Source organism: Pelmatolapia mariae, linkage group LG23 (assembly GCF_036321145.2).
Source record: "Pelmatolapia mariae isolate MD_Pm_ZW linkage group LG23, Pm_UMD_F_2, whole genome shotgun sequence".
NCBI classification, from domain to species: domain Eukaryota; kingdom Metazoa; phylum Chordata; class Actinopteri; order Cichliformes; family Cichlidae; genus Pelmatolapia; species Pelmatolapia mariae.
In genome coordinates, this window is record NC_086246.1 from 21,367,598 (window position 1) to 21,944,313 (window position 576,716).

Sequence of the window (576,716 nt, forward strand, 5' to 3'; positions counted from 1 at the left end):
ATAACTGAGGCAGCACTCTTTCTCTGGAATCTGAGTGACTGTGGATGAGCTTCTTGACCTCTGATTGTTTTGGAAAACTGCCTGCACTGCCTTTTAGAAAACTCACTACCAATTTGGCACTCTTAAGCCTAAGGGAATCCACGCACAAATCCTTACATCTGTCCTTCTATTACATTATTTATCTGTAAACATACCACTTGGCTTGACGCGTGTAAACAGGTGCGATATCGCTAACAGGTTGCCCATCAACAAACCGTGCCCATTCGAGTTCTTCTACGCTCGTGAAATTGTCGTTCTGCTGTGCTGAAATTGCCTCACCCTGGCACTGAAGGAGATATGTCAAAAAATTGCTTGCCTTTTTTTCACTCCCTCTCTATCTCTATTGTGCAGTTTGCTGAAGCGTCCCAGACAGACCTCGTCCGCACCTAAGGCCATACATGAGTGGACAGCAGAAGAAAAGAGGCGGTTTTTAATCCAATATTACGAGCACGGTGGCACTGCAGTGGAAAATTACTGGGGTTTTTGCATGAGGGAGATCAAAGTCATTGGTCTTATTCTGCCTTTGGTGTTTGGGATTAAATTTACCCTCTTTCCATGGCCTCCTGATCGCCTAGCAACATCAAAGCAGAAAAAAAAAAGCACAAGCATCTGATTGATCAGAGAAAACATTTGTCAACACACTCACTTAACCAGGCAAGTCTTAGGAACAAGGAAAAATTAGAAAAAGAAAAATCAGCAACGGTCAAATAAACGGCTAGATATAAATAAAAACTTTCAGCGAGTTGGCAGTAGCTGCCATTCAGTTGGCTTCTCCAAAGGCTTAGCAAAGATCCAGTTGGCAGCAGACTGTCTCTGCAGAGCACAGATGGATTAGAAACCGACAGTCCAGACCATGCTAGCAGGCGTCAGAATGACAGATGTGTCGCTAAGGCCCAACACATGCTTTATGAAGGTCTTGGATTAGCTAGAACTCTCCGGCATGGTGGGAGCTGTGTGCACATTTCAGAGGATGCCATGTGAATCGTTATGCCATCTCACAGTTTAGTCAAGTGAGGAAAAAAGGCTGGGATGCAGGAAAGTGTGCAAACACATTTCTAAAAAAAAAAAAAAAAAAAAGGTCAGTTCTTCTATTTTCCCTACAAATTATTTCCCTACTTTTCCAGCTCAGAAGCAGCGGGCTTTCCTGTTGCCAGCATTTACGCATATATTTACAGGCAATTTAATGTCATACTTACATCAACTTTACTGTTTTTCATAAAAAAGCAATGAATAGTCAAAAAGACTGGAGGATTGCCAGAAAAAGTTCCACACTTTAAAAGGCAAAAAAAGAAAAAAAAGAAAAGTCATTTAATTCCGATGTTGTGTGTGAGAGGTGAAATGAGTTTTTCTGTCCTGTCGTATGAAGCTGCTCGACTGCGGTTCAGGGAGGGTGCGGGGAGAAAGAGTTCTGGTGAAAAAAAGTAATGATTTTAAATGGTCTGAAAAAAGCAAATAGCTGTGGTTTAAAACCATAAACTGACAGAAATGGGGCTACCTGTGAAAACAAAAACAAAAAAAAAAACAAAAAAAACCAGCCAGGGGAGGAAAATGAAACAAGCCAAACAATGAATAAATAAATAATTAAGTAAACAGCCTGGGCTCAGTATAATACCTGCATAATTCCAGAGGCAGAGAGACACTAGCCAGAGTGATCAAAAGCAACACACGTGGCATTGCCAAGTGTGACCCATTGGATTTAGCATCGCTCATTAGCGGCGTCCTCTCTCATTAACCGACATCTGTATCTTAATTAGGCAAAAGAAGACAGGAATAGATGCAGGTGGCTGTCCAGGTCGGCTACTTAAACATCCAGGCAGCGTTTCCCCTCACCGTTATTGGAATTTTTAACAACTTTTATATAGTACGCGGGCACTGAGCAGCAGTCCTGTTTGGATTTCTAATAAGGCGGTACTGCTGTTCTGGTTTGCCAGGGCTTTTGCTGGAAAGTGACTTCAAAGAAAAAACAGCAGTGTTCGGTTTTTCATTCGATGCTTTAACCCTCAGGACTGTGCAAACTTCCTACAACCCTATTAATACTAAGATTTCATGCACTGCTAATATGGCCTCAACATGGAGCTAAGTTTAACTTCCATATAAATCATCTGATTTCACATAAATCAATAGGAAAATGGCTTCTTCATTCACAAATGGTTAGTCTTTTATTTTTTTCTTTTCTTTTTTGGAATAATGCTTAATAAATAAGCAAATAATTTATATGTTATTACTTTTTGCATCACTTAGCATCTGGGGACCACAGCCAATGTTTCAGGGCTTCCTGTTCCCAGCACTGCTTACAAATGTATATCAATTAAAAGTTTGCATATAAAAATTAAAAGATGTAAGATCCTCAAATAAATTCAACCACAAACACCAAGGCCTGCTCAAACATCACTATAGAAAACACCCAAAATATTATCTCTCGCCTTAAGATTTGGGCTATTTGTATGCACATATCATGTACAAAGATTAAAGCCAGTGAATCAAGGTATGTAGACATGGTTGAAACGGATTCACTGAAGTAAAAAGTGAGGGTCAAAACAGGAATGAAAGATTTTTGTAATATTCAATGTGGCATGGTTCTTGTTTCTAGAGAGGTCAGTTTAAACATTTCAAGTTCGAGTTCGAGGTGGAAAATACTTTAAGAGTCAGAGAAGAATAGACAGGCTGGTTCAAGGTAAAAGAAAAGGCAGCAGTAACTCAAATATCTTTGAGATATTCAAGGTATGCATAAGCGCATCTCTGAACTCTAAAATAGATGGGTGACTGCAGTGGAAAATCATATGAGGTCTGAATCCTGTTAGCTGAGGACAGAAAACTGAGGCTACAGTGGGCTCAACATAATTGGTCAATTCTTGGTTGCAAAACTGATAAATGGTTTGATAACCCTTAATAGCTCATTATGATAGAATCAGAGTTCAGCATAAATATCATGATGGCATGGCCTTGCATCAACAATTCGGTGAAGGTTTTTTGCCAACCAATGCTTAAGTAGCAACCATAGACTCTATTGAGGTTTCTCTTGTGATGTCATGTACATATTAATCTAGAGTTGCACAATTAAATGGTTTCCTTGGTGAAAAATGTATATTTCTTGTCTGTTCGGCAGTGGTTCTTAGAGGCTTCTTGCTGGAAATTGGTTGCAAAAGAATGGGGTGTACCAAAAAAAACCTCCCAGTGCTTTGGTTGCTAGTAAATTGCCAAGATGCATATAGTTTGTCATATTTCTCTGCAAACACTGGATAACTACTGGCCCTGTGGTAGTAAAACTTAAAAAAGTGCACACAAACCAGAAGTTTTTGTAAAATCTTTGTCTTTTGTTGGCTGCAGTGCTTAGGCACAACTTTCTGAAGGCAAATTCACAGTTTCACCTACAAGTCCATCACTTACTTCCCAACTACGACTGCATCAAACCTCGATATACAGTGTTGAAAGTGAAGCTAATGTAAATGTTCCTTAAACATGAATTTGTTTTAATAGCCTGCAGGATTACTACTGCAACTACTTCTCAATGTATTTATGCTCCCAGTAAAAAACCTTCCTGATTCGCACGTTTTATTTGGCAGATTTTTACACTAGATGCCCTTTCTGATTCAGCCCCACCAAGAGAATCGTGTCTCCTCCTGGGATCAAACCTTTTGCCTGTTAGGCAAATGTGTAAACCACTACACTATCCCTCCCGCTACTTATGGATGATTTCAAAAAGCCAAGATAGTCAAAACACTCAGTTTGAAAATGGGATTGCACAACGGGTGACATGGCTACACGCAATGTTTATGCACAGCTCATTGTAGCAACACAGTCATCAACAGAAACAGGAGATTTATCATCAGGGGTGTGCAGGAACTGCAAGAAGTCATGGTGTTAATATGGACCACAATCTCTGAGAAATGTTTTCTGTTTGCAAACAAAAATAGATCAACCCATTACAACCAAAGGGTGACAAACAAAGCGGCAGTGAGCATGTGATGTATCTTTATCATTTATGAGCACTAAACTTTGAAAAAGTCATTCTTTGCACAGCTAAAATAAGAAACCATTAACCAGAGAATAACCTTTAAAATGCCATTTTTCCTTATTAAATATGACATGACAGGTGCTCTGGATTCTTTGTACCCACAGCCTTCTAAATCCTTTGCACTGACAGATGAATGAGAGAAACTGCTGAAGGCCTCTTCATTCCCAATTACAATTCTACTATTATTATCCATAATGTATTAGCTATTACTGATATTAATCAATTATGCAAGCGGTTGGAGATACTGTAAGGTAGGGCAGGCTGGAACGATGCAGATGACTGCAATTTGAATTTTAACATCATCTCTCTTCGGTGTTTTGTCAAACGGACAAGCAAATTGGTTTTATGACATTTACATTGGGCAGTGCGACCAGAAGAATTTACTGTATAAAGACGTAGTGTTCAGACACACGGCAGGTGTGTGAGTGTTAATTAGTGACAAATGTAAAAGCCTGCAGCACAGTTTGTATTAGAGCAGATGGGAGGACCATACCTCTGGTTTACAGGCTTTCACGGCACAGTAACAAATATGATTTATCACTGCAATGAGGATAATGGACTAATGGTCATTTGTTATTTACTTTATACGAGCTTGTATTTTTTGTCTTCCTGTATAATATAAACGAGATGAAGTTATTTACCGGTAGACATGTCACCTCATAAAATACTGCACAGAGTAACACAAAACCAAACAAACAAGTTAACTGTTTCATTTTGTGTTGTAGGTTTATCAGCAGCTATAGCCAGACCCTGCCTTAGTCTTTGTTTGGTGACAATTAGGATGTTTCTGAGTTGTTCTAGCCTTTACAGTGACAGGACAGCTGTGAATGCGTGACTGAGGCATGTTGTACAATGGGCTTTGAGGGTTCAAGCTTTATATAAGAACCAGTCCATTTCCCATTTACCAATAATCAGGGAATCATAGACAGGAGAATATGAGAGGAGGTCAACACATTCAAGGAAAAGCAAATAACAAAAATACACAAATGAAAAAGGAAGGAACACAAGAAAAGTAACACACCAAACAGAGGGAGGCAAAGGCAAGGAAACACTGTAGACATTAAGAACAGCAGAATCAAAGACACAAATCAAAACTCAACAAAAGCACTACAAGAACCTGTAATGATGGCATCGTCACTCTTTGAAATGTTGGCCTTCTGCTGGATTTGAATCTGAAAGAGTCTCCACGAATTGGTAAATGCTCTTTGGACTGTCGTGTATACCTGCTAATGCAGCCTCTGTAATTCTTCTGCAGGAAAGAAAGACACGGAGAACAAAAAAATCTTTGAAAGCAAGAAAAAACAAGACCATTATCACCGGGATTCAAACAGGAGTAACAGGACTTTTCAATAGAGACCTCTGCGTTTGCTGAAATGCGGTAGATCGATTGCAGTGGAAATCTTTCTTTACAAATTACAAACATTGCGCTGAATTAATAACTAGAAATTAGTTGGGGTTCTTAAGAAGTATTGGACTCTTGAATAGGGCTTTTTAAAATAACTATTTAGAGCAACCATGCATACAAAAATCCCTCTCACGGGGCAGCTTTAAGCTTAGAAAAGGTTCTGGGTGTAGCCTGCTGCAACTCCAACTCTATGCACTACACATTCACCTACCACTGGGACTTCCACACACTCTTTACCTCGCTGTAAAGGTCATTCGACTTCCTGCTTGGGTACTGAGCACATACAGTGCTGAATCATCCATAACAAATATGATCTGATGGGGAAAGAATAAATCTACAGTAATTTCGAGGGCATGCAGCAATAACCTTAAAGTGAAATCCAGTCTTTCACCACTATACAGATCAAGTTTACTTAAGACAGGATCTGAACATATGCAAGAAATCACCAAGTGTGGAACCAGGCAGGTGAGTTAAACAAGAGGTTAGAAGATTTTCAGCAATAACCATCAAATTGTGGACCCTAATGCTGGTGCCTCGAGCATGGGGGAGGGCAGCTGATGAACTAAAGAGCCTCAGAGCTAAAATCAAAATCCAGCAAACTGAAAATTAATTAGGTCTATGTGTCATTACTAAGAAATGTGCTGTGGGACTCAACACAGGCTGTACGTGTTTAATTAGGCTCTGTGAATCTTTGATAATCTCGTCCGTTAAAGACGCAGAAAGGCAGACTTTCCCGAGCGTCTGTTGTACAGCTGCCCTCAAATCGCACCGTGGGGGGGCTCCTCCAACACGTTCCACATCTTTCAGTAGACCATCTGCTGGTTCAAAATACCCCAAATACCATTATCAGATAGAGCATCTCCCTATCTTTCAAATGCCTATTGATGCAGCCTTAATACTTACAGCAGCCATGATACTGTCATGGATAAAAGCATCCATCAGGTGGGAAAAAGCGACTATTTATTTATGCATTACATTAAATTTCCACGTGTATCCCGCACACATAAACCTGCTGTTGAGCGATACTCATCGTATCTAGATGGCGTTCTGCCTGTCTCATAGTCATCAGTCCTGGCTCGATCTGCATTACGTCCTCCACTTCCTCCCTGCCTGCTGTACCGCTCTATCGACGTTCAGTCAAGCTGACAGATGTTTCAGTCACCTGGGATTAAAAATGAGGCAGTGGTGATGTATGGCCTCCATTGTGAAGGATACCATTTTTAAAATGGCCCTACATATTGAACAAGGCATACAAACCACAATAAAGTACAGTGTAAATTGAAAGCAGCTGAAGATATTTTATGTTGTGTCGCTTTTAGAAAGAGCTCCAGTGTTTAAGAACTTATTAAATTGACTTATGGTATTACACGAGTCCTTTACTCTGGCACAGACATAGAAATTTCTCTAAAAGGAGAACTTGTGGACAGCGCTGTCTTTCACTACCATGTAAAATCAGTTTTCTGACTTTAAAACCAGCCTGGACCTTTTATTGCTTGTTACTTTTGCTCTTTTCAACTTTTTTATACTGTGAACTGTCTAATAAAGCAAAAGTGGCATGAAAGTAGTCTTTACAAAGGCATTTACACTAAAATGCCCCAGGGCACGATATTACATTTAGGAGAACTTGCTGGAAATCTGCTTTTAAAAAGCTACTTTCTGGTGAGTTTTTGGCACAGGAGGGTGTACATGCTCTTTCAGGGGAATAAATGTAATATGCTTTTATTTTTCCTTTTTCTCCTCCTAAGTGAATTTCAATTATGGGGATAAATGAAAAAGCATTATGAAACTTAATCAACTTAAAGTATCAAAGAGTACTTTCTTTCGCTGGGTAGATCTTGTCATGTCACTTTAATATTATTTTTTATAAATACCTCTTAAGTACAGTCATTTTTATTTATTTGTACTTTTTACTGTATGGTAAATGGGGCACTTAGGAGTATAATGGCAGCTTTGCTGTTTTTCTACATGTGACGGTTGCTGTTTGCTTTTGAGGTGATTTTACGCTTCCTATTGGATACGCAATCTGTGACCTACTTTAACATGTCAGCCCAATAGTTCACTTCTTCTGAACATTTGCAATCATTATGTATGTCATATGTGTCATATGTGGAGTGTAAGGGTGGTGACCCAAATGCAGGATGCAGGAAGGGCTATTTATACAGAGAGCTAATTAGAGATAGACAAACAAGAGCATAACAAAGGGAGTGTTGCATGCCCAGATAAATTTTAGAGGTTCATATGAGGAAATAAAGGCATTCGGTATAAAATATTTGGCAAATCAAGCATAAATGACTGATTGATTTCCATAGCAGATTGGTCGAGGTTAACAATGGTCACCTATGGTGCTGTTGGCCTGCATGGAGCCATGGTCCCTGAAAGTTGACCCAGAGTTTAGAATTTTGTCTATTCAATAATCTGTTTTTATTTTTTTTTATTTTGAGAGGTGGTTTATGTTCCTACTTTGCTTTGGAAGCAGTGCTTTGTGTTTTTGTTAAGGTCAGTTTAATCATTGTCCCTGGTGTCCTCCATGTATAGCTTAGTCTCTGTCAGTGACGTCCCCTTGTTTGGTTATTCCTGAGTTATTTTGTAAGTCCTTCTTACAAAATCCTTGTGCCTTATTTATGTAATTCCAGTGTCTCATTAGTAGATTTAGTTCAGCTGTGTGTTTCCTGCGATGTCTCCTCTATGCCCTCATCACCTTGTGTATTTATTCCCTCAGTTGGTCTTAGTTCATTTATTGCATTATCCTGGTTCCCGTTCCATAGTCTTTATGGTCTCTGTTACTCTGTTTTCCTTTCAACTAGAGATCGCTTTATTGGACATCTGCCTGTCTTTGAGTCTCCATTTGGGGTCTTCAGTCTTCACTCATTATGACACAGGCTGACAGTCGATGAAGACAAAGATGGAGGATACGTTAAGATGCGTTCAGGAGCAGAGAGCAGGGACTTTAAATGGAATGATGATTTGTAAAGACAGCGAGCTGATAGAAAGAAAATATACATGTTACAAATAAGAGAAATTGAGTAGGTGTAACCTTGAAGGAAGAGTATGTGGATAGTTTTGTGGCATCAAAGAGAGTGTCAGACAGGATCATGAGTTTGAAGCTAGAAATCAAACACAAAACCGAAAAACAAGCATAAAGTAATTTGATGTGGCCTCACGTAAGAGCAGCTTTCCTACATCTTACTAAACAGTTTCAGATAATCTCCATTTAAAACACTTCACCCCGTGTGGTTACAGCGGGGGTCAAGCCACGTCATCTCATGTCATGATCATGAGATGACCATCTGACCATCTCAGAAAATCCTTAATAGGAATAATGCAAAAAATTCAGATCCCTGCTGTCACTGGTTATCTTAAAATATATTTGAGAGCATTACCATGGATTTCTTTTTAGACATTTTTCTAGAGGCCATTTCAAGATTCCTTTATCTCATCAGCTTCATGAGACAGGTCATTCATAGATTTTAAGGTAAACATCTGGTACTGTGGTTCTACTAATATGGACTGCCAGGAGTGTATTTAATATCGAATGATGGATGTTTAAAGACATCAAAATATATTTAGAGACATGATCAATGCAATTCAGTTTAATTCAGTTTTATATATATGGTGCAAAATCACAACAACAGTCACTTCAAAGCACTTTAAAAACTACAATTTTGTACAGGAGAAGCAGTTTCTTGCTTCTCATGGACACGGCACATTCATAATCATTAAAAGACTGCAAATCAGGTGAATAGATTGACAGATATTAAAGCTTGAATATTAAGAAAAACATTCAAATTCAGCATGATTTTCCCCAGGTGTGGCACCATGAAGCAATTCCAATTGAACTTTTTCTGAAAGAACACATTTCTGTTAATATTTTATCCAAAATTTCTAATGTTTCCTATCATTTCCTCAATATGAATCTTTATGTACGGCATATTTATGTACGGCAGCCAAAGCATAGCTGGCTGTCGTGCTAACATAAAATGCAATAAGAAGCGCTTGTTCTCTGAGCAGTATTTACTTTTAAGGGTAATAGTACTGCATTTTTTTTGTCTTTAGTTAAGCAAAGTTTTACAGATAAAAGATATTTTATGAGGAAAATGAAAGGCAATGGGAGAAATTTAGGCCCCGAATTTGATAAATATTAGAAATTGTTATAATCTTTCCATCCATAAATATTTCAAAAATTCATACTGGGAAAATGAGAGTGAGTGTCATAACAACATTTTGCACAAAATATTAGCAGAAAATTGCTTTTTCTTCTACCAGAAAAATGTCTACCTACCTTCATCAAAGTGTCCTTCTTTGAGAAACCTAACCCCTGACATTTTACATAAAACCTATTAATAAATGTATTTTTCCCCTGGAAGGTTTTTTTTTAGGTTACGTTAGTTTTTCTTTGTCTAACTTTTTTTGTTTTTATAATAATACAGTCGTGTTGGTGTGTGTGTGTGTTCAATGTGTCACAGAAGAAGTTCAGAATAGATATGACAAGCAAACACAACATGTTGTGAAAGCAATTAACTCACAATCGTATCAACATCCCAGTCTCAGTAAACATTTTCTCATCAGAATAATTATTGCAGTGACAAATTTGACCAAATTGTTAAATCATTTCACATCAGGTAGATTTTTCTAAAGTCACATTTTTATTTTTATTTTAATTGCTTTTAGTTAATTAAAATTGTTTTTCTCCATTCCCGATTTTAGTTTATAATTACAATTTTGGTCACTGTAATAACTTTAATTAGACAGAACACGGTTTTGAATGTTGCCCAATTACAAAGAAGCAAAGCCGTTTTTTTCACATCCTTCTCAGGGAAATTCTTCATTTATCCATCCATCTCCTACTCCTTATCCAAGTTTGAGTGCTGAACTTCAAACAGAGATACCCAGATCTCTCTGCCCAGCCACCTCCTCGAGCCCCTCCTGGGGGATGACGAGCGTTTAAACCACCCAGGAGACATAATCTCCCCACAGTGTCCTGGGTCTGCCCAGGGGCCTCCTCCCAGTAGGACATGCCTGAAACGCCTCGCTGTCCTGGGGGCATCCTAGACAGATGCCTGGACCACCTCAACTGCCACCTTTGGATGCCAAGGACCAGGAGCTCAACTCTGAGTCCTTCACAAATGACTGAGCTCCTCAAGCTATCTGTAAGGCTGAGCCCAGACAGTGCTCGAAGGAAACTAATTTTAGCCAACTGTGTCTGCAATCTTGTTCTTACAGCTGCCACCCACTAAGCTGAAGGTAAGGTACATAGATAGACCAGCTAGCTCGGCTCTCTCATTACTGTGTTAGACATTGGAGAGACGGTGATCCAAATTTCTTCCATTATGTTCCTTTATTTGTGGAAACAAGCTCGCAGTTCTTTAAGGAGACAACAGTTATAAAGGCAAACTTGTGATGGACAGATTTCTGGCACCAGCAACATGTGCCTCTGTTTACAGACATGAGTGTAATAGACCTCTATATCATTAACCAGTCCACTGAACTGGCTAATAATATGACTTACATGAGGGAGGCCAAACCACTGGGTGCCAGTTAGGTTTTTCAGTTGCCATCAATTCCACACTGTGCGTTGTTAGATGCTTGCTTTTATTCCCCGTGCAGACCCGGGTTATAGGTAATACTCGAAGCACAAATTAGTTTCTTTTTTCTCTTTTAAATTTGATTTGAATGACAGGCAGAGCAGAAAGGCAACGTGGTTTACTTTGGCAGCCAGCTCGATGTAAATTCGCAAAAATCAGCATATGCAACATGGAAGTCAATTTAAAGAATTGTTGAAATTGTACCTGCACTCTTTGATTGGATGATTAACATTTGCGAGCACCCACTGCTCTTGCCAACAACAAAACAAACCGGCAAACTTCTTTCCGTGCCACTCCTTCGGTCAGAGGAATCCGGGAGCTTTTGATTCCACATTAACACCACAGCCCGGGAAACGCTCTTGCATTCATAAAAAAAACATCATCCTACTTAGTATCAAAGTCTTCTCTCCCAGTGATTCTAATTGATTCCCTGTGGAGTTGTGCCGCTCACTGGCATGACATCAGAGATTACGAGGCATGACTAGCAACGCTTTCTGTTCTGGGAGTTTGAGCAGTAAATGTTTGCATATGTCAGTGACAGTTTTCGCGCTGCACGTGACTCCTTATTTCTTCGCTGTAGGTTTAAATCTACAGTCAGCAACTGGCTGCTGATTTTCTGTTTTGATATAGGGCCATTCGATATTGCCATGAAAACACAAATGCACCCAATAATCACAGAGTGGGGGGGGGGGGTTGACAGGCAAGGCAGACTGCTATCACAACAATCCAGCCCCTGTGTGCCTCTCAGAGAGCTTGTTGGACGAGATGTGATAATAATTACACGAGAAATCCAACTGAACGAACCGAGCCTGCCAGACTGATAGGGCGATAAGGAATTGCTAATGCAAAAGTAATAAGAAAAGGCGAGATGAAGAGCTCGCTAAAATAAACACCTCATTTATTTCTTGCAAGTTGCTTAAGGATTATAGCATTTTGCTGCGATTACAAAAATACAAATAATGAAATCACAATGTTAAAGCACCGTCTATCTATAATTTATAGGTGCCTGAGGAGTTGGAGTTGGAATAAACAAGACTCAGTTCCCCACGAGTGACATTCAAAGCCATTATCTTTGATTAAAGATTTTTATAAGCCTTTTTCTTTCCAGCATATGAGGATGGTTTCTCAAAAAGCAAGCGCACCCAAATTGGATCAAAGCAAATTGCAAAACACACTAATGCATCGGATTAGAAAATGATTTTCGCTTGTATTGGATTGAAATCACAGCTTATAAACATACGCACACACACACACGAAAATAAAGCAACAAAACATTAATTAAAACTAAAAGCAAGATCATTTTCATCGTCACTAAAATCTCACGACCTGGCTTGTGTTCTGAAGCTGCTAAAACTGATATGACTAACGCCACATTTGGTTTTCTGATGCCATCTGGTACATGTACAGTAAGTAGTAGGATTCATGGAATCACTTGGCACTGCTTTTATTTCAAATACTGAATACTATTCCCAGCTTTCAAGATAAATCACATGCTTGACACTATAAGCAGGAGGAATTAAACAGTGCTACGATGTGATCTGTTCAGTCTCTATAGGGAGTGCATTAAAAATATCCCCATACACTATTGTTAACACTGGCAATGTGCTTAAAATATGAAATAATAACTGTATTGCTGTGACTTCTGTGACTGACCTATTAGTACACTCACTGGACAATTTTTAGTGTCCAGTGATGATATCATTTGAGTACAGTGAATCATTGTCATGTTTAAGAAACCAATTTCAGATGATCTGAACTCTGTGGCATGATCCATTATCTTACTGGAAGCAGCCATCAGAATAAAGGGATGGACATGGTCAGCAACAAGTTAGCCTGTGGCATTTAAATGATCTTTGGTTAGTCCTAACAGGCCCAAAATGTGTCAAGATAACCATACCAACACACTGTCAGTCAGAACCACTCATACGAAGCAGTGTGGATCCATGCCTTCATGTTGTTTAGGACCTACCATCTGAGTGCTGGAGCAACTGAAATTGTAAAATTGACTTTCATTAGATCAGGCAATGGTTTCCCAATCTTCTATTGGCCAATTTTGGCGAGGCTATGTAATTTTCAGCCGCAGTTTCCTGTTTTTGCACATCTGCAAGTTTTGATGGGTTGTGCATTCAGAGTTGCGCTTCTGCGTACGTTTGTTGTGAGATTTTTTTGAGGTACTATTGCCTTTAGATCAGCTTTAAGCAGTCTGGCCATTCTCCTCTGACCTTTTCACCCAAACAGCTGCCACTCACTGGATGTTTTCTGTTTTTCAGACCATTCCCTGTAAGCCCTGAAGATGTTTGTGTGGGAAAATCCCAGCAGGTCAGCATTTTCTGAAGTGAAACAGCCATCCCAGGCTCAAAATCATTTAAATCAATTTTCGACTTTTCAGTTTGAACTTAAGACAAAGACGATGTAAACATGCCTAAAATGCACTGAGTTTCTACTGTCTGACTGGCTCATTAGATATTTGTGCTAATGAGCAGTTGAGTAGGTGCACCTAATATTAGCAGTTAGAGAGTTAGAGCCATTTGAAATGACCTCATTACAGTATAGCTCATTAGTTTTAAATCTATGAGAACCACTGTATCTAGGTTGATCCTCCTCAAAAGCCTTAGGTCAACATAGAAACTCTCTGTGTATCTACATTCAGATAAGGTACTGAGCTGCAGGTCACCCAGAATATGGAACAACGGAAAAGCCACCAGCAAAAACAGGAAGCCAATGTGGAAGTGTGTTCCTCATATGGCCGTTTGAGGCTGGACTACTATGTAAACTCCCATGTTAAAACAGCCAAGTTTAAAGCATTAATATGCAAAAACCTCACCTGTTTAAAAAGTTTACATTTTGCATTACTGGGACTGTTTTTGCGTACAGTGTGAGAACTATTTCACCTTATGTTAAAGAACAGTTATATGGATCACTATGAGGTTAATTTATCTAACAGACTATCACAGAAATCTATATTCCAGATTTGGGAACTGAATAATGAGGATTTTATTTTGTAAGTTAAACTTACAAAACCAAGTTTGTTTGTTAACCATATTTGCTAGCATTAGCTGAAAACTTATCATTCTGCATTTTCATCCAAACATGGTCACTTCTGGTTCTAATGTGAAAGCAAGGCTTCAAGACAAGAACCAGTCACTGTAGTTATACATACTGCATAAAAGACAGGACACCTAGGGCACTGCTTTAGCTCAATGCGTTGAGCAGGTGACCACATGCCGTACGGTTGAAAACGGCCAACTTGGGTTCGAATCCGCCCATGGGCTTTTGCTGCATGTCTACCCTGCTTTCCTGTCCTTTCTCCACTGTATCTATCCAAAGCTGAAAAAGGCCCAATAAATAAAACACAGGTCACCTTCAAACAAACACATTAACTTTTGATAATACTTATGGTGATATACTCTGAGGGCAATGTGCACCATTACACTGTCAGTACTAACAGCTGGATTGTACATGTGTATTATTAGATACAGTGAGATATAACCACTAAAATCAGTGGTTAAACATGATTTCTGAATAAACACTAGTTAAATAGCTGCATGATGGGAAATAAATTTATTTTTGGACATTTTTCTAATCCAACCGTTTCCAAAGTGACAAACACAGCACTACGAGGAGCAAACTACATACAAAAATTATTTTCAGATTGTTGCTTTTACAGTGCCCATATTTTCATATCATGCTTTTAACTGTATCAAAACTATCACATTATGAATCCTGATAAATATGCAATTATGCTTCATTATGAGGATAGCTCATAGCTGATGATTGTCCTATTGAGGTATCTCCACACAGCAGTGAGAAATAGCATTCCAGTGAAATCGAGGCAGCTTAAAAACTCCAAGCACATCCTTTAGAAAGCATACTGTTTATGTGACATTTTAGCAGCAGAACAGCCTCTTCATTCACAACACAATGCATCAACTTTGAATGTGTTTCCCGTGCAGCCCACCACAGCAACTCAGCTGTTTTCAAATGAACTCCAGAAGGTCACTGGGCAATGCTTGTCCGCAGTGGCCCGAGGAGACGAAGGGGTGGATGGGATATCCCCTGCGCCCTGTCTGGCCCTGTCGAGATTACCAGCGATGTAATAGGATCACCCATTTTCAGTAATGGAACACAGAAAGGCTAAGCCCTGGCTTGGGCCTTACTAGCTCTGCAGATCACCACCAAGGCAAAAAGAAAAAAAAACACATATATGTTTAGCTTCTAGGTCAGAGGAAAAGGAAGCTTACCTTAGCTCAGACATAGGCAAAGATACACAGTGGTTTCTCTGCACTAAAAAACAGGACGACCACTAAAGCTGTAATGAGAAGTGAATGGACTGCGATGGCTGTGATAGGGATGGCTTTGGATGGATTTGTTCGTACAGCAGCATAGTGTATTTCATGTTACTTAATTGGCTCATTTGCAAACTGATTCTAAACATCTGAGCAATAGTGGCCGGAGCATCTGTACTGTAATGCCCGACATGACTGCGCTTACTGCAGAGTCGCACAAATAATGTCTCCTTTTTTATTGAAAACTCAAACGCTGCAGATAACAATCAGCCCAATATGTCTGAAATATTGAGGATAAATAGTTTTTCTGTGGTCTCAAGTCATTCCTTATGAAAATACTGAAGGAGCAGCACATTCATCGTTTTGATAATGCCAGGCCTGTCACTGTGTTGAAAGACAAAAAACATTCATTTGTTTAATTTGGTCTCCTGTGAAATCCCAGTTTTGCCTTAAACAAGTGAGCTGTTTTCTCAGAATTGCTCCCGTGCACTCTGCGGTTGCTCCCCTGAGTATAATGCTGAGCGATCCTTCAAAAGGTTCTGAATTTGTATTGTCAATAGATGTTTTGGTTCGGCAGGGGAATGTTTTTCAGAAGCAATTTAATCTAAAAAGATTTATTGATTGAATCATCCTCCTAAAGGGTGGCTCTCACAAGCAGAAAGAATCCCCTGTTCATGAGACAGTCCTGCCACTACTCTCTTTCGTGGCTCTTTAGAGAGGTGACTCCAGGTTAAACTTACTTTGGCCAGCTGTCACCAGTCTGCTGAGTTGCTATAGCAACTGCATTTCATTGTTCAAACGAGATGCAATGAAGTTAGGCGGAGAAATCTCAGAGCTACCCTGAGGCGTCTCTGGAGGACAAAACCAGAGACATTATAAGCAGAGACAAGGCTCTCAAAGAATCCTGAATATAAATCTGTGGGAGAGTTCAGCAACACCAAAGATGGCGGCTGCCCAATAACTGTCCCCAGAGACTATGGTGACGTCTTCAACAGACAGGCCATGAAACATGTGAGCTAAACCTGTTGCACTGATTCAGGGACACAGCTTAGGATCACAGCAGTTTAAACTATGATATCAGGGTATTTACTTGAAGGCAGGTATATGGATAGCTGTGCTAATTGTAACTTTGGTTTCCCGTATCCATAAATTGATTTAGCATCGTATCTGTTCAAGAGTTTAGAAACTGTCACCAATGCCCATAGTGCTATAAAGGAAATTGCAATTCTGAAAACTTTGCAAATGCGAAGTACAGTAAGAGTAAATCTGTGTGGACAGTTACACAAGAACTGCGCTGATGGAGTGATTAAATCTTTGTCAGTATGTATGGAGGAGGTCAGGAGAGAGGTAGGAGGGAGTGGCCATTTGGAAGCTCTGTCATGGTTTGGAGCTGCATTTCAGCCAGTGGCATTGGAGATCTTGTAAAAACTGATGGAATTGTGAACACAAAAAAGTACCATCTGATTTTGATCCACCAAGTAATACCATCTGGAAAGGAATCTGATTGGACACAGCTTCATTTTTCAGCATGACAATGATTCCAAACACACTTGTCAATGCAGTAATAGCACACAGCGGAACACTATCAGTCATGGATTGGCCTCCCCAGAGCCTGGACCTCGACATTATTGAAGCAGTGTTGGATCATGCTGATCATGAGAACAGAACAAAAGACAGAAACGTCCAAAGAAGAGCTTTGAATGTCCTTCAAGAAGCCTGGAGAACTACTTACTTAAAGGAATTACAAGAAGGCCTGCTTAAGAGAGTTCAGACTGTGCCGAAGAATAAAGGTGGTCCTATGAAATATTGGCTTCCAAGCTCAATAGACATGTACAAAAGTCTGTTTCAGTAAATCACTGCACCTGTTTTTCATTTTCATAGCACATTCATCAAAGAAATGATGGGTGGCTCAAGACTTTTGCATAGTATTTTAAATTCCTTCTTGGAGTGCCCTGTGACTTCTCACCATTTTACATGTTCAGCCAGTGTCCATTCATATTACCTTCTTTCAGGGTGGAAATGGGAAATAAAGTCCCGCAGTGTCTCTCTCCTCCCACATGCATCTGTCTGTGCCACCACTCAATTAGCGTTATAGCGGGCAGATAGCACTATGTGAAGCTCATTCATTTAGATAGCTGCCACAGAATAACTGCTGGGAGGTGTTGCTAAGATGTCTGCCAAGGGGTAAGACTTATTTCCTTTTTTTGTTTCTTTTTTTTCTGGGTCTTTCACTAAACACTCAAAATGAGTGTGTCAACCAACTCAAAAAGAAAGCACCAAGCTTTCACAAGCTTCCAATATAGAAAGCTGTTTCTCAAAACAGACCACGTCTGTCTTTCCCTGTCTTTCGGTCTAGAACAATAACCATCTGTTCTGACAATTTCCCAGAAAACAGCATCTGAATTTCCCCTTAATGAATGCTCAGGCACTGCAAGTATAGTCAACAGTGACATGGTCTTGGGGTGCTAATGAAACCTGAGGAGGGCAATGTGGGGAAAAAAAAGAAGTCAAGAGCTTCATTAGCTGCATCTAATCCATTCATTTCACACCATTTCAAACAGGGAGGTATAAACAATGCTTCCCAATCCAGCTAATGTTTCCTGGAGCTAAAACTATTTAATGCCTAACTTCGGGAAGGGGAGACTGATGCCTGAGTACAGGTAATGAATACACAACACACTGTTAGTGACGAAAGAGGAGTCCTTTAAACGAGGGGGGGAACTTGGAGCCCTAATGTGTTTATCTGCAAGGAAAGCAGGAAGAAACCTTGATTAGCCAACCGCTGTCACCTGGCAACCACGACCATGCAGTTTGTTTACTACATCTTGAAGTCGTTTAGATTCCTTCCTCGTCCCTCCTAACGATTCATTATCTCATTGCAACATTTAAGTGTTTTCCACAGTGATGCGTGCGCACACATACGTGCACTTCAAAATCAGCTGCTGGAGAGTGTGAAGTGGTGTATAATCCATCGGAAATCACAACTCCTGCTCAGAGTCGCACAGCAACTTTTCAGTATCCAGTGAGCCAGCTTCCCTTCGCCCACACAGGCCAAGCACTATCTAGCCTTTGCACTGAGACAACTGACCACTGTAATTATAAAAGGATATATTGTCGCTTATTGTCATTCAGTATGTATTTATTATACAAACTACTGTTTACTAGTGTGAGTCAGTGCGATGTCTTAAAACACAGACATGACAAATGGCATATTCTGTCCACTTGCACCCACTGCACATGCTCAGTGGAAAACTTTGCTAGCTGGTCTGATCAGAATGTGTTAATTAATTCCTGGATTTTATCAGCTGCTATTTAAATAGGCAATTCTATAACAAATGACATGCACACTCACTAGCTGCTTCCCTAGTGGACATGTTTTTGCCTGTAGAGTTGTCTTAATTCTTCTTGACACAGACTCCTCACTCCTCAGAGATTTTGGTCCATATGTCACAACAGCATCAAACAGTTTTGTCAGCTGCTCATCCATGATGTGAATCTCCTGTTCCTCCACATCCCAAAGGTGCTCTACTAGATTGAGATCTGGTGACTGTGAAGGCCATCTGAGTACAGTGAACTCGTTTTCGTGTTCAAGAAACAAGTTTGAGGTTTATGGTGCATCATTCTGCTGGAAGAAGCCATCAGAAGATGTATGGACACAGTCAGCAAGCATACTCAGGCAGGCTGTTGTGTTTAAACAATGCTCAGTTCATAATAAAGGGCCAAAAATGTGCCACGAAAATACCTCTTACAGTGTTATAAGTTGTATAAAGCATCTGTATTCTATTTTTATCCTATTGTATATATTTTTTTCTATTTATTCTACTGTATATAGTATTTTATTTTATTCTATTCTGTACAGTTATGTACAGTATTTTATTCTTATTGTATTCTAATTTTTGCTATATAACTTTTGCACTGTCCACTTCCTGCTGTGACAAAACGAATTTCACACGTGTGGGACTAATAAAGCTTATCTTATCTTATCTTATCTTATCTTATCTTATCTTATCTTATACTATCAGCAGGCAGGAATGAACAATTCTTATGTTGTTTATGCCAAATTCTGAGCCAACTATTGGAAGATTACAACAGAAAGCAAGACTCATCAGACTCATCAGACCAGGCAAATGTTTTCCAGTATTCTATTGTCCAGTTTTGGTGAGCCTGTGTAAATTGTAGCGTTGGCTTCCTGTTCTTAGCTGAGAGAACTGGCACATGGTGTGGTCTTCTGCTGATGTCGTCAATCCACTTCAAGGTTCAGCATGTGGTCCATTCAGACATGCTCTTCTGCAAATGTTGGTGGAAACGAGTGGCTATTTGAGTTATTGTTTCCTATCCGCTCAAATCAATCCGGCCATTCTCCTCTGACATCAACAAAACATTTCCACCCAGAGAGCTAATGTTCACTGGTTATTTTCTCTTTCTCTGTGATCCCTAAAGATGCGTGTGTGGAAAAATCACAGTAGAGAGGCAGTTTTTGAAATACTCAGACCAACAATTATACCATATTAAAAGTCACTTAAATTACCTTTCTTCTCCATGGTGATGCTCGGTTTAAACTTCAGTGGTTCATCTTGACCACATCTGCATGTCTAATTGCACTGATATCAACATTGAAATCAGACAGAAATAAACTGTGGGCTCATGTGTTTCAGCCTGTAGCCTTCTTTCAAGAAGAAACACAACAGATGTCACTTACATGATCAGATCTCACCTTCTTTAGTTTGCTTGGTTTGTTTGCCATGACTAACTTAATTTTTCAAGGATCTCCAGCCCGTATGGATTTTTTTTGATGCAAGCTGTGACTTTTTCTCCTCCCTCACCTGACAGAAAGTCTGCTCGCTCTTTGTTCCAGTCCTCCCTGATTTACAAATTGAGCAATGGGTTCCCTCTCATCGTTTAATGAAACGCAGACTTCAGCAGTGTGGACTGATGCTCTGTCTCCCTACATGTAGCTAATAAATTTGCGACTGAGGCTCAGCGATGCAGAGGGAGAGAGTGAGATGCGGCTGCAGGCACGCATTGGTAGGATGAGGTGGGAGGTAATTTACATATTCTTATATTTGTGGACTCCAGCAGATGAGGCAGGTGAAGAGTTATGAAATCACTTTCAAAGAAACAAAACTTTGAAGGTTAAAAAGGTTAGTTTTTGTCAGGCCCGAAAAGCAGACACTAAGACATGCAGTACTGTCTCCTCTCTTTTGCACTTCTTGAGTGATTTGGGAAAAGCTGCACTGCAGTGGTGATGTGGACTCATTACCAAATTCTCTTTAAGATATTCACTGTTTGTGTTCATGTAAGATTAGCTCCTTGACAGGTCATAAAAAAGCTTATGTGACTTAACCTTTTAATTTGATAGTCTACTTTTTGACTTCACGCTAAAATCCCACTCTAAAGAAACCACTCAAATGCAGCAAAGTTTGTTTTAACCATGTGTGTCTGCGTCTCCTGCGTCATGTTCAATTGGTGCGCAGATTATCTCCTGCAAATCCCCGGCAGCACAGACAGACAACTTGAATTCCTTCTGACAACAGTTTCTTCTTGCGGCAGCAGATCTCCAGGCCTTTATCAGCAGATGGAGTTTGCTCAGTTGTCTTGGATGCGGTTTAATTGGTCATAAACAATCAAGTCATGTTCTGTACAGGTATTTTTCAGCGAGCTTAACTGCAGGGTTAAAATAAACAGTCAAGTGCCATTTGAATCTTGTGCAAGAAAACACTAATCCAGCACAGACCATAAATATTTAAAATATGCAGTAATTTCACCCAGAAATGTAATGGGAGGGGGGGGACAGATAATCTGAATGGTTTACCCCAACAGACTGAAGATAATTTAACCCAACATTGCTGAGTTCTGCGTTACAACAGGCAGACAGTTTTGATAATATACAGCGATGGTAAACTGACTGTAAGGTTTTATGTATCAGGACATAATAAATAATTAATACCATCTGGTCTTTAGCATGTCAAAAAAATGAACCGCAGTATTATGCAGAGTCCTTATTTATTTAACAAACAGTGAGCCAAAATGCAGAAGCAGTGTGTGTAAAACTAAGTACACCCTCACCGCTTCCATAAGGCTCAGTAGCAGCCACGTGCAACATTATTAAATGATCGCCAGAATGCACCTCTTTAAAAGCAGAGGTTTTGGCAATTTGGTGGTCTGGAGAATTCCGATGTCCGTAAGTGTGGGAGGGGCTGTAAATGTATTTAAAATAATGAAATTAAGTAAATTCAAATGACCAAAGTCCATCATTCTACAGAGGAAAACATTCAAGTTTATTACCCAATCAGACCTGTGCCAACATTCAAAAACAAAAAGTCCAGACCTCAAAAACGTTTTATTCACACGCGGCTACACTCAACAGCTGTGTTTGTGTGTGAATGTATTTCTTACGTTTTATTTTTGCTGTTTTCACCACCTTGTAAACCTACACCGGATGTTTTTGTCTTCTTTGTTAAGTGCATTGTGTTTATGTATAATGAAATATGCTCTCTATAAATACAATTGCCATTGCCACTTAAGACACTAACATATTAAATGTTAAAGATATTTTAATTAGAAAAAGACTGAACAGTTATGGCTTGTTTGGAAGGGTTGCCAGATGACAGCCTCTTCTGTCTAAAAAGAAAGTGACAGCATGAGCAATAGTGATGTGCGGATCGATATTGAAATATCGTTTCCTCCGATACCAGTTATTTATGTTCTAGAATCGATTCTCATATTAAAATATTGATATTTTAGTAATTTGGGGTAAATTTGCAGTTTATCACTATCAGGAACACAGTGGAAAGAAGCTATAGCATTCGGATCGTCTAACTTGGAAGGAACTACATCCTTTTCCCCCTTTCATAGTCATATGTGAAATACGGCTGTCACAGCCCCTTGGCGTGCTCGCTCATAACAATGGCTGAGCGTAAATGGAGTCATAAGTGGACGTATTTTACCTCCACAAACAGCCAAGACGTAGTTTGCGATACATGTGGCAAGACAGTGAGGTGTTGTGGCAACACCACTAACCTCGTCAAACACCTCAGAGTAAATCATATCACAGAATACGACGAGCTTATGTTGAGGCGAACTGAATAGGAGGAGAGGACAGCGACAGGTGCTGCTAGGGGGAGACAGACGTCTCTCACGGAGTCCTTTAGTGCTGCAGGCAGGCAAGGTGTTCAAATAGCGCACAACTAAAGGTTTTTTATTTCTATATGATAATTCTACATTTCATATGTTGCCGTTCATCCAAGGTTGTATTTAAACCTGGAAAATGGTTTATTATGTGCTGATAACATTTGTACATATATTTTTTCAATGCTCTTGTGCACAATTGTGTGCAATTTCTCCCGTGAAATTATGTACTTTTTGGATGAATCCTATCAGTTAATTATCTCTTAAAATGCAAACGATGCAACAAAATGTGTCGCCAACTAACTGGTAACAGTGATACGTTTTCTCTAGTGAGACTTTTGTGTTGCTTATTACAATTGGCAGTTGGTTAAAACAAAAGCATAGCAAAGAGAAAAGAAAAGAAGTGGAAGAGAGCTTTGGCAAAAATAAGCTCACCACAGGGTGCACCGTTTTCCAAAACTGGCTGTTGACCTCCATCTTACAGGGTGTGAGCAAGTAACGAGCTCCCGGGAGATCGGCACATGAAAAATACATCTTTTTAATGGTACTCTTTTATTTTCGGAGTTAGAGAGAGGTAGATTTGCACTCATTGTTATGATTATTCATAGAATTTGCAAAAAGCTTGCCGCGGAAAAAGAGAAATCAGTTGCTCTTTGACCCTTCTTTGATTTCTCCAAAACACATTCATTATTGGAAACATTTTGTGCTCCCCTGTGTTCACTGCAGCCCTACTTAAGTTCTTTCTGCAGATGTACAATGTACTTTGCCATACAGAGATTCAGCGATTCTTTTGTAGATTTACGGCTTGAATTAGTCCTGAAATTCTCAGCAGAGAGTTGAAAAGGGACTGAAATCAATACAACAGCTGCATGTATGTACATTAAAACATCTTCCAGGATGTGTTTCTGCTTCTCTGTGACTGCTGCGACATTAGAATGACAGGGCAAGAAATTGATGCAAACAATATGAAAGCATGGATCCTGGCCCATATCTATGGCGTTATTTTGGTGCCACTATTCTGAGCGCATGTAAAAAAAAATTTGAGCGCACGTAAAAAAAAATTTGCAGGTGCAAGTGTTGCATTTTGAGGAGAAATTTATTTTGAGCGAAGAAAAGCTAAATTTGAGTGTACAGGCATCTCCGAAAACGTTAGAGCACTTATGCAAATATGCGATGTCTTGTTAATCGAGCAGATATTTGAAGTTTACACAGCACCATTCTCGCATGAAAATATCTTAAAAGTTTATTTTGTGACCCAGAAAGAGTAATATTTCAAACTCCGCCACTCTGTGTTACTCCGCCACTGCCTCGTTTGAGTTTTGGATGAAATGGATTCTGGGATATTCCATTTCGTCATTTCGAGCTGATTGGAGATCAAAACAGTCAATCAGATTTTTTTGCATCCAAGTCTGTGATTGGCTGGTTTTGTGGCACAAATATAACGGTGTGCAGAAAGAGTTGAGCGTGCACGGGCAGAAATGTTGAGAGCGCAAGCAACACATTGCGAGCAAGCGCAAATGCAAAAACTGAGCGAGAGGGGCTGCTATTGTGTGTGTGTATGGATAATAGCAAACACTGAAATACATTTTTTGCACGCAGCAATGAATTTTGTTCACTCAAATTTAGCTTTTTTTCGCTCAAAATAAATTTCTCCTCAAAATGCAACACTTGCACCTGCAAAATTTTTTTACGTGCGCTCAGAATAGTGGCACAAAAATAACGCCATACATATCAATGGTTCAGTCTGGTGATGGTCATGTAACTATCTTTTGTAGTTTTGATCATCCTAACTGAGCATCATTTAAATACTATAGCCTTCCTGAGCATTGTTGCTGACGATGTCTATCCCTTTATTACGACAGTGTACCCATCTTCTTATGGCTGCTTCCAGCACCATGTCACAAAGCTCATCTCAGATTGGTTTCTTAAATATGACAATTCGTTTCCTGTACTCAAATAATCTCCACAGTCTACAGATCTCCAGCAGAAAACCTTTGGGATGTGGTAGAACTGGAAATTCAGCCGACAAATGTGCAGTAGCTGCATAATGCATTATGGACCAGCACCAATAAGAAATGTTTTCAGGACATTGTTGAATCTAAGCTGTGAAGAACTAAGGCAGTTCTAAAGACAAAAAGGGAGTGCTAGGAAGGTATACCTAATAAAGTGACCAGTGGATGTATATGGGTAGCATCCCTCACTCACTAACAGCCTCAGTACATGTGGCTTTGTAACCCAAACCAAAGAAAAGTGTAATTTTTACAAAAAAAAACCAAAACCCACCTACACTGGTCCAGTAATTCTGGACAAAATTATTATATGTAAAATTTAAAATATATACAAATGTGATAATCTTCTACACATGACTGCTTCCCTCAAAATCAAAAAATAAAAAAGGAAATGGTTAATTTTGTTAAGTTTAGATAAAAATCATATGAAATGACTTTCAATAAAGAGACAATGCTGGTTGGCAGCGGGTAACAAAGTAGTTTCTGTGCCAGTTTGCATTATTATAACTTCATTTTGACCCCCTTTGCTGGTCATAGCTACTTATATATCCATCATATATCAGACAAGAAGGCTGCTAAACAAACAAAAAAGGAAGACAGGGCTTACAGTGATCAACAAAAGCACTGTAGGGAGTGCATCTCAATCTGATTAAGGTCCAGACTTTAACTGGGTCACTTCAAAACCTTCATTTTGTTTTTTTGAGCCTTTCAGAGATAGACTTGTTGGTGTGCTTTGGATCATTGTCTTGATGCAGAACCCAAGTGCTCTTGAGCTTCAGTGCACAAACTAATGACATGATTTTCAGGATTTTCTGGCAGAGAGCAGAATTTGCGGTTCAACAATTTACTGCAAGTCGTCCAGATTCTGAAACAGCAAAGACATCACACTACCACCACCATGTTTAACTGTTGCTATCGTGTCGTTTTTATGGAAAGCTGTGGTAGTTTTATGTTGATGTAACTGGACTGAAACCTTCCAGAAAGTCCAACTTTTGTCTCATCAGTCAACAGAATATTTTCCATAAAGTCTTGGGAAAAACTCCAAAATCAAGATATATTATTTAGTCTGCAGTGGTTTTCTCCTTGGAACTATCCAATGGATGCCATTTTTCTCCAGTCTCTTTCTTATTGTTGAATCATGAACTCTGATCTTAATTGAGGCAAGTGTGGCCTGCAGTTCTTTAGATATTGTTCTGGGTTCTTTCTTGACCTCCTCATGAGTCAGTGCGCTCTGTGAGTAATTTTGGTAGGCCGCTCTTTCAAGTTTTCTCCATTTGTGGATAATTGCTCTGACCGTGGTTTACTGAGTTCGCGGAGTCTCAAAACCTTAGAAATGGCTTTTTATTTATGCTTTTATTTTACACAGGGCCAGGTAGGTTTGGTTATTTTTTTCCCTTAATAAATGAAACCATCATTTATAAACTGCATTTTGTATTTACTCTGTTAATCTTTGTCTAATATTAAAATTTATTTGATTATCTGAAACATGCAAATGTGACAATTATGCAAAAAAAAAAAAAACCCTAAGAAATCAGGAAGGGGGGTAAATAGTTATTCACAACACTGTATCCTAGTGTCCCATATGACATGACCCAGGGCAGAATAATTACTGTAGAAATCAAAGTGGTCCACCAGTACAAAGCACTCATTTAATTTATGACACTGCGAACAGTCCTATTTATTTGAGGACTCAATTATATTATCTGATAGTGTGATAATTGCAATAGTAATTAGCGTTTATTGTAATTACAGAGCACGATTCAGATGAATAACTCACCAAACGATTCAAGCGCTGCCTACGTAGCATCATAAGTCAAATTTATCCATAGGTTAATAATATATTTCAAAACCTCATACTGCGCTTCAGTATGCTTTCACCGCAGTGCACTGCCTCCAGCATGGAGTGTGATTTAAGAGAGTTTCAGCTGACAGAAAGGAAATCACTAAAAGCCACAGACCTCTTGGAGCTGTGGGGGAAACATATATATTGGAGCACTTTTATGTATCATAGTAACGCAGATAACCCTCCTTTCTCTTCACTGATACACAGTATATCTCTTTAATGGTATTTTCAATTAACAGATGTGAGGGATACAGTCGAAGATGGATACGTATAGCTGAGATCATGGGAAAAATAACAGATTTGAGCAATAATTCATTTATTTTTTTATTTTATTTTTTTTACAGTAACGCTTTCATGTGATACGAGATAAACTAAAGCAAGGGTAGATAGTATAGCCGTGCTTGTTTATATGTGGCAGCTCAAAGATAACTTGCAGCGCCTTATCTGCTGCAGCGCTATCAAAGAATTCAAGCAAATTCAACACAGGTTTAAAGAAGAATCCGGCTTACTTTTATACCCTTAGGAAAACCCTTGCTGCTACCTTTTCAGACTTTTCTTACCGAAGGAAAATAACATAAAATAAAAGAAATCCTTTCTTCTAAAACCCTCTTTTCCAAGACGGAAGGCAAAAAAATCCCAATTCAGCTAATTAGCATTAAAGGGTACACGTCTCATTTGATTGTGAGTGGGTCAAAAGTGGACGTGAGTGAACCTCAAAGGATATGAAATCTTTCATCTAAATGAGGGAGTTGCCATGTAATGTGACTTTTGTTTCCCTTACTACCTCTAAATGTGCCTTTGTATTCAATTATTTCACAGCATTCCACGTCTGTGTTTGTAGAAGCTCATTAATGCAAAACCGCAATTTCCCGCTGCACACCATTAAGATAAAATATTAGAACAAGGAGCTGATAACCACATATTATGCATATCATGGGCTTTTAAGACTTGCAACAACCCCAGGCGGCTGATATCGAACGCTGTCGCCAACTAATCCTAACCTAATTTAAAGTAACAACCTGTAGTGGCGTTTTAATTTGGAAGTACAGAACAACGGCTGAATCCGTGCTGATTCTGCCATGCTCAGTGCAACATAAGACTGCACCACGGTCCCACCAAGAGTCTACAACTCTCCGAGGCATCCTGACATTTCCATATGAAATGCATCTGGCTAGGTTCAGAAGCAACTTCATGCTCCCGCCTCACTCCCCCGTCCTCTTCCTCAGGGCTGTTTGTTGCAAAAGCATTTGTGAGTCCAAACAGAAATGCTAGATTGTACCCGGGGGATACAAACGCCATCGCAACAGGAGCAAATTGGGAACTGAATGAAAGAAAAATCAATTATGCCAAAACCCCTTATTAACAATTAGTGCCGGTGAGGGGCCTTTCTCTTGCTTTTGTTGCGGCTGATTGTTTTGAGAGTGGCATCCAAGGCAGCTGGGGTTGTTTGCCTAGTGCCTATTGTTTTCTATACTGATTGTCAGCGCCCGATGGGGAATCCTGACGAAGACAATTTCCAGGTCTGCAAGTTTTCCAGGAGACAAAGTGAAACTAGTGGGTCATAAGGTTAGCGTTAACTACCACAAAGATCTATAGGGTAATTACAGGTATTATTAAGTATTCAATGAAGCTTTCTCCAAATGAAGATGACCAAATTCAATCCCCCCTCCCCCCTATCCCTGTGCACTGTACCATATCACATTAAACTCTGAGCTGGTGTTTAATTGGACACCAATCAGACTTAATTTAGCACTGAAAGAAGGTAACCTAATAGTGTTCATTTAGAGTTTAAATGGGGTAATATATCAGGACTTTAAGTGGACCAAAAACTCTTCAGCATCCACAGCTAGCAACTCTAAACGCTAATATCAGATTTGTGCCTAGAGAAACAAATGTGTCTTGAATTATTATTTGCAATGTAATAATAATTCACCGCCTCTCCATGGATTAAGAATTTGATGCGTTTCAGCTGACCAACTATGACTGGTGAACGGCTAATCAGCCTCGGATATATCCAATTAGCCTGCCCCTTAGCTTGACCTGCACCTCTCCAGAAATGTAATTACAGGCTGCTGCAACGCTGACAACAACAACTGTGATTGTTTCTCTTGGTAGCAATATGTCATCTAAACATGTTTATCAATGCAAGAAATGAAACAAAATGCAATATGTAAAGAGCTTTGACTGAATATCTGAATAACTGTCAGAGCAGCCACATGTTGTGCTCTCATTTTCAAAGCTCTGCAGAAGGACTTCCAGATGTTAGGGACACTACAGCACCACAAGCTACAGTGTTACACCCTCTGCTGTTTTGATTTCAGGCAAGAAACAAGTAGTAGTGGAACTGACCATCTTTGACCAACACACCCAGTTCATTCTTAAACACATATAAAAAATATATATGGTCTACTGTGGTTTCACTATGCTTCTGTGTATCGTTTGGAAATGGGTGAAAATGGAAGAAAACCATGAATCAACATATGAACATTACCTGATGCTGCTGAAGTGAAGCAGAGCAAAGTTACAGAGGTTTTATTAGAGACACAGTTAAGCGTTTTGCATTTTGGCATAATTTTAATAAGTTTAAATTTCTTCAGTATTAAACAGCAGAAATGAGGCTTTCTTGTCAAAAGTAATGTTTTTAAAAAAAACAAAACAAAAAAAGCAGCGGCTGCCAGCACCGTACACAATGGTAGACTGGTGCATAATAATCAAGCGAATAATGCAGAAAACAGAGATTTGAGATGGGAAACTGTTCTTGAACTATACTGAGAGAAAGAGCTGTGCAGGAAGTGTGATTTTATCGTGGTGGAAGGAAAACAGCAAAAGTAAGAGCAAATTAATGACGATGTTAATCAAAAGGCGTAGTTTTTGATCTCCTTTTGCTGCTGGTTCAGTCAATTTCGGTTGGAGAGTGACAAAACCTGCAGCTTCAGAATCTGTGAGATGTCGTCTTTCAGCCCTGATGGTGTGTCAGTGTACGTGCCATCAGGTCCGCACTTTGTGTTACGTCTTTGTGTGGAATCCGTTATCCTCCTCTCATTTACTGTTTTAGCTGTTTGGTGGTTGGTGAAATAGTTTAGTGAAGTTTAACCTGAGATTCTGGCATTTCTGGAAAAATACATTTACAGTGGCTTGCAAAAGTATTCGGCCCCCTTGAACTTTTCCACATTTTGTCACATTACAGCCACAAATATGAATCAGTTTTATTGGAATTTCACGTGAAAGACCAATACAAAGTGGTGTACACGTGAGAAGTGGAATGAAAATCATACATGATTCCAAACATTTTTTACAAATAAATAACTGAAAAGTGGGGTGTGCGTAATTATTCAGCCCCCTGAGTCAATGCTTTGTAGAACCACCTTTTGCTGCAATTACAGCTGCCAGTCTTTTAGGGTATGTCTCTACCAGCTTTGCACATCTAGAGACTGAAATTCTTGCCCATTCTTCTTTGCAAAACAGCTCCAGCTCAGTCAGATTAGATGGACAGCATTTGTGAACAGCAGTTTTCAGATCTTGCCACAGATTCTCGATTGGATTTAGATCTGGACTTTGACTGGGCCACTCTAACACAGGGAACAGGGAAACTGGAATCAGCCATGAAAATTGGAACCAGTGCCATCTCGCTCTAGGATAGATGCAGCATGGACTACCATTACTACAGACTACATTTACTCTTTTACAATGAGACCAAATAAATATATTAGATAAAAATAAATAAGACAAGACAGAGAAAGTCCATAAAGTCACTGATTCACCAACACACTGAAAAGGGAAAACAATTAACATGAAGTTATGAGACATTAATAGCAGACACCTACTTTGAAAGAAAACTTGTTCCAACTCTCAGAAGGCTATCTCTCTCTTCACTTTGCTTTTTCCTTTTGCTCCTCTTACAAAGCTGCCCTTGCCTTTCAGTCTCCACTCCTTACCATATTTTCTCCTCTGATATGCTTTCATGTGGCAAACACAGATCACACAAATAAACTTTCCTGTATTCAACTAATAAAATCAAATTCTCATGTTCTGGTTTTGTACAGGGGCTTATTTAAAGTTAGCAGCACAGTCCAGCTCACTTATCTGTGTAGAGGACATGGCTGATCCGACCTGGGTCCCCCGCGGGCCAGCTGGGCGACCCCTGACATCCAATCACAGCTGGTGAGAGGCTGGTCGGGCAGCAATGAGCAGCTGGCTTTGTCACATTAGCCATGACCATGTGTGACCCCAGGGTGGCTTGGCAGGTTGCTGCCTTACCTAGAGGCCTAGGAAGCAGCTAGGCGTGGGGATCGGGCGAGGAAATGAGCCAGAAAGGGTAGCATCTCTGACAGGACACTACTGGACTACATGAAAAAGATGGGCATGCAAGCGTGCATTCACCTCAGCACGCACTGTTTGGCAGCCAGCTGAAGCAGATGTTTTAGGCTGATTTGATGACTTGGTTGCTCGAGGGGGTTATTTAGAAAAAGGTGTCATGGTCAAATGTGGTTTTAGCAATGTGTAAATGTTTGTTTATGGAAGTTAAAAAATATTGGCTGGCAATGCACACCTTTGCTTTTCTGCACATCTTCTACATGCCATAAATAGTACAGATTAATCAGATACATATGACGCTGGAAGTCAGAGCTACAGTCATGTGAAGAAGTAGAAGTTCACATCATGTGGAAATTGTTACAGCAAGTAAACATTTTATACTTTTTAAAGGACTACAGATGATTCCAGATGAGGAGGCAGGAAAGAGGAGCTTCATTTCATTTTTGTTGTAAAGTGATCTTGAGCAATAGTTCTTTTTTCAGTTCAGTCTTTGTACCTGGCCATTTTCAGGGTAATGTTTTCTTCACTAAACGGTGACCTATAAATCGTTCAAGCATTCAAAAGGCACCTAACTGAAGGGACGAACCAGTGTTGCTTCTACACGTAACAGACAACCTAGCAGAAAAATAACTTTAAATTGTAGCTTTAGGCACATTGTTATTAGCAGCATGTCACAAAAATGCACAATTCCCATTTATTTAGTTGAATGTATGAAAAATGTCGAATATTTGACAGGTATAATATAGTATTTTTGGAACAAGGTGATTGTCAAAGACCTATTAGCATGAAACCCTGTGCCCTTAAAACATCTGAGGACACTGGACAATTGAAGGACACAAGAAAAAGTGCCAGACCTAGAACAGATGAGCAGATGAACAGTATCTGAAAATCATGTTCTTAAGAAATAAGAAAAATGCAGCAAAGACCTGAACCAGGACCTGAGAGATAAATCTGGCCCTTCTCTAATGCATCTGTTCACTGAAAACTTCAAAGAAATTGTTTTAGTGGAAGGGTGGCTGTCAAAAGCCATTAAGGAAAGGGAAGCAGGGAGAAAAGGCTGAGGTATGAAAATTATGCAAGAGCTTGACTGAAAATCAGTGGCAACAGGCGGTGAAGTGATTAACCCAAATTTGAAATTTTTGGTTCAAATCATCGTCAGGATGTAGGGGGGAGGTACAACAGTGAGCGTGTACAGCTATTTGTTTTCACTCACACCAAATACACTGGCAGTTCAGAAAAGGCGATCATGTTGACAGAGAACAGAACAAAAGGCAGAAACATCCAAAGAAGAGCTTTGAATGTCCTTCAAGAAGCCTGGAGAACTATTCCTGAAGACTACTTAAAGAAATAACAAGAAAGCTGCCTAAAAGAGTTCAGACTGTGTTGAAGAATAGAGGTGCTCATATTAAATATTGACTTACAAGATTTTTAGGATTGTACAAACTCTATTTTTAGCTTATATACTGTACTTCCATGTGCATTTGCACATATTTTAGTAAATCCTTGAACTAAAATCACATTTTGCACATTGTAGGGAAATGGGGGGTGGGGGTAAAGATCAGGGCATTTGGAACAAGTCATCACAAGTCAAAGTTATAGTTCACATAGTAGACATATTTAGCACAGACCAAAGACAGCTTTTCAGGAGAAAAGCCTTTTACTACCTGTGGTAGAAATGTTCTGGTTTGAGGTTTGTTTACTGCCTCAGGGACTGGACACCATGCAGCACTGATTCAACTTTTTATTTTACATCATATCACCATAATGTGAAGCTATTTGTCCTAAAGTAGAATTTGAGCCTGGAGTGGATCTTTCAACAGGATTATGTTCCTAAGCACACTAACGAATCCACTAAGGAATGGCTCAGAATGAAGAAAAGGGAGGCTTATGCAATTGCCGTGTGAAGAAAAAGAAATGTTGTGGGAGGATTTGAAACAAGCAGTACAGTAAGGAAACCCTCAAACATTTTGCATCTGACAGAATTATGCAATGAAGAATGGTCAAACATTTCAGCAAGCCAGTGTCAGAGACTGCTGGACAATTATGCAAAATACCTACCAGAAATTATTTCTGCTAAAAGAGTGAATGCCAGCTTCTGAGGCCAGGGGTGTCACTACTTACAACAAAAGAGCTATCACTTTTATCTGCAGACACAGGTTCAACAGGGATCAGCTGTTTGCATGTCCAAATATGCCAGAAAACCAACCATTTGCCTTTACCTTTTCACAACTCTCCTTTTCTAACATTCAATTAAACAAAGTATTTTTACAATGGCTGTCCAAAGCTAACATGCAGGGCATTAAAAATGGATTTTAATGGGGGTTCTTATTACAGTCCATCATTAATAATAGCAAAATACCACAAGGGTAATGTCCAAATGTGAACAGACGACATAAAAAGTGGACAGAGGTTACCGCAGGCAAAAAGACAGCTAGGAGCAATATAATGAAACTTTTATAAGATGTAAAAGCTGCTTTAGAGTCCTTCGATTTAAAGGACGTAATATCCAGTTTGGCCATGACCACCTTATTCTTTCAGTTGGTCTACATACAACAAAGGAAGGTTGAATCCCGAAACTCAGTTTGCTGATAAGACAGGAGCATTTTAAGAAGCAAGCCTACACACAATGAGACAGAGCATATGATTTAGCATGTCGGGCTAAGTTAGGTCAGAATGGTAAATGAAACTCGACCTTCAGGAAAAAAAAGCAAAAGTTCTTGTGAGGAAAGAGAAGCTCGAAGTCAAAGTAAAGCCCCAGGCTCGACCCCTATCTGACAGCATATGAAAGGATAGGAAGTGGTAAAGGGAGAATAGGCACCTGTTAAGATTGGGAGAGCAACACAGATTGAGAGATAAAGACTAAGGTGAAAGAGACAGATAAACAGGGGGTGTTTCTCAATCATTTCACCTTACAGCAAGACACATAAAACAACACGAAACAACACAAAATGGCGTATTAAGGGGGAAACAAACAGGAGTAATTTTCATTTGATAAGATATACAGTACTGTGGAAAAAAGAAGTTCCAAAGGATTCTATATAGTCCTAGGAAAAATCTAAGTATGCCCCATAACTTGTAGGTGACACTTTAGGAGAAATAACCTAAAGTAATCATTTGCTTTATAACTTTATCATCCTCTCCTATAATTGTGGAGGAATTTTGGCCCACATTCCTTTACATAAATGCTTTATTTTATTGAGATTAGTAGGCATTAGTCTATACACAGCTATCTTACAGTCCCATCACAGCATTTCAGTCAGGTGGAGGTCTGGGCCATTGTAACACTTTAAGTCTTTCTGTTTTCAGACATTCTGATGTAGATTTGCTGCTGAGCGTGGGATAATAGTCCTGCTGCATGACCTAGTTTAGGCCAGGCTTTAGCTGTCAGACTGATAGCCTCACATTTGACTCTAGAATACTTTGGTATACAGAGGAGTGACTGCTGAGTGCTTAGGTCCTGTAGCTGCAAAACAGGCCTAAATCATCACCTCTCCATCACCGTTCTTGGTAGTTGGTACGAGATGTTTGTGCTGATAAGCCCTGTGGTTTTCTCCAGACGTGGTGCTGGGCATTATGACCAAGCATCCCCATTTTGGTCTCGTCTGTCCAAGGGAGCATTCTTCCAGGAGTCTTCTGGTTTATTCAGATGTACTTTTCCAAACCTGAAATGCTCTTTTTAGAGAGTAGTGGCGTTCTTCCGACTATCCTTCCACACAAACCATACTTTCTCAGTCTTTCTCTAACTGTACTTTCATGAACTTTAACATTAACATGCTATCTCAGGCCTGTAGAGTCTGAGAGGTAGCTCTTTTTGGGGTGGTTTTTTTTTTGGGGGGGGGGGGGGGGGGTGGGTTTTTGTACTTTCTCTGTGTTTTATGTGGTCGGACTTTTGTGTGAATTTGCTCGGACGTCATTCCATGAGACCATAAAACTACCAAACCTTCAGCTTTTATACTGGTGTTAACACTTGTTGATTGTCAGTTAATCAAGTGCATTTGATTTGCAGTGCCCAGCTGCTACTTACCTACTTAATTTCTCTGGAAGCAGTAAGGGTATATTCACATGACTGTATATCTATTTGTAAAATACAGCACTGAATCAAAATTGACAGGATAGACAACACAGTGAACGCTGAAACAATCAAAATCATTGTTAAAATCACAAAAGAACACCACCATCTAACACCCAAATTGCTTCATTTGGTTAACAGAGATTGTTCCAAGTGCAGATATACATGCATCCATTCAAAACAGGATTGCAGGGGACTGAATTATATACCGACAGTGACAGATGCTGACTCCTGCTTCATATTCACCAAACAGACTTGAAAGTGTCATTTATCCTCACGTCAAGCTGAGTGTTCTGAAGCAAATATTTCCTAAAATGCCAAACTATGCCTTTAACCACTTCCAAACTGATGTCTTATATCCTTGTATCATACAACTGTCCTGAACTTATGGGTGTGTTTTTTTAAGCTGGGCTGCACACAGACCTACTATATACATAAAAGCAAAGAGAGATTGCTTTGAGGATTTAAGTGTGGCACAGCTGCAGGTGCTCACTTAACATTAACATTACTTTGACATTTCAAAGGAGGAATGATCTTGCATCACAACTCTGACAAGGCACAACAATGAGGAATGAACCAGGAAACAGTGAGGATCTGTTGGCTGAATAAAAACAAACAAGAACAGTAATGAAAAACAAAACTCTGCATGGCAGTGACATTATACAGGAAAGCAAAAGCTCCTGCTTTTTATTACGCAGTCTACCTTTTATATCCAGCGGGCATTTCTTTTCATGTCTATTTAACATGCATCCTGCTCACTTTGATGAGGCAGGGTTATGATAGAGGATCACAAGACACAAAAGTTAAAAAAAAAAAAAGTCAAAAAATAAGAAATGTGTTCTAAACAATGATGACTAAAGTAACCTTTTAGTGCTGGGGTGACTCCTTTCCCACATTATTGCTAGTTTATCAAATACAATAAAGACAGGACATCTCTAAACACAACTCCTACAAACAGACCTGGAGAACCCATTTAGTGAAATGAAATGAAAATCTTAGAATCTGTCATTACTCAGCACAACAAGCCAAGGAGAAAGAATATTTTTAGCCTCTAAGATCAGCTGGTAATTTAAGGGTGAAATAAAAGTCTGAAGTTTTCAATCGATTGCATAATTTTCAATCATGATGGGATTGTTTTTGTTTAAAGAACAGCAATTAGTCAAACCCTGATTTTCAAAATGTGTTTAATAGAGTGAATCATGGATGGCACAGGCAATGCAGAGTTCTGAGGTTTTGAGGAAGTGTTTTTGACTCTGTTAATGCTCCAAGAGGTCTTAAAACTATCTTTAAAGAGTGTGAACCTCGCCAATCCACGGTCAGACAAAGTGGTACAAATGGAAGAAAATTCAACCCCATTGTTGTCTTTTTGAGGAGTGATTGACCAACAAACAACCCTCAAGAAGTGTGGCTTGAAAGGTCACAAAGGAACCTATCGTAACTCGTAAGCAACTGAAGGCCTCTTACAGTGAAGTGATGCGTATACATGGTGATAGACTGACAACATTTTCAGGGTCTTTCACCCTGTGATAGCTCAGAAATGCTCCAGCACTCCTGTGACCATGAAATGGATATACGGGAGAAATGGATGGAACAAGCATATTGTATCAGTGGCTAATGTTAATGTTCTTAAGTCCATAATCAGGTTAATACTGAACAACAATTGTGTGCATGGCAGTGCTGCAGTCAGAAGCATTATATTTTAAGAAAGAAAAAAACACTATAGAAAAAAAAATCACACCCCACCCTATCAGCAAATTCAAGGAGAAAATATCAGGATATCTCTCCATGAATTGAATCTCAACATAAAGAGGATGATGCATGGCAATAAGGCGAATCTCCTGAGCACCCAAGTTGTTCCACCAAAGGAAATTTGAAAAAATAACTATACAGTCTGCCACTTGGCTGAGTTGCTGTATCACTTTGCAATAATACAACTTCCAGTTACTTACTGCTCTTTACTGCAACTATCAATATGCCTTTAAGAAGAGTGTATGCCTATTTACTCTGCAAGTAGTTATACATATATTACAATATATAAATATATACCTCATGTATTCTATATATGTCTTTGTGAAAGGAGTCCAACATCAGTCAGTGAAGCTCACGTCTGTCCAATGACAGCGATACTGAGGTAAGTTGTTGAGGACTTTTCAATCAGTAAGTGCTGCTGTTAGCTGCTGTTAGCCAGTGTTAGTGAAACTTTCTTTGAAGTGGATCCAGCGTTGTCAGACTCAGACAGTGGATAAACTCTAATACGATATGTGAAAATAAATAAATAAATAAATAAATAAAAATTGCAAATGTGACATAGTGTTAATCTCCTAAAACCAGTTATTGTTTTTTAGCCGACTTTTGTCAGCTGTTTGGAGACATGTCTAATCGGATGACAGTAAGTAACTGTGACAATATCAGGAATAAAAAAGCATGTTTAGGCACGTTTCTGTGTGTTAGAGCTCTGACTTCAGTTCACGAGATGAGGATGAAGATGTAGACGAAGAGAATAAGGTGGAGATGAGAAAGGAGAGAGAGCACCTGATAGCAACTAACTACTAAATGCACCTTTAAGAACGACCTGTTCTTTCACAAATATTTGTAAAGGCAAACTAAGCTAGATGCCTAATGTTATACAACTATGGCAATGGGACTGGAAATGCCTTAGTTCAAAAACTAAGAGTCCTCCTTACATTAAATAAATTAAATTAAATTAAACAAATAACCAAGTTAACCCAATTTCTCTATTTTTCTCTCAAATATATGATTTAAGGACACATTAAGGACAAATTTATGCAGATATAAATCCTTCACAAACCTTTTTATGCAGCTTTATATCCTGTAGCAGATATACTGTATGCAGATCCAACAATCATCTGAATGGCAATTGGAGCTGGAGCAGAGCCTGTTCTCTTGCAGTGAGAATATAGCTTCATATTTCCAAGCAGCGGGAGCTTATATAGGGTTCACTAAGGAGTATCAAGAGCCTAAAATGTAAAGTTAACAAGGTGGATTTAATCATCTACATTATGAAAGAGTTACTGCTGCCTCAAATATCTGCACTTGGTTTTAAAGAATATTATCAGTCAGTGACTCATCAGCCATTATTTCTATTGAATTCTCCGTCGTATATGGTGTTAAAGATGTATTAGAAATACTGCTGGCACCATTATTTCTGAGGGACTCCTGAGGTAAAGTGTGAAAGAGACGACAGATGTTCCACATGCATTAGTACTTCCCCACACTGCAGCACTGGAAAGCACATTTAGCTCGAAAGCTTTAATTCTTGTCAGCATAAATGTGTAAGGTTGCTTTGTTCTTTAATGAGGACATTGCATTGTTTAAAGCAATTACAACAATTGACCTAGTAGAAGCAGAAGACGTTACTTTTCCTCATTTTTCTGTCATATGCACACTGTTAAATATACTGATGATCAGTTTCCAGTAATTAGATCAGGGTATGCGCAAGTACTCTCTGTTAACCATCGGTTGTCAATACTGAAGTCCGGCCTGCCAAACCTGCTTGCGAGGGGCAGCCAATCAGGAAAAAGGTGGCTTAAAGGGAGGGTGAAAAGAGCTAAAACATCTTGTTTCAGACAGTGGATGACTTGTGGAGCTTTAAAAAAGGCCCACTATAACATAATTAAGGATTATTTGACAAAACACCAGAATAAAAATTTGCTACCAAGCATACAGTGATAAAATATTTCTGCAGTCCTGGATTATAGCAAAAAATGATTGCAAGTACAACATTTTCTTCCTTAGTTTTACGTCACATTTGCAGTGAATCTTTAACTATGCTGGGAAATAGACGGTTAGGATTTAACAATAGAAATGGTACTCTGGTTGAAACCTATAAGGCATAGAAGGGAGAGTGACTCAGTCTCCACTGAGTTGGCTGCACCTGAATGATTCATAGGAATTTAGAGACATAAAGCTATTTCTGTTTATGTAGTGCATCTGTCACCTTTTCAGAGGGTGGACATCTCATTTTGATTCAGGATCCATATAACATATAAAGTAATGGATGTGTGCACATCTGTGTGTGTGTGTGTGTGTGTGTGTGTGTTTTGTTCTGGCTTTCTGGGCTCTATGGTCTCCAAAATTAAAGTAAGTTAATTTAGCGGTCTATTGAGTAGTCCATTCTATTTCCCATCACATCCCAAGGTGACAGCATGATACTCCATAATACACTTTGCTGTTGTTTTGAAGAGAGAGCAAAGGGAAGGAATGGGCAAAGAGATGGCCGGTGTGTTTGCTTTGTCCTCTCCTCATACACTATAGTGCTTTCTCTGACACAACCTGCTATTACAGCCCCTCTAATCAGATTTGCCGAGCGAGGCCAAATGCAGGGCTCCTATCTTGACTACCTTAACGCAGCGAAATGGGTAAGCCATCAGAACCCTCTTTGGACAGGCAGCTGAAATAACAGTGATCACTCCTGACAGCAGCGCACGAGTGGAGACTGCACTCACATTTGGCACGGTATTCAAATGTCATTTCACCTTTGCCGCACGCTAAAAGGTGATGGGCGTCATCCTTCTTGCCACACAGATAGGTTGGCTGTAGGCGAGGACTCAGGGGACAGATACTGACACTAACATGAATCGCAGAATGAAATGACTCAGCGCTCCTGAGTGACAGGGCCCAAATTGAACAGATATGTTAATGACACGCCACAAATGTCACACGGGCAAGGTTGACGCTCAGATGTGCAGTGTATAATTAGATAATATTTGAGGGCAAATTGCTGTGTTGATGGGTTAATGCGGCTGAATCAATAGCAATAACAAGTCCAAAAACAGGTCAAGTATCATCTGTAAAATGATGCAGGAAAGTCTGCCCTTGCTCAGTGAGATAATGCTTTCAAAAAGATGCAAATATAATCAGTTTTTCATAATCAGAAGGTAGGAAAGATTAGCATGTTTCTTGCTGCTTGTGAGCAGATAATTTCAGTAACAGCATATATTACACAGTGGGAATTAGCAAGACAAAGGAAGGAAGCAGAAAAAATACATATAATAAAGCCAAATAGCTGGTGTTTGGGGAAGTTATGACATGATAACAACAATGATGAAATGTGACACTCGCTACAATTTAAAATTCATTAACAGGAATTGAGCACCACAGTCTGGTTACCACAATGTTTTGCTCACAAAATCAGACAGTAAGTAGTAATGCACTGTATCGTTCGGTTATTATAAAGACCAACTCTTGCAATTGAACTGAAACTGTAACAGCGCTTACAATATAATGTGATGAAAATTTGACCTTTATACTGGTGAGTCTAAGGTATAATTTTGATATTTTCACTTTCATAATTTAATTAAAGATACAGACACAGATGCACTGCAGTAAACAGATAAAACAGAAATACAATAGAATAAATGTCAGCATAAAGCCAGGGCTCTTATAGTGTGACCTATCCATGCACTATTTACACTGCTATACATATGTTTCATCCAAAGTTTGTGTTATACTGTCATATACAGTCGTGTGAAAAAGAAAGTACACTCTACCTTAGTTCTAATGCTTAACTAGGTCATGCCTAGTTAGACCAAAAAAACAAAAAACAACATTTTGTGTTTTGGTTATTGGTGGACTTGCTGGTGTGTGCTGGTTCTGATCATTGTCCCAATGCATAACCTAAGTGCTCTTGAGCTTCAGGGCATGAAATGATGACATAGAGAACAGAATTCGTGTATGACTGTTGGTATGATGTTTTCTTTATGAAGTGCTGTGTTAGTTTTCTGACAGCTGTAACGCGACTCAAACCTTCCAAAAAGTTCAGCTTTCGGTTCGCAGTCCAAAGAATATTTTCCCCAAATTTTGGGATCATCAAGATGTTTGGGGTTTTTTTGGCAGATGTGAGACACTCTCGTAGTTTGGTTTAGTATCTGATAGTCATTTAATGTAATAATGAATAACAAAATATCGGAAGTTGTATTTGAATAATTTTATTTTATTGCATTGTGTCCTGATTTATGAAAAAATAAGGTATCAACCCTTTCTTTTTCACCATGACCGTAGAAGTTCAGACTGAGAATAAAGAAGTAACTCCTTTCAGTTTGAACTCATTTCTCCACTCCATCACAGGGTAACCTCAGAGAGACTAATAACCATGATGCTCATATAACCACGTGTGAGCAGTGATGCAGCAGTACTAACCACTACACCATTCATTTATGGCACCACAACATGTGCTGCACTCATGTGTCTTGTTTTAGGAACTTTGTGACCCAAAAGTCTCTCTGAGAGACAGCAGCAGGTAGTAGGAAGCGTCATCTAGCATTGATCATTACATTAGGTCACTGTAATCAAGTATGCAATATTTAGATTTGCATACATGTTAGTACAGCTGCTTTTGAATCTTGTGTATTCAGGCTTGAGAGAATAAAGTAAAGGTTAGTTTAATGCAACATTATGATACTGCATCTCTCTCTACATGCTAGTCCTGATCCCAACATTCCAGCCAAATTAAAAAAATTCTCCCTTATGCATGTGTACACTGACAGCTGTAGATAGCAACAGCCACTAGGCTGTTTTTTTATTGTACTTTTTAGTCTGCTTAGAGAATGCATGCACAGTTGGTGCCCTTTAAGCACAGTGTTTATAACAAATTGGTGGGTAAGGAGAAATTGGCACATAGCCATACATACACACAGCCTGAGGAAATTTACTTTGAGCAGACCAAGACCTAGACAAAGACTAAGAGACATGCTTGAAAGTAATGATGGCAGGACAAGCGACCACAATATAACCAAATAGCAAAGCCACAACAAGATACATGAGAACTTTTATTTAGTAAAACAGACAGTAGTGCAAAGATAAAACCCTAAAACAAGAAGACTAACACTAGATCTGAACACTGGATGCACCAGAAGAAAATAATTCTATAAACAAATAAAAGTGGAGAAATAAAACAGGGACCATGAAGACAACAGATCCAAATGATAGTTGAATTGTGACAGTGAACTGGCGAACCCTATTTGTCAAGAATTCTGATTCGGAGGAAGTCCTAAAGTAATCATTACCCAAGAGTAAAAAGTGAGTCAACATTTCATTCATTTCAGTGCCATGCACCTCAGGCAGAATCAGGCTCAGGGAGGGCAGCCATCTGCTGCAACCATTTGGGGTGAGGGGAAAGAGAAGAGAGGCAGAACATTAGGTATTCAGAGATTCGTAGTTAGCTACAAATTAGCATTCATCTGTGTTTCTTAGGCTCTTTTTGAAGTATTCCATAGTCACTGCAAAATTCAAAGATAAAGCTATTTGAGTAGGAATGAGACAATTTGGATTACCTACCTGTAATTTAATCTCAGTGCTTATGGAGCTACCGCTGCAAAGACTAAAATGTCAGTAATATCAGTTAACTATCTGCAGAAATATTACATCCTGTCTTTACAAAGCTGGACAGGAATGCCATCGAGTGCCATGCTGACAATCAAGCGAAGACAAAGAAGCTGCTGCATGAGTCATTTCTCAGCAGGATAAAGTGAGAAAGCTGTCCACGGCCCGCCTGATCCTCACATTAAAATATCACTGAGCCTTCAGAGGAGTACAAGGTGTAGAGCAGATTTTAAAATCCTTCATCTCTCAAAGAACCAGATGCGTTTCCTTTGATCAGATCAGCAAATCTCCCACAGCTCACAGTCATGGAGGACTGAAGTTCATCTAAAGGCAAGAGGAAAGTTCTGTCACTTAATATATACAGTAGGTGGGTGTTACATCAATCCAGCTATTTTCTTAACCGCTTATCCAAATCAGGGTTGTGGGGGTGCCAGAGTCTAAACCTGGCTGTCAAAGGGCAAGAGACAGGGCACAAACTCCACACAGTGAGGTCTGGAGTAGGTGTGGGTGTGCCACTGTCTGCAAATACCATTGCACTCAAGTTTGAAAATGCATTACTGTGAAATACTGCCTATAAGTAATGTAAGTAACAAAGGAAAAAACAACAACAATACAATTTTCTGATATAGTAATCCCTTTTTTACCTGATAATGTATGTTTTGTTCACTTTGATGCATATTCCCCCGGTTAACCTCTAGCCAACAAAAAGAACAATGGACATCTTTTCATATTATTCCTTGTAAGTGATTGATACAGCAGAGGAAGGAGACAATGAGATAAGGGCAGGAGTATCAATCATCATTTGCGGAAGGTCATCTGTGTGGACACTGAAACCATTTCGTCCCTTTACTTGAGTTTTAAATTTAGCCTCCTGTCAGCTTCAGTCTGGATATTATGGCAAAAGATCCCTCTTACAGTAATTAAGTTGACCTTCAGGATGCTGATTATTCCCCTACACGTTCTTGTATGGGTTGGCTGTATGTTAATACAGCCATATTATGCAATCCAATTGATTACACCTTCTTAATTAGTTTGACCTAGCTCAGTAACGTGTCCATGTTCAGTCAGGAAATACACTTAAGACCAATGCTATGAAAACTGTCTAACATATAATGAAAACAACAGTAGCTCCTTGTTCCTAATGACTATTTTCATGCTCTTATCTACCATCTGCTGCACTGACAAGGTGTTGCCTCTCCGTGATGCTTAATTATGTCCTGTACAGTGGCAGAAATGCATTAGTGGAAGTGCTGTTCCCCAGTTCATGGACTGAACTCCACCTTTTAATGCTGTTCAGCTGATTAAAACGTTGCTTAAAAGTTAATAAAAGTCGAGCATGCTTTTTCTACCGTTGTGCACCCCTAGCTTCATCCACCATTAAACATTTTCATTGTTGCCTAGCAGCAAGAAGGAAGACTGATTATGGCAGAGACCTCTAATCATTCCCTTTACTCGAGTGACATTCAGAAAGTGCTTGAAAGCAAATCCTTTTGAAATTAATTCAGTCTCAGCACTTACATTTACTTCACATATTGTATGCCTGTATAGCAATTTTGGCTGTCTGTTTTAAATCATGCATGTATAGGCATCCTAGATTGTGGCAAACACAAGCTGTGAAGTGATAGGGTAAACTTTTAAGCAACATGCCCACCAGGCTATCTACGTAAGGACTTATGTAGATGAATGGGAAGTAAATGAATGGGGAAAAGGTTATTCCAGCACAACAACATGATTGGCTTTCTCCTTCTAGTTTGGCCGTTTTAAAGCAGATGATTGACTTCTGGAGTTTATTGGCAGGAGTGGTCCTACAGTCACCAGCTGATGGAATTATCTCATATATATATTAAGGACTCTTTAAGTGCTTTCTCTCTGATGTAACTTGGCTGCACTCATACTAACTTCAAGGTAAGTCAAATACTTAGTCGTCTTTTATCTCTTTTATGTCTTTTACCTTTTACCTCTGTTTTGTTACATGGCGCATTATCTTGCTGGAAAAAGCCATCAGAAGATGGGCACAATGTGGTCATAAAGAGATGGATGCGCTCAAAAACAATACTGCATTGTTTAAACAAGCTCAGTTGGAGCTTATTTAAATCCCACTAACAGCCTGGAGCATTAATACAATAAAAAACAATATGGACTCATGGTTTCATGTTATTTATATTAAATTCTGCAGCAGAAATTCAGACTAATCAGACCAGGTAACAGTTTTTCAATGTTCTTATCCTGTTTGCATTGTAGCCTTATTTTCCTTTTTTCATCTCTTAGCTTTCCTGTTCTCAGTGGAACACGGTGTGGTCTTCTGCTGCTATAGCCCACATGTTTCAAGATTCAATGTGTGGTGTGTTCAGAGACGCTCTTCTGCATACTTGGCTGTAATTACCAGTTATTTGAATTACTGTTGCCTTCCTATCAGCTTGAAACAGTCTAACCATTCTCCTCTGACCTCTGGCATCAGAAGGCATTTTCACCTAGGGACCTCCATCTCCCTGGATATTTTCTTTTTTTCAGACAATCCCCTGTAAACCCTAGAGGTGGTGGGAAAACATGTCAGTCAATAGCTTGACTGACATTCTAAGTTAGTATAAAGATTCCTGCAAAGAAATAGGCTCGGAACTGGATAACTATACAGTAGGTCTGCATGTGAGCTCATGCTTATTTGCCTTGATATCAATACTGCTGAAAAAAATCTCTATGAGTCATCTGAGTTCCCTGAGTGGATTTCCTGCTGAACTAAACCTTAGTATGAGAACAGTTCTAATACACTGGTGCTTGGCAGGTGGCATACACTGTATAATGAAAACAGCTGCCAACTGCATTGGAAAATGACACAGAGGAAAACTGCAAGAGTGTCTATGCGCTGTAAAAACCAAAACAAAGAGTTTGAAAGGTGCTAAAAGGGATAATTTTCATATGCAATCAGATAGTATTAAAATGTTTAGAACAGCTCCAAGTTTAACTTCTAGCCTTCAAAACATTCACTCTATGTAGGCTTGGCTCTGTCTGTGCTACACTATAGCCTTCACACATATGAAGTGGTTCCAGGCTATGCTATTGCAAAATAGAGCCCGAATGTTTTTTAAGACTGATATCAATATGTGATTATTTAAAAGTCAGATATTCTGATAAATCAGGTGATACTTTTTTTTGTCAAACTCACAAAACAGAAATAGATTTCAGTAATATTTGCAGTTATATTTGTACAGTTATTAATTTACACATTTCCTCTCTGTCCAACTGCTCGGTTCAACTTGTTGTTGTTTTTGTGGATTTCCAAACACATGTTGCCAACAGGGAAGTTTCAAAGTGCCTGAAATGGCTGAAGGGTGTTTCTCTTCTTTACCTTTTACATTTTCATTTACCAGCCATTACAAATTCCAGTACAGACAGGTTGGTAAATAGCTGATATGGGCCAATACTGGCTCGCCAATTAATCACTTAGACTCTGATGCAACTGGCTTGGCACTGATTGAGAAGTATCCTAAATTTCAACATGTTGGTAAGCCAAGTGATATGCTGAGAGAATCTGCAGAGTACAGAGTATATGCAAATGTGTTGCACCAGCCGCTCCCTTAATTTTGTGGAGCCAAAGGCTGATTTGGTCAAGTACAGTAAACCTTGACTTCATCCTCACCCTGTTACACTCTTAAAACTGTAATCTCATTAAACTGATTACAGTAAATTTCATTTTTTATTTTTATTTTTTCAATTTTGTTGGTTTTCGACAGATAACAGACGACAGCGAATGTTTCTTCTGGGACATGCAGAGAATAAGTGGTAAACTACACACATGATTCAACCAGGAACTTCATCACATCAACAAAGAAACCCTGACTCTCCAATATTGCTCAACAAGCAGCTTCTGACTGTTAACTATGCTTGTCATGCAAATTATTTCCATATCACAGTGCATCAGTTTATCAAGATCTCTACTAAGCTGAAAATATGAGGTCAGCTTTAACTACACTACTCCCTTAATGACACAGCAATGCATAATATAACGTGCGCTTGAAAACATCCACACTGCTTCAGCTGCTGTTTGGTTTACAGTGTGCTGTTTTTGCTATGACACCATTATATTCAAGACAAACTATCTGCTTTGCAAAAACCCAACTCTACCGCTGTGCTGTGGGATCTCACCATCAATTATTCCTGAATTTCCTTAACCCCAAAGTCACCACTGTAGAAGTGACAACTCAGTCGTACTGGCTAGTTGTGAGCAATCATTCAAAACATCACATGCTCTGAAATGACGATACTACGCTGCTGATTCAGACAACGAGGCAGCAACCAGATCATGGATCTGAATATAGATATTTCATCTTTGCTGGATGCCTCCCCTTTGATAGTCTTATGCATATTCATTAGCCGTGATATCCACCAGAAGGTTATTATCCATAAATGTCACTCTGTAATTAATTAATCCTGTCTGCTGGTTGCTCTCCCCGCTTCATTAATGAGCCAAGTCTAGCTGATTGTATTCATATTCATGTGTCCAAATATACAGCTCTATTTCAGATTCAGATGCCAGAATATTTCACTTCATTAGCAGCAGGAATCGCCGGAGGGCCATTTGACAGGCAGGATCTGCATTCTGAGTTTCCTGTCAGCAGTGTGCGCAGGATCCCGTTTGTCTGTTTGGGTTGTTACAGTAATGAGGGAGCACATGGCTCTGGAGTCAAAAGTGAGGGGAATCTCTTGGTCAATGAGGCAAAGTTTACTCACATCGGAATGAGAATCACCTTCGACGGGTAATGCGGTCCAAGGAGATGCTTATGGGGGTAATTTTGTGCTGTTTAGCAAATTGATTTTTAAAGCTACCCCAGAGGCACATCTATTAATGTTGGTTTGAGTTTTAATAAAAATCCAATATGAATTTGCACAAAGCCGAGAGGAGTAACTCTGGCACATTAGGCTAATAGAGAAGAATACCGCAGCTCACGAATGGCTTGCAAATAGTTTGACATTTACCCTGCCATGCACTCAATTATTGGCTGAGAATTTTATCCTTAGGCTCTGCTCAGTTATGCATGGTGCTTTCTGCAAATGGTAATAATCTATATGGGCTTTAAGGGAAACAGTAACACGTGCCCTGCTGATATGTGGCCAAAGTGTGTGCTTAGCAGCATGGCTTAGCGCTACGAGAGATAGCATCATAATTGAAAAGTCACATGTCAAATCCTCCAACATTGTCTGGATGTAAAGTGTTCTCGAGTAAAACACTAAACCACTCATCGCAAGCTGATAGGAGCATGAGCAAAATATATAACACATCAATGTAAATTGAAATACTTGAGTGGAAGGATTCTTTTGTGTTTTCCAGGGCTTCTGATTTAAATCACCTGCAGCTGGGTCTCTTATATTAAACTACAATCCCTCAGCAGTTTTCGAAAGCCATTGAGTAAACTGGCTTGCTAACTTTAGGAAAACGCCAACTGATAATAGAAATGAGCAGCTGGTGCAATACACTTCATTAATGACACTTAGACAGATGCTTTAGTTTTACTTGAAGTTGGCTAAAGCTTCTTTTAGTCCTTTGCTTTAGTTTGATTAAAACGGTACATTGTGAATTGCTATTTGGGCTGAATGCTAACCTCAACCACCTGCTAATGTTTCTCAGACCTTAGTTTTGAGCAAATAATAAACAAATTAAATGTGAACAGTGCAATAAATGTTTTGGCAGCTTGCTGGAGAATTCAGGTGTGTGTAGCAGACATCCCGGGAAATCCATCCCAAAATGGTGCAATGCTCAGAGAAACTTGATAAAAAATTTAAGAGCTGCATCTCAGGCTCTGTTGGCCTCAGGTAGCATTTTAAATGATACAGCTCATGACCGTGCAATTAGAAAAAGACTGAACAAGTATGGCTTATTTGGAAGAGTTGGTCATACTGCGTAACGTTGTATCTGAACAAGTAATTTTAATCTTATAAGGAGGGTGGCTTTATAGGGATAGGAGCTAAAACTCATGAATTGAAGGGCTTCTCCAAAGCCTGGCATAAGATAAATAAGGATTATTTTGAACTACAAATCATGCAAAACTAGTCTAAAAGACATCAAGAATAGGAATATGACACTGGAAATGTCCATAAATGCCCCTCTTTAAAAAATGTAATTAATTTCCCAATGATGCTGGTCCTGGTTGTTGCTGTTTAGATTAAACACAAAGTTTAAAGCAGACACTGACTGCATTTTTCAGTTCATAAACCAAAATATTGGACAAATTAAATATATAACATGATGATAATGTAAGTCATTATCTACTAAAATTATTAAAAGACATATATCCTCAGTGTTTGTTCAAGAAAATGTCATGATAATCTAGCTGTGATGACGTATTCTCTAAAGCATAAATGTCACACTGATGTTGATGCAAGATGAAAAACTGGGAAATCACTGAAGTCATTAGTGGTTCATCTTCATCTATAATAAATTTCCCACTGATTGACATCATCATCTCTGAGGCCAGGGTAGTAGCTTCAAAAAACCGACTCCAAGTGATTATGAACTAATGAAATATACAGAAATACATAAAGGTTAAAAAAAAGAATAATTATCTGTGATATGTGTGATAATATGTGATCAGCACCCCTCCCTTTGCCACAGAGGAGGCCAGCTGATGTATGCCACTTTGTACTACAGCGTGTGGTGAGTCATACCTCAGGTCTTTCAGTGAAGAATGGTGTGGTTAATTGAAAGCTCCTCTGGGTCTCGGTTAGGACTGAATCTTGTTTGGCATTGGAAGCACTTTTTCCCTGGGAAAAATCTATAGTAGATTAAAAAATATCTTCACATTTATTAACTTTGAGCACATGGGATTATCTCAAAAAACTACACGTCAGCAAGCTCAAATCAAGGCACTTTTTCTAGATGATACATGTTTCACTGGAGAGCCGTGTGTGAGCTCATTAATCCCAAAAGCAATGAATTACCATGATTAGCTGACATTAGCTGTCTTTAATCAAGCTTTGTGGTTAATGCACTCTTAAACAACTCTGAAAGGACTCGAGGAATTTAGTGCAGAGCAGACTTTACTGACTTTCAAATTTTAAAAGTTTCTTGGTAAGTTTCTATTTTTATAGCCATCTGAAAAGAGGAAAACTTAATGCTTCAGCACTGCTATTAGCTAATTGCTCTTTTGTTGACGGTTAGCATCACGTTAGCTACTGAGTGACAAGGCCTGATAGAAACAAAGCAGAATTGCTCAGTCTACAATGCAATTTTTGATAAAAACAGTTGACGCTGTATCTTTTATAGTAAAATCAGATAATTATCACGTGTAAAAATACAGTAGTTGATGTGGTTGTTATTAGTCGCTGTTATTCTTAGAGCAGCTATTATGCCCTTCTGTCAATTTCATGCTTGGTGCTGTTGTTCTATTACTCACATTTATGCCATGGCCAAATGTAGATAAAAGCCATATCACTGCTTTACCAGCACAGCTGCTTCTGCAAATGAAAGCAATTACAACATTTTATTGTAAAATACTGCACAGAGCATCACTAATTGATGATGCCTAATTGTGTAAGATTATCCAAGGGTGAATATTTTCTTTAAACTCCACAAGCGGCAGCCGTTTTTCAGTATTGCGTATTGTATTTTCATTTTAGAAAGGAGGAGATTCCTAAAATTCATCCTTCCGCTTTCTACTGCGAATCTGGGTCTGGTTTTTGGGGATAGCAGTCTAAAGCAGAGATGCCCAGATGCTCCCTCCCCCCAGTTACTGCCTCGAGCGCTTCCAGGGGGATTGTGAGGTAACTGAGAAACATAATTTCTCCAGATTGTGTTCGTCTGCCCCAGGTCCTCCCCCAGTTAGACATGCCCGAAACACCTCGCCTGGGAGGCATTTTAATCGTATCCCTGAACCACCTCAAAGCAGCTCTGCTCCGCATCCCTCCCAAAAACCTTACCTCCTCATCCCATCTCTGACGGTGAGCCTAGATACAATGGGATAAAGCTCATTTCCACCACGCGAATCTGTAATCTTATTCATTTACAAATCCGTTATGTACTGGAACTGAGGTGGAACATAGTCAAGTGAGAAAAGATTGGGTGGAGAATTAGCACCTTCAAGTTTGTAGTCAAGCTTCTTAGCTGGTAAACTCTGAATTGTCCACTCTGAGCTAGGGATGAGTTGTTGCCTTAAGTGGATGAGTTCAGGTATCTTAACTGGCAGTAAAATATTCTCTAAAGATATTGCTTATAAGACCTATGCCTAAAGATAGATTTAATGGATCCTTTACAACATTAAGAAACATAAACGCTTACTAATAAGATTCTGGCATATAATCCCCCCATGACTTCCTTCATCCAAGCAAAGAAACTCAAGTGTTTCTCTGGAAGTTTTTTTATTGTGCGAGGAAAGCTTTCTGTCATCTGGCTCTAAAAGCCTTTTCTCACCACTTGGATATATATGCACAGACTCAATTATGCTTCCTGTACAGTAGCGCCAAGCTTTGTAATGAAAGAGCCCCGCATCACAGCACAGAGAGATAAAGTGACCAGGATACGTGACTTCTTCACGATTTCCATCCTAATGCATTAATCTGCGTCTGCTCCGAATATCAAAACGCCTTTCTCACCTGAGCTTAACGCACCAGTGTTTCTCTTTTTTAAGGCGCTGCATCAGTTTGAAAGAGTTACAACCTGAAGTAATTTAGGCCTATTCCCTTGGAAAATCCTCCCGGTGTGCCCTTGAACATTGAGTCCACGATGCGAACAGCCATAAAGCTCTCATTTGTCATCTGGATTGTGTCTCGGTTCCCCCCAGAGCTGGCTTGTCGGGACAAAGAAAGAGACAACATGAGGGCCACTTTATCGCCTGATGTTTAGTTGCTTTTAATAAGAAAAATAGAGGTTGGACCGCTTCATTTTCTCCCACTGCGATTTATGTTCCCAATTCCATTCCATCTTTTTTTGAGTGCACTGTTTCCACCCTGAAAGCCGATTTTAAAAGCTTCAGCAGGTGATGTGACCTCATCTTGAATTTATAAAGCATAAATCAGCGAGTTCTTGAAAGCGCTGAGAATTCACTGCCTACCTGCTCCCCTTTGCGCCATTTAATAAGGTTATATTGAGTCTGACAGGTGTGAATGCAAGCAGTCATGTTATGGCATATTCATCTCTGTTCCCCCCTCTTCAAGTCAATGACGGTATAGGCATGTAATGGCTTCCATAGAAATGCTAAGTGAAGCTTCTTTGCTGAAATGACTGGTAGAAGTGCTTGTGATAGAATTACAGAGAAACCTCGGTCCCAGATACACGAATCTGCTGAAAAGTCAAACACATCTTCTTTGCACCAAAACATGGCGTGCCTCCAAGTTTTCTCACCTTTTCAACCCTCCATGCAATTCTCAAGTTGCTTGCTTTGCTCCCAGCATTAAATATTTGTATCCATCCTTCATCGTACGCTTTTACTTTACCACATGCTCCAGCTACCAGTCAGTTTTTAAACTTACGAACTGTCAAAACAATATTCATCTTCAAGTTATATTCTGTAAAAAATCATGGCTAAATGTATTTATTGGGGTTTTTTTTTTTTTTGCACAAATACCAGTTTGTACAGAAAGCTTTTTTTCTGTAATAGAGATCATTTCTCTTCTGCTCAGGATTTTAAGTGGAAGAGGGAAGTCAATTCTTTCAAACAAGAACAATGAATTTTATTGTTAATACTGCACTATGTACGTTACATACACATGATCCTAATGTGTGTGCAACTAGAATAAATCTAAGATAAAAAAAACAGACAGTCATAAGAATATTAACTTACAGATATGTAAATAAATATGAGGGATAAATAAGAATTGGACAAGAGATAAACATATATCATTGCAGTCAATTTACATTATGGTTCGAGTGAGTAAACATTAGTCCCAGACTGATGTAATGACTTCATTATTCTAATAGAATAAGCATGTCTCTAAATTCATAGGAAATGGCTAAAGAATACAGTCCTGCTTATTGCATTAGGGTTAACAACCCACAAGACCCACAGGATCCATAGTCATGACCTTTAAATCTACTGATTTGTGTTGCCGAACATGATTTTTCAGTGTTGTTTGTTTTCCTCAACACCGTCTCATTTTGGTGATCAAAAAAAACTTTATGCATCTGACATTAAATATATATTTTTATTCAAATGCTTTAGTTGCAAATTTAGGTTCACTGACATAAATAAAATAATACAAATAAAACTCATGTGAGAGGATTATCCCATGTTTGGTTTAAATGCAGTAGCTGGCTAGTGAATAGTAAATTTGGAACCACTGGTGCACAATTATTTTAAAGTGAAATGGGTCTGTGGGCCACACCTCCTCCTTACAAAATCTATAAATATACCAGTCGAGACACAATCACTGCTCTGTGTTTGCCTTGCTATGCAAGACAACTGCAGAGATAACTGATGTTGAGCCCAGTCATGACTTTTGTTTTTGCAGCACTCCTGTGCTCTCTGTTTCGTCATCTGTCTGGTCAACAGAGCAGAGGAGCCAAACAGAAAGCACAGGAGCAAGGTGAAACAACAATCGCACGTATTCAATTAAACGAACAAACAGGTATATAACATAAATATTAGTGCTGTCAGCGTTAATCTCGTTATGCGGTTATGGCATTAATGTCATTTTAACGAGATTAACGCTGACAAAACTAATAAATATACTTAATATTCCATACTTCTGCTTACTTTTAGTTACATATTTTTAGTCTTGGCTCTCAATAGACTAAAAGTAGAATGAAGAGTTTTAAAGAGAGGGACTGTGATTCTCCTGAGGAAGCCACTATATCTTTAAATAACAGTGTTGTTTGCTACATTCATGTTCAAAAGTTAATTTCGGGCTTTTCCATTCTATCAAAGTAAACATGAAAGAAAAGGTCACCCGACTGAGGGTAAACATCTGGCTTAGAAAGATGCCAAACAGTGGACGAAATCTCATTATGATCCCTCCTTAAGGAAACCTTATATCACCGCTCCACCTAGTCGCAAGTTCTACAAAGTTTCAACTTTCGAACTCTCGTGTTTTACTTTTTCTCTTTGAGGAAAGTGCCGTTGCAGATTTATTGTATCATAACTCTTGAATGACAATTAGTACACCTCCAGTATACTCACAGACATACCGTTCTCTTCCCATCTCCTCTCCTGACAAATCAGGAGAGATGGACCTCTGCGGGGAGAGTCTGAAATAAAGCAGATTAAGGAAGCGGAGGGTTGTACCTGCCAAGAATCTCTCTGCTGGATTTGCCCATGCGGCTAAGAGTTTGGGGAAGTTTCAAAAATTAGCCTGTGAGCACGCCTCATGGTGGAATTCTCTGTGCAAGCATGCGAGAGGAGGCGTTTAAGTGCATGTGTGCTTGTGAGTGTCTGAGAGAGAAAACTTGAACAATGGCATGGAGATTTCTTCCACTTCTCTAACTTCTCTCATAGTTGGGATTAAGGTGCTGTCTGCGCACAGTGTCGTGGGACTTTCTGCAAACGGAAAGATTAGAAGGAGAAATATTACCTGAAGGCTTACTCTGCTATCTTTTCACATTTTGCCTGACTTCCCTGCTGTGTTTAATGTCCTTTAAACACAGTGTGCTTATGTGTGTGTTTGTGAGTGGTCCATCCCTTCTGTTGTTTGCCAAACTTCCTGTCTAGCAAAAATAAAAAGAACCTGCAGAAGACTGCCAGCCAGTCCACCACGTGACGAAAGGAAGGAAAGTGTCTTTTCTTCTCTTGTGATTGTTCAGCTCGTTCCCACCCTCCTCCTCTGTACCCCCCCGTGAGCGGCCAGTATCGCTCCTCTCTGCATCTCCTCATCCAAATGAGGCTCAGTGTTTGATGTGCAGACTTCCTTTGAGCCCCTGTGGGAGATGAAGTTGAAGTTTGTTCCCCTTGTTAACAGAGACCCTTGCAGCCAGGATCCAACAGGCAGCCCGCTGCTTCCCTCCCTCCCTCTTGTAGGAGGGAGACGTCTGAGAAACGTTATCTGCTGACTTCAAATGAGCGCTGAAGAGGGGGCAGCTTTGTTAAGGAACACTGTGGCTCCTCCATGCTATTCAGAATTGTTTTAATTCCTCCTTTGAGCAAAGCTCCTCAGTCGCTCTGGTTTTTATCATTAAAGCACTTCTTCTGTTTCGTGGAAGGGAGGCCAGATTTGGATGCAACACAGTTGCTGCCTTTAAAGCGGGTGTAATGAAGGTTTAGGAATGACCTTGATGAAAATAGCACTCCGTCCTCTGAAAAAAAGGAAAAACGAAAAAAAAAGAGCTCCGTCGACTAGAACGCAGGGAAAAAATTAAAAGCTATTAAAGTTGTGTCTTTGTGGAGCAGTCTGCTTTTATCACAACTGGACCAGACCAAAGTGTAACCCATTACGCTGGAGAGGATTATAAAGAAATGTTCGCCCAGTATCAGTGTCCTTTGACTGCATGGTGGTCAGTGTTACATTACCTCATTAAGAACCTCTGCAAGCTAAAAATGTGAGAAACTGCAACCAAGATTTACAACCAAATTTAGATTAATGCTTCAACTAATGATGGGTTTATGTTTTTCATTGCTCATTACATTTTTTTAAGTTTTTGCAGGCTCACTTTACTGCTTGGACTCAGGTCTAATTCGCACAAAGGGTTTGGAATATCGAGATAAATCAATTTGTAATTTAATACAGCCAAAAATTGTACCATACAAATTGCAAGTAGGTCCCCTTCTCTATCTACCAGCTCTCTTAGAAACAAGTTATGTGATGAGCAGAAAGCCAGCTGAACTATGGTGGACATGTGTAGAAACGCATGTAAAACCTTTTGCTGGTAAATGAAGTTAGATAAAGAAGTAACAAGTGTTTTACCCCAAGCCATAATCTTTAGCTCATCTATTCGTTTCGTTTACCAAGGAGTAAGAACCTTATATGAGGTCATAACAGCAACCAATATACACTCACTGTTCACTTTCTTCAATGGACCTGTTGGACCAGCTGGACCCCAATTTACCTTTAAAACTGCTTTAGTTCTTCTTGGCACAGATTCAGCAAGGTGCTGGAAACATTCCTCAGGGGTTTTGGGCCACAGTGACATGATAGCATGACATACTCACTGCTTCACATCCATGATGGGAGTCTCCTGTTCCACCACGTCTCAAAGAGTGCAGTGACTTCAGTGTCATGTTCAGAAAATCAGTCTGAAATGATCTGAGCTTGGTGACATGGCCTGGTATCCTGCTGGAAGCAGCCATCAGAAGATGGGTACACTATGGTCATAAAGGGATGGACATTGTCAGCAACAATACTCAGTCTTTGGCATTTAAACAATGACCAGTTGGTACTAACACGGTAAAGTATGCAAAAAATATACCACACACCGTTACACCACCAACAACAACCTCAACTACTGATACAAGGCAGGATGGATTCATGCTTTCATGTTGTTTATGCCAAATGCTCACCAGACCAAATGTAACAGCAGAAACTGAGACTCATCAGATGAGGCAACGTTTTCCAATCTTCTTCTGTTGAGTTATGATGAGCCAGTGTGAATATCGACAAGACATCTTTGTCAGGAGAGAACTGCTGCTTACTGGGTAATTTCATTATCAAAGCATTCTTTGTAAACGCTAGAGATGGTTGCACCAGTGGATCAGCATTTTTTGAGACACTCAGAAACACTCACAGCTGTCTGGCAAAAACAACTGTGTCAAGATTAAAGTAACTTAAATCACCTTTCTTTCCCATTCTGATGCTTTGTTTTAACTTCAGCAGATCATCTGTACCTTGTTTACATGCCTAAATGCACCGATCTGCTGCCATGTGATTGGCTGATTAGATATAAGTATTAACAAGCAGTTGAACAGGTGTACCTAATACAGTGACCAGTGAGTGTATATGCTAACGTATCATAATGTTAACATTTGAAACTGGTTTAAAATGAGTTTCACAGAGGCTGGCCCACAACTTTTCTTTTACATTCGTGTTATGTCACGAAGACATTACATCCCTTTCTGGAGTCTTGTCACAGCAAAATGTCAAGGTAGGGAACCACAGCACTTGTCTAGGAAATAGTGTAATTAAATTTTTGTACTGATTTAAGCTTTGGAGGTGCTAGTAGGGTTTTATAACCTTTGAAAAATGACCTTTTCATTATGCTAAACTTACCTGTGGCTTCGTGGGCTAAAAGGATAAACTACTGTATAAATAGAAATGTTTGCTTTTAAAGCCTTTTTGGACACCCACATGTAGATGGAAAGTCGGTAGAAAGAAAAAAGTGAGATCAGGAACGACAACGTCTCGCTGTCTTCTACCAGGACATGTTTATTTACAGCGGCCAATGATAGGAGTCACAAGTGTTCCACAGGTACGTACAGAGAGACATCAATAGTTCCCACCTCCTGCACAAAGCACACTCAGCGGGGACAGTCCAAGGGACACGGGGAGCATGGGGACAAAGAGGACACATACTGTACACTGAGCTCAAACACACCTGTTTTTTTAACCCCCCTTTTACAGAAAAAAGGGCCGAGGGATGATGGAGGAGACAGAGAGGAAAGGAGGACGAGAGAGGGGAGGAGAGGAGGGGCCGGAGGAGAAGAAGGGCAGGGGTGGGGGGGTGGGTTTAGACTCATATTCAAATACAAAAGAACATGTACAAATCGTATAGCCCCCAGGCACTGTGCTCCCATATTTACAGTGATCGTAACAGGCAGCGGAACCACTCCATGGCAGGACCATCCTTTAGAGATATGCAGGTACAAGGGCTCGCTGTGAGAAAACAAAGCCAGCACTACGTAAGTCTGAGATAAAAACCAGTGGAGTCTGAGAGGCAGGGAACAGTGGCGGAGAGGGGGGCGGGTGGGGAGGACAGGAGGGGGGCTGGCAGACACATGGAAGGAGTGCTGCAGCCTAGGGAATTAATCACTGTCGAGAGCTACATAATCAGGTTTTAACTATCAGAGCACACCCCAGAACTCAGTGTGAGAGCTCTCGCCAACTCGCACCACGGTTTAAAAAAATGTTTTAAAAAGGAAACGCCCCGTGCACTCAGAGCACTCTGACATTCACACTTGGCATGTGGTCATCATCACCTTCGCTTGCCACATGGTGCACCATGGAGATGGAAAGTGTACTTGCACTTTATTATAAATAGGTAACAACATTAAAAAATAAATATAATAAATGCCAGAATGGCACTTAACTCTTTAATGTAGTGTAAGGTTTGGAATCTGGAGACTCTTATTGTGGAAAATTGAAAAAAAAAAAGTAAAAATGGGAACACATCCTCGCAAACATACAAACGGATTAACTTACAGTATGTGCAGATACAGTCAGCGGACATACGTGCAACCTGATTCATGTAGACGAGTGTAGTCACGCACCCATGGATGTATGCACACATACATGCACACAGTCATGTGATGATTCATGTGATGCCATCAAACCACTCAACAGCCTCGACCTGACATCTAGTTGTACTAGGTAGTTGCGCACGTCCGTTCCTGTCCAGTGTCGGTGATTAGAACCCACAATCCTATGACTACGTTTCCCAGAAACCACAGCATCACAATACAATTCAATCTTATGACACATTCTGTGGCACAAAGCAGCAAAGCTGTGATCAAAAGTTCATTTGATGGTCTACACTGCTACAGCGACTTTGGGCCACAAGAGGGGGGGGGATTTAAAAAAAAGAAAGGAAAAAAAAGAAGAGAAGGCACACTAATGCCGTAATTACTGCCTCCATTGAAATGCCGTGAAATAGCCTCAGGACATGGGTTTTTCTTAAGGGAAAGCAAATGACTAGGAAAAAGCAATATTACACCATCACTGAACTTTGGACCAAAACACAACAGAAGGAAAAAAAAAAAGAAGAAGAAAAGAAAAAAAAAACAGCCAACAGCTTTTCATCCAAGGAGTGTTCACAAAAAAAAGAAAAGAAAAAGCCAAGCCTTTTGCATTTGGAAAAAAGGACACATCCTTTAGGGTATATTTACATAAAAGCTTTGTAAAATACTCTTTTTTTCACCTATGTACAACACGTGACAACATCAGAGAGAATAGTGACCAGACCAAAGAAAGAAAAACTGCATCAGAGGCCAATCTGAGGCAAGAATAATCAAAGAAACCAAAGTTTATCATTTAAAACAGACATGACGTACATGTTGATTTATTTCTCTCGAGCATACCTTTTCTCTTTTGTTCCCATGCCTTGAGTGGTACCTTGCTGCTACTTCTGCTTTTACAGATAGCAAAGATTACTGGTCAGGGCACTCACGGGGATGCCTTTCAACACATTAACATAATTTTTTCATTACTCATTGTATACCAAAGCGTAAATTGACTTGCAGTGCGGCTAACCTCTGGCAACAATATACGACACATTACGGTGTATGCAGCTGATGAATAAAACATTCTTATGCGCACATTGTTAGAGAGTGAGACGCCTGAAGAGTGCCAACAATATTCGGCGTCAATTTAAAAGGCTTTGCTAACAGTGACATCAATGCACATGTGTGGTTTTTGTACTGTATACTTCATAGACTGCAACACATTCTTCCTTCTTGTGATTTTTGGATACTGTTGAGTACTTATAAAGAGTTGCAAAAGCCCTTCTGAAATCAAACCAAACCAAATATTAGGCCTAAAGTCTTCTGGAAAAAATTAATATTGTTTCAGGTAGAAATGCAACCAAGAACTAATGCATCACATAAGAGTTTTCTTTAGACAATAAAGCCTCAGAGCTTTTAAGGACTTCTTTACCGTGTGCTAGAGAAGCCTGCTAGCCTAAAGTACAATGACTGAGAATTTGCCTTTGTAAGCTAGGCACCTAGCTTGGCTATGACAGGCATAAAAGGATGTTGTAGAGTAACACTCAGGCATGGAAACAGGCTTAAATCACTGTGACATCCTGCAGTGAAGGTCAGCCCATGCATTGCTCTTACAAAGACAAAAAAAAGCATTAGCATTGAGATATTTGGGGCACACCAGCATACCAGCTTATGCCTCCGCTTGTGACTGTCTGTTTTTGAGAGACATCAAAGAGGAGAGTGCTAGAAACACCTTTCAACTGCATGAAAATCCCATGTGGGGTGTAAAACAGACAAATAAACAAACAAACAAAAAAAACAGAATCTGAGAAATAATACTTATGAAGTGTGAGAAATAAAGGCAGAAAATAATATACAATCATTGATCAACAAGAGCTTTCCACTGATGCCATGTTTGTAAGAACATGATACATTAATCACTCAGGGTGTCTAAAAGGTTGACACTTTCTTCCTTTCTATTTTCTCTCTATTATTTTTTGTATTTACACATGCCTTTCTCTGGGGCATTGCTATAAACAGATATGGTATTTTACTCCACTATTTTCCAGTGTTGTAGTTTCTCTGGGTTTTGGTCTTGTGATCCGAATGTTCTTTTGGTGGCGGGAGGACCGACCCTTTTACGCTTTGCTGTCGTCGGGCTTTGTGTGGATGCTGTTGTCACTGTGCACTTTGATTTCAATCGTATCCGGCTTGAGAACCTCTCTTCCATTTTCTTCCTTCAGCGGTAGCTTCCTGCAGCAAAATGACAGAGAAATGCACAACGTGGAAGTGAAATACGCAGTTTGTGCACTTCAAAGCTTGGTCATTACAAGAACTTAAAGCATACATACCATTATTGTGAACAGGCGCACAATAAATTGTACATAAAGCAGATCTGAATTACTGCCGTAAGAGAGTTTAGGCTTAATGGTTTTCTTCAAAAAATGTGTGCCTAACAGCATTGAACTCCACCTTATAGACCTTTCGGTGTGTGAATGAATTGCCTCCTTTGGGATTAATAAAGCTGAATTTAATTGAAGAGAAAAGGCAGCAGGGATATTAAATATAACAGCCTCCATGGGGCTTCACAAGGGGTTAGAGAAAGCCAAATTATTCCTATTTTGCCTGTGTTTGGTCTGGATGGTTGGAGAGCTGATCAATTTGTCAGCTTGTGTTTGTTTTCAGTACTCTAGATGTCTGATGAGGATGGAGATGAGGCATGAATAATTATAAGCAACATGACTTAGCAGGCTTTTTACTGGACTTTCTCCATCTGTTCACCAAGGACGAATGGCATCCACTTACGTTTTTAAAGAAATCAGTGCACACATATGGTACATAGACGCTAAAGTATTTGTTGGTTTCAGCAGTCTGTGATAGTTCCGTGATTCCCAACTAAGCCATACTATGTATGTTCAGGAACAGCAATGTAGATCGATCGATTTGCTTTGGTCCTGAAAGAATACTTTAAAAGAATGCCACTGATTGAAATTAATTTTATTCAGCATAATCATCCTGTTATCCTTATTTAGAACCCAAATTTTCTTTTACGTTATTATTAAAAATCCTTATTATCTTACGCTGTTTGTAACAAGTCAATTTCTTTAGGTTTCCCCTCCCTAAAGGTATACTTTTTCTGACTGACATTACCCCCCAAAAAACACCACATGTAAGCCTCAACCCCATATTGCACATACAGCAGGAAATGTGGCTTTGGCTAGGCCTAAGATGAACCCTATAACACCAGAGTCACACAGGTCTACAGCCCGATCAGTGACCATCTGACAAACAGTCCCAAGTAAATAATATGTATTACCCAAACGCCTGCGAGTAACCGCAGGAGGTTGCTGGCTGATGCACCTTGGACAAAACTGGTTGCAAAGAATTTGCTGCACCAAAAACTTCAGTGCAATTTCTTTGGCCCCAAGTAGATTGCGACTGTCATTCGCACTTTGCATTTTAATCTCAAAGCTGTTATCAAACTTGAAAAGGTGTGACACAAACTGGAAGTGGAGAACGTTCTCCAGTAAAGCAGAAAACGTGCCGTATTGCCACATCCAACATATTTCAGAAGGTGCAACTTTTACTTTGAAAGCAAAAGCTCTCTGGTTTCACTTTCACATTCTTGCTACCACTTGGCAAATAGTTTGCTAGTGTTTGCAACCAAGTTGTCATCTTCCTTGCAACCTGATGGTGAACAAAATCATTGCTCATGACTCAGTAAACTCCAGAAACCATTTGCCAACCGCTCATGGAATACATACTCTTCTATAGCGACCTGGTGGTTGCCAGCTTCTCAGTGACTAGTCTTTAGGCCGGCGTAAATGGAGATGTGGCAATCATATTCACATATGTCAGCAACCACTTGCAACTAATGATGGAATACAACTTGTCATCTCCCTGCGTCTGAAACATTTGCTTTAAAGATAGGGACAAAGTCTGAGACCACTTAGTCTGCCATCTTTACATCGACACTGGTGCATTAAGACAGGGATAAAACAACAATAAGACTGAGTCAGTCTGCTGCTATCAGTTTTCCACTGCACAAAGGTGTTATACTCGCTTATGCAAGACTGAAGGAGACAAACTTCATAAAAAAATTTATAAATTTATAGACAAAGATACAGCTAGTTCATTTCATTAATAACCACCATTCTACCAAGACCAGTGCAAATCTGCAGCTTAAAAATGAGTCGCCAGAGCTTGAAGGTGCTGCACACTCAACCTTAAAGTTGGTTGTCATAACTACTTGCAACCGGTCCCACACTCCGTGCTATGCAAGTTGGGGAAACTTGCATTCAGCTGAGACTGAAGAAGTCACTTGGATGAGCGAGGAAACATTTCTCCCGCTGAAAACCCTACGTCCAGATGAACAGAATCAACTTTTTTGGACTTCAGAGCTCGCACATCTTCAATATGGTGCAAGTCTGACTCATTTTGAGACGGACAGAAAAGGAAATAGGCACGGGCTATTTGACTTACTCACAGCCCTGTTTCAGGCACGCTTGTTCATCTAATCTTCCACGAGTTTTGTTTTGAGTAATGCAGCAGAAGGACATCACAGCTTTATCTTTATGCTAATATGCATCAGTATGATGAAAATTCAACCAGCTTGTGCTTCGAGCAATATGATATATGAGAGCTTTCATCTGCATTTGGCTGATCTGGCTTTATCCAAGTGCGGTTAATACAGGCAGTGGGTCAGAATAAAGTAATGCTGCAACATAATGAGACCTAAATAGTAGCAATTTCTAATATCTTTTTTTGTAATGACCCACATTTCTATTCTAATTTGACTTGCACAAATTCAAACATGCAAAATGACCCATAACTAGGGAGTAGCTATTAGAAAAAAGCTATATTATTCCCCCTTCTGTGCCATTACAGGTGGCTTCTTGCCATTATGTGCACTTTGTCAATCGAATTAGTATCCTTTGATGTGTTCATGCCAGGAGGACAGAAATTTCAAAGAAATATCTATCAGCAGTGTCAAATCTCCTCATCCTAGCCTCTAAAACACTAAAGCCTAACCAAAAACCACTTATTGACAAATCAACAGGGACACATTCACCGAAAAAATATGAACCACGGGGGGGCTACCCATGTAAAATCAAACAGGCGTCTGTCTTTTGTCATTTCATTTTGGGGAATAAAAACCTTGCTCTGAAATTTCAGCAAGGGATGTCTAAATGCAATTTTACTCTCAGCGGTAGCTTGCGCCCACACCAAACAACCAAAATAAAAAAAGAGAGAGAACAAAATAAAGCAAATAAACAAAAATAAAAGAAAGAACGAGAAAACAGATGACAATTACAGAAAATGCAAAGTGAACGTGGCACTGAGTTGCATCTCTTCCTGCTACACAGCCCTTTCTTTTACCCTGCGTCTCTTGGAAGTAAGACAAGTTTAATAAGGAGATCAATAAGGAACTTTGGCTTTTACATTGATTCACATTGTCAGAGGCCTCTTGCTCCTAATATGCACTTCATTCAAAGCGTATTTCTCCAGTTCTAAAAAAAAGAAGGGGGGGGGGGGTTAAGTCACAAACAAAGAAAGGAATTATAGACCTGTACCAGGCCAGTATTAATAACACTTGACCTTAAAGATTCTCATTTTCCTGAGTTCATGAAGCGGTTCCACTTTTTATTTTACCGCTGCTAGTCTGTCATGACTCAGAGACATAAACAATCTGTCAAATGAAGGTTCTAAATGAAAAACTCTATATCGTCTTTTGACTATAAAAAAAAATCATTTGAATTTTTTAGAGCTTTTTAAAAATCTGTTTTATTAATGCTAATGGTAGATATATCCACATGATAAACATTTCCCGGATGACTCATACATTATTCTTGGAGCAGAACTTCTCCTTTGAAAGAATACTTAATTGTCTCTGCTGAGAGTACAATGACGAGGCTGACACGACTCTCCAAATAAATACGAACCTGCAGCTAGCAGGGGTTGACAGAAACAGCTTGTTGTTTTACTAATGCAGTTCTTATACAGCTATTGACATTTAATAAAACATTGCATATGAATCAGCCATCCCTGCTGTCATGGAAATGTATTCATTTAACTAAATAATTATATTTTTTGCATTGTTTCTTTCTTCAAAGGTCTGAGATATCTCATCTGGTGCATCAGTGGACACTTTTATTATTCCCATTACTGGATGTTTTCACTGTGTAAACGCTGAATTTCCTCGACTAAATTGTCAATTTTAAAAGGCACTCTACATCAACACAAAATCACCCTCAAATTGCCATGCTGGACGTTTTACCAAGCTCCGGGAGAGTTCTTCAGTGAGCGAGATCATGAACGTAAAACAGTAACCCTGCATGATACTGTACCTAATAAGCCCAAATATTGCAACTGGCCAGAGGGGGGTTCCCCCTTTGGTTGATTGGTGGATGTTAAAGTTCCTGCACAGTGAAGCCAATTTCATGTCTCATTAGCTCCATGCAAACCTAGATTGGACTTATACTCAGATGGGGAGGTTTCCTCAAGTTCTGCGAACGCTCTTGCTGTGTGACGTTTCCTGTTTCTTCAGTGAGGAGGCAAAATCAAAACAATCCCGAATCCATTTACTGAAGCAAAGTATCAGTACAGTTTGGAAGAAAAAGAAAAAAAAAAGAAGAAATTCTATCAAAAAATATTGGAGAAAATATTGGCTGAGGCAACTGTAACTGTTAAAGCATCTGCAGTTGGCATACGGCATGCTCTTTGCCTTCTCTGCAATTTGATAAACTCCTTAACATAGTTTTACCATTTTAGTTATTCAAATGGTCAAAAAAAAGTGCAATGAAAAACATAAAACTACTAAAATTGCTAGAACTAGGTTGGCGTTAATAATTATTGATGGGGCTATGTGTGATGAGAAGGCAATATTTCGCATGTTATATGTTGATTCAAATTATAAAAATTGCAGTTATACATCTGCCGTGGCCCCAACTGGTCGCAGCAGATGGCTGACTCTCCCCGACCCTGGTTCTTCTGGAGTTTTTCCTTCCCACTGTTGCCAAGTGCTTGCTCATAAGGGCTCCCTTAATTTTTATTTATTTATTTCTTCTTTTTTTTGGGGGGGGGGGGGGCTGTCTTTTGGCTTCTGCCTTCAAGAGTCACCACAGCAGATCATCTGTCTCCATCTCACTCTATCCTCAGCATCCTCCTCTTTCACACCAATCCTCTGCAGGTCCTCCTTCCCTATATCCACGAATCTTCTCTGAGATCTTCCTCTTTTCCTCCTGGCTGGGAGCTTCATCTTCCCTCCTCTGCACATGTCCAAACCATCTCAGCCTTTGTATCCAAACTGCTTAATCTGAGCTGTCCCTCTGACTCCGTTCTAATCTTGTCCATGCTGGTCACTCCCAATGAAAATTTTCAGCTCTGCTACCTACAGCTCAGCCTCCTGCCTACATTTCCAAACCATACAGCTTCAAAGTCTCTCTACAGTCTTGTAAACCTACCCTTTTCCTTGGTTAGGTTACATTTTCCTCTGTCACAACAGCACTGTGACACAGATCTGTGTTGGCACAAGGATCTCGAGGATATCTTTGCTTGTGCAGTATTTAACATTGTGGCCACAGTTAAAAGCAAAAATCGTGTGGATAGTTTTTCCCCAAATGCTAAAAGAAATAGAGCCATTTGGAGTCATTTTTCATCACTGTGAACATACTATCTCGTGTGCATATACTGCTTGTTTGTCCAAAAATATGCACACACCGTCAGAAGTTCAATTCAAAACATTGTTTGGCACACAAGGCAAACAGCAATGCTACTGGGTCTTGACAAACCTCTGATTATGCTGCGAGAGCCAGCAGCTGTGTGAACCTCACGGTGCGCTGGCGTGATATCAGAGTGCGTATGCAGATGCGTATTTGTAATCTGTAAGCTTCTAAGTGACACCAAAGCGCAGCAGGGGCGACTTGTTCTTTCCTCTGCAGACATTAATTAAGCACATGGCCATCTATGGCAGGCCATGAAGGCAGGCTACAATCTTTGCTTTTTCACTGTGATAAATTAGGTGGCTTGCAGTCTTAGCTGCGGTATGTGCCTGGAGAGTTTGTTTACACCCTTATCAAAATCTATACACGTATATATATATTTTTTTCTAGCAAACATTTTGTTTTTGTTTTAGAGTTGGCATCCGGGATCTTACTGGGAATGTAGAAGTGGAAGTCTTTGTCAAAGGCACTTTGACGGAGCTGCTGATGGACAATTTGGCTGTTTACATGTGGATCAGATGCCTTGTTCCCTGACCTGATGTAGAAATGAGCTTGTTTACACGACTGCGAAATAAGAATGTGGGGAAACAAAGACCAGACAGATATATGTCCTTTTTCTCATTTTTACACGGTCAGGTATGCTCCAGCCAAAGCCTTTTAGCTTCTCGAGACAAGCAGATTTCTGTTTGCTCTGGAGTTAAGAGTACTGTGAGCTCACACTTAATTAAATGTCATCCACCTCAGTCTGCTGCTCCAGAATTTGAAATTTATGTGCTCTCTACATGTCAATAGCACAGACTGTCTTGTCTTTCAAAAAAATTTGGAGAATCAAGAGGCTCCGGATCCCTGTAATGATGTTTAATTTTATTGAAACAGGAAAACAAAGGGAGAAAAATGAATGTGCTTGCATTGAACAATACATTATAGAAAAACATGGTGAAGCACTAATTAGACTAGGACTCCCGGTGTATTCTTGAATGACAGAAAATGTAGTAACAATAATTCTTCTTTGATTAATTCACTTTACCTTTAACTTCATTTTCTCTAATGCAGTATCCTTCAGCTAAACCTTAAATTTACATATGCAAAATATAGTTATAATTTCATTTGTTCCCCTTGTTTTGCTATATTATATATTATTAATGACTTAAGGTGTCACCAAAGTCATAGCTTTAGAACTCAGAAGCTATTTTTGGTGATTTTTCAGAGAATTTGCCTTTTTTATTTTGATAATTTTGTCGTGTCCTTAAGATTTTAGGCTTTGTATGGTTGATGCTAAGCACTGTGGAACCATTACCATGTCTGACAAATTTCTAGGCTAACATGCTACCTCTGAGCCGACGCTAGGTAAGCTAGTCCCCTGATGCTTGACTTTTTTTTGCATCTCTTTGCATTTACAGATTTCAAAGTGTCTTTCAACTGGCTATTTCGTTTAGGTCCTTTAGCCCCCCACTTTTTGTTTAATTCAAACAAAAATAATCAACTTTTTTTTTTCTTAAGAGTACGTGTGCACATGCAAAGTATGTGGGGTTCGAGGTTGCTACTTAACATGTTGTCTTTTCTTGGACTGCCAGTGTCCAGCTGGAAAAATTTAAGATATCGTCAAACCACAAGTTTTTCACTGCATTGCTTATCACATTATACGTATGGGAGGGGGCGAACTAACATAGCATTAAAACAGTCCCAGTAATTCCTCACTCATTAACCCTCTCAGGCTCAAATTAAGTTTTTGTTGCTAATGCACAACCAAGTCCTGCAGTGGTACTTCTGAGTAAAAAAAACTCATAAAATATGTATGTGGGGTAATCAGGTTGTTAGTTTTTAACTGTTGCAAATCGGCAACGCCTGCCTCGAGAGGGTTAACTTTAGGTTTTTATCTACCCGCTTCAATTATAGGACACTAGCAGGAACGAAGTGTGTTCAGACTTCATTTGGGATTCGTGTGACGTCAACCTTCTTTTTACGCCATTGGTTTAGTACTCCATGTTGTTAGTGGACAGGAAGTCGTCATGAACAACACGGCTGACTGGCATCTCAAACAGATTTTTCTTTAGTGACTGACACTTCTGTAGAAATTCTTTCTTGCTCCATCCCCAGGCTGCCATGGCCTTAACTGTAATCTTCCATTCTGTTTTATATTTCCTGCCGTGAGTCATCAGGTATATATAAACACTTTCAAAAGTCTATCGACTCCAAGCCAGATCTATCACTGAGCCTCTACTCAAACTTCTTAAGCCTGAATAAACAGCAGACTTCACCAGACGCCCCTCCTGCGCCACCTCAACGGTTAAAATGTCACTGTGACATAACATCAGCTTTACTCAACACTGACTTTTTGTCTCTGGGTAAAAGATTATCAGCAGCTGTTGTTTTGTATTAAAAGTCAATACCAAACTGTTTTTCTGGGTTTCTTGCCAGGAGGTTACTGGAGAGCCCGACAGGGGCACAAATCTATTTCTGGTTCACTGACTGACAGGATGGGACTGGAGCTGGCTGCACAACTATGACAAGCAATGAATATTAGGAGAAAAAAAAAAAACTTCCAGAAAGAAAAAAATGAACACAGAATCCACATTAAATGCAGGTAGAAAGAATATGAATCAATTTAAGTTTCCCTGCATAAACATATATTTACTTTTTCTGTCTTTTGCCTGAATAGTGACTTTTTAAGGTCGTAAGGGGTTAAACAGTATAGCTGGAGTCACATTTGACTTGATGCTACAGAATAGAGGTCCATTAGGTGTACCAGTTCTCCTCTATCTCTATATGGGTCCCATTGATATCTCAGCACACTGTAAAGAACTTAAGACTGAAATTGGAAGCAAGGACTTTTGAAGTCAACAGTACTACTTGAGTCTTTCAACTTTCCCTGAAGCAGCTATGCAGCCCAGTGTGTTCCGCAGATTCATAACAGAAAGACACCCACACACTCTCTGTCGTGCGTTTGTCCACTAGCCTAGCTCCAACTTCAAAATAACCCTGCACTGCTGGGTGCGTGGTCGTTCTGCTAACCTTCAGCACCACATTGAGGTTGGAAAACTGTCTCTATAACCCCGAATATTTAAAAAAAAAATTCTGCTGTGTCAGAAGTGCACTGACGATACCCTCCAGATTTTCTTCTTGGTTCCAAACCAGCCCACACACTCCTCAGCTCACATCCTCAGAACAGACACCCAGCACACACTCTGATCTGCGCCACTCATCACCTTCCTAATTTGAAGTTCACCCCATGCTATTTATCACTGTAGATGCTCTCCATTGATGTTATTATTGACACTGTTGCTCACGCTTCGCTAGTCTTTACAACTTATTACCCCTCAGCACCTTCAGACTTGCACTATTGACATCTTGGAAACTCAGTTGGAGTGTCTGAGCTTTGTATTATTTCAAGTGTTATCTTATTAGTCTCCAGCTCAGTGGCATGACTCATTGTAAAGCAGACCACGGCATTTACTCCATTCTCGCTACACTAGTTCAAAGGAGTTATGGCCATCTTTACTGCCAGTTATGAAACCAATCTCTCTGCAGAGACACCGACTGCAACAGGACAACAATCAAAAGTGCTCATACAACCAGAAAGTTTCTAACAAGTACGGTAGAATCTCTGAGGTACTGTCAGATGGACTCAAGTACCTCCTTCATCAACACTATGAATTAGTCATTCGAAATGTGTTCTTTTGGCATAATTTTAAGCTTGCTGTTGATTAGCACCGTCAGTTTTGAATAGTTAGTTAATAACAATGTGCTGATCATAGATTGGTCCATGTTTAGAATTAGTAGCTTGGTTTATATGACAATTTCAACCACTTGCCTTTTAGCGATTCTGACTTCTCTGCTTGCTTCTACTAGATTTTTATGAACTGCAGCATTTCATATACATGTTAGTGTTGATCCATGTGTGTGGGTGTCATTTCCTGTGAAATCCGAAAATGTTGCCGGTAATTTGGAGCTATTTGTGATAACAAGAAGTCCTCCAACTAAGTTTGTTTGTGCCAACTTTTTGAAAAGACCCATGATAATGTCCCTGGCACCACACGGGGAGTGATTTCATTTCAAAATACCTCCAGTGTTTTGGAGTTCGAGCCTCATGTGTGACTATTTTTAAGCCTCGCTTTCAATTGCTGTTTGATGTCACCATAAAAAACTACAAGTACTTTTTGTTTTTTTCACATTCACACGATGACTGCAGGTCTCATACTGAAAAACTGAAATAGATGTAAAAATAAAAGGTTGCAGAAACAATCTGTGGGGTAGTTTTCCACAGCAGGACTAATTCAGATGATAAAACTCAACAATTAAAAGGGAACGCCCTGAATCCGAGTCACATTTAGCTGAATGTGTCTGAAGAGAAAACCACGAGATTCTGTGGTGACTGGGCATAATAATTCTATTTAATAAAATACTTTACACTATTACTATAAACACTATGGTTTAAGCCCTGAGCTTGATTAACACTCATACAAGCTTGTAATTACATTTACAGCAATATAAACTTTAGATTTATATGACCACTGATGCCTAAAAAATAGGAAATTTAGGATTCATCTTTTACTCAAAATTGAAATCTCAATTTTGTTGGTTTTAAAGACTCCTCTGTAGGTGGATTTACTTAAAAGATGAGTGTTTTTAAGTTTAATCGAGTCATTTGTGTTATTTTAATGAAAAAGCCATCGAGTTAACCTGAAAAGCAAGATAGTATTTTATTCATTGCAATAATGCAAATGATGTGATTGAAGTGACCTGAAATATTTCTTAGCAGTTAATTAACACAGTTGCATGAAGCCACTGACATTGACTTTTCTGAAGTAAATTAAAAAACAGACATAAAGAATTTTTGACTGCTCTTTCTATCGTGTTGGATTTTTCTCTTGATTTGTCTCATGAAAGTGAGATACTACACTGCTGAAGTATGCCTTTGACAACATAAATCCAGTGTTGCTATTGCTGCTCTATTTTAACAATCAGTCACTATGTACCTGTATATCACCTGGACCTATACTACCTTTACCTCTTAGGACTATTTTGTATCATCCTGCTGTACTGAATGTGACTGTGACACTAGTCACATGCACACATCAGACAGAGTGTAAAGTCTTGTGTGAGTTGCTGCTCGAGATTCCGTGTGCTGTCTGGGCAGGCAGGCAGGCAGCCCTCCAGTGTCGCGAGATTAGTGACTCAGCACAACTCAAACCCCTCCTCCTCCTTCTCCACCTCCACCACCTCCTCCTCACATGTGCCCTCTCTCTCCATCTCAGACACTGCTGGCACACTGACAGGCACGGCTGTGGCCAGTGACTAAGACTCTGTTTTTGCTATCTCACAGACACCGTGATGTAGCTAGCACCCTGCATAAAACAGTGGGACTACTTTTTTTTTTTTAAAAATCAGTTGTACCATGAATTTCACGGGGGTGGGCTTCTAAATTGCATGCTGTCTGATGAGGGGAAACAAAACAAAGAAAGTGGTTTTCAGAGACGCTTGTGGCGACACTCATGGACTATTAGCATGCATATAGCATGAAATAAAGGCGGGTACACGCACACACACACACACACACACACACACACACACACACAAGGCTGAAAACAAAGCGTGACAGCACAAAATGTACACGGTTGTACATGCATGTAACGAATGCACGCTCACATAACGCATGCAAATGGGATACTTAAAAGGTGAACTTGCTGCACATCATGTAAAAGGCACTGATGTAAGTGAATAAGACATAATCAAAGACATACTGTGGTTGAAAAGGTGGCTGGGCGGCTGTTGTAGGTGTACCTACAGTAAATGGTAAAAAGAAATCTCCTTTTCTCATTCAGACTAAATATATATATACGTATACATAAGAGGAATGAACATGGCATGAACAGCTAATGTTATTGTTCAGTGAGTCACTCGGGGACGAGATCCTTGAAAAAAACTGTTTTTTTCTCCTTTTTTGCCGTCCTTATTATTCATTTCTGAGAAATGCGAAGGCTTTTTTTGTTCTCTGTTTGACGTTTTCATACCAATTTCTCAAAATCTTTGTATTGACTTGTATTCACCCATTCAGGGCATTCAATTCATTACTGCGCAAAAATTATATAGCGAGAAGAAGAAGAAGAAGCATAACCCTCAGCCATAAAGATACACCCACAGCAGATGTTCCCTCTTCAGGCATGAGCTGGCAAAATTGATACTGTCACTACACAAAATCAAACGCTTGGATTGAAGTAGTCCAAGGTCTCAAAAAAGAACAATGCAAAGAAAACCAAAGGGGATACTCACAGATAGGCGGCCTTCCCCTCCTCGATTTCTTTGCCCTTGCCACTGGTGGCTGTTTTCTTGCTGCACAGGGTGCGCGTGATGCACATGAGCAGGCCGCAGTGACGCAGGAAGAAGCAGCTGACGTCCACTAGCACGAGGAGCAGCAGCAGCGCTCCCAGGCCGAGGCCCACCACCGCCCCCAGCCCCAGACCGCTGAACAGGGATTCTGCTAAGGCAGTGAAACACACAGGCAGACACACAGCACACACGCACACACACACACACACAGCAAGGACAAAACCACTGTTAGCAAATTTGGTTCGCTGACTTGTTCTCTAAGACATGTTCAGAGGTTAGGGTCAGATTGGGTGCAGGATCAGTGGAGCTGGAAGGGATTCATTGTCTCGCTCGTGTGTCTTCAGGCCGGACGCCCGCAGAGTCGAGGCTGGAGGTCAGCTTCCTCCCCGGGAAACTATAAAGCTGTACCAAACTTTTACTCCAAGGTCAATGAATTCCTCCAGAGCCAGTTGGATGGTTTCCAATACACAGATAAGTCCTAATCCACAATTCCTCAATGCGCACAATCCTCGGAGGAGGGTGGAATTATCTCGATTATTAGCGTGAATCCACCAAATCTCCTCCAAAACAAATCAATTCTTGCCTTATAAAGTTTCTTCTGTATATATATAGTTCATGGAATTAAAGTTTGAAAGATTTTAAATAATTGAGCAAAATTAGATTTATAGTGCTCCAAAATAGGTGGAAATGTAACAGTAGATTTGTGGCTTCATCTCCTCTTAGAATACACTAAATGCTTTGTAAAACTGAGCATTTAATTGGCAGAGAGGGCAAAAACAAAACAGTTCTTCTCGGCCATATTTGCCCTCAGGTCTTGCATCTACCTCCTGTATCATGTGCCAAATGTGAACATCACACAGGTGCAGAGGTTGGCGCACACGTTCAGCTCTGCACTGAAGCCCGAGTATGCGTTAAGCATCGACGCACTGATACTCTGGCCACTTCGTCCACTGGGTGCCTCTTATTTTATACCTCGCAGCACTAAACAGAATCACGTCGGGAATTAAATTAAGGGTTTTCAGTCCGGAGGTAAAATGCTGTCTCTCAGAGCGGTCAACACACTGCTCTTAAAAACACGCAGAGATCTCGGTTCAGTTGGGTACAAGCAGCGAGGCCTGCTTCCATTTGAAAGTAATACAAAAATGAAGGTAGTGCAGTAGAGACGCTCCCAGTGGGTCTCTCTGAATGGAGCTGTGGCCTTAAGTGATCCTGGGGTTGAGCAAACGGAGCATCCACTGCAGGATCAGCGCTGACAGCTGGAGGTCGGACCTTGCCAGAAGTAATCAGTGATGGAAGAGTGAGAATGAATGAACTTTTCTACTTAGGTACGCTCTCATCTGCGTGTTCAGTAGCCTGTAAGTAAAAAAGGGAGATCAGACAATAATGGGAAGGTGTAAGCACTCAGAGGCAGCTGAGTGGTGTAGTCTGGCACCTCCAATTTAAAAATAAAAAAATAAGTGAGCAAGGGGAAAATGCTGCAGGAGGCTTCGTTCGACTTCCTGCATTCTGACAAACCACAAAGTAAATGCGAACTGAACGCAGGAGGTGTAAGCCGCCTTCTACCTATATGTTATGTGTTTGATAGAAAGATGAATTTACACGCATGAACCATTTGGTTTTTCAAGGAAAACAAAAGGAGATGGTTTGATATCTCATTCTGGATGTTATCCAATTGAATCTGCGCTAAACTGTGTGGGGAACTATACACTGTTTGAAACCACAAAGCCTCAGGGTAATCAGTGTAAACAATTTCAAGGTCCAGATATCGCTCCTACAACAGTTTATCTTTGATAACAAGGATTTTTTTAAAAAAAAGGTCAAAACCTGCGAGGCAGAAAGCAAGATATCCTGAGTTTTAATCTCTTAAAAATACCAGATCATTTTCTTTCAACAATACAACTTAATAGCACGTTACACTTCATTCTCCAGAGTATTTACCTGCTTGCTAATTGATGAAGTAACAACCCTCCAATCTGCTGCTCTACTACGACATTTATTCGCTGCAACATGCTAAAGCTTGTTGAACCACCTTTAGCAGCAATAACTAGAAGTAATTGTTTTCTGTATGATTTGATGAGTCTCTCGTGTGGTTGTGGAGGAATTTTCGTCCACTCTTCTTTACAACGTTGCTTCACTTCATTGAGGTTTGCAAGGGTTTGATTATGTACAGCATTTCAATCGAGGTTGAGGTTTAAACTTTGGGCCATTGCAGCACAGTCATTCTATACTATTTTTCAGCCATTCTGTTGTAGATTTGCTTCTGTGGTTGAGTTTATTGTGCTGTTACATGACACAATTATGGCCAAGCTTTAGCTGTCGAACTGATGACCTCACATTGACTCTCCGTAAATCCATAAATCAACTGAAGGAATGGAAGGTGCCGAAGTCCTGCTGCTGCAAAAGCCCAAATGATCACCACCCCCCCCGACAGTAGGTATCAAACCTTCACCATGCTACGTTCTTTTTACAGAGAAGAACCTTTGTCACAGCAAATCTTCCAAATGAGCCAAACTTGCTCAGATTTTTCTAATTGTGCTGTCACAAACATTAACATTCAACATGCTAACTGAGACCTGTAGACTTTGAGATGCACCCTTGGGCTAGTCGCAGTTTTTCTGAGCATCGTATGGTCTGACCTTGGGGTGAACTCCTTGGAAGATCATGGTGGTGTTTTAACACAAACCTAAATGCTCCAGACCAGCAAATCTCAGCAAGGTGATCACACTAGCTGACAATCAGTTAATCAAGTGGATTTAATTAGCAGCAATTGTCTGCTGCTACACTCTTACTTATTATGGAAGCAGTGAAGGTAGAAAGAGTCCTGTGAAAACATTCTTTGTCACATGAGTTTAACACCTGTGAGGAAGTGTTGAAAGAATATGGACGGTTTTTAACTCTCAGCGGAGCTTCAGAGCTTGTTTGCTTTTAGCAATAAAGACGCATTTGGAACAGGAAATGAATAAGTGCTAATGGGCTGACAAGAAGGTGGAGAAGTCTGAAGCTGAACTTCATGTGTAATATCCGTGAAGTGGTCCTTCACAAGTATGATCTCCAAATATATAAAGGAAATAATTTGGAAAGAGGCATGTATTTAGGCATGCTCTGTTTTCGACACACTGTGGTTTACATGTTTGAGGATGCAGGAATCCTTATACTAGTGTCTTTTTGCACCATCCTAAAAAAAAACAGTGATACAGTCCCTTTCTCGCTGAAAATGCCTTTCGTTTAAAGCCGAGAGCGAGCACTTCAACCTCAGCTACTGTTTCAAATCCAGTGCAGTGGAGTATAGAGCCAAAACAACAACAAAAAATGTGTGAATTCCCAAATACTCCTGCACCGCACAGTGTCACGACCCAAATGACTCTTATGTCAGTGACTTTGTTCTTGACTTAGAGTGGAGACTGCAGACAGCGGATCCTGGCAGCGAGTCAAAGCACAGCGAGGCAGAGACAGAGAACCTTGTGGCAAAAGGAACTGTAATTAAAACTTTGCATTTTCGTGGAATCAGAGGGATTTGGGATTTGAAACTTGTCGACTGAATCAATATTTTCGCTGCACTGAGGGCTATGGTTTTATATCTCACCTTTTGAAAGTCTGTCTAGGTTCCACTGGCTTCTAAAGCCACAGATTGAGAAATGGTAAACAACACCTCTACAGCTCCCCGGAAGCATCCACATTTTCCAGAAAAGGCAGAAAATATCAGTCTGTTCTTTAAGCCATACTTAACTGTTTGTCATCATCACACAGCTGTAGCTTCAGGCTTTCAAAGCAGTCACTCTGTCACTGCCACAGTCTGCTCTGTGTCTTTAAGTTTTAGGTGCTCTCCCTTGATGATGGGCCATAGACATTATACAGTGTCTATGTCATTAATTATAAAACTCAAGGCACCTCTGAGCTACATGACCTTCACACCCGATCCATTTATTAACACTTTTATTCTGTCTTTTGTTAACAAATGGCTAAAAATGTCATTCTGAGAGTTTTTCATGTGTTGTACATTTACAGTAATCCCTAAGGTGTCATATTTAATACATAGAGTTTTGTGATTTTTTTTAAGTGGATAGAAAAAATGCCAGATGTAGCAAATATGATAGAAATAAAAAAAAAAAAAATACAAATATGAAACATAATATTTAAATATTAAAAGGCAATTATTACACAGTTTAGACTTTAAAGGGTTATCTAATGATACTAATATTCTCGCTGTCTTTACATAAATTAAAATGCGCACATTTGCTCCTAAATTAAAAACAACCAGACAGTTTTTTTTCTCCCCCCCAAGATTTGCCCAAGGGACTTCGAAGTGTCCGGATAAAGATTTTATTAAATTGTCTTTTTTTTTTCCTTTGGAAGGGATGCCAGCAAAAACTCTTGAGCCTAAAAGACTGAAATCCATAAATATCAGGCTTCCATCCGATAAGGAGTATTACACTAAAGTGCTTAGCAGCAGCTTGACAGTTTGAGGTTGGATTGATATGTTACATGCTTGTTTACTTGTAGCTGTTTCTCCAGCCATTTTATTCGATTTATTCCCAGGTTCTGAAGTGATTTAGGAAAAGAACACACACACACACACACACACGCAATAGGGCTGTTTCTGGATGAAGGTGCACCTCAGAATACTTTTATCAAAACTGAGATATCAGCTGTTCTTGTCAGCGTTAAGAGGCCTCAGTGTCTGCTGTATTTGACACCTCTATGGTGGTCCTAACATGCAAAACAAATCCAGATGAAATACAACAACAAAAAATGATAAAATACAATAAAATTAGAAAAACAAAACTACCCAACATGCATTAGAACTGTTCTGAATTTGCACACAAAATAAATGCACGTTTCAGGAATTAACGGTAACTTTGCATGGGCTATGTTGAGTCAGTGACTCTTACTATTTTAGCTCAACTAAATCATAATATATTTATTATATTATTAATAGACTGATATTTTTAAATAACATATTTTAAAACGTGACCAACTTATTTTGGACGACAGCCACAGAGCAATGTCTTCATATAAAGAACCCAAACGTGTACGTTAGACAATCGAATGATGGTGAAAGCATGCCTAAAAAAATAGAAGCTTCCATTAAAGTCAATGTAAAAGAAGGAGTAACAGAGCAGAAGAAAAAGACGTCACCACGCTGATATCAACAAGCACCTGATCTGTTAGCTCAGGAAGGTGATCAGCGCAATTACTGGAAGAACCTCCATTAGCGGGATTTTTGCCAAGAAATGGCAATGAAAGCGGTAAGATCAGGAACGCATTAAAGGGTATCAGTTTCATATCATATCATTCATATCTGTTATTCAATAAATGTTGCCAGTGCATTAGTCAATTTACAGATTCAAATGTTGTTTTCTAAGAAAGGCATTGTATTTAATGTGATTTTAATAGGCTCATCTTTGAGTTTAAATATGTGCGTTTGTATTTTCTAATACAGCGAGTACCGCCAGTGCATCATCACTGCTTTGTACATATGGTCTGAGGTAATTTAAATTAGTTTGCAAACAATGACCAAATTCGGTAAGACAACACTGACGAATTCTAGACTTGATTATGTGACACTATCAGTCATGGATTGGCCTCCCCAGAGCCCAGACCTCAACATTATTGAAGCAGTGTGGGATCATGTTGACAGAGAACAGAACAAAAGGCAGAAACAAAGAAGAGCTTTGAATGTCCTTCAAGAAGCCTGGAGAACGATTCCTGAAGACTACTTAAAGACATGACAAGAAAGCTGCCTAAGAGAGTTCAGACTGGGCTGAAGAATAAAGATGGTCACACCAAATAATGACTTTCAAGCTCATTAAAATTGTACAAACTCATTTTTCCCTTTATACATTTCTATGTATGTGTGCATACATTTGAATACATCACTGCACGTAAATCCCAAAACAGATCAGGAAAAAAAGGTGGCTCAAGACTTGCACAGTACTCTACTTTTAGAGCTACTTTCAAAGGTTCAAACTGTTGTTAAAGGAATCTGACTGGCATTTATATAATCTCATTCCTGCTCTTCAAAGTGCTTAAGATTACAGTTTACCCAAAGCCATATGGTTATATAGCCGTTTATTCAATATACTTAAAGTGCTTTATCTATTTCAGATCCACAGTCATTGCCAATTTAGTGTCACCAGTTAACCTAAAGCTACTTTCGGCTGCTCCTTTTTTCACAAGGTGTCACCACAGCGGGTACCCCACTTATTTGATTTGGCAGGTTTTTTTTTTACATCACACAACCGGAAAAGGATTTGGACATGCTTATTTATTTATTTTTTTGTGTGTGTATCTAAAGTACTCATCTTTCAATACAAGCGTTTACAATTATAACTACACTTTCAGGTTAGGGTAGTCAAGGACTCCGCTGTGGCTCTGTAAAAGTCTATCCATTTTTATGACAGAAAATTTTCAGCCTTCACCTTTACTGTATGAAACAGGTCAGATCTCTGCTTAAGAAATTTTTGAATTGCTTGATTTAAATATAACAAATGTGTGTCCACAAGGTACATCATGACAGCTGCCAGGATGCCTTCCAATAATATGACTAGAAGAGAAAAACATGCACATTACTGCTTACATGTGATCAACTACTATTTCCTGTTGTTTGATTTGTTGGTGATGCCCAGTTTTTACTAATGTGCAACAAATGCTCATCTGGTCACCTATAGTTGCCTTAGTTGATTTATAATCTCAGAGTAAAGAGAAGTAATGAGGTCATTTCTGTTGGCGGGTCTTTTAGGAAATAGAGGGCAGTGCTGCCTTCCTCTTGCACTGAGTGATCACCTGCACTCAAACTGATGCAACGGCAGCAGTGAAAACCATCCTCTGTAATAACCCACAGGTCAGAGTGATAAACTGCCTGCGGGGCTTTGAGGGCAGAAGTTGCACTATGCATGCAAATACCTCTTTGCTGGCTAAGAAAGGGAATTTTCATTGGATTTAAAGCTATTATTTATTCAAAGGCATGCTTCATTATCAAACGAACCAAAAATCTTCCATGCTTTATGTCTGAGTCACGTACCAAGTTATCTACTTGGATAACAAAAAAGGTTTTTTCAACACAGAACTGCCTCTGATCTTCTTTGAACTTTTTACAGTGCCAATAAACAGGCAGTGACGGGACTTTTCACTAGTAGAAATGCTTATCATCTGTGATGCTGGCATCTCTTCTGGCACATGTTTCCCACAATTTAGACATCAAGAAAAGGTGTCTGAAAGCTATCGTTTGCGCTTGCCTTTTTGTATTTGGATATAATACTCCAACTGAAAGCTCCCATAATCAACTTTTGTGCCTTCTCTTCACTATGGTGTTCAAAAATCAGGTGCACTATGATGCACAGGACATATATCCAACATCATTCACTATGCAGAGAGAGGGAGAGAGTCTATCTTTACTGCTGTGTCTATGGTTATATTTTCACTTTCTGTATCTGCAAATGAGGCCATGCTGCAGCATCACGGTGCTTTCTCTCTCCAACTTGAGGTCTGCCTAATAGAAACACAGACAGGCAGTCCAACACTCATGTGCTTGGCGCAGTCATCACTTCTGTATTTTGGACTGAGGATGGCAACAAATTTGACTTTGTCTTGAAAATTACAATCTGGCTGTGGGCAGACCAGCACAGAGACATGGAGATACTTTTGGCTAACAGTTCCTTAAGGGTGTTTGTTGATGTCAAAAAACAAATGGTGGCTAATTTTGTGTTGTCACATTTTTATTTTGCTGTTAATTTCCAGTATTGGCTGACGTATTATCATTTTTCCAACCTTGTATCTTCAATCCATCCATGACTCAGACATAAATTCAAAGCATTGCAATAATTACTATGTTCCATTTTGTCCAACATTTTTCTTTCTCAACTACAGTTTGAATGAAGTCTTTTTTTGGTCTACAGACGAGGACAGAGTTATTAGTCCCTCGTACAAAAATTTTGTATTTTAAAAGCGTGTTTCTTAAGTGCTGTTAAACAGAGCAAGGGATTTTTAACACAGCTTTTTCAAGTAAACTAAAACCACCTTTTCTTTCAAAATCTTCTCATATTCTCCTTTCTTCATTATTCCTTCCAACATGATGACGTTCCCATTTCCAGATGCACCAAAGCAGCGTAACTAAATAATAATATTTCCAAGACTGTGTTTCATTGTGGGGCCTGCAGTGTTCTTTGGGTTATATTTCTCTCCCTTCTTTCTCCAAACATAAGCAGGATCTCTGTGGCCAAATAGCTCTAGTTTCATCTCATCTGACCAAAGGATGCAGGTCTGGTATGCATACTCTTTCTCCAGGTTGTCTTTAATATACTCAAGTCTGGACTGAAGGTGTCTCTTCTACAGACTATTTCTTAGTCTTCAACCTCTCAGTCCATTCCTGAAGATGAGCAGGGCTCTAGTGATAGTCTTCTTTGAGACTACAATTCCCAACTTGGCTAAATCCTTCACTACTGTCTTGACATTTGTTCTGGGGTTTTTGGTAGGAATGTTCCAGACGATTAATTTCTTACTCGACTAAATGGGGGAAAAAAATATTGGCTGACCCCAAAATAAAATGTGACAGCACAAAATTAGCCACCATTTGTTTTTCGACATTAACAAACACCCTTAAGGCACTGTTAACCAAAAGTTTCTCCACATTAAGTTAAATCTCAAAACTTTTTATTGGAAAATGTCAAAAACTAATAACAAAGACATTTTAAACCATTTATCACTTTAAAAAAAAATAAGGAATCATACTGTTTAAATGTGCCTCACCTCGCAACGTGCATTATAAACAGTGCAAGTTATACTCCAGAAAGGCAATATAAAAGAAAAACAATTGAAACAAACCGATGTTTAATGTAAAATGAGAACATGTTACTACAAAAGACACTCATGTATTACTAACGTGACAAGTTAACATCTGAAAAACTAATAAACACTGAAAAGTGTGGTGCGTTGTGCCGTGCATTATGAATGATGCACATTGTTTGAAATTTCATGACAGCCACTAAAATAAAAGTTCAAATGTAAAATAACAAAACAATAGATCATCCTGCCGTTTTCTTAAGGTTATCTGAAGTCAGGTTGCGGGGGCATTAGTATTAAAGACCAGACCTCCCGCTTGCCACGTCCTCCAGCTTATCCGGGGAAACATTGAGTCTTTCCAAGGCCACCCTATAGAGGTAATCTCCCCAGCATGTCCCAGGTCTACGTCAGGCCTCCTCGTGGTATAGTAGGACATGCCCAGCTAGAACACCTTAGCCATGATGCAACAGCCTTAGCTGTCTCCTTTTGATGTGGAGGTGTAGCGGCTCTACTCTGAACCCCTCCTGAATGACTGAAATCCTCACCCTATTGCTAAGGGAGACCACTGTATCTGCAATCTCATTCTAATAGTGTTAACAAAAAGACCAGGCCTCCATTAACAGATTAGTGGCGTTTCTCAAAAACAATGCGCCATCTGGTGGGAGATAGCTGCATAACATTTAAGACACAATTTATCGTCATTGGGCATCAATTAAAACTTTTACAATTACATTAAAAGACTAGTAAGTCTGGTCCCGACCAGTGACAACAGTGACCATTAGGCTGCTAGTCGTGCATATCCCTAGTTTTTAGACACATCTCTTACTAGTCTTCTGTCCAGTGTCTTTGGAATCATCCTACCAGGCTTGTTATTATACTGTGTGTAAATTGGAAGATAACTCACACTGTTAGCTTGATCTTACAAGCTTTGAGCATTACAAAGTTAAAGCACATCATTTCACAGTAGTGGTTTGTGCTATGGCTCTGTTCAAAGGGTCAACATTTCAGAGGGTTGATAATGCTGACCCTGAACATTTTTGCCTGTTATTGTATGCAAATAGAAATAATTTATGCTTTCTAAAGAGACCAGCATGTGAATTACTCCCATATGTAAGATCTGAGTTCCAAATTGATGCTTAAATGGCTCAAGATATGTTCATATCTGCATAGATGCCACTTTATATGTTAAAGTAAGGAATTCTTTTTATCTTGCAGCTACCTGGCAAAATTTAGCAACACATTTTCCCCAAAGCATTTGTGTAAAAAAACAAATTTGTGTTTTTTAAGACTGAAGTTTTCAAAAACTTTCGACTTCTGGACACCCAGTGCTCATTAATTCTTATTTCTCTGCTCTATTAACTAGTTTACTGACTTCTTCCGATTACTTGTTGATATATAGGCCCATTAGTACCATTCGGTGGCTAGACATCCAGCTGTTTGCGTGGCACCTGAAGCCATTCATACACATCTTTGACAATACAAACTCATTAGGTCTGACCAGTGATTGACTGTCTCTAGATGGGATCTATGAGAAAGTGACTCAATTAATGATGACCAAACAGGCAATCATTGATTAAGAAGGTAGCAGGCGTTAATCTGCGCCGTGATAAACATCATCATTTGCAGAGGGGAGCAAGTCTTCCACCTAAGTGCTCACTTTGCGACGTGACGAGGAGTGGATAAGGGGAGTTTTTCTGAGGACATCCTCAAAAAACTCAACATTATAATTAAATCCTCTCTAGTTCGCGACAGATGGATGGGTTCTTGTTTTCCGTCCATTTCCAAGGAGGAAGCAGATCAGCCCTGATGCGATTCAAGTGCACTCAAGTGCCAGCGTAAAGGAAATGAAAAACCATGGGAAATTACTCTTAAGTTAGAAGAATATGGCATCCTTAACAATCAACCTCAAAAGACTTCAAAGAAATTCAGCTTCCTTTTCTGTAATTGCTGCTGTCTGGGGTTACGGCTTTTTAAGGAGTAATTCAAGTGTCTGTACCTTGATCTTTGCAGTTACAATTCAAAGTTTAAACTCTGCTTAAGCACAGTTTCTTATGCATGAACAAAAGTTTAAAAGCCAAAAGGTTACAATGCCATTTAACCCCCGAGTGTTGAACGTCCTACAAGACCCTACCTTGCGTGCTGAATCTTGCTGTACTTCACCACCAACAGTCACTTCCTGCTTTTGTTGTTGGTTAACAATGTATTGGCTTCTTTTTCATTGTTTTTCCTCTCTTCACTTTGTCCTTCTGTCTCAGCTTCGGTATCTAAGTAGTATTTCAACACTGCAGTGTTGATTCATGACTGTTCCCTCACAGTTCATCCCGACTCCCCAAGTCCACAAGATCATTCTTGACTCGAATCTAGAGTTGGGATATTGCCCCTACAAGCTGGTTGCAATCAGGCATCATTTCTGAAAATACTTCTATATTTTTTCTGCCAAAAGGGCCTTCAGAAACTTAACTTTGTCAATATCAAGTGTTTTTTTTTTCTCCCAACAGAATCTGTCCTAAGAAGGTGTTTGGAGCTGAGACTCAATATCCTTGAAATGTTCAAAAGGATCTTTAAAAAAATTAATTAATTAATAACTGACATCAAGGACAATACATGCAGATTTAAGTGTTTGGAGATGGAGATGGTTTCTTTAACCAAGTACTTTTTACCATATTGAAAGCCAAATGTTTTAGTGACACACTGGAAATGGTGCCACAACAGACATTAATCTCACAACTCAAGTGGATTCAGAGAAACCCAACATTCATACATGCATATATAGTCTTATTATCTGTGCCTGCCCATTGATCAAATGCAGATTAAAAGCAAACGTGGCTAACGTGTCCAAACTTGGTTCAGCCTGTCTGTGATTAACAATGTCAAAACTGTGACTGTAGGGTAAAAATATATAATATGTTGAAATTTGGGAATCTTGGATGATTTAAAAAGGGTTTTCCCAAAAGCCTCTTTGCAGATCAACTCCATGTTGCTGCACCTTTTATCCATTTCCCAAGAAAATATAAAGAAATAACTTGTGGTTAAAGACTTTTGCACAGTATTTCAGAATGCAATTGAATGCCACTGCACTTTAGTGATTAAAAGGGCTAGTCTGTGCATATTTATTTATTTGCATGCCTATTCTCTCCTTCAGTGATCTATAGTAATGCGCCATTATAACTGACACTGATACACTAGAGAGTGCACTCACAGAAAGGTTTTATGTCAATAGCTGGTCGTTTTGCACACTGCCACATCCAGAGCAGAGGGATGTCCACCCAGATCTGACTTTGTTATAGTTAATGTGAAGCGACATCAGTCCTTCTGGACAGTTCTGAATTTAAATGTAAAGTCTTTGTATGTATAAGAATTTCGTCATTGTTGCTACGCGCACACAAATGTACACCTATGGGAACTACAAATCCCAGTTTAATCCCTGGTCACGGGCAAAACAAAGATCAGACAGTCTTCAAACACCATAAGCCATCTGTGTGAGCCATTGTTCCTGCTCGCTTTCCTTTGCAGTAGCTGACATCAATTTTGTCTGATGTTAAAAGTGCTCCCTCGGAAACGCAATCTTTTGATCTCGACAGGATTATCTTTGTTCCATGAATAAATGAGCAAGTAAACACGTAAACGCCACCATTGATCTCCTATTATATTGGCCTTCTATACCCCAGTAAGTATTACAATCCGTATATTGACTGTGGTGTATTTTACACAAGGCAAACAAATGTAGGTCTTGGATTAAAGCTTTTACAATTAAAATCCCTGCGGGTCAGCTTTGCTTGTACGTCTCTAGATGTCTGACAGTTTTGTCAACTTCAGTCTGAATTTTCAGCTTTAATCTGACAATTTTTCCAGCCACACATTCAGCAGCAGATGCAGTTTTTATTTTGGAGTGGCAGTTTCAGAGCAACAGTACTTCAACTGATTATACCGAATGAAGCAATCCATTTTCATATGGAGAAAAACTGAGCAAGGACTTCAGAGACTGCAGTCAGTAAACATAATGTAAATGATGCTTTATTATAAGGCTCCTTTTAATCTCACAAATAGATATTGGGAAGTGTATCAGCTGGTTCAGTATCAGCAGTAACAGCAACTGTTTGCGTTGAGAAAGTTGCATTTTTACACACTAAATGATTGAACAATAGTTTTCTTCATTACACTGCTTGGCTTTCATTTTGAAAATTGATGAAAGACTTGATTTATGTAATGGGCAGCTATAAAAGTAGTCATTTCCCATTTTGATTTGCTGGCAACACTTCCAGGAAGAAGTTTCATTTGAGCTCCACGGGGGAGGAGAGAGTGCTGCCTAGATTATTTCTTCAAGTGCTTTGATGAGATTATTACGCACAAAATCTATGATGCCTGTTACTATCAAAGCTTTTTATGGCACATGACTGGAAAGAGAATAAAGCGAAAGCCAGGAAAGAAATGCGGCAGCCACAACAAAGCTTAACACAGGCAGTGTCAGACTATATCAGGCCGCAGGGGCAAACTCGGGCATCATCGTGTCATATTTTTTTCTCTTTTATGTAAGCGAGAGTACAGCGATCGGTGCCAGGTGGAATTACTGTAAAAGCCTATGTGACTTTAGTCGCTTTCCACACAAAACAAATAAAAACAACGCCTTCTGTTAGAAAAGGTTTTCTTTTTTTATAGTCCTATGTGTCAATCTGGTGTACTCCGAGGTTACAATGAACATGCATAAAATAAAACAACAAACTGCTGCTTTTACTCTTATATTGGCCCTTGGTTGTTTGATATGGACCACTGCATGAGGCACTGATGACATGATGCATTATGGGACTTTTTTAGTGTCATCAAAGTTTATTGCTTATCATGTCTACACGAATGAATGAAATTATTATTATAAATATTACTCACAGTAAGTAATAACAGTCATGTTCATTTATTTCCACAAGCATGAACCTAATTAAAATGATTTTGTGTTAGTCCGTGTGTAACCTTGGCGACTGCTAACGCTTGTGTCATTTAAAATCATTGCAGTACAGACTCAGATCACAGAATAAACAAATAACCAAAAGATTTTTCTAATGTTTACTGTTTATTTAGTTTCCATTCTTTATTTTGTAGGCCTGTGACTAACGTTGGAGGCTTTGTGTTATCTGGGAACACATACTGGTGGAGTCCCATCTGTTGTCACTTGCCTTGCAGTCATCAGTGTAATTCTGATTGATTCAGTAGCTTGCAGAACCACCTTTAGCGGCAATAACTTGAAGTAATCATTTTCTTAGTGACTTTATTAGTCTCTCATATTGTTGTGCAGGACTTTAGTCTCACTCTGTGATACAGTGTTGGTGCAGTTCATTAAGGTTTGTGCACACTTATTTATGCACAGCTCTCTTAAGGGCATAACATAGCATCAATCAGATTAAAATCTGGACTTTGCGTCATTGCAACATCTCAAATCTTTTCTTTTTTTAGTCATGATTTTGTCTGATTTGCTGCTGTGTTTGGGATCATTGTCCTGTTTCTTGACCAGTCTTTAGCCAAGTTTAGTTGCTGGACAGATGGTCCCACATTTCACTCTAGAATACTTTGGTATACAGAGGAGTTTGTGGTTGACTCAATGACCAAAAGCTGCCCAGGTCATGTGGCTGTAAAACAAGCCCAAATCATCACGTCTCCACTACCGTGCTTGTAGGTATGAAGTATTTGTGCTGAGATGCTCTGTTTAGTTTGGAAATCCTTCCAAACAAGCCACACTTCATTCTTTTACTAATTGTACTCTTGAACTTTAACATCTAACATGCTAATTGAGGCCTGTAGAGTCTGTGATGTTGCATCTTAATTTCTATAGAAGCAAAACGGGTGTACTTACTTATTTACAGGACCGTATAGAGTCCCTTGAAAACTTTGTTTTTCTCATGACTGAACTGAACAGCTGAAGTGTGTTCAAGTAGTCCATGATCTAAAAGCTCAGACTTTAGACTTCTCTAAACACAATTTTGGATATGTTGTTTCTACTCTTGGCTCTGTGCTCTGACAAATGCGGAAATAGTTTACATGGTGATCCCAGGTACACAGGTCTGGCTGTGAGCACAAGTGGAGCTGTGTTCAATTCTTTTGATTGTGAAGGGCAGCCAATCAAAAGAAAGCTAGCTTTAAGGGAACAAGAACTGGAAGGAGTTGCTTCTGACAGCATAACTAGGGTACCAGTTATAAAATAGTATTTTATTTCATGTTATTTTTATAGACATTCATTCTTTAATATATTATTCATATCTTTTTGCATTTCTTATTCACTTTAAAGTTTACTGTGTTGTATTTTGTTGTGTTTTGTTGTGCTTAGTGCCAACGTGGGACAGTTTTCCAATTTCACTGTACTACTGTACTAATTGTGACTGTGCAATGAAATAAAAAGAGTTATCATAGCTTATCTTATAGTCGCGTTTAATGGTGAGCAGTGAGTTTTAAAGCTGGAGCTTGAGCTTAGATTCAACATAAATGATGAAATTATGCATTAATGTAAAAAAAATCCAAAATCCAGCCTTTTCTCATTCCCAAGTTGACCAACAGAGACATGACTGGGATACAGATTGGAAGCTTTCAATCAGTGATTTCAAGCCATTGTGTAAACGTCTAAATTCATTTGAAAAAGGAGACTGCAAAAAATCTCTCCACCAAGAAAGCAGTGTGGTTGACAAGCCAATAAAAGAATTCAAAAAAAAAAATGGTGTTAGAGAGACAATGTTGTAATTGGGTAGGGAAGAAGGACAGCTTAGTGGTTGAGAAGGTGAAAAAAAATATTTTGGTTTGAAAAAAGAAATAGAATAAAATAAAAAGATTCAAAGGAAAGGGAGTAAATTGAAAAGTGTTGCAATCAATGGCGTTTTTCTTAAAGAATTCTCTGTAAGCAGGACGTGAAGAAGGTTATTCAGCCTTTTACAAACTAAAATAGGATGGAGAAAGCGGATGGATGAGGAGGAAAAAAAGAAAATGCCTACTTAATACAGGAGCTGCATAACACACCGAGAGAGAACTGAGGAGAGAAACTGGCTACTGGGAGATAGAAGGTACCTATATAGCCTGACCATATTTTCTGTTTTGGGGGAAAAAAGAAATAAACACAACTGGATGTTTCTTTCATTAAGTGCCACGGTGTTTATACGAGAAGAGGAAAAAGCTAATGCAGTGAATTACAAAAATGGCCCACAACTGAGACTAGGAGCGATTTCACTTCTAACACTGTTCATTGGGATAGAAGGACTTCTTTAATGTCTAATTTAAGTCACTGAAGCAGAGAATGTAAAGTTGGAGTCTTTCTCTTTTTCTTTGCTAAAGCTGTATGATCAAATCAATATGATTTTGGCGCGAAGTATCAAGATACCTTTGGTTAATGAAAGTTAAACCTTAAAACAGATATAACTAAGCTATCAGCTGGACTGGGTGTAATGGGAAATGAGAAATGGGAGTAATTAGAGTTTCCTGTGAAATATAACCAAAAGACAATGTTTGATAAATGACTGAGTTCTCTGTGAAAATCCTGCTCTGTCCTTGCTGCACGACGTGACAGCTTCCTACCCTCTGTGTCTACTGTAAGCCCCTTTATTGCCTTCGTAGCTGGAAAGCTCGGCCGACTTATTCTTTCAAACAAACACATTAGGAGGAAAAGTGTTTTCTCCCAATTTCACCCTCTTCTCTCTCACAGGCTCTTTCCCACGATGCACCTAACAAGATAGGACAGCCAATCGAAGTGACCCGCCTTAAGCTTGCCGTTTCCCTTGTCTTGTTTGCTGTTTGAAAAGCAGCCCACACTCTTACAGGCTATTTAGCCAGTGCAATAATGACAGAGGCAAACATCCAAAACAGCACAAATAAATGCGGTAAAAGGCTCAGAGAAGAAAGCAAAACAACACTGAAGCAGGCTTCCTTTGATTTTTTTTTTCCTTTTAAATCACATGTGAAATTGGGGTCTGTAGGGGGAAGTGCATGGGATCAATGAAAGAAAACACATTTTTATGTGTCTGTATCGCTTCACATATATTCCAGCTTCAAAGTGTATCCGTGTTGCATGTTATACACTTCAAAGCTTCTTTTTGCTTTACTGTGCACGTGTGCATTTGCATAAGTGCATGTTTAACAAACTGTCTGGAGGATTTAGTAAAAAAAACACTGTAGTTAGCTAAAAGCTAGAGTTTTAGCTAGCTAAAAGTAGCAATTTTTTAAACAATAACGTTAGGCTAACACAGTTGTGGCATTGTTTTGTGATTATGTGTGTTCAATGTTCTTATTCCCTTTCAGGAAAATTTCATTTATGTATTGTCAAAGGTTTGTTAAGTTGCATATGTTAAAAAAATATGACAGCTAGCAAAATAGTTGGTCAAAATTGCAGCTGTTACTTCCAGTGAGCATTTTGCTGTGTTCAGTTTAAGACAGCACTACTCTCACTAAATTCACATGTTATACAAGTACTCTACATAATGTACTTGCATAGTGTGTATCACATAATAATAGTATCACAATTAAGAAATAGTCACAGAGTCATAGAAGCTAGCTCAACTTGCTAGTCAACACTAGCAGTAAATCATAGCAGTTTTCCAAACAACAGATAATCATTTATTTTTAAAGATAAATCTAGAACAAACAAAAAAAGAAAACAAAAAAGCCAAATCTATACGAATACTACACAGAAGATGCCGCAGTAGCTGTAACCATCTTTGTCTTTAGAATTTTCTAGCTTTTTTGCCCTCCCCAAACAAAAAAAACAAGAAGGCTCAAGTCAACTATCAGGAGAGAAACAAGCACATACACTGTTATGCAGCAGAACTGCGCAGTCTCAACATAAGAATACCCAAGACCAAGAGCTGAAGAAGTTATCTGTGTTTGTATATTGGCTTATGTAACCGTGTGCGTGTCACTCTTTCAAATGAGAAGCAAGCTTGACTAGAGACGTTCCATCTGCGCTCCATTCTCAATGAATTTCAGCAGAATTGCAAAGCAGCACCACAGGAGGACCATAAGATAAACAGCGAGAAAAAACAAGAAGAAAAGAATGATATTTTAGAGAAGAAAAGTACAGCCTGGGGGTATTTTCACTCGTGCTCTGCTGGGTTTCTTTGAAGCGAACCGTGGTGTGATTGTAATACTTGTGCTGTTTATTACAGCAGACGAGAATGAAGCCCTAGCAAGGACGCCAACAGTCAGAGTACCTGAACAGGAGAATGGTGATACATTTACAAGAACCTTGAGGTGAAAGCATAAATAAGACCAGTCAAAAAATATAATGTTACTAGCAATATTTCTGATTGAAAAAAAAAAGCAGCAATATTAGCATCTTGACGTGTTTGGCCAAATGCCAAAAGGGCAAATACAATAATATTAGGCACATTCTATACGGTGACAAATCTTAAAGCAGAAAATACTTGGCATTTTTGCATGATGAGGGGCTAAAATCTACAGTCAGATTGCTGACTATTCTCCAAATGCTATTTTTTGACATGCCATCATTGCAAGAAATTTTGTTTTGGCCATTTACTTTATAACCATAGCTCAGCTTATAATGTTGGGAAATATTTACATCCTTACATTTTAGGTCCTTTTTTGGCCAGTAATTGGCACAACATAAAATATGTTACATTTTCCCTTAGTTCTTGCTTGCATTTTATCCAGGGACATTTGAATAGAATGTCCAAACACATGAGACTGACATGTTCTGGATTTCTTTCCAATGATTTCTAAGCAGAATTATTCTTGTTCATTTTCTGAGATTATATCCTTAAAAAAAGTGAAGTTAGATTTGACTACTGTAATTCATTATTATCAGGTGGCTCTGAAAGCTCCCAGAACAGCTTTCAGTTGATCCAAATGTTGAAGTGAGACTACTGACAGAGACTAGAAAGACAGATCATATGTTTTCCATCTTGGCTTCTAGAGTTTCAAAAAGTATAACGGGAGGCTTCAACTTTCAGGTCTCTCCTGTGGAACCAGCTCCCATTATGGATTTGGGAGACAGACATCCTCTCTACTTTTAAGATTAGGCTTAAAACTTTCCTTTTTTAATAAAGCTTATAGTTAGCGTTGGATCATATGAATCTGAACCTCTCCTTAGTTATGCTGCATTAAGCCTAGGCTGCTTTGAGCTTCCCATGCTGCACTGAACACTTCTTCACTCACTTCTTCTCACTCTCCATTTGTTTATACACCATTACTGCTTTTAATCATTAGTAATTATGAAATTCTGGCTTTTTCCTATATTGTCTATGTGTCTTTTGTGCTGCCTTTCTAATATTCTAGGGTCTTTACCCTAGAATATAAAGCCCCTTGAGGCAACTCTGCTCTTAATTGGTGCTTTCTAAACAAACCTAAGTTGAATTGAATTTAACCACAGGTGCTTTCCACATCCAAGTTTCATCCACTTTTACTGCTCCATCATATTACCATGTTTTTAGCAGCATGGCTCAAGTTTCACAGGCAGAAAACAACTCTCTTTTCCCCATCAGGACTTCAGCGTATGTAGCACCAGCCTCAGGTAGGCAGACAGAAGCAGATGGGTTACTCCAAGGCAAAGCATTGTGAAAACAAAGTGAAAAAAATCTTTTTCTTCTTTTCATCTATAAAGACTCAAAAGGAATACTATAAGCAAACTACTTCATTATTATTTCAACAGCATTTGTATAGAAAAGATACTGTCCAATGCTGTCCCAGCGATCACTGTGAATCCATGCAGTGACTCCAGTCTGGAACTGCTGACTGTGTCGCTAAATGGGCCACATTTATAGTCTTTCTGTTTTTGGGACACCACATCCACCTGTCCCTTTCACCTCATGCAACTGTGTGCTTCTTGTCTCTCGGTTTGAAAACCTGTGGTCTCGACTAAGCATGGGTGTGCACAAGCCCTGAAGCAGTTTTAAAGGGGACTGCACTAATGCACTGAAGTCAAGGCTGCTGCTCAAGCTTCCTGTAAAAAAACCCAAAACAAAACACTTCCCTTAATCGTTTGAAAACGTGATCCTGATAGTGAAAATCGCTATCCGGGTACAATATATTTTGGGAGCATGATCCTGTTAGAGATTACTAGTTTCAATAGTTCACCCTTTACAGCTTCTTTCACTTTGTGGAGTATTGCTCTACCACTTAATATCTGTTCTCCAAACTCTCCAGTTAGTTGTTTTGTTTGCTCACTTTTTCTTATGCCTTCAAAAAACTGGCCAAATGTAGACAATAGGCTGTCAAACTAAGGACGTTTTGGCTTTTCACAGAGGAAAATTTCTCAGCTTTTCAACGCACCTCTAAAAAACTTTGGAGTAAAGTGCTTCTCTGTGGGATTTAAACCCAATTCGACAATCATACAGAGAGAAATCTGTTGCCGGAGAGGCCGGGGCACTATTTCTGCGATGACAGCAGCATCATTTGTCCAGAAAGCGAAGCGGCAACAAGGCCTGCTGCGTTTTCAGGCTTGCTTTATCTTGACTGGAACATCTTGCTCTCTTGCTTTTGTTATCGCCAGCGCTCTTTCTAGTGGCACGAATAACCCGCCACTTAACACAACAAGTTCAAAAGTGTTCTTTGGGGACTTTCAAAAGGCATTTAAGAGCAACTCAAGAAGGCATCTATGAGAAAGTGGAAATGTTAAAAAAGGGCAAATTACAAGCCGAAGTTTTCCTCTATCACGCTTTTACCTGTAATGTCAGGTTTCTGTGGCATGAAGAACTGATAGAAGGTAGGCTCCGACAGGCCTTTCACGTTGCGCGCTGTGATTTCCACTTCATATCTCGTGTTCCACTGGAGCGGGTGCAGCAAGGCATGGTCCTTCACACCTGGAACGAGCTTGGTCATCCACTGTTCCTCTTTATCCTGGTGGAGGGAGGGGGTAAGAGAGGGATAGAAAGATAAAGAGTATCAAAAGACACCCCATATTACCTGGTTTTAATCAAAGCTCTATGTTTCACTTTGAATCAAAGGCGATCAGAGAAAGTGTTGTTGTATTTGATAAACAGCAATTTACCCTTTGTGTTTTTAATCTGGGAGTTTTGAGAGTTATACAATCAGCCTTGGTTGTGAAACGCCCCCACAGATGTGTTTGAATAGGTATAAAGAAACAGTAATCCCGAGCCTGTCATCGGTATCACACAAGTTCTCTTTGTGGCCTCAGCCTTTTGTCTCTACTCCTTCCCGAGCCTTCATAAAGAAACCAACTGCAAACAAAGCACTGGAAACTAAAGAGTCAGTCTGAGAGCGTGGCTGAGAGCGTGGCTGAAAGCATGCTATCTGTACTGTGTGCTTATTAGTCTCGCCTCCTTGGCACTTTTTTCCTCCCTGAGTTTGAGAACCATTAAAAATGGGATTTTACAAAAGTCAAGGTGCAGGACTTAAACATATGTAACATTTCATCTGAACTGTAAGATCCTGACTAACAAGTCTGTGCAAAAACTGAGTGTAGCAATCCCAGCAGATCAGCTGATCTCCATGCCAACTCATATCAACCAAGGGATGAGCTGCCTTCTACTGTAGGGCTTGCTATTTAAGCTACTTTGCAACTAAATCTGCAAGCTGCTTTGCAACCCACTTCTACCCCTGTACTTTTCTGCATTCGCAACTCCATCTATTTCGATAAGATTCCCAAACCACTGGCAGAAATGGTAAATGGACTAGCTCTTATATAGTGCTTTTCTACTCTACTTAAACACTCAAAGGCTTTTATACAACATGTTTCATTGACAAATTAACACTCACTCACACAGTTACTTTTTGTAAAACCTCACTCGACCATGAACGCATTGGAGAGCAACTTAGGGTTCAGTATTTTCTGCAAGGCATGCAGACTGGAGGCTGGAGCAAGCAAGGAGCAAACCACTAACTTTCAAACTAGGAGATGACCTGTTCTACTGCCTGAGCTACGGCCACCTCATAAACTGACAGAGCAGATCCTGAACATGACAGAGCTTCCACCGTGTTCTACAGATCGGTATAGATACGCACTCTAGTACCTCTCCCCTGACCTACTCTGTACATTTTGACAACAACATTCCTAAAATTTCAAGTTTGGATTTATCACTGTAAAACACAACAACAAACAAAGTCTGGCACCAATCAAGAAATGATGATACTTAAAATATCAGCAAAGATCTGTTTTATGTTGACTCAAAAACACACATTTTCAGGGTGAATCTTCATGAGGGTCAGCAATGTCATGTCTGATGTCAGTGAGGTAGCAGAATAGAGTCAATACCTCCAATTATAAATGCCCGCAGATAAAAATAAGAATCTTCTTCTGCCTAAAGCGATCCTTACTGAAATGCTGTCTGCTTTCAGGCTCTCTGTTCCATCCACAGTGAAGCAGTTTGTGTGTTCCTGACGCCAGACAGGGGCATTAGATTAGTGGGGTGTGAAGCATCTGCACTGGCATCCTTCTCGGCCTCCAAAAGCCTCATTGAGACTTCCTGACCCTCTTTTCAGCAGCATGGTTTTATTATTTTGAATCTCTGTCACTTTCTCAATGAGACAGAGAAATGCCTGCTTGGACACATTAGCACTGGGGAGATAGGAGATTTGGACCAGCCTAAATCCACTTAGTCCTGTGGAGAGTTTTTGTGCGAGTGCCATCTATTCTGCTTCCTGGCCTCAACTCAGTCGCTCCTCTTATCTTGTGAGTTTAAGCTGCTTTTTGCATTTTTAACACACACACACACACACACACACACACACACACACACACACACACACACACACACACACACACACACACAATATCAACTACTTAAATGGATGAGTGAATCCCGAGTGCTCACGTGTGTACCCCCATTTAGAACAAGTAAATGAAACAAGGGCTGAAAAAAAGATACTCAAGAAGCATCATCTAGTAAACTCAGTCACAACATGTCAAACTAGAGAGTCACACACACTCCAGTGGAAGGAAAAGGCATTCCCAGTATCGTGTGCTGTCTAATGACTGTCAAAAAAAAGACATACTTGGAACTATTAGAAAACATTGACTCCTGCTGAATTTGTTGTTCTCATTTTTCTTGATTTTGAAAATAGTTTCTAAAATCTGCCAACTGTGATGGGTATATTGTTAAAAAAGACTAGTAATCGGAAAAAAAAAGCCTCAATGACAACAAAAATACATTGATTGAACAAGTGAAACCTGCTTAAAAAGTGCAGCAGCAGAAAACAGTGTTACCAATCACTACAGGTTCTTTATGCCAAATCAGATTAAAGTTACTGGACTTTGAAGCATAAAAAGGCCCCCAACTCAAAGGATGAACCAGTGTCTACACATAACAGACAACGTAGTAAAAAGAAAATAACTAAGTTGTCAGTTTGTTACTAGCAGCCTGCCACAAAAACACATTATTTGTTCCCATTTCTTTAAATGAATCTATGAAAATGCCAAAGACTACACAGTGTGAGACAGACATGAAATAGTATTTTACAACAACAAAGTGATCCCAAAGAGCTATTAGCTGAAAACTTGCCATATCTCAACATGATGTTGTTAAAAAAAATCAGAAAACTGTGTAAGTGGGGAAGAAAAGAAAAAGTGCCAGGCCTAAAAAGCTGTCTACACCAGATGAACAGAAAATCATGTCAAAAATCAACATTCCCTTTAAGACAGAAGGGAAAGAAAAGGAACACACATAAAGAAAGCTCTTAAAACATGTGGTTATCCCATCTGGGCTTTCATCAAATCAGCAAAGATGCACGGGAAAGAAGGTCAGACATCAACTAGGGAAAAACAGAAGGACAAACAGGACAACACTGTCATCCCTTATGTAACAGGTTTATCAGAGAAACTCAGGAGAGTCCTCTCCAAGCACAACATCCAAGTGTACTTCAGACCCAGCAACACACTCAGTCAAAAACTGGTTCATCCCAAAGACAAACTACACAACGTAGTATATGCTGTGCAGTGCAGCCAGGAATGATCAGACATTTACATCGGAGAAACCAAACAGCCACTTCATAAATGCATGGCACAACATAGAAGGGCCACCTCAACAGGACAAGACTCAGCTGTACGTAGGCATCTAAAGGACAAAGGTCATTCTTTCAAGGATACCAATGTTTACATTTTGGACAGAGAAGACAGATGGTTTCAAAGAGGAGTAAAAGAAGCCATCTATGTTCACTGTGAACGACCATATTTGAACAGAGGGGTGGTTTACAGCACCAACTGTCTGCCATCTATAATCCAGTTTTGAAGAAACTTAAAGAAGTCCAGTCGCTTTTCTCTTCAACCTTAGAACATTCATAACATTCAAAGAAAAACAAACAGTGGAATCCTATCAGTCATGGATTGACCTCCCCAGAGCCCAGACCTCAAGATTATTGAAGCAGTGTGGGATCATGTTGACAGAGAACAGAACAAAAGGGAGAAACATCCAAAGAAGAGCTTTGAATGTCCTTCAAGAAGCCTGGAGAACTATTCCTGAAGACTACTTAAAGACATGACAAGAAAGCTGCCTAAGAGAGTTCAGACTGTACTGAAGAGTAAAGGTGGTCACACCAAATATTCACTCCCAAGCTCATTAGAATTGTACAAACTCTGTTTTTGCCTTATATACTGTATTTCCATGTATATTTGCACATTTCAGTACATCAGTTCACCCTTTTCCCCCATTTTCCTAGCAAAATGAGGTTGCTCAAGACTTTTTGCACGACTGTAATTCACTAAGTGGACATAAAATGGTACTTTCTTTGTATTTCAGTTTTTACTCTGTCCTTTCAGGTTTCTCTCCAAAAAGCAACAAGCATGTGTAATTTGCTACCTGGAAAGGTAGCAATTGTGAGTTAAACTGCTGACCTAAGGATGGAAAAATGAACGAGTGACAAATGAGTAGTGCCGTTGATTTAATGTGACCATTTCACAACGAGGACAAAAAGGCAGTGAAATGACTCACTAAAACTTTCAAATGCATTGACATGACATGAAAAACACCCTTAAAAGCAGCCTACTACAATTTAAACTTTGTGCTTCCAGCTGATTAATAATACAGAAATACAAATGGAGGCCAGTAATTTGAAGGTTTAAAATTGCAGCAGCATATCAGTCATCCTTTCTCAAAAAAAAAGGTTAAGTTTTTTTTTTTTAACAAAACAAGGAAGTACAAAATGTGAACCTTCTACCTGTGTTAAATGTGCCTGCTTTTATTTACCTTGCGCATTAAATGTGGATGGGAGTGACTGGAGCAGGGATACGTTAATGAAGGTATTAATGTATCAAACTGGACTTGCCACTTATATAGGCTCGATATAGTGGGGCTGTCATGAGAAACTTGAAGGCAGCAGCTGTGTTTAATTGTAATAAATCACTCACAGTCTTGTACTTGACTATATACTCCACAATGGGCATGCCTCCGTCGTCCTGCTTGACCAGCCCCAGCCTGTAGGCCCTGCCCATGTCCCTCTGCCCATGGACTGCTGGCGGACTCGGTTCTCCTGAGGAAGACATGAGGCAGAGGCTGAGATGTAAAACAATGTCTTTGTGTGTGTGTGTGTGTGTGTGTGTGTGTGTGTGTGTGTGTGTGTGTGTGTGTACGGGTTCGTACTATCCTGGTGGGGACCAAAATCTGACTTTTACTATCCTGGTGGGGACTTTCTGCACCGTGGGGACCAAAATCCAGGTCCCCTCGGGGTTGAAAGCAATTTTCACACTCAAAATGCGGTTTTACTGTCAGGGTTACAATTAGGTTATGGTTAGGTTTAGGGTAAGGGTTAGGGTTAGGCATTCATTTTTAATGGTTAGGGTTAGGGTAAGGGGCTAGGGAAAGCATTATGTCAATGGGATGTCCCCACGAGGATAGCAAACCAGACATGTGTGTGTGTGTGTGTGTGTGTGTGTGTGCGTGCGTGCGTGCGTGTGTGTTGGAATGTGCATTCCCAAGGAGGGGGGCAGGTGGCAACGTGAGATATGAGATAAGGATGCAGTACAAGGAGAAAGAAGGTTTAAAGCTGAATTAAATTCATATTACAAGGTAACTCCCATTGCCTGGCTATAATTAATGTTGACTCCAGGTTTTTATTATTCACTGTATTTTGCTAATTGGGTCTTCTTTCTAACATTCATTCTCGGAAGCTGCACTGCTGTATATTATTAAGGATGGAAACACTTTTCCTGTGGCCTTGCCTGGATTTACTGCAATCCCGCCGTGCCAGATTGCTAGAATAAATAAAATGCTTACCGTAAACCCCTGCAGTGCATAATTTTTAATGCAGCAGTTTTACATCAAGACACAAATTTGACAGGATCTATTTCCAAGCCCAAATAATCTGAATTCATATCAGAGAAACAGGAGCAGGAAGCCGTCTCTGATAGAAACATGGCAAGGCTGCAGAGGATTGCAAATAGGCTTCATTTCACTAAGGTGCTGGTGCCTTGAATAGATTCCTGAAGAATGTTTGCATTCCAGTCACGTGGCTTTATTATGATCTATAGTTTCCACAGATGTTTTATTTCATCTGTATTTTCTAATCCTAACAGCTGATATATGCCAGTAGCTAACAATTAACCCAGTATAACTGCTATCAAACTATTATATATTAATAATATATTATTTCATTCCATACGTTGTGGTCAGAAATGTACATATACTCCTCATGGGCATGAATGTCATGGTATATTTGGACTTTTAATGACGTCTTTGAAGTGTTCTTTTTCCAGGGTAGAGTGATTGTACAGCATACATCTTTAATAACTTACTAATTGGGTGTGTTGTACACGTTTGTTTTTGGGGGGAATTTTCTAGCAAGTTGTACTTCAACAAGATACTTTTTGTAGCCATCAACAAGTCTCTGGTGTAATTCTTGCTGGAAATTTGACCACTCATGTCCATGACCAGTGGCTGTAAACTTTTGACCACATATGTATACGTCACTGATTCAGATTTGAATAAGTAAGCGGACTTACGGATGGGTAAGGTCTGGAAGGTTTCCGTGTGGCTGAAGTCGCCCTGGCCCTTTCCGTTGACAGCTGCCACTCGAACCTCGTATGTTGTGTTGGGCTCCAGTCCTGTCAGCACAACTGTGGCTGCAGAGACACAGGAACAGACATCGTGTCACCTGGAAGCAAGTGGTGACCATCCATCATGCAGATAGCAAAGCAAGTCATTAAGAAAGGGAGCTGGTTATTTTTCAGAGGGTTTCCAATGTCATTGGAAGACAAGGAAAGAAGGGGAAATGGCAACCTACTGCCTGCTGTTTAGACCTCTCCACCTAGTATCCACCTGTAGGCTCCTGTGCCTATATGACTTCCCCAATTTATTTGCAGGAAGTGTAGATCCCAAACTTTAATAGCTATATTCTGCTGCTAATAAATTATTCAAAATCTCAGTTGTCTGACTGAAATATGTTCAATGCTTTATTGACCTGTTAAAACTAACTAGTTTAGACAGTTACGCCTACAATTACAGGTTGGCAAAGCAGGCTTTTATAATAGAGAGAGTTGGTGTGATGGGAATAATGGTGCACACTTTTAAAAATTGTGGACTTTTTTTTTTTTTAAAGGAAGGTATTACACACTCTTGAGCACATGAATCCCAAACACTTCTAGAGACTTCCTGTAGAGAAGGTAACTGATGATAACTCCCTCCCCACTACCAAGAACTACCTGGCATTCATCTTTTGTTGTTGTTGTTGTTTTCACTGACAATATTAATAGGAACTCTGAACTAATGTAATTGCCAGCCAGTGGTTGGTAATGAAACATAGGCTCTTGCTGTTGTCCCGTATTTTCTCATAATCCTACTTCAACCTCTTCATTTTCGCTCCAGATTGCTTCGCTGTAGCGGATACCGAGTAGCAAGCTGAAGGGAATTTCGTGCAAGGATTTTTATATTTCCCCCTGATGAGCCACAATCACACTGTATTTCCAACATATCATGTAGGCGCAATAAAGTTTGGACTTCACTGCTGTTTCATTTCTCTCTGTTTTGTTCTAGAAGGGTCAACATAATAGCTGTTTGCACTTTTTTAATGGTGGTGGCCATTGATGAATTCATACTTCTGACAATTTACTGTACATTTACAGCTGGACCAATCACTGTAACACTCAGGTCTCTCAAGGTTAGCTGAAACAAGAGACCTTAAGATTGAGTTGTATGAAGTACAGTAGATAATAGATCCTGAAGCACAGACATAGGAAAAAAGGAGGGCGCAATCAACCATTCAAAGAGTTAATAGAAGTATGAAAAAGTTCCTGCAGTCCAAAAGCATCTACATTAAGAATGGCATTAATTTGACTAGTACTGATACAGCAGTTTTCTGGCCTTACTGAGCAGTCACAGAACTTTTTACACTATAAACTACATTACGTTTGAAAGCCTTTTAAAGTGTCTGGTTCAGCATCTTGCCCAAGGACTCTTTGACATGAAGACTAGAAAAGCCAGGAATTAAACCCCGACATTATGAAACTCCTACCACCATACTTACAACCGTTTAAATTGATCTGTTGCACTTGTTTTTTTCTTTATATTGACTTAAATGCATTATTAGTGTTTAGTCTGTGAAATATAGAGAGCTAGATGCATGCAATGAAAGTTAGATTTTCTATCTATCTTAGGTCATTTGTTCCAAGACTAAAAGCTTTAACTGTGGTTCTAAAATATAAGGGAGCAACCGCTTGACTCTGCTAAATGATCAATAATGAAAAACATAAGAAGATTTAGAAACTCACCTTCAACAAAGTCATAGCAAACAGTGTAGTGGAAGAGTACATGTGCCTCTGACTCGAATGAAACCGCAGTAAAATATCAGATAGAATATTAATACGATAGTAACTCAGAGGATTGTGCAATGCGTCACATTCGTACTGTAAATTACATCTAATATTGAAGAAAACAGGCAATCTCATTATCAGACCACATTACAGATTCCTATTTAAATTCTACAGTCACTGGAGCCCATTTGCATAACCGTCACAACTCAGAAAATCTGGGAGAGAGTGTGTAGTGTAATGAGCTTGAGTGAAAGTTGTTGTTTTTGTTAGTCTGCACAAATTAAATACTTGAATGGTAATAGGTGCTTTTGCAGTTCTTTAGTCCTGGAACTGAAAACAAATTCTGCAATTTGCAGCCGTGCTAGGTTCATTCCAGGCTGTAAGCGGACATTTCAATTTGGGCAGAAGCATTCAAATGAAACGAGGCCAGGCGTCTCATTATATGGAAGGGTTTATTGTGTAAGGATTTTCTGCTGAGGTTATCTGAAATGGCTTCTATGATTATATGACGCCACTTGGTGTGGCTTGTAATTAGTCTGGCTCATTTTTTTATATTTCTACTTTTGCATACAGAGCCAAATTTATCTATATTAAATTGACAATCTTGTGCATTGTTCCTTTGTTCTTCTACACTATCTGCTTATATATGCCTATATGTGATGTATGTATTTTTTTAAGTTCACTGCTAAAGTGCTACTTTCTATTTAGTATTCACCTCACTGCATCTCCATACTGTAATTGACTCTGAAATGAGGGGATATTAGTGATAAGCCCTTCAGGTTTGTCAGACCCGCTTATCACCCGACCATTCGTCCTCTGGCTTTCATTTTCCATCCATCCATCTATCCATCCATCCTTCACCTCATGGTGTACTTTTCACCAACAGGCTCAGAAATCAATTTGCAGTCATAAAGCATAGGAAGAGGAGGAACGCGATCTTTCAGCTCAGACAGGTTCTGGCACTCTCCCCATGACGTGTTTGAGTTTCGTCATGACCCAACAACATCTCAGAGCCAAGGCTTTGAAGGAGCACATGGCAGCTCATGCAATACGGTGGAAACTTGGAGACCGTATTGCATGAGGTGTTAGTTGGTATATGTGAGGTAGACAGAGAGAAATATTGATTTAAGCTAGATAGGATAATCTGGTGTGTTGAGGCATAATCTTCGCAGTCTGATAACTAAGTTTGAAACTGTGAACAGAAGGAGTCATTTCTATCTTGAAGACCATGTGCTTTATCAAAGTGGAACTGGTAAATAGCAGTAATTACTTAAGGGTCAATAGTATATAATCTATGTGAATGTTTTTCATGTATTTAATGTGGGAAAAGAAAAGAAACAGCTTTCTTTATATTCAACCGAGTTTGAGGAGGTCATTTAATTATTTGAGTTTATTGATTAGTTTATCGACTAGATTAAGTTGACAATGCTTTCACAGTAAATTATTTACATTTCTGTTTTTTAATGTATTATTTAGATAATTTAATATTTATGTACTCATCTTTAAAACAGTGAGAATAACTTAACTGTTGTGTGGATCCCTCATATTTACTCACTGACTCTATATAAAAGACCCTGAGTCCTTTTATTGTTTGTGAAGTCTGGATTTGAAGCTTCAACCTGAGCTTGATTGGTTACATTGTAACCCAGGTTCTCTGAGGGGAGAGAATATCGTGCCACTCTATTTATTCTACATCTACGGCACTTGAGAGACGTTGACACAGTAATTCCAAAACATATATGTAGGTGTTGGATTTAGACATAAAGCACTTGCATTGAAATAAACTCTGGCCTCTAGTGTAAAGTGTGTGAAGACTAGAAAGGTGGATTATAAATCCCATTCTACTTCATCACCTTCCTGGTTCCTGTTACTTTGTTTAGAAGTACCCTATTTTCCGCACTATAAGGCGCACTTAAAATCCTTTAATTTTCTCAAAAATTGGCAGTGCGCCTTATAATCTGGTACGCCTTATCTATGAATTCTGGCTATGTTTACTGACTTCAAACCGATTTTATGTGGTACACGGCACTCAAAAATCTGTCAAAAAATGTTTTAGTAGGACTTTGCTAAGCTATGAAGCCTGATGGATTGTCTGAGCGTTATAGCTATCACAGTCAGAAGCCTTGCGGCTCATAGTAATCTGGGTCCATTTAATAAAATGATCAGTGTTGCTGCTTTACCAGGTGTAACAATTAGGTTATACATCCAGGCATCCATGAAAACAGAATTTATTAAATTTAACGGAGTTAGAAGTTAGCAGGAAGTTAGCAGAAAGTTAGCTCGCTAGTTAGCTAAACATGATATAGCAGGTTCTGATTGAGAGATTTCTGGGCAAAAATAAAACGTACAGCTCTGCTATCACTTCCAACATGAATGAAGAAAACTACACAACAGTGAAGTTTGTAGGGTTACTGAAGTTGGACTAGCTGGTATATAATGCTGTGCTAGTGATCGCTAGCGACACAGCTATGTTAGCATACCAAAGCATAACACAGTGAACCTGGAGAATGAACGCTAACTTTTTTCCACTTGATAAAAGTTCCCGATGGTTTTTTTTTGACAAATGCAATCGCATGGAAAATTGCTGTAAATGGACCAAACTTCAGTAGGGGAGAACAACTGAGATAATCCAGCCACAATATGAGGTTAGTCATTAATGTAAAATAAGATAACCTTTATTAGTCTCACATGTGGGAAATTTGTTTTGTTACAGCAGAAAATGGACAGTGCAAAGTTACATAGCAAAAATGAGAAAAACACTGGAACAACATATACTGTTGTTCCAGTGTTTATAGAGCAGCTACCAGAGAATTCAACATTAATGAATCAATGGTACGGAAGTGGAGGAAGCAAGGGGAATGAGTTGAGTAAAGTTTGACTTATCTGACTGTGCGCCTTATAATCCCGTGCGCCTTATGGTCCGAAAAATACGGTAAAACAGCATGCTAACATGTTAGTAATCTGCTGTATAGCAGATGCTCCTTCATAATCAGTTCTATACTAGACACAACTGTGATTGCCAAAATGATCATCAAGTTCTGTCAAATAAGACATGAAACAACCAACGATGACTACAAATTTCTTAGGAAAGTCTTTACTTAGGTTGTAAATTAAGTAAGAATTGGGTTTACTTAATGATGGACTTCAGTGCAGTCAGATAACCTTTTCAAATCAGGATTTTTTTTATTCCATAAAAAATTTATAGAAAACTGAAAAACGCAAAAAACACATGAAACCTGAAAAATAAGAAAGCATTTTACACATCATTAGGCTGTAGAAAACTCAGAAGGCTTATAGTGAATATATGAGTAAGAATCAGTTTTTGATAGTGTTTTCAACTTGCTGGTATATTCTGGTAAAAAATCCTGAGATTTCCATAAAATAAGCTGAGAATGTAAATAGATTCATGCTTTTTCGTTGATCTGATAAAATTCAACCTGCCTCAGCCATAAAATGGAAATGGGTATGGAAAAGAGTTGAAGAGGGCTTTTAGCAGACTTCACAATAACAATATGTAATGGGGTCAAACTTAACAGCGGATAAATGTTTCTCCCATTTCACTCAGTCAGTGTATATTACAGTGATTTTTAGGGAAGGTAACTGGCATGAAAAAAAGAAAAAAAAAGTGAAAGCTGTGGATAAAAATAAAGTTTACACTTACTCTGGACACTGTGTGACTTGACATCCCTCCAGTCCTGTGAGCCCACCTCCTTGTACTGGACCAGGTAGTAGTTGATGGGAACGCCTCCATGAGAGTCTGGCTTCATAAATGTTACAGTCGCTAGGCGCTGGGAGACAGCTGACAGACGAACTGAGTATGGATTCGATGGCGCGACTGGAAACACAAAAAATAAAGACATGACACAAACAAGCAGACAATTTCCATGTAGTTATTTTCCTTTGCAAGCGTGTTGTTTTGCTATGAAATAAGTCTTGTCTAATCCACTTGCATGGTGTCAGGAACTGAGAATCCTGTTTCACAAACTTAGGAATGAATTCAAAACAACCTTTTCCTTTGCCTTATGCACTGACCGTGTAGAGAAAGGAAAAGACTGAGTAAGGCTGAAAGCACCAGATATAACCTTTAAATTATTTTTCAGTTGTCATGCATCAACATCATTCATCATGCAACTATTATTTAGGAGTAAATCAGCAAATACTTGATGAGGAATCAAAACTACAAACATAGATCTAAACACGGTTCTCGTATCTGTGTTCTTAGTGTTCGAAGGTGCATCTCACATTCATTCCAGCTCTTTTGTTTTACCCATTATATCCCACTAACCTTCAACCTACCTAGCACTGCAAACATCGCTAGTGTTGACGAATGTGCCAGCCACATTATTAATGAAGAAAAGAAAACAAACTATAAAGCATTTAAAATGTTTATACATTATGCAGGCAATACATCCCATTGTTGGTGGGATATTTCAGTCTAGAACAAAGAGCCAGAAAGACTGACTGATTGACTGACTAAGATTTCCAGTCCCATCAGCTGATGAGAAGCAAGCACCAGCTGTTGGCCCCGCTGATACCCTTCTACACATCCTACTACCCAAGCTACTGAATTTGCTCCTAGCTTTGCAAGCAGCTTTGCAACCCACCTCCACAAAAGCTCATTGTTTTCATGCTGTGTGTGAATGATCAGCCATTCATGTCATTCATACCAGCTCTGACCTGTGCTGCAATGTAGTGGGGGAGGGAATTCTTGTGTTGGAGGGTGCACACTGCCAAACAGCAGATACTGCAGAAGGATAAAAAAAAGTCTTCTAGCGTGATTAATTTGACTAATGTGAAAACAAATGGGAGGACCTCAGAGTACAGAGGCAATTGTCTAAATATTTATGGACCTAACTCTGACATTTACACAGCAATAACCAACTACACTGAATGTATTTTTGATCAAAGATAAATGGCACAGTGCCCCCGTAATAAAACTAAAGACAGACATTGTAAAAGATTGTTTTTCTATATTTGGTAAGCTTTCAAGGGTTATTTAGGAGAGATGTAATAATTCAGCTTATACAACGCCTGAGAGGAGCCTGTGTACTTTAATTTTAGGTGAAAAGATAGGACATTAAAAACATAACATTTCTATTCATGTAGATTAAAAGTGCAGGAGCTGTGTTAGTCTTTTCTTTTAGCTGGAACAGACAGGAACAGAATCTATTCTGCGCAGGATGAGGATAGATATATTAAGAAATGGCCACGATGTCAGGTTTCTGTTGTACTTCATTTCTTTGCTAGTTTTCCCTCCTTTGTGTCACCCATGTTCAGTGTGCAACACCTTAGCCTTAGTTGATTCCTAGTTTGTTTAATTGCTTGAGTTCTGCTTTTTTTTTTTAAATCCAGTTCCATATTTTTTTTGTCTGTTTATATAGACACTGTGTTTTGCCTGCGTGCCGCTCCACCTGTCTCCCTGTGCATGACCACTACCTCACTGTGGGTTAAATATTTGGATTATTGGACTATAAATCCGTTCTCCTGCTGTTGCCTCCAAGATTGTTATAGAACTGGGTGGCAATAAGCAGTTTTAGCACATGTGGCCATCTTTGTTCTCCTTGATATCAAGCTCACTGCAATAAATGCTTCTGCGTAAGACCTCTGAATATATTTCCTGCACAAATAAACCTCGACTCCAAAAACTTCCTGACATCACTGCCATATTAAACCTAGCCCACTCTAGACTCTAGCAATTTAATATACAGCAACTTATTTTATTTTCAGGTAAGTTGCCACATCACTTGACTGCATCACTTGTCCTTGGATATGTTTTTGATGTGACTCAAGTTGTTTTGGTTGTATTAGTGATTCTCACTTAAAACATCAATGCAAAATTCAGAACAGTTTGACTCACTACAAACACACTTCCACCCTCAGATTCTTCTATCATTTTGTGATCGAGCTTTGAAGACAGTGTATTCTACATAAGGTACGTCTCAAATATCCGTTAAGAACACAAACATGTTCACAGTGTGTTTTCTTGCGTGTGCCTGAGTGTGTGTTGTGCTGAATTGTAAGGGTCACAAACTCTTCTAAAACCTACTGTTTCCTGCAAGACGACATTTTTGGTCAGCTTTTTGCTCACTACTTTTTTCTCCCTTAGCCAGAGCAATTCAATCTGCACTAAAGATAATTAGACTGCACTATTGTGTATTAGCCCTCGCTACCGTAAATTAGGGAGTACTTCAGTTAAATAGCGAGGGGTATGGTAAATCAGCCAGCACTATTTGAGATTAGGCGAGGCTGAATAGGGGTTGGGAGTTGTAGTGGAATTTATCTTCCTGAGAATTGCAAATAAGGCTATTACCATTAGTAGAGAGGTAGAGGGTTACAAAGTAGTTGAATGGCTGGAGTTACTGGGAGAGCGGTTATTGAAAAGGTGCAGGGTCCCTGAGACGTCCACACGTTCTGGTCTTGAAATTGAGTTGCTAGCCTCATTAGCGCATTAGTGGCAGTTCTGCAGACTCACCTGCCTGGGCCAAAATGAACTCCTGGTATCGAACTCCAATGTTGTTTCTGGCCGTGCAGTTGTAGCGGCCAAAGTCTCTGTCGGACATAGGAGTCACCTGGATGCAGATAAACAATACAGTCGATCACAATTCATATTAAAACTAAAGATTTCACTTGGACTTTTCTGCTTTCGCTCCAACTGTGCTCGATATATAACTGTGCTTTATATACTAAACATGCACTGAATAATATGTGTTTTTGGTGTTTATAGGACTGATTTGAAACAGAATTATACTGATATGCTTTGGCATGACCTTAAAAAACCTTCCAGTGGGGCTGATTTAAGACAATTCTGCAAAAACGAGAGGATCAAAATCTTCCACAGCCTTGTGAAAGACTTGAATTCTTGATTGCCGTTCTTACTGACAAGATAACCAGTTATTAGGTTTGGGGGGGTGATTACTTTTTCACACAGGTCCATGTAGATTTGGATAACAACTTTTTCTGTAATAAATGAAATCATCATTTAAAAACTGAGTATGGGTGTCTAGTTTTCATGACTTCTTCAGTTAAAAGCATCCTTTATGACAAACTATTCACAATGACCACCACTGGGGTTTCGCTTACTTCCATTAAACTGGGCTGCCAATAGAAACATCAAAATCTGAATTTTGTCAAATTTTTGAAAACTATATCAGTGTGAGTAACTCTTCATAAAGATCCATCAGAATTTCTTTTCTTTTTAAACTGATTAAACTACAGGTCTGTCTTTCACTGTTGTTTTTATTGTTTATTTAATTGTTTTTTTCCCTCAAAGAAGAAAATTCAATTCATTACAAAAAACTCAATTTCTTTTGCACCTCTGTTTGATAAACCACACTGACAGACTCATTATTAAACTTTCAAACACATTTTTTGTCTCGTGACCCTAACCTGGTTGCCACCGGAGGACTTGAACTCACCTCCAGCACAGACTTTCCCTCGGCACTGTGCACCCTCATGTTGGCGGTTCCCTCTGTGGAGATAGTGAAGCGCTCTCGCCTCCACAGCATGGTGGCAGGTGGGTTGGACATCACGTCGCAGCTGATGTTCACCGGATTCCCCTCCCATGAATAATAAACGGTGTGGTTGGTCAGGAACTTTGGTATATCTAAACAAAACAGAGTAACGTCACGTCTTGCACCCACCTCGTTTACATGGAAAAGGAGCTTTTTTTTAAACTAAAAGGAGACCTGAATTGCTAAAAGAGTAATTGCTGGTGTGTCTGGAATTTGTGGCAGCCAATTAAACACTCAAATCAAAGGTGGAGCTGTGCTGGATGATCAAAGATCTAAAAAAATAAATAAATAAATAAATAACTTGCTGAGGCTTCACCTTAAAGAGGAGACGGGGGAAAAGCATTTAATTGCTGCTTCCTCAACTCCTTCGGCAGTGTAAAAAAAGAAAAACTTAATTGAAGCTACCTCACGCTATGGGTGGGGGTCTCCATTGCGATCATGTCCACAAAGAATAGGAATAAAGAATGCAAACAGAAGCTCATTGGCGCCGGCAAATAGAAAGGGCAGTAATGGACGACTGCGGCGGCGAGCTGTTGTGCGGATTTCTTTCGGCCCGGTCGGCCCCGCTCAGTCGGAGAGGCATTATGGTTGTTTTATGCTCGCTTGCAGGATTCCATTAAAGAGATTGATGCCTGGCTCTCTGTCACAGCCGAGGACGTGTTATCCCCCTGCAGCCTGCAGTGACTTAGTAAATGAGTTCATTAGTTCGGTGGCAACGGCTGGCTCAGCCCCTCCACACTCAGACTCACAGCCTGTGTCTCTGTGCAGAGCGCGGGAGCGAGTTGTCAGCTGTGGCTCCAGCAAAACAAGTTTGCAGTGTAATGACAGCAACTTTGCTTCACGGTTAGAGAGTGGGTGCATGAATTTGAGATTGTTTTTTTGCTACAAGTTTTTCCTAAAATGTCAACTTTTCAGGAACTGTGCAAAACAAAATTTTGAGGGGAATCTGTGAACTCAAAAAGTCACCTCAGCCTGAAGAGGAGAAAATTGGTTTGCATGTGACAACGCAGATATGGTCTTCATTTTTCCCTCACTGTCTCTTTGGATATATTTGTTTGCCTGGCCTAGCTCTTTGTTGTTCCTCTGAGCTTCAAGGTGGAATCAATTGCTACCCAAAGAAAAAGGAAAAAAAAAAAAAAACTCCACTGAGCCTCGCTACTAATGAACCTAATCATTCTGAGGCCAAAATGGAGATCTTTGCTTCAGAGCTCATTAAGCAGGGGGAGAGCCCGCCCCAAATAACCCCAAACAACCAGCACTGAGGAATGGACGCACTCGTTGGGAAGTAGCAGAGCTGTCAGCAGGAGAAAAAAAGAAAGGCGATGCATGATATCCTCTCACTAATTAACCCTTCTGGAGGCAGTGTGCGTGGTGGGTGACTTGTTTATAATGAAATAATGCATTTCAGAGAGGAAAAAAAAAAATGGAATAGCCAGACTACAAAAAGAATTATTAGAACTGAGCATGAGTGAACTTTTGAACTCTGCTTAAATGTGTTTATGTGTCCCATTTCCACAGCAAGGACCGCAAAGAGCCGATAGAAAGGCAGAAAGGAGAAGCTTGTAAGAGGCTGTAACAGGTGACCAGGGCTCTGCAAAAACAACACTCCTCTGCATTTTACCCACAGGCAATGTTAGACAACTTGTTGTTTGAATATCTCCAGTTCTTGGAAGCCTGCTGTGGACTGCATGTGCACTCTAACAAAAAGTGCGTGCATGGCGTTTAATGGGCGCGCTTACATTCAATGTCCAGGAACATGCTCTTCTGATGACCTCCGATCCTGCTGAGCGCCTCACAGTCAAATCGACCCAAGTCGGAGAGCCTCACGCCGCTGATGGTCAGCACCGACTTGCCGTGACGCCCACGAACTTCAAACCTCCCATCCTGGCTCTGAGGACACAAACACAACAATAATTTTTAACTCAAATCCAAATGTAACAGACAGCTTAAATGGCAGAAGTTTCAAGTAGTAAAGTCAGCATATGTACTAGTAATCCCAATAAGCCTATAGCTTAAGCTTCAGACTGCTCTAAATGCTTCATTTCAGACAGTTTTTTTTCTACTCTTGGATCTGTATAATGTCATAAAGCAGGATATCTTTTTATGTGGTCATTTCAGACACACAAGTCTGGCTGAGATCACAGAAATCATAACCACATGCTGCTCAAACCTTCTGTTTGGGAGTGACAGGCGTGTCAAAAGAGAGTTCAATTCAAGCAAAACAGAGAATGGAAATAAAACCAAACGCCCCAAAGGAAAAATACAGCGGGTCGTCTTTGTGCATGTTGTGAAGCTTAAAACTTATTTTCACTCTCTGACTTTTTCCCAAACAAGACACGGATTGCCTACTTGGTCTCTTCTTACTGACAACACTAAAACCTGTACTGGAGACACACACTGGGTCTCAAGTTATTGGACGTTAACTGGAAAACTGCCACCACTTCAATATACTACCCACTAAACTACAAGTTAATCCTTGACTTAAATATGTACAAGGTCCTTAATATGCTATACTCATAGTCAAGAAATATTTAATTTTATTCAACACAGTAAAACTTGGAAAAAAAAATGTAAAAAAGTAAAAGAAACAGTAGAAACACCTTTCAACTGTTATGAGTATCGAGACTGCATAGTTTGTCCACCAGAGGGCACTCTGGACAACTTTTCTGATGGAAACGTGTTTGAAAGGCTGTAAACCAGGGGTGTCCAACTCCAGTCCTCGAGAGCTACTGTCCTGCAGCTTTTGGATGCCTTCCTACTGCAACACAGCTGAATCAAATGGTTGGATTACCTCTTCAGCATGCCATCAAGTTTGGCAAAGGCCTGATAACAAGCCATTTATTTGATTCAGGTGTGTCGGAACAAGAATGTGTCTAGACTTGGGTGAACAAATAATGGCAAACAAGTACACAAATTAAATACACATAGCAAATGTTAGGGAAATGTTATTTATGTTTCATGTATCTGGAAGAAGAAAATATCCTTGAGTATCACAATATTGGAATTTTAAATCAGCAAATATAAGTATCGGTATTGAAAAACTTATATCAGTCAGAATTTACTCAACTGTATACCACAATAGCTTAATTTAAAGTTAAATGTACTTCATTTCATGATAAAGTTTATAATAAATAAACTCAGAAAAAATATAAATATAAAATATAATTACAAATGGTCAATTAAGACTATTTGCACACATCTCTTACATGATCGAGAGAACACATTTTTTTGTTTTGACCCATACATCACACGGTTACATGAAAGCTGTTTATATCAACATCTGAACAACATCAAGTCCACCTCCAAAGCTACATGGCGACCTGTTGCTCGCTACACCAAATCACACACCAATAGGAACCAAACATGGATATGAAACCAATATGAAATATTAACCACCTCACTACTATACACTGTTGGGATGATTAAAGATGAATAATGATATGAGTCTATGAGAGTCTATAAGACTGGCTCTTTTCTGTATTTAGAAAAATACAGCATAGATTCACAATTTAAACAAGAATGCATAAACTATATGTCACAATATGTGGTAAACAAGTATACCTTAATATTAATTAGTTAAAATAAAAATTAAAACTTACATCAATTATAGTCATCGGCACTAATTTAGTGGTTTGAATTAGTTTGAGGCAGCACATAAAAAATAAACAGAAATGAGCATACGAAAAAAATATAAATGCAAACAAGAATTCAAGCCTAATAAAGTCAACTTTTTAAAAATCCCATAAATATTTATTTACTGACCAGACTTAAAAGAAAACAGCATTACGCCGTTAAAATACAGAAGATGCTTCAGAATATCAGTTAGTTTTAACAAACAGCCTTGATAAAGAAAATATTCGCAAAGAGGCAAAATATGTGCCGCTTTCTGAGGGATTTGTTGGTTGCAAAAAGAATCCAGATCTCTTTGTTTCACTCTGATGATCTTAGAGCAGATTTTAACAATGCTGTTCAGACTGTTGCGAGGCTGTGAACCCAGCTGATAAAAGAAAAACTCAAAAGAGTCAACGCTGCAGTGTCATCAGAAAATGTAATCAAGACTCTGTTCTCCTGAGTGCTTCTGCATCCATCAGTGTACGTAATAAAAAAGTAAGCGGTACTAGATGTATCCTTGCATGCACAGAGAGCCTGTGGACAATCCTACAGGGTCAGAGAGACGGTCATTTGCTTCCTGCTGTAATGGTTTTAGATGTTGTTCTTTAATGTTTTATTGTTTTTATTGGCTCGGTCTAATCTGGCCAGGGGGAAAAAGTTGAAAATTAGCCATTCTGCCAGCACTTGTAGCTTTACAATAACGCTGAATAATGTGCATTTTTAAAATACAATTTGAAACATATAGAGTCTCTCTTAGCGAGTTGAAACTCAGGTGATGGAATGAAGCCAGAAATGAAGGTCAGCTTCTAGCTGTGAGCTTTGTTTGAAACTTCCAGACAGAACGGGGATGCTGAATCTGGAGAAGATAATAGGTCCAACCATGAATATGATACTATTTTTCATTCATGGTTATGTAAAACTGGAGAAATGACAAAGCAGAATCCAGGAAGGCTTCGGGTCTGTCGCCAACTAATTTAGAGAAAGTTGTTGGTCCAACTTTGTTCTTGCCACCGAGTGGCAGCCCCTTGATCCATTTTGACCCCTCCCTTTGCAGGCAATCGTCACTTGTCACAAAGAGTCAGGGTTAATGCAATAAACTGTCGATTTATTACAAGGTCATTACATCTGTATGAAGACAGATGGTATCAATTTGAAGCAACGGGTCAATTACGGCAGACGAGGCTATCATTCCAGTAATCGACATTCCCCCGTAATGAGGAAAAACACCTCAGGAGCATCCCCGCTGCAGACATGATACGGCCATAAGCCTTCAGACTGTTGCCATCAGATAACCTCCATGACCCCAGAGAAACTACTTTTCAGTGATGCTGCCTATGGACACAGAGTTGACACAATAGAGACCCGCAGCAGAGGATTTGAAGGTCACAGACAATAGGCAGAAGAACCGTTTCAAACATTGTTACCTTCCATCTCCGTTTCGGCTGATTTCGAAGATAATTTATCTCCTGTTGACGCGGAGAAAGACTCTATATCTTTGTGTTATGTGAAATGATATATCATTGCAACGTTAACACTTGCACAGGAAACACAAGTTTGATTCATTATTGCTACTTCATGTCATGAAGTTTGCTGACATTTATTTGCACATAAGGTATCGCCATGAATAGGAAACACAGCTTTAGTTGAGCTCTTATTATTCATAGAGGCTTGGTGTGCTGGAGGGTATTTTTAATGCAAGTACCCGCCACACCACATATGACACATTATGATAGCGATCTCTCCCAGCCTCTTGAAGCCTCCGTGCACAAAAAAGACACAGCTATTAAAGGCAGCAGCAGATCATGATTGAGCTATCACTGCTAAGTAACACTGAAATGGCACACTGAAATAGACCCACATAATCAGCAATGCTATGGGTTGTGTAGCTGCTTGTAGCAAGACAACAAAGGGATCATGATCAGGGACATGTCTGAGGGGTGAAAGACTGGTCAACAAATGCACTGACACATTTAAAGAAGCTTGGGATTGAGATGAATGTTAACCAACCCAAAGTCCCGATCAGTCATGATACCACTCCAAACTTTCACGCATCATTGCCAACTAATTAGTCAATTAAGAGTAAAAACTAGAAGAGATGGTTTTTGGCTCCAGGCTTGATTTAAAACAGGGTTCCAGTTAGTGTTGAAGATGTGTTACTAATAAAGGAATTATTAGAATTTGTGAAAAAAAGGAACGGGAAATCTGAGGCTGAAAGTCAAATCGTGTTTCTATTAAATCTGTTTAGTAGATGTTTATGCCACAGTGCTTTGCAGGGTTTTGTAGCGATAACTGGAGATAAAAAAAAATAATCCTGTGGCCATACAGAACTATGACGTTCTGTGTTTTGACAGTCTGTGTTTTCAGTTAGTTATCTTCAGGTACTCAGCCACAGCTCAGTCCACACAAATTAAGGCTATATATGCAACACATTCTGATATTGACCGACGTAATCTTACTTACTTGCAGCAGCACAACAGAGCGATCATATAGATGATTGTGATCAGGGACACATTTAAGGGGAAGTTTTAAAATGTCTGGCTAAAAAAATAGAACATTATTAGCTTAACTACAGCAGTTTAATTTCTGATTAGTCCGTTTATACATTTAAGTCCACAAGATTTTGTACAATTACACTTTTACAAACAAGAGTTTTACAAACAAGCTTACGATGTTCCCCCTCTGGATGCACAGCGAGGATGTCAGGAGTCACTGCAGCCACTGCTGTTTTTATTCCACCTACTGGCAACCATGTGAAACTCACCAGTCTTATTTTTCTAACAGTACATGTCTTCAGCGTTACCAGTGAACAACTGTGGAACAACCTTTGACGATTACTAATACTTTAATACTTTGAACTCCTTTGTAGATAATGACTGCCTAAAGTCTATAACCCATGGACATCACCGAATACTACATTTCATCAACTGAGATACTCTTCCAGGAAGTCTCCTTTAGTTGCTGCTTGTTTGTGGGTCCCTCTCCCTTCAGTGTGGTTCTCAGTAAAAGCATGCTCTGTTGGGGCGAGATCAGGGGACTGACTTGGCTTGAGTTACTCTTTGCCTTGAGAATCTCTTGGGTTGCTTTTGCAGTTTGCTTTGACTCATTATCCATTTGCACAGTGAATCTCTGTCCAATTCGTTTTGCAGCATTTGGCTGAATCTGAGCAGAGAGAATAAGCTCTGAATTCTAATTGTAGACTTTGACAATGATGCACCTACATCCTCAGGCGTATGGATCATTGATCGTCCCTGGTCTTCTGTGGTCTTCCAAGCCTTTTGGTCCTGCTGAGCTGGTACAAGTTAGTCAACTGTTCAGTTACCGCTGAGCCTCTTAAAATGGATTTGGATTGTGTATAAAAATGTCTGTAACACATAAACAGTTTTACTCCTTGTGAATTAAAGCTGAAAGTCTGACCTTCTTCTCGATTTGATGTAAGACCCAACGTGATGGTGTACAAAACTGACAAATAGACAAAACTTTTTAAAAAGTGTTATTCTCAAAAAACACAGGGATCTGAATGCATATCACACATATATGTAAAAAGCACACTTCAAGTTCATACGTAATGCTAAAGTAATTTCTAGGAGAAGGTGAGCCATAGCCCCAGGCTATATCTACAGTAAATGACAGCTGAGCGTAGACAGAATTTTTCTAATAGGACACAATAATATTTGACAACTTCTGTGATGAGATGGCCCGCCATTTCTACTTACAGCACTTTTTCAAATGAGAAAAAAATATACTTTTTTGCCCTGCACACATAGCCACACGTAAATTGCATTACTGTTTCATCATGTGATTTTTTGGCAAAATTATTTGTACAGCCCCCCGGACGGTCACATAAGAAATAATAAGCCTAAACATAATACTTCCACATATAGCTTTAGTTTAACATAGCACACAAACCCCTCATGGGCGAGCTTGAGTTTGAGCCTTTCATCCACCAAAACCTCTTCTTCATGTGGACTTTGTTGATCTATATGTCTTACAGGTCTAGCTGCGCTTTAGTACTCTGCCTCACCACCCGTATATTACATTTGTAGCCATAGAAACTAGGAAAAGGGAGGTTTATTTTAAATATGTTCCTTTTTCTGAGGCCATCACCCTTCTTCTGTTTTATGTCTGCATTGCTAAAATCTTGCAGGACTCCTGCATATGCCCATTTACATTTTTCTATATTCCAATCTACTTGCATGTTTGCATACTGAGTGTGTATTTGTGTGTACCTTCTGCACACCTTTATAGATTTCCCCAGTAAATCAATGCACATCCTGCCCCTTCTACTGCCCTCCTGTCACCCCCCCCACCCCATCTCCCCACCTCAGGTAATACTCATTATGTGTCTAAGCCCCATAAGCCTCGGCCCTGAAGCCCCCTCTTCTGAATCACACACTCTTTATGTTGTCGCTCGCAGACTGCTTGGGCATTATCCTGTTTAGAATGGCTTATCTTTGCTCTTATCATCGCAATACTATCAACCAATGAGGTGAAGCGGCATTTAAAGGCTCGGATCTGGTCTCTTTGTGCTGCCACTGCAGACTTTGCTTGTTTGCCTCGCCAGCTGAGGTCAATGGGATTGAGAGTGTGTGTGTTGAATAGGAATGCTGAGGGGGAAGGAGAGGAAATCTTCGAGGAGAGAGCTTCTGAGTCAGGAAATTACTCGCTAACCCCGCCGCCTCCCCGCAATCCATCCACCCCCCCCATCTCTGCCAACTGACAGGGTCTGTGTCTAGAGACGAACTCAGCCCCCAAAGCACAGCCTGTTTGATATGCAGCTCAGTCGGACGGCGAGGCGAGCGGCCAGAAGCAAACACAGCAGCGACATGCACGCCCATGAACTGCACATACGTGTTACTGCAACGGCACACTCACTGCAGGTACTCTGCGCACACGAGCAGCAAACAACATAAAGACATATATTATAAGGAAAAAGAAAGAAGGGAGTTTAAAAGGACGGGGGAGATGACTAGCAGACAAACGGGTAGGCATGAGCAGGCATAAAAGGGGCAGACACATATGAAATCCTGTCCATATCTGATCCATAATTTCACAATAAAAACCAGGCATGTGATGTGCCACATCAAACACATGAAGTTATATCTGAAATGCAATCTCTCAAATGGAATTCTGGAGCCTGTTCCAGTGTTATTTCAGTCCAATTGTTGGAGAGTTTTCAGATATTAAAAATGTCAGCTGTAAATGTCAGCGAGGCTGGAAACACAGCTAGTCTAATTCTGGCAAGTGCAGCTAATTCTAACAGTTGCGTGCTGGGGCTGAACATGGGGGTCTTCATATTTGCACAACTATAATGATTACTGCATCACCTCAACCTCAAGACAACAACAAAATGACATTTAATAATGGATTCTTGGTTGAAGGAAATGGAGGCCAACGAGGGGTTTCACATGGGATGCGACAGGAAATGTTTTGCTAGACACTGCTATTATCTATTTTTGACTGTTGCAGTGACTGAGGGCCTGACTGTCAGGCAAGAGACTTCAGGCTTAACCCTGATGTCTTACTGGCCAACAGTGGTTCATTTCTTTCTGAGCACAGTGCCTCTGTAACTTGAGAGACTGGAGAAGTTATCTTTGAGATAACAAGTTAACTGACTGATCAATTGTCTTGGAAAATAGCTTCGAAATTCCTTGAAGAGAGTAAGGGGCTTTTTAGTTTTTAGAGACCAAAACCTTTTGGCTTTCTCCGACATGCGTCAGTGAGGGAAAATGTCTCTGAAAGGGTGGAGCGTTTGTGCTTGATGCCACCAATTTCAGAGCAACTTCATTGTTCTTTAGGGCCTATTACAGCAATACAGGTTTGAGACACAGACTCATTGGCACTAAGGGCTTCTGCCTGTTGACCCTGCAAGATTTGAAAGAAGGCATGCTGGAGGAATTCTACCGTATTGCTAAAAAGTCTTGAGCCACCCTTTATTTCTTCATATTTTGCTTGTAAAAATTGGAAAGAGGTGCATGGATTTATTGAAACATTGGGGAAAATATATGGAATTACAGTATATGAGACAAAAACAGAGTTTGTACAAGTCTAACAATCTTAAAAGTCAACATTTGGTGTGACTGTCTTTATTCTTCAACACAGCCTAGACTCTTTAAAGTTGAAATTCATTCATCACACATCGCTTTGAAACTGACACACGGATGCTTACAGATGTTCCAGAAATCAGTTGCTAAGCTAACCTACCAATATAATTACTACAAGGTCATATGTTAATCAACAGTATTCATTATTCTCACTGGTAGACGCTTCAGTCGCTCACTCGGGAGTTAAGAAAATTTTATGTCAAGTGCGACCTACTTTCTACAGTCTCGGGTCACCACGTCATCTCCACTGTGTACGCAGCTTTAGGAAAGCTTTCTTGTCATGTCTTTAAGTAGTCTTCAGGAATCATTCTCCAGGCTTCTTGAAGGACATTCAAAGCTCTTCTTTGGATGTTTCTGCCTTTTGTTCTGTTCTCTGTCAAGATGATCCCACACTGCTTCAGTAATGTTGAGGTTGAGGATCTGAGGAGGCCAATCCATGACTGATTGTGTTCCACTGTGTGTTCTTCTATCCAGGTATGTTTTTACAGCATTTGTGGTGTGTTTGGGACCATTGTCATGCTGAAAAGTAAAGCTGTTTTCCAGACACTTTCTAGATGGCATTATATGGTGGATTATGGTGGATTCTCTGCTTATAATTCCATTAATTTTGACAAGATTTCCAACACCACTGGTGAAATGGAGGCCCAAACCATGACTGCCTGGGACTTTGTTTTTCTTCCACATATCCAGTATTTTAAGGACACACTGCAAACTATGCTATGTTTTTGGCTAATAGCTCTTTGGAAATCACATTTTTAGTATTTTCCATTATATGACAGGCTGATTATAACGAAGATACAATTTCATTTTTTTTATCTTGTCTATTATGTGCAGGCATGAGACTGGTTTGATCCATGAGCTAAGTGCCTGTGTGTGTTTGAATGATTCGTAGGCTGGTGTTAAGTGGCTTAGGCCTAAAAAATTTTTCCAGGTATAAGGAGTGGACTAAAAAGGCCTGAAAAAGCAGCAAATGTCTAAACCTTTGAAAGGCCATCGAAAAGCCTAAGAGAACTAGTGTTCAAGACCCCTTCAAAAAAAAGAAAGAAAAACACTCAAAAACCCCACCAAAAACAAGAATGTCTGGCTCCTTCGAAACAAAATATAATGAAATGGGCGGTCGTTCAAGACTTTAGCGCAGTACTATACTTTTATACTTTTTTTATTTTCTTCAAAGATTGCTGAAAGAATAAGGCTATATTGTGTCTTTCACATCCATAAAGTTAATAAAATGTGCCCGGAGATGACTACTGTCGGGACAATCACTATAAAAATAACATTGAATTGAAGTGAGTATAAACAATGAGCATCGTTTGAAGAGTGAAGCCACTGAGGAAGTGCTTTAAACTTGCATTCTTTCTGCAAGAGTCCATCCATCCATTTTCTTCCACTTATCCAATTTGGGGTTAGAGTAGGGCTGGAACTACTCCCAGGTGTCACAGGGCAAGAGCAGTGGACACCCTAGATAGGTCACCAATTTGTTGCAGGGCTAACATAGAGAAACAGACAAGTATTTACAAACCTACGCCCAATTTAGAATATCTTTGGACTCAGACACGGGCCCCACACAGAAAGGCCCCGGCCAGCTGATGGATTTAAACTCAGGACTGGCTTGTTCTGGGGCAGTGGTGCTAACCACCACACCACTAGGTGAGGTCAAAATGGCTACATGCATTTATTACACGCTAACACACATGGATTTCATACAGCTCTAATTGCAGTGTGGTGTACTCACTGCCCCCTTAATGACTGGGGCAGTTACTTTGGTAAGCCTGTCAAACTAGACAGCTTTTGTTTTTCTTCAGCAACTGTGTTACTTTCAGTCTTTGTTACACGTGCCTCATTATGTGGTTTGCACTTCTTGTGAGAAAACTGCAGCTTCATACCTGTCTGCTTTCTTTTTTACATTTCAAAAACCTGGGTTTACTCACCAGGTTATTAATCACAATGGTGTGACCGCTTAGAATATCTGCAATCTTTCGGCACAGAGAAGTCAGGAAACAATTGGTTGGAGTCTTCTTATTTCAAGGTTTAGCTGTGAAATCGACAGTTGAATTACAGCAAATCTTTTCAGAAGTCATCTACGCAAAAGCACAGAGTTAATGACACTTGCTCTCTAGCCTTGGATATTCTGAATGACTACAACAGCAGACAGTAACTTTGATCAGAAGCAAAACAATACCCGAGGTGTCACAGAATGCTCTGCCTCGATTCATAATTAAATTCCAGGAACTGCATCCCATTATGTGCTCATACCCTGGGTCAGGGTGTTAGTCTGACAAAGAATGAAAAGGACGGAAGCAACACTATGTAGTACGTAAAATTACATGTAGGACTTAACAACTCTAAACCGGAGACACGTGTGTGCCGGCTGGATATGCAGATTGGAGAGCAAATTGAGAGAGGAACATCCTGCTTTAAACCCAAATGACTGCTGCCATCCATCACGCCTCGCGCCGCACGACTCATGTTTGTCTTTGCGTATGTTTAGGTGTGTTGGTTTGCACTGCGCATTTCCATAATTGCATTTGCTGTGGGAAGAGAAGCACTTACTCTCATTTTCGGCTGTGATTTATCAACCCGAGCGATTCGAGCCAATGCACACACTCATTTATCTCCGCGATGACCTTTTTCCCCAGCAAAAGGAACGGCTGCCATCTTTGTTTTTTGGGGTTTTTTCTTCCTCTTTTTGAGCTGCTTCTTACCCCCTGTCATGGAAGCGAGTATGGTTTTGACATTGATAGCTTGCCATTCAGAAATAATTACTATTTCAAGAAAAGGCTTCTTTCAGTTTTTCACTTGTGTGGCTGTTATTATGGAGAAAGTGAATAATGGATGCTGGGAGAAACAAGTAAAAATAGAAGCTTTGCGTCGCTTCAGTTAAACTGGATTGAATATAATGTCAGCGAGTCTGAGGGAGGTACTGAAGACAGAGAGAAAGTACAAACTGACAGATTTGCCCTGAAAACTTCAAGGTCCTGGCTTCTTCTTTGCGCTCGGGGCAACCAAAATAAAAGTATTTACTGATTTCCCTTGAGATAATAATGTGAGTACAAGGTGAATGTGCATTTGTTGTTTGAGGGTCGCTCTCTTTGAGGCTTCACAGAGCGTGAAAATAAAATCTTGTCAAAAGGAAAAGATCCGGATCAATCACCCTGTAATGTACAGCAGTGGCAGCAATGAATGGCTGTAATTGCAACGTTTCATGTAAGGCAGATGGGAATGCTTTAATTTTAACGGTGCGACATATACGAGTAATTAGCCGTTACTGTCTGCTGTTGCTTTTTTGTAGTCCGCGGCAATAAGAACCAAGACTCGGTTTTTCTTCATATATATAAAAAATAAAGTGACATTTTAATGGTCACCATGACAACGAACGCTGGTATTTTCTCTGTCGCGCGAAAACCTTCTCAAACAGCTTTTTAAGTTGTAGCGCCAGTTAAGCGACTCCGTGACCTTGTGGGATTTGACGGAGAATTTTAGGACACCTTTCCTTCATAAAAAAAAAAAAAAAACCTCATTAGTGAAACTCCTTAGAGTTGACATTTGGCAAATCCAAGGCTCTCACTAGAGAGAAATTGTAGTCATGTCATAGCCAAAGATGCATTTCAAACCACAAGAACACACAGCCATGAATAAAGGTTTGCGGATTCAAATGGCACGTTCATTTCTGCTCCTCATTTTCTTCTTCGGTCGTGGGTGAACTCAGTGAAGTGTGGTGCTGCGTTTTGCTGCACAGCGACTGCAGTGTTTTGATTCACACCACTGACTGGCTTTCTCCCATAGCAACAGCGCCCGAGGCTCACTGGTAGAGCCATCTGCCGTGCCACAATGAGAGACAAAATGTGACTTCTTCGAAACAAAGCTATAATGGAATTGAATGAAGCGATGCTTCTATAAAACCAGCAGCGCCTCTGTCTTCACACCTCTGTGCATTACCGGTACGTGCACTGTTTTATTTGGCCCAGGACACACAATCTGTGGTGGACTCTCTAATGATTGGAGTCTTTTAAGTCCGGTTTTGTACCTGTGATTATAATCAAAATACAATTTAAGTAGCTCCCATCCATATACATATGAAAATTGGCAAATCTGTGTCTCATCTGTAATGTAGAGTGATCAGTCATGACAATAAACTCAGGCATGTGACATAAGAATCGAATAAGATCAGTTTTTATTAAAATAATGATCTGATGGGAAACCTTTGGACCTGGCATTCATGTGGAAGTTACCAACAATAGCAGTGACACTCCCCGATGACTGTGGTCTCTCAGCAGACCATCGAGGTAGACCCTGAGCTGAAAACCTAAGGGTGTTTTTCCCTCCTCATTCCAATAACACAACAAACACAGAAAACTAGACAAAAGACTCACATGGATGAACCTTCCACAGGATTCACCTTAACAGACTTGAAACACATAGGCCAGGGATGTCAAACTCATCCACTTTAACCGGTAAAACTGCCCAGATATTTCTGTCATTTAGTGGTTTATCTATTACTGAACTACTTTCGTGTAGTATGAATGACAGTGTCTGTATCAATAGGCAAAGCTTATGAAAATACAGTTAGAAGTTAAAAATCTGTGCACTTCTTCACATTTTCCAAAGCCTTCCAGTCGGCCAGATTGGAGTCTTTGCCGGGCTTATTCTGGGCCCTGGGCCTTATGTTTGACACCCCTGCATAGGCCTTACCTAAACACCCACAAAACCAAGAGGTGCCAGACACCCCTGACATCACATGAGCCTTTTAAGCAGCACTAAGGGGACTTGCACAGTATTAGGCAGGTGTTTTAATGTTTTGGCATATGGCTGTAAATGCATTTGGTATGCAACCCCAGTAAATTTCCCATAAATCCTTCCTACCTAAGTCATATCCTTTGGGCACGACACTCATGCTGTAATTCCAGCCTATGCTGTACGATGATGAACACAAACACACACACACAGCCAGATGGGCTTTCTGGCAGCTTCTACCTTGTCTCCGTCCACGAAGGTCTGACCGTCGCTGGCTCTTCTCCAGGAAATGTCAGGCAGAGGCTCGCCCTCAGCCACACAGGAGATCATGGCAGCGCTGCCCTCTACGGCTGTCACGTTTTTCAGCTGGGTGATATGGGGTTGGACTGGAGATCACAGAGGACAAGCGGAGGAGAGAAGGTAAATAAGAGAAAAAAAAGTGAGTAGAGGAGAATAAATTTGAAGGCCAGAAGAAAAGGTGTGAGTGAGGAAGGAGAAGTAAATAAAAGGATGAGCAGGAGACAAACTGTCAAAGATCTAACTCATAAAGTGAGTTAGAAGATGAAGGCTATACCATGGGGTTTAAACACCGAGCTGATGCATGACTTTGGTACTGACAGTGTAGGCCAAGATCATTTATACAGTGCAGTCATACTCTACAGGTTTGATATAGTGAGAAAGCATGGCCTCTGGCCTATTTTGCACACACTCGTTGGCCTAGATGAGAAAACTGACTTTGCTAAAGTTTGAAAGAACAAATCAACTGTTCCACCTTTTTTATTTTAAATAAATATAGATTTCTGTCTGGAAGGATGCCTCTCCAGCACCGTGTGATTTGCTTTTGGCACAGAGTGAGCACCGCGATAAGTGCTGAAAAGCGTGCCGTTGGGGGCTGGTCCCTGCTCGCCTCCTCCTGATAAGATGCTCTAAGCAAGCCCTGAAACCTGATGCATGTCAAGGGCACAGAGCATGTCACATGAATCATGGATTACTTCTTTTTTCCCCCCCACACACACTGCACTTACATTGTTAACAGGGTGCTTGCAAAGTAGCATGGCATAAAATCCGAAAGGCAAAGGGAAGTGAACAGGAAATAGTGACTACTGTACTAAAGGCTTTTAACACCACCCGGGGGGAATCTTTGGGGAGTGTTTGGCAATTTCACATGGCTTCAACCTCGAGGTGAAGGAGCCATCTTGAGGGATTTTGGGAGCTTGTCAAAACATGCAGGTCACACAAACATACACACAGGCAGCCAGGCAAATATTCCTCTGCCTACAAGGACTTTTAGTAAGTGATCAAACTGCGTAGGCACAAATAACCAACAAAGACGGTTAAACAAAATTAACCTGAATCTCAACTTTAATGAAAAATGATCACAGTAACAAGAAACTCACTAAAGACATTCACGAAAATTTAGGGACTGGCTCGATTTAACCTACTGTATTCATGAGAAATTCACAAGTTTTGTTATTGGCTGGTAGATGAGACATGGTTTAAAGGTTTAGCATGATATCACTGCAACAGCCCTTTAAAAAGGTTCTTGGTTTGAAACAACCCTTCTGGAAGTAATAAAAAAATCATTAAAACTACAATCAGAGGTGGGAAATGTACACACATGCTTCACACAGAGAAAAAATACTCCGGTAAAAGTTGAAGGACGGATTCAACTTCTTCACTCAAGTCAAAGTGAAAAAGTTCTGGCTCTGAATGAATGTACTTACAGCGTCAAAGTAAAAAGCAGCTCTTTGAAGGACTTTTCTAGCAGCTATTTTTGTGTAACTGACCTTCATTTCCTGTCATGATGTCACTAACTGTACTTTTCTCTGTCATAGACGGGTTTGCTTTGCGCTCGTTTTCCCCGAATATGTTATTTTGCCTCTTTCATCTCTCTCTCGGATCCCTTCCCTTCATTTAGGTTCAAATCAGTTTGATATCGAGAAGGCGCGCAGTGACAGGAAATAATCAATAGCACCCCTCACATATCTTGAAGCTAAAGTAATAAGGCTCCTTTGAAAATGTACAAATGTTGGGAGCGTTGTAAGAAAAAGCTTACTTTCTCACTGTGTCAGAAAAACAAAGGGTTCTAGTAAATTGTAGATACTTAGGGATACCTAGGAATTAGCGAATGGTCAGCTGCACCAACAAAGAAAACAGCCAATAAACAAGAAAAAGGGGTTCGTCAGATTACTGTATTTGGAGATAAAATAGGAAGATATACTTTGAGCAATTTAATCAGGTATGTGCAGAGGTTAATGTGGGCTGGATAATCTAGCTAGAACTGTACTGAGGGAATTAATAAGCATCGCAATCTGACATGCATTGAAGCAGGTTAATGCATGTCATTCTTGAATGAGTTAATCTTTCATGTGCTGCAGCCTGGCATTGCTTCTAGTGACAGCGTGGAGTTAGTGCACAGCGGTAAGAAAATAATGACATCGCACAGCCTTATTACACCCCCCAGACATTAGTTTTTTTCTTTTTATTGCTTTGATGCGTTCATGATGCAAATGTCAGTGAAGTTGTGCGTGTGTCAAGCTAGCACTACAGAAGAGGAGCTACCATGAATGGAGTAAAATCTTTTTAGGTGGCAAGTGATTGCAGCTCATCCAACATCATCAAAAGTTGGTAAGCTAAAGGTACAGTTGGGAAACAAAGGGGGATTGCGCTTTCCACAACCTAGCACCAATACTGTGGAACAGTTTACTTCCTCCTCTACGCACCATCGACTCTGTGGCTTCTTTTAAAAAACAGCTGAAAACACATCTATTTAGACAGGCATTTGGGTAATGTTCTTGTTTTTGTGTAAAGCACTGTGTAAAGCACTTTGTAACAGATTCCTGTCTTAAAAAGTGCTATAGAAATAAATTTTACTTACTTACTACTAATCTAAGGAGTTTGGAAAAAGAAAAGCATCTGGACTTCCTTAAGTTGCTTGAAGACGTTTCACCTCTCATCCGAGAAGCTTCTTCAGTTCTAAGGTAAAATGTTGGAGAGTCCCAGATTTAAGCCCTATGGGAGTGTCCCCCCAAGAGGGATGATCGACCCCCTAATGACCCTCTACCTATTTACATAAGCCAAGGTGTGAAAACAGGTGTAGGTCACAATCAGCCATGGTTTCCTAGCCCCACCCTATCATGTGATTTCCTGAGGTCAGAAGGCCCAGGATGTGAGTGGGCGTTAAGGCATCTGGGAAGGCATCTCAAAACTGGATTATAGATGGAAGAAAGTTGGCGTCATAAGCCACCGGCTCTGTCCAAAGATGGTCGCTCACAGTGGACATAAATGGCTTCTTTCACTCCTCTTTCACACCATCTGTCCTCTCTGTCCAAAATATGAACAATGGTGACCTCAGGAAATCACATGATAAGGTGGGGCTACGTTTCACAATGACTTCACCCGAAACCTTGGCTGATGGACCCCCTGTCCATCGTCCCTTTTGGGGGGAACACTCCCATAGGGTTTAAATCTGGGACTCTCCACCATTTGACCTTAAAACTGAAGAACCTTCTTGGATGAGAGGTGAAACGTCTTCAAGCTGCTTTTTTCCAAGCTCCTTAGACTACGATGACCTGGATGACTGAGAACCTTCACAGACATACTTACTACTAGTTGCTGTATTTCTCAGGGAGAGTAACAAATGTTAACGTTTGACACAGACATTATTTTCAAAGATAAGAATTGCTCAGCAAAGTGAAATTTTTTGAACTGGAAATGCAATCAGATATTGGATCCATACATGATGTGTTGAATTATGTTTTTGTGAAACATCTCACAAAACAAACTGAACTATACAAGTTTTGCATTATTCAAGGTCGCATGAAAGTACTGCACTTTGACAAAAATGTCCAACTAGTCCCAATAAATAGAGTCAATGGTTTTTTTTTAATGAAGAATGTTTACATATGGCATGTGTTATTGTAATGTTAGTCAGCCAAGGAGCTAATGAGTCACCTCATTTTTAAATTTTTTTATTGACTTTTGACCTCCCTGTGAGTCCTGAATCTAACATCTTCCATATGCCAGCATGTGCAGAAAGTATCTTATCATTGATAAGACAGTTAAGCTTTTATATTTCTATAAGCATTTTGGATATGATTGATGCCTTGTGCCTGGTCTCAGTGCAGTTATAAGAATATCGGCAAGGCAGTAGGCATGAAGCAAACAATAAAAAGAAAATCACTTAACAATAAACATCGTCTCAAATTCCAGCACAAACAACCACATTAATGGCTTATTTATGCTACAACCAAGTCCTCAACTCTTGTTTTCCTCAATCAAGTCAAATAGATTTGCTGGGAATAGCAAGGATAATTTTACTTGTTTCAACAACAAATCAGCACACTTCAGAACTCATTCAGAATCGAGTGTCCTTTTCTTGAAAATAGTGCAACAATCTGCTTGATTCTGTTTTGTGTCAATACAAAAGGACACATAGAGAAGAGGTGAAATTATCTCAACCGTCGGGTATTTTTTCCCCTTTTTTTGCTATAAGGCCCCATAATGAGGCACAATTTCTTTGTTAGGATGACGTCTGCAGAGTGAAAGATGTTAAAAGCACCATGTTCTGACAGCTCTCCGTGTGCAAACATACAAATACAGATTCAAAACGATCCGACTGCCAAACACAGAAAACTGTTAATGGCACTGAAAACTGGTCTGAACCAGTTCTACAGTTCCTATCCACAGCTGTTTGCCTCAAATGCCCTTCATCATAAAAATATTACATGAAAAACCTCTCATTTGTCAAGCGTGATGCAAAAACCACTCTGCAGGGACTGCTATTAATAACATTTTATTGAAAACATTTCCTCTTTAAATGAGAAGCGTTCTTTATACTTAGACAAAAATCCTAAATTTCTTTGACCTTGGATTTTTACTAAGTGAACTTTATTCTTATTCAGTTTGTAAATTCAAATGAACTTCTTTAAGTTTCTCTTAAACTCAGCATGACAAAAAACTATTAGTATTTTACTCTAACACATAGTAATAACTCTAATTACACTTAATTATTCTAATTACAGGTATTATAATAATTATACTTGCAAATGTTGTATTTTGCTACTGCACATTGTCACCCTGGCAGGCTCAATCCTAACCATAACCCGTGAAAAAGCCATTAATATGTCAGAAAGAGAAGAAAGTGGCATAAATGTACAGTTTGTCACATTGTTAGTTCATGAAAGACCAAAAAAGATGGTTTGCTTTGACGCCTCTTGGCTGCTTGCAGACAGTTAATGCAGGAACAAGCCTGCTTATGAAGCTAAACAGTATTTTCATCCTCTCTATAGTAATATTTGACATAAGGCTCTTATCCCACCCACTGACAGGTATCAGAAGGCAAAATGTGGTACTGACTGTATCTGATAATTATAATGTCTGCATTTGTTGTTTCAGCTGTGCCGATCCACAAAGCAAATGTCAGCACAGATTCTCTCCTGTCATCCCTGATGCCTCTTGTAATGCTCCAGAGTTTAGAGGGTTTAACTGAAAAAAAATCCACTGTGAGACAGTATTATTATTATAATCATCATTTTTGTTATTTTTATGGTGATGTAATTTACTGTCTTTGCTGTCAGGACTTGTTCTTGGCTACATTTTGCATGAAGAAACAGAAATGGTAGATTCAAGTGAACATTCATAGGGAATAAAAACCCCCAGAAAAGAATGTATTTGTGATTTGTTAAGCGAACGTGTGCAAATTACAGAATGAAAAACACATTAAAGTGGGTGCTGTGTTTCATAGTCTACTGACAATAGGAAAAAAATGCAAACTGTGGCAAACTCTTAAGAGTCTGTCTGCAGATAGATGAAAATCTCTGCTTCTGTGATAAATGTCTCCCGGTACAGCTGCTGAGTGTTGCAGGGAAAATGGAGGATCTGCTTACTCTTTTTCTGAAACCTGACATTTACTGTTGATGCTTCAGATAGCTGAAGAATTATCTTCTATCAAACTGTATCGCTGACAACATTTAGCCATGGAAGCAGTCAAAAACGAATACTCTGCAGGTCAAAAACTGTTGCTGTAGCTAACAACAGTTACTGTGCAGCAATGCTTAGCTAACTGCTAATATTGCTATGCTAATATACTGAGAGCGCCAATCATAACACTGTGTTTGTTGGCACTCTTCTTTCAAAGGGATCTCTTTCATTCCAAGACTCTGTATTTGCATTCAGAGACTTTGAAAACAGCTTTGCATGCTGCCATTTAAATGGGCTCTTTTAAAGAGCCTGTTAGTTCAGTTAGTGTCTGAAACAATCCATTTTAGCACATTTCTTACAGGTCACCTTGCTTACAGCCCATTTTCTTCTTCTTTTCACTGGCTTTGTAGAAGCCTTTACTTGTTGGCATTTTCATAATTTAATTAAAAAAGATAAACTTATAAAAGATAAACGTGCATGAAGATTGCAATCCTTTTTCGTTCTAATCTCGATCAAAGTGGCTTATAGCTCATAAAAATCCCAAATCCAGTATCTCAAAGTGTTCCTAAGATCAATCATGAGATATATATATTCTATACAATATAAAAAGAAGCCTGTGGCACTTCTGAGGTGTTATTGAAGCCCAGGTTGCTTTAATAGTTGCCTTCAACAGGTCAGTATTTTTAGGTCAAGTGTTTCTTAACTTCCTCTGTGGTGTTCAGGTCAGGCGAGGTGGCTGGCCAATCAAGTAACAATATGGTCAGCAGACAATTTGGTAGTAGTTTCGGCACTGTGCCAGGTGATAAGAAATTGGCATCTCCACAAAGCTCGCATGCTCTAAAATCACTTGGTAGACAGCAGTGTTGACTTTGGACCTGATAAAACACAGCAGTCCATCTACCAGCACCTGCACCAGCAGATCACATGTCACTCTAACTCATCACTGACTTCACCGTAGACTTCAAACACCTTGGATTCTGCTCTTTTCTCTTCCTCCAGACTTTAGGAACTTGATTTCCTAAAATACTGAACTTACTTTCATCTGAAAATAAGAATGTGTCACAGAGCAAAAATCCAGTTTTTTTCCTCCTTAGCTCAGGTAAGGTGTCTTTGGTTTAGGAGTGTCTTGATATAAGGGGTGAAACAGTTGTTTGTTGGGTCTGACAACATGCAAATATTAGTAGGTGTACAACAATCACCATCACACAAAAGTTGATGCTATTAGCAACAACATTTGTTAAAAGCCATGAAAGAAAAAAGCAGATCTGAAAGGAACAAAATTAGTTTTGCAGGTTTGATGGATTTAAATTTTGACATAATGGTGGTAGATAATTAGTAAAGAGGAAACTCCCACCAGATCCCAACTGTTTTTTTTTTTGGGGGGGGGGGGTTTGGGCTTAATCAGGTCAGTTAGTTATAACCTTTAAAAAGAAGCACCCTTTACCTCTAAATTCGGTTGAAAAGTGTGATGGAAATTTTTTGTTTCACCTCATCTAACCTCTGTGTACTATTGATATGCAGTTGTAAATTTCTTGTATAATGACACAGTGTATGAAGACAGGAAAACAAATGACTTTAAGATTTGCTCAAGGCCAAGATACACTTCATTATCAAGCTGGTGCCTAGATGATGGTGAGGATTTCACTCCCAGCCACTGAATAGACAAAGATTGTATCCGCACAATGGCTTTAAAGGAGCTGTTATTACTTTACCTGTTGGTCAGCGCTGGTACAAACCCCGTTTGCATTGTATTGATCCCTTTGCAAGGGTTTAACTTTCTTTCAATAAATCTCAGAAAATCTGTTTGGTTTTTTTTTTGGAAAAATCTGTTTATTTTTCCGCAACAAAAGAGAAGAGGTGATTCATGATTTTTTTTTTTCTCAAAAAAGAGCTTGTCATTTTTACTAAATTCAATAAATAAAATCTTATCCATACATACATCCATTCGCTTCCGCTTATCCTCTTCAGGGTTGTGGGGGGCGCTGGAGCCTATCCCAGCTGTCTTAGGGCGAGAGGCAGGGTACACCCTGGACAGGTCGCCAGTCTGTCGCAGGACTAACACATAGACACATTCACACCTATTTTTAATTTAGAGTTTCCAATTAACCTATCCCCACTAAATAAAATCTTATTTGATTGTGAAATGTTAGAATGTGGACATATAATGCCGACTAGTCCTGAAAGTCATTTTTTAAACAATAACAAATTTAGTTTTATAAATCTCATGTCATTATGTGCTTCTGTCGCTGGAAACAACATTAGCAGGGCAGCGAGCCTCCTAGCAAGAATGGCCTAAGCTCTAATCTCCTGTTTGTCTTAATATTTATATTTTATTCCTGCATAGTTGCCGTAGAGCACCCACAATTTCATTTTAAATGTACAATGAAAATAAAGGGCTATTCTCTTCTCTTCTATTGTTGGCATAGTTGAACTGTTGATAAAATACACTGTTTTATTATTTAATAAGATATGTTTTCTAGACCACTTTTGAATGAAACTGATGAAGACAGCATTCAGGTTTTACTTTTTTACCAAATCTCAGTGTTGTTTAGAATTCTACAAAGTGATCTTTAATATCTTTTCAACAATATTTGCTGGGTAGTAAAGTTAGTGGACCAACAAAGTCATAAAAGTCAGTAAAGTTAATGGAAATCCACAGAGAAATTGTTGAGATATTTCAGTCCAGACTAAAGTAATAGAGTGACCAACCAAGCATCCCTTGAGCCACTCTTCTAGCATGTCTAACAAGTACATGCAGCTATTCCTTAATAGTATGGATTTTCTTCTACAGCAACAAATGACTCATTGCCTGAAAAGCAGGACAAGTTGACATAATCCCCGAAGACTGCAGGCTTCAGCCTTTTACAGCTCATGGACTGCTCTTGCAACTTTATAGAGCAGCCAAAAAGCACACTATGTTTCCTGGAGGCCCCAAGATGTGAACATTTTAGAGTGTATAAAAGCAAACACCTAACAACAAACATGTACAAACAGATCTGTGAAAGTGCCACAGAAGAAGATGGGGCTCACAATGGGTTACAGCGCCTAAACATGAGTGGAGTGCACATACACACCTGCACACACCTTGTCTAACTTAAAATTCCTGTTTTCCTCCCGCCTGTGCTGTCAAGGGTAATAAAACTAACTTACAACTGCGTTCCCCCACCACACGGCCTGGAAGCAGAACTCCTCCCACCCCCTTAACTTCTTCATTTAAATGTGCATTTTGAAGAACAAGCGCTTCTCACATCTCCAAAGGATGTTGATGACTTGAGCACAAATCTCCATACATTTTCATGAGCTAGAAGGAGCGCTATCACGGCGATCTGTGAGGAAATAGCCGGCAGGTTTATGAAAATATAAATTGAAATTTTTTATGAGGAGCGCAGTAATTGAAATATGAAGCAATAAATGAAATATTTATTTTTCAACAGAAATATATCACTTTGATAAAGCTGTTATTGGTGTGGGCCGACTGCCATATTTGGACATTTTTTTTCTGCTTTTCTTTATGAAATGGAATTTGTGGATGTCCTTACAATAAAGCTTTATGGATCAACATAAAACACTGTTTACTGTCATGGGTAATGCTATTACATTTAAAATCTTTGGTGGGGCACCAAATAACAGATAATGGAAAAAGAAAACAAACCCTTTAAAGTGATAGGAAGGGATTTTTTTATGTTAGTCCTGGTTTGTGGAGATAGAAGAAACAAAGTGGTTTTGCTTACACTTATCTGTTCATGCAGATAGTTTCCCTTTCATTAGTCCAGGCTTTGAGATATTTCTATTTTTCTGCTGCCCCAGCACAATGCGGTAGATGTAATTTGGGACTACTTTATACTAAAGAAATAGTCCCCAATAATGCTCTACAATGGCATTTCAAGAATCACTTCAGTTCAGCTATCTTATAAATGATTTACACTCACCACTTTATTAGGTACACTTTATTATAGTAATGGTTTGGACCCCCTTTTTTTAAATTCAGATTTGCCTTAATTCTTTGTGACACAGATTCAACAAGGTAGTGGAAACTCTCCTCAGAGATTGTGCTCCACATTGACATGATAGCATTTCCTGTTCCACCACAAATGTTCTCTACTGGATTAAGATCTGGTGACTGTGGAGGCTATTTGAAAGTACAGTTGGTACTCAAATAATACTAAAATGTTCCAAGAAAAAGTCCCCCAAACCATTACACACCAACAGACTGAACTATTGATACGAGGCAGGACAGAACCACACTTTCACATGAGCTAACAAAAGAGTGACTCTACCAGCAGCAAAAATTGAGACAATTTTTATAGTCTTCTGTTGTCCAGTTTTGGTGAGGTTTCTGTAGCCTTAGTTTCCGGTTTTTAACTGACAGGAGTGGTACCCATGGTGTGGTCTTCTGCTGCTGTAGCCCAAGAGATGCTCTTCTGCACAGCTTGATTGTAACGAGTGGTCATTTAAATTGCTTTTCCCTTCCTACTACTTCGAAGCAGTCTGACTATTCTCCGTCTGGTACCAATAACGGTGCCACATTCAAAGTCATGCAAATCAGTTGATACAAACTTCAGCAGGTTCTCTGGACCATTTCTTATGACAACAGTCATTAATAATAATAATTATGAGCACCGTTGAAGAGGTGTATATAAATAAAGTGGCCAGTGTCTGTAGAAAATTAGACAATTATCTAATTTTAACATTCAAATAAAAACTTTATTAATATTTTATATATTGTTCTAAAACCTTCATATTTCTTGAACATGTCTTATTATATTTTGATTTTGATCCACAGTGCCTCTTACCTTATGGATCTATTTTATCTCATTATATTATTGTATATTTTCTTTTACTAATCTTTTTGACATTGTTTGTGCTACTTTTAAATAGGTTGTGATTAATATCTGAAAATTTGAAATAAATAAACTGTATCTTATACAACTATAGTATTTTACTCAGATTGCATGCTTACCAAACACTTTGAGGAAGAGCTCTCTTTCCTGGGATCCTGCCTTATTGGTGGCTCTGCAGGAGTAGGTGCCTCCATCACCCTGCCGGATGTTGCGGATGGTTAACATGCTCCGCCCACCATCAAGCCTATTCAAAATGTACTGGTCCGATGGCTCCAGCTGCTGCCCTTTCCTGCACAAGTGAAAAGCAGAGGCACATAAGTAAGGAGTGGAAATATTTGGCAACTACCTCAAAACTGACACTGAACTCCTAAAATATGAATGCGTCAGTACACGTTTGATGCTACAGATGTATAATCTCTGTATTTTGGGTGTCAACCGATCCCATAAAAATCAGGCAAAGTGCAGACACCTCGGCTTTGAAACTATTTCTATCTATAGCACGTAAACAGGTGAAAACATGACAACACTTTTTATAGACACTATTTGAAGTGTGATGAAAGGATTGTTTTGGATAAACAGATCAGGCAATAATTGAAATAACAATTGCTCAATGAATAGTGTGTTGTATGTCATCAGTGTTGTGAAACTCTGGCATGCAGAAAAGTAACATCTTTATAGTGTCAGTTACAGGCCTGCCAGCACTCACTAGTGTTGCTGTGTATGTTTTCTTATGGACTGCAATGCTCACTAAATGACTCTGGTGTGGTGTGGAGATGAATTGCTGACTTAATGTCTTTTCTTACTGGGCTCTGTGGGGAAATTATTCAGAAAAACCAAACTGCTAAATTGATGCTTGTCTATATTTAAGCTTCATAACAAAATCATGATAGTCTGAAGCATGTTAGCTGCCTCCTCCGCTTGTTTATTTGCAGCTAGTTAACCAGGCATGTAGTCTAAAAGGTTCAAGGGATAGCTTTGTTTTTTCCCATACTTCCACAGATTTAGACAAGCTCACAGGTCCTTTTACAGCATTTGTAAGCTGGTTAAAATAAGATTAGTTTAGTTACTGAATTCATGTAGTATCAAGCAGAAATGGCCAAAAACACGGGAAATACCTGTTTACATACATTTAATTTTGTAGCACACAAATTTAATCATCTGATTTAAATGTAACCAGAATTTTCCTTTAAGATCTACTTTCCTATACTGAATTTCAGCAAACTACAGACAACTGAAGTTTGTTTTTAGCATGTGAATACCCAATACAGGCCAATACTTTACTTATGAGCTTATGGATATTACAACAAAACAAATTTAGTATTGACCTGATGGACACAAAATGGGAAGAATGCTGATGTTGCTCTCCATGTCCTGGATTGGTAAATATGTAGCTTTTGCTAACACGGTAGCATTCTAAGAAAACTGATAATACTGTTGTGCTATTTATGAATAATAATAAATAAATACGCCAAAAAAGGACAAATTTGGAAGGAACTCTTTAAGAATAACATTTACAATGTATTTATTCTTGTAGCATGGTCATGTTACACTGCTATAAAAAAAAAAAAAAGAAATCAGTATACACACATGCATTCCAACAGTACGACTCTTCAGTTCCACCAATAGGAATCTTCAAACGCGGACAATATGCAGGACTCCAAAAGGAACAACATATAAGGTCAGCAAATAAACACATCCTTTTAGCCCATTTTATTTGACAAATGTAACACAAAATCCCATAAGCAATAATACTTACTGCAAAGAATATATCTGTGTTATGCTAACCTATCCTGCAAATGTGTTGTTTATTTTTTTTTCTTCCAGTGTAAGAAAACATGACAGCTGGGCTGTGCAAATAAAGTCATTATATATGTCATTTAAAAGAGAGTGCCTTGGAGTTATTTTGAGCTTCAACAAAAAATTGTGCTCTTACCTAAAATCCAAATAAATATGCTATTTATGACCAGGTGAATAGAACAAGCAAACCTTATTGATTAAAGCTGCATTAAATTATGCATAGAGACCAAAATAAAATAAAATAACTGCACTCATATATATCATTTGCACAAACCAGTGTGTACAATGCAGATTTAACTAGACTTTGTTTTGCATACTGCATTTCCTCAAACAAAATAACTGCAGCCAGTTAAAAGCTGTGTCTCTAACACCTGGGGAGTGGTTGATGCAAAAAAATTAAGGCCAGACAAAATGAATGTTTATTCATGCCTGTGTCAGTTTAAGTAAACTGTGACACCATGGGTGCAGCAGTTTCTGGGTTGCTCTGGCAAAAGTAAGATCTGTACAGAGATACCAAACTGATCTTTATTATGTGTGTCTTACTGCGCTCTGCAGTTTTATCAGTACATGCATTAACTTTACCAAAGCAAACGGAAAGTTTTGTAGTGAAATATACTACTTATTAAAAAAGAAATACAGGCCTGCCTTTGATCCAAGCCCTGGTTCCTACTTCCTTCTGATAACTTGTGAAGAACCTTCTTCTGTCCTAAAACTAAAAGTTATTGCTTTAACTACTGCTTCAACACAGCTTTTCTCTACTTTGTTGTTATAACTAGGCTTTATTGGAGCTTTTCTAGTGCTTATATTTAATTTAAGCTCTATGAACGAATCCTAAAAAGTAAGAAGTTTATGTTCTGGGAGTAGGAGAGCATGTTCAAACTTGAACAAGAGTGCGACAGTCACCATTTTTTGCCCAATTTATGTATTAATTAAATAAAAATTAGATTTCAGACAGTTCATTATCAATTGAAAATGGCTCATTTACTGCAGGGTTTGCACTTAGTTTTTCTCCCCAATTCTCACTCAGTGAAATATTTAATCTGCCCAGGGGATCCAAAACGCTTACATATAGTTTTATGTATCAGTGTGAATGTGAAGCAGAGCATAAATGGATGAGATTCTCGAAATTAAAATCATTAAGGTTTTGCATAAACGAACACAAAACAGATAAAGCTGATCTGATGTTTGCAAATGTGCTTCAGTATATTCAGTTGTGATTCATTATTAATCTGCCCAGCTCACAAATATAAAGAAAAGGTATGAAAAGCGATTAAATTTTTTTAACGTTTCATTTAATATGGATAATAGCATCTTGGTGTTTTTTTAATTTTACAAGTTATTTTATGTAATAAATTCAGAACAGATATATCTCAAGTCTTCAGTTCAGGCTGTTGTATTATTCACAGTGTATATTTTACTGTTCCACTAAAAAACTCTTATTTTTTTTAGGGATTTCACATGAGGGGATTTGAAGACTCAGACACAAATAGACACGAGCGCAGTTATACTGCGTGGCGAGCCCAGCCTCATTGTACTGTAGGAAAAGCGAGAGGGAGGATAATTGAAAGTCGTCAGAGGAAACACCAAAGCCAAGTAATAATAACTCTGGCGAGCCAAAGAGGAAATGAAGAGAGGCCTCATCTTTGGAATGGACAGTGGAGGACGTGCTGCAGTGCTGAATGTCATTATACTGACTGACTGCTGACAGGTAGTCCATTACCCAAGATGCACAGAGGATGAGGTGAAACCTCGCTCTGACAGGAAATGCAACGGGAGAGCCTGGAATAAGTTAGGAGGGGTGGCATCAAAAGAAAAACTAAATTGGAATGTGATGTGTTGTTTATACCGAAGCCTTTGTTGTGATTTACGCATTTTAATTCTGGGACTGACACACAGGACTTATTGACCTGGGAAATGAAACAGACTACACAGAAATGTTTGGCAGTCCATGGTCACTACAAAGTTCAAAATCTGCAGTCAGCTGAAATGAGACCTTGACAGGTGATTTATATTTTATTCCGTCAGCATTAAAAAAATGGTACGTGAGCATTAGAGGGAAGTGGGAGCATGCAAGAGTACCCTTTCAAGTAAACCTTGCAGGATGGTATGCTAAAATAAAACATGCAGCACATTATGTACATTATGCTACTGACATCCACTGGGGTTTGGGTGTATTTTAGCCCCATGCTAAAGCACGTATGATATGTGTTATGGCTTTATGGGTTTTCTGTTATGCACTTTTTTCATTTCATGGTGCTAATTTCATAGAAAGAGGTGGATGTTGCTCCAACGTCACCATAAGCCTGTATCTAACCGCAAATGTTATAGAATCAGTCTATAACTGACTGTGACTGGTCACTGATGACCTTGTACTGTGACCTGTCTCTTTGCAGTGTGGAACTTGACTGAACTGGTTGTATTCTGGTTATATTTCTATATAAAGCAAGGTTGCCAGGACAAATTGTTGTCCTGCAGCAACTATGTTAATATTTGCACTCATTTTTTTTTGTTTTATGTCTAAGAGTTTTGATTTTTGCCAGTTTATCACAGCTAATTGCCATATTACATATTGCTGATTGCAAGTAATTGCCAACTGGACTCCGTTCAGCTGCAGACTGATTCCTACTGATTCTCAGTGCTCTCTTGATGCACCAAAGTTCTCTTTCAAGACAGCAACTGACTCCGAGTGGTCTTCAAAGCAATAATTCCAAAGGCAATGAGATCACAAGTTTTTTCCTAGTATGACTGTGTCATAATAGGTTAAAAAGCACTCGCACAAAGTTAACATGCTAATTCAAATGGTGATGTTGAACTTGCAATTTTCATGCCTCTGATAAAGACTAAGGTGTCTAGGTCTGGCACAAGGTTGTGCCATTATCTACTTGTAGCAGGGTAGTGGCCAAGCCACATTACTACAGCTACACTCCATGAGACTAAAAGTGTCACAAAACCCCCAAAAATAGAATCTAAAAATAGAATCTTAGTATGACCCACACTTTGAGAGCGAATGACATACTATTAATGTGCAAGCCTAAAAAACACAGAGCAGTGAAAATACATGTGCACAGCAGGTTTTAGTGCCTCAACCTGCTATGTTAGGACACAAAGTTACTCCAGTCACATTACAGTAATCCAAAGCATTACTGTAAAAAACAAATCGAGTAATCATATTAATCAGTAATCCGTCACTTATGCCTTTATTTGCATTGCATATGGTACCAGTGAAAATCCGACACACTAACCCATTCAGACCTTCAACTGGTACCACAAGTTCTTCAATTATCTGAACCATGAGCATTCAGATAAAACAAAATCAAGGGTAATGTTTTTTTCTGTGCACTTGGGCTACAATCAGCTGACTTCAGCTGATGTAGGAGGGCAAGAAAAATAGCAGAGCGGTGTCCAGCTTTCATTTTTCGCACAGTAGTTTCGACAGCATGCTGTCAAAGCGAGCAGTGAAGAACTCAGACTGATGTCAGAGTATATGCTGACCCCAGCCAAGCATCTAAAGCTTCATTTTCAACAGGCAACAAAAGCAGTTACGGCACCTGTTCCTATCGCAGAATCGCTGTGGCCGTAACATTTTTCTTTGAAGTGTTAACTTTGCCCTCGGCTTTGTGTGAATTCTTAAACACTTACAAAAAGATCTTGTGTGTGTGTGTGTGTGTGTGTGTGTGTGTGTGTGTGTGTGTGTGTGTGTGTGTGTGTGTGTGTCCTCATTAGGATAGGCCATGATGCCAGTGTGTGGAACAAGGTTCATATTGTTAAACGGCAATTGTGTGCCAATGCATCTCAGGTGGTTATGCGAAATAACACAAAATTAATGTGATGAGTGGTGTTTCTAATTCATTTCTACAGGTATAATTAAGTAACATAGCATTTTAACCTTTAAAAAGTAATGAGTTATGCGTAATGCATTACTTTTTGGTGTAATGACCCCAATCTGTTAATGCTCCTAACAAGAATCACCTTGCAAGATGAAAAATTAGGCTCAAGGATACCCAAGGTTGCGTAAGTGTAATGTCAAGGGGTTCTGAACAAGCATCCAAGTGTGACGAGCTGGGTGTCACCATTATGGTGACCCCTGGTATTCCAGCAGAAGCCAAAAGACACCTTGAGCATATCTCTGAGAGACCAGCAGCTTTAAAAAAAAAAAAGAAAAAAAAAAAGGGAAGAATCTGAGGACTGGGAATGAGAACAGGCTGCCTTCTGACCTGAAACCGCAACACTTCAGAACGGGGGTATCAAATATAAGGCCAGGGGGCCAGAATTGGCCTACCAAAGACTCCGATCTGACCCACTGGAAGGCTTTGGAAAATGTGGAGGGCATACATTTTAGACTTTTAGATGTGTTTTCATAAGTTTTACAGCTTCCTCCAGTCATACTGCACCAACGTAAATAATTAGATAAACCATTATGAATTTATTTGAAATTAACAGTCTGCGCAATGAGTAACAGAACTTTTTTACATGTGTATTTCTTACAATTTAAGCCCAAAGCAGCGTTTCTTTATCATGTAGAAAAACTGAGATATATTGTTGAAATTAAACTTCTTTTTTAAAATTTAAATATCTCAGGGATTAAATGTGTGATTAAACTTCTTTACGCTGACAGAAATAGAAGTTTCACTGGTCCGTCCCACTTAAGATCAAAGTGGGCTGTGCGTGGCCCACAGTGTGAAACGAGTTTGACTTCCCTGCTGTAAAAGAACAAAGAACAAAGTCTCATTAGCTCTCGGTGCTCCGCTGAGTTTCTCTGAGACTTGGTTTAAACTTTTCTTGATCTTGCAAACATCAAATTTTGTGAATGGCAGTTACACATCTGACCATGCAAGAGAATTTTATTAAGAAAAAGGTTTAGTCGCTTACTTCTGTGGTCATTTTTAATTGCCTCAGCACATCAGTGAGCACAAAGTCAGAGTGAATGCTTCTGTATCTAAGCCTTTTTCATTCTGTGATACTATGAGAAAGCTATCAAGATATCTTATTTCCCAGGCTCCTCATTTTAACGGGCTTTTTGTGAAATCACAACGTCAAACAAAACTCAGTTTTACACTTAAAGCAAAACTGAGACTGAGGTAGTTAAGCTGTCACAGGGATTGTCTCAATATAAAAGTAAGGATGGAGATGTGCACTTTGCCATCTTCACACTGAAATATTCTGCAAAATATAACGCCTGCTGTTAAATCATTAAAATTACATTTCACTGTTGTGCTCCAGAGCTGAAAAGCCAAGGTAAGACACCCCGGAGTAAAAGTAATTCCTGCTTTTTTGGAGCCCCGAAACAAGGGAGCAAGATGAATGAGGTTTACAAAGTTGAGGCTCCTTCCAGCTGTGCGTCACCTTTCAAATTTTGTTTGTACTTCACAAAGTGATGCATGTGCCTCATTTTTTTCTGCTGTATTCAACCTCTCTTTCAAACAGACAGTTCAGTTCTCATTACATCTGTATTACTCACAGAGACAATGTCACATGAAATGCAGGAGTAAAGAATTCACCTCACTGTGCTTCATCTTCCTGCAGAATTGCGCAGCGCTCCTGTGATGAAGGTAAGCGCTCTGAGAGGTATGTGACCTCTTTGTTAGGGTGATGAATAAAGGCATCTGTGTTTACCATTGATGCACATGCTCAGCATCAGTTTATGTGCTTTTATCTGCTGCGCAGCACTGACCAAGTTACTTAAAAGTACAATAATAATAATAACAGATCATAGGCCCACATCATAATTATGGACTATGAAAGCATTAATTAATGCACTTTGCTACAGTTCAAATAATGCTCAGCTGATATATTAACAGAGAGCTAATATCTGCTGATATTGGCATAGATTCTTTGAATGCCACAAACACAGCAACCAGCTGTAAATGAGTAATCCATGACTGGCTGCCCCTTCCTCAGCCTGGTTCTGCTGGACGTTACTACCTTCAAAAAGGCTAAAAAAAAACTACATACAGCAGATGAACAGTTTCCTTAAGAAACAGAAAAAATTCCAGCAAACACCTGACGCAGGATCTGAGAGATGTATCTGGCCCTTCAGTTGATCCATCTACTGTTCACTGAGGCCACATCAGAATGACAATGATCCCAAACACACTGCCAATGCAGTAAAGCATACCTGGATAGAAAAACACACAATGGAGCACTATCAGTCATGGATTGGCCTCCCCAGAGCCAGAAACATCCAAAGGAGAGCTTTGAATGTAATTCAAGAAGCCTGTAGAATTATTCCTGAAGACTACTTAAGGAAATGACAAGAAACCTGCCTAAAAGAGTTCAGACTGTGCTGAAGAATAGAGGTGGTCACACCAAATGTGGAGTTCAAGGATGCTAGAATTGCACAAACTCTGTTTTATACTGTATTTCCATGTATGTTTGCACAAATTTTAATAAATTGTTGCAGCTATTTCATTTCAATTTTTATAGCAAAAGTTAGAAGAAAGAAGTGCTGACCCAACACTTTTACACAGTATTGTACATGGTAAATGCTGGAGCTCAAACTGTGGTGGGGAAGCAAAATATCTTAATTTAAGACTAAACTAATATGTTGTTGAATTGTTGCCCTCTTTTTGCCCTTTAGAAATGTTGCCAAGCCCACAGTATTTATTTTACTAAATTAACTACAAAATATAGCAATTATGACGAGCCATTAGGTCACTTGTAAGTCATGTTTGTTTGGATTGTTTATAACATTTATATAGACATCGTGTCAAGAGAAGATACTGCAGGCTTATTTTCAGTTTATTATGTTTATTCTAGGATTCTATTAAAGTAGCTTTGCGTGATTTCAGAGTTCAAAATAACCCTCATTTATCTCACACTGGGCCTTTAAGCCCCCTTAAATATAGAGATGGTTTAAACAGCAGGTGGGTAGGGTATACAGTCAGATCTATAAGCCCGAGCTGACCACAGACCAGGCAGGGATATTCATTCTCAGTGACATCACACAGAGACAAAAACAGGCAAAAAAGAGCTTTGGTGATTACTTTTACATACACGGACCTCATTATTTGAAACGTGTTTAATATGAAAACATAACAGGGCCCCTTTTTGAAAGCTGGACACAGTTCATTAAACTAAATTGTGTCAAATATATTCAAACTACTCTTTCCAGTAAGTTCCAATAAGGAAAACTGGGGGGAAAACAGCATTTTAAGCAAACACTAAAAACTTCAATGGAACAACAATAAAGTGTTATCAATAGATGCTCAGGTGCAAAGAGCTTGTTATGATTGCCTGCCGAGTGGGTGCAAGCTAATTGCTCGATGTCGAGCTGTAGAGAGGATAGCGGAGTGTCAAATGCTCTTCAGGTGCAAATTTTCGCTCTGTTGCTATGTGCCATGGATATTACTGTGTGGCTGCTGAGGGCAATGTGCGAGGGTGGACTATAAATTCCTCAGAACTATGAAAGAAAGTCTAGTTGCTCTGAAAACAATATATGCATATTTGTACATAGGCACGAATGGGTAGTAGGGAACATAATATCCTGTATTATTTGAAAATTAAGGTTAAATTTGCCTTAATTAAGTGACTTCAATCCAGTAATCAATCAAGCAGTGCTGTTTTTTTCCCTTATGTTTTCTAACTGAATGTATGGCTATTTAAGGAGTTGAACTTTTTGTGTATGATGGCCTTAATCATTTGGTTCAACATCATTTCCTCTCTTAGATGGATACAGCCATTTTTTTCCCAGTCTGGAGTGGAAGAGTGGGCTCGTGTAGAGCTCAGCTCATACTTTATGGGATAAATTGGGGCGCCAATGCAAGCCAGGCTTTATCGCCCAAAATCAACATTGAGCCTCACAAATGCTATTGGAGCTGAATGGGAGCAAATCCTCGAAAGCAGGCTCCAAGAATCTTGTGGGAAGCATTCCCATAAGTTTAGGCGCTGCTATATCAGCAGATTAATTCTCATGGTTTTGGAATGAAATCATATTAGGGTAGCACTTTCGGGTGTCTACTTGGGTATAAACCTATCCTACATCCTTGAGGGAGCACCGATATTCTTTGGATGTCTCCCAATCTCAATATCTCTTTGAGCTTTACCTGTGCCATGTGACTATGGGGTCGGGAGATCCAGAAGTGATGCAAGTAAAGGTGACAGATTCCTGGTAGTCAGCTGTGGCGTTGAAGGACTGCTGGAACACTGACAACACCGGAGGGACTGCATACACACACACAAAAAAAGAACAGGAAATAACACATGGCGCTATTAGATCCTGAGAGTTAATCAAATCAATCCGGACTGAAAGCTAAAATTGGACTATAATCTAGCAAAACGTTCAGTATTCATAATGCTACATGGTGCAGGATTTTCACAAGAAGCAAATAAAAGACTTTCATGAGGATTGAATTGGCCTTGCGAGTGGCCTGCATGCAAGCGCTGGAAAAACGCTACTTCTGCTGGTAATCCCGTGGGGATTTCAAATAACATTTTGACCCAGCTTTGGTAAAAAAAAAAAAACAAAACACAAAAGAACCGAACACACTGACGTGAGGCCATTATTCTATTGTGTGCCTCAGAAATGCTCCGTTAAATCTATATAAACAATGGCAAGACAGAAAATGTGTTTCAACATGAAAAAAACAGCTGTGAAAACTAGCGCTTTCCTTTTGTGAATAAACTATTCCTGTCAAGCGCTCGAGCTCTGACAATTGTTCCTCTTGTCAGGCCAATTTCTGCGGAATCAAAAGCAGAAGTGCTTTGCTGCCCTGATTTTATAGGTCTGTGGTTTGATGGACATGCAAATGCAAACTCTTTTTTTAGGGCTACAAATGACTCGTATTTATTTACGCAGTGCTTCTTTCACTTTTCTTGCAATCAAAGTGAAATACGACAAGGACGCCCTTTGACAAATCTTTAAAATGTCTTCACAAATCATATTTACATATTTTTTGTTCATCTCCTATGGTTTATGTAGTTTTTTTTAAGTACCTGGATTTTGTTTTCTAAAAAGAGACAGTGCTGCTGAGTTTTCAGATGTATTTTTTGGGCCACCTGACACCACTGCATTCAAGAGAAAGGAGAAACTGTGACTCATATATACAAAACAGATGGATAAATAGAACCAGAGGCCTGAAGATTGATGCATTTGACTTTGGAGTAACCATTTATTTGCTTCAGTGCCCATACAACAGAAAAGCTTGGACATCAGAGTCAAGAATGACGAACAGATGTGTCCAACATGATTTCATGTTACCGATAACAATATTTCAAACAGTCACGATGGTACCATACCTCATTTTACTCACTGTATAGAACCCTCATCTCCATGACTTTATCAGTCTCTTACATCATTGTGGAGGAATTTGGGGCTAATCCTCTTTAGAGCATTAATTCAGGTCATTTAAATTTGTAGGTGTCCTTTTATTTACAGCTGTCTTTAGGTCCCACCACAGCATTTCACTTAGGTTAAAGTCTGGACTTTCAGTTTCAACCATTTTATTGTAGATTTGCTGCTCTGCTTAGCATCATTGCACTGCTGTGTGACCTAATTTGAGCCAAGATTTAGCTTCACATTTGACTCTAGAATATGTTGGTATACAGAGGAGTTCATGCCCAGGGTGCCCAGGTGCTGTGGCTACTAAATAAGCCCAAATCATCCACCACTGTGCTTGACAGCAGCTATGACGTGTTTGGTTTTCACCTACGTGGCACTTATGGCCAAACATCTCCACTTTGGTTCCGTCTGTCCAAAGGACATTGCTCCAGAAGTCTTGTGGTTTGTTCAGATAAAGCAAACCAGACCCATGCTTCATATTCTTTGTAGCGTTCCAGGCAAACCACACTTATTCAGTCTTTTTCTAATGCTACTGTCATGAACTTTAACATCACAACAACGTGATAACTGGGAGCTGTAGTCTGAGTTGTAGCTCTTGTGTGGGGAGGAATTGTAATTGTCTTTGTCACTGCAGAATGATGGACTTTAAATGCACTCACAATTCTTCCCTGACTGATAGAGAAGGAATTATTGCTGCCTAAGATCAATACTGATGTCTTTCCTCCTCAGCACTGTGTTAGCACACACCTGTAAGCTACACGTGTGCACCCTGTGCAAACGTTCTGCTTTTATAGAGGTGCTCACACGTGCTGATGATCAATTAATTAACTGCTACCTATCCTCATAATTTCAATGGAAGCAGTAAAAGTGTACTTAGTTTTTCACAGGACTTCAAAGATTCTATTACTCTCAGTCATATATTTTTGCACAAACCATACCAAACTACTAGGAGTTCCCTTTAATTCCTCTTTGTTTTTGCATGTTTTGCCACTGCATGTACTCTCCTTTGCTAAAATATGCGGTTATATCTGTCTAACTAACTGACATGCATCAGTCAGTGTCCACGAGTGTCCACGTAAATGCGGCACGCTTTGCTAATCTTCCACAAGCAGCTGCATTGGCATGCTGGTAAACAGCAGAGGCCTTGATGACTTTATCAAGAGTATATGGTGAGCGCTGTCGGGAACATGTAGCGTGCCCCTGTCATGCAATCACCTGAGAGCTGTCATCTTGTCATTCAGTGAAAGGAGAGCGGAGGAAGAGCAGGCTTTTCTTCGTTCTCACTTGCAATGACAAGGGAATGACAGCTTCATGGTGCAAGCATGTTTATCAGGCATCTCAATCCGTTTCACAAGCCTGTATTTACGCTGTACTTTGACTACCACTGTAACTGCTCTGCTGTGGTCCTGACCAGTCACAGGAAGTGATTAATAATGTCTGGAGCAGCTTATTGGAGCTCTGGAACATTTACTCCTCTATTTTGCTTCTGCTGGGCAGTTGACGACTATAGGTGAAAATCAATTAAGTGCACTACCTGAAATCCACTGAGTTAGAATAAGTGAACCAGTGAGTTGCAGTACTGTTGTTGATGTCTGTGGTTTAAGCTTTGAATTCAGGTCCATGAACCAGCTAAAGTATCTTTGTGGCCTTTTGTTGTATAACCAGAGTATTTATGGGTTTGTGTTTTCTACTTCTTTTTATTTTTATTTCATTTTGACTTTATGTTTTGAATTTAGTTTCGTTTCCAAAGTAAATTTTCTTATTTCAATTCAGTGTTTTTCAGAGTTATTATATGGAGGGCATATGTCAGAGGCAGGACTGAGAAAAAACAGTAGGTAAAATCAGAGGTAATACAAAAAATAAACACAGAAACATCCACAGCCTTCTGAAAGCTGTTGACTCACAGGTTTGTTTCCATTCAGAGTCTCAATAAACATGTTTATCAATGTGTCATCAGTCAAGGCGTCATAAACTATATTTCCTCTATGTTTTTATTTTAGTTTAATTCGTTTTCCAACTCACAAAATTATTTCAGTTAATTTGCTTCTTCTTTTTTTTTAAGTCTAGCTTTTTTTTAAATTTTGGTTTAGTTTTAGGCAACTATAATGTAACTTCTTTCCTATCTATTATCAAATTATAAAGATACTTCATGCACCATGCATGAAGAAATGCATTGTGGGTAAGCAAAATCACAGGCTGGAATGATACTGGATCAGTCCCATCACATCTGAAGGAGAAGATCAATGCTATCTCCACTTCTCTGTCTTCTCTTGATGAAAAGTCTGCTTTGCATGTTGAAAGGTCACCAAACTCCTCCTCCTTCTCTTTTTTCTCCCTTCTTTTCTAAACGAGGACCATCTAAAAGGTACGGGAGGAAAATAGTAAAAACGACTGAAGTCCAGACAACACGATGAGGACGTGCTATATTTGTCAATTAGCCCACCAACTGCACCTACTGCATTTGCATAATTTCATCCGATTACAGCGTGAGCACAATCGAGGTAAAGGAAATACTCTGTGATATCATGTCCGTCATGTGTTAACATCCAGATAACATCCAGCACACCTGGATACAGGCTGATGTGTAGGTTTAAATCAAGGTTTTAGCTTTATAGAAGCTAAATTTCGCTTCTTCCACAACGAGCTACCAAAATGAGGCATGTGCTGTCACCGTTGTGTTTACAAGATCTGGTCTGCTTGTAATTAGAAGGCATTAAATTAAAACAAACAAAATGCCCCAAATGCAGCAAATTAAAAACTGAAAATTTGTTCTGTGTGATCAAACATGCACTCATTCCAATTCTCTAATTCTACCACCATCTCGATATTTGAGTTAATTTATTCTCTAAGAAGAGGCTCAACAAAACATTAGACCAACGCTACCCACACAGAGGTGTTGGAGCACATGAATGATGAAATTGCTGAAAAATGGGACGCTTGCTATTGGGATCCAAACAAAAACCTGCTTCATAGGTACTGTAACTGGCAGCTGCGAAAGACATTTTTTTCCCTCTGATCACGTTAAAAGGGTTGAAAAAGCTTGAAAGGTCTCACAAAAAAACAAGCTAAACGTGTTTTTAATATTCAAAAAATGTAAACAGCTCCTCATTTGGGGGTTTTGGAAGTTATTGAGAGATAATGAAAGGAATTTGTCCTCCAAGTGATGACATCCAGAGGACACTTATTCCACCTAGATCTAAACCTCCCCCCCAAACAACTCAAAGATGAAATTAAATATTAAAAATAGCTTCAGGACTCATTAAACTGCTGCTTTTTGATGAAGAACAGCGGCAAAGCAGGTAGACTCGCCTTTTTAAAAAAAACATACTGTGGATAGGGAATTCTAATCAAAACAAGGCATCAGCGCAGAAATGAAGCAATGCTTCTGTTCTGTAGTCTTTTTTTTAAAGATCAGTTACACTAACAGCACCAGTGTGTATTACTACGAAGAAAAATACATCGGTACATCTACAGTTCCATAGTGTCTGATCTATGTGCTATCTCATGTTGTCTATGTACTGTTTCTCCTAAAAACAAAGAAAAAAATCAATGAAAATCTCCTTTTTTTGTCTGTAAAATCAACACAATATGGAGTGCACGCACACACACACACATTTTAGGTGCAGAGAGCTTTTCAGGGATAAAAATGGCCTAAGCAATAATCAAACACTATGAGTCCTTTCCAATAGTTCTGACTCTGCGAGTGAGATGAGCAAGCATCTGGCTGACATGATAACCATTGATTTTCAAGCCAATAGATCTCTATTCTCCAGTGTGTGCCCTCCTCCCCTCTCTTTTCCTATGCAATACGCTCCCACATCAGCGGGCCTTGTTGAAACAGGCCTGTTAATGAGACAAACTGCCAAGCAAGGAGACTTCAAAAGAGCAAATCAGCAACAGGGTTTAAGCATCCAAAAAGAATCTGGCAAGCTTTATGAATTCTTCATGTATTAGTCATATGCTTGAAACTTCAGAGGCTTGGGCGAGATAATGCGAGGTTCACAGACATGCCCACCGATGTGAGAATACATGAAAACATATTTAAAGATGACTCATTTTAAATGCAGGAGCTGGAGGACTTGTTTTCTGTTAGCCCTCTAATTAGCTTCAATAAAGTCAGGATAGCCCGTGTTTAGAAGTCGTGAAATCTTCTTGGTTAATGTCATGACTGTATTACACCTACTACAAATTAAGCGAGTCAGTGTTTTGAGACGAGACCCCTGCTGGGTTCTCTATTCAGGATTTGCTTCGCTTTCTAGATTAGCACACAAGTTGGAGTCAAACCAGCCCTGATTTACAACTGGGAATGTAATGTAACAGAGATGGATATTTATATTCCCTTATTGCACGCGAAGCAGTTTTGATTGATGTTGCTGCAAAATCATTTAAGAGATCCTGAAGGACACAGCCAGTAGTTTCACTGACAGCTCAAAGGGAGAAAATTGTGGGGCCTGGTGTTTGAGTGAGCGAACCCACAATTAATTGGATTTGTTGAGGAAGAATGCAGGCAAAAAAATCAGGAAGTTATTTCCATTTTACATCATCATCGGTTGCTATAGAAACTGGCTGCTGTGGCTATTGGGTCAGAGATGAATGAAAATCTGTGTTAAAGTGTTAAAAACGAATACAAGTGGCAGATGATAGTGCCGAACACTACAATCTGAACCAAGTAATCCAAAAATTATTGGAAAGTGGAATTATTGGAAAGAAGTTTTTTGAAAATGTACTTATTTTCTTGCTGTGCATTTTGTAATTTATGGTTTATAAAAGTAGACACTAAATTCAGTGACTGAATGTGTTCACAGGTCACAAATCAAGCCAGAAGGGGGGTCATTGTCCCATAAACTTGAATATATTTAAAATCATTTTTGAAGCTAGATGAGCTAGAGGAGGAACCATGTAGATTTCATCTTCAAACTTCACATCTGTCCCTCATATACATTCTACAGTCTGGCTCCATTCAAGGACAACAAACTCTGTCTACCACAACCTACGAAGCTAACTAGCTTAGTAGCCCCTTAAAGCTACTTCCTTATTCATCAGAGCTCACCACAGTACATAGTTCCACATACACCTCCTCCTGTAGATTTATTCCCAGATTTGTGTTAGGTGAATGTGTTAACCACTACAATACAGGCCCGCTTTGTAGTGCTTATACTTACTGAACCTATACCGAGCAGTACTGGACTTTCTCTGGGTTTTAACATATTGTCTTAAATTTGTCTTAAGTTTACTTAAGACACATATTGTAAAATTTAGTGTAAATAGATGGTGCAAACTTTTGCTCACCACCAGGGGTCAGCATTTTTCCAGGGGTATGGTATTTTTTTTTTGATTTTTCCTGCTGTTCTTTTATATTTGACATTTCTTATTGCTGCCACTGTAAATAGTGTTAAAAACACAACACAATAGTGATTAATAACGCACAGCAGTTATGATGTGTTAGTAATGACTTAACAGGCTGACGTTCCCCATCTTGGCTCCATATTTAGTTTAGTTGATATCTATTCAACAAAGTGTATGCATGTTATAGAAGTTCCTTTAAATTTTGGTAACAGCTTTAGTTCATTTTGGAAGGCTGCAAACTACTTTTAACCGCAATAAATTATAGTAAGTGAATTTCACAAACCATGACAAAAGTAACAAATGGTGAAAATGTGCCAAGGAAATTACAAAAATGGAACTCAAACTGTTATGCAACTGTGCTTTATATTTTCATTTGAAAAACAGCATGAATGGTTTTACAACTTTGTGAGTTTGTAAGTAACTTTCTGTTCTATTGAATCTTTTCAGCCTTTTTCTTTAAATTATGTTAAATATAGTCAATGAAAAGCTTCCATGACTCATATGTGGATACTTTTGAGATCACTTCCTGAAATGTTCTACATTCTTCTAGTCACCAAGCTGTTTTTGCCCTCAGGTTGATTAGCCATTCAGCGGGTGGCCTCCTTCTCTCGATACACCATCATCTTCATCTATGGTCTGCTTTGATGATACGCTGGAGACTGGGAGCTGCAGCAGGTCAGCAGAGCTTCATTCGCTGCATGCTTGCGGGGAAGAAACCACTCTTTTATCAACTGACACATGAATATTTATGACTTCACATTGGTAGGGGAGTATACAGTAAGTTATTTCAGCTCTGCTTCTCGAAAAGAAAATGTTGTTCTGCATCACTGGCTAAAGTAATGTCTGTTAACATGTTGCTGAAATAGAGCTGACACTTCTTCTGACGTGCTAAATCAAAAGAACAGCATGACGTATTGTTGCTGCATGCTGAATATAACGCAACGCCCAATTTGAAGATGGTGATCAAGTTCAATTCTACTTCACAATAAAAATTAACTAAAAAGACACTGCACCATTCAATCAGCCAATCATCTCAGCTGGTAACTGGATGTGCAGAAACCAATTCAGGAATACAATTTACAATTTTGTGCAGAAACTCTAAAAAATATTGTTGGACTGCTTTTTAACAAAATGCACTAATTCAAGAGGCAATCTCACATATACATAAAATGACTCAATGAAATAATCAACATTATTTTGTTACAAAACACGCTAAATACTCTTTTTCCTGAGCATGCTTGCACTGTGCTGGAAACCTTTGTTTTTGTTTCCTTGACAATGTCACTAAATAAGATGCTTCTGCTGGCAAAGTCTATATAATAAAGTTGGCAAGCAATGTTCCCTCTAATTTTTCATGTGTCTGAGCGAACACACAAACTCCCTGAGCGGACACTTGGACCACTGTGAGCAACAGCAGACGTGTGCACTGTGGTCACGCCAGCATCCAATCCATCCAAGTGACATGGTTTATTAAAATAATCAAATTACAGCATTTACATTTATGTTAGGCTACTTTTAATTAACTGCTTTAGCCCACTTACAATGAAAATTTAAAAGAAATCTTGTTCATGACCCGTGTAGTATGTTAACACTATTGGAAGTAAAAATAACTTGAACTCCAATTTTGAAAACACAACTTTCTTTCTTTTTTTCCTTTTTTTATAAAGCTCTGACTTGTGAGTATGAGTCTGTGGTCTGGGAGAGAGTCCTGTAACTCTCTACTGCAAAATACAGTATATAATGACCAATGTTGGGCAATTAAATATATAGTTACTTCTTCAAAAAAGTAACTGAGTTATGCAACCAACAAAGTTTTTTGCAGCTATTTACCTAAAAATGCAGCCAAGGCGTTTTTTTAAATAAACATTTCAAACTATTTACAGAACAATCAGCTGTTCTGCATCAAATTTGATGCCACACAAATTATTTGTGCCACTCCAAAAAATAATTTCTGTCCACTATGAGATAAAGGAGAACAACAGCCTGATACCTGCAGGCCTGACAACAGGAGATGTATCACTCCTGTAACACCTGTAACATTCAGCAGTCGCCTCATTGTTCTGACACACACAACAAAACTATTGACTACACTACACACTAACTACACAAGATTTGCACTAAACGTCGCAAATCTCTCACATCTCAAAACTCCGCCGTCACTCCTAAAACTTCCCTCCTTCCTAAACAATTGGTCATGGCCATGTTGCCATATCATTTTTTGATTGGTCGACATGGTACATTTTCCCACCAATAGGAAAGGCGGGGGAGGGAGGGTTTGGTTTTGTTTTTGCTCACAGGCGGAGAGCGCTTTTGAGCGTTTTCCTTATAAAACGCCGTTTTTACCGTTTCTTCACGCAGTAAATATAAACAATAATAGTATTCAGGAAGAAAACCAAACATTGCAGATATTTTTATCATAACTCTGGTTTTATGTGGCCTATCAACACAATTTAAAAACTGGTATATAGTCCACACTTTTTCCATCAATTGTTCCATCTGTCCTGCTCACCTCTCCAATGGTTGTACACGTTGTCATTAACGTGGCTTCACTCCACATCAGCCACGCCGCTTTGCTAGCTAAAACACCGGTGTCGGCACATAAGGACGCTGTCATAGCCTGTCGACGACATTGATTAGCTGCGTAAATACGAATGTGAATGCATTATTGGCTGGACTATGGGATAAGGTGGTATCGTTCTAATCCCATACGGGAGCAGCCAGTCACTTACTGACTAACACTGCAGAACAGAATTGTTAAAGTATTAATTTTAATTTCAATTCAGGTTAGATTTTTTTTTGTGCGCAACACAGATTTTCTGTGCGCAGAGACCGTGCCAGCAGTGCGCAATTACGCACGCGCGCAGCTTAGAGGGAACATTGTTGGCAAGGTACTTGAAGGTTGGCCTAAGGGTTTTTAAAACTTATTTCAAACATGAAGTGTTGTGCTGAATTCATCCCTCTTTAAACTGAGCAGTTATTCATTTAGAAAAATATTCTGATTAAGGAAATGTAAAGCTTAAATGACTGGATTATAAGATTTACTCTGATGGATACGCATTGATACAATTTTGAAATTATACATGTTGAAAACGTAAACATTGCCATCCTTTTTTCCAATTTGCCTGTCTGAATAGAGCAAAGTAATGTGTGAAACCTCATTCTGAGGTCTCAGGTTGAGCATTTCAGCCATATTGTTGTAATTTAGTAACATTCCACCAGGGCAAGCAAAGCAAGCAGAGCTTTCCCAGTAAAATGTTCTCAAGTTTCTCACCAATTTGCATCCATCTTTTTAAATTACTGCCATCTTGTTGCTGTAGTTGGTTATTATCTCACTGGAAACATGGTTAACTCTGATTTACTATATTTGATGGGAGTTGTACAGCATGTTTGGATTTCATCTCACAGTTTCTGTTTATTTCATCTTATAGTGTCTGTTGATTGTGTCCTATTAACAAAGACTGGTGCTTGTGAAAATTGTGAGGTCAGTTACTAAAGTTGTTTGCACATGAGCATTGTGGATTGACCTTTGGTCTTTGATGGCAGACTAATTGTAAGTGTACCACACAGGCTGCCACTTTTTTCACTTTTTCCTGCTTCTTTTTTCAGAGAGACTGCTCATAACTTGCTGCAAAAATACATTGCTTTATTCAAGTAGTTTATGACCTAGAATGGTTGTGAAGCAGAATTCAGAAATAAGGTGAAACATGCACATGCAACAGAGTGAAAGTTGTTAAAAAATGAACCATACCAAGAAATGAGATGAAACTAGGTAGTATGACATTTCAAAAAGCAGTTCAAGTGAAGTTTTATATAGATGTGTCCAGATTTAGCTTCTTTTCATTGTTGGCTGTAACTATATCTTGGATAAGAATCAATGTCCAGTCTTATTTGGGCACAAATGAGTGTTTCAAGTTTTCCATGTTACACTGATAGAAATTAGGATGAATCCAAACATGCCCTGTAGCTGTATCAGTTTAGTTCTTCATCCTTTCTTCTTCTTCTTTTTTCAGAATTCTATAAACACAGAAGAACTGTGTTTCTACCTTTTTTCGCCACAGTTTGTGTCTTACTATGCTGCCAAATCCCCAGGCATCACAACAGGGAACCGTTTACAGTCTGTAGCTGACAGATAAAACATGTACCCTGTTGTACTCATTGACACACCTGAGGTCCCTAGCAATCTACTTAATCTCCATCTGGTTGTGTTGTCTGACCAATGCAAGGTGTCAATACAGTAGATCTTCTAGCTGCCCCTGTGGCTTACTTTGGAAAATCTTTGTACGAATAGTACTTCTTGCTCCAATTTGGTTTCACAGCTGCAAAGGAAGGGAATAATCCTAGTCAACACTACTGAAGTGTAATGCTCTACAAATGAAAGGCAGTGTTTTTGGGATCAAACAAGATTCAAGTTCTAGCCTCTTCCCCAGCCTACAAAAATAGCTCTTCAGATGAGATATGTAGCTTAAGGGGTTGAAATGGAAATAACTGGAATGCACAGGTTTGCTTGTTCAAATAACTGAGAGTAAAAGCTAGGGTATGGGTGCAATACGGCTTTCCATAGTTGAACTGCACAGTGCCTCGTACACTTTAGACAACTCCTTAGGGACTATTTACACCACCAGGAAAAAAGAAAACGTGGATGTAAGTCAGATAGAGATGTCAGAGGAACCACAAGGCAGCGCATCCACTGCTTTGTTCTTGGATACTTTGCATACTGACATAGATTTGTTGAAAAGAAGCAGAGCAGCAGTTTTTCAGATCTCTAAGTATTACTGTGAAGAGCTGAGTGGATGACATGTTCACTTTCTACAGAAAAAAGATGGGGAGCTTATGCTATTTGTCTGCCCCATGACACTAGGTGACATTTAAGCAAATGCCCTCTCTATCTTTTCTACCTTCAGACCAACTCTTTTATGCTAGAGGCTTAACTAAAAGTCTCTCTGAACCACTGCTATCTCAGAACTAAATACCATGATGGCAGTTTGAGAAGTTGTGCAAGAAAAACATCAGTTTGCAATAGTAGACCTTCTACACTACTTGGAGGCCATGCAGCTGTAAACACACAATGGTTTGATTACACAACCTGCTGAGACAGAGAGCAGAATTAACATTTACTGAGGCAGGAGGGGTTTAAGTGACCCAGCGAATGCACTGTTTTTCCCAGCTTTGTTTTGGTTTCCACAAATTTATGAATTAAGTACCTAACTATGTAGGCCTTTTGTTTGTCATTTGCCAGTAGGTAATTTTATAGTTTGAAGCTGGTCAATTTATGGACAAAGGTCATAACAGACTTTAAACAGAGACAAACAACTGTGGAATAAAAGCAGCACTACCACACACACTGTTCCTGGTGTGAGGAGTGACTGGCAGTGAGATAGAAAGAGAGCAGCGAATGTTTTAGTTTGCTATAATTAGGGGACATAAGTGGACAGGTATCAGCTGAGCAACCGAAGCTTAACTAGATTAATGACTGCATCTTTCGAGCAAATGTGCACCTTTGGGGTGTATGTGAGACCAGTCTATGTAGACCCACGAGCCCCACAGTGGGCCCCTTACTTTTAAGAAATGTGGGACATATGTTGGCCTAACATGGTGGGGCTGTGTGGACAGGACAAATCCACAGTTACTTCATGCAGGCTTCACAGCAGTTTTTTTTTTATTTGGATCCCCACAAGGGTTTTCTGAGTTCAAGCCCCATGTGGGTATGCACACCTGCTTGAGGCCCACATGGGAAAAAAAAGAATTTGCCCTTAACCACATATCCCCAGAGTTCACCCACAGTTGCCCAGTGTGTACCAGCATAGGCATGTTTGGTGGTTTTCTTTCCCAATGCTTATGGCCAACAGTGGTCAGTTTAGTCCAAACTGCTAATAATGGCAGAGGGTTTACAACCCAGCTCTGCACCAGAGAGAGTAAAGTAACATTTGAGCCCCATCTGACAGTACTTTGGATTTTGGTCAGTTCATGGCACCAAGAGGAAAAGAAGGACTGCTTGTATAGTGAAATCAATTCCTAAGTGCCATAAACCTGCATTCCTTCTAATGACCAGCAAGTAGCGACTCCTCGGGTTAGCTTAATCACTAGTTTCAAATTCTTTCTATTGATGAAAGAGCATTCCTCGCTCCTCACATACCCGTTCAATAAAATGAATGTGACTTGACGATTTAAAATGGTAGACAACATCTTAATGGAGGACATATCATTGTTCGTGCCCACTTTTACATACAGTTTATATCGTGAATGAGCAGTTGCATCAAAATCATCCAGTTTTATTTCCTAACTTCCAGGTGGACAGCTTTAAGGGAACATTTCGAGTGCTCAGAAAAAAAGGAGACAAAGGCGCTGGTGTAACAGATGTCCCCTAGTCTAGTGGTACCGTACCAAAACTCATTAGTTTCAAGAAGACTTATTTAGCTCTAAGTGCTTTATATATTTCATGAGGACCAAATGGTGCAGCTTTTGTCTCACTCATGCAAAATGTTAAAAGTCTTCACAGACTTGCAGAATAAGTCTCTTGGAGGCAAAGTGAAGTTCACTTTAATGCATGTCCCTCTGGGTGTGGCTCCCTTACGGAGTTAGGATGCTTAGCGAGGTCTGGTTGTCTCAGCACCACATGGCGAGTGTCGTGTCGCTGCAATAATAGGTCGTGCCTCATTGAGCAAGCTTATTGGATCTTCCTCAGAAGTGAGGTAAGTGGTGTGCTAAATTGAATGCAATTCATAGTTTTTGGTGGAGGCTTGATCTGCTATTACATTAGGAGTGAGAGAATTACATAGGCAGAGACAATACTGCAGCTGTTCAACCGTTACAAGATGCTTGTGGCCGTAGTAAAATCACATTTCAATCACCTCAACAGTCTCAGGTGACTCACGGTAAATGAGGACAAATGAGAAAATTAATATGACATCCTTCGATTTTTGGGGCCACAGAGCCCGAAGGCATCGCTAATTAAAATTTTCAATCATACTAAAGAACAGAGAGAATTACAAACTAAAACCACACCCCATAGTAGCCAGTAGACCAGCTAGTAAGTATTTATAATTCACTGAAACTGAATCTGTCAGAGCTGACAGCTCTTTTCTGATACTACAACTACAGGTCCATGCATTCAACCTGAATTTCCATCTGAGTTGCTGCACGGAGCTGTTTCAGAGTCACTGCCTTCACTCTGCAGATGATCAAAACTCTGCAGACACACTGTGAAATATGTCAGCTTCATGCTATAATACTCTACTAATCTTAAGTAACCGTTAACAAACTGACAGCTTACAGGATGCAGCTATTTTACCCCCGGTCTCCAGACTTAACAACAACAAACTAGAAAATTAAAAAAAATTAAAGGAACCAAATTAGTGCTAATTAATTATACGAATGATACCTTGTTATATTTTATCTTTTTCTGCAGTCACAGAGGAAAGGTACTGCTAAACTAACCTTGATCAGGTATTATGTTTTTAACCTTGGGCACCTGCAACCCTTAAGGCTTTGTAAGTGCAATAATGAAAAGAATGAAAGGCATTCAATTTTGAGAACAACAGCAACAATACTGCAGAGAGGAAATTCATACCTTAATGTATGCTAATCTATTGATACTATGTGTGCAGGAGCATGGTCTGCAAATCTGCAAAGCTTCCTTTAAAGTTCCACCATCACAATTACTCTTCAGCTGAGTTTGTAGTCAGTACAATGTTGGCTAATAGCTATGAAACAAAACGTGGTTGGTGGTTCAGTTCCTGGCTCCTTTAGTCTCCAAGTCAAAGTATCAGTATTGGCTACACATTAAAGTATTGGTTAACATTAAAGCACTTGTGTGAATGGTTGAATGAGGCTTGCAGTAAGCAAGCACTTAGAAAAGCACTATATAAGTACCAGTCCAAATATGATGTCAAGTCACCCGCAGCACAAATGCCCAGCAGTCTAATAATACTGGTGATTTAGTTTTTTTGATTTTTGCACTAAGAGAATCCTCTGAGATTCAAATGAGACATCTCCGTCTCATTTGAATTTGTCTTCCTCACCTCAACCGGTAGGATGAGAGAGGGTATGTCATCTGAATGTGATACAGGTCTCGTTGTTGATGGCAGTTTTGAGTAACTAAGTAACTGTCGTCACTCCCAACCGGTCGCAGCAAATGGCTGTCCCTCTCCGAGCCTGGTTCTGCCTGAGGTTTCTTCCTGTTTAAAGTGAGTTTTTCCTTCTACTTTCTCTGTATTATTGTACGGCCTTTATGACACAACATAAAGTGGCTTGAGCTGACTCCTCTTGTGATTTGATGCTATATAAACAAAACTGATTTGAACTGAATTGAATTAAACTAAATGTCTGCCCAATCATCTCTTGATGGTACTTTATGTGTGTGCCATCGTGGCCATGAGTAACAAGGAATCCGGATTTAATCCTGTAGAGGAACCCTTGGACACAGCTACTATATCCAAGGAAGCCAACGGTCACACAAATTACCCACTCTCAGTTCAGAGGGGTTATGATGAAAAATAACAATACAGAACTCGTTTGGGGACCTGTAACTGGAATGAGTACAGCTGAATTCCTTTAATAACCATCTATTGGGGGGTAAGTCAAGCAAGGGCGGTATTTCCAGAGTGTTCCAGAGTGCTTTACCGTATTTATCATATATATCTTATACCTGTGTTACTACACTTGGATATTTGGACACTTTAGACATACACAACACAGTGTTGCCCTTGTTATTCTTTGCTGTTGTAATCTTTTGTTTTAAAGGCCTCTTAATTTTTGTGATTTGTTTTTTCCTGGTTACTGGTATCGAGTTTAAAAATTATACCACTGTTATAACTCCAGCACACCCTTGGAACCGCTGAGGCAGAAATTACAGCAGGGGAATCCCTCCATCGCCCTAATCCATTAAAAAGCTAATTTTTCTTGCTATCCACATTGCTAAACTTTTCCCAATCTGTCACTGACAAATTCCCCAACTGTCAAGCTATACTGAGCACAGATCCACACAAAAACTTCACTGTGAAATTGCACTGAAGTTCTGGCACCCCGATATGTCAGCATGTATCAGCTGTTTTTGCAATGTGTCTATTTTAATCTACAACAACTTTCCAACTGCTAAACAAGCAGCACTGTGCCGCATATGTATGTATGTTCAGACTTTACAGCACTAAACTGTCAGCTGTTTTGTAGCCATTACACTGACTATTAGGAAAAAAAAAAAGTTCTTAGCACGATTTTGCCACTATGAATATTTTTTATTTGGGTGAACTGAATCTCAGTCTGCACGTCCTTGCCCATTTACCCTGATTTTAGTTTTGTGTCCTCCCTGAAGATGCCAGTAGACCACACTTGATTTTTTACTGCAGAAATCTTGGTTATTGTGGTCCGTTGGCAGCTAGGCCTCAACATTGCTCTTGCCCATAAAATCCTGGAAATAACCTTAAACAATCTGTTATTGTTGTACATCAGAATGTCATCACGAATTCAAGTAAATGTTAAAAAATCCTCACTCACCATTGACCACCACTGCAATGTCCACAAAATCGATCTCCCCGCGTGCCTCTACGCTGGCTTCACAGCGGTACACGCCCTCGTCAGCCTTGGTCACCTGATGGATCTGCAGGTTGTTGTTTGGCAACACCTGGAACCTGCCTTCACAGCACGCGTGAAAAGGAGGACAGAAGGACAGCCGGAGAAAGGCAGAAAGGGAGAGTGGAAATAACAAAAGAAAAACAGCGTATGATAGGGAGAGAAGCGAGATAAGAAAGTTAGAAAAACAGCAGGAGAAAATTGCCATCTCCACTCTTCAGTAGTTAGACTGTCAATCTTCTCTTCAGCACATTTACCTGATAAAGTCCACACAGATAAACACTTGCGCAATTACAGTTCCACACAGTCTCCTATTGTGGCCACTGGGAGATTGGCCTGGATTGCTCGGGCCTCTATCTCATTTCTCCCAAGCAAATATATTTATAACCACCAAGCGTAATTAGAGTGAAATGATTAAAGGAAAAAAAACATTCTTCTCCATGTTTCATCATTACCTTGCTGCTGAAGATTTGAATTTCAATTAAAAACCGTGACAGATTCAAGGGGTCACTCTTTCTAATCTGTTCAGGCGTGTGTTTTGTCTGGAAGGAGGACGGGGAAGTGGTGTAGAGAGCTGTAAATCAGGGAGGAGGCGAAGACGAAATAATGAGTCCTAGTCTGCTGGTTCTAACTGCAGCACCTGCTTTCTATCAGGGAAGAATGTTACTGAAAGTGAATCTTTCTTTTCTTTTAATATTAAGTAGACTACTCTTCTGACATTTAACACTATTAGTGCTGAAAAGGGTGGTATTACCAGAAAGAGCTTCATAAATGACATACATCAGCCTTCCCTCGAATAGGATGGAAGATGATAGACAATAGAGCCACATAAATACACCCATTAGCTGGCTTTTTCCCAAAAGAAGCAGGGTGTGGGTTTGCATTTTATCTCATGGGAAGCGGCATCTTCGAATGTCGCCATCCAACTGCTCAATAATCCATCCTCTCAGCTGCTTGTTAACATCGTTTCTGTCTGAGTTAGACGCCTCCCTCCGGGGCTGATGGGGTTTCTATTCATAGAATTTTAGACCTTTGTCTTATTGTGAATCCACACAAAAGAAGGGAATCGCATTTCCCAGAGACCTGAATTTTTGCCACATTAGTGAGCCTTTTCAATGACCGAGAGAGAGAAACAGTTGGGCAGGCTGAGACTCACCAGCTTTTTTTCCTCTCAATAATTAAGTGTTTTTGGCATGTTTACATTCGTCGTGCAATCCTTTTGAGATTATCACTCACATGCAACTTTTATTATTACCATAAATTACTAAAATATTCAATATCACTATACACACTGACTATTCACACTTAAGCAGTGGTACTTTATCCAAGTACTTTCTTTGACTAGAGACTTTGGGATGATTTGATCCAAAGCATTTCACACTTAAAAACAATATATTTTTTTTAAAAATTTTTTAACAGGAATTTACCTTTGACACACGATTAAACAGATACATTATATGCTTATAAACAAAAGACAGATAACTTAAGCAGATTTAGCCAGAGGATGAGAAAATGAATAATGACATATAACCAATGCAAGGAAACTGTATTTCTGTGTGTCTGAAAGAAAAAAATATAGAATACTGCTATCGGTCTCCTGTATCGGTCATGCACTAGCCTAATACAGTTAAATATTTGTGTGTTATTTCAAATTTATCCCAGTACAGGTCTTACAAAGGGGGAACTTAGCCATAGATGCTGCAACTAAATAAACTAAGTGACATTTTAACATGGTAGTCTACAGGGATTAGGTATTAGGCAGGTAGTTTTCAGCACTGGAGGCTCCTACTTGTGTTTTGTTAGCCATCTTCTTCTCCTTGGGACTTTGCACATTTGTGGGTGTGCAACTCAATCAGCGTGATACCATTGACAGGAACGATGTATCTTGTTATTCATGCACAAAGTAGAAAACTGCTCTTTACTACTCTCAGTGGACAAAAACTTTTACCGGGATTATATTATATATGTTACTGGCCTGTTACCAGTTAACCTAATCACTTGCAAAATGTTCCTGCAGCTGTTTCTTTTTAGCATCACTTAATCGCCCTTTGCCACCCCTGTTGCAGCTTTTTTTGAGACTAGTTGCTGCCACCAAATTGAACATGAGCAAATATTTTCCTTAGAATGGTGCATTTTTCTCACGTTAAACACTTGATATGTTTTCTGTTTTGTGCTCACAAGATTTGAAAAACTTTGGATTCTACTTTTATTTATATTTTTACAGTATATAGCCTCTCAAATTTTGGGCAATTACAACTCAATTACTTTTAAAGAACAGTCATTGATACTGATTTTTGATTACCTACTGTAATTCAGACTTCACATCCCAAAACATAACTTTATATTGTGTCCCTGATCTTGAGGCCTTCTGAATACCTTTGAGCTAACTTAACAAGCCATTTTTTGTTTGGTCACTGCAAATGATGGAGCAGTAGGATGTAATTTCCCACGGCAATTAAAAAAAAAAAAAAAAAAAAAAAAGCACCAAGAAATGTAATGAAAAAAGCCTATACGTGAAATCAGGGGGGGCAAAACTTACTGTGGTGCTCCTCAGTGATCTCTTTGTCCTGGTAGTACCACACCACCACGGGCACCGGGGAGCTAATGACATCACACACCACTTCTGCTGTCTCACCATAGCGGAACTCCTGCGGTGACTGAACATCCCGGAATGTCAGCCTCTCTGCAAGATCAAACAAGATGGAGATTGAACGGCTTTTTTTCCCCCCTCTGAGCATTCAGAACAGACAATTTATTGCAGGTCTGAACATCAAAAGGAAAATAAGCAGAAATTGTTGCACTTTTACTGCCCTGTTAACTATGACTGTTTGGAGACAGAACATAAAGTTAGGGCTTTAAAAAATAGTTTCCTTCCACTTGTCTTCATCTTCGCTGTATCCTGTGAGGAAGGAGTTTGACATTTTAAAGTACTTTGCTGTATTTCTTGATAATATGGGTTTACGTGTTAGGGTGACCTACTAGCTGCTCATCTTGTGGCTAGGCAAGAACAGTCCCTGCAAAGGTACAACAGCTTTTTTTGTTTCGAGAATAAAACTCTTGAATTTGTAAGTATACAAGAAAAAATGCAGCCATTATCTGAAATCATGAAGTCAAGTAGCACATCTGAATCAATTTATAGCCTAATTTGCAAACAGATCTGATGGTAAGGAAAAAAAGCCATCTGTGATTTTAGCACAGAAGCACCACATTATCACATTTCTGCAAAAATGGGGAAAAAAAACAACACGCTGATATGGATGACTTAATAGCTGCTATCCACTAGTTCCTGTTTCTCTTAAATAACTTCATAATTTAAGTGAACATTTGATCTTTTTTGCAAATGTAACCACCCATCCTATTTCTTATCCAGTAATTGGCTGCGGGTGGTATGGCGGTACAGTGGTTAGCATTGACATTGCACAGCAGATGGCTTCCAATTCAGGCTGACGACTAGCTTAAGCGGTCATTCTAAATTAGCCGCAGCTCTATGGTATTGCATCACCTGGCTCCACAGTGGCATTGTAAAAAAAAAAAAAAAAAACAGCAATGAAAGAGAGTAAGAACATAATTTTTCCACTATGACAAACTGTTTTTTTGATATAAACCATGTTACCACAACGTTTTATTGGGTACAACAATAAATTTAAAGTTAAACAGATTTAACATAAGATTAGTTAAGAACGACTGCCAATGCTGGAATTCATTCTGAGTATGACATCAATGTTTTGGGGTTTTTGTGTTTATTTATTTTTTTCTTTGGGAATCGTCCAAGTCCAGTTTTTTGGATCAACAAACCAACAAAGGGATGGACAGACTACAGACAGGATAGAAGGTGAGCATTCCTTCCATGTCTGAAGAACCAGCGAATGTGAAGTTTGCCAATCAGATCCACCTCATCCAAGACACTACAAACATAAAAAACCCAGAGTTTGAGGTGTCTTAACAGGACTTCACATACAACAGGTGACATCATTGTGTCAGTGTGACAGACCAACACTGCTATCCATAGGAGTATTTCAAAACTATAATATTATACAAACCCAACGTGCACACATTCACTGTTGACATTCAGTGCTTGAATTCTCAATAACACCCCTTGTGTGCACAACAACCACATTATTAAGCATAGCTGTCATGTTAAATAATGCCCATCGGTTCCCACTGAAAGCATTTGGAAAGACACGCAGGAGAAAAATTATGCACAGTGCAAACTGACGATGCGCTTTTACTCTGAAAATCAAACAAAGCAAAAGCTTAATCCCTCTTTGACTGTTTTTCTGGGACACAGATAAGGCAAGTGTGATGAAACAGCACCAGGTGACAGCAAAAAGTAACTCGCTTTAACTTGCTGCCAGTCATAAAAGAATCAATGAGCAGAGTTATTCTGCAGCCTTACTGTTTGCAAAATTAGACAAAAGCACAGGCAGGCTTTGATTCACTCTATCTTGGTTTCAGCATTCTTTAATAGGTTCCCCTTGGTGCTTGTTTAAAGCTGTGTCCTCTTCCTGGCAAACATTGGGTGTTTTACGAGGACGCTGTTCTTGGACCAGCATTTCCTCACAAAGATCTCACGCGAGCTCTCGTCGAACCCCACTTTCTTTGGCTTTTGATGTGTGTTCGGGCTGGCTCTGCTAGCGCCGCAACCACCTGCTATCACCTGCGTGCTATATTGTGAGGGTGTGAATAAATCAGCTACAGCTCCTCTATCAGTCCCTTCCCTTAGTGAGGCTTCAGCATTAGCATTTTGCTCTGTGATTTATGCCAGGCTGCTCCCCAAAATGAGCTTTCACTCCCCGGCTGCATCCTCCGCCTGTGAACGTGTCTGGCATCTCAGTGTCTTCATTAACTTCAAGGATGCCTTTGCGTGATTTTGTCATTCACTCCGTTGGCTTCTTATCATCCACCCTCTCCTCCATTTGTGTTCTTTTTATTTGCAAAATCTGCTTTCTCCCCCTCTGCCTCCCTCTCAGGTTTGAACACTTCTGGTGTCACTTGTTCCTTCTGTTTGTATCCATTTCCTGTCTCTTTTGTAGTCGTGCTGCTCTACAAGAGAATCAGTAAGGGAAACATCCTCTCTAGAGTAACACTCTACTGCACACTTGACACTGGCGAATTGAGAATGTACTCAGTACTCTGAAGTTTCTTTGCTGTCGTTCGTAGACACATCACTGCAAAGATAACTGTCTGATAAGCGGACGAGCCAATTTCCCTGGACCTGTCTCAAATGTGAGACAGATTTGTTTCTGTGTGTTCCGGCCAAATTAGCTGGTTTTGGAAATTGAGCTTGTGCAGCACTATTGCGTTGTCCATTAATAAACTAATAGGAAATGAAAGAAGCTGGCTTAGACATTGTACTGGCTCACTCTATAATGACTATGACTTTTCTGTCACTGAATACGGTTGAAAACAGCACCATATTACACCAGCTAATTGATGTTGTGGCTTTTGCCACCAAAATAGGTTTTCATCTTTTTGTGACAGTAAAGGGTTTATCTTGAAATAAGAATCACTTTGATGCTTATTACTTATACTATTTTGACTGCATAAGTCTGGTTATGCTAACAAGTACAGGTAAACTGCTTGCAGTACAATATAAATACCCTGATGGTGTGGAGGGTGGAACACTATTATAGGCCTTAATGGATCCCATTTTAGTTGGGAACAGAGGAGGGATTACTAACTATTTTCGGTGAGTAAAAGGAGATGAGAATGACAATTACTATGCTACCTAGCTAACAGCTAGATAACATGTGTTACATGTGACCTTGCACTTCGTCATTCTTCATTAGCAGAAGAATTTACTGCTAAAGAAGTTGCATAGGTTCACGAAATGTGACAGCTGACAGACAATCATGGTTAAGCTGATATTTCAGATAAGAGCAAAACATGCCATGCTCAACAGGTAGAAAAATAGCTGTAGTGCTTTATTGAAACTGTATTTATTAAAACATTATGGATGTACATCATATACGGTAAAAACAGAGTTTTTCTAACAATCAAAGTCAATATTTGGCATGACCACCTTTATTCTTTAACAAAGCCTGAACTGTCATAGCCAGGTTTTCTTGTGATTTCTTCAAATAGTCTTCAGGAATAGTTCTCCAGGCTTCTTGAATGACATTCAAAGTTTAAGATGATCCCATGCTGCTTTAATAATGTTGAGGTCCGGGCTCTGGGGAGGCCAGTCAATGACTGATAGTGTTCCTTTGTGTGTTGTTCTATCCAGCTCTGATTTTACTGAATTGACAGTGTGTTTGGGATTATTTTTGCCAATCAGAAACTTTCCAGATGGTATTGCATGTTGGATCATAATGTGATCGTAATTCCATCAGTTTCACAAGATCTCCAACACCATGATTGGATTCATTAGTCCATAAGACCTGTTGCAACTCATTTTCAGCCTGTTTCTTTGTAATTTACCCTGTTTCTCTCCCTTAAGAAAAGCTTATTGGCAGTCACTAAAGACAACTTTGAAAAACCTCCACAAATATGACTGGCTACTTGTTCAGAAAATGAAAAAAAAAAAATAGGAGTGGCTCAAACTGTAGTGCTAGTATAATAGTAACCATACTGCATTACACTGAAGTACTACCAGAAATCGAGCTAGCAGGCACAGCACACAGAACAGCAATGTTTTTGCTTAAATGGCAATCCTAGCATGCTACATTCTCACATTGACAAATGTACATGCTAACCAGATAATGTTCTTACGGAGAGCATCAGTGTTAAATATGTTATCTTGATAAAACCTAAGTACCACTTTCTGTAGCTAATTGGTCATAAACCATAGTGCACAAGAAACACAAATTTTGAAATGACTATAGTTATAAAGCAAATTGGTTACTTAACATTTCTTGTTGTTTAGGACTCAAATGTCAAAATTTCATGGCAAGATTTGCTTTTAGATTTTACAGTTCTAATTAAAATCAGAAACACTAACCTCACTATGGCTTTGGTGGAAAAAACAGAATCAGAGGATCCCTGAATTAATTATGTGCTATCTCAGGGAACATGTGTGTACTAAATTTAATGTGAGTTAGCACAAGATTGGACACTAACTCATTGCTAGCTACTGCTTTGTGTGTCTATGAACTTCATCAGACTGTGGACCAGCTTTTAATTCCAAACTGATCTCACAATCCGTGCTGCATGATTACATCTGGCCATCATAGAGAAGTCAGCAACTGCTGAGAAGATGTCAACACTCGGTCTCCCACAGGTCATGAATTTCATGTAGAACATGTTGCAGCACGCAGGTCTGTGCACCGTGCAGAGGAGTCCTCGCCTGTTCCTACTGTGTGCTGGCAGAACACCTGGCTGGATTTTAGGGTGGTTTTCATCTGCCTGCTGCTCATGGAATCTACACTGAGGACCCCAGTGAGTGATGCCTGGTTACCATGGAAACAATGGTTTTAGGGAATTGGTTATGTGTTGAATGAGGCAAAGGCTGAGTGGTGGCAGGTGTGATTGAAGCTGTGATGTCTCCCCTAATGGTTCGCTGGGAGAGGATGAAAAGGCAGCCACGCAGCAGGTGATGATTTCCAGAGTGTGTACATATAATTGTGTGTGTTTGTGTGTGTGAGTGAGCTCTGGAATCAAATCCATGTACCTTGGCGTTTTCTCCAATTAAACTTTGTGTAGACTCCTGATCAAAGACTCACACCTCAGAGGTCACTTGGCTCTTATGTAATCTTTTGTGTTTGTAGCTTTTGAATTATAATCTTTGTTCTCTCACCTGTGAACAGAGTTCTACCTATGGTCTTTTTTTTAATATAAACCATGCTCTCGCAAGGATTTTGTAAATAGACTAATAAAAAAGCTTAAAGCTTGCATTTCAATAACCCACTTTAAACTGTTGCACTTAATGACTTCACACCTTGATTGGACACCAAATTCTCTTGAATAGCAGAAATTACCAGGCTAATGCTAATTCTACTCACAGATACAGCCATGGATACAGTACATGACTAGGGCTGGGCCATATCATACTGTTCACGGTAATACCGGTATAATGTTGGGTAACGATAAGAAAATGAAATATCGTGATAGAATATGGGTAAAACGCGCATGCGCAGTGCCTTTGTTTTCATACGCACATGGCGGAAAAAGCATGGTGGCGACAGAGAATGAGAAGGGCGAAAGCGGATCGTTGAATGAAACGGATGAACCAGAATTGGTTTGGAAAAATTCTGCTACTTCAGTGGTGTGGAACTGGTTTGGCTTTCGTCCGTCAGATACACAACAAAGCACTATTTTTGGTAGAGCATGCTAGCGGGCCGTCATTATTACCGTGTTTTTTGGAAAATACGGCACACTTAAAATCAATCCTTTGATTTTTCTGAAAATCGACAGTGCCCCTTATAATCCCGTGTGCCTTATGTATGAATTCTGGTTGTGTTTACTGACCTCGAAACGATTTTATGTGGTACACGGCGCTCGAAAATCTGTCAAACGTTTTAGTACGACTTTGCTAAGCTACGAACCCGCACCGCTTGATGGATTGTTGGAACATTATGGCTATCGTAGGCAGGAGCCTCGCGGAGTGATACGTACTGTGCTTCAACATAATATTACCGTATTGTGTGTGTATAACCTCTTTTTAAGTTTTGTGGATATTATACATGGTTATGCTGAGGATATGTCGGCCAATTTCCACTGGAAATGCCTTTTGGTTAAACTGTCAGCAAGGAATTTGCATTTGCACTGTTACATTTTTATATAACTTTAATGCACATAAAAAACAGCTGCTTGTTTAAGTGAAAATACATTGATGAGTTTTTTTGCACTAATAAAGTTCTGGAGTTGTAAAGTATTTTGTCTAGTGTCAATTATATCATCAGTTGTATTGTTATCGCAAATTTTCAAATGTATATCATGATAAATATTTTGGTCATATCGCCCTGCTCTATATATGACCTACCTTTTGGATCTGTTGTTAGTACAATTAACCACACAAATTTTGAGACAACTGAATTTAAAATGTTCCAAAAGGCATAAAGCCCACAAAGCAGAGTAGTGAAGTACGGAGTACTGAACCTATCTTTTAGGGTTTTTTTCAGATTAAATAGAACATAATATAAAAAATTAAAACATGTTAAAAAGACAACAGCCCGTTTGGACCCAGAAGCAGGGCTTAAACGTCATCACCTAACAACTGGATTGTGCTTAGAAAATGGCTAACAGGTGCAGCGATTTATTGACATCTGTACAAACATACATGGAAACGCAGTATATAAGGAAAAACAGAGGTTGGAAGTGAATTAGGTGTGATCACCTTTATTATTCAACACAGTTTTTCTTGCAATTTCTTTAAGTAGTCTTCAAGTACAGTTCTCTAGACTTCTTGAAAGACATTCAAAGCTCTTCCTTGGATGTTTCTGCCTTTTGTTCTGTTCTCTGTCAACATGATCCCGCACTGCTTCAATAATGTTGAGGTCTGGGCTCTGGGGAGGCCAATCCATGACTGATAGTGTTCCACTGTGCTTTTTCTATCCAGGTGTGCTTTTATTACACTGGTAGTGCATTTGGGATCATTTTCCTGCTACCCCCCGAAACTAATGCTAATGAAACACTTTCCAGGTGGTACTGCATGGTTGATCAAAATTTGCTGATACTTTTCTGTCTTTATAATTCATCAATTTTGGCAAGATCTCCAACACCGGTGGTTGAAACGCAGTCTCAAACCATGACAGAGCCTCCACCGTGTTTTAGAGATGGCTGTAGACACTCACTGTTGTACCTGTCGCTTGAATTCTTCCCTATAAACTGATGATTTCTAAACCAAAATTATCCAGTTTGGATTCATTGCTCCATCAGACATGTTGCCACTGATAATCAGCCTTTTCTCCCAGTTTGCCTTCCTTGAGAATTGCTTCTTGACAGCCACCCTTCCACTGAAATACTTTCTCATGAGGTTTCAGTGAACAGTGGATGGATCAGCTGAAGGGCGAGATGCATCTCTCAGGTCCTGTGTTGGGGTTTTGCTGGTCTTTTCTTATTTATGTCCTTTTCTTAAGGAAATAACTTTTAGATACTGTTCATCTGCTGTAGATAGTTTTTTTTAGGCTTGACACTTCTTTTGTCCTCCACTCGTCCAGTGTCCCCAAACTGTTTAAGTGCACACTGCACATATGCCAAGTTTTCAGCTAATAGTTCTGGGAATGACTTTATTGGTGTAAAAATGCTATTTTATGCCTGTCAGGCTTTGTTATCTTGAATTCTTTTCCACTTAAATCCGCATAAAACATGTGTTTGTGTTTTTTAGATCTACATTGTAATTTTCTCTAAGTTGCACAAAGCTCCCTGCTCCAGGAGATGATCTTAGTGAAACCCACATGTTTTTCTCGTTTTATTTCTAAATTAAATCACAGCAATAAGCTAGTGGGGTTTCAGTCGGATGTCTTGCTGAACAACACTTTAAAGATGCAAATTCACTGATTACTGCTAGAATGGAATCAGTAAAAAAAAAAAAAAAAGCCTATAACCACCAACACTATTTCCTGGGCAAAACATTAAGTTTTTGCCCAGGAAATAGTGATTGGTCAGCAAGGCAGGTAAGCCTCAGTGCCCGATCTCTCATTATTCCTGACAGGATCTAAGTCCTGTGGCATTGCTAGCCGTCATTATAATTTAATCACAAGAATCAGTCTAACTCACACACTCACACACAAAGTCAAAGGTACACATAAACCTAAGATGCATGTGCACACACAGAGAGCTAACGCAGCTTGTGGCTGTGGAGAGGGTGAGAATATGAATCAGCTGGTTGTCCTGGTGATCAAAAGCTAATGTGAGATGTTTATTCTCTCCGTGTCCTCATGTTCCAGTTAGGAAGCAAACACAGAGCATCTGTGGGTAAATGTGTCAGCTTGTGTGTGTGTTATCAAGCTTACGGTAGATCTCCAGCACAACGGAGGCCTCCTCGGTGTGACCACTGACATCGGTGGCCTGGCAACGGTAGATACCCGCGTCTTCGATGATGGCATTATAAATAACGAGCTTGGATCTGGATGCTTCTGTGTGGAGCGCCATTCGCTTAGAGGCCACGATGCGCTCGCCCTGGGGGTTATACCACTCCAACTTGACCGGCTCGCCAATAGCTAGGAGCAGAGAGAGAAGGAGATATATCAAATAAACTGATTACAAGGAGTGTATTTTATTCTGTTAGACCAGCAAAGTAAAGATTATGTCACAACCCAGCATAATGTTTACATTCATTCGTTGAGAAAGAGCAGTTTTCATGATTACTCACATTCAGACATGAGATCTATAAAGAGGGCAGTTTTAAGTGCACTTAAATACTTTGCACCTTCTTGACCTTCAGCAGCTTTATGTATTTCAAAATGAATCCAATGAGAAGAAGCTGCAACAGTTTCAGCAGTTTAAAGTCTCAAGATTGCTTATGAATATACCAGATTGCCCTTGAGTACCATTTACTTGGCATGGCTATGCCGGAAGACTCAGCCTGTAGCAGATAACTAAGTTTGCTCACAACTGTGTCCCCACCCACTCTGTAAAAACAAGCTTTTACAGAGTGAAACTTTTACAACTAGGTGAACATGCACACCTAATGCAGGGAGGAAAAATCTGAAGCATCCACAAACCGAAAATGGAGTAGTCCAGGTAGCTCCACAGCAACTAACATTAAAGTCAACTTGAATTTTACAGTCATGCTGAAATAAAAATCAACAAATTATTTTAATTGGAAACATGAAGGCTGCAAGCTGCTTCAGACCTGCTTAAAAATGTTTTCTGGAAAATAGTCATTATTATCCGAGTTCAAAAATATCAAAGCATTAAAACAACAAAGTAATCCAATTATTGTACTTAGTTTCAGCTGATTCATAAAATGTGATTCAGCCTCTCAAGTACAATTTTCATATTTTTGTAGGTTTCTTTTAACTGGACAAAATGACCAATTAGTATGGGTGCAAAGTAATTGCTATTATGCTGTAGGGCACATCTTAGGCTTGCTTTTGACCTGTCAATGAACAGCCCATTGTACCCAAAAGACTTTCAGCATCAAAACAATAGTCAAAACCATCAACCATTTCAAAGACTTTTCACATGATGCCTACAAAAAGAAAATCTGGTTGCTAGGAAGAAGTTTTCCTCACTGAGCCTAGGCTGAAGCAACTCAACTGCTTCGTTTGGCAGATCCAAAACTCATACTTGGTTATTTAACCCTAGTTAAATGAATAACTAGGGGAGAGATGAGCTACTAGAAGATGGATCTTCAAAGTCCTCATCATTAGAACAGTGTGCATCTGGAGACAAAATATAATAAGACGCTTCTCTCTCATCAAATAAGCGAACAGAAATGTTTCTATTGGTATTTCTATTGGTTTTCGTCATCTAAATGTGATACAGGTCTCATTGTGATGGCAGGTTAGCGTAACTAAGTAACTGTCGTCACCCCCAACTGGTCACAGGAGATGTATGGCCCCTCCCTGAGCCTGGTTCTGCCATAGGTTTCTTCCTGTTAAAAGGCATTTTTTCCTTCCCACTGTCACCAAGTGCTAACTAATAGAGGGTAGTTTGATTGTTGGGGTTTTCTTTGTATTGTTGTAGCATCTTTACCTTACAATATAAAGTGTCTTGAGGCAACTACTAATGTGATTTCATGCTACATAAGTAAAATTGAATTTAGTTGACAGATGATTTGGTTTTTGAACTGCATCCAGAAATACTGATTTAACAAAAGTATCACACATCAAAGTGATTCTGTGGCTCCATCCATGCCACCAAAACCCAAAGCTCTTTGTCTTCCCCATAGTCCACACTTGGTTTTCGACACAACCTGGCAAACTGAAAGTGCCCATGACTTGTCTTGGTCGCCATTTTTATGCTAAAATAAGCAAAGTACACCTTTTTTTCCACAGAATCTGTGACAGTTTCATCCTGTTTGGATGTAGTGAAACATCCACAAATACAGCACAAGAAAACTTTTGAAAAAACATGATGCAATGAGCAAACATGAGGAAAAAATGAACATTACTTTTTGAAATCATTAAAGAACAAGTGTTAGGTTTCATATAGCAAAAATGACACAGGGGGGCCAAATCCCAATTGAATACCCTTTATTTCATTAGATATTACATGTGAGTACTTTCTTGCTACCGTTTGGTTTGCTCTGCAGAGCTGAGGACCATCCACTGTCGTTGCTGGAACTAGTTTAGCGAACAGACGGGCTGAAATTACACGATTATGTCATAATCTTGGATTTACATGGCTAATAACTCTGTACAGGAACAGGGACATATGCAGTCCATAAATTCCACTCTTGTTCCTATGTTTATGCACAGCACTCCTGCGATTGCAAACACGGATAGAGGCTTAAACATGGGTGCAAGCAGTAGGCCCGCTGAAAAGCTAACCTGAATTCTGATTAAAATGGCGCCCATATGCACCTTGTGAAACATGAACTCATCTGGCTACTGTAGGAGATGATAGAACCATCTGCCCGCAGCAGGTGCTGCTTGCCTGTAAATTCTGCAAATAAAAGTGTCAGTGTGGAGGGCCATTACTTGGCCCATCAATCAGCCAGAGACTGGAACAAGAGAGGATACAGATAGAGGCTTGTCCAGTTAGGAAACAAAAGATAGAGGAAGAAAAGAAGTGGCAGACACTGTTATATCATATCATAATAGAAAAACGGCAGTATGACCCCAAAGAGGGAGTAGAAAGCAGACAGTCAGAATTCCCTTTCCCCCCCTCTCTGCTACTGTCTGTAAGATGCCCTTGAGCAAAGCTTTTATCATTCAGGTGCACAGCAGCCTGCATCAGAGGCCTGCAATGGCTCAGCTCACAACAGGCAGGAGCAACTGTGAGGGGATGGCTTCAGGTATGACTGGATTTTTGCTAGGGAAATATGCGGATTATAAAAAGAGCAAAGAGCTTAGATAAAAATCTATATTAATGGCTCACGAACACATGAAGGTACATGATGACAAAGTTCCCTCTTGATATCCATGCTTCCAAAATGCCGGCTCCAGCTTACATACCCCAACTCCGATCATCATCACAGTGTTTCCAACAACCATCAGAATTGCATGCTTGGCGTGTGCTGCTCATTAGTTTCAAGGCCAACAAATCTGATGAGGCAATCAAACACGAGTGTTGCTCAAATCACATTACAGCACCGAGCGTCCCGGGCTTTCCGACCGGAGGCTTGTGGGGAGCAGATAAGCGTCTAGCATCCCCGCGGCCGTCTCTTTATACCTGTTAGAATCCCAACGTTATCAGTGCTTTCCATTTTACAGTCTGTTGACAGCAGAGACAGTTAAATATGCTCACAGTGATGCAGCTAGTGTGGTGACAGGCCATTTGCTTCACAGATGATCTGAGAAGACAGGAGTGCAGAGCGTGATGCCCTGTTTTCCACGCTCAGCCCTGCCTCCCCTCTGTGCGTCTTTACAACTGCATGAATAGCTTGTGGAAATTTTCTGTCGAACAGCTCTGAAAATCTGCATAATCTCTGGTGTTATTACTGATTTCTGCTGGAAGACAATGACCGTCTCTTCTAAATGTTGTGCAGTAAGACAATGATCACTTTTTCTACCCGAAACGTCTACTGCGGCGCCGTGATTGAATGACAGCTTAATCCTGAAAATCACGAAGTAGTGACACTTCAGATGGAACCGGGACAAGCGGAAAAGCTTTGTGTCCTCCTTGGCAGTGAGAGAGCAGCTGAAAGAAATACCGAAGCAATCTCCTCAGCTCCTGCACAGGGTAGATTATTGACTAAGGAGGCCTCTTGGTGCCAAAATTAGCTGAGCACAAGCCTCAACACTCTCAGATTCCCACAGCACCTGGCATTGGGGTCTTGGTAGAAATTGATTTAGGTCTCCAGGGAAGTAGATAGCAGCAGAGTAAAAGGCTGACCAGGGAAAGAATCTCACCGGTCAGCGTGTTTATGTGTGCCGCTTGGTATAAAAATTATTGGTTATATATCTATCTCTGTCTACTCTGTAATGTCTAGCCACTGGGAAAATGCAGGTCTACTGGGACGAGGGATGTGGCCCTCCCTGCTTTGGTTATCTGAAGAAAACACGGAGAAACACAATAGCTGCTGGATCTCGGCTGGCTACCGAGGTTGCTTTTGTAGCTGTCTCCTGTCTTCTGCAGCAGCCAACACTTGTTCTGGCTCTCTGCCACTTCAGTCACATGGGAGGTTAACCACACACCTAAACACCCATTTATCCACTTCCTTATTTGTCACGCCATGAGTCCAGGTTCATTTCAAATATGCTGTTTGTTTTCTCCAACTGTAAAAAAAACCCCAAAACTGGTTACAATGTTGAATACTAATAAAGTCATAATTATTTTGATGACGCTTTGATAATGACGCTTAAATTTGTTTGGAAAGTCTTGCTGACATGATTGTGCTAGTGTCTTCAAATAACAGGCAATAATTTCCCAAGTTTTAAGAAAAATACAGCTTCCTGAATGGACATTAATGAGACAAAATGTTTAATTGACATTTTCAGGCACCTCTCATATCTTTTGCTTGAAAAATGAGAAATCTGTGAAGCAATCTATTGAAACCTGACAAAACTACATGGAAATAAAGTGTATAACTACTCTTTATGTAGTCTTCAGGAATAGTTCTCCAGGCTTCTTGAAGGGCAATCAAAGCTGCCTTTTGTTCTGTTCTCTGTCAACATGATCCCACACTGCTTCAATAATGTTGAGGTCCGGGCTCTGGGGAGGCCAATCCATGACTGATGGTGTTCCACTTTGTGTTTTTTCTATACAGGGTATGCTTTTACTGTATTGGCAGTGCGTTTGGGATCATTGTCGTGCGAAAAAATAGATACTTTTCATCTGCTGTAGATAGTTTATTTTGTTTAGGCCTGGCACTTCTCTTTTCTCCTGGACTTTTAAAAGGACACATTACACAACACTCTGAGACACGGCAAGTTTTCATCTAATAGCTCTTTGCTGGTGCAGGAAATATTTGCACCAGCAAATGCAAATAAAAGATATATTTAGGGGCCTGTCAAACTGTGTTAGCGTTGGCATTTTTAATACATTCAAATAAAGTCAACTCAAGAAACTGGAATAAATTATCTGTTTTAGTGACAGGCTGCTAGATACAAAACTAGTTCTTTCCAAGTTGTCTGTTATGTGTAGACACAACACTGTTTCATTCCTTGAGTTAGTTTTTGTATGCTTAAATGACTCATAGGCCAGTTTGTTAAGCGAACAAACTGGCCTCAAAATAAGTAAGGAGTAAAGAGCCAACGTCCAAAGGAAAGTTGTCAATGACTTTCGGAAAACCTGAAGAACTATTGCTCAATATCACTTTAAAAAAAATGGCTCCTTCGAATCAAAATATAAACAAATCAGGGGTGACTCAAGACTTCTGCACAGTACTGTAAGAAGGCAATAAATCATGAAGGTATGTTATGAAGGCTGTTAATGTTTACTGATTGATTGGAGGTACACTACTTACTGCAACTACTGGTCATAATGTGAATAAACACTATGCAGTGTTTAAAGATGGCTGTTGTAGTGTAAAGTCTAGCAAAAATATATGATTTGAGCTACCAATGCCATATGCCGCCTGGTGTGTATCTGTGAGCACTGGCAAAAATGGTGGTATTTGACTTCATGGCAATGCAAACAGTTTCAGAGACCAGTGAGATGATGAAAGATCATCTATGAAGTTTTAAGTTTGCACAGCAGGTCCATGGGAGGTTAGCATTTTATCTTCTGCTGCCATAGCTACTAAATAAATAGCAGAAATACATAATCAACCAGGTTAATGCACTTGACTAGTCAGTGGCATTTCTTCAAAGACTGAGGTTCACCTACCTTGATAAAAGGTCCAACGTTTTGCAGTGGGCTCCTTTGCAACTCTCCCTCAGAGCCTCATTGAAATGAATAAAGGGGCTGATTTTTTTTATTTAATGGCATGAATGCAGCTTTATGCTGTGAACCCAATACTGACACTGGGAGTCATTTCAGTTTGCAGTTTCTGCATCATGTCCCTGGTAAAGTAAACAGTGGCCACACAAGTACTGGACACAAAATATTTTACTTTTAAAGAGATAAAATAAACTAATCTGAATATTTTAAAAGGAAAGTTTAATTATGGTTTGTAGATACTGTGTTAGTAATGTTTTTTAATGTAGCGTGCATTTTTTCCAAACCATTTCCTCAAAATGTATAATTACCATCCAAACCAATCTTCCCATTTGGTAATAATCCTTGGCTTTCTCACCTTATTGTTTTGCCAGTTTCCTCCAGTTCAGCAAAAAAACTCACACTTCCTGTTTTCACGGGTCCGGGACTGCATTAGCAAAAAAACAGCCCATTAAAGTAGCAAACTGTGCATGAGGAATGATTAAATGAGGGAGTTTTTGGCGGGTGTTGTTTTTGTTTTTAAAGGTACATGCTATTAGCACTGTCAGTCGCCAACAATACTATTTGTACCTGGGATGAATATTCAGTGTGGCTATTTGCATCCATGTATAGCACAGTGTGCAAAGCACGACAGACACAAGTATCTACCGTAGCCACCAATGCTATTTTCATCCACACACACATTGCCAGAATGGCTTTCCAAAATATGGTTAATGTTGTGAAAGGGTTTATTTTAGCCCAAAGCCTGATCTTTTCCTGAATGTGACAGGTTTCTTTCATAAGCTTAAGCAAACCATGACTGGAATCATGAAAATTAAAGTTAGAAAAAGAAAATAAGTCAACAATGACCTTTTGTTTTCATATTGGACACAAACCAAAGTCTCCTGGGTCAAAGCGTCTTTGTTGGACCCATCCGTCCACCCAGACCTTCTCCCTATCACAATTTTGTAGCTCTATATCCTTTTTACCTCGACTTTGTGAAACTATGCATGCAGTCACTGATTTGTGTAAAAGTGTGCAAAAAAAGTGTGCAGTGAGGTATAAAGTCTAATAGCTTTCATATGACTTTTCTGGTCTAGGTATAAATAGATGCTCCTTTTATAAAAAAATATTGGTCTTCATCTGTGTCCACCATTTACATCAGCTGGCACTGTTTTGGATACATGACATGTTTTTAAGTGTGGAATTACTTTAATTCTAGATATTTGATATTGTGTGCATTGTACACTGATATTGTGGAGAGCTATTTCTACAAAAAACATTCATATCTCTCAGTTTATCCATTTAGTCATTCATGTTTTTTTGCTTTTCCTGACCTCTGAGATCTTCAGGTCTTCGCTGTCTCCCGTCAGTTCATGGCCTCAACTAAAAACTCCACTGAATGTCATTTTTATGGAGTAAGTTTAATGAAAGAAAATGTGCTTAATTTATTCTTTTGTGTATTAATAAGAGCTAATTCTGCCTCTCACATTCTCTTTTTAAAGCAAAGGTCAGTGAATAGACAGGACTTCATTTACTCTCAAGTCAATGGTCTATGTTTTAGAAGAGTTTGGTGAAAATGCCAGTGCATTAACGATCTATGTGATAATTAGCTGCAATAGAAATACTACGAAGGTCAAAGTTCACAGGTCTAGTCATTCTTGACCTTTGTAGCAGCAGCTGAAGACAGGATAGAGGAGCTAAAGAAGATGTGAAGGGTGAAGGCAACAGGAGTCTCCAAACTGGCGGAGTGTTTCCAGCAGATCACAGAAACGACATCAGGAACAGAAATGTTCCTGATGTCAAGCTCCCGGGCCTCTGGTAGAGGACCCGAGTTTGAAAGATAAACAGACCACCTGCAGGACAAATGATTATTTAACACAGGACCAGCAGCCTCCTTAAAGGTGTCTTGTTTAAGTAAGGCATTGCTCTTTCCTAATAACTTTAATCCTTGCATATTATTCGTACTTCATCCCTTCACAGTATAATCCTAGTCAACTTTAACCTGGGCCATAAATTTCCTCATAATAAGTGTCTAAACTGGACTTTGGGCATTGATAAATGGATGGTTAACCCTTTGTGAATATTTCATAGAGCAGGGAGAGTACATTCCAACACTCATTTTGGTTTATTGGAGAAAACCCTCAACTATCGCAAAAAATCATAACCTGTTGTACGTAAAACATGAAAACATATTAGTCATACTGCTTTAAATATAATTAAAGAACTGTTGGGATTTATTATTGAGTGATGTATAAACCTTACAGCTGTTGAACACTGTCCTCATTGCTATATCATAAAAATCCTCACATCTACAATAGCGTCTGTCAGCCGCTCCCTTATTAACAAAGGATCAGCACAGCAGGGTCTTCATATTTGATCTTGCAAATATGTCGGATCCATAATGTTCAAATGCCCAACCTGATGGAATAAACAAACTGTTCTTTAGGTGTACCATAAATGGCCCCTTCACATATAAAGTGATATGCACAAGATTTACTACAAGGTTGAGTGCATGGACAAACATTTTTGTCACACTAGCCACTTCTGATATATGTGTACAATCTGCACCTGCATCCTGTAATTCTTCATTTTTTAGTTGTGCAAATGTACAGCAGTTGTGAGTGCTCCCCGGACGGCACACTTGGACTGCACTTCGTTTTGCTCTATGCAGTAAAAAAGCATTCATGCGTGCCACAGACCATAGGGAATAATGGGTTTCAGAGAACAGCGGTGCCAGAGTAGCAATGCATCTCAAAGAGGCTTTATGGTGTTTTACTGTTTCACTGTTTCAAGATCGCCCCCGTGACCCTTCAAAGACCAGCAGGTCTCTGCCTCAGTGGGAACTTGGGCAAATGTAGTGGGGACAAAGAAAGTTCTCAAGGCAGTGCCGAGGTCTTCCTTGAACTCTGTCACCGCTATGCCATAACAAACACACACAGACACTGCATGTACAGTTTCCCTGAAGGAGTGCCTAAAACCACAATTATCTAAAATATATATAAATAGGTATGGAGCAAACTTGAGTCAGGTTTGCTCCAGATCTTTTGACTCTGTCAACAAGTTATTCAAAACTTAGCTGATGAGCTTTATCGGGTATGTGGGAATGTGGTGGGATCAGACATTACTGTAGCCAGCAGCAACACCATAGCTGTGCCCCTATTCCTAGACCGCATCCTTCAGAGGGCGCATTTGAAGGCCGATTACGTTACAGCCAGGCGACGAAGGCTGCTCCAAATGCGTCTGACAAGGAAGGATGGGTCGGGTATATCCTTCGTGGAGCAACCTATCCCAGAATTCATAGCACGGGCAGCCAATTCCAGTTTCCAACAATGGCAGCAGCTGCTTAGTTTTAATATTACTCTTTCTGGGTCACAAAATAAACTTTTAACATATTTTCGGGGGAGAATGTAGCTGTGTAAACTTCAAATATCTGCTCGATTCATCAAGACATCACATATTTGCAAAAGTGCTCTGACGTTTTCGGAGACGTCTGTTATCCACCAGCTCGATAGCTGACTGGGAGGTCGAGGCTCACTAGAGCCGGCGAGAACACCGGACTCCCAGCACATCGTTTTCAGATCCCAGGTCTTTCGCTACTCAGGTTTAACATGATATATAAGTCAGCTAGATAACTTAAAAATGTTATTGTTTGACTTCAGTGTTTTATTTGTTCCTGAGTAAATCGGTTTGGCTGAGCTGGTGATGCAAATCTGAAGGCTAGACCGTCCCATTTCAAAGCCTTCTGGCCTTCTCGGTCTTCGAAGGACCCGGCCCACGTAGACCACAAAGGCCGGGTCCTTCGAAGGATGTGGCCTAGGAATTGGGACACAGCTCATGACTATAGACAGTAGACTGGGTTTCATGTTTCTAAGCACTAGCTGGTGCATCAAAGTGCATGACATCTTATTCCAAAGTAATTAAAGTGACTTTCCTAATAAAAAAGTAAGAACAGAACTCTCAAAAATTACGCGCTCGTGTTGGATCCCACCGAGCTGACTGCATCTCCTTCGACTGGGAAAGTTGTGCAGTTTGTGTATTGCATTAACAGCTGTTTCATGGACCAGCATGGAGTTGGTCCATGTCAATCAAATGTAATTGATGCACACCTACACAGCCACGCGAAGCAGAGCAGCTGAGTTTTCTTTTTCATTTTTACTTGAAATTTGTTTGGAGAGTTGGAAATCTTCTTCTATAGGCTGCTCCCTTCCCCACTGTCAGCACAGTAGATCATCATCTGCCTCCTTCTCACCCTGTCCCTACTATTCTCCGCTGCCACACCAACCACAAATCACGATCTAAAGAAACCGCTAAGAAACAAAGCCATGCCATGTATCAGTGTGGAAAGGCTTAAAAAGCCATTTCTGAGGCGTTTTGAAATGACTGAAATTGATAAAGTTTCAGCTGAAATTATTTAAAAGAAAGATTTGAGATCAGACATGAATAATGCAAAAGCACTGACATTCAGCCAATATGATAAAAAGATTCTTCCTTCAGGCTACCACGTTGACTCATAGTTGACCTTATTTTGACCTTTGCTTTAATGTCTTTAAGAAAAAAGAGAGGTTGTGCTCTTTTGATATAAAGAATGTGTCTATCGGTAACCCTCTGGCTTGTTCTTCATGGCAAACTTTTCAGAACAAGAAAGACAGGCATCAAATACACAAATCACTTCAACTCACATTCTTTTTGTCTTTTTAAAGAGAAACGTACTCATTGCTGCTCTCCAATCCGTGAATCAGCATACGACACAATTGCCTCTCTGCCCTTTCTGATCCTTCCTTTTATCGATATTGACGTAGGCCTGATTCATTCGGTGCTACGTGGTGACTGAAAGGTAAAAAAAAAGTCACTTTACTTGTTTGCGGGTGGGTCTCAGTTTTACTGAGCTTTCTCTTTTTCTTGCCTCTCACTGTTTCTCAGTTGGCAGAAATGCATGTGAATATGGTAAAACTCAGGCTCGGCGTGGCCGCCTGTGGTGAAAAAGGCCAAAAGAAAGCAGCGTGTGACACAAACACCTCCTCCCATGCACTTTGACAGCGGATGGTGGCAACTTATCTCCCACCTACATCTACAACTCTTTTTCAAAGCCTTTTCCATTCTTCTCACTTCTGAGCTCTCCACAGCGAAAGCTCCAACTTTTCAATCTCTGCCAGTTTGATTCCATTCGCCTCGGTTATTTTTCTGTTTTTTTTCTGTCCCACCGAAGCTCCTATTAGACTTCGATGCCCCCTGGATGCTCCTCCCAGTATGTGTCTCTAGTCCCTTTGCTGTTAGCTCCACACTGAGTGTGTTGGCAGGACAGAAGAGGCAGTCAGCAGGGGACGGCCTGGGCTGCCAGAGTGTGCCGCCACCCCACTGAGCCACTGGCTCCCACCATCGGGTTTTTCTGCTATGTTGATATAACGTTCAGAGAGGACAATGAGAAGGAGGAACGGTAAGCCAGGAGCATCCCCCCCGCCCCCGTGTGGATCGAGTCACAGTGGGGTCAAAGAGTCCCTCTCCATATGGAGGTTATGGATTGTTTTATGTTATCTGTCACACAAACAGACATTCATGAGCAATGATATAAGACTCCCCCCGTTGCCTCCAAACAGTCACGGATACAATACATATGCATAATATTAAAAAGAGACCCTTTATGGTCATTTTCAGCGTCCTCCTTTTACTTCTTTGACTTTTGCACCATCATCAGATCAAAATAATGCTTGTTTATCTGATACTGGGCTGTAGTAAAGTGAAAGCCATTTTATCTCTTCTCCTTTTAAGGTGTATATGATATCCTCATTTTGGTATTGTCCCTGAATGATCATAATAACATCGGTCTAGGATCAGCATTGCTACTGACCAATCACATTGTTGCTTTGGAGTGTTGAGGAAAAAAAAAAGAGGAATTTGGTAAGCATTTAAATTCTTTGTTAATTCATACAGTATAATAAATATGTTATCAAGTTAGGTTTGCTGTTAGCCAAATTTAGATCACCCAGGATGGTTTGCTAGTGAAGCTTTAGCTAACTTCTTGGCTAATGCTAACTGAAAGCTCAGACAATGTGATTGGTCCAGTGCAATGTTGATCCTAAACCAGCTTTGTTATGACGTAGGAAAGGAGTGTCAAACATAAGGCCCGGGGCCTAGAATCAGCTTGGCAAAGACTCCAGTCCGGCCTCACAGGATGGCTTTAGAAAATGTGAAGACGGGCTTAACTTTGTGGACTCTTAAATGTATTTTAATAACCTTTACAGCACTTTCTGCTGATAAAGAACTCCCCAACAGCTGTTCATACTACAATAGTAGTTCCTGATTTTTCACTATTGACTATAAAAAAGTCTTTTTTTTTTCTTTTTTTCTTTTTTTTTTACAGTGGGTCTACAAAAAAATGAAATTTTTGGGAGTTCAGTTTTGTAATTACAGGACATAATCGGGTCAGCTTGTTTGTCTGTATGTTAACAGTCTAGTGTTCACAGTTTTTAAGATATCATTTTCGATGTTTCTTTGATGGTCGACATCGATAACAGCTCAAGCTCATTTAATTTTGGTGAAAAACAAGTCAAGGTCAAAATCAATTTTTGCTACCAGTTTGTTTTGGATCAATAGACCTTCGGGCACATGAGTTTGGCTAAGCATTTGAGCTTGACCTTCACAAGGGTTCACCACACAAGGTAAAAGTTGACCCTAAAAAAATATTCTCAACAAATCATATCACGTAATACATCATATGAATAGAGAGAGCTGTACAATACATGTTTTGTTTTTTCAATATGACACCCTACATCATCACAATAATGCCATAACAGACTGAGGTCCTCATGTTGTAATAAAAGCATCAGCAAAAGCAGGTTTCAGTACAGCCCCTTGTCCCTTGAGGCGAGTTGGCCTCAAGTGGTCTGGTTTATTACAGTTTAAGCCCAAAAAGTTGTGCTGACACATTTCTTTTGTTTACTGTAGCAGCATTTATATATGACTGAGGTTTACTGTTGGAACTGCACTTTATTTTCTTATGTTAAACTGGCTTAAATGTGTAGTTAAACATTGCACAAACAAAAAGGGGTGTTTGACCGGTCTGGCCCACTTATGATCAAAGTGACAGGAACAAAGGATCAACACAAACACACGGATATCAGATCGTGTTTTCTTTTAAAACCAACCTTTCTTCTGATTGGCTCTCATTCTGCACTCATGATGTCACAAAGAGCCAAAGGAGGGAAAAAAAGTCTCAAAGGAAGAGTATAGAGAAGTTTAAAAAGAATAGCTTGTGCAGGTGGGGTGGGTGTCATGCCATTTGTGTACCTGTGCAGATGAAGAACTTGGACTCTCCGACACTTAACTCCACTTTGTTCAAGGATATAGACACCTGCAAGGCGGCTGTAAGAGAACAAAAGAGAGACAGAGGAAGAGAGGATAATGGATTAGTTATTGCAAGTGAGACTATAAAACACAAAGAAGTTTCACATTTGTTGACTGGATAGACATAATAATAGAAAATTGCTCCCAAAACGCATCACCTTCCACAGCAAAGTGGGCGTTTTCCGTCCCTTTTTAAGAGATTCTGTTGCATTATCTGTTTGCATCACTTGTGTGTCGGGCTTACGTGCATGAACCCTTGCCGTATAAAAAAAGCGTTCCTCAGACGTGTTTTTGGCTCGTTCTTGTATAAGAGGCATTGTCAGAGCTGAAAAGAACAGTTTATATATTCTTATTCAACTTTAACTGCTTTTCAAAGTTTCCGTTCAACAGAACAACAGACGGCTATTCCGCCGCACAAAGCTCAGAGACAGATTGGCTTGATACCTTCTATTAGGCACATGGCTGTTTGTGACAAGCTTGTCAGTCAGCCTCACAATGAACGGGATTCCTTTCAGCCTGAGGTAATGCTATTTGCTGTTATCTCTCTCGACAATGGTATATGAATCGAACAACAGTGCAATGCGGGATTTTAAAAGCTCAAAACGAGCAGAAATCGGCAAATAACTCAATAATGCCGGTGTTTTCTTTGCTCGCAAAACTTGTCATGCAAGGCTTTTTACACCCTCGCTAAGATACACCAGACTATTGTGTGTGTGGGGGGGGGAGTGCAGGCAATATGCTGCCTGGAAGACACAGTAAAAACTTGCAGCCGGTGGCAGTGACAGAGGCAAACTACAATCAGAGGCCATTTGTCTGTGCTGGTCCATTGTAAGTGGCACTATAATGCCGCACAATAGGTGATCCAGTGAAAGTTTTTAAAGGCTGCAGTGAAAGGCAGGTATCTGAATAAGTGTCTGCCTGAAGTATGTGAGACTGTGTCAAAGGAGGAAAACGGGAGGAGGAAAAAAAATAAAATAAAGCAGGAGCATAGATGCAGCTCAACAGCACCGTTGGAGCTGAGTGTGTCTACATGTCTAATGTGATGAGCGGTGATTGGCAACTCAGTGGGGAGAGGGTCAATTTTAGGCCAGGGCCTCTCGACGCAGCAGTAGTCACACGGCATCGTGAGACATTTTGATGAGCCTGTCATGTCTCAGCTCCTCGTTCTCAGCCCTTGGAGCTGCGAGTCTAGTTAGAATCAAAATCAAACCCCACACAGATACAAACACACACAGGCGCACACAGGCACGCAGATGAAGGCTGAATAATACTCTAATGGATGTTAATTCTCTCTATAACACTGGGAACTTAACAGGGCGGCTGTCAATAATTGAGGAAATGATGCAATGATTAGCTGCAGCTTCTCTGGGGAGAATGGCTCTAACCAACAGCAGCGCCACACTCAAGCTGCTATCACCGGGAGAACTCTGTCATAACCGGGTGCCACCTATAGATGGCAGTAAAGAGGCACTGCCACATTTCCATGGTGGGGGTAGAGGAGCAGCTTTCAATACATTTGATCGTTTCTGCAGTGCAGCTCGATTGTTACGATGTCAAACAGTCAATGGTGGAAGTTCAGAGACTTAGTGGGCTCATTTGTATCGGAAGGATTATTTTCTTATGGTGTCGCACAATGAAAATTCAATAGAATTCAATAGAAAGTCCATTCCACTTGCAGAGTTTGAAGTAGAAACAATTACTGTACCGCTTTCACACAGAGCTATAATTTGTATAAAGTACAGTTTTTGTGCTTAGTGTCAACTAACTTTGGACTCCACTGCTAAATAACAGAAGCTAAAGTTTGAGCATGTTTGGTTGCTTCACCAGCATCTAGAATTCAATTTTTTAAAAATGTTTTTCAGCTCTGAGCAGTTCATTTGCCCACTTTGTGCCATCATTGTGGCAGAGGGAACATCCATCAACAAGACACTCAAAATAAAAACCACGTGACACCTGTGAGTACATTTAAATTGGCCACTAATTGCCTGATGTGAAAGCACAGTACACTTCAAACATACGTGTAATTAGTCTGGAGTATAGCTACACACACCGCTACTGTCTACACACACATATACACACACACGCATTGTTTCAAATGGATGCAAATGCTATTCTTAGGTTGATTAATCATGTCTATTTAACCCTGTGCCCTTCCGCACCACCTGCCTTTGACTTAAAGCAGATTCCAATCAGTGCTTCTAGCACTTTAACGGTTTTCAATTATTAATTGATTCTGGTCTGTTCTTGCTGTATGTGATTGATCACATAATAAGTCGCTCATAAAACTCAGTGGGCAAAAGAAAAATGGCCTGATTTTTTTTCTCCCCATGCTGCTGGAATCGTTGGTGTGAATCATATAATTAAGTCGAACCTGGGGAACATTAGTGTTCAGTTGGCATTTTTGAGCTAGAATGCACAACATAGAGTCCACACGGTGGCTATACGTTGACATTTTAATGAGAATGCTGACGGGATTTGGAATATGACATGGGATGGGAGAATTTGTTTACTCAACACTGTCTCGCCTGGAGGGGACACAAAGAGACATGCTAATTATATCAATTTTCAGGCATGGAATGTTTTTCGGCTGCATTCAACCGGCTTATTACAGAGCTTGGGTCAATACGTTATGTGCCTGGTAGCAATTATCAGCTCCAATTATTAGCTCCTTTGAGAAGCTTTGGAGACAAGCAAAATAAGACAACAAACAAAACCATTGATTGCCATTTGTAATGTGTCAGAGGTGGTCAATACTATACATGACTCGCCAGCTTTCCTAACAACAATGAGACATGATTAATTCCAGCATCAGTTATGGTATCTGAACCCGGCAACAAAGGTGAGAAAAAGCACAATGTTTGCCTCAGAGTTGCTGGATTAATACACACAACTGGCTGGTCATAGTACTCAGGAGCGCTACTGAAAAAATACAACCTAATTTTAAAAAAAATGAATCATAACTTTCTTGTGAAAAATTAAGAACATATTATCCTCTCCCACTTAAAGTGTTTGCCAATACCCTCCTAAAGATATTTAGAGGGTATTGGCAAGCAGAGGGTATTGGTCCCAGGTACCCATGTATGTGACACTAATGCAACATTTTCTTCTTGGACACAGCTGCACCCATGCTTGGCACTGAAATGTAGCATGAAGCTCAGGAAAGTTGAGTACAGTAGAAAATGCTCCACTAACTTTTGGCACGTGGCTGTCACAGCCTGGATTCATATGTGACTGTAGCCCACATGTTTGCATTCAGTTTGTGGGAGTACAAAGACTTGATTTTGCCAGATGCATTCAGCATTTAGGACAGCTTCTAATGACCGTGTCACTTGGTAATCTCATTTTTGCAATAGCAAAAACTGACAACCGATAGTTGCAGACTGAAAACCTTTCTCATTAGGTAAATCAGATACCATCCATCTATCTATTTACTTACACTTATTTAGTTCAGAGTCACAGGGTAGTTGGAGGCTATCCCAGCTGTCCAGGTACTGTCCACCCTGGATAGTTCAAAAGTCTATCAGAAGGCTATCACAGAGAGACAACTATTCATGCTCACTTTCACACCTTTGGCAAATTTAAAATTGCCAGTCAACCTAACTCAAGTAAGTCTTTGGACTACAGGAGCATGCTAAAATAACCAGAGAGAACCCAGGATTTTAACCTAGACCATGCTGCTGTGAGGTGGCATTGCTAACCACCGCACACAGCGTGGTTAAGGCATTTACTGTAAATTAATTTGACACTACATGTGGTCAAAAGTGCAACAAATGTTCTTAAAATGTAACAGGAAGCAGCTCTGTCACTGTCAATCTTCCTCCCGCATTCTGACATAGCACAAATGCTCCTTTAAGTCCAAAATGCAAAGATAGATGCACCATTAAGGGTGAATGGATCTAAAGTCCCAAAAATTAGTGAAGTGAAAGACTAGTGTTGCATTTTCTCCCAGGTGGTAAAATCACAGGTCCACGAGTCCTGGAAAGAAAAGAAGCTTTCAGGGATTTTCCAAAGAGTGAGTTACAAGTAGCTAGCTAGCTAGTACAAATGTGGGAATTTCAGAAAAGACAACTTTTAAGCCTTTGAGCATAACCCCCCCCCCAAAAAAAAATAAATCAATATATGCTTTGCAGTTGTTTCTTTTTTTTAATTGTTTTTTTTTAAACCCACAGCTCTAGCTCTTTAGGAGTACAGGGTGAAGGTTAAATGGTTTTCAGTACAGGTGCTTGCCGAGGGTCAGTCAGCAAGGTAGGTCTGCAAGTGCCATGTGAATCATAGACAACTGTCATCATATGGCAGAGCAAAGACACTGAAAATGGATGAAAATTCAGCCAAGAGAGCGTCTGAGAGAGCGAGGGGTCATACAGAACACGAGTGGGTGTTCTTCAGCCGTTAAGTGGTTGACTCGAATCACTTCGAGTGCCCCCGTCCATATTAACCACATCTACAGCAAATAGAAAAACAGAGGGATTGCTTTACGACTGCAGCTAAACACAGGGATGCTGCTGGCATGTTAGCAAAGCTTTGTGGTGAAGTCCACAGTTTAATTGAGCGTGTAAACAGCATGTGTAAATACAGTGCAAGAAACAGTGACGGAGAAATAAATGCTAAATTAGCCATGTGCTTGCGTTGCTCATGCTAGGCTAATTAGCCACAGGGAGATGCCATGGGAAGGCCTGGTTAACACGTAAGTGTAGTGAAGACCATAATATTAAAAACGTGTTGAGGTAAGGAGCTCTAGGCAAGAAAAGTAGGATTCATTACAAGGGAGGGCAAGTTATTTCACAAGTTAAGTTTTACAGAAGCTGCCTCGTGCCTCAATCACCGGATTTCTCAATGGAAGTGATTAAGGTCAGCCGAGGAGGAGCTGACTGAGCTGGCCTTGTGACATGATTCAGCGACATCTGGAAGCGGTACAACAGGGTGCAGGAACTTGCCAGCAGCTAAGTTGGTGTGACTAAATCTAGAGCAGACTGAAGCGGGCTAAACGCACCGTTGCATTTAGCAGCAGGATAAATCCAGTCTTTGATTGACAGAGTGGAGAGTGTCCAATCAGCTGGAAGCGAGAGAGAGGGATGTGATTCTGTAATCCTGTACTCCATAAAAAAAAAAAGAAAAGAAGAAGAAGCCCCATTAAAGCCATGGCCAAATAAATGCACCGCAGAGAACGTGCTTTTGTGTGTTTGTTTGTGCGGCTGTACATATAAGAACGCGCGGGGGTGTATATGTGGTTTTGGCCTTTACTTCATTGTGTGTTTGTGTGCGTGTGTGTGTGTGTGCGCAGGTTTTTTTAAGCACACAGAGCAGCGAGGGCCCGAGGCAAAAATGCTCTGCTTTAATTGTGTGTGATTTTGTGAAGACATTGAAGGGAATTCTTCCCTTGAACCACGGAGACGGCGAGAGAGAGACACACACAACGAGTGGGATAGAGCGAGAGCGAAAGAAGGAAGGAGATAAAATACTAATTACAATGTTTTGTATTCACCTGAACCTGCATGTCTTACACACTTCTTCAAAGGCGTTAACAAAGGGCGACAAAAAAGGTGTTTGCAGCAGGAAATCATCGTCAAAAACACTAAACAGGCAGATTTTTTTTTTTAAAGCTTCAGCGATGGTGTGAGTATATGAAAGTAAAGACTATGATCTGGCTCTTACTTTGGTACTTTCAGCTCCTGTTTCTGTATTTTTATTGGTTATTGTGACACAGCACCCACAAATTAAGTGACATTCGGTCATTGTGCATACAATCTGCACAGCATTATCACTTTTTATTATTTGAACCTCAACCTGGGTAGGAAAAAAAAACAACAAAACAAATATCCATGTTCTTAATATATACATCTCCGTCAAAATATATAATATATATAATATATATCTTGACAGAGACGTTGACACGACAGGTCAAAGGTGACCAAAGTTGCTCTACTGGATAGAACAAAGCAGGGGTGTCAAACTCCAGGCCTCAACAGCCGGTGTCCTGCAGGTTTTAGATGTGTCCTTGATCCAACACAGCTAAATTACCTCCTCAACATTTTTTGAAGTTCTCCAGAAGCCTGGTAATGAACTAATCATTTGATTCAGGTGTGTTGGCCCAGGGTGATATCTAAAACCTGCAGGACACCAGCCCTTGAGGCCTGGAGTTCGACACCCCTGGAATAAAGTCTGGTGACTATGGAGACCATTTAGTCTACAGTAATTTCACTGTCATGTTTAATACACGGACTGCTAATTATATAGCACTTTTGTGCCCTGAGCACCCAAAGAGTGTTTTACTATAAGCCTCATTCACCCAATCATGCTAGCAGTCTGGCTAACATTTGTGCACACCCTCACAAGGATACACATGGTTCAGTATCTTTCTCAAGGATAATTTGGCATACTCTTCCAGTAGATAGGCGTGCTTTACTTCCTGAGCCACAGTCGCCCAAACTACTTTGTTCTCCGGTAGACTGTGGCATTTAAATGATGTCATTTGGTATTAAGGACCCAAAGTATGCAAAGAAAATATCCTCCACACCAACACATCACCACTAGCAGCCTGAACTGTTGATTGAAGGGGGGATGGATCCATGCTTTCACATTGTTTATGTAAATTTGTGATCCTACCAAATCTCGCAACAGAAATCAAGACTTATCAGCCCAGTTGGTGTTTCTTCAACTTTTAATTGTCCAAGTTGATAATCCTGTGTGAACTGTAGTTTCCAGTTCTAAGATGAGAGCAAATTGTGAGACCTGGTGCAGTCTTCTGCTACTGTAGCCCATTGACTTCAAGGTTCAAGGTGCTGTGCAGTCAGAGGTGCTCATTTGCATACCTTGATTGTAACAAGTGGTTATTTAAGTTACCATTGAAGCAGTTGGCCTTTATAATTTTTACCCTGAGGAATGTTTCTCACTGGATATTTTTGCTTTTTTCGAACATTCTCTGTAAACCCTGCAAAATGTTTATATGTGAAAACTTCTAGAATACTCAGACCAGACTGTCTGGCACCAGCAAATATGCCACATTCAAAATCACTTAAATCACCTTTCTTCTTCACTGATGCTCAGGTTGAGCTTGAGCAGGTCATCTTAAACATATCCATATGATTGAATGCACTGAGTTGCTGACATGTGATTGGCTGATTAGATATTAACAAATGAAGCTAGCTCAGTATGGGGATCTGGTGGCTCTGTTATGCTGTGGGCTATGCTTTACTGGCATGGCATGCTTTGAGTCCACTTGTGCATATGAATAGATAGCAGACCACCTGGCACCCTCACTGGCATTGAATGACCTGCTGAATTACCTTGACAGTCACCAGATCTGAACCCACAACAATGTGCACAACATCACAGTCAGCCACAGTCATCAAAACACACATGCATTAATATTTCTTGGAAAGCTTGTGTTCCAGTAGAGTAGCAGTAGTGGAGATTTAATGCCATACTGTGCAGCAACCTTATGGCAGCACAGGTGACCATGTCAGTTTCTCCTGTCTTAGTGTCAGTTGGTAGCCTTTCTTATGTAAGAAAGTGAAAGCATTTTTGCTGTAGGACCTTGACAATGAATAAGCACTTGATTGAAAGCAAAGCAGTAACCTTTTACTGGGAGCACTGAATGTTGGAAAAGAGCTACAATGCAACGCTATTACAAAGATTAATTTCCTCCAGTGCAGCGAGGACGCTTTCATAGTATCTGGATCTTTAATTCACATAATATAGCAATGCTCCTGTGAAATAGTTGTTGCCAACTTTGCCTATGGATTCATCTGAAGTTGTTTTGAAGTCTGTCAAAACATACCTGTATGTCTGCCAATGCTGCCTCCCTCAGTCCCCTGCTCTATGTATCTGTCCCTCTACATAACAAGCCTGCTTTCATGCTGCAGAGGAGAGGAGAGAAAAGGAGAGCGTCGGTTCTACTCAGCCAACCATATCCAATCGTACCGACATACAGGCTCAGGCCACGTGTACAGTCTCAGGCACAACCCACAGCTACCTATTATCTTACCACTCTCCTGCACACCTTCTCTGTATCTCTGCTTTTTGCTCACTGGCTGCTTTGCGATTTAGGTTCCCATCCTTAAGCTGCTGCGCCTTGGGCTGAGGCGGCCGTGACGGACCACTCACTCTCTCTCTGCAGTCACGGATGCGTACGTGTTATGCGGCGACATGCAAATGCACAGATGCGTTGTTTCAGACAGATGTGAAATCTTCTGCTAATTAGCACGAAAAGGCAAGATGATCTTATCTAGCAGGTGGCCATAATAGCATGTTTTGCTCATTTCACCACCACTGGCTCTCTATCTCCCTGTGGCCACTAGGCAGAATGAAACACTGTTTGTGTTCATATATATGGGTTGCTACAGTTCGCCTCTGGATCTTATTAACAAGGCCATTAGCATTACAGTAAACACCATACACATACTGCCTGTCATTAAAAACTTTGCTGTTTTACGGTCTTATTGCATGTTGGTTTTTGTGGCTCACATTGTATCAGAGTGGAGAAAATATGCAAGCTGCCCTTGGGCCACTTGCTGAATGAACGCCATTTCTTTTAAAGAAAGCCCTAAGAGGACTGGCATGAAATTTCATCAAAGTGATATTTCTTAAAAGTACAGAATTACTTTGCTTCCTTCTATCATAATTTTATATTAGCCCCCCTAACTTTCTTGAGCTACTTGCATTTATTAGACCCATAAATATTTTAGATCAGAGCTCTAAATACTAATGAAGGTAGTCTTTGTGATTATGAAAGACACAAACTCTTTTTGTCAAACGCTTTTAATGATGATAGAGCCTAAGGCAAGGTCGATAACAGGTCAAACAGCTCCCATTGTTCAGGTTGTGTAGCTCCCAAAAGGAAAGAGGTGTCTGCATTCATTAGGTCTACACTTCTGTGATAGAAAATGCAACTTGTCACGTCTTTGTCACTGGAAACAATGAATTTGAACAAGAGAGGAAGCTTGCTCATAACTCAGAGATACTTCAGCAGTGGCTGGATCATAACAGATTCTGATTTGCTATAAATCTTGTAATTAGTAAATCAAAATGGGCAGCACAGTTGTGTGGTTAGCACCATTGCCTCCCAGCTAGAAAGTCCTGGGTTCATCTCCACTGACTGGCCACGGTCTTTCCATGTGGAGTCTGCATGCTGGATCTCTGCGGCTTCCTACCACAGTCTAGAGACACGTCTGGTAGGTTAACTGGTCATTCATATGGAGACGAATTTCAGAAATTGGACCCGTGACATCTGAGATAGCCTCCAGTCCAAACCACAACCATGAATTTGCTAAGAGTAAGAAAACGAATGATTCAGTCAAAGATTATGCATGTTTTCAGCTGGGTGTTCTTTGCCTATCTTAACAACTCCTCATACAATCTACATCAAATTTGGCATTTGACGTAGATCAAGTGCAGTATCATGTTTGAGATCACGGAGATGATGTGAAACATCTCTGTAACCTCATTATAATGGCCAGTACCATTAAAATGGCAAGTGCAAATTATACTGCGAAAGTCAAAGGATCTTAAACGACCCCTCATAAAGAACTAGTAACCTTGGTAAAACATTATATTCTTCTGTATTTCTTAACCAAAATTCTCAAAACAACTGGTCCAGAAAACCCAGATGCCCTCTTGGATGCAGCACTCCAAAGAAAAATGTGAAGGGAAAAGTGACAGAAAGTCAAAACAAGAAGGTATGAAGTTGCCTTATGTCAGTCTGAGAAACTGTAAGACAACAATAGTAATATTCCTAAAGGACCATTTGTTCCACAAATCAATCACCAAACTCGTGAAGCCAGACAGACAATCGAGGCTGTGTCAGAGGGCAGATGAGTTACCAGAAGGAAAAGCACAGAGCCCCAAGTGGCAAGGCAATCACCAGCTATGATAGAAATAAGGGGAGTAGAACAACAGGGCTCCAATTCGAGTTTTCAATTGTTACCTTGCAATCAGAGTGTCTAGATGTCAAAGGTGATGGCAAATGTGGGGAAAGAGACTCTCCAAATGACATCGGAGCGCATCGAGAAGCACACAAAAGCAGGTCGGCATGCAGATCCCAATGTTTAGAGCATAAAATCTCCAGCACATAAAAATACACCACCGCCATCCCAAAGTACCTCTCAGACAAACACGCTCTGGTACAACCTTGGTATTGTCTCATGACCTTTGTCTCCCTTATCCTCCATCACAAAAATGATTTCTATTTCAGATTGTGCAGTAAAGTGCGGCCTCACACTGTGACAGAATAAATCCCATTTTCTTGGATATTGTGTTTGTATTTATGGAAACATAAGGGGGAAAAAATCCAGCCTTTAAGCATAGGTGCAAGATAATGCCCTTATCCTCATTCCCTTTCTCAAAACAGAATCATGCTCCACTGGAAATTATACAGAAGCTCTGACCATTTCATTGCTATTTCGTTTCTTTTTTATCCCCCACTCACTCAGCACGCCTGAGTCCTGTGACTAATCTATTAGTCTTATATTTTCTTATCTCTGTCACCCTACCATTTCTGTTCCTCTATTTCCTTCCTTTATCCTTTCTCTTCTCATCGGGCTGCAACCTGTTTCTCAACATGGTGGCATCAGTGCGCTTTAGGGATTGGGGATAATATTCATACCTTACCCAGACATGATAAAAAAAATAAGTTTTTCCATTTTATTACACAAAAAAAAGCCAAAAAGTTCTCAAACAGTGTCAATCAAAAATCTTCTAATTAAAAATGATGCTCGGATAAGTACAATCAAGGTGTCAATCCATCACCTCGTCAGTCTGTATGCCAGCCTAGATTGCTAATGATGTGTTGATCAGGTGTAAAATTGCACTACAAACGTAGGAGAAGAAGAAGAAGAGCATCGCTGACACTGTAAATGGGTCGCTTGAGTGAGTTTTTTTTTTTTTTCTTTCTGAGGAATGTGGCAGCTTTCTTTTAGGTATTAATAAGGTCATCCATCAAGACAGAAAGGTTCCAGTCAAATGATCAGGTTAATAAGGCCAATTATAATGACCGACCATTTTTTCTGCATACAGACAAGCTAATTAAATATATATTCATGAGATGCCAGTGCTGTCACTTTAGTGTCGCTTTGCAATGCTTCACTGAGAACTTTCCAAACTGCGTCCTCGGAGTCGACAGAAAAGGACCGTTTTTAAGTGACGTCACTAGTTAATCACTTCAGATTTGCCTGAAATGCAATACAGGGCTGATGGCCTGCTCCTCTATTACACGTTTTACGCCTTAGATTCTAAAGAGGACTTTACAAATGTGTCATATGTTCACACACATACACACAGGGGCAAACGACGGCGAGCGTATGTGGCTCAGGAGGTCAGCTTCTAATTGGAAGGTCACTGGTTTTGTTCCTGGTTCCTCCGGTCTATGTGTCTAAGCGTCCTTGGGCAAGACACTGAACTCCAAATTAGCCCCGATGTATCTATCGAAGTGTGACAGTTTGCCTGATAGGTAAAGAGAGCTTAAGGCACAGCATAAAGCTTTGTATGAATGAATGAATGCCCCCTCTGAAAATAGTCTGAGTGCTGAGTGAAAATAGAAAGTACCAGTCCATTTACCGCTCACTCACATATGATCACACGCAAGGTCATTGCAGCTGACCTTAGCTAAAGGATGGCTTAACATGTAAAGGACCAGGACCAGGAATCACACTGACAAACCTGTGAGTATGTCACCCAGCCAATCACTTGCATTACTGTTCTTAAATTCTCTAATCCCATTAGAGTTCTGCTTCTTCTTTTTCTTTTGACTTTTACCTTTACAGGTTGCCACAGAGGATCATCTGCCTCCATCTCACAGTATTCCTAGTATCCAATCCTCTGCGTGTCCTCCCTAACTACATCCATGAATCCACCACTTATTGTAAATAACAACCGCAAACCTCCACCAAGGCAGTCTCTGGGCAGTGTTCAGTTTTAAAGGAATCATACTGTATATTACATATATTCTTTTTTTAAATATTTTTAATGTTTAAGAATTTTGTAGCGCAATACTTGACATAATTTTAAGTATAATTATTATAGTTTTTAAGGGGCTATAGTACATGTGTAGCACTCATGTCATTGTTTAGTAACATTTGTTTAAGTGTAGTAATGATTATCATGTGAAAGACATTTTTGATATTGAGTTTATTTTGTTTCCCATTAAAATAAGACGAGTGTTATGTATTTAAAGGGTTCTAACTTGTAATTGCAATCTCCATAACAAAGTCAGCATAAAATAATTGTTGCCATTAAAAACACAGGCACCTGTTTCATAAAAGACATTTTATAAAAGTTTGACCTCATTTGACCTTGAAGAAAAGGTCAGAGGTCCAATGTGATATTTAGAATCCCCACATATCATATGCCTATATGTTGTCAATACAAACAATGGCATTAAGAAATATCGTTTTAATAAATAGGTCTATATAGCATTATTATAACTTTGATCTTCACATCATTCTATTGACCTAGAAGTAGAGGTCAAAGGTCATATCTGATCTGATATTTTAAATCTTTACATGGGACTTTTAATATGATGAAAATACCACACTAGTAAGAATCATACTTTCTAAGTTATGAGGCTTTTTTGTCAATTTCAAACATTAAATCATTAGGCTGACCTTGAAGACTTTGGACCTACTTGTACACCAAATTAAAGTTTTATCAGAATCCATGTTTACACTAGTACACTATTATCGTATAGTGTATAGTTATATTATCATATAGTGTATAGTTATATTATTGTGTAGTTTTTTATAATGTGCTATAAGCACGTGTGCACTTTTATAGAGCTGTTTCCAATTTCGTTATACTATGTATAATGACAATAAAGGCTTTCAATTCAATTCAATGTTTACAGACATAATGACATATCTGCATGCACACAAACATTCCCCAAAACAAACAGAACCTCATTGGCGCATGCAATTATATTGTAGGTGGTACACTGGTGCAATGGTTAGCACTGTCCTGTCACAGCAAGTAGGCTCTGGCTTCTGACTGACTGGAGTGTCTCTGTGTGACGTTTGGGCACACGTGAGGTTTCACTTTATGCTTGTAAATGGAAATGACTTGACAACGGATCTCAGGGGATTTGGCTATGGCATACAAAAGTATGTAGTGCATTGAATTTAAAGGTAAAAAAGTATTATTTTTGATGGCAAAGGCTAACTTCAGACTTCACTAATATTGCTGGATGCGGAAAGGTTCAGGTTTAGATAATTACAAAGTTCTGAGCACACGTCTCCATGCCATTACTGAAGACTGAGAAACACTGGTGATTGAGTGAGGCAAGTCAAAAGAGATCAGAGAGCACAATGTTTCGGGGAGGAGGGCGCCCTCCTCCCCGAAAATGGAACTTTTTCTCATGTTCTGCAAATAATATAGGAAATGCATGAGTGACGTCATGGTGTTCAAGATAATGGACCCCAGCATATGTTGGTGAAGGGTTTGATCATGAAGATCTCTTTGAAATTCAAAAAGTCCCTGCCATCAAACACACACTACATATTGATCTTCTGAAGAGGGTCGACTGAGTTCACCTCATTGCTACGCCAGCCCCTGTATAAGTACACTGAGATGAGGGAACCCACGTGCAGTGGGAGGCTTTTCCCGCCTCTGTGGGAGGAGGTGACTCAATTGAGTTTGGCAAAGAGTGATTCAGTTATAAGACCTGGAGGACTTGGAGGCACTATCTGATTTCGGAGGGCCACTGGGAGGAAGTCTCAACAGTCCAGCAGAAAAATGAGCAATGAAGGAAAAACAAAACAAAACAAAACATGATAAATAGAGCTCATTGTGTCAAATCCTGCACATTAAGGTGTGTTATTTCACAAGCTAGAAAGCCAGTTTCAGAAGAGACAATCAAGCAGGAAAATGCAAATAGAGGATGAGTGTCACGACAAGGAACAGCAGTCTGAACACACCAAGAATTACATTGGGCTGCTGTCAGCAGGAAGAGCCCTCTAGTAAAGGTATGTAGGCGTTTTGCCCGTCAGATTCACTAAAGCATGAAGCGAGAGAGCGGCTCGCTGCTGATGCCACTCTCCCACCATTCTCCACTCATTCTCCTCGCTCTCTAAGAAAGAAGCAGAGGCAAATAAAAATAGAAGTAATCCGCTCCTTTGTTCAGCCATTCCCCTTTGCCAGCTGTTCATGTGGGAATAAGGCCATTCCGAAACACTTCTTTCTCTTTTTTTTTAAAGCTAACCAGTCGCGGCAGTTTAAAATACCGGTTAGCTTGGGTTCACTTTTCATCGCAAAAGAACATACAAAAGGGATATGCACATACGAGGTGACGGCGTAGAGGAATAATACAGTGGTTACTGTGGGTGGTTGCTAGCAGACTTGTCACACCGGGAGCTGAATCTTTAACAGCAGCTCATTAGTGCACCTACACTATGTATTTGTGGAACATCAGAATATTCACACGGGACGTGATTAAAAGCTTGGTGGGTGAACACAAGCAGAGCGAGTGTTGACCTTAATGGCAAGTGTGGATTTTTTTATGCGTACTTTCAAGCAGGCGCATCATCACAGTGCTTCCCGATTGCAACAAAACACATCTGTTGGCTTAATTAAGGGGCTCGCTTGCTTGAAATTTAGCCCGCGTCTGTCACAAAGTGACCCTGGCTTTTCATATCCGGAACAAGCTTCCTCCACCGCACAAGGGATGCAGGTTTCATCGAACCCCAAAAAAGTTTCCACTTTGGAACGTTCGGCAGATTGGGAACAAGAGTTGAACAAAGTGTGATTTTGAACATAAAAAACGTTCACTTCTGTAGATCGAAATCAAACATCCACAGTGCTCGAGCAACAGCTCCAGAACAGCTCCACACGACACAAAACAAAGATTTGGATTTCTGCTTTTCTTCTGGCAAAAAGATGCCCGGATTTTCTTGCTTTCAACCCCAATTGGGAGCTATTCTGCGTTCTTTGAAAAGAAACTGTCATTTGGTCTCAGCTGGCCAGTGATGCTCGGCTTTGACAATATGCAATTCAGCCGTGCAGACCGGCCCAAAGTACAATTGTACATTCTCAAAGAGCGACTGCAAGAAAAGACTTTGGACAAACATGTCAAAGCTATATCTGCCTAAACATTTTAAGAGGATAGGATGTGGGATTTCTGAATATGTGTAAACCAAACACAAATAGCCGCCATCCAAATCCCCACCTTGTTAAATATGATGATGATTTTCATGTTAATGTAGACTCTGGATTGAAAGGAATAAAAAAAGAAAAAAAAACCCTCCTCTGGCACAAACAAGAAGGAAACATCTAAAGTGATCACTGAGGTGTGCCTGTCTGCTACACCTCTAAGGGATGTTATCTTTAATTCTCATTCATGCGTGCCGGTGAATGAGCCGAGCAACATGTGTTTTTTTACATTTTTTTTCTTCTTCTTTGCAGAAGCGATCGTTGCTGCGGGGATTGAAATGGCACGGTGGTGGGCTGATTATTCTCCTGCCACATCCTGCCGGTGGCTGTGACATGGCCATTATCTCAGGCCTGTGGATTAATTCAGTCACAAAGGAGAGGTCAGCAGCTCCTGCCAGGCCTGAGAGAGAGGAGGCTCTGGGGGATTACACAAGGTGGAGTCAGACACAGCAGAACCATCTTCTGCCTTCCTGGGCTGCAATGAAATTCAAAGGTTTAAGGTCAAGAGTCTCTCTAATTGGGAGGGTATGTCCCGTGACAATCACTGTGCAGACCATTAAGGCTGGAATTTTCTGCTAAATGATCCACATTGTAAACCGAATTACATTCATTTTCTGAAATTTACAGCTGAATGGGATAATGATGTGCTCTCAATCTAAGTATGAATTCGATTGGATTGTAAATCCCAATTACACTGCCACTGGAGACGAATACACAGTGCTGCTAAGGTAGGATTTGATGCGCCATTACAATAAGTTGTGATGCCGTATGGTTTTGAATTTAAATGCCTTTACCTTTTGTACAGCTTCCACAGCTGCTGTAGTAAGCAAAGGAATGCAGTAAAAAAACAACTATATCCTGTCTAGCTACAGTGAGTTTAATGTCAGGTTTTCATTAAAATACGGGGCTGAAAATGAGGTTATTTTTTTTTTCAATTAGGCTCGCCACACAAAAGAAAAATCAGAGCCCAAGCTAATGTCATTCTCTTCTCTGATCTCAAGATCAGTGATTCAAAGGCTCAACCTGTATAACTCGCTTTTCAGCTTGTCCAATTCCTCCCACTTCAGCACACTTTTGTATTTCTATTTCCCTTTCTACCCATCACCCTTAATTTTACTCAAGTCAAAGCCTTTCATCTTTCCCTTTTCTTGCTTCGTTGTGCAATGAGTTGTCTGCTCACCTTTTTTCTGTGTGATTCCTTTCGGATATCATGTCTCTCTATTATTCACTCCGTCACTCTCTCTCGCTCTCTCGGTTTCTTGCTCATTGACAGTTTCGTGGCTGCCCATGCAGCGCTTGTGACAGAAGCTGACACCAACTGTCACTGTGGCCCTGGCCAACGAGGAATTTAGAATGCCAGGACCAGCCACCACTGAGTCAAGTCATGCCAGTATAAATGTTACTCAAAACTTTCTCCCTCGCTGTTTTCCCTGAACCCTGTACCGTAGATGCACATTCATTTCACCGAGGAGTCAAGGGGTAAAAACAGTGGATCAGTGGCACTGACGGTCATTTACGAATGACACATGCAAAACTTGTACAGCAGCTATAACAAAAGAGGGCAAATTGTCATAACCTGAATGGACAAAGGTTCAGAGCAACATCATAAAACAGCTTGTAACGTCTGAAACTAAAAATACGAGATTATGCAATGCTGGGAAACTATTTTAAAACTCTATTTATATCTAGCTCTTAGGAAGCTCAGATTAGACATGTTTTAGAAACATAGCATAGTTAAGGCAATGGCAAAACTAACAGATTCATTCATAGTTTTCGGAATAACCTAAATCCTCCTACTATACAAGTGACATATGTGTTAAAAAACCAAACAAAAAGAACCCCCTTTAGCCTAACTGAGAGGCGCTGTCATGGTTTGGGGCAACATTTCAGATGGTGGTGTTGGGGATCTTGTCAAACCAGTGCAGTAAAAGTATACATGTACAGAAAAACACACCGTGGAGCTCTATCAGTCATGGATTGGCCTCCCCAGAGCCCAGACCTCAACATTATTGAAGCAATGTGGGATCATGTTGACAGAGAACAGAACGAAAGGCAGAAACATCCAAAGAAGAGCTTTGAATGTCCTTCAAGAAGCCTGGAGAACTATTCCTGAAGACTACTTAAAGAAATGACAAGAAAGCTGCCTAAGAGAGTTCAGACTGTGCTGAAGAATAAAGGTGGTCACACCAAATATTGACTTTTAAGCTTGCCTGTGTGCAATAAATATGTGGGAAAGGTGGTTGGGTGGCTCAAGATTTCTGCACAGCAATGTAAGGGTAAAATGTAAAGATGTTGTCTGTGTTTGGGTTTTGCAGGTATTGGCCATGAAGCAAAGTTCTGTGGCTGCGATGCCATTGCCTGAGAATCTATCGGTTATTTTCTCACAGACTCTTATCAAACAGACATTTAGATAATTTGATTGAAAAAAAAAATCTTAGAGGATGAAGTCTGCTTTGTATACAGCATTTAACAGAAGAGCAAAGCTTCAGAGCCGAGGACGTTTTTTTGAGGGACTGATAAAGGAATCAATTATGTTAATGGATAATTTACAACCACTCTGACAAATGATCATGCAAGTGCAGTGACTTTGAAGAGCGTAAACCAGGTCTGTTATATTAGCCAGAACACTCCTGAATATTGCACTTCACTTTTAAAAAGCTAGTCATGGATATTTATTGATTAGCTTCTTTTTTTTTTTCAAAAGGATGCTTTACTAGGCATGCACTTTTTTGTTTAGTGCTCCATATTGATTGCATTCAGGCACGAGGCATAAGAAAGAAGTAATATGTACAGTATCAGTGCTTGATGTTGCAAATGAAGCAAGCATCTTGAATATCTTATAGTGGAAAAAAAAGGGATGTGCAATGTGTTTGTGTAAACCAAATTCCTATTATACCACCGTCATCTAGAGGGGGTGTTTGTGAAATTGCATCTGAGACTAACACCTCCTGCAGCGCAGAGAAAGGTCAACTCATTATTTAATTTGAAGCTGCATCTTTGAAAACAAAATAATGTAAAAGGAAAAAAAAACAAATGACCTGACTTTGTGGGAAACGTACTGATTTGCATTAAGTTGTGGATGACTGGATAGATGCCTCGCGTACTGACAGAAGCTTTAAGGCACTTTAGCTGGTGCATACAGTAAGTAGGTGACAGTTTAATAGGCTAATTAATAGTCTGCGAAATCTGCATGTGGCACTAGCGTACAGTGTTGAATGACTGCTTGTATGGCAGTTTTGCAGTAAACACATTAAAGAAAAATCCGTCACTGAGCTCAAATACCAACTCTCCACCCCACCCCACCCCGCCGTGACGGATGATAATAGCGAGTATCTATATCCATACACAGGCTCAGCTATGCATGGCTTTCAATTAGAACCGTCAGCAGCGTGCACTCTGTGCTCCATAAAGGTAAGCAAACAAATCAATATGCATGGAGGGGAGCGTTCCTTTAAAACATTACCCCTGAACGCATCTTATACCACTGTATATACTGAAGTGACAACTAGAGCCCCCCAAGGCAAAATCGATATTTGAGCAAGCGCATCCACAAGACATTTGACACACTGTCCTTTATAAAAACGCACAACACGAGATATGGTTTTCACAAACACGGTGCAATCAGAGTCATACACAAGCCTACATAGAGTACAGTGCACCACTGCGAGTATCCCTGACTTGGATAATTGTTGCCTCTGTAACTCAAAAGACAACATATCCCCAAGCTTTAGAATTAGCATATTCATTATTTAACTGGGGAGCAGCTGGCTAATTGGCAAATGAAATGCTTTCAATAATGTTCACATGAGAAGCAGAATTTGATTAAACTGAATCTGGGGAAATTTTAGGAAAAAGAGAGAGAGAGAAAGAGAGAGAGAGAGGGAGAAATGAATATAAATGAGTGAATTGAGGAGGGTAAGAAAAGAAGATCTCTTTTGGGACGTGAGGAAAGTGACAGTCTATGTCATAAGCGCTGCCATTGTGCAGATGTACCGACTCTGCGGTGTTTGTGTGCAAATAAAGTAATTCGCAAGTCAACAGAAATGCTTCAAAACACGCTTGCAATTATCGCAATTTCCCATCCGGCGCTATCCGTAAACCCTCCAAAAAAAAGGGAGACGGAGGATATCACAGCTCAGTTCTGGCGCAGGTACTTCTGTTTTAATGGACTGCCGGAGCCAACTGAGTCATGTCAGCTTTCTAAATCAGAAAAGGAGGCTTGGGGGGGGGGGACGGAGGGGCGTTGGATACGCTCGTAAAAATGCCCCCGCGATTCTCGTATCCGCTCATTCGAGTTAATGACACGCGCTCTCAGGTCATATATCAGCGTCTGTTTGATCCTGGTCTAGGATATTAAACTTTGATGGGCTCCCGCGTTCACGGTGTACCCGGTGTACCCGGTGTACCTTTGCAGAGGACAGTGCCGAGTTCAGTCAATATGTGCACCCATCTCATAGCCAACTGGAAATGACTTATAAATGCAGGCCAAAGTGTTGGCACCAAGCTGACACACAGCTTCATCCCAATAATGCTTCACATGCCATTTTGCCAATTTTCTGCCACTCGTGATCCGCAACAAAAGGTGACACGTGTCAGCAGGGTACCGGGAGAGTGGGAGCGGAGCAGCGGGGCACTCCTACAGCAGAGATGGGTGGGGAGGGCGTGAGAGGGACTGGGCTGATGCACAGCTGGGTCATAGCAGCAGAAGCTGGAGGTGGCCGTCAGCTGGCAGCCTGCTAAGAGTTTCCCACCAGGATTCCTGTGCTGTGGCTGTGCTGTGGATAGCACACCACCGGTGTGCCACAATCACTACTGGCCTGCTGCTGGGAAATACTGTAAGTCGGCATGCTGCGGTGGTGGGTGACAGCCTGCCATCTGAGAAGCTACCAGTTAGTACCCACACTCTGCCAAGATTCATGACAAACAGGAAGCAAGCAAATCAGCGCTGCAGCTTTTCTCTTCTTGATGTGGGCATGTTGATGCTCGAAAGTCCATTACAGGTGTTGCCATTCGTGCTACCGAGAACTTGGCTTCTATATTTGCAGATTCAAGGGTCGTCTAAAAGTGGAAAGTTCTCCATCACACAGTTTCTCAACCTGTTAAAAACAATTCCCGCAGTAAAACATTTCTCATACACTTATATAGAAGTTGAACTTTCTGCTGCCACCGTCAGACACCAAGGTGAAGTTGCTAGCACTGTTGCTTCAGAGGAATAAGGCTTCATGTGTTCTGCCTGTGCCTGTGTGGGTTCTCTCTGGGTACTCTGGTTTCTTCCCACAGTCCAAAGATATGCATGTTTGGTTAATTGGTGATTCTAAATCTGGTGTAGGTGTGAATGCGAGTGTGGATGGGCCGTGTTAGCTCTGCAATGGATTAGCACCCTGCCAAGGTTGCACTTCCCTCTCTTGCCCCATGACAGCTGGGATAAGCCTACTTAGGCCCTGAGTCTATGTCCCTTTTTATATATACAGGTTAAGTTAAACATAACTTTGCATAAAGTCTTGCTCACTTTTAAATTCCACAGCAGCTACTGTTCCACAATGTGATTACCTTGCACTCTCTGAATAGTGGAAAATTACACTGAAAACTCCCTATAAAGCATTCTGTTCTTTATGTCAAGGCGATGAATATGCTTACCCAAAGAAACAGCTGAATATGTCCTTGAAGGTACTGATTGCAATTCGTTAGAGGTACTGATTGTGCATTTAAATCAATTTTGGAATAACTTATTATTTCTTTGAAGTCAAATACAGAAAAAAATGTCTGTTATAATATTAAATGTGTACTTTTTTATAGTTATGCATTCTCTAAGTCTCCCCTTTTACAGCCAGAACAGGTCTCAATGGCACAGATTCAGGAACTCTCTAGAGGTCCTGTGTTTTTTGTTTTTTTTTCAGGACAGCAGCATCTGCTCCTTTGTGTTGAGAGATGGACTCTCGTTGGATTTGTTCTGCAGAGTCCTGCAAATGCTGGATTGGAATTTAATCAGGTGGCCCAATCAATGTATTGGACTGTATCTCTCAGAGGAGTTTTTTGCAGCATACACTGTCCTGCTGCTGGCATTCGGGTAGCACACGGTGTGCAAAAATTGCTTGGTGGGTAGGTGGGCAGTACACGTGACCCAAGGTTTGTTAAACGGACGTTAAATTCTAAACAAGACGACGCTATGGCTGATCTGCTTACATCAAAATACTCAACAGCAAACGTTTGAAACCACTTCGCTCGGGTGCAAAGGTGGATTATCTTTTTCCGTGCTCGCTTTAATAAAAGCACTTCTTCGAACACACTCATCACAGTGTGTTCTGACGTTACCTCTGTTGTTTGTTTTCCCATTTCCCACTTTGCATTTAATTGAATGCAGTCACTAGTGGATGAGTGCTGAGTTAGCTGACTGTGACGACCCTTTGTTTTTGGTGGCTGAGCGCAGGTTGTTTCCACACAATCATTAGTAAAAGCCAGCGCTAACATTTAAAGATGAAGTCCTTGCTATGTAACAAGATGCAAACGAGCAAATCCACTGGAGAGACCAGTGCATGCTTTTATTTTTTACCATCACCGGTGGTGTTGATAATAGTGTTTGTTCTTGGCCCACGCGTGGGGATACAACACGGGCTCCCACAGCTGCGCCACAGTGGCTTGGCGACAATGGGCATCCTGGGCGGCTCCGATGCAATGCAACAATTGTTTTGAGGGAAGTGCAGAAAGGAGTCAGGAGAGCACAATCTCTTTATTTCTGATTAGCATTGGAAATGAGCTGTGCCATCAGGGCCTGTAGAGAGCTTTGAAGAAAGCAGCAATCTAGCAGCTTTGTTGATAACATATATATCAATGGAGCAAGTGTGTGTATCTGTGCAAAAGCAAGATGGGTGTCTGCTGCATTCTTTGAAGACAGTAACCATATGTAACTTCAGCACTTCCTGGCTGTCTACAGTGCACTTTGTAGCTGCTATTGTTTACACTGTAGGGGCTAAAATAACTTCGACTATCAATAAAAAAGAGAGTACGATTTCAGTTTTCCAGTCACCCCTCGTCTCACTTTTCAGTGTTAATGAGCTGCGGTTTTGCCATTGCTATCAGCAGCACAGCCTGTTTAATTATTCATACGAGCCTGCTCACTCTCATTGTTGTATGAAGTCCTTCTTCCCTCAGTTTTCTTTTCTTCTTTTTAATGCTTTTAAGAAAATCTGTTTCCTTGCAGCCTGGAGGTGCGGTGAATGGCAGCTTGAACAGTTTTGGCTGGTCTTGGTCGTATGTTTGCGCACGTTTGTTGTGCATACGCTCACTGATCAGAGGGAATGAAGGAGCACTCCGAGACCCCGGCTTTTAACACAGCAAAGCTTCGCTCGGAATAATGATGAACTATAGCTCGGAAATATGTTTCAAAGCAAACGCAGATGCGGGCTAGGTCTATATCAGTTCTGCACATACTTTGATTTGTTGTTTGGGTATGAAAGGAGTCACGAACTGCAGTTGTAAGGGTTGTTGTGGCATGCATACAGTTGATGAATAAATAACACTGGCTACCACAGGGGAGGCTCCGATCTGTAGTATTTCTTATACCTCCTTTCATGATCATCTGTCTCCAGAAACATTCCAATACATCCTCCTCATCTTAATTCTCCTCCTCTTTCCTCTGTCATCCCCCACCCCCCTTCCCACTCCCAACTCTTCTTTTAGATTTCTTTTGTTTCCATAGAAACTGGGTCTTGTCCCATGCATTCTTCTCTCATGGCAGCTTCCTTCCCTGCTGGATCGGCCTCTGGAAGAGTATCACTCCTTTCAAGTAGGCAGCAGCAACCTCGCCTGCAGCTTGTAACGTCTAAAGGGGATTTCCATCACTCAAATGTAGGCAAGAACATGCTATAGTTATGCATAACTACACCAAATGTATGCAGTGGCTTAACACTGACAAAGTGGCACTATATTATGGAGCACTGTAAATGCCTAAAATAAATTAATTGTGATAAATGAATGAAATAATTGAATTAACATTCCAATTTTATAGTATTGAATGACTGCAAAAATGTTAAGCTATATTTCTATCATTTTCACACCTACACAGCCTTCTGTCACGAGTCTGGCTTTAATAAACCAACGCTGTATTCACCCTATGACACGATTTAAAAAACAGTCCCTCCATTTGCATACAGAAACAAAAATACTTTCATAAATTTCACAAGAAACTGAAGAAATTAAGTACGAAATAGAAGCAATGCCAAACGGAAATAAAAAATAAACAGTGTGCTTAACAAATTTATTAGACCTGTCATAAAGCACAAATATTTAATTCACTAGCTGGGCCCACGTCCTCATTTTATGTTTGACAGCATTGCAGTAGGTAAAGGTGAATGGCTTGGACATGAATTGAGCTGCGGTTTGGCGAACTCTTGGGGACTGGCGGCGGCTCCTGGGCCTGGCAGATCCCCATGTACTAAATAGAAGTGAAGAAGATAAATAATTGAAAAGGGGAGGGAGGGTGGGGCATGTAAACAAGAATGAACAGCTTGTAGGACTGGGGGAACCTATATAGATGAGAACCGGAGGCGTGGTCCCACTCCTGAAATTGCGATACTTAATCTCCAAGAAAAGTGTCAAAAACTTGTTTGTCCCTTTTAAAGCCTGAAATTATGGATAGTTTATTTAACCTTCTGACAAAAAAAATAAATCAATATTAATTTTCATGTTTTATTTTGAATTTGTTTCACATTTGCTACATCTGGCATTTTTTAACATCTATTGCTTAAAAATTTATTGCGCCATTTATTCTGGTTTTCGAGTGGGGAAAAAAAAAAAACCACACTGATGGTATCGTAGTCTCAAAAACTCACAAAGTCTGTATACCCAAATTTATTCCTATTTCTTTTTGGTTTATTTTTTTTTTTTTTATTATGGCAGTTTTAGTCCTCCATACTACAAGTGCTATGGCTATAAATATATAGAAGTTCTTAACAAAGTCCTTGTTGGCCTATTGGCTTCACTGTTATGGATCAGTTACAACCAAAATATTCTTCAGCTTTACACTGGATGCTGTTCATAGACCTACAGAAACTGACATGCCCACTACAAATCAAAACCACCACTTAGCATCAAACCATGCAGGAAATTAAATACTCAGGAAATCAATAAAATGGAACACATGGGATAAGTGGCTGTTAATAAAACGCAAATGAAAATGAGTTTTTATACACAAGTCATTCTACATTTTAATGAAAAGTCATTTTTATATTAAAGTTTCTAAAAGCCCAGTTTAGTTTATTTTAGTTTTTATTTTCAGAGAATTTTATACAATCAACATAGATTTATTCCAGACGCAAAATCCTTTGATTAATATTTGGTAACTTCTCTCTTTTCCAGAAAAAAAAAATCAAAAACCTCTCAGATGATTGTTGACACACTCTAAGCCCATGTGTGTAGAAGCTGTGATTAATTAACAATTTCTTATTTCCAGTGATGGTCCTGTGGCCTTTATCCAAAAAGGGCAGCGCTGCCAGCGAAAGCTAATGGATGGGATGGTAGATGTGTTTTTTGCGCTGGAATCTTGTTTGCGTGCTTGACAATAACAAGATACAGATTGGTGCTTCGATGAAAATTTTGCACAAGCTCAGAATAATCGATGACTTTAATGAAGCCAAAGCAACAAACGTGCTGACATTCTGAGCTCACATGGTGAACAAATCCACAGTCGACGCACAGTTCACCACAAAGGCCAGATCAAACTTTTCCAGTTTTAGCTCGCTTGACCCTGCTAATACTCGTTGGCCTTCAATGACCCACATAGATTACTGGGTCAGCCAGACTGGCCCCGGGGTTTAAAGATTTGTGAGCTGTCATGGCAATCGTAAATATTTCTGGCCTATCCTTTTATGACCTGACCCTGTGAGCAGGTCAGTTAAGGTGCAATAGGGGTGCGATAGCAAAGAAGAAGCCTGACCAGCTGCTGAGCCATGGCCACAACCCCTAGTGACACTGACATCTTTCCAGACAGACGGACAAAATGAAGTTTACTCATGCCCTGCAAAAGGGGCCATTATTGCTGGATCTGGCTGCACATTTCACTGAGCTGAGGATGCACTTACTGTATTTTTGACACTTCAGCAGCATGAAAAGCAAGCGCCTTTCTTCATGTTCGAGTGGGTCCTGTTCACCTCTTCTTCTTTTTAACATGTTCAGAAGTGTATTCAGCTATTTTTTTGGTCAGATTTGCAGCGAGACCAAAGTGCTCCCTTTTGTGAGCGAAAAAGCAAAGGGAGGGCCAGATCAGCGAGCGCGTGAGGCAAGCTCGCCTCGCAGCTGAGGGACCGTTTGATAAACCTCCCGTAATTAAGTTTACAGGCTGATTGTTGTATTTTATTTGCTAAGCTGACACTTGTCAAAATAGAACATGCATGGCTGTTGGCAGCACACAGTGGGGGATTTAACCAGGTTATTAAAGCTTTAACCCATTTTCAATTCAGCGTGTGCTAAATGGATAACAACCACGGAGATGGATTTCCATTTTATCCTAAGTCACTGGATCATTCCTACATACTCCATTTCCCCGATGGTTCCCGTTTCAGAACATCCATCTGCATCAAGCATTTCTCTTTCATCATCTGTTAGTATAATTTCACCTCATGCTCTGAGTACTGAAAGAAATAGAAAGGCGCTTTTCATTCAGGGCCGAGAGAAATATTTGCCGCACAAAAAAAGGAGAGCAATGGCAGAGACGGGCGCATCAGGATAATTAATAGTGATTGTGAAATTAATTACCGCTTGCTTGCTTGTAACCTGTTAGCTTTAATGACATGACACTAACAAACAGATGTACGTTTTAATGCTAAAACTCCAAACGGTGCTGCAAATCTGTGCTGCAGCTTCTTGTGTGATTGCACTGGATACGGTATCTGATGGTCTGAAATCGGTAAGGCTATAAACAAAAGTTCTTTCAAATTAGCACGGTGGCTTCCAAGACCTTTAAGTCCAGCAGCAGCAACAGCGATAAGAACTTCTATGTGGAGATACATAAAAAACCATGGCCGAACAAGCTGCAGGCTGATGACATTTTAATAGAAGCTTTAATCTGCTTAGGGACAGGGAAATAGTCAAGATGCTCCAGATATGATACCGCAATAGTTCACTGTAAACCCAAATGCTCAGCGTAATTAAATTTTAAAGCAGTGCAAACTTAATTTGAACTTAATTTTTCCACCTACTTTAATATTTTGAGTTTCTGTGACCTTTTTCTCCCTTTTGGAGTTGATGGGAATATTATTTTTTTTATTATTAACTCCTACTATCTTTTAGATCAGGTAAAACCCAATTATTGCATTTCAGAGTACTTACTTTGCTTGTGTCTAATTATACTGTAGCATCCAGGCTGAACTTGTGTAAGTTCTGGGTTTGCACTTGCAGAAGTGTATGTGTGCTCTATTATGTTTATAGGTCAACTGCTTACTTAACAATAGCTACAATACTGTGTAAAAGTCTTGAGCTAACCAAAATGGTAAATGGGTGGGATTTATTGAAACTTGTATAAACACAAATGGAAATGCAGTATTTAAGGCAAAAACAGAGTTTGTACAATTCTAATCAGCTTAAATGTCAGTATGTAGTATGACCACCTTTATTCTTCAACACATTCAAGTCTTTTAGGCTTTCTTGTCATTTCTTTAAGTAGTCTTCAGGAATAGTTCTCCAGGCTTCTTGAAGGACATTCAAAGCTCTTCTTTGGATGTTTGTGCCTTTTGTTCTGTTCTCTGTCAACATAATCCCACACTGCTTCAATAAAGTTGAGGTCCGGGCTCTGGGGAGGCCGATCCATGACTGATAGTGTTCCACTGAATGCTCTTCTATCCAGCTACGCTTTTCCTGCATTGGCAGTGTGTCTGGGATCATTGTCATGCGGAAAAATGAAGCTGTTCCCAAGCTGTTACTTTCCAGATGGTACTAAAGATATGGGAACAAATTGTGTTTTTGCAGCAGGCTGCTAGAAGCAAAGTGACTAAAGATACGAATTAAAATTGGTTCTTGGTAAATTTTCTATTATGTGTTGATATAAAACTGATTCATCCCTGGAGTAAGGTGCCTTTTGAGTGGCTGAACAAACCAAAAATTCATTCCTCTGACGGCTTTTTACTCATTTTCAGTGCAATCCCTCTAACTGACCAATTTCAGCACCCAATTAAAGTACTTTAAAAAATTACTGATGTCTGATTCCAGTCATGTACATATAGCACAGCAGTTCACCTAGTGCATGCAGGGACGTGGATGACAAATGATGATGATGATTTCTTTATGGAAAATTTTAAAAAAGAGGATTCTAATGCTAGTGTGTTGAGCATTATTGTGCTGACAGATTAGACACCATTGGGGTCTGGACATAGCGCAAAGCAGATCTCCATTAACCTGCCAAAACACCCAAGAAAAACAGTAGCAATGCCATTTAAGCCAACTCATACTCCATTAATTCAGCTAATGATTAACTATATCCTAGCCTACAGTAGGGTTCAATCAACACGACATAGCTCACAATTCTCTAAACAGCTCATTCAATCAGTCAGTTTACGACCCACTAGGGTAAATCCAAATCCTCTAAGAAAGATGGAACAAATCGTTCAAGAGTTGCACATCACTGATCAGGCCATTAAGCCTAAACAACACTGTGCCTGTGACTTGAAAAGACAGCAGTGACATAATGCTGGGCTGCTGGTGGGATGACTCAACAGAGAATGAGCCAAAACCTGAATCTGTTCCAGTGCTGCCCTGTGTGAGAAAACAGCTAATGTTTGGTCACGTCTGGAATGTTTAAACAGATGGAAAAGAACCTTTTCCGCCAATCCTCATCACCTGAAGGTAGCCCTGCCCTATTTAGCCGGGCCCCGCGCAGGAAGCAGCACCTACATACATGCAAACAAATACCCACACATCTCTCACGTCGAGCCCCTCCTTAGTAATTCCCCAAGCCTGCAATAAATCAAACCGCACCTGCAAGAACACTGACCCCTGCCACCCCGGCAACCTCTGCTTCTGCTCCCCTCCTCTCATTACGCCAGCTGTTTTCTCTGCAGAGCCCTGGACTCCTTCATTACAGGCCTCGCCGTGCTCGCTGGTGAGCCCCCCAGGGCTCGTTATCGATAGCACTGCACTGAGCAGCCCAGCCGATTGGAAAGGCTCGCCACCGAGGCTCAGTGGACGCGCGGGGGCAGGTGCGGAGGATTCATTAGAGCCCAGTGGCACCACTAAATCTGATGGAGCAACTGCGACTTATTCCTCGGTCTGATAGGAGCAATTTATTGAAGGGGAGTCTTTTTTTTCCCCTCCCCGCTCTCTCCTGTGACGTGGGCACGAGAGGAGTTGTAAACACTGGGCTCTCCACATGAAGATAACGGTGGCAGAAGGTTATCTGCGCCACAGCGGGAATGATGTATGCACGGCAAATACGGCAGAGTGGCGTGCTATTGCGTGCGCCTCCCACTCTTCCTTCTCTTCTCACTCACGGCCTGATGTCTGCGTGTCTCCCGGGCCCTCATCTTTACTGATCTGATCTGCTGTTGAAATAAAGATCTGCGGTAAACACCGAGAGGTGTGTGGTTCTGCCGTCTCGGGTGAATTCGGCGCTCAGAAATCGCCTGCCTCTTCTCTTCTCTTTAAACTTAAAATGAAATCAACCCTCACAACCTCAAAGGGGCCTCCCTTAACTCCTAAAGCATACTCACCTACCACACACACTCGCACACAGAAAATCACACACCTGTTTGGCATAAACACTTGTACACAACCCCAGTGGATACTTCAAGTGGCCCTTAACAACAGACCACTGAATGCTGATTACAAGCTCTCCACTAGCTAGCTCCCTCATTATCATGTCTTTAATTGGGACCGTGTTTGTATCCTTCCCTGCCGCGCCGCTCCTTAAAGCTTCTGCGGGGCTCTCGGTTGTGTTTACTGCTTCACTTGGTTGACTGAAGCAACGCTCTGGCCCCCCCCCCCGCCAAGTACAGACAGTTTGTCTAGCTGCTGCCTTGACAGCGTGTCCTCTGGCTGAAAAGATGATGGTGGGGGAAAGAGAAAGAGCTATCACTGGGAAACAAAGTAACAATGTCGACAGCGCTGGATGTGTAAGTGGATAGTAGCTTGCTGGCCCTTATGAGGTTATAGGAAGCCTAAGTACATAGATAGAAACTCTATGCAGAGGCACACAAACAAGCTACTTGCTCTCTTCACCCCAATTTCTGTCACCGGACTGCTGTGCCCTGCAGAATCTGCACCATCGATCTATCCGGGCGGACTAGAGTAAATGTACAATTCACAATCTGTCTCCTTGCTTCTAATTTCCATTTGAGCGATTGGCCGGTATGGCTGGAGCATCGCCCAAAGGCTGAAGTCCATGGAGAGCGACTCTATTGTCTGGTGCTTTATTTATTCCTCTCTGGGCTAGAAAACTCCGGCTCCCTCGCCAGCCACCACCCCTCAGCTCGGCAGCCAGCAGCAGCAGAAGAATGGATGCCACAGAGGAGCAGAGGGAGCTGTCTGCTGTGGCTACATCAATTGGTGTCTGTCTCACAGAGGCCGGAGGAGTTGTGGGTGTTTTGGCGGTGCTTCGACAGTCCTTGGGCTGTTTTCAGGTTCACTGGCGAGAGTTTAAACTGCCGGGATCTTGGAGGGAGCTCAGAAAAAAGGAGACTCTGCTACTTCTACTCCATTTTCAGACTAGCTTGTAGGGCTTGGATTTATTGCGGATACCAAAAAGGCATGTTATTGCAATGTTCACAGACAAATTAGCATTTTACACTTGCGTGAAACCACAAACACCACAGAGAGCCAGGATGTCCTTCCACTGACAGTAGCTTCTATTTCAACAGAGACCAAAATCACTATCAGCAATTACTTGCAACATAAACCTCATACATCAAATCTCCTTCAAATCGTACTTCAGGCTTAGTTCAGACTGCTAAGCCAACAGGATCGTCACAGTTTTATTTCTGGGAGTAGGATCCAGCTAATGGCAACCTTTGCATGTTCCCTCTATGATTAATGTAGAGTCTGAGTCATCATTAAAAGAGGCCGGCCCAATCTCACTTTGTCATTTAAGCCTTTTATCTCTTTCCCACTTCATTGTCTCATTGTCCTAAGTGCAAATCTCCAAGGACATTAAAGCCACTGGATTCTTCAGTGCATTTTCAATTGGGAAGACAAATCTTCTCCTTGCACAACACTGCCCAGGACAAATTTTACCTTAATATTCATGACATAACAAGCTAACAGAGGCATTTTGGTAATCTTACTATAATGACTGTAGCCAATGCATGTATGTCTGACTCCTCCTAGACAGCATCGTCCGTCTGGATGAAACTCACTACATAAACTGCCCAAATTACCAAGCTTATCCACATCTATGCAGCTTAAATCCTTAAAAATTATTTATATTTTATGTGCAGTACCAGATTTCAAAGTAAACAGCAACATAAAAACTAAATATATAAATTTGTAAAAGGACAAATTATCAAAATCATCAACAATGTACACGTAGAGTTCAGTTACTTAACACACCAACATATATATTTGTATTAATATATATAAAATTATTTACAATTACATAATTACATAATATCTATTGGTTTCTTCCTGTTAAAAGAGAGTTTTTCCTTCCCACTGTCACCAAAGCGCTTGCACATAGGGGGTTGTATGATTGTGGGGGTCTTTATCTTACAATACAAAGCGCCTTGAGACAACTGTATAAAAATAAAAACACAAAAAAGGAGACATAAATTTGTGACATGTGTCCCTGCAAACAAACAAGATTAACACTAAGTATAGTAAATACAGGGCAAATGATCCATCCCTTTAATTGATGTGAAATGATTCCTTTTCTTTGTGGAAGGACGTGTGTATGAAAAGGTAAAGAGAACTTCTTAGCAATAATGGCTTCCCTCCTGAAAGACTTAATTTGACCATTTCTGCTGTTAAAGATGAAAAGTTACTCTGACACTAACCTGTCGTTTTGAAGTGTTGAGTCCGCTGCAAGCACAGGATGTGATTGATGTTGATGGCTGCGTCTACCACATACATCAATGGCGCACAAGGGAGCAGCTTTGAATAGTCAGCGCTCACTCTTGAAAAGGTTAACTTACAAAACAGTGGTGCTATTAGTGGTAATGGTGGAATGGAAGGAGTCAACAGAAGGGAGAAATAAGGTAAAAAGCAGGCCTGTATGGACAGGAAAAAAGGCGAAGAAAGTGTTGAGATCAGACTTTGTTCTGTCACTTTTCTAATAATTCCCGTGGCCGTGTATTACCATCTGCCTGCAGCACACTGCAGGGCCGGCGCTGGCTGCAGACGTGTCTGTCTGCCTGTGGCTCTGCCAGAACTCCATCTACCTGCAGTGACCTAACAGAGCACCCGTCTGCTTAGAACTCCCCCACCTAGCCCAAACCTGGCTCAATTAGACCCTCTGTGTGTGTGTGTGTGTATATATGTGAGGCTTGTGCTACAGCGTATCCGTGCAAATATTTTTTTAAGTATGGCCGGTGTGCTTTTGTAAATAGAAGTGAGTGCGATGGCCAGGTGTCACTATGTGTGTCGTAGCAAGACAGCATTAGCTGTCGAGGAAATGTAAGGAGGGACAACCTCATGCTCACTGTCCTTCCCCGTCGGCCAATGCTAAGCAGGCAACAGATGGCCTGCTGGCATACTAAGCTGTATAATAGTTGCACACACACACACACACACACACACACACACACACACACACACACACACACACACACACATACACAAATGCACACACTTTGGTAACTAGCATGTCTATGTCTTCTGAGAGCTGCAAATTTGCAAATCTGTTTTTCATCCCTCTCCACCTTTAGCATTGCCAAGCACACAGCGCGGTGATGTCACACAGTACACTAGCGGGTTAATTTGCTGGCGTTATCTCTGTGCTCCTAACACTCATATGGATGCTGATGCTATGTGATGATGCAGTGATGCAGGTATGTATTAAAGTCAGAGGAAGGAGTCCTGCAATCAGCTGAATGCAAAAACAACAAAAACCTCTTTAGCCTTTTTAAACTAGTCTGTCTTATTAATTTGACCTGTTAAGCAATCTGGTGTCATCACAAAAATATACTATAGTCATTTCAATTTGCAGTACACAAAGATTTGTAAAGCAAACTACATGAATCAACATACATGAAAGGTGTTTGAGGATTTTGGAGAAGTCCGCTCATGTGGCCCACCAGGATCATCTTTCTTTTTAGCCTCTCTGTCTATGGTCTGCAGAGGCTTCATTTATGTCACTAGGGTAATTTCTTTCTTTCTTTCTTTTTTTTTAATTTAATTTGTATTTGATGGACCCTAATTGGCATTTGCTTCCTGACGTTTTAATACAGGGCTAATTTACTCGTTTAAACTGATGTATTTTGTTGTCACCGTGGAAAGGAGGAGATGAGGCAGTTAGTGCTCTGTGCCACCAAATTAACACCTTCAAGATCCTATTCATTACAGCCCAGGCAGGGGGAGAAAGCACATCCACCAGGCACCCCCAACCCTTTCTTTAAAAAGCAGCGCTGAGTCACAGATCGCATGCTCCTCCATCAGGGATCGCCTCACATGCGGACTGTGACCTTGTTTTGAAATGCTAAAGCATTCCACTAGCCATTAACTCAGTCATGACTTTGGTTTTGGTGACTCATTAACTTCAATTCTCCGGCTCCACAGTTTGAGAAGCTCGGGGAACACATGAAACTAATGCGGGCGTCTGTGAGGCAGAAAACAAAAGCAATTGTGAGCTCCTGAATTCAAAATGCCGAAGTGCATGCAGCTAATTCGCCGTCCACTTAATGAGGCGGAGTTTTAATGAGTCGGGGATACGGATATATACACACATACGTTATCCCAAATTACGAGGGGTGAGGCAGAAGCATTTCAGCCCAGCGCTGATCTTTTGGGACAAAGAAAAACAGCATCTGTCTTCAGATCAATAGAAATTCTTCACAATACAAATGATGGTAAGCTTTTGGAAGATATTGGATATTAAAAGTGAAGGGAAACCTGTGAGGCCCCCTCTAACTACATAACTCATAGAATGAATGCACATTTTGAGGTATACTGTAGATCAAAGATGCATCTTTCATTCGAGCCCTCTTTATTTATTAACAAATGTACAGTCAAAGCAGACAACCTGTAGGACATCTGAAGTCAAAAGCTGTGAAGCAGCTTCTATTCTCTATTCTTCTCTTTGAATTTTGGCTATAGAGATTTTCTTTAAAGATTATGGAGGTCAGGTATTGATGTTGGAAGATATATATGTAGCGCTTATCTTATTGGCAGAAAAGAGCAGTTATGCTGTGAAGTTCAATTGATTAAAAAAAAAACAGACTGACTGCATCTATCTTTGTTTATTTTCTATGATTTCCTTTTCGGACTTGAAGATGTCAAACCGTGTTCGCCTTTTCAGTTTTTGTGGCGTAATAGAGATGCAGATAGATAAATACTCACTTGTTGCTCATTTGTAAAAGACTGAAGTCCTGATTTAAAAGATTCTCTGGGTTTAGAAGAAGTTATCGATTGCTAACTGGCCAGATCGCATTTTTAGCTGCACTGAGCAGGGTTTTGTTGGATGAGGAAAAATAATGGGCTATTTGCAATTCATTCATCAGAATATTTTTAATAAACTACTTTTTTTGAGAGATATCTGCAGGTGGTGAAGATAACCAGCACTACAAATATTATAATGTCCAGCTGTTCTTGACTTCATAATTACTTGGCTGTTGGCATGACCGGGATTCTCAGTCTCAGTCGTCGGCTGGCTTTTCATGCTGTGTCACATTTAACCTTGAAATTTGAATCTTTCAAAAGATGATCCATCCATTATAATTAGCATTGATGAAAAGGAGTAGCAACAGTGTTTACAATGCAAAAACAGACACATAATGACTGATTTAAAGAAGATACAAATAGCATTGGTAGAGTGCAACAAATAGAACTGGGGATGAATGAGCAGTAAGCTGCCTTACACAGGATATCCAACCACATCCTCCTTCCTTAAGACATTTGGATCCATGGGGTACATAGTCCACTCTGTTACTGGGTCACCTGACAATATTTAATTTTCTTCAATTTTAATCAAGTTAGTTTGCAAAGAAATAGAAATCACTAGTGACACTACAAAGAACTTGTACTGAATGTAGGCCAGTCATATTATATCAGTACCAGAACTGACCTAAAGTATAGTATATGCAAATCAGTATTTTCATACCTATAGTTTGTTTTCTCTGGTGCAAATCAGTTGTTTAGTTTGTAAACTTGTAACTTTTCACATGGTTTGGTTTCTTTTCACACAGAGAAAAATCCAAGGGAACTCTAAGCGAACCAAAACGCGGCACTACAAACCATGTGAGAATGTTCAGTCCAATTACTGGCCAGATGTGTTTGGGGCAGGAGCCACAGATGTAAATACAGAAAGAAGGTGCTATGCTTCAGACTAATTTATGTTTGTTTGATGGCTAGCTCCTAGCTCCAGAATAGAAAGCATACCTTTCTACAGAAAGGTGCTTAACTCAAACTTGCAACATACACCTGGTAGTTGGGTCGGATCAAGGTCGGATCACATTAACACCATAAACGATCTGCTTTGGACTTCGTTAGGAACCGAAACGAGGCCAACTGCTCCAAAGGGTCTTGTGCAGTTGTTTTGGTCTGCACCAGAGTGCGATAATCGTGTTCACGACTGTACAAACGACCGCAGACAAGGGGGAAAACGAACCACAGTTCAATTTAAACAGACCACAAACACAGCAGGCTGTATAAATGTCCTAAGACTCTTTGTTCAACGTAGAAGTCAAGAGTGTAGAGTCCTTCTTCCTGCATCACCATCAAATGTTGGGTGTAAAATGTGTTGCCAAAATGTTACTCAATTCAGTTAAATTTGTATTTCTATAGCACCAAATCACAACATCAGTCTTTGTCAAGCACTTTATATCTTGTACATGGGAATCTAGTACCAGTGGATGACTGAACAACTTTGCTGACCTATACCAATCAAGCGAAAAAGATGAAATGGAATGGACAAAGGTCAGTTAAGTTCTTCCAACCAAACATTACTTTGGCTTGGCTTTGTGTAGTGCTGTGATCAAACTGGAGCTGATGCACAAAGTTGGAATCACAATATTTAAAACTCAATCTGCTGTATCATTAATACGACACTTAAACTCAAGGGTGTTCCTATTCTTATAGCCCCGATAAGCTGAGACAGCAAGAGGGAGATGGAAAGATACAATATGGATGGTGGACAGGCAGATGGACTGATAGATGGTAAAATGATTCATTAAGTCAACAGATTCTCCATTAATTTTCTGCGTGCGATTGTCATCCAGGGCCCGCAGATGGTACTAACACGAACATGCTAATGAGTCATTCATATGTGACAGGGTCTCGTTAATTTCTCATTACCATAGATCATGGCGCATGTCAGCTAACACGGTTGAATATGACAGCTCCCTTCAGTGCATATGTGTGTTTGTTTGCACACACTTCCTCATCATGGCGAGCGAACAGCTGTATGCCTGGTAAAAAGAGCTGGGATCACAATGAATATTATTTTTAGCTTCAAATAAGCTTTGCGAGCTCAGGTCTCTCCTCTTGTGTTAGGGTAAATATATTTTGGTGCCAAAAATGGCCCATGTGCCGAAACCTGAACACACTCCAGCTTCGTGGGTGGGCCGAAACTCGCCATAGTGCGATGTACAAGCTGATTGGCTCAATGGCGCGTGACGGCTGAGGTGATTGGATCAACAGTGCGTGAGATCCACTTCGATTGGGTGAAGTGACCACCGGCTGAATGCAGGAGGCACAGCTGCTCTCGAAGCTCGCGACTCTCCGTCCTGCCGCGCATTCCAGCGCACACACACCGAAGCACACATCCACTGGTGAGCATGCTGTAGCTCCATATGTAGTACCATGCTGTGTTGCTCTAGGGAGACATTACCATTTAGAGTAGGGGGAGCGATCCAGCAGTGCTAGACAGAGCCATGGCTCATGCAGTGGCCAAGCTCTCTACTCAGGAAGCAACACTCCTCGAACACTGCCTGCCTGTTGCCGTCTGTCCTGATGCCAGCAAACTATTAGCTGGAGTGTTATCCATCATGAAACTGCTCCTGGTTTGGAAGCAAAACTCATCCTCTCCATTCCTGTTTTGAGGATGGGTTGTCTTTGCAGCAAGCACAGGGACTCACACATCTGAGAAATTCCAAAGAAAATTCAGAGACATGCAACCTCTTACTGTGATTATGTGTTATATAAGTACCAGCCAAGTCACCTGGCCAGGCGGCAGAAACTCAACTGGTATATTTGGATGATGTCCAACAGAGGCTGGAATATAATCATCTTTTACTGAATTTAAAACTGAAAAAAAGAAAGTTTTGAATGTGTGTCTCTATCAGGAAATGTAGTAAAGCATAGCTCACATAAAGATTTTAAAATCAAGGCAAGGAATGAAGAAATAGAGGAAGTCAAAGATTTTATGTCTTTAGGACTAGTTGTAGATCCGCACGTCAAATCTGATAAGCTTGTAAAGACGATTTCAAAGATGGTAAAGACCAATTGGAAATGCTTTAAAATCATTCAACATTACATATCCACTTTGGCAGCTTGCTTATCTATGCGCTGCATGATATTTTCTCATTTTTCATATTATATGACAGTTTGAGTTCAAGCATCATGTTTATAAATAAGCATCTGTCATCTTTATACAACCAAACTTTCGTTTGTGTCATGAAAATACAGATTTTTGTGTGAAACTTGTGTTGCTGGTTCAAAATAAAGCAGTCAGTCGGTTACCAATTAATCTAACATACATGTCTTTGCACTGTGGGAGGGAGCTGGGGTAGCCAGAAGGACCCTAACCAGCCAGGACCTTCAAGGAACCAATCGACAGTGCTAACCACTACACCACTGTCTTACCTTCAAAATGGACTTTACAGAAAGAAAAATATTTCATCTACAAGTACTGCAAAATAGACTTAACACACAAAGTTCTAAGGTTATTTCAAAGTAAGAAGCAGTTCTTTTAATACCTACTTGAGTCCAGCTTCAAAAGTTCCCACTGACTCCCATATTAAAATATAGAAAGTGTACAGCAGAAAGAAGCATGTTTACAGACTGGTTTACACAGTAGTACAAATAAGGTATGCGTCTCCTCCTCCATAATGACTTTAATAATTGTATAAATGAATAAAGTCTGCATGAGGAGTGCGGTGGCTTTGAGTGACATGGGGAGGCAATCACAGAGGCAGCTAACTGGGAGCACTTTGAATGCAAATATCTGACAAATAATAAGACCTGCTGTGCGCTTAATAGCAGATCATCTAAGGTGAATCTATGGTGCACAATTAATTAGCCATACATTCCATTAATGCATCTTTTCAACCAAGCTACTATTAGCTAAAAACTTACAACTCAAGCCTGTCATCCAAACATGGTCATATCTGACTCAAAAACTATAAAAACTATATGGTGCCATCTCAAGTAACGAACTTGAGGCTTTTAATGGGTGCTCCATTAATAAGTTGATAACGTCACAGTGACGGAATTCAGTTTTACATACACTGTATTGAAGAAAAATATATATAAACAATAAAATTCATAACTGGAAAATTTGGAGGTATATAAAAGAAAAGAAAACTTTGCACACATGCAATAATAAGTTGAATGCATGGCTGTAACCAACCATTTTTTGGATTGATCTGATTGGGTGGCTGTAGCTCAGGAGGTAGAGCTGGTCATCTGCTAATCAGAAGGTTGGTGGTTTGATCCCTGGCTCCCCCAGTCTGTATGCCAAATATCCTTGGGCAAGATACTAACCCCAAGTTGCTCCTTGATGCATCCATCGGAGTATGAATGTGGGTGAATGTTAGCTAGAAAGCATTTAAAAGCATAGAAGAAAGTGCTTGTGTGAATGTGGCATGTTGTATAAAGTGCTTTGAGTGCTCCAGGAGAGTAGAAAAGCTCTGTATAAGAATCAGTCCATTTACCATTGGGTTGTGTTTTAGGGGGTTAGGTTGATGAGGCGACTCATAACTGGCTGGTTGTGAATCAGCCAGAGTAGGACCAGAGCCTATCCTCATGCTATTTTAATTTCAAGTGAAGGAATAATTCTGTATTTTACACACAGATTCAATATTCCTATGTGCAGTTGAGAATGCATCAAGACGTTCTGCAAAAGAATGAAAATGTACAAACTAGTGTTATTGCAACTCTAGAATCTAGTTGTAGAAGTGTGGTCTTCTACAACTAGAGGAAAAAATCAGAACCTCACTAATTTCTGTTGAAGGTAAGCACTGATTTATTTTAACGTGTCGCATTTTAAACGTGAGGAAAAAAAAATATTGAAGAAAAAACAATCAAAGTCAGTTGGCGAGCGTACAAGAGAGTATGCAAGTTACCATCTTCACAGAAGCAATCTGAGTAAGAGATTCGACTGCGATCAGAATAAATGAGCTGCCTCTGAAAAGGACCTTTCCTCTGTGAGGTTTCTGTTAGCTCAGTCTGGCTTTCCCTGATAATCATACCAAATAGTCCCCCTGCCTGTTTTTCACTGCTGAATCTGTGTGTGTGTCTGTGTGACATTTTTTAGCTCTGTTACAGAGCAGGAAGCTGACACAGGCAGCAGGCAAAAGTGGACTGAAACTGTCATCACACTGCCACTATAATTCACAACAATAATGGGTAATTTATCCAGGCTCATTTTCCAGGCTGATTTACTAATTGAACCTGGTAGGAAAATTGCTCGGGAGCAAAAAAAAGAAAAGAAAAAAAAAAGAAAATAATAATCAGACAGAATGATAGGGTACAGCGTCAGAGCGGGCTACCGCTAAATGACTGATTAATTACAGATTAAATACAGTTTAATTGATTTTAACTGATGCCGAACTTTGGGCGCAGTATTTAGCGCGTCAAGTTTAAAATTTAAAATCCTGTTTGGACAGAAGCTCTTGGATAATTTTAGCAACACATAAACAAGCAAATGTACCCATCACACCTTGCCACAGTGGTGCACACATATGCGACACAAACACACACACACTTCTTTTCTTCTCTGTCTCCTCCATTTAGTATTTTCAAGTAGAAATCTCGGCACTCAGCAGGTGCACACATTCATCTGAATCAACAGCGTACACCGAGTGAGCTTGCAGCGTGCACAGTGAAGCCGGCTATCTGGCAAGCATAAGCAGAGAAAGAATATGCTGTGGGAGAAAGAGATCGCCCTGCGCACTGTCTCTCTGCCTGCCCTGTGCTTATCGGCGGCGGGGAGCTGGTGGCAGGCAATGGTGGCCCGTCACGGCTCTTTGGGCTGCCAGGAGATGGCCATTATCGCTGGCACTCCATGACTGTCTGCGCCACTATCGCCACTCCACAAGGTTCCTCTTTATGCGGTGAGGGATATTTCTCCAAAGTGTGTGCCCATGTAGCGTGTGTGAGGAGAGGAAGGCATCAAGGATCGAAGCTTCCTTCCATCTCAACACAGAGATCAATACGGGCTGAGAAAGGAGGGGGATGGGGTGAAAGCTTTTTACTGGTCAGAGGGCTGCCAACACTTTCCACTGTGGCCTGAACTTTGACTTGAGCTGGTACAAATTAATGAAGTTTACATTCAGGTTGGTGTTGAGCGGTTCATAACAATTTAGGACGCGATCGAAAGGCTGTTTTAGAAGACGACGAGTCCATCATTAAGCAGGTTAGGTTTATCATAATGGCCATCTTAGTTCATTCCCACAGCTCATGTTTCATGATTATAGCAGTATCACAGCAGCAGAACAAATTACACTAGTTAGCAGTGTTGTGAGGTACTGCAAATGCAAAGCAGGTATTAGACGGGACATCACTTCATATTCTCTACTGTTCACTGGTTTCACCTTACTTAAGCTATTGTGCAGAGGTCTGGGGCAATAACTATAAAAGTACATTACATTCACTTTTTACTCTTAAAAAAAGCAGTTCGAATCATCCACAATGCAGGTTATAGGGATCATACAAACTCACTATTCTTGCAATCTGAAATATTGATCTAGTGAAATTCCAAACAGCACAAATTCTGTTCAAAGCAACAAATAATGAACTACCAGGTAATATTCAGAGTATGTTGTTTTTGAGAGAAGGAAGTTATAATTTAACAGGGTTTTGTAACTTCAAAGCCGTGAAGGTACGTACTAACAGAAAAAGCTTTTGTGTTTCTGTGCGTGGAGTGAAGCTGTGGAACAGTTTGAAGATGGAGTTGAAGCAAAATCCAAACATAAAGCAGTTCAAAAAGAGTTATAAAGATATGATCTTCATGAGTTATAAAGAAAAGGGAAAATGTTGAAATTCAGTGAATGTCTGTTTAGGAAATTTTATGATGTGATATATATTTTATACCAGAAATATGTTCGTTATTATTACTACAGACTATATTAGCAAGGAAGCTGACCAAATATTGACCGATAACTTGGCAAAGGGGTGGGATTACATAGGTGTGCACTTCTTCCCCCTCCTTTTCGATATATAGCTGAATCTGAACAGTTGAAGCAATATTGAAATGTATTAGCTTTATTTTGTATAGCATTTTGTTCTCTTCTTTTCTTTGCTAATGAACTTTGTATATTGTTTACATGGCTGAAATAAATTAACAAACAAGCAAACAAACAAACATTGTGGGTATTTTTGCAATACCAGGTAAATAAAGGGCCATTTTAGTAGTGTCAATGGTCAATTTACTACTTTTAACTTAATTTAAAGGCAGCTTATGTAGTGGAAAGCAGTGTGTTATTACTTATGCAAATTCCAATGTCTCCTTTCAGCTTCAATGTATTTTTATAGTGTTTTTTTTAACCTGGACTGTAAGTGTGTCTCTAAGGCACTTTGGGTTTGAATGTGCTACAGACTATAAATAAAATAGATGTGACAGTCGACACAAAAACATTCTGACATTTTTTTAAATGTATGTTTGAGCTATATTTTTGTCATCCCCTCCACCAAAAAAACAAAACAAAAAACAAAACATATTTTAACACAATTCAGCGGGCTACATGCTGAATTTAGAGGATAGAAAAAAATCCTATTATGCTTGTAATGATCTGATACCAATACTAGCTGCGGTATTGATACTGCCAATATTTGGATCAATCTGCCACCTTCTACTAATTAGAAGTTTAACTAGACTGTGGGCAGTGGAGGGGTCAAAACAACAGAGAGCACTTTGGGTATTATGTATCTGAATCACTCTGTAAAATTGTGAGGGTGTGCTGGGTATGACAACAGAATAATGAGACGTGAGGTTTCTGCGAAAACAGCGACTCCCTCAACTTTTTATCAAATGCTTGGTGGAGGTTGCTTCTGGTGAAATTGGTCGCAAAGACAGTGCTCCAATCAATTTCTAACAAACCACTGAGTCGTAGTGAAACTTGGAAACGCCAGAAATGAATGACTTATCCCTTACGGGTGAAACTATCAAGATCCAAAAGGTGTGACTGCTCCTTTTTTTAACAGTTTCCATTTTGCAGTTTTACAGCTGGTGAGGATTTGCAGACAAGAGGTTTTTAATACAGCACTGTTCTTCTGACTAAATTAAGCTAGCAACAGGAAGAAGTCTACTTTCAACCACTTGCCTTCTGGTCAAGATGTACACATGTTCCCCTTACTAATCTTTAGGCCTCCATTACTGAAACTTAGCATTAAATTTCATACCAACTGACAACGACCTCCCACAGCCACTTGCAACTAGTCAAGGATTACTTACCTTTCCCTAGGGACAGTTACTTACCAGGTGGTCCCAGCCATCTTGAGGCCTTCGTTCTCTAACTTGCTAACTTCGTTCTCAAACTAACTTGCTTTTGAAACACAAAATGCAGATAAGGCTGAAAATGTTTTAGCTTTGCTTAAAATTGGTCATAAAATATTAAGCAACGTCAAATCTTGACCTGCTGGCGGCACAAGAAGAAAATCTAAGAAATCATAATGTGGAGTGAATATCTGCACAGAAGTTTCATAGAAATCCATCCAGTAGTTAATGAGTATTTTACTGAAACTACAGCAGTATAATGTTACAGGAGATGGCACGAAAAAAAAAGTCAAAGGAACAAAGTGAAAGAGTCAGCCACTGCAAAATGTGGATATTCAAGTTTGTGTGAGACACAGAGAGAGTTCACCGGGTGATTGACCTGGTGCTTGTGACACTAGATGAAAAGATGCCCTGATAGAAAGTACCCTTTTATCAGGGCATCTTGGTTATTCACTTCAATAATATTCTATCCTGTAGCTGCAGAAAACGTTCACATACAGATAAGATATTAATAATGCTTAAAAGCTCATCTGATCCTCTAGAATCTAATATTAAAACGGCACGCTGAAACACTAAAACACAACAAATTACTAATGGCAGCAGCCTCTCCATATCTTATGCTGAACTAAACAGAAATCAGAAAATGCTGCTTTTTTTGCCGTGAGTTTTCCCCGGCTGCTTGTTTTACAGATACATCCCTCAGAAAAACGATGCAGTAAACATGCAAAGTATTAAGGTTTTCAGTTCAGTAAAAAAAGATAGCCACGAGCACAGAAAACTCTACCGCAACCAACGCAAACATCCTCATTTTTATTTCACTTTGTGACTCTTCTCCGACTTCTCCTGATACAAAATTAAGGTGCATTAATGCAGTCATCAGCCGCTGCGCCATCCCCACAGTCCAATCATGTTTGCGTCCTCAGGCTGGGAGATAATTACAGTAGGAGAGTTGACACTAAACTCCCAAGAACTGCTTTGCACACAAGCACGCACGTGTAAGGGCAGAGAAAATTTAGGGATGTGGGTGCAACAACCACTTTGTTCATCAAACGGCCGCTTTAAAGTGGGCACGAGCTGCCCTCCTCCTTGTTGTGGTTAATTTTGGATTTGAGTTGAGTGCATTCTCTAATTTCTGTTTGGCTGCAACACAAAGTGAGTTTTGCTGTACACCTTAGAAAAATTATGTACACTGATCGCGTCATCCTTTCTTCTAATTCAGCCCCTAAATAACAATTCTGGTTTCACCTCTGGTGGTCCAAACCAAAGAGTGGGGGAGTCTTACTGGGCAAATCCAGATCTGGTGGAAGCAAACAATAGATAAACAATAAAAACCTATTCAAATCTTTCTACTGTACAAGTATTTGTATGTATGTAATGCAATCATCTGAATCCTGGATAATCTCTTCTGCATGGTGCAGAATATATAATCGGTCATGTGAATCGGCGTATAGAAAAACAAAGCTTCTCTGTAGCATAAACACTAAGCATCGCAAAGACTCAAAGTACTGTATAATAAAGGCCTTTAATGCCTGAGTTACCCTGAGCTGTTTTTTGAATAGGAAAAAGCCACCAAATAAAATTTTAGCTCAAATGAGATAAAAGTGAAGTTGTATTTCTCATTATGCGCTCATTCATTTGTGGCCACTCGTGTTGAAAGCTAAGGAGCTGCTCGCCTGATCACCCGAGAACCTCGTTCGTAGAGACTGCAAAACCAGAGCCGTCACTCTGCTTAGACTGCGCCCTTTCCTCTGGAAATGCTCGCTGTCTTACTCATTCGTAGCACCTGGATATGGCATCAAGTCCCTGCAGTTTGCTAATTAGCAAAACTCAGCTGTCAAGTGAGCTTCTGAATAGCTGGAGAGGAAGCCTGCAAACAAAGTGTCACTTTGCCATGATATTTCCCTCATGCCTCACTTGCATTGTTTGTTTCCCTAATCAGCTGCTTCCAAAAGTGTGGGGTTATTAATGTTACGCTAATCTCTGTGCCCGGGTGTGAAATGGGACAGGAAGTGCTGAAACAGGGACAGATTTTTGCTCTTTTCCCATTGTGCCGTAAGTTTTCACCCAGCACGCTGTTGTTTAGGTGTTTGCATTAATTTTGCATACCTCCCCCCATGCTTTCCCCCCCCTTCGACAGCAGCCTAACGCAGGTGCCGATACTTAGGCCAAGGATCAGTTATGTGCCACGTACACCTTTAAAAGTCAAGGTAATGTATGTATGCTTGCAGAGATTAGGAAGTAGGTGTTAATGGGATGAGAGGGTACAGACTGAGTGCACCGGTTCCAGCCTCGATCTAAAACTGTGGAGCAGCTTTACATGATGTTGCTCAGGAAATAAATATCTGCCAGGAAGAGGGACTGACAAATAAATAAATAAAAGTCACGACAGGCACAGCTTGTTCCTGTCAGTGAATGTGTCATATACTGCCCTACAAATCATTAAAAAAAGAGCTGGGTGCAGTGTATATGTGTGAATGGATGAGCACGACTCTGATTTGTCAACATTACTTAAGCACAACATCACTTTTGTGGAGGTTTTAACCAGTAGTCCATCAATATGTGTGGTTCTGCTCTATATTCATCAATGCAGAGAGATTTAGCTGCATTGGCACAAAACCACAGATCAGACCCAATTTCAGCTTGATATGTTGGGGTGGGGTGAAATTGATACAGCCGTCAGCAAACAATCTTTTGAAATCTCTCTGCCTCTGTGTGTGATCCCTCATCCAATATTAAGTGGCTTCCAACCATCCACAACATAAACGCCAAAAAAGTGCACATTCAATCTTGACACTCCATTAGAAGTCCTCAAAATATTAATCACGAAATGCGATGACATCTAAGAGGGCATCTCGAACGTGGCGCTGGCAATAGTAGCTGATGCCAACGCCATCTGGACAAATCCCATCTGAATATCGAGTTCAGACAGATGGCACTGATGTAGGTAAACAGTAGCTGGACTTTGGAGCTTCCTAAAAAGTTTAAAAACAGCTTGTTGCTGTCTGTGATTAATCTTGATTTTAAAACAAATATAGAACTGAGAACTGACACGGAGGCTGGTGGGTCAAAATGATACATAGGCAGGCAGACTGAGGTGAACACAAAGCGAGCTGTTTATTGAAGAATGTGGGCAGGTTTGAATAAATGTTGAAACTGAAAACTACAACTACTTTAAACCTAAACTTTGAACACTACGGCTAGGAAAAACTGAGCTTGGGAACACTGGGAAGGAAGAACAGCAGGTCGTGGAGAACAACGTAGAGGCAATGTATACACATAAGGGTAATAAGAGAAAGTGGAGACAGCTGGGGAGACTGAAACACAGATGAACTGAATCACAGAAGACAAGACACAGGGATCAAAACTAAAAGCAAAGCTAAAGGAACACAGTGGAGGGAACACTAAGGGAGGAATTAAATTCAAAAGCAACTTAGAACTAAGAACTAAACATACATATACACATTACATGAACCAAGGACCAAATGGAACATTTAAATTATATTTAAATAAGTCAAAAGTTCAAAAGCTTAGAAATGCTGGGTAACAAACACAGGACCATAACAAGGATATGGTTGATTTTTCATCTGATTTGTATTCACCCACTGAAGAACTCCACAGTGGTTCCAGCCCCACTATGACCTTAAAATTGATAAACAGATGAAAATGGATAGATGGATGGAGCAGTTATAATTGGTGATAAACAGAGAGAAGCCCAGATTATGCTGAAAACCCTTAGTGGTCATTTTAAGAGGTTCATTTTAAGCTGGAAAAAAGTCAGTGGAAAAAAAATTAACACCATATGTGGAGAAGTACTAGGAAAACCACTGATTTCAAAGATTAAGAGCTGTAGCCCAATGTGTTTCCATATAGTGTATGTCCATACTGTAGATGGAACTCATGTAAGAGGGCGGGGAGCCACATGGATTAGAGCCCACACCACTTTTCCAGCCTCTTGCCCCCTGATGCAGACTTTTGTTGCTGTTGTAAAGTGGCCACACACCACCCACTGCTTCCATTCAACAGGGTGGAACAACCATTGAATCAGATGATCGCTACCTAGTAGCAGGAAGAGAAGGCCCCCTATTGGATATATGCACAGGACTTAAAATCATAACAAGCATTCAGTGCTTGCCTATAAATGTATCTGTACTGCATTTGTTTCAAATTGAGCAGAGCAGCTGGATACAACCAAATCATCTCAGAGTGACTACCTGTGCCAAATCTGAGAAAATGTCACAGAGCTCACAAACTTGGATGAACACAAACACTCTCAGGATTTATTATCTTTTCCTGTATTTCCAGAAAAACTGGAGATTTCCCTTTATTACCTTGCTATTTTCATTTAAACATTGTGACGAGTCAGCAGAGCACACACAATCAGGGTACAAACTCAAATTCCTTTTTTCTCCACCAAAACCAAATCAGAGCAGCAGTTGCCTCAAGATGCTTTATATTGTATGGTAGGTAGCCCTTTGAGCAAGCGCCTGGCAACAGTGGGAAAGAAAAACTCCCTTTTAACAAGAAGAAACCTCCAGCAGAACTAGGCTCAAGCAAATGACCCACCTCTTCCACTCTAAGACAAAAAACTATATTTTTTCTTTCAGACTTGGACCTTGTCATCCATCTTTTCCTGTTTGATACTCGAACTCATCATTGCAAACATGATCATGTGACCTCAAAAAGGCCACTGAAAGCAGAGGATTAAGGCGAGGTGTGAAGGAAAAAGCAGCACATTCAGTCGTTGTGGGGTGACACTCGCTAATAGAGCTGTAATCTGGCGTGCGTTGAAGCCAAAACTCACGTAACTGTGTCAGTGCCCACTCTTGCGGTGTGTTTGATGTTGTCAGAGAGCGAGGCAGAGCATGCACGCCTGACTGTGCTTAGAGCAAATGTGCGTGTGTGTGTGTGTGCATGTGTGTGAAAGAGGGGAGGAACTGGGTGTCAGGGGACAGGGGAGGGAGGAGGATACGAAGGCAAAGGGGAAGGCAGCAATCAAGGCTCAATCTGCACATCCTCTGCCCCCAATTAGTGTATGAGGAATATAATAAGCAGCGGCTGACACCTCCCAGTGGAAAATGACATAAACAAAGGGGCATGTGCGAAACAAGAGGAGGAGAAGGAGAGAAGTGTCGAGTAGGAAAAAGGGAAAGAAAGGAGGTGGAGGGGGTGGAATCAATTCTCAGCTGTGCGCCTCAGGCCACGGCATGTCATCACATCTGTATCAAACCTGTCAGAAGCTCTCGGTCTACCTGTTGGCTGAGCGAGCAACCGCTGAGAAGAAGAGAGGAAAGTGGCAGTGGGTGAGAAAGAGAAAACAAGAGGAGGGGGAAACAAGACGGGAAGAGATCCGGAGGTGGCGAGGGGAACAGGGAGCAAGAGGAGCCAATTGTAGGCAGCTGAGTTGTGACTAAAAAGCTTTTTGTCTGTGGTTTTTCCTTCTACAGAGGTTGCTTTACCAACTTGAATCAACAGCATACATAAATTTGAAGAAGGGGGATGCATTTTAGAACTGAGCAAATGAGTTAAGGCTTCTAGGTAGCAAAAAAGAGCAAATTAATACAATAAAATAGCTAAATAATGTTGTTGTGCAAAACAGCCTAAGGCAAATGACATATCGGACAAAGACATTTTTAAAAGCCAACGTGCAGGGCCTAGATCTAATAATCTGTTACAAACATTTTCTCTCTGAATTCGATCAAGGCACAAGTGTGCGTTAGCAAGTGCATGGTTTATTTTAGACCTCTTCACATCGATCCAATAAATAGTTGTGTTTCTCTCACAAGTGATGGTTTCCGAGTGCTTCTGTTGCTGTCTTGGCACTTTGCTAGAATTGGCCAACTTCTCTCTCGAGATGACGCACTTGGGCTGCCATGAGAGCGGGTAAGGGTTCCTCTCTTCTTTAGCTGGTGTACCATCTGCACTGGTGGTTCGGTGTTGCTTGCACCACACGGGAAAATTATCAGTTTTCTCCCTTCACTGATTTTTTTTTTTCTTTTTTAATCCCCCTAGTTGTCAATCAGGGCCTTATGTGTCACACTCTCACAACTCCCACCATCCTGCAGCCATGCACACAGACCTGATTTTTTTGGAGTGGGCACATTGCCTGTATGGGTGCATGCAAAGTTGCCTTCTTCTTTTTCTTCTTTCACCTGCCTCCATCTCACCCTATCCCGAGCATCTACCTCTGTTACACCAACCCTCTGCATGTCCTCCTTCACTACATCCTTTCTCTAACATGCACATGTCCAAACCAGTACAGGAACTCTCCAAACCATTCATCATTGCAGGTCTCGCTGCCATCTTGTAAACCTTTCACCCTGACCCTCGTCTCCACCCGCTCCACCCCACGTACACTTTCTCCTTCACCTTCACCTTTCTTTGGATGGTTGACCTCAGGTATTTAAACTCATGTACCCTCACTCCTGTGCAGTCTTATTCTACAATATTAATGTATAGTTATCACCATATCTGAGCCATTTTTTTTAAAATTTTTTTTTTAAAGGTGAGGCTCAAATGCAAAGTGGACATATCATGGATTTCCACTCCAATTACAGTTTTGCAAAGTTATGACAGCACTGTCACATCTAGTAAAATCCTGTATAATAATATAATAATACCCCTGATGAAGCAGCTTTGAAGTTGGCATTGAATATTTAACAATTTTAGGAGTTGTAAAGGTTCAGTGTTTGTGCTTCCTTACCTGTGTAAACACAATATTTCATCAGGGGCTTTTTTTGTGCTGCATCCTTATCTACAAAAACTCTCCAAAAGAATCAGCAGCCTAATGGTAGCGATTCTTACAGCGGAGTTAGAAAGTCAGTGCAAGCATACGCGAGGAAGTGCATGTTTTTGAGGTTGTTGACAGGTGTGTACGATACAGTTTCAACAAAACCTGATTTATCAATCAGCTCTTTGCTTCCGGCCTCCAACTGAGTGAGTGTAACTACAGCACAGCTGAACATTTTGACAAAATCTTTGTCTCTATCACACCGCATCTCTTCCTTCTGCTCACACATGAGCCAACGCACCAGTGAGATGTTATTTTTCATCTCACTCGCTCTGTTGGAAATCTCCCTCGGGCAATTCGTTGACTTCTCTCTTCACATTGAATTTGACAACTTCACAGCCAGATGTTGAAGACAAGATCATCTTTTAATTAACCTGGGACGAACTGCTATTTCCTCCTTGTTTTTCCTTCCTAACAGTGCTCGGCTAAGCTCATATACTGTCAAAAAAAATCATCCCAAACAACACAGACAGAACCACAACAGAGTTTAGCAACTTTTGTGAGTTAACCTTTAATTAACCTACATTCATCTGCGCTAGCATAAAAGAAAATCTCGCAAATTGCTCGCTGTCTTTCATGTGATCCACGCAGCTGCATAACAAGGTACATCAAAAAGCAACTGAATATGGAAGTTGCTGCATGTTTTTTCTTCTCTTTTGAAAATAGTACCCTAAAGCCCTGTCCAAATATAAGGTGATATGCTCATATAGCATCGCTTTAGAGTTAATCAATGGGCTGCAAAATGACATGTGGACATGTGTATTTTGCTGTCAGCCAACACTATTCTTAACTCCTATTGTTACAGTAGTACCTTCAGTTTTTTGCATCAAAGTATAGAGTGACTACTAAACTGACATTCCTCAACAGATGATCCTTGAGAACCAGGAAGACAGCTGGGGTCCTCCAAACCAATGGGAATTCTGATAATCTAAAGTCCACAGTATTAACAGCACATTTCCTGAAGCAAATAGAAGCTTTCTCTCAGGGGATGCTGGAGACCATTAGTCACATTATTAGATGCTCACAAATACAACCCTGGATTGACCTGATATTAAACAGGCCACTGACTGATAACAAGTTTGCCATAATAAGTATATGTGTGTGTGTGTATATATATATGTGTGTGTGTGTGTGTGTGTGTGTGTGTGTGTGTGTGTGTGTGTGTATGTATGTATGTATGTATGTATATATATATATATATATATATATATATGTATGTATATGTATATGTATAGTTCCAAAGCAACGTAACAATCATTTCAGTGAACTTAATGTACACTTACAAAAGTATAGACAAAAACCCTAATGACTTTCTTATGAGCAGGCATTTGGTGAAACTGCCTTTTAATAGGAAGTAAGCTCTAAAAGAAGCAGGTTGAGGGAGAGTGGGCATCTGCTGCAGTGAGTTGGGGGGCTGAGGGGAAAGAAAAGAGATCAATACGCGTGTTTAACCTTATTTTGTCTGTATTTCATGTGGTGGTTCTCCCTCATGAAAAAAGATTTGCTGGATTTCATGTACAGTTTATCTGCTCTATAGATGACCTAGTTTAGTTTAAAAACAATTGCAAGCTTGGCACAGACAGACACAAGAAAAATGCATTACACGATGCATCATTTACATTCCCAAATGAAACGCTTTACTACCCACCCAGAGTTCACCAAGAGTTAAAATCTCCTCTCTTTTTTTTTAAAAATAATACAGATTTTTACATAAACAAACAAAATGAGAGAAGAATTTCCATAGCAAGAGCGGGGAGAAACAGAGGTTGGGTCATTTAGTAGGGATTTGTGTGGCAGCTACATGTGTTTATTGTCCAGCGAAAAGAGAGCAGATGTAACAGTGAGGGAGATGATATCTCAGCGATTACCCCACCCACAGGGATAACTATCTGCAGCAGCCAGGAACACAGAGAGAGAAAGATTTGAGAAAGAGACAAAAACAGGCAGAAATAAGGGGTAGTGAGGTAAAGGAGCTATGGGAATAACAATACCTGATTGCTGAGCTGATGCATTGCATTTGGTGCTGTTTTTTCCCTTTGCCCAAACAATGCCTGTTTGTCCCAGAAACACATAGGAAACAATCCTGGAAATATAGCTCAGGACTGATATAGTGATATAGTCTCCAAAGATAACAAGAGATGAGATATTAAACTCTGAATGGCTTTTCCCGCCTTAAAAAACAGTTATTCCTTTATTTCTAGCGGAATTTCTACAAAAAACATGAGGAGGAATCCCAAAATAAAGTTGTTGTTATGCCATCACTTTATGCTTTTTGTCAAACAGAACAACTTTTCTGACTAAATAGTGAGCAACTCATTGTGCGTGTCCTGTTGCTCAGCCTCACAATCATCTGTGGCATCTTCCATTTGAAACTTGGCTCCCACGCCCTTCTTCTTTGGAGGAATAGGTGGCACGGAGCTAGCCATTAGCAGTAGCTAGTGCTGAGCAAACGTAATTAAAGCAGTGGCAGGCTGGCTAATGCTGAGCTTAACACAATCCCTAGCCCCAGTCCCCCATGCTAATGTGATGGAATGTTTGTCAAGTTGTCCCTTATTGGCTCGTTAAAGACACGAGAGCCTGCGAGAGCCAAAGGAAAGCGAGACAGAAGGGCAGCTAGAAGCGAGAGGAGAAACAAAGCCAAGAAGGGTAAAGGGAGGGCTAACTGCTGAGATGAAAGGAAAGTAAAAACTCTTGTCAAACATCAATAAAAGAGACAAGAAAGTCGAAGCAAAAGTGAAAAAGCAAAGGAATGAATGAGTGGGATGTTGTGTACTCTGGATAGTAGAAAAGCTCAGAGGCCTCAGAGGGCAGATAAGCAGATTTCTTTATTCACCAGAGTTAACCGACTTGTAGCATCTGATATATTTTTTTTTATTCATTTCAAGATTTTTTTTCACGAGAAATATTAATACCTTGCACTGGTGACACTGATCAATCTATATATATATATATATATATATATATATATATATATATATACACAGTGGCTTGCAAAAGTATTCGGCCCCCTTGAACTTTTCCACATTTTGTCACATTACAGCCACAAACATGAATCAATTTTATTGCAGTTCCACGTGATAGACCAATACAAAGTGGTGTACACGTGAGAAGTGGAACGAAAATCATACATGATTCCAAACATTTTTTACAAATAAATAACTGAAAAGTGGGGTGTGCGTAATTATTCAGCCCCCTGAGTCAATACTTTGTAGAACCACCTTTTGCTGCAATTACAGCTGCCAGTCTTTTAGGGTATGTCTCTACCAGCTTTGCACATCTAGAGACTGAAATCCTTGCCCATTCTTCTTTACAAAACAGCTCCAGCTCAGTCAGATTAGATGGACAGCGTTTGTGAACAGCAGTTTTCAGATCTTGCCACAGATTCTCGATTGGATTTAGATCTGGACTTTGGCTGGGCCATTCTAACACATGGATATGTTTTGTTTTAAACCATTCCATTGTTGCCCTGGCTTTATGTTTAGGGTCGTTGTCCTGCTGGAAGGTGAACCTCCGCCCCAGTCTCAAGTCTTGCAGACTCCAAGAGGTTTTCTTCCAAGATTGCCCTGTATTTGGCTCCATCTGTCTTCCCATCAACTCTGACCAGCTTCCCTGTCCCTGCTGAAGAGAAGCACCCCCAGAGCATGATGCTGCCACCACCATATTTGACAGTGGGGATGGTGTGTTCAGAGTGATGTGCAGTGTCAGTTTTCCACCACACATAGCATTTTGCATTTTGGCCAAAAAGTTCCATTTTGGTCTCATCTGACCAGAGCACCTTCTTCCACATGTTTGCTGTGTCCCCCACATGGCTTGTGGCAAACTGCAAACGGGACTTCTTATGGTTTTCTGTTAACAATGGCTTTCTTCTTGCCACTCTTCCATAAAGGCCAACTTTGTGCAGTGCACGACTAATAGTTGTCCTATGGACAGATTCCCCCACCTGAGCTGTAGATCTCTGCAGCTCGTCCAGAGTCACCATGGGCCTCTTGGCTGCATTTCTGATCAGCACTCTCCTTGTTCGGCCTGTGAGTTTAGGTGGACGGCCTTGTCTTGGTAGGTTTACAGTTGTGCCATATTCCTTCCATTTCTGAATGATCGCTTGAACAGTGCTCCGTGGGATGTTCAAGGCTTGGGAAATCTTTTTGTAGCCTAAGTCTGCTTTAAATTTCTCAATAACTTCATCCCTGACCTGTCTGGTGTCTAAATCCAATCGAGAATCTTTGGCAAGATCTGAAAACTGCTGTTCACAAACTCTGTCCATCTAATCTGACTGAGCTGGAGCTGTTTTGCAAAGAAGAATGGGCAAGGATTTCAGTCTCTAGATGTGCAAAGCTGGTAGAGACATACCCTAAAAGACTGGCAGCTGTAATTGCAGCAAAAGGTGGTTCTACAAAGTATTGACTCAGGGGGCTGAATAATTACGCACACCCCACTTTTCAGTTATTTATTTGTAAAAAATGTTTGGAATCATGTATGATTTTCGTTCCACTTCTCACGTGTACACCACTTTGTATTGGTCTTTCACGTGGAATTCCAATAAAATTGATTCATGTTTGTGGCTGTAATGTGACAAAATGTGGAAAAGTTCAAGGGGGCCAAATACTTTTGCAAGCCACTGTATGTGTGTGTCAAAACCATGACCCAGGTGCCTAATATCTACCTGAAAAGTTATAGAACATGTAAGTAACTGCATGTAAGTGGAGGGTTGCCAACAGCTTGCCAAAAATCTTTAGGTAAATCTTTGGGGGTTTTTTTATATACATTTCTTATTGTCACACATACACAGAACAGCTGAAAGTCTGTGGATAAAAGTGTCATTTTCTGAACTATTGGTCAGGGGCAATTCTATTTTATACAATACTGGGCGCACCAATTTTGTGGCTGAAACGCCCTTTCCCATTTCAACACGGCAATGCCCCCGTGCTCAAAGCCAGGCCCCAAAAGAATCGGTTTTCCAGGTTTGATGTGAAAGACAGCTTGACTGGCCTTTACAGAGCTCTGACCTTGCATTGATAACTGCAGAATACCAAGCGTGAGCCCGGCCTTATTGCTCAACATCAGTGTCTGACCTCGCTAATGCTTTTGTAGCTGAATGGCTGCAAATCCCTGCAGTCAGGTTTTAAAATCCAGTGCAAAGACTTCCAAGAAGAGTGAAAGGTTAGAGCAGCCTGCTTGAAGATGAGCTGTTCAACAGTCATAAGGTATTACCCGGTTTTCTTCAACTTTCTCTATGCCTACATTGTTTATTTGCTTTACCTCTCTGGGCCACAATTTCCACCTTTTGGGGGGTGGGGTGGGGGGTTACATTTTAAGAGAATTACAAGCATAAATTTTCCCACGCTTTCAGAAAATTTGACATAAGAATAAGCAGTCATTAATCTTCAGATATGAAAAATGCATCCATGCAACCCTACAGATATTTCTAACAAGAGTCATTTTGGCTTGTAATAGTAGTTAAAGCACTGATCTAATAAATAACACTAATAAGTTCCATTATGTGTACCAATAAGCCACGCAAGTCAGAGAGCATTTAAAATGAGTGCAGAAGGGCTCACCTAAATGCAGCGATCATTAATGCTACCTATCACATGTTCCTGTCTCGCATCTCTGCTATAATGTGGCTAAGCTGAGTTCTGCAGGCTTTGGTCCTGCTCGTAGAGACCAAAGCCTGTACTTCTTTCTTATTCTGAGGAATGAGAAAGAAGTGCAGCACTAGTTTTGTGTATTGCCACTTGACCTGCTCTGAAGCATCACACTATGCCACAGCAACCCAGCTGCAGAGAACTGTGATTTCTTCTGCGTGACTATGAAAATGGCAAAAGACATGAAGGCAAGGACTGGATCAGGTCAAGCATGTTCTGCTGGTTGCTAATGGATGGCATGGGGACTGCAGTACAGCACAGACCCCCCCCCCCCCGAGAGCTACCATAAAACTTTGATGTAAGGCTAAATGCTCTCTACCAAATCCCCATGGAAAAAAGGAAATGTAAAAAAAATGATGGTTACTCAACAAAAACGAATGGCAGGTTTCAGTGTGGCTTCTTTTTTGGCTCTCGTCAAGGTGTGGAGTCTTAATAAGCTCAGCTCGGAGACAAATGGATTTAGAGATGGCGCTTATTGCACCGATAATGAAAGGGTGCTTTTGCTGGTGTAAACAAACAGAAAATAATATAAATCAATAAAACCAAAGCGTGGTTGTTTTTCCATTCACAACATCGAGCTCCTCAGTAAAATAAAGGGAGAGAATATTGCAGAGACTGCCTCTGCAAAAATACATGACTGTACTATTGCTGAGGGAAATCAGGTTGATGAATGACTCAACATGTTCTGGCCATCTCCTCTTGTTAAAGAGAAAATGATAGAACAGAGAGCAGGGATTAAAAGTCTCACTTTGCTGGACTGCCTTTAGAGAAGATGATCTAACTCTAGATGTACTTTTATATTTACACTTAAAAGTTTAACCATTTAGTTTTTGTGGATGAGGCAAAATTAGCTTTAGCCACAGACCATGTAGGTTATCCTTTACTAATCTGTCAACTTTATGCACAAAGTTCATTTGCTATTTCACAGTTCTTAATAATTTCAGTATCACTGAAACCTTGTTTTAAGATAAAGTCAGAAAAATAACATTCTCAATTTGTAGCCAGTTTATTAGCTTTAGCTAGTTAACCAATTGATGCTAACTCTGCTAATAACTTGTCAAAATACACAATTTCTGCTACCGCTATTAGCCCATGAACTTTGATAGTTTCCAAGACTGGCTTTTTTGAGTAAAATACTACATCCTACACCAGGGCTGGACTGGGACAAAAAAAAAACGGCCCGGGCATTTTGACTAGAGACCAGCCCACTGGGTATTATAGGAAAAGCCATAAAGCCTTTGAATGAAAACGAACGCTGTTGTGACAGTGATGTATACTGTCTTGTTGGTATATGTATGATGTCTATAGATTTTATATCAGATAAAAACTTTGGTTGTAAGATTCAGATAATTATTTATTAAAAGCGAGACATTTTAAATCAGAATAAGAAAGAAAAGTATTTCTTTGTGCCCCCCTTTCCCTGTTAATGCCCTACCTGGCCCCCTGGCAAATCTTTGCTAGACCCGCCCCTGCACAGTTACCAGCTGTCAGCTACTTAGAAAAGGATATTTCTCAGAAACAGTTCATAACTTCCCTTCAACTCATTCATGTCATCTCCTGGTTTCATCTTCATGTTTCCCTCTCACCAGGATATCCAAACCACTATCATGACCAGCAGCTTTTACAGCTGTGGCTCCAGCAAACATCAGCTGATATTAGAAATTAATATTAAATAAATTCTAACAACAGCTCATCAAGCTTAAACGTGCTGCTGTTGTTTAGCGCGACATCGGCTGGTTTCCTCTTTCTGGCCCAAAGTGGGAGATAAACAAACAAGAGAGACGGGACATGCGTCAGAAAAGCTGATCAGCTGATCATTGATCAGTTTCATGATTGAAGTAGAAGCGGGAGAGGGAGGGGGAGAGAATGAGAGAAGAAGAGGCAGCTGACAGCGTAAAGACGCAGAATAACTCCAGCTTTGTCTTTTTCCATTCTAGCTGAAGTACGGGACAAACTGTGTTCCTTTTCAGCTCAATATGAAACGCGTAATATTTTCTCTGAATACGGGACGATTCCGTTTTTTACAGGACGGTTTGCAACTCTAATAACTAACCTTATGAATAAAATAAAGTTCACAATCAGTAACATCATAGCACCCACCCAGCTGTATAGAAACTCCGTCATGCTAGCTAGTATGCAGTACGAGTTATTGTAACTAACTGTAAAAAGTTAGCACAACGAAAATAAACTACACCTAAACTTGGTTTATATCTGACCCAGATAGACTGCAGGTCATAACTTCTTACGTGAAGTTCAGTTCACCTGACACTCGGACCGGCGGCCGCCTCGGGTCTCTCCTCCTCCTGCCTCTCCTTTCCCTCATCCACCTGCTGGCCTCTGTGGAAGCTCCGCCATAGAAACCACCACCAAACAACTTAGTTATTTTTACACATCGGCCAGCATCTGGCCAATCCACCAGCTTTCATTGTTTATACTGTTACAAAAAAAAAACCCCACCCATCGGCCCAAAAAAACGAAATGCCCGGTATGCCCGATGGCCATTCCAGTTCTGTCCTACACACATGCTACTGAACAAAAAGTGCCCCCTGGCCCAAAACACCACTCTATACTCTAAGATTGTACTAATCTAGAAACCTTGCACATGCTAACAAATCCCCTTGTGTTTTAGGTTTGTGGAAAAAAATGACCACAAACCTCCAACGATGTTGATCCGGCAATGATCAAATCTCTGACTAAGAGATAATTATGCTACTGATCACCACAATATTCGGGTATACCAATACCACCTTGTTTACACGTACATAGATTGCTTCTATGATCTTTTCTTCATCTTCTTCTTCCGATGTTTTGACTCAAAAGAAGTTCATGTACATCTAAATCACCTATCACTTTGGATAAGTAAAGGCTTGTTTTACCTTTTGCAGAAGAGGCAAACAGATATGGGGAAGTACAAAGCTGCAAGATTTCCAGTATAAGAAAACAAGAGCAAACTGTTTCTCTGAAGTAATCCCTATAAAGTCTGCAAACTCCTTGGTTCTTCTTTTGTTCAAATATTGATTGCTTTGTGAACCCTGATCCTTTGATGTCTTCATTTCTATAAGATCCAACTGTGCGAACATCAAGGTTTCAGCATCAATCTTTATTAGTAACAAACCTACCAGTAATCTGTGTATAGCAATTATCCTGTTCTTTAAAACATGATACCATCTTCTAGTCCTGCTGACACGATCCTTTAAACACAAAGTACTTTCATCTTGTTTCTGAGTTTCAGCAGCTGTCTGGATGTCTGAAATAAAATTACTCTTCATTTCTAATAAAACAGTGAAGCAGGTAGAAAAAAGTGTTTATACAGTAAATGGCAGTAAAAGCACATAAATTTGTTTCAGAACAAAATCAATAGCAGAAGACTATGCATCATTTGAGTGTTTTTCCATTTGCCTTGTGCTTCTCATTTGCTTGTAAAGTTGAACAATTTATTAAGATGCTGTACTGATTGATTTAACAGCTCTACAAGACCTAACTCTAATTATATCTCTGACCTGTTCATTATTTTGAATTACTCTTACTACTTTAGTTCTCTTGCTAAGAGTTCCAGACCTCTCTTATATATACTCTGATGTGGACTGCCTGCTTAGCTTGCTGCATACCTGAATGTACATATCTGAACCCATACCTTCCAGAGAATTTATGTTTTCCCTTCTGATTTCTTTCATACCTGAGTATATATCATTTAAAATTAGTATTGAATGGAGTGGAGATTTTTAGCTTTATCTGAAGGGGGTCCATCCATTCTCTTCCACTTATCCTTGTTAGGGTCCCAGGGTGGCTGGAGCCAATCCCAGCTATCATAGGGCGAGAGGCAGGGTGCACCCTGGACAGGTCACCAGTCTGTTGCAGGGCTAACAACTAGAGACAGACAACCATTCACACTCACATTCACACCTATAACCAATTAACCTAACCCCGCTAACTGCATGTCTTTGGACTATGGGAGAAAACTAGAGTACCCAGAGAGAACCCATACAAACACAGGGAGAACATGCAAACTCCACACAGAAAGGCTCCGGCCTGATGGTGGAATCTCACTCAGGATGGAGCCTTTCTGTGAGGCAGCAGTGCTTAATTTGACTGACAAGCAGTTTCATGGCCAGGTAAGGCCTATTGTCTTTTTATTTCATGACAAATGAAGCAGACAAAGTATCTGAAGTCCCATAGCTTTAAATTGTTATTTCAAATATGAGGCCCAAAGAGATGTGAGTGCAACAACCAAAGCAAACCAATCAGAGAAAAAAAAACATGGCTCAATCAAAATCTGGCATATTCTTAAAAAAGAAGAAATGGATTGGCTAGCTCAGCAATACCAAAAGAGCCCAGAAGACGACTAAAGTGGATAAATAAAGAATTATTTCTATGGTTAAAAAAAAACTTCACAGGCTTTAACCAAGTCAAGAACACTCAAGGAGGTAGGTATGTCACTGTCAAAGTCTACAATCAGTCACCTTCACCAATGGAAATGGAGATGGTTTACAACGAGGTGAAAACAACAGGAAGACTAGCTTTGACTTTTTGCCAAAACACCTAAAAGAGCTGCCACTGTCCTGAAAATGAGTGGCATATTCTACAACTGCCAAGTCACTTACCTGACCCAACCCAACAGTGAATGCTTTTTAGTTATTTAAGACAAAACTGTATGCACAGGCCCACAAACAAGCAGAAACTGAAAGTGCTTGCTGAGCATCTCAAGGGAAGAAACGCAGCACTTGGTGGTGTCATGGGATCTAGATGTCAGGTCACTGACTGCAAAGGATTTTCATCCAAGTTTTAAAAATGATCCTTATATTTAATTTTGAGCCTCAGAAAATGAGGGACTAGCTGTAAAAATGCCTGTAACTTCTAAACTGTTAAAGCAAACCAGAAAAAGAAAAAAGAAAAGAAACCTTTTGAATTAAAACTGAAAGTTTGTGCTTCAGTCTTGTCTTAACTATATGATCCACTATGGTGGTGTAGAGAAGCAAACCTACAGAAATGATCTCTTTGTCCAACAAACTATGGACCTAACTATATATGCAGCACTGACTCCTGAGAGCCTGAGAGGCCATTTTGCACTGAATCCAAACACAAATCATGAATTCTAATTTATTCAATTTCGGTATTACAGTACTTGAAGCACACTGTTCCACACTATGCTGTTACACTAGAGCACTTCACAAGTCTAATCTTGCACATCCTGTACAGTACTACGTGGCTGCGTAAACACTAGTTTCTGACAAGAGCATATAACTTTTATTTCTGCACTAGCATGACTGCTATCAGTGTCCTCTTCAAGCTCCTCTCACTGTATTTCTGACAACCTGATAAAACCAAATACTGAGCATAATGGAATATTTAGCAGTTCTCTACAGCATGAACTCTCCACCTTATCAGAGTGGTAAAGCGGCTTACCAAAGTGAGCTTTCTCACTCAAATATAGGTTCTAGTGACTTAATTTCAATCTTTCAGAATAATTTTCAAAGTCTCAATTTCTATTTAGCAGGATACGGCGAAATTATTTGAAGTGAGATCATTTGAGAGTAAATAAAAAAGAAAGACATGAATGAAAAGGCAGAAGCTAGATGCTTTAGACCATGAAGCTAAACACTCAAACTAATATTTTAGCTCTATTTTGCTTAATAGTCCTACTTGTTGTGTAATTACTCTGTTGAATAATTATTTTGTGTTTATTGTCTGTCCTGCACGGCCAAGTGGAGACAGGACAGATGGCGCACTTTGATGATGTGCCTTTGATGTGCATGTATGCTGGCAACAGCTCAGATCCTCACAGCTCCTGACAGCCTTCAGCCATCACAGCTGGGATGTAGAAGGAGAGCGAAAAAGAAAGAGAGGGGGAGATGAAGAAAAAAATCAAAATCAAGCTTTACAGGCAATCGATGGCATTTCTGATGGCTGAGGATTAAGGAATGATCCCTTTCTGACTGAAAGCGGAAGTTTTGTGATGATGCCAGAGCTGCTGTTGGTCACTTGGAGTTAGAAAGGAATTTTTTCTCTAACCTGTGAGATTTGGATTACCTCTGGAAGCTCAGCATGTTTTTTTTTTGTTACAGCAACACTGCTTTATAAAACTTTTGGCAACACATACACATTTACTTTTAGCTTCAAAGAATGTGATGCTCAGGGTGTAATGTGTTTGTGGTATCCTTGAAACCTACTGCTGCTACTGTTGTTTAGCTCTCATCATGTTACAGAAGAGGCATCATGGGAAGCTGAAGATATTGTAAATGTAACCAGACACACATCAGGAAGATTGTAAGACAGTGGAGAAACAAAATGACCACTTCTTCTCTGTAGCTAAACTACTAGCTAGTGGTATATTAGCCAACCTTTGTGTTAGCTAATCTTAGTGGGTCTTTATCCACTTTTTAATAACATGTTTGGTGTTGCATGTACATAAATACAGATTGGGAAATGGTGGCTGGCAAATAGCTTTTATGTGTTTTTAATGATATGCAAACTACCTATCTATGATAATTTCCTGTGTGAAGCTGTTATAGCATGCTAGTCTAATTAAAGCTGTAACATTTAACGACCCCTCAGGTAAACGCTGAATTGGAAATGCATTCCAATAATGCAGTTTAATGTTCTAGTCATGATTAAGTGGTCATTCCTGTGCCAACAGGAGAAATTCCCTTCTCATTTTCCCTCTCATCAGTTGGATGACAGAGAGTCTTGGTCCAAGTAAGGCCAAAGGTGAAAACATCTCTTGACCCTCTGCAGTTTGCTTCAAGACCAAATCTGGGACCAGTCATCTCCATACCAAAAAGAAACATATTCCCATTTTAATAGTAAGGACCTCACTGGTTTGATTTTGTCGTTTCTAACATGATTCAGTAGCTGCTTCTGCGAAGATGCTACAGGTATTGTCAGTAAACACGTCCACCACCTCATTTGATAACTGACAAACATGCCACAGTATGTGAGACTGGGCAGTGGTCGTTTTGATTTAGTGACGTGCAATACAGGCTCTCCCAGGCGACTGTGCTGTCTCCATTCCTGTTCACCTTGTGCATCTTATATTCAATTTGTAGTCAGCAGTGGTTGGCTGTATTAGTGATGAGAGGTAGCAGTGGAGTGGTACAGGAGAAATCCTATGCCCTTGAGTGTGAGTGAGACCGAAGAGATGGTGATCAACAGCCACAGCAACAGCAGGCTCAACTGGAAGACCAACAAAGAGGCTGTATATAAGAAGGGGATGAGGAGTCTCTGCTTACTAAGGAGGCTGAGATCCTTCAATGTGTACAGCAAAATGATATAGGTTTTCTATCGCTCAGTTGTAGTGAGTGCAATGTAATTTGCTGTGGTCTGCTGGGAGGGCAAGACCAGTAGCTGGTGAAACACCAACAGACTGAAGAAACTTAATCAGGAAGTCTGTCTCTGTAATTAGGTGTAAACTGGACACTTGTGAAGCGATCATAATTATCCATTATGGATAATCCTGACCATCCTTTGCAGCACTTACTGGACGTCAACGGAGCACTTCCCCTTCACAAAAGTATTCAGCTCCACTGCCACAAGGATAGATACAGGAAATCGTTGGTACCACATGCTGCTATCCTCGCAATACAATATATCTGTCTGGCAGAGAATCATCTCCCAGATATTATTATCATTAAAATCATCATTATTATTTAACAACTCTTGTACCAAAAGATTTTTCCACATATGGGATAAATCATCCCCTGCTGAAAATAAATAAATAAATAAATAAATAATAAATAGATGAAAATAAATAAATTGCTAAAAATGATGTTAGGAAATCTTTATTAAAAATAAAGTAAGGTAAACCTCTGATGACATGGCCATTAGCAAACTTAATTTAATAAGGTAGATGAGAAAATTTGCAACCAGGCTTAAATTGTGTGCAACTGGAATACTAGTTGAAAAAAGAAAACGACTACAACTGCAGGTGAACACCATCATTGAGTAAAATATGTGCAGCATGGCAAAGACTAACATCCCTTTTCGGCATAGCAATAACATCTTAGGTAATGCATTAATAGAGGCAGTCAGCTATCGAGGTTCCTACCTCTCTCCTGTTAATTACCTCAGCTGTCCAGTGGAAGTGCCAAGCCAATATAAGTGATAATCATCTCAGCGCTCTTGAATGCTCACTGGTCCTCGTGAGTATGCTTTCAAAACCCTCTGACCAGGTGATCAATACGGTTGAGAATAGAGACGTTGGTGGACAAAGGACAGTCACACTGGACAGTTCTTAAGATTCTGTGCCATATCAATTGCAGCTTCAAGCCTAAACACCAACTGATGCTCCCTCACTTACTTCTGTTTCATTAATCTGTCAACATATCAGCCAATCTTTAGGGTAAACTAAACGAGTTTCACCCTCTGAAAGTGAGCCAAATGAGCATTTTTAGCTGCTCTGTGACGACTCAGACTGATGAAACGCTGTGAAAGAATGCTCTTGCCACCTATAGCATTCGCACAAGTGCGAACACAAGCACAGCCACATCCCTTTATCATCCCGTGATAAATTAATTTAGCATATTTTTATATATCTGACAGTCCTATTCGTCACATCACATCATTGCACAGAAAAATAGAAGCCTCATACTTAATGCTTTTACACAGAGAAAAACTCAAAGTGAAAATAAAAGCACCTTAGCTAGATGGCCACACATGCTGGAGAAAGAGCCTGTAATGAACACCTCTTTTACATTGTAGCTAAAAATAACAGTTGCAACATAACATGCAGTTGCATGCATGGACCTTTGTTGTCACTGGCAAGCCTCTAAAGAAGGCATTGTTGATTTGCTGGTCATGGTTTCCACATAATAGTTTTTTTTCTTTTCCTTTAGCACCAGCTTGAGTTTAGCATCAGTGTTTCTGAGTGAAAATTTCCAGAGAATTACTGGATAGATGCCATGAGAATTGGCAGTAATCCCTTTTAGGATGAATTATAATAAATGTAGAGATTCCCAGGCTTTTTATTTAATGCCACCTTAATGTAAAGTAATGCAATTTCTTCAACATCCATCCATTCATCAATCTATCAATTTTTTTCTCACACTTATCTGAGTCTGGGTCATGGGGGCAGCACTCTATACAGGGAAATCCAGACCTCCTTTTCCCCACCCACTTCTTCTGGTGGCATAATGTGGCATTCAAACAAGACATAGCACAGCCGAGAGACATCTCTCCTGCATTTCCTGGTTGTGCTTGGAGATCAGCTGGTTGTTATTTTGTGGCATTTTAAAACACGTTTTGCCAGCATGTAAGTTGCAGAGTGCCCTCTGATGGACAAACTATGCAACATCAGCACTTGTGACATGCCTGAAGGGTATTTCTACTCTTTCTTCTTTACTTTTATCGTTTTCCTTTATTGGCTGTAAAAATGCAAATACCGATATATCAACAAATAGCTAATATTATCTGATATATCAGCCTCATTAATATATCAGTCAGTTGTTAAATGTTTGCTGATTAGCAATATTAGCATGCCAAATGACCAACATTACACTTGACAGATATTAGCATGTTAGCATTGTCAGTAGGAGCATGAAACCTTGCTCATTTCAGCATTTGCTTCACAGAGAGTGAAAATTATTCTTTCTCTCTCAGCCCAGTGCTTATCTCAATATTTAAACATTTATTCATACTCTTACAGCAGAAGTAATTTTGATAAAAGTGTGCATGTTATAGAAACCTTTCAGAGGAATTTTATTCCCTGAGTCAAATCAAAAGACGGAGATTTAGTTTTTTTAGATCAATTTTAAAGTGGTGGTTATGGAATAGGGCTCAACTGGCGTCATGACAAAATGTGACCTAATAGATATGAATAACCTTTGAGAGATGTATATTGCATTACTTTTCAGAGACCAAATAACATTCTCGTTTTGCATGCTGCACCAATTCAGCCTCTGCTGAAGCCTTTGCAGTGCTCACCCTAAGCTCATGCAGAGGTTATTCATTCAGTCAAAAATAAGCTATACACAATACACTTGTCTGAATATCTATGAAATAAATAAGAATAAGACGAAAAAACCCCCAAAACAAAACCAGTCCTAAACTCAATCCAGAATTTGGATGGGTATGTGCAGAAATGATGCAATAAGAATTGGAATGAAACAGAAAAAGCATAATGCTAAAACCCCACGCTGAAAGGATAAAACCACTTAAGCATTCCATATTAAGTGGTTTCTGCCTAGGTTTTGACTTTTTTATATGGTAAAACTCTTTATTGCTAACTCTTACTCTCATCTAAACTGAACATTTACTGTAGCAATCATTGCACCTACAACACAGTCCTGTATCTACAGTACTGTGGAAACGTCTTGAGCAACCCTTCATTTTTTTCTCTAGGAAAATAGGAACTAGATATAGTGATTTTTTTTTAACACACATAGCAATTCAGGAAAAAACTAAGTTTTTACAATTCTAACCTCCTAGGACCTGGCGTCCACATATGTGGACATCACATTTTGGGTTGGCTAGACCAAAATACTAAATTTTGCTCTACAAGGGCCTGATAGCCACTTACGAGGACGTTTTACTGCCACTGTTCTATTGAAATTTAAAGTGAATGTCCTCATATATGGATCTCATTTTTCTCAGAAACAAAAATCAAGTAAAAAAAAAAAATCACGTAATTCTTTGTTTATACATTCATCAGGTCCCAATCAGCCCAAATAGCAAAGAGAAATTAAAAACGCATGCCAAGAAAGAGCTCGGTTCTTAGGAGGCTAATGAGCTTGAAAGTCAATATTAGCTATGACCACTTTTATTCTTCAACAAAACCTCAACTCTCTTAGGCAGCTTTCTAGTAATTTCTTAAGTAGTCTTCAGAAATAGTTCTCCAGGCTTCTTGAAGGGCATTCAAAGCTCTTTTTGGATGTTTCTGTCTTTTGTTCTGTTCTCTGTCAACATGATCTACAATAATGTCAAAGTCTGGACACTGGGGAGTCCAATCCATGACTCATAGTGTTTCACTGCGTGTTTTCTCTCCAGGTATGCTTTTATTGCATTGGCAGTGCGTTTCGGATCATTGTCTTGATCAAAAATGCTTCCAGATGGTTTTGCATGGTGGATTATAATTTGATGATACTTTTCCACATTCATAATTCAATTAATTCTGAGAGGTTCCCCAACACCTCTCCCTGAAATGTAGCCTCAAACCATAACAAAACCTCTACAGTCTTCGACAGATGGCTGTAGACATTCACTGTTGTACCGCTGATTTTGAGTCCACTTCTTACGTAATTTCTTTTACCTCAGCCTCTTCTCCTGTTTCCCTTCCTACAGCCATCTTTTCAGTGAGATCATCTAGGAAAAGGCATTGGTGATAGTAGATGGAACAATCCAAGGGCTTGATACATCTTATACTGTAAACAGCTTTTCAGCTCAGTCACTTCTTATTTTATCCTCCACGTTAAAAAATGACAAGAAAGTTTGGCTCCTTGAAAACAAAAACAAAAGAGAAACGAGAGCTGGCTCTAGACATCTGCACAGCACTGTAATTCCAAATCTATATCGGAATCTCCTTCAACCTGTCATCCATAAAAAATTCAAATAATGCCACTTTTTCTTTCAGCTGAGGAGAGTTAAGTAGTGTGTAATCACAACATCTAAGAATACTCTGTACTCACAGATTTCAACGCTTGTCTCTCTGATAAAGCTCTCCGATAGCGATCTGGTGAGCCAGTCTAATTAAATCGAGCCAACTTCTGACTCAGACCACTTTCATGTTTCATGATGTTGAAAATGGATTAAGACTGACCATAATGAATTCCTCTGGCTGCAGAAGTTTACATTACAGAAGCAAGGTGTGGGTGGGAGATGGTCGAGTCTGAGCTTAATCTCATCCACGGAAGTGTTAATTGAATCATTCCAACTGCAGCCAATAATCCAACAACCAGGAAATATCTCTGCCATCCTGTCTTAAACACCCATTTTACATTTATTACCAGGATGAGACTCTTTGCTCAGCACACTCACTTGCACTTATCTTTCAGTAGCTGAAATGGGTTTCTCACACAGGCTGGTTTTGCGAACCTTGGGAAAATGTTGTAATTTGTCTTACTGTTTTGCTAGTTACCTTAAGCTCTTAAGATGAAAAGTGCAACGTTCATCTTTGAGCAAACCATTAGCCTTGAAACCAACCATGAGTTCCTTTAAATTAAATAGTTCTTGCTAAGGCTAACACAAAATCTCCTGAAACTCTCACAAGTTTCTTTTCTGACTTTGTTTAAGCGATAAATCTGCTTGTCTCTTGGGTAAATGCACTTTTGATGCATGCTGAATCTCAATGGCAGGGATTTGCATGAATGAAAGGCAATTTTGAGAAACCTTAAATTCAACATACACATACACACAACAACAGGCGCCTTTAAAAACAGCTGGCAAAAGTTGATAAGAGCCATTTTGTACTTCAAAGTCCTTGTATATGAACCATTTTTTTTTAAGATCAGCAATTTGTTCCAAAAGCAAGCTGAAAATTGCCCATGGACATCGGCTTTGAAAAACCAACTATTTTTGGAGTCATGCTGCGGTTTGTTGTCATTGTTAGAAAACAAACTCGAGGGGAAAATGCCCCAATGTGTCGCATCGCTGTAAATGATTCTTCTGTCTTGGGATCTAGGCTGACCTTAGGGAATAGCAGGCCCAAACTACTTTCCCATTTAATTAAAGCGTTCCAATGCCAATGTTTATTTAAAAGACTGATTTCTTAAATGAAGATCTAAGAATAAGCAGGAATATGCAGAAGTTTGTTGTATTTTTAAGTGAAAGGATCTCAGTGATGGATATATATAAAAAGGGCATACAGTAGCAATCCAAGAAAATAACATCTTTAACGTAGCTTAAATTAGTGGTGCACACACTATGCTAAACCTTTAACAACATTACAAAAACAGCTCATTACTGATTCACAGTGCAGGATACAATGTTCATAGAAATCCCAACAAACAGCTCGACATCTGTGTAAAGTCAAATCAAATGGATTTGCCATATAAATATTTACTCTTCTTCTGCTGCAGTCAGGCTGTGGCTGGCAAATGTGGATCAGTGCCCAGGAGAAAGATTATGCATGCATGTGCTGCATTTATACTTTACATTGTATATTTTTAGTGCGTTGCAGCCGCTATCAACAGAAGGGCAAAGATTTCAGAAACAGCCCTGTTCAGTGTCAAAAAGGTTCTGTTACATTAAATTTCATATAAGTGGCTACATTAAAAAAAAAACAAAAAAAACTATACTATAATATAGTATAATACAGTACCGTGCAAAAGCCTTGAGCGACCCCTAACTGAAGAAGCTGTTGCCAATCAGATGCTTTCCAGATGATATTGCATGGTGGATCAAAATCTGATGGTACTTTTCTGCCTTCGTTATTCCATAAATTTTGGCAATATTTGAAACAACTCTGGAAATGGGCTGAAATGCAGTCCTAAACCATGACAGAGCCTCCACTGTCTAAAACATGGCTGTAGGCACTCACTGTTGTGACATGACGTTCAAATAGTGTCTATATGCTGTAGATGGCTTATTAGGCTCACCAAATCTAACTTTGTTGTCCACTTATTCGGTTTCCTATTTTTTTTGTTTAAGGACACATTGCACACTATTTGGCGATATGCCAAGCTCATTGTGAATCATCTTGTTGGTGCAAAATAACAATTTTATGCCTGTCTTTTCACATTTTCACAGATTCAGCTAAAGAAACAGGAGCAAATAGTCTTGTTGTTCAGAACATGCTTTTGCAGAATTGTCTGTTATGTGTAGGTGTGAAACAGATGTCAACTTAGAGTTGAGTGCCTTTTATATACTTGAATGACGAACAGGTCAGTGTTAATTAGGTTAATAAGCAGAAAGAAAATGTACTTGGAAATGCTCGGGGACAAGGACGTACTCAAAATGAGTAAAAAAGTAGCCAATGTCCAAACTTTAAAAGGCCTTCAGAAATCCTGTAGAACTATTGCTTAAGACCACTATGAAAAATAGCAAAAACCCCTGGCTTCTTGGACTTTTGCACTGCATACTGTGAAAAAAAATAGTATTCGTGCTAAAGGCATTTTATGACAGTTGAGGCAAATTTGCCTATGGGTGAAGACATTAATTTATTCTCTGTGTGCCCTTGAATATTTACCCCATACATTTGTGCTCTCAATTACACATAAAATATGCACCAATGTCTAGCGGCAGATACAGAGCACGGTGTCAATAGCATTCAGTCGTAGCCACATTATCAAACTTTAATGTAATGACTGCAGTGTTTAGAAATAATTTGTCATGTCAGTACTGTTTAGCTAATGTCTATCTACAAAATGTAATACCTCAAAAATTATATCAAACAGTAAACGATGCTCGTGTCTTAAGGCTGCATTTTCCTACCTTTCCCACTCTCATTAAAAGACTCAAGCCAACGCTTTTAATTCATCTATTATGCCTTCCAACTTCTCCTCTGTAGTAATTGGCCTCGAGTCCATTTGCTTTTATTAAAGATATCAATCTTTAACAATAAGTCATACATACAGTGTAATTTTTTTTTTTGAAAAAAAAAGGGGGGTTTCGTTTGTTTTTCTCTAGCAACCAGCAATGCAGATTTTTACTCTAACGCCAGTAAATGATGTGTTTGTTGAAGACCGCTACCGGCTGTGAATAAATACAATTTGCTTTTATGGCAGCAAAATGGTGTATAAAAATTGACTTTGGTGCTACAAATAATTCCAGGCATAAGCACAACAGCGTATTCAGAATAGTTCGATTAATAGAGCTCAACATATGATGCACCGCCGGAGCAGTCGCTCATACTTTACAAGGTATTCCTTTAGTAGCTACACAGGTCACAAGGGATTATCCCTCACATTACAGGCTCATCAAACAACTGAGCCGCAATCTCAGCTAAATGAGTCATGTGTAAGTGGATCGCCCACAACAGCGGTGTAATAAATATCTTGACATATTAAATGCACAAGTTAGCTTGAATTTACTTAACAACCTAGCCTTTTGGTTACAGGCATTGTTTTATTAAAATCAATTGACTGCTGCACGTTAACATCAGCAGGGGTTGGGATTAATTAGTCTACACCAGCAGGCAGCGGCTCGTATAAATATGCAGCACAGCAGTAACAGTTGTTAACAATTAATATGACAAACACTTTATCTCTGAAATATTGTCAACTTGCTTTGTTTTTTCTACTTTCCTTCTGAGAATTCCTGCAACCACACTATTCCCCAACTTTCACCAATCTCAGAGAAAACAGGTGGCTCGGTTGTAACACGCCACAAGCGCAATCTGAAAATGACAAATGCACTATTAGGATGATTGATGGTGCACAGTAACTTCTAGTGTTGGTAGGTTTTGGATTTGGCAGTAGCAAGTGTGGTTGGCAAGAGCTGATTGGAGTGTTGTTTGTCCACTCATGGAGCTAATGCGGCTCTTGGCGCCTCTTCAAAATTAACACAAAAGTGTTAGCAGTGATAATGTGGGCTTTAGTAAACAACTAAAGTTGATTTTTTTATTTTTTTTTTTAATTGTACGTAGGCCTAATAAAAAAACCGTAAGTGCTTTTTAAAGGTAAAATGCAATTCTCTTGATTCTTGTTTTAGTCGTGATGTATCAGAACTACTCACGGACGCAACACGAGGTCGTAGAACATGATCAAAATGAATCTAAATTACCAAACGGATCATGATGTGTGGATTCAGAGCTGTTGTCTGCACGTCCGTAATCCACTTCCTTTCACACGCGTCCGCGTCCTTCATAAATACCATCACTCCCGTCTGGAGTAAATGAAACTTGTGTATTCATTCATATGCTACACACAATTATTTGTTAAGCGACTCGGAGTAGAATTTTCAACAGAGACGCATTCCTCTCATTTGAATTTAGAAGCTCAGTTTATTGTGTGCCATGTGCCATTTTCTCCCAGAGTCTCTTCAGAGTCGTGTCTACAATCCATGAAATGAACAAAATGGCTCAGAAAATGAAAGGATTACCATAAAATTACATTCAAATAGTGCTGATTGCTTGATGAGCATCTGTGGTGCCAATTTCAAGCCCTCGAAATCCATGTCATCTCTCCACTGTAATGTGCTTCATTAACTACTCCCTGCTATATTTCCCAAACCACTTCATGTGCTATAGAATATCGTCTCTTTGATGTGGCAGTAAATATGATAGATTCTCCCCAAAAATAAAAATTGGACCTCAATTTTGCCATCATACACTGATGGCTGTGATTGGCTTTCTCAGAGTGGCCTGGTAATGTGACCGTGAGGCGATCGCTACGGTCATGATGGACTCCGAAAAGACAACTGCTCAGGGGAGTTTTGTGAATTAGCTGAAGGAGATCAGCGAGTACAGCGCAGTCTCTCTCTTTGCCACTATTTCATACAGAGCCTGCGCACATGGATTACCAACAATCAATATTCAATTTAGCTTGTATTGCTTTGAGTGTGGGTTTGCTTACTCGTCAGTGTGTGAGGAGTCTGGATCTTCAGCTTGAGGTGACTGTTTAAATTTAAAGTGTGTGTAGTGTATGGGGTAAAAGAGCAGAAGGTAGGGCACAAAAATAAAGCTTAACAGTCAAACAGTTGGAACTACCCTTCTTTTTCTTGACAGGCCTGATGGTAAGACTCATCCTGCATAATGATACTTTCCCTGTTGCTACAGTTATGTGACAAAGAAAGTTTTTGTAGGATTCTGTGCAATACTGTTAAAAACTAAGCGCACTCTGTGACTCAGATTCTTGCACAGCACTTTTAATATCAATAAATTCATTCATAATATTTTTTGGGATGACTTTGTCATATATTGTTATGAAGGAATGCCCACTTGTTTGCAACAGAAACATCTCTTCTCTCCATCACTGCTTTAGTTAATTGAGGGTTGCGGGTACTCATTTATGCACAGCTCTGTTAAGGTCCCAAAGCATTTTAGTTTAAGATCTGGACTTTGATTGGGCCGCTGCAACAACTTAATTCATTTCTTTTTCAGCTTTTCTGTTTTGCTGCTGTGCTTAGGATCATTGTCCTGCTGTAAGACCCAGTTGGGGCTAAGTTTTTGCTGCTGGACAGATGGTCTTAACTCTATCAAATATCTAGAATACTTTGTTATACTGAGGAGTTCGTGGTTGAATCTGTGAGTGCAAGGTGCCCAGGTCTTGTGCCTGCAAAACCGAAATCATTACCTCTACACCACCGTGCTTATGGTTTGTGCTGAAATGCTGTGGTGGTTTTCACATACATGAAGCATTATGGTCAGACATCTCTACTCTCATGTATCCAAATGATATTGTTGCAGCAGTCCCGGGAATTGTTCCGATCTCACAGGTAAGCCATGCTGCCATGTACTCTGTAGAGAGCTGAGACTTTCTCATGGCAACCCTTCCAAACCAGCTGCACTTCTTTAATTTTTTTCCAGCTGTACTGTCATGAACTTTAACATCTAACATGCTAACTGAGGCCTTTAGAGTTTCCAGTTTGGTCCAGCTGTCTTGGAGTTTGTTCAGATTTATAGCACTGTTTTAACACCTAGCTGAATGCTCGAGACCAACATATGCCTTTTAATTCATATGGTAGCAGTATGAGTGTACTTATGACCAGCGTTGGTCAAGTTACTTGAAAAAAGTAATCAGTAACTAATTACTGATTACTTCACCCAAAAAGTAATCCCGTTACTTTACTGATTACTTATTTTCAAAAGTAATTAGTTACTTAGTTACTTTTTAAAAACATGATTTACAACCTGAATAGGTAATAAAGCGATAGATCTTTCAGCTCAATTCTACTTTTTCTGCATAATCCATCATTTAAAATGTAATCAAATGAAAAAGTCTCTTTTTAAAACTTGTTTTATTAGTTTTAATCTTTTAACTTTATGCATAAAGCAAACGTTAAATTATATGCAACATTCTCTGACTGGAAGAAATTTGTTGAATATTTAAACCTATTTTCTGCACAGTCCAGCATGTAAAATAAAATAGTTTTTTGTGTTTACACTCACTCTTTCAAATAGATGCAAGTCAAACACAGCAGAAAATAAATAAAATCAAAGACTCAGCGGTCCTGTTGCTCTATTTTCACCTGTATACCAGGAGTGGGGCAGGCGGAGGTTTGCCCTGGTGCAGGTGTGCCGCAGCGGTCAGTGGAAGGATCCGGCAGTTTCTCTGTGAATTTCCCATTCTGTGGCAGCGTACTCTCGGTGCTTGCTCGGAAGTTTAGGGGTTTTTTTCGCTGTAAAAAGAAGTTTTCTTCCCATGCAGTGAGCAGCGGACGCTAATGTTTTTGTCACTTTTTACAGAATCAAACTCAAAGTAAGGTCAGTACTTCCACGCTTTAAACGCTGCTCTCTGCATACTCTCTCCCGCACTCGTTATATTATCCATTTTTGATCTGCACACAGCTGTTGCCACGAACGTCGCACTCGCTTACGTCATTGTCATGAGACACTCTCGCAAAAAAAAAATCACGGTTTCAGTAACGCAGTAACACAGCGTGCTTACAGGAAAGTAACAGTAATCTAATTACCTTTTTTGCAATAGTAATCCCTTACTTTACTCGTTACTTGAAAAAAGTAATCAGATTACTGCCCATTTCTGCTTATGACAGAACTCTATTGAATTGAGTGAAAACTTTCCTTTTAACATAACTGTATATGTAACACACTAGGAAGGCTTTATCACTTGGAGACCTGCTGACATGTCTTATATAAGGTACATAAGTGTGTCCAGATATATAATTAATTTACATTATAATGTATCATCATTATTCCAGTCTAACAGACCATCAACACTGTTGTAGTTATTAAAAATTCTGAGTTTATGTGTGAGTGGAAAGCATGCCCTTTTAGGGTTTTCTTCAGTTTCTCTGAAAAATGCATTCTCATCTCACTGTGTCAAATATCGCCATTCTGTCAGATACTGGATTCACAAAGAGACAAACAAGGCGTCCTTTGGCTTATATGCTTTGATGCAATGGCCTGGGCAATAGACCAAGAAAAAAATGGTCACTTTTCAAAGGATGTAAACTCCCCTTTAAGAAGCCAAGAGTTTCCCAGCCAGACCTAGAGACTCTAGCTCCTGTCAAATTTTGGGAGCTTTGTGTTTTGTTTTCTTTTATACGTCCTGTTATACTCTTATTACATTTGCTTTGACCTGCTTCTTGGTTAGGCTTAAGCACTGACACGTTACAGTTGTACATATGTGACAAGTTGGGACTGACACATTAGTCTCACTACTTATAAAAAAAACAAAACAATGTGTCACAGCAGGGATGCCAACGGACACCCTGTGAGCTCTGGTGAGATGCAGCAGCTTTGACAAAGTGTCAGTACTTACAGTTCCTGGGAATGCCAAGAATTTTTTCAGAATATGAATCAACTTTATGGATTTGTGAGTCTTTATTAATCAGTTTTATCAAATATCAAATTGAGTTCCTGTCAGTAGTTATTGCTTTCATCCAATGAGAACATTACCAAGGTGGCTGGTTTGTTAGTCAGTCACTGATGGATATATTGCTGGGAAATTTGCAGAAACCTTCATGACGCGCAGACATAATGATGTTTACAATCATGACCAATAAGGGACTACTAAAAACTGAATTGCAAATAAATGTGCTTCTCCCATAATCATTGGTAATTACTTTTGTGATTTAGGTCTAAACTGTAGCATCAACATTAGATTAAAATTTAATTTGTTTTATATCACAGTTTGTCCACATCCTTCCTAACCTGACATTTAGTACTAATTATGGTAGCAACTGCTATTGCTAACAAATGCTAATATTAACTGCCAAACATTGTTGTCATTATTTAGCTAAAATTTGCAATGATGACAATACATTTAGCTAGGGATAGCCTAATACATCTTTTACTTAAAATTTTACTATTTCATGAAAAATATTAGTTCACTTTAAATTTGATGCCAGCAATTACGTTAAACATGTAAGTGATACTAAAAAGAAACAGCTAGTTAGGTTAACTGGCAACAGGTCTGTAACATGACTGGGTATAAAAAGTGCATCTTACAGAGTTTCTCATAAGTAAAGATGGACAGAGGTTCACCAATCTGCAAAACAACTGTGTCTACAAATTGTGGAACGATTTCAGAATAATTTTCCTCAACATATGCTCCATGAATACATTTATACAGTTACATTTACAACAGTGTTGCTTTTAACAGAAGAGTCCAGGTGTTGAATTGACCTGTCTGCAGTCTAGACCTTTCACCAATTGAAAACATTCAATGATGATCATGAAAACAAAAACCTCTATCAGACAAAAGTGGGATAACGGTCATGGTAAATGGCCTGTATTTGTATAGCGCTTTACTTAGTCCCTAAGGACCCCAAAGCACTTTACACTACATTCAGTCATCCACCCACACAACATCACACTCATCTCCCAAATGTCCAGAAGTCCTAGTCTCCTACCTTATGGACAGGAGTCCATAGAGTAGAGGATGCTATATAGTGAGAAATTTGATGCTATAACAGCTTTTTTCTTTTTCAAAATGTTGCTGCCATAAAGTTCCAAATGGTTCATTCACTGTTTAAATATTTGATATGCTTTCTATGTTGTATATAATCTAATTTGGATTCCTGTCTTCTCTGTCCAAAATGTGAACATTGGCATCCTCAAAAGAGTGACCTTTGTCCTTTAGATGCAGATGGACAGCCGAGTCCTGTCCCGCCGAGGTGGCTCTTCTATGTTGTGCCATGCGTTTATGATCTATAATCCAGTTTTGAGATCCTTTCCCAGACGCCTTAACACCCACTCACATCCTGGGCCTTTTGACCTCAAGAAATCACATGATAGGGTGGGGCTAGGTTTCACAGCGGGTTCACCCGGAACCTTGGCTGATTGTGACCTACACCCGTTCTCACACCTTGGCTCGTGTGATTAGGTAGAGGATCGACAGGGCATTCAGGACCCCCTTGGGGGACACTCCCGTAGGACTTAAATCTGGGACTTTCTAACCATTTGACCTTAGAACTGAAGAAGCTTCTCGGATGAGAGGTGAAACGTCTTCAAGCAACTTAAAGAAGTCCAGACGCTTTTCTTTCCAAGCTCTTTAGACTACCATGACCTGGATGAGTGAGAACCTTCACAGACATATAGTAGCAAATGCTACTCCTAACCTACACTAATGTAATTAATAGGTAAACACTGTAAACATTAGACATGTTAACATAACCACTGTAATGCTGGCAGTTCACTTAGCTAGCTTTATCTTTTTGTGATGGTATTTAGTAATATCTTTTGGGAAGCAGTGACTAATCTTCTGGTTTGTGAAGCAACTAAGAAATGAAGTACTGTAATAATGAGGCCTGTGTGGTACTCATCCTCATATTCCCCTTAAGTAATGCTAAGGGACCGCAAAAGTAATTACCTCCTTGTACTAAAGTCTAGCAGCACCAGGTAAAATTTTTATATGTTTCATATCATGATAATATCTCTCGTAAAATTATATTAAGGGCTAACTAACAAATGTCAGCATGCTAAAACATTGACTAAAAAAAGCAAAAATTGCGGAATATGGACGTTTTAATAAGTATAATGCTGATGTTAGCTTTAGCATTAGCTTTATTTTGTTGTAGTTTGGAAGGCAGCGACTAATGACTTCTAATAAAGACCTACATCTGTTCATTTCCGATATTTCACACCCAAGCCTTAAAAAAACAAGACAAAAAAAACGCAACAACACAATGCAGTAAACAAAGCTGTATGACAAACCACTGCGCAGATACTATACATACGTGACAGAGATGGAGGGCGTTTTATTCGCAGAGAGGGAAGCAGAGAGATTTGGGGCTGAGCAGAGACACCTAATGTCACAGTGACAGGTGATAAAGATAAGCTTGTCAGGCTACTGGAGGCTTCCTCATTGCACCGATGCACACACCTCACTTCTTGCTGACAGATACACAATGGAGCGGCAAGCGTTAGGAGAAAAAAAAGGACTCACTTTAATTTTCACCTCCTTTTTGCACCGTCCACCCCCCTATTCCCACCATTACAATTAGCACATGAGTGCAGTCACTTGTTTGATCTAATTTCAGGCAAAACTAGCACGGTGACATGGTCCACTAGTGCAGGATTTTACCCCAAACTAATGAAGTCTCATGCCTATTGAAATCAGTTATCTAGGTTGCCATGGTGATGGTGAGACCACCACAAAGACAGGCCTTTGTTTCAAAGCGAAACTCAGTCTGCAGTTACCTCCTCAGGCCCGGAAAAACAGCTTCTTTCTCTCCTTGCAATATAGCGGAAGGGATCGAGGCGTGTGTTTTAATCTTCTCACACATCACATAATCATGAACAGCTTTTTAACAGTGGTTTATTATAGCTGTTGTCAATCAAGTGCAGCTGAGGATGACAATGGAAATCTGCATTCATGTGAAAAAACATGGTGGCTGGTGGTGGTGTTGCTGCTTGATAGACTCGCATATACGTAACAGCTGTGTGCGTCTCTACCTTCCCAGGCTTACGCGAGCACCTCGAGCGCCTCTTTATGGATATATCGATTGTGGCCAGCTCATATACAGTGGTCAGCGCTGGGCATCAACAGAGAAAGGTCACTATCGTCCATCAGCTCCAGTCTGAGACACCCGGCTGATTCGTCAATGTATTATAAAGCGCGCTCTCCTTGCCAGCGGTGAGAACGAGAAGATCTATTGACCTAAATTAGTTGACGGGCCGGTTTCAGGAGTTATGTATGGGTTTTATGGTATCATGGTGGGCAAAAAAACATAAAAAACCCCCCAAATCAATACAAGCCAGTATCAAAGGCCCTAGGTTCTAATATAATATGTTGAAAGTAAATAGAGCCAACAGCTCTTCGAAGAATTTTTAAGATGTTTTTTTTCTTTGTTTTTGTTTCTTTTTTAAAGCAAAAGTTGCTGTGAACAAGCTGTGTGGTATAGATGCACTCAGATTTTTCATACTGTGCACTAAAGCTGATGTATAATTAACAGAATAACAAGAAAATGCAGCAAGTACAAGTCTGATATTATTTCTTCTGTTGTTTTGTCTTTATTTGGTCGAGGCTGGAAATAAAGCATCGCTCTGGGCCCAATACGGACCAAAGAAAGCCTTTGCAGTGCTGTAGAAAAATGGCAGAAGGTGCCACTGTTGTAGAAGCTTAGACACAGTGTGCAAAACGCCTTTCATCAAGCAGATGCTTGGTCAAATTTGAAACCAAATCCTTTCTCTCCTTGCTTGAATGTACTTAAAGCCAAGGTGCAGTGCATCCTCGAGCACGAGGCAAAGGCGACGCGCAAAGAAAGAAAAATGAACGCACAAATTAATCGGCGACAGCTGTGGAGTTGCTGTTAGTGGATATGGGCATGTGGGAGGAAGGGAATGGCGTGTAAATGAATTGCTGTATGCTTAATTAACACAAAATCCCTTTGTCTTCGGGCTCTGACCAGGGCAATTTGTGGGTGTTCAGCTGAAAATGTGGGGAAATGATTAATTAAGTAGCCCAAATGAAAATGAGTGGAGAAAATGGGCCTCTTTGTCTTCAGAAAGGGGAAGGGTGAGATTCTGGGGGCTCAAACGGGGAAAGGGGCAACATAGAGAGGCAAAAACGTACTCGCTTGTAGGCGAGAAAACGGGGGTGAAAGGACTGATGGTGTACTCACCTCTAAATGACTGAGACCAAAGGCCAGGCTATAACAGCTCTAATTACACTCTGGAAATTGCAGTCATTGTGCAGTAAATAAAAAAGGCAACAAGGTCAGTGTGCATGTTAGAGAGTCTGTGTGAGGAGGACAGAGATAGAGAGGGATTGCAGGCTTTCACTACTGCGTGTGGGGGTTCCCATAAATCAAATTTTCTTTTAATTATACACACACAAATTAAAGCAGTGGTGATAAAAACCCTGTGAGTTGAATTTGAAATGACGAGAGGACCATTAGGAGTTCCCTGTTATATGGCCTGCAGGGGATATGAAAATCGTGTGGTTATGAGCCAGCAAATAGACACATCCCATTCAGAGCTCATTCGCTCCATGGTTTAACCGCACTAGTCTATTTACAGCATGTCAAACGCCTGAAGGCGCTTTGATTTTCCCTTGATGGGCTAGTTGGTTGGAAAGTGGATGTTAGAGAAGTTTGACAGATGCAAAAGGAAGATTGATGCTACTTCAAAGCCGCTCTGGAAGCTGTTTATTGGAGTGGGAGATAGCACTAGTTAAATCAGCCATCTTTGAAGTCGTGCAACGAGTGCAGGTGAACGGGCAGTGGTGTATGTGTGCCTCTGTGTTCTGTGTGTGAGAAGAAAGTGGGGGAGAAGAATTAGCACCTTGTTAGTGGACACTGCAGAAAATAAGATTGGATAAAGGACGTTTCTCCCTTATTACAACCGAAGCCTGTTGCACACACTCACTCTACTCTCCTGTGAGTGCTATTGCACTGTGGTTGCTAACCTTTATCCTGAGCTGCACCATCCATGATTTAGCTAAACTGATGGCAGTGTTGGGTCATTGAACACAAATACTAGCAAATAACTTGAGAAATACTTAACTTATAAAGTGCAGTTGCTAAGTGGCACCAGAAGGTGGTGCCTCCTTTCTTTTTGTTGTCTTGACACACACACTCTTCACAAATTCTTATCATAGTTAGCTCATGTAGTGCTATGAATACCAGGAATTGAAGTGTATGATCACTGTTAAGCATTCTAGACTAAAGTAGCAGCTGTGGAAGTGTTTCAGTGTTGGATACATTTATGAGCTAATAAGCTTCCCCAGAGCCCACGCCTACTAAACTAGCTGCTTGTTGCTAGTGACATGAAGATACCAGAGCTCGACTAGTTTGGGAATTTCAAGACCGATATTCAGTGTTTTAAAACTCAGTTTTCCAATATATCGGCTGACATATCTGGTTGCTGTGTTTGTGGTAATCCAAATAAGTTTGTTGCCAACAGGGAACTTGGAGTGTGCCCCCTGGTGATGAACAAGCTGTGTAGTGTCACCATTTATGGCTGAAGGGTGTTTCTTCCATCTCATCTCTGCTTTTAAACATTTTTTTTAAATCAATTTATAAATGCTGATCAGCAAATAGTTAATACTGGCCGATAATATCAACCTGCTGATATGGGATGATCTCTGGTTGAAGGTTATTTCTCCATCCTACTGTAAAAACAACAGAAATGCAACCTGATCCTGTGTGAGGAAATACAAACAACTTCTAACAATGGATTTAATTATATGTACAAAGGTGAAAGCACAACCAATCTTCAGCAAATGCCCGAGTGTCACACACAAAAGAGAACACGCACACACTTTTTTATACTCGCCTGCAGGTTCCCCAGCCAGATTGATCTGTGCGATCGGCCAAGATAGCCGGGAGTGCCGGCCACATCTATTCACTGAATAAGTGCTAGGACAAGCTGTTCTTTCAGGGGCCAGCCGGGCAACAATAGGCCTTCTAATAGCTCCAGTTTGTCTCAGTTAAGAACAACAACCTCCCCCCTCTTTTTCCGCTACATGCGCGCGCGCACACACACACACACACGACTTACACCTCTAACCTGTTGCTGTGTTGACCTAATAACTCCTCAATCTTATTTGGTTGTTTTCCCTCTTGGTTGCTCATCATGGTGTCATCTTTCATTTGTTTTCACTGTATGGTTAAAATAATGTGGAGCTAAAATAAAAAATAAAAACACTGAATCTGTGCTCCCGCTTTTAGCAAGATCCTTACATATGACCTTCCCCGTGTAGGTGGGCAATATATGGAGATAATAGATTCTCATTAAAGTATAATAAAATACATAAAGGATGATGAAGATAAAATATGAAAAATACCTCCTGGCCATGCATTTTTACCTGATATTAACAGTACCTAAAAATAAGGAATAGAATAATCATCTGGAATTAGAAAATTTTTTTAATCTTTGTATTAAAAACACTTTTAATCTTCCACTGTGTATGAAGCTTTTGTTTAAGATGATACATTTTTATTTCCCGATACACAAACTATATAAAATTGAAAAGAGCTGATTTGTGCCAATAGGTTAAAACATAACACACATACAGACACACACATACATACATATATATCTGAGGGATAAATATATGTGTGTGTGTGTGTGTGTGTCATCCAAACCAAATGTGAATTGGTGGCCACAAAACCCATCAGTAATTATGATTAAGTGCATACATGCCTCAGTACGCACATCACCATATTGAAGGCGTGTTTCCAATGAGCACGTTGGTTTCTTGTAATGTAATGCATTATTGATTACTTTTCGCGAAGACTCGAGCCCCCTCCCACAAGGCCACCGCTATGCCTAACTGCATTAGTTTAAACAGGATATGACATTTCCATGCTGCAACTCACAAACAGAATAACTGAGTATCACATATGGTGGATACACACTAATTGACAGATGATCCAGTCTACCTTTCTTTCTTTCTTTTTTTTTTTGCATAGCAGAGATTTTGAGATTGTTCACTGCAGTGTGAAGTAGGCTAAAAGTAGGGCGCAGCAGGCATGATGAGCGGAGGAAGAAAAAGTAGACAAACAAACCAATTACACAATTCCCATGAACAGAGAGGCAAGAATAAGCACCATCCACAACCTGCCATCACTTTGTTGTGGGTCCTCATTTTCATTTTGTGGTATAGCAGAGAGGATGATGGCTCTTTTACTCTGAAAATTAGCCCAGTGTAAACTGTTGTGCATACTTTCTAGTTGGCCTCTAAGGCTAGATCAAAAATAGGACAGCAACTGCCTTGTGAGAAGGAAAAATTAGTGGCTGAGTTTGGCGTTCGACTGCAAGTTGAATGCACAGGTTGCCTGATGGGAGGGACTTTGTTTACAAACAGCAGTTGAACTTGGACTGACTGCAATCATTTGAATTGCAAGAGAGAACTTAAATCACGTGGTTTCCATTCCTGTATGAAAGCAAAGTTGCTAAGTCACTATTTGTGGAGGATTTTCTTTATCAGGTCTATGAGGTTCTGGCTTGACTCTGAATGTTAGTAGACAGTAACAGATTTTTTAATCTTCTCCAGTTTATCACAGTTATCTCCATAGTATCCAAAGCAGGTTGCATGTAACTGCCAGTTTGACCTCATTCAATAGCAGACTGACTCTAATTGGTGCACCGAAATCGCTTTCAACTGGCAATTTACTCCAAGTAGTTACAGACAGAGTAGTAACCATTTCAAAGGCAACAAGATCTCAAGTTCATTGCAAAAGATCACAATAACTATGGCAGTGTTGCAGCCTTCAACCACTGATTTCCCCAGAGTCACTGCAGCAGAACAAGATCCTCTTTGCAATTTAAACACGGATGTAAATCATATACTGAAAAATAAGCGTGTACTTAAATGCAACACTGTTGAATTATTGATACTGACAATATAAAAATCAAGTGTCAGTGAATATGCCATCTTCACAGGTTCTTTATTTGTTGAAAACACAAGACACTGCACATTTTCTCCTTAATTAGGTGTCTTCATGTACCATGCACAACCACCGAGCAGTATCTTGCTCAGTTTACTTTGTTTTAGGATAAATGGAAAGAGTCACAGGTTTAAGAATAGTTTTCCTTTTGAGATTTTGTTTCTAACAACTGCAAAACTAAAAAAAATAAACTTAAGTCTACAAAAGTCTATAAATAAAGAATAGGAACATACATTTTAATTTTAGATTTGCAAGACAGTTTCAGACAAATATAAACTGCAGCAATCAACCCTGAACTGATCTGTAGCTTATTTTTAAGACAGCTTAATTTTACAGTGGTGCAATTTTTCTGGAGGATTTTTTTTCTTTTTGTGACATCTAGGTAAATGTAGAAAAAAAACCTCAGAGGTAATGTGCATCTTTGGGAAATAAATTCACTGAATTACTGATGTAACACCAACACAGAAGAGAAATACCCAAGGCTACGACCACTCATACACAGGTATGTTTTTAAAAATAAGTTTTTTTTCCCCCATGTTCATTTTCTAAAAAAATTGATAAAATGTCTACATGACAATTCAAAAAATGCCCTCAGTGTAAACCTAACCATAGAGAAATCTTGACCAAAAGATCAACCAAAAGCCCAAATACTTGTGCAGATGAGGACAGGGCCTAAATTTACACTTAGTGTTACTAGTGTTGACACACGGACCGCAGCTTATGCCTTTATTGGTGTTGACCTTGCCTCTTTGATATTTTTGATCTAGTGAGAAAAATCTATCTCTATAAGCCGCTGTGCATTAGTGGATGAGATCAGACTGCCTTTATCCACTTTTAGCTTTTTCAGTCGATATGCTAACAAAAACACAACCCTCGAGCTCAGGTGTCAGTCACATATGCACAAGCATACTGATGGATCCATACACAGCTGTACCCCCGGGGATAATTCAGGCTTTTCCATCACTATTTCAGTTGTTGACTGTTGGATGCGACACCAGGTTGTCATTACCTCACTGGTGCAGCTCTCGCCTGCCTCTTTCCTTCCATCTAACTGCATCTAGAGCCGAGCTAAGTGGCCACTTGACACATATTCCTCTGGCAACATTGCTTTTCATGAGCATATTCTCAGTGCTTGTAAAATGATCTGTTTTCTGGGCAAAGAAATGCACGCAAAGCTTAAAAGATCCATAATTATGTTCTTAGAGGTTTTTTTTACAGTAATATAATGTGTACAAATGCATATAATACAAAAAATACCTCTTTTAAACACCTTACATCTTTTGAGATTGCTAATAATTCCAACACACTTGACACCTGTTCCAGTAATCCATCTCTCTTTTGTTTTTTTTGTCTCAAGTCGTTTGTGGTAGTAATGATTGCAAACTGAAGCCAAAGAGCAAAGTTTCCTTTTAGTGGTCTGACTTTAAAAGATGTTCTGTTTGCAGAAAAAGCACCATCTTAATGAGCTACGTTGTACACATCAATTGCAAAAGATGACCATTAAGCGATCATGCATCCAGCTGAAGTATGGTAGCATTCTTCAGTGCTGCTTTCAGAGGAGAAAATCCATCTAAAAACTTGCTTAGTCTCCGTTTTGGGAAATGAGAGACCCTAAAGCAAGCTATATGCAATTTGAGGTTAATGGACTAAAACATGTAAAACTGCTGGCATGTTCCTTTAATTAACATGCCCACATGTACAGACTGGAGTGCATTTATTTGTGTTTATGTTGTGTTTGGTGCATCTGCAACCATTACCAAACAGGCAGGGAACAGGTGTGCCTTCACTAAGTAGCAAAGCCGATTGCCAAAAACTGCAGTTATTCAAACTACCACTTGAGGCAGGCCATAGAGAGGAGGTCAGCTATTATAAAACCCCCATTAGGACAGAAGTAAGCCTGAAAACCCAACAACCACCACTCGTTATAGAAAAATGTGTATTTCCAGACCAGTTGGTTGGTTGGTTAGTCTTTATTATGGGTGTGGCCACTTTAAAAGACCGCATCGTGTTCATCGTTCATCGTTGTTCTAAAAAGCACTGCAAAAAGTGGACTGCTCAAGTTCCTCTCGGGCTGGATTTTACAACCTAAAATGTTTTATCCTAATTAAGATCAAAGTGCATCTTGCTAACCTCGTTAACTAGGATTAGCATTAGCTCACAACCACAAAGTTGACCATCTTCTCCAAAATATGCTGGGTTTAAAAAAAACACGACTGTGACAGCATGAAAAAGAAAGCTAAGCTTGAGGAATGTAAATATGAATCAACAAACCAATGTCTTTATAATGATAGTTACAAGCATCTCCTATATTCCGTCAGCACCCCTCACATTATATTTGAAAATGCAAGCCTCGCCCACTGATTTTCTCTTGTTTTAAACAGCTGTAAAGCCACTGCATGGTTGTGTGGCTTCGAAAAGGCCAGTGAAGAAAGACACTGACTTTATAATGGATCTTATACATCTCCACATAGAGCTCTAACCCCTCCCATCTGGAAAATGTCTGTTCTTCTGTGGAGTAAAGCACTGCTGGAGGTCATTTTTCTTTAAAACTATAAATACAGCTGCTAATCATGTGGGCACAGCTGGCAGCCTTGACTCTAACACCTTTCCTTCTTCTCTCCTGCACAAAGCGGTGTCAGTAATTTAGGCTCAACTTCACACTGATTAACGTGCACTGAAGAATCAGAATCTCAGAAGCCAATTTAGCTTCAAAGCTGATTTTTATTAAGAATATATTTATTGAAAATTGCAGTAGCCAGCTAATGTAATTCATATCTCCTTTGCGTCAAAACAAAAACAGTTCAAATCCAAACCTCAGGTCACGTCGCAAAGTTACGACTGCTTTAGGAAAGATGGGAAAAATGACAATCTAACCGGCAGGCTTCCCTCTCACCCGGTCTATTGAGAGCCCATTACACTGTAATCCCGAATGTGGGCTCTGACATCTCCGCTACCAGCATACGTGGGCGGAAAGGAACAAGTGAACAAAGGACAATGCAGCTTGTAATCCTGTTAAAGGATTAAGGGCTGGAGTACATGCGCACACACAGACACACATAAAAGACATACACTTTTTGTTTGGGAGCATCCCTCTGACTTACACTTGTTCATTAACCCCCACACTCGGACTTAATACCATTAGAGCAAACAATCCGAAACTCCTATAATCTTAAAACGACCTTAACTCTCGACCTGAGCGTAAAAGCAACCGACATCAAAGAGTTGACGGAGTAGAAAACACTTTTTTTTTTTTTTAAAAAAGGCCTCATTTCATTTTGGACATGACTCATCTCTAAAAGAATGAAATTACAAAAAAGCTCGTACTGTCTCACAAACACTCACACATGTGCGCAGTGACAGCACAAACACAGTGACTCATATGCAGTTTGAGCCTTTAGGCTATCCACTTGTCTTGTGGATGATCTCAGACAAATTTGTGGCAAGATATTACATTAAAGCCAGTAAAGAGATAAAACAGAGATGCTGTAAATGCACACACACACACACAGAGGAAAAAAAACAAGAAAAATCATTGGATGCCCACAAAAACAACACAACTTCCAGCAAAGAGGCACTAAGCCACACCAGTTGTGAAGCGGCCAGAGCTATTGTCATGAAGCCCTAAAAGCTATGAACCAAAAAAAATCCAACTTTAATCTTTAGACTGCTGTACCATGCTGCTAATGATCTGATCTGAAGCAAAAACACTGCAACAGAGCAGAATCGAACTAAAGTATACTGCTATATACCCGGCGAGTATATAGCAGTATAGGCAGGACCAGTGCTTCTGCGACTTTCAGATGAACTCCAGCTCCTGTCTGCCCACCCATTCAGATTCAGTTTAGCCGTTTCAAAGAGTTCTCATTTGCAAAGATGTTATACCTCCAAGCCATTTGCTGCAACACTTTGTAGGCTGTAAACACAGAATGAGATTTTGCCTTATTCGTGATCTCAGCGCGTTAAGCAGGCAGCTTATCAATGGAGCCAGGAGCAGAACAGTCTATAATTTACTAAATGTCTATTTAGCCGGCCGAATTCAGCCTTGTTAGTTTTTGCACTGAGGTATCAACTGGAATCCAGGTCAGCAATCATCCTCAGTGTTTGGGCTTGTCATCTTGATTTCCTTTGAGGTCACTTTCTTTTTTCTTTTTTACAAACTCTTGTAACCTTCTTTTTATCTCAGTTGCATCATATCTTATTTTCTGTTTTTCCTGCTTTTGTTTGATATTTTTTTATCAGTGGGAAAACATAAGGCCTGACAGTGTAAAGAGGAGACAACAACACACCCTGTATGACTAACACGCCAAAAGGTGTCAAGTCCAAAAAAGGTGCAAAGCACAGAGTACAAAGTTCTTTGCCTTACCTTATGATGTCAGCAGCAATGAAGCATCACCATTGGCCATATGAAGATATATGAGAAGATGAGCAGGTATCCCACAGAGATCCACAGAGAGAAGGTGGGAAAAAAAACAGAATGAGATTTCATTAGTAAGCAAACTACGTTTTTTTATATGTTACTGACTTCTTTGTGAGTGTTACAGAATCTATCGAGTGCAGCAGTCGTGCTAAACAGCGACCCAGTTTCCACACACTGCAACACTGAAAGTGACATCATTGTATACATGCTTGGTGCCTGCAGTAACAGTACATGCTGCAGTGATGACTGACAAAAGTAATAGTAGGAGAGTACTCATTATGATTAGTGATTAAGTCACTGTCCAACCAGGTAGTACTGTTAAACTGTGGAGTGGTGTATTTTTCTTAATAGCCGGCTGTGCTTGTTAACTTTGCTTGTGTGTCATATCATAGACCTGTAAGTTAATTTATCATGTTATATATCATTGTACACAGTCAGATGGCAAAAACATCTACTATATATAATATTTCTAATTTGTAAGGATTTGAATATTATAAAAATATTTCCTAAAGCTACATAATGTTAATAATCCTGGTGACCTATGCAGTGTATATGGTAAATTCAATGCAGATTGATTAGTGTGTCCAGAAGACATAGATAAATATGCTATATATAACAATGACCTATATATCATGATCAGAAGAAGTGAGCCGATATTGAATATTATACGTATACGCAGTGGTTCTTCGTGTTTTTTAAATTTTTAATATTTGTCTTATTTTTCTTCTGAGCTCTATCTCAGCCAGCGCACTAGTGTTGTAGGCTGAGTAGGCGATCAGCAAGTCAACAGTTTGAGCTCCAGCTTTGACACTTTGCATGCTTAAGAGTCCCCGCACAAGATAATGAACCCCAAATTACCCCTGAAGAATCCATGCGGGGGTGTGTTGGTTTGAAAATGCAGTGTAAACGGATAAATGTGGTAGTAAAAACCTCTTTGTGTGCTCATTTAGAGTACCGATTCACCGATCAGTTTGTTAGGTCCACCACCTCTTGTTAATCCAACTATCTAACCAGCCATGGTTTAGTTGACCTGCTGAAGTTCAAACTGAGCATTAGAATGGGGAACAAAGGTGACTTTGAACGTGGCATATTTGTTGGTGCCAGACAGGATGGTTTGAGTATTTCAAAAACTGCTGATCTACTGGGATTATCCCCACACAGAATGGTCCAAAAAAGAAAAAAATATCTTCATCAGGTCATTAGTCATGTGAATATGGACCAAAATCTCTGAAGCACCTTGTTAAATTTGTGCTACGAAGAATTAAGGTAGCTCTAAATGCAAAAAGGGGGCCCAACCCAGTACAAGCAAGGCTGAGTTTAAGAACCAATCCATCTTCCACTCAATAAATCAAATAGATTTGACAATTCACAAAGTGTATAACTAAGATATTATGTATATATATATATATATATTCTGCAAAAACTGTAATTAACTAGGGCAAAAGAACATGGATTCGCCAAATTGCGGTTAATGTTTTATATGTTTTTTTTAAACATTGGGGACGCATCATATTTTTTACAGAAATGTAAGAAAATTCAATAAATGAAAGAAAACCCATTTGTTAGTTGGAAAACTGTACAAACCACATTGCAAACTATTTTTTTATGTTTTGATTTTGGATCTGCAGAGCTGCTGTGAACTGAAGGGACTGACTTGATGTAAATGCAGCAGTAAAGCTGCTTAAATGTCACCGAATGAAAGCTGACTGTAGGAACAATGAGTCAGGTAATTTCATGGATATCTGGCTTCGCTCTCTGCACTAAAACTCATAGCACTACAGTAAAACAAAGTTCACTGGAATGTTCTGACAGCTCAGACAAACATTACATTAGCAGTCTGCAGAGTCCACTTTGAATTCACTGTCGCTGGAATGTGTCCAAGTGTCCATGCGATCTTCCCTTCAAATGAAGTGTCCTGTTAAAATTCAGAGCTTCTTTTTTTTATGTTCCACACACACTGATTTACCTTAAAACATCACTCTGCCACCAATCTCATAAACCTATAGCATGTTTCGCTTTAACTCCTTTCACACGATGAGAATTGTCCTGAAAGGTCGTCTTTTATAACTTTCTGAAGACTTTTGGTTCCAAAATAACACAGAACTCAAAATTATCCCACTGTGGTCTCATGCCATGGCTCTTTTTCATTTTCATCACCATTATTTCACCGAGGTGTTCACAAAACGACAGCAATCATGGGACAAATTCATCTCACATTACTTTCCAATAAGCTCAGAGTACAGGCTGACACCGAACACGGATTCTTGAGGGACGGATGTTATTACACCGTGTCATCTGGATCGGGATGGGAAGAATCGGGCCTTGGGGTCGGACGACAGTCAGGAGGAATTTATATCTTTTCTATCACAGTTATTTTACATGCCACAGCTGTCTCAAGGAAGGGCAGCGATGTCTGATTGTCTCGTCAACATAAATCTAGTAAATCAGTTAAACGTGGGCTTGTTTTCACAGGCTGGGGCTATATTAAAGTTAACATTTCAATATGTTAATATCATGCTTTAGCAAAAGCTGCTTCATTGTTATCAAGGGAGCAAATTACCCTGGATCACAACAGAACTGGAAGTAAAACTGATGGAATTAGCATGGAAAAGAGAGAAATTATTATGCACACAGGAACAAAAGATTACTACTGTGTGAGCCACAATAGTTTGGGTAATTTTACTACTTTCACTTTCAGAATTTAAACACGTTTATTTGCAAGCATGATAACAGTTAAAATTTTAGTCTCAATTCTAAAAGTTTGGAAATCACATTAGGCCAGATGGAGCACAGATATCGCTGCCACATTCATGTTTAATACTTTGCAATTATCCGCTTGTGAGATGACTATTTGTAAAATTATGCACATAATAAATCAGCCTATTAAGAGTACAACCTCCTGTTCTTTTGTTGCTTCCTCTGGTCTCACTAATTTGTACTCTGCTGCCATGCAATTTCAATGCCATTGTCAAAAATAGTAGACAATAATTTCTTAAACCTATAGTAGAAGCAATGCTTACATAAGCCTGGCCTACACTGTTAAAGCTAACCTACCCTAATATCAACAAAATCATTGTAGCACACTGTTTAAATAACAAAAAGTTAATTACACATTTTTATATTTATGTCAGGAATAAATTGAAAAAATAATTTCATTGATTTTTTTTGTACAGTCAAATATCTCAAACTATATTATGTCTTTCACATTTTTAAAAAATCATAATGTTGGAAATTATAAGTAGCTTAGTGTGGTAACCAGCCTTGTTAGTAGTCTCTATTGTTCCTTTTTTAAAAGTGATGAAGTTGTTGTCTTCAAAGTGAATCCCCACACTTCCACACAGTAATGGAACGATGACCGGAGTTCTGTACATTAAAAGTATACAGCTGTATACAAGTATACAGGATTAAAAAAATTCACCCTGTAGTCATTCTAATATTTTGTTGTTGTTGTTGTTGTTTTTAAAACAAGGATTTCAAAGTTACAAAAGACTAAATTGTTGTGGAGGAAACCCTAAAGATAACAGTATTATGTATGTGTGCCTTCTTGTGAGTCTAGTACCCGACCAGATTGATTGTTTTAGAAACTTGGGTGGATGTACAAATTTTAACTGGTCTTGTTTACTGTGTGAAACTTGAGTCTATGGATGCACATACACCTTTTACATTTTCAGTATGTGTGCGCTCTTTGCCTTTGTATCCCAGTGTTTAATATCCAGAAGCACAGCTCCTGCCACCATTGTTGGGCCACAGCATTTCCTGGTACTTCAATTTTCATTTAAAGGGGAAGTATAACAGAAAACATGAAAACAATCTTTTTACCACAGGCCTGATCACTTGATCGTGGTTACATCATCAATAAAAATAAAATCCATTATTCTGATATATTTCTATTTAACTTAATGGAAAATGGAACATCATAGGAGTTCAGTTTCAGCATGAATCAATCACGTTAACTTCTTCCTGTGTGAAAGACTTACTCTAAAACCAGGATGGTACAGGTTTTATTGTAACCTCAACCAGAACTTTTGTGGGGTCTTTGTTAACCTCACACGAAAATCATAATTAAAGATAATATAAATAGATTAAAAATAATACAAAATAAGTCAAAAGTTGAGAAAAATTACAAAATGTATTTAAACCAAGTTCACTTGATATTTTCAGTTTTCTTTTCTTTTTTTTTAGTGTAACGACTTTTGTTTACTTTTTAATATGTGCTGTTTCATTTATATTTACACCATAATACCATAACTGTTTCTACAGAGCAGGTTTGACTTTATTTCTGATTCATAATTTAAACCAATCACTACGTAACATAAATGACTATATATTGACTTTCACCACACTGTACTTTTTCCTTGTTGTGAAAATGTTGTTGTGGCTGAAATACAGAACAAACCCATGATCAAACTTACCATAAATTAGTTTCTTTCACATACTATCCATCAATCTGATGAACAGCATCTCATGATACATGATACAAATGAACCAGAGCAGCTGTTGCTGTTTAACAATGACCTTTCAATCTCTATTATTGCACATGCTGACAACAGGAGACACAATGCAAAAACTATTCCCCAAAAAGCTGTTCCACTCAATAAACCAGTTTGAAAATTAGTATTAAATTTGGAAACTACCTGTATTTACCAAGCCATTAGAGGAAGCATACTATAAGAGCCCGGAGGGAACACAAGGAGAGAAACAAAATGAAATACCCAAGCTCGGTTTTAAAGGCAACGTTAGAAGGGCAAGCCTCTTATAGTAACATAATTTCATGCCTGAAGGTTCAGAAGTGCCCGCAAAGGTACACTATGCTTATTCATAGTGTTTAAAAAGGTGTACTGCAATTATCATAATATGATACTAAGTACCACAGGTAGAAGAATGGATAACAATCACCCAAACTCACTGGAGTCCAGAATACAATGCGAGCCCAGCTTCGTGAGCCTGCTTTGCTCGTCAGCCCGTGAAAACCCACATGCCAAATATAAAAACATGTGAGTTGATGCTTTTTGGTTTTAGCACCGACTCCACTTCTTGACAGGATAGAGCAGAGGATGTAAGCCCCACTTCAAAGTGCGACGTAAGGGGTACAAGCTTTACATTCAGTTAATCTGACCTGTGGGCAATGCTTTAGCCACTAGCTCTAATGTTAATCCTTTGACTGTGCTGCTCTTCTATCCGGCCCACGCGCTGCACTACACAGTCCACTGATCCTGGTGTCAAAGGATGCTGAACCCCTGAGACGTTTTAAGTCGGCTTCTTGTTGTTTCCAAAACAAAATCAAATACAGACTCTCTTGTCTCCTTCCAGATACAATCAGGTTAGGAATTCACAAAAACGGGCTCTATCTTGAAAATTGACTGGACTGGAGATGGTTTACCACGAACTACAGGCACTTCACATGCGCTACAGGATGTCAGCACACTGCCTCTTTCTGCTAATTGCTGAGTGTGAAAAGCAGCCATGGAAAGCCAGCTGGAGAACGTCTGGATGGGTTGACCTCATCAGCCTCCGCTTTTTTTAAATCTATTTTTTTCCAAAATAAAAAATTGATTTTTAACAGCCTTTGCTGTCATCACATCCTAACTGGTGATTTTACTTAGTTTTTAGTTTTCAGGTTGTTGTTGTTGTTGTTGTTTTTTCAATATAGCGTTACCAGCACATGTGAAGACTAACTTATGCAAGATGCCATATTTGTGTGAAAAACATTTAGCAAAACAGTCTTTTCACTAAATATGAGAGAATCTCAGGCTATGAATTAAAGATGGACTTAGTCACAGTGACTAGGGATGTCACCAGAACTGATAGTAGCAGTATCTTGTGATACAATACTTCTAAATACTATACTAATAATATACTAACTATACTAATACACTAATCCAGACAAAAAAATTACTAGTGCATTAAATCATCTGCAACAGTATTGATACCTCCTCCAACTAGCACACAACATCACATAGCCCCACTGCAGACAGACAGTCCCACAACCTGTTCACTTGGGAGCACCTGAATACAATGAACAATGCTGCAGAAACCTTGTGAATCATATTAAAGACTAAAACCCCAGTGTTATGAAGGATTTTGTGAGGTCAGTAAAGTTCATATTTCAACAGTTATCAAAACTGTTAACCTGGCTGGCGCAAACTTTAAAAAGGTAGCTAATTAGCGAATAGCCACTTTAAGGGAGCGGCTAACAAGTGTGGCTAACTGTTTAAAAAAATATGTCATGTTTCTCTTAAACATACTGATTAAAGGTGAATAAAGCCTATGAACACCTAAGCAGAAACTTAGCACATCTGCAGGGACCAGTATCAAAAATAGGATTGAGTATGAAGTATTTTCCTGGGCACTGCCATCAAGTTTGCATTGTCATGACACTAAAATTTCAAAGAGCATTGTCATCCTTTGGTTTAAGGCATCTTTAAGTTGAGCTTTTCGACCATTACGGTTCTGCTTTTTCATGATGAAATGTCATGAGTGAAGGGTAGGAATTAAAAAACTCAAAAGGCAGCCATGCCCTAAAGTATAGCAACCTTTGTCCTATGTTTAGTAGAAAATTTTAGCAGTGTACACACTGGAAGCTCTGAAGCTGATGACTGGTTGCTTAAAGACCAGGCTCCCGTCGCCCAAGTGACCTTTCTAATGTATTTACTACTCGATCATATGTCAGTCAATTGTATTTTTCACTGTCATTTGTAGTTGCTTCAGTCACTCACTTGGAAGTAAGAAAGGGTTATGTTCTGCTCCGCTCACTTCCTATTGCCCATGGCTATTTTGCCCAAAGTCACTTGAATTCATGGAATGTGATTCATTATCTATGTTCACTGTGGATTGCTTCCAGCGTGTATGTAGCTTTACTTACAAATGAACACCATGGTTTTTGGCCATAATTGAATATATGTAGCACCCACTAATATCTATTTCTTTCTTACATTTCTTTATTTACCCTCTGTATAGCACTTGGGTCAATGTGAGTTGTTTTTTTAAATGTGCTTTGTAAATAAATTTGAGTTGAGTTGTATTAAAAAAAAGCAACCGACTTCTTTTTGCAAACTTGGGACTCACCCCTTCCTTGCCATTGTTTATAGATAATCTGTGCTAGGAGACTGGGAAGACATTACTAGCCTGACTTTGACTAAGTTAAAAAGAAAAAAAAGAACAACACACTGTTCTTTCCTTTAAACATAAAAAATTATTTCATTACATTACAATCCAGCTCATCCACCTAAGAACGTAGAAAACTCTATGCAGTGGTGTTGACATGGTTCAACAGTATTTATGTGTAATCCCTGAAGCTTTGCAGATGATAGAGCTACCCACCAGCTCAGTTGTAGCTACTGGCTCAATGCTTACACATGAATGTTTTATAATTTCACAGGAGCTTTAAGGCCTGATATTCCACTGTATCATTTTCAGTGCTCTAAGTGCCCTCAATTCCTGAAGGGTTTGGGATTTCTTTTAATGTACTGTACAAGCCTAGAGTTGTAGTATCTATGATCCTTATGTCTCCCCCTCTTACACACACAAAGACGCATGAACACAGCACTAATATGGCCTGGCATTTGCTGTAAACATTTATCTGCATTCATAGCGATCGCTGTGGCTGCCGTGACAACCTGCAATAGACATCAAAGACAGTGGTGGAGCAGGGTATGAGAGTCTCAGCGAAGGATTCATTCCTAGTAATAGCCACACACACTCTAAAGCCTCAATTGCACACGCCTACACACACTCCCACCCTTTGAATATTAATGTGGCTACCTGCTGGATGTCAGTTTACATCATGCGAAAGAGGCTACTGACGCAAGTGCAGGGAGGTGCACACACTTATTTAGTGCAATGACTTTTAATACAGGAATTAGAGCTTGCCATAGGTATTAAAGGTACTGCGCTGCAGTGGTTTGAATCATATCTATCTAATAGACTCCAATTTGTTTTAATGTAAATGGAAAATTCTCTTTACATACTAAGGTTAATTATGTTCCACAGGGTTCTGTGCTAGGGCCAATTCTGTTTACATTACATGTTACATGCTTTCCTGTAGGCAGTGTCATTAGAAGGCATAGTATACATTTTCACTGTTATGCAAATGACAACCATCTTTATCTATCCATGAAGCCAGGTGAGACAGACCAATCAGTAAAACTGCAGGAATGTCTAAAAGACATGGATGGACGCTAATTTTCTTTTTCTAAATTCAGATAAAACTGAGGTTATTGTACTCAGCCTTAAAAATCTTAGAAATGCCATAACTAACCAGATGCTTACTCTGGATGGCATTACACTGTTCTCCAGTAACACTGTGAGGAACCTTGGAGTAGTTGTTGACAAGGATGTCCTTCAATGTGCATATTAAACAAATATGTAGATATTGTGTATTTCTTCCATCTGAGCAACTTCTCTAAAATTAGAAATATCCTGTCTCAGAATGATGCTGAAAAACTAGTTCATGCATTTATTACTACCAGGCTGGACTACTGTAATTCATTATTATCAGGATGTCCTAAAACTCCCTGAAAAGCCTTCAGTTGATCCAAAATGCTGCAGCAAGAGTACTGACAGGAACTGGAAAGAGAGAGCATCTTCTCCTATCTTGGCTTCTCTTCTCTGGCTCCCTGTTAAATCCAGAATCAAATTTAAAATCCTTCTCCTCACATACAAGGTCTTGAATAATCAGGCCCCATCATATCTTAATGACCCAAAAGTACCATATCACCCCATTAGAGATCCTCGCCCTCAGACTGCGGGCTTACTTGTGGTTCCTAGAAAAGTAGAATATGAGGCAGAGCCTTCAGCTTTCAGGCCCTCTTCGGTTTGGATTCGGGAGACAGACACCCTCTCTACTTTTAAGATTAGGCTTAAAACTTTTCTTTTTGATAAAGCATGAAACTGCTCACCGCAGACTGAAGCAATAGCAGAGGGGAGGGGAGAGGCGCGTTTCCGTGGGAAGTGTTATCCATTTTTTGTTTAGAGACAGCAGAGCTAATAGCAGCTAATGAGGTAACAGTTAGCTCTTGTGTTGCACTGGGACCTGGGCAGTGTGACACCCTATAAAATTGCAGGGGACAGGAAGGTGTTAGTTGCAAACGAGGGGGTGTGAAGTGTGAAATGGACAACTCTATACATGAACCACATCCAACTGTGCAGTCTGTGGAGAAAGACGGCAGAAGTGTTGCTGAAGGGTGACAAATTAAGGGACAAAAACAACATTTTCCCAGTAACAATGAACAGTTAGTGCCAACCTTTACACAGTAGATTAGAGTAAGTTGCCACAATGAAAGTTTTTAGTGATTTTGCAACAGCCCGATATTTGTTGCCTTAAAAATCTGATATATCAGACAATATTGTTTTTCTTTCAAGTACAGAAAACATAAACAGACTTCCCTAATATTTGTCATCTAGTTATTTATGACTCCTTGCTGATATAATATGGCAATGTAGTTAAAAGTAATCTTATGTCACTGGCACAAAAAGCCGCGAATTATTCATTTGTGCTCTGCTCGACTGTCCTTGGATCAACTGGTTGTTGTGTTTGTGGGAGACTATGCAACATCAACATAAGTGACATGACTATAGGGTGTCTCTACCAGCTCTTCATTTTAAAAAGTTTTAAGTTATCCACTGTTATAAATGATGATACATAGGTAAGTAGCTAATATCGGTCGATATTTTGGTTGGGCTGTATTATTTACACTGATTTAAAATGAACTGCAACAATCAAAAAATGCCCCTTCAATTCATAAAGAACAGAAACAAATTGAAATAAATGAAAAGTAAAAACTAAACTAACATCAAATAATGTGTTAGCATTCCTGGCTAATTGCCGTAGATTAATGCGATCGTGCTTGAAATGTCTTCAAGAAGCTTGAAGTACTCCAGCTGCTTTCTTTCCAAGCTCCTTAGACCTCCATGACCTGGATGACTGACCATGACCTACACAGATACTGCTGCACAAATACTGCATTTCTCCTTCATTCAGATCTTTTCACTCTCTTCTTTTGCCCTTTTTCCTACCCCTCAACCCCAACAGGTTGTGGCAGATCTGCCCCTGCCTGAGCCTGGTTCTGCTGGAAGTTTCTTCCTGTTAAAACTGAGTTTTTCCTTCCCACTGTCAACAAGCACTTGCTCATAGGGGGTCAGTGGGCAGGTCGTCTGATTGTCAGCATTTTATCTGTATTATTGTGGTGTCTTTATGTTACAATATGAAGCACTTTACTGTTGTTGTGCTTTATAAACAACTGAACTGAATTGAAAAAGTAGGCCTAAATTCAGGTGCACTATTAATACTTTTCTTTATTGTATCTGACTTATTAGTCATTTTCATTTCACATGGCCAGTTCAACTCACATTATTATAACCTGTGTATGTGCCATGTGAGAATTAAGTATGAAGTGTAGCTACAGTAACTAAAGAGGCGTGAAGGCTGAATTGGCTGGTTGGGCCATTTCATATATAACAAAGCACCTGTTATGTGTTATTTTTTTCTCCTTCACGTCATCTCCACATATCACTGCCAGCTTTTAGCCTGTCACCACCTCACCCATGTGCTCTTTGGTTTCCTAAGGAGGCGGCACGTGCTGCAGCCTGACTCCCCTGAAAAGCAGTCCTATTATAAACAACCAGTGACATTTCCTTAGCATAGACCTGGCATTTAGTGTGATAGATTTATTGACATTTGCTGTTTTATTTTTTTCCCCTCTTATAGTACTGGCTCACTGCAGCTCTTTAAAAAACCATGCACACACCGCAATTCAAATCCTCCACTGCAACCTACTCCATGTCCCTTCACTCTGATTCTGTGTGTTGTTTTGACAAACGGCAATGTTGTGCGACTGTGAGGCGAGGGCGAGTGGGGGGGCTTACAGTCCTGCACATCAGCATGCAAAGGAGACTTGCCCGCTACGTGCATACTGAGATGCTGCGGCTCCTGCGACTGCCACTGTGCAAGTTTATAGATATTTCAAAACCATAGACTCATAATTACAGCATATTTTGATTATCACGGAAGCATAAAGCCATAATGGAAGTTGTATTTCATAGAACGGGCCAGCTTGAATAGTAATAAGCAGTGAATCTAATGGCCTCTGAAGAGGACACACAGAGTCCATTAATTAGTTTCCTCGCTCTGTAACTTGAAATAAAGAGGCGCAAAGGGGAGATGCAAGGCATTGATAGCTAATGTGGCAGAATAAGCCAAACAGCATCCATCTAGGTTTGGGCAGTACCTCTCTGCATGCGTGTTCGAGCGTTGCACAGGGTTGGTGTTTAGAAGGGGAGATGCCCTTAATGAGAGAGCTGCAGGCACAGACATACACACACATGCGAAACATCTTCTATCAGTGCTGCTGTCTCACCTCATTTTGCTCCTTGCTCCTTCTGTCTCTGTTTATTTGGCACCAGCCACCCCAAATCGGTCCCTGTGTAAAACGTCCAATCCTGCCTGCTTTCTCTTCCAGCTTCCTGGCTCGAATTAAAGCAACACCTGGTAGTTTTACAGCGTTTACTACTGTATTTTACTATGCTGTATTTCTTCCATCAGGTCAGTGCCAAGTTATGTGGATGGAAGTTTCTACATTGGACCTTTGGTGACTTTAAAAGAAAAATAGCTTGCATTGCTTCAGACTAAAAAAAACCAAAAAAAAAACCCCAAAAAAACCCAAAAGGTTCTCTCTGCCTTGCTGTGATCTAGCCGAGCTCAGTGAGTAAAAATTGAATACTAAAAAAAATTGCCAACATTCAGATCAGATACACACTTTTGTCTCAACATCATGATGAGTGCCAAGCGAGGAAGAAAATACAGTCTCAGAAAACACCACCAATTCTTCGCTAATAAGCCTCTTTCACGGCTTCTCCTCTTTATTTTTTGCTGAATCAAAAATAGCCCCTGACTGTTTAAACTACAAAAAAAAAAAAAAAAAAAAAAATCACATTAGATCTGTGAAATATGGAGTGAGGCAGAGCCAAGGGGAAGGTATCCAACGCAGAGGCAGAGGGCAACACGACTGGACCTTCTCCTTGTTTTCAGTCCAAGCCAGTCTCATCTGGCAATTTGGGATTTTCAATAGCTTTACATGATCGCCACTCGAAGACAATTTTAAATATAAGGTCATTTTTCTTGTCCCAGTGGGAAGACCTAATAACTCTGCAATGCTAACAGGTATTTGAAGGTTAAAGGACACTGGAAGCAATGTACCTCCACAGACCGTGTAAAGGACAACTGGCCCCCCGAGTGCAGAAGAAGTTTTGTTCTGCAGTAATAATATAGGCCCGGACCAGAAGACGGAGCAAATAGCAGGTGGAGGACGTAACGAGAGAGGCAGTAAAAAGTAAATTGGGACATGTTGGAGGATGGCGAGCCAACAAACCCAGGAATGGTGCGCAAATAAAATGGAGGAAAATTAAAGACAGAAAGTAAACAGGAGCAAATTGCTGACAATTAAACAAAAGACCTGCGGGACAGACACAAAGAAAGGAAGCAGGAGAAGGGAGGTGGGCAGGAGGCAAGGCAAAGATAATATAAGAAACAGGTCAGTGAACACTGCCCCTCTTAGCCCGCCCTGTCTGCCACAGGCAGTAATGCTGAGCTCTGTATTCCTCTTCCTCCTGTCTTCACTTGTTTAACTGTCCCCCCCATTTCCCTTCCAATTTCTTTATTTTCCCTTCCCACCTGTCCTCTCACCTCCCCCTTCATGAACTGTGAATAGCAAAGAAGTTACATCCTGGCAGCTTGCCTATCCCTGCCTACCAAACTGCTTCTTCTGTGCCAAATTTCATACAGCCTAAGCAATATGTCCACATACCAAGGTCAAATAGCGCCCGGGCAGGCCGTATATGCCAACAGTAAACACTTGCAGAGCTCAAATCAAACCTCTTCTTCTTTATAGAGAATACATTCTGATCATCTCACTCAAGTGATAATCTGATAATACTTAGGGGAGAAACTGTGACAATATACTCACACACAACAAGATATTAAAGTACAATCTTTGGATATATAACAAAAAAGGCTGAAAATCCTCACTTAGCTTAAAGTGTAACTAACAAACGTTCTGCATAACTGTTGGCAAATGGCTCCTGTCCCCAGAGAAATTAAGTAGGTTGAGAACAGCATGGCTAACTGTAAATACTAAATATGTATAATGATATCTGTGGCTCTCAGAGCGCTTACATTCCATGAAGATTTCAATTTGCAAGAAAGGAAAAATATGGAATATTTTTCAAAGGTTTAAACAACAGATTTTATATAAAAAGAACATCAACTACTGGTATAAGAATCCTACTGTGAAGCCTCTGTTTAAGTATTCTGGTCATAACAATCTTTTTCTTTTTAAATCCCTGAACCATACCCCGCTTTATTGCCTCTTTTACACTAAATGTTACCATAATTAACAAAATGAGCATTATCTCAGAGTAAATAAGACTTGTCACTTGCGACCAAGATCATAAACACATTAGGAAAATGTTCACTGTATACTTAGAAGTAGACTTATGTTCTTACTGACTTATATAGAGTCTGACAACTTTTTGATACAGAAGCAGTCGCCCCCTGCTGGCCATTAGAAAGAATACAGGCTTAATGAGCTTCACCAAACCAATGATGGTCAGGACAGGAACTTAATGACCCAGATGACATGTTGTGGTTGCTGAGAATAAATATACACCCTACCCTACTATGAAAAGGATTTCCACATTGTCATTTCTTGGGTGATAACTTCACACTGAGATTCTGACAAAAGAAAAGTGTAAAGCATCTAAAAAGCACAGACAGATAAAATATGTTGTAAATGTAATTTGGTTGCAGACCGCCCTCAGGAGATTGTGTTAAATGACACATGCGTCCTCACAGATAGAGATCAATATTCTAGCATAACTAATGGCACCATTGTTTGTGCAAAGGGAAACATACAGCACCGTAACGATGGCTTCACATCTAGCTCCAAATTGTGCCCCAACCATCGGCTTCCTTTGCCTTCTACGGCGACCGCTGCCAGTGACCGTCACATCTACTTTAGCAGCTAATGGAAACCAAATCATGAGCACGAAATGGTTACAACTGACCAGCCTTTCACCCAATCCTCTCTGACGCTAACACAGAGCTCCCCCACGTGAGTCATTCTAACATCGTTTTCACATCTGCTGTCAGTGTGTTGCAGTACTCCTCCCATATTCGACACACTAAATTGCCCTTCATTACAGTTCGGGGAGATTTTGAACAGGTGTTGTGCGAATGTTTGATCCCAATTTGAAAACGACATTTTTCTCTCACTGAGGGGGTGTGAGTTGGATTTTTATCTGTCTAACATGCAGCCCAATAGTCATTAAAAAAAAACAAAACAAAACATAACAAAACAAAAAAAACAATACTGATCCCACATTCAATATCTCAAATCATTGTCTGCCTTGTAGAGATGAGTCCTGAAAAGGCACTGCTTTTTCAATCATTCTTGACTTTTTTTTTTTTTTTTTTTTTAAACCACAAATATGAATCCTGAACAAAACATATTGATTGGGTGCTTTTAGAGGCAGTGTGGGGACAGGGGATGGGTTTTATTTAAAACAAGCATGGGATTAGGGTTGTTAAAGTTGATTAGTATCGATTCTCAGATACTGATCAATGTTAAAAATGACTATTAGACAGATTAGATACTCATTTTCAACAGGATTCATATCAGCAGTCATGTCTTGGCCTACTACACTTGACACATAACTTTATACAGCACATCTGCAGACAGGCAGGAACACAGCAGCTTGCAATAGCAGCTAAAGTAGTTAACATTCGTTCAGCAACACTTTAAGAGGAATTACAAAAGGTCAGTTACCCTCCCATTTCAACAACACTGAAATATTAAACAGTTATTATAAATGTTAACCTGGCTGGCGCGCATGTTAATGTTAACTGCTTAACTATTAGTAATTACCCACAAACCCAGCTTCAGGGGGTCACAAGCTAGCGTACTCCTAGTGCTGGTCCCAGTCCTGGATAATCACATCTAGGAGGAGCCAAAGGGGTTTAGACCGTTACGGACTGGCTGATAATCGAAGGCTGAGGTGTATTGGTCTGATCCCTGGATACCTAAACTGTTATTAGGGACTGTGAGATAAAATGTTGGACCAAACACACATGCAGAATTGCAATCCTGGGTTTTGGTTGATTACAGCTACAGTAATAGAGAAAAGGGCTCCTCTCTTTAAAGAAAAAAAAAAGTGTTTCCCCATTGTCTACAATTATATTGCTCTATTTCAGTCAGCTAACACCTTGCTTATTGTTGGCAATACATTTTTGCTATCAAACTTCAATGTATTAAACTTTAAAGGTATCTCAGTTTCAAAGAGAAATTTCTTTATTCCCTACTGCTTTGGCCCAGTATCAGTGGAGGAAGGATGTGTTTGTCCTGATGAATTAAAAAAATAATTGCGTTGAGATAAATGTTAAATAATCCTCCAGCAAACTCCGCTAAGCACAGGTTTATCGGCGGCTATCATAAACACTTGTAATAACTGCCCCTCATCTGGGGACAAAAATTGCCTCATGAACTGCTAGGCGTATTCTCAAAAGCTTCCCTCTATCTTTAAGCGTTTCTGTTCACAAACCATCACTTATCCTTATCTTCTCTTTTAGGGAAGCGAGTGCTCGCTCCCCTGGGGTGGACAGGTTTCTCTGTCAGGTGGGATGGTAGATGGTATTTATCTTGTCATCTGGGATGGACAGGGGATTTATTTAACGCGTTAAGAATGGTAGGGTGGATGGAGGTTGTCGGTTGTTAAGGATGTTTGTCTCATGACCAGTTCATAAACACCAAGGTAGGATATCTGCATCAAGGATGGGCTATTTAGCAATTTTATGTCTTAATGGTTAAGGATAAAAAATTTCAGCCATCTATGGGCTGCATTTCAATATTGAACTGAATACATTGATATTTTCAAAGATACTTGTTTATAAAGCTTTTGGTTTGCTGTTAACTATCTCCCATCTTCACACTGTACAAAGAGTTTTCGTGAAAAGGCTTCAGCTTTCCTACCTTTCTTTGTCTAATTTTAATCAATTATCTGGAAAATTAAATCAAATTCATAGTGTCAGAAACCAGCCACTGCAAAGAGAAATGTAAGGTTGCTAGATTTAGAAACTAACAAATTATCAGCAAATACTAAAGTAAAAAGACAATCTTGGATATTTCTCTAAATTTTCTCAGCTCAGAATTCAGTTTTATATCTCAAAATGTTTCAAATAATATAAAAAATACTCAGCAAATAGCCAGTGGTCTTCTTTACTATTTCACAAACCAGTAATTCTGTTTTCTGTTGTGCAACCACAACATACTAGGATTTGAAAGTGAAAGAAAGCTATAGCATAGTTATACAAACTCCAATACCATTGCGTCCAATACAAACTCATGTTTGCTCTGTTTGGGGTTTGATGTACTCCTGTGAGAAATAGCTAGTTTGTAGGAAAATAATTTTCAGAGTCAGCTCATTTAAGTTCCTGTGAGAAAAAAAAATGGCGAGGAAAATGGACCTTTATAGATACTGCACAAAATACCAAAACTGTAAACTGCATCCAGGACAGAATCAGCTGAATAATACTGCGAACACAACATTGGTTCATTTTAAGTATCTTCTCAGATAGCATGCTGACAGCAAGCTAATAGAGAAAGCAGAGTGTTGTTAAAGATGGGTGTACACCATAAATGCAATGATGAGCAGACTTTAAAGCAATGTCGCCTTTTTTCCTCCTTCTGCGTTGTCACCTTTATGTTTTGATAGATTTCTGTCAGTGTGTATGACTGTAGTATAAGGCTTATATTGTTACTTGGTAATTATGTGTTCAGGTTGTGTTAGAGAATAGTACACAAGTAATGTAACAACTAGTGTATCAAATTACATTCACCACGTAATAAGTAAGGTGGTGAACGTAATTTTACTTTTTTATTTATTTATTTTTTTTAAGTAACAAATAATGTGTACCTAGGCATTGCTAAATAATTACTCATTTGTTTACAGCACCAGGAACAGTCATGTTAAGTAAGAGATCCCCCAAACATCGCCAGTTATTCCTAATGATCGTCAAGAATCCAATCCCCTAACAATCCAGTGATCATACAATTCCACAAACCGCTGTTTACATGAAAATATTGATTGGAGCAGCTTTAAATACCACATTTACATAATTATCCATTAAATTCCTCACTAGTTTTCCAGAGAAGCATGTCTTGATTACAGGTTCTCCCCCTCCCTTCCACTTTTCCCTCTGTCTGCATGGCACTGATGTTTGACTTTCCCTTAAGAATGGCAAGATGCATCTGGAGACTGTACACAAAAAGGTGACTGCAGTTTAAAATCAGGTCAATGCTATGGACAGCAGTTTGCTGTTGTAATGGTATAAGTTCATATGAGCATCTGTCTACCCAGAGAAGTGCTGCAATATAAATGCTGTACATCACAGTGGCTTTACAAAAGGATATAACAGAGGTATGTATTTTCCTCTCTGCAGGAGACACAAAAACAGACAACAATTTCACAGCAATTTAAACAGGCACAATATACCAACAGAGCAGAGGATGTCAACGTAAAACCACAAAGTAAAATGAATAGAACTCAAAAGACAGAGGAGCTGAAAATCCAATAATGGCGTCTGCATTTGTTGATGTTCCTCCAATCTCGCCAAGTGCCGTGTCAATGACGGGGTCACGGATGCCACGACTGGCTGCAAGTTATTTTGGGCTTTGCACCAATCAAGCGCCCAGCACTCTGACCCCTTGTATTTCCAAAGCCTGCTGGATATCGATCAGACCGCCCGCCACTCCAGGTGTCCTTCTTCTCATCCACTGAGTCATTTGTGTGCAGCTGAGGGAAGAGCAATGACCCCCCCCCCAGTAAAGTGAAAGTGAAAATTGTCCCCTGCATTCTCTGGTTCCAGGTGGGTGCCCTTTTGTTGTGGCATTTTGAGGTTACATATCTTACTTTCCCATTTTTTGGCCTTTGATTGTTTTGTGGAGGTGCTGCTGATTGTGAAAGAACAATCTGTCTGTCTGCCTTTTTCCCCCTTCTTTTATTTTGTGATGTATGTGCTGCAGCTGCTACAGAGCAAAAAAGATTTTCTATAAACAAACATCTGGATGGAGAGTTTTTGGGGAATTTAACACATACATCATTAAATATATAAGCCTCAATCTTATCTATTATTTTCTTGTATCATTCAATTCTTAATTTCTGAACAACATCATGTACAAAGCTTTGGTCAAATCACGTGTACGTACAAATGTTAAGCTTTTTAAAAAAAAAAAAAAAAAAAAGCTTGGTAACACGAATGCAAAGTTCTGTTCTTCAAAAACTCTGAATGTATTGACACAACTTGATTTCACTCTTGAAGTAGTGCTTTACATCCAAAAAGTCAACAGTTAATTGACATAATGTTGTTACATTGTCTGTGCATGCGTGCTTAAAGTAGTAATGTCTTGTAGACAGTTGGCTGTGCTTTAAAGTGCCATTGTATTCTTTATTTCAAAGCCATTGTAATATTAAAAAAATGACATTACCCTAACGCCATCATTTTTGTGTTGTCATTGCACATAAATGGATATCTAAAATAATCCTATTCCATATGTATTTTCATTTGGGATACAAGAAATTACATTCATAATAATCTTTTTCTTTTTGCACACTTAGTGTTGAGACTCTGTCACAGAGAGACCAGTTGAGCCCAGTGGTGCACAGAAGGAAAGAGACAAACAAACTGAAATTAGGAACGGTTCATCAGTTCTTACAACATAATCCGGTGATATTTCCATATTTTTCTTTTTGTCACTAAATCCCACAAACAGAAAACAATGAAGTGACTTAAGTATTATGTGGAAGCTAAAGACTGACATGCTGCAGCTTATCCCTCTTTAGCATTTCCCACTATTGTTGTGCATATGTAATAAAGCAAATACGATACATTTTTATAAATTTAAGTATGCAAAAACAAACACGTTGAGTGGCAAAGACACAAATACAAAATGCCTCTAAGTATATATATGGAATTTTGCATCTTAGTCAAAATTTAATATACTATTTCTTTTTACAACTTTACAATTGTAAAATTTTCAATTATACATTTTTTTTAACGGATTTTTGCAGTAAAAATATCATTTTGTGTAAAGAGCTTGCACATACTGGTAAAATTACAGAAACATTAAAAAGGACCAATATTGTTAATTTACAGAAGCTGTGGAAAAACCTTACATTAGGTGATGGCCTAATAAATTTGTTACACACCCAGACTTAACAAAGATTTTCAAACTATCAAACCCGGCTCAGTGATGGGACGTGGATACTCTGGAGGTGGGCTTTTTAGGTGATGCCTGGTTGCTAGTAATCATTCTAGGCAGGTAACCCGTTAATACATTCACCACCCTGTTATTTGCAATCAGCGGTATCCTTAACTCATGTCTCATGTCTTAGCTTACCACCCACTTCATATCAGCAGCTTATATTTTGAGTGTCCTCACGTGAAGTTCCTACATGTAACTGAGCTTTGATAGTCTCAGGTCACTGCTAGTCACTTCCTGGGTGGACATCGCTTTACTTGGACCACTGCAAGTAAATTACTCAGTCCTCAGACACAGATTTTACTGTGAAACATGTGCAATCATATGCAACACTGTATCCACCAAATATGGGGACTCATCACAAACTCAAAGCCAACTTTGTTTTAAGAAATTTCTCTAAAGTCTGAAGTTGCAGTACATTAAGTTGCCAGTGTCTGCGGAAAGAAACAACCCATTAGCAACGATTTCATCAAAAACACAAAAGAGCGAATGATCTGTTTAAAACAGCGCTCTTTTGATTCCAAGTCAATCATTAATAAGTGCAGTAATTGCTCCGTTACTCTCTTGAATTCTGAGCAGCCTTTTCTTGACAATCCATGGCGGGCATATCCATTACCACTGGCTGCTTCACAGTACAAGTCACCCAGCTGAGCGCTTCTAAAGCGAGGTAATGACAGCAGGACATTCTGTTTTCATTAAGAGTACTTAATGCTCTGACAAGCTACTAAGAGAGTGAACAGTGAGGCTGATATCAAAGTGTATTACACGCATGCACGCACTGTTTTTCCTGTGAATCCCTCTTTGTTGAATGGCTACAACAGGACAAATGAAACTATAAATAGTATCAGAATGGGATTTTTCTTTTTTGGTTTCCATGAAAATATCTCTGACTGAAAAGATCTGACAAAAACAAAATAATTAACTCTGTTCATTTTATATACGCCGAATAATCAGAACACAAACTAAACAGGCTCTTGTCTTGTTAGATTACTACATCGCCTGCCCTCTGCTTTCTCTTGCACGACTGACAGGAGAAAGAAGACGCTGTGTAACCTCTGAGAGCTAATCGTTTATTTGTAGACAGACCACTGATTTAGGTAGCTTTGTTATATCATTAAGAAAACCTTTAATACATTTTTAGCGGATCCATTCCTTTAGCTGATTTGAGTGCTGCTAAACAATTTTCCAGCCGCACCTTTCCACTCACTGACACTTCAGTTATAAAAGCCCATTTTCTCAATTCTGAACTAATATGTTTCCTGCACTCCACGAAAAGGACTGTATTTTTTTTCTTAACCTGTTGCTACTTATGATGTACAACAGATTTCTGAGGACTCCTCAGGAACCTTGCGCAAATTAAATAAGAAAAAACAGAAGGTTGCTAGTTTAAAAGACACTATAGTGCATTTGTGTGTGCGTGAGCAGTGGCAGCAGTTTCACAGGAGCCTCGCTCGGAGTAGTACGTTTCCACCTACACACTGCTTGCGAAATGAATAGCAGCTGCAGGCTATTATGGCAAAGAAAGGAGAAGGATGTGAAGTTGTGAGAGTAACAGACAATGAGAAGACATACAAGGGTGAGGAAAGAGTGTGGGTGAAGAGTCTGTGGCGAAAAGGACATAACAAAAGTGTGTGCACCAAGAGAGTGATTTTTTGTTTCGTTTCAGTTCTCCAGATGTCTCCTGGCTTCTAGGCACGAGTTTCCAAACATACCTAGAGGCCAGTTATATTCTGGTCTCTAGGTATTTTCAGGGACATGGTGCATACGAGGTAATATGAATCTGGATCCCTCCTTTAGGTACTCTAAATCCTCAGCAATGGAAGACTTTGTTTTCTCTTCCCTTTGATTGCCACCTAGTAAGTCCCCATCTAGTCATTAAGCTCTCATGTGCTCTGTCTTATTCTGTCCTACACGACGGCAGACACAAACACACATACACACTCATGTGCACGCATTGCTCTTTAGCAGGGTTTCATCCTTAATCCCCCCCTCTCTTAATGCTTGTTTTCCAACTGTAAGCCCATGTAGTGTGCCTGGGATTCCGCTGGCCCAGTCTCCCCTGTAGATATCATAGCTAAGCTTAGCTGAAAGAAGAAGTGACAGAGCGAGCGACAGTACCACAGAAGAGTGAGAGCAAAGATGAGAGAGGAGAGGCCAAGCATTGCCACAGGCTGGCAAGCAGTTTAAATAATGACAGGAGGGGAGAAGGTATCACAAGAGTGTGTTTGGCTACTGATACCTCAGTAATGCCCCACAATCCTGCCTGACTTGTAGTACGCAGTCCCGGTGGACTGCAGCGTGCTGTTGCTGTAGAAATCTCCTAAATCCACAGTATTTTGTATCCAAGTCACATTACAAACATTTGACTTTGCAAGTCATCAATATCTGTGGTATGGCTTAATCAGTGCTATATGTGACCCCAGGGATACGGAGCGTTTTAGATGCACTGATAATCTCAGCTGCTCTGGGATGACGAATGAACAATGAGTGGCACTTCAAAAAACACGATAGGTGCAATTAACCAAAGAAACTGCATATCACTGTGTGGCTAATTTAACATAATTTTTCCAATGTGATTTTCAGATTTCTCATTGTGTTCATATTTAGTCTATTATATTTTTCTTTATGGTGAAAGCAGAGCTGCTTTCTTAACCATAAAGCAAAACCATTCTTGGTGGAATAGCGGTAGCGCTGATCTCAGAGTGGTAATATCCTCAAAATGAAAACTATAATTTTTAGAAATTGTTGTTGTTTCTTGCCTAAAATTATGTTAGTGTTTTCATTTTACCTTTGTTTTGAGGTCAACTGTGAAATGTTTCAAAGAATTGATAAGTAAAGTAAAATAAATTTGTAAAAAAAAAAAAAAATCTATACTGTTCATATAAAAAATAAACACAGGATTGGGGTCTACTGTTTTTGTAAGCTTGTCATTTTTCATGTTTCCATCTGGTTTTGTACAGGGCAGTGCTACTGTCATCGTCCTAAGGATTTGTATATTTGAGTTTTAACAAATCTTGAGTCACTTCTTATTTCTTCAAGTCTTGCTAAGAAAATGGAAAAAAGATCCAGCTGTTTACTGAAAGATGTGCAAACATACATGATACATACATAAATATACAAGGAAAAACAGAGTTTGTACAGTTCTACCAAGCTTGAAAGTCAATATTTGGTATGACCACCTTTTTTGTTCAATACAGTCTGAACTCTCTTAGGCAGCTTTCTTGTAATTTCTTCAAGTAGTCTTCAAGAATAGTTCTTCAGGCTTCATGAAGGACATTCAAAGCTCTTCTTTGGATGTTTCTGTCTTTTGTCATGTCCCCTCTCTCAAGATGATCCCAAGCTCCTTCAATAATGTTGAGGTTTGGGCTCTGATATCTCTTATTTTTGGCCCTTTTGTAGACAACTAAAAAAATTGGAATAAATTATGTGTTTTTATGGAAATCTAGCAAGAAAGTGCTTATTTTGATCGCTTTGGACGTTAGCAGATTGCTCCAAACACTTGCTGTTTAATCTCTGAGCAATAGTGAAACATAACTTTCACCTTCAGAGTAAAAATTGTGACTTACTACTGTACCCGAAAAGTTCTAAACAGTGCAACAATTTCTCTGAAGGTTAACAGCCTCCAGTTTTGGTTTACAGTTTCTCTACCATTCAGCAGGTAGATGGCGAGTGTCTTCCATGTGAACTACTGGTGATGGCATCAACCTGCTAGTTACCAACGCAATCACAAGAAGACTGTGCAGCACTACATATCTCTTTGCAACCAATTTCATGCTAACAACTGCCAGCAACCACTCCCAACAGGTCTATCAATGTAAATTTTTCCTTTGCAAACTGTGGTTGCAAGATAGCTGCCATCTGGTCCCTAGGCCTGTGTGGCTGGGGCCTTAAGTGGCTATTTGTGGAACTGCGGTTTCTGGCACTCAAATTTTTACCCCCTAATTTAGTAAAACACACCACTGCTAAATGCACTCAGAGATTTTGATCCCTCAGCTGTACATTGTTTAACTCCACTGGACATCTTTCTATTCTCAGTCAATGCTTAACCCATTTTAAGTTGAAGAACAGTACCTACTATACACTGCTATATCCTGTTTTCCTAGGAGACATGCCATGTAGCTTTAAAAGGGAAAAACAGCTAAACTAGTAGCCCAACTATATCTATAACTATTTTGCTTCATATATAATCAATTTTAATTAATTGGCTCTTTGAAAGGGTTCATCCACATCTCATTGTCTTCACTGACTAACAGCAGACCTTGAGTTAACGTGTCCAAGGTCAAAAGTGACCTTTCCTGTTCAAGTACACCTAAGTATAAAAAACAGCTGACTGGAAAAAAAGTTGATTTTTTAAAAGTGTTTTCAGCATTGAGGTCACTGAGCTGTCACAGAAAATGGTAACAAACAGAGCTTTTCTTTCACTGTATCTGATACTGTGATTGGCATTAGCTTCAAGGTGAAAAATCTGTCAGACACCTAGAAAAAGCGGCACCACCCAGCAGACACGCAAACAGGTGTTATCTCTGCATTTCACCTATGGTGGATTTATACCAGCTTTGTGGCTTTCTGCTTCCATGTGTGTCCTTGTGTGTGTTCAGTATGGATTAAAGAACTCATCCCAACTCCTGGGACACCAAGCAAACATTCACCTCATTCCAATACCTAACTGTGGCATAGATATAATGAAACCTTTCCTGGTGGATTAGAATTTGCAGTGTACTTGTCAGTATTAATTTTACCTATTACACTAATTGTGTAGTTTTTGTGCAAGAACTCCCTGAGTATAAAGGCTCAAACAGGCAGAGAAAATGTTGCTGGGTAATGTCGCACATCATGTATTTGGCAGTCCGCAAGTTTAATATTAGCATCCTGGCAACATTTACTGGATTGCGCACAAAAACAAATACACAAGCTGAAGCATGTATGCATGCATACTTGAAAGCAGTGGAACAAGAGCACCCTGATGAAAGGCTGATCTTTTGCTTGACTGATCAAGAAAAAAAAAAGCAAGTGCGCAGCAGAGGACAAACACTGCAGCCTCTCATCAGTGGAAGTCAAAGAGACCAGTGCTGTCTTTGCTCTGTGGTTTGAAATGGTCTCAGTTGGCAACAGTCCTTTCTCCCAGATCGGCCTAGATGTGGTATCGATTTATGTTTTTGCTTCATGCCAGGATTCCCTGAGAAAGTGGAAATGTTCGAAAATGCTGGCGGAGTGTGTGGGGACAGGAGTATGTTTGTCCGTCTGTATCCATGTGTGAGAGCCTGTGGGTGTGTGTATGTGTAAATGGGTGAGCTGGGATCAGGAGCTTTTCCCCCCACAAAACATGAGACAGACCCATAAAAAAGTTGCTGGTGATGTGAAATCCTGCAAAGTCCAATTATAACATTTTTCCCCTGGTCCGCTGGGTAGATTTTCTGGTAAATTTGACACAATTAGTAATGCACGTTTCTTTTTTTTCTTTGTTTTGTTGTTGACCAAGTGCAAGTGCTCAGAATGAATCTCTCTGTCTGGCTGTGTTTCCTGGGAACAAAACAAGTGGGGTCCTGTGATGGATGGAGAAAAATGGTCTCCGTGCAACAGTTAGGGGTTGAATGTAGCTTTAACAGCTTATTCTTCACCAGCACACTACAGCTTATTCAAGCAATTATAGTTTGTGCAAGTACAAGGCAAATGAGGCAAAGAAACCGCTCAGTCCAGGGAAACGGCTTTGCCAAAGAATTGCAACAAATACTTTAAATGTCAATTGATTCAAGGTTAGTCCTGAACAAGTCAAAACATTATATCTAACGTAGTTTAGGCATTCGAGAACATTTCTGACTGATTTCATCTGTGGATTGAAGGAAACAATCTGTCAGGCTTATATAATTGAAGTAATATTTAGTTTTAGGCCTACTGCTAAAGCAAATGCAAAAGAAAAGAGCCAGCAATGCAACAAATACTCACTCAGCTTTTACAAAGCTTGATCACTCCTTCACAATTTCACAACAAATTCTTTACAGCTCTCAGTTAGTCCAGCAGAGAATCAAATCACATCAGCCAATATGAGCTCATCTGCAAAACAACACCATAAACCATTTGGAAAAATATCCAATCAGCCAAAATCCATGTCAGTAACTCAATGTATTTAGGTTTGTATACATGGTTGAGATGACCTGCTCAAGTTTAACTTGAGCATCAGAATTGGTGAGAAATGTTATTCAAGTGACTTTGAACATGGCATGGTTGTTGGTGGCATGAGTGTTTCTGAAATTGCTGACCTACTGATGTTTTTCCGCACAACTATCTATAAGGTTTATAGAGAATGGTCCAAAAAGAAAAAATGTTAACAGTGAATTCAGTGAACAGCAGTTCTCTGAGTAAAAATGTCTTGCTGAGAGGAGAATGCCTGGACTGTATCAACCTGATAGTTTGATAGCTGGCAAGAGTAACTCAAGTAATCACTCAATACAACCAAAGTATTCAGAAGATCATCTCTGAAGCAGATGGGCTACAGGAGCAGAAGGCCTCATAGCTAAGCTCAGAACCAAGGAAACGATTTTCATTGGCTCACTAAAATTTCACAAGACGTTGCCTGGTCTGAAGAGTCTTGATTTCTGCTGTGTCATTTAGATAGTAGGGCCGGAATTTAGTGTAAACATGAAAGCATGGATCCATCCTGCCTTGCATAGACAGTTCAGGGTGCTGGTGGTGTAATGGTGTGGAGGATGCTTTATTGGCACACTTTGGATCCCTAAGTTAAAAGCGGTGTAATTTTTTAAATACCACAGCCAATTGAGTATTGTTGCTTACCATGTTCATCTCTTTAGTCCAGGGGTGTCAAACTCCTGGCCTCAAGGGCCGGTGTCCTGCAGGTTTTAGATATCACCCTGGGTCAACACACCTGAATCAAATGATTAGTTCATTAGCAGGCCTCTGGAGAACTTCAAGACATGTTGAGGAGTTAATTTAGCCATTTAAATCAGCTGTGTTGGATCAAGGACACATCTAAAACCTGCAGGACACCGACCCTTGAGACCTGGAGTTGGACACCCCTGCTTTAGTCCATTCACTCAGTCCTTTGGGATGTGGTGGAATGAGGAATTCACATCATAGGTGTGCAATCAAAAAATCTGCTGCAGCTGTGTGATGCTATCATGTCAATATGGACTGAAACTTTCTAGGTTTGTTTCCAGCACCTTGTTGAACCTGTGCCATGAAGAATTAATTGCAATTCTTTATAAAAGCCAAACAAGAGTACATGTTGGGTGAAGAAATAATTAAAACTTGGCTTAAACTAAGACGGTCTGGTGCCAGAACCTAACCATTTCAGCAAAAATCAAAGTGAAACTTTCAGAATCTCCTAGTCAAAACTTGGCTGTGTTTTTATCACCTACCTCCTGTCACATAGTCTATCTCTCTTTTACAGTGCTTTAGTATAAAGTAAGGCAAGCATGGATTGTTTAAGATGGGAGGAACCAATGACCCATGTGGTCATTTCTTTAAATTACATCCATCCACACAAACAGGACAGCAGGGAACTGGTGGGGTTTCTGAAGGATATAGGTGTGTATGAAAGAGTGTAGGGTTTTTTTTTTTTTGTTTGTTTGGTTTTTTTTTTGGATACAGACTGTAAGCTCACTGTCTGGCCCATACTCCAGAACAGTAGGAGGCGGTAATGCTCCTTTACGTTGGTTGCCAACCGCCGTTAAACTCAAAGAAGAAGAAGAAGAAGAAACAGGACAGCAAAGGTTCTCGAATGGTTTTGAACACATACATTAAATTAAGAGTCTGCAACACAAGATGTATTCTAAAAATCTTTCACATGTTTTGTTCACTATGTCCTCAAAGACGATTAAAATTAAGCTGTCTGAGAAGGTAATAGTTGTTTTGATTGCTTGTACTGAATCCATAAATTTACTAAATAAATTCACAAAGCAGAGGAAATCAGCGCTGACAAGGTCAGAACACCAAAGAAAATGGTAACCAAGCCCGGTGAGAAAGAAAATGTTCCACTACCTCTGTCTTCCCACACTGCTTGTTCCAATCAGTACAGCCACAGTCATGCTATTTGCAGAGGGCAAAGTAAAGTAACACTTAAGACTGACACCGGTACTTTAGACTATTTTCTGATTAATTCACACCATTTCGATTTGAATATCTGCCTTCCAAGTCAGCAAAAAACAGTCTAACATGGAAGTGCTCTCGATTACTACAACATGCATGCAAAGACAAAATCTAGGGTGTGTGTAAAAATGCCCATCTCTATCAGAGGTGACAGAAAAATGCTTTATGGACCTAAATATGACTAACAATTGTTCTGCAAGATATCGCCCATGAATGCTACACGTGTGTTCTCAGACCATAATGATCTAACTTCTGTCAAATCTGGTTATTAGCGATGAGTAGTTTGCACAGAATTAGCCTCGCCTGATGCCTTTAAAAACCAAAAACCCTCCGAATGGCTGTTTTAGCATCAGAAGGAATCATTAGATTTTATGTTGCCATAAAGCTATGGTTGCTCATCTCTTTTTATGGCATTTCCAGCATTGTGAATTATAGTACCTAAAGCTGTGATAAGGCAGTCCGTGGCTCCATCCTACCCTGCATGCTTTACGAAGAGGCCCAGCAGGGTTGGATGAATTTTATGGTACTTAAGGTATTCTCATGCCATACAAACAAGAGGTCTTCCTCAGAAAAAACATTACATTACAACAGGCTTTTAATAGCTATGTATAAGAAATAGTGTGCTTGAGGAAACTGGTAAATGATGAAAGAATATGCTTTAAGAGGAACTGAGCGCCTCATTCTAGGCCCTTCACAAATTGAAAATACATATCCCTCTCAGCCATTACCCCATGACCACTGAAATACCAACCACTTCACAGCTCTTTCAAAACATTGCACAGGGAATTTAATGCCCTGATATTACACCTGCTAATATCAAAGTTTCACAGAGTCATGGTTACACATGTACTTCTTATTTTTACATCTGTACCAGAAAATTCCACTGCCACTACCCAAAACTATTACTACTCCAACAGTCCTAAAAATTTTATTCTAACATAATCACTTTTACTATCTGTTCAGACAGAAGAGCTCAGTCCAGAGTACTTTAGTTTAAAGTAGAATATTTCCATCTGCTGTAATTTATACTCTGTACAGAACACAGCAGACCTCGTTGATGGTAACAGACATTAGATTTATTCAGTCATACACAGCATGAAAGGAAGCAGGTGATGTAAAACTGGGTTGCAAACTAGTCTGCACAGACACCATCAACCGTAGGCAAGTTAAAGCACTTATACTTGTCTGTGGGGTGCCTGAACTAATGCCGTGGTCAACGTAATGTAATGGCTTGGGACACGACGGCCAGGCAAGAGCATAATTATCTTTTTCTTTTGATTGTTTTAGAAAGGCTAACTGGATTGCAGTTGAGATTTCTAAAGGTCACTTGATTGCTACGATTACTGTTGGCAAATGAATGTAACTCATGTTGCAGATACAGAATGGAACCACATTCAACTGACCTGAGCAAAGTAGAGCAACTCTTGAGAGTTTTTCTATTGTGTTAACCTTTTGGCAGTGTTCCCCACTGAACTACACTCTGTTTGTGGCAGATAATGTGTGAGTAAAACCATATTATATTGCCATTATTACTACCATAATATATAAGATGCTCATTTGCAAATTAATACTTGTGATAAATAAATAGCAATGCAATCTAATAAGTCTAAACAGACTTAGGCCATCTTAGGCCTCAGTAACACAGACGGAGAAACTCTGTCAGTCATTGCAGACTAGAGGTTAGAGGTTTCTGGCTATCACTGAGTGAAATCAGTTGCAAAGAGGGTACTGCACCAAAAACTTCCGTGTGGTTGCTTTGGTGTCCCTGTACTTCAGGAGGTAGAGCATGTCATTAACTAATTGGGAAGTTGGTGGTTTGATCCCTGGCTGTTCCAGTCTGCATACCAAATGTCCTTTGACAAGATACTAACCCCCCGTTGCTCTCCAATGCTCTTACATAGAAAAGAGAGCTCAGGTCGGGTAGAAAAGTGCTAAAACCAGTCCATTTACCATTTAATTTGGAAAACATCAAATTTGTATGCAAACCTCACCAACTACTCACTGAGTGGTAGTGAATCTTGGAAACTATGTGAGGCAAACTGGAAACAGAGAGCTCTTGGCTTGAAGGTAGGTTGAATTTGTCTGTTATCAATTAAAACCAACATGTTTCAAAGGGTCCAACTTTTACTCTGAAGGCAAACATTCTCTGTTTCTGGTTTGTGTCGCTCTCTTCACAGTTTTAGTACCAGTTAGCAAGAAGTAAGTGTTGTTGTCTTCCATACAAACTAAAGGGAACTGCTGCAATCTATCACCTACCAAAGTAATTAAAATGAGGCTTCCTTTTTTTCCCACAGCATCCTCTGCGTGACCATTTTTACCCAGTGACAGTCAGCCACCACTTGCCAATTGACCGGGGGAATATATATTTATCCCTTGTGATCTGAGGTTACCAGGTGGTCAATCACTGGTCTCCAGGCTTGCATGACTGGGGCTTTAGTAATCGATTGAACAGTGACTGCCTGCAACTATTCACAACCACTTGGGGAATATGCATTTTTTTATTAGTGAGCAGTGACACTGCCACAAAAGGAACTACTTGGGGTAAGGAAACACAAGATGGGATAAGAAGATAGGTGATCAGCTAAACGTTCAATGCACCAACAAGGGGATTTTAAAAAATTGATTACACCTGGTGATTTTAATTTGTATTTTGTTTCAGTTTAAAGCTGTTACAGTATAGTACTTCATATAACCAGCTCACTGTTAAACAAATAAAATCCCTGTGAATGTGAATCTCGGAAATGAGTCATTGATGGTTCAAGTGCAAGAAGGTTTTCCTGTTCAAAACATTTCAGAGTGAGTTGTTGTCCCAAGTGTTTAAGTGATACAAGGCTGATTCTCAGTGATTGAATTTGTATTTGTTTTTCTTGTCATCTCTGATGCCCCTTGAACGTAAGAGCCGTCTCTATAGTAACGGAGTACTAAGTCTGCCAACTGCCAACATGGACGGGCCTGCACGGTCCACGCCACCCACAAATCAATCGCCAGTGAATCCATTCAACAAATGAATTCTCACCACTAGACACTGAAACTCAGATGCTGTAAAATTGCTGGTGATCGCTCAGGAAGATGAACACTGACAGAATATTCATGTAGTGGTCAGGGTCAATACTGCTACAGAGGGATAAGACATCCTTCACTGATGTAAATAATCCTTTTTAAACAGCGAATAAAAAAGTAAAACAGTGTTGTGGCCATGACAAATGTGAGGGGTACAAGATATGAAATCTCATGGGGGCGGCTGTGTAGCAGTAGCAAACAATATTAGGAACGATAGCCGTATCCTATTGTAGATTAGGATTAGCAACGCTTCTCCTGTGTTTATGTTTGTGCGATTAAAGTGTGGCTGAAATGCGCTGCATTTATATTGCAGTCACCATTCCACACAATACACACTCGCCTGATTGTTATGAATAACATGACACAGAGACTGTTTCACTAGCGGGCTAATAACAGTGACAATGAGTGTATTTTGTGAGGGAAAATGAATTTGATGTGATTGGTATTCACAAAAGGAGCAGGGAAAAGGTGCTGAATCCTAAACAGCTTCCCATACACCGCATTTACTGTAGAGGATGGTTAGAGACTCTTTAAACTAATTCAAGCATGCATTTCAGGAGACAAAGGAGACCAGTCATAAATCTGGTCCATAGGCAGTAGTAAAGGAGGCCTCTGCAGATTATTTATGGATTTTAAGGCTTTTCACAGAAAAATGGCTTCCTGTCCCAGCTTTCTTCAAGCTCATGAGGCAAGAGTCGATGACAGAGACTGTCCTTTGTTTCAACCTGTCTAGTCACTTGGGCCAGATTGAGCTGTCACCAGAATGCCCTACAGCTAAGAAGAGCAACTTTTAGCCCAATTAAGTGACACGTGTTAGCCTGCAGGGAGCTGGTAATCAATGGTGCTCAATTGAACTGAACTGTATGTTCTTGAGTGACCATCCTTCATCTTGGCCTACTTAAGTGCCCTTGAGCAAGATAGTAGTGTCTACAACCAGAACTGCAGAGAAGGATGATAAAATTAGAACGCATTTCCCATCTAGGTCAAATTAATTTACCCATTGCTTAAAGGGAGTCACTCTACAACCAAAGCTATTCTACATATTCCACCAAAAATAAAAATAAAATAAAATAAAATAAAATAGAGGATAACCTAACTTGGGATATTAGTCCAGCGGCAGCAGAGCAGGGTTAGTCATCCTGACCTCGGCTCAGGACCAGCTCTTATTCCACCCACACCAGTCAGGACCCTCTGGCACATCTAATGCATTATGTAGAACCTCCATAAGTTCAAGGAAGACAGATGCCCAGGGCATGTCATCCACTGATTAAGTTGCTCATCCCATGTGTACATTTTTTAATGTGCAAATTCTTAGTGAAAATTAGTATAAGAGTGCCCACTGATGTGCCACGATAAACTGTAGTTCCAGCATATGCTAGATGATGTTAGAGGAAATATGGGGAAAATAAAAATGTGGCTAGATTTGAAAGCAGGACAACAAAATGAGCATGTGTTTACAACTGTGGTTTCCAAAATGGGTGCTTCGGCAACCTGTTACCCTGAAAATTGGAAAAGGCCAACCTTTATTTCCTACCATCAAATTAAACCAACCATTAAATGTTACACTTGGCAAATATAGTACTATCCAAACAGCTCCTTATCTGCAGACATACTTCTGCTGGTGAGAAGAGAGACAGCAGAAGTATGTGCTGTCCATGACTAGGGATCTCATGGTTTTTCCAGTGTCCCTTCTCACATGCACAGCTCTTGTCCACCCACTCCAGCAGAACTGAGCGTTAACTAAGGAAGGACGACAAGGTCGCTGCTTTATTGACAGCACTTGCCACCATTGATCCTCATGAGGCGAAGAGCACAAAAAAGTGATGAACAGAAGAGGAAGAAAATAGACTTGCCAGCAAAGTAAATCACAATTGAATAAAGCATTCACTCTCATTCTCATTCTCTCCCATTGAGATTAAGTGACTATTGTTCCAGTAACCCTTAATCTGATCAGTGGTGAGTACTGTATGAGCAGAGGGAAATGCATAAAGGTGAAAGAGAGGCTTCTGCCCTTACAAAGCAAACAAAGCATGACCATTCATGCTGCGAATGCTCCAATTACTTGCACAGGGGTGCAACAGTTTCTAATGTTCCACAGATTTCTATCCATCGTTAATCATCCTTGAAACTTTTTTTGTTCCCACTGAGCAACCACGGAGTAATTAGTTAAGTTATTTGGATAATTGCCTTGACTCGAACTGCAAGATTAAAGCGTGCACAAGGAAGATGACCACTGATGAGATAAAAGACAATGGTGCTAATAAACAACAACAATGGGTTTTTCCCAGTTTCCCCTAAGACAAAACAAAAGAATGGCTGACAAACTTTGTTGCTTTTTGTCTCTAATAAACTTAAACAGATTGCGTTGGCCTGAGTTGGCTTCCTTCGGGAGTTCTGATAGGGAGTGCAGTTTCTTTGTGTTTGAAATTGACTTGTTGTGAGGGATGTTTATTTGGCAAAGTTTGCAGGGACTCACAGGGACTTGTAACCTCAAGGTATCACTCATTTAACTTATCTCTACAGCACACTTCTTTTTCAAATCTTTTTCCATTTATGAACCAGTAACCATGGCACCACAGCCTTCAGTTTTAGCACTATTTCCTATCAGAAGAACTTTCCTACTCAAATCTACTGAAAACTTTAAACCAGTATCTTTTGAAAATAATCAATGCTGCTTCAATTATAGCAAAAAAATCTGTTATCATCTAGGAACCCAAAATATTAAGCAGGTAATGGAGAAATAGGTTTGGAAAATCATTAAGGCAAAAGAAATTATATGCTTTTACAGCTTACCAACATTGATACACTGTTAAAATATTCATAGATCATTGATCTTCAGTTTGTGTATTGTATATTTTTAATGTTGTTTTTCTCTCACAATAAAACTGCTTTCACAAACATCATAAATATGTAAATATAACCTCCTGTCAACAAAACCTGAAAATCAAAAATGTCTTTGGCAGTAAAAAATTAATAAAACTTAAAGCTTTCTCTTTTTTTTTTTTTTTAACACATCAGTGTTTCTTTAAATGTATGTGACATGTGTAGAAATGCAAATACATTGCTGGAGAATATGTGAGAGATTGAACAGTGCTGATACACAGTGAAAACTCAACATATAGCATATACTAATATGACTCTTGGTTATAAAGATAATCAATATAGCAATATAACAATATAGCATCAATATAGAAGGCATGGATTTTATGATCCCAGAGAGCAATAAGATAAGACAACATGCTACCGGTGGGGAAATGGGAGTGCAACCTAATGCCAGGATAAACCTGTCAAAAGTACCCTCTCACCTGTAGGGCATCACAACTAGCAGGAAACGGCTATGCTGTGACAGGGTGATCAATTTAGGAGCCACAGCATGGAGCAATATGCATAACTGACCCTTTAGATCAGCAAACAATATCATAGAAATAAAATGGAATCAATCTGCTATCACTTCATGACTGAACGGAGTCAAGTTGGCAATTACATGCAATCTGTTTGTCATAATACAGCGATTAACTGTGATTCATTTGTAATAAACATTGCAAATCTTTTGCTGTCTGGTTCAAATCCAGCCACAACCCAGATTAGAAACAAAAAATTCAGAAATTCCTCCACAAACACTGAATAGTTGCTGCAGAATGACAGTTTAGTTGCAAACTGAGAGTAACTGCATTGTTTGGAGACAGGCTGCTTCCCACCAGGCATTCTTTGCAATCATCTTGAGATGAGGTGGTCTTAAATGCAATCAGCTGCCAAAATTTAATGCAATCACAGAATCTCACCCCAACAGGTCACAGCAGATGGCCGCCCCTCCCTGAGCCTGGTTCTGCCAGAGGTTTGTTCCTGTTAAAAGGGACTTTTTCCTTCCCACTGTCACCAAAGTGCTTGTTCATAGGGGGTGATATGATTGTTAGGTTTTTCTCTGTATGTATTATTGTAGGGTCTACCTTACAATATAAAGCGCCTTAAGGTGACTGTTGTTGTGATTTGGCGCTATATAAATACAATTGAATTGAATTGAATAGAAGGGAACTGACACTGACACTCCCCTTTGGTGATAAACACATCTGATTTTCTAGATGTGCCTTTGTCACTGGTATGTAGTAATTCAACCCATCTACCACTATATAGATCTTCTCTATTGCCTTCTGCCTGAACACCCTGTTTCAGCACAAAGCAGAATTACAGCACACGATGACATCAACTTGCTATTTTCTTATGATTTAAACTGGCCATAAAATCCCACATGCAAGTCATCAACATTTTCTTCACCTGCATCTATTACCTTAAAGCTTGTGTTGGTATTCTTCTGGGGACTTTTGGTTTCTTCTACCAGTTTATTAGGATGTGAACCTCTTGACTTTCCAAAATTACCTAAATTTGCAAAAAACTCAAGAAAACATAGTATTCTCTAAGACTAATAACAACAATAGCGGATTGAAATTAAGAATAAGGTGTAAACATAGTACATGGTTGACCTTTAAAGAGACAGTAGGTGTTGAGACTGTATGTGTTGAAAGCAGTGGGGACTCAGAATACTATTACCCTTCAACCATCTTAATTGTATATCATGTTATTCAGTATTTAGCCTTGGTTAAATGTGATGTTGAAAATTATTGCGCATTTATTGATTTGAACTTTTATATAATTGAATTACAAAGAATTGAATAAATAAAGCACATACAGGGTTATTAGCAAACATATGCAAGTATTTGCACTTATTATTTAGCTCTTAAATTCCTTCTTTATGAAACATACTGTCTCGCACATAAACACAGATAATAAAAGTTGAGACTGAAAAAAACCCCATGATGCTTAATAAAAAATTCTCAATAAAACAAGAAATTAGTATCCCAGGTTTTCACCTCAAGTTATACAACTGAAAATGATGAAAGGTAAAAGACTAAAGATATGAGGTGTCCCCATGGGAAAATAGTTTGTATTTAAATAGCTGAGACTATTATACCGACCTATAAAAAGCACTGAAAAAAAATCAAACATAATAAAAAAAACTTCAAAGCAAACAAGTCTTCCCATTACCAACAGAAAGTTCAACGTTTCCCCACGGACAATATCTGCATTGTTCTGATTTGCTGTTTCATTGAAAAGACATGCTGCCTGCTTTACCCCTGACATAGCTGGCCTGCCTATTATATAATTAGATCAAAAAACAAATGTTAAACCCTCACATCAAAGGCTCGATTTGAAAAATCCATCTCTCCAATTGTGGCTGATTAGGGATCCTCCAGAGGCAGTTGGGAGGCAAACGTGTGCTGGGGTGTAAATGAGATTGGCCTCTCCTCTTTTGCAGTAGATGGGAAAATAGACTAGGTAGAAGGATTAGAAACCAGGGTTCACCTCTCTCTTTTTGCATTCCTCTCTCATGCTCTCCCTTGCTCTGCAGCCCTCTGCTCTCTTTTTTCTCTTCCTAAATACGCCTCCTCCACCTCCTCCATTCCTCTACAGTCCCACTCAGTCTTTCTCCCTCTGTTTCTTTCCTCTACTGACTTGTTTTGAATTTGCCTGAGCAAACAAATGCTACAGCACTAGAAAGGCTTAATTACCAGATAAACCTGTGGGCGGCTGCTCGGCTGCGATATGTTGGCTGACCGGTAACCAAAAGGTTCCCGGTTCCATCTGCAGTGTTAAAAGAACAGAGTGGCTCTGCGGTAAGACTAGTGGGTGGCCAGTACTGCATCATCCACATCACTCAAGAGCTTTTGAACAGGCACTGTATCCAAACTGATCCAAAAGTGCTTTAACAAAAATGACCCTGAATAACTATTTAATAAGATACATGTGGGTGGGTTACAAGGACTTTCTGATGAAAACAGTGGCAATTTCACAAAAAAATGTTAGCATTTTTTTTAAACGGGTTAAGCGGTCTCATTTAAAAAACACAGTGTCATTAAAGTGCTACATAACAAAGTGTGCAAGTGCACTAAATGGGACTGGAGTAGAGTGTAAACACATTCAGTCCAAGTGTCGCAGGAAGATCAGGCGCTGCTTAGCTGACATGCTTTACATTTTCAGATTTAGTAGTTTGCATGCTTTATGTTTCATATTGTCAGTATATATCTGTCACTGTCAAGTCGAGGAAATGAGGTCCTATACGTTCGTGGCTATTTCAGTCCCCTGGGCGGGCAACGGAAAGTGTTGCTTTTCAAAGCAGCATCACAGTGGAATGGTTATATTTTGAGGGAGAGGTAGAGCCCCAGGGCGCAATAATTTCTGTATCATCCGGATTCAGATTTTAGGAAAAATATTTGTGCAGAAGAGTGGATTGGTTAATACGAGCAGATTATTGTTTGCCCTAAGCTAAACTAACAATGATAGTTCTCTGTATCCCAGCTAATTCAATAATCAGTTCTACAAACACTTACACAAAGTCACATATACACTGCTTAACAAATGTATTCGACCAATTCACTTGTTCGTTCCCTGATGGTTAACCCAGCAGTATACACAAGCTCTTTAATCATATGATATTTTTATGCTAAAATATAATTATTATTATCCATGAATGTTTTAATTTGCTGCTTTACAATGCAATTTCTGTTTTGATTAAGATGCCAAACAGTTATTTACTTGCATTCCTGAAAAGAAAAATGTAGTTTTAGTGGTTGAATATTTGTTGAATGTTTAATTAATTTCTGACTTCTCAGAGAAGTCCAATGTGCCAACTCAAATTTAGATATAAAAACTCATAATCAGCTTTCAGTTATTTTATATCTGTCTGTCTGTCTGTCTGTCTGTCTATCTATACATACATATATATATATATATATATATATATATATATATATGTATATGTATGTATATCCCTCACACCCAATTGGTGGCTGCAGCACACGGCAGGTTTTTTCCTGTTAAAAGGGAGTTTTTCCTTCCTGCTGTTGCCAGGTGTTTAATCATCATTATAGGGGTTATATGTATTATTTCTATATTGCAGTCTTTTCCTTACAACATAAAGCACCTTGAACTGACTGTTTTGAGTTGGCACTATATAAATAAAACTGAACTGAACCGAATTAAAGTTAAATTACATTTTACTGAGAGATAATCAGAAAGGTCCCAACCGCTATGATGACAACCCAGAGAACCTAGCTGCTGTATAAGAAATGGTTGAACTGGAAAACATTTTGCGAGAGTTTACCCGTCTGAAGTGGGAAAAAGAACAGCTTGTGAGTTACTGCTTGGTCCTGACAATGTCTGTGATAGGTAATATTAATAGATATGAATTAAGAGCCTGACTGTTGTTGTAACAGGTACGCAAATGCATGCACCTCTCATTTTGCGTGTGCTCACAGGAAATTCTAAAATGCTTAAAAATCTCATCCAGGAGTCTAAAGCTACAAACCCAGCAAACCCAGAAACTCAGATAATAAACTTGTGAGTCAAATGAATAACCTCCTACAGACAGGCCTGTGTGTGTACCTCTGATGGTGCACACTGCAGAGAGGACATCTGCATTTATAACTGATAGGTTATCATCACTGAATCAATGACTCCCACAAAACCTGAGTTGAGAAGACACACATGCACACGCAGCGCGATGTGCTATATATTATTGCAGGGAGGATCATATCCAATAACAGACTACTTGCTCTGACTCAGAAGTGAGCGGGGTAGGAAACGCTTAATGAAAAGGCAGGTTATGTGAGTCAGCCCCCTGCAGAGTGTCCTCCTACAGTCTGCTACATTACGTCTGCAGCCTTCTCTCAGCAGCAGCTGTCCTTACAGTGTGTTTTAACCAAGGAGCCAAGTAGATCTCAGTCACAGGCCTTTATGACTAATTCAGGAACAACAAGCAAAATAAACTTTGCACAAAAAGTAAGGAAATTTGTGTTTGATCGATTACTTCTTTGTTGTAACAGCGATTCATGGCGATAAATCTTATACTGTTCGAAAGCCTGTTTAGTCTCTTTAAACAGTGCCACATTTTTGAGCAGCATAGCTGAGTACATGGGTTGAGCAGCAACTGGGTTGCACCCATGAAAAACCCACTGGCAAATCTTCTCTGCCAGTGTCAAACAGCTTATTTTGGTTCGAGAAGTATTGCTATAACAAAGAAATAATCAACCAAACACAAATTTTCTTACATTTTGTGCTAATTTTATTCCTTTGGCTGTGGTGCCACTATACATGGCTTGCACCCATGGATCATTTGGACTACACCAAAAACTAGCTGTGCTCGTCAATGATGGAAATGATGTCACTTAATTGTTACTAAAAGATACTTAGCCAGCTAACAAGTCAAATAAAACACTAATATGTTATAGCATGCTTTTGCTGGTTTTAGTGTTAGAAGGGTTAAAACAAACTATCAGTGAGGAGTAGTGTCCTTCACATCATTTCAGAATATGGACAAATGGCCTGCTGTGACAAATTTTAATTGCCAAGCTTTTATTGGTTGATCCCTTTTTAAGGAGGGGCACAAGGGTCATAAATGCCCTGAATGCAGAGCCGATTCTTTAATAATATCTAAAGTTATTAATTAGAATCACAGCCACAAAGGGGAATCTGTTACAGGTTGATAATTCGGATAGCAACTTTTCATTCATTACACGATGTGCAAATTTCAGCTACTGAAAGTCATGAGTCTGATGTTTTAATAATGCCTCCATGCTTTCCCACTGCTCCACACGTGGTGTTAGAGGCCCTCCTGTCGCTGTTTTTACTTTTAAATTAAATTATCCTCACTCCATTATAAATGGGATTTCATTTTTTTTTCCACTCAGTGATACGGCTCTCTGGTTCAGGAGAATAAAAAAATACCTACATTTTACTGTTTTATTTGAGACTTTGGTATCTCGTGCTCAAAATCAAAACCACCTCAGAGAGACACATCCTCTTTTAAAAGCCGTAATCCATCATTGCAAAGACAGACACAGAAGGAGCACATGAAATATGACTTGTTCACTGGTGTTTGTGGCATTAACTTTATTTTTCCCACTTTCAAGCACCGCGAATAAATAACAGTGTTGCACCTGAAAATAGTCCCTCAACCGTCATGTGAATATTAGCGTAATAATGCCATATATGTTCCTCACATTCATCTTCAGCTTGCTATTTACAACTGTGGATTACAGCTTTCCGGCTCGCCGTGTGACAGTGCGAGTTGTCTTTGATGTCGGTGGGAGCACAGTGGGAGAGAGTGATGCAAGGAGAAACATACATGGGAGAAAAAAGTGTTTATGTGAAATTGCCCAGCACTTTACTACTAATGTGCTGGAAGAAAGCCATAAACAATGGTGATGTTATGTCTTTAAAGCTCCTCTCAGTAAGTTTATTACATAAAAAAATATTAATATCAGCTTCTCAGCTGCATAAATCACGCTGTTGGGCTGCGGCCGTGAGACACAACCTGCTCTTAATAATAAGAGATGCCACACTTTGCTCTCTTTTCCCAAAAGAAGCTCAAGTGGCACGTTACGCATGCAGGAAAACAAATCAAATAAATCAAATCTAAAGAGCAAAATACAAAGTGGCTTACCGAGCCTCACTCAAAGGTGTAAAGTGATTATAGATCAGGTAAAGAAACAAGACAAAAAGCCTTAAGAAATCACTAAAATGCAACCATGCTGAGTGCATTTAATCATCATCAAGATCAGGCTCTGATACCACTCTGACACTCTGAGTGGAAAATATATTAATGGCTCTAACCTAATTCATAAAGCATTTGAAGTAACTCTACCATTATATATAGAAAGAATCAAAGGATCATGCATATTAGGATGTCGCCCCATCAAATGGGACGACATCCTAGTATGGGTTCCCAGCGCTACACTCACCAGTATATACACGTATTGTTGAGCTTCATAGGAAAAATTACAGACTCATTAATGACCTGCTTTTACCTTCCATGAAACTGTTGACTTTTATATGATTGGAAGCAAAACAGCAAGCCTTTTACCCCAAGAGCTGAAGAGTTGAACTGCCTTGGAGTTTGGAAATGTCTGGGGTTCAGCCTAAGTAACCACCAGCACAGTCAAAAACTGATTGGCTGGTTCTTCAGCCTCTCCAACCACTCCAATATTTTGTTAGAGAGCAACAATGATGTCTCTGACCAGCCATCACCTTCTACAACTTAATTTTATGATTTTATCAAAAGCTGAAAAGATGAATATTGCATAGCAGCAAGGAGCTATTATATATGACTTCCATTTATCACACGCAGGAAGATTCAATTCGGCCACAAAAGGAACCGTCCATTATGACAATCATAAATTACTTCTTGATAGGCACCTTTGTTCTTATCAGACATTTCCAGCGGGTCTAACATTTGCTTTATGCATCATGTATGGACGTATGCACTAAAGTGGCACCGTGAGTGAAGGCTTGCATGAGAAACTGGGCTTGTTCCGAGACAATCAATTTAACTGTGATTGTTGACGCGCTGCTATGCTCGCCCGATTAGCTTCTGAAAGGATGTGCGAAAATGTGTGCTGCTGTCAGTTTCAAACTGTTAGCATGTGGTGGAGTCTTAGAGAGTCTAGCATTCAGCACCATCTTCAGAGGACAGAGATGTAAGCTGAGCGCTCACGTTTCAAGAAGAAAATTCACACCTTTCTCTTTCTTCTCCCCCTGTGTTAAAAAAATAAACCACTCATCTATTTTATAATTTATATCCCAAAAAACTTCTGTTACTTCACCTCATATGTCTTTCATACTGTGACTTTCCTTTTATCATGGTGTTGGGCTGTCACTCTCACACTCATTACTTGTGTCTTTTTGCTTCTATCTCTTTTAGACCTCCCTCTGAAAAGCATACTTTTATCTGACTGGCTAACTTCCAGAAGCCTGCTGAGGGACAATAAGCAGTATAAGCTGTAGTGCTTGTATGCTGTTTTTCCTTGATATTAATTATATAAAAGGGGAAACACTGGAATCCATCAGCAGTCTGAACCATGAGCTTTGGGTTCACATAAATTACCCCTTGTGTGGAAGAAAATATAGCCACTGATATCGCACAAAAGTACTGGGCCACAACTCTTAAACTTTGAATTCAGGTGTTTTGAGTCTCATTGCCACAGGTGTATGAAATCAAACACCTAGCCATGTAGCCTGCCTTTACAAACACCTGTGAAAGACTCAGTCATTGTATATAGAGTCAATATTAGCTATTTACCCATATATTAGTACCAGCACTTATAATGACAGACAAATTTAAATCTAAAAAAGTAAATACACAAGAGAAAGATTCTTTAACTATGTTATGAGTGATGATGTTGCCTAATCTGTCCACCAGAGGTCACTCTGCAAATTCTATTGGCAACACGTGTTTGGGCACATGTTTGACACAAATACAACGGAAAGCTGATCCAAACAGAGCTGTGCGCAACTTGTGACAACAAAACCAGATTAATTCTCAGACAGGACTCATAAATATCTACACGTACAAATTTTAAAGAAACCTTTTTATGTTTCATGTGTCTGAAAGATAACAAATATTGGCCAATACATCAAATTTTTAGTTCAGCAAATATTGGTATCAGTATCGGTCTTAAAAATCCTACATTGCTTGGGCTGAGTGACCACACATAAGTTCATGTGCGTGGTTGAACGCCACTTTTGCAAATTAGTTTGTGAAATTTCTTATCACCTAGATGTTCCACAATCAACTGTAGGTGGTATCACTACAAGGAGGGACGTTTTCTGTGATTTCAGGAATCACAGAAGCTCAGCTGTGAAGTGGCAGACCACATAAAGTTAGAGCGAGGTCACTGAGCACTGAGGCCCATAGTGCGTTGGTGTAATACTGGTGGTCCAGTACTTTTGTCCACATAGTATACCAACCTATCAGACATGCCTCCTTGAGCCCTGTGTGAGATCACTGTAGGAGGATCAACATTTCCCATTGAAAACCCATACAAGGGCCCCAAAGGGAAAAATTACTGTGGGCTCTCTGCAGGTATACCCATTTAGGGTCCTTGTGGGATAATTGTCTGCCCCACCCACACAGCTGCACAATTCATCCACAGCTACCCACTGTGGCGCCCCAAAGGCATGTTTGCTTGAGAAAGATCACTGAACAAATGCCAAACAAATGTACAAACACTAATTCACCAGCAGGATAGGAAAAGTGCTAAAAACACTTGCCTTCCTTTAGATAAGAAGCAAAAATGCCGACAATACAGCTGAAGCTGTCATGATCCTGTATTGTATTCATCCATCCATTTACTGTTTCAGCTGCTGATTAGCTCATCGACGCAGAAGTGAGGCAACTGCTCTATTTCTCCTTACCAAACTCTCAGAGATTTCTACTCAGGAATTTCTGAGCATCATGACTCAATTACTAATAATCTTCCTCGCCGCTTATTAAATTTAAGCCATGTTTAATATGGACATCCAACCATCCAACAGAACAGAGACAAAAAAAAGAAAACCCCATAAAAGCGCCACTTCAAGAAGGCTGTGGATGTGTGCACCTGTTTGCCTGCCTTTGAACACCCCTTTGTACATTTTGTTCCTCTGATTCTTATTAAATGCACACAATTAGAGAGCCATTAAATGTAATGAAATAAAGTGCAAGGAGATGCCATTAGTCTGAGAGCTGGCCTGATTGAGTCAAGCGTAAATCAAGGTGCAGATTAAGTAGTACTGTGAACGTTTCTGCCATTAAACTTAGAGATGTGCTGTCTTTGTTTTGTGGATGGCCGTAAAACAATAGGGCACCTTGGCTGTATTGGGAGGCCCACACCAAGTGTGCAAGAACCCCACATTATTACATTATTGGCAACAAAGAGTTCTGGGGCCAAATCCATATAAAAGATATGACTCACAATTACTCATGACTAGAGGCAATGGTGGAATTACAGCTGTCACTGAAAACTGTCTACATAGTTACACACATTTATGGAGAGAAATGTGATGAAAGACGGCAATTATATTAAATATGCATTTATTAGAAGTAAAGTACATGTTTGATTGACATTTGCCCACCCACCTATGAAAACCCATATTTCACTTCACCTCTAATGCACACAGCACTTCCTGTAATGGCCCTTGCAGGTGTAATAGCTAATCCCTGGTATAATTTTATCAGTTTGAGCACCATTTCTGAATGAAAAGGGTAGGCTTCAATTAAGTTACGGAGCTTGCTCTTAAAGCCCTACATATGCACAGGTCAGCCTAATGCATCTTTAAATGGCAAAAGCTCCTACCAGCCCGAGATACTAAACTGCCAAGAGAGGTTTATGGTCCACCTCAGATAAAAGATTGTGGCACTTTTCTGTGATGCAGGGTTGTTGTCAGTGGAGCAGCTTTCCTCATATTTCCACGGGGGATGAAGGAACATGCTGTTCCAGGACAGGAGGAGAATCAACAAGATGATGGGGGAATATGGAGGGAAGAGAAGGAAGCAGAGAGGGGAAGAGCGAGGACACGACCACAGGAGACGGATTACCTAAAGTTGGTTATACAGCAAGACCATTATCACCCTTGTTAAGGGGGGATTTTCATGGAATAAAGCTCCTCATCTCAGCTTATTAGCCGTGGCAGCCAAAGATGACATAACAACAGCAATTCAGAAAATGGGATGTTTGGGGTTGTTTTAAATTTAATTGATATTAGATTAAGTCTTATTTTTGTACATTGTATCCAACAACACTTAGAACTGGGAAAAGCCTGGATATATTGATGATTTTTTTTAAACCAAAATAATTGCAATATTGGCTTTTCCCATGTACTGGAAACTGGAAATCTCATTGCAATTACTGGGATTAACATCCAAAAAGCTGCCACCAAATTAGCCAAGGCTGGAATACTCTGAAATTGTTACGAGAAAACATTTGCTCCATCTGATAAAAATGACTCATCGCGATAGGAAAAGCAAAGAAGCCCAGTTATTTTCTTTGGCTGCAGCAGAGCTTCGTTTTAGAGCAGATAGTACATCATAGTTAATGTGTTGCCGATTTGCCCTCTTGAACTTCACCCAGAGTATATCATAGTCTTATCGTCACAAATGCCTCATTCACTGGGACCAGCTGTAAGTTTCTCTCTGATAAATGTATATTTCATCACCTGAAAATATAAAATATAAATCACCAGGCCGGCCGTTAACTCCTCTCTGCACAGAATGCAGCGCAACAGCTTTTGCAGTGAGGGCGGTGCAAGGGTTGATGGATTCCTGACATTTTGCATGAGTGTACAGTGTTCACAGGGGAAGGATCACAGGGGCACATTAACATCAACATAAGAGGGAAAGTGTTTGCAATGCTTTTGGAGATGAAACCCATCTTTCTCCCCAGCATGAGGCAGCACGAGGTGGATCTGTCACTGCTAATCTTCTGCTTGTCCGCGCATGGCAAAGCTTTACAAACAGCTCATCAGCACCGGGGAGTCAAATGTGCCCGGATGCATGTATGCATGTTTGCACTGTGAGCGCTAGGGAACTCAAGCGTGTGCAAATAAAGGTGCCTATTAAACTGCAGGGAGAGCATCATGAAGACTTTAAAAAAAAAAAAAAAAAACTATTCTTCCTGTATTAAAAAGAATGTTTTAACATAAAAGGTCAACTACATAAACCTTTAGCCTGGTTTAAGCCCAGGTTTGAGTTTTTTTCCTCATTTTTCCTTACTTCATGAACCAGATTCTCACCATTGTGTGCTCAGTGAGTGTGCTGACCTCCATTTCTGAGCTTGGACCAACACAGGGACAGCCAGATGTCCTTGTTGCCACCCCAGAACATCAATGCCCCTCTAAGGGGTGGAGGGGACTTGGTGAGGCCAAATAAGCACATAAACAGCACAGGATTACATGCATTCTTTGAGGTTTAGCCCAAATAGGGGCAATGGCAGGACATGGCTGCTCCAGGGGGGTGCCTCCTGTTGATAGCCAGTATCGCTCCCTCTCCACAGGGTACCAGGCGCTATGATACCCAGAGAGGGGAAACAGGCCACTTTGAAGGTTATCAACCAGCTAGGAACTGCAGGAAGTGAGGACTGTTTGAAATAAAACTGGCATGGCTAGTAATGGCTCTAACAAAAAATACATTCAAGTTTCCTTATGGACTCATCTGTTTTCCACATTTAATTCAAAAGTTAATCAAAAGTGTAGCATGAGACACAGAAGTAATAGAAGTGCCTGGAGATCTTTTAAATTCTGTGACTCCAACCTCTTGCCAACTATAAACTGTAGAAACTGCACTTTTCCACAAATAACTGTTGTCTCATATCCAATTTAGGCTTTGTCGCATTATTTTTCCTTGTCATCAGTTGGAATTACTGTACTAAGCATGTGCCACTCAATACATATGATGTGACCCATGCCTTTTTATTGATGGAATCCACTAAATTTATCAATACTGGTTTATTCAGTATCTTATTTTAGTAAGGACACTGAGGCTGACTTCCTTCTTAAAATATCTTAAATTGTCACACAGCTGGTAGTGCGGTCAGACCACTGGAAAAAGAAAAGCTAACTGATGCTTTCGAGACATCAGCTGAGGCCAATCAGGCAGGCAGCGATCACCATTATGGCAACTTCAATAATCTCAGTGTCGAGGTGTGCTGAAATTTGGAAGGATTCATTATTTGGATGCACCAGTTCTGCAAACACAAAAGTAAAATGTGATTAAGCCTGCAGCCTCTCCTTTACAGTGTCACTTATAGGATGAAATAAGAACAACAGAAATCCAGCAGAGCAAGCAAAACATGAATGAACATGAGAAGCGTCCCCATGAATATTTCAGTTCTGGTGTCATTTCTGCTCTCAGTCCCCCTCTCTCAAGAGGATCTCCTTCTATTTTGGTCATTATGACCCTTCCTCCAGCTCCAGTTTCAGCTTGAAATATCTTTGCAGCACGAGAGACTTAGAAGGTTGTGAAAATCTATATTATTTAACGTCCTCATACAATAAACCCCTGTGACTTCTTATCACATAGCCTCAAAATCCACAATAAATTGTGTACGTCCATGGGATTGGCTGAGCTTCATCATGCTACCAAGAAAAACATTCAACTTAAAGTTTGTGTGATATTTTGTTGCACTTACACATTAAGCCTAATTTGTGTCATGACAACTTGAGTCAAAAAGGACTGGAGAAAGGGGGAAAGCAGCAGCAATTTCCTCTCATAGAACAGAGAAGGCAGTAATGCCGACATGACTTTAAGGCAGAAAAAACATGAAGATATTGTGGTGGAGGTGGGTTGCTAAGTGGCTTGCAGAAGCAGCACCATGTGTATGCAGGCTAAAGCAACTTAATAACTATATGCAGAAAGGACATGTGACGTGGGCTTGCATGGAAATCAGCTAATATGCCAGGACTGCTGGGTAAGCTCGACTCCGTGGCCTACCAAAAGAACAAAAAAATCAAAAACATTTTACAGTACATAACATGAAAGCAGAGCATGAATGTCCGTGAATCTTAGATAGAAAACACTTAGACTTAGAAAGATGTTTTTTATGAATGGGTGATTGGAAATGTTGTTTAGAACATTTTGCCCAAGTAGAGTACAGAAGCGCTAAATAAGAACCAGTCCATTAATCATTTAGCATATTATGAGTGTTGATATTGCATAGTTTGTCCACCAGAGGGCACTTTGCAACTTCCCTGTTGTCAACATGAGTTTTGAAAGCCAGAGAACAAGAAATGCATAAATTATTCTGATAATAAACCAGATCATTTTTAACAGCAGTCATATTATCTTAGTAAGGACTGATAAAGAACTATACATATACTGCATTTTTAAATTGGTATTGATATCACTATAGTTCTTAAAAATCCTACCTCGATATGACTCTATTTAATACATAAGCCAAAATATTCATCCCATGTGCATCCATGTGTTCCATTGCTGTATCATCAGTTTCCTAGTAGATCACTGAGATAAGAATGAAATGATACACACAAAGGGCACATAACTATCACAATATGGTAAGTAACATCCATCAATTCCCTCTTGTTTGCTTATCCCATTCTGGATTGTAATTGGCCGGAGCATATCTCAAACGAGGCGGGTTATACCCTCGATAGTATCACAACAATAACACATAGAGACAAAAAACCATTCACACCTTTAACCAATTTGAAAATCACCTTTTAACAAAACATGCATGTCTTTGGATTTTGAGGGAAGAAACGTAAACTTCAATAAGGCCCCAACCAGCCAGTGGATTTGAACCCAGGAACTTCTTGCTGTGAAGCTACAGTGTGACCTATTTATGCATCACACCAGTCTGTGATTATCTACAACTACTCCTTCTCCTAATGAGGGAATCGAATATTTTAGTAACTCTTAATTAGAAGTGAAATGCAACATGTTTACAGCATAGGGGTCAAGAGAATATGTAGCACACACACGCAAGAACATATTCAGGTGGGTGTGCTCAGAATAAATTAAGCTTATGAAATAATCAAATTCACATCCAATTAAAATGCACTTGGTTGTTTGGAGGACTTAAGATGAGCTTTAATGAAGTATCAGATATTTTGCAAATGTCTCTTTTCAGATCCTGTAACTACAAAAAAAAGTCTTCGATTCCTATTTATTAAGTTAAAATGTTAAAAAAAAAGCAAGTGGAACATAAGCTGCTTGGGATATTTTTAGATTACTCCCAGCTTCATCCCTCATGAGTCCAAGTCAAGCCTCACTGTGCAGCCTGAAAACAGACTACCTTCTAGGGTGATTCTAGCTGTGGTTAGCTCTCCCCATCAAGATCAGCTTGATCGCATGCAGATGCCCACTGGTATCAGCATTAGCAAGTGGTATTTCTATTAGATTTAGTCACAGTCCTGTAGTCTGCCCCCCCTGCTTTGTAGCGGTGTTTGCACTTTGTCCTAATAGAGCAAAAAGAGCACCCCTTGTCTGAGCAATTTAAAAAAGCAATTTGTTCTCTTTCTCCCTCTGTTTGCTTTTACTGTGTTCTGGCCCAGTGCACTGGGAGCAAGCTAACCTTACATAAATTACTCCTAGTGCCTATGAAAATGTCAACAAGATGTGGCTAACTTCTCTACTCCCCTGATGGTGTCTATAGACAAAATGTTTGTGTGTGGCTCTGTGTGGGTGCAGCACCCATGCAAAATGCATGCACATGTGACTGAGTGAGCGCCCCCTCGCCATGTGAGTGCATCTCTCACTTGTAAAAATATGATTGTGTGTGTGTGTGCGGGTGAACGTGTCAGGCACCAGGTTGGAGGCGGGGGGACAGCTGGGGTGGCTGGCTGACGAGGATGGATGGATGAATGTGAACATCTCTTTCACGCTCCTTTCACAGCGGCCGGGCTGATTCATCTGTCTGAGATGCCTTTGTCATTTCGCTTGTCTGACGCGCACCCCGACCACTCCCACTGATGGATCATTCGGAGCCCCCCCACCCTCCCGCCTACGAATGAATCTGTGTGCGGCGCACGGTCATCGCTGGAATCGCTCCTCCCGCTGGGCGCGTGGGAGCGCGCGAGCCTGCGCGGAGCATAAATGTGCATTTGTCAACACGAGTGGACATCCGATTCCCTTCTACAATTGTGTTCTTCATTGAAACAAGTGGTGTTTTTCAAAAACAAGTGCATGAAAACAAGTGCAGAAATATGGTCTCACGCTGCTCTTGCCCACTACAAATGGTTCCTCTCGGCAGGCGGGTACCTTCTAGCCCCTGTCACCTGCTGCTTTCTCCCACAAACTGCCTCTTAAGCTCTTTTTTATCTGTCGCCATCATTTAAGCAGACACTCACACGCGCGCATAAAGCTTCCTTCACACTGAGTTTCACTTTGTTTTAATCTCATTCTGTTCAAAGAGAAAGGCCACTGTGAAATGGAAATTAAAAGGCATCAGTTTGCTCTTTCTTCACTTTATTGGTTTCAAAATCCAGAAGGCTTTTTCTCTTGTGTGCACGTGTATTATCGTGCATTGGAATTTACACCTTTATGGGATACAGCGGTGGACCAGATAAGACGTGACAGTGGTGGGAAAGGAAAACAATCAGGGGTGACTGTTTGCCAGGTTTGGAACAAAAGCAGGTATCTTTTCTCCCCTGTGAAACATCCACAAGCCAGACCAAAACATGGATTGCACTCAGCTGAAATCTACTCCCACAGCGGGCTGAAATTGCTCTCTCTAGAAAGACTGCCTGTTCTGGGATTTGGCATCTTGTCAAGTGTCCCAGTGTGTACCGAGTGTATAATGGATTGAGTAATACTGTGAGGTAAGTCAGGAGCGGCAGAAATTGGGGTTATATAAAGTAGGTCTATGTGTGTATCTATGAGCTTGTATAATAAAGGGACAACAAGACAGAGCACGATGTGTGTGTGTGTGTGTGTGTGTGTGTGTTTTAAAGCAAGCCCTGTTAAGAGTAGTGACTTCAGCACCATGAACAGCTCCTACAGTCCTTTAGACCGCACATACTGCTTGGCCACAATATTAAAAGTGCTGTGAATAGCACTGACCATCTCCTTACAAAGCATTCACACGGATGTTTATCTTACACATACCGCACAACTATACACTGGTGCACACTCCCATCACACCACAATGAGGCTGTCTATCTATCAGGACCCACGGGATCTGTTGCTGACATCTTACTGTGGCTAACTTGTATTTAGGAGGCATTTATGAGAAGAGAGTTATAAACATTTCGAGATGTAACTTTGTCAGCTGGAAAAATTATTAATAGAAAAAATTTAGTCATAATCCATAATCTGCATTGCCACTTTAGTTGACTTGAAATACATTTTTATTTCAATCCACTCTTTTCGTTGTCTTGTTGTTTATTTGCACACTAGTTTTCTTGCTAATACTGGACTTTTTTATGCTGTGCACGGAAGCATCTTATCCCAGGTTTGATAGTTGAAACACCTCATGGTTCAGTCACACCCATGTAAAAACAATTAGAAAAAATTAAAAATCAGTGGTTGGATTGATTTTCTTCTTCTTTTTTTTTTTTTTTCGTTTAAATTGAGTGACCAATTTAAAATACTTGCAGCTCAAAAATTGAGACGATTGCACACTGTGCAAACATTCTCTGACAGGTTTGTAAATAACTGCTGTCTAATTCATAAATGCAGAGAGATTTCCAGCATGTTGCAATCAATCTGAGTCAGTCTGCTCCGATGAAAAACACGCCTTTGTAATACGGGACTCAAATCACATAGTTGCCAGCTGGTTTTTCTTATGGTTATATTCTTATATAAAAGCAAGGTTGCCAACCACCTATGTTATTTTGCAGTTAAATTGCCATCCTGCAGCAACCTCCCTATTTGTGGAGGAATTATAGAATTTGTGTTACAAATCTACAAGGCTCTGGCTGAATTAAGAGTCAAAGTAGTTCATATGATTTTCTGTGTATGTAAGCAACACCACATTTGTGATTTTTGCTGATTCACTGAAAAACATTGGATCCCAAATTGATCCCATTAAAATGATAGCTGACTTGTTCTGTCTTCGTGCCATTTTATCGCACCTTCAAGACAGCAGCTGACGGCGAGTGATCTCAGACCTGCTCCCCATCTTTAAAGCAAATGTTTCAAAGGCAACGAGATTGTAAGTTCATTGCAAAAAAATCACAATCATCTTTAGTCGTGCCACAGTCTCCTGCCACCACTTACTGGTGTAACAGTAGCATTAAAAGTTAGCCAGACATCCGGGAGCATCCTACACTTAAAATTAACGAAAAAAATGGTATCATCACACTGAAGTAAATGCAGAAGTGTGACTTTCATCCAGCATTTTTTTTTTCCACTGGTGTGTTGAGCGCACAAAAATCAGACAGTCAAAGCCAAACTGTGCTCTCTATCAGCTCTTGAGGTAACTCCAGGGCGAGATATTCAGCAATCAAGACACCTTTTTACGCAGATGATCACAAAAAAGAATAACCCTGTTAATGTCATATTTCCAATCATTCAGACAGAATGATTTTGCTCACTTACCAGAACAAATGACTAAAACAAGCCACGAAAAAAAATCAAGGCGTGTCATGTCGATCGATACTTGCCACATAATTCTAGTTATAATTAACTCTAATAAGATACCTCAACAGGAAAACAGAAGGATTTCTATTATATAGCTCATTAACTTCCTAACATAAGTTTTGTAGTGTTACTTCACAGACATGAAAAGAGCCCAGTCGGACAGAAAATCAAGAAATATAAATATATAATTTAACGATTTGATTATTGGCTTGTATGTTCAATTTAAAGTTGAAAAGAAAACTTTAAAGCTACAACAGACAGAAAGGCTGAAACTAAACTTAATTAGGCTATTGATATGGGTTCTTCCATCTGCATGTGACGTGTGATTGAAAGTTTCAGAACAGTAAGCAATTTATTGTCTCGCTTATTTGCATTGCGACACTCGTGGATGCGATTATCAGCTGAATGAAAGGAGGAGGAGGAGGAGGAAGAGGACAAAACCTCATTACCTTAAACGGTCTATACATTTTTGTTTTTTCCACGATGGCGTCGGATTTTTAAAAAAAAAAAGGCCACGAGCGGCAATTTATAGCAGCCGTGAAGAAGACTGATGCCACCAGCTCTTTCTTCAACAAGAGCTGTAATTACAGTCTTATCTACTTTTCTGAGCAATTAGTGAAATGGAGGGGAACCCGTGCCCGCGCGCACACAAACACACAAATGCGTGCATACACATTAACACATAATCTACATAATCACCAGCGGGTCAGAGAGGCTGTGTGTGAGGCTGTCTTGGAACTGATTGCGTGAGTTTCTCACATCGTGCGTGTGTGAATGGTTTAACCTGTGTGTCCACAGTTTGGGGGAGCAGTAAGTGACAGTGTGGCGGCTGACTTAAACGCTCTCGAATTACTCTCTTAATTGGAGCGGTGGGGAGAGAGGCCACAGATGACCGTCCCCGTATGGTCCCGGAGGGAGGGAAGGATACATAACCCCCACGCACCCTTTTTGCACTCCTGGGGAAACACACCCTTTCGATAAAACTGACTTTACAATAGATCCATTCAACTCTTCCACCTTGTGTGTTTATGATAAAGAGATCGAAGAATAATAGTAACCCAGGAGTATTTTGCTTCCAAGTGTGCGTCTTCATAATTACAGCAAGGTGCACAAATCTACACACATATGAGGCATTTACTGAGAATAATTAAGTCTTGACAGCTGGTTGGCTATTCTCCAATAATCTTACTAATGCATGTTCCCACCAAGTGGCTGAGCTTTCATTTACCTAACTGCGGAGACTTTTATTGCTGTTTTTGTGTTTAATATGTGTTAGAGTTAATAAATCTAAACATTTCTCAGACTGTGTTATTTATAACTTTGAATTTCCATATTGATCATTTCTAACCAGGCATGTACCAGCACAATCTATCGAGGGCATGCAGGGTCATCTTGGTCATCCCCCAGTCTACAGTACTGCTGTAGATAAGAGTCCCTATTTCAACCTATTTTAATTCTCATACAGTGGAAGATATTAGTGGAAAAAAGCAGACACATATGCAGCTGGGTCCATATTTTTTGGTCAGTAACACAGTTTTTGTAACTTTCCCTCTGTACAGCACCACATGAGATTCTAAATCAAATGATCACAATGTGATTGAAGTGCAGACTTCCAGCTTTAACTCAAGGGGCTTAACCAAAATGTGTAGGATTAACTGTTTAGGAATTAGAGTCATTTTATGCATAATCCTCAATTTTCACAGGATCAGAAACATAACATTAATATTAAATATAATGCTTGTTTTTAACACTTGAATGAAAATCCTTTGAAGTCAATGACTGCTTTAAGTCTAGAACCCACCAAATGCTGTCCTTGTGTTGCTGCTTGATGCTGAAAAGCATGCTCTGTTTGGCTGAGATCAGGTGACTGACTTGGCCATTGAAGTCCCATTTCTTTGCATTGGGTTGCTTTTGAAGTTCGATTTGGATCATTGGTCCACTGGCTGTGAAGCAATGTTCGATCAATTTTGCAGCACGTGTTTGAATCCGAGCAGAGTATGGCTCTGTGCACTCACCGGGCCACAACATTTCCTCCAACGTGTTTGACACATGATGTGGTATGCTTCACATCATGAGCTGTCTCTCTACTTCTTCATACTTTTTGTTTTCCCATCATTATGGAAAAGCCACTTCTAAAAGTTCCCTGGAAAAGTCTAAATCTAGTCTTTGTCTTGATGCATGTTCAATCAACCAGATAATTACTCGATTAAGTGATGAAACGTCTCTCGTACTGAAAACACAACATCCAGACCTTGACAATGATATGCCTTTTTTTTTAAACACAGACTTAATTTGGTCATCTTGCATTTTATTTGCCTTCTGTTGTCTTTTAGGACCTATGGTGTTGCTGAACTGGTCATTGCATTCATTCATTTTAAGTATCAGATTGCTGATTTGGCCTCTCCTAAAGTTTTTGTTGTCTTCCCGATAAGCTTATTTTGATTTTCAGCTCAATGATGGCCTCCCTCACTTGCATTCACAGCTAATTTCTCATTGAATACAAAGAGAACTGGCCTCACCTGGCCATGAAACCATTTCCCAGTAAACTGTGCAATTACTTTAGAAATGACATACTGTGTATAAAAATGTCTGTAATTCTTTTTTGTATAGAGGCAAAATACACTAAAAATGCTATTAAAGTTCATTTCACTTAAAATCAACAAACTGATAATTACATCAAGCTGATGATGAAGAAGAATAGCTGATTTAATATAACTAATTATGATATCACTGAAGGTAACTTAAAACTCAGTCAACTCAACCTGCCTCACTGTACAGTGGCACAATTACTGCTGTGAAAATGATGGATATGTTCCATTTATAATGGGCTGCATTTATTTGAAAAATGACTTTCAGCTCTGTGGGTTTCTGTGGTACTTGTACTATATATTAGAACAATATCCTATAATAAAACGTGGTTCGAACTTCCTTCCTCCTCATAACTTCCCTTTAATCTCCTAAACCATTTAAACCTGCCTGGTACCTTCAACATTTCTTCATGCGCATTCCTTTGCGCAATGAACAACACTATGAACAACACAATGAACAGATGGTACAGTGGCCACTGTGACAATTTTCACCTTCAGTGTTCCCTTCATTGCTCAAGCGCATCATTTCTACTGACAAACAGCAAACGAGCAGCCAAGTGGAGGAACGTCCGCCGTCATGCGACTGACTAACTAGAAAGAGGGAGGCTAACAAGTCTCATCGCGAGGATCGCGAGCTGTCAGATCAGATGCGAGGGAACATGCTAATTGGCTGACACCACGCTCATCCTAAGGAATTATTTGTGAACGTGCCTCAGGAATTTTTGTGGGCTTGATAAAAAGAAAGAAAAAAAACTGGAAAATGTGTTGTTTTTATGCACAGTCACAGTCAGTGTTATGTCTTCTTTTCCTTTTTTTTTGTTTTTTTCAATTTTATCAATTCAGAGCTTCACATGTGTGGCTTTCTGACATTCTAGCAAGCTTTAGCCACACATAAACGCACACACACGCATCTGACGACCAACTGGGACTTCACGGTTCAGTGAGCAAGTGCATAAATAAGCTTGAGCTCTGCATGTAGTAGTGTATATGAGCGTGGGGACGGGGAGAAGCAGGCGTCTGTCTGTCTCCTGGGTACTGATGTGTGCACTAACCACCACTGGCATTTCCCCTCGCTTCCAATCGTGGCTCAGGTAATTGGATCCCCCACAACTGAAAGAGCGGCGTCCTTCCGCGACACAGCGGAGTGTGTATTTACATCGCCACATGTCGGTCAGTCTGTGGCCTTAATGCTAGTTGGGAAAGGTGTTTGGCTTGTCTCTTGGAACGCAACAGAGCGTGAAGATGATTACCTGCGATGATAGCGGCTCCAGTGTTGACTCCACACAACGGGGAGGATGAAGCTGCGGCTGAATGACGGCGCGAGTCGCAGCCAGCGCTTGACAGGCCACAAGCTCAGCCTGCTCTCGCTGAAAATCACAGCAAACCTGTACTTTTACCTAATAAATACACAGCTAAATTGTCATTTTGGGCAAATAAGTGGTAAAAAAAAATGTTCAGCTTGATATCAATACAAAGTACTTCAATAGAAGCTGTCATTTGCTAAAGGCTACATAAGAGTTTTCATTCCAGACTTTTTTTTCAAGACATGATTTAAAGGACGAGTCTTATATGCCATATTGACGTCGCAGTTTGCCACATCATCCTCGGCTTCATTCCAGGTGATGCAGTTTCCAATTACTTTTCTTTGATTTCTATCACAAGTTAAATTGGCCATCTCTTTCTACAAGCCCAGGGCAAGTCAACTTGTTGTTTATCTAACAAGCTCCGCTGTATCAATTACCACACTTTCTCACAATAATAGCTTCTAATCTCTCCTATAATAGAGAACAACTTATCAAAACTACACCTTGGGGTATCTCTTGTTCCAAATGGCATGTAGCTACACAGATCTATGGATTTATGCCTTTAGCTACCGTGGAACTAACGAAACCTCAGAAGAACAAACAGATGCAAAAATAATAATAATAACAATAATAATAATAATAAAACAGTCATTTCTCTGGCGGTGTTAATCTTGTTAACGCTCACTGTGTGTGAGTCACGTACACGGTTTTTTCAGTCACACGGGTGAGAAATCCATCAGAGGAGAATTACACCAGCAGCAGCAGCACGATATGCTGTATTTTGAAAGAAATGGGGTACTGAACTTGTTCTTCTGAATCAAAAAGATTTCTAATGGTCATGAAATAGAAACACAGCAGCTCTTAACATACAGCTAATTACTGGCTTGTATTTGGCATTTTCTCATATTTTGGCATTTATCATGTTTTGGATTAATGTCCCTCTATGATGTGAACTCAAACACTTGGCCATACTTGCCAAGAATGCCTTATTTGTTTCACCCTGAGAGAAGTGAGTACTTGAAGACATATTGCCATGATGTGTATCTGTCATGTTTTTGTTGCTCCTGGCCAGATGAGGGAAGTATTAATGGATGCTATTAGCTTGGTTTACTGGTGTAACTGCTTTTTATCCAATGTGAGCCCCATCACTTGTTTCCTAAATGCGTCCACTCTCCAATAATAACACTTGCAGGTGATCGTGGAATATCTTCGAGGCAAGAACTGACTTATTGGAATTGAGTTTTCCTATACCTTAAACAAATGTATCTAAAGAACGAGGTGATTGGATTTTATGAGTGAAACACTTGAATTCAAAGACTGAGGCATAGTTTTGTCCGTATAGTGTATGTAACTGGGTGGGTTAATTGTACAAGGCACAAAAACTTAGTTCAACTGAAGAGAGTAACCTATGTCAGCTTGCTAAAGCAGATCATGTCTCCCATGTTGACTTGGTTAAATATGCTAACACACTATTATTAAACACTAGAGCTAATTAAAAATATTTTTCATGTCTTCTATTTTGCAGATATTTGGTCATAAACACTTGTGCGGCTCTTTTGTGAGATCTATAAAAACACATAAAAACTTGGATACGTTCTTCACAGTCCTGCTGAGACATTAAGCCTGTTTATTCTTGACATATTCTCAAGGTGATAACAGGCTGAATGTGTAACACTTTAAATGCTAAATGTTAAAATTTAGACTCACTAATGGAGCCGTGTAAGTCAGATGCTCATCAATGGGCATAAACGGTCAATAAATTTAGCATTGCTGGTGAGAAATACGAGCACTAAACACATTAGCTCATTTTGTCACAACCTCTGTATAAAAAGCCAAAGCAATTACCGCTCTTAGTCTGAATTTCTCTACTTTGTCCTTCGATAACAAGCTAATTTCTATGCATAGCAATATCTACTATGGCCATTTCATTTCATTTATTGTTAATTGTGAGAGTTAATAGGGCACTGACAGGGCTTGTATATGTGAACAACCCATCAAACTGACAGTGATTCATGACAGGGTTCAGATGCATGTAGCATGTAGATGAACATACATTAAAAAAAGGACACATATTTCTGTTTTTGAGTGTTTTAACTGATGTCCTGTGTGTATTGCTGATGAAAAACATCTGCTTAGATAACAAAAAAGAAGAAACAAGGAAAAATATTGGCCAGAGGTGCATTTTATATAAGCATATGGCGAGTAGCAATTTTCTCCCTTGTGTGATTTAGTTACTCAATTGCTTTTAATTAAAAAAATAATAACGCCCACAGTGCCATGAATAGATACAACTATCATTATCTCCATTCTGACAAACACGCTGAACAATGACCATATCGCAGGCCTGCTTTATATTTAACAAACAGTAAGCTCTGACTAACACTGTTTGCCAACATGTCCACCCATCAGAGTCGAGACTCGCCATCAAAACCTGTGTTGTGACAGCAGTCTGGCCCCGCAGCGCATTTTCGTCGCTTGATCGTGTTTAGATACAGTTCTAAAGAGCCACTTTTTCCCAATGACTTGGATTTGAAAGGGACAGGGAAAACAAAGCGGGCAGACGGGACAAAAGCTGCGGCTAATCCAAAGCTAATCATTGGTAATGGCAGACATTAAACACGATCCATTGACAGCCGCTGAATGCAAACCAAGCATACCTCGTTTATCTGTTTAAAGTCAATAGGAGGGAAATGCGGGGATGCACAAAAGGCATATCTCGGTGCCTGTGAAAACCCACAGTGCATTTCCTGTGCATAATTAATGGAGACCCTCATTCAGTGCTGAGAATAGGGGTAAAACAACAACATAATTAAAAGTAAACACCCCGAAATGCCTTGGTCACGACGTTTCTGATCCTCTGCTCAAACAAATGCGCACGCAAAACAGGCGACAAATGAAGGCGTGGATACACAACGTTCAAACGTGCACACAGATTCCAGGCTTGTGCGCGTTCACCCACTCAGGCACCCCACAGAGGGGTATCAGCGTGGCAGCTGGCATAGCCCTGGGCTCTGGGAGTCTGTGGTTCCCAATGCTCAGTGCCCAGGGGGTGGGGGGTCTGCCACCAGGAGCTGTCACTCAGAGCCACAGGGGAGGGGCTTAGCAAGGAAGAAGATGATATCACTTGTTTACACTCCCCACAGGGGATCCGCGTCGAAAAGCGGCGGGTTGACAAATGTATCTGGAAGTGTCTAATTTGACTCTTCCTAGCGAGCCCGAGGAAGTTTAATATTTACTGACTGCATTAAACTTTGCTTGAACGTTAAGAGCTACAGAAAAGAAAAAAAATGTAAAAAAGAGCAAAACATTGCCTACATTTTCAATGTCACTTCTTCTCTCCCTTAAGGCTCCGAAAGAGACACTTCTGCTGCAAAAAAGGTGTCACTAAAAGACGGAATGAGGAAACTGTAAGGTCCCGTTTAATCATTCATCACTGCTTTATGCATTAAGAAAAATCTTTTTTGCAGTAAAATATTGATGTACAAAAAAAGAAAAAGTTGAGGTTTGACTCACCCAAGGAGAGGACATAATGTCTCTGGTGTTCTGTGCGAATGCTTCCTGTCATCTCATTTCATCACACTGTTTCTATTTACCTCCTTTTTTTCTTTTTTCTTTTTGTTTCTGCTGTGTTGCACTGTGTCTTTAGCCTGGTGAAGGATACATGAAGGGCGCAGCGCCCCAATTCTAGCTCGTGACCTTGAGGGGTTTTGTCTGACGGAAACAAGATTGTCTGTGGGAAAGAAAAAGGACCTACTTTGACCAGTGGCAAGGAAGACACGGTCTGCCTGCAGTGTCATTTGACGTCGACTTCTATTGCAGTCAAGCATTTACATACCCTGCCGCTCAGATAACAGATTCGCAACTTTAGAATACATTTTCTGTCTTTGCCCAGGCACCTCTTTTCCTTCAAAGTATGAATAATTCAAACTTTCACTTATTTATTTATATAACTTGTGTACACACAGTATATGCATTGTCAGAAAAAAAAAAGTTACAGTGAGGAAAGAACATGAGCAGATACACACTCAGCGTTGCTTCAGAGCAATTCATCGTTTGCTGATGTTCTAAGGCTTCACTCAGTCAGATGCTTAGGATTGTAGCCAGAGGTTAAATGGGTCGCTATGAGCAAGCGTTGAGTGTATCAGGCTGGTTTATGTGTGTTTGTTTTTGTGTGTGAGTCAGTAAAGTGGGAGTAGCGTTTGCAGCAATTATAGAACAATCCCTATCCAGCGAAAGCCTAAAATTTATGTGACAAATAAAACGTAAACCCAAGCATGACCTCCAGGGGTGTTTCTGTAGAAGGAAAATGTAGCACATTAGCCACACGTGTTATATTAGCCCTGTCCCACTAACATAGATTCCCACCATTGTTTCCATTAGAAGTCTCAGTCTGTATTTCTCAAATTGCTTTATAACTTATAATGTTGTTGCATCAGGGCAATAAAGTCATTTTTGTGCCATTTTTTTATTTTCCTTAATCGCTTTTTAATGGAGGATCGGGCGATTGGGCAAATATCATGACTCTTTCACCAGCTGTGTTTTTGGGTGTTTTTTTTTTCGCCTGATTTATCTTGTCTTATTTTGCTAATTTAGTGGCCTGCATCCTTAAACGTTTTGCTAAATAATTAACTCACAAAGCACGAAAAAAGCCCAAAAGACATTAATGCTAATAGCATCCTTAAGCTAGAGCTAGAATAACACACAAGCATCCTTTCAATAAGGAAGTCTAGTGCCATCGTGATGTCTCATTGTGTGGTCGATGTTACGCACTGTACAATAAAGCGCCAGTGGGGAAGTCGCCATTCCCATGCCCAACAAATTTCTGAGGGAACATGCTAGCACAGAACATAAGCTAATTAAATCTTCCATGTGTTGCCAGTCTTGAGTTCCTGGTGACTGGTTTATCCACATCCTTAAACAGCACTTAGCTCACTCCCCAACTATTTGTTCATATAACAGCCGCAAAGTGTCCATTTAATTGTTTCATATAGTACGCTTTCCCCTTGCTATGTTGATGTGATTAACCAACATAGCAAGCAAATAATCATTAATGACACATTTCTAGTGGATTTCGTACTCTCAGGCGAACAGGCAGCGTTGAGAGAAGAAAGAGAGGCTTATAGCGGACTGAGACCTCAGTCACACAGGTCTAGAGAGACCAGCTGGTGAGGGTTAAGCAGTGAGAATCACTGTTCAAGCCTTTTTGTGATTGCTTTGGTCTGTGACCTATAGTTTACATGTAAGACTTGATGGCAAACACTTGCTAGCTAATCACTGAGTATGCATATGACACAAACCAAAAATGGAAAATGTTTGTCTTCAAAATAAATGTTGTGCCTTACCACTGAAATCAACACATTCTAAATAGCACAGCTTTTACTTTGAAGGTGAATGGTTTCTGGTTTTCACCGCAAACGCTCGCTAACTAAACTCCAAGCGTTGCAAGATGGAGTCTTCCATTCAAACTAAGGGTCACCTCGGCAATCTGTTCACAACCAAAGCAATCACACGGAGCCTTTTGCTGAACAACCGCATATGTCTTTGTGATCATTTTCACCTAGCAACAGCAAACAGCCGCTCGCTAAGGCTTGTTAACTGGTCAGGGAGTGTACAGTTTTCTGTAGTGACAGGTCGTTACCAGGGGGTCACTGGGCAGTCTGTCGGTCTGTATGGTTGAGACTCAGGAATCAGTTTCATAGCGACTGCCAGCTAACTACTCGCAATTGGTCAGGAAATACTCATATTTCCCTGTCGAACCAGGCGGTGGCCAACCACTCATTTAGCCTAAGTGAGTGGAGAATAACATGAACATTGATGGTGTCATTATTATTTAGCATGCAAAGACTGTAAGTAACATGTAAATTAACCTTCAGGTCAGTGAAGTGAAGCCGCTGCAGCAGTGTCTAAAATCAGCACGTTACTAATGGCCAGCAGAGGGCGACTTAGTTAGAATGAATAGAAAGGCAAAGAGCAAAGACCCTTATTTGCTTTTGAATTGATTTGAAAATCCTGACATATTTAGGGTATAAATGATTATTTTCAAGTCTTTTTTTTATTACAACATCATGTTGTAATAAATGGATGCCCCATTTATCATGAATAATTCCTTGATTACTGCCTTTAAAATAAAACTGAAAAACTTGTGACTTTTAGTGTCAAGAATGACTCAAGCTCCAAACACACTGGACCTTAAAATTCCAATAATGCAGCCCATTATAACTTTATTAAAATCATCATCATCCATGATTAAATGCATACTTCTTTTAAACGCCACACTCCAAGCGTGTAATATACAGTTACAGTGAAAGATTTCAAAAAAGTACAAGCAGCCATGTCTGCCAGGGTAGTCTCGTTGTACAGCTATGCTAATAAGCACAGCTTGTCGCCAGTAAAATGACCAACGTTTGCATAAATGGTGACGTGTTATTCAGTTACAACTACAGAAGATGAGCACGACCCAAGTGTTGATGCCACCAGACAAAGAAATAATCTAAACAAATCAAATCTGCACGGCTATAAATTATTATTAATCTACTGGGGAACTGTAGATGTAGCAAATCCAAATAAAAGGCAGAATTAGCACTGGGGATAACAGTGTCAGGATATGAGAAATTCTGTATGTCACGATTACTTAATCTTCGGATTTCATTATCTACATGACAGATAATTCCGCTTCCCCATCTCAAAAACCCACCAGGAGCATTTCAGCTGAGAAAAGAGGAGGGACGCAGCGAGGAGACTGAAAGAGAGAGAGTCTAAGTGAGAAAGACAAGGCATTCCACAGAGCGCCGTCCTCTAAGGTCTGTCAGCTTCATCTCTCTCCACCAATAAGACTAGCAGCTGGACATTTCCCAGAGGGCTCTGGGCTGAGATATTGGCCTATCAGGGTTGTTAGATTCTTACTTTGCCTTCTCTCCTTCTCTTTCCTCAGAGCGCGAGGGCCGTCACACCTGTCAGCCCGCCACCCGACATCTACACTAACAGCCTCCCAGTGATATAGCTCCCATACAACTTCCAAAGGCACACTGCAGACGGGGGCTTTTTTTTTTTCCTGGTTGTGGCCCCCCACCCCACCATGTTTGTTGTCGGGAGGTGAGGCTTAAGTCAATAAGTGACTAGGATGTGGGGAATAGTGCTGTGCTGGCTGCATTAGTTTGTCATGTAACAGCTGCACTCTTAACAGTACCGATGTGCTTTTTTTTGGTTTGTTTTTTTATTAGTACCACCAACTTTGTTTACGATTACCCTGCATGCATTCACTAACGATCCAATTATCCACTAGATTTGAAAAGAAGGAAAAAACTGTTGAAAGGTTGGATGCGCTACTGGTTACTGTGAGCCCAATTGAAACTAATCTGAAACACTGAAACACTCCCTTTGAAAGGCAAAAAAAATTAGACATATTTTTAACTTTACCACTCAAAGCATGAAGACTTTTCAGAGAGCCAAGCAATACAGGGGATGCATAACAACATGTCGTCTCTTTTGAAACGCCAAAAATAGCGAAGCATGCACGGAGGGCAGAAGCTCCCACTGGATCCGCAGACTGTCTGCAGAGGAAAGCTTAAAAAGCTCGCTCATTCAGTGCACTGGCTTCTGCAGCAGCCAAGCGAAAGTTCACAGCATCTGTAGGCCTCTACGGTGCCACCACATACACTTTGAATCTTTTAAACCCACTGCAAATCAACAACATGGATAACAAAAACAACCCAAAAGTACAAGATCCATAGCGATAGGGCCTAATTTCATAACAAGCAAAAAGTCAAATAACAATTTACGCCTATGCCCCCAAAAAGCTGATGTGGTTTCGCAGGCAGTCCCTGATACTTGTGGCTAACCTTGATTCGGGGAAGTGATGTGAAGGTTGCCCCGGCCTCCCCAGAGGGTCACTGACATATCTCACATCAACAGAATGTGAGAGCCTGTGGGGTCCTTTGATTTATTACCACCCTAATTGGGTCACCAGAGGCCAAGATTCATTTGACAGGAAACAGAATCAAAACTGCATCTTTCACCACTTCCACCGCTGGCATCCACCCCCTGCCCACCCCTGCTCCTTCCCCATGCTAATAATACACATTTGCTCTGAGTGGCCTGGCCTCTTCTGGTGACAGTCATAATATATGGAGATCTCCCCCCATACATATGGAAGCCTATGCTAATTGGAGGCTAAAGCTGCACAATTACAGCGGTAAACCTGGCGGAGGAGACTGTGCTACAAATCACCGTAGCACAGCATCAGTAATGACCATCGCCATAAGGGGTGTTGGTGCAATGTCAAACACTGAAGAAATCATAAAGACGGTGAATAACAAGACCTGAGCTCTGATAAAACCCTCGCTGAGATGGATCTTTGTTGCGTCAGTCTAAGAGCTGATGCCGAGGCTAAACACCGCATGGGCTGTATCATCTCACTTGTGCAGCTAATCTCAGATCTTGTGCATGATGCTATTTGTTATTCAAGTGGTATGAGAAGTGTGCATGAATAAGAAACAAAAAACAAACCAAAAAAAGAAAAAGCATTGGTTGCACAAATCTGCACAAAGCAAGTCTGTGGCTCTGAGCTTCATATCTGTGTGTGGATGATGCAATAACGGGAGTCAGGCCCTCACAGTGGCAGCGGGCCTCTCCAGTTCAGCAACGAAGCTCCAGCCAATCCCATCACCACTGACACCAGCAGTCATCAATAACCCTGCCAGAGGCTGCCGAGAGTGCCACTGCGTTTCCACCACATGGACACCTGCCCTTCATTCCCCTGCAAGCAGCAGGAAGGGGTGTGCTTTTCTGCAAATGTGTATGAAGAGAGCAGATCCAGGTATAAAATTTGTACATTTGTATCCCCCGTAGGAGTCTTTGATTTTGCTGTGAGCCATATTGAGCAACTGCTGTGCTGTATCTCTGTGATATGGAGGATTCTGTCTGTAATTATTATCTATCAGACAAGGATTTAAAGCCACACTAGGCAGCTTTCCATGTTGGCAGCCTGTAGCGAGAGGCAACCGTGTGTGTGCGCCGTTGCCACTTCAATACCCTGAAGATGTATAATATGATGTCAATGAACTGCACACTTGTGTTATCGCCCCGGACAGTCTGTGATTACTATAAAAGATTCAAAGTAGAGAAGGATCTCAAAGAGTTCTATTTTCTCGCCACAGTGTGATGACTACAATTTCAAATTTCAAGTTACCCAAACAACAGCTGAAAACCCAACAGGTATTCGTTTTTCTATCAGAGAAAAACACAAACTTCACACCGGTAAAGAGCTGTAAATAACCTTTTTTCATTAAAAAGAAGAAAAATCATTGATACAAATCGCTATCAAAGTCTACAGAAGGTCATACACACCAGCAGCCTTGCTCAAGCCACATAGAGTTCCTCATAAAAATACTCACCTTCAGAGATTAAACTAGCATGCTTAGAGTCTAATAGGAAAAAAATGGGTCTTTAGAGACAATTTCTCATTGTGTAACATTTGTACGAAAGCCAACATCCTTGTGACTAGGAGAAATCAGTTGTTGCTAGGAGGTAGTACAACCACTGGGCCATCAATCTTAATCTCAAGGTGATTGCACAGGTCTCCTGGTGGGAGGCAACCCGTCTCCAAACACTCAGTGTCCACAGAGAATCTCATAGATATGAAACAAAAATGCAGAATTTCCACCACAATAGTGACATAGTCGCTGCAGGATGGTGATTTAACTGCAAAATTGCACAAGTATTTGACAACCTTGCTTCTAAATATAAACAGAATACAGCTATGTGGCAAGCAGCTGACTCGTGTTCCCTATTGCAAAGAGACGTGTCACAGTAGAGTTGTGCTCATCAGCACAAACTGAGTCGAGTCAGACCTGCTGCAATCACTCTCCGACAGATTAGTAAAGTTCTGCAAATAATTGCCATCTAATTTATAGACGCAGACAGATTGCCAGCATCTTCCGATCAATCTGAGTCAGTCTGTGCTGATGAGCACAACTCTCCTGTGACATGTCTCTATGCAATAGGGTACTCAAGTCAACTGCTTGCCAAGTACAGTAGCTGTATTCTGATTATGTTCCCATTTAGAAGCAAGGTCACTGAATGCCATTGTGAAATGTTATTTTCCTGTTAAATCGCCATCCTGGAGCAACTGTGTCACTTTTTCTTTGGTAAAGTCTGAAATTCTGTTTCATATCTATTAAACATTGTTTGGACTTTGATTATAATCAAAATGAAATTCTTGTTAATGTGAATTAAAAATAAAGTCCCAGATTTTCAGTTTTCACTGACTTATCACAGTTTATCACAAACAGATTGCATGTAATTGGCAATTTGACCCCACGGACTGACTCTTGTCTTTTTGTGGTCATGACTGACCAGTCAGAATCAGACCCACAAGTCAAAGCTTTGAGGATAGCAAAATGATTGTATGTGGTTACAGATCTGAACTCAATCTTTGAAAAGGCAACAAGGCTGCATGTTCATTGCACGTGGTCACAATAATTCTGCTCATGTCATGGTTTTCTCTGGTCTAACGGTGTGTTCACACCGAACGCGATAGGCGCGGGCGAAAACGCCCCAAACGCCCCTAATTTGACGCGTGCACATTCGCACCTCGACGCGTGTCCAACAGAAATCCATCGCGCCTCAAAATTGCATCGTCTCACGCGCGTGAACCGGAAATGTGGGAGGAATGTGGGAGGAAGTTGTGCCAGACGGTATCTTTGCTAGATGGCAGCTGCCGAGCTAGCGCTTCTCTATTTACTGTGGAGAGCAGAGCAGCGGCGTTAAGGACGTCCTCGCCGTACCTGGTTCCAGTCCTCCAGAGGCGTGAGCAGTTTGATGAGTTTCACCACTTGCCCCAGGAGCTGCGCCTGGATGACGGCGATGACAGCGATATCACTGTCTTTCACTTGCCCAGTTTGAGGACCTGCTGTCCCGCGTCGGTCCCAGAATCGCCCGCCTAGACATCAACTACAGGCGCTCAATCCCACCTGCAGAGCGCCTGTCCATCTGCCTGAGGTTAGTAAAAGTGTTTAATAGGTAGTCCTTTATTGATACCTGTGCTAATATATGCTAAACTATCGTTTATACACTGCTAACATGGATGTGGTATGCTAACAGTGAATGCTGTAGGTGTTTACTGATAGCAAACTGTGGTATGGAGACGACTGTTTATAATATTTCTAGTGATATTCGAAAGGTCTCATCAAGTCCCGATTTAATTTGATTTATGCTGTTATCAGTGTTAGCAATGATAGCATGGCTGTGGTGTCTATCAGTGTATGCTCTCGGTGTTTGCTGATATCAAACTGTGGTATGAGGACCACTGTGGGTTAATCTTTGTAGTGATACTCGCTCCTTTTTTTTATTTACACCTGGTTTAATTCTGGTATAGTTGAATATTTGTATATAATCCCTGCAGCTGTCAGACTCTATAACAGGGGTCACCAGCCTTTCTTAAATCTGAGAGCTAGATGAAATTGTGAACAGTTTGGTTCATCTTTAGTTATATGATTCTATCTAGCATATTCTATCTTGATAAGCTATGTCTTATCACAGGTTAATTTTTCAAAAAATATTAACAGTGATTTAAGCAAGGAAAGGGCTACATGTCAACATACAACTCTTTATTTCTATTAATGTCTTACTTCATTCCTACCTGACTAATGTTGAGGGATTATGAGTGATTGGCTCACTGTAGTGGTAAAAGTTGATACCAATCAAATTATGATATGTTAAAGTTAAAACAAAACACAACTGACTGTTTTATATTATATCTAATATATATTATGTAATTATCCTTATAATTACATAATGTTTTATGTAAGATTTATGTTTTGTAATTTAAATCTGACATCACAAAAGTATTTTGGAATTTGAATAATGTATTTTGTAACTGCAGTACACATAATACTAATTTTGAACAATTTTGTCCAGGTCCCTTGCCACCGGGGACTCCTTCAGGACCATCGCGTTCAGTTTCAGAGTCGGTGTGTCCACGGTGTGCCAGATCAGCCCCCAGGTAGCGACGGCCATCTGGGACTGTCTAGTGGACGACTACATGGCTGTGCCTTCACCTGGAGACTGGCGGTCCATCACAGAGGGATTCCAGGAGTGCTGGAACTTCCCTCTCTGCTGTGGAGCTCTGGATGGGAAGCACGTCCAGACGAATGCACCCCATATATCATATAGGAGACACACACATTGATATACACTAAATATTTATTTCATTTCTTTTTTTGTGGTGCCCAAATTTATGCACCTGCTTGATTTTGTTTAAACAATTATTGCACACTTTTTGTAATTCCAGTAAACTTCTTTTCACTTCTCAAATATCTGTGTGTGTCTCCTGTATGATATATTTAATTGACATTTTTTATTGTAACAACCAACGATTTATACAGGAAAATACTGGCTATTAACAAGGTTGCCCAAACTTTTGCATCCCACTGTATTAGTATATTTTGTCATTAGTATAATATGAAATAAATTCTACATGTGTCAAGTCATGTGCCAACATTTGCTGTGTAGTAGAACTGAGACATTAGTCATTATAAAAATTTATTTGAAATAATATTAAAATTCTCAAACAGAAAAACATTAACCATAAATATATAAAATATAAGTATTTACAGAGAGACAGGAATAAAAAGGACCCAGCTGCTCTCCAGAGCAGGAACAAGGCTGAGGAGGAAATGCTCCATTGGAGACTGGTGTGGCCTCTTCAGGAACTCCAGGATGGCCAGCTCCACCGCCAATGGACCGTCCTGGGACCCGTCCCTCATCTGCCTCTGAGCTGTCCTCCTCTCTGGGCCTGTAAAACAGCACAAAACACAAAGAAATGAGAAGGCTGCTACTAGATTTTAATTTCAACATTGAAAAAAAACAACAGGATATAATCAGATTGGTTGTAGATATTTAGTAAAGGTGATCACAAGGGAATCCCACCGAGTAAAAAGCTATCAGTGCATGCTGTACATCTGATGCTACAATTGCATACCTGTGGGTGCAGCAGCAGGAGCTCAGGGACTGGGGAGCAAAGAGATGCAACAGGGGATGCTCTGCCGCAGAATCAGCTGGTTCTATCAAGACAATATTAAATGTTAACAGGTTTTAAACAATAGTCATAGAGAAAGTATATACAGTGGTCCCTCATTTATTGCAGCAGGGGTTGTCAGAATAACTAGCCCCTCGCCACGCACTTTATACACTTTTTTCCCCACACACATGAACATTAGTCACAGTTCTCACAAGTTGATTCTCAAAGTGCAAATCTTTGTAGATTACAAAACGTAAAAGTATTATTATGCCGTGTTTTGTCTTCATCTGCCTGCCACTTTCGTGCGGCTTTTTCCCTCGCGGTGCAGGTGTGTATTTCCGAATGAGGGTCATAGTTATGGGTGTTTTTGTGCTGTTTTATCTATTGAATGTGATGGTTATCAAAACAAAACATGATAAATTTGACAAGCGCAGGAGACACGACACGGAGGAGATTTGTCAATCAGGCTGCAGAATGCAGTGCTGTACGGTGCAAAAAAAAAAAAAGAAATCAGCGAAAAAGCGAGGCAGTGACGGATGAGCGGGACCACTGTGTGCTGTTTATTAATAAACAAAATATAATTCTATATGACAACATGCATAAAAGCAGAACGGTATTTGTACATCAGTGGGAAAATAGCGGTGGCTTGCTAGCTTTTGTGCGGCTTCCCCGGGTCAGTGAAAAATGTAAAAAGAGAAATGAATGAACTTACCAGGTTGCCCGATCTCTTCACATTTCTTCCTCCAAGCTCGGTCCTTTATATTCCTGTCTCGGTACACAAAGCAGCTGGTGTCGTACAGCTCCGGGTGGTTTGCTACGGCGTTGATTAGCCTTCCCTCCATTGAAGAACGAAGGGCTTTGGCTGGATCTGCCCCTTTGACATAGGTCACAGCCACGTCACCAGGCTCCTGATTGGTTGTCGCGGCGCGATTTGACGCTGGAGTTCAGATTTTCCAACTCGAGCGGTAGAGGCGAAACACGCGTATGCACAAAATGCAACACAAAAATTCAAGCGCGTGGTTTTTTTCGCGAGTCAAACGCGCCCCACGCGCCCCACGCGCTACACTGACGCGCGTTTCAGGCGTTTTGGCATTTTTGCGACGCAAATCTGCCTCCGAATTTTCGCCGGACGCGCAATCGCGTGTCATCGCGCTCTTTCCATTGACTTTACATGTAAACCTGACGCTCTGGCCGCCTCTATCGCGTTCGGTGTGAACACACCGTAACAGTTAGATGTAAAGAGCTTGCTGCTCAGCAATACCTTAGCTAACTCAAGTCTGTGATTGGACCAACTGCCGAAGTTTTACTGTGTTATCTGGATGCTACTTAAGTCAAATTTTCATAAACCTATGTCTGAGTGATTCAAACATACTAATAAAGGTTCTAAAATGCATATCTACAAACCTATGGTTACAACATGGTGGTTATGTCCATCTATTTTATACAGTTCATTACTATAATGCTATAATGCTGGTTTTTTAAACTCAAGTATTTTTTACATTTTACAAGTGCAGCACAAAATTACTTAATGTTATTCAGTTATTTCTGCTATACCAAAGGACATGATTATTTATTGCACAGTGAGCACAGTAAAATGGTAAAAAAAAAAAAATTTAGACACTATAAAGAACTTGGAGCATTTGACATTGTGCCACTGTCGTGCTGCTTTTCCTGTGAACATACAGACGAGGTGTGGATGATATGTGATGTTACTTTCTTTAAACTGTCTCAGTTTGGTAAAAGAACTCATTTATTTGCAACACTTAGATCAGCTTTATTTGGTGGCAGTCACTACAGTCCAAAAATAATTTTCATAATTTTCAACCTACAGTCCCTCACTAAGGTTTTTTAGTGGAATTAGCCTCCCCAGTATATATTTATATATTTGTTTAAAACACACACACACACACACACACACACACATATACAGTATTATACAGTATTTACATCTATCTATCGATCTATAGAGGTAGATAGATCGATAGATAGACACAGAAATGCATTGTCTTTTAAACATGGTATAAATTTAGTAACAAAGTCTCACTTTCCTATGCGTTACATTCCCTTGAGGTTCCAGCCAACAGCAAGCGCTGCTGGAACAAAGCCACAGAAAGGAGGCAAATCACTTCTTTCAAAGACCCCCCTAAGGGACTGTGTCTTGGATGATACAGTAAAAAAAAAAAAAAAAAGGCCACTGAGGAGCTACCAAAGCTTCTTTGCTGCCACAACACACTTCCCACTGCAACTCCCTCTAGTCACCTCATTTCTCTTCTTCCTTTTCAACAACCCTCTCCCCATTTTTTTCTTTCCCATCCTGTCATTCCTTTAATCAACACCCTCTGACTCCCACTTCCTTTGCTCCTGCGGAGGCCCGGATGGATGAACATTGCTCACTTCTCCCTGGGGGGGAAATGAGACACGTGGACACCCACTGTGGTACACAAGCCACAGGAGAGTGTGTCAGAAGACTTTAGACGGGAGCCTATCAAATTGCTTCCCTTTTCCATTAAAGCCCGGGAGCAAATGAGCGACGGCAAGCGGACAGGAAAAGAAGAGGCGCAGAACGACGCTGTTAGAAGAAAAAGAGACGTCTGAGGATCTTTTAGACTGGCAAAGCGAGCTGGAAAGCGAAGAGACTAAGTGCCTCAGACTGCACTACCATATGATTCTGCTTCGCCATTAGCTAGCCCTGGAGAAAGCAGGAACAGAGGAAAAAAGGAACTGGCTAGCGTCCCTATGCATTATTCACAGTCCTTTTTAATGGCCATTTACAGGGTTGTGAAATTTGGCACTGGAGCGCCACAGGAACAATGTCTTTGTTCCAGAAGTCTGCGGCGATATTTCTGCTATTATTCAGACTGCCAAAACCCACTTCAGAATAAAGTTTTTGTTCATGTTGCGCTCCATTGTTTTGACAGGGCATTGTTAAATTTGTGAGAATGGCTTTATCTGCAGTTTTAGATTCACATCAGAAAGTTTGAGCCTCTCAATCTCTCAGTGCGAGTGGACAATATATTTATATATCTTTTAAAATTAGTTTAGCTGAGGATGAAACAGGCAGGACGATGTAATCTTTAAATAATACATTAAGCAAAAGGAAAAAAAGGAAACGAAAAACCCTCTTGCTGTCATTTAAGGCTAAGCAGATTTCGGTGGAGTCTGACAGTCGAGATATTAGCGACAATTATTTTTAGTCCTGCTTATGAGTACAAGAAGCAAAAAAAGCTGGATGCAAATATAATTAGAATACTTTGAAAAGCCATTTGGAGGTGCTAATACACAGATATGTCATAATCTATACCCATCACTGTGCAGATAATATTTACCATATGTCTTCCTAGAATTAGGCACACATTTGTACCACTATGAGTCTGCAGGTGTTCATGTTTTTAATGTGTTTTCTTCTCAGGAGAGATTTTTGTTCTCGGACTTCAAGTCAAGCAACACAAGTACCTGCGGCACCGGGCCTGGGGGAGAGCGCTCTCTTAAGAGAGCAAATGTCCCTTCGCCCGCTGTTGTTCCATAATCCACAAGGTTAATGAAGCATGAACATTGTTAAAACACTAGTAGCTTGTAACTGAGTATATATAGAGTTTTACAAAAAGCACTAACACTAATGACAGCTGTCATTTCTGTTTATTTTCTCTTTGTATTATCATAGGGTCTTTACATTACAATATAAAGCACTTTGAGGCAACAGTTTTTGTGATTTGGCATTATATAAATAAAACTGAATTAAATTTAATATGTTAGAGGGAAAAAGACCTCCGGAAGGAAGCAATAACGGACACATTTTAGTGTCAGCTGAAGAAAAATAGTGACAACATACTAGCAAGTTCTCTTCCTCTCACTCTTGGTGGCAGCCATCATCAGCAGTTAAAGCAAAGAGACAATAATGAAATGACTTGGAAAAACAGCTCATATAAATAAATCCTTTCTAGGGTTTATAGATAATGGTCTTACAAGAGAAAATATATGAATAAAATGCCTTGTTGGTGCCAGAGTTGTGAGGAGAATGGTCAGGCTGCTTCGAGCCTATAGCACTTGTTAAAACCAGGGTATGAAAAGAGCATCTCCGAAGCAGCAGCAGAAGACCACGCCAGGTGCCACTCCACTCAGCTAACAACAGGAAACTGAGGCTGTACTTAACACAGGCTCAAAAAAATCGAACAACATTAGATTGGAAAAAAATTGACCTGAAGAATCTTATTTCTGCTGTGAAATTTTGATGGTAGGGTCAGAATTTGGTGTAAACAACACAAAAGCATGGATCAGTTCTGCCTTGTATAAACAGGTCATACTGGTGGTGGCGGTTTAATGGTGTGGTGGATATGTGTTGGCACATTTTGGCTTCTATTATTGCTGCTGACCATGTCCAACCATTTATGACTACAGTGAACCTCAAATCATCTCTTTCGTCTTTCTCAGTAAGCAGATCTTAATCCAACAGAGCACCTCTGGGATTTGGTGGAACAGGGATTCTCATGTTGTGTAAGTTCCATCGTAACTGTTTTTAAAAAATGTGCAATCTATATTTATTTAAACACATGTAATCTATATTAACAGATAGATAGATACTTTATTGATCCCACAAGGGAAAAATATTGAAATGTACCACAAATTACAAACACTTTACATCTGAATGCATAAAATACACTTTAACAGTAACATGAGCAAAATGTCTATGCTTCTAGAATGAATTTTAAAAAACTCAACATCCAAATTCCCATGCATGAAGACAGATTACAGTGTCATTTATTCAATATTAATGTCCTTAGTTCAAACTCCAAACATTACCATTAGTAATGTTTGACGTTCTTCTTCTGACTCTTGGCCCTTTGTTGAAATAGATTTTCCATCCTCTCGCTCCAACGTCCCATTTTTCACATTAACGACGTGACACCCCCATAGTTTAATCTAATAAGCATGAATCAGTTGATTGATACGGTCCTGTCAGGAAGAGGACTTCTAACGTGACAGAGACGATAGCTAATTCAATATAGCAGCCTCGCAGTGCTCGATGGCAAGAGGTTGGACTAAGTATGAAAATGCTTCAGAGCGTGTGTGTGTTTCGGGTGTAGTGGGTGACTTTGCGAGACATCTGACTTTGTGCCGTCCTTTGTGGCCTCCATAGCTGTCAGGGAAAACGACAGGCGCTTATCTCCTTCCGTCTGCTGGCTTATCTACTGCTCACCTACACATCGATGGGAAATCAATGTGAAGCCTTCAGTGCGCAGTCAATATAACAAATGACCAATTCAAACTAGCACTTACAGCTCTCCTGAAGAAAGCCCTCACTCATTGCCACGGGCCCGATGCTGAGCAGCGAGAAACGTGCAGGTTCAACCTCATCGGAAGCACACGTACATACACTCCAAACTGCAAACCCCATGTGATAATGTGGGAAAGGCTGCAGGGCACGGTGTTTTTAGATGGGTGGAGACAACCCTGAAGACAGCCCATGGGCTAGAGACAAGAATTGTTGCTTTCCCTTGAGAACTACACAAAGAAACAAGGAGACACATAAATAGCTTTGGTACTCTAAATCTAAATGCACATTTGGAGTTCAGTGAAATGAGAGTATTAGAAGAAAATATTAAGAAAATGGAAAATATTTCAGCTGAAGTTGTTTTGCCTATTACCTACCATGGAGATTTCACAAGACAGTTCACAAGCCAATTATCATACCAAAAAAAACATGTTTTAAAGTGTTAATAGTCTCAAAAAGCAGGGTGTTAGTTGTTCATTTCCAGCTGCTTGGCAAAATCATTCCCATTTCTGCATGTATGCACAGCACAGCTGGAAACAGACTGTGATAAATATGTTTGGAAAAAAAAAATCCACAAAGCTTCATTTCTTTGATTTATCTTTTTTAAATCGCTTATTTCCAGATGAGTCATTCAACCTACGGAGTGTGGATCAGCATGCCCATTTTAGTCTAATAAAGCCAGAGGAAAGGTGGCTTCATTCAGGCATTTAGTTATTCTTCTAAGACACGCCGGATCGTCTCCACTGCATGCCAACAACGTGAGTCACAGTTTGAATCTGCTGCCCAAAGCACTTTCAAAGAAATGTCACGGACCCCAAAGGGCCAGCCAATTTCCAGAGAGATCTCCAGTGAAATCCGCCCTTCATTACATCCTCCCACTCCCCCACGCCTCGTTGTCTTTACTTTCATGTCATGGGTTGATTTTCTTTCTTTTAACATTTCAGGAGAGGACGTGTCAGAGGTCCTCGCATTCGATCCATCTCCCTTCCACGTCGCAGAAACATTCCTCAAATCCTCGCCCCCTTAAATGTGTCAGACTCACAAAGTCAGGCCCCCGTTGCAATTGACCTTCTGCGTCTCTGGGAAGAGAGGCAGAGAGCGCAACGACAGGACGACACTCCTGCTGAGAGCTCAATCAATACAATACCTGGGAATCAGAGAGCAGTTAGCGCCTTCCTCCCCTGGTAGCAGAGGTGATCTTGAAACCTTGGGCCTGTATTTCACAAGCAAGGCATCAACAAACAGCTTTGAAAAACAAACACCGGAGCACAGGCAAAATAACTTTATATATCATTTCATTTCGTCCAATAAACTTGAATCCCCTTCAAATCAACTATCTGGTGACTATTGTACCCCTTGTTTGGGCTGAGTGTAGTGAGTCGCTCAGTTGCTAAGCTTCCCTATTTTAAAAAGAAAACGTTCCTTTTTTTTTCAGTTTTTTACTTCTTTAAAAATATCCAGTATCTGCTATTTAACAACCACACAGATCTTGACTTATTTTCACCAAGTGCAAAATAATGGATAATATGAAGCTACAGCGGGAGGTTCACATCTGACATATTCTTGAACGTACCCTTTTGCTCTTTTCCTCTGTCTGAGAATGGCTTTCAAACAGCGCTAAGAGCTATTTCAGTATTCGAAGGTCAGCATGTTGACACTTTAATTTGATGGCAACACATGTACAGTATGAGTACCATGGTTTTCAAGTTAAGTCCTACAAATGCTCATAAAACAACATTTATGTCATATATTTTTAGATACTCTTAAAAAATGCTTTACCCTCGTTGATGGAGAACACCAGTCTTATTTTCAGCTGAAGCTGTATGTACGGAGGTACAACAGTGAGTGTTTACAGCCATCTATGAAACACTGGGGAGGCTCTGCCATGGTTTGGTTTGCATTTCAGCCAGTGGTTGTGGAGATCATGTCAAAATTGATGGAATTATGAACACAGAATCCAGATTTTGATCCACCATGCAATACCATGTTGAAAGAATTAGATTTTCAGAAGAGATCCCAAACACACTGCCAGTGTTGTAAAGCACACCTGTATGGAAAAACTGTATCGGTCATGGATTGGCCTCCCCAGAGCCCAGACCTCAACATTACTGAAGACGTGTGGGATCATCTTAACAGAGAACCGAACAAAATGCAGAAACATCCAAAGAAGAACTTTGAATGTCCTTCAAGAAGCCTGCAGAACTATTCCTGAAGACTACTTAAAGAAATGTGAATACAGGTTTCGTAGGTATTAGTAAGCACTTAATTCATCATTTATATATCATTACTCCTCCTTAGGATGTCATTTATAAATATAGATATGTTTATCCATCTGTTACTGTTATTGTTGCATCATGTACACCTTTGACTGCTAAAATATAATCATAATCACATAATGATATATCTGTACATATAAATGACATGCTAAGGAGCAGTAATGCTATATAAATGATGAATTAAGCACTTACTATAAATTACTAGTACCTTGGTAATAATGTCACACTATTAAGCTTTATTAAGGTACTAATAATTTGTTGGTTCAAGACTATTGCATAGGACCTCAATCCTTACTGCGTGAATAAAATCCAAACATTTCTTTAAAAGCATTCAACTGGTGACACAACGAATAGCTTGTTCAGTTTACTTTTGGCTCCCTTTGACAAAGCACTGTAGCTGGAAATGGAGAGTTTGCTATTATTAATGTTAGTATCATAACTGCTATGCTGCCAATCCCGAGGGGCTCTTTTTGCATGAATTTTCAGGGACTTTGTGTTCACTTCTTCATTGTTAATTGACCTTGGAGGAATTCAGCTGATACCCCTACTGAGCCGCAGCTGAATTCAACACTTACAATGGTTGCCTTGTTCAAAAGAAATGCAAACAAGACACCCAGCACTTGTTAAAGTCATACTGGCACACACAGAGGTCTGTGATTTAGGCTCTGTCGTTAATTGCAGGGATTTTACTTTAACCACGAGTCTCTTAAGTCTTCATGTGATTTAGAAATGATGCCAGGGTTAGTAACCTGACCTAGAAATATTTTAAACAAGAGACTGTGACTTCAAAAAAGAAAGTCTTTCTCCCCCTTAGACAAGAGGACGAACCTGAGGAAGAGAAGTGATTGCCAAGCTAGCGCTCATCCATCCTTCTCTGCTTCAACATCTGTATCAAATGTGCAATCAGAACCGTTTATGACTGAACACTTGAGTTTTATGCATCTACTAACACACGATAAAGACATGACAAAAAGTCTTGGTTCATGTGAAATACGCCCTGAAGACAACAAGGGTAAAAAAGCGCTGACAGAAGTGCGAGGGAGGAGAATGCTGTAGTTATGCCGCTTCCTCAAATGACCCCCCACTTAAAAAAGGCTTTTAATATATCTGCAGCCAGTTTAAGCTTGGATGATAGTGTGTGGCAGTAAAAAAGGCACTTAGAGCAGTAATGTGCGATCTTTGAGGATAAAAGGTAACCTCTCTAACTCCTGGGGAAGGAAATTACAGGGCAGACAATAAATTCTGGTCTGCTACGATTTGCTATTAGTCTGGCTGTGTTTGAGTGAGATATGGCACAATAGAAATGGAGGGGAGAAAGTGGGTTGAATGAGGATTGGCCATAAATTTAAAAATGCCATTTGAAAACAAGTTTTATACTCAGGAGAAGTGATGCAGCTATTATGTTTTAATACCAAATGAGCCGGAATGTGTTATTAGAAGGGTTCAAGGTTTCTCTGGCCAAGGTCGTCTTGTTTTTTTAGATTTTATGAGGATTTTTTTCTGCAGCTTTTCTTCTCCTCTCCAGGCACCTCCTGTCACATCCCTAAAAACTGTGACGGTAGGCCAACCAAGTTCCTAAATGAATGCTGGTGGCAGGCTAAGTTATTACTGTTGCATGAGCGCACCAAAACGAGTCTGACCAGTCTTGGATCTGCACATTTAGTCGATAGTAAGGCAGTGATAAAGATTTTAGGGGGGGAATGTGGTGATTGGAAGAAAACTAAAGAAAATATGAAACTAAATCAGAGATATAATTTTGACAGTAAAGATTCAGATTAGATATGCAGTAATGTATGCATCTTTCCCATATGGAAAAGAAATAGAAAAAACTTATAAAAGACTTGCATAAGATGTGGCCTACTTCATATAGTGAATCATATAGGGCTTATATGGTTTACTCATGAAAGTGGCCACTTTCTCATTACTTTCATATATTGTTTTAGTAAGTAACCAAAACATACAAGTTTCATTTATATAAATTTTCAAGGGATCTTATATCTGTTTTCACTCTTGTATGCTTTCATACAAGTTTCACACAAGACAGATACAAACTTTATAAGATTTATATATATCTTTTCCATATGGGTTAAGTCTGCTGGATTTGATCCCTTTTGGGTTAAATTCTGTATTCTCATTTTTTTGAAGTCAACATGTTTTCTAATTCTGCTGTGAGTTTAAATTGGTAAAGATGAAAAGCAGAGCTGCTGTATAGAATATAAATAAATTTTAAAGTAGTAGAGGAGGCAGTATGTTCTGATAAGCAGGAAGACTCTCGTTATTCTGAATTTATGTTAAATTGTGAGCAGGGCTGTAGAAATGAGTCCAAACGCTACTGGAAAAATCAACCACCTCTAACAGGTTTCTGACAAGCAGAGCCCAGCAGAAATTTCCCATTAATCATTCATTGAACTTACCAATTACTACACATTTTATATACAAACATGATGGCACAAATATGGACTGTAAATAAATGATGGATGAAGGCACAGGATATACATGACAAATGGAAATCACAAAGTAGTCATAACCTAAAGAATATCTTGCTGTATTGTTCATTTTACTCTAAAATCAACACCATACTGTATGAAATAAACTTGAAATTAGTAAAAGAGAGATATTCTAATGTGTCTTATTAAGTTTTTATTGTTTTAAGTATGAAGCAGGAGAATTTTCTCATAGACAGAAATGTAGCATTTGTAATTTTCTTGGCTGACACGTTTGAAGAATTTTTACAAAATGAAAAAAATGCAAAGAATTTCTCCCTGAAACAACTGAAAATGGTGCTCTGCTACTGGAAAGAAGTGAGTTCCTCTACATCCACCTTTATCTGACGAATTGCACCAAACAACGTGCAGCAGATTTCTAAAACTAAACAAATATGAGATGCCTACATAATTTTCCAGCATATCTATAAGTTTACCAGATAACAGGACATCAACCCTTTTCTCTTCTTTAAATGTTTCCTTATAGCGCTTTGATCCTTTCACTGCTCATACCGAGAGTCAAAGCAAGGCTGCAAACTTTTGGATAGCTCTGACGTCTGGCTAGCTTTAGCTTTAGCCACTCTCCCGTTGTTAGCTTCTTCAAACTTGCCATATTATGATCTGAGAGTTAAGTGTTTCATTAGGTTTTGTTACAGAAGTTGTAGTGATGTTTACAATTGTTTACTTTGTATCTTTCTCACTAACAGTCACAGGCACAAGCTAATAACATGTTAGCCAGAGATGACTATCTGCCTGTATGCCTGCATACGTCAAACAGACCAGATCATAATCACATATAGGTGATACTCACTGGCCTCTCAGTGGTCCAGGCACACTGAAAAATTCCCAGGTCTAATCTCTATGCAGTGGATCAGTGATCTCTATTCACAGACTTCGTTTTAACCATGAGAAAGAATGCAGTCTTTACTTTTCAGAGCCAAAAGTTTTTCAGAGGATCCTGCAACTGTCATTTATACAGAATCAGTTGGCATGAGTAATGCTTCCAAACGCTTCCAAAACTTTAATTACTTTAATTACTTTGCCTTATTTTACAAACCCTAACCCTGTCATATAAAGAAGCTGTGAGCAAGACACACCTGTTAATATCTCTAAAAATAGTATTGAATGAGATAACTCCTTCAGTCTACACAGACCAAATACATTTTACAGGGTATTAAACAAGTTGTAATTTTAAAAAAGTGAAATTGTTTGCAAGAAATAATGCTGCTGACAAATAACCAACTTTAGTCACCTTTAGTGGCCCAACAATATACATTATCTCTGCAGTTACAGTTTGGTTTCTAGACACATTATATAAAATGATCTCCAGTTTGACAAACATTGCAGACGGCCATGGGTATCATGTTGGTCACTGGGGTTAAGAAAAAGAAAAACAATGGGTTCTGTGCCTAATACTTTGGCCCTGGAAGTGCCTAAGACCTTCAGATCACCTCTTGTTGCCAGGTCAAGACTTCTTCGTTAAAGTTTTCTGCTTTGCTGGTATTGACAAGTGTTCCAGCCCTTCTTGATTTTAATTTGCATGAGAAAAAAGTGTGACATTAAACATGACAGCGTTCCAGCAGTTGACCTGTTTCAATCCAGAGAGATGTGAGCCGTGTTATAAACCAAAGGCTATAAGCTAAGGGCATTTTTGCACCAAGAACTTTAGGCGCTGCCAATGCTGAGCTTCCTTAGGTTTGGAAAGAAAATGCACATAGTGGAAGGAAAACATTTTCTGAGTGAAAGTAGGTCCAAAGAGTTGATTTAAGTTCAGCAGCAGACTGGTCCTTAGGTCCTTTTACAAGGTTAGCTAGAACTTCCTCTGACATGTTCAGAATCTCAAGCGTTTCCCTACACAGTCGTCATACTGGACCTCCAGAGTCCTGCTCCTTCTTAAGTGACACCTTAAAGTAAGTGTAGCCAGACATGATTAAATCTACATTTTCCTGGTATTGCACACATTTACATCTCCTCAAAGAAGAGTACAAGCTTCGACTCAGACAGGAGCCTCACATCTTACAAGTAGAAAATAGAGGAGCAGTTTTTCAGGCTATGTTCCAGAGTGTCTGCATCTGCACTGAGACATCAGAATGTAGTCATTAAAGTCGACCTTTTTCACTCTAACAAACTTAAAAGTATCAGTCGACAGCTGCTGTATCATTCACTGAGGCGCTGTCAAGGAAAATGCCTAAAATATACACAAAAACTAGTTGAAACCGTGCATTCACCAAAACCTCGCAATAACTTGTAGAGGAAAAAGAAGAAACAGAATTAATAAAACAGTCACGTGCCAAGCAGCGCCTCATATACAGCCACAAGGTGGTCCTCGATAGAAAATGCATGAGCTCATTTCTGCCATAAAACCCAAAAATATCATTCCACTTTCTTCTCTCCTCCATCTGCGGAAATTTTTTAAAGCAGCCTCTGAGCAGCCTGTTGATTTCCTCTTTTCAAAGGTGATAAAAATTCATTACATGTGAGAACACTGCCACGACACATGCACACACAGGAAATGTCATGAGTTTCAATCAAACGCCCTCCCAGTCACAGCCACTGAAGCACCACGGCTGTCAGTGATGAATTGCTTTCTGCATGCATTCGTAATGTCCCTGCATCATCACAACAGGATACACACATCTGTCATACTTGAATGTGAACAACAACAACGCCTATTCTCTGCAGTGGAGACCATATGTGGTGTACACTGCACAGGTATCAATTACTGTACAGTACATTAGAGAGATGCAGATGGTGTAGATGCTGTAGAGGGTGGACAGCCGTTTGGAGATGTTAGCACAAAGACAAACAATTGCTATGACGTCTATGTGTGTGTGTGTGTGTGTGTGTGTGTGTGTGCGCGCTGCTGATCAGTGACTTACCTATGTAGATAATCCACATGGGACGAAAGCATGAAACAAAGAGAGAAAAAGAAAGTAATTAGTTCTGTGATATGGTTTTTCAACACAATTTCAAGTAATACTTCCTACAAAGCCTTATTAGGAAATTGTGTGATACGCTTTGCAAATATTAGTTTATCTTTGATCTAAAACTATTGTTGGAAGTCTCACAGCTTCAGCTTTTACACAGTGGAACCAGCTTTATGTGCAAGGAGTCACACAAACCTGCACTCTCCTGAGGTACTCCTTGATGATTTTTACTCTACTAGTCAAGAACAAATTAGCATCTTTGCTAGCGCTCCCGCAATCAGGTTGCTCAACTGGGAATCATTCAGGAAAAAGGAATAAAAAGCACTCGGAAAGTTTACTTTTCCCGAGCTGTGATCAATGGAGGGCAGGGGAGAGAGGAAGACACACGCAGAGAGGTGGGGGTGGAGCCTCCGGGGGAAACGAGCTATGGCACAAGCAGTAATTAGTAAGCTTGTAAAATAAAGCAAGGCAGGCAGCGTAATGATTACCGATATACTTCTGATGTCCTTGCTCTGTTGTTTGGCAGATGCAGAAGGAAACTGCAGATGATGACAAAGAACTGAGGGTGTTTAAGGCAGGAGGAGATAAGACAGGGTAAAAGCTTATGTATAAATCAACAGTTGTTATAATTAATATTATAAGGAGTGGTGACAAAACAAAAGATTTTGTTTTATTCTATTTGACGTAAATAATGATGAATTTGGAATTTATGTGCTCTTCAAGCTAAATGGGCCTCGTAGCTTATCACTGTAAAAGAATATTAGAATGCTGTGAATGTCAGCTGTTGGTTGCCATTATACTGTTTCTAGGGGTAGGATCAAAATAGCGGCATCCTGCAAAATTTATGTATCAAATCAATACAGTCATGCTTTATTTTATTACGTAAAATGAACTTGCTTTTGGAGTACATCAGTTGGCACTGTTGATTTTTGTTGTTGTTTTTATGAGAGATTACAAAGATGGTAGCCAGCAAGAAGGTGAAAGTTGGTAAAACAAAGATGAAGAAACAAATCAGAACAGCGCAGTCTGGGTTTAAGTCAAATATACAGACCTATTTTTTATTTTATAAAAAAGGATGGGACAAAGGAGATGCATGTGATGCAAGGGATTTGTATGAAAGTAAAATACTCTATATCCTGGTAACATTAGCTGGAGACAGCAAAGCTAGCTCAACTGAAAAACCATCAAACACAGCTTGATAAAGCTAGTTCCCAGTTCAGAGTGAGCTAAGACAATAACACAATCCACCACCTACTTTATGTGCAAAGAGGACGGCCGGCCATGGTTGTGGAAAAGGAGCACTTTTATCAAATAGTCAAGATACTGAAACACGGACATGTGACACTGTCTTCATGTTTTTCTTCATAGACACCGTGAAGTGTAAGTTTGAGGACAGTTGAGTATGGCAGAAACATTTGCATTAACTTGCATTAACACAGGCAGTTTATTGACAATGTTGGTCTGCTTGAGCATTTTGTCCCATTTTGCTGCAGTAAAAATAACTGAAGTGAGAAGAGCAGACTGAATTTTTTATCTTATTAGATAAAACAGATATCGATAAAGCAAACATGTCTGTAAAAGTTTGAAATTGCAGTAGTATTGTATCATGAAAATATAATTCCATGGGACACATATGGCATGGTAATATTTATGCTAACACTATAAACACATCACTGAACAATCTCAATGTGAGTGTTGTTAAACATCTACCTCGATTTCTTTTTGGTTTCTTTTTTAAACTGACAAAATATCATCTTTTGTCACACGTTACCCACTTCTTCCACTCCCTGGTTACAGGAATGCTGCTGAATGCTGCCCTGAGACTTTGTCAGGACGCTCCGCTACTAGCAAAACACAAACAGTGAAAACCAACCACAAATTCATAACAATAAGCTGAGTGAACCAGTACTGCTCTGATTCAACATGAAAGCACGCTACAGCTACAATCAGTGGCCTGTTAGTTTTTTTCCCCTAAATTCATAACCATTTACAGTATTCATCTTTATTCATGATGAACAGTGCATTAATATATGATATTACAGAGAGGTACCATGGCAACTTTCTTCAGTATCAAACAAAAGACCTCAATAGCTGTTCAGTTCACTTTAATGTTGTTCTTCATTTTAAACATAAGCCAACAGGAGTGACATGTGTAATCATTGCTTTCTTTGTTGCTTATTAAAAACAAAACAATTACTTTGGTTCGTTTGGCTTTCCCAGAGATGAGCGTCTATGATATACAGCAATGATTTCAGTTTACATGCACACACGTGAGCCTCTAAGCTGCAGTACAAACAGAATAAAAAGTGTTTGTGTCTAAGAAAACATAAAAGATGGGAATGTGATAAAGAGAGGAAGGGAGTATAATGGATGTGGAGGAATGAGTCATCAGGTCAAGGGTTTTCTAGACAGTTTCTAATAGATCAACCTGACACCTTTAGTTGCCACCTGTGTCCATGTGTCTTTTTTTTCTTGGCCATGACACAGTCACATACTTCCTCCAATCATCCCTGCTACTTCCAATATGATGGCTGTCATTTATCTTACAGCTGCCAGTCATGTTTGGTGATTTGATGGCCCTGGGCCTGAGGTAATACACGGGCTACAAAATATGTGAAATGGCAGGGCTGAGGCTTAAATGGTCCTTCAGAGGTAGAATAATCCTCCAGCCACACTTTAGTGCTAAGCCAGAGATCCTGTTAAGAGTGATTCCAAAATGGCTTTCGAATATTACCTCCACTATGGCTGGATTTGGATATTTACAGCACTATTCAGGCAACTTGCCCTTGGGTGTGATTTTTTTCCCCATTTGTTTTCCATCATGGCAATCATTTCTGACCAGTATGTTGTCAGTGGGTTTATCAGAGCAATTTAGTGTGTGTGCTTACAGCCCTAGCACCTGGGAAAGCAAGTTTTCACACAAAGAGAAGCAAAGTCCAAAAACACAACTGCACAACATCAGTACATTACGCCTTTTAGACAGCCTGTCTGACACTCAGTGCAAAATGGAAAAGGTGTCATACATCTGCATTTCCAACAAGCTGGTGGAACCAAGTGCTGTTTCTACTGTTTCAACGTTGATTTAAATAAATGGGTTTTATTAACAAATGCGAACAAAATCTTGAGAAAAATCACACCAAGCTGTCATTGTGAAAACACCCTAAAATGTCAGTTGCACGCCCTCACAACTTTCACATTTCTTCACACAACCATGTAAGTTGACAGATTGCCAGAGACAGGAGCCTAGCAAAGAGAAAACAAGACTGTGAACTGTAAAAGAAGTGCCCTTGGTGCCATCAAAACTGCAAGAGACAGGAATGATTTTAGACATTAAATCCATGTGCTTTGCTGCAGCATCAAAAGATATATCGGTACAGCAAGCAAATACAGTAGCTTAGACAGTCAACAGACCAAGCAAACACGCAACCAGCACTGCCACGCTGCTAGTGCGTCTTCAAACACAAAGACCCATCCAAACGTCAAAGAAGCCAACATTTTTTGGACAGATTCACGCTGGTGTCAAGTCAACAACAGTTAACTGAGAATAAAATAAAACATATGTCACCGAAAGGGACCCAAGGCAGACACACGACAATCTGGAGGGATTATAGCTCTTAGTTGGCTTGGGGACACCCTGGTGTCCCTTGGTGGTCTGTGCTAAAAATATTGCCCCCATGACCTGAAGATGGATGGAGGGATGGATAGCTTGCCAACGCTCTAGCCCTTCTAACTAAACTATCAATGCTAATACATAGTTGAATATATAAATGTTATGATAACAACAGGACCTTAACTGTACCCATCCAGATTGAGTTTCTAGGAACTTGGAGCAAGGTGAAACCTCCACTGATTGTCCTTTACTTTCAGTCTTGGAACCTATTAGGATTCTCACTAATGCAAAGCCTGTTTTGCACCCAACAGTGCTTACCTGTATGGAAGCTAAGCTTATTAGTCACCAGAATTCCAACCATAAACCTTCCTGTAACAATCTGCTGGATCTGCATATTTATATACACACAACTACTTCACTGTAAAGTTTCAGCAACTACAGATGAACTTACCAGCTAGAAAAAAGGACCATTTTAATATGTTATATTGGGAATTCAAACGTGTTCTTGTGTGCAGCTTCCACATTTTTGAAGTGTTTCAAGTAAGAATAAACTTGGCTGCCTGCGATAACTGCAGATTATAGGGTGCCAGCCATCACTAATCGCTTTAGAAACACCGCAGGGTATCTCGATTCATTTGAGCTGTGAATCTGGAGGTCAGATGAAGAGCAATATTCAGAAGAGGTTCATGGTATTCATACCTCTTTCCTCCACTAATGGGCCACAGAACACATTATCCTTCACCCATCTGGCGTATTTGCTTACCTTCCCAAGTGCACTGAAGAGGTATTAAGAAAGAGCAACCGCTAAACAAACTTTTGAGGACACTGACGTCGTCCTAAGGGGGGCATTAAAGTGAACCTGAGACAACAGCTCATTTCATCACAAACCAGCAATCTGAGTATTTAGGAGCTGTGAGCTGCTATTGATCGAGGCAGATAATTGGGTCCGTAATGGAAACAATGCTGCAGGTAAAGCTCCACGGGGACCTTGCAGGGGATTTGAATATGATGAAGTGCGGTGCTGATTGTGCCTCGTTGAGAAGCTGTCAATGTGTCATTTCACATTTTCTCCCCCGCCATTTTCACTCCTCCCTCTCCCTCCACTCATCCACCTCTCTGTATCAGAATATAGCATGTGTGATGACATCTAATTATGTCAAAATCTAATGGAACCTACTTACCATTACTACAATATTATCAAAATAATGAACAAGGGTTATAATCAGCAGAAGGATCTAACAATAATCAGACATACAATGGATAGAAGGCTGCATGATTATGTCAGAAATACTCATCTTGATTAGTTTGTTAAATATCATGATCTCAGCCATTAATCAAAATCATTTATCGCTGGTTCGAGAAGAGGATTATTTCATTATTTTACCATTTTACTTGCACCATATTTCGAAGCTCGAATCTGCTCACACTGACAATTTAATGTCTGATTTTGTGGACACTAGAGTCCCGCTGATTGTAGGCTAGTGTTTGCATCATTGATTTGTTTGTTTGCCTCTCAAAAGTTAGCATTACTATCTTGATTAAATGCAGCCTCTAATGGAGGATTGTAGTGCAACAAGCCTGACTCAACTTTTGCTGCAGTGCAATCCATTTTCCCCAGCAGCGCAGAGCTGTAGTCAATCAAATACATGTAAGAGAGCATTCCTGATAGATTGCTTTGTAACGCGAACAACTTAAATCTGCTTTTTACCTCGTGATAATCGATAAAAAGATGACTGTAAGAACTTGACTCATGAAGCGTGACTGAGGAAGGAAAATCAAATCCTGTCTGACAGTTTTTATAAAGCTGTGCATTGTTTTGCACAGATTTAGAAGAAAAATTAAAAAAATTAAATACAAATAAAGCAAAAATAAAAACTTGTGTAACCATTAGTCAAATCAGCACTTGAGGATTGTATTTCATCATCACTACACCCGAAGGAGCACTTTCACATCAGTGCTTACTTTTTATTATTATTTTTTAAATAAAGAGTAAAATAATGTCATTCTTTCATCCTTTCATGAGGTCCATCAGGCTTACCAACCAGAGATATCACAAAAAACTTGACGTCTGATAAATGTCTTCTTCTTTTTCTTTCAGCTGCTCTTAGGGGTCACTACAGCAGATCATCCGTCTCCACCTCACCCTATCCCTAGCATTGTCCTCTACCACACCAGCTCTCTGCACAACTTCCTTCACTGCACTGATGAACCTCCTCTATGGCCGTCCTCCTACCTGGCAGGACCATGTACAACATCACGACTTTTTAACACTCAAATAGTTACAGCATCATTTGTTTACAGAACTACTTCTTGCCTTAAAATATATATTGGAAATGGATGGATCAATGGATGGATGTGACACACTGCTACCGCCAGAACGTGGCTAGTAAAACAACTAAAACAGTAGAAGAACATGCTATTGTTTCCCCAGGGGTGATCTCTGGGTATGAAAACATGAAAGTGCCAAAAACTGCAGGGTTTTTTTAAGTGCCACTTGACATTGGCCCCAAAAGCGAGTTATCTCCCATGGATTTCCATGTTAAAAATGGCTGACTTGAGAGCATTAAGAAGAATATTTACAGTTCAGTACAAAAAATAGTTTCAGTTTCCCTGAATAGTTTGCCCCTTTCAAAATATTTCTAAAGAAAGTGAATTAAAAAAAAAACAAAACTCATCCATCTGGACACTGGAGTTAGGAGAACGGCTGCTTTGATTGGCAGATGTCCCGACACAGACCGCTGGAGCCGAGCCATCTGCTAGGCATCGCCTAGCCTAATTGGAGTCACTGACCTGCACATCTCAACCAGTCTGTGCTGTTGGTGCCTTTTGGACCATTATCTGTCTCGTTGTGCAGTGCAGACCATTCAAAAAGTTTGTGCTTTAGACTTAGTGACTCGACTTATGACACAACAGTTAATGGATATAGCCTGCTAACCAATCTAGCACGCTAGCTGATAACTTAGCACCCCACCTTATTGTCCATTTATGGTAATTTCTGGCTTAAAAAAACAAAGAACTAATTAAAAATCGCTAATGTTGAAGCTTCAAGATGTGTGGTCCAAAACTAAACCTTCTATGCTAAATAACAGGCATTAGCCCAGTAGAGCCTGTATGGTAGAGTGAAATTAGATGCTACCGTACAGACAAAAGAAACCTGTAAAACCAAATTACTTCAGTTCAAAATATCTTGTATGGAACTCCTTTAAAAAATGAAAATGAAGAAGTCGAAAATTCGCCAGGTAAGGCTAGCATGTTAAAAGTCTTTGTAACTATGTAACTAAGCACAGTCATTCGAGAGGCCTTTTGCATGCATAGCGTATAGTAATGATGAAAGCAATTCAGTGTGATCAACTTAAGGGTATGGTAATAAAAGGAGTGAAATCCATTACAGTAACCAGCTTATTGCAGAAGACGATTAAATGAGTGTCAGTCAAAAGCAGAGCGTATGATGTTTCAATTGCTTTTATAGATTTGAGTATGTCATTAGTTCAAACACTTCATGAAGGCCAACATCAGCTGTAGATCAGCTGATCTCAATAACTTCAACAATCAGAATCAACAACAATTAGTTCTTCATTTCTTTAAGGGTGAGGTGCAAACTTACCATGATCTCCTTAGAATAAAACAAAGCCTTAGCAATCCCAAAATTGTCAAGGATATATCAAAACATAATATTTTCATTACCAGGTTGTCTTTTGAACTCTTGCCATCTCGTTTCACTATTTCTTCAGAACTTTTCTGAAAATGCATCACTTCTGTTCCTTTGCAGCTTCATATAGCATCTCTTCATTATCATTCTGGAGTGAAAAAGGTCCATATTTTATATTTAGAGCCATGTTTAAATGAAGTACTTGATATATGGAACACTTCACTCCTGCCAAAGTACATTACACACTTTTAATAATGGAAACATAAAATTAGAATATATGTTATCTGTAAATGATGGTTTGGGGTTGGGGCAAAGACTTACAAATCAGTAGAGTGGTTACAAGCGCATCCACAGGATCTCTGGCAACTTCCTCCACATAAAACACTCAGAGGTGTCACCTATTAAGACTCCCCTGACACCCAAGGAGATCAGGTTTACGTTTCAGGATAATGTTAACATCAGCCAAGGGCAAGCCATGGCCTTTCGGAGTCAAATTTGTGTTCTACAGGGAAGCAATTCAGCTCTTTTTATAATGGGGGCTGTGTGTCCTTGATAACTACAGTAGAACTCAGCTAAGTATGACTCAGTTTCCCTGAAGGCGAAGTAGCAGCTGATACAGAAAATGACACCAGAATAAGAAGAAGAAATTTCAGGACAAAGCTCAGGTTTGAATTTGAAAGAAAAATTGGATTTAACAGAGACGGATAGAGATGTGGTGGGGAATGAAAAAAAATCTCTGGGTGAGCAGAAAGCAAATATTTTTTTTAGATAAAGAAGGATCTGAGAGAGAGTGAAGATTCTCCATCTTGATTTGTCAATGAAAGAGAGAGAATAAGACGGAGGTTGAGGGAGTAGGGAGGCAGAGGTGATTACGCAGTCCTTCCACGCTCAGAGTGACGTGCTACAGACACCCATCAAGGAGTTCGTTGGCAGAATGCATTAAGTATTAACATGTTGCTGCAGTGCAATAAGACCTCTCCAAGGGCCTCTGCACTACATGCTAATTTCATTACAGCAGCTATGCAAGAGAGACATCTTTGTATGGAAATGAGGGCGCTCAGTCTAAGTAAATTACAGCTCGTGCCTGCCGAGTGTGTGATTATGGATCTATGGTGTTTTTGCTGTAACACTCATTCAAATGTGTAAAGCATTTTGAGTTGAGTTGGGCATTGAAACCATACAGGAATACTCAGGATTTGAAGATAACTACAGAATAAACTGTATCTATTAGGTTTCAAAGCTTAAACCTTTTTGGGGTTAAATCCTGACAGGGTTTGGTATAAAAAGTAAAATGGCATATGGCACATGACTGAAATGTTACACAATATTTAATATATTATCAATATTTTAGGGAATATGCTGACATATGAATCATTCAAGCATAAAAAAGTAACTAACTCAAGGGAAGTCAATGTCATTCCCAAAGAGCTATTAGCCAAAAACTTAGCCAATGTCAGCATGGTGTGCAGTATGTCCTATATGTTTTTGAACGAAATTTATAGAAATATTAATGCAATTATTAATGTTATCATCTGGAAAGTGTGAGATTGGCAACATCTTTATTTCTCAGCATGACAATTATCTCAAACACACTGCCAATGCAGTAAAACAGTTTCAAATGTCCTTAAAGGACCCTGGAGAACTGCTCCTGAAGATTACATAAAGAAATTACAAGAAAGTTTGCCTAAAAGAGTTCAGACAGAGTTGAAGGATAAGTGTGGTTGCATCAGATACTGGCTTTCATGCTTGTCAAAATTGTCCTAATTCTGTTTTTGGCCTCATATATTGTATATATGTGTATCCATGCATGTTGAATGTTCGATATCAAGAAATGAGGGGTGGGCAAAGACTTGTGCACAGTAATCTTTAAATCATACCAGACATTTCTTTACACAAAATGAACAAATTGTTGTATTTGGAGTGAAAACTTAACAAACTTTGAAAACTGACATGAATTAAGCTGACAGTCAATCAATTGGCAGCCAGATTAGGTTCTATTGATCTCCACAAGGGAAACTAGTTGACTAATCAATGTCCAGTGATTTTTTTTAAATCACAAGTCACTGTTTTGTTTTTACTGGCTGCTTGGTTAGATTTAGGAAAGGATTGTTAGAAACATTTCTTGGGTACTGGGATGATGAGTCCAGTTACAATATTTAACTGGCAACCTTCAATGGGATTACAACTGTAATCCCTTGCTAAGGTTTTGCCTGTACACTGTTCATTTTAACCACCTTAAAAAAATCAAGAAGTCACGTGTATGGAAACAGGTGTCACCAAAGACCTTTTTTTTAATTACTGTGGGTCATCTTGGTAGCCTTAACCAGTCGCTTATAAAAAAACATCTAAATGAAGTGTGGTTTGAACTCTGCTCCTTGCAATTTCCTTTAAAAGTATTGCTAATTAATCAGGGTTCAACAATAATAAAACCAGCCTTTTTAATAACCTTGGTAGTTACATTCGTTGTTATTGGCAGAAGCAATCCAGCTACAACATACAGCCTACAAAACCTGATAATATTCAAAAGCCACTGGCGACACTGGAGGACTTTAATTTCCTGAGTAAAGACAGTGTACACTGTATCTTTTAAGATATAGCATTAGCATTTTCTAACTAATTCAATTTTATATCAGTATGAGCCACCATTTACATGTAAGTTAATCATGTAAACCTGCTGGTTTTAGATGGTAATGTCACCTTGACATGAGATGAAGTAAAACTGCAACACTTTAAAAATATTTGTGTATTAAGTGTGTGGATTTCCATTTAATGGCAGACGTAGAATTTACTTTTGGAAACTTGAAATTACCGGTTTAAACCCAAAAACTGCAAATGCAAGACAGACTGATGACAAATAAGTGCAAACTGTAGAAGATTTTACAAACCTACACAGTTGATGATATAGTGTTGTTATTTTTCCATACTTTCTAATTCATTCGCTCACTAGACCTGTCTCTCACAGGCAAACGGTCTCATTCACACAAGTCAATGAACCAATCCCTCCTTCCAATTCCTCCAGCTGAGCCGTTGCTGCCAATTTTCCATTATAAGTCAAGTGGGAGTTTGACTGACTTATCTTGCAGCTGTCATGGTTATATTTAATAAATGAGAGTCTGCTCTTCTGTTTGTAGTTTGCGTAAGAAGCCATGGATCTTACAGTACTGTAAAAATGTGTTAAGAAGTCATTTAGTTAAGCATGGGACCTTAAAATTCTCTGTGTAAGTTGTGAGGGAAAATCCCAAAAGAGTGAAGTCGACTTGCCTCCATTAGACATTCTTTCATAAATACTCAAAGAACGAGCAACTTTAGCTTGAAATAAGTTAGGCTTTGGATTTTGGGATGTGTTTACAGTAATTCCATGAGAAAGGAGATTTCTTATAGGCAGACAGAGAAAAGTTTGAAATCTTTGAATGGGTCACAGAATCACTATCTTCATCTTAGCTTAGTGATTCTTTTAGTTTACTGTAAGTTGATGGGTCTTGGTTGAGCATTATACTTTCATGAAGAGACTGTAAATGGTCAGTGGCCCTCTAATGAACTAATGGCCTGGGTTTATTAACATGTTAAATATAATATAGCCATCATATCTGTGGTTAGCCTAGTGATTAAACAGATACTGACTGCAACCAGTCATATTCCCAATTCCCTGGGAAGTCACACCAAAAATGATCTTAAAGAGGTATACAGTATTGCAACAAAAATGTCTTGCAATTGCTTTGGTTGATAGTAGATTGCTGCAGTTCCCTATAGTTTGCATTTAAAAGGTGACTTGCAAACACTCATTAAGTGGTAGACAAACTGGAAAAATATGACAGTGTATCCATACAAATAGCATAAGTTCTACCTTTTGAAGCATGTTGGTTGCAGTGTTAAGGTACAACTTTTACCTTGAAGGCAAATATTCCCCATTTTCAGTCTGCATTGCACTTTTTTAAGTTTTGCTACTGCTTGACAAATGTTTGACAAGTTGCCATTTTCTACACGTACTACAGTAGACCATGGAAATTTACCAGCAACCAAAACAGTTCCAAGGTTTTAGGTGAAGGACCCTCTTTGCAACAACTTTCACCAACCATTCTCAAGGACTGTGTCATGGAAGCCTTATCGAGCACGAGATTATCCACATCAAAAAGTATTTCGATTTCATTTTTTAGGGGAAAAAGATACCGAAATATACTCAAAATGATTTGAGCATTATACGTCAAAGTGTTAGATTGTTTTGAAAAATACACTTGAACTGTTTCCACTGTGAGCTGAGAGATTTATAGACAAAGTATTTTCTTTAGAGACTGTGCAAGCATTTTTCATATATTCTGACTGCCTGACAGTAAACTAGTGTAGCCGCGGTTGTAGCTCATGATTTATTTTTGATTTGAAAAGATACATTGGGGGGGGGGGTCCCAACTACAATAAAGAGATTTAAATCAAACAACTTTTTCTGTTTGTGTCAAAAAGGAAATAAAAATTAGGATCAATAAAAAAGAAGCACACAGCAGACTAAACACAAAACGATTATGCCAGCCACCATTTCACTGCTTACTAAATTGTCATTTGTCGATTGTTCACAACAGTCATCACCAGTGCTCCCACACAAAACCTCATCGGCATGTATGCCACTCATCACTAGAGTGCCATTCAAATGCAAATAAGCATCGGGGTATTTGTAGCTATGTCAACTCCCAGTTTTTCTAGCTGACCAGGTGTATAAACACTACACAGGGTCGGAGTCTATTTTTTTTCTCTGTTAGTTTGTTTTTTACTTTTTAATTATTGTCATTTTTAACTGTTGTTGAACTGCACAGAAACACTTTATGCTCTTGTGGCTGATATTTGATTCAACCACCATGCACTAAATTAAGTGTAACTATTTCATTTCTTACCTGTGAAAGGACCACAACATTTTCCGTTTGTCACTGTTACAGTATTTTTGGACCATAACTATGAAAGTGACAAATGAGTGGGGACCTGGCATGTTTTGACCTTGTTAATTGGTAAAGACACGGGTGGGATGCCAATATGCTAATTGGGATTATCAGTATTTAAGGCTGCAGTAGAAGCTGTGAAAACACCTGACAGCAAAATTTTTCTTCCTCTGTTGGCTTAAGGCCACTGCATGGTCCAGCAGAGCAACATAAGAGGCCCCAGTGGGACAAATCTGTTTTCAAGGCAGCTCAGGTCTGAAAACCCAATGTTGTTGGCAAGTGACCACCAAGGTCTTTCCAAAATGGAGGCCAACGTGTCCTCCAGAGATGGCAACACAAGCTTATATAATATCTGCTCTCCCTGAGTTGAGGGTAGTGGCAGAATTGTCCTGCCTGTAAGCATCATCACGTATACTGTATTTGTAATGTCTTTATTGTTCAGTCTCATTTTTTTGAATTCATTCCTCTTCTACCACCATCAGTGATCACTTTAACAAGGCTCTAGAGAAACACCTGAAGTCTAACCAGGAATAAACTCCTTTGAATATTCAACTCCAAAACAAAATGATGCTAACATTGATCTATTTTTGACAGATGGGTCTGTTTCCCAAGACATTAGCCACAAGAACATGTTAAGCTAACAATACATCAAGAGTGTTCAGAAGTTTCTTTTGGAGTCTTTCTGCCCCCAAATGGTGGAAAATCGTTTGCTGTATTGACGATATTTTTTTTGTTAGTGCTACTCTGTTGTGTTTGATGTTGGAGTCAGGCAGCTTGTGCCTGTGGGTGTATGGGTTTATGATCAAAGGTAAGATTTCGAGATTTTCAGGCCCAGCCTTTGCAGGAGGGGTAAGCTCTACAGTGACATTTTTCTCTCCAGGCTTAGAATCTCCACCCAGCATGCCATGTCCCCGTTTATCAGGCTCAGACATTTTTGAAATGATTGGCAATTCTTTGTTTAAAATAGATCTCTTGAATTTGCACAGCACGAATTTTTGGGTGTTTTTTTTTTTAGACTTAATACCATACAATATTTCCATATCACACACTTTTTTAATAAATATGCTTGTTTCCTGACACTGGTTCTTTAATTGGGCCACCTCCACTGACTTCTTTGAGAATTTACTCAGAGAGAAAATCTCACTCCCTGCTGTTTCAGGGCCTTTCTCTGACACATTTAAAAATGGTTGCATGGGGGTAACAGTATCAGAAACATCCTTCATGGTAAATGGCACAGGAAATACAGGAGTTCACTTTTCAGTCCAGTTTTCTCACATGACTGTAGGATTTCACTATTATAGCAAAAGAAAAATGTTTTGATTATTATTGATTACCATTATGTATCACGATCATTCAATGATTTCTGTGAGAAAAATGTTTTTAATACACTGTCACATAGACATAACATTGCATTCACACCCATGTGGCGCACCATTCCTGTTAATGTATAAATCTTGGCATCCAAATTAATTTGATCCTGTTTATTAACATAAATTCACTACATCTCTTAGAAGGAAAAAAGTAAAAAGATTTAAAAAAAGATAACTTATTTTAAATCACCAGGGCACTGCCTTCACCTTTACACTGTGCCATGTTCCTGTTTATTAAAACATCTCTGCAGGCAATAAAGGTGTTTATTCATCTGACCTAAGTGCATCTCCTAGAAGCAAAGCATTTCTTTATATAAAATATAGTCTTTCACTCCTGTCATTGTAGCTGCATGCTATACGTGAATAAACTTATAGTAAACTATTAGTCCCCCTTGCATACAGTGAAGCCATGGCCTCGTCACTGTATGAGGGGATAACGTATCATTTGTCCATTAAGTTGACCGTTTTCCCAAAGCTTTAGTTACTCAGCATGTTTGCTGGACAGATTCTGGAAAGCAGTTGTGTTGGTGGTTTCAGGCATCTGTGTGAAAACAACAGCCTCACTTTTTGTTCTTTTTCTTGGGTACTATGCACAAATTATTCTGCCGCTTGTTTGTGTTTTCAGATGGGTAAATATTAGGGGTGCAACAATACTCGTATCGATATTGAACCGTTCGATACAGTGCTTTCGGTTCGGTACGCATATGTATCGAACAATACAAACTTTTTTATTTATTTTATCAACTTTTCTTCTGACGATGCTGTCTGTGTTGAGAGCTCAGTGGATCTGCGTTCGACTACTCCCCCTAGGCTGCACTGTCGAGTGCAGATCCACTGAGCGCAGCGCAAGCTAGCAAGACAGAAGCTAAGCTTGTTGCAACATGGCAACTGCCTCAACGCTACCCGAAACTGAACCTCCCCCATCCTCATTCAGATCTGGCATTTGGAACTATCTTGGTTTTCATGCGAAGCATGACCCTGATGGTAAGCGCGTCATGGACAAAAGTAAAACAGTATGTCGGATGTGCCACGCAATGCTCAATTGGTGAGAACTAGTGCGTTAGCGCAGTTTGCTCGTTAACGTGTTGATGCCATCCAGCCCCACGCACGGGGCGATCCGCAGTAACTCGTGAACGGAGATTTGCCGCGTTATGGCGTTAATGTTATTTTAACGAGATTAACGCTGACAGCACTAGTGGGAACACAACGAATATGACTGCACATTTACGCCGACATCATCCTAGTGCAAAGACAAGTGGAAGCAGACAAAAACAACAAGCACGCATGCTACAGACTTTACCCGAGTCATTTAGACAGCCGTTAGCACATGATTCTCCTTATGGGGACCTGATATGTTTAATATGCTGCTGAGAATATAGCCCAGAAGAAGCGTATAGTATAGCTTTTATTTTGGAAAGAGCCATTTCTCTGTAACAAACTCTCTTTTCCAAAGATGAGTGATTTCTCGATCAGATAGATTTATTTTTTTTTATTATTATTTTGTTGTTTCAGCAACATTAAATTTAAAAACTGTACTTTTGAGTTAAAATATATATTTATAATTTTAATAAATGACAAATTAAAAAGGCATGAACATTTTTTTGTATCGAACCGTGAATTTTGTGTACCGTTGCACCCCTAGTAAATAAGTTGTGGTTCAGACAAAACACTACAACACTTTCTTCTTGACAGATAGATAGATAGACGCATTCATCAAGGCCAAAAAATTACCTTTGTAAAAGTAAGGAAGAGATCAGAGAAACACCCTTCAACCTTGTTAGGAGTGTTGATGTTGCATATTCTGTCCACCAGAGGGAACTCTGTGCTATGTGTTTCGAACACAATAAACACAAGGAGCTGATCACAGCAGGGTTGTGCATGACACAAAGGAGTAATCCACAACTTGTGTATTTCTTTTGGCAATTTTTTACCTTTATTGGATAATGAAGATCAACAGGACAGAGAGAGACATGCAGCAAAGGCCCACAAGGTTGGATTTGAACTCACGCTGTTAGCTTTCTGGCTGTGTAATATGTGGTTAACTCCTCAATCACTGACCTAAAGGAGCACCTCTAATCCATGCACTGTTGTGACAGCAATACGCTTATTTTTAAACTGCGCACTGTCATATTATGTTAGTTGAGACTGATAAGAGCAAGTAGGGAAATTTGATTGTTTGTTTGAGTGAAAGAAAACACATAAAATAAGCTTTTGTGTTGGATTTTCAGCTCACCAAATAATGTTCTGAGTCATGCTGTACATCAGTCTTTTAACATAGTATTATGACGTTCAGGAAACTTGAACCTGCATGGTGCAGAGAATAGCCGTAGTTGGCGGCACACGAGCACTTGATTTGCTTTTACTTTGCATTCACACATTTTCTGTGTTGTTAGGATAGAAATTCTAGTAATCGTGCAGCCCTGACTGACTGTCAGTCACAGACACATTTATGATGTGCCCAAATAAAGCAAACAATAAAGTCAGGTTGGAGAGAATCTACTTTATCATTTTGATTGCGTATTTCAGTCACTCTCAACTCCAGAGAACTGCTTTGTCCTCGCAGAAAATGACATAAGCACCGGCACATTGGTGAAAACCATTTTAAACCAATCAATTTGAATCCATTTAAAAAAAGAAAGAAAGAAAGACACATTTTTTTCCTGTGAAAAGCTGAATACAAGCCTTAATTGTGTCATAAATATTCTCCTTCTCACTCACTATTTTTCCAGGAAAATGAATCTTAACAGTCGACTACACAGTAGAGCGAAGAATTACACATTAGAGTGAAATGGATTAACCTACAATAGCTGAAAGTTTCGTTTCCCTTGAGGTTTTCGCCTTTTATACTCGGAGGTGCTGCGGGGGCTTTATTTTGGAGAAAAACGTAGTACTTTAAGGTAGCAGCTAGAAAACTGCCAGAGAAGAAGCTACACTGAAGGCTTAAGCAAAAGTCACATTTTCAGGTGCATTTGAAGGTTGTGCCTCAGCGCTTTTCCCCGGCACATTGTCATCTTAGCATTTTGTTCACTACCCAAAGACGTTTCTAAAGTCTGAGTGCATACGTCTAAGGAAGGAAATGAAAGTCATGCTCAGAGTTGAGTTTTTCCCCTTTTCTAAACCCTTCGCGTGCAAATTCAATAAAAGCGGCAATGCGGAATGATCTAGAAGCCACAATAAAGATGGCGTGTTTGCAAAGTGATGACAGAAAATGTGCAGTGGCTCACTTAAAACATTTGTTTTTAAAAACATTGTCCTTTATTTGAAGGAGAGCCCAGTTTCAGATCAGGATAATTGCCTTTAATAACCTAATTTCTTCACCAGTGAAAGAGGCAGGTGTAAATGAGAGACACTGCCAATCTGTCACACACATTTAATTACTCTAGTAGGCCATTATGATTTAATAACAGCGATGCTTTGGCCCTTATGCTCTCAGAGGTCCTAATTTTACTTGTCACAGCTCTGACTTTATTGCACGGGGGGTGCTTTGTAAACAGCATCTTAAGTGAAAAGCAGGGAAAGCTGATTCATTTTGAGATCTGGATGGCATAAAACAATCCAGATCTTCTGGATAATACCTCATGGAGGGGAGGAAAACACAGGAAACAGTGAGTCAGCACTCCAGCTCATGAAGCATGTATGCAAGGTGTGAAAATCCTTCCCCACTAAACACCAGCTGGGTGTAGGAACCGGCTGTCAGCAGAGGCCTCGGCGGAAACATGCTCATAACCCGGAGGTCAATGATGTAGAGGCAAACTTTAACCGATTCCCCCCATGGGAACCATTAACATCTAATTTCATCTCATTTGTGTACAAGCGGTCTGTGAATTAAACACCTGCCAAGCACCTAATGCCCCGGACATTTGTCTTGGTGGATTAATCGATAAGGGTAACAGTAACTTAATGTACAAAAACATTTCTGCATCATGTTAATCAATCCTTAGTGTTGCCTCTTTAAAGTACAACTTCACAGCAGTAATCATCTCAGGGCACTTGAGTGAACGAGAGGAGAGCGGAGGAGAGGTGATCAGTGCATCATAAGAAGTCCGCCTTCAGCCTAACTGTATGGTGCATATCTGACGAATGGTTCAAATCCACCTGATCTTGCTAGTGGTTTTATCAAGAGGGAAAGTTTGAAGCCTGATGATGAACTAGAGGGGGTGTCTGCCTCTTGAACCTAAACTGGGAGCTGGTTCACAGGAGCGGAGCCCCCACAGGGTTCAGTGCTAGGACCCATTCTGTTTACATTATACATGCTTCCCCTAGGCAGTATCATTAGAAGATATAGTATACATTTTCACTGCTATGCTAATGACACCCAGCTCTATTTGTCCATGAAGCCAGGTAACACACACCAATTAGTTAAACTGCAGGAATGTCTTAAAGACATAAAGACCTGGATGGCCGCTAACCTTCTGCTCCTTAATTCAGATAAAACTGAGGTTATTGTACTCAGCCCTGAAAATCTTAGAAATATGGTATCTAACCAGATTCTTACTCTGGATGGCATTACCCTGGCCTCAAGTAACACTGTGAGGAACCTTGGAGTCATTTTTGACCAAGACATGTCCTTCAATGCACATATTAAACAAATATGTAAGACTGCTTTCTTCATTTGTGCAACATCTCTAAAATTAGAAATATCCTGTCTCAGAGTGATGCTGAAAAACTAGTGCATGCATTTATTACTTCTAGGCTGGAATACTGTAATTCAAAAGCCTTCAGTTAATCCAAAATGCTGCAGCAAGAGTACTGACAGGGACTAGAAAGAGAGAGCATATTTCTCCTGTTTTGGCTTCCCTTCATTGGCTTCCTGTTAAATCCAGAATTGAATTCAAAATCCTGCTCCTCACATACAAGGTCGTAAATAATCAGGCCTCATCTTATCTTAATGACCTTGTAGTACCATATCACCCCATTAGAGCACTTCGCTCTCGCACTGCAGGCCTACTTGTTGTTCCTAGAGTATTTAAAAGTAGAATGGGAGGGAGAGCCTTCAGTTTTCAGGCCCCTCTTCTGTGGAACCAGCTTCCAGTTTGGATTTGGGAGACAGACACTATCTCTATGTTTAAGATTAGGCTTAAAATTTCCTTTTTGCTAAAGCATATAGTTAGAGCTGGATCAGGTGACCCTGAATCCTCCCTTAGTTATGCTGCAATAGCCATAGGCTGCTGGGGGACTCCCATGATGCATTGGGTTTTTCCTTTTCAGTCACCTTTCTCACTCACTATGTGTTAATAGACCTCTCTGTGTGAATCATACTTGTTATTAATCTCTGTCTCTCTTCCACAGCATGTCTTTATCCTGTCTTCCTTCTCTCACCCCAACCGGTCACAGCAGATGGCCCCGCCCCTCCCTGAGCCTGGTTCTGCTGGAGGTTTCTTCCTGTTAAAAGGGAGTTTTTCCTTCCCACTGTCGCCAAAGTGCTTGCTCATAGGGAGTCATATGATTGTTGGGTTTTCTCTGTATGTATTATTGTAGGGTCTACCTTACAATATGAAGCGTCTTGAGGCGACTGTTGTTGTGATTTGGCGCTATATAAATAAAATTGAAATGAATTGAATCGAATTGACAGCCTCAGGCTCCACCTCCCATTCTACTTTTAGATGAACTAGATCTCTACACTGAGAAAAAATGCTCCTAATTTCACAGAACAGAAAAAGTCAGTTAACTTGTCATGTCATGTCCAAGTAATAACTGCATTATCAGGTCTGTAAGAGTCAACCTGTGTCCACAGACATCCAGTCTAAGACTGCTAACCTGATGATCATTAGGACTGTCAGAAAAGTGTCCAATTGTTGGATCTTTATTTAGATAGCTAATTATAATCTTCATACAACAGTGGTGTTCAAACCTAACATGTCATTAAAATCTTTACTCTAATTAGCTAAATGCTAGTTGCTTAATTTCAGTTTAGCACAACAGTCACACTTATTGACAGTTTTAATTCGGTTTTGTTAGTGTTGAGTCTGGCACCTGTTTAGCTCATTGAGTGCACAGGAGCCTCTTGAATGACCGCAGATTACGTCTTCTGTGTGCACTATTACCTCTTTTAAGTAGGATTAAAAAGCAAAAAGTATCAGGTAATTAATAAAAAAAAGTTAAATCAAACATTAGATGACTTTAAAAAATGACTTCAAAAACATCTTTTGTGTTTTTGTTTCTTTTTCTTTCTTTATCTTGGAACCCATTTGGAAAAGCTCAAGCTTTAGCTTGGTAGTTACAGCTTAGAGTCATTTTTGAAGCACATGTGCCAAAAAATTTGAAGCATGTTAGTCTCTGATCCCATTCTCCCCTTCCTCCCACATTTCCTGTGATCTCTTCAATGACAGCTATCAAAACAAAGACCTGAAAACACTTTCAAAAGGAAAACTGCCAAAAGTCAGAATTTTGAGCTTTGCAAATGAATACGAATGCAAATATTGGCCTGTCACACAAAACTATTTTTTTCTAAACAGTCTCTTTTATTTATTTTCTGTTTCTTTTGATGAATTTTCATATTTTTCACATTGTAACAAGCGAGTTAACCAATAAACATCAATCAACGATAAATTACATGTTGCATTTTTCTGCAAGAAGGTGCAAAGTGAGATCAAGTATAGAGAAATAATGGATAAGGGTGAAAAAGAGTAGTTTGGTAATCTTCTGGGCTTTTTTTCGTCCACTTGAAAAGTGCTCCAGGCACCGCTTTCCTCAAATTATATGCTGTGTTTTCATATCAGAGCATTTCAGTAGAAGAGGAGCCCAATGAGACAAGCGTTCCCAAAACATTTCCAAGGATATTTGTTGTTAAAGCCAAACTGAGTATCTGCCGGCATTTTGCTGGTGCCAAGTTGATAAAGCATAGAAACAAACATAATCTCCTCTATAGGTTTCTGTCATTGTAGCTTTAGTTCCAAGTAAATAAGGCAAAACTGAACCGATTTCACTAGGGGATGTGAGGCACCCACTTTTAGAGCCCTTGTGTTTGTCTGCCTGTGTCTGTGCCAGAGAATAAGATATTTCAAAAACACATATAACAAAATATCTGATTTGCTTGGTGTTCAGGGGAATACGCATCCCCTATCTGGACTGAAAAGACAGGAAATGACAAAGAAAAGCTTGAGAAAGAAATCAATCGTCTACTTTCCTTTGTGGGATCGAATTGGGTTTTGACAAAAATAACCTCGCTTTCTACGCTGCAGTCTTTTTTCATCCCCCGTCACATTTGCTGTATAACTAAATGAGTGGGTTTCGGTAAAGTGTGCACATTGTTTCAAGGGATTACATGTTTCGTAACAGAAAGTAAGGTAAATCTCAGAGTTTTTCTTTCCACGGCTTCAGTAGGAGCTCACTTTGTTGCCTGCCGTTCACAAGTTTGTCCTGAACGCAAAGTTGCTAAAATCAGTGAAACCAGAGAAGTTTGTGAAACTGCACAGTGCACTTCACCTCTGTCAGTGAGTCTGTGGGCCTTCCAGCTGTGCTCTGTGTGTGTCTGTGTGCACCCAAGCATGTTATTCTCTAACTTATCTTCATGCGTGTGTCTTCTCTCGCACCCTTGGGGGGTTGAGAAGGAGGAGGAGGGGATGGACTGAGTACAGTGACTCCATCATCGATCGATTTCACTGGATGATTCGTCTTCATTAACGCTGAGCAGTATTAAAGCAATCCCTGCGGATGTGTGAGAGACGAGAGCGAACGAGGGACTCTGGGATTCGATGCGCTGCGTGCCACCAAATTTGCCGACTCATCTCAAATGCAAAGAGGGGGTCAAAATGCTGCCAGGCGCCATATGGCTGCACGCTGACAATAAAGACAGCCGTGTCTGGGCTTGTTTTGGAATTTATCTGATTAAAAACCACTTTAAATAAAGTTTAAAGACCTGAGAGATGGATGGAATTGAATTTTGCTACTTTACTTTCAATATTTAACATCACCTGAATGATAAAAATGACAAATTATGATACTAACAAGCTTCTTCTGTTATAGCCTAATAGCACTTTTAGCTGTAGCCCTGGGCTCCACACTTATTCATGAATGCATCGTGCATATTTGTTTAATGCTTACAATGAGCAAATGGATACTGCATTAAAGCTAATTACTCAATCCAATCATGGCTAATACAGCAAGCTGAAAATGGCATGACATCAGGAAATAGAAACATCCACAGATAAACACCATAAATCCATGAAAGTAGCCTGAGGTCATAGGGTTGTCAATAAAATCCATACCCAGATACTACCTGATCGTAACGTTTACTGTGTTGGTAAATGGCACGTGTACTGATTCGCATATAGCGCTTTTCTACTCTACTTGGGCACCCAAAGCACTTTATACATCCACATTATACATTTGTAATAGTATCATTATCAACACTGCTGTCTTTGCCACATCCTGTTGACACATAGCTTCACAAAGCACCTCAAGAAGAGAGGTGTTCACAACACCTGGGCTTGCTCAGCATGGCAAGTGCTACTGCTAGTGTCTCGCATACAAAGCAAATGACCAAGGAAAGGTCTTAAACTTATATGCGAACAATACTGTAAACTGGAAGGAATGAAGTCGAGCAGCATAGAGAACTTAACATCTTCAAATCCAAAGCTGTGATCTTTGGGATAGCTCAGGTGGTAGAGCCGGTCCTCTACTAATCAGAAGGTTGGTGGCTTGATCCCCATCTGCTCTAGTCTGCATGCCTAAAATCCTTGGGCAAGATGTTAACCCCAAGTTGCTCTCTAATAGATCCATTGGTGTAGAAAGACCATAGAAAAAAGTGAATGGTTGAATAAGGCAAGTTGTGTAAAGCGCTTTGAGTGCTCAGAGTAGAAAAGCGCTATATCCTCCTGAGAACTGAGGGGGAAAAAAATCTTCCCATTGAACTTTTTTGTGACTTCCTGTCTTTTTGGAGCTAAAAGAGGCCACCCAAACACATGAGACATCAATTGAAAGCCCAGGATGTCCTCTATTTAGCACATCAGGACTTAGTAGAGTAGCTCAAGAAAGTCAAAAATATAAAACAAAAACAAATGTCCATTACAAATGACATAAAAGAATAGGCTGCTTCCCAGTCCATTTACCATTTATTGGGAGTTTAGAGACCTCTGTAAAAGCTCCCGTTTAAACCTAACCATGCCAAAAGTGAATCACACATATGAGCATGCAACTTATTTTGTGGTTTGGCTTTCGTTCCATGGTGGTTTCCGATTACTTCCAGAATATACTATCATTGTGTACACTTTCTAAAACGTCACTAACGTTTCATGAAATGCTCTCAAATCTATTTTGGCATCAGCTGCTGTACCGTTACTGCTCATGTGCCCTAAATTACAGTCAGAGCCGATAATTGAATCACTGGCAGCGATTGTCGACAATCAAGGGCATCGCCGAGCCGTCATCCAACTCATTTGAGATGAGTGGTTATGACACCGAGTGGGAGCTTGGGAGTAAAAACAGATTCAACACTGACCTTTGCATACAAAGAGAAATTGGCATATACATGCTGATATGTGTATGAAAGTGGAGGTCATGGATTTATCATTTCTCCCCCCATAGCGCCTCCAGCATCATATTTCGCCCTGCCTGTTTGTAATTGACCGTAGCTGACAGACACCTGTCCCATGCTGACCTACTCCATCAGCAGGGCAAGGGTGCCACTAGGGCCGACTGTCACTCCCGATCGTGTTAAGTGACGGTCAAATGCAGCACACATAGTCAACCACTGGAACCTATTAGCCGTCTTACAGCTCTCACATCAGGTCTCGCAGAAAAACAGGCGAAAAAGGTGCGCGTTAGCGAGTGCGTGACGGAACAATGTGCAATGATGTGATTCATTTGGAGAGGTGAGGAAGCAGTTGAGTGCACAATTGTGTGTGTGCGTGTGTGTCTAAGCACGAGGGTTTGTGTAAAATGTCAGCAGGGGAGTTCAAGGTTCACAGGGAGTTCAGGGCATATGTCTCTCTTTCTCGCTTCCCCCTCCCCGTCCTATCCATCCTGCACACACTTGACAGCCGGTTCTACCTGGTTGCAGAGGGACCCCAACTCAATGTACGTGACTCACGCTTTTCCTGTCGCATCTGCGGGGCACGGGGTGAAGAAACAAGATGACAGTGGAGCGAAAAGACGAGGAGAAAGCAGGAGTGGCAGTGCGTGCTGAGGGACAGCTGGTTGATGCGGTTTATTTCGCTGGCTTTTTATTTCACTGATAGTCGAGTTTATCGACCAGCTGTCAATTTTACTATACTGTAGGCACAGTACAAGGTGACAATAAACTCCATCTGGGACTGCATGAAAAACATCTCAGTGAAGCTCTGTCATATATTTTCTGTCTTCTTCAGATACTGACAACTTCAAGTGATACTAGTGTAGGAATATTTGAAGGAAAAAAGTAGGATTAACAGGCAGGTGAGATAGAGCAGGGTGTCAAACTCATTTTACATTGCAGGCCACACACAGCTCATGTTGCTATCAGTGTAAAGAAGTTTGACAGACTTAATACCCGAGATGTCTTAGTGTATGAAAAACAAGTGCAGCACTACATCTCAGTTTTTTTCTGTATAGCAGAGAAATGTTACTCTGGTAAATGAAAAGAAATCTGTCAGCATGAAATAAATGTGCAAAATAACAGAAAATGTTCTGTTAGTTCATTACCTGCACTATCCTGTAATTATAAACACAAAGATGCTGTTTGATTTATTATTATTACTGTGGACCCATTATTTAAAAAAAAAAGAAGAACAAAGATAAACAAAAAAAAAAGAAACTAAAAAAGAAAAAAGAAACTAAGAATAATGGCCACCTTTTTTCTCATGATTCCTGACTACATTGCATTACTGATTCACCTCCAGCAAAACACCCGATCTCATCTTCATCGAGGCTGGTAAGCTATTTTTCTGCTTAAAATTCCTAAATAATTTATGCAACATTAGGTACGGATATTAAATGATTAGTAAATAAGTTATGAATCCTAAATTGTACTCACAATTTCTAAGCCATAAATGATTCACCGGACACGTGTTGAACATCCCATAAACGGCACGTATTTTGCAGCTTGCTCAGCTCAAACTGCTCTATTAACACTAAACCGTATGTGAGATTCATCTGTGTCCCGTATATCTACTTTCCAACAGTATTATGAGTGAGAATAAAACTGCTACTAACTGGCTTTTGAACACATTTCAAAGAGATTAATCATGCTTATGAAGATAATTCAGTTTCACTCTGTGCTTAAAACCCAGTGATTTTGCAGCATTCAGTAATGATAATGTTCCTCAATCTCCGTTAGACAATCGCACAGAAACTTGATGTAATGTTCCTCTCACCTAGCACTGGAGCAACACACTCTGCCTAAAAATACTTCTTCACGGTTTACACTTATTATCGGCTCCTCTGCTGTTAGGAATGCTGTTAGGCTTAAGATACGGGAAGTGTTTGGTTAAAAGAAAAAATGCTTTAACAGATTTTTTTATAGCAGTAATTTATCAAATGTTATCGTGAAATTGTGAAATGAATTGATAATTCTGATGAACGAGTAGAGAATTATCACCTCAACCTCTTCTTCCTGGAACCTTATAACAAGTCTGAGCTCACTGTTTTGTTCACAGCTTCATTTCTAGTGCCGTGGGCATCTGTTTTCAGCAAGAAAAAAAAACCCTCTACATATTTACTCCACTTTACACAAGCCCAGTACGAATAGCAGAGAGACAGCTAGCAGCTAGCTTATGAACACGGTGGAAAGAAAGCCAAAACAGCAAAAGCAGAGATTAACGCGGACGGAGAAAGTTTCACAAATGGCTGCTCTATGCTGGCTCCATAAATGAGTCACCCATCACAGACTCCAATGTTAAAACACCCAACTTAACAACAGATGTAAACAAAGGCTAGCGCAAAAACTGGTTGTAGTCCATGCCGCTTTTTTCCAAATTTGAGACTGTGCATGACGTCCATATTTAAATATCACATACAATTTCAATGTTTTAAAGCTTAAAGTTCATGTTTTAATGTTTTAAAGTAGAAGCAATTTACCCTTTTCTTTAAGTACGCTCACTTTTGGTACCAATAAATCAACGGGTCAATGGCTGTCACGCCAACTGGAGGCTACAAAATAGTTCTCCGTAAACCAATGAATAATGTCTCAATACACGATAATGTTTCTATTTACCAAATATATGTTAAGCAATAGTTTCACATCTTGAATGCCCCTTCAAGCGGGATTTACAAAGTCAGAGCAGCCGCACCAACCCCGAATTCACCTGACCAGTAATAAAAGTGTAAAACTTGTAATCTATCTATGAATGTCGGCTGTGTTTTTAAAATACCAAAGCTGTGCTGCACTGCTAGTCGTGCATGAATGGCTCTACTTTGCATTATAGCTAAATAAATCCTGTTTTTTCTTGCCTTTCCAATTTTTTACTTCCATAATGCGTTCAACTCAGGATCAGATATTTGACTTCTGAGGTAAGCGGAATTAAGCAGCAATGCAAACTTGACTCTGTAATTCTGAAATAATTGCCAGGAAATTCACATTTTTGAAAAATGACGTGTTTATTGAGTTTCATATTAATTAGTATGTTTGAGCTTTAATTTGTATCGTATTTGCTACTTATGTATTGCACAACATATTTAGGTTTTCAGGGGAAAAAAATTCACACTAAAGACAAGAAGTCTTAAAAACTCAGACTTATATAGAGTATAAACTCTTTGTGCTGTTTCATAATGCCGCAAAACTCAATTACGCCATGTTTTTGGAAAACTAAGATTCACAGCTGACAAAATAATGTAACTTTGAGAATATGTGATCATCATGATCATCACGAGATGGTGTTGAAAGATATCATAAAATCATACATGTTACATTACAACAGGCTACTTTCCACCTGTGTTTGTTCAAAGGTTCAGGCTCAAGAGCTCCAACAGCTTCAGAGCATCAAACTGAGGTTAGAGCAGTTTTGTCAAGGTATAAAAAAAACAAACAAACTCTGAAAACCAAGTTTTACATCAATCCAGAGAGTCCTTCACAGTGGTTAGAGAGATGGGCATTTCAGTTTCTACAATATCACCCTAATTAAGGTGTGCACTCCAAATAAAATTACAACCAAAAGAACATTCATGACGGCGATTTACTGTTCACAATTTTAATAACTGCACTGTCAAACACAAAAATCTAAGACATAGGTCAAATTATTTAGCTCTTAAAAGCAGGAAAGAAGTAGAAAAACCTTAATCTGGGGCCCTTAATATCCAATTTCTTAAAAAAAAATGCCCACTCAGTCCTTTCCCACCCCTCACGCTCTCTTTATCTCTCCTGAGGCAGTCCAGCCTAACGATGCTTAATGAGCAGGAGACTGCTGGGTGGGTCATCAGTGGAGTAGAAAATCAGCTGTGTTCTCTGCCTTGCCTTGTGGTCTTAAAGTCACCTTGGCCGTGCAGACGTGTGAGGCCCGGCTCCTCGTTGCCGTCACCTTGGCCTCGGAGCTTGCACGCTTCACCTGCTCACCATTCATGCAGCCAAAGAGTCTTTCAGACAAACGCTGGAGCTTAGGGGGTAATAATATCCTACATATCATATCATGAGGGCACTCGGGCCATATGGCTATGAGAACCTTGTTCCTGTGATTTATTACAGTCCCGGTGATTCCTCTCTGATGGATGGCTAATGGAAGCTGCTGGACACAGACTTTGTTGAGTAAAGATGCTCCTATCTGCACTGCAGTGCGTCATTCCAGCACACTGGTCTACTGTGTAGAAGGCACGCGCCCTTGCACTTTTAAGATTCGCGTGTTTGACATTAACATTTGTGCACCGTGTGCGTTTACACAGTAGAATTTCTGTCTGAGCTCCACCAAGGCACAGATGCGTCTGTCCTCTCACCAAACTCTTTCCCCAAGCCTTCAATCAACCCGGCGCAGCAGCCCACATGCAGCGACAGTGCACCACGAAAACTGAGCAGAGCCCCGCAGCTCCCAGCTGGAGCACTTTTCTTGAACAGCGTGCGTACAGGAAACTGTCACTGTCAGAGTCAGTGTACAATATTGTTACTAATAAAAAAACAGTATTGGTTTAAAATATGGTTTTGGAGATACGATTCTCCTTTAAATTTAAATTCTGTAACTCTAATTAAGCTCGACGTAGATTATAAGCTTGTTTGGGTTTTTTTTTGTCTTCTTGGTTTTACATGCCTTTAATTAGTTTCAGTATTATTATGAAATCCAACAAGCAGAGCCTTGAAATAACCTTGGGTAAGCTTCTTTGACGGCCTTTCTCCAACTCTGACGCCTTTTTTTATTTATGTGCAACTGTCAGCGGCTGATTTGTGTGAAGCTGAAAATGCTCCAATTTTCATTTGAAACACAGCAATTGTTTTCAATGAATCTGTCTCGCTGTGTTGTTTCTGTTTTCCTTGTCAGCTTTTTGTTGACAACAGCATCAACAAGTAAGGCTAATGCACGCCTAATCAAATTGACTAATAATACATGCCCTTTAATTATTCCTCCCATAACTCCAATAGTTATCAGATATCAAAAGTGCAATCAGGAACCGCTTGAGCTGCATTCTAACCAGATGTTAAAAAGGCATACAGCATCTGTGTCCTTATATCACACTCCTTACTCCTTTAAGCCTAATTAATAAGGGACCAACATGTCTGGTTATATTCCTTACATTCCTCCATATAAAGCTTTACATAAAACAAAATGAAATACTTGCTTCAGACATTATATTTATGCCTCATGTTTTGAGGGTAACCTTGTGTGGTTCAGCCCAACAGCTAAAAACACAAAACTAACTGCTGTATCTGTAACAAGTTCAACAGTTTGTGAAGAACAAATCCGAATGGAGCTGGTTTCAGAGCCGCACTCCACAGTTTGCATGTGGGATTATTTGGACTTGAGCCAAACGAGAGACAAAAGCCCATTAATGTGAACAAGCTGGAATGGTTCAAAAATAACGAGTGGCAATACAGCTAAGTATGACAAGCATGGTTATTGTGGCACTAAAACCTTTTTACTTTTTGTATTTCCTGAAAGTTAGGGTTAGTAAGCGATATAAAATTCTATACTACTAATAATAATGTGAGTATTACAGGAAAGCACTGATTGAACCAATGCAGTTAGTATATGCAGAGGTTGCAAAGACATGTGCAACAAGATTGGTGTGGGTCTGGGATTGAAAAGAACGGTGTTTGTATTGAGATTTTGCAGACATGTGGCTAATAATCACATGATGTTAACTTGTTTGCCATTTTGGATATGTGACAATCATGGTGACCATGTATGATCAATCAGGAGACAGTAGCGTGGGCGTAGTGTCTGGTTTGCACCCGTCTGGCAACCACTGGTCATGAGGGAGAAGTGAGCATTCCCCAACCGGTTGGCAAAGACTTGTTTTGGTTGCTAGCATATTGGTGCAGTCATAGTTTGAATGGAAGTGCACTTGTCTACAAACACTGCTTCTACTCCCTGAGCTGCAGTAATGCAGACAAACATGAAAAACTATAGTCAACTTTGGTGAACTGCTAGCATCCAAAGCAATCATTAGGAGGTTTTTCTGTACAGCACCTTCTTTGCAGTTGATTTCATCCAGTGACTGCCAGAAAGCTTCAGGAAACACTGCTGACAAGTTGGGGAAACATGTGTTTCCCTAGCAACCACTGGTGGCATCACATCCAATATGGCAGACAAGTCTTGAACAGTGTCCTGATGATGAGGGAATCTCTTTTAACTGTTAAACTGCTAAACTGCTAGTAAACAACTTTTTCTTATCCTTACGATGAAATGATTGTTATTTATAAATATCTGAAATGATGAATGTGAGTCCTGAAGCAGCTTCCTGTCAAAGACTGGATTTAAATCAGATTGAGATGCTGTGGCATGACCTTATACAGGCCATTCATGCTGGGAAAAACTTCCAGTGTGGCTGAAATAAAACAATTCTGCAAAGAAAAGTGGGCCAAAATTGCTCCACAGTGATGTGAAGGACTCACAAACTCTTGATTGCAGATCTTGCTACCAATGGCGACACATCCACTTATTAGGTTTAGAGGGTAATTACTTCTTTATACAGGTCCAGGTAGATATGGATAACTTTCTTCCCCTTAATAAATGAAATCACCACTTAAAAACTGCATTTTGTATTTCGTCTGGTTATCTTTGTCTAGTATTAAAGTTTGTTTGATGATCTGAAACATGTGAGTGTTTGCTGTTCTGTATGAGACAAAAAAAAGCAGCCAAACAAGCAGCTGTGTCACTGTTTACAGTATATATTACCATCAATATTACAGATGCATTGTGAACATCTGCGACAAGAGGCATTCACAGTGTCTCTGCGTTGAGTCTGCTTCTATCCTTTCTTAGTCACAACTTACTTAGTGAAATATCATAAAATCTTTATTATTTTGCTCGCTCGCAGCAGTGTGCTGCTGTTTCTCAGTCTGTTGCTTTTATCTGTCACTACAGCGCTTCGCGGAGATGTAACAAACTTCTACACCTTCGTTATCTTAAAACTTATGTGAAGGTGTATTAGATAAGCGAGTCCCCTCATTAAGTAAGAATGAAAAAAAACCCACAACGCTACAATCCCATTTAACTCTGACCCTTTACTTCTTTATTACGAATCACAGCAAACCGCGGGAGAGAGTGCTGCGCCGGCCTGAAAACCTTTCAACTAATTCCGCCTATTCAAGTCGCTTCTTCTTACCTCCTTTGAGTGTGCCGATGTGGTGGGTGTCGCCACGTACTTTGTCACCCAAGGCTAGTAGCAGACAATAACTGGCTGTTTGAAAATCCACTGGAGAAAAGCAGAACTAGCTCACTCACTTGACAGGAGCTGAATAAAGCACTACACGGAGGAGCAGATGAATGCTATAACCGGCCCAAGCATCGAGGCAGGCACAGTCTGCAACATCAGCCAGTTGTGGGGGTTTTGAACACGAACCCCTTACATCATGTACCACATGACGAGTTCCTCGCCATCGTGAACTTTTACTTCATTCCAAAGAGGTGAGCCAAAAAATGGATGAAAGGGACAAGCAAACATACTTCACTACTATGACAACAGGTGCTGGAAATGCAGAAAACACAGAGGTTAGCAAAATGCATGCAGTCGTCAGCCTCTCAGGCCTGACAACTGCCAACTGGGAGCAGGTCACATGATTAATGCTAATTAATGCTAATGCCGTAAATTACTCGATGACAGCCCAAAATTAGCTGTTATCTGTTAACCTGCTGTGGTGTTTTCTGCAAACCTGTGTGCACTCAAACAGATAAATCTGAAGAGATCTGAACAAATCCGACAAAGCATTGCATCTTCCTTCTAGATGCCCTAGATGTTTGGCTTTCATTCATGGAGTGTAGTAATATTTATTTAAGCATCAGGGCTTACAGATGTTACGCACATGCATGGTTCAGACACAGCTTGTTTCTAAGGTTATGTAACGACTGCTCCGATGGAAGGCGCCTTTACGCAGAGTCATTAGTCAACTACAGGAGCTCTTGGACCAAGCAGTTCTAGGGCACACTTACCCTAGAGGTAACTGCCCACTGGGGAGCTTCCTTTAGAAAGCAAATGCACTCACCTTCAAGATCTTTTTCCATGGAAAACTAAGATGATGTATTAATAGTGTCGTAGGTTTCATGATGATGTTGGACTTGAAAAGGCATTTTAACAATGAGTAACACTGGCCAGAGTATTTTACTTTCTTCTGCTCTTTTTTCATCTGATTATTTTTCTCTCAACATTTCTTGACTGTGTGTGGATGCACAGTGAAGCAAACAGTTTTAAAGGAAATGCCAGTGAAAATAGTGTCATTTCAACTTCCTCTTTGAGAGTACCAAAGCATAAAGCCTGAAAACTGCCTTCTATCAGCTGTGATAGCAACAAATAAGGGTCACAGAAAAGAGGAAAAAAGGTCTGTCTTCTTCCTACTGCATGATCAAATGTTAGATTGGCTTTAACATGGGTTTATGAAGACTAGGGTTAGGGGTTATGACCCCTATCTACCCCTCATATTCCGCTGTGACATGACGGAGTCTGGAAAGTTTGGCAACAACATTCTGGAATGTTGGGACTTTAAACCAATACTCAAATGTTGTCGCCGAACTTTCTGGACTCTGTCACGTCACATCATGCTGGGCCCTGTGTCGTGGACATAGGCCATCTCAGATATGCTGGTTCTTCTCTAAAACACGTCTGTACAAATGTTTCACAATAAAAGCCACAATAAAAGGAATGCAGAGCTCCTGTGGGCTAAAATGACAAAAGGCTTTTAATACCTATATCCAAGAAATCCTGAATGTTCTAAAAACAGTGTGATTCAGTACATTTGAACTGCCAGGAGTAGTAAAAGAACTGAAATATGGCCAGCTATTCATCACAGGGATGAGAAAAGGCCAGTTGTCTTCAGCAAGTGAGATTTAAAAAAAAAAAAAAAAGAAAGAAAGAAAGAAAGAAAGAAAGAAAGAGAGAGAAAGAGACGTTTAGTAATTATTTTATTTTCTTCCAGAGTTAAAAAAAGAAAATTTTCCTTCCTTCTCCTTTTTTACTGGTTAACATACAGCCTGCTGACATAAGCTCAGAGTGTGTAATATTTCCTTTCTTGTCAGCCTATTAAACGCATGAGATGAAATTTTAAGTCAGTCAACATGGCGTAAATAACATGACAGCTTTGAGCTTTCCCTGCGTAACATACGCTTTCTTAATGACTTTCTAGCACAACAGTACAGAAGAGACTACGCAGAAGTATGCAAACTGCAAAAACAGTGATGAGGCTTTGCTCCAAAGCACTCTGGCAGCCCTACACCTCTGTTCATATAAGCTTAGTGGAGCTTAACAACCTCCACTGTTTGTGTTTTGTTAATGACAATAAAGATATTAACAAACTGAGAAGGCAAGTTATCTAATTTAGAAATATTTTACATTTTTCTATTATTACTAAGGAAGACACTGGCTACACAACTAAACAGAGAAAATAAGCCAATAAAGCACAAGTTCTCTACCTGGCTGTGCATGTTTTATCAAATCTAGCAGTGTTTTCTTCATAAGCTTCTATTTTGTCTTTTCTTTTTTAGCCACGAGCCACCATGGAAAGGAATATGAGGACAGTGGGAAGAAAAACAATAATAATTAAAAGGGATAAAGATTACTTTAGTACTTCATTTTGAGCTGCTCTATGTAGAAAAACTCCTGTTTCTTTTTTTGTTTGTTTGTTGTTGTTGTTGTTTTTTTGTTTTGGGGTTTTGTTTTTTTGTTTTTTTTTTGGGGGGGGGGGGGGGGGGAGTGCAAACAGACTTGGTGTCAAAACAGAGTGACACGCAATTTCGCCCACCACATCTCCCGACAACGCCACCAAACACGAGTAACCTCTGTGGAGCCCCCACCCCCCGACGCTGGGGCGTGTTTACGTGCGGGTGTCTCTGGGTTAATGTGAAAATTGAACACCACTCCCAGGGTCAACACTCAAACTCCTCACCCCCTGCTTCAGCAAGCCAAATAAATATGCATGCCTGCGCTCGGCTGCTTTTGCATCCTTGAACTACGCCTGTCTTCGCATATGCTAATGACAAGCTGGAGAGGGAGAAGGCGGGGGGGACGAGTGAGGGCCGGTAAGCGGAGGGGGCTGCGTTGAGGAGAGGCCAGCTATCCCTGGCGACCGCACGCAGGTGTTTAAGCTCGACTGAGCGCGAGCTCGTCCCCTTGAGCAGGCCAAGGTTAGCGCTGTGTTTGACTTCGACACTTCACCTTCCTGTAGCAGCTCTCCAAGCCCCTCCAGCAGGTGGAGAGAAGGAGGGGTGTGTGGGGAGGCGGGAGGGTGAGAAAAGAGGAGCACTGCGTGCCACGGGTTTCTGTGTGTGTTTGCACGAGGGATAGACAAAAAGCGATGGATGGAGGTCAAGCCGGCATAACAGAGGATCCTTACATTAGCTCTACAAAAGCGGGCGACTCAAGCGGCGAAAAAGAGGCCAGAAATCACTGACGCTGTTCCAGCCAAATGAAAAAAAACAAAACAAAACTCTTTACTCGGACTACGCAGAAACCGGGCCGCAATATAAAGACTAAATCCAGAAAAATGCTCATTTATCAAGGCACAGGTGAACCAGTTTGTCAAGTCAAATCTGCTGCTTGTTTGTCCTCAACTTTACACAAGTTCACAAAGCGAAGTCTTCAGAACCATGACGACCTTCCGAAAAGCTTTTGTTTTGTCCCTTTCAGTGCAGATTCAGCGAGGGCGGGTGTTGATTATTTGCTCAACTCTTTTTTTGTTCCTCTGCTGCAATAAAACTGAAGAGATGCAGACGCAGTGAAAGGGAGCGACGCATGGCCTAATGGTTTCATATCTGCCAAGTCAGAACAGAAAGCTTTCTGTGGGCAGGAACTCAAATGGCATTGAGTTTTACTTGTAAAGACACTTTGAAAGCAGACTTCGAAGTTTGATGCCAAAGCTGAGGAGTAATTATGTCGAATTATCACGTATGATGGCTTAAAGTTTTGGAAGTCACAGGATGTCACACCGCAACTGGAGCATATAAAGCAAAACTGCCTGTTTTTTTGTTGTTATTCCCTTTTTTGTGATCACACTGATTGATGATTTGAAATATGAACTGCTTTTTTTTTTTTTTGCCACCGCTTTTGTTGCATGTTTGTCCGACTTTTATAAGCGGCTTTCATGTTTATCAACACCGGCAGGGGGCTGTCATTGCAAAAATAAATGCCGCATATCTCCCTGCCGCTTTTACTATAAGACCCAATGAAATAAATAATCCTCCATAAAATAAAAAATGATTAAAAGGGTTGCGTTTCATTGCGAAAGCGAGCGTCGTGACATTTACGGCGCTCGTGTAAAGTTGTATCGAGCGGCATAAAAAGTGCCGGACTCGTCTGCCAGAGTCCATTTGAAAGTTACGAGCTTAGAAAACACTGGGCCTCCTAATTAAACACCCAATCAGGAGCTCTGATATTAATGGAGTCCAGCTTAGCTCTCCGTGCTTTATCTTTCTGCTAATCTACACGATCACAGTTTTTCCCCCCGCTTGCCTCTTCTTCTGCTTGTGTCTTTCTCTTTTTTTACTGCAAGCGTGTGTTAGCATGTACAGTACAATATGTGTGGGTGCATCAGCTGCACGTGTGTGAAAGTGGGTGCACGTGTGCGTGGCTTCTGGAGGACTTCTCTGCAGTGTCTAACAGCTCGGTGGCAGCGATTTTTCATGGATTACCTCTGCTGCAAAAAACCCCAAAACATCCACACATGAAGAGCAAAAGACTAAGAGCTGAATGAAAACACTAATCTCTTCTCTGTTTGATCTTGATTAAACATCTTGTCAGATTTGTACGATTATGGTAATCACAGCGACTTTTGATTTTGGCAGAGGGAGGGAGGGAGGGAGGGGGAAAAAACAACCAAAAAAAAAAACCCGAGTCGTATCAAACGGGCTGAGCCGATTACACAGCTTTGACGTTTTCCTTGAAGACGGAAATACATCTGAAAATGATGTTTTGCTGACGCTGAGGCAACAAGATGACACAACACAAGTGGCTCTGGTTGCGATTTTGTACACATCTAAGGACGGGCGGTTAAAAATAACTGGTTTCTGGTGAGAGCTGACGACGGTACAAAGTAAATCAAAGTCAAAGCTAATGGCATCCTGTGTGTTAGAAGGGTTTGATTACCAGTGGGGGGTTGATCTGTCATTCTCCCTCCATGATGGCACCCCTTTATTCTCTCCAACAGTGCAAATGGCATGACGGATTACACATGAAATGCGTGTTTTGTGGGAAAATGATAGTTTGGGCTAAAGGGAGCCGGTTTAAATTATCAGAAACCAGAACTGGGAGTCCAAAGCCACTTTTGTCTGCAGTGCTAAAGAACTGCAGTGTGGCTACAACCCCAAATTAGGACAAATTTGCGCCAGTGTGTTGTGATTTAAATAGTAAAAGAGAGAGAAGCTTACTTCCACTTTGGTCTTAAGTTGGACGGACAACTAAAACTCCATTTTCTATTGGTGTAAGGAAGTTTAAGTACACATTTAATCCCTGAGATATTGTCGAATTTAAAAAAAAGAAGTATATACACCAGTGCTACCCCACAGGTACAAACGTAAAAATCGTATGCTTCTTCCTTCTGAAGGTGGTCGCATTCACAAGACCTCTGAACTTGAGTTAAAGGTCATTGAGATTTAAACTCATCCAAGATTTTAAGTCAATGCACCAGTGGTCTCAATTTCAAAATCAGAAAACCTGACCTTGGATTTTCACACATACTAATGTGACCTCGGACCTTGACCTTGAGTTTAAGGTCACCAGGATTCAAACTGAGACTTTTAGTAGCTGCACCAATGCTATTATCTTCAAAATCCTATGTTGCCTAGCTCTCGAGTAATTGCATTCACAAACTTAGGTGTGCATGCCACCCACCCACCCGTGGTGAAGACAATACCACATCGCAAAAATCTTTCAGCACGACTCTTTCGGCTTAAATTTTAAGAAATAAATCTTTAAAATTACTGAAACTATTGTGGTAGCTTGTTGCCCAGACTGTCCTGTAATTATAAAACAGAAAGTTTATGGACAAACAATTACCTTTTTTTGTGGACCGAGTCCACAAGAAATTTTGTGTCAAAGAGAAAAGAACATAAATTTTTATAGCAAAAAGCACAAAAAAAGAACTTTTCTGTTATTTAATTGCTGTTGTGTAGCATGACTGGCAATGGGGGAGGTCAGCAGAAAAGCTGTAAAATGTATTAAAATACATTTAAAAGTTCAAATATCTAGTCTATATTTATCTATGCCCCCTTCACATTTATCAAAGCCATCCGGTGGGCTGGATTGGAGTCTGTGCTGGGCGGATCCTGGTCCCCAGGCCTTATGTTTGACATCCGTGCTTTAAAACATTTCCAAGCTTGCTCATTTCCGCTAGTGGTTACAGTTTTTTCTTAAACCCTCAATAATCCTTTGTGGAGTCGTACTTTCAAGGGGACAGTTTCGGGAAGTGGACTTGGGAAGAGCACCGACACTACTTTTTTTTTTTTTCTGGAATCATGTCACAGGGTTGAAACCTCTCACTCCAGAGATTGGATATGATGGCAGAAGGGTGTCGTGTCAATCTGAGGACACAGCACCACGCCACGACTCTCCTCTTTAAGCCTTTTCAGAAGAAGCTACATGCACAGAAACCCACTGTAGACAAACACATTTTCTTTTTCTTTCTCTGCACACACACAGACACATACACACATACTTGGCTCAGGACACAATGGGTCCTGTAAAAAGAGGGGCTCTGGTGCCGAATATGTCACTGTGCCCTGAGATGCTATGTTCAGGCACAGCCAACCAGCAGAAAACATTTTCCTTGCCCGTTTCACCTGCCTGCCTTGAAACGCTGTATTCCTGTCAGAGTCACACATTCCTGTCAAATGTTTAAGCCTTCCCTCCTACGTCCCCTGCCGTGCTTCTAGCTTCACATTCGATTGACAAAGATGTGGAGGGAGGAAAAAAATAAATAAACAAATGAATACGAGATTGCGCCCGTGTTTGCTCATGTCATCCACACAGTTACATGAAAATAGCATCACAGAACATCCGCCCCCATCCCCATCTGCCGGCACACTAACAGGGCGAGGCAGAGCTGCGCCTCTAAGGGTGAGGGAGCCACATTTCAGGACCGCAGACAGCGCCAATGCTAGCTGCAGTGTGTTGGGGAGATTCAGAACTGGCAGCTGGACAGCTCCCCCCCTCCAGCCTGCCTCCTGGCTGGCCCAGGGCGGAGAAGAGGCCAGCTGGGCTGAAGATGTGTGATCTTCAACCTGCCTGAGGACCAGTGGGAGCTGGGGATGAAACGACATGGAGATGGATCAAAGATAAAGACAAAAACAAACAGAGAAACAAACTGACACATGGAAGGGTAGGTGAGAAGAAAAGAAAAAAAATCTTTGAGCAGTATCACATCCTTCCCTCAGAAGGAATGAATGTCCTCTCCTGTGTTTACCCCGCATCTGCACGAGCTGCACTGAAAGAAAGCGATTCACTAAGTTTGCTAAGAGTTTTTTTGTGGCGTCATTTCTCCTGCCAAAGATGAGCACTTCTGTTTTAAGTTGCTCTTATGTAAATCTTTCTGTTTAACTGAGCTACAGCAAGGTTACTAACATAAGTTTAGTTCAGTCCAGCAGCTTTAAACTACTATATTTTATTCTATCAGCTTCAAAAATGTCAAAATAAGAGCAAGAAAAATGTCTTCTCCTGGGATGACAGTGGCTCAGGAGGTAAAACGGGTAGTCTACTAAGCAGAAGGATGGTGGACAAGTATCCTTGGACAAGATACTTAAACTAGAGTTGGATTCATCAGCACTTAAGTATAGAAAAAAGGGCCTGTATGAATGTGTGTGCGACTGGGTGAATGAGTCTTGCAGTAAAAGGCACTTTGAATGCTCAATTAGACTAGAGCAGTTTCTTCCAGGAAGCTGATTATGAATGTTGTTATTCTTTTGGATGGATTAAAAAATAAAAAAGGGTAAAAAAAAAAGAAGATGCTAAATACACTTGGATGGGCCGTCCAAGCAAAGTACTTGTTTGGGAAAGTGCTTTGCTTATAAGTACTTTCCACTCTTTAGAGCAGGCCTCTCAGGTCATAATGACCCAGTGGCCCAAGGCCTCAGAGAAGGTCTTCTTTTAACATCCACCCAAAAGGTCTATGTTCTATCTAATTTTAGGGTGACATAGAAGAATGAGGATAAATATGCCCAGTTAGGAATAGCTTTCAGAACTGGGTGGCTATAGATCATTTCAACATGTGAGGATCATCTCTAATTACATCAATATTACAAGAAAAAATGTTTCTGCATATCATTCCACACCCTGTATCAATGAGGATACACAAGACTTGCCCTTTATATGAAATACCAGCACTGACACTAGTCTAAGAAGAGTTCACATGCACACATCTATACACACACACCAAGTGTCCTTCCTGTGAACCTTGTAGTGACAGTCTAGGGACCGTGGTACAGTGGGACAGTGGCCCAGAGGTTCAACAGTGAGCTTGTTATGCCAAGGTCGCCTTTTTCAGTCTCACACCAGCTGGGAAAATCTATGTGGGGAAATTGAGTGAGAAAGGCTTTCCGCTCCCTTAACATTTTCCGTAGAGGTGTCCTTGAGCAAGATACTGAAGCCCACTTGGCTCCAGGGGAATAGTGGAGTGTCCGACAGTAGTAGAAGGCAGTTACAGAGCAGCAACAGTGTCACTATGCGTTATAGGCTGAGTGTGAAAGAGGGCATACTGGTAACAGAGGACGAGAGCTCAGCCCAACTTCATTTGACAAGTTTTTTTTTTCTCTCTCTTTCCAATAACTCGGTGAGATGAGGACTAGTGAGCGCGAGTGATTTTCTTTGGGAGTAACGAATTGTGAAAGGAGTTCAAATTATTTCAAGGGAACACCAAGTTCAAGGACATCCCGCTGCACCACTGCTGCCTGCCTGCGCATCTGCCAAGAAGAAAGGTACGGTGGAAAGTGAGTGTGAAATCAAAGAGCCAAAGTACATCGGCAAAAGAAGAGCTCAAGTTAAAATAATAAGGAAACACTGACAGGGAATCCTTTAGAAATAATGCCAGAACAAAGCAGTGGGATTCAAGGTTGGATAATTTATGTCATATTCTGACACTTTAAAAGAAAAAAACTAATATAGGTGGGAAAATATGCTAGAGGTATTCTTTGATGTGAATTTAATTTCAAAGTGATTCACGATAGCCTCTGTTTCACTGCAGTTTTTAATCCTTTAATAAATATTTATTATACACAGGACAGCTCGCAAGTTTAGGGTTACTTGAAAAGGAACTTATTTTGGGGAAAAAGCATCATATTTTTTCCCACAACCGAAAAAGGTTGTGGGAATCAGAAAATGCCATATGAGCCTACACAGGTATATTATTTAGAATTCACCACTCCTGTGTTCCAGTAGCACACTGTGTTACCTAATGTAAGTTTGCAATGGCAAAAGAACTGATCAAAGCCATTACTTAGACACAGCTGAAAACTGTCGTGCTGATTAAAGAAGCAATGAATTTGGTTATTCAAGTGTCTTCGCAGAATCACTAACAAGACACTTGAGGAGTGCTTGGCACCATATTATTGAGGATGATGAAGAAAATGTGATCATTTGGGGGGTGTTTTGGTGGTGCTGAAGTGGAACATTAGTACAGGATGAAAGGGATCTTGGACAAGAAAGGCTCCATTTTGCAATCTTTGGACTCAAGCCTATTTCCTCCACAAGAGGACAACAAAACAAAGCCAAACTCCAAGCTATGCTAGAGCTATTTAGAGGCGAGGAAGTCAGCTTTTCCCACTGGCTAATGCTCAAAATGTCAAGTCTTTTGAACTGTAGTGGGAACCTAAAACACAATGGACAATTATCCCATTGACCTATTTTCTTCCACTTATCAAATTCAAGGTCACAGGGGGCTGGAGCCTATCCCAGCTTGGACATTTATTCTATGAAAGTAAAATCCTAAGATGCCTTGATTCTTGATGCACCAATCCAACTTTTTCCAGGTCTTTAAGTATCTGTCAATAGTGAGTGCAGAATCAGTACCAGTATTTAATTAACAAGCTGTATGCATAGATGTGAGAAAAAGGCTGGGAATCACTCCTTCAAGTGTAAAGTAACATCAGGTTTGGCTCGAACAGTGCTTTATACTTTATAACTTTATAAGACAGTGTTACGAAATATAATATAAATTTACTAAAACTGCATTCAATGGTAAAATGTTCTGATCTCTCTGACATGAGTTTTTTCAGATTCTGCCATTAATTTTCTGTCCTCTCTTCTGCAACTTCACCTTGTGGTGTGCCTCAAAGACCAGTCCTAGGACCTGTCTTGTTTACATCCTGAGTGATTTTGATTATAATATTGCTATGCAGATGGAATCAAATCCCACATGTCAATTTATCTCTCTATCCACCTTCCTACCAAGCTGTGTCTCTCTGGCAACTTTATCTCCAGGGTGACTTAGAAGCTTGCAGACATTCTATCATCTTCAGTTCGACCAGGTCTTACTTTTGATCAGGCGTTCAGTTTTGATGCGTCTTGTACAAACCTGCTTAAATCATCTGTGTGTGTGTTTCAGTCTGAAAAATGTGGAATGGTTTTCATTAAACACTGATCAATAATTATGATTCATTATTCCTTTACCTGAGAAAATCGTCTTTGATTGCATAAAGTCAGTCCACAATCCTGCTGGAAAGCTTCTACAACCTCAACCTGGGGCTAAATGAAGAAATGGATAGGCTCAATACAGCAGGAACTCAGCACAATTGGCAGTCCACAAATATAATCAAACAGTGTATGAGCGACTCTGGTCTTTGTGATGCATGGCGCTCCCTTCACCCCAACAGTAAGGAATATACTTTCTTTTCACATGTCCATCACTCCTACTCTCGTCTGGATTATCTCCTAGTCAGCAGCTCACTGCTGAGTGACATTTCAGACACTGAGATTCAACCTATAACTGTCAGTGATCATGCTCCTGTATCTTTAACACTAATACAGAAGAATAATACTACACCAAGTAAAAACTGGAGATTTAATACATCACTACTCAAAGATGAAGAGTTTATCAAATACTTTAAAAAAGAATGGACTCTATATTTAAGCTATAATGACATTCCTGGAACATCAGCATCTGTCCTCTGGGAAGCAGGGAAAGCTGTGATGAGAGGTAAAATAATTTCTTTCTCATCACATAAGAAGAAAGAAGAAAACAAAAATGTTCAGGAACTAGAAAAAAACATCAAATCCTTAGAAAAAGCCTATGTATCACACCAAGATCAAGAAATATTGAACAAAATACGCAAAACAAAACTAGAATTAAATGAAATTATTAATAAAAAGACTCAATTCTTAGTACAAAGACTTCGCCTGCAAAATTTTGAACACGGTAACAAATCCGGACAATTTCTAGCTAACCAGTTAAAAATCAATAAAGAAAAAACAACCATATGTGCTGTTAAAGATTATCTGGGAACACAATATATGACCTTAAAAAATGAACAACATTTTTAGGGATCTCTATGAAACTTTATATACACCACAAATAAACCCATCTAAAAACGAAATTAATCAATTTCTCGACAACGTAATTCTTCCAAAATTATTAGACACCCAAGCAATGGCACTGGATTTGCCACTGACGCCAGGTGAACTCCAGGAAGCCCTGATAAGCATGTCCAATAATAAGGCTCCAGGTCCAGACGGCTTTCCAGCAGAACTTTACAAAGAATTCTGGACGATTCTAGCACCAATTTTTCACAGAATGTTGCAGGAAATCAAAGAAAATGGTAGACTACCACCAAATGTGAACTCTGCAAATATTAGTCTCTTACTAAAACCAGGCAAAGACCCTGTATTTCCTTCAAGCTATTGTCCAATATCCCTTATAAATGTAGACCTTAAAATAATCTGCAAAGCTCTCTCAAAGAGATTAGAGAAAATAACCCCCCTTTTAATTCATCCTCACCAAACTGGTTTCATAAAAGGTAGGCACTCATCAACAAATACACGTAGATTACTTAATTTAATAGACTACTCATGCAGTAAAAACACTGAAACCATAATATTGTCTCTTGATGCAGAAAAGGTGTTTGACAGAGTTAACTGGAAATTTCTATTTGCAACTTTACACAAATTTGGTTTTGGAAACTCTTTCGTAAGCTGGTTAAAAATATTATATAATTCCCCAACAGCTTGTGTCAGAACAAATGACCAAACATCCTCCAGCTTCTGTCTCCTGAGGGGCACCAGGCAGGGATGCCCACTCTCCCCTTCACTGTTTGCAATTTTTATTGAGCCACTAGCAGCAGCAATTAGACAGAATACAGTAATTAAGGGCATAAAATGTAAGAATGTAGAACATAAAATCAGCCTTTATGCGGATGATGTGTTACTTTTTCTCCAAAACTCACAAACCAATCTCTCTGGGGTAATTGCATTGATAAACTCTTTCTCAAGAGTCTCAGATTATTCAATTAACTGGTCAAAATCTACAGTTCTTCCAAGTAATTGCTCCTTCCATAATTCTTCATCTACCCGACTGCAATCTGGAAATATTAAATATTTAGGTATCAATATCTCTCCTAAGCTTGCAGAATTAACTAAATTAAACCACATCCACTTTTAAAGACAGTAGAAGGCGATCTGGCTAGATGGAAATCTCTACCCATATCACTCATGGGAGGGGTTGCCGCTATAAAAATGATGGTCTTGCCATGTCATGTCTGCCCCGTCTGTAACAACCGAAAATCAAATCAAATAAATACATAATTTAAAAAAAACAAAAGCTTCTAACCAGGTACTAAAACAGGTCTATATCCATACGTAACTACTAAGACTCTGAGGTCAACTCATCTATGCTCCCGGTCCACTGGCCCACTGTGGTAAAGATAGAGACGAGGATGAAGCTGAGTTATGTTACTGCCAAAAGCTGTGGGTAGTGACCGAAATAACAAAAGAATAAAATTGTGGACACAGTCAGCAGAAATGAATTCCCTATTATGGGTTTCAGGCTCTTCCTTAGAAACAGGGTGTAGAGCTCAGCCAGAGGAGCTAGAAGAGGTGATTCAGGCATTTCTCTGAGATGCCTTCCCAGACCAAGGTGAGGTCTTTGGAGCCTGTCTAACCAGGAGGAGACTGCTGGGTCGACCCAGGACATGTCCAAGTTATTACATGCCTCGGCTGGTTTGGGGCCCTTTTCATGTCCCCCAGAAGAGCTGGAGGAGTTGGCTGCAAAGAGGGAGGTCTTACCCTCCATAATCTGCACTAACCAGACAGTCTGGTAAACCATACTGTATGGAGCGCAAGATTCAACCAGTTGTTAAAAGTCAGTGAAATTGAGTAAGCTTCACTAATCAGGGGAGGCAGTTAGACAACAAGAGGCTGAGTGTGCTTTGATGCAAGCAGACAGGGCCTTTTCTGAGGCATTCACATGAATTAGGCTCAAAGTGAGGCTCGTCGTAAACTGGCACACCTGTTCCTTCCGCGCCCCGAGGACTGGCCCTCCCACCGAGCTGAGTACAGTAGCACTTCAGAGGCTTGCCTGGAATCTCTTAGAAATTTATGGACTAAAATGTTCACTGCTGTGCTTCTTAACTAGCACATGTTTCATTGTGCATTTGCTCTGGTTTACAGTCTGTATTGAATTATACTAAAATGCTAAATTAGGCCTGATAAACAGCTTTCCTGCTGAAGTTTGTGTCTGATTTCAGTGGAAAACATCACAGAGCTATTTCCAGCATTGCTAAAACAGCCATTTCAAAACATCCAAAGTTGGTATTAGTCTGTCACAATTATTGGTATTCAAAGGAGTTATATACTAATCAGAACTGTATATGACCACATGATGTGATTATTCGAATACGGTCTTTTGGTGAAGATTTACATTAGATAAGATCAACCAAAAAAATAGCATTTGTGTGTTTGGAAGGTGCATATCTCACCTTATTGCATATTTAATAAAGGAAGTGTTGTCTTTTGTCTTCTGCTGTACTGTGATTTGTAAGTAAGTTCTCCACATCTCAAAGGAATCAAGCTTTAAGGCGACACAGATGAAATTTATAAGAGCTGCAGGGATATTTTTGGTACTTTACAGAAATCTCAAATGATGGATGTATAAAGTGGTTTTACAACAGAAACAGCAAGAATCCTACAACATATCAGATTCCTAAAGACTGTCGATATAAAAATGTAAACCAACTACGCAATTTTTACTACAGTTGCACCCAAATATTCATTCATGATTCATTCATGGGTAGGCTTTTGTGCTTTTCTTATGTATTAATATGACCTGTAACCCCCATCCCTCTCACTCACAGCAACCATCACGAACTTCTGTTCACCCTGTTGTTGCCTATTATCAGTAGATTTCGCTGTTTTCCCCTCATCCCTTACCTACTGCTTCACAATGAGGAGCACAGAGGGCAGTGGTGCACACTGGGAGAGAAAAAAATGTAAAAGACCTTTTTAACTTTCTTTCTGAGTGATCATTTTATATGTAAATGTAGGCAAAATCACAGCACAACCTTTGCCGGGGGAAGGTTGGTTATTTAATCTAAAGGCCAAAAAAAGAGATTATTTCGTAAATCCTTTAAAAAGATAACTGTGCACCCAGCATCCATAGTAGTAGGTACATGTGTACAGTCGAATGCAGCCCTGTCATAAAGTTTACTCTTATTCTTACAGGTAGCTATTCATATTCATGCTCTACTCAATGAAAAAGTAAAACATCCTCTTTTTATTCTTCTTTGTATCATTCTGCGCTCTCAGCTGTTGGAATATTAAAAGCCTGCATTGTTGAAATCTATCAAATTCCCAGAAATCCGGCTCTTCTTAAACTGCACACTGTTTCTGCTTAACAAATAACAAAAAGAAAAAGAAAATGCCTTGGTCACCCTAAAGCAAAAGAGTCCTTGTGATACCACTGAAGATCCAACAGAATGCCACATAGATCAACAGGAGCAAACACTTGAAAAACAAGAAGAGCTCTCAGAGAGTACGGTCTTGCAGCCTAGGCCATGAGCCTTTTTCACGGTCTCAGAAAGTTATCTACATACAGATCTAAATTTAAAGTTTTCTTCCACTGAGTATGATCCACCTCCCTGTCAGATTTTATGAAATACAACCTTGTGGTTTTAGTTTAATCTTGCTAAAAGATTATAAGGGCAAACAAATGTCACCTTAGCGGAGTAAAAAACAATAAATTCTTGCACATTTTCTTTTTTTGAGGCAGAATTTTGTAGATACCTGGAGCACTGTGCAAAAGCACTTAGTTATTCCTCCTAACTTTATATTTTTCTTTCAAACAGCCAGACTTTGTCATTTTTTAAAGTGGTCTTCAGCAATAGTTTTCCAGGCTTTTCAAAGCGTTTCTTTGGACATTGGCTGCTTTTTCATTCATTTTCCATCCAGTCCTAGTACCCAAGCATTTTCAGAGGAATGTTTTTGTGCTTGTTAGTTTGTTAAGACACTTAAAAAGGCCACCTAACTCAAGGGATGAACCAGACAACAGACAACTTGGCAAAGACCAATTTTAAATTGCATCTTTAGGTACTTTGTTACTATCAGTCCTGTTCCAAAAAACACATACTTTCTTGCTGTTTCTTGGTGGAATCTGTGAAAAATATCAATTAAAAAGTGACAATAAATCGCACTTTTCTGCCAGCAGGATGAATCCCGGACAGCTATTTGTCACAAACCTGGTATATCTCAGCGCGGTGTGCATTGTGCCCTTAAAAAATTTGAGAAAACTGAACAAGTGGAGGATAAAATAAGAAGTAGCACACCTAAAAACCTATCTACAACAGATGAGCACAATTTTAAACTCTCATTAAGTTAATAACAACAGAAAAAAATTCCACAAACACCTGGCATATGACCTGAGAGATGCAGCCGCCCGCTGTGAACATCTACTGTTCACTGAAGCCTCTTCACAAATAGTCTCAGTAGAGGGGCGGCTGTCAAGAAGCCGTTCTTATGGAAGGAAAGTAAGTAACACAGTTTAACACTATCAGCCATGGATTGGCCTATCCATATATATATTATATATATATCTCATGTATCATGTATGTTTGCACATTTCCCTTTAATGGGCCTATTTCTTACTTTCACCTAGCAAAATATAAAGAAGTGAGATGTAGTTCAAGACTTTTGCAAAGTAATCTATGCAGTCACTTCTGTTATGCATGTACGCTAACTCACAGTGAATTTCCCAAGTGCATGCCTGGGAGTCATCGAAACATAATGTATGCAAATATAAAGTATAAATGGATGAAGCAGAACATGATTAAGTAAATAAAGCCTACAATTTCATAACTTGAGGGAGGATTTGTGTTTTCATATGGAAAAACATGACTTTTCCCCCCTTTTTAAGACCTGTGTTTATCTATGCAGCTCTATGACTTACTGTTCTAATTGTGGCTCTAGTGGTCAGTTCCCAGATGCTGTGCTGTCAGGAATGAATCAGGTGATACAGAAAAAGAACACACTTTCATAGCTGGGAGCGGCACAAGATACTGTTAACCTTGTACTGTTGGGCGCTGAGCAAAACTGGGGATTAAAACTGGGGATTAAATATTTTGCTCGAGGGTACATGCAGAAAAAGTTGCTGATGGAGAGGAAAACACTTCTCCGCAACTAGATTTTCCCAGCTAGTCTGGGATTTATTTCATGCATGCAAAATGTGCAGAAAATAGGAATTAAAGTTTTCACATCAAGGATGAGAGACAATGGCCTCCCGTCATCTCCCCGAGGAGAATTATTTGAATATCAATACGGGATCCCGTCTGTTCGAAATATCCCTTTTCAGCCACAATGAGACATGGAATATTTTGGAGGTAACAGAAAGGAAGCGAGAGAAAGACGGTAATAAAGAGAGAAAAGCAGGATCGGGGATAGATACACAGACTCAGATGGGTAAATAAGACAAAGGTGGAGAAAAGACTGCGGAGCAGAGGGGAAAAGAGAAAGAGAGATTTAGTTTTGACAGGAGGCAAAGAAAGACTGAGGGAGCATGAAAGCGGCAGCTCATCATTAGCGGCGTCACTCCCTTCCACCTCCCTCTTTGTCATTCACAGACACATCTGCATGCGAGCATCTAAACATTATTGAATAGCCCACGGAGCTGTGAAGCGGAGAAGACAGGTGGAATTGCATTCTAACGCCTCCAATTAAGCCGATCAATAACGGCCTGTTGGAGTCTTGTGGGCAGCATGAGTGGAAGGGAGATAGGAGCCAGGGGGAAATAGAGGCGCGAGGGTCGGGGGCATAATGAGGAATACAGCAAGGGCTGATCCAGGAAGAGACAAAAGAGGGAGGGGGGTGGGAAACAAAAGAAAGGGAGAGGATGTGGGAGAGCAAAGAAATTGGATAGAGAGGACGGTTCAAAGTCAGATGAAGGATAGAAGAAAAAAGTGGTGAAGAGTGATGAACAAGAGGGGACGAAGAGGGAAAGTTTGATTACGGCAGATGGTCAGATTATTATTGTGCTGCGAGAAGAGCTGAGGAGGGCACAGGTGGACAGAAGAGGGGGAGAAAGCAGGGGTAACACGCCACTTGAGGAGAAAGAAAACAACATCTCGCCACTCTCCTCCCCACCCCTGTTGGTGATTTCCCCAGAGAGGAGGCGGAGGAAAGGAGCAGTGGCAGGGCGAGAATTTTGCTTGTGGCTGAAAATGTCTCTTTGTGTCTTACTGCTGTTGTAATTTAACAGCATCCAAATGAGCAGGGGCGACATAAATCAAATCAAATAAAAAGACTTTTAGGTGTCGCGTGTCTATCAGCTGTTACGAAATCATGCTCTTCTTCACCCCATTAGGTTCCCTCTTTGTTGTTTGGCTTGTGCATCAGCAAATAACACGAGAACAAATGCCAGCAGAGCGAGATGCATCGGGGATAAATGGCATCAAGCGGAGTCACCACTTGTGTGTTTAATCGCTCTTTGTGAGGGTGTGTGTGCACGCGGGCCTCTGTTTGCGAAGTGATAAGCTTGACTCCAAAAACATGCAAAGCACATTTTTATTATAAACACCAGAACTGAATCTGTGCAAGCAAATAAGCCATTTCATGCTCAGCAGGAGCTACAGGTGTTGACCTGAATATGCATGCATTCACATACACTCAGACACACACACACACACACACATCTGTGCGCATGAGCACATAAATCAGAACGCCCACAGACATTTCTAAATCCAACTTTTTTTAATGCCATCTAAGAGCAAATTACCATCATATTTTCCCATTTCTTGAGCCATTACTAGACCACCGGTGCTGCTACGCTGTCCAGGTCCTGTAATTTTACTTCATGAAAATATTATATTGTGTGTTAAAGCCTTATTCACTAGATGGTTCAGCATGCACCCTCTGGTGTGTCACTGTTTCATCCTGGCCACAGTTACACCTAACTCTGCAAGCCACTTTGAGACCCATTTCCACCCCGGCTCCTCCTTCTTATGCTGCAACCTCTATTCCACAGCTCAGTACAATGTGTAAAATGAAGCTTATGCAGATGTTCAATAATGAAGATCAGTAATTACTCATCTGCCTGCTTTCCTTGGTGTTTGGCTGCTAATCTATTCTTTGCATTACTACTGCTTTCCCACACTGTCAAACTCCATGCAACATTGTTCTAGTCCAATCATCTTCTTCCCTGTCATCTTTGAGCCAGTCAGCCTTGAATCTGAGAGGTTTAAATCTTTGTCATTTTCCACTTCAAACTCGTGTTCATGGAACTCACCTCCTCCCTGTCTCCACCTCATATCAGTCAGAGCTCCATCTTCATCTTCACCAACACAAGCATCAGTTTCTGTTATGGTCAATTCTTCCAAATAATCTTTCCTTATTGAATTATAAGTCAAATAAGATTGCAAGAATTTTAATCCTATAAACCCATATTTCACCCACAAAAGAAAAAACATATAAAATTGCTGTATGTTTTAAAATTTATGGAAGCAAGACGCCTTGAAAAAAGTTGGGAGGAGGGCAACAAAAGGCTGGAAAAGTAAGTGGTGCTAAAAGAAACAGCTGAAGGAGCATAGTTGGCAGCAGGTCTGTAACATGACATCAAAAGAGCATCTTAGAGAGGCAGAGGTTCACCAATCTGCAAAAAAAGACTGTCTACAGATTTTGGAACAATTTCAGAAAAATGTTCCTCAATATCAGCAAACGAGCCTGAGAATGTGGAGAAATCTTTCTATGCAAGGGGCAAATGTCAGTGTTGGATGACTGTGGTCTTTAGGCCATCAGGTGGCACTGCATTAAAAACGTAGATCATTCCTGTCATGTAAAAGACTCAATAGGCTCAGGCAGGGAAAAAGTCATTTGTGAACATGATCCAGAACTGACCCAGGACTGCTGAGCACCTAAAATCCTCTATCAGACAAGTGTAGTCCAACTGTGTTCTCCCAGAAGTCCTCAGTTTCCAGCCATCTATGGCACTGCTGATAAAAGAAGACGTTACACAGTGGTAAACATGGCCCTGTGTCAATGTTTTTGAGACATAATGCTGCCATCCAATTCAAAAGGAGTTCCACGTGAAATCTATTTAGGTCTCTCTCTGGAATACATGTCTGCAAACATGTTGCTTAGCTTTGGCAACTGCTTTGCCGGATCTTGAGTTAAGATCAAAAAAGTAACAGCCAGGTTACAGGCATTAGAAAATAACAGCTTCACATTTTTATTGGTGGTTGTTCTCAGGTTCATTCTAAACTTCAAGTTATGCATATCACATAGGTAGCCTGTCAAATCAATTCCTCTTAGTGGCAACACTTGAAAAATTACACTTGTGATGTAGTTATGTCACCCGCAGCCTTGACAAATAAATTCTCCCTCAAGGTCCTCTTCAGCTGAGACAGAAGCTTCGCTCTATTTTCACCGGCATTCTTGCAACAGAACATGACTTTGAATTTTGTCACCCAAGAAATAAATTCTTTTTGAAGGTATATAACGAGCGTGAGTGAATCATTTCTTCAAAAATGTCTGCTGATTGAAAACGAGCACAATTACTTCATATGCAATTCAGTGACAAATAATGTAAGTCCAAAAGAGAGTTTGACCCCAATCCCATGTTTGTTGCACTATGGAGTAAAACCTTATTAGTGTCTGAAAAATCACATTAGCTTTTGTTTGTGTTTAAAATTCAGCGTCTGCATTCGAGTGTGACACTCTTTCTTCTAAATCAGCTTTTCCATTAGCTGGAGTGAGGCACTCTAGAGTCTCCGTTTATAACAAAACGAAAGTTTTAATAAAGGTTGTCTGCCGTGTTGCTTCCAGCCTGGCCCAGCCATGACGTGGTACTCTGGGATCTGCTATCTGATTGGCCGTTTGCCAGCGGCACACAGGACGGGGAGGTGTGGGGTGCACGGAGCGTGCTGCTTTGCAGCAGCGAGAGCGTTCCAGATGGCTGTGATTTATGAACCTCTCCGAATGGTGGGACTAATGAACACTACTCGACATGTGTTTGGGATGGAGGGACCGTGTTCGGCCATCACTCTGTCTTCGAGGAGAGGGTCTCGAACATTGCTTCATAACTACTAATGGGTGCTGAATGCACTGCAGATACAGGCATGCAACCCATCTGTTACATATGAAACCAAAACAAACAGTGATGAAACAGTGCTTCATGTGCAAACATAAGGATAACAAATTACTTCAATTTGCATAATTAATTAGATGAATGTAATGAAATATTAGGTCAGAATGGAAGGTCTACCACTCCCCATTGTTTGCACCTGGGCTACATTTCTGTTCATGTTAATTGAACACTATAAGCCATTCTGTATAATCCACAAACGGTCTACACTGTCACTTCATGTAATGCCAGAATCCCCCCCTCTATGATCTGACAATCTCTAATCCAGCAGTAATTATTTTTGTCAACCACTTGCATGATTACTGAGCTATTTTTACAGTCGCAGGGATGATTCCAGGTGCTTTTCTAATAGCAGATAAGTGTAATCCCATTCCACGGATGTGTTGCTCCTCCACCCTGGCACCGTGCTATCCAGTGCTATGCTCCAGGTGAGCATTAGCGAAAAGGTAAAAGTGATAATGCACGGTGTATTCAAAAATGGCAACTTTTAAGGAATTAAGAAAATCGGTCCCGTTTATAACAAGGTGTTGTTTTTCTTCTTAACATTTTTTTTATATAAATATGAACTGGGTTTTGAAATGGAGTCAAATGTTTTCTTGGTTTATGGAGGCCCACGTAATCCTCGAACCAAAGCAAACCATGCAAGTTATAAGAGATTAGAGAACCCCTGTTTCTTTCATAGTCCAAGTTAAGAGCTAAACGCCTGGCAGTGAAATTCGGAAGAAAATAACGAAAAAGTTCAAGCTTATACACGCGCATACATACAGTGCTCTGTTCCTGATTTCTAATTTTACTTTAATGTGTCAGATCATTAAGAAATAGTAAAACAAAATCGATATTTTAAATCGTTTATTAAGAAAAAAGGGGATTGCATGTGACTATTAGCTAGTTTGGAAAGCTCAGTTTTATTTCACTAGCCACACCCACATTACTTTGGGGAAACTTTACTTTTTTACATACATGGTAACTTCACTGGTGATAACAGCTTACCCCATGCCAATAACCAAAGATCAGGCTACGTGACAGACAGTGATATAATTGCATCTGACTGATCAGCCCATAGCTTTTAAAACGTCTGTATTCCTGCATAATTTGGCAAATTTGGTCCCCCTTACCCAGGATTTCTAGAAATGAGTGAAATAGTGGAATGGAAGTTGGTGGGACCATATCTGATGATATGCCCTGTTCACCTAAAACTAGCACAAGTGACAGCAAGCCATTTTTAAACATATACCAGAGGCATGTAGTAAGCCATATTCAGGGTACATTTAGAGATAGCACAATATATCATAAAAACACGTTCTCACTCCCAAAGCGTAACATTTTACGCTAGGTGACAAATTGTCAACATATTACGTTTTCGGGCACCCAACACGTTCCTAAATGACGACATCGGAAAAAATGAGGAAATATGAGAACCGTTTGGACTCAATCTACACATGTTTGCTCTTTTTCTTAAAATTGCTTGGGAAAACAGTATTTCATATCATTAAAGTGCTGGTTAACCTTAGGAATATGGTTATGGTTAGGGCTAGGGATAAGTTTAGATTTAGGGCTGGAATACAGGGCTGGAACGTCTATTACCGCGGGACCGTCATTCCACTGGATTTCATCCATAACCCGGCGCGTACCATAAGAACGCGGACGGTCACCTTTCGGGTTCCTCAGGAACACCGCGGGACGTGACAAAACGTCGGGATGTTACGCCTCGGGAGTGAGAACGGGCTGAATCATAAATATATTTTATATATTTATATTTACCCTAAACCAGATTTGATAACTTCATTGACCTTGATTTGCAACATAAAAATTCAACATTTTCAAAAAGTCACATAAGTAAAAAAAAAGCACCTGTAATATCCTTGAAGACCACTCGAGCATATCGTGGTGGATCCTCATATAAATCATGACCAAAGTTTCAAATAATGTAGTCAGGGTATGGACACATATTCCTTATGAGAGTAACGCTTGGAGTTCAAACTGCTTTGCTTCAGGTTTTCTATTCTCGGCTCCATATGACGTCAGAAGGAGTGAATATCGTTAATGTGGTTGTCTCAGGCACACAGTTCTGGCCAGTCCACCTTCTCCATTATTCCGTCTATTCTCTTCAACTTCTCCAGTTCAGGACAATGGTGGCGCTGGAGCCCATCCCAGCTGATACGGGGCGCACCCTGGACATGTTACTAGTCTGTAGTAGTGCTAACACAGGTCCAAATAACCATCTATACTCACATTCATACCTACAACCAAAACAGAGCCACCGTAGAATACCGTAGTAACTATAACTATTAACTAAATATAACTCTGGATGAATACCTTTAGTCCTTTAATCTTTTACTCACACTTTCATAGCTGTAAATATATTAGCTTTGCAGCTGTTTATACCTTTTACTTGCCTGCTATTTATAATCTGCCTCAAAAAAGTAATTTCAAAAATCCAACAGTTTACTTTTTGAGTGCTTGGACATCAACATTGCTTCAAAACATACTTGAAAAGCCTTTTACAAAGTCCATCAGTGAGGAATAACAAGCATCGCCAGACCTCCAACACAAACACTATGCATTATTTCAGGTATTGCATATTTACTCTACAGCAAAGTACACTCATCAATAGAAGTTGCTCTCTGTTATTTACTTACTGCTAAGGACTGTGGAAAGCATATACTTTGATTTTTTTTTTCTTGCAGTGCTGTGCCGGATGATATGTCTTGGTGAATGGGAACAGACTTTCAAAGCACAGCAGGAGATGGGAGGCTGCCACATATGGGTTTTTTTTAAAACAGTATATGCTTTCTCAATCAGCTCCTAGGGGAGGTTGATCCTTTCAAAGGCGCACAGGCAACACAAGCTATGGCTATATGTTGGCGTGGTCTATGTTTAGATTCTACACATATCTTTTACACATGTGCAATTCCATAATTATTGCCTCTAAGCGAGATTTGAAATATATTTAATAAAGATGTTTTCATACGCAATGAAGAAAAATGCCAGGAGTTGAGTTTGACAGAGTGAAAAATCTCTTCTGCTCCCATAGGTGTCAATCTTCTGGGTTTTTTTTTCCAAGCCATGCTGTTCTAGGGGTGGGATTGTAAACAGACTGCCTCAAATGTCTGAGGAAAAGATTTAATTCTGTTTTTTGAGTCGTCAGATTCAAATTTATTGCATCACTAGTCCTTATTTTTTCTTGTCTTCTAAGACAGTTGCAGATTAAATGCAAATGGCTCATGCAAATGGATCAGCAGCCAAGCAGCTGAGAGGTTACAAGGTAGAAGAAAAATCAATTTTGCTGCTGGTCTGATGAGGTTTATATGCACTTTTCAGACTTTTGTATAGATTCCACAGAAATGTGATTTTAATGCAAACTATTTTCTGGTGGGGACCAAGTGAATGGAGACTTGATGATGAAAGCAAAGAAACAACCAGAATTGGGATGTCTGTTAGACTGTGTCTGCACACACGCAAACACCATGAGACCAGTTAATCAGGAGGCGATTAAACTGCTAATTTTCCTTTGGACAGCAATGCTAGCTAGCAAGTGCTTTTCCCATCCGTCACTGTCAAAGTTTACTCTATACTCTAAGCAATCTATCAGACTTTCAGTAAGTAACGTTTTTCTATTAAATATGAAAGCATTTTGCTAATTGCCAAATAAACTCCACCAATAGCCTTCATGCTACTCTTTTATGCATCCAATTGTGAAATTGAGGAATGATTGTGAGTGCTCTATTTAGGCTACTCTAGCCTGCCTACTGTTGTTGATGTCTCTGCAACCCACCTCGACCCCCTTTCTTGCTGTGTCTGACTTAATCAGTGCCATGTTTATTGTCACTGTTGTGAATCTGCAGATAGAAATATCACCTTTTGTTGGAAGTGTCTCTCACTATAGTAATATTACACGGCCCTTTGACTGCAAAGAAACACATCAAAAAGTTTAATATGTGCCAAGTGTGAAACTTGTTTAGACTTGCATTATCAAAGGCCCTCTTTCTTTTCTTTCTTTTCAAGGCATAAATCATTTAAGGTGCATTACTGACTTCAATTGTTTAGTTACAATATGCTGATGTATTCCTTTCCTATAAATAAATTGTCCATTTTGCTCTAATAAGGATTATTATGGCAGCCACTTAACAAGTGCCCTCTGTATTCGCTCTTCTCAACACCAGTGAAGTAGCTCCCTTATTTGCATAGAGATGCTACAATGGTGATATGGTCTGTTAATCACCAGACGCCGTCTCCAGTGGCAGTCGTCTGAGTCAGATAGAGAAAGGAAGTTTTAAAGTCAAGTGGGAGGAAACAGAACTGCAAGGGAGTAATCATGTGGATATTACTGTGCAAAAGACCTTCTACAAAGGCAGTCGAGAGTTAGAGAGGTGTAATTTTTCCAACAGCAATGAGGACGACCAGATAACACCTTAAATCTGCCAAAAGTTAAAACTGCAATAAAAAGGACAATCTTCTGGTCTAAATCGCAGGAAGACTTTTGAATCTTTATTCTCCAGTACAGTATTTTTTCTGCTATATGTGAAGAGCTCTTCATCAAGACATTCCCAGGCCATCGATGACTTCTGCTGGTGGCTGATCTCATCTGCTTTCATATAGGTACACTCTTGTATTGATTGGATGGGCAGAAATTAAACTGGAAAACATGGAGATGAGATGCACATGCACTAATGAGTGAAGAGAGAGTGTTTAGAAGATGGAATGAGTACTTTAAGAAGCTGATGAATGAAGAAAATTAGAAAGATGAGGAAGGATGGAGGACAGTTAGTGAATCAAAAAGTGCAGAAGATTAGTAAGGAAGAAATGGGTAAGAAGAGAGGTGACAGTCAGTGAGCAGCAGTATAGCTTTGAGAGTCTTGATGGAGAAGAATAGAGAAGGTCAGAATGAGTTGTCTTTGTTAATCTAGAGAAAACACATGATAGGGTGCCAAGAAAAGAACTTTGGTACTGCATGAGGAAGTCCTCTCTCTGGTGCAAGGTATGTGAGCGTGGTGCAGACATATATGAGGACAGTGAGACAGTGGCGAGGTGTGCAGTAGGAGTGACAGAGGGTCAGGAATCTACTCCGAGTCCCTCCTTGTTCTGGGTGATGTACAGGCTAACAAATGAGGCCAGGCAGGAGTCAGACAATATTGCGACTTGTAGTGTAAGTAGGAATCAGGTGGAAGAGAGCCTGGAGAGGTGGAGGTATGCATGAATGAACATGAATGAATGTCAGTAGAAACAAAACAGAATACATGTTTGTGAATGAGAGGGAGACAGGTGGGAAGGTGTGAGGAGCGGAGGTAGTGAAGGTAGATGGGATTAACAACAATTCAAAGCAATGGACAGCGGACAAAAAAGGTAGTGAGACCTGCTTTGACGGGTTTGGGGGCTGTGGCAGTGACAAAAGTACAGGCCAAGGTGGAGGAGGCACCATTTTCAATGGGAGTCACCAGGATGGACAAGATTAGAAATGAGTCCATCAGAGGGACAGCTCAGGTTGAGCGGTTTGGAGACAAAGTTAGAGAGACAAGGCAGAGGCGGTTTGGACGTGTGCAGAGGAGGGATAGTGGATATATTGGACAAAGGATGCTGAAGATAAAGCTGACAGGAAGGAGGAAAACAGGAGTCTCGGAGGAGGTTCATGGATGTAGAGAAGGAGAACATGCTGAGGGTTGGTGTGACAGAGGAGGATGCTAGGGGTAGGGTGAGATGGAGCAGCTAAAAGAAGAGAAAAAAGAAGACTTTAAAATACAAAGTCTTCTTTGCGTTGCAGCCGTTTATGTCAGATAATGAAATTATTTTTCCTATTCTTGAAGAAAATGTTTGAAATACCAAATCATTCACAAGCTGTAAAGAAACATATTTGCTCATGAATGGATCTGGCTGCTGTTTGATGCAACAGGATGCCATTTTAAGAACAGGCCACAGAGAAATAATGAAAAATAACCTATTCAGTTAATTCAGTTTTTTAATGTTGATTAATGAGCAGTGTACCTTTTAAATAAACAAATAAACCAAATTTGATGAAAAACTGAGGAAAAGCTTGCAGTTAAACTAATTCTTTATTATTTGGCTAGAAACATCCATTAACAGCCTTTTGATTTCAAAGGTGAAGAAAAAATATGCGCAGTATGTGCTTCAGGGGCTGGAAACAGAGAGGCTGAAAAGTCTGGCTCCAAGTTTGTCTGCTTGGGTATGTTATTTACAAGAACAACATAGTTGATGTAAGCACAAGGCAACACTCAGACAAAAGGTTTGGCTGGCTCAGACCCAATTACGCACAACCGTGACAGCAAGAATTGAGAGATACACCAAACATATACGAGCACAGACGCACTTTGCCGTGCAGCACGTGCATTACATACACACGTGTATGCTGAATTTATCTGTGAAGAGAAAAAGTCTGAACGAGGCTGATGCCAACATGCAAACAGACATCATCTCTTCCTCTCGCATGCAAACAAACTCACACAAAGCAACAAGAAGAGCTGAGACAGGTAGAACCCAAACCACAGTGAGACTTACTGAATATTTCATTATGTTTTTACTGGCCTGTCAGGAGCGTTGGTGATGTGCAATGTGTGTGTGTGCTCGCGCACGTGTGTGTTCATACAGTATCTGTGTCTCCATATGTGCAGATCTGAACTGTATACATCTGTGCTGCCTATTCTTGTTTTTATATTTTTGTCTAAGTGTTTATATGGGTGTTTGGCTGGGCCTGACAGCCTGTGGTTCTGATGGGCTGTCAAGGCAATGCTCAGAGGAGAGCCTGTGACCAGCTACAATCAATTCATCAGGGCTCGATGATGCGCCATAGAACAGGCGGGTCACATGATGATTTTAGGTGGTGAGTTTACGTCTAGTAAAGAGAAAAATATATTTCAAAGCAGCTGAATAGCAAGTGAAACTCCTACAGTATCTAAAAACACCCATATCTACTTTGTAAGACAACATTGTGCGCTACTTGGCACTCTAGCATACAACAGATCAGCAAGCTTGGTTTTGGACTTGTTAGTATAGCACTGTCCTTAACCCTTTATTGACCCACCGGCGGGCCCATTTTACAGGTAAATTTGAAGGGCCGGTCAATAAAGGGTTAATAATTTGCAACTTATGGTGCAATACAGATAGGACCATTATCAGGCAGTCATGCCCAAAAAGCCTACAAATTTGAGGTTTATTTTACCAGCTGGAACTCAACAAACATTACTTTATAAAGTTGTACTATCTTTGTAAAGTTGTACTGTTAGTTGTACTAACAGTTAGCCAGGGAAGCTAACTTCATTAAGTATAGCTGTTCGACTGCTCGTTAACAGACATAAATATTCAGCCAATCACACATTGCATTTATACATGTAGACATGGTCAAGACAGCAACAGCAACAGGCAACAGGAATTCAAACAACTACATGTTAAAACCAAGGTATGCAGAAGAGCATCTCATCATCTTCAGCAGCATAAGACCACATCATCTGGGTAAGCATCTCGGTAAGGTGGTGTGGTCTTCTGCTTCTGCTACTACATCTTCAGATGGTGTGGTCTTCTGTACCATGTCGCAAAGCTTAAATCATCTCAACCTGGTTTCTTAAACAGGGTGTTACATCCACTGTACTCAAATTGTCTTGAGAGTCAGCAGATTGTGGTGGAAAAGCAGATTTTGACTATGGATACTCAACCTAAAACTCTGCAGGCCAAAATGTCTGAGGAATGTCTCCAGCACCTTGAGTCTGTGCCATGAAGAAGAAGGCATTACCAAGGTTAAAGGGGTCCAACCTATTACTAGCAAGGCATACCTAATGAAGTGACGAGTAAGTATAGCTATTTAACTTGAATAGTAATGATTGTTTGAAGTGGTGTTTCTCACCACCTCTCAAATATTTACTCTTCTTTTGGTATTCACTGACTCCTGAGGGAAACACCTGCCTGATGGGAAACGACACTATTTACCAGCTAGTTGAGCATTTTGTTTGATCAGCTGCCACTGAGTTTATCACAGCTGTATACAGGTGCCTACACCTGTCCAAAAGAGGGCAGATAACAGAACTGTCAAAAATTAAACAGTTGTGTTTTTGAAACAGAAACAAGAGCTGAAAGACGCAAAAACATTCAACAAAACCAAATATTTGTTAAATTTTGACACTCTCCTTACCTAGATATTTGATCAATTTTTAATATAAAATTATTGATCAGTGTCTGCTTTAAATTAGCAACTTTTGTTTGAAAGCATCGCTTTTCAAACATTCTGTAGTAAAACACATTTACATCTGCAAAAAACTACAATCAATATTTCATATTCTATTGAAAGGGTGGAAAATGAACGTGTCAGGTTTTTCCCCAGCAAGTAGCTATTGATTAGTATTCAGCACTAATATGGGCAAAAAGTGTTACCCCTTGAAATCAAAACAAACAATAGAACAATACACACACAAAAAAAAGAAATTTATCTGCCTCACAAACCACTTATGGACTTTAGAATTTTGGCCAATTTAACTTCTAATTTAATCATTGTTGCGGGTTTTTCAGAGCAGAACAATTAGCCTCAAAGTGCTTCGAAAACAATTGCTGGTCATTTTTTTTTCTTGCAATATCTGATTACTGAAAGAAAACAACGTTCTCCTGTTATGAGTGAATTACTAATAATGGGTCTTTATCCCACAGTCTTCAATTCAAAAAGATAGAAAGACTGTAGAGAGAAAGAGATGTGTGTTTTTCTCCCAGCCTCATTTGGCTCTAATATATGCTGGAAAAGTCAGGTAGACACTGGCAAGCTTGTTAGAAGCCTAGCAAACCAAGAGCTGCAGGGGTGCCGAGGTCAGTTTCTTTTCCCTGTGTCTCTCCTCATCCTTGCACCCATTCTCTCCCTCTCTCTGGTGCTTTTTCTTCACTCCCCCCCCGAACTCCACCCCAAACCTGAACTCCCTCACCTCCTCCCCCAGTCTCAATCCTCTCTGTTTGTTTATCTGTCTGCTTGTTACCCTCTCACTCCATCCTCTCTTCATGTCCCTCGCTTATTTCCCCCACCCCCCACCTTCTCTTCCACCATCTCCCTCAGTAACAGGTGAGTTCCCAGAACTAATTACAGGAGACTATCCCAGGGTGCAGTGGGGGCCGGCTCATTTGCAGGCGGAGGGAGCGCGAGAAGGCTGTCTAATAACATTTTCTACCGCCTGATTAAAAACAGCCCATAAATCACTTGTTCACATAGGTCTATGTGCACGCACGAGCATTTGTACACACACGTGCAAACCCAACACACACACACACTCGCACACAGTCTCAGATAGAGCCATCAGACTTGCGCCTTTAACACACACCAAAATACTGTACGACCAAATTTGAGTGCCTGAAGGACGCACACATACCCACACACAGTCACTGTCTTGCTGCCACATAAAGCCAGCATTAATTAGGATGTTTATACTTACATATAATGTTATATTGCGGTTATAGATTTTATATAGTTTACAGAATGCCTGCAGTTTTCTTCCCATTATGATTTGCATGATGAGAACGATAACGACCCCCAGCAGGAATTTAAACAACGGAAACGATCGACGTCAAGACGACGCAACTGCAAAGTGATCGCAGCGGACGAGCGGGGAACTCATTAACACGTCTCATCTCGTCGACACTCACACCCTCCCCATTGATCTTCCACACCGGCCGCGTTTGCTGTTTACATCTTCCTTACATGACTGAACAAGGAAATGAACATGGGATGGACCGTATTGTGTCACCACGTGGATGACAGGTGGACACATTAATAAATCTGCAAACACACCTCCTCTCCTTCGCTATAATGAAGTAGCGGTAAGACGCCACAGAGGATGCTGAGGTCGTCTTCTGGGTCATTCTGTAGGTTTCTTTTTTTCAATGAATCAATAAATCTTCAGGCCTGTTAAACTGTAATTTCCGTAAGCCTGATTGGACTGCTTTAAAACTGCTTGTTTGACCAATAGCCTTGACACTAAAGATAATCAATAGATCATGTAACAGCAAATACAGATCTAAGGTATTGCCAGCTCGGAGACCCTTCAGACTATGCAAACCTTCACCGGAGTACAACTGCAGGGTTTAGCTTTTTTTTTCTGGCAGATGTATTGTAGATATTATGAATATTTAGAACCTGGAACTACTTAATGTTCTGCATTAATTTCCCTAAAAACTTGTTTAGTCAGATACAAAACTTTTGGCACATTGCCTAGCCCAATAACTTACTAATTGTTCATGCTTCAAGGTCTTTCTGTATCACTTCACAGAGGAAGTAGACCAACATGGAGAACCAGGAGGCAAACAAAAAATTCCTAAATCAACCTTTAACACGGACACGCGCTCAAGCACGAAAAAGCAGTCAGTGAAAGCGAGCAAAGCCCTTTAGGGGCAATAAAAAGAAAAAGCAATATCCGAGATCATACAAAAAACATGCCTAGGGAGGTCAATGGGAATCATGTGGAGTACTAGGAACACTTGAAATGATTGGAATGCTTGATGGCAAGTGTTGCAGGAGTGATTAGCTGGTTAGGAACCCCTGTAGCAGGTGAAACGCAGGTGATATTTCTGAGGGCTGGGCAAAGGGGACTTCACAGGAGCAAAAACTGAATCTAAATTTAACAATCCAAAACCACGACACCTTCTTAGCAGTGAGAACTTTTCGCAACAAACTTCAAAGAGAACATAAAAGGCATCGGTGGCTGAATAGATTAGAAAAGAAATACAAATAATTTTTGAAAAAGACCTCTTTTTCCAAAATGTGTTATGCTACATCCTGACATAAATGAAACCTGTGGAGTTTTAAATCACTAGTAATGTTATGAGTGCTTGTGTTTTAACCGAGACAATGATACCTAAATGATATGCGCACAGCATCATGGCGAATAATAGTAAGACTGTCATACAAAAGGAGGTTACTGAGCTTTCTCTGTCACATAGGTGGCTGTCTTTTAACCTGACGAAATCACCATGGTAACTTGGTGATTACATTGGTGATTACATAACGCGGTCAGGAGCAGATTATATGTGTTAAGAGTATTGGTTTAAAATCATCCAGAAGTGCCATGTTTTCACTGATTCTTCTATGTACAGTACGCTTCCAGTGCAATATGTCACCACCATCAACACCACCAGATGGAGACCAGCTGTAAAATTCTGCATTTATTCAATTAGAGATGCAGAAACTGCATATATAAAAAATATATAAAAGAATGCAAATTAGAAAAAATGATCAGTTACATATACAGCTGTGCATGAAAGCAAAGCTGTCGATTTACCGGTAGATCTACATTCATACCCTTACCTACGGCTAGACTTATAGTCAAGGCCGCCTAAACCAAGGCCAAGACAATACCAAGACCAGGGGGTATCGAGACCAAGACCAAGACCAAAACCGAGACAAAGTCGAGACGAGACCAAGACCGAGACCAAGACCGAGACAAAAAAGTATTTAAACTGCAGCCAGATGCTGCTTCGTTTACGGGTGTCAGGCATATTTATGTGTTTTTGCGATGCACTCGCACAGCCCTCCTCACCGCTGTCTACTGTCTCACTCACTTACTGAGAGGACAGATGCACGCTCCACTTGACTGTCGCGTCTCTCACCCTCTCTGTTTTTCACATAATGATATTATCCTATATCCTCGCATGTGATTGGCCACAATATGGAGGGATTGGAGCATAGCTGAGCCACTGTGTGAGAGCTGAGCAGTGAAAGGAAATTAAGTGAGGAGCCGGCTCTCGCTCAATGGGAGTCAACTCTTCTGATTCACTACAAAGCACTCTCTAAGCACGGCTCTTAGAGCTGATGCTTTTGCGCATGACACATTATCGAACGTTACGTTGTGTGTCATGGATACTGTTGACTCCAGAGGTGAAGCCAGATATTTTATACACCCGGGGCTTAGCCCTAAAGGGTAGTATGCATGTGGGATGGGGGGATTTTGAATTTTGTTCAAAAAAGAATGACTTCATATAGGAAAAATATATATATATCACATATGCAGGACACCTTAAACTAGTTTTTTAATTAAGCAGCAAGGCAGAACAAAATCAGGGCTGTATCAAGACACGAGGATTAAACCCCAATTCAACCAGACCCAGAACTGATCCGGAATTAAAACAGGACTACAACAGTTCAAAATCAGGACTACTTAGGACTTAACCAAGAGAGAACCAAAATCAAAACTAGATGATAGTAGCACTAAAAATCATCACAGACCTGTTTTTTAATTCTACCAAAGTACACTATTTAGATTCAGAAAAGTTTATATAATTATTTAGCCTTGTTGTGCAAACAAGCCTGCATAACTTAATAAACATAGAACTTGAAAAGTAACAAATGGTATCTTAAAAGATACACTAGGTACTAGATACATGTTCTGATGAGTTTTGACAAACAACTGTTTGACTAACGTGTGTGTCTCACCTGCTCTTGTTCCATCTCTGTTCTGTCCTCATTCTCCTCTCCATCTCCCTCTCTGTTCCTCTCTCTCCCTCTTTGTGCTGACAATCAAGCCAAACACCAACATCATCAAATATACAGTTGAAACCAGATATTTACATACTCTTCAGCAATGTTCCCTCTAATTTTTCACGTGTCTAAGCGAACACACAAACTCCCTGAGCGATCCCTTGAACCACTGTGAGCGACATCAAACGTGTGCACTGTGGTCACACCGGCATCTAATCCATCCAAGTTATATGGTTTATTAAAATAATCAAATTACAGCATTTACATTTATGTTAGACTACTTTTAATTAACTGCTTTAGCCCACTTACAATGAAAATTTAAAAAATCTAGTCATTGACCTGTGTAGTATGTTAACACTATTGGAAGTAAAAATAACTTGAACTCCAATTTCGAAAACACAACTTTCTTTTTTTTTAAATTTTTTTTTTATAAAGCTCTGACTTGTATTATGAGTCTGTGGTCTGGAAGAGAGTCTGTAACTCTCTGTCTGCCAAATACAGTATATAATGACCAATTTGGGCAATTAATTATATAGTTACTTCTTCAAAAAAGTAACTGAGTTTGGCAAACAACAAAGTTTTTTGCAGCTATTTTTTTTTAAATGCAGCCAAGGCATTTTTAAATAAACATTTCAAATTATTTACAGAACAATCAGCTGTTCTGCATCAAATCTGATGCCACACAAATTATTTGTGCCACTCCAAAAAAAATAATTTCTGTCCACTATGAGATAAATGAGAACAACAGTCTGATACCTGCAGGCCTGACAGGAGATGTATCACTCCTGTAACATTCAGCAGTCGCCTCATTGTTCTGACACACACAATAAAACTATTGACTACACTACACACTAACTACACAAGATTTGCGCTAAACGTCTCAAATCTCTCACATCTCAAAACACGGCCGTCACTCCTAAAACTTCCCCCCGTTTCTTAACAACTAGATGCCACGTTGCCATATCATTTTTTGATTGGTCGACATGGTACTTTTTTAGACGAATAGGAAAGGAAGAGGGGGGTGGGGTTTGTTTTTGCTCACAGGTGGAGAGTGCGTTCGAGCCGTTTTTCTTATAAAACGCCGTTTTTACCGTTTATTACCGCAGTAAATATAAACAACGATAGTATTCAGGAAGAAAACCAAACATTGCATATATTTTTATCATAACTCTGGTTTTACGTGGCCTATAAAGTCCACACTTTTTCCGTCAATTGTTCCGTCTGTCCTGCTCACATCTCCAATGGTTGTACACGTTGTCATTAACGTGGCTTCACTCCACATCAGCCACGCCGCTTTGCTAGCTAAAACACCGGTGTCGGCACATAAGGACGCTGTCATAGCCTGTCAACGACGTTGATTAGCTGCATATATATGAATGTGAATGGCATTATTGGCTGGACTATGGGATAAGGTGGCATCGTTCTAATCGCATATGGGAGCAGCCAGTCACTCACTGGCTAACACTGCAAAACAGAATTGTTAAAGTATTCATTTTAATTTCAATTCAGGTTGGATTTTTTTTTTGTGCGCAACACAGATTTTCTGTGCGCAGAGACCGTGCCAGCAGTGCGCAATTGCGCACGTGCGCAGCTTAGAGGGAACATTGCTCTTCAGATAAAAACACAAACACTTTTTTAATTGTAACATCAAATCAGACTAAATGTTTATATTCTTTTTAGATTGATAAATATAAAAAACATATTTGTTAAATTTAAGCGTAAAGAGAGAAACTGTCTGTATTTCTTAACTGGAAATGGCACCCAAATAGCAATTAAAATTGAGCCACACTTACGGAGGTCCACAATTCTTTTCCAGGTGTTTTGGTTGATATCTCTTGATTTTCCCATGTCAAAGAAACAGGCTCTTTGTTTTGCCTTATATGCATCCACAGGTGTGCCACTAATTTACTCGAATGGACTCTACTAACCTATCAGAAGCTTCTTCAGCTCAGAATGGAATCGTCTGGAGTTTTCTTATTAATTAACAATAAGCTTAGTGTATATATACTCCTAAATTTGATGAAAGTGATTAAAAAATAGACAGCTCTGTCTCTCTTTATTCTGACATTTAACTAATTCAAAAGATATTTCAATATTTATTTGTCTAAAACAAAACAAGTTTACTCTAAATTCATGTTTAACAGTAAAAAGTTTTTTCCCTAAAGTGTATGTAAATATCTGGTTTCAACTCTGAATATACTGCTGTGTATTGAAATTCCTCTTGTTTTGCATAGAAATATACTGAACAACATACAAAGCATAATATATAAAATAACATCTACCTGAGTTTTTTCTTTGAAAGAAGCCCCTTATGCCCATTGTTGTGTTCATCAGTACATTACTGAAAGCGATTTAAAGTGCTTTGTTTAGCCGTGGAGGGTAACAACTGAAAATATGAAATAAACACACATGTAAGCTAAGACTCTAAAAAAACAGCATTGTTGTTCGACTTTTCATTTTGCCATTTGTTGATTCACTCGAAGAGCAAGTAACGTAATGTTGGTCAAGTGATCAGTTTGATATCAATCTTTTGTGATACACCATCATATTTACATTATTTGTACAGTACGAATGATTTGCTTTGGTACCTGGTCAAACTTAAGCTCTCCTCTGTCTGCCTGGCTGCACAAACTCGCAGGCAGCAGCTTCTCCGCCCTCGCTCATGTGCGTAAGTGCTGTGCTCAGTCGCCTAGTGCCTGAGCTCGGATCATACCAAAATTAGGGGGAATTTATGTGCTATGTGCTTCGAATATTGTGTGTAGTTTTTGTTTTATACAGTTGTCAGTCAGGCATCTAACTATGAAACAAATTACACTCCAAAAGACCCCGGGCTTCTGAAAAAATGACCTGGCCTTAAGTCCAGTAAGCCACCCCCCCGCTCCGCCAATGGTTGACTCCAAATCTCCCGACCACTAAGTCGATCTGAGACAGCAAGACCAAGACAGCGAGACCAAGACAAGACCGAGGGATCAGAGACCAAGACAAGACCAAGACCAAAGTCCGTCGAGACCAAGACAAGACCAAGACCATGTAAAAGTGGTCTCGAGACATCCAACTCTACCTACGGCCACGAGGTCTGGGGAGCGACCAAAGGAATGGGATTGCATATACAAATGACAGAAATGATCTTCTTTTGGTGAAAAGAACGAGAAGCTTGATCATTTGGGAGAGGCTCAGAGTAGAGCTGCTACTCCTTCAAATTGAGAGGAACCAGTTGAGGTGGTTTTGTCATCTAACCAGGTCATCTCCAATGTGCCTCCAGGGTGAGGTGTTTCGGACACGTCCCACCGGGAGGAGCCCCCAAGGCAGACCCAGGACACGCCAGAGAGATTACAGCTTTCATCTTTCCTTGTGTCTGCCTGGAAGAGCTGGAAGAGGTGGTTTAGACTGCTGCCGTTGTGACCTGGGCTCAGATGAATGGAAGCAAATTGTTTTGATCACATATTCATGACGCTTAACATCTTATATGATGAAGCGGTGTTGCATTCAATTTTCTATGCTCTTTATAGATCTTTATCTGATAATGTCTCTAGTTATTGATGCTGTGCAGAAGAGTCCAAGTCAAAGAATGCTTCAAATGCCACTTTTTATGTGAGCGCACATAGAGCCTGAAGCAGAAAGATTTAACAAAGAAAGCTGTCAGTCTCTGTTGTGATACTTGTTATCTCTGACTTGGGTTCTAGGTTGTGTCCATCCAGCTAATGCAAAGAAACCCCGACTACATCAGCGCTGTAACAACTTCTACTGTTATAACTTGCACATTACTTTTCTCAGCTTATATATACACTAACTTATTGGAAGTTACATGTCTACTTTTTAATGCACAGGTACAATAAACAATCTGCACTTTTCTAATTATTCTAAATATTCTTAACTATTTAAACATCTTTCAGTATCCTGCTCCGTTTGCACACTATGTGTACGCTAATTTAAACAACTGTACAGTACTCTGCTCTGGTAACTATTGTCCATGATGTAAATATGTAAAAATTGTGCTTCTGTTCTGTGTCCTGCTCTGTTTGTATATGTGTGTTTTTGCTGCTGATACAACCAAATTTCCCCTTGTGGGACAATTAAAGGATTATTCTATTCTATTCTATTCTATTCTATTTTGAACTGGCTTTGCAGTACACCCCTCTAGGTATGTTGAGATTTGCATTTTCAATTTAACTTCTTGTCATCCAGGCACATGTGAGTTGTGGATGGCTGATCAGAAAAAAAAACCAAGCAATTAAAGCCTTGTTTCCCTCAGTTTTATGTCAGTTTACACTAAATAATCAACCCTGTCCTCCAAGATTGATATCAATGGTGGTTAAAACCCTGCTGCCGCTTATCAGAGCCAGGATCATGCTACCAGGAGGGTCATTATGCTAAACGCCATCTTAGTACACACTACTGCAGATCCATTACGCACATATGCACATGGTGTCACAACCCTGATCCCTCTAACCGGCCCCCACTGAGGTTCATATGCCGTGGTGCTGTCGCTTCTGGCAGCTCCCGGCACAATAACCCAGTCAGCAGCTTACCAGCGATAGCATCACTGGCACTACCCTGCAAACAATGGCCACTTTTTCTGCCTCGCACACTGACGCAGGGCTATTTTTCATGACTCCCACTAGTTTAAAATGGGCGAACATGTGGAGTTTGTGGTCAAAGCGCATGAGCTCTTGTCAGATAAAGGCAGAAAAGACTCTTTTTTTTTTCCAAGAAACTCTTCTAACACTTTCGCAGGCCTGTCATACACTTTCAGTTTGATGGACTTCCTCGGTGAGCCCAGCGGAGTAAAGCCGAGTTTGATTCGAGCATCGGGAGGTGAAGGTTCGATATCACGGCGTGCAGGCTTGCTTCTTCGACAAACAGCAGCGGGGAAAATAGCGTTACAAGATAGGTGTCAAGAGTGAGGCGAGAGTGAAATCTGAAGCGACTTTACAGTACAGCTCCCGCAGAGGTGGGAGCAGCTGATTTCTCCCGCTGCTCACATGTCAAGCTGTTTTCGTGAAAGTTCACGCTGAGCCACGGCTCGCACCACCCGTTTCACGCAGACGTACACCCAACGCATGCTGTCAGATAATCAGCATACCGAATCGCACGACAAGTCGCCGGATTGTCAAATGTAATGAATTCTTAGTTTGTGCCGCAGAGATCAGTGTATTCAGAAATTTACATTTCACATTGAACTCAGCGGTGAGCGTTACACCCTTGAACTCGCTTGGTGCTCATTTTCAGCTTTTCTTCCTTGCAGCTTTATACAATTTCTCCCAGAAAACCGCAGGAGCTCTGCAGCTCTGTGTGGCCAGGAAGACGCCACAGATGGCTGAACATGTTGAGTACGGGTACAGTGAGTGTATCTGCCTCCCTGTGAGCCACTGATGGACTATCGGGCTGTCTCATGATCACTTACTGAAGTAGGAATCCCGCCAAGTGATTATGATTGGACTATAATCGCGGGCTAGCTGGGAGGTCCTGATTTTGATTCAATGTCTGAACTTTTCTCCTCCACTCATCTGATTTTCTCGTCATTGCAGGGATGGCTGAAGGTTAAATTAAAACTTTATTTTTTTTTGCAATTATCTCAAGATTTCAAGCCGAGGGCTGGCCATAACACCGCACTAAGGGATTCCAAGAAATTTCAAATACGTGTGTGTGTGTGTGTGTGTGAGAAAGAGAGGGAGAGACTCTGACTGCATGCCTGCGTGCATGTTGTTTTGCATATAGTTTTGCTGATGCGGGCAGATATGGGCACTGCATCTTCACTCAACGTTCCGAGCCTTGAGCTAGAAAGGGGCACAACCCAAAAACAGCAGAAATCAAAGCGTAAGCAAAATCCTGAAATAAATATGCTCACAAACAAAAACACACAGCCGCAATCCCCCTACCTCCTCCCCCGTCTGCCTTATAACTCATTTTCCACTTTAGCAGCTCCTTGCAAGAATCATATTTGATTTACACACATACACACAGTGTCAGGTTTTACAGTGGGATAACCGAAACGAGCCGCGTATCCTCTGCACACACATACACACACACGGAGAGAGAAAGCCCTGTCGAGAAGATGCAGTACTCAGGTGATGAAGCCTCAGAGTCACGTTGTCCAAATCTATAAAAGGTAAAAGACTCCCATTTAACAACCTTGGAGTGACACAGCATCCACCAGAGCCTGGGCCATGCGTCACACCGAGCACCATGCGCTTCCATCACAGCTAACACTTTCAACTAGCCACAAAATCAGAGCGTGATACCTCTCCACATAACAAATCAAGGCACAGCGCAGTCTGGGATACTGTAGCAACTTTGTCTTTCTGTTTCCTGTTTTCTCAGGTTACACAACTGAGGAGTTATGTAAGCCCTGTGCTAAAATCGGGGCAAAACAGATGTGCCACACACCTACCTACCTACCCAAAAATGATAAGGAGAGCAGGCATACTCAGGGGACCAGTGGGGCTTTGGGGAAAAAAAATCCCAGGCTTGTGTTTGGGTAACAGTTTGTAACGAGTCAGAGCTGAGTGGGACGTCATTGTGCTATTAATAAAAAGAATCGCAAGCTATTTCTAGACCTTTTATCAGTCCGTGAGTGACGTGAGAGACACTCAACTGGCGGTGACAGTAGTTGTTTCCGAGGATCCTCAGTCAACACAAATGTATGCAAAAAATCCCCAAAACGAATAAGATTTTTCAATTACTGCAGTTAAAAAAATAATAATTCTATGTAAATTTCACCAATTTTGGTACAGAGCTCCATGTTTTCATTACTTCAGTTGTGATGTTGCTTTTAAAGAAAACAGCTTGGGAAGAAAAACAGAAAAAAATGCTGGTGTGGTGGATATGCATATGAATTTATGTATAAATTAAGTTTTTTAATTCCTGACAGATGGAGCCTCAGACTGCAAAAATTTAAATGTTGCAAAGTGTCAGTGTGTTGTGTCAGTGTTCAGTGCTGTGAACATCAACTTGCTTTTTTTGCGTTCAGCTGCTAGTGAGGGGAGGGGCTGTGTGAAGCTGTATGTCCACTGGAGGAGGTGAACTGTTGGCACCAACGCTGCTAAATGAATGTCTAATCCAATAGTCATTTTTAGTATTGATTTGCTTCGCAGTATTGATTTTCTGGAACCCCACTTGCTAGATACTGTAAGCCAGTCACTTATAATACTGTAAGACGAAACATGCTGTGCCCATAACTCATCATTAAAACAATTTTTAATTAACTACAATAGCTTACAATGATTGTCTATATGGCAAATGAATACTACATCTTGCTGCGTTCAGAAGATTCCACTGTATTTTAGTTAAAGAGTATTTGGACTGTTACTTACATGGCACCTTTCTACTCCTACCACTACAAGTCCCATTCATCTAAACACACATATTCAGTTTTCTTTTTGCCTAAGCACACATTCAAACACCAGTGGATACATCGTGTTCAGCATTTTGCCACAGGTACTTTGGCATAGATATCAGAAGAGTCCGGGATTGATCCACCGACCTTCCAACTGATAGCTGACCCGCTCTAAGACCTGAGCTACAGCCGCCTTAGTCAACAATAAACGTAGCTGGAAACTCTTCAGTTTTCTTATCAAATTATTTTCTGAGAAGTGTTCTTGTATTTGATCAAATCTGCCTTTCTCAAGTTGGCAACAACCTTAAAGGAGGACTGGTAGGACCTGTGAATTATGTTGCTGTGCCTCCAGACAGTGGAAGGAATAACAGATTAAAAGTGCAATATAGTCTAAAGAGTTTTAAATCAAATTATCTGCTATATACACACACACACATTACCAATCCCTGGTTGCTCCTGATTACCATTTATTTGTATGAGTTCCCCTGCTTCTGCTTTGAATTCACCAGACTCAAAGCATATGGGTTTGTTCACTTATATTTTCCATGATAAAAACTGATAAGCTATTGCTTTTTTTAAAAGGATTGGGTGATACGGTGAAATCATATTCCACCTAACCCTATGTCAAATGTGATAATCCCTTTCTACCAACCTCTGAAGTGATCATTCAAGACATTTTCTATTTCTTTTGCTTTTTTGGCAAAGGTATCTCCACTTTCAATAAATGAAGAGCTTTGTTTGTTGAGTGCAAAGAAGCTTTTTCCTATCAATTTTTGGTTACATAATTCCACACTTTATTGCATTTCTGTCTACCATGCAACCCCTTTTTAGAAAAATGTAAAGCCCCGTGTAGCTTTATATGTACTAACTCCACATACAGCTTGAGCAATAATTGTTTTGAAAACATTCTTTTTGTATTTTTGGTATTTATTTTTTTTGACAGGTTCGGATTGGAAGGAGCAGAAGCGGTGATCGGTATTCATAAAGCTAACAGACAGTCATTCTTGGAAGGAGGAGGACCAAAGTGAAGGAGAAAAGCAAAACTGTTTGCTGCACTGAGACAATAGATCAATAGGACCGGTCTGCAGCGTGGTGTAAATTTGTTACACTGTACTGTATCTCTGGCAAACAACACAGGGCAAACTTCAAAGTACAAACAGTGGAATTCTTTATGTCACATAGGCAGAAATAAATTGCTTATAGGGTACTGTGCAGAAGTTTTAGGCACTAAGTGAAGAAGCTTCAAAAATAATGCAGTGAATGTTCTTTCGTTATCTCTAACTTTACAAAGTAAATGGAAGCACATCAAATCTGTGTCTGATGTGAGCGTACTTTGCCTTTAAAATGGGACCAATTCTCTTAGGTAGAGTTGTGCACAGTTTTTCAAGGCAGCCTGGTCGTTCCAAACATCTTGGAGAGTTCTTCTTTGATTAAAGCTCTCTCAAAGTCTTCTGTGTCATGTAATCCCAGACCGACTCCATCATGTTGAGATCAAGGCACAGTGGGGGCCCACGCCATCTGTTGCAGGACTCCTCGTTCATCTTTTCACTGAAGATCGCTCTTTATCACTTTGGCTGCATGTCTTGGCTAAAACACTTGCACAGTAGAGTTGGCGTGTCTGTCTGGTTGCATTTCTGCACAAATAATGATTTCACATGAAAAATTCAGAACTGACTAAATCCGTGACCTCAGCCCCAAAGACTTGCACACCAGCTGGTGCATTTTTTAGATTCCCTGCAGTCGTGTCATCGTGTTTATAAAAAACAGTAAAAGCAACGAAAGAATTTAACATTTAAGGCGTTTCAACAGTGTTAAAATTCTTTTGGCCATGAAATGATCATTTCAACTCATGGGCTGTTTTTTTTTTGGTGTTGTATTTTAATTTCCCCACACATAATTAAACAGAGGTGAGAGTAAAAATATAAACTAACGCTTCACTGAATAGCCTAGTGTTCACCTAAACTGAATTTAGATCCTTTTTTAAATTTGTGATCAAAACTAGAGGATGGAGGTCATGTTCTTCTTTCCCAGCCTCTCAAAAAATTGTTTGAAAACCACTGCACTAAAGGAACTTCAATTCAAAGTCCCTCTTTATTATTTGTCATCATTTAAGTGCAACAGTGAGAAGAATTCATTATGGAAGAGGAAGTTTTTCCACTAATTTAAACTCAATAGATGGAAATGAAAAAAGAAATGTTTTTTTGGTCTTTTTGTATTCATTCATCAAGTCCTCTTCGACTTGATGAATGGATTCTAGTAGAGGAACAAATGATGGATGGAAACAACAGCCGTGTTTTATGGCTGATTTCACTAAAAAACAAGTATTTCAACTTAATGGTGAAACTGAGGGAAGAATCTAAAGTCAATAGACTTCATCCCAAGAGGACCATCAGTGTGTGTAATTTTATTCAGTGGTTGTTGAGGTCTCTCAGAAGCAAAGTAGCATACCAACCAAACATCAGATCCACACTGCCATCAATACACTGCTATTAGTAGTACATTAGTATGCAGAGTACAGTGTTGGTCAAGTGTTTGAATATACTCATCATAGGCACTCTAAAAAAACAAGAATCCGGCGCACAACTTATTTATTTTGGATTTTCTCTAATGCACACTACAATACAAGGCATTTGTATTGTCCATGTGGGTAGCTGCAGATTTTAGTCAAGCTTGAAGGTGTTGGAGCAGGGGTATTTTTGTTGGTCAGCACTCTCATGGTTCTGTTAAACTAGCTTCGCTGAGGATGGTGAGGCTGGTGTTCCAGCATTTTACAGTCCATGGCAGACGGGAGCCTTGGTGGTTCCCAGATTGTTCCTGAACATCCTAACCAAGTTCCTCTCAGCTGAAGGTGACAGTTGGTGTCTTCTTCCAGACCTTGGCAAAACGATGACACAACCGGATAACTTGCACTTCCATACAATTGTTTAAACTGATGATCAGTTATTTAGAAACACTCCTAGAGACGTTCCCAACTTGTGTAAATCTACAGTTTTCCTTCTTAGATCTTCACTGAGTTCCGATGATTTTCCCATTGCTCATATCAGTCCAATGAGTGCTGCCAAAAAATTCCTTTTTATGCTGGAAAGAGAAACTACCAGCTATAGTCAATAGTGATCATTAATAAGAAGTCATTAGGCATTGGCCTTGTCAAGTTAAGAGACATTGCAAAACCTTAAGCACCAATTACTATGAAGATATTTGAGCCTGCATGTATAAATTCAAACGTGTGCACTCAAAGTCATGAAAGATGATTGCCGTACCATCATTCATCTTCCAGCTGTGGATTAGATCAAAACGAGTGATCTTGTAAATGGCTTTTAAATACCCTGCAACATGGCAAGCATTAAAAAAATGCTTTGACTTAAATATTTTCTAAAACCGCTATTGTGCAAAATGTTAAAGTGAGACAAAGAACGATTCGTTATTCACTCGCTGTATGTATTTGTACACTGTGTTACGCCACAAGCAAATATTCCACGCCAGGTTTTAATTAACTAGACTTTGTGACAAAATATGAATCAGTACTGTATGTTTTGTGTCCAGTGAGTTGAGTGATTAGTCGTTGTGTTAATCCTCACTCGGAGGCATGCTGTTGTGAGGGAGTTGGTTGCTGTGTCTAATCTTGGGCATTGCAAAGATAATGATAAGAGTAAAGCGGGCCTCAGGGGCGCACCACTTTCCACGTTTGTCACCAACCATTTCACGCTGTTGTCAAACGAGTAAGTGAGAAGAAATATGCGAGCCAATAAATCAAGAATCTGAGATGAAAGGAAACAATGTCACCACATTCTGAATTTTTAATTGTTATCATTTATAGATTCATATGGATTGAAAATGTCACATAGCAAACTGTATGAGCACTTTAGGAACCATCCAGTGATTATTGTGTAATTCACAATCAAGCATGCACAAAGGCACAAAACGATATGTATGGTGCACTTTGAAATGGGCAAAAAAGGAGACAATGCATGGTGCTAATTGAAGCAGGATGAGCTTGGGCAGGGCTTCGAGCATTAAGAAGGGAGGTGCAAAGGTGGGGAAGCAGTGGGCAGAGTGTTACAATCACACAGGTTATTTGGGGACTCTTGGGAAAGTAGAGGGGGACCTCTGTGAACTCCTCATTTCTGTAGGGCTTTATGTAGCGTGACGGTTCCAAATGAAACTCCCCGATCATGTGGGAGTGCTCTATTAATTTGTGGCTCAGGCCGCCTCCTTGGGGAGATAGCTGCGACAGCCAGTGCTGCATTCCCCTTTGCAGCTTCCAGCAAAGCTTCTTGTTGCTTATTGACTGAGGAGGCGCACTGCAGTGTTTCTTCACGTCCACGGCTGCGGCTTTTTGCCTCAAGAGCCGAGACGATCTATCATTTCTCTGGTCACCTACTCCAGACTTTAGAGGATGGATGAAAAGCAGCGTGAAATAAAAGCAATCTTGGTTCTCGGAGCAATACACAGGCTTTAGCTAGCTGGAATTCACTCTGTTCCTACAACATGGCATGCTCTGAGAAATCTAATCTGGGTCTGTTACAAAGTCCTGTTGAAGTATGACCACAATAACAGGAATTTCAAGCCAACAAGATAGTAGGGTTAGAAGCAACCCTCTGTGAATGGGTGCCAAAATTGGATGAACACGCACCTTAAAAACAAATTTTCCAACTGTGAATTAGTTTAACACAAGGGTAAATATGCTGAAGTTTAGAAGTGTTAGAAAATGCTCGCTGTTAGTTTTGGATTCCGTACATCATGTCACAAAATTTCAATCCCATGTTTCCCTGAATGCTGGGATCATGTTTCGATTGCTGGGAGGCTCAGTACATTCAGGACTGATCCAAAACAATGAGTGAACAAGATCACAAGACTCTCTTAAGACTCAGACCCTGAAGCCTACACGGTCACATGAAAGGACACAGGCAAACTTTCCTGCAAAAAACTCCCTCAACTGCTTCTCCATATTTCACTGTTCATCCAGTTTTACCATTAAGTATGGAGAAGCAACTTGAATGTGGTCTGAAGGAAAGCAGTGGTAAAGATCCCTACATTCAGCCTTTCTGTGCATGAATGAGCAGGACTATGAAATGTGAGGAATCTTATTTCACATGGAAAGACAGCATGTCACTAAATGTATCTTCTGATCCAAGCAAAGATAACACAGGTTCTTTAATTACTAAGAAATTCTTTGTGTATTCCCATGGAGGCTCATGTCCTTGGGAACTCTATGGATGGTGGGTGGGAAGACAACATTCCCATCGTACTCACAATGAGAGTAGGCCAGCAAGGATGCTGCGCAGATATACAGAGTAATTAAAAACACGCCTACACTTTGTCTGGTGCACCTTATGAGCGCCTGCAGGATGATTATTATAACTTTGAGAGATAACAACACACTCAAAACAACAAATTCATAAGCACCGTGGTTCAGAAGAGACTCAAGCAACATAAAATCCATAGGTGTTAATAACTATATTGAGAAGCGGAAAAAAACCAAACATCATTAGCTTTCCGGGTAAATAACATTAAGCATGGATGCTGCTTGAAAAGCTTCCCACGTAGGGGGAGAACAGGATATCTTCCCCCTACAGACCCTGGTGATGAGACTCGTGTGGGAGGACCACGAAACAGAGCGAGCACATGAAAAGAGGAAAAAATGAAAGAGGGGGGAGAAAGTGAAAGAAAGAGGACTCAAACGAGTAAAGGATAAAAACAAAAATAAGCTGGCCCACATTGCATTAGGAGATTCTGTTTGAAGATTGTCTGGCATGGAGAGGCAATCAGGAGAGCAGAGGCTGCTTGGCCTCACTGTGAGCTATTCTGCTGCGCTGTGACCACATCTCAAGTGTCCCTCCTCCTCCTCTTTCCCCAATCTCCCTCTCATCTATCGCTCACTCTCCTCTCATCTATTCCTCATCAAGAGCGGCCTCCCATAAACAAGGATATTGGCCACCGGGCAAGAAATCTGAGAGGAGTGATCCCTTTTTCTGGATGGTCCCTGCATCATTTCCTAGCAGAACGAATTCCACAAGGACGCCGGCAAACCTAAAGTCTTCTTAATGCAGGCAGGTACCAGTGGGGAGGGGGAGAGAAAAGTAGGGAGGAGGGGGGCTACACCAGTTCACTGCTTAAAAGACCATTAGGTATTGTAAGATGTGATTGGCAGCTGGGATGATCTCCTTGGGCGGGTCAGCACCGGGACCACACGCTATTCACTAGAGAGTCCATCAATCACAATTTGGCTTAATTAACCAGCAAGAATGGCAAGCCAAGGGCCCACTGTCTGGATGGATGGATGGATGAATGGATACAAGGAAATATGATAGATTCAATACAACACAGTACAGCAGAAGATAATTTAATACTGTAAGCCCACAGGAAAACTCAGATAGCAAGGCAAGCAGAGAAAAAGAGGACACAGCCAACCGAGCATCTGGTTCACATGACTCAGTATAGCTTTTTGGTTTGATTTTTTTCCATCTTCGCCTCATATGAGAGCTGATTTAATGTATTTATTCCTGCTATTTTATTAAGGCTTCAATCCTGCGAGGGCTAAGTCACCAGTGATAATAAGATGCGACCCTACCGCTATGGAGAAACAATAACAAGAACAATAAAATGTAAGTACTTTTTTGATGTGTGAGTTACAATGCTCTTTTTCCGTTCATTGGAAATACTTGGGAGAATCATTTTCATAAGCAAAAACAATAACCAATGATAGCTGGGATAGGCTTCAGCCATCCCAAGTGCCTGAATTGCATAAGCGGAAGAGAATAGTTGGATGTACCCGCTACACATTTCTGTACAATAAGGGTGTTCTGGGTTAATTTTGATGGATATTAAATCTACCAGTGTGGGTCAAATGACGGAAAGGGTGTTCAAGGGGGAGTGTCTCAAGAACTGTCTATGTCTCTGTCACCTTTTCCCACAGAGACAGGCACCTGCTGGTCTTTGAAGGATCATGGGAGACTCTCCAAAAAGTGTAATACTAAAATAGCACAGGACTGATCGTATGTGATGCACTTAACGAACAAAGATCATACAGAGGTCAGAGAGAGACAGTGTCCTGATACAGACACTGAAAGAGTGGCATGGTGGTGGAGTGGTTAGCACTGTCACCTCAAGGTCAAGGTCCAGCGGTATGTTCGCTTAACTCATGACTCTAAATCTGTCATGGATGTGAGGTAGATGAAGCATGTAGAACAAAGCGCTGTATGAACACATGTATAATCAAGCTTTGAGTGATCAGTAAGACTATATAAATACAAGTACATTGCAATCATTCCACCCACTATAACAAAATAAGCTAAAAATAACCAAATTAGAAGCCATTCATTTTAAGCTAATAGAGATTTATTCTGAGTCAACTGACGTTACACTAAGAGCTAACTGAGATTAAAACAGATCAAACGAGGGGTTGGAGGGAGTCATAAGATTATAAAAAGCAGCTGAGGTGAAATTTCTGAGAGTGTGAGAAAGACATTTTGCAAGTCCTACACACAGACTTCCTACCACTGCTTTGAGAGTTTGAAATAGGAACGTTTTGTGTTCTTAGTGTTAATTAGTGTTTAATTAATAATGATAATTACCTAAAGTTGTTAAAGGAGGACTGTTTTTTAATGATATAGCAATGAGGACAGTATTTAATGGCTGTAATGTTTATACATGGTTATATAATAAATCCCAGCAGCTTCAGAATGTTCTTGTCATTTTCACTTGAACTATATTTAATGATTTTGGATGTTTTGTTTTCATGTCTTAGGCAAAACAAAATACGATATTGTGTGAGAACACATTTTTCAAGGCTTAATCGTCTTATTACTGGTGTCAGACAGGGTATGTACACATTCTAATTTGATCTGTAGTTCAAATTTTGGAATGAACACCATATTTGAAGGAATTCCTGGTCTGGTCTTGGCCATGGTCAATAAAGTTGGTCTTTATACTACAAAGTTGCTGCAGCTTTAACCTCTTTGAAATTGACACAAACCATTACTATGATTGGATCAAATATGAACAGTACCTCTGTAAAGTCCTAACGTCCTTATAAACTCCACACTATCCTGCACCAGGAAGATCTGAACGTTGTTGCAGAGACTTGACACTCCTAACCACTTCACCACTCCATCATCCTTACAAAGCTCAACAAACATTTATTGCCAGTATTTAATCTCAGAGATGAAGACATATTTCAATCTGTACTAGAGCCTAACTGATATAGGATTTTTAAGACTGATACCTACACTGATATTCGGTGATTTAAAGATCTAATATGCCGACACATCGGCCAATACTTATTTTCTTTCAGAGAGATGAAACAAAATGATTTCCATAACATTTGTAATGTGTATAGATTTATTTACTTATTCACACTCTGCCCAGCTGTGCTTGGATCAGCAGAGTGTTGTAAACTGGGATATTGTAGAGTGCCCTCTGGTGGTCAAACTATGCAACATCAAAACTAATAATAATAATATATAGCAACTCGTGTTCACTCTTTTCTTTTTCACTTATCAGCAGCAAATAGCTAATATCGGCCGACAGTATCGACCCCTGGATCATTCGGACGGGCTGGAATTTGTACTGCATAAGCATTCAGGTACAAACCTGCCAAAACTAAGTTTTAGAATTCAAATATTTTTCACATATTTCACACAAATTCACAACACACACACCTTTAAGCGTGCTTAAAGTGATTGGAGCCACTCCCTAGCTTGTCTCGTCCCATTGACAAGTGAATCCAAAAAAACCCACACCACTCTCTCATTAGTGTCTGCTAGCCAGCACAGCTACAATTAACATTAGTCCTTTCCTCAGTCACCATGATGGACTATATCGACATCGACCAGTCTCCATAGGCCCACACAGTCGTAATGCTCAGTCAACACGGGGCCCACATTCATCAGTAGCAGGTTGAGTAATACTGTTCTTTGGCTGTCAATAGATGGCTCTTCTTCATTATGGTTCTACCTATCTCTCAGCATTCGCACATTCAGCTGTCTTCTAAGCTGTCATCCATCTGTGTCCGTCCCACTGCCTTCTGAATCCAAATTTCTTCTGTCATTGTGTTTGTACACCTCCACTCCTTCACCTGCTACAGTCTCTTACGAAATTTTTTTTTTTTTTTACCAATAACTCATAAAGAGGGTTAGCATAACTGTGTGCGCATCTGCTGAGAAGCCTCCAACCAGCGTCTGTACCAATTTACCATCCATTTCAATACATCTGTCCAATTTCTGTGAAGTTCTGTCTCTTCTTCACTTTGGGGCCATATCCTAGTTTTTGCAGAGCTCAGGCTATTTACTGTAAATTCACAGAAAAAAATGCACTCAACATATTAGCAAAAGGCACACTCTTAGGCGTGTTTTAGATGTTTTAACGTGGTGCAAATTTCATTAATGGCATAAAGAGAGGAAAAATTAAAACTTCCTGACGCTGAATGCTTTGGAAAAATAATTGGCAGCGCTACAGAAAAAAACAGAAGAAAAAAAACATATGCGTCATCATTATCACTTCAAATATGTGTTAGTCAGGGCTTGACAGGTGTACGTGACTGACAGTTTCAAAAAAACTGAACAATTTGTTTAAAAGAAAATCATCAGTTTTAAGTGACTTGCTATACCAGGTGCAGTGTAATACAAAGGCAAGCAGAGGAGCAGAAAGAGAAGCATTTGTAAAGGTTTTTGTGGGGTTATGTTTCTGTTTCATGTGGCAAGGTAATGGTGGTTATTGAAGTGTGAATAATACATATACATTTCTGAACTACTCTTATACTTAACAATTTAAAAAACACTTATTTCGTCTGTTACATAGATTATGTAACAGCCAGAGAAGAAAAGGAAAACATTTGGACATAGGGCTAAGCCTTCTTTGTTGCATATAAACACTAAAGTGCAATTCATGTGTTGCAACGTGTCTGTGTCTGTGTAATAAAATTTGCAATTAGCAATTCTATCAGCAGATCCAGTATTTCTGCCAATGTTAGCTGTTTGTTGAGGTCTCAGTATCAGCATTTATAAAACCTGATGAATGTAAATTAAACAAGTAGACAAGAGACAGGAAACAAGGTCTAATTTTACATTTCAAATATCAGTGTTAGTATCAGTTTTATATAACATATAATAGTTGGGCGGTAGTTTTATTGGCTAAAGTCTTGCCCATTTTATTGGCAGGTCATCTGTTGTTTTAACATTGGAATCGATACATTTTTTTTCAAATTAAACAGCTTGTAAAAGCTTGAGGCAATTTCCAAGAGCTCTACTAACTTTTAAATCCATCTGATTAAAACCTTTTCACGTCAAAACATGACGTGCCAAGTAGGCCAGAGTTTTGTATATTGTATTCCTCCACTGTAGTATTTTGACTTTTGTATTCTCTTACTTACTAGCTTTTACTCCTGGTTGGTTTAATTGTAATCTAGAGTTATCTTGCTTCTGTTCCCGGCAATAGTTTGTTATATTGAGTCATCTTGCTTAAATGTTTGCTTACCTTTTGTCTGTGTCAAGTTCGGATGCTTGGTGTTATTTCCTGTTTTATTTTGATAGTCCCACTAGCCTCATAACCTCGTAACCTTGTAGATAAATATTGTCTGACTCTCCCCTTGCCATTTATTGTGTTGTCCCTCGTGCTGTGTGTCCTGTGCATTGTTTATTTTTTCCCATAATTTCCTGGTTTGTAAGTTCCTGGCTCCTGTCTTGCCTGGGTTTTGCATTTTGTTCCACAATGTCCGAGTTAAGCCCCTTTTCCATTAGTACCTGCTCAGATTGACTCGGCACGGCTCGCCACAACTGGTTTTCCATTACAATTTAGTACCTCTAAATGTGCGTGGTCCTTGCCACAGCAATGCGTCCGAGCATCTTGCAACGTAATCAACATGCATTCCGAACCCTACAACAAAAGTAGACATTGAGACAAGAATATACCTGCTGCTTGGTCTACAGCTTTTCGTCACACTTGGGGGAACATGGCATTATTTTTGCAGCCATTTTCCCCGTTGCTGCGTATCAAAAATGGTGGTTTTGATTTTTGTGAATGAGACGCTCACATGAAGTGATGCTACTGACCAGCCAATCGGTGGCATGCAGTCTGACAATGTCACATTTTAGTACCTGCCAAGCAGGCACTAAAAAAGTACCTGGTACCAGGTACTATGACCTAATGGAAAAACCTGAAAATGGTCGCGAACCATGTCGAGTTGATCCGAGTAGGCACTAATGGAAAAGGGGCATTAAAGTCCTGTTCTCCATGTCCTGTGCTTGGATCAAAAACCTTCCACACAGCATTACATGATAACAGGATACTGTTTTTAATGGCTCCGGTTTGGCATCTTTCGTGGTTTTCTGTTTGTTTTTTGACAGATTTAACAGATGCACATTAATGTTATCAGTGCTAATCAACATTAAATCAGTGTACATGCACACCTACAGTTCAAATAACAGTAAATTTATGACATCAGATAACACCTTTGCGTTCCTTCACCAGCTTTCCATGAACAGATGTATCAATGTTAATTTTAAAAATAAAACATAAATGTGAAAACATGGCTTTTACAGCTCACTACAAATGGATAGATAGCACAAAATGGTGGCATCATCTGAGTAATATGGGTGACATCACCAAAAATAGTCAGTTTTTCAATAGTCTGTCCTAAAAACAGAGCAGCCGAGTCAAAGAATGGGATGAGCAGGATCTCTTCTCCAATTTAATGCTGCATTATGTCATTTAAATTTAAAAAAAAGTCTCATGTGATTCACGTCAGCCCACTGTGAAGCAAAACCCAAGGCGTTAGTGCAGATATTAATGCGGTTTAAGTGGGTCACTCAAAACATACAGCACAAACCAGAGCGGTTCTGAAACACTGCTGCCATTTGCCTGATTCCTCTCTTCTTCATTTAATCGTGCCTGCCGGCACCCATCCCCAAAAGTTAGGCCCAGACCGAGTGGGTTGCATCCCGTGAGGGGATCTGCTTTGGAGAAGTGGCCTGTGAAGTAAGAGTGTGTGAACGCCTGATCTACAGAAATAGAGTGAGCATCAGTAGAGGCAGAGGAAGACCACTGTTACCACTTTCCTCCATCCATCTGTCAGTCAGCCTCAGTCAGCCAGTGTGCCCACTGATTCTGTTGTCACCCTGGCATCCTGGCTCTGCCTATTAGCCTGCTAGTTAGACTGACATTTAGACTGGCAGGACACACATAAGCAGGAGCCAAAGGGTCTCCTGCTTGGCTACCACCAAACTGATGTAAAACAGTAGACAAACCCACAGGAGTGCACGGAAACATGCAGCAGCTGCCTCCACCAATCACATCAGTCTGGCCTAATTTGATTCCATCTCGACAGGATTCAATTACATTTTATTAATTTTGGCACAGTGAGACTCCATAGAGTTTGATTCAATCTCTGGCAATGCAATTTAACTAGATGCAATCAGATTCACTTGAATTGAATGAATTTTTAAACATAATCTCTTCCTGCCTTCCTACACCCACCCACCCCACCCACCCCCCCTCATATAAATCTTCCTGTTGCTCACTCTATCCTGCCTAATTTTCCCTTTCTGGGATTCAGAATATAGGATTTAACGAGCAATGCCAAGCTCCTCCTGCAAGAGGACCCCGACTGCTTAGTGCATTTTCTTGGCTTCTGCTTGGGAGAGACTCCCCGAGGAGAACATTAGTCACTTCCATGATAATAATGGGTAATTTGACTGAAAACAGACTGAGGTTGGCAGAGGGCATTATTGAACATGCTGCTGTTTTTGCTTCATGGATTTCAAATGACTTGAGGTTTTTCAAAATATGCCAAATGTTCACATAGTGGAGTGCATTGCTGGAGTGCCATTTATCCCCTCAGCACCTCTGATATTACTTAAGTTACTTAAAAGCCCAAAATGTGTCACTACAAGACAATCGGCTTCCTTATAAGCATGAGCATACAGTTATCTTAACCCCAAATGCTAATCGTGTTTACGGAGTTGCAGGCTGAATATGGCTTGTAAACAAACAACACTCCAAACTACCTAAAAGCAAGAGAGTTCATTCCATTCACGAGTCTGCAGATGATCGTTAACCTTTCCAATAAGGATTTTACACTCATAGAAGGATTCTGAAACTTTAAGCTCCTGGCCACAGATGAGGTTTCAGCTGATTGTTATTGTTAATGTTTTTCTCTTTTTGGGGGGAAGGGGGGGGGGGTTGTTTGATCTCTTTTTTAGGTACTTTTGCCTCTTGTAGTAGAAATTAGAGTTTGGTGGATCGATCCAAATATCGATAGTATCGATATTAACGCTGGTATCGGTATTAGATCAACACAATACTGAAACTTCACTTACACTAGTAGCACCTAATCAAGAACCAATCCTGCACATTTACACTGAAAGATAGGAGCTCGTCCCCAAAAAAGTAGCTGCAATCATCTATATTGTAGCTATGGGAGGAGCGCACCCACACAGAAGTCTCGACTGTGATGCCCCCACCCCACCAATTTCACTGCATATTCTCTAACCTCCTTCTCAAAAGGCACAGACAGAACTGGTTCCAAACTGAAAGCAAAAAAGGTATTTAAAGGCAATTTGATTCTCTTTGTGCTCACTTTCTGTCTGATTGTGGTGCTCGGTGGTTTTTCTAAATTCTCTTTGTGATCTTTGTGGTCATTTGCCATTGCTTTGTCGTTTTGAGGATCTTTGTCCATCAGTTATAGCCTCTTTGTAATAGTTTTCTTTTCATTTTAGCTTGTTTTGCAGCCATTTCACTGACATTCTTGCAAGAAAAAAGAAAAAAACTTCCACTTTGAGCAGGCAGCCTGGTCCATGGACACCCTGATCCATAAAGCATTTTGTTCTGTGGCTCTGTGGTTTTTGTATAGATAGTGGGGTTATTTACAAGGCACATACATTTGTATCCTGGAGCTGCTCATCGCAGGCAAGGTAACACAGCCTACGCTTTAATAATTTAATAGTTCTTCAGTCTTTCAGTTTGGAAAAAGAAAAAAAGTAAGTTGCACATGTAGGAGGTAAATATATATATATATATGTGGCAGCGTCATATCTAAAAGTGTCTGATCATTTCCTTTCCTTTATTTCTGTCATTTCGTTCCCAGCAAGCTGACAAAACCCCTGCAGCACAGATGCTTGGCAGTTGTTTTTTTTCACGTATCCAGGTGTTATAACACTCTCCTCCTGTCTTACACGCCACGTACAAATTCGATGCCGGGGCTCGCACAGATCGAGTGCTAAAGGGCACGAGGAATAAAAAAAAAACAAAAAAACTTGCAGGCAAATAAATAGCATATCCATAACACCGAGATTGCCCTTTGTACAATCCAGAGCCCTGCTGACTCTAGCCGTTCCTTAAATTGATTTCTCGTATGCAGCTGCCTCGAGGGGGCGATTCCATTTTCATATATACACTGGCTCTCTTTATACGTACCCCACCACCCCTCCCCCCAGTTTATTAGTCAAATAATGCAATCAATTTCACCTTGCGGGGGGGAAAAAAGACACGGGCGATTTCATTTGTGAACAGCTTTGCATGCCTTTAAGAGGAGTTTATGACTGGTCTTGCATTTTGTTAAGAGCGATGTGCTGCATGGTGAGAAACTTTTAGGGGGGGAAAGAAAAAAAAAATAAACCGCTCCTGGAGTGAAATTCTGACATTAACAGCTGCTGTAAAGACAATTCATTCATGGCTTGAGGATGAGCGCAACACAAACGTGAGACCAAGTGTGTGACCCTCGCATGCTTGTGAGCAAGTGCACAAACCGGAGCAGGATGTAAGCAAGCCTCCAACATGCTTAAGCCCAGGCTCAGTGTGTGTGCAGTGAGAGACACTTAAGCGCAGGGGCATAAATCTTCCAAACCCTGAGCCACTGACATTTCCTTCCCCAAGAGACACTGCGAAATATCTTAATTACGCCACTTAACATCACATCGGTGAGTCCCGGGCGAGCCCGAACGAGCATATAATTCATTGTACTAAGCGTCTGTAAAAAGCCAAATACATACACCTTCGAGGATGCGAGTGCAGGGCAGGAGGCGAGCTGGGACTTCAAAAGCAAATGTTTTCCTTTAGGAGCCCAGAGAAGGCATCTGCAGAGTTAGTGTAGTAGGAGTACAGGGCACCGAGCTGACTCCTGGAAGAAACCAAAGCTGTCGACGGGAAGTGGCGGTGGTGTGTGTGTGTGTGTGTGTGGGGGGGGGGCAAGTAAAACCTCTTTCTGGCTTTAGTCCCTTCACTGATGGATTAGTGTCTGTTCAAAGGCCCCACACTGATAAAAGACACAGAGAATCGAGCATCCTACTCATACTCCTACCCCTTGACTCAGAAGCAGTCTTATAATTTGCCTAAGAGCAGATTGTGAGCATTGTCTAACAGGTCAATTTGTGTGGACTTTGCTATCACACTCACGTACACATACACACACACAAAAAAAGCTTGATAAGAATGGAAATTGGTTTGGGGGTGGGGTGGGGAGGGTGGTGATGTAATACTCCTGCAACAAAAGGGAAAAGTAAAGAGTGCGATGAATATCCCAGTTAGGGCTCTATGAACAGTAGCTGCCTATATGTGTCTTTGTTTAACCTCAGCTGGGATTAAATGTAATAATATACGAACGCTCTGAAGCAACGCCGCTCTCTGAACGCACCCTCTTCATTTTCCTCTCTATCATAACCCAGCACTTTCTAACAGACTATTGATTAAGCCGGTAGAAATATGAGCTGCCGATAAACTGCACAACCCTTTTGGAAGTGTCAGGGATAATAAACTGTGGGTGTCTGTGGCCCAGTGCGTCTCGGTCAGGTTATGCTTCCCAGTCCTTTGCTGTTGTCAACCAAAACAAGTGCACAGTAACTGGGTTTGAACCCAGAGAAAGCATCTACTCCTTTATACTTTAAAACCATACAGCACTTCCTTTAAATCCACTTTTACCTCTTTAAAACTCTGGCACACACAAACAACTTGATCTACCATTTCCCATTTTGCTTTGGAAACCTGTAAAGCCTCCTCCAGGACCCCCACCGCTCCCCTTCCTTCAAAGGCTCACTTTGAGATCCACTCCCCCTCCTGAAAGACTTCAAAGCAAAAACTTGCAAAAGCAGTATCTGAATGTAACATACTTTAACGACTCGTGGCTTATGGCTTCACTCTTGGCACCACTTTGCAGCGCTCTACCCCCACCTGCCGTTGTGCGTCAGGAAGCCAGTGTGGCCACACTCTCAAAAAAAAAAGAAGAATGTCCTCCTAAAACTCACTCGACTCTTATTTTCCCCTAGATATTTTAGTTCTTTGGTTTAATCTGAACAAGTGCACAATTCACACCAAGGAAAATGATCACCTTGTCCTGCCCTGTCTTTTTTATTTTTACGTGTACTTATCCAGACGGTGGATTTTCGGTATTTTCCAGTGATTGTAAAGCTTCGGAGACTCTCAGCGAGCGACACGATTAAGAAACACACAAGAACGATAATATTTTTTTTAAAGGCAAAGAAATGCATCCGCGTGCACGCAGCAGCCACTCAGGTTACATCTTTATTTTGCCCACAGGCTCGCTGGAGCGCGCTCACTCGGATCACACCGTCACCCCCTTACCCCCTCCCCTCTCCTTCGAATCAGGTGCGCGACGCACGCGGAACCCAATTAACGGAGTAAGTGTCACTCTGCTGTCTCGAATAAGACTAATAAGAATTTTTTTTCCACACACACACAAAAGAAGAAACTTTGGGAAGCATCACCGCGTCATGAATCTCACATTATCTCGCACTGCCTGCGCGCGAGGTGCAGACGCTGATGAAGGTGTTGACAAAAACCTCAATCCATGACAGTGTTTTCTCTACAGTGCTCCTCACAAGACAGAGTGGACAGGGAAGAGTGAAAACACACACACACACTAATACACACACGCGCGCGCGAAAAAAGGCGGTGGTCTTTGACAGATATGAGTCCAGAATGTGGATATTGACGTCTTCACGTGCGCTGCCGGTTTAAGTTGGGAGGCATCAGTGATAAAAGCGGAAAGAAAGGAGAGCTGTTTGCAAATAAGAAAATACAGCAGCGATGTGAAACATGTTTGTTTTTTTAAAAAAACCAAAAAACCAAAAAAACAAATTAGAGTAAGAGATGATATCCTGGGGAAGTATGGAGTGCACTGCAACACCCTAAAAACCCCACAGGACCCCGTCATGATCCCTCTTTTCAGCAGGAAAGCATCCTGGCCCCCCTGCAAGACGTGCTTCAACTACAAAACAACGTCCACTTAAACAATCCACCCCTCTCTCACACACACACACTCCCTCTCTCCCCTTCAGCTCGCAGCCCTCTCTCTGGTTGCTGCAGACCGAGATGGCAAAATAACACTCAACTTGTCCACAAAGTCACTAAAGCTCGAGGGTTGCCACACACTCCCGCGCGCATCCCTTTACCTTGGCCGCCGCAGACGAGCACCCCGAGGAGATGGACGAGTTTGAAGATCATTTTCAGGCGGGTTTCGGGGCTGCGGGACGCCGCTTTGAGCTGCTGTAAAAAAACGACAAGGGCGACAAGCACACACGCTCGGCTCCGTTCATCCGCTGTCTTGGGCTCCGCTTGGCGACTGATTTGCCTCAGCTCCTTTCCTTCCCTTCCTTCCTATGCGCGCGCTCCCGCCTCCCTGCTCGTTCACCGTGTTGCTCTGCGCTGAGCCCCCCCCACCACCACCACCACCACTACCTTCACACTCCAGCATTATTCTATCCAACCTCACTGCTGGTGGAGAAGCACAGCTACGATGGCTTCAGACATGTGTTATGTTTTTGCCTGACTTTATTGGCTTCTTTAAAAAAACAGTTAATAATAAGACAAGCGCCTACAAGTGCCTACAAGCACAAGTTTAATCTAGTAATTCCGAGGACCCCCTTGTCTAATAGCTGACCTCACCTCACCTACAATCCACCCTTTATAATCTTTTGTCAGAGAGCGGGCAAATGAAGAGGATTTATGCGCAAAACTCAGAGCTTTCTCTGCAAGGCCATTTCATATTAATGTCCTAAATCTTATCATTTATTCTTAATTAGCCCCGCAATAGACAGGTGTACTTTATCCACTTTTAACGTAGTTTTTCTGTGTTTTTACATATATATATATATTTTTTATTTATTATTATTATTAGCAGTAGTACTACTACTTAATAATAATTATTATTATATTTATATATTGTTAGTATTTTTCCTCTTCTTCTTATAATTATTTGTTTATTTTTGTATTTTATGTTTATACTTATTTATTTTTTGTATTCTTATTCTGTCCTTAATGTTGAGCAGTTTGGTCAGCACTTGCTGTTTTAGTACTTTATAAATAAAGCTGGCTTGGCTTGGAGACCTAATCAGGGTGTAGCCTGCCCCTTGCCTATGCCACCCCCCCCCCCCCCCCCCCACACACACACACACACACACACACACACAGGCATTAGTTGTCACCCCGGATAAGTGGAATGGAATAGATGGATTGACTAATCACTTATTCTTAATTAGCCCTGCAATAGACTGGTGAATGTCCGGGGTGTGCCCGTCTCTCACCCCATGAAAGCTGAAATAGGCTTCAGTATCTCCTCCAATCCTTAACTGAATGGATGGATGGCTCAAACAATACCACTGTGCATTTGCATAATTTACACTTCAAGCAACAATAAATATAACAGGTATTGCTGCTAAGGACAAATGCATTCTCAGCCAGTCAAAATCTCGATGCCACGCTGCACAGCAGTTGGCAGACAGTGGTGCTCTGGTTCGAACTGTCACCTCGCAGTGGGTTAGAATCTGCTGAGGACTTTCAGCATGGCGCGTTCCCATGCTCCTTTTTTCCCCCCACAGACCAAGTATATGCATGTCAGGTTAATTGGGGAATCTCAATTGGATGTGCCTGTGAATGTGAGCATGAATGGTTTTCTGTCTCTCTGTGTTATGTGGCTATGTGACACCCTGTCCAGCATGTACTCCACCTTTCTCACACTGACAGCTGGGGACCTATCCAGAACTGGATAAGCAGTTAAGAAAATGGACTTGAAAAAGCATTTTTGTGTCTTCTTAAGTTTTTCCCCTCTGATAGAATAACTCAGATAAAGCTTCTTGTACATTACCTGCCCAGCTCAAACAGAAGCCAAACAATATGAGCACTACTATGTACTCAGACATTAAAAAGTAGACAAACTGTCAGCTTTAAAGATAAATCTTCTCAGTAAGAGTTTGGTTGAATCACAAAATGTACCTTAAAATACTGAACATCTTATTTTTTGCTAAGACGGCTGCAATTTTGCCATGTTGTATGTACAACAGTACACTTACAGCACAAAATCAAGGGGGAAAAATTTTTTTTAAGTAGGTTAGGAAACTACTTCAGCAGTTTGTCTAGCAGTTGAGGACCAATGTTACATAGTTTGTCTACCAGAGGGCCCTGTGCAACTTCTACGTTGGCATCATGCATGTTTGCACTGCCACAAACACAAAAACCAGTTGATCTGAGCAGAGCTGGGCAGAGTGTGAACAAGCAATAAAACATGTTTTTTCTTAAACTGCACAGTCATAATATCCTAGTAAGGAGTCATAAAGAACTACACATAACAAATGTTTCATATCATGTCTCAGATTTTGTAATGACCAAATATCGGTATTGGTATCAGTCTTAAAAGTCCCATATTGGTCTGGTTAATTCTGTTTATTATATTAATAAACAATGAAGTAATGATGTTTACTAAATGGTTAATAACCGATTTGTCGATGCTGTAACGTTTCACCAGATGTTTACAAATCACTGTAAATGATTAATAACTACTGTGTAGTTGATCTATTTGTAGAATTTTGCGCTATCTGGCTCTTATAAACTTGTATCTTATGTTTATAGTATATAATCAGGCAGGTTGGATTATATTGGTCTAAATGGAAAGATTATGAGTCTTTAGTTATGTTCAGGAAAAGATCATGATCGATAAACATCATATAGTAGTGGACACTTCTGCAACAGCCTCATTGATTAGTAGTGAAACCTTCATCTGAAACCAACAATAATATTTGGTAATCACTAACAAATACATTATCTTAAGTTTAACATGGGGTAAAAAATGGACTTTCTACCTCTTGCAAGGCATACCACTAATACTTAACCCTATAGAAACTAGTTGATTGATTGATTGATTGATTGATTGAATCTTTATTTTGAACATGTTGAAAAAGTACAACAAAATAGAATTAAAAGAGACAAATGAACAAAACAAAACATAAGGAAAACAAGCAACCACAACTCCAAATAACTTTCATGTTCAAAAAGGAGCAGGAAGAAGCATAAGCTTATTTAATCCCACCCCTTTTCCACTATCTAGTATCAATAGACTACAGAAATACCTCCTTGCAATTACATTATGTCATGTGTATTTTTTCTTTTTTCTTTTTTATTTTTTTTTTATATATACATATATGTTTCTATCTATCCATACATACGTATATACACATACGCACATATACACATTTTCACTAATCCCATTAACACCTGAAGGATACACAACCTACAAATATATATATATACCCATACCAATATACCCGTGCACCCGCACATACATGAAAATATTAGACAAGAACACCCTGTCAAATCTCTACCTCTTCCCTGTACCCTGTAAAAACCATATCCTTAAACCGCTTTTTAAACTGCGCCATGCTCGGACATTGCTTCATATCTTTACTTAGTCTGTTCCACAGCTTCACTCCACACACAGAGATGCAAAAACTTTTTGATGTTGTACGGATACGAGGATGTTTTAAATTTAATTCCCCCCTCAAATTGTATCCCAGTTTCCTTTTAGAAAAATCAAATCAATTTTAGTTAAATCAACTATAAATTGAAAACTTACTTGCAAATAAATAAAATTAATAATTTAAGACTAAAATGACTAGATACTAAATCCTAACTGATTCTCAACTTACCATGTATTAACAAGTGTTAATGCAGTTTTATAAGTATACTTAAGCATAAGCATACAACCTCTTATACAGTCAGACTTGAAGCTCTCCTGCTGAGAGCAAATGGGGTGTTGAATTAAAACTCTGAGTAACTGAGTAGCCAAAAAAGAGTAAGTTAATGAAATGTATGTTGTCTTAGTTTGGAGAGATATTGTGTATTTTATTAACGCAACTTCAATAAACTGGGCAATAAAGAAACGCCTGAAGCTTCCCTTAAACATTTTGTCAAAATCACTTGATGGTCTGAGGTAACATGGCATTCAATTGCAGGATGGACTTCAACCCACAGTGGCCTCTTCGGGTTCCATTTCAGGATAACAACAACTCATTTTCTGCTCCATAATTTGACCCATATTGCTGTGCTCCTAACGGACATGTGTCAAAAGGGCTCCATGGCTGTAATTCCCCAAAGTCGCCTGACAGACTGATGCAATGAAGGCAACTGCGGCAGATAAAGAAAAGTCCCGACCTACCTAACAGCCATCCAGAGGTGAGTTGTCGGCTCTGGGATTTTGTTACAGTGCAATTTGTGTCAAACTTTCTAAGTGGAAACTGGGAAGGTGTGAAAATGAAGAGTAACAATCGTTTCCCAGTGAGGCCTGGCTGGACAGCAGATTTGGATTTTAAGTATTTAACAGACCATTGGCCTCCTAAATTCAGACTTTCTTTTGCAACTACAACAAGATTCATACTTTCTTTAATTTCTATTTTTTCTTAAAATTGTTATAAAAAAGAAAATGAATCTGATATGTTATTATGCCGTGTCCATTCCTTGGTAGACACTATAGCATGAGAAAATATATGATTTTAATTGCTTTAGCCCCATGGCTGATTTAGTAAAGTAAAATGTCTACCTACTCTTTAACAGGTTGATAAAAGTGCAAATGTAATGCAGAATATTCCAAGCCCTGCATGAACTACCCTTGACATTAACTATTCTACATTTATAAAATGTTTTAAAGGAATAGAAGCTTTGCCTGTAGAAAGAAGGTCTTGGATGCAAATGTAAGGTTTGGTCTGTTACTGTTATGGTCCTGGGTCGCTGACCCAGTGTTTTGAGTTTATTGTTATTATTTTCTAGTTTCTTCTGATTTTGTATTAGTTCTTTGGGTTTAGTTCTTGTGTTAAGTGTTTTATTATCCCTACCTGTGTTCTCCCCTCTGTGCTCTGTTGGTGTCTCTGAGTTTGTGTTTGTAAAACAGTCTGTGAATTTCCTGTTTTACTTTGAAGGTCTGTGTCCCGTTTTGCTCTTTAGTTTCAGCTGTGTTTTCCTCCTGAGTGTCACTTCCTGATTACCTTGTGTGTGTGTATTTATAGTGTGCATCTACCTCTGCTCCTCATTGGGTCGTCTGCATTCCATGGTTTTGTCTGCGTCTCTCTGCTCCTCACCTCGTGTCTCCCCTTTGTGTTTGGTTTCAGCTCTGCTCTCTAGCTTTCCCAGTTTAGTTTATTTTGTGATTCTCACCATCGTTTTGTGTACTGTCATCCATCGTCAATAAAGATCACTCTCATCACAGCCTTGTCTGCAACTTGGGTCCTCCTTTTCCAAACACCACACGACTGCTGCCCCAGCCATGACAGTTACATATATTGTGTTTGGGTTTTCTTTAGAGGCATTGGGTTTACATCTCACTATGAAAATAAGAAATAGGTGTAGCAATTCACCAAAATGCACAAACATAAAAAAAAATACAGTACGTAAGGAAAATAAGGAGTTCTCAAGAGCATGAAAGTTCATATGTGGTATGACCACCTTTTTCTTCAAGCATGAACTATCTGAAGTAGTGTCCCCACTGGAAGTGGCCTCGCAACCAGAAACTATAACTGGTTTCATAACTCCATCAGACCTGTTGCCACTGATTTTCAGTCCAGTTCTTGTGTAATGTGGCATATCTCAACCTTTTCTCCCCATTTCCCTTCTTTAAAAAATGGCTTCTTGACAGTCACCTTTCCACTGACAATATTTCTGGTGAGCCTTCAGCGAACAGTAGATGGATCAGCTGAAGGGCCAGATGCATCTCTTAGGTTCTCTGTCAGGTTTTTAGTGGATTTTTTCCTATTGCTTAAGGACATGACTTTCAGATAATGGGAACAAATGATGTGTTTTTGTGACAGGCTGCTAGTAACAAAGTGCCTAAAGATCCCATTTAAAATTGGCACTTTCTGTTATGTGTACACACAACACAGTTCATCCCTTGAGTTAGGTGCCTTTTTTATGCTTGAATGACTCACAGGTCAGTGTTAAGTAGCAAACAAACAAACAACAACAAATATCCTCTGAAAATGGTCAGACACAAGGACAGTGTCCAAAGAAAAACCTGGGGAATCACTTAACAAAATCCTTTCCAATTGCCTTGAAACCAAAATATGTAGAAACGACCACTTGGTTTAAGACTTTTGCAGAGTTCTGTGCAGAGAGCAAGATGAACTAAAAACCAATAACTTTGAATTTATATGTATTTATGTTTAAATACACTGTATAAGCTACTCTTCACATTTTCAGAATGGTAAGCATACCAGTGTCACAAAAGCGCTGTAACTGCATTTAGCTTTAATAAGGCACATTTTCCTTTTCCTTTAAATGTATAACAACATAATAACTCCTGTCAGGGCATGTCCATTCGTACTTTAAAGGCTCAGTCCATCTCAGAGCGAGCATGTCACTGGTGTAGACGTGTCACTCCGCTGTTGCACAGTATTGCATAATGCAGCTCCTTTTGTGGTGGGGGAATAAAAGACTAAGTGTTTTGCACCAAGTGGAAGAACTTGTGGCCTATCTTGAAGTCAGACCGTCAGTGATCGCTCCATCATCACGGCTGTCACTTATGCAGGCCTAGTTGCCGTAGCAACCAAGTTAAATGGCTGCATTGAAGAGTGGCCCTCACATTGGAGTCTTAAGCACAGATAATTAATTGTTGAGGTCTTTGTAAAGCTTAACTTGTCATCGCCACTCGATGAGTGCTGTAGATGGATTTATCACTTGAAGATGAATCAAAAGCATACAACAGTGTAAGTTTGACCTGCAATTATAACGCCTCCATCAGAAAAAGACCTGCGATTTTCCAACATATAAGAAACACTCACGCAATGTCATGTTTTATGTCAACATATCATGATCCATAGGGTTCTCTTAATTTCATTTCACTTGCTCAAAATAAATGTGCACTGAGCTGATTTGTTCTCCAATTAAAGAACTGAACCTTCATGTATTTCTACTGTGTTGAGAGTTGATAAAGTCAAATGTGAATAATCATTCCTTGAAATGTATGATGTACCTCCTCTTTTTACACTTTTGGAAAAGGTTTAACACTCCACTAATTTCTGTTACTGTTGCAGCATAACAAAGTCTTCTGCACCGTAATATCTGTAAGCTAACTGTGACCTTTGAAATATCACAACCTATATCACATTTCCTCAAGCACTGTACATTTGGATTAGTATTTCTACACCACTACATGATGGTTTTTAACTTTGTGTATTTCTTTGTATAGTTATACAGTGTTATGGTCTATGTTAGCAAAGGGCACAATATAATACTGTATACAATACATAATAATAGAACCATCTCAAAAGGCAACTTCTGAGAGGACCTGCTGAAGAATAGTTTTATGCACTTTGAATTGCTGTTGAATATTTATTAAATATTTATTAAATTGTCAAATATCAGATTCCCAGGGACAGTATTTCAGCATAGTATCCTATTAAAATACATGAAATCTCTGTCTGTGTGTTTGTTTCTTTGTCCCTCAGTTTCTCCTACACAATCAGGAGTTGGACAACCAAACTTGGCACACAGGTGCATCTTAAGCTCCTTAAGGCTCTTATCAATATCAGCTATTATGGCATCATCACATTGCCTAGCAACCACCTAGTAGCAGAGTAAAATGATCAGTTTTTATTATTTAGGCACCTAAAACATATTATAAAAGTATCATATCATTTTTATTTAACAACAATAATATCTTATTTAGATTCAAAACCTGAATTATACATGACACATTATAATGTCATCATGCTGCCTAACAACCGCCATCGCAATAGGCTGAAATGGCCTATAATGGCCTATTATGCACCTATAACATCTTATAAAAGCACTGTATCGCTTTCATTTCACTAACAGTATGAACAATACTAAAGCATGTGCATGTACTGGTAAAGATTAATGTACATACAATTGGTTGAGGAAATTATTTTATACGTTACAGTTTGATGGAAATAACTCCAAAGATATAGCTGAACTTTAAAATTGCAATGAAACTGAACACAAAGATGATGTGCAATGAATCTGTTTTAAAAAGTGATGCAGGTGAAGAGACTTCAACATTTTGACAGAATTAATTCTGTTGGGGATGGGGGGATGTGACAGGGGCGCCGCTATTGCTCACCTGGTTGAGCTGGAGATCTATTCATCAGGTCAGTCATTTCATGTACCCAAGGTGCTTCGGGGGCTTGGGGTTGAGTCCGCCTTAGACCATTTGCTGTGTGTCACTCCCCCCCACTCTCTGCCTGCTTTCCTGTCAACTCTGTGAACTGTCCTATAAAATAAAGGTTAAAATGTGCCCAAATAAGTCTTTAAAAAAAGAGAAATGTGACAGGTGGTCTTCCATGAGATTACAGTGTTTACTATCTGGCCAAATACACATGAGAATACAAAGCTCATATCATGCTCTTTCTTCTAAGATTTGACACACGTATAGAATATTGACCTGTAGGTACAGGGATGAAGCAAACCCCCCGCCCTTTCTTTTCTGTCCTTCAAAATAGATTAAAAATTCTCTCACCATTATATATCTGTAAAAAAACACCCTTCTGTGTTCCTTTTGTGTATACATATATATATATATATATATATATATATATATATATATACATATATATATATATATATATATATATATATACATATATATATTCTTCTTTAAGTCAGGAGACAGCCGGTGTACAATGCATGTCAACCATGGACTCACTTCTCAATATGTCACCCTCTGCTTTGCAACGTTGAATATAAGTGAGACAGACACTTCAAGAGAGTTATGCACGTCATTAACTAAAGTGTCTTTTCTCTCAGCTGAAAAGAAAACATTGTGCATTTGGTGAAATTGAGGCGGTGAAAAACAAGTTAAAAAACGCTTGCCTCAGCAACTTCTCGAACACAAAGCATGCTTTATATTCAACACAAGAAGAGAAGGATTATTATGATTAATGTGGTGCATGGATGTTTTTAAATAAATGACACCGAGCCCAGCCACAGGGACATTGTTGATTCTGAAAAATTACATGTGGTTACAGTTGTGTGTATACAGTAAATAGTCCAAAGTGATGTAGACTTAGATAAATTGAATGTCTGTCATCCTAGAAAGAAATTCCAGATGGCCGCTCCCTTCAGAGCACGCTCAGCCTGTCTCAGCCTGGCATGCTGAGCCGATACATTAAGAGAGTACAGAATCTGAATTTCTAAAATGTGAATGCAGTGACATCTCTTAAGTTTTGTTACCACCACGACAGCAGACAATCATACGTGTCTCTAAGGCTATATAACCACAATGGCAAGGTCACATTCATTTGTAAACTCTAGGTGGCCACATCAGCAAATGAATGACCTGATGAATAGATTATAAAGTCCTCCGTCTCCACAGCCCCCCACCAACGCCTACATGTGTCCCACATCTGTCTGCTCCCTTCCTGTTTCCTCTTCTTCCTTCTCTCTGGAAGATGTTTGCCCTCTCTCTCCCTCACTCCTGCTCTGGTGTGGCAGAAAATTTATAGTACTGTGCTAAATTCCTGGCACGGTGGTATACTTGCGGTGCTGGTGTGTTTGCATTGCTCTGCCATCATGAAGAAACTGAGCTGTTTGTGTTGGACGTGGAGCTAATAAATCTGTTAGGTTAATGAAAGCCAGGAAGAGCAGAAGAACCAACTGAGCCTATATATGTATTGTCAGTGTTATAAAAAAGAGAATGCGGCATATGTTTACACTATTTTCCTTGTGCTATTGAATATACTGCGTTTACACCACATATTGCTTCCCAGCAGACTTATCGTAGCTGTTGAGGCCGTAGGCAACAGCTACGAGAGTATAGAGTATAGAGCTGCTTTTCGTGATGCATTTAACTCAGTGCTATGAATCAAACACACTTGAATTAGCAACCAGCTGTCAAAGATAATCTCATGTGCTATAATCATGTAGTTAAATAGGACTTTATGTAACATGTTCTTGCAAAAATTTCACAATAAAAGCCTTGATAAGAAGTGAAACCTTTTCATCTGCCCGTCTGACACCACCAACCACATTCAGAGTTCCTTAACCTCTTAAGCCCCAAGCCTAACTGATCTCCTGCCTTTTGCCCCCGTATCAGGGGGCGTTGGGGCTTAAGAGGTTAAATCACCTTTCTTCCCCATTCTGACCCTTGAGTTGAACTTCAGCAGATCATCTCGCAATATCTACATTTACATCACTTTATTCGATATTTGCATTAGTGAGGCATATATAAAATAAATGTCTGGATCCAAAAAAAGAGAAAAAAATCCCAAAAAAAAGAGGCAACAAGGAAAACACAGTGAAAGAAGCAGAAACAAGGTAGGTCGGTGCTAAAATTATCCCACAAAGATGGAGGGAAGACATAGAAACTAAAGACACACCAGGGAGAAGTGTAATAAAACAAAAAATGAACTCTGACACTAATGAGGGGGGAACGAACACAAAGGAAGTAAAAATACATAGATCCACAAGGAATAACAATCTTCAAAATAAAACAGGAACTATCCAATAAAACTGAGGTCACAAGAGACCATAATAAGAGGTTTCTGTTACAACTTCGCCACAAAGGTTGGAGAACTGCTCAGAAATAGTTAATCAGAATTTAAAATGACAATGATGCTAATGCTAACCAACATGAAGAATATATCAGTTCTCCACATGAAGTGGGGATAAAAGAAAAGGACGTGCTTATGGGATCTCGTGGGATCAAAAAGGAAAGCAAAGCAAACATGGCCCCTTGAACTAATCATGTTAAGTACGCATCAGCAGTTAGCACTGTCACACCATCTTACTACAAACTTGAAAATGAAACGAAAGGAGGTGGAAAGTAAAACAGAGAGGGTGTTCATGTTAAGGGGCTAATAGCCAAAAAACAAAACACATTTTGTTGGCTTGGTTTTAATGAGACCTCAGAAAACAGAGACAGTGAGAGTAAGTCAGAGAAACTAGTTACTCCTTCCAGGCTGTTCCCCCTGACTCAGCACACAGCGTGGACAGCACTGAAGGATCACTGAAGCCCTCGTGATAAAAATCGCATGCAGCATATACACACACACACACACACACACACACTGCTTCTCTGAAAGACTTTCACACCTTCTGCATCGTTCTGCTGGGTGATACTACAAATCTGCAAAGTGCCTGTTGATATCTTAGAGTTGAGTCTGTTTTTCAACATTTGGATCCTCACTGGTATCCTGCACACATAAATTAATTACAAATACCTCGGGTAGTTGTATTTGGACATTCTCTGAGTGCTGTATTGTGCAAAAAGATGCTTGTGGGAAGTGCAGGTGGTGGCTTTCTGTGTTGCTATGTGACTAGGGCAAATTCTGTATTTAAAAAAGTGTTTTTTTTTTAGTTAAAGCTGAAAAGCTGAGGAGTCATTTAAAAAAATGGATGCAGATTTCCATGTTACCTGTTCGCACTCGTGCTTTCGTGCCTCTGGGAAGGCTTTTCTTTAACTCTTAAATGACTCTGGCAAATGGAAGGTCAGTCTCAAATAAGGCCTTAGTTTAAAGCAATTTCTTTTGCTTCTCAAAAGCTGGACTGCGTATTTTTAGTAGAAACCTGGCTGTGACCTGAGTTTCTTTTCTGATCTATGCCTCACAGACTGTGGCTTTTTAAACTTACTGCAGGCTGTTGGATGAGGTGTAGGAGTTTGGAGTCATTTTAAAAAATTAATTTAAATCCTCTCCCGTCTCCACGAAACTCTGTAGTTTTTAAAAAAATAATTATTTATTTTTAACATTCGGGCTACGACCCTGCTGCTACGAATTCTCATCTACAGTCCACCAGAAATCCCACCAGAAAGCAAAAATGTTATCGTGGAATTTTCAAATCCTGTGTCCTCAGTAATGTACGACTGGATATTGATTTTGAGGGACGTTATTATACATATAGGCTGAAGCTATAGTCAATAAGAATGGGAATTTGAGATCTTTAAAAAAATCTGTAAATAGCCCCTCTGATGACCATGATCAAGCTCTCCGTCATGTTTGGCGACAGGGTTTTTATATAGAACAATATTAAAATTAAGGAAACTGTTTTCTTAGACCTCAAATATGAAACATTTAAGACCTTCAAACATTCTCATGTGGTTTGTAGTCACTCATTTTGGTTCGTCTGGAGTTCACGTTTGATTGGGACCAGAGTAAACAAAAGTATAGTTGAAAAAAAAATACCTGGCTGAGTGATTCTGTTCTGGCTTTCAGGAAAGAATGCATCCAAGCTCCAAGTATGGTTTCTCGCTTAGATTTCAGGATATGGTTGGACCTGCAAAGATGGCATATTCTTCATTTTTTACTTTTTTAAATTAATCAAAAGCCAAAGTTTTTGTTTGATGCAATAAATTCCAAAATTCTAAGTCCTAATCCTGGAAAAAGTCCTGAGGCATGTTAAACAAAAAACTCTAAGATTTCTTCTTTAAAAAGGCTGAAAATATTACAACAAGTATCTTAACTTCCTGGCAAATCTCTTTGTTAATTAGCCTGTTACTGTCACCTTTGAGGATTTTAAACCAGTTTGATTTGGCTGTGTATAAATAAAATTGAATTGAATTGAATTATTAAAAACAATCAAAGTATGTAGAATGTTTGTTACTTTTGAGCCTCTGAAAACTGTGTACTATATGTAAAGATGGTCATAATTCCTAAAAAAAAAAAAGTAATTATTTTTCTTAAATACTTAAATAGTCCACTGTGGTGGTGCACAGAGGCAAAATGAGAAAAATGTGTTATAAATAAACTGTATCTAATGTATATCAAAGCAACAGCTTTGCCTAATTTTAGTTGTTATCTGCTCTCCCAACCTTCATGTCAAAATAAGTTGGTTCTTTAGTCTTGACCCAAAAAACCAAACAGCAGTCTTCAGTGGAAGAGCTTCATGTTCCAAAACTGAAAGCTCCACATTAGGTCAGGAGCACAACCAGGATGGTGCTCTCTATTCTTAATATTCATGTGGGCATGCATGAGTTCCTCCTTCAGGGTCAGAGAGTCAGTGTCGAGATTTACTCCAGGTCTTCGGGTGTTTGAGGCAGAACATTTGGAGTATATGACCATGCTATCTTGTGGTGGCTCACAGCACATGGAAAAGGCAGAAATTATTTGGAACACCAGCACAATCAGCCGCTCTGCTTTCTACATTTGGCTCTGTTCAACTTTGTCCTTTTCCCCAAAATGAAGTTCAAATTGAAGGGTTGGCAAATTGGCAAGTGGGTGCGGTCTCTGAATCTTTTGATTGGACCTCATGTACCCTAATGTGGCTGAAATGAACAAGGCATAGAGCTTGTATTTTGCTTTTCTAGCCATTCATGTACTAGACACATTTTGAAAACATTGAAGAATCCCACTATGTCAAATTGCTTCACATCATGTGGCTAAAAATCAGTTCTTCGAAAAGAACATGCAGTACAGCACATACCCTCATAAACCTGTTCATCACTGAGAACAGAAGCACATCCTATCACTGATGCAGCTCCATCTGAGGTAAACATACATATTATAAAAATGTCCTGTAAGCTTGTGATTGCTATGTCGGTCGTGTAATCACTGCTGCTTACTGCAGAGAGCTGGCAATTTGGTCTCGCGGGCTGACTGGCCTCAGGATTTTCTTCCACTTGATTTTGGGAAGGTGAAACAGTTTCCTGTTCCTCCGTGCTGTTTGGTCTGTGCTGTTATTGTAGATTTAGCTCTTGTCTGTGTGCTCTGGCTTGAATAAACATGGTGAACTATACATGGAAAAGTCTTCATTATCTGCCACTGTATGACCAGCTATGTCGATTTCTTGAATTTTCCTCGAGTTCCATAATAAAAACTGTATGAACCGCTGTGGCAGAATGGCTACATCTATGATTACAAGATCCACATTTAAGAGCTTCAAAGTATTATTTGGGATCATGCCTACAAGCCTTTATGTAACAAATCCTGTTTGGGATACTGTTGGAGCTTTTTATACATTACTGGCACAGTCTTTGGCATAGTATCAAACATTAAATGTTACATTCCAAGTTTCTATATTAATCATTATCTTTGAGACAAAATTGTGTCATTATGTTTGGTTTAAAACTTTACAGGATGTTATTATAATGATTCAGCTGGAGGGACGCTGTTCTTCTGTGGCTGGTTGTTTTGATGTAAAGGAACTTTATAAACTCTGGGAAAAGAGTTCAAAGGTCATGTGGGAGGTAAGCCGTTACACAGCTGTAGACTTGATTAAGTTACCTGTTCAGTGCTTTCTTGATTGGTCTGTAGGGATGGGAATTGATACGAATTTAGCAAATCAGATTCCATTATCGATTCAATTCATTATCGATTCTCATTGGCTCGGCTTTGAGAGTCACCTCCATCTCTGAGCAGCATAATGTATCAAAGACATTGCATTCAATCAAGTTAGCTGTATGCTGTGTGGTCAAATGTTTGTGCATGTATTTATGGAAGTATTTCCTCTCTTTGTTGTGATCAGTGGTGGGTCATTACTCAAAAAAAAATTATTACATATATTACACTGAACATCTTGATGCATTCTCAATCATCCAGGTAAGTAAATCTCCAAAAGTTGATTCTGTTCATCTGGATGTAGCGTTTTCAGTGGGAGAAACATTTCGTCAGTCATCCAATTGACTTCTTTAGTCTCAGCTGACTGCAGGTTTCCCCAATCTTATAAACAGTACATTTGCATAATGACTGAAACCAGCCCACTGAAAAATCTATGTCCAGATAAACAGAATCAACTTTTGGAGAATTACACAGAACACTTTTCTTAAATGTAGTGTGGTACGTTACTTAATTACTCCCAGGAGAAAGTAATTCATTACACTTCTTGTTACATTAAAATGACCTGAAACAAACTGCCTCATAATCACCATTTAACAATATAAAGCTATAGACTGCAGCCCAACACACCTGTCCTACTGAGGACACACATATGATCTTTCTCTTATTTAGACATGAACATAAAGGCTACAACACAAATCAAAGAAAAAAAATCAGCTCAAAGAGACATTAAAGCGATCGCCACAGTGATTCTGCTTTGGAAACATGAACAGGTGGAAACGGAGGCTACAGCCTGACTGCCACTTGGCTGTCGCGCTCTCGTCCTTTTGTGCAATAAAAATAAAAGTAATGTCTATATCCACGCTGTAGACTTTGCCACTATCTTTCTCCTCTGGCAGGCGCAAGTGGAACTCTCTGCAAGAACCAGTTCTCGATTTCCATCCCTATTGCTCTGCTGCTAACAAGCACTCTAAATATATTTTTAAGTCCTCTAAAGTCTGATGTCATGATCCAGATATGTTTATCCAGTCTAATAAAGCTACAGTAAAATTACTGTAGTGCAATATTGCTTAATAAAGTAGAATAAATGAGAAATCTGTAGCGCTTTATTACAATGAATTACTCAATTCCATTGTACGATATACTGTCTCACTTTTTCTCTGTGACTCATTTTGCCCAACAAGCACTTCATTGTTCACAAATGTAGATAAAGCCACTGTTTCTCTTCACTTGTTTAACACAGTGTGTTTGTCCTTAACTTCTAAGAAGTTCTGAATGTATCTGTTTCTGGTTAATGTTTTTACATTTTTTAATAAAACTTAAAAAAAAAACCCCATCAGTCACAATAACGAATGGCTGGCACTTATGGTGCACTTAGTCTGAACGTGTCTATGTATTTGTATTTCTCATTAAAGAGTGTCACACACAACTTTTGGCACTTTCATAGCCAGGAGCAACATTGAAAGGTAGGATTCATCATTTAGTGTGTCTGAAAGTGCAATATTTATTATTAATCTTGTCAAGCAGAAACTGTAAGTACTTATTATTCTTTGAAAAGAACAAGACAGATGTCAAAGGAGGAAAATCTCATCCTGAAGGAAAGCCTTTCATTATTATGTTCGTAGATGCTTATACTAGACAGCAAAGAGAAGATGATTTGCGGCTTAAGTCAAAAGCATTACTTAAATCCATCAAACATCCATTAAACTTCATTTTTAATCTCAGTCCATTGATCGAGAGTTCTGCAGATCAACAACTGTATCAGAGCTATTAAAATGGCTCGACCTGTTTGATACAGGTTGTATTGTGAAAGCCAATTTGACTTGCTGGGCAAACGGTAACAGTAATACTTCTTATTCTCGGTTGAAAACTCGATGGAGGATGTCAAAGTAAATTTTTCCTGGTTATTAAAATATACTTTTTAGTCAGCTGGAATACTGGAATACCTCTCTCAGAGCATTAAACAGAAGAATGCAGAATTCTTCATACTTGCAGGAAAACCTCAGGGACACGACACTCAGCCAGGATCTGCTCTAAGCACTTTTCTATTGAAAGGCACGAGGAACTGCAAACTTGCAAACTCTTCTGACTCCATCCATAAGTAACTTTTTACAGCCTGTCATTTACCTTGGTCACACAGGAGCTGTAAAAATTCATTTGTTTACACAGTTAATGAGCTAAGGGTGTCATTAATTTTACACTGCATTTAAGACTTTAAGCTGTCTGGACCTACAATTATGCAGCACTATTGATGGGACATCACATTTTTCCCTTTAGCTTTTTTACTGATAAAACTGCTATCGAAAACACAGAGTTAAGAAACATTATTAATATTAAAAGCACTTTTAATAGTGTGCATATTCTGCCTAATATGCAATATAAAAATAGCTGCACTCTTTTTCTAAGTTACATCTAAGCCAAATTATCATGTTTAAAGTGAAAAAGTTAAGTCCCTTTTTTCAACTAGTGAGGTGTTAGCATCTTTAAATCCTATATATAGATCCAAAAATCTCTGTGTTTTTGTTCAGCATTGGTATTCTCCTTGAACTCTCTTATGCAGGCCATTTTTGTCCAGTCTCTTTCTTATTGTTGAATCATGACCTTTAACTTTAACTGAGACATGTGAAGCCTGTAGTTCTGGGTTCTTTGTGACCTCCTGGATGAGTCGTTCTTGGAGTACTTTTGGTCGGCTGGTCACTCCTGGGAAGGTTCACCGCTGTTCCAGGTTTTCTCCATTTGTGGATAATGGCTCTCACAACGATTCACTGGAATCCCAAAGCCTTAGAAATGCCTTTGTAACCGTTTCCAGACTGATAGACGTTATAGACTTTGTTTCCAAAGTGTTTCTTTAGACTGTGGCATGATGTGTTGCTTGATTTCAAGATTAATCAAAGTTAATTCATGATTTAACAAGGGGGTCAATTTTCACACAGTGCCATGTAGGTTTGCATATTTTTTTCCCTTTATAAATGACATCATTATTTAAAATCTACATTTTGTATTTACTATTTTTTTCCAGCATTAAAATTTGTTTGCTCATCTGAAAAAATTGAGCATGACAAATATGCAAAAAAACAAACAAACAAACTAGGAAATCATGGCACAGTAGCTGACTGATTGATTTGAATAAAAGTGAATAAAGTTTCAGTATTCACAAAGCTTCCTACCACTAAGAGTTCCTCACAGTTTTGAAATCCTTAGAGATTTCAAGAAAATTCTTAGAGCTGTGGCATTTTCTACAAATTTCTACTGAAAGTTAAAACTAAATCCTGGTCATGATAAAACTTTTTCATAAAGCATCTTAGTCCTTAAAAGATTTCCTGAGGCGAAAAACTGATAGGGGTGAAAAAGGAGGCTTAAGAGCTTCTTAAGCAGAGGTTGATATGGATGAAGGAGAAAGTGAGTAGAGCCATGGGAGAGCAGAGAAGTGAGAAAACAGGATATTTGCAGTTTATGTAATCTGGTTAATTAGCTTTTGTTTTGTGTTCATATTTTATTAGTCAGCATAATGCTTAAGAGATATTTACTTTATCATAACTACAAACAACACAGACTCTCTCTGTCTCTCTCCATGACTGTGTGTTAATATATATGTTAATATTTGGAATTAATGCCTGCAAGAACACACTTATGAAAAAAGTGCTATTTGTTTTTGTGACAAAAAGGTAATAAAAAGAAAGAGAAAATTCAAGATATGGGGGAAATATGATGTTTATCTTGAACAAATATAAATAAGTAAAGGTTTCTGATGATTACTGATGTTTAAGTGTGTGCACTGAATTAGGAATGGACCAGATTCATGTCAGTGTATACTCCTCCCCACCTGCCCCACTGAACAAACAGCCTGTCTGTGCTATTCTGTACAACGAATGAGGGGCAGATGTAATTCTTGCCTTTGATGCATGTATGCTGTGTCTTCCTGTCCATCCTGGGCCCAGACACACTGCAGCTCTTTGTTTTGTTGTTGCTGGATCTAGAAGGGAATTTAGATGAGGGAACATTTCCTGATACAAATGAGTTTTTAGATGGCATGTAGGAGGAAAAGTTCAAAATAAGTAACTACCATTTCGGTTGGCTCCTCACGCTGGCAGCCATGTGGGGTGCCTCAATCATTGGGCACGAAGATCATTCACTCTCACCGTTTTTTTGCCATCCATATTTCTCCCCTTGCTGGCTGCTGGAGGGCTTGTTTTGGAGCAGACTTATAGTAAATCTCTTCTTCATCTAAAAACTCAATGTCAGACCCTGATTAGACGGTGCTGCTACATGTCACCTGGTTGAGCAGGTGACCCATGTACTAAAGGCTAGAGGCCTCAGTTTAAGCCTGCCCGTAACCATTTCCCACGTATATATTCAATTTTATTTATAAAGTGCCAAATCACAGCAACAGTTGCCTCAAAGCAATCAGCACTTGAACTGAAAGTAATCCAGTTACTTTACTGATTACTTATTTTCAAAAGTAATTAGTTACTTTATTACTTAGTTACCTTTTAACAACATGATACACAACCTGAATAATAAATAATGATAATAATAATAATGATAAAGCAACAGACCTTTCAACCCAATTTTTTTTTGCATATTTCATGATATAAAACTGAATCAAATGAAAAATATTTTTTATATTGTTTATTAGTTTTAATCTTTTAACTTTATGCATCAAGCAAAAATTTAATTATATGCAACAGCCTTTGACTGGAAGCAATTTGTTTAACATTTAAACCTATTTTCTGCATATTCCAGCATATAAAATGAAATAATGTTTTGTGTTTCCACTCACTCTTTCAAATAGATGCAACTAAAACACAGCAAAAAATAAATAAAATCAAAGATTCAGCAGCACTAAGTCCTGTCATTCTTAAGTCTATTTTCACCCTTTTAGCAGGAGTGGGGCCAGTGGAGGTTTGCCCAGTGCTGCAGCGGTCATGTTAGTGGGGGGATCCTCTATGAATTTCACATTCCAGTGGCAGCGTACTAGGTGCTTGCTCAAGTTTAATTTTTCGCTGTAGACAGAAGTTTTCTTCCCACGCAGTGTACAGCGGATGCTAATGTTTTTGTCACTTTTTACAGAACCAAACTTAAAGTGATGTCAGTACTTCCACGCTTTAAACCCTGCATGGTTGTACTCTTTCTGCACTCCATATTTTCCGTAGTCGATCTACACACGTCTGTTTCTGCCACGGATGTCGCACGCTCGTACATCATTGTCATGAGACATTCTCACAAACAAAATCATGGTTTAGTAACAGTAATCTAATTACTTTTTAGTGCAATAGTAATCCCTTACCATACTCGTTACTTAAAAAAAAAAATCAGATTATGCATTACTGCCCATCTCTGTTCACTTCAGACACTACTATTGTTCGAATATATGTGTGTGACTTGGTGACTGAGACTTGCTTTAAGAAAGCTTTTGAGTGCTTAAATTGAGTAGAAAGGCATCATATAGTACCAGTCCATTTACCGTTTTAAAATGGCTCAGGATCTCTGAGTAGAGAATCTTTTCATCATCTTGGTCAGTAAGGAGCCACACATTCAAAGCTACGTATTTGTTGTGTCCCACGTGCGATGGAGCATGAGAAAAAAAATAATCAAATAAAACTGAAAGTAAAATGTGTGGGAATGTGGGAACAGGCAGGTGTAGGTGCTTGAATCGTAACAGTGTTGGAACATTGAGTGGGAAAAGCATGAGAAGAAAGAAAAAAACACCACACATCGGGCACATATATACAAACAAACAGAGTGAAGGGACACAGCATCTCCATAATTTTATGACCCACGGGTCACTGCACGCATAAATAAAAGTGTAGGGGGTGTGAAGTAACTGGAAACATGTTATTTTATATGTTCTTCAGAGAAAATGAGCCACACAAAGAAATCTGAGGTTGAAAATATGTGTAATATTGCACAGGCTGTCCTGTAATTACAGGATACAGATATTTTTGTTAATTGCTAGAATGCTTCTTTATCTTTCTTTATTTAATTTAAGTTTCTATACATTTCTAATAGATAAATAGACAGTTGAACACAAAGTTCCTGTTTTTTCACCATTGCTTTTCTTTTTTCTTTGATGTAGTACAAATTGCAGTGTAGGAGGTTTTTATCAGTAGGAAGACCTGTAAAACTTACAACACTGTTAAAAGTCTAAAATTCACCTCACTTGCATTTTCTAAAGATGCTCAGTGGTTTCCGACTGAAACCTTTGGCCCCCGTGCCTCATGTTTGGCATCCCTGCATTAAAGGATCCAGGTCTGACTAACTGAACTGTCAAATCTGGAACGTGCATATTTGAGTCGTGTTAGTTTCATGATGTCCACACTCCAGAACTAACCCTCTGAACTGTTTCTGCAGTCTTACATTTGATCACATGATCAGTTACATTTGATGAATTAATTAAAGTTGCCACCATAATGCCAATGGTTAGATGGAAAAACAAAAAAGAAAGTACATTTCCTTGAAACACTTCATAACCAGAGGTAATTAAACTATATTGACAGCAGGTGTGCTAGTAATAATAAATAATACGAGCTAAACACTTTATTATGTTAATATCATATGAGCCATATAAGATTAACTGCTAAAAAGACAAGCATAGGAAATAAAAGTCAGCAAGCATATAACTATCAGCAGAATTTACCTACTACACAGGTAGGTGTGTGCTTTGACACATTTTGCAGGTTAAATATGGCTCCTAATTTATTCAGTAGAGATGCTCATTACAGAGTTCTCAAAGTACAACCTGCAGGCCAACAAACAGAGAAAGGAAATAACACTATTGTACTTTTCATTCATCCCCAGTTCGTCTCACATGGCATGATAAAGAGCACAGAGGATGAGCGTTTCTTTTGAATTTGAGCTTGCCTGTTTCAGACATCAAAGCAGACCGAGCCTTCCCAACTTTCCTGTTGTCTCTGTGTGAAATGCCGTCGCTCTAATGGTTAAAAGGAAACTGTGATTCAGTGCAGCGCTGGCAATTAACAAGCAAAAAGCACCATTTTGTGACAGAAACATTAAAAACACTAATTAAATGTGACTGATGTGTGTCATTTTCTTGTGGGTAGTTCGCTCATATGCCGGCTCACTAAATTGGTACTCTGTCATCAAAACTTTGAGAACCCCTGGGTTAGAGTATTCATAATTATACTATTTCAACACAGTGAATTCTGTGATTAACTCTGTTAGTTTTCCATTCTCTCCATTACCAGTTAGACTGCATTTTTTCCCCTTTTTCTGACCAACCAGTCACGTTTCAGACTATTTGTCATACCTAGCAACATAACCAGCCATACCTCCTCACTTCACCACAGGTAAAGGCTTAATTCCCCTCCTTGCTCAGTGTTGCCCAGAAACGTTTCCTTTATAACTCTTAAGCTTAGAGTCTTGTTAAAAATTTTCAAGTGGTTAAGTTGCATCCACACAGAAGGCAATTTGCTCATCGCTTTGTTGCTGATGACTTGTCACCAGCTGTCATTCCAGGCTCTGGTTACCAAGGAAACCCTCATTTGCTAATCAAGGATATCCTGTGTTCTCAGTGGATGATGATATGAAGTTGGTGGTAGTGATGACGCTCACACAGGTTTTGGTTGTTGTCATTGAATATAAATTGCTATTTATTTGATAAATGCAATAGATAGATAATAATAGTTTTTTTAATACTGCATGTTTAATGCTTATTTAGTTTTTATGTAAAAAAATAAATAAAACAAAGATATTTATAATTCTGTTGCACAATTGACAAGAAAGGGATTTGTATGTGCTCTGCAGTAATTTTTTCACAATGTATATTTATTTGATTTTCTAAACATTCAGATTTTTGTTACATTTTTAAAAAATAAAATATGAGGATTGTAATTACTAAAAATGTCTTTTAATTGTATGAATATATTATTTAGAGTATCTTGATAACTTAAGTGATGCAACAGCAATTATAAACACTACTTTACCATATTTAATTATTTATAACTTCTATATATGCTGTGCTCTCAATATTGCTGCATGCATAAGGATAGATTATGCTACAGGCTGATGGAGGCTTTACTGTCCGTACACAGTGCTTGACAAATTTATGAGACCACCACACAATGTTAGGTTTATACCCACTAAAAGTACTGGTAATTATGAAAATAATTCCTTATGTTTCTGCAATATTTAATCCCCCAGAATGAAAATGATATTTTGAAACTGGTAGATTAAATATTAAAATGATATTTGTAATGCTAAAATTTAATTATTTTTGTTATCTGTGAATTTTCAAACTTTCGGTTTTACACAAAAAGGCAGAAAAAACTGTGAAGCACATTATGATTAGTTTTGGATTAAGATGCCAAATTAGCATTACTTATTTGCAATCCTAAAAAAGAAAAAAGAAGAAAGAAAAAGTTTTATCGCTCCACAACTCATCTCAAATTTGGGCATAGAAATCTGAAGAACATTTATTTCATTTTAAACTTTTAAAGGCTTAAAGTTGCTGATATATTTGTAAAAAAAAAATATATATATATATATATATATATTTTATAAAAGATGGTCTGTTAAACTAGTTAAGCACTGTACATCACAGGGTTTATATACAGCACATTGATATGCATAAATGAGATAATTTGCATATATTTTATTTTAAGTATATGTAAATATGTATGTATATATATATATATATATATATATATATATATATATATATATGTATTTAGAAGTACAAATAAAATAAAACTGATCAAATATATACATTTATATTCAGAAAACTTTGACTTATTAATGTGTACTATTTTTTTTAATGAAACACATTTGATGTTGATCATGACCATATTTTCCATTAACCTTAAGGTAATATCCAAATGAATGCTATATTACATAACAGTTATCTGTATACATCTGTTGGAGGTTTCTTCCTGTCAAATGGGAGTTTTTCAATGTCACCAAAGTACTTGCTCATAGGGTGTCATGTGATTGATGGGATGTCTCTGTTTCTGTATTACTGTGGGGTCTTTATCTAACAATTTAAAGCACCCTGAGGTGACTGTTGTGAGATTTTGTGCTATATAAAGAAAACTGAATTGAAATTAAATTGAAAATTGTCTAGGTAGATATAGAAATTTCCTGAGTTTGCTAACAGAAAATCAACAGTTGGTAACTATATAAAACCATTCTGTAGTATGTATCTCTAACAGAAAAAAAACATCAGTGGTTCCCTTCATATTTGTTTTTATTCATCATGAATACTTAACATAATTTTACACACTACTTGACAAGATGATAATGATGCAGAAAAAAATCATAAAAATGAGCATATAACAGGTCAAATTTCTTTCCTATAATGTGCAGTGTTTGGCTGTTTGGCTGTGACTGACCCGAGGAAGGAAATGAAAAGGAGACACACAAAGAGGAAAGTGCTAGATATGTGAGAAATGAGGAATCAGAACAGTAAGAAACATGAGAAAAGAACAAAAGGCATTATCAGGCCCAGAAACTAATGATACGGAAGTGATAATGGCAGCATTTTCACTCTCAGGTAATGGCCAGGAACAAAAGACATCTCAAGAATGTAGCATATCAGACTGAAGAAGCTCTTAAAGGTTTGATTGTATCTGCACTTCATTTTGTTTGGTTTAAACCAGTTGAGGAAATGTCATCTGTTTTTTCTCTTCCCATTCTGAATTTCCCGAATACAACTTCTGATTGCAATGACAGGTGATTCTAAAGAAATGGTAAAAGCTTGCTTTGTTTGACTTGGTTTTTGGTTCTGTGGTGTTGTTTTACTGCTTTTCCGGTTGACAGTTTTCAGCAAACAGACATAAATCCACTGCACACTACCTGCACAGTTACAAAATCCACACAGATAAAGTCAGTGACTAGGTGGCTGAATGTGCAGTGTAGAATTTTAGTGAGCTAAAAAGCCAAAAATGTTCCTCATAAGCTGATGGAAATGAAATGAAAGCCGAGTAAATATTGGTCTTACGTTTCTTCAGGTGGATGCAAGTAGTATGAATGCTAAAAATACACAAAAGGATATAAAGAAAACTGTGCAGGTTGAGACCTCGTAAAAGTTAATATCTTGGTTATCTGTGTTTTTCTCGTTTTTTCCAGATTGTATTCTACTTCTGAACCACAATTACCAAATGTAATGACAAACTAATGATGCAGCATGAGTGTTGCCTTTATTTGCAGACTCATGGAGCCGTTCCTGAACATCCTTCGAGAAGCGGTGGGTGTGTGGGCAGTGAAGGAGGGGTTAGGTGCGATTACGTAGGGGAGTCTTGCAGAAAGTAATCCCCCAGCGGCACGCCAAGCGAGCCTCTCGGTGGTCAGAGGCTTTCGTCAGCTCGCTCATTAAAGCCCCCTATCTCTTCTTCTTTCGGCTTCAAATTGCCTTCCCAGCCTCATACTGCGCTGGGGCCAGAGGGTCAACAGATTATCTTCTTAATCCCGTTAATCCGTCCTCACATCAGTCCGGGATGATTCTCACCATAATTGTATTCGCCGCTGCCTCAATTAGAAAGAAGCAGGGGTCTGAGGAAATGAGGTGGAATGAGACGTCAGGGAGGATCAGCAGCAAGAACGCACATATGGTTTTTTTTTTTTCTGTAGTGTGTGTGCGCGTGTGTGTGGCATTGCACAAGTAAGGAGCAACCCAAAGTTCATGTCTGAGGAAACCGGCTGGGTTAGTTCCTCGCTGTCAGTGAAAGTGTGACAGTAGTTCAGCGAAGTGCAGTGACGACAACTCGACTGATTTGTGGTCCAGTTGCGTAAGGTGGCTCAAGCTTGAGGACTGAAGCACACAATCAGCCATTGGAAATGTGTGTGTCGAGACATGTGAAAGACACAAAAGAGCTGCGTTAACATGTGTCCGGCACTGAGAAGTGATGAAATATGTAAATAACATGAGTTCATAGTGCATGTATCTGTGAGCTTCTCTCTGCTCCTCCTATTATCCCTGTCAGTATGATAAGTCAAAGGTTAACCACTCCTAATGGGTGGACATTATGTTAATTAGACGATCTATTAGCTTCCTGTCAGATTAGGCTCAGCTAACACGAGGCTGGGTCATAGGGCGAGAGGCTGAGAAAATCAAACAGGGGTTTTAGCCTCTGGAGAACTTTTCTTTCCTAATGGTTCCACACTGTGTGGCAAACTGTCTTCAAGCTGGGGGTGATGTTATAGGTAATGGCCAGGAACTAAAGACATCTAAAGAATGTGGCATAAAAGACTGAAGAGGCTGTTAAAGGTTTGTCTGTGCCTGCAGTTTATTCAGTTTGAATGCTAAAAGATTGCTTTGTTTCGCATGGTTTTGGTTTCTGAAACAAAAGCTGTTTTCGTGCACAAACTCCAGAAAAAAACCCGGGAGAATCAAGTTGGGACACTGTCCAAAGTTGTCACATCTGAATACGACACAAAGTGATCTGCTTCAGAGCGATTTGCACTTCTTCAAAAAGCTCTCTTATTGTGAATTCATCTATTACCCGCACCAAATGGACAAATGGACATTACACAAACTGTCAATGACAGAGTTTGAATGTTAAAGACACTTTAATGTCCAGCTAGGTCAGACTCTTGTCTTCTCATGTGTGAAAATGGTTTAAAATCCATGGATAATAAATTCATAATCCCTGATGTCTTTCTCCCTAGCTACTTCTCCAGTTCCAAATCCCAAGTCATTTCCATCCCACATGGAATATTTTATTCCTTCAACGCTCTGGGGTGTCTCAGAGAGTCTTGCAGCTGATCTTACAGCTAATCTAGTTTTTTCCAATGTAAATGAGCACATTCCAGGTATAGAGCCATCTTGTCCTGTATTTAAAGTAAATTCCAAGTTTAAAGTATTCCTTATTGATCATAATCTCGGCCTTGGTTTAGCTCCTCAGTTCATCCACTAAACCTGAGCTGTTCTAGCGCCTTTATCTTTAAGCTAACGTTCTTAGTTCCTCAAGGTCATTCACATGAGTTAAGGTAAAACTATTGCAATGCTAGTTAATGGTACTGTACAAGTTCAAATCCTAAGTGCTCTAAGGCTTCAGAAATTTAAGGATCTGGCTCACATCCCAGCTTTACATTTGGCTGCAAAATGTGTGAGGTTACAGGTCTGTGAAGGCACCAAGCTGCACACTTACCACTCCTTGATGTTCATAAAAATCACAAACAGATTTGGTGACCGAAGATAAGATGAATGGATGGATGCCATCACTGGGAAGTGGCAAGAATTATAGACTTGCCCGTATTTCTCATGCTCTGCTGTTGAGAGCAGTAGAGAGCACAGGGAAGAAAAGCTGAATATGATAACCAGTCTGGACTTCAATATTCCATTATTTCATTTTTTAGCAGCATGATTCTCAGTCCTGAAGAACTGCAGGTTATCAGATATCAGAAAACCTGTTTTGTTGTTTTAGGTTGCTGTACAGTTTTTCCAGCAGGAGCTTGTCTTGCACTTTCACTCTTGACAAACTGCACAGTGCACTTGGAAGAGGACGGAAACCTACATAGTTGGACCTTTCGGTGCGGTTATTTATTTGTCTTGAACGACCTATGCTGCACAAACAAACTGCACCAAGGGAATAAATGGTCCACAGTAGGGTCCAAAAACAGTGCACAAGCATTTGATGTTTGATGTCTCCAGAGGAAGGGAAAAAAGCTCAATTTCAATGTCCATTCATTCCTCCATCATTTTAAAAGTGTGCATAAGTGCTATGAATGCAGAAATTGGATATCAAATAAAGAGAAAACTGAAGTGCTGCAAGGCTCTTAAGGCTAATCTGACAGGTGCTCTTCAGTGGGATAGATGCAAGCTCAATGTTAAAAGAAAGGGTTGCTGAGGCATGTTTGTTGATTCTCTTCCTGGAGAATCGCTACTATAATACTACTATAATAACATTATTATATTATTTTACAACAAGCATAATGCTTCAGGAACTGTTTTTTTTTTTTTTGTTCTTTTCGGTTATCGAGCAGAAATTGGATGGATAGCATTTCTTTTTTTTGTGCAAGATTTTATCACATTTCAATTTTCACTGAAACAGATACCTCACGAATTGATAATCCGCATCATCTACAAGCCGACTGAAGGCCTTACCTTACAAAACCTTTGCAATTTCCTTCCTCATGATTGTCTTTGCTGCTGGGTTGTTTACATACATTTCACAGCTCAGTGTTATATTGTATATTTTATTACATTATCGAAGGCAGTGTCTTCGTGATTATATTCGGAGTGTGCAGCGCCCAGGAGCCCCACTTATCCACGCTGCTCCGGTAGAATTAATATGCTTCTTGATACGACCAGGGTTCAATGCTCAGCCTCAGGTGTCTTTTTACTTACTGTTGCTGCTTCGCGTTGTCTTGGTCACCTGTCTTGGTGGGTACTAGTTGTAGTTTTTCCTCTCTACCTATACAAAACAATCCCTACGCATTTTCTGGCATGAAGAAAAGCACAAAAGGATAAACAATCTGAGAGAAATATACCTCCTGAGGGAAAAAGCACAGTGTGTCTGCGAGGAAATGGATCAGAGTGAAACTGTAGGTGTTGGTTGTCATCCTTGTGAATGGATTACTCCTTCATTCTCTTTGACCTTCAGTGTCTCCATGTCTGCCGGTGTGAAGTCAAGCTCGGGTGACCTTTGGATTTTTACACAAGACTCCTAGCCTACTGACGTAACTCTTATCTTTCTCTGGTGCTGATAATGCCTTTCCTCCCCCCACTCGATCTTGATGTGGAAAAGTCAGTTTTCCTCATATCGCTAGATGCAGTAAGAAAGATTATGGCTAGGTGTGGGTGAGTGCACGTGCCTGTGTGTATCTGTGTGGGTCTAAGCACAGTAACCTGTGCATCTGTGAAAGACAGGGAGAAACAACATGAAATTGGTTAAATTGCCACAGTATCATAATGGCTCCTATTTTTGTTCAGAGCTTTTACATCTGAATCAGAGTGTGGTAATGACCTGTCTTTGTCTTGAGAGAGACTTTGTCTTTAAAAACCTCTGCGCACAAAAAGGAGGCGACAATAATGTGTGTACTTGTAGCTCCTATTAACCAAACCTCAGTCATTTGCTAATGCAAAATGAAGGTAAACAAAACATGAGCAACTGTACTGTGAACTCAATAGACCAAACATAGACGATGGCAGAACAAACATAACATTTTAGCTAAAGTCCTTAATCTGTGCTTCTACAAACCCTGACCTTTGTTTGACATGTCCACTCTTTATGCTAACACCTGCAGACTACAACAGACAAACAGGAAAAAAAAATCAAAGTCTTTTATTGCTTTTATTACCTCAAAGTGTTTCTTAACATAAGGCATGTATATGTTGTATTAAATACAACTTCATGGTGCATCTTAAAAAAAATTAAGAGTGCCATGAACTAAAACTTTACATACATTACTTAAGGATGTAAAAATGTGGTATACTATAGACACATTACATGGAAACTCCAATGTTTCGAGCAAAAATGTGAAAAATGTTACTGTATTTCATTGTGAATTTAAGTAAATTACCACTGGATATAACTAGCTTATTCAGTATAAGCAACCACAATTATGGAGTAGAGATGTTAACACGAAAGGTATCCAGATGAGTATTATCAGGGCCGTCCACAGGGAACCTCAGACGGTAGTAGAAGAAAAGAAAAGTTCTGTATCAAAGTTGGATTAGAAAAGTAGGAAAAGATGCACAAACCAGAGGGATGACCACAGCATTTAATAATGAAGGAATGTTCATTCAAGAACTTGGGAGAGCTTTACAAGGAGCGGACTTCAGCTGATGTCAGTCCATCATGAGCCATCACGAAGAGAAGTCTTCAGGAAATGGGCTGCAACTGTTGCATTCCAAATATCAATCAACTCCTGAACCCGAGACAGCATCAGAAGAGTCTTACCTGAGCTGAAGAGAAAAAATAAGTGGACTGCTGCTCAGTGGTCCATAGCGCTCGTTCAGATGAAAGGACTTTTTGCATTTCATTTGGAAATCAAGGTCCCAGAGTCTGTAGAAAGAGCAGAGAGGCACAGAATTCAACCTGTTTGAAGTCCAGTGTGAATTTTCCACTACCTGTGATGATTTGGGGTGACATGTGAGCTCACGGTGGTGGTGGTGCTGGTTGGTCCACAGTGTTTTATCAAGTCCAAAGTCTAAGGAGCCATCTGCCAGAACATTTTGGAGTTTTATGGGGATGCCGATTTCCTTTTCTACCTGCCACAGTGCCCAAACTACTACCAAATGGTTTGCTGACTATCATGATCCTGTGCTTGATTGGGTAGCTAACTCCCCTGAGGTGAACGCATTGTCAAGAGGAAGATAAGAAACACTTGACCTAATAATACAAACAAGATAAATGCCACTATCAAAGCAACCACAGCTACAGTGACCCCTCACCAGCGCCCATGTTAAAGGAGCCCCAATCAGTTATTTAGAGTAATATAAATGAAGATACTTTCCAGACGTTTGACATTTCCATATCGTAAATCCTTTCTTGATTGATGAGATGTTGATTTTGAGTCATATCTTTACATGTAATCAACATGGAACATCTGAAAGGTTACATTTGTGAATTGAGTTACAAAATGCACTTTTTGAATGACATTCTAGTTTTTTAAGATGAAATAATAACTAAAAATTACAGAAAGTCAAGCGACAACCATTTTGCTTTACTTGAGACTTGGATGTCCTAGTTTATATAGTCTATTTGAAAAAAACATAGCAAGAAAGCACAGATACTTATAAGTATATAAGAGATTTACGAACTAAGAGGACCCCCACATACTCTCAGAAAGTGTAACACTGCAGTTTCTTGTCCATGATGTTTTCCACTGAAGTAAAAGACCACAGGACATAATTTATTTATTTATTAAGTTTTACAGAAACAGTTAACAGTTCGGTCATCAGCTTGCCCCCTTTAGCTATATACAACACAAAAAGTCTCAGCTATATCTTCCTTCATAAGAGAACTGAAGTATAGATTTAAATGAGTTTTAAATGTAATGCTAAATTCCCTAATTACTTTCACCATTATAAAGTCATTTAGTTACTTTCCAAAGAAGTAACTGTATCTAATTACGAAATCTTACTAAAGTGCACAACACTGATCTAATAATGTCAGGAAGCAATTTGAGAAATTTTGAGAAAGCGCACATTAGAAAGTTAACGTGAAGCCGCCATGAAGCAGAAAATCATAATTAAAATAAAAATTTCAATAGACGTGCACCAAAAAGTATAATATGTGCTGAACGTACTAATTACATTAATGTGAAACTGCAGTTTATATCTAGTTATATCAAGTTAGACATCTCTAAGAACAGATAATCCACAGAGCTGAGACTCCGTGCGGGCTCATTTACAGGCCAATCAAGTTTTCTTCTGGATCTTACTGTTGTGTCAAGAGGACGTTTTGTGGTCCTAATATGAGACTGGGCTAACGAAGACAAAAGTAGTCAAATTTAAGAAGAGAATCTGGTCTTGTTGTTATGTTAAATCAAGTTTTGTCATTAAAATTTGGGCAGGGGAAGGAAAAAAGCAGATCTTTCCTTAGGGTATGAACCAAAAACTGCACTGAATAACAGTTTGAATCATTTGTACTCCTAAAATCAAGAAGTCTTGTAAGAATTAGATAGCTCATAACCCAATCTAAATCTGCATTTACAGCGTCTATTGTAATGACTGATTCAATAAAGAAAATAACTATAAAGTTTGCAGGCTAGAAAGAAAAAGCCTGGTTCAGTGTTTACAGTCGCCTGGAATGAAGCTACAACTGATGCTCATTGCTATCATAGAGCATTATACCTGCTGCACTGTGTCAGTAAATAGTGTATTCTAGGTATCCATTTTCTGCAGGCTTTTTTACAGTACATTGGTTGGTAAAAACCTTGAAGATGCAACTACAGAGCCATCACACTTACATTTACCCCTACATTTGCTGACAACAGCTAGCTTAATAGCTTTCCTACAGTACGTAACACTCCTACACATTTGGCGGATGCACTTCCCTTCAGGTTTATCATGCAGAACAATACCACATTAAAGAAGAAGTTAAACAATTACCAGCTATTTTTTAAACCACTTGGACACAAAAAAAACAACAAGAAAAAGGATCTCGTCAATGAGGCTGTGGCAAACATTTTGTTTCAGATGAAAAGAGCTGATGGAGACGAAGAAATAGAGCACAGTATCTGAAAAATAGGAAAATTGCCACATGCAGATGAATGACCTGAAGACGGGAGGGCAGAATTTACACCATTGTTTGCTTTTCACACACAACACTACCAGACAGGCGATCTTATAACAACTGGCCCTGTCAGAGCTCATCTGGAGCTGAATTAAAGGTTCAGGGAGGGAAAAAAGCAGTACTGCAACAAAACAAGCTAGCTGAAAAAGGAAATGAGATCAATAAAGCTTCGAGAGGGTCAAGATCTGATGGGGCTGAAAACCATGTTGAGCTTGTTTTCACCCGCTAAGTCTCTACCATTAATCTGCAGCACAGCATTATGGATTATATTGCAGATTGATTTGCCAGTGTCTCACATTTGGTAGCACAGCACTGCTCTTTAAAGCCAAAACTGCACACAACATAAATTCTGGGAATGTGTGAACCTGCTTTTCAGCAGTCTTTCACGTGTGTTTTTGCTGTGTAAACACATTCGTAACAGAAATAATGTGTGTGAAAACAAAACGAACAAATGAGAAAGGCAACAGCGACCGCTATCTACACTGGGGTTCCTGCACCATTTTAAAAATCACAGTCATTGCTTTTCAAGGACCGTTTTAAGAACAATGTCAAAAAATGCATTATATATTTGGCCTTCATAAAAACTTAACCACTCATTGGATAAACTGGCATCAATACAGTGATGGTGAAGATGTGCAAACCAATAACTGACTGTCATACAGTCTATGCTTACAGCACAGGCTTAAATGTTCTCAACTGTTTTCAATTGTACTTGAGTGTGATTAAATTGTTGGCAGACAGATAAAACCAAGATTGAAACATATATTTGGTAAATATTTGTTATTTTTGGTTAATTTCTTATCTATCTGCATCAGGTATGGTGTAGATCAAGTTTTTTTTTTTTTTCATGACCGGCAGCATGGGACTGCAGCAGTATTTTGACCAAATGAATCAGGGACACGTCACCATGGCAACCAAGAAGCTAAAAGAAGTAGCCATTGTATTTTAACACAAAACCTTGATTTTTTTCTAAGCAGAACCAAGACGTTTTTAACGCCTAAACCTAAGCAAGTGTCAGTAGATAATATTATAGTGATGGTAGCGTATGTATGAATGGATGCATGTATGTATTTATGTTTGTTTCTCCTCCTAGCAGAGCAGACCAATCTTGTTGAAACTTTGCATCTAAAATTGCCTGAAATGGACATGGTGGACCGATGTGTCTATGACATTTTTTGAAGCAGCAAAATGCTTCCCAACCCTAACTGGTTTGCTTTTTTAGAAATGGATCAATCTCATTTGTGTACATGAACGCAAATCATTACTTTTTAGACCGGAGAGATGAAAAATCCTGTTCGGAGATGTGAAAATTCAAATGAATAGATTAAGGACCCCTGAATTGGTAGATCATAAGGAAATTAATTTTGAGGGGTGAAAAAGTCAAAAAAGCTATATGTCATTATGGTTCTCTATACGCTATTGTGGATGAATGGATGGATGTTTTTAACGTTCCCTATCTTTTGCTTCTCGCATTTTAAAGATAGAAATGTCCCTGAAATCACACCTTGACTTCACAGCTTTCTCACAGAAATTACACCTGTCTCTGTTTGGTGCTTAGTGTGTGCCGTTTCCAAATGACATATTACATGTTTTATAATAACAGTAATAACAACACACACATCTTCTAATTCGATCAGTAGCTCTAGGCCTGGTAACAGCTTTTACCCTTATACTGCCTCAGTTTTTTCTTTCTCTTTGAAGACACACAGACATCTATCTGGCATGACTTTGGCCTAGACTGTCTCTCAGAAAACACACGTACAGACACACTGTCAATTTTCCCAATATTCCTAATACTATGCATTTTGTTATTTTCTCTCATTTTGTTGTATCTTGTCAGTCATGTTTTTCTCTGTCTGCTTCTTTGAGCCTGATAGATTATTTATAACGCTCCTTTTTTAGTCTAGACTTCACAGATGGTTCTATAAACACGCTAATCAAAGCCTTTGATTCCCCCCACCCTTTTGCTTTTCTCTTGGGGTTTGTGATCACATCAAGAGCATGCTCTGCATTGTTACAAAGCTTTGGTATGGATCACTCAATCAAGTTCTCCTTTTGGACTTCACAATGATGCTTTAATTTCTTATAGCTCACTTGCAGTTAACATTCGTCAGCAATGCTAGTTAAACCCAGAGAAGAAACATCACATATCTAATCTCATAGCCTGATGGGTACCATAGTTAGCTATACAGCCCTATGAAAAAATGTTTTCCCCCTTCCTGATTTATTTATTTTTTTGCATATTGTCACACTTACATGTTTCAGATGATCAAATAAGTTGTTAATATTAAACAAAGATGAGTAAAAATGCAGTTTTAAAATTATGATTTCATTTATTAAGGGGGAAAAACAACTTGGTATTATTGATGGTACCATCATCTCTTCTGTCTATCAAATGGCTATCTGAATGGCTATCAAAAAAAATATTTTGGAGTGGGCCAAACCACATTTTCCACCTTGGAAAACCTTCATGTGGCTAAATGTAAAAAATTCTGTAAAGAAATGATTAAATGAAACTGTTGTTTAAAAACTGCATTTTGCATGTATTTGGTTACCATTCTCTCATAGTATAGAAAGGCGACCCATATTCTACCATATTTTCTCTGATGATCTGAAACATCATCATCATCAACATCTGAAAAAGAGAGAATAGTGCAAACATTTCTAAATGTGCAGCACTGTAGATACAGACAGGGGTTAAGTGAGGATGTGCATTTAAAGAAATAGTCTGCTGTGGTTACTACATTTGCTCCTGCTGCTCAAAAACATCAGGTCATTTGCAAACTAGTAGGGAGGTATCTATTCAACATAGAACTATGCACTATGAAAACTGTGATATGGTAAATGAAGGGCAAGATTGTGCTGAAGTTAAATACAGTTAAGGTTTGGGCTAAGTAACCTTAATAACTGATGGCAGCTGATGTGCATTTCTGGTTAAGACTTCTTGAATGGTAAAAATGTATGTAAAAACACAGATGTTGGGTGAAGACACTGGTGAGTTACAACCCACAACATTTTCCCTGGCTATAAAAACCCCATGCAGCACTCTCAACATTGATTTACAGCAGCCATCAATCAGCCCTCCCCAAGTTGGAGAAACTTTCACTCATGGCTGACATAAAATGATATTATTGTGGTAGGCCTGGGCTGGATTGTCCCTCTGGGACCTGGATGCAGCGGTGATTTTTGCCACCCTTACTGTCCCCTCCACCCTGAGTCACACCCCCTAAACAGAAGTGGCAACAGGACGGGGATGAAACAGTGCACCCAGGGAGCTGCCCCCTTCGCGACCCGCTTCTCAAACCATCGATCTCACTCACGGGCCCCTGCACTGGCACATGGATCTCCCTGATTGAATTCCTCCTGCTCCTAACAGATCTGCTGGTGTAGGCTTGCTTGCTAGCAAGAGGCAAGACATTATTTAAGAGGATGAAACCTGATATGAATCATTCTGCCATGGTTTTCGTTGAATGACTACTTAGCTCACTTTTTATGAGCTAAAAATAACTCTTGTTTACTCTCACGCTGACATGCCTTAAAAAAGCCAATTAGGTACGAGTATCAGAAACTTCTCTGTCTCTTCATCCACCTAATGCTATGTGCTCCCTTTGTGTCTGCATATGTGTGTGCGCCTGTGCATTTGACAGGCGCCAGCAGGCCACGCGATTTATCCCGCAGTAAAACACTTGTTATGCAAAGCACTTATTAAAGCGTCAGCAGGGAGGATCGATAAACCATTCTTTACGACAACAACTTAAGAAAACCTGGTCACGGAGAGACAGCGTGCAGTGGTTTGCTGTGATATATGGCATCAGCGGGTCAAAATTAATTTACTGATGCGAATGTGAGAAACGCCACGCCAATAAAGTGGCAGGGAGAAACTATTATGAATCAGCTTGCCTGGCTGTCTGTAACCATAAATACTAAAAACATCATTAGAGGCTTAGAAGGGAAACATCAATTATAACGATTATTAGCACTGGAAATCTATGAGACTGAGGAAGTACAAGTGAAAAGAGCCCACGGGACTTTAATGACTACCAGCAAAGAGTGTTGGTGAATAATGTTTGTGCACCAAGTACATAATTGTGTGTTTGTTTACAGAGGAAGTGAAGAGGGAAGTGATGGAGATGAAGTTCACTCCTGTAAGTGACACAGTCATCATGTACATTTGTAAGTGTGACTAAGCACTCCATGATATTGCAGCACTGCTGCATGACACCTGTTGTTGCTGCTCTGGAGTAGGCGATGCCTGAGATCATCATTCACAAATCCCCCGTCATTCCCATCAATCAGTTTCACCACTCTTGGAAGAGCTCATTGATCTGGGTCTGCAGGTAAGAGGGGCTGCCGTTTTCAGGAGTGCCTAAGATCATTGTCGTTGTCTCCCAAAACAACTGACTAATTTCCCTGAATCAAATCCACACTTTTTAGCCAGCACCTTGAACTTCTCTGAGAAGTCGGAAATTAATCAAGTATTAATCAAGTATAGTATTCAATCACTAAAACTAGTAAAAAAAGAAAGGCAAATAAATAACTACTAATTACTACTACTAATCCAAAAGTAATTATGGACTATACGGTTGTCGTTGTTTTTTTCAGCTTTTTGTAAAACAAAAGAATTTAAAAAAATTAAAATTTAAGGATGACAACAACAATTACAGAAACATTCAGGAAATGGTACTTATCAATACTGTGACCACCTAATACACCTTATTAGGTGGTCTAATAAATGTGTTAATGACTGTATATTGATATAGTTTTTAAACATGAAAGGCATTTGTTGATCTCATAGCTTGCCATTTTAAGTTGAACATTTGTTTTTAACCTGATGTCAAAACACCACCAGGGTTGCAGATGAAAAAATTAACCAACATTTCTAAATACCAGTACAAACAATACAAAATTGTAATTACAGTCAAAGTTCCTGTGTCCTAATGGTTGACTTAGTCAATTATCCTGCACAGCTTGCATTCATTTATTTATTGTAAATCTTTTACTACTTTCTTTAATAGCTTTAAACTTAATTTTTCTATACAGCGCTTTTCCAGCATAGGAGTTCATACAGTACATCTGTACATATATCAAGCACATTTACACTCTGCTCAATCCTTTGTGTAATCTTTGTCGTGCTGTGCATTTAACCTTATCTAATACTAGCTTGCATTTTTGTCTTCATTTGTAAGCCGCCAGTATACCTGCCTGTATTTGTCATTGCTTATATACTGCTCAACCTCTTTAACATGAACAAGCACATAAAAAAAGTAAAAGCCCTGGGTTGATTACAGAGATGATAACCACCTAAGTGTGACCACTTAGGGGCATTGCTGATAAGGAAAGGTAAGGGGAAAGCTGAACCTGCTTAGCAATACAGGCCCTTGATCTTCCTTATGAAAAAGTTGTTTACAACAGAATTATGGTACCCAGAAAAATCCAGAGCACTGTTAGATGATGCTGTCAGCTCAAAGGAGTCAGCCAGACCTGAACTTTTCATGGTCAGAAGCTGCCAGAAATGTTTGTTCCTTGCTGTTTTCCTGGCTTTGAAGAAAGGCTTGTGACAGGTGCAAAATGGATTCAAGCTGGAGTTCAACAAATTTTAAAAAGAATTCAGATTTTTAGCACAAGAAAAACAGAGAACAATTCCCCAGTGAAATTCTAAACTGCAGACTTCAAATATATTGTTTAAACAGTCAATATAACAAGCAAGTAAGGATAATGCCCACACTGTGTGGGATTATTCTTTTCTTAATACAGCATTATTAAATTCATTATATTACAAAATATAAACTGATGTGTTAACACAGCAATTGTTTGCTTATGGACTCTTTCAATAAGATGTTACATATGTTGATGTTTGAGTCAAATCATTCTTTCAGGCCTAGACTGATGTGTTCAATGTCAAGGGTAAAAAATATCTACTTTAATTTTTTAAATAAGAAATAAAGAAATTATAATTAGTGAAGACTGATAAAAGTTTTTGTTTCCATACCATAATCAATTCTACTTATACGCTATAAGGACAAAAGTAGACATTACAATTACAGGAGATGAGCAGCTATGGACAACCATGCCATGAGGTTTTTGTGCTGCTGTTAACACTTACATAGAGATGAGGACAAATTATTAGGTTGTTTTTTTATTTATTTATTTTTTTATCAAAGAAGCTCTTTTTTAATAGAGCAAGTGATTTTCACCATTGCATTTAAAAAAAAAAAGACTAAATGATTTCTGTTTGCACACAAATTGTCTCTCTGTGTTAGCCCAGAGATGGGCTAACACATCCTGGGAATCCTCTTTCACTCGCCCAGTGGTATCTGGGCTAGTTTTTTTCAGAAAGCACAAAAATGACCAGTGTCAATATTATTACACTACTTAAAAACTGACCTTTTCATTAAGTCATACCACAAGCTACTGTGCAATGATGTGCTTTAACTTTATAAATGCTTGAAGCTTATAAAATCAAGCTAAAACTGAGAGATATCTTCCAATTTACACACTAAAATTCTAGCAATGGTTTGGGTTTTCACTTGATAAAACATCATGCCGAAAACAAAAGAAATCAGTTTAGACTTAAGAAAAAGAATTGTTGATGCTCGCAAAGCTGAAGATAGATATATGAAGCTATCACAGCGTTTCCAAGAGTGACAAGTATCATCAAAAAATTCAAAGAGAGACACACAGTGCAGAACAAGCCTGGCAGAGGTAGGAAACTATTTCAAAGACTCTGGAAAGAAAACTAGTGGGAGATGTGTCTAAAGACCTCAGAACAACTGCCAGGACACTAGGGAGTGAAATAGTTATCATGAACTGACTTGTTGCAGCAGTGGCATCTTTAGTCCGACCCGCTGTTTCACAGATGGTTGTTAAGGCAGGCGTATGGGTGGAGGCTCGATTCCATACAAATGTGGCAGTAGAAGTGAAAAACCTTAGTTCAAAGATTAAAAGGTGTAACAATATAATACATGCCTGTTTCTTTTCTTTACTCCTTTTTAATTATCTATCTAAACACAGTTTGGAGAAAGAGATGAAAAAAAGACTCAGGTGGGTGAGAGTTCTACTACTGAGTTGGTGGTGGAAACACTGATGAAATCAGATAAAAAGCTTGGCAGCATAAGAGCTGAATGGATTGGACATTTTGTTCTCAAATGAAATGTCTTTTCGATTTTTCATTGCTAACAAAGATGAGACGAAATTCCAAAATCTATCCACTGTTTTGTCTGCAGCATAAGTTAGCATTCCCTAATCTGTAAATCAATGTGACCTTTGAAGTTGGAAAGCACTGCATTAACATGTAACAAGAATATTAATTTTCCAGTTGGTTGTGGTGACTAAACCTTCATGCAGATGTAGTAATATGTATGCTTTAAAATGATCCTACACGTTGCATACAGAGTAGAAAAACTATCAAAGTGTTCGCTAACACAAAGAAGACACAAGTACATTTTCCCTCCATCTCTGCCTCTCTCATTTCTATTTAGAAAAAAAAACACCAATACATTATAACTAATTATGTTTAAAGAGCTACTCGGCCCACTGTAGAAATCAATAATCATCTCTGAAGGCATGATATTGATTCTTTTCTGCATATTTTTGGCTTAATACTGACTAATTAGTGCCTGCTAGCTCTTTATATTATATGATGAAAAATTACGTAACAGCATGAAAGGTAAGGCGCAATCATAAGAAAGTCCACAATTTCCCTAGTTAAAACTTTAGAGCCGATGCAGACCGTGGCAAAGTCGATACTATTGAGCCAATCAAATAATAGCATAGATGAGTGATTAGTGGTTAACTGTCGAACTGAGATCAATCTGACTGAGTGATGCATAAAAAAGTCTCTGCAGATTCATCACAAGGATGTTTACATCTGCACATACACGTATGTTAATCTTTCAGCTGTCGTGCAGTACAAATTTTTAGACTTACAGGTCTTGCATCATCAATCATCTTGGGTTTGAATGCTTTACAGGCAATAACGTGAAATCTAAGAGACAAATCCTTCAGCAAAATAAAAAGCTGCTGTTCTGACTTTATCCTTTCCTCTGTACAAATGAGTTTGTACTGTGACATTTACTTAAGTGCTGCATGAATGCATAACTATTAATAATTTAAATGAGCTGGTTCAAGTGTGTCTGATTCATGTTTGAATGATTCACTTGTCACTGTTCTACAAGTTCCATAACCTCACTTCTCTTTCGTCATGTGGAGCTGGTGAATTCTGTCAGAGTGGGCCGCTCCCAAGCGCCTTTCTTCTCTTTTTTCATATCACTGAAACCAAATCATCATCATTTTTGTGAAGTGTTTAAGACCAACATATCCTCCCGGTAACATATGTTTAATTAAAGGTGCTGAGTTTTAGGACAGTGTTGTTACCAGTGTTGGCTAAGAATGACAGCTGTAAAGGCAGCTTTATACTCAAATTACATGTTAAGAAATTCAAAAGGGCATTTAGGCCGATAAAAGCTTCAGTCACACCAGTGTGGCTGTGAAATGCAAATGCTTTTAACTTCACAGCAGGGGAGAGTCTGAAGGAAAAGTCACTGGTGTTGATGAGTGTGTAGAGTTTCAAAAGTGAACTTTGTCTTTTATGCTCAGAAACCGTTTGATCATGCTGTTCAAACTCATCTTAGAATAGCAAAATGTACATCGTCAGTACTTCTGGTAAATGCGGCCCCATGCAGTCGTGGAGGGAAACAGTCTGCACTAACTCGACGCCCGAAGTGATCGACACTATGTATTTATTTTGTATATGTCATATGTCTCTGCAAAAGAGAAAATGTTTCACCGGTGACAAATGTTAATACAAGACAGGGTCACCCACCCAACAATGAATATGTGTGCAGCTGCAAAACACTTCCTGCTGTCCATTTGCAGGATGCACAATTCCATTAGCATGTCCTCACCCCCAACAATATTTACTTGAGGAGATTCTTATTTATTTATCTATTTGTCAGCATGTGGTCGAAAAGGTTGATGAAACAGCAAGTGGTCTACCATTTATGTGGGAATAATTATATGGAAATGGTATTCACAGGCCACTGTGTTGCTCTGGAGCAGATGCTATTGAATTGATGGCAGCGAAGTGACTGGCAGCAGCGGGAATAGATTGTCCTGAATGATTTGCGTTTCCCTCCAAGCCAGGCGTGTCACCAGTCAGCCTCGGCCTTATCTACGTGTGGTTAGCCTTCTGTACGAGCCGCTTGGAGCGCATGCTTCTCACAAGCATGCCTTGACAGGAATCGGTCAATCTAAATAGGGAGATGTCATTTTCTGATCTGCTTTGCTTTAGCATTGGATTTTCATCAGTCCCTGGTTGTTAGAAATTTCCCTTCCTTTCTTCCTTTCTTTCTGGTTTTAAATTCGCTGAGTGAAATAAAAACAGTAGGTAATTTTGGCTTTAATTGCCACTTGGGAAGAAGTGAAAATTACTAAAACATGCTCTCGACAAGACTACTCACAGATCTTGATGAAAGCAAAAATAGCTGTAGTGGTGCGGTTAGAGGAGATCTAGATCCACTGCTTCAATTTCCAAACTGTTAATATTGATAAACGCTGTGTAGAATATCTAAGCAGGCACTCCTGGTTCTGAGTGTTCTGAGGATCAAATTTAGTTTTAGTACAAACAGCATTAGTTCCTTGGATTACATAATATGTGGCTACTACTGAGGAAACACGTTCAAAAAATAGCTGTCTTTGTAAATGTAAAAAGTACACGCCTGTAGACCTGAAACGTACAATTTCAAGGATTATCTGCATTTGTGATGTTGCTCAATATCTAAAAAATGTTGACTGGTTTAACACTTTGGTCCCATCTACAAATATCAGTAAAAGGAAAAAAGAAAATGACAGAGGATGAAGCCTATAAGCTTTAGTGAGCCTCTGATTTCTCCTTATCACTGAATATTTCTGTTTGTCTTAAATTTAATTGAACAGCTGTTTTCTAAGCGCAACCTCTAGAAAAAAATATGTAATCATCATACTTTGTTTAACTCTTCTAATTTGGAGCCAGTAGGCATTTATTGATGCTTTAATACTGTTTGGGGCTGGGCTCTGGGGAGCCCAATCCATGACTGGATTTGAGGCAAACGATGGAAGTGACTAACAGTGAGAGGAAAGGGTACCAGTGGCTAAGATGTAACACAGTAGTAAATATATTAGAGGTTTATCTAGGCATCTGGAACACCCAGCTATAACTGTGAGGACATAGCTTGATGTTTATGTGATAGGCTAAATTTTACTGCATTTCAATTTTGATTGAGTCAGTCTATTTGTTTCCACACTGAAATAAATGAATCTGAGTGAATGTAAATACAACAAAGTAACATTAATTATGCAATGTTTGCATCTATACATCAATTTATACATTGTTTAGAAGTCTTTAGTTGTTCAAAATCCAAGATATTATGCATTTTATTTACTTTACTAGGTTTTATATAATGAGGTGTTTTTAAAGCAAATCCATAAAAAAATATGTTGTCCAGTTTAGTGTTTGTAATTAAACTTTTCTGGATTTTACTGAGTAAAGCCAAGAAATGTCTGCAATGTCCTTTTTAAATACAAAAGGCAAACACTTCTTTGTCTACCTTTGCAGTTGTCAGTAATTACTGTAGCATCCTGAGGGGGTGTATCAGGAAAGCTTAGTCAGAAGTGAAGCCTATGGGCGTTAGCTAAAATGTTGAGCATGTTGTACTGTATAATAATGAGTTGCAATTGTTCCATTGTGTTTACTACTCAGTTGTCCAGGTCATGCTAGATTAATGACGCTGTACCACAGACTAATGATCCCTTTGTCATCAAAGTGTTACTTTACACATTAATAAAATAGAAAGCTGTGAAGCAAAGCACTGCTGTCCAGCTAACCTTTGTTAACAGTAACTCTGCTCTTCACAGTGTTTTTTTTTTTTATAAAGTAATGACAAAGTCTAAAATAATGAAAAATTATCCTATTTGTGTAGCACGGTTATGCTATATGGTGCCTGTAGAATTTTTTCAAAGGTGTGGCCTTACGGCCTCATTAGGATGGCACATCAAAAACAGAATTTCGAGTTTTATTATGCTGTTGTCAAATATAGGTTGCTTAAAAAATATGGCAAAAAAAGAGAAAGAGAAAAGAATTACATGCCTGGTAAATTTGCTGCTATTGAAATTGATATCACTGAAAATAGGTACATATGAAAACCAAATAAGATTTTGAAATGTATGATAATCTGTTTTAAAGATCAGTAACTAACAAGTTAATTTTTCATGTCATTGTAGGGTCTTTCTCTCTCTTGTGCTCACGTTTATTGGAATTATTACCAACATTGGACAGTCTTGCCATGGGGGCCACTGGTGGGGGCCAGCAAATTTTGGGGGGGTGGCCATTGCCCCCGTCCCCAGTGTGCAAACATGTTGAACAGTTCAACATCACAACTTGAAATACTTTTTATTACTACTTAATATTTTATTACACCTACAATCCTCAGGTGGCAAAGCAGGCTGTCTCTTTCCCTTAAATATGAAACTCTTTGTTATGAAGCCTTAAAGCAGTGGAAGAAATTACCCACACAAACACTAAGAAAGTTGGAACTAGCTTGTTGGTGATTCCACATTTTTGTTCACTACTTGATCATGAATAAAATGCCATTAATTAAAATACTGATTATGATTTGTCTGACTTACAGAACTGTGCAAAGGTCTTGCGCCACCTCTTATTTCTTTCTATTGTGCTTCCAAGTAGCCAGACTTTCTTGCAATTTTTTAAGTTGTCTTGAGCAACACTTCTCTAGGTTTTCTGAAAGGTTTTGGACTGCTTTCTCATTTTCAGTTAGAGGAAAAATTCACATGAAACTATAGAAAAATACCTACATTTTGATAGACATAAATTTGTATTTTCGCACCCCTATCGTGATTCCCATAGAGCTATTAGCTAAACATGGCATATCTCAGCATGATGTGTAGTGTGTCCTTAGAAAAATGTGGAAATTGAGCAAGCAGAGGGCAAAAAAAACAAAAAAAACAGTGAAAAGTCATGTCTTTAAGAAACAGGAAAAAATCGAGTAAAGGCCTTGGATCTGATAATGCACTTGATCCATCTACTGTTTGCCAAAACCCCATAAGAAATGGTCTCGTTGGACAGGCACCACCACACAAAAACTGGTCTTGTGTAGTAATAATTCCAAATTTGAAAGTCCCCAGGGGTTCAGGAGAGAGGCACAACAGTGAGAATCTACAGCCGTCTGTAAAATATGGTGGAGGCTATGTCGTGGTTTGAGCTGCATTTCAGCCAGTGGTGTTGGAGAGCTTTTCAAAACTAATGAAATTATGAACACAGAAAAGTATGGTCCGATTTTGGCCATGCAATACCATCTGGAAAAGCATCTGATGTATTTGAAAACAATCAAGAAATTCCATTCAAGTTAATTGTAGATGGAGAGCTATTTGGGAGGGAAAGAACAAGCAGTTGTTGTTGAAAGATTATGAAAATTTAGGTACTTCAGAGGTGAGACCCAGATAAGAGGAACTAGAAAGAATCGCAGATGAATAACAAACTGTTTGTGGTGGCATTCTCCTAAACAATAGATGTTGGGACTGAGACAAAACTTCCCCCACCCCCACAAATGATAGCACAGCCACTGGCCCAGGGCTTTAACTTTATTGTTAGACAATGTAAGTGTAGGGAAAAAAATGACATGATGCAGCATTTACATGAAGTGGAGAATTAGATCATAATGTACAGAAAACACATTTTAAAAATCTAAATTGATATGAATATAACAACATTGTTCAGCAGCTTTAGAATTGTAAAGGCTAATCTACCCCAGCAGATTTTATTAATGGAACAAAAGCATACATTCCCATTTGCAGCATTTTACACTGGGGCAGTAGCAAGTGTTTACTTAACTGACTCCATCCATTTAATTCTAAAGAGTCTGTCTAAGTAGTGCTTATATTCAGAACTTTAATAGCAGACTTAGGACTTTCAGTCAATTAGAGAAACACTACATGATAAAAAGGCTGAAGCAGGCAGAGGTACTTGCAGTTAATTGATTGGTAACCGAACAATGCACACAATGATGTACAAGCCCCCATTTAATTACGAGTATTGTGGGGGTGGGGTAGCTTAGAGAGGCTCAGTGAGAAAGAGTTTATTTTTTTAAGCAGAACCTCAGAGGTTGTCTGAACTAAAAAAAAATTTTTCCCCCCTCAAATGTTTAAAAAATTATGGCAAGAGTAGTCGAAAACTGCAATTTGTTTGTTTGTGGGCTATCAGCCTTAATCAGACAATTTCACATTTTCATACCAAAGCAATATGAAATCATTACGACTACCACTACCATTATATCTTCCAAAAAGTGCTTCTGGTGCAGTGTACTGAAAAAGCCATATAGTCATGTAGGTTGCGAACTCTTTGAATGGCGCTAAGTGCAAATTCAAAAGCAAAGCACAAACACATCAAGACATCATATTTCAGCACCCTGTGGCAAGCCACTTTTATTATATACTATAAACATAGGTATCCAACATGGCTTGGCTTACTTCAGTTACGCCTGGCTCATAGGAGGCCCTGATGAATAACAAAGATAAAAAGAAGGGTAGCGTTTCAATTCAGAGAGACTTAAAAAATGCAATCTACTTAGTTTCAGCACAGATGCAGGCTCTAAAAGGCTACTGGCACCCTTCCTTCAACAAGAGTATCTGCCAGTTCAAGCCTTTTGTGTCTTCTTGAACAGTAAATACATACACTTACTGGCAATGGCCTCATCCCAGCCTGATACATACTGTATATACAAGTCTACAAATGCATGCAAACACACAAACATAGGTTAAGAAAATACTTTGTATGGGCATCTTTCTGCAGCAATGGCTAAAATGAGCCTGAAGCCATGCTTCGTGTGTTTGTGTTGTCGAAAAAGCTGGAACACGTACCTTAATGTGTCACGAACAATTTGGAATTAACCTCCACATGACCTCTGAGAAATGAAGAATGATTTCATCAGAAAAAAATGTGTTCAAGAACAAATGAACAAGTGTAGTTGCTGCAGAGACGGCTGCAGTGACATCTTTAACTTTCGAATCCAATCATTGTTGTGTTATCTGTAATTGCACTGGCCGAGCTCAATTCTGTTTGTTGAAACTAGAGGTCAGGCCAGGAGGTTTACTGAAACAGCGCTCTATTGGCAAGTTGCACCTCCAATCTTTGGCTTCTAAATCCACTCAGTAGCTCCAGGGGCAGGTCGACTACAGACTGTGGCTGACGTTTATTGAATAGACACTGACACAAGTCTTCATATTCGGTGACTCCATTGCAAAATGGTCAGCAGCAAATTGATGCCCTAAGTCGATCATAAATTAATCACCTTTATAGACCTGCTAATGGTTTTCTAATGGAAGTGTCTGTGTAACTAGTAAACATTAGCATTTACATGATCCTCTCAAATAAATTACATTTTTCCATGCCCCGGTGCTATTATTTCCACTAAAATAGTCATACTGAATGCAATGCATCTGGCAATCTCTGTTATTATCCCTAATACATTTTCAATGTTCCTTGCTGTTTTTTAATCTAATAGGATTTTTTCACCCCTGTTGTAAGGGCTGGGAGTCAATCTCTAAGATTTTATGGCAAATATGAAGCCCCACAAAAAGCATAAAATATTACTGATTGCCTTCAAAAACCACTGCTGCTGTGATGAAATTCTTTGTCTCCTCATGTGTGACATTGGAGTCTATCTGAAGGGCACCAATATAATCTTTTTAACTTACATCATTCTGCTTTTCTGTAACCTTCAACAGGAAAATTGCTTTTGTTCCTGACACGTGAAAAGCCTTGATTTGTTTCCTGTGTGATAAAAAATTGTATAATTGAATAAAGAAGAGCGGTGATGACATGAAACTTTAGGCTGTTGAATGAGGAGTCGAATGGTCTTATGAAGCACTGTGATTCATTCTGATGGCATGTTTTGTTGAAAACAGGGGGTGAGCGGTGTCTTTGTGATGTCAAATTTAATTCATATTCAAGACTATTTCATTCACCAATTCATAATTCACCCTTTTTAGCTTTTTTCATGGGTTAAATTTGTACGTTAACAATGCAACTAGAAAAATAAACCTTCTTCAACTCTCTCAGTTGACTCTGACAAAATATGAACTGATTTTTGTGTAAAGAAGAAAGCATCCAAAGGGCATTTGCTTCCTGAGAACATCTCTTCCAGTCCCCTGCATCAACAATTTACAACTGTGAGCAAACTTGGCTAACTTAGAAATGGACTCTAATAACCACTAATGTGAACAAATGACTGAGCCCTCACATGAGGGCAAAACAAAACTTTATGTGACTTCAGACAGCATTTTGTTGGTAACAGTGTTAGCGAGGAGGCAAGCTATGGATAGCATGCTAATCTCTACAGAAGACGGAACAAAAGATGGATATAGATAGAGACTTAGATAGTCTTAGTAAATAAACAAGCTAAAGTAAGCATGCTAAACTCTACGTTTGGTTTCGCTGTGTACAAGGAATCCCAATTTGTTCTAAAAGATCTTGAATTATATTCATTCACTTGCTGTTTGGTATATAATAAAAATTGTATTTTATTATCACTTACTATTTTATTATTTAAGGAATAATTATACAAATGTATTTAATTTTCAGTTACTTTATGCCACTAATACAAGAAAAAAAAACTTTTTTAGGCAATTTTGCATATAGCGGTCATACACTGAAGGTCAAGATCTTTTATTCTGAAAGAAAGCATAGAACAAACTGAGTTTTCAAAACTGGATTTCACACATATGTAAGGACTCAACATCTGGGGATCCCAAAGCACTTGCACAGGTCATCTGGTAGATGGCAAGCTGTGTCCAGACTAACTCAGTGTCAGATTGAGTGGTAAAGGTTTGCAAATAACAGCCATCTAATTTATGTATGAAGACAGACTGCCAACACTCATGGTGAATCTGAGCCGGTCTCAGCCAGGGAGTGGAACTTGTCTGTGTTGTGTCTTTTTTTTAATAGGAAACTGAACTCAATCGCAAACCAATAGCAGACCGACTCCTTCTTATTCTTTATCACTGACTAAACACAAAAGCAAAAGCATGAGGAAGTGATTGGTCACTGCATTTAAAAGATCCAGCATAAGCTGCAGTTATCTGCATATGCAGATAGGTCACTAGCAAATTTCATATGAAATCTTAACGAAATAACACATTACACAAGAAAAGGTATTATGTTTTCTTGTTAAGTTGGAAGATATTTTAAGTTATTTAAATATGATTTAAAAGTTTTAAGTATGATTTTGTAAATAAAACAGCGTACAGAAGTACTCATGTACAAGGACCCTACTATCGTCTTCTCAGATGTGAGGTCTGCAGTTGGGCCCTTCTAATCTATAAAACTGAAATAATCTTGCCAGATGTCATTTCAGTTGGAAAATGAAAAGTCGCTGTCTAGAAACGAGAAGCTGGCTTTTGTCCACCTTTGAAATCAGAGCTCCATTGTCTCAAAAATCAAACATTTAGAGAGGTAAATCTGTTCCAGTTCTCACTGTAGCCTGCATACGTGCTGTGTGGGAATGGAAGCTTTGCAAGCAGAGCAACAGTGGGTTTTAGTGAATAGTCGATTTTATCTTCTAGCAGTTGCAGAAAAAATGAAAAGGTCACAAGAATGTAGTAAGGATACCATTAAACATGCGTGATTCTTTTAGAAACAATCTGGATTATTCATGCTGAACATACGGAGGGTTACCTTGGATACTTGTACAGGTGGGTTGAGGATATATGGCATCATTCAGTGGTGGTTTGTGGGTAGAAATTAGTCCCCCCCCCCCCCCCCCCCCCCCCCCTTTTACTCCTGCCGGGAGCGAGCTAAGGTCGCAAATGACTGCGGTTGCCAGACGCTCATATTTTACCTTCTCATTAGCAGTAAAGGAGGACAAGGTAATTACTGTGTTGGAGTGGCAGCTAGGCTCTGAGGTAAAGCAAGGAAGCTCCACATGATGAGATGTGTATTTTACCGAGGCTGGAACCCCAGTTGGGGCGACAAGCCGACAGAGAGTAATCTAACTGCTAAACTGTGAAAGGAAATCTGTGCGTTTGCTTGCACGCACGTCTGATTCCTCCTAAGATTATAAATAATACACAGAGTTCTTTATGTAAACAGCCCAGAAGTTAGACCTGCCCAATTATTTAAACAGAGCCAAGAAGAAAAATGTACCACATGCATTAACGAGAAAAAGAGGCAAGAGGAGACCAGGTCAAAAGTCTGAATGCATGCTGGTGTACTAGCAGTGCTACTACTCTGTCTTCCTTGTGGCATTCACTGTGATCACGCAGGACAATATGACACCAATTACAGCAACAAAAGCCAAAAATCTCTTTCGCAGCATGAAGATCAGACATTGCAGACACACCATGATATAGCTGGTATTCACTGCAAATGCTGGCTAGACACCAGGTTCGAGCCAAACCCCCTTCAGGTCTTTAAAAATGTAAAAGATGAACGGCTCAGGTTATCTTGGTCACCTTTTGAATATATTTCTGTTCCAAAGCTTTGACATTTTCTTTATTCAAAAATCTTTTCATTCTTTGGTCAGTTATTGACATTTTTGCCCACAGGAAGAGACGAATTGGAAGTCAAGACTGAAAGAAAGGAGAATCTTCACAATCACTCCTTTCTTGTGCAGCAACTTCCTGATTCTGACTGGTAGTTTTCATTTAAAAAGAAAAAAATTAGTGGGGTGCTGTTTTAATCTGCGTTGGTGAAAGGAGACAAAGATTTATGCTCGCCCAGGTTTCTTGATAAAATTTGTTTCTTGCTATTGTGCTATCCAAAATGTTTCATCTCCTGTGACTGTGCACACTTGATTGCTTCTTTTCAAACAGATATTTTTACTTTAGAAAGTAATTTATTCATAATAAAAAAGCTCTGTCAAAAGCACAATAAAAACCCTTCCCTTTTTTCCCCTCTTTGTGAGTGAGTTTCTACTATTTCTTCCTGCGTCTTCAATCTTGTCTTCTTCTGTTTTCCTGCACTCACAAACTCAAATGCCACCTGATCAAGGATTTTTCTGTCAATACTCCTTGAACCAGTCCGTGAACTTAGTTATTTAAAATCTACTAATTCTCAACCCATCCTCACCCTGATCTCTACAACATTTAAGAAGAGTCTCAATCAACCACCTGTTGGTTTTACTCCTCCACCATTGGTTGCTAGACTCCAGACTTCCTGCCCTGTTTGATTTTTTTCAGAGGCTTATGAGATTTTGCTTTTATACACTTTGGTACATTTTATTTTCAATAAATACATACAAATGTGTGTATTTGTATGTGTGTGTGTGTTTTTCATTTTTCCTTTCCAACATATCTTGTACTCTACATTGCACAATTATATTTTTTTAATAATAAGGTATTTCCAACTTTGTGCCAACAGTTTGGAGAAGATGATTTTCAGTTTCACTGTGACAAATGCTCAGTTTGTTGTTAGTGTACTTGATTCAGCTCTATGAAATGGAAAACTCACTGTGACCTTACAACCCAGTATCAAACAACGCAATTTTGGCTTCATTGTCAGATTCAGAGACAGCAGCGCTGGGTAAAAATATGCTATCATTCATTTAAATGGAGCAGGTCCACTGGCAAAAAGAATTTTCTAAGCTTTTTTCAGGCTAGTCACATAAAATGTAATCATACCTATCAATCACATTATTGAAACCACATCTTAACAGAGTATTAAGATGTATCCTTATTTTGCAAGGAAAATGGGCAGAAATTTATTGAAAGGTGCCAACATGCAGCAGTGGGTCATGAATTAGAACCTTTATTTATCCTTCAATGGTTCATAGCTGAGTGTTAATAAACTAAAACACAGACTGGAAAACTATTGCACAGGACCACATTTAAAGAATTACAAGAAAGTCTGATTCCTGGGAGGCAAAATATAAAGAAATGGGGGGTAACTCAAGACTTTTTGCACAGTCCTGTATGTCATCTTCATGTCAACAAAACAGCTCTTTTCTTTCAGCACATGGGCATTTGACCACTTGGGGTGTCCTGTGATGATGTTTGGGTTAATCCACTGATGCTTGATCGGAGGGACCTGCAGGACTTGGAGTTGAGGTGAACTTCTTGAAGTTTTTGTCCTGTTCCTAGACCATTTCTGAATAATATATTTAGAATAATAGGCAGACTGTCCTACTGGAGGAGACTGCTGCTGTCATGAAGAGTGCTTGATCAACATGGTACATGGAAAGTTAACTCCCACATACTTTTCAGGTCTCAAGGTTTCTAAGAAGACCTCTGATCACACACATTTAACATCATAGCCTATCACTGTATATAAATGTGTTATTTCTACTGATACAGCTTAATTCAATCTTATTCATTTAGCGCTGATTTACAAAAAGTCATCCCAAAGTACTTTATATTACGATCTAAAGACTCAACATGATTAAAAAGAAACCTCTACAAACACATGTCCCCAGATGAGCAAGGACTTGGCATCTAATTATGTTGTGAGCCTTGTTAATATATTAAAATAAGTAATAATTCAACTGTAAATTTGTTCCCCCTGACTACTTTTTTGATTATAATTCACCATCTTGAGTAACTTGAACAACTCACAGGTTTTTTTTGTTTTGTTTTTGTGTATGGCTCACTGGTACAAATCTCTAAAGCCAGCTCTGAAATAAAAAAAAAGCCTTATTATCATATGCAGCAGTCATGTAAGACTTCAACATTTGGCTGTTTTAGCTGCGTAGTCAGCTGTTAACATTTCTTGTTCAGTTTATCTGACTTTTCTGCAACCCTAAAATCTATTTTAAAAACCACTCAGCCAGGGCTGTTATGATAAAGTTCTGACAAAGCCCATGGCCACAGACTCATCTGCTGTTGCTGATCCTTGCAACGGGTGCTTGAACAAATGTCAAGGTTTAATTAAATGAAGTGTTATTAAATTAAAATTGATTCGTATTTTCTACAGACTACTGAACATGGTACGTGGGACTGAGCCAAAAGACCAAAGTTTGCATTTGGGTCAGAGGACCGGAGGATGGCACATTAAGATGCTGATACGACCTTTAGCATTTCGCAAAATAGATAGCAACCATAGAGTCATTAAGATGTACCCTGTAATGGGGCTACTATGCAGTGATCTTCAGGGGTAACAAGTAAAATCCCCAATCTTCATCACTCACCCACCTACAGACCCACACGCAGCTCACTACTACATAATGACTGCCTAGGGCATATTGTTCACATCCGGAAATTCTTTTAAATTTGTAACACTTAAGCCACCAGTATAATAAAAAATTGAGGCCAGGAATATCACATGGCATTTAGTCAAAACCTCGAGCCAACACAATACATGCATACATTTATAAATGGAAACAATAACGAGCTCATACCATTAAAAAAAAAGAAATAAAAAAAATACTTGAATCTGGATGCCAAGGCAGGTAAATGTCCTTGTTATTACAGGAACAATGTCCCCAGAAGTTTAATGATTAGATGGTTTGAAATGTTCTCCCTAACAAATCCAGCTCTAATGACATCCACCCATTGTGCTGACACACCCTGGAAGCCTTCTGCGGCTGTTAAAGAGGCACTATGATGTGTTTTTTTTATTCAACACACAAGCTTATTTTAGATTTTAGTATTAGCCACTAACACAACACTAATAGGCATAACATTATTAATTTATTCTGTGCTGAGCTGAAATCATTACATAGCTACAAAGATAATATAAAGCTGTGCATTGCTTATGTTCCTGTTTTGTTCACTAGCTTTTTTTAATGAATCCAAATCACAAAAACTTGACCTTTTTATTGAAAAACTCTAAACAGTATATTTGTGCTTTAATAAGAATAAATGGTCTTAGGGTTTTTGTCCAAAAGTGCACATATTCATAAACAGCTGCTTTTTAAGACTGGATTCTATGAGTTTTATAACTTATATGACGTTACAAGGCTTTGTTCTGTATGTTACCAACTCAAGATTATGTTTGTCATTGCCAAGTAAAGTATTTCACATAACTAATTTACTAGTAGTTTGAGACTAATTAAGCAGTAATGAGAAGGCTGTTAAAGAAAAAGCAGTACTAAATGGCCTAATTGTTGTAAAATAAAGCCATGCAAAATAAAGCACGATCAAGAGCTCTAGAATAATTGGGAAAAGAGGCAGTATGCAGGTATTATGCATGTAAGGTAATTAATGGAAGTTACTAATTTTGCATTTGGGTGTAGTCAGTGTCACTACTGGTAGCATGAGGTGATATCTGGACCCTACAAAGGTTGCACAGGTAGTCCAACTCCTCCAGGATGACACATCAGTACGTGCCATTGGCAAAAGGTTTGCTGTGTCTCCCAGCACAGTCTCAAAAGCATGAAGGAGATTTCAGGAGACAGTTACTCTAGGAGAGTTGGACAGGGCTGTAGAAGGTCAGTAACCCATCATCAGGACCAGGATCTGCTCCATTGTGCACAGAGGATGAGCGTTGCCAGAGTTACGAAATGATCTCCAGCAGGCCACTGGCCTGAATGTCTTTGACCAGACAATCAGAAACAGACCTCATGAGGGTAGCCTAAGGGCCCGAAGCCCTCTAGTGGGCCCTGTGCTCACTACCGCATACCATGGAGCCAGTCATGTGCATGTGTTGTCACACATGCACAGAAGCACGTGGGGGCCATACAAACTGCTGAGTTCTGAGTTATTGCAATGAAATTTCATCGAAGCAGACTCGCTTCTTATATTATTTTTTTTCACTCTTCATTTGATCCCTGCGTACGTTGATAATATTAATTTCCATCAAATGATGTGGCATCTTTTCATATTTCACTCATCCCAACACATCCCCAACCTTTTCACCTGCAATGCAAAATAAACACAGGATATAAGAATCCAAAATGTATACTGGGACCATTTTTGAATGGGGAGGGGCTCAGCACCTTGATAAAATAGAAAATCTAGCTCACTAATGTCATTGATGCTGTAAAAGGGTGTATTTTAACTCGAGCATGACCTTTTTCATATGAGACTCAAAGCACTCTTTGTTCCTAGACCTAACCAGATAGGGTGTCAAAACAACACCTACAAATGTTCCAAGACAAGACTTGAAATCCAGCCCCCTCACAAAAATGAGGTATGTCTGTGACTCTTCCATCCTAGCATGAGTCTTCTGATGTTTGAAAGTTGATGTCATTATATGTCATTTCAGGAACACTTACAGCCATTTCAGCTTGGAGGAAGAAACATTTAATATTGTTGTTTAGTTGTAGGACTTTTGATGAATGCCTTTCTTAAAACTGCCATAATGTCACGCATTGTAAGCACATCCAATCTTCTTTCTATGTCAAATTATTTAGGAAAATTTGTTTTCACTTTCAAGTGAGCGAGCAACACACAAAGCCTCCTGTTCAATATAGCTGAGGTTGTTTTTATTACAAATTCTACTTCATATATTAACAGCAATTTAATATTGGATGTGCTGCATAATTTACATGTAATGAGATTTGATTTACAGTCAGACAAAAACACACCCCACAGAGATATTGACCAGGGTGCTGCAGGCTGTACACCCACAGATGATTTTCAGGGACACGGACTGCAGCACCTTTTCAATCATTGTCCGGATAATATTGGTAAAGCTGATGTGTTTGAAACAAATTACAGATGGGAGCATTTAATTTACAGCTGCACACCCACAGATGAAATTGGATTTGATTGCCTGTGTGTACCGCACTTGCATTGTTAAGTCTGCAGCCGAAGTAGCGCTCACAATATTTGACATCCTGACACACTAACTAAGAAACCGCCAGCATTACATCAGAGGGAAGCCATTATTCCCCGGTTGTGGGAGTATTATGTGTGGCAATGACTTGTGTCATGTCCCATTAATAATGGTAATGATAGCATTAGGGGGGCACGATGGGATGTAATTCAAAGATCTGCAGAGTGTGAGTGACAAGGTCATTCAAAATGACAGTAAGCAGGCCTGACAGTTCGTCACAAGGAGGAATGTGCACTTTGCTTTTTTAGGTCGCTCACAGAAGCGTGGTGCCCACACTGTAACAAAGTCTACTCTGTTATTAACCAATAACAAGTGGCAGTTGTGTTGTTAACATATGGTTTGTCTAAGTGCATTAGCTTTTCCATCCATATTTTCCCCAGGTGCAGCAGGTGTGTAATACCTGGTGTGAGAGTGTCTAATACTTTAACGAAACTCTACCAGCTAATATGATTACACATATTTCATCAACATGAAAATGAACATGGTTTTACGTGTTCCTTTGGTGTTAAAATTCCCATACTGAGCTCTCACTTAGGAAAAAAAATCTAAGGTTTTAGCTGAATTGAAAGTTCTTCATAAATTCTATATTTAGCTGGTTGTCTCCTATCAACAATTACATGTTGCATTCATAAGCACTATGTAAACATTAATAAGGTTTTTAATGCAAATATTTGTGTTGATATGAAAAACTGCTCCTTGGCATCTCAAAGGCATGTAAATAACCATCAAGAAAATCATAAATGTCTTAGAAACCTGTTACTAAGCAAGAAAATGTCATTATCCTCACACTGTTTGCTAACCTCTATTTGGGTTAATTGTGTTCTGGTTTTTTCAAACCACAGCTCCCCTAATCTTTCTGGGAGTATATTAACTATGTTGTTGCCACATTTTTGGCATTGAGGTGTAGAAAATCACCTGAGCTTTTACAGCCTGTGTGTGTGTTTACATCTTAGCTAATTTGCACCTTGATGTGAAATTAGCTATTAGCATTTTCCATTTGTACAGAAACCACAGATCATTAGGCACATATGGAGTTATACACTCATTAGTTACACATTGATATTGCTGATTTGGACCCCCTGTTGCCTTCAGAATTGCTCAACTTCAAAAGAAGTGTTGGAAACATTCTTCTAGAGATTGGGACATGGGACTCTTACATTCCTCCACATCCCAAAGGTGCTCTGTTGGATCAAGATCCGTTGATATGGAGGCTATTTAAGTGCAATGAACTCATGGTCATGTTCAAGAAACCAGTATGAGATGATTTGAGCTTTGTGAAATGGAGCATTATCCTGCTAAAGGATCCATCAGAAGGCAGGTAAACTGTGTTCATAAAGGATGGACAAATGGGCCAAGAGTTAGCCAAAAAAAAAAACAAAAGTACTAGCCTGAACGGTTGACAAAAGGCAGGATGAATCCATGCTTTTATGCTGTTTACACCAAATCCTGATCCTACCTTCTGAATGCCACAACAGAAATAAAGACTCATCAGACCAGGCAACACTTTTCTGTCAGTCTTCTATTGTCCAGTTTTGATTAGTCTGTCCATGTTGTAGCCTTAGTTTTCTGTTCTTAGATAACAGGAGTGGAACCTGCTGTGTAATGGCACTTTTATGCAAAACTGAATGAATTTTGCATTCAAACATAAAAGGAAACGCAATTCATAATATTGCAATCAATATGAACCATGTGAAATTATATAGAGAATATTCAATGACAGATATCAGATTGAACAGGACGACAACAGCTGTGGTTAACAATATATTTCATTCTCTTTGGATCATGCTGGCAGCCAGATCTTTGGTTCTGTATATAATTTAGCTGCGAACATCACCCATTATTCATCTAACAGAGGCGCTCCCTAAATTGACGGAAAGAAATTTACACACAGTAAATCACAACTATAGCCATTATCGGACGATCTTTCGATTTCGCCAGTCCTTAATGTGTATGTTCTTGGCAGAAATCACTGTTTTAATTTCTTATAAAGCAAAACACAGCACCACTAAGAGTAAATCCTCGATTAGTCATCAGATTGTGATTGAGTGTGACCATTAAAATAGTGTAGCTGCTGCTCTTTATCACTTGAAGATGAATTTCAGAAATATGATTATTCATTTCGGTGGTGTCCCTGAAAGACCCTTCATCATTGTAATTAAAATATGTTTAAAATAAGAAAAAATGTTTTGTTGTTTCTCAAAATGACAAGCTTTATTTAGTAAGTATATTTAGATTTCTCATATTTTCTGTGCAGAAGCCACTGTATATAAGTTTAAACAACTTCCTATGCAAGTTTTCCCTTTGGCAAAGAAATGGTTTTGCCCAGTATTCCCAATATTGAGGATCTACTTTGTTTACTTGCCATTTGTAAGATAGAGAGAGAATACATTGTTTGCTGCAGATTTACCTACAAGGTTGTGGTCCCAATTGCTAACTTTATGTAGCATATATAGCATATATCCTGGAACATACTAATAATGTATCTATGATGTCTTACCTCCAACAGTGTCCAAGATTGTGTTGTTCCACTGCTTCAAATCACAGCGTAGTCGGCATTGGGGTCTTTTATTTTGGAAACTTGCTGGCTTGTCTATTTCTCTGGCTTACCTCCTTCCCTTGTAACCTGTTCTGTATAGCTTTACATAACATTTGTAAAAGTCAGTTTACAGTCAGATGTTAGTTTCTCAGTCAGATCCAGCACTCATTCATCAACCAATGACCAATCATGACCAATGGGTGATGTGATAATGGCTCCGTCCATCTTCTGTATGATTTCTTCACAGACTTCAAGAAAAAAGGTTTTTCTCTGTGGAAAAGAGTTTTTGCTTTTCCGTCTCCTGAAAAAGTTTGATTTGCCAGCTGGCTCAGCTGGTAATGATTTATTGATATGATTGGTTGGTATGGCGATAGACAGATGGGTAACCTGAAAAGATTTTTTTTCAATGTTCCGTAACTTTTCCAAATTATTTTCAAGGACGATCTCCCAGATGGTTTTATGTAACAAACCATCTGGCCTGTCACGTAACTACTCTCTCCTGTGCCCACTTAGAACAGACAAAAATTAGCAAAAGTCATGTGAGAAAAAAACACTACAGCAAGAACCCCCGCCTTACTGATCCTACTTCTTCAGCCAGATGTATAAACTCCAGACTTTCTCAGTCAGTCAGATATGACAAGGAATACTATTTATAGCCGCCAATGGTTGTACATTTAGATTTACTTCTATTTTTCAAGGTAGCTCTCAAAGAATCCGAGCAGCAAGAAGGATTCTGCTGAGAGAGCTCCTCTGTCTAATACATGAAGGTAAGGGGTGTAAGAACAGACTGTGATCACAGCAGCAAACACTCTTGAACACAGAGCTTATCAATAACAAATCCACAAACTCAGCCAGATAAACAGGACCCTCAGCTAACAGGTAAAGGCTAACAGTGCACCAAGTACAAATCTATGAACATGACTGGATGTTTCGATTCTGTTATACAAGCAAAATGATGATACAAAAAACAAATCAGTGAGAGCACATTTAAGCTGATGTGCTCATGACTTCTGTGTGTTGCCTCTATCTGCTGTATTTTACTTTTCGAACAAGGCAATTTCTTGTTCCCCTGAAAAGATTTGGCAATCTTAGCCAATGTTTTTTTTAATATTACAACCTGAATTCCAAAAAAGATGCATCACCGTGTAAATAAAGTTCTTGTGAACTTGTGAATATCTCTTGAATGTCTTGAGAGGTACATCTTTGCCCAAACATCCACTTGTACTCAAGAATGACCCAACCCAAATATGATAGTCAAAGGTCTCTGTGTCCTCATAGAAACACATTTTTGGTGATAACACAAGAATCCATATAAATATTTTACTTTGACACAAAATTTTATGCCTTTAATGCGATTTTATACATAAAAGGTCAAAGGTCAACTTGCCACTGGTTTGTGAAAACTATTGTGAAAAGGTTATTCTAGTTTGAAGTTGTTTAAAGGTACATAGTGTAAAAACTCCTAGTAAATTGCGATTAACTTAATGCATTAATGCACTCAAGCCTGACATTAGCTGGCATAATGTTAGCTTATAACCAGCTGTTGTTGTTGTTTAGCTGGCTCGTTGACAGCTGCACAGATACAGAAGGGTTGCATGTGTAATCTGCTGACAATAACATCAAGAATATTGGGAGTAAATAAGCATATGTATGTATGGTTTTGTGCATTAGAGCCCTGACTTCACCATAGAAGATGAGGCTTGAGGTGAGCAGAAAGAACATCCTGGAAATGAGGGAGCAGAGAGTAGTGGCGGAGGAGGAAGACCTTGAGAAAAGAGATGATGAAAATTAGGGGTGGGCGATATAAACGATATACGATATAAACGATATAGATTTGGCCAACGATAGAGATTTTGACTATATCGCGATATCGCGATATCGCATGTTGATGATGTCATCAAGCTGCGCCTGTTTTGGTAGAAAGTATCACAGCGGCTACAACCATTATCATCAGTAAATTATGTTCTCCTAAATGAAGTTTGGCCCGTGTATAGCATCCTGCTATGCAATTGCATTTGTCCCTAACCACCAGAATCCCTCACGTTAACTTTTATCGAGTGGAAAAAAAGTTGCCGTTCATCCACCAGCTTCACTGTGCTAGTGTTATGCTAACATAGCTGTGTCGCTAGCAATCACGTAGCACAACATTATATACCAGGTAGTCCAACTTCGGTAACCCTGCAAACGCCACTGCTGTTTAGTGTTTCTGTCTTCACTTATGTTGGAAGTGGTAGCAGAGCTGTACGTTTTAATTAGTTTCAAAAATCTCTGTCAGAACATGGTATGAAATGTTTAGGTGTAAACTAGCGAGCTAACTTCCTGTTAACTTCTAACTCCGTTAAATTTAATAAATTCTGTTTTCATGGATGCATGGATGTTAAACTTAATTGTTACACCCGATAAAGCAGCAACGCTGATGATTTAATTGAAGATGAAAGAATTTAGACTGTTTTTAACTCTCAGTGTTCGTTTGACTTTGGGACCTGAAGGGGACGGAGTTTTGGACCCAGATTACTCCTCACTACGGCAGCCGTAATGCTCTGACAATCCATCAAGCAGTCCATCAGCAGGCTTACCAAAGTTGTACTAAAACATTTTTTAACAGATTTCTACACGCCAAAATCCGTTCGAGGTCAGTGAGCATAACCAGAATTCATACATAAGGCACACTCTCGATTTTTGAGAAAATTAAAGGATTTTAAGTGTGCCTTATAGTTTGGAAAATACGTTATACAGAAGAAAAGAATATATCGTGATATATATCGTTATCGCACATGCTTCAAATTATATCGCGATATGAATTTTAGGCCATATCGCCCAGCCCTAATGAAAATATACATGTATAAATGTTAAATGGTCATATATAGATCTGCAAACTGGCACCTGGTCCTATCTGTTATTAGATTAAATGGCAGTTTATGTGAATGCATCAAAAGTTGATACAAAAATATGCTTTATTTATGATCTAGTTCACTTCTAGATGAATGACAGTTCCTGATGGATAGTTCCAGGTATTTGTCCCAATACTCTGCCTCATTTTCAAGCGTTCAGTTTATCATGCTTGTCTGCACTGTCTGATTGTTGGTCAGGTAAAGCTTGACAATTGTTGAGCCAACATCTGGCAGTATTTTTGCAATGGTCAGATAAATCAGATAAGAAGGTCACCTATTTGGACTTTAGTTTGATACAGCGTGCAACATCAAATCTTCAACCATTCAGAAAGGCTCAGCCGAGACTGATGCCCCTGTGTTATGTGTAAGGATTGCTGAGGCTTACTGTGTATTACAGAGTACATGATCTGCAGCCTGGTGATGATGTGTTTTCATAAGCTGATCTCTTTTTGCAGACATGACACATACAAGATGTACATTTTAGAATGGGTAAGAAGAAAAAACCTCCCTTAAAATTCAGCTGCTGTGCTTCTACCGGAAAACAGAGATCTTATTCAGTGTTTTTACTGCATAGCATTTTACTCCGAGTCATTTCTGTGACTCTGACTGTTTCTCCAGCAGAGCAGACAACTTTTACTATGTTCCTACTATAGAACTGATACCTTTTACCTCAGAGTAATGACATCTCCATGGGGGGCACATCTTTCTCTAATAGCTGAGTTTCTGTTGTGGAACATCCTACGGTCATCGTCTCACAGGTGAACAAACATCTTTTATTCAGAGCAGTGTTACCGCAGTGTATCTGTCCAACTTTAATGCAACAACAGTTGCTCCAGCTGCAGGAGCTGTTTCTATCTGATTGAGTGAGAGTGCCGTTGACCTTCAGCCATTTTACAGAGACTGTATTAAAAAGGCCCAGCCACAGCCCTGATTTTATGGCCGAGCCTTCCCAAGGTCCCACTGACCTGATGGATATTACGAGGATAAATCAAACTTTCATGCCAACACACTCATCCACAGTAGGGGATGAAGCATGACTGTGTGCTGAAGAATGGCACGACTTGGAGTTAAGGAGGGGTTTGTGCATCTGTGTGTCACTGTGTGTGTAAGTGTGCCTTTTACGATGTTTCCAGTCCTGGATTCAAAGGAAAGTAGCTGGTTGGCCATTTTATTTTGATTGGCTGGGCCTGACGATTGAAGTCTTTATTTTCTGGACTTTTTTGAATGGAACAACGAAAGTACTACTTACTTATTTACTTATAAGTAGCACTTAGTATTTATTTAATCAGCGATTTCTTTAAAATCAAAAACAAAAACAAACGTATTTACTGTACATTTCAACAACTGGTGTGTGAACAAAGGTGATGCCGCAACTTAAAATTGCCACGTGTCATCATACACAGGCCTCTGATGATTATGACGATGCCCAGCACTGAGATGGCAGATTTTGTTTATTGATAGCTAAAAAACAAAGTGACATTTGACAACTTCACCAGCACCATGAGAAGAAAGAGCCACATACTACTGCATATTGTTTTTTTTCTCTAGTTTTCATGCATCAGTTTTTAATAAAAATGGGAACATTTGACAAATGTAAAAATACATCTAGCTGTAAAAAGTAAGACCTTGACATCACTCTGCTACGGTCTATTACAGCATGCTGGTAAACATATAAATATCTAAAAAGACTACCTGTCAACAGTGTAACCTTTTGGCTAGGGTTAGTAAGGTGAATGAGGTAATGAATGAGGTAAATACTCAGAAAAGTTACTTGGCACTCAAGGGTAAAAATCATTAAATCCATCATTGCTGCAATAGAGTACTCAAAAAGGGGTCCATTTTGGTACTTTAATTATAAGCTTTTACTTGCCAGGATGTATTAAAAATAAGTGGTCCTTTTCAGTTCTTGAAACCTCAGGTGAACTACAAAACATGAAAGATTACATTGGATATTTATTTATTTCAGTCAAAATGCACAAGCAATATTAAGAAAACGAAGTATACCCTTACTGCTTCCGTAGAAATTAACAGGGTAAGTAGCAATCAGGTGCTGCTAATGAAATGCACTTGATTACTTGATCATCAGCGAGGATTAGCACCCAGTGTGCAAACAATCTAAAGTCAATCTTTGTCACTGTAGAATGATGATTTGCCAGTGGAAAACATTCAAGAGCAGTGCCAGTCTTCCCAGTAGTGGACGTCCCAGCAAATTTATCTTAAGGTCAGACTGTCCAATGCTCAGAGGAACTGCAAAAAACCCAAGAGCTACAGCTCAGACTCTACAGCACTCGATTAGCATGTCAAATATTAAAGTTCATGACAGTACAATGAGATCACTGAAATGGCCTCCACAGTCGTCAGATCTCAATCCCATACCGCACCTTTGGGATGTATTAGGACGAGAGATTTGCACTGTACAAATATGCAGCAACTGTGTCCAGGATTTCTGCAGAATGTTTCCTGCACCTTGTTAAATTCATGTTATGAATTAAGGCATTTCTGTAGGGGACTCCAACCCAGTACTAGCAGCATGCACTTAAGAAGATGTGTGTTTTTCTTTATTTTTCATTGTGTTTGCGGGTGCCAGTGAAACACATTAAAAAATTAACAAGTTAGCACATAAACACTCAGATTTGACAGGTGCTGCATATATAATTTGCCAGCAAGTAGCCTGATCTGTCCTAACTGTGTTAACTGGAGCCATGGACCACCTAAAGGAGCGGTGTCATTGCTGTAAAAGCATTGAAGCAAAATGTTCTTTAATGTGGATACATCAAGTTAACATTAACAATGCTGACACACAGGGTGAGTGAGAGGACAGTGGTGGATGGCAGCTCTATTTTCAGACTGTCCAGAGTCTCACATTCAGGGGCATTCAGGGTTTGTTATTCTGGGATTTAAGCTTCAGTGTGTGTTGACAGCTTGATAATGCTGCCCTGATTCAGACAGCAAGCTGTGCTCCTCTGGATTTACCAAGAGCAGATAGTCTTAATGAGATGTAACTGTAACTTCCAGTTTCTAAGTGTTTCCTGATTATCACTCCTAAAAATCTTCTTGTGGCTACAATATCAAACATGAGCAAGCGTTAGATGAGAGGAGAATACTTGTTAGACATCTGACAAAACCAACAGTTTTGGTCACAACTAATGTTATGAAAGTTGGGTAAAACATTAAATGATGATGTTGAAGCTAGAGGATTAAGCAATCCAAATGATACCATCTGCTTCATGCTATTCAAGGTATTTAAAAGCTGTCCACATATACTGTTAGGGACTCTCTCTTCCAAGTAATTATAATGTATTTGTTTTTTTCCATAGGGTAAAAGTGCTCTTATATTGCATAAACACGAAAGCAGAAGAAAAGACAAGCCTAGAAAAAAGATCATTAGTGAAAAATAAATTGAATCTGTTGCAAGACTTAAAAAAAAAAAAAAGATTTACTGATTTAAAGCTGAACTTCAGATTTTCACCACAGTGTCAGACGGGTTCACTCAGAACTCGGTGGTCAAGTGCTTTGAACATATGATTACCGATAATATACTCCCAGCCTGCTTTGCTAATCGTGGCCTCTCTCAGCATCATGTGTGCTTCCTCTGCTTCCCTCTGTGTGTTATGAGCAGAGCTGAGCAGAGGAGAGAGAGAGAGAGAGAGACACAGACGAAGCGATGATAATGTTTTCCGAGCTGATGGCAGCTTGTTCCGAGGTTATGTAGAAGCTTAACAACTTTTAATCCATTGAAATGGTTTGTTTGTCAAGACACTTATTTAGCCCCAAATTCCACCCATTTAATGCACATAAGAAACTTTTGGTATGTGTATATGGGCTCAAAATGTGGTCATAAATATTTTGTACTTGTAAATCAGTTTTGTATGTGTAAAAAGAATTTGTGTGTGCGTAAAAAAGATTTGTATGTGTAAAAAAGATTTGTGTGTGCGTAAAAAAGATTTGTATGTGTAAAAAAGATTTGTGTGTGCGTAAAAAAGATTTGTATGTGTAAAAAAGATTTGTGTGTGCGTAAAAAAGATTTGTGTGTGTGTAAAAAAGATTTGTATGTGTAAAAAAGATTTGTGTGTGCGTAAAAAAGATTTGTATGTGTGTAAAAAAGATTTGTGTGTGGACTTAGCCAAAAAACCCCTGCAAGTTACAAGTACGGATTTTGACCCTGTTTTTCTTCCTTTCATCTGATTGGTCAATGTCATGTCAATCACAAATGTAACAATCCAATCAGAGGACAGATGGGTTTGCCTGTCGGAGGGGCACTTTTTTGAACTGCAGGTCCTTGAAGGGTAATACAGTTTGAAGCTAGAGGATCTCTATATAAATATCCGATAGCAGCTAGGTCCGCTAACTTTCAGTAGCTGTTGAAAGGATAAAGTTGTGGTATGTCAGTGGTTAGAAATACCATTATTACTTTAGGATTAGATTAACACAAAGTCAGGGCTGACCCGGGACCATTGCTGTGAGTCACAGTGCGCAGCATAAAAGTCCTTTCACATCGGACGCAGGATGTGCTGCTAATGCTAACTGCTAACTAAAAGCAAAGGATCCAGAATTTGTTGCGCTGGCTGCTGGGCTCTGTGGGTTTTTGCAGCAGCTCTACCTGTACTAGATGCACCTGCTCCTTGTCGTTTCTATCTCTGACTTTATGTCCTCTACAAGAGTTTCGGGTTTTTTTGCTAGTTCTTCAAATGTTCAATAAAAACATGTATGCTAATTCATAAGGAAGAAAGCTTTGTAATGGAGACTGTCATTTCCAAAACACTGCCTCCCCCCCCCCCCCCCGCGGTCCGCAGCGCTGTTGAAAAGGCTGTGGAAGTCCCTGTATTAAGCACATAGACCTGTGACACAAAAATCACCAAACTCAGACGACCACAGACTGTTTTCCTTCGTGGTGATGAAGGAAAACGCTGGGTTGGCATGTAAAAGGGCATTTATTCCCTTCAAAGACCTGCAGTTCAAAAAAAGTGCCCCTCCGACAGCCAAACCCATCTGTTCTCTGATTGGATTGTTACATTTGTGATTGACATGACATTGACCAATCAAATGAAAGGAAGAAAAATAGGGTCAAAATCCGTACTTGTAACTTGCAGGGTTTTTTTTGGCTAAGTCCACACACAAATCTTTTTTTACACACACACAAATCTTTTTTACACATACAAATCTTTTTTACGCACATACAAATCTTTTTTACGCACACACAAATCTTTTTTACACATACAAATCTTTTTTACACACACACAAATCTTTTTTACACATACAAATCTTTTTTACACACACACAAATCTTTTTTACACATACAAATCTTTTTTACGCACACACAAATCTTTTTTACACATACAAATCTTTTTTACGCACACACAAATCTTTTTTTACACATACAAATCTTTTTTACACATACAAATCTTTTTTACGCACACACAAATTCTTTTTACACATACAAAACTGATTTACAAGTACAAAATATTTATGACCACATTTTGAGCCCATATGTGTACTAGTTTTTCATGCCTTTTTTCCTTTTGGAACCTCCTGATGTACCACATAGCATTGAGCTGGTGCTATGTCTCCCTGCACGTAGCAAAAGAACTTTTGAGTGGGGCTCACAGATGTGGAGATAGTGATCCTATGTTGTTGTGTTGTGGATGCAAGAATATTCATAAATGAGGTTGAGGTTTTCAGCACTGTGCAAAAATTTTGAGCCACCCGTCATTTCTTTATTTTTTGCTTTCCAGAAACCAGACTTTCTAGACTTTTTAAGTGGTTTTTGCGATTAATTATCCAGACCTGCATCAGATTTTGACCTACCATTCAAGACCATCTTGAAAGCTTCTACTTGGAAACAGCTTCATTTTTCAGCATGACAATGATCCCAAACACATTGCAAGTACAGTAAAACCATACCTAGATAGAAAAAACCCCGTAGTGGAACACTATCAGTGATGGATTGGCCTCCCCAGAGTCCGGACCTCAACTTTATTGAAGCACTGTGGGATCATGTTGACAGAGAACAGAACAAAAGGCAGAAACATCCAAAGAAGAGCTTCGAATGTCAAAGTTTCAAGCTTCAAGAAGTCTTGAGAATTATTCCTGAAGACTACTTAAAGAAATGACTATGTTGAAGAATAAAGGTGGTCATACCAAATATTGACTTTCTGACTTGTTAGACTTGCAGTTTTTGCCTTATATACTGTTTTTCGATGTATGTTTGCATGTTTCAATAAATCACTGCACCTATTTCCGAGCAGAATCTCAAAAAATGAGGAGTGGATCAAGATTTGTACAGCACTGTGGATTGACAGCTAAGCCAGTTAAATGTTTAAACTTTTTATTTCATAGAAAATATTTAAAAATATGGGACTTTGATGAAAAGCTGTTTAATGTCCGAGTGGTCGCCTCTACAAACAAATCCTCATCAAGCAACTTCGCATTGCGCCCCTCGGCTCAATAGATTGTTATAGCGTATTTTCCCTCAAAACATCACCATCACTTTTGCGTCCTTGGCACTGTGGCAAATAAATGAGAGCTATCATTTCTTGTTTTTTTTGTTTGTTTTTTTGGTGTTGGAGCAGGGAGGCTGGGGGAATAATTTGAATAATAATAATGACTAGTAATCTTTTACTAAAACAGTCTGTTTTTCAGCAAAAAAATATATAATTAGCTTCAAAAATTCCTGTCCATAGTTCACTTCCTTTCCCCAAAGATACTCTCTCTTAGTCGCTCAGTTTCCCATAGCAGCATTTCCTGTACCTTTTTATCATAAATCCATTTCTGTTGTTATTGGGTCAGACTTACTCTCCAATGGGACTTCATGTTGCTGTAAAAACCAATAAAAGAGAGCCCCTGGCAAGTTTCCAGACAATTTATCATTGCTGCTAAATGTAAGCAGGGCACTGTGGTGTTGTTTACAAATTTAAAGGCAGGTTATGGAAGACTGTGAGTCTGTGTGTGGAAGCCCACACAATTTCTAACACTGTTTAAATGTGTCAGTCAGGCAATGTTTAAGGACTGATCAACACAGACTCACAGTGTATCAGAGAGATGTGGAGATATCAAGGGGTATCAGCTGGGGAAGGGTGACATACTTTTCTGTGCAGCTTCTAAAGAAGTACATGTTACTTGGGTAAAAAAAGATTTCTTGAAATAATGTTAACATTGAGCCAAAGACAGTAAATATTCCACAAAGACCAAAAACTACTGCACCGCTTGTTGCTTGCATTGAGTTTACTATTTAATGAAAAATTCTTTTGAATTAGATCTAACTTGGGATTTCTTTTTAATTCCAAACATGGGTCAAGCTGTAAAAAATGTTGGATCCTACAATTTTCCTAATCCTACTCAGCAGCCCCTTTTATTATGCTGTGCTCCTATCATATCAGTATTTTCATTATTATGAGTTCCTTGCTCATAGATAGTATTCATATCTTTGCCCAAGTCATAATTACTCCAGGTAATCTTGGAAGGAATGGTGGATATGCTGAATATGGATGCATGATGTCAGTTAAGTCCACTGCTGAATACAATTAAGGAAGACGTTTCACATATAGATACATTGGCTAGCAAATTACAATAAGTTACACATATTCACCATTTAATAAATTCTTATTAAGTGACACATTAGTGTTCTGTAAGTCATTTGTAGTTTGTGATATCTGATACTGTTAATATACTGTCTCTTTGTGTCTCCCTGCATCAGGTTAACCACCTGTCCAGAATGTACCCTGCCTTTCACCCTATGGTAGCTGGGATAGGCTCCAGCCCCCAACAACCCTGATAAGGATAAGCAGAAGAGGATGGATGGATAATAAGCACCCAGGTTTCATATTTTAAAGTTGCCTTCTTTTCAAACGAAACTACTACACTTACCAGAGTGTATTCTTGAGTGATAGGTAACACCTTTAAAAGAGAGTGAGAGAGTGCTCTTCAGATGTACACATTCTGTTGCCATTCAGTGGCAGAAAACAGCAGGGGAAAACTACTACTACTTTATTAATGAAACACTTTGGTTTCTTGACATTATCTGTTGGGGGAAAAAAATCAAGTTTTTTTTTTCTGTAAGAATAAATGAGCAGCCTAGATGTGGCGCTGTATAAGATTTTAAAATGTAAAGTTGTGGGCAGAGGTTTTCATACACTCATCATGAGCATGACCTGTTCTTTTTCCAGGGTAATTGTACAGCATACACCTTTAATGACTTAAAAAGCTAAAATTGGGTGAACAAGTATTTGTTCTAATCCGCACAGTGTCAAAACTATACATACAGACTCTAATATATGCATACACTCAATTTTTTAATAAATGGTGCTGAGCTGAAAGGTCAAGGCCTATTAATTTCTCATGCTCAACTGGTAGTTTGTCTTTGCCAGCATAAAAAGGATTTATTTGACAGCATTTACTGGACTGACCAATACTTAAAACAATGGGAAAGTCTAAGGAACTCATTGAAGATCTAAGGTCTAATGTGAAGATCTTCCAAAGGTCTCTTTGAGCCATTTTCAAACAACTGCAGGTTCAAAGGTCATCAGTTTAAACAGAAAGAAGCTTTTGCTCCAAAACCTTTAAGCTTGACTAAAACTTGCAGCTGCTGACATGAAAAAGCCAAATGCCTTCTGGTGAAAGTTTTTATGGTCAGGCAAGACAAAGATTTTAGGTATGTTTGAGAAGGCGAGGCTTTCAAACCTAAGAACACTGCATCAGCTGTCAACCATGGTGATGGGAGCATCATGCTCTGGGGTTGTTTTGTTGCAAGTGGTACTGGTACGTTCCATAAAACAGATGGAATAATGCAAAAGAAGGACTATTTACAATTTCTTCAATTTGACCTCAAATCAAAAGCTAGACAATTAAAAGTATGACACAGTTCGGTGATCCAACAGGACAATGATCCCAAACAAAAATCAAACCTAATTATGAAATGGAAAAAGCAGACTATCATTAAGCTTCTGGAGTGATCTTCCCAAAGCCCCAACTTCAATTTATTGAAAATGTTTGAGACTGCATGTGTACTTTTGATTAGAGAAAATTCAAAATACATTCAAACTTGTGCACCTAATTCTTGTTTTTCAAAGTCATAAATGATGTATACTGAGCAAACAGTTCAAAGAAATCTTTAAAAAACCAAAATAAGCATGACACTCATGCCCATTAAACTTCTGACCACAGCTGTATCTCTAAATATTGTGATATTGGACTTATGGGTTAAATGGTTTCAAGGTGGACTGGTTAAAAAGATGTTATGTTTCTGAAACCTAATCACAAATTGCTTCATTTTAAACTGAATATTAAGATTTATGATAAATACAAAGATGTCATATTTAAAAAATATATAAAAAGAGTAATGGCTGCTCTTGTGGTACTTCCGCCTTATGAGAGTCACACTGAACAAGCCATGGTATTAATTCACGTATAAAAGTATGCTATGAGTGCTCTGCTTGGGTTTAGAGATATTTAATAAATACATGGTACGGGTGACTCGGTTTGTTGACCCGTCTGTACGCTACAGTTCAACAGCTATGATTTCAAAGAACTATAACAGGGATGGCCACTCGTCAGTGGTGCCTGCAGCAGCAGTTAAAAGGTTTTTCAGGGAACACATTTAGTTAATGGGCTAGCAGACGCAGAGCATGGTAGCGCAGAATAAAATGTATACAATTTTAGCTGTCTGATGTGAACACACAGCCATTATGTTTGTCTCTCTTCATCAATATCACCCATCCCATGTGAAACCATGTGCTTCATCATGACACCAGTATCACAAACTGGGGTTCAAGTGAAGTCGTGCACTACAATAAAAAAGGTGATGAAAAGTCCTTAAATAACAAAAAGTCCACAACGATGAATAAAATTTAATTTAAATAAGGCATGATATCAAACCAGGAACCTTAGGAGATAACCTGAGATTAAATTAGGTGGAGGATCACAAATATTTCCAAAAATTTCACATTTATAATGAATACTGGCCTGACAAATAGCATTGTAGTCAATTTTTTTTAATCAAAAATTTAAATTATTCCATGTTTTCAGCCTTTCAAAATTGAGGATTTTCTGCTTCCATTGTTTTGAATAATAGTAGCTTTATTACCTCAATTAGCTTTGGATGGTTGGTTGGACAACAAATAATCTGAATATGTTATCTTCAGCTGGGGGAAACCATGATCGGCATTTTTACAATTTTCTGACATTTTGCCGATGATCCATGGTCAATTAAACGTTTAATTGCACCCCTAAATGATATACTTGACTTAATCATTTAATCAAGTATTTTCTTCTTTCATGATTTAAAATTAGGCCCTTGTAAGAACATGTTTCTGATAACGTGTAGTAGAATATACAGTACAGAACATTCAGCATGGACTCCTTTAACGGAAACAGACATTATATATCAGTAATCCATATTCACATGAAAACCCAGCTCTGAGATGAGGATCCAAAGAGAAACTTACAGATAATATTTGAAACTGTTTTCAACCTCTAATGCAGTAAAGTCTGAGTTAAGTCAAGTCAATGTCATTCATACACAATCGCAAGCTCGCTTAAATGTGAGAGTATCAGCAAAGTCCACAGGAAGGAATGTATAAGGAAACTATTCCTTATACATTCAAGGAACTAGCCAGAAGTTCCTTCTTGGAAATAGTTTTACAGCAAAACAAACCAAGCACAACCTTGGAGTTCTGCTGTGGCACAGTGAAATGCTTCCTCACTGCGTGGGCGGAGGAATGAACATGACATGAACACCAAAGAAGGAAAATTATGATAAAGAGTGCGGACAGGTCCATCATGGTTAATTAAAGTAACACAGGCTCAAATTGAATTTGTTTTGACTCCTCCTGCCAAGAAAATCACTAATTCAGGCAGAATGGCCAAACTCTGGCTAATGAAACAAGTGTGAGTTCATGTGCCTTTGGTTTATAAGCACAGTTCTGTTTTTAATGCGGCAGTGGGAAAGTGAATGAATCAAATCTGAAAAAAAAAGTTGTTTCCAAAACAGAAAACAAAAGTGTGATCACACACAAACAGGATCAAAGTCCCATGGTGAACTGCACCAACGAATAACCTGCATTCAGCTGCCAAGACGGAGATGTAGCCCTGCTTTGACATTTGAGAAGAAACAAAGCCAAAATACTGTATGCATGACTGACAGGATGTTGGGGATTTGCCCTTTGTGAGAGCTTCTCTGATTGGCTCGATGATTTTCAAAGAGGTTAGAGAATGTCAAGCAAGGAAGCTATAGTAGACTCTGGCACTGCTCGAGAATAACACCAACTTGTGCTGCAGACTTATCAAAGCGCTGTTTTTATTAGTTGAAAAGAAAGTTGAGCGCTGTAGCTAAAATGAATAAAAGATCAAATACGTGATTATATCTGGTCGGGTGATTATATCCAGCCTTAACTGCACTGTTATATTGCACAATGATCCAAAATATTGAATGTGAAATGTCACCAAGACTAACGACTCCATTTCCAGTTAACTGTGAACATTTTCTGGTCATGATGGATGTGTTTATAGTGTGGCAAATGACCTTGACAACAGATGGTGATTATACTTTCACTCTTTTTTCCCCCTTTTCTCTGTAGCCTTCTCGCAGGCCAGCAACACAAAGCAATTAACGGAAATACACAGTGAGCTTCAGAGAGATAACGCCATGTTAAATCCATGACAAAAGAATTAAAGTCTTCAGTGTTTCATAGAGTTAGCCAGAAATAAATTCACCTGTCTTCACATGTTTATATGCACTGCTGGGTTTAAACAAAAGAGTTTAGGTTCTCATTGCAAAATCACCAGCAAGCCTAGCAACCAAAGCTTTTTGCTAATGTCTTCTTCTTTTTTTTTTTTTTTACAGATGGGACCGACATGACTGGGGGTTAGGACAGGGAGAAAGAATGAAAGAAAGAGAGGGAGAGAAAGAAAAATAGAGGGGAGAAGAGATGGTGAGAAAGGGGGGAAGAAAAAAAGAAAAACAAACAAAACACCTGGATCACCTGTATGGAGATAACAAAACAGAAGAGAAAACAAACAAAAAAGAGCAACATAATAAATACAACACCATCACAATAAACTAGCTAACAGTGGATAACAGTAGATACTAAATATTAAATGTTATTTTGCAGCACGCAAGATCGACAGCACACAATGTGCTTTGAGGTACAGCCAAGAAAGGTGTAGTTTGTGTCTGTGAACACCTGTGTGTACACCTGTGTGCACATCTGTGTGGATCAGCACGCTTGTATTCAAAAGGTTTCTCCATGTAACAATCTACTAGGGAGTGTGGGGAGCCATAGTCCCGTCCCCCAGGGCATGAAGTAGGTATGGAGGAGATCCAGGCACCAGACATCCAGAGGCCCCAGAATACAAGGACCCAAGGAGGACCACCAAAGGGGCAACCGTGCCACCCTCCTAGGAAGAGCTGAGGAGAGCCCCAAACGAGAGGTCACCCAGCAGCCACAGAGCAGAGGCCAGAGGGGGCTGCAGTGACGTGCCCGCGGGCTCTGCCGGCAGCCAGCTGTGCCAGAGAGGACCGTGCCTCAGGGCACCCCACCCCCCGGAAGGGGCCCAGTCGGGCCACAGGCGCCAAGCCCCGCCAATCGGCCACCAGGAGTGAGTCGGTACATACATGAGCGCCCAGCCCCAATGCTAATGTCATCTTTGTGTAGCAGAAAAATTGTCAATATTATTTAAAGGGATGTACAGATTGTAGCAGCTAAAGCTAAATAAATAAAAGCTCTAAAACATAGTAGAAACACCTTTGTGGAGTCTGAAATGAAGTTAGGTGGTGGTGGTTCTGATGGTTGGCAAAATAACACAACGGCGGAGAATCAAGAGCTGAAAACTTTGTTAATTCTATTTAATGCAACAAAACATGAAAACAACTTGGTCTGTTAGTGTTGTAGTATTTGTCTCAGCTGCTCTGTTATTCAGATGGGGTAAACAGCATGTAGCTCTGCATTTTTGATTTGGCAGACTTTTATGTCCCATGCCCTTCCTGACGCAGCCCCAAAGGGATTTGTGTTTCCTACTGGAACCAAACCAGGGATCTTTCACTCATTAGGTGAATGTGAACACAACTCTATTGATACTTGAATAAACACCGCTCCAAAGGGCAACGGCATCACCAACACAACTGATCGTTTCTGGCCTTGGTGGCGTGGACACTGAAAGGCTTAATACAATTTAAATAAATGGGACCATCCCCCCTATATAACAGGCTATAACATGTTTATCTGTTGTAAAGTAGATTACACATTAGAATCTACAGGGATTGACTCACTTAATTAGCCATTCAGGGAACTGCTGCTTTTGCGGTTTTGTACCTGCGTTGCTGTTATTTCACTGTGAAACAATTACTGGCAGTCAGGGTTGCTTTCTCGGAGTTAACTTACCCTCATCCACTCAATTTGAACTATGAGGGCCACAGTCATTGTCTGCCTCAAGGCAATTTTCAGCTACATTTCTAGGGAGGTACAAATGAGGTTGCGGCATAGGCTTTCAGAAGGGTTTGGGATTACGATGTACACATGGTGAAGATTTAACACAAAAGTTATGGTTTAGCTTCATTTTGCAGCCCTGGAAGTTGTGACTTTGGCACAAAGACAAGCTGAGAGAGATGGTAATGCCATTAGTTTAAGTTATGAACCAAAATAACAGAATAATTTCAGAGCATTTTACCGTACAGTTATAGAGAAGTTCAGTCAAAACCACATATATCAACCACAAAATAACGCTAAAGGAACTCAATGGATTACAGCAGTCTGTAGGGCTGTCTGTGAATTAACTGTCTGTGAATCATAAATGTCTCCATAAAATACCATGGCGATTTATCTAGTAATAGCTCAGAAATTTCAGTCTCGACCAAATTGGTGGACCACCCAACAGCTTCGTATTGACGTCCCCTGAGCCATGCCATTAGCATGGAAAAAGAATTAGGTAATTTACTTTGCCTGAATGTCACTTGATCAGATTGCTTGTGATTGTGCATCTTCTTTTCAAGCAACATTTGCCTCTTATCCCAAGCCTTTCATATAGTTCAACACAAAAAAGCAACCATGGAGAAGCAAAGCAGCTTTTCATACACTTAGGTTTATATGTATTTGGACAATGACACACGTTTTGCAGTTTTTCCTTTGTACACTGTGACAGTGGGTTTTTAACTCAAACAATCAAGATGAGATTTAAGTGCAAAATTAAGAGTGTTTTCAGACTCTAAAGTAATTGGTCAAACTACCATAATATTAAATAGAAGTATTGTTTTTAATACTTTGACTGCAAAGGGTTTTCCTCCTTGTTTGTGGGTCTCTCTGCCATCAGTTCTTCAGTAACTAAAAAGCATGCTTTATTGGGTTGAGATCCGGTGACTAAGTTTGCCATTGAAGATTATACAATTTCTTTCCCTGGAGAACATGTTGGGTTCCTTTTGCAGTGTGCTTTGACTCAATATGTTACATTTTCTGGACTTCCTGGTGGAATTCATTTTAAAATTGTATTAATAACATATAAAGCTCTACATGTACAAGTATGTAGCAGAGCTACTGACACCTTATAACTGCAGCTGGCCTCTCCAATCATCTGATCAGGTTCTCCTAACTGTTCCACAATCTTATTTTAAAACCAAAGGCGATCACACTTTTAAGGTTGTAACACCTAAACTCTGGAACAGCCTTCCTCAGGTCAGCTTAACCTGTGGTTCATTTCAAAGGACTCCTGAAAACTCATTTTGTAGCTTAGCTTTTCTTTAATCTTTTGCCCATTATGTGTGGCCTTTTGTTCTCCTAATATCATGAGGTGTTTCTCTCTTTCTTTGTATTAAGACAGACTTTTTTAGATATTTTCCACCAAAGTTAATTAATGTTGGAGTCTTGGACATTGATATGCCACCTCTAGTGTTCTTATCTTGGCTAGATATTATAAAGAGTTTCTTTTTACCCATTTTTATTTGCAACATCTGTTTGGAAAATTTAGGCAAAGAGCTACCAAGTGCACGTTCAATACTTGTAATCAACTCTACTTATAATCAACCCTGTGGCTTAAGTTGTCATTGATTAATGAGGAGATGGACATCACCTGGCCACTAAAACGCTTGTCAGTCAATTTTCCAATAATTATTGAGTCTGAAAATTGGAGAGTATTTATAAAAAGTCTGTCATTCCTAAAGGTTTAATGCAATTCTTTTGTCAGACCCCTTGAATTAAAGCTAAAAGTCTGTAATTCAATCATGTCTTAACTGTTTAAATCCAAGTCCACTCTGGTGGTTTACAGAAACAAAATTACAAAACTTGCATCACTGTCAAAAAATAGATGGACCTAACTGCTTTTGGGGGTATTTTAAATGGTGAACATGCCCATGGTTGATACAACAATTGCTGAATAAAAATATAGAAGTTAATTTACATGTAAACCAAAATAGCATGGCAAAAATTGCTTGTTTTTTTAATGTGTGTAATGTGTGAACCTAATTTAAACGGGCTAGTAAAATTCATGTTTAATTACAGATGTCACTAATAAGCAGCTAAATGTCAAAGACTGTGTGTGATATGCCCCTCATTTTCTCCCCTTTCTCTCCTTACATGCCTCATTTACTGATTAAATATTGATAGCTCGTTAACCAGCTTCACGTGTAAGTGTTTATGTTAATCCCAGCACATCATGATAGTGTATTTTTTTTTTTATCTTAAAATGTTAAATTTAGTTTTTGTCTTGTGATGCCAACTGTTAATACAATATATAATTACTCACATGGAAGTTAAGTGGTGACCGCGCTGATTTGAGATATTTTGCCCCATAAAAATATGATGTTTTGAGGTGATTTCTTATTTTGGTCCACTCTTCCAGGCTGACATCTATACCCAAGCTGAAAAATGGCTGGGAATGGGTGTAAAAGCAGTGTGTAAACACTAGATGTTTGTCACATCACAAATAATTAGCTTCCCCCGTGCCATAAGTTCAAACATATTCAAACAGTAACTCACCTCACCTTTATTTGATAAAATGCAGCAAACCTGGAGTCATTTACTTAACAGCATGTTTATGTGGAACAGGGCGTTCCAGACGCTGATGTCAGGTAAAGAAAATGAATTTAAAAACTATAAATAAACAAGTCTTCACTCTTTTTGGCAAACAATTTCTGCTGCTGCCAGGCAACTAATGAAGAGGGCAGAATTGTGTAGGAGAAATCTAATTTCATTTTGAATTTCAACACTACACCTTAAGAAAACACAAGGCTTTCAATTTAATTCACTGTGTGCTCCCAGATAAATAAATTTGACCATTTTTCAAAAAAATTAAAAAACAAAAAACAAAAAAAAAACAAAACATTGCTGAATGAAAAATATAGCCAGTTACCATGGCGCTTTTTGTTGTTGTTGTTGTTGTTGTTGTTATTCAGCAGAGTTTCTGATTATGAATCAGGAATGGGCTTCATTATTTAGCACACAAAGACTGAGAGCAAGCAAAACATCCACCCACCTCCTGGCCTGTGTGTTACCAATAAACAACACAGTCAAAAGGCTTTTCACTCCAATAAAAGACCTCAGAATACACAGCAGACAAGCTTGTGCATAAACATACAAAGAGGATGCAGAGCAGAAAGCCTGATTATTACCTTCACTTGAAGAAATATTCTGCAAGTGGAGGCTGAGCTAAAACCGCTGATTTTTGTCCCTAATAGTATTGAGATCTAAACAATTAGAAATAGATTTTTGGATATAAACAGCATACTGAGTTGTGGTAAGAATATTTCCCATCGGCTAAAATGTTAACATAGACAATAAAGCCCTAAAACGCAGAGCTATAGATAGCCTTAAGCTTGATATTCAGGCATAAACGTTTCACCAGTCTTTATCAGATATGTTCAGCAATGCAGGATAAATCTTTGAGGGTGTTCCACAGGTGTTATTTTTAGCTCATGATCCAATGTTGAAGCCCTTCAGCTTCCTCAACTTGGGAATCAAGCCAAAGTTGGAAAATTTGTTCTTATTTTTCTTAAATAACTGTATGCTAACTGTAGCATGGGAGATGGTTGGTCTCGTAGGGTGTCTTGCATTGAAATCTGCTGCAATGACCCGGTTACTGCGTTCACCAGATATCAACACAATTTCGATCCGCTCCTCACGTGTTAACCTCTTCGACATGTCAATGGCTGTGAACAAAGAGAAACTTGTAAATAACTCATGAAAGAATAAAGTTACGTTGAAACCAAGCACACCATTGTCTTTCTTGTGACATTACCAATAAGTTTGATGTGTCACATGGCCCTCTTCCTATTGAAAAAACAAAAGTTGTATTCAAGATGGCCGACTTCTAAATGGCCACCATGGTCGCCACCCATCTTGAGGAGTTTGCCCCCTCACATATACTAATGTGCCACAAACAGGACTTTAATATCACCAACCATTCCCATGTTATTACGGTGTATCCATATAAATGGTCGACCCTGTATACTTTACACCAACATCACTTTTATTATTAACGGCTCAAAATTATATGTGTTTTGAAAAATACAAGTGAAATACACAGTACAGAGGTGATTTTGGAGCATTTTGGAGCAGTTCTCTTATACTTTGGAAAGTTGAATGGATGTTGAATTAGTCTAAGCATAGCTTTGGATAGGCAAAATCAAATCAACGAATATAAGAATCAATGGGAAAAATGGGAAATAGATTGTTAATCATACTTGAATAGGTATTTTACTGCGAAAAAACAATTAAATGGTAATTAATGAATTTGTTTGGTAACATTTATAATATAGCCTGTGACAAAGGGTGCTATTCCCTCTAATTTACAGTCTTTTGTGTATTTTTTTTTTTTTTTACTAAAGTTACTACTTTGTTACCCTTGTTACACTAGGGTAACAATTCAATATTTCACAGAAAAAAAGTCTAATTAATTATAAGTAATGTGTCACTTCTGGATATTTTTGGGGAAAAAACAAATATTTTACTATCTTACACCTTGAATACTTTCAAGTTCTGGCTGTAATATGGAGTGCCTTTACCTTGCTTTGATACATTTATGCATTATATTAATGTACATGATAGAGGTTTAATTATTAACTATTTAATCCTTGTTTTACAAATAATAATGTGATCAAGATTGTCTTTCATACTTAAAGAAAAATAAACACAGCATGGATCAATTTGATCTTCTAATGATCAACTTTTATAAAAAAACAAAAAAATGGACTTCCCTTTTGTGATGAAGGGGGGGGTAGGAATGTCTTATTTTTGTGATGCTTCCACAAATAAGATATTTATTGTACATTATTTTTCAAGCATGTCAATAATTTAACATAGCAAACCCTTTAAAACATACAACTCTTTTTTTTCCTTTTCAGTAAAAACCTGAATTGTTTACTTGATTGTACACTCAAAAGTATTTATGTCCAAAATGCTGACGTTAAGTAATTTGATTACATGTAAATTGTTACTTGTAGAAAATGTTAAATATAATGGCATCAGGTTAAATGAAATGTATTGATTTTTATACGTTCAGTTTATACCAAGCAAATTTCCCCTAATCATTAATTATTTGACTAAATAAATAAATCAACCTTTTAAGTTTTTATATTTCAGCTGCATTTTATTCCAAATTATTGCTTCATGTTTATGAAGACTAAATAAATTAAAATATTCCCTTTATTCTTTTTTTTTTTACAAAACATACTTATTAATTCCACTTTAAATCTGGGGTCTTTAATCTTGGGTAGTATTATAAAGTGCCCTCTAGCACAGATCCTGTGACTGTCACTGTAGTAGTGACATTTCTCACATTTAGATCCATCTGGTGTCAGTGTGGCTATGCCCATCACTTTTGTAATCTAATAATGTTTTCATAATATAAAATAAAATGGTAAGAAGAGAGGACTTTCAATAATTATGTAACTAGTCTGCATAATTTTCAACGTTTTTGTCAGATGTATTACTTACAGATAGTAGTCTTATATTATTATGCTACTACTTAATTTCCATAGAGGTAAATTTTTTTAGTTCTTACAGCTAAACTATGTTAATAATGTTAGCACTAGAATTACGCAATAGTATTTCACTCTGCATTCACACCCTCATCATATTTGCAGTGGTGCATTGCACTTCTTAAGTTAAATCTGTTGTACTGTAATGTGGGAGAGAGAGTGAGGTCTGGGAAGTGTGGCTAACTGAAGCTGGTAATGAGCCAAGAGGAGAATCATCCTATTCCTGTACTTTAAGTGATGTTTTGAGCAGAAACTTTGATGAGTCAGAGCTGACTCATTTACCTTTCATGCTTAATAAAATGTGTCCAAATATTCCTCTTTCAGTATTAACACTTTGCAGTAATACAGGAGAACCTGCTGAAGAGACATGAGTCAAGGGAAAAGCAATTACAAGTATTTTACACAACAGTGATCTTAAGGTGGCAAGGTCAAGCAAAAATACAAACTGTAGTTTTAGAAAACTGAGTCAAAAACACAGACAAACCCGGAAAGGAAGACTGATTTTATTAGACAGAAAATAAGATAGGGGTCTTAGGAAGAAAAAGGGGCAGAAAAATCAGATAGGACAACACACACTAGAGAGAAAGCTAGGGACTATTTTAGATGAAGGTCTTTCCATTTGTCTCTCTTCATTGTGGCCACTGCTGACACAAGAAGAATCATGCAGGTCAGAGCTGTTTCAGGCCAGATTAAGTCTACAACTGATTTTAGAAAATGAGTTTGTAATTATCTCTCCACAGAAGCTCAGGGCAGATGTTTGTAATAGGGTTGTCCTTTTTTTATTTTTTCATAATGAAAAAGGGGCTTTGACACACACACAAACATAAAACGTCCAACAATGCTTTTGAACAAAGAGTCCTTGACTTCGACCCAGTTGGTCTCTGGATGTTGCCATGAGGGCTTTAGCAATAACTACATGGCCACATTTCCAATAGATGTTCTTTTGTTGTGATGAGTTTTAGTGCATTTGGCAAATGAAAAGAGAGGGGAAAAATGTTTCTGCAGGCTTGTACAGAAGCTTTAATGTTTTACAAATTCATGACTACTTCAAGCTAAAATACACTCACTTCATTACATAAACCTGTTCTGCTGCACATTTACATAAACATCTAATCCATCAATCAAACAGCAGCAACTCAATGCATTGTAGCATGGACGTGCTTATGACCTGCTGAAGTTCAAATCAAGCATCAGAGTAGTGAAGAAAGGTGATTTAAGTGGCTTTCAACCTGACCTGGATTTTGGCACCAGATAAGTTGGTGTGAGTATTTCAGAAACTGCTGATCTGTTGGGATCTTCCCATACAACCAGTCTGTAGGGTTTGCATATAGAAGAAAATATCCAGTGAGCTGTAATTGGCCAGAATGCTTTGAGCAGACAAGAAGTTGACAATAACTCAAAATAACACATGTACAACCAAGGTGTGCAGAAGAGACTGCACAACATCTCGAACCTTGAAACGGATGCGGAAAACCACACCAGGTACCACTCCTGCCAGCTATGAACAGGAGACTGAGGCTTCAATTCACACGGACTCCTCAAAATTGGACAAGAGAAGATTGGAACAATGTTGCTTGTTCTGATAAATTTCTCATTCTGGTGTGGTAGGATCAGATTTGGTGCAAACAATGGATCCATACAGTTGAGCTGGTGCTGGTAGTGTAACGGTGTGAGGACTGTTTTCTAGGCAGACTTTGGCCACCACTAACTGAGCATCCGAGCTGAGTAGTGCTGCCGACCACGTCTTTTCCTCTATCACTTCAGTGTACCACCTTCTGATGGCTGCTACCAGCAGGATAACACACCATATCACAAAGATCAAATCATCTCAAACTGTTTACCAGATTTCATTGAAATATGTGCTTTTATTTTCACGTTTAGCTCAATGTCAGGACAGCATAGCTAATTTGAGTTTAATCACTAGCATCCCACCATTAATGAGCCTTTTTTACATTAGATATTTGAACATGTCATTGCAGAAAAAGCAGACGTACTTAATAACATTAAGAAAGACTTCAATCTAAATGGGTGTGTGTGTGTTTCAGAGCTCTGTTTATTCTCAGTCAGTCTTGCTGGGACACTTAATGGAACAGAGCCATCACTAATGTTATTAGTTACACCTGTGCTTGTCGAAAACAGTCAACGTGCCTGCTGTGAAAAAGGCTTCCTGATCTGCCACAAACATATAAACATACACTTGTAAAATTTCTGATTTGGAAGATCAGAACAGATGAATTTTTTCCCCAACTTTTTTTTTTTTTTTTTTACAACTTTCTTACTGTCTGACATTTGATACTAGGCAGGTAGTGTGCAGTCGATTTAGCTGGTGTGTTTTTTTTCTCGGCTTGCTTTAGCTTGAAACAAGGCTGATAAGAACGGTTACACTGAACCAAAACAATAAAGTTGTGGGCTATAAAACTAAAAGACTCAGCTGAAACCCAGCAGAACATTTAGTTCCTTTCAGAACTGCAGAGTCAGATCATAATCATCTGTAGGTTTGCTACTTTAGGCTTTCTCTTGTCTGATACAAACAGCATAAGCTCTTTTCAGACATCAGACATTGCTGGCTGATCCTACAATGGCCTTGATTGCTGGAACTATCCAGGGTATTCAAGAATTTGAGACTTCCTCATTACTCATTATCGCAGGATTTCATGATCAAAGTTATTGTCAAAAGCCAACCTTCAACAGGAGCTGAAGTTTTGTTTGCTGCCTCCAGCAGCATAGCAGTCTTTCCTCTGAGTTTATTTAACACCGACAAAAAGGATTGCTGATCATCTTCAGCGTGGTCATTTATGGACGTAACCCAACACAGCAGGGACTCCTTTAATTACTCGTAATTATCAATTATCCACAACATGAAGGCGGGACCTGTCAGGATCTAGGCATACACATTGGGTAGTCTCTTTGCCACCAACACACACAGAGGTGTTGTTCTGAGAGAACAAAGCATACTGACTTAACGTACAGTAAATTCAAGGTTAAGAATGTATTAATGTCAGTGCACCTGACGTGACTTGTGCTGTATTTGCATTGGCTTCCTGTGTAAGCTTTACACCTTCTCTTAATCTTACCCTCTGCCCTAGGAGGTGATCCTTCAGTCTCTTAATAACTATAGGCCCAATGTGAAGATACATTTATATAATAAATGCTGCATTCCATTTTTTTTCTTGTTTCTTTCTCTCAAAAGGTCTCTCTTGAAAAAAAGATTAAAAAGCTCTTTGACCATTTTACCTGTAAAATACAGAAATGCAGATTATGATCATTAGCAAGGCCATATCCTACATTTATTTACTGATACAAACTTTATTAAACTTTAGTGAATGGATCAGACAATATGCGCTGCATAAAGTCTGATTAAAGTTCATCTGTTTGTTGCTGCTCAATGAGCCTGTCTCTGTGTTGGAAATTATGTTTTTATCAGTTATTGGTGATGACTATAGCATTCCTGTGTCTCATGTGTAAATGCAGAAACTCTCCTATGATCCTGTATAGGCTCATGCTAAAGTTTGAAAACTATTTTAAAGTCTGTCTATATTCTGGAGTGATGACCGCACCAGTGAATGATGGAACACTCGACATCAAAGGAGAACGTGTTGGATATTCACGAAGGCTCTGGGGTGTGTATGGACTCGTATAGGTGCTGAAAAGTGGGAAAAGCCTCATGTTCAGACAAACCTAACTACATAAATAAAAAAATACAAATAATTAATAAAATAATACCATTATAATAACAAATAAAATGTCTGTTAAACTTCCATGCCAAACTCAAATGAAGTAAGCCTGAAATGTGTGATTTGACGAGTGCAATTTCCAAAACAATTGTGTTTTTGATGAGCTCAGTAACTCGCAGAGATGTACACACTGCATGTCTGAGTAATAGTTTATACAAAAAATAAAAAGATTAAAGCAGCTTTAAGAAACCATGCCTTTGCATGCATACAGTCTGCTTTTATAGCTGTTTTTAACATTCGTCACCATCCACACGCTGCCAACACTCAGCTTTAGTGATTACATAATTTTTAGTCGTCTGACCTTTCCCAGGTGTTTTTTGGAGTTAAATGCCTGACTGAATTTACTTGCTCCGTACCTGGCCTCGGTCATCCCTCTGTGTGCCTGCTTGTATGCAGATGTGTCGCCGCGTTTCTTCTTTTCAACATCAAGAAGACGAGTAATATTGTTAGAGCCTGAATGTTCACATTATAATGGTGCAAGGTAATGGTCACTGGCTTTGATGAATATAAAAAAGTAAGAGGGTGGCTTGAGTATCTTTTGTGGGCATGAATATAACTGAAAGTGGTTTCTTAGCAAGATAAAAAATAATATAAAATACAAAATAATCAACAGAAAGAAGCAAAATAGAAATTATTTTGTAGTTTAAATCTGTTTTCAGGTGGTATGATGTTGAGGTTACAGCAATATGGTCCTGGGTTTGACTCCAATGGGTGCCTCAACCCCAACCGGCTATGGCAGATGGCATCCCCTCCTTCAACCTGGTTTCTGCCTTTTAAAAGGGAGTTTTTCCTCCCCACTGTTCCCAAGTGCTTGCTCAGAGGGGGTAGATTCATTGTTTGGTGTTTCTCTATATTGTTGCAGGGTCTTTAACTTAAAACACTTTTGAGGTAGCGCCTTATGTGATTCGGTGAATAAAATTGAATTGAATTAAACTATCCACTTGACCCATGACCTCTGGGATAGACGTCAGCCCAACTATGACCATGAATTGGATAAGTAGAAGGAAATGTATGGATGGAATCTGATAAATTAAAATAAAAAGCCCAATATAAACATAATAGACGTTACTGACAGTGACACTTTAAACATTGCATGCTATCAGCAGGCGTGCAGTGCCTATATTTACATATATCTCACACATACATCAAGAGACACAGCATCACTGAAAACCAGAGCTGAAAAGGTTTCAGATGATGCAGAATCTTTAAGCAGATAAGAAAATACAGGACCGAGTAAAGTGGATGACATCGTCAGTTATTGTTGAAGCGAGCTCCTGCTCGGGAAAGTCAGCACTGTTCATAACTGACATCCCATTGGGAAGCCTGTACACGCTTCCCGCCTTTTTATCGCATTTCTTCTGAGTCAGCCTGCGCTATGAACAACAAAATATCTTCTGGGGCCTGCAGCTAATGTGACATCCCCTATAATCAGCCCAGATCTATTTTCCTTTACTAAAGACAAATTAGACATTGGGCCTTTTATCACCATTTAGCTGAAATTATTTAGACAATGCTTTTCTGACAGAAGAAAAGCTTAGAGGGTGATTTACACGCCACACAACTTTTTAATTCACTGGGCGTCTTCTCTCTAAGTCGATCACTGCGCACACCATCTATAATTAGATGCCAGTCATAATGATGAGAATCTTTGTAGTGGTGTTTGAATTAGATTAAGGTAGTGTGTGAATTAGATTTCAATCTCCCAATAGCCCGGTGTAGGCGAACGTCATTAGGCCTGCTTATGAAGCCCTCAGCCATTCCATTAAGTTGTTTTCTAATTAATTTCAGAGTGTGTGTTCAGTGTGTAAATATCACAGAAAGAGGAGACGTTAAGTTTGAAAAGTCATCTGCAGCAGCTAATGTATTCTCATTGAGTCTCCGCATACAGAAAAGATATAGCACAGAAAAAATCCATCCTGGCCTGTCTTCAGCTCCTAGAAGACGCAGAGGAATAACACATATATCTTTATTGGACCTGAGGGAAGGAACACTTTATTCTACATGTGACTTTCTGATGTGGATATGTGCGTGCAGTACTAGCCGACCCTCCTGTTTCACAAGCCAAGTGATGATCCACAATAATTTGCATGTTATAGCAGTAAAAGAAAAGAGATGTGTTCGAGTACTTTACATAAGGTGCAGTCTGCCTCATCAATCAGAATAAACACACCAACAGAGCTCCAAGGAGGCCGCTTATTAATGTTAACTGAGTGTTCTCTAAAAGCTGGATAAAGATATTTTTGCACATATCTACAAATGTGTTTAGTGGAATAACAAATGAGTCATAAAAATGTGCTTTAGATGCCATTTCCAGAGGGAAAACGCACACTAGAAACTAACAGGTGACGGAGCTTGCATTTCTGAGACTATTTTGTGGTTGGTGGTGCAGATAACTTGGCAAAGGGGCAACATGACATTACATTAAGACATTTCCAGAGGAGCGTTTGATGGCAGAAAATGATTCTAACAAACATCTGCAGAAGGAGCAGCAGTTCTTTTTTTCTTTTTTTTACATCAGTCTTTCAGAATCAAAGAACGAGAGCTTCTTCCCAACACCGTCATTTCACACGAGCATTCAGTGATCACACGGGGAGACATTTATCACAGAGGAGGTACCGCCAGCAATTTCCTCACTGGCAGCAGCCTCAACAGACCGAGATGCAATGCAGCAACTGCTGCTATTAATGTTTTCCTTCAGTTTGTAGTTTTTAAATTTGCATCGAGCCATTTATTTATTTATTTCACTTTGTATGTTGATAGTAGAGCTGTCACATCTGATTACTTATCAAATTTTTTTTTAAATCTAACTGATAAAGTTATAGTAAAAGACAAATTCAGAACAAAGCAGTAATCTATGGTGTAGATTAACATCACAGTGCAGGGTGTATCAAAGAGAATTTCAATTTCTGATTTCAAAAGGATATTTTTTTAAAGTAATGGCTTGGAGTGAATTTTAAGTTTTACATAAAAATGCTTACAATGTTGACAAACGCTCAATATGTCCCCCTCAAGATAATCAAACTCATCCTGTACTTTTGCAAGCATGCCTGGAGTCACTGATGTTGTTTTCTACCTACCGGCAACCGCGTGAAACTCACAAATCTGCTCTTTCTAACATTACATGTTTCGATCATTACTGCAGAATTAAAGCACTTTAAAATGGATGAGTGTGTTTGATAAACACAGTAAAACATGGTAAAATATTACAATTATTGTGGCACCCTAGTAGGTAGTGCAAGTTGTACTAAAACAGCATGTGGCTGTCATGATGTTAGTTTCTTGTTAAGTATGTGTTGAGTTTTGGTTCTTGTTTTTATTTAAATGATCTCTTTTCTCGTGACACTAAAAACGTGTTGACATTCTCCTGGTGCCTCCTGTGCTTTTCCTTCTTTGTCTCCCTGTGTTCCTTCTAACAGTGTCTTTTATGTGGCATTCTCTTCTTTCTTTGCCCCTGGCTGCTATTCTTCCTTTGTTTTCACCCTCCTTTTTATTTCTTACCATTGTTGTAGTCTGCTCCACCCTAATTGTTTCCACCTATGTCTCAGTTTCAATCAACCCAGAGTGTGCATACATACTTTGTCCCATGTTCCCCCCTCATTTTCCTTGGTCTTTGTTTCTAGTGCCATATTTTCAATTTGGGTTAATTCATTTTGGGCAATGCTTTTTGCTTTTTGTTCTTTGTCCTCATGTGTTCTGCATTCAAGCCCTCCATTTATATCAAATCACAAAAGAGGGAATCCTAGAAAAGAAATGTTTGCTGTAGTCACTTCCATATGCTATCACTTCATTATGTACACTTGTTGTGTTAAACTGCTTGTTAACAGAAATATCTAATCCAACAATCACGTGGTAGGCTGTAATAAGAAAAAGATGCTTGTCTGCGCCTCTGCCTTTGTCTGTGAATTTGTTCATTTTACATGTTGTATTAGTTTTATTGTTACATTTATGTCTAGTGTCACCTCCCTGTGGACATATGATTGTCATACAATATTGGTGATGAAATCTGTCATGGATATTTTAAAAAATGGGGAGTATTACCTCCTTCTGTCCTGTCTGGAGCTCTCACCAACATTGATCCATCACTGCTGTCTATTATTAACAGCTCATGAGGCAAGGTTGCATCCTACTTTAAACATGCTGAGGGAACTCCTTCACAAAAAACACTTAATCTTGATGACAGTTAATTTGGTAATTGTTTTTTTCAAACTGTAGAACGTCAGTTTAGGTCATTATTAAGCAAATTACAGATTTTTAAACCTTTTCAGTCTGGTTTCAAAAGCAGCACTCCACCGATACTGCTCTATAGCAATCTTTTAATGGCTTCTGACACAGGGTCAAGGTCAAGTTTATTTATATAGCACATTTCCAAACAGTCAATGTTGCACAAAGTGCTTAATAATGTAAATAGTAAGAGGATATGTTCTTTAATCATTTTACTCTATCTCAGTGCATCCTTTGATACTGTTGAGCATAATATTTACAGATATTTTACGTACTAAGATTTTGGTATCTCTGGCTCTACGTTACATTGGTTTTCATACGATTTAGATTTTCTCTGTCATCGAGAAAGTTCATCTTTAGCATTGCCTCTCAACCTGTGGGGCCTTCCACAAGGTTCAGTCCTGGGTCCACTATTATTTTCTTTCTACATGCTTTCCTTAGCTGCCAACATTCAATCTTTTATTAACATTCCTTATCAATTCTACATTCGTCTGTATAAGACTGTTCTCCCTAGTCATCTGTTTAACCTGAACTAGTAATTGGCTCTCTAGAAGTTACCTTGTTTTAAATACCAACAACACTGAGACCATCATTACTGCCTCTCCTGAGCTATATCCTGAATCAGTCAGGCTCTTGCTTCTTTTTGTTTATTTGCTAAGTCTAGCATTCATAATCTTGGCATAGTTCTACTCTGGACCTACAGCCTATGTGTCTGCATCTTTCATTTAAGAAACCTTTCTAAATTGTGAATTATTCATCATATGTATCATCGGGCTTAGACTACTGTCATGTCCTGTATAAACAAATCATCTCTATAACTCCAAGCTATACAAAATGCCGCAGCATAATGTGGATTATTAACACATTCTAGCAAGCGAGCTCACATCACTCCCATTTTATGCTCTTTACATTGACTCGCAGTTGATTTTGAATTCTTTTTCAAATTCTTACATTCAGAGTACTAAATGGCCAGGCTTCAGATTATCTGTCTCAGGTTCTTGCAAAATGCACATCTGCTTGCAGTCTTCTTCAAAGGCTAAGAATTTGTTAAATGTTTCTTATGCACAACTAAATACTATAGGGACAGAGTTTGTAGCACCAAGGCTTTGGACCAATCTACCATTGCAACTTCGACTCTGTGGACTCTTAAATAGCAGTTAAAAACCTTTTTGTATAAACAGGCTTCCTGTTGAGAATTTTTTGATTGTATTTTATTGTCTTTTTTTAAACTACCTGTTTATTTTATTGTGTCTATTTGTTTCTTTTTATCAGCATCACTTATTTTCTTATTTATTTTACTCTTTTCAGTTGTCACTGTGAAAGGGGCTTAATAGATACATTTACTTACTTACTAATAGTGAGTTTTTTCATTACTTAATAAATAATCATTTTCAATGTCCTGTGAATCGATTTTTTGTGTGGCTCCTGTGACTGTAACTAAATAAAATAACTAAGTGTTGTATAGTAAAGTATGACAGCAGAAGGAAACAGCGTAAGATCCTTAATTATAAGCAATAGTACATACATAATAATAATAATTAATCATAATACTATATTCTGTATTTAAAATACTCCTATACATTATCAATAATATTGAACATAATGCATTCAATGTTACATTTTAATGTTACCAGCAGACAATATTTTAATATAACTTGTTTTGACTGATTTTATTCAGCAGGGTAGTTAATCTTTAATATTGTCTAGAATAAATTTTTGTAATTTAAAAGCCTGACCGGGAAAGACTTCAAATTAGATTCAGCTGGATGTCTTGTAAGCATAGCATTACTTCTTCCTATAATGATGTTCATATCTACTGTCCCAAACAACCTAAAAAGGAAATAAAATACAAATAATCACAGGCTGATGAAATATATGTATGCATCTGTAGCTGCAAGGGAAAAGCCAGGGCAATCCTTCAGTCTGAAATCCTATGGAGAAGAATTGTAAAGCTGGAATGGAAATACCTAAATATGAAAGTACACATACATCAAACTGGGATTCACAACACAAAGTTACTTTTCTCCGCTGGAGACAAACAAACAGATACGAACTAAATCAGAACACGAGCATGACGGATGAAGGTGCACCGAAATAAGTGGGCCAGGTGCCACAGGAGAAACTCACTGACGCTTCCCTTCACAAATTCAAGAGAGAGCAGCTCTTGTTTTGAAGTTTGAATTACTGAAAAAAATGTAAATAAAGGTGCTTTTATTAATAGATGAGTAGGAGAACACAGTGACTTCACTCGGGAAATGTGAATGTCCATTAATGGAGCATAGAGCATTAGTCAGCAGCATGAGGAAGCCCCACTAGTTCAGAGAGCTTTGTGAATAGTCCGATTGTTTTTATGTCAGTCTGTTACAGTAGCTAAGCAGTAACTAATCTTTTTGTATTTTATGTAGCAGTGCATACTATTTCTACATTCAAAACAAAGTGCAGCTTATATGGGAATATTTTACAAGCATAATTTCTGTTTTAAAATGCAGAGATTAACAGAAGTAAAAACAGGAAGGTATTACAGTGCTTTTGATGATATTTAATCACTATTTGCACTAGTGTGATAGAATATGGTCTACTTAATTGCTTTTCCTTTTAAGAAAACAATGCAGCTTTGGGTTTTCTTTAGGTTTTCTTCTGCAAGGTACCCTTTTTTGTTTATCTGATATGAATGTGAAGCTATCCTGCATATAATTAGCGTAGTTTAGCATTAATACCTGGAAACAGTGGAAATAGCTACTCTGTGTCTAAACCTAGATAAGGATGCCATCAGAACTGATACTTAAAATACCTTTTGATACCAAAAGTCTAATAATGTAACGCTTCTGTTTTATGTACCAAGTAGGGCTGTTAAAAAATATACTTGGATACTAATTGATATTAAAAGTAACTACTGAAATAGATTCTTGTTTGCAAAGGTATTGATCCCACCAGTGCCATCTCGTCCAGCTGGCAGAGAGGTACATACAGCAGCTCACTAACAGCTGAACACATGAACAGCAGCAAAACAAACTTACAACTTACAAAACAAACAAACTATTTTAAAGACTGAGTGCTCCATCTTTATATGGATTTTCATGACAATTAAAATATTAAACTGTTAACATATTGTTAGCAATTTAACTATTAGCAATTACCTTATAGCCACTTTAGCATATAACATATAACACAATTATTTGTGTCTAAAAAGTGGAAAGTTTCTCTTAAAATTCCAGATAAAGATAAAAAAAAAAAAAAAAAAAATCCTCTACCAGCAACTAGATGGAAACAGTGGCAGTCTACCTTACCAGCTCTATTTGATGAGCAACAAAAACATGGAGACCAGTCACAAGAAGCACAAATGAATTCAGCATGGACCAGTATTGTTCTAAACTTCTATGGTATGAGCATTTTACTGGGCATCGGTATCAACTTTGAAATTTTAATATTATGACCACCCTAAAAGTGAATACGTTTTATGCCCTTTTATTTAGTTACTATATTATGCACAACATGCACATATCTGTGCAGAGGGATATATAGTTGTATATAAGCGATAAGCTTTGCTGGGGCTGCAAAGACACAGTAAGGAACAAACCAGCACAAACAAGAATGCTGGAAATTACCTAATCACTGGAAATTTCTAGCTAATAAACTGATTGTCTTTTCCCCCTTTTATGCATCAAGTTTGATTTATGCTAGGGGAGGTATTAAGGTTTATTTGTGCTGCATTCATCAAGGTGCATAAGCGCTTTGGTTATTTGTATGAAAGAGACAAACTACTTGGTGAGTGTGGGAATCCTAAAAAGGCTTTTAGAGTGATTTATGTGTATTTAAATGTAAGTATATTTGGGTACAAATATAGAAAAATGCTAAAAGAATCTATTATTCAATGACAAATACTCAGTTGCTCTGTCAAAAAAATATATTTTTATGTCTAAGGTTAAAAATATATTGGTACTGATGGCTCCTCTCTTACCTAAATTTACATACGGATTTGTTTTGCATAAATGCCAAGTACTTGAGCAAAAGGATTTTTATGCACTTTGTAGGCAGGCAGATGCATTTGTCTCTTTTTTGAAAAGCAACACTAAATGTCAGTGATGCAACGCAAGGGAGATAGAAAAACATTTCCAATTAACATAAATTGTAGTTTCAGTGCACACACATCAATTTCTGAGTAGTGAACCCACATGACCAGCAGCATAATCTCACTGTCTACTAACCTCATAGTCATTTTACTAGAGAAATTACCAACACAGAGAAAAAAAAGGATACTGGGGCAAGTTTCGTCAATTATGATGATAGATATAGAAAAGAAGTTAAACCAAGCATGACACAAGAAAAATCAAAAACATGGATGAAATGTTATGCACCACAAAATGCAACTGGTATTTAAATGGCAACCTCAGGGAGGATGATGAAAATGTTAACAATTTAGTCACCTGAAAAATAACATCATGATGATCATAAAATGCTTTGCAATCAATGTGATTAATTCTTACAAAGCATGAAAGGCAGAGTTGCAGGTTGCAGAGCGGCTTGCAAATGCTTAATGGCTATGGTCAGAATAAAGGAACTGGGATAGAGTTCAAAGGGTGACATCGAGGCCATCAGCTGATGTGAGCTGCCGTTACACAGGCCTCACTAGCAGACTGCCATGGTCACTCACAGTTTACAAGGAAGATTGGAAATTGGTAGCTAGCTAACCACCAAGTAGTAGAAAAACTTTTACTCAGAAGATGAACAGTCTCCTTTTCTAGTTTGGGTTGGGCTCTTCACCATTTTAGAACAGCTTAGCAAGCAGTAAACAAGTGTTTGTAATCCAGTCAGTGTCGTCCATACAAACTATGGGCAACCGTGGTAATCTCCTAGCAGCCAAAGCAATAGAAAAGAGGTTTTCGGTTCAACATAGTATACAACTTTGCAACCAATCTCACCTAGTGACTCCAAGTAACCACTTGCAGCCACTCACTAACCAGTCGGGGAATAATAACTTTTCCCTAGCAACTAGTAGCCACCAACTAGTCTATTGGCCTGTGACTGGAGCCAACGATCGGTTGTTATCAGCTCTGTTTATTTTGTGTCTGAGCTGAATTATGTAAGCTTGTAATATAATATGTGTTTTATGTCTACTGCTAATTCTGACATTGGAAAGGTAAAAACCTGGCAGATTAGACAGACTTAAAATAGAAACCCTGTTAGACCACATTTCAAAACTGGAAGGTGATTAATGGGGAGAGATGTAATAGCTGTATTTTTCCTCCCTTTGGCCAATTGGCTGTTTTGTTAGAAAAGAGATACCAGAATTAGAGGATATTCTATCTGGAGTCAGGCTTCCTCAGGGCCATGTCTGTTTCAATGCGGCTGCCTCAAGGCCTGGTTCAAAGACTGAACAAAGATAAAAGCCTGGAGAGTGGGGAAGCACGGGAGGGGTGGGAAGTAGATGATGTTGTTTGTCATTGCTTGTTAAAAACAAACTGCTGAAGATCATTGAAGGTCCGAAGCTTTCAAAACTCAGACCTCAGGCCTTGAACAAAGCAAGTGAGGGAATGAGTCCCTCCTAATCAAAATGAGAGTCCTCTCGCCCCCATCTTGTTTCCCTCTTGGGTGGTGACTGATGTTGCATGGGTCTGAAAATGCATCGTGCAGTCCATTTCGAGGCATCCTCAGGGCATCTTGCCATCATGTTGTGGGTCAAAACAGCTCTTAAAACAACATCTTCATAAATTTAGGACATCATTGGAATGTCCCGGACACCTGAAAATGTTTTATCTTCAGGCATCTAGCCATCTGAGTTAAAAAAAAAAAAAAAAGGTAGCGATGTCCAGTGGCTGCTGGAAAGAGCATTACTGAATGTCTGAACACCTCAGCTCAGCGCAGCAGCAGCCGTGTTAGAGGTATAAGACTGAGAATATTGGAGGCAAAAATGATGTAAATTATGGAAAAGTGCTATTCAAAAGCAGCATCCAAAATCAATGGAAATGACTTTTGGGGGACATTAACTTGGTACGATTTCATATGTTGGTTAAAAGGCAATTTCCATTAGTGTGTGGTCAAAGTGGAAAGAAGAAAAAAACCCTGCCCTGTCAATCTACATCAGCCTGAGATTCATTGGAAATTCAAGCCATGAAAATGTAAATGGGAATTTTTCCTTTTCATTAAATGGTTGTAATTAATTCCTTAAACAACAGAGGACTTCTTCCTCCACACATTAATTTCATTGGTCTTCAGAGGGATATCTTAGCCTTTCCAGAATTAGCACAATTAACCACCGCTGAATAACGATCACCGGGCCATTTGAGATTGCTTCTGGCTTTTTCCAGCAACATTATACCTAAGTGCCCGACAATAGTGAGCCCATATTTGTTCAATATATGAATGCATGAATTATTGATGCTAGCTGCTATATCTGTTGCCACTTCCCATGGGTACTGTCACTTCTTCATAATATTAGATAATGAAAAGAGTGAAGAGAAAGATCTACAATTTTTCTTTTAAAAGGCCTGTCTCCAGCTGTCTAAAATCTTTCTTAAAAGCGCAATCCCCTCCGCTGCCTTCTTGTACTAACGAAGCAAAGGCAAAGGCTCTCATAAAAAATGAAAAAGCGTAGTGTTGAGATGGAAAAGAATATTTTTACTGTCACAATCCTCAAAATGTTGACAATCCAAGTAGGTTCATGCTGTTCTATAGTATTATGCAGCAAAATCCCTGATGTAGATTGTTTTTGTCATACTTCAAAGAAACACCATCTTTAGCAGGATTTTGACATTGAAGGGGACGTGTGTGAATTTTAACAGGACTGAGAGAGGCTCTGTTTAGTTTGGGCTGAGTTTACAATAACGCACTTTCAAAAGTAGCTGGTTTACCCCACACTGTAGCTGACCCCATGGCCTGTGTGATGCATTGAAAACTTCAGCTGTGACATGCCTGTAGCCACTGCTGAACATTAAACAATAAGGCTCCCAGGTGGGAGAACTGTCTCATACATGACAAGACAAGCTCTATGTTACTCCGACCTCTTGTCTCTGAAAAATGTCTGAACTTCTGTGTAGAAGTGACAGAAGAAAGATACTTTCTCTTTATATATTCTTTTTTCTAGTGATCCAGACCTCTTGTACAAGAATTGAGCATTCAGATTATTCAATCATAAACACTATGCTGTAAAAGATGTATGTTTTCTCCCACTGGTTTTGAAATCCATAAATTGAAGCTTAAATATTAGCATTTTTACTTTTAGACTGTTAGTTGTTTGGACTAAGAAGCTTACATGGATGGATTGCTAATTTACCATTAAATACTAGCTAACACTGCACATGAATGTCTGTATTCTGCTTTTTAAAGAGAAAATGATTCTGATTGGGCCGCCACTATGTGGATTTTATGGGCCCAGATATAACCAAGCGTGGGCTAAAATATGGAGTCGCAAGTTATCAGCTAACACTAGCTACTTTGATTAGCAAGCTGTATTAATAAACTGTGCAGGTGCAATACAGGGGACAGATACTCTGGTATATCTGTAAATGACTAGCAAAATGCTCCAATCTTACTTACCACAGTTGAAGCACAGAGTTCTGGGATGGTCTCTACCACACATTAAGCCATAATATTAATCAGATAATCCATTAAAAATGATCAGAAAGAACCGGACATTGTACACACAGTGGAGAGCTCCAGTTTAAATATACCAGTGGGCTACCTGGCTTTGTCAGATAAATGTCAATCAATATGGCCACACCTCTAACCCAGAGGTTTTATGAAGAGGCCAAAACCTCTTTTTAACATGCTTTATTAATACTCTAAATTTAGCTATTTTAATATGAGACACTGGTGATAGCCTCCCCTTTTAAGCTAGCGTTTAATTCAGTTTTGAGCTCTGAATGTTCAAATGTTTGCTGTAGCTAGTTAGATCAACTAGATACAGAAATAGATAAATAACTAAATAACTTCTCTATGACCAGCAAGTTTGTTTTTTTAGCAGCATTTCAATGTATGCATATCATTGTTGACATAAACATAAATTCATAAATTGCACATGATGCCACTTTCTGTATAATACTCTCAATGCTTGTTTGTTTTAATTTGGGTTTATATAGGATCCAACTACAACTAAAGAGAATAGACTTTATAAAAATGTGCAGAGACTAGTATTTTAAAACCTTGTCTTTTGGATTTGGGGATCTATCAAAAGTAACACACGAGTAAAACACTACAATTTACTCACTAAAACTGTCTTCTTAAGCTTTTGCATTAGCAGAGATGAAGCCAGCAAGTAGCCAATCACTCAACACTGTCACATCCCTAAATAGGTGAGGTTAATAACAATTGACAAGATGTACAGTTGTCACAAAGGGTCAAATTTGCCACAAGAGCAAGGCTTTATTTTATTATACCATGCTGTAAACATTATGGGATAACTTAGTCATTTCTGAAACTGGTCAAGTGGCCATGTAAGGGACTGCAGTGGTTAGTGCTTCTCTTCAAAAGGATAGCACATTTCTAATAGCATGTCAGGGCAGCTTTCTTTCTGTTTTACAAGAGGTTCCAAATGGGTTTATAGATTTACGGTCCTCAGTCCTTCCTTATAACCGCTAATTCAATACTGAGAGATCATCTGAAAGAGGATTTATTGAAATACAGAGATCGAGTAATAAACTATTTGGCAGAGCGGAGTCCATCAATGGTAGGAAGTAGGACAGGTGCCCCAGGAGTCTAAACGCTGGTGGTGGCAGAGATGAAACAAGTGGAGATTTGGATGAGGATCTCTATCTGGAATGGATGAGGTGGAGACAAGGTGGAGTCTTATCTCAGCCAGACAGAAGAAGCACTGAGATTTAAAGCACACGGGACACAGGCTGATTGGCTCACTGAAGACACGCAAGAAAATGATTGGACCAGAGTGATGATGACAGAATTAAGGTTGACAGCATGGGAAAGTGCGAGTGATGTAAAGAATAGAGTAGCAGCCCAGACACCAAGCCACGCAGGCGGATGAGTGAATACTGTTCTTCCTTAATGAACTTACACGTGAGCTTCATTAACACTTGTGTGAGTAAAACATCAGAAACAACAGGTTTAGGTAGCAGCTTTGGTGTGTCAATTATAGTAAAAGAGAAATCTCACAGATGCACGGCTCATCATGAACCTTGGGAATTCATCTTGAGGAAATGAGTAATAAAAGTATAAAACAAAGCTGAACGCACCCCTGTGCAATGTCACTGAAATGATCTAAAAGTTTCTTATGATCGCATAATCATTTTATTTAGAGGGTTTTGATCGAATTAAAAAACAACAACTAAATTATTCACGTTTTTAGCATTTAAAGTCATGATGATGAGTTGTGCCTGTTAATCCTGTGACATCAGTCAGAGACAATTCAACAGGCACTGCTGAGAGAGCAAATTCCCACATGTGTGGTTTGAGGGATCTGAATGGTGTGGGCATCAGAGTAGGATCAGATGAGTAACTGTGAAAGGTTATAACTTCCACTCTGTACACCTGCACAGATAAGACAGGATGCTTTCCATCTACATACAGCCACTCTGAATGCCAATCGGCAAGCGCATGTGGACTCCAGTGCCCTACCTGAACTAAATCCTTGCTTAATTTGCAATTTCTTAATGCACTTTTTTGCGATTATACCTTCTTTTCCCGCTCTCTTGTTTTTACATTTGAATCATTTGTGGTTCAGCTTGATTGGCTCTTGTGAGATTTATTGAAAGTACAGTTTATCTGCTGTCAAGCGGCGCTGATGTTGAACTCAAAGCAACCTCTAATTATTTTTTACTTTGCCAAGCCCAAGTCATCAGTTTCATCCATCTTGGTTTCAGTGGATGGGTTCCAGGACCTTACGTGCCTTTTTTTTTTCTGCTTCTATAATCGCAGACGACGAGACATTACATTACGCCACTTCAGGCACGTAAGTGAAGTTTCACCCATCTCATACATCAAAGATAAATACCAGGCTTTGACATCAACCATCAGAATAAAAGAGCAGGGGCGTCTTTAGACTCATCACTTTACACCAATATTCATGTGGGGAGAAATCCATCTTAGACGAACCAATTCCTCCACCGACAGCTGCCTCCGTAGACCATAATGCAACACAGCAAGAGCAAATTTATTTATTTTTTTACTGTCATCTGTTCTGAGAAAAAAAGCCATCTTTGACAGCTTTTCTTGTAATTTGAAGAACCTGGGGCAGCCCAAAGCAGCATCACCATCTTATCTATTTGATGCTTTTGAAATCTGTCATTCCCTCCACCTCTACAACAGGTTATTGCTCATTCAGGGCTTGGGAAAGGATAAAGTTCAACTGAGTTTGGGGCGATACTGACTGCAATATGCTTGATAGAGGCAAACTGGTGTCAAGGAGCAGGTCTGTGAAGCATTTGAGTTGGGAAAGTACAAGGCACTTAAAGCCTTTCATTGTGGGTGAAGTCAATGCTGTTAGCACAAACAGCCTCATTGCCGGGTGGATTTTGTGGGTGTGAGGCGAGAAGAAGAGGTCAAGTACATAAAAAGCATCTGCTCGCATGTAGATCGAACAGCATCGTCAGTTTGGTTAATTCTTATCAGCATTCCCGTCGTCGTTTCAACGGCAGCTACTAATTTGAATATATTTATGAGATTTCAAATGAAGAGATCCAGCTTTATAAAAATGTACCCACACGTTTCTTCAGAATCCTAATTTATTATAATCATGCCTAAAATCTCCTCAATGACTCCCTCCACTTATCTACAAATGCCTGTGAATTTGCAGCGCTTATGTCATTATGCTGTTATAAAGTGGAACATCAGTTCAAAATATCTAGACATAAAAAGGAAAAGAGCTCTCAGTCTCATTTTACCCGGCTTCTATAGATCTACTCCTGCAATCCTTTTTCATTTTTCCCCAAGGAACCTGGATCTTGATAGACTCAGACAACCGTATCAAGCCACCGAATGACACAGTCTTTATTACATGCATGGCGACTCGGGGGAGGTGTCCACAGAGAGGATATGATGAGTTAATGGCAAGAAACTATGTTTGATATGGGATGGCAGTTGTTGTTCAGTGGACCTCCATCGCACTGTGAATCTTGCAGCAACTGTTTGATCAGCAGAGACTTGACCACCTGGGAGGCTGGGGCTTTAAATTTCCACCCGCAGTCAGTTGGTAGAGAACATGGAGTCAACTAGCTGGACATCCAGATCCCACGAGGTCACCGACTGGATGAGGCTGAACACCAAAACACAATGCAAGCCAATTACCAAAGAGGGTAATAACAGAATAACATTTAGAAACATTCATGGGAATACATTTAGAACAGCTGTGATAAAGTTGTAGACTATTTAACTACTAACAAAAGCTCACAGTGTAGGCAATTAAATGATAAAGAGGGTTATTAGTGGACATTAGTTTTTGATGTATGTGCTTCAGCTTCTTTAATGACAGAAAGGTGTCGTATAAAGGTGTCCATCTACTTAAAGGAGTTAAATTCGAGACTTTTTAAGACATTTTTAAGACCTCTTTAAATTAAACTAAAGACAATCGATCAAAAGTTATGAAAATACACATTAAAAGTGAAAATGTACTCTTTGCATGTAAACACATTGATATCACGTTAATATAACCGGTAAGGTGAAGCAAGTTGGGTTGAGTTTTAAGAACAATGTTCAAATCTTGTGAAGGCAGTCGGCCTCCTGAAAGCAGTGGCTGTTGTATCAAACTAGCTTTTACTTTTTTCAGGTCCTAATACAGAGCTTCTCCCACCTTATAACAGGAAATGACTTGACCTTCTTGGGAATCTATGCAAGTTGGTTTTGGCTGTCTTTGTTCATCTTTATAGAAGGCTGGTGCCAAATTTGTTCTCATTTGCCTTTTTAAATTGTGCATCTATCCCTTGTTTAATAAGCATTGTGTTTTTGCGGGTTTTTTTTTTTATGTTTAGTTTATTCTTTATTTAGCTGCTATATATACATTTTACTGCAACAGGATGGAAACCCATTCAGGGTGTACACCGCCTCTCTCCCTGTGGTAGCTGGGAGAGGCTCCAGCCACCCACCCCCTAAACCTTAAATTGTAAAAGTGGAACAGAATGGATGGATAGATTAACATCTTAACTCAGATAAATTGCTATTATGTGGATCTCCTTTCTTTTTATATGTTCTTAAAATAACATTTCCACTGACAGGATGTAGCCAATACTTATACTAAGGCTAGTTGACATTAAAACTCCTTTCCATCTACATGTGGCTAACAGAGTCCTAGTTTTTATCGTCAGTTTCCCAAGGAGTATTGCAAGCCCTACAATGACACTCAGGTGCATAAGGGAATTTTTTTTTTTTTTTTACACAACCTCCAAGTAATGGTTGGCTAATGTATTTTACCTTACTGCTGTCACTCTGATATAGCTAATATAGGTGTAGACATCTAAATTGTGGCAGCTTGTTCCAAAAATAATGTGACCTTAATGCATTATAGATTAAAAAAACAAATTAGGAAGCTCTCTCTCTCTCTCTATGTAAATATATATATATATATATATATATATATATATATATACATATATGAAGAAATACGAGAAATACCAAGGGCTCAGAGAAGAGCTAGAGAAAATGTGGAGGGTGAAGGTAACAGTGGTCCCAGTGGTAATCGTAGCACTAGGTGAGGTGACCAGCAGATCCCAGGAACAACATCTGAGATCTCTGTCCAGAAGAGCGCAGTCCTAGGAACAGCTAAGATACTCCGCAGGACCCAGGCCTCTGGTAGAGGACCCGAGCTTAAAGGATAGACCGCCTGCAGGGGCGAGTGGGGAAAGCAAGAAGTGTATAAATTAGAGCTGGGCGATATAAGATTTTTTCATATTTTTCATGTTTTTTTCATTTCAGGCGATAACGATATATATCACGATATAAGCCAAATAACTATATTTGTAAGATTTAAATGTGCCATTGCTCACAAGTAAAATGTGAAATAATCAGCAGCTTGTCTTGATTTTAATATTTATTTCCCATAATAAGTTCAACAGGGTAGATGTACTTAAGGAACATGAGACTTTTTCAGATAAATAAAGGCAAATACTGCAAACTACACAAAAGGCAGCCGCTAAAGCGTTTAAGTTTCAAAATAGAACAAACAAAACAGACTACTAAATTGTCAATTCCACTTAGAAACAAAATATTAATTCTAAAAATAAATCTTAGTTTGTTTTACAGAAGAACAGACAAAATTGACTAACTTTTGTCAATATCAAATAAACTGAGAACTAAAAGGAAATTTTCAATCTCTCCTTGTTGTATAGCTTTCTGAACTTTCTGAATCCTTTATCATCCGCAACTGAAAATAGTTGTGGATGATTACTATACCTTTCTAATGTGACGTTGTTGTCCCTGGCTCTCTTTCTCTCTCTCTCCCTCCCGCTCTGTTCCTGTGCTGCTGCGAGTGTAACTACCGCCCCTCCCCCCTCTCTTCCCAGCGCAAAGCACAAGGCTCGCGTGCGGAGTGAAACGGAAAAAAGTGCGAGAGAGAGGGTGAGAGAAGGAAAGAAAAAAACCCCACAGCTCGCGATAAGGAGCCGGCTCGCGTCGTTCACGTCAAAAGTCCGGCTCTAAGAGCCATTTCGTTCGCGACCGACACATCACTACGAAATACCTTCGCACTACGGAACTTCTATGGCCCTTCCGTTCGACAATCTCTCCGGCATTGGAACCATCATCTCTTTTCTCTTCGGTAACCTGGTCACCCACGCTCTCGGTTGATTTTTCTCTAGTCGGCACACTCATTTCCTCCATTACCTGGGCAGCCCGGCAGGCTGCTTCCCAAACAACTACACATGTGCGTACGTAACAAGTCACGTGACGTGACGCTGCGGCTGTGATTGGTTCGGCTCTGCGCTACTTAATTTGGATTGGCTGTTCTTTCCTTTTTTTTTTAAGAGAGCCATGTCTATCGCAATAGTTTATTTTTTCTATCGAGAAAAAGTTATTTCGCAATACATATCGTTATCGTTCTATCGCCCAGCTCTAGTATAAATATATATAAATATATATATGTGTGTGTGTGTGTGTGTGTGTGTATCTATATCTATATATATATATATATATGTATATGTATATATATGTGTGTGTGTGTGTGTGTGTGTGTGTGTGTGTGTGTGTGTGTGTGTGTGTATCTATATATATATATATATGTATATATATAGAGAGAGAGAAAGAGATAGATAGATAGATAGATAGATAGATAGATAGATAGACCTGTGTTGCTCTATTGTGTGGGAGAAGTTGTCGTAGTGACAGAAAAGCAACCTCTGTTAGTCTATATCTGACTTTAGTCATCCACAAAGTGTGTAGATCAACTGAGGCTGAAATAAAGTAGCAAACTGTCAGTCTGTTACTGAAAGAAGTAACCTGATCCTTTTTTGACATTATTATTTTTAGGAGTAGAAGTAGTGGTAGTGGTATTGTCTTTATTATATATGGATATAGGCACACACATCTTTGGTTGATATATGACTGCAAATTGTAAAGAAAATGCACAAAATAAATGCTGTATTTACTTTTTTACGTCAGTATATTGAAAGCCATTTTGCTACCTCTTTCGCACAAAACATGACAATCACCTCGATTTTGGTGACATTACTGCAGCACTTTCTTGTTGTTAATGTTTTTAATGTCTGTCATCATGATGTCTTCATTGTTGTGGTTATAGTTGTCTGACAGTCTCCACGAGACACAAATGTTCTGAAATGAGAATAAACTATAAACAATATTTAAGGCTGAAAATTCATTGTTAACCTCAGAAACAATATTTTTCTAAACAATCACACAAGGAATAACTCCCAACTACCTGCTACCTAATTATCTTACCCATTCACATCTGAACATTATAAGCATTTTCTATATGTTTTTTCTTTAACTTGGAAGAGCAGTTTACCGTCAGACAAGGCAACTTGCTTGGGGCCCCAGGCTAGGGGGGTTCCTCTGAAGGCTGAAAGGCTTGAAACTAAAGCAGGGGCTATGTGCAAAGTTTGCATTGACAGTCAGAGCAACCTGATATCACGGCAAAGAGTATAATAGACAAGCCAGTCCACCATGTAAATTTCACGCTTGGGAGAGGCAAAGCGTGAAATGGACACGGTGTACCAGCATGTCTATTATACATTTTACCTAGATACTGGGTTGGAAAGGTTGACCTGACCTCCCTAAGGGCGCTATACCTGACTCCACTGCAAGTGGTATTTATGACTTAAATGTCAAAACTGATGCCAGTCAATGAAAATAAAGAGGAGCTGTCCTTATGGTGAAAAAAAGGAGTGATGAGAAATGAAACGACAGTAGAGCAGTAAAGATAAGATATAATGCTATATAGCTAGATCCTGCTAGTCGCTAATGCAACTCTGACCTACACTATATCATTCCCTTTGTTTCCTTTGGCATTTAACATTAGTTAACTTAGCTCGCAGAGCAGCCTGTAGCGTCTCCGCTGGCTGTCATTTGATCAAGTTGAGTATGGCTAGCCGACAGTCAGACACATGTCACCTGCGAAAGTATTGTTAGCCTAGCTAGCAAGCCGATAAAAGTTAAAAGCCAGTATTAAACACCGTTTAACCAGTCAGTTTGGTAATCTACCAAAACTATTACCAAAATAAATGTGATATCTGCCATTTTTAGAGAAATATTTTTATGCATTGTTTTGCAGGACACTAGTCATGGGCAAATCTTCAGTGAAAGTTTTTTTGTAGCTGACTGATGAAAGCTAACTGTCAAGCTGCGAATGCTAAGTTATGAAAGTCTGATGTGAAGAAATCTGGACATGCACTCTACAAAGGTGAGTGCTGTAAGTTATTGTTACAGTGCTCTATGTAGAGTATGGGGTGTTCTATTATATTTTCCATATTGGCAAATATAATAAAATATTGGTAGCATAGGCTTAGTGATTTTATAATATTGAACATGTTTTATGTTTTATGCAAACCTAAGTAGACAGTGCAGGCTCCAGCACATAAGTTTAATCCTCTGTATTTTCAAATGAAAAAGAAAAGGCGCCATCTTTTTTTCTAAGATGGCTCCGGTGAGGATGGCTGCCGTCGCTCAGTATCCTCCTCAAATTTGCGTTTTTCTTATGTTCGCTGTTTTATTTCTTAGTTTCTTTGTAACCTGTAATGCTTTATCACCTGTGACAGACAAACTCTCCTGGACATTCATCAAAATTTTCATTCCGGACTTTCACCAACCGACTTTTTTGTGAATGGTGGTGACTCACCTTGGCTACCTGGGCTGAAGAAACACTGGAGAAAAAGGGGGAGAAAGAGCCGGGATTCTGGTCAGGCTGAGAAACAGACAACATCGCACCCCGCTTCCCAGCACTCTTCTAGTGAACGTCCAGTCTCTAGAAAACAAGCTGGATGAACTAAGGGCCAGGATAACATTCCAAAGGGACATTAAGAACTGTAGTGTGGTTGGACCCTTCCATCCCTGACGTGGCCATTGTCACTGAGGAACTCTCCATTCACCACGGGATAGAACAAAGGACTCAGGTAAATGTAGGGGAGGTGGCGTGTGCGTAATGACCAACAAAGGTGGTGTACTGATGTACAAACAGTCTTGCTGATCTTGAACATCTTATGAAGAGATGCAGACCTTATTTGACCAGGGAGTTTACAGCAGTATTCTGTACTGCTGTTTATATTCCCCCCCACGCTGAACCAGACTGGCACTGGACAAACTATTTGATATTATCGAACTGCAGGAAACGTTACACCCGAAAGCTGCTTTTATTGTGGCTGGTGACTTTAATAAAGCCAACATGAAGAAAGTTTTGCTGAAGTTTTACCAGCACGTAAACTTTCCAACGTGTGGTCAGAACATCTTGGACCATGTTTAAACTCCGTACGCAAATGCCTACAAAGCCCGCCCCCGACCGGCCTTCAGCAAATCAGATCACTCCTCGGTTCTGCTTCTGGCAGCCTATAGGCAGAAGCTGAAAAGCGAGCAGCCCATGATGCGTTCGGTTCAACGCTGGACCAACTAATCAGACAGCGCCCTGCGTCACTGCTTCAGCATCACAGACTGAGAAGTCTTCCGGACTGCCGCTGACAACAACATCAACAATTATGCTGAGTACGTAACAGACTTTATTCACAAATGCATCAATGACGTCGTACCACGGGCTATTGTACAAACTTACCCCAACCAGAGGCCGTGGGTTAATGGAGAGGTCCGCACAGCACTCAGGGCATGGACTGCAGCCTTTAAATCTGGAGACCCAGGTGAATACAAAACATCCCAGTATGCGCTCAGGAAAGCAATAAAGATGGCCAAGGGACAGTACAAAGAAAAGGTGGAACTCTGCTCCAGCAACTCCAACACCAGGAACATGTGGAGTGGTTTGAAGACCATCATAAACTACACGGGAAACAGCGGCAGAGTGAGGGAGGTAACTGCTTCTCTATCTGATGAGCTTAACACCTTCTATGCATGCTTTGATAAACATCTATCTCAGGAGCTTTTGCTGGAAGAGGACAGCTGCCCTTTTCAGATATCTGAAAAGGCAGTCATGAGTAAATACTTTAGGAAAGTACACTCGGAAAGCTCCTGGACCAGACAACATTGCAGGTCGTGTTTTTAAAGCATGTGCCCACGACCTGGCAGATGTCTGCACAGACATTTTTAACCTTTCCCTGCTCCAGTCTGCTGTCCCAAATGCACTCACCTCCATTGCTATGAAGTGCTTTGAGTGCATAGACAAAGCTCACATCATATCTTTACTCCCTTCTTCACTTGATCCACTCCGGTTTGCCTACAGGCCTAACAGATCTACAGACGATGCAATATATAGCAATAGCAATTGTACTTCACACTGCCCTCTCCCACCTGGACCAGAAAAACACATATGTGCGGATGCTATTCATCGACTATAGCTCCGCCTTCAACACCATCATACCATCCAGACTTGTCATGAAACTCCGTGACCTGAATATCAGCTCCTCACTGTGCAGCTGGATCCTGGAATTCCTGACAGACAGACCTCAGGTGGTTAGGATCGGCAGCATCACCTCATCCACACTCACACTCAGCACAGGTACCTCCCAGGGATGTGTGCTCAGCCCCCTGCTGTACACCCTGTTCACCCACAACTGTACAGCAACACACAGCTCCAACACCATCATCAAATTTGCAGATGACACCACCATCATCGGCTGCATTTTGAATGGAGATGAGATGGCATACAGGGCAGAGGTGAGAGCCCTGACATCATGGTGCCGTGTCAACAACCTGCTTCTTAACATCAGCAAAACCAAGGAGCTCATCGGGGATTACAGGAAACTGCAGAGAGGAGGCCACACCCCGATCTACATCAAAGGAGCAGAGGTGGACAGAGTCAGCTGTTTCAGATTCCTGGGCATCAATATCAGCGAGGATCTGAGTTGGTCACACCATGTTGGTGTGATCACAAAAGCAGCAAGACAGCGGCTCTTCTTTCTGCGGCGCCTGAGAAGATTTGTCATGAACTCCAGAATACTTACAAACTTCTACAGATGCACCATTGAAAGTATTCTTACTGGCTGCATCACCACCTGGTATGGCAGCTGTAACACTCCGGAGCGCAAAGCTCTGCAGAGGGTGGTGAGATCAGCACAGCGCATCACCAGGACTGAACTGCCAGCCATGCCCGATCTCTATAGACCGCGCTGCATGAGGAAGATGCAGCAGATCCTCTCTGATCCCAGCCACAGACTTTTCACACTCCTGCTGTCTGGCAGGCGGTTGAGGAGCATTCAGACCCGCACTAGCAGACACAGGGATAGTTTCTGCCCAGAAACCATCAGGCTTTTGAACTGCTGACATTCTGCACACACCATTACACACTTACTACAACTACTGGACTCTACACACGGTCACTTTAACCACTTTAAATCCTCACTGCACAAGTTTTTGCACAAACTGTAAATACCAAACAATTGTCTTAAATTCTCTAATATTTAATACTTTATTATTTTGTTATTATTATGATTATTCATAGCGCGAGCACCTGAATTTCATTACAGGTAAATGTGGCTACGCTGTTTATTTGAAACTTGAAACTTGGGAAGTTAAGACTCTTTTTAGGGGTTTTTAACTTTCATCTTTGCAACCCTGAAAATAACTGTAGTAATAATAGTAATAACCATGTACTTTAGTATTATGTGACATCTTCCTCTTATGTTGTATTCCAGGAAACTGTCTACTAGAGATGGTACAAGAAGGAAAACAGGTTTAAAAAGTGTTCCTGATTTCATGACTTTACATTGCACACCATCAATGCTTCCACAGTGAGGCTTGTCATTAATAATAAGACTTGTGTTGCTCATGACAGGAAGGAGAGGAAGCAACACAAAGTAATCATTAGTTTTTATAAATCTCTAGCTCTCTTCCACAGTCTGTCTTTTGTCCTGACTTATTCCCCCCACCCCCCGTCTGCTACGGCCAGTGGGGTGGGGTGCCCTTCCTGAGCCTCATTCTGCCAGAGGTTTCTTCCTGTTATATTTTTTTTCTTCCCACTGTCGCCAAGTGCTTGCTCATACGGGGTCGTCTGTAGTGTCTTTACCTTACAATATAAAGTGCCTTGAGGCTTCTGCTGTTATGATTTAAAACTATTTAAATAAAACTGAATTGAAGTGAACCCAAACATTAGCAAGCACGTGCAAATTGTTCTGGCATTGCAGGGTCATTACTGTGAATTAAAAGGAGTGTGATTGTGAATATTTGTTCTCTAAATTGTGTCAAAAGCATTAACTAACATAGGCCAGATTATTAGAGGTTATTAGCTAATGTCTATGAGCCATTCGTCCTCCTCCATCTTTTGGATGTCAGCACAAAAGCTGAGAGAGGAGGACAGAGAAAGGGAGATACAGGGAAGTAAAGAGAAACAGGGATGAATGGATGTGTCGCCAAAGTCAACATCATTGTTATAATGCCAAGGCAGCATCTGTTTTGATTTCGCATAAGTCAGTAGTGTGTCATACAGTACATGTGTATTCTTCCCAACCTGATTTAATAACAACCTATGTCACAAATGTGCCTTCTTTACAGATACTGAAGTTAAATGGAAAACCAAGCTGTTTAGTCAGATAACTATGAGCACATTTGAATTGGAGAACCTCATGTCCCATGTTGAGGTGGAAACAGTGTTGTGCATGTCCCTCCTTTTATCTGCTTTGCTGCAAATTGTTCTTTAACTTACTTGGGTTGATCGTAGTTCAGCTTTGCTTCAGGTTCGATAAAGGGTTCATCTTAAAACATGCCCATTATATTGAAAACATCCATCAGCCTATGCTGAGTTACGAAAGTTAGATGTGAATTTAGGCCTCGGTCTAAACTCCTAACAGGCTCTAGAATCACCACTGCTTGGAAATACTAATTTCTGTTTACTTAGGATATATTTGAGCTAACAACAGCATTTAGAAATAGTTTATTTTAACAAGGACAAAACAAAATGCACTCTTTAATTGAAACAACTTTATCCACAATGCTGTGGGGCAACTTATGTACCACATTGTGTGCTGTGGGTGGCCTGTAGGGCTTAAAAGGGATGACTTGATGTCCTACAACCTGGTCAGCAGCACAAGCCAAACTGAGCTCCACGAGGTAAAGACTAAGTCTATATGACGGCTGACTCCAAAGAAGTTTTTTTGTTTTTGTTTTACTGTAAAAGAAAAGAAAGCTCATATTTTAGCGCCTGTGTCCAGGTGGATGTTAGTCTGCCCTTGGGCATTTATTTTACGTTGTTCCCGTCACTCTCTCGTCCAGGTTTCACCATATACATCAAATAAAGCCAAAAAAATATTCCCCAAAATCATAAGGGAAAAAGCAGCGCTAAGAAATAGCAGCTTTAGAAACCTAAACCTTCCTCCCAAAGCACCACATGTCACTTTTGTCCAGAACACCTTCAGTGAAAATTTCACTTTCAAGATATATATATATTGAAATGGAGAATATTCACATGTATTACATATAACTGTTAAATAAAATCCATTATTATGCATTTAATAGATTCATTAGGGCTACTATAGGTAAATAAATACTGTACAGTATATAAATAAAAATTATTATAATCATAATTACAGAGCCAGAAAATAATGATGTACATCTATCTGGGGCACTAAAGCTCTCAGCTAATACAAATCACTATGTTTTTCTTCCGAACAGCCCAAATTCACAGTAATATCTCTATAAAGTCTGCCATATGTACTTAAAACAGGTAAATCATACAGTTAAGCCCATAATTATTCATACCCCTGCCAAATTTTGACTTAAAGTTACTTTTGTTCAACAAGCAAGTTCTTTTTTGAGCAGAAATGACACAGGTGTCTCCCCAAAGATAATAAGACGATGTACAAGAGGCATCATTGTGGAAAAAAATATTTCTCAGGTTTTATTTATATTTTAGCAAAAAGTATCATGTCCAGAATTATTCATACCCTTCTCAATAATCAATAGAAAAGCCTTTATTGGCTATTACAGCAATCAAACGCTTCCTATAATTGCAGACCAGCTTTTTGCATGTCTCCACAGGCATTTTTGCCCATTCATCTTTAGCAATGAGCTCCAAATCTTTCAGGTTGGAGGGTCTTCTTGCCATCACCCTGATCTTTAGCTCCCTCCACAGATTCTCAATTGGATTCAAGTCAGGACTCTGGCTAGGCCACTGCAAAACGTTAATGTTGTTGTCTGCTAACCATTTCTTCACCACGTTTGCTGTATGTTTTGGGTCATTGTCGTGCTAAAATGTCCACTGGTTCCCAAGGCCAAGTTTTTCTGCAGACTGCCTGATGTTGTTGTTGAGAATCTTCATGTATTGCTCTTTTTTCATGGTGCTGTTTACTGTGATTAGGTTCCATGGTCCATTGGCTAAAAAAACACCCCCAAAGCATTAGGTTCCCACCACCATGTTTGACAGTGGGGATGGTGTTCTTTGGGTTGAAGGCTTCTCCATTTTTATGCCAAATGAAGGCAACATCATTGTGACCAAATAATTCAATTTTTGTTTCATCTGACCATAACACTGAAGACCAGAAATCTTCTTCTTTGTCCAGATGAGCATTTGCAAAGGCCAAATGAGCTTTTGCGTGCCTTAGAAGTGCCTGGAGAAGTGGCGTTTTCCTTGGTCTGCATCCGTGGAACCCAACAGTGTCCGTTGGACTGTCTGCCTTGAGACATTGCCACCAGCAGAGCCCAGATTCACCAGAATGGCCTTGGTGGTGATCCTTGGATTCTTTTTCACCTCTCTCACTATCCTCCTGGCCAGCACAGGTGTCACTTTTGGCTTCCGACAACGTCCTCTGAGATTTTCCACAGTGCGGAACATCTTGTATTTTTTAATAATACTTTGCACTGTGGCCACTGGAACTTGAAAACATTTGGATATGGCCTTGTAGCCCATTCCTCACTTGTGAGCAGCCACAATGCACAGCTGCAGGTCCTCACTGAGTTCCTTTGTCTTAGCCATGAATGTCCACAGACCACCTGCAGAGAGCTGCTGTTTTTCACCTGTTGAGTTGATCAAAACAGCTATTTCCAATTAATCAGGGTAATTAGGATGCTTTAGAACAGCTTTGACTATTTGGAATGGTATGGAACTTTGGATTTTCCCAGAGACTGTGACAGTTTGTAAAGGGTATGAATAATTCTGGACATGATACTTTTTGCTCAAATGTAAATAAAAGCTGAGAAATATTTTTTTCCACAATGATGCGTCTTGTACATCATCTTATTATCTTTTGTGAGATGCCTGTGTCATTTCCAGTCAAAAAAGAACTTGCTAGTTGAATAAAAGTAACTTTAAGTCAAAATTTGCCAGGGGTATGAATAATTATGGGCTTAACTGTAAGTACTGAATCTGACTGCAAAGTATAATTTGATGGGGTCATTCACTGCAGCCATAAAAAGCATGTAGCTGCAAGTGAGGTGTGATAGTTTCCAGTGTTAGGCAAGTTACTTTGAAAAAGTAATTAATTATAGTTACTAGTTACTTCTTCAAAAAAGTAACTGAGTTAGTAACTGAGTTACAATATTCTAAAAGTAATTAATTACTTGAAAAGTAACTATTGCGTTACTTTAAAAAAAAAATGTTTAACCCTCTGGGTTATAATATAATTATAATTGGCCATTTTTAACTACTTTTGATTTTCCCTCTACATTTCACCTTTAAAAACTATTTAATTTGCCTTGTTTGGCATCATTCTTTTCAGCACAACCTCTCATGTCTGAATTTACAGTTATGTTTTCATTTTGATTTACTTTATTAACACAATTGATCTAAAATCAGAAAAAAACATAAAATCCGAGTAGAAAAAGTTATATTTTTTACTGTAACAACCACAAACATGTTTAATGAATCATATTTCATAACTTTAAATGCAAATATACATTGTCAATTTTAAAATCATATGCACAAGTTTTGCAAACAACAAAGTTATTTGCAGCCATTTACCTTTTGCCATTTTTTTAAATAACCATTTCAAACTATTTACATAACCATCAGGTGTTCTGCATTCAATAAGATGCTGCACAAATTATTTGTGCCACTCCAAAAAAATAATTTCTGTCCACTATAAAGGAGAACATCACAGCCTGATACCTGCAGACAGCTGTCGCCTCATTGTTCTGACATACAACACTAAACTATCCACAACACTACACACTAACTACACAAGACAACACATTAACTACAGACTCCAAACACGCTAAACGTCACAAATCTCTCACATCTCAAAACTCGCTCTCTCTCTTGTTCTGCTGTCTCTCTCTCTCTCTCTCTCTCTCTCTCTCTCGCCGTCACTCCTAAAACTTCCCCCTCTTCCTAAACAATCAAATGTCATGTTGCCATATCATTTTTTGATTGGTCAACATGGTATATTTTTCCACCAACATGAACGGGCTGTTTTTTGTTTTGGTTTTTTTGCTCATAAGCAGGGAGTGCTTGCTGCGCTGTCCTTAGACAGTAAACGTGACGAAACTATTGAGGAAAAAACGCCACGTATATATTGTTTATCATGACTCTGGTTTTACGTGGCCTATCAACACAATTTAAAAACTGGTATATATCACATTGTTGCTTTGTAATCTTGAAGTGGTCATGTGATTGGCTTACCACGACTACTTTATTCTTCCTCAGTCAAACAGCAGCACTCATGCGACTGTTTTGCCCCTTAGCTCCAGGTGTTGTGCCAAAAAGTGATCGTCTACCAGAAAGTGATTGCCGCCCGCGGAAGTGCACGCAGCTGCTTAAAGCTGTAGCGTCCACATTACTTACAGCTACTTCCGTGCAACTGATATAAGATGCAGTAAGCTGAAGACAGCTTCAACCGTCTGTTTGTTGAAAAATAGTAACGCGACCGCACCGCATTTTCTTGTTAGTAACGGTAACGGCGTTGTAATGCTAGAAATAGTAATTAGTTCGATTACTCGTTACTGAAAAAAGTAACGCCGCTAGTAACACCGTTACTTGTAAAGCTGTTATTCCCATCACTGATAGTTTCTTAAAAGTAACACACACACTCGTGTGCGCACACACACAAACACACCCACACACACAGACTTTAGTAAAAAAAATTTCTCATTTAAACGTGGTTTTCTGATTTTCCTTTTTTTGTGCAAATGTGTAACTTTAAAGTGTCAACAATATTCTTTTTCTTCACATATTTTTTTTGTTGTTCAAATTTGCAGCTACAAATAGATAATGTGTTCCAAGAAGACCTTTTCATATCTTAAATTAAATTGTTCCAATACTCCCTGCAAACTACTGTAAGTCTTTATGGTTTTACTTGTAAATGCACAATATGTCATGTACTAATAAGCAACTATAATGTTTGTCTATGGTTAAAGTGTGCATAGAAATGTTTTCTATGACACAGGGTTCAGCAGACACACGCTGTGAACACAGCTGTGATACATTATTGCCCAGGCACTTAGGGAATTGTCTAACATCAGTATAATTTACGGTATACTGTGATTATAATCTATATACATGCACCCCCACTAATATTTTGTTAAACTTGGGAAACTTTAAATAGCCAACAACAAGCCTTTGGCATAATTCTGCCTGGATATTTAACCACTCTTCTTGGCAGAATAGGTGGAGCATATTCAGATTGGTTGGTTTCCTGGTACCGACCCAAAAATTTTCGACAGGTCCATCGCAGGCTTTTCCAGTTCCTGGCAGGCTTGAGACTTGGTAGTTCCCGAACATCCTAACATCTGAGGGTAACCCAGGCTTTCTGACTTTGGCAAAGTGGTGACACATTTGAATAACTTCTACTTACGTATAGTTGTTGAAATTGTCGATCTTTAAATCTGCAGTTGTTTATAAATGGTTCAAAGAGACCTTCTGAACTTCTCCTTCTTAGATCTTTACTGAGTTCAGACTGCTTTCCCATTGTTTTGTATTGGTCGATCCAAAAAAAAAAAATGCTCTCAAAAAAGAAAAACTACCAGTAGTAGTCAATCATAATCTCTCACAAGAAGTTAATAGGCCTTGGACTTGTCAAGTTTAAAGACGCTGTAAAAACCTTCAGCACAATTGATATATTTGAGCCTGTATGTATAATTTTGACCCTGTGTGGATTAGAGAAAATCCAAAATAAATTCAAACCTGTGCACCCAGTTCTTGATTTAAAAGTGTAAGCTCTACAATCATTCCACCCTGGAAAAAGAACAGTTCAAAGAAATCATTGAAAGCCCAAAATTACCGTGAGATTCACGCCCATGTTCTCGAACCTTTAGCATAACTGTATGCCAACTGTAAGTTGGAAAGGTAGAATGATGCAGCACTACTCACTGCAGAGATAATACCTGTGTACCTGCTCCCTCATTGGAGAAAAGATGCACTGTGCCAGTGTTCCTCTTAAAGAAAGGCATATGCAAGCCTTCCTTTGGCATGCAGTAGCATATGGTATAGTGCAGCGAATGTTTAATGTAAAAAGCCTAAGTTTCTCACATTGGCCTGCAGGTTTGGCTGCTTTTCTCTTTAAGAACTATGAGGACAGAACTACATCATAAAAAAAGAAAGTTTTTGTGGCCTGGGGTGGGGATGTTCCAGGAACTAAGTCAGAGAACACACTTTTCTAAACCAGCAAAACACCCGCTGAGCCACAGAGGATAGAGTCAGAATGCTACTGGTGCCAGTATTACTTTTGCTGTCACTAAAAATAACTGCCATACTGAAGCAATAATTTACTAGGTGATTGAGACACAAGCAAAACAGGGAAAAGGCAGCCAGGCTAAATATTATAATTAAGCAAATAAGAATCACAACAAGAACATAACAGGACAGGAGATTAAGTCGCTCAGAGAAAAGGTTGCAGAGGAAGGTTTTGACTCAGTGGGGATTTACAGAAAATGTAAGGTAAGGCAGATCATCTGTGTTGTATTACAAAATCTGGAAGGGGGATGTTAGAAGTCAGTAAGGGAGCTGCTGCAGTGACTGACATGGATGTTACATGATGCTGATTATGAATTCTCACCAGCACACTGGCAGTGTCAAAACCAGCTTCTCTGAGTCACACTCAAGTGGGATGGAGTTTGGAAAAGCTGTGTGCAATTTTCTTTCCTTCTTCATCTTCTTCTTATCCCCCTGTGTGGCAGCAGATGGGGCTCCCCTTCCTGGAGACACAGACAGAGACACAAAAACATGATGCTGCTGAACAACCCTGTAGACAACCCTAGTAACCAAAACCCCGGGGAAGCTGCTGGAGTTCAGTTCCCCTCGTAATGAAGTGGAAGCCTCATTTGAACATGCCTGAATGATGGATTTACTGTTCGTTTTCATCTGCAGCATTTCAATCAGTGCCCTTAGAGCACAGATATGCCACATTTGCTGCAATATTAATTTTAATTTTGGAAATGTTTCTTTCAATTTTCAATTTTTTCTTTTTTATATATAGCTTGGAGACAGTCTGACAATTTTGTGATTATAAGGGCCAACCTTCAAAAGAATCAACCCAGGGTCAAGCTCAACATGCTGGCAGCGATCCAGTCTGCTCCACTGTCCTTTAGAAAGAAGCCTTATTAGCTCCTGGGGTGTTTTTCTGTAGCTGACCCTGTGCGCTGACCTTCCAGCGGAGAGGGACAGGCAAAAACAGAATTTCTCAGCAGGGATCACTAAAGCATGTAATTCATTCATTAATCCTTCTCGCCTCTGATTAAGAATATGTGTGACTGCTAAGTGAGTTAAATATGCATGTATTATAAATTTTATGAAAATACTGAGGCTTTTTGTATTTCCCTAGTTAAACTTTAAGTCAGAAAATGAAATCGTGCAATGGGCTTTGGCTTTTTTCAAAGTTTATGGAGAGCAAAAATATATGTCACTAATACAGTTGTGTTACCATACATGGAAGAAATAATTACAGCTTATATATGGAAGAAAACAAATAGTAAACACTGTTTGTGGGTCACCATCAGACCAGGCATGATTTTTTTTTAATGTTTTGCTGTAAAATTTTGTTGAGGCCAAGCCCTAATATCCTGTTCTTGGCTGACATGAGTGGCACCCAGTGTGGTCTTCTGCTTCAAGGTTCGATGTGTTGTGCATTTAGATGCTCTTCTGCCTACCTTGGTTTTGAAGACCTCTGATGTCAAGGATTTTGTCCCATAGAACTGCTGCACAGTGAACATTTTCACAGAAAGGTAAGTAGAAAAACCAAGTTAGAAGAAGAGACTAAATAAACACAGGTAAAAGCATTAACACACAAGAAAAAAAAAACTACTAAAATAAAACAATGAAATATGGAAGATGTTGGAATGATACTGAATCCCAAGAAATGACCCATAGAAAAAGTAAGAACATGGCAGTACAGTATTATCAAAGTGTTTTTTTCTTTTTTTAGAATTAGATTGTTCCACATTTGATGTCAAACATCTACTGTTACACCTCAAAAGCCCTATCTGTAGTTTTTACAGCTTGTTACAAATTCATCCGAGATGATTTTGACAGAAAGCAATGAATCTAGTGAAGTGATATTCTCTACCCTTCAATTTTAATTGGCAATGGCATGTTGATGAAATGTAGACACTAAAATATGCAAAGAACGTATATACCGCAAAGGCGTGAGGTCAGGGCAGACAGATGGTTTCACAGTGTGAACTGGAATGTGCTACAGCATAAAAATCTGGCACCAAGACTCATCCCCTTAAAGCCCAATCAAGTTCTTCTCTCCAAGATGTAACTCATCGCATAATGTGAGTCACTGTGGCTGACTTATCCCAGCAAAGACCGACATCAATAACCTATACCCTCCAGGCTGCCTAATTGTGATGACTTTGCAACAAAAGACACGTCACTGCCTTTAATTTAATTAGCTTCCATCTTTATTGGCGTAATTGTTTGTGACAAGACGTTCGCCTAGACATAGACTAGGAGGGTGACGGGGTAAATTATATGGTGATGAGTAATTAATGTGTTTCTTAATCAAACTGGAAGCTGATGGGTTATATATGGATCAGCAGCTCGTTTCAACAGAGTTATCCTGGGTGAATCAATGAAGAGATTCCTGTGTGTCTTCTATAAAAACATGTTAGTTTTTTTTCCTCCAGTGAGCTTCTGTGCAGTTTGGATTTGAAGACAGGTTGAAATTTGGTTTTATGATTTGTTTATTTCTTTAGAGCTTTTCAGATGTGCCAAGCTAACAAACCTGACTACCTCTGATGTGTTGTATGCATTAAAGCAGTCCACTGGGCTCCTCCAACTGGCTTGTTTGTGATAACCCAAGAGGACTGTGAGCACTGAAGAGATACAGCAGCTTAATTCTAGGGGTTTTGCCTTCTGTTTAATTAAAGCCCCCTTTTCACATGAAGAAAGCTTTGAAAAACTTAAATATTAAATAGCGCATTTGTCTTCAATAAATGTGCCTATTTAAAAACATCCAATCAATTCAATATACTTTGCGGGTAAAACTGAAGGAAGGCATTCATCAAATATGTAGCCTGTCTGAGTGCTATTCAAATGATTGGTTTGGTGTTTAGTCAGGAGAAAGTGATTCTAATTTAAACTGTCTGGCATGTTCTCTGCTTCTCAAAGCAAACACTGCTCTGAGCAGCGACACTGAGGTCTTAAAGGGAAAGTTCACTTCATAAAGAAGCTTTCTGTCAGTTGGGAGTGGGAGTTTTAAGGGAAAGACGAAAGGCTGTGTCAAAGCTACTGTCTGATTTGCAGCACTGTCAGTGGGGCGCACTAAAAATGCCTCATTCACAGTTTGAAACAATACGTCATGTGGTTTTCTCTGGACAGTGAGAACATCTTTTGAGTTGTTTCTTTAGAGGGTTTCTTATTTAAAGGCACAATCTGCCATACAAAACAAACAAAGTTGCTGCCCTTTCACAAAATGTGCTACCTTTCAAATTGTTTTCTAATGCACAGTCTAAATAATAAAGCAAAGAATAAATAAATGGAGTTATAAATTATGTTCCTATGATTTTATGTCAAGAATGATAATGAGGCTTAGATATAATAATGCCTTCATTCAATAAAATAACTTAATAATAGGCTCGAGCACTAGCCAGTGACACTATAGTAACCATGGTCACTAAAATATGTGTATTCCCCAAGTGGCTGGCAAATGGTTGTGGGAGGTTGCTTGAAGTAAAAAATTGAACCTTTTAAAACATGTTGGTAGCATTAAGGCACACCTTCAGAAGGAATATTGTGTCAATTAGTTATACTAATGCTTAGTTGTTAGCCTGTCTGCAGACAAGTTCCATGCAAACTATGGCTGACTGTGGCATGCTAGCATTTTTGGTGCAGTACCCTCTGAGTGACAGACTTCATCCAGCAACAGCCAGCAACCTCCATCATCCACTACAGGCCAAGTGGTTGGCTAATATATATTTTCTCTTGTGACTGGAGGTTACTAGGGGATTGCCAACTGGTCTCTAGGCCAGTGTGATGGAGTCCTAAGATTAAAAGCAATATACAAAAATACCTATGCTGTAACATGCATGTCCATTTTTCAATGAACGTTTGAACAGTGCCAGCTCTAAATTCAGACTTAAACCCCTTGGCAATCTAAAAATTATGTAAATTATGTGTGAAGTTTACCATGGCTTTGAAGTGTAACTAATTACACCTCACCATCAGTGAAACAGTGTTGAGTCATTTCATGTATTTCTGCTATGGAATGAAACACTTTACATTCAACAAAAAACTTTCAGTGATTGGTGAAATGACAACTTAAGCTAGAATTTATTTATTTATTTTACCGGTTAGGTGAGTATGTCTCCAACTCCAGCAGAAGACGGTGCTGTAGCAATATTCTTGGACAGAAAACACATTTTTATACCGATATTTTAATCAAGACAAGACAAACAAACTAAAGCTGCCACAGATTGAAAGCGATTAGCTCGCTGAATATTGCTTTGCAGTTTGTGGACATTCCAGACTTTCTTGCCTAGGTAACGTCTAATGTATTTAGTACCACATCAGTCAAGGGTATTCTTCATTCGCACTGCTAGATGTTCCATACACTCAGCTGGAAGTTGATAAAAGTTCATCTCGGGTCCCACCCACTTCCTGTCTTCCAGAAAGACAGGAAGTGGGTGGGACCCAATAATCGCTTGCAGTTGCAGAATGTCCTTCACTTTCTGTTGTGTCTGGTCATCACATCACTTTCAATGTGGATGCAGCTGAAAGGTATGGGAAATTTGTAACAAAATTTGCAGATGTAAACTTCCACAAACCAAAAGAAGAGGACAGTCTAGCTTCTTGAATTTGCGATTATAGTCCTTGAACAGGCCAGGCACTTATCGATGTGCTTGATGGCTTTTGGAGCACACAGATTTCCTGCAACAGTGAAGTATGCGTTGATGGTAGTTGCTAGACAGAGCTGACTTACTTCTGACACTGAGGTTGTGATCTTGTCAGACAATGAAGCAAGCAGTGGATTTAATCCAGTGTCAAAAGAGAAATTTCTTGCTTCACTGGACTGATGATCACTGAACTGAAAGATCTGACGCCTGCCACATTCTGACAATGCTATCAAGCCTCCACTGATGTTGGCTAGCTGTAATGCAACAGGTGATTTTAGCTCTGTGAAGATACCAGCTAATCCCTACAGGCGTTATATTGTTATAAAATTTTGTCCTGGTTTCTATGAATAGATACCTATTCTTTTTCCTTAGAGGAAATATGACAATAGACAGGACTTAAGGATAACAAGGCCGACCAGCAGTAGAAAGCTGAGATAACGAGGTTCCTGACAGACAGCTAAGGTAAGAAATCGCAGAGAACTCGGAGCTCCCCTCTCATTACCAGTTCTCACCCTCTGATTCCAGTGCTAACTGTGTTTGCTTGATGTAGAGAATATGCTGGTGTGCAAGCTGTGACATCTCCTCGACAATGAGCTGAGGATGCCAGAAGCTTGTTTTCCATTTTCATGACAGGCTCGGATCAAGTCGAGCTGACAGCAGTCAGTTTTAGGATCAAATGCTATGGACATAAATAATGTGGTTGTCGGGATCAAACACAACAAGATCATGAGTAGATATTGATGTAGAAAAACAATGACCAGCTTATTCTTACCATTTCTGCCAGTAAGTTATTTTTCATTTGACTGAAAAAGCTTTCTCACTATTGCGGACAGATCGTTTTTGTGTGGGCGAAGACCAAGAGAAAAGAACGTCTGGGCAATAAAGTTCTCTCTTTTCCATTACTACTTGGATGAAATTAGTTTCCTAACATTAAGGGGGGTGGGGGGGGCACTATATGTGGTTATCTTTGTTCTTATTTAGTTTAACGATGAGTGTGTCAAGATTCCAACTTAAATGCAAATAAATCTATCCAGGGTCGACTGAATTAACAAAAATTGTTTGTGTTTATAGAAGAATCAGAGTGATTTTATTCTACTTTGTCAACAAATACCATAAAAAGAAAAAAAAAAAACAATTGGTCTTTAGCTAATTGTGATTAATCTTGTCAGTCTTGCAGTCATTTTTTAAGGGTGCTCTCCACTTCCAACTTCATCTGTCTTTCTGTACTTCCAGAAAATATAATTCTAACTAAAAGCAACACAGTTGCTGAAGCCAAAGTCAGTGAGGAAGCTAGCCAAAATGCCAAATCTGTGCACGAGTAGGTCTGACGACACGTAGAATTTGGTTTTCCATTAGATTATTGTGCTGTTTAATTTTGTTTTTTGGCTTGTTAGATTATTTTACAGATTCCAAACTCACAGGCAGTTTCCCCGGTTGAGCATCTATACTGGCCAGATTCTTTAATCTGTACATCTTGCTCATGAGTTGGATCTCCATATACTATACCGTGCAGCAAAAATCGAGACTTATTAGACCAGGCAACATTTTTTTAATCTTTTATTATCCATCTTTTGCGAGCCCATGTGAATTGTGGCCTCGGTTTCCTGTTCTTAGCTGACAGGTGTGGCACCTGGTGTGTCTTCTGCTGCTGTATCTCCTTCAAGGTTCCACATGTTGTGCCTTCAGAGGTGCTCTTCTGCACACTTTATTTACAAGGAGTAGTTATTTTAGTTACTGTTGCCCTCCTATCAGCTTAAAGCAGTCTGGCCATTCTCCTCTGAACTCTGGTGTCAACAAAGTATTATCTGGGAAAACTACAGATTTTGAAATGTTCAACAGCAGCCAACAACTATGGCATGTTTAAAGTCACTTAAGTCAACTTTCATGTGCATTCTGATCTTTCTGCTCATTCTGAGCAGACTGCTTTGAGTTAGATAATAAACAGACTGGTAATGTAGCACTTTTCTACTCTACCAGAGCACTCAAAGCATTTATACAACTTGCTCATTCACACAAACACTTTTTCTATGCCTAAGTGCTTTCTATCTAACATTCACACAATTGTAGGCAAGGCAAGGCAAGTTTATTTATATAGCACAATTCAACAACAAGGTGATTCAAAGTGCTTTACAGAGACATTAAAAGCAAAAACAAGTAAAAAGCATGATTTAAAATTGATTAAGACAAACAAACAAACAAACAAACAAAACAGTATTTAAAATCAAAAATCAAAACAGTAGATAAAATCAGAACAGTAGATAAAGTCAGTAGTTAAAATGTAAGTTTTGAAATTTAAGCTTAAAAGTGTGGATTTGGTGCTTTATTCAAAAGCAGCTGAGAATAGGTGAGTCTTCAACCTGGATTTAAATAAACTGAGTGTTTCAGCTGATCTGAGGCTTTCTGGGAGTTTGTTCCAGATATATGGAGCATAAAAGCTGAATGCAGCTTCTCCGTGTCTGGTTCTGACTCTGGGAACTGATAAAAAACCGGATCCAGTACTCCAATGGATGCATCAGAGATCAACTTGGGGTTAGTATCTTGCCCAAGGATATTTGGCATGCAGCCTGGAGCAGCCAGGGATGGAACCACCAACCTTCCAATTAGCAGATGACCTGCACTACCTCCTGAGCTACAGCCACCCCAGTTGTTGCCACAGATACTTGCATTAACAAGCAGTTGAATGGGTCTACATAATAATGTAGCCAGTGATCATATATCTCTCATAATCTATAGATCCTTGACAGGAAAAAAAACATTGCATCACCTTCTACAAAAGATGATGCCATTTTTCAAGATAACCGAGAGTCAATAGGCTGTGTTTTATCTGTTACCTTAAACATTACCTCATTTAGACCAGGTTAGGCTGTGTAGCATTGGTCACCAACATGATGCTCCCCGACAAGAAGCAAATCACCATTATGACAATGAAAGCCAATAGCGAAACCTGAAGTTCAGCCACAAATCCTGCTTTGCTGTTTGGGCCTCACACCAACAGACAATTTAGGGCCTTTAGTTTTATTAAGATGAATATCTTTAGGGTTAAACAGTAGTGAGATTAGTACAGTAGTGAGACAAAGCATGCACAGGCATGTGGAAAACTGAGAAATTTCCCACAGAGAGCCAGAGCCTTCTCTTCTTAAGTCAACAGTGCCAACATCATTGCACCACTATCCCACCTGACCGTTTTATATTCAAGACAAGGGTCAATTATCTGCCTGTTATGTCAATACCAAACCTTCTTACAGCTTAAAAAGGAGAACAGGTTGCTGAAAGTGACAATATTGCTCAATGTCTGTGAGGGAGAGGTAATGCTGAGAAAAGCATGTATGTGTTGGTGTATCTTTTCTAAAAGCCTCCTGGTCCATTGGCACTCAAATGAACCAATATGTCTCTTCACAAACATTGAGGGGTTAATAGGATGTTCACCTTGGGGATGCCAAACTGAGAAAAAGCCCTCTGGGGAAAAACCGTAAGCACCCCCCCACCTTTAGATGATTCTCTGCGCAGGGTGCCTGATTCATGAGGACAGCAGACATTAAACTGTAATGGCCTCGCCTCGGTTTCTTACATTTCTTCTGCTAAACTCTATAATTCTAGCACTTGTTAGACTTTCTTACTGAGTGAACAAGAAGCAAATCAGGACTTGTGTTTTAGTGCCTACTGCGAGAAAATAGTTTGAAACAGATACGCGCTTGTATTGAGCTTATTTTCTCTCACCCTGACATGTTTGTAAATGGAAACATGTCAGGGTGTCTTATTTTGTAGCTTAAAATTGAAAACCTTGTTTAGTCTTACTATAACCAATATTTTAGAACAGCAGTCCTGAGTTAAAGTTTACATACACTCACTGTGAGCGTGAATGTCATGGTAATTGGGGTTTTTAATGATTTCTTTGAACAGTTCCTTTTCCAGGGTGGAATGATTGTATAGTGTGCATCTTTAGTTACCCTAGAAAACAAGAATTTCATGCACAGGTTTGAATTTATTATAGATTTTCTCTAATCTGCACATGGTCAAAATATATACAGAGGAATTCAAAGTTGATTCAGTGACTGGAAGGACTGCAAGGTGCCTAGGTCATGTGGCTGCAAAATAAGTCCAAATCATTACCACCAACATGTTAGACAGTTGCTGTGTTTGGCTTTCTCCAAATGTAGCACTGTGCATTATAACCAAACATCTCCACTTTGATCTGATCTGTCAAAGGACGTTACTCGAGAAGTCTTGTGGTTTTGTTCAAATACAACTATTATTTGTCATTAGTAGTTGTATTGTAGAGGTATTTATGATATAAAACGTCTTGACATGACTGCTCTTGCTGCTGCTGGACTGATGCTATATAAACAAAACTGCACTGAATTAAGTTGAATTAAAAATATTATTTTAAGGGAATAGAAGTCTAGAATCTAAAATACATTACCTGTGACCTATAAATGTGTGGATTCACCCATCTGGTAAATGGGTGAACTTTACTAGACAACCTTGTCCTAATCACAGCCACCTTTAATTCATTTTAAAGCAATCATGTAACACAGTGAGGATTAGTGGTGGACTGCAACTGACAGAGGCCCCTTTGACACACACAGAAACTCCAGCCAGTTTGGAGAGAAGATAAAAGGTGCTTGTCAATATTTGCCTGGTGACAGGTGTGACAAAATGTGGTGAACTACAGAACTGTTCCAGTAATGTTTCTACTCTTGGCAGCATCATGACCAAAACCTGCTGCTTTTCCAGGATGGTTTCAGAGACTATACAGAACTGCTTCAGTACAGTGTACAATACATGTGTGAACACCATATAAAATATGCAATAATTTCTTTACTGCACTGTGGCTATGTGCAGCAAAATTTATGGAAATTGATTCATGTCTTAAAATACCCTTTTGAGATTTCCTGACAGGAAGAGAAACTAAGATGAACGAGTTTATACAGTGTAGACAGCAGTACGGTAATTAATGTGAATTTTATGTTTATTGATTTAATAAAAAAATCATTCTCCCCCTGCAGCTGTGTACATAAAACCTGTTTGACAAACAGGTTTCATTTTAAATTTGGTGGATAATCTCATCTGAGCACACTGCATGTTTATGTCGCTGCTATATTAATTAAGTTAATGATTAACATGAGGATATAGGCGTTAATTTGATAGAATCACTGTTTGATGTATGCAAACTCGTGGATACAATGTCATAGCTAGTGGTATTAATTAGTTTTCTTTATGAAGCAAAACTGGCAGCATTCATCTCAATAACTAATGTCTGTGGCATTTGTCCCTGTAATTTAAAACTATAATGCGCAGCCAGTAATTGCTGTTATTGCCAAGAAGGTAAAATAAAAAGCAGGTTCATAATTTATAGGTTGAATATAATTTCTTTAGGTTGACAGGTTTTGCTACAACTTACCACACCTTAATAGGGTGAAAGAAACAAAAAGATGGCTTAATTATTCAGTTTTTCTTGTTCTTTTAATGTCTCTGTGATTATAATGGAAGAACAGCAGCAGAAAATATAATAACTTACTGGATTTTATAAGAAATGGAAGATTAACTCTTTTTAAATAGGTCTCATTAGCGCTTACTTTTAATGGGTACTGATTTAGTATATACTGGTAGAGAAAAGTCTGTGGCCTAAAAAACAAGAAAACCCATCTCTGCATCGACCGAGGGAGGAAAAAAAAGAGTGAGACAGAAAGTGTGCGAGAGACAGAGAAAGATTGATGACCTTATCCTCGAAAGGAGAGCAGATTCTGGCGACGATAGTGCAAGTAAATCAAAAAAACAGACAAACTATTCCAAGTGTCCTTCCCTGCTTTAGTGTCAGACACTAAATTGTGATCACAATGAAGCAGGTTTATTGTTAAGTCAGGTGTCCATCACCATTTAAATAAGTAGTGTAGTTAATGGGTCTTTGCATCTGTAATGCAAACCACAAGCTGATTCTATGCCCACAATTTTAGTTCCAAAACACCAGGTAAGTAATATTGGCGCCACATGAAAGACATGGAAACAATAAAGAAGAAAAAAAAGTTTTACAAAATTTTTAAAGTTGCTTTAAGTGAGTTGCTATATCAGCATGGTACACAGAAGAAACTCTATGGCCACACATTACTGAAGCATGCTGTAAAACTCAAACTGTGATGTCTACTCATTTATAGCAGTCCTGCTCTGCAATGTCTGTATTTGCTAGCTATGGTAATTTAAAGTAGACTTGAGTTAAGGTGACTAAAATACTTGAACAGATACAGTGGCTTGCAAAAGTATTCGGCCCCCTTGAACTTTTCCACATTTTGTCACATTACAGCCACAAACATGAATCAATTTGATTGGAATTCCACGTGAAAGACCAATACAAAGTGGTGTACACGTGAGAAGTGGAACGAAAATCATACATGATTCCAAACATTTTTTACAAACAAATAACTGAAAAGTGGGGTGTGCATAATTATTCAGCCCCCTGAGTCAATACTTTGTAGAACCACCTTTTGCTGCAATTACAGCTGCCAGTCTTTTAGGGTATGTCTCTACAAGCTTTGCACATCTAGCAACTGAAATTCTTGCCCATTCTTCTTTGCAAAACAGCTCCAGCTCAGTCAGATTAGATGGACAGCGTTTGTGAACAGCAGTTTTCAGATCTTGCCACAGATTCTCGATTGGATTTAGACACCAGACAGGTCAGGGATAAAGTTATTGAGAAATTTAAAGCAGGCTTAGGCTACTAAACGATTTCCCAAGCCTTGAACATCCCACGGAGCACTGTTCAAGCGATCATTCAGAAATGGAAGGAGTATGGCACAACTGTAAACCTACCAAGACAAGACCGTCCACCTAAACTCACAGGCCGAACAAGGAGAGCGCTGATCAGAAATGCAGCCAAGAGGCCCATGGTGACTCCGGACGAGCTGCAGAGATCTACAGCTCAGGTGGGGGAATCTGTCCATAGGACAACTATTAGTCGTGCACTGCACCAAAGTTGGCCTTTATGGAAGAGTGGCAAGAAGAAAGCCATTGTTAACAGAAAACCATAAGAAGTCCCGTTTGCAGTTTGCCACAAGCCATGTGGGGGACACAGCAAACATGTGGAAGAAGGTGTTCTGGTCAGATGAGACCAAAATGGAACTTTTTGGCCAAAATGCAAAACGCTATGTGTGGCGGAAAACTAACACTGCACATCACTCTGAACACACCACCCCCACTGTCAAATATGGTGGTGGCAGCATCATGCTCTGGGGGTGCTTCTCTTCAGCAGGGACAGGGAAGCTGGTCAGAGTTGATGGGAAGATGGATGGAGCCAAATACAGGGCAATCTTGGAAGGAAACCTCTTGGAGTCTGCAAAAGACTTGAGACTGGGGCGGAGGTTCACCTTCCAGCAGGACAACGACCCTAAACATAAAGCCAGGGCAACAATGGAATGGTTTAAAACAAAACATATCCATGTGTTAGAATGGCCCAGTCAAAGTCCAGATCTAAATCCAATCGAGAATCTGTGGCAAGATCTGAAAACTGCTGTTCACAAATGCTGTCCATCTAATCTGACTGAGCTGGAGCTGTTTTGCAAAGAAGAATGGGCAAGGATTTCAGTCTGTAGATGTGCAAAGCTGGTAGAGACATACCCTAAAAGACTGGCAGCTGTAATTGTAGCAAAAGGTGATTCTACAAAGTATTGAATCAGGGGGCTGAATAATTACGCACACCCCACTTTGCAGTTATTTGTTTGTAAAAAATGTTTGGAATCATGTATGATTTTCGTTCCACTTCTCACGTGTACACCACTTTGTATTGGTCTTTCATGTGGAATTCCAATAAAATTGATTCATGTTTGTGGCTGTAATGTGACAAAATGTGGAAAAGTTCAAGGGGGCCGAATACTTTTGCAAGCCACTGTACATTTGTAGCAAAGGCACCAAAATGTCTGGTACCCCCTTTGTTTCCCTTCATCGTCTGTTTGTGTTTCGACAAAGGGATCAGTCACGTGACAGCAAACTGCTTGAGACAAGGAAAAATCTGTGGTTGCCTGGTTATTGCACTGAATTTTGTTTTTGTTTTTTTTTTCCTTTTTGCAGGGCTTGCAAATACTGTGGTCACCCAGAGGTTAGCAACACCTGACCATTTTCAATTCCAAAACAATTGTATGGGTCACCTGGTGGGAGTCTGTTTGCAGACAATTGCGATCTGACTCTGACTGCAATCACTCTCAGGTTAGCCAAGGTTTGCGAATAAAACACCAATAAGCAGAGCTCACCTGTGACACATCTCTTTGCAATAGTGAACTCAACTCGACTGGTTCCCAATTGGTTGCATTCTGGTTGTATTCATGTAATAAAGAAAGGCTGCTGAGCAAATGTGTTATTTTGCAGTTAAATCTGAGTCCTACAACAACTATGTCTCTATTTGTAGACAAATTTCTGGATTTCTATTTCAGATTTTTGAAGTTCCAGCTGGACTTTGAATGTAAGTAGTTAATATAACTTATGACTGTGCATTTCTATGTAGTTGGCAACATATTTGCAACAGACAGCAAACAAGCATGTCCATGTAATTCCCAACTTCACCCAAGAAGTGATAGCTGACTGACTCTGATTGTCATAATGCCATCTTAACACAAGTTGCTTTCAAAAAAGCAACCGTCAAATCTGAGTGGTCTCAGATCTGGTCTCCATCTTTGAAGCAACCATTTGAAAGGCAACATGATCGCAAGTTGTTGGCATTCGGTCCTAAGGTTCCCAATCACTGTTCTCTCTAGTGTGACTGTTGCATCAGCAGTCCACAGGAGAGCAAAGATGGGAATACATCTACTGAAATTCAGTCTCATAACCATCTGAGTGAATCAGCTTTTTGTTTGCTTAACAGTGACCAGAAGATGGAACAGAAAGTCAAAGTTGTGTGACACTGGCTGTCAGTCCACAGAGGTTAAGTCAGCAAATTAGCACTGGAATTCCCAAGAAAAGTACAAATAATTTACTATATCTGCTGGTTTAACAATGGAATGTCCTCTTTTTCACGTGTTTCATGTTTCCCTTAACAGATGCAACTTTCCAATGTTGAGGCTTTTGCCATTTTTAAGCACCTAAGGAGCTGTCTTGTGATAAATTTACCAGTTTTTGATTAATTAGTAAAGCAATGAAGTAATTTTTTCAATTAGTAATGAGTAACCGAGCACGTATATCAACAAACCCATCCAATATTGCTAATGGGATGTTGGGCATTAAAAAGAGCCACATGGGTCTCCACCACTGACCTCTGGGCATTTTATAAAATCATTATGGCCCAAGATTAAAAATTCTGAGTGATCAAATCTTATTATTAGTGCCTATGTGGGGTACTTCTCCAGTTGAAACAGTTAATTTGGCCTGTTTTGGGAAATAAAGTTCATAGGAAACATAATGTCATGTCAGCACCATTGCCTAATATATCAGTCCATCCATGCGAACAGAGCGACAGGCAACCCCACACTCACCCTCCTATAATCATTTTAACACTTAACATAATGAGCGTCTCTTGGGTGGGGTAAAGCTGGAGTAAACCCATGTAGGCACAGGGAAAACAACTAACGTGGTGATTCCCACCCAAGTCCTTTTAGTGACAGTGCTAACCAAAGCACCTCTTTGTTGCCCCATTGTAGACCATGGAAAGCTTTATATATGAACATGTGTAATGATAGAAACCTGTGGCAACTGTCATTCCTGCACGCCCACACTCCCTGGTGCCCACAGTTTTTGTCCTTGTTATACAAAAGGTTGAGGGTAAAGTACGTGATCTGACACAATGACCACTGTGTGTGGAAAATAACAGCTAACTGTGTATGTTTTAATTTACAGGCAGTTCTCAGAGAAATGACGGGTGCAGTCAGTTTTATAATTTTACTATACAAGATCATCCTCCTACATCAACATGTCAGGCAACAACAGGGGCATAACTTGGTGGAGAGGGAGCACTGCATGACTGAGTCCTTTGCTATTCAAGTCACTACTTTATTCAAAATCAGTGCTGAGCATCTGCAAGCAGTGTAGGGGATAACAATTCCCAAAACCACTTAAAGCCATTATATTATAATTACTTATTCAGATATTGCTGTGTTACCACAACCTGATTTTCTAGGTAGGTACATGTGCTGCAGGTCACAACAGATCCAACGAAAACTGGGGGAGGAGCGAGACGTGTGCTTTCACCAGCTTGGAAGTTTAAGATACAAAGAGCATTTCGTGCAGTGGAAACTTTGTAATGCTTTCGACCATGAAAAACAGATTTAATTTATTGACGCGTCTCATTTGGCAGCATGTCTACAATGTGCAACTTACCCAGCAGGTAACTTTATTTCTCAGAAGCAACTAATAACAGCTCTGCTCATGGGAAACAACGTTGACATGTCTTTCATTTGCTTTCATTTATTTTGCTTGGTTATCAAGCCTTAAAGGATGGTAACATCACATTCCAAACAGAGCATGCACTTTTTGTAATTATTATTAGTTTATTATTTCATTTCTTTTTCTGAGAATTCTGCCCTGAAAGAAAAACCTTTCACTTGTTGAAATTATAGTCATCTGCTGCCATTCAAATACAGGTTATAATCTGTAACACTTTTCATGCCTTTTCAACAAATTCAGTCAAGGTTTAAGAGGGAGCTCTGTGAATCCATTCACCTTCGGATAACAAAAACAACGCCAGCTTTTCTATGCTGCTGAAAGCTAAAGGAAGACCTCCCAGTTTCTGGTCCACACAATTTATTTCACTCCAACTCAGGTCCATTAAATCCAAAGATTTGCACTTCAGGTAGCATGATAACAATAGACCACTAGAAACCATAGTTACTCTGTGCTGTACTACTAGATTTTCAGCTAATACTCCCTAGTTCATTCTTATGTGATTTGGACCTTTATTAAAAAAATATATATAATTTTGCAATAAATCACAGGTTGCAAGGTTGTCAACTTTTGTTAAGTTTCCTGGCAAATGGGTGATTGACACCACATAAATAAGCAGCTTTCACGGGCCTGCATATTAAACATCACCAATTAAGATGAGATTTGGATTAAGATACATTTTTTATCCCTCTGTGCAATACCACATCACATTTTAAATCAGACAATAAAGATGTGATTGAAGTGCAGACTTTCAGATTTCATTCAAGGGATTTTAAAAAAAAATGCATTAACTGTTTATGAATTACACCTGTTTTTATGCACATTCCTCCATTTCCAGAGGTGTAAAAGTATTTGTGCAAGCTAACATAACAGGACACATTACATGAATGAAAATACTTTGTAATTAATGACTGCCTGTGTCTAGAAACCATGGAGATCGCCAAATGCTTTTTCCTCCTTTGAGATGGTCTGTTGGGCTGAGATCAGGTGACTTGGCCATTGAACAATTTCCAATTTCTTTGCCTTTAAGAAACTCCTGGGTTGCTTTTGCAGTATGCTTTAGCTCATTATCCATTTGCTGTGAGGTACTGTCCGATCAGCTTTGCAGGTTTTGGCTGAATCTGTGCAGAGAGTATAGCCCTGTACACTTCAAAATTCATCCTGTTGCTTCTATCAGCAGTCACATCTTCAATAAACATCTGTGGCCTGGTTCCACTGGCAGCCATACATGCAACATCCGTGCCCCCAGCATGAACTTTTATTTATACTTCTCTCTTTCCACAAACTCTGGTACAAGTACATTTAGGTTTCATCATAATTTTTCCAGAACTGTGCATCAATGTCTTTGGTTTTGTGGGATTTTCTGTTTCATCCCAGTACATGTTGTAAGGGGAGCGAATGTATTAATATGAAGAAATAATTGTTTTAATCTGTCATTTCCCCTAAAACTCATGAGATTGAATTAGAAAAGATCAAATTAAACTCGTAGAAGAGATTTGTTGCTCTTTGAGATGTTTTCTGGCAAAGTCTAATCTGGAGTTTCTGTTCTTCCAGAGGTTTTCACCTTCTCATAAATCCTCTCTATTTGCATTCATTGTAAACTTTCACAGTGATACACCTACCTCCTTCTGAGTTTTCTTGTCTTGGTTAGATGCTGCGAAGAGAAAGAAGGCTGCGATCACACGCATTGGTTGCCTCCTGCGCTCTTTCAGGCCTCTTACTGTTGCTGTGCTGGCCAACATAGTCCTTCTTTTTAACAATGTGCCACAATGGCGTCCCCTGCCTCCCTCACTTGCACTGAAAACCTCATATTGATAATTCAATTAAAAATACAACAAATCCAAGTTCAGCACTTTGGGAGTTAATCTTTTATCTTCTAATCTTTTATTTGCAATGAAATAATGAGGAAAGAGGCCTCACCTGACCATGAGAAAGGTTGTCGGTCGATTGTACAATTACTTTTGAGCCTTTAAAATAGAGGGGACTGTGCTCTCATTCCTTGCGAGTACATTGCTTCAGTGCCTTCGACTTGTGCGACTTGTTGTGAATTATTGATTCAATAATGTGTCCAGTGTGGGGTTCAAAAATAAATTCTGGAATCTTAAAGACTTGACTGATGGCTTGGGTAGAAATTAACTTACACATTCATTTTTTTATGCATTTTAATGAAGCCTTGTGTGTCATCCACCAACTGTTGCAATCACAACCCTCTGCTTCTTAGCACAAAATCCAACAAACAGCTTAAGTCAACTGTCAGATCCAACACCTGCTACAGTTTCTGACGTCTACATAGGACTAGTCACTGCTGTTAATGTTCCTTAATATTAATTACAGACAAAAATATTTTCGAATAATTCATTTTTCCTGCCTGCTAAACAACTGTATCAACATGTACCACATTTATTATTGGTTACAGAGGCCTTACTTCCAGCCAGTCTTTGACGGTATAATGTGGCATATGTAGGAGAGCTGTGATTTTCAGCTGCAGAACATTTCATCAGAAATCTCTGATGTGAAGTGACCATAAGGCACATCACCTATGAATGACATTAAGCTACCTTTTTATGAGATAGACAGGCAGAAATAGTTTCAAAAAGACAGCTCTTGCCTTCAGTGTCATTAATATAATATCTCTGCCCTTCAGTGGCACTTTATTATTAACCAGCAGCAAGAAGCAGGGGCTTTTAAAACCATCCACTAGGGGTAAAAAAAAACACACTGCTCATGATTAGGTGGTTAAATGCTGTGCTGCATGGCTACATTTGGGCCTATCCTTCAAGTTATTAATGCGTAGGCAGTTTGCTTCCACAGTTCTTTTTGTCTGTTTGCATGCAAAATGCTACAAATCTGGCTGGGTGTGGATTTACAGGTTACTTAGGCAAGTCTAAAATTTCCATTTAAATGAAACTCTTTGGTCACATCATGCACTGGCAAAATGTATTTCTTTATAACCCTTCAGATGTGTGTTTTATGGATTAATCTTCAGTTATCACATTGTTCAGTAAAACCCTCCATTAAATAAGGCATCAAAGTCTTTGGTTTTGTGGGGTTTTCTCTCTTTTTTTTCCAATACATGTTTTAATGGGATTGGATTTAATCATAAAAAGAACTAATTGTTTTTATCTCTGTCATTTCCCATAAAACACACGAGACTGAAATAGAAGAGATAAATTTGAACAAAGGGTTCATAAAATTGCAGTAGAGATTTGTTGCTCTTAATAGAAAATAAATGAGAACTAATCCCACATGATAGCCAAGAATGTGTGTTTTTCTTTTATTTTTGAAGTGTTTTATGAGAACTGCAGCAACATAGTTTTTTATTTATTTTTTTATTCTTAATCATTTGCAACCCTGAAAGAAAGTCAGTCATAAACACAGAGGGTGGGTTAGATTAGACTGGCTGTCATCAATATGGCTTTAGCCATGATCGTCACCCTGTCCCTAACACTAGCTCATAACGTAGCCAAGGAGTGGCTCTCCTTGCTTGAAAGAAAGTGTGATAATATCTGTCATCATTCATTCCTATTTGACCTATCATTTGTATCGTCCAGCCTTACAGTGTTTTATGTGATGCTGCAGAGCATGACCTCTGTTAGAGACGGGGAAGTAAGATTTACTCGAAGGTTTGGTGGATGAATGGTGCGTCATTTAGTTAAAGATTAAAGCGTGGGGGAGTAAGCCAACAGCCGGGCAACAGAGGCGTCTACCATTGGGTGGCACCGGCCCTCCCACCAAATATCATTAACTTTTAATAACTTTATCAAGTATTTTACTGTGTAATGCTGCACATGTGTCTGAAAATTGTGTTTTCTACTCCAGTTTTCTACACTTCCTTGAAATCAAGACAGGGCAGAGAGGTCATACGGCCTCATTCTTGTTATGTTTTTGTCTTTAAAAATATATAAGGGGCGATCGTGGCTCAAGAGTTGGCAGTTCGTCTTGTAATCGGAAGGTTGCCGGTTCGAGCACCGGCTCGGACAGTCTCGGTCGTTGTGTCTTTGGGCAAGACACTTCACCTACTGGTGATGGCCAGAGGGGCCGATGGCGCGATATGGCAGCCTCGCTTCTGTCAGTCTGCCCCAGGGCAGCTGTGGCTACAACTGTAGCTTGCCTCCACCAGTGTGTGAATGTGAGAGTGAATGAATAGTGGAATTGTACAGCGCTTTGAGGTTCTCGAAAAGCGCTATATAAATGCAATCCATTATTATAATTTGTTGAAGCAAGTCCCAGTTTACAAACACTTCTTCTTAAATAAGAATGGTTCCCTGATAGCCAAGACTTGAGAAAGCAATGTAATCAAACAAAAATTGACATATTCTTACTGCTTAGAGTTAGGTTAGGGTTGGGGTTGTCACTGATGACTTCACTTGCAGTTGAGAGAGCTGTATATAAAGTTTTGCAAATCCTGTCAGCTTTAAAAGCTGAAGCCTGCTCTTTATTTTAGCAGCTGCTTGCCAAAGCAATCAAACATGCTGCACTGCTGTAGGTTACAGAAAGTCATAATTGTGTTTCCAGGGACTGCTGTTTAGTCACAAAATTGCAAAATTGCATTTTGCATTCGGAGCAAATCCACAATTTTGAACTGTCCTGTCAGCCATGACACAGCAACATCAAGGGTCATCTCCAGACACCAGCACCTTTGTCATTATTAAATGTTTGGTTGGGAATTACAGTACAGGTAATAATTTAGTTTAGCTCCGCCGTAATAACCCTGTTTCATTCATAGACATTATTCTTTATTTCCATTTTCAAAGAGCATCATATTCTACATTAGGAGGCAGGGAGGTGTGGTAGTGGCATTTTTAATGTAAAAGACAGTAGTGAGATGCAGAAAATATTTTGTTGTGTATCTCTTATCAACTGATATAATCATTTATAATTATTTATTATTATTCAACACCCATCTCGCCCCTGCGGGCGGTTTATCCTTCAAGCTCGAGTCCTCTGCCAGAGGCCTGGGAGCTTGAGGGTCCTGCGCAGTATCTTAGCTGTTCCCAGGACTGCGCTCTTCTGGACAGAGATCTCCGATGTTGTTCCCGGGATCTGCTGGAGCCACTCGCCTAGCTTGGGAGTCACCGCACCTAGTGCTCCGATTACCACGGAGACCACCGTTACCTTCACCCTCCACATCCTCTCGAGCTCTTCTCTGAGCCCTTGGTATTTCTCCAGCTTCTCGTGTTCCTTCTTCCTGATATTGCTGTCATTCGGAACCGCTACATCAATCACTACGGCCGTCTTCTCCTGTTTGTCTACCACTACTATGTCCGGTTGGTTAGCCACCACCATTTTGTCCGTCTGTATCTGGAAGTCCCACAGGATCTTAGCTCGGTCATTCTCCATCACCCTTGGGGGCATCTCCCATTTTGACCTCAGGACTTCCAGGTTATACTCGGCACAGATGTTCCTGTACACTATGCCGGCCACTTGGTTATGGCGTTCCATGTATGCCTTGCCTGCTAGCATCTTGCACCCTGCTGTTATGTGCTGGATTGTCTCAGGGGCATCTTTACACAGCCTGCACCTGGGGTCTTGCCTGGTGTGATAGACCCCAGCCTCTACGGATCTTGTACTCAGAGCTTGTTCTTGTGCTGCCATGATTAGTGCCTCTGTGCTGTCTTTCAGTCCAGCTTTGTCCAGCCACTGGTAGGATTTCTGGATATCAGCCACCTCCTCTATCTGCCGGTGGTACATACCGTGCAGGGGCCTGTCCTTCCATGATGGTTCCTCGCCTTCCTCCTCTTTCTTGGGTTTCTGCTGCCTGAGGTATTCACTGAGCACGCTGTCAGTTGGGGCCATCTTCGTGATGTATTCGTGGATGTTTCTTGTCTCATCCTGGACTGTGGTGCTGACACTCACCAGTCCCCGGCCTCCTTCCTTCCGCTTAGCATACAGCCTCAGGGTGCTGGACTTGGGGTGAAACCCTCCATGCATGGTCAGGAGCTTTCTTGTCTTTATGTCAGTGGCTTCTATCTCCTCCTTTGGCCAGCCTATTACCCCAGCAGGGTACCTGATCACAGGCAGGGCGTAGGTGTTGATGGCCCGGATCTTGTTCTTACCGTTCAGCTGACTCCTCAGGACTTGCCTGACCCTCTGCAGGTACTTGGTGGTTGCAGCTTTCCTAGCGGCCTCTTCATGGTTCCCATTCGCCTGCGGGATCCCCAGGTACTTGTAACTGTCCTCTATGTCTGCAATGTTGCCTTCTGGTAGTTCAATCCCCTCAGTTCTGACTACCTTCCCTCTCTTTGTTACCATCCGACTACACTTCTCCAGTCCGAACGACATTCCAATGTCATTGCTGTATAGCCTGGTAGTGTGGATCAGTGAATCGATGTCTCGTTCACTCTTGGCATACAGCTTGATGTCATCCATGTACAGGAGGTGGCTGACAACCGCTCTGTTTCGTAGTCGGTATCCGTAGCCAGTCTTGTTAATGATCTCACTGAGGGGATTCAGGCCTATGCAGAACAGCAGTGGGGACAGAGCATCTCCTTGGTAGATCCCGCACTTGATGGTGACTTGTGCTATGGGCTTGGAGTTGGCCTCTAGTGTTGTACGCCACATCCCCATTGAGTTCCTGATGAAGGCTCTTAGGGTCCTGTTGATCTTGTACAATTCTAGGCATTCCAGTATCCAGCTGTGGGGCATTGAGTCATAGGCCTTCTTGTAATCAATCCAGGCTGTGCACAGGTTGGTCAGTCTGGTCTTGCAGTCTCGGCTGACTGTTCTGTCTACCAGTAGCTGGTGTTTTGCGCCTCTGGTATTCTTGCCAATCCCTTTCTGTGCCCCGCTCATGTATTGACCCATGTGCCTGTTCATCTTAGCCGATATGATGCCTGACAGGAGCTTCCATGTAGTACTGAGGCAGGTTATTGGTCGGTAGTTGGATGGGACCAATATATATATATATATATATATATATATATATAAATCATCAGGATGATTTAACAGCTTATCCACAACAGGCCCGCATCAAGGCTGGAGTCTCTCCCACCTGAGAGGGTGTGAGGTAAAGTACACCCTGGACAAGTCACTTGTCCATCACAAGGCTAACACAGAGCGACAGACTGTCCCACATCCACACCTGCAGCCAATGTAGAAACACGAATTAATCTAACATGCCAGAGTAAAGTTATGCAAGTACAGAGAAAACGCCACACGGAAAAGAACCTTCTTACTACAACACAGCCGTGCTCACAACTGCTCTGGAAAAATGCACACATCAAATGATTCCCAAACCAATCATTTATTTAATCAACAGTAGGCTGCCAGAAAGCTTCGCTGCCATTACATGACAACCGACTGGGAGGTCATACCATTGCTAACTTGACACATGTATGACGGTTTGATGCAAGAGTCCCATTAATAACTGCATATAATACCTGCAGGGCCTCATTTCCCATCATCCCCACAGCCAGTGAATAGTCAGTCACTGTTAGGGCTTCTAGGTTTGCTGTTTGCCACATGACATTACAATATTTTTAGAATATCCACCATCGGTAAAAGAAACATTAAGGGTTGATACCCATAAATAAACACTCCTATTTTATTTCAGTCTCTAAAATGCCTGGGTAACATAAGAGTTAACAAGCCCAAGTTAAGTGTGGGTGAACTAAGTTCTTTCACAGTCTAAAGGTAGATTTGAAACACTCCACCAAGTCCTCCTTTGCACCAATTAACTCAGCCCAATATTCCTTTCGCCTCTGCCTCGTCACAGTATTGAACATTTGGAAATGGCGTAGTACAAACAGAGAAGAGTACAAATTGCCAGTTGTCTAGAGGGGAAACTGGTATAAATTAACTCCACTTGCAACATCATTTACAATTGCATTAGGTACAAATACTTGAAAATTGCTTTTTCATTGTGATCTAATGGCTTTTAATTGGGAAAAACAGTTTAAGTCTCCAGAGGAGATGTGATGAGGTGTGCCTACTGCATATTAAATCCTTGGGTTTGTGTGATGTCATCCTGTCATATAAATCCAGGAAACAGTGTGTGCTCAATCCTACAGCCTGTGATTTAAAAACTAAAGATAAGTGATAAAGATACGCTGACATTACAACCAAAAAAACAACCAAAAAAAAGTTACTTTTATTGTTTTCTGTTGTGCTGTTTGCACAAATTATCGTCTCTTTAATACACACAAAAGTTTCACTTTCACACCTTTTTTTTCTTTAGCACTGAAAGCATTTCTGTGTAATTACAAACGGCAGTAAGCACAACTGTTACTCAAACCACAGCGTGTAGTGTTTATGAGACAGAGAAAAACACAAACAACATTCTGAATATGGAAAGCACCGGGTGATGATACCAACACCATTAAGTGTAATTTCATCCTTTCTGGGGGATTATGGAAGATTATTGCTGTATTCACTACAGGATGTGTCTGAAAGTAAAACGATTCAATGTTAAATTCATGTCTGTGACAATATGGTTGTTGAACCATGTTTACATCACAATAGAGCTGAAAAATTATCTTTGATACAGGATGATTTACAGTAGAGATTTAATGGGAATGCATATCAACCAGAAAAGTTATATATAAATAACTCTTGTGTGATATTGTTAATGATGCATTAATTAGCATAAGTAAAAGCAATTTGAATTATTTGCCCTGTGCTACTAACAGCTGTATCATCTCCACTATCTATTCTTTTTGTATGCAACACAAACTGGTTGCCTAATAACCAGAAATCCTTAACCTCTCTTCTACATCCATCTTTCACTCTAATATCCATTCAAAACAGGAAGTCTTACAACCACACAGCTATCGTGTAGTCTTTAAATTCATTGCTGTATTCCATTCCCAGAATTTGGCACCAACATGAAGGCATGCATCTATCCTGCCTTGTGTGAACAGTCATGGTTCTTGGTGGTAAAAGTGTGTGGAGGATGTCTTCTTGGCCCACTTTAGGCCCCTCAGTACCAACTTAGCATCGTTTAAAAACCATAGCCAGATAAAGTGCCATGTCACAAAGCTCCCGTCATCTCAAACTAAAGATGAATAAGATGAGTAAGTCGGCTTGAAATTACCTAGAGCACCACTGGGATATAGGACAATGGAATATTCACATTGTAGACATGCAGCCAACAAATGTGCATCAATTGTGTGCCGCTGTCATGTTAGTGTGCACCAAAAATCTCAGAGGAATGTTTTCAGCACCTTGTTAAATCTGTGCCATGCAGAGTAAAGACAGCTCTGGAAGCAAAAGGCGGACCACCCTGGCACTAGCAAGGTATACCTAATAAAGTGGCTAGTGCGTGTGTGTGTAAACAGTTGATTAAAAAAGTAAAAACCTTCTGTACTGAGGGGATCTGGCTCTGTTATGCTGACAGTAACATTTTGCTGGCATGGTTCAGGTCCATTTGTCCCTTCTGAGGGAAGGGTCACTTCTAATCAATACAAAGCTGTTCTGAGTGATAACATATATCCTATAAAGAAACACTGCTATTCTGATGGGACTGGTTTGATGAGTGTGAAAATGAGGTAAACCATATTCTTTGGCTCTTGCTGTCACCAGATTTCATCCCTGTTAAATCCCTGTTAACTTATTTTGGGCAGCACTATCATCAAAACACCAAATAGAGATAATATCTACAGAAAAGGCTGGTGTTTATCCCTCCACTAGAGACAATCCCAGGCAAAATGAATATGTTCTGGCAGTACATGGAGGCCCAACACCTTACTAAGATATTTTAGGTGGATTTACCTTCAATATGTCACCCATATGTTTGTATTTACTCTAAAGAGAGTGGGCTTCACAACCATTTAAGTGGATTTCTACAATCTGTTACAAGGGTGTCTTACACTTCTTCAGGCAGTCTGAGGTATGAGTCAGCTCTGTTCAGTGGTTGTATGTGTTTGTAAAAGTTGTGGACTCCTTGTGTTCCAGTCCCTTAGCTCATCCCTCCACACTTCTATCAGCCTGCTAGTAATGAACTGCGTATCTGTGCCACTGCCCTCCTTTGACATGCCAAATGGATAGATCTTTCCTTTATCTTCCACATTCTTAAAATAAATTACACCACGCAAGTAAAAGACAAGCAATTCCGCTGCAGCAGAGATTGTTTGCGTTCGTCCCGATTGTGTTTTTTTTTTTTTATGGCTTTGTTTGGCAGCGATCTCTCTGACTTCACTTGAACAGCTGGAAATCCATTTCCTCCCTCTCCAAAGTTAAACATGCAAAATGTTTGTTTCTATGATTCATGTTTTGTTTGCCATAACAAACGTGTACACACAGATAAGCAAACAGCGCTTTCCTCCGACCGAGCTTAAGCAGTTGACTTTGTTCATTTTTCATCAGCAGTGACTGAAATTCAAAGTGTCGTCAGATAAAGTCCATGTGTCTACAAAGCCTCTGTTTTTATTAATTAAAAATGGGTGCTTATTTTCTAGTGTGAATCTTTTTTTCTTTTTCCTTCTTTTTCATATGCCGTGCTGTGAATAGCATTAACTGGTTCTCACTGCGGCAATGGTATTGAGATACTGGTGATAAATTTACCCCTGGAAATTCATATTGATTTTTAGGAACAGTAGATCTTTCAGTTCACAAAGAGGTAAAAAGAAAAAGGAAAAAAAAGCAGGTCCCTCTTTTCTAGCTGACAAGTATGTAATCTTGCTAAAAAAAAAGATGACTGGTTTTGTTAGCCGTAGCTAGCAAATGATACCCAGTGACAATGATTTTGAATGTTTCAGGCTCATTTGTTTTTACATCAATGTCTAAATACTGAAAATATAAAAGGAATGAGTTAAAGAAAAAACACTATTGTGCAAAAAAAAAATATCCAAGTGTGAAGTCCTGCAGTTGTAGCAAACACAACATGCTAAAGTGGCTACGTTAGCCTGGTCCACAAGTGAGTCAATCCTTGGAGACTCCCAAGTTAAAACTGTCCATGTCATCAGGAAAGGTAATTAATTTATTGTAAACTTTATTCAAAATTTCATTAAAGCTTAAAGTTATGCACAATTAAAAGAATGGCTCTTTGAATGGTAAGTGGGTGCTGAAACAGCTGCACCTGCTAGCTTTTTGCTAGCCATCGTCTCAGTTATTTCAAATCACTAAAATCGATCTTTTCTATATATTTGGGGCATAACTAGAAAATAATCACTTGTGCTAATTTTACTTACAATCCATGCTGCAGTTTAGTACTTGATAGCAGGAATTTGCATTTGCTGGTCTGTACAGTTGATTAATTCATTCTAATAATGTTGATTTGGTCATTCTTAAAGTCTCTCCTAGGTCTCCGATAGATTTAGTTGGGGTTTTTTCACCCCAGTGATGGCCTCCTTTCACTAACATCAACCTCTGTTTGAACCTGATATTGATAGTTCCAGTGAACAG

The 576,716-nt window shown here is 39.6% G+C and overlaps 1 protein-coding gene across 3 annotated transcripts; it reads right to left on the reverse strand.

The window, feature by feature from the left end:
* Positions 1-56,291: 56,291 nt before the first annotated feature.
* LOC134620840 (neural cell adhesion molecule 2-like) lies at positions 56,292-438,041 on the reverse strand. Of its 3 annotated transcripts, none has more exons than XM_063467151.1 (17): positions 437,892-438,041; positions 182,630-182,704; positions 169,387-169,593; positions 161,034-161,177; positions 158,420-158,557; positions 142,350-142,467; positions 132,630-132,799; positions 121,988-122,133; positions 109,043-109,193; positions 107,208-107,395; positions 106,265-106,361; positions 103,454-103,627; positions 97,987-98,106; positions 96,397-96,518; positions 91,760-91,934; positions 71,286-71,490; positions 56,292-59,547 (listed from the first exon to the last, which is right to left on the reverse strand). In XM_063467151.1, the coding sequence occupies exons 1-17, from the start codon at positions 437,941-437,943 to the stop codon at positions 59,433-59,435; spliced, it is 2,397 nt and encodes a 798-aa protein (XP_063323221.1). In that variant the 5' UTR covers positions 437,944-438,041; the 3' UTR covers positions 56,292-59,432. The 3 variants fall into 3 exon arrangements, with proteins under 3 accessions (XP_063323221.1, XP_063323220.1, XP_063323222.1); XM_063467150.1 differs by having other exon boundaries at positions 71,286-71,493; XM_063467152.1 differs by lacking the exon at positions 182,630-182,704 and having other exon boundaries at positions 71,286-71,493.
* Positions 438,042-576,716: the final 138,675 nt, after the last annotated feature.

Excerpts from the sequence above, each read along its gene's own strand:
- LOC134620840 (XM_063467150.1), bottom strand. The coding sequence starts at position 437,943 with ATGATCTTCAAACTCGTCCATCTCCTCGGGGTGCTCGTCTGCGGCGGC. Across the intron at positions 122,134-132,629 it reads GCTCTTCCTCAAAGTGTTTG|TCCAACCCCATATCACCCAG; the intron begins GTAAGCATGCAA and ends TGTGATCTCCAG. Across the intron at positions 96,519-97,986 it reads CTTCCAGACCTTACCCATCC|GAGAACCGAGTCCGCCAGCA; the intron begins GTAAGTCCGCTT and ends TGTCTTCCTCAG.